This window comes from Mastigoproctus giganteus, chromosome 12 (assembly GCF_048544385.1).
Source record: "Mastigoproctus giganteus isolate SK-2022 chromosome 12, ASM4854438v1, whole genome shotgun sequence".
Taxonomy (NCBI): domain Eukaryota; kingdom Metazoa; phylum Arthropoda; class Arachnida; order Uropygi; family Thelyphonidae; genus Mastigoproctus; species Mastigoproctus giganteus.
Window position 1 is genome coordinate 108240765 of NC_143586.1, and position 443535 is coordinate 108684299.

Below are 443535 nucleotides of genomic sequence, written 5' to 3' on the forward strand. Positions count from 1 at the left end.
TCACAGAAGCTCAAATTTATGAGGAAAATTTACATGTGCATGATGCAAAACCATAATGCTTTCTTTCAAAGCTACAACTGGCGATAAAACATCTTTGTCAATAGGATCCAGTAACAAAATAGGAGCCTATTGAATGGACATACAATGGGTCACCACCATGCAGAAAATTTGGGACTCAGCCCTCTTCTGGGAAGATCATTGCCATTATGTTTTTGATATGTGGAAGGAATTCTTTTGATGGACTACATGTCACATAAAAAAATAATCACCAGAGAGATGCCTGTGTTGTTCTCTTCTCTGTTCCTCTTAAATATTAAGAGGGAACATTGAAGTGTAGAGAAGAGGGAAATTGACATGAGATGTCTTTCTTCTTTATGACTGTGCTCCTGTACACAAGTCCCATAAAACAGTTGGTACTGTGAGAGATTGTGGATTCTGGGAGTTAAGCCACCTGCCCTACAGTCCAGACTTCGACTGTAGGGTAGGTGGTTTAACTCCCAGAATCCATGATATTTTTCTCCAATTTTTTTGTATTGGTTAGCAATACAATATGAATTTTAAGAATAAAAGATCATGAACATCTCTAAGTACACTTTTACTCTGATATTTTAGAAGCACTGTAGCACAGATGGAATTGGATATTTTTTGTTGAAAGGTACAGAGAATATGGAAATTGACATGAGATGTCTTTCTTCTTTATGACAGTGCTCTTATATACAAGTCCCATAAACCTTTTTACTTATAAGCAGCACTATAATTGGAATTTTTGGTGCCTATGGCCAATATCAAAAGCTCACCTTGCTTTTCATTAATTTTTATTAAATTGTTTAGTAATTAAATGAAATTTAATTTATTACTCATTATTAATTTAATAAAAAATTCAATTGTAATAACATTGTGTTGAAAGGCATTGCATGGGACATAAGTAATTTAAACAAAAAAAGAACTTCCAGTTAACTGGATAATTTACTTCAGATAGAAGACATTTTGATTTTACTTTTCAGTTCCCTTTTTGTGTCCTGGAGATTTTGAAAATTGACTTACTTATCAACAAATACTTAACTAAACTGTGTTTTATCTATTTTAGGAAAGATTATCTAGTTAAATTACTTAAGTTTCAATAACTATAATTTTTGCTTATGAATGGTGCTCTGATTAGTGAAGTTGTTAATTATAATATTATTGATAATCCTTTCAGCAGCAATGGTGCTCATGAAAGTTACTTTATGCTAATAGGGGCTGCTGTGGGGTGCATTTGTTAGTGGAATCAAGTCACAAAGAGGGTTAAGCAAGCTAAGTCAGATTATGAGAAGTCTGACAAAGAATGCAAAATGTAGCAAAGACTTATACTTCATGTAGCAAAGACAAAATGTAGCAAAGACTTACTTATGTTAACACTGGAAGGAAAGGAATGAATCACATTGGTGACTGGATATGAATAGTATAACTGTTAATGATCCTGTTCAGGTTGCCAAACTGAATAGATATTTTGTATCCCCATTTACACATGAGGAATTTTTTAGGGATGAGAATACAGAAGTATATCAAAATTCCAACAGGGAGCTAAATGATTTTGTAATAACACAAAGGGAAAGCAGAAGAGAAATTGTTAAAAGTAAAAGTAAATAAGGCACCTGAGGGAAGATGGAATCTACCCACTTCTATTAAGAGAGGCAGAAAATGAGGTAAGCAGACCTTTATCCATAATTATGAGACCATCCTTGAATTCAGGAGAGCTTCCTCTGGATTGGAGATATTTGAATTGGAGAGCTCCCCAGTTCACATAGGAGATCAAAAATGAAGTGAGTAATTACAAACTTGTAAACTTGACTTCAGTTTTATGAAAAATAATGAAGTTAAAGGAGTAACAGGTTTTCAGTGCAGGAATGCAGTTATATAATAATAATAAATTTTCTGTTTATACTCCGGGACGACCAAACGGTCAGAGGAGTTCACAATATAGACAGAATACAAGAAACAGCACCGTATTCAGTAGTCATGGCCTTGAACCCCGGTCACTCAAGGCACGTGTACTTATGCACCCGCGCGCCTAACCACTAGGCTACGGCGGCCATCTATATGGCAGTCATTTCGTGGATTTGTTAAGGGGCACTTTTGTCTGGCCAGTCTGAGTGGATATTGTAATGCAGCAACAAAATAACTGGATGCAAAAAATAATACTTTTGACATCATTTACTGAGATTTCAGAAAAGCTTTTGATACTGTTCTACATAAAAAAAAAAAAAAAAACCTGCTGTGAAAATTGGAGCAGTTGGCATTAGGGGCTATGGATAAAGGGATGGTGGTGTGCGAGAAGACAGAATGGTTATCAGTGGGCAGAGCTTTTGGGCTAATGTTATTTGTGGAGTGCCCCAAATATCAATGCGGAGCCCATTGTTGTTTTATATACAGTAAACCCCCGCTATTCGCGGGGGTTACGTTCCTGAGAAATGCCGCGAATACTGAGTTATGGCTCCCATAGTAATAAAGGGGTTCCGTTCCAAAGTATGAAATATATAAGAAAAACTAGTCTAAAATTTTGTCTATGTATCTATTATATGTACCTTCATAATATGACTATGTACATAGACAGTATATAGTGAAATGCCATATGCATCGAAATTAAAAATAAGAAACAATTTAATATTAAATGTAATATTTATTAGAAATTTCAAACAAATCTTTCAAACCAGCGCCTTTGCTAGCTAAAAAACTTAGTGCTATCACAAGTTTCGCTAAAATGTTGATAAAGGAGAATAGAAGACCGAACTCATAATAAAAATTAAGTGAACTTAACGGAATTTATGAGTTCGGTCTTCTATCCACAGATTTAAAGCTTTTTCCATTTTTTCTGATTTAACATCACGAGTTACAGAGCAAATTTTTGAAGCAATTAGCGTGTTTTCACGGACAGTACGGCGGATTTTCTCTTCCGATTTTTTAATTGATCGTACCGTTGACTCACTGATTTTCTAATGTTTTGCCACTGAGGAGACACTTTCACCATTAGAAATTTTGTCTAATAACTCAGTTTTATTCGCTAATGTCATCACCTTTGATCTTTTCACATTTCCCTTGTTATTCGTAGCCATATTTTTGTACGGGTTAGAAAGAACTTGTCCACAATAAAGTCACTTTCTTCCGTTAACACACTCGAAAAAGTCTGTAAAACGGTAGATTTATCATTTTTGTAAGCATATCAATTTATAAATTGATTCAATTTATAAGCATGACATGTAGACATGTATAGTATCTTATGTAGGACGGCACCTGAACGAAAGTTCATCTCCGTCTTTGTACACTGTGATGGTTACAGAAAGCACTGTAACAGGCCAGAAATGTGTGTAACGTTATGTTCGTGCAGTGTGTGTGTTGTTTAGTTGTTTCTGGCCGTTTTGTCACCAGGCAGGCGATCACCTGGAAAGCCTGCCCAGTGTCCGTCTACACCACGGGGAGGTAGGCCACAACTGCGCAAGAACCATGGCCAACCTCAACAGTCACGTACTGAATGTCCAAAGAGGGTTTGGAGCCATTCAAAAGAACCCCGCGCCAGCAAGCCGGCAACAGCGCACGCGCACACACACACTCCCAGGAGACAGGACAGCAGAAGACGAAGAAATAAGGATGAGAATAGCATAAAGTAAAAAAAATAAATAAATAAAATAAAATAAATAATAATAAAAAAAAAAAAATAGAAAATTAAATCTTTGTCCATTTCTTGCCCACATCTGTATGCAGTGCTGCCCAAAGTGGTCCACAAAGAGAAAAGGTGTATTGTCAAACAGAAGTAATGTCATTCAATCATGATCGGCAGGAACAGGTTCTAGATATAATTCTGAATTCTGTTAAACTGGAGTGGTGTCAGAAGTCTCTGGTAGATGACGGTATCACTGAGCAGAGGTTTAGTTGAAGAGAGTCTTGATAAAGGATGAGTCAGAGAAGTGCAGCATCTGTTAAAATCTTTGCGTGTTCTTGAAAGCCACAACAATTTTGTATATGACGTCATCAGGACGACGAGGCAGCGCACAGTTGTATTATGATTTATGATGCATTTTCAGTTTCATTTCTTGAATTAACATTGAGGTTGAGAGCTTTCCTGCGATTAAAAGCAGCATTGCAGAAGGTTTGAAGGGCCTGGAAATTGTTGACAGAAATGAGTATCTTCTCACCTCCGGGACACAAGTTTGGTACTGTTGCCTTAAGAGCCGATCTTAGATCATCGTAAATGGAGCATTCAAAAAGTACGTGAGAAGAGTCTTCCGGTAGCCCACATCGACAGGAGACTGTATTGGAAAGTCTGAATTGGTAGAGTTTTGCGTTAAGCGAACCATGCCCAGTTAGTATGTAGGAGGTAAACATTTATAAGAATATAAATTAAAAGCTAACAGCGAAACTTTCCATGACAAGCGCATAACACATACTGAACAAGGATTAGCGAGAAACATCCACGCTCGCGATTTTGTCACCCCTCTCCCCCCCACCCACTGAGCGCTGTTTTGATCCGGAAAGATAATTTTAGCCACGCCCACGTTTTTTTATGGCGGAAAATGTTCACGGCGCTTTAAAGTTCACATTTTATTATTATTATTAGCCGTATGGTGCAAGGAAGCCTGAGGCTTATGCTGCACCAGCCAAAAAAAAAAAGGGCGCCTCCGTAGCCAGGTGGGAAGGAGCAGCAGTGCGTAGCATATGCTTCTTGATTAGACCGGGGTTCGAGCCCGTCACCACCAAATACGGAGTATGCGGAAAGGTCAAGGAATGACCACCGCATATCCCGGAGCAATATGGCCTTAGTTGCTAATGCTCCTAAAAACCAAATAACAAACTAACAAACAAGCCAAAAAAAATTTGTGTGTGAGAGGGAGAGAGAGAAGTAGAAGGAAATCACCAAGAAAGAGAAGAATGATGATATCCAGCTGAGGACCCTGGGTGTGCCAAGCAGTGTTGCTCTTAATATTATTTTCCGCTAGCCGCATGATCAAAATCCGCTATTTTTAACACTTAACCCGCCAATTTTTTTAAATTTTCATTTGTTTGTACTTTGTATGGATTAAAAACAAACAAATAATATATATAAATAGTTATTTATTTTCTGTTTTTAGTATAAAATCAATATCTAAAAATCTAAATTAATTTCAAAATTCAATACCTCCTCGTCATATGTTTCTTGTGTACCTATTTTGCGAAGCATTTCTTCAGGTAAAAACTTTTCAACTCTTTTGAGTCCGTAAAGTACTGATAAGATTGCATTAACCATGCCAACACTCATTCTGTTGCATGTTTTTTTTTTTTTTTTACTAGATTCAAGTTGGTGAATATTCTTTCCACATCTGCATTGGATAATGGCAAAATTAAAATACCCAATGTAAATTGGCTAATTTCTTTAAATGGATTTTCACCGCTTGCATCTCGATATTTCGAAACTTCTGACCAAAACTTCATTGTTTTGTTGATGTTTTCCCATTTAACAAAAGTAATGTTTATACACTGTTGCTCAATTTTTCAACTCAATTTCTACTTCAGACAATTTAAATTTTGTAATAAATTTATCAGTGGTTCTTTTTGTTGCTTTAATATATTGTTAACTGAGATTAATGATATTTTTTCTAATTCTTTTATGTTGTCCTGAAGGCGTTGTTTTAATTGATGATACAAATCAATCAAGAAATTACGGCATCTCTCTCTTATTGTCATTTCATCTGTTGTGATAAGTTTATTCATTATTAATTCATTTATTTTTCTTTCAAATTGGTAACCTAAATATGGCTTAGGGTCTAAATAATTATTAATGTCCTCTTCTATCCTTTCAATATGTGTATTTGGTAAAAACATTTTATTGGCAATCATCGACAATAGCGTGTTTAAATCATGTAGTAATAATGTAGGATCAGCAGTATTTGATTCAAAAGATTTGTTTACTCTTTGTACTTCAGATGAGATAGGTTTTAAAAATAAAAGATACGCTAAATTACTTTCATCTTTGAACATTGAATAAAGAAGTTCTGCAGTATAACATTTGTCAGTCAAACGAGTTATTTCAAAATGGGCTTTTAATTCAATATACTGTTCTAAAATTCTTGTTATAGAAACTTCAATGAATAACCACCTTGTTTCACACGAATGAACTATCTTTTTCGGATCTTCACCATCGTTTATGGCACTGTATAAATATTTGAATTGATTTTGTCGGCTAATGGATTTACTAATCCAATTATAAGTTTCAGCGATCTTGAATTCTAGACTTCTAGGGAATGTTTCGCGGGTTGCATGAGATACTGCTAATTGCAAAGAATGACATTTAATTAATTTAATTAATATCAAGTTGGGTACATCGGACTTCAAATGTGTATACACGCTGTTATTAACTCCAATCATAACGCTAGCATTATCTGTCCCAATGCCCACAAGATTATTTAAAAGAAGTTTAAATTTTCCAGTGTTATTTTAATTGAATTCGAAATATTTTCAGCGTTACATTTATCTAATTCTACAAGAGTTAAGAATGTAGAAACTCTTTTATCGAATTGCTCATCATAATACACAATTGCAATACCTAATAGTTTTGTTACACTAATATCGTTTGATTCATCTAGTAACAAACTATAATTTGAAAAACCATTGAGCACTGACTTCAATAAATCTTTCTGAAAGTGGGGGTGTAGGATATATTTTATAATGCCGCCGCATTTTGTTCGATGAATTTTTAAAGTTTTGGCTGTTTGATCTTGGAATGCATTCTTACATAATTCACCAAGGTGGTCTATTGCCAGTATTGACGAGTGAGCACAAACAAACAAACTTAACTTTGCTTCAGCTTCCACTGTTTGTAAATTCTTGGTAGGAAAATTTAATTTAGATTGGTTTCCTGATCTATTAGGTGAAAATGGTTCTTATGACTTAATATGTTTGAAAGTTTTTAAATGACTTTTAACTGTATTTTTATATCCTCGAGTTTGATGTCCAACTCGAGGATTTAAAAATACAGTTATCTGTATTTTTAAATCAGACTTGCAATATTTACATCTTGCTCGAGTTGGATGTCCTGGAATCTCTACTAACCAGCCTTTGAATTGTGGAAAAGCTAACCATTCCTTCCGAAAATTTTGGCTATATTTCGTTTTGTTTTTGTCCGCCATCCCTGGAAAAAAATTTTTATCCATATTTTAATAGTAACCCGGATAAAAATGATTATTATTACTATTTTAAAGTCATATTAGATATACAAAATGCTTTGAAAAATATGATAAAAACAGTAAAGAATTATATATTCTTTATAATATTCTTAAATATTAAAACTCAGCTGTGAATAGTTATTAGAAGCGTTGAACTTAGTTATTAGCACAGAATACTAAGATATTATTACACTGTGGTTATTAGAAATAATGTATTACTTATGCTCTGTGGTTATTCGAAACGTTGAAAGATAAGTTATGTCAGTAATTCGGATCGCATTTCTTAGAAGCCAATCAAAAACGACGAAGAAAAATTATCCAATGCCATTCCTTCGCGGTTTCAAAAAAAGGCGTCTTTAGAATTTTTCCCACATTTTTAGATTTAATTCAACAATTTAAAGCTATGACCCAACGGTCAGGTCGTTTGACCGCGAGAGTAACTACGTAAAATTGTTGGGGTTCTCCTCAGGGAAATTCCAGAATAATATAAAACAGATTCTTCGCTTTGTTAAAAAAAAAAAAAAAAAAAAACTATGAAATATAATATCCCTACTATGTTTACGATGTATATCGATAAAACATTTCAATTATGAAATATTTCTATTGTTAATTAAATAATTAATTGAACAATTAATTTAATATTTGTTAAATAAATATTTTTTAATTTAAATGTTACATTTCCAAAATATATAAAATGCTAAACATTTATACTCTTCCCGCTAAAAAATCCGCTATCCGCTATTTCATATTTTAATCCGCTAAACCTGAAGCAATTCAGCTAAATCTAGCGGGAAAACCACTGAAATGGCAACACTAGTGCCAAGCCCATACTCACCAGATGTGAGCCCCTGGGGTTGTTTTTTTTTTTTATGTTTCATTTTATATTAAATCAGCGACCGCGAATAGCGAGGGTTTACTGTATTTACACTATGCACACTCTGTATTTATTAGTGAAGGCATATCAGGCTTATTGTCATTATGCAGATGTTACAAAGGTTGGCAAGGTGGCTAATGACAGTAATCAGGATATGCTACTGCAGCAAGATAAAAAAAATCAGGCAGATGGTCTGGTAAGTGGCAATTGAAGTTTAATATTGAAAAATGCAAGGTACTGCACATAGGTAACAGTAATCCTAGAATAACATACTAGCTGTGGGGTTACCACACTTGATTGAAAAAGACATGGAAGTAATTGTGCAGTCATATCAAGTTCTCTGAACAGTGCAGACAGGCCACTAGGGCAGCTCCTGGGGTTTTGTCAGTGATATACAGGAATAGAGAGGTGATTATTCCATTGTTATAAGTCAACGGTTAGACCATACCTTTAGTACAGCATACAGATCTGAAAGCCTCATTTTAGGACAGATGTGGATCTGTTGGAATGGGTACAGAGAAAAGCAATGAGACTAGCGAAGGAAACTTTTGTTTCCTTCGCTAGTCTCAAAGAAGGGTACTCCTACCAAGTAAGACTTTAGTTCTGAAAATTGCAGTATCTAGAAACTAGGCAACTTCACGTAGATCTGAATGAAGTGCTTTGAATGGAAATATATAAGCTAAATGGAATGAGTAAGTTGATGGCATCCTTTTGCGAATGGAAGGATAAGATTGTGGAAGAAGATTATTATTAGCTATATGGTGCAAGGAAGCCAGAGACTTATGCAGCACCAGCCAAAAAAAATTCCCGAGTTACCCTGAGAGAGAGAGAGAGACAAAAGTAGAAGGGAATCACCAAGAAAGAGAAGAATGATGATATCCAGCTCAGGACCCTGGGCGTGCCAAGCCCATACCAGATGTGAGCCCCTGGGGTCGAAGATAGTTAGATAGTTTGATATAAGGAAGGATTAAATTATTAGAGAATTATTAGATTAAAAAATTAGAAATTATTAGATTAAATTATTAGGATAGACGGGATGTGTGGCAAGTGGCATTTTTCCCCCCCTGATGATCCATGTGTGATAATTTCTTATTTTGATTTTATTGCCCAACAAGTGAGTGAACTTAGAGTAGAGCATCAGCTATCCAGAATAATTAACGTCAGATTCCTTCCGGATAGACAACATGAAAGAAACAAATTTAATTTTGTTTCTTTGCAGGCAGTTCCCACTTTACGAGTTCGTTTTTTTTTTTTTTTTTTTTTTTTTCCAAGTATCAATTATCAACATAATCTAAAATATGAACATTAATTGCAAAAAATGATTGCTAAACATTAATAAATACTACATTTCAAACCACATGCGTAGCTATACAATGCAGTACCCTGCTTTACGATATTAATCCATTCCAGAGACACCATCGTATCGTGAGAATATCGTAATGTAAACCCTATAACATTTTTTGGTAATTCGTTCCATGATATCGGAAGTTGAAATTTTCGCTATATTACTAAGGTCTCTAAAAGGTCATTTTTTATAGTGTAAATTATATTAGTTACCAATTCAAATCATGAAAATATATGTTCCATTATAAGAATTAATTTTGAACACCTTTGCGATATTTTTCTAAAGCACATTTCTGGAGGTCACGACCATAAAACAGTAAAAACAATTTGCACTTTCTGGTTTATTGGGCTTTTCTGTTAATCACTAAGTGCAATAAACTGGTAGTAAACTCTATGTTATCGCATTTGCAAAAATACCGATAGCTGGAATTGTGTGGGTTTTTACGGTATTATGTTGAAATGTGTTTCCCTTCACTGAAATCTTCAAATCATATAAAAAAACATAAATAAATTTTCAGATTCTTCTCTTCATACCTTTTTTTAAGTTTCGTAAACTTGTTACTCTGCACGAATTGTGTGAGTTGCAATCTCACTTGCACCTATCGTTAAGTTGCAATTTGTCCGTCAATGCTTATGTATGCTATTGTGAAATTTATAAAGAGAAAAGATTATCTTGGAAACAAACACCTCGAAGTATTTGCGAAGAAGACTATTCCTTGGGCAACAAACCAATGAGTGCCAAGCCAACAGTGAGTGACCAACGAGTGTGCATTTAGTCGATGAATAAAAATTCTTTAACATTTGTAAGTCATAAATAATGTATTTATTATTATTATTATTTGCTTGATTTTTACAGGCCGTGTTTTCATTTCTTTGGATAAATGGGAAGGGTTATTGCTTCCGTAAAGGCGACTACGATGGACTGAGACAGTATTTAAATTCTATACAGTGGGACCAACTGATGATGTTACCAACAGCAAATTCAAAATGGGAAGCATTCAAAGAACTTATCTTGGAAGCTACTAGGCTTTACATACCAACTAAGAAATATTGTTCAAGGTTTAGGCCAAAATGGATGTCAGATGAACTAATGAGGCATATGGCAGAAAAGAAAAATGCATGGGATACTTACAAATTAACACATGACACAGAAGCCTATGATAGATATAAGTTGATATGCAACCAAGTTACAAAGGAGGTTAGGCAGGCGAAGGCAGATTACGAGAAATCTTTGGCAAGGGATGCAAAGAAAAACAGCAAAGAGTTCTTTACTTATGTAAACTCTAGAAGGAAGGGGATGAATCAGATTGGTCCACTTCATATCGATGGGTCAACTGTTGATGATCCTGCTCAGGTAGCTAACAAACTAAATGAATATTTTGCATCGACATTCACACATGAGGAGTTATTCAGCAAGGGGAATGCCAGAGGTGTTCAACTCTAGCAGTTAGCTACAGAATCTTGAAATAACTGGGAGTAAAGTGGAGGAGAAATTGTTGAAGATAAACACAAGAAAGGCACCTGGGGTGGATGGGATCTATCCAGTTATATTAAAGGAGGCAGCAAAGGAAGTAAGCAAACCCTTAGCTATAATTATGAGAGCTTCCTTGGACTCAGGGGAGGTACCCATAGACTGGAAATGTGCAAATGTGACCCCAATTCACAAAGGAGGATCAAAGGCTGACACAAGTAATTATAGACCTGTGAGCTTAACTTCTGTTCCAGGAAAATTAATGGAGGCACTGGTTAAAGAAGCACTGCAGGATCATTTAGACAAGACTTCAGTTATAGCTCAGACACAGCATGGTTTTGTTAAGGGGAAGTCTTGCCTGACCAACTTGATTGGATACTATGATGCAGTCACAAAAGAACTGGATGCAGGGAATAACTTTGATATTATATACTTGGATCTTAGAAAGGCTTTTGATACTGTTGCACATGGAAGACTGCTACACAAATTGGAGCAGTGTGACATTGGAGGCAAATTGCTGCTATGGATAAAGGGGTGGTTGAGCGGGAGAAGACAGAGAGTGGTAATCAATGGACACTGCTCATCGTGGACTAATGTTATTAGTGGAGTCCCTCAGGGCTCAGTGTTGGGTCCATTATTGTTTTCTGTATTCATAAATGATATTGATGATGGTATATCAAGCTTAATGTTGAAGTTTGCAGATGATACAAAGGTTGGCAGGGTTGTCAAGGACACTACTGACACTATGCTGCTGCAACAGGATCTGGAAAGGTTGAGCAGATGGGCTGAGAGGTGGCAAATGAAGTTTAACATTGACAAATGTAAAGTGCTACACATGGGAAACAGCAACCCCAGAGCAACGTATCAACTCTGTGGTACTACACTGACAGTGGTGGAGAATGAAAGGGACTTGGGGGTGGTTGTGCAGGCAGATATGAAGTTCTCTGAGCAGTGCAGACGGGCTGCAAGAGTAGCTCATGGAGTATTGTCAATGATATACAGGAATTTTTCCAGCAGGGATAAGGAGGTGATTATTCCATTGTATAAGGCGATGGTCAGGCCACACCTAGAGTACTGTATACAGGTCTGGAGGCCTCATTTCAAGAAGGATGTAGAGCTGCTGGAACGAGTACAGAGAAGGGCAACAAGATTAGTGAATGGAACAAAGGGGTGCTCTTACGAAGAAAGGCTTAAGTTTTGCAAATTACAGTGTCTGGAGACTAGGCACCAGCGAGGTGATCTGATAGAGGTGTATAAAGCCTTGAATGGTTTAAGCATGCTCAATGCTGATGGGATTCTTCCTCTAGCTCAGAAAAATCACCTGAGAGGGCATAAATTCAAATTGAGGAAAGACAGATGTAGGATAGACGTGCGGAAATTTGCCTTTAGCCAGCGGGTAGTTGGTTGGTGGAACAGACTCCCATCCCTTGTGGTGGAGGTTGATAGCCTAAATAAGTTTAAGGCTCAGCTGGACAGGTATTTTGAACGAACAGAGGGGTGAAGTGGAAGTGGGTTTTTTTTTTTTTTTTTTTTTGGCTGATGCTGCATAAGCTTGCTTTCTTGCATCAAATGCCTCTACTAATGCTAATGCTAATGCAATCATTGTTGAGAATGTAACCCTTGTTTTTGACCTTGTCTTTGGGAAATAAATTCCTACTTTACGAGCGTGCGTGCTAAGAATGAGTTAACTCGTAAAGTCGAGAACTACCAGTATATTCGGATAGGTATTTTACTGCAAATTTTATGTGGAAAAAATTTATTAAAGATCTTTTTCTTTTTTTTTTTTTGTTCGAGAATTTTTTTTTTATTATTATTATTTGTTCTGACCTTTTTGTTGCTGCTAAATCTCTCAACATCCAGAGCCGGCAAGTGGCTTTGCTACTTGTTGGCCCTGGATTTTCTTCGATGGGAACTTCCTCTTCTTGACTATAATCCCCAGAAGTTTCTTCTTTCAAATGAGCAGAGACATCTGATAACATTTTGAACCCTTGATCGGAGCATCCGATAAAAGCCTATTTGTCAATGTCTTTTTCGTCACAATTCTTGCATCCAGGAATGACAAAGAATTTTAACAAATTCTTTGTCATTCCTGGATGCAATTGATCAAAATTTTAACAAATTCTTTCCTCGATAATCAGTTCAGTCGAATATTCTCTCTGTGTTGTTCCTGAATCAGCTTCTGGCCATAATTTTTGCCAACCATGGGCAAGTGTTCAGAAACATCGTTCATGAAAACTTATTCCAAATGAAAAGCAATCATGAAAACTTATTCCAAAATGTTAAAATTTTTATAAAACAAAATGATACCATACCTTCTGAAACTTTGTCGGAAAGAAGAAGTATAATAACCTTTTTCTGTAAAATCTTTTAAAAGTCTCGATAATGCGTTGGTCTAAAGGCTGAATGAGAAGTCTTGTTTAGTGTGAAAAATAAACTTCAAGTTTATTTTTCACACTTCATTCGAAGTGTTTTTCACTTCATTCTGAAGTGAAAAACACTTCAAAATTTTGATCAATTCTACGTCATTCTCACATGGATTGGGAAGGTGTATTATCCTAATGCACTAGAATGTATTAGGTTGTACTGGTATAACTGCCGGGTTTTTTTTGTGGTTTTCTGTCTTTTTTTTTTTTAACTTCAGGAATAAAATAAAAATTATAAACCAGTCTCAGAAAACAGAAACATCCATCCAGGCATTTTTCTAATTTTTATACAAAACAAGAAAATTAGAAAGATTTTTTAAATGCTCTCAGTTTTTTCGACTTACCGATAAGGGTGCGGGCAATCTGTGCATTCCAGTAGCATTTGCAGACATAACAATTGTGACTTGCTGTTTTCTCATCTTAAAACCTGGTGCAAACATTTCTCTTTTAGTGGCTAGGGTTTTTTCTCGGTAATGCTTTCCATAATAAGCTCGTCTCATTAGAATTATAAACGTTTTTTTTCTCTCAATTTGCTATAACTGAAGCATACTTTTAAAGAACACTGCCGCCTATTTGTGTACAGAACGTTTCTCGCCTTCAATATCTAATTCACTTATACCATATCTCAGTACAAGGTTTTTCAGCCAACATGGGCTTACCTTAAAATCTTCATTACCTCTTAATTTTCAATTAAAATCGAATGCTTTTTCGCACATTGGTCCAGTCACTGGCTCACCTAAACTTTGCTTTTGAAGAAACCACAAAAAAAAAAAAAAAAGTCCCACATTAAACTTTGGCGAGATTTTCAAAATTTTCACCTTTTCTAACTATTAATAATTTCCATTTTTTGTTGCAGTGTTAAACTATGCATTCTCTTTTCGTTGACATTTTATCAAAACTAGAAAAATTTCATTGACCCTTTTTAAAAACCAGAAAAATAACAAATCGCACAGTTTCGAGCCAGTATTATTCTTACTGAATTTGGAGCTAAACTAAACAAAATATGTCGTAGAAAATCAGGTTCACAGAAGCAAATGACTAAATTCTATCACTCATGGTTTCTGAGAAATCCGATTAGTCCCAATCCAACTTTTCACCAGATATACGACAAAAAAAACAGACAGAAATACTCTCATAACATAATAAACATTTGTCTCAAATACTACCATTAATAATAAGAAAAAGAAAAATAAGCCTTTCAAATTATTCCGGATAACCGACGTACTGTATTGTCAAAAATCAAATCAGAATTTTGTAAAAAAAAAAAAAAAAAAAAAAAAAAGAGGGAAAAAACTTATTTTCTTTCAGTATCAGTAGCTTTTGTATAAAATTACAGGCTATCGGATAATTCATTGAGAGAATCCATCTCTGAGACTCCAGCAACTCATCACACCTTTGGTATCCATGTCTAGGTTCAGTATTTTCACCATGTCTAAAATTTCCTTTGTAACAGTTTCTTGAATTTTTTGAAACTAGTTAGGATTAAAATGTAAGCAAAGTATGCCCCAGCACTCTTCATAGAGGATTGCTTGATACCTTTCCAGCTTTCAGCAGTGTTTCTCACTACCATAAGGAGGCCTGGATGCCGAGCGGTTTGTATGTGTTTCAAGTACAATTTTCTAGTGGGATTACTAGTTCTTTCACATTTTTGTTTAATTTAAATGGCCTTATTTCATAACTGCCCTTTTTTTTTTTTTTTTTTTTTTATAAAAATCCCGAACGCGAGAGGTGAGAGGTATTAGAACCTATAGTATTTAGTACCGTGCAACGTGCTTGGGGTGGAGTTTAAGAAGAAGAAAGAAGATATTTTTTGACATAAGACTTGAAGTTCTATAGACTAATTTTCAAGAAATACGTACGAAGGAAGGTTGTTCCAGAAAACGGCAGTTGAATGATTAAACGAGAAAGATGAAAAGTTGGTTCTGTGAGTTTGAAGTTGGACAGTAAATGGAAGTTGGCTAGTGGCTGCACGTGTTCGGACCGTTTTGAAAGAGAGCAGGAATTATAGAAGCCAATTCAGAAGAATAGTGCCCATGGAAATATCTGTAGAAAAGGCAAGCAGCAGAAACAGTACGTCTATGAGACAGCGAGTGGAGAGACTGTTAGAGAGGAGTCGTTAATTAACCTAACTGCATTCTTCTGAATGGAATCTAGGAACCTGAGAGGGGTTTTGGGGGAACCGCCCCCGATGTGAGAACAATATTCCATGGTAGGGCGGATTTTCGATTTATACAGAGTGGGGATTACCCACTCTGAAGAAAAGTAACACTAAGAGCGAAAGAGAAAATCAAGTTTTTTACATGCAGAGGAAGCAATATTTGTATTGTGCTTGTGCCAAGAGAGAGTAGAAGTCAGGGTAATCACCAAAAGAGATATATCATTTTGCCTAGAAATTGGAGTGTCGCCAAAGATAAGCATAGGAGCAGAAGAATCATTTTTGCGAGATATAAAACAAGACTTGAGTTTTAGATGGATAGAAATCAACTAAGTTGTCTTTGTCCCACTGGAGAATTATTTGGAGATCGGCATTTAAAGAATTGGTAGCGGATATTCGAGATGTTGAAGCTGATTGAGCAGGACAGGGTTTCTCAAAATGGAAAGTGGAATGCAATGATGAACTAATGAGGCATATGGCAGAGAAGAAAAATGCATGGGATACATACCAATTAACACGTGACACAGAAGACTATGATAGATACAAGTTGATCTGTAACCAAGTTACAAAGGAGGTTAGGCAGGCGAAGGCAGATTACGAGAGATCCTTGGCAAGGGATGCGAAGAAAAACAGCACAGAGTTCTTTACTTATGTAAACTCTAGAAGGAAGGGGATGAATCAGATTGGTCCACTTGATGGGTCAACTGTTGATGGCCCTGCTCAGGTAGCTAACAAACTAAAGGAATATTTTGCATCCACATTCACACATGAGGAGTTATTCAGCGAGCGGAATTCCAGACGTGTATTCAACTTAGCAGTAAGCTAGAGAATCTTGTAATAACTGAGAGTAAAGTGGAGGAGAAATTGTTGAAGATAAACACAAGAAAGGCACCTGGGGTGGATGGGATCTATCCAGTTATATTAAAGGAGGCAGCAAAGAAGTAAGCAAACACTTAGCCATAATTATGAGAGCTTCCTTGGACTCAGGGGAGGTACCCACAGACTGGAGATGTGCAAATGTGACCCCAATTCACAAGGGAGGATCAAAGGCTGACACAAGTAATTATAGACCTGTGAGTTTAACTTCTGTTCCCGGAAAATTAATGGAGGCACTGGTTAAAGAAGCACTGCAGGATCATCTAGACAAGACTTCAGTTATAGCTCGGACAGAGCATGGTTTTGTTAAGGGAAAGTCATGCCTGACCAATTTGATTGGATACTATGATGCAGTCACAAAAGAACTGGATGCAGGGAATGAGCAGTGCAGACGGGCTGCAAGAGTAGCTCATGGTGTATTGTCAATGATAGGAATTTTTCTTATACAAGGGAATATTCTATTCCCTTGTATAAGGCAATGGTCAGGCCACACCTAGAGTACTGTATACAGGCCAGGAGGCCTCATTTCAAGAAGGATGTAGAGCTGCTGGAAGGAGTACAGAGAAGGGCAACAAGATTTGTGAATGGAACAAAGGGATTCGCAAAACTTAACCTTTCTTCTTACGAAGAAAGGCTTAAGTTTTGCGAATTACAGTGTCTGGAGATTAGGCACCAGCGAGGTAATCTGATAGAGGTGTACAAAGACTTAGATGGTTTGAGCATGCTCAATGCTGATGGGATTCTTCCTCTTGCTCAGAATAATCACCTGAGAGGGCATAAATTCAAATTGAGGAAAGACAGATGTAGGGTAGATGTGCGGAAATTTGCCTTTAGCCAGTGGGTGGTTGGTAGGTGGAACAGACTTCCATCCCTTGTCGTGGAAGTTGATAGCTTAAATAAGTTTAAGGCTCAGCTGGACAGGTATTTCGAACGAACAGAGGGGTGAAGTGGAAGTGGATATTTTTTATTTATTTATTTTACCTTATTTTTTTTTTTTTTTGGCTGATGCTGCATAAGCTTGCTTTCTTGCATCAAATGCCTCTACTAATGCGAATGTTAATGTGCTATCATCGGCAAAACTATGGATAGGATTTCCAGTCAATGCAAGAAGGTCATTAAAATATAAGAGGGAAAGAACAACCTTGGGGGACACCATCATTAGGGAAAAGTTAGAAGACAGAGAGCCATCTACCATCACCCTCAGTGAGCGATCAGAGAGAAAACTGGATAACCAATTACAAAAAGCAGTTGGCAAACCATAAGATGGAAGCCTCTTTATGAGACCTTTATGCCAAACACGATCGAAAGCCTTTGAGATGTCAAGAGCAACTGTTTATGTTTCACCGAACGTTTCCATTGAATTTGTCCATAAATGGGTAACATAAGGCAGAATATCACCCGTAGATCGACACTGACGGAATCCATACTAGCGATGGTTGATCAGATGGAAGGTTTCTAGGTAGTTTAAGAGTTGGCGGTTAATTGATTTCTCCATTACTTTAGAAAGATTAGAAGTAATTGCAATGGGACGATAAGTGGATGGGAGGGATTTGTCACCTTTTTTAGGAACTGGCTGGATATGAGCAAATTTGCAAGCAGAAGGAAAAACACCTTTCGAATAAGAAAGTGAAAAAAGGCCACAAAGAACAACAGCACAGGTTTAGAGAACAAGTGGAGAAATACCATCAGGATCTGGAGCTTTGTTAGCATTAAGATTCGTCAAAATTCTTTTGACGGAAGACCACAGCAGGCATTGAGTGGAGTGTGTTGGGAATGGTCGGAGGTGTTTTTCCAAGATCATTAATACAGGAGTTGGAAGAAAAAATGGATGCTAGCAGGTCAGCTTTATCCTTGGCCGAAGTAATAACAGAACCATCTGGTTTTGACAGAGGTGGGAGCAGAGATGGGCAAAAGTTGCGTCCAATAGCTTTCTCAAGAGACCACGATGCTCGGCTACCATTAGGGCAAGAAGCAAGTTTGCTATTCTTGGCCTGTTCAAAATCTAGTTTGGACTGATTAATAACTGCTTTACAATTGTTGCGAGCTTTGGTGTAGGGAGAAAATGAAACTGAAGATTTGGAAACAAGCCAATTATGGTATGCAACGTTCTTCTCTTGAACAGCCTCAGCACATTTATTGGAAAACCAAGGTTTAGATAAAGGACGAGTTTTAAAGTGGATGTTCAATAAAGGTTTCCATTCCTACAAGAATAATTACACTGACACGATTTGAGCAAACGTTGACATCAGAAGTTTTGAAACAGTAATCAGACCAAGGAAAAGAAGAAAAGAAATTTTACAGGTCATCCCTTGAGGTTGGGAATAGCTATGAGATAAATGTTCCATTGGAGAAGAGACAATCGCCAAGTGTGATCTGAGGTGCCTAACAGACCACTCACTTCGACCGTGTATTTAGAAGTGTTGTTTGTTAGAAAAAAGATCGAGTGTGTTGGGTGTATGGTTAGAATTGTTCGGTATTCTTGTAGGTAAATGAACAATCTGTGCAAGGTCATTAGTAATTGCAAAAGCCTTACATCTCGAGCAGCTGGGTCGGTGTGACTAGAAAATGGAAGCCAGCTGGAGTTGAGAACATCAAAATCACCAAGGAAAATTACCTCACTGTTAGGACAGTTGGACTGGAGAAAGTCAAGTTGCAAAGAGAGGAAATCAAAGAGCTTCAAGTGATTAGTGGAGTTGGAAGAATGGTGGAGACAATAGATGAATTTAACACAATGAGGTAGAGAGATTTTAAGCCAAGAGATCGAAAAGAGGAGATTCCAAATTACCAAGTCCCTGACAGGGAATATCGGAACGGACATATGCACAAGTATCACCTTTGAGGCGGAAAGAATCATACTGCGAATAATTTGGGCGACTGAGATGAGCAATGGTTGAATAAACCGATAACTAAAGAATAAGAAGTTTTGGAAGAGATCAAGAAAAGAAAGTTACCTATTGCAGACGATACGAAGGTTGGCACGGTTGTCACGGACACTATGCTGCTGCAACAGGATCTGGAAAGGTTGAGCAGATGGGCTGAGAGGTGGCAAATGAAGTTTAACATTGACAAATGTAAAGTACTACATATGGGAAACAGCAACCCCAGAGCAACCTATCAACTCTGTGGTACTACACTGACAGTGGTAGAGAATGAAAGGGACCTGAGGGTGGTTGTGCAGGCAGATATGAAGTTTTCTGAGCAGTGTAGACGGGCTGCAAGAGTAGCTCATGGTGTATTGTTGATGATATATAGGAATTTTTCTAGCAGGGATAAGGAGGTGATTGTTCCCTTGTATAAGGCAATGGTCAGGCCACACCTAGAGTACTGTATACAGGTCTGGAGGCCTCCTTTCAAGAAGGATGTAGAGATGCTGGAACGAGTACAGAGAAGGGCAACAAGATTAGTGAATGGAACAAAGGGGTGCTCTTACGAAGAAAGGCTCAAGTTTTGCAAATTAGTGTCTGGAGACTAGGCACCAGCGAGGTGATCTGATAGAGGTGTATAAAGCCTTGAATGGTTTGAGCAGGCTCAATGCTGATGGGATTCTTCCTCTTGCTCAGAATAATCACCTGAAGGGGGCATAAATTCAAATGGAGGAAGGACAGATGTAGGATAGACGTGAGGAAATTTGCCTTTAGCCAGCAGGTGGTTGGTTGGTGGAACAGACTTCCATCCCTTGTCGTGGACGTTGATAGCCTAAATAAGTTTAAGGCTCGGCTGGACAGGTATTTTGAACGAACAGAGGGGTGGAGTGGAAGTGGTTATTTTTTAATTATATATTCATTTATTTTATGTTTTTTTTTGGCTGATGCTGCATAAGCTTGCTTTCTTGCATCAAATGCCTCTACTAATGTTAATGCTAATGCTATTTTACTTTCATTACTAATCCTATCTAATCTTTGCTTGGTTACACCAGGCACTGCTCTTGCCTCGACATGTTGAGGCTGTGGGAGAGAAGTCACACTCTCAGGGCTGCAAAAAAGAGCATATATAAATAATAAAAGCATTATTACCACAGGATCTCAGGAAAAGGCTCAGATTTTGAGGGTCCAGCTCTAAAACGGTATTTTCAGGCTGGCTGCTAGATTGTCCACCAGATGGAACCTATTAGTAACTCTCCAGGAGGCTTCCTCATCAGCTAGTGTATCATTTTGCCACCTCTACTCTGCCAGGAGCCAGAGTAGAGGTGGCAAAATGATATATATGTTGTATGCAGGGAGCATTGTAGAAGCCACATTGTGTCAAGGAGCTGGGTACATTCCTGCCATGGCACACCATATCCAAAAATTTTGTTACTTCATACAACATGTCTTCCCCACCTATTCTTACTAGCGAATACATCATGAATACTCAAACTAATAGAACAAACTCACCTGCCAAAAGATCTAAACCTCCCAAAACACTTCTTCCTTTATTTTGCAAATATACATGGTCTTAGTTCCAATCTGAATAATGTCTATTTCTACTCAATCTGCCAAACCACACATACTTTTTTCTGAAAGAAGCGAGTTATCCATTGATTCAACTACTGCTCATCGTAGTTGTCTAATTATTCACTGTATGATTCCTTTCACTTCAAAGGTGGTACTTGTGCATGTCTTCTCTGATATTCCCTGTCAGATATAGTACGAATTTGTAATTTGGAAATTCCTCTTTTCGGTCTTCTCTGATTTAAAATCTCTACTACATTCTGTCAAATTCATCTGTTGTTTCTGTCATTCTCTCAACTCCACTACTCTTTGACTTCCTCTTTTTGAAACTTGACTTTCTCCAGTCCAACGTTCCTAACAGAGGTAATTTTTCTTGGCGATTTTAATGTTCACAACTCCGGCTAGCTTTCATTTTCAAGTCTCAGGGCCCTTGCTGGTCAAGATGCCGAGGCTTTTGCAATTACTAATAACCTAGCACATATTGTTCTTTTATCTATCAGAATACCAGACAATCCTAACCACATAGCCAACATGCTTGATCTTTTTCTCACAAACAACCCCTCTAAGTACATGGTCTAGGTGAGTGGTACTCTAGGCACCTCCAGTCACAAGTTAATGATGGTCTCTTCTTTAATGGGGCCTCTCTCTCACGGCCATTCTTGGCCTCATGTTGTTTGACATTACAAGAATTCAAAATGGGATATATATGAGTTCTTTTTTTACCTTGGTTGGATTACTGTTTCAAATCTGATGTTAACATTTTCTCAAATCATATCAGTGGAATTATTCATGTAGGGATGAAACCCTTTATTCCACACTCCACCTGAAAATATCATCCTTTATCTAAACCACGGTTTCCAATAAATGTACTAAGGCCGTTCATTGTTGCATTTGCAATTGGCTTGTATCCAAATCTCCTAGTTCATTTTCTGCCTACAACAAAGCTCACAACAATTGTAAAGCAGTTATTAATCAGTCCAAAGTAAATTTCGAACAGGCTAAGTGTAGAAAACTTGTTTCTTCTCCAAATGGTAATTGAGCATTTTAGTCTCTTGCAAAAGCTGTTGGTTGCAACTTTTGTCCTTCTCTATTCCCACCTCTATCAAAACCAGATAGTTCTATTGCCGCTTCAGCCAAAGATAAAGCTGACCTGCTTGCATCCTACTTTTTTCTAATGTGGGTATAGATTATCTTGGTAAACCACCTCCTACCATTCCCAGTACACTCCTTTCAATGCCTCCTGTGATCACCTGTCTAAAGGATATCAGACGAACTTTGAAAAGTCTTGGTGCCAAATCCTGATGTTATTTCTCCACTTGTTCTCAAAATCTGTGTTCCTGAGCTTTCTTCTGTTCTGGGTCTCCTTTTTTCACTTTCTTATTCCATGTGCTTTCCTTCTGCTTGGAAATTTGCTCACATCCAGCCAGTTCTTAAAAAGGTAACAAATCCCTCCCATCCAGTTATCGTCCCATTGCATTATTTCTACTCTTTCTAAAGGAATGGGGAAATCTATTAACTGCCAACTCTTAAACTATCTAGAAACCCTCCATCCGATCACGATTGCCAGTATGGATTCCGTTAGTATCGTTCCACTGGCGATATTCTAGCTTATGTAACCCATCTATGGACAAATTCAATGGAAAAGTTTCGTGAAACTCAAGCAGTTGCTCTTGATATTTAAAATGCTTTCAGTGGCGATATACTGGCCATAGGCTAGCCATCTATGAACAAATTCAATGGAAAAGTTTGGTAAAATTAAAGCAGTTGCTCTTGATATTTCAAAGGCTTTCAATTATGTTTCGCATAAAGGTTTTCTAAATAAGCTTCAATCTTATGGTTTGCCAACTGTTTTTTGTAATTGGATAACCAGTTCTCTCTCTGACTGCTCACTGCAGTTAGATGCCTGTCTTCTAACTTCTCCATTAATGCCTGTGTTCCCCAAGGTTCAGATCTTTTTCCCACTCTTTTCCTCTTGTATATTAATGACCTCCCATTGACCAGAAATCCAATCCATAGTTATGCTGATGATAGCACATTGCATTCCACTTTCCAGTTTGAGAAACTTTGACGTGCATAAACAGCTTCAACTTCTCAAATATCCAATACCAATTCCTTAAATGCTGATTTCCAAGTAATTCTTCAGTGCGGCAAATATAACTTAGTTGATTTCAATTCTTCTATAACTCATCCTGTCTTTTATCTCGCAAAAAGGATTTATCCGCTCCTGTGCTTATCTTCGGTGATACTCGGATTTCTAGACAAGATCATGTATCTCTATTAGCGATTACCTTTACTTCTCTCTTGTGTATGAGCACATCAAAAATATTGCTTCATCTGCATATAAAAAATGGGTTTTCACTTTCACACCTGCATTATTTTTCTTCCAAACAACTGTTCCCTCTGTACAAAGGGTACTAGGAAAGTTTTGCAATACAGCTTTGTTTATTTAATTTTTTCAAAGTAATTTCCTCTACATTCAATACACCTCTCCATCCTCCAAAACCAATCTTTAAACCAGTTCTGCCAAGTTTCACTAGGGAGTAAAGCACACTCGTTGTCCCAAGCCCGTAGAAGGTCCTCATCACTGGAAAACCGCCTCCCCTTTTAGCTTCATTTTCACATGCGAGAACAGTGCAAAGTCGCAGGGAGCAAGGTCTGATCTGTAGGGAGGGTGCTCGAGAAGTTTCAGTCCTGTCGTGGTCAAATATTCGGTGCAGGCTTTGGCGCGGTGAGCTGCAGCATTATCGTGATGGAGGTACCAGGTGTCCATTCTTGACTTTGGCCGCAGGTTCTTCATAGATCCAATGACTTTAGGCAGGCATTGTTCAGTATACCACTTAGCTGTGACTGTCTTCTGCGTGCCCAAAACGACACGTTCCACAATTCCACTCGATTCGAAAAATACAGCTATCATTTTCTTCTTTACAGATCGGGATTTTCTGACAATTACGGGTGTGTCGTCATCATCAAAGACCCAAACTTTGTTTTGAGCCTTGGTCGGCAGATCGTAATAGTACAGCCAAGTCTCGTCACCTGTCACGATGTTGTTCACATACCGAGATTGTCCCTTATCAAACTTTTTTAACATCTCCCGGCACCAAGTCACACGTCGTGTCATCTGCTCTTCAGTCAGTTGATGCGGCACCCAGAGAGAACGAAGTTTCTTCACGTGCAAATGATCTTGCAGAATCGAACGAATTGCTGGTGCATTTAGGCCCAATGTATCCTCTATCTGTTGGTAGGTCACTCGCCTGTTTTCGTCAAGCATTTTCCTCACAGCAGTAACGTTTTCCTCCGTAACTGACGTTCGTGGCCTTCCCGGCCTCTCAGAATCCTCCAGAGTGAAATTTCCCCTTTGGAATTCTCTATACCACCTGAATATCGTTGTACGATGTGGACAATCATCATCTAGTGCAAGAGTCATTTCTTCTAAGCACTGGTCTATGGTTAAACCACGCACGAAATTATACCGCAAAACTGTCCTTATCTCATTTCGTGACCACAATGCCATCGCAAGCACTTTACACTCTCACTACTAATGAATAACTGAGCCCATCGACTTGGCGCGGCGGCTATTATGCACGTATGAACATGTCTCAACATGCAGCAACAAGCAGCTTCCTGTGATTCATTGTTGCGTCATATTGCAAAACTTTCCTAGTACCCTTTGTATAAATCACAAACCACCCTACCATGGAATATTGTTCCCACATCTGGACGGTGTCCTCAAGCTTCTAGATTCCATTTACAAGAGGCCAGTTAGATTAATTAATGGCTCATTTTTAACAAAGTCTCTCCACCCCCACTGTATCTACTGCATGAGTTTTTTTTATAAATACAGTAAGCACTAGTTATTAGAATCGGCTGCTTTATAGAATCACATCTTCGTTTATAAGTATCGATTTTGAATGCCTCTGTGATATTTTTCTAAAGCACATTTCTGGAAGTCACAACCATAAAAACAATTTGTAGTTTCCGGTTTATTGGGCTTTTCTGTTAGTGAAATCTATTATAAACAGGTAGTAAACTCGATCTTATTACATTTGTAATAATAACGATAGCTGAATTTCTGTGGGTTTTTACATTATTATGGTGAAATGTGTTTCCCCTTCACTGAAACCTCAATCATAAAAACATACAGCACTGTAAATAAATTTTCTGAATCTGCTCCACTTTGTAAACTTTTTGATGTGTAAATATCTTTTGCAGCACCTACAAAATTTTAGTAAATTTTTAGTAAAATCAATTTGTCACGATTTTGGGACAAAAATTAAATGGAAATGACGTCATTTCTGTTTCATAACAAAGAAAAACAGATTCCGATGAGGAGATCGTGCAAAGGATCGTGGGAGGTGATCTTGGATGTGCTCAAAGATGGCATAAACCAGCTGGTTGCTGAAAAAAAGTTTATGATTCGGCACATACCACTTAGGTGGCTTTGGGCTACCCATGGCAGAAACATTTTGGTAACCAGAGAAATGGATATATTGAGGGCAGTGATCTTGGATCTGCTCAGAGCTGATTCATGCCAGCTCTGAGCACATCTAAGGTCATTACATTACATGCTCTGCAGCCTTACCAGTTGAAGCACATATAATGTAGGCATTACAGTACCCGTCTGTATTACCGAAGCAGTTGTATATTTCCATCAAGATGCAAATCATAAATGTTTTTCTGCAAACAGCTGGGCCGGTCAAGAATATTTGAATTGGTTCACGACTGGAAGATAACAGACTCCAAATTACATGTATGAGTAGAATCTGTTGCTTGTCATCAGCCATTCTCATTCTCATCAAGTTTTTGTTTCTTTGCAATTGCGCTAAGTCGGTTGAGTGTGGTGAGCTTTAGATTCTCATTCATCTAACTGTTTGTATGATTGTAAAAGTTTCAAAAGAGGTCTTCTTGCAGTCACGTTACAAGGCTATGCAGGTCATTACCATATGCTTTGCCAGGGTCGTCTTCCTTTTCTTGACACATAGTTTTGCAAATGTCCAAGTCCAATTCATACAATTTACGATCTAGTATGAGCTCTTCATTGTCATCACAGATCTTGACATATTTCACCTCTGACAGTATCTGTTTCCTCATTGAGAAATGGAATGTACAGCGTTACCATCTTGTACTTGTACTCGTTGAGATCCTGAGCCAAGTTTCGATAGTTTTTTGTCATTTCTTGCAGATCGTGTAGTGCTGCATGTGTAATTTGCGACAAAGCAGACAGATAACATGATAGCATGATTGTAATGATACAAATACTTGTATTGTTGCAATCATACTATTTAACAAATGGCTACAATCAAATGGGTAATTAGGCTATTGGCCCAACCTCTTCCAAACATCGATTCGGTAGAGTAAGCAGTGGGCATGTGTATCCTATTTATCACCAACACTGATTCAATAGGGTAAGTAGTGGGCGTGAGCATAAATTACTTTGTTAAATGATTTTGGTTCTAGCTGTTTGAAATTTAGTAAGTGTCGTCAAAGATGTTTACACATAAAACATCTTTTGTGCATACAAGATACACAACGCAATTTTTTACTCTGTATCTCACTTGCATGTGTCATGTCCTATTCCAATTTGTGTGTACCGTGTGCTTTGTTATTGATTGATGCTTATCTTTTATACTGTTTTAAATTTGACTACTCAAAAAAATGTCAATGAACAGAAAGAGCGAATTTGAGTGTAAAAGCTAAGTTACAAATTAAATAGACACACACAATAAATTAAACTTAATGTCTCAAAGGGAAGCAGCAGTAAAATTAAGAGTGCCTCAGTCTTCTTTATTAAAATCACGTCACACATTAAGCACTAATGAGACTAGTGAAACCAGAAAAAGGAAGTTTGAAGGGAATTGCCTAATGGTAGATGAAGCTCTGAAAATAAATGGACCTGTTGTACTGGATTCCATTGCATAAAGAGAAAAATATTGTATAATCCAATGAAAAACTTTGAATAACAAATGGCATGAAGCTTTCAGGGTTAAATGAGCCCCCTTCATCAGCAAATTCTAACGGGATAAAGAATTAGAGACAAAATTTAACAGATACAGAGTTGTGCACACAGTGATGTATGTGTGGTCACGAAATTAATCAACTGCTAGATTGCTGCTCATTGTTGTTGCATGGATGTGTGTGGATTTGCTGCCAGTGTTTATCCAGTTTCAAGATAGTTGCCTCCAAGATAGGGTGTAGCCTTGTGCCCTTGCAGCAATTGCATGATATGTTATGCTCTCTTTGTTTGGTTCAACAGGCCAGCTCATTTAATGCACCAATCAATCAATCATGGCATTTTTCTTCAAAAAGCTGATGACTTTGCTGAAAAACTACAGGAAGAGGCATGATATTGTTTACAAAAAACTTCCCATAGAAAAACAGGATTTCGATTGTTCTGCAGCTGACAACTGCAGAACCATCAGAATCAGAGGTTCAAAACCTCTTGGCAAACTGTGTTAAGCACTTATAATCCTGAAGACATTTTTAATACAGATGAAACAGAGTTGTAGTACAGGGCTACCCCAGACCATTGCACGATTTTTATAAATATGTCTGCAGGAAAGAAGTTCAAAGACAGGATTACAGTTCTTTTAACATGCAAAATGATGGGAACAATCAAGATGAAGCCGTTAGTTGTAGGCCTAGATGTTTTAAAGGAGTAAAACAGCTGCCTGTTGAATATGTAAACAATGCCAATGCTTAGATTACAGCTTCTTTATTTAAAGATTATTTTCGTAAATGGAATTTGCAATTCGATAAGAAAAACAAAAAAATTACATTGGTTTTGGCCAACTGACCAGCTCATCCAAAGTCAACTTTCAAAAACATTGAATTGTTTTTCTACCTTCGAATACCACATCATTGATTCAACCTCTCAACCAGGGAATAATAAAAACCTTTAAGACCTTTTATATATCAGATATTAGATTAACAATCATCCAGTCATTAGATGATGTTTGAGAACATCATCCATATTTCAAAGCAGAGCCCCAGATCTTTTTCATTCTCCACTACCTTGATTGTGGTAGCACACAGTTGGTACCACACTCAGGGTTACTGTTACCCGTATCAAGTACAGGTAGTTCTTGCCTTTACAAGTTAATTTGTTCCTAGCGCGAATAAAGCAGGAATTCATTTCCAATAGACGTAATGTTAAAAACAGGGTTTACATTCTCAACAATGAAATTGGACCAGAATAATGTTAAATAAAGGTCAACAAAACAATAGTTTATGCTTAAACAATGATTTATTTATGCAAAGAAATAAAAACATAGCCTTTAAACTCAAGCAGATTATAATAATAAAATTATGTATGTCATACAGACATTAAAGAATGTTTATTCTTCTTCATCATCAACTGATGAGGATGAAGAATAATGAGATCATGTTTGCTTATGATCTCATATTTTGTTTCCATTGTTATTCCTCTTCCCTGTTTCTTTTTATTAATGTCACTCTCCGTAGTATTACTTAATTTTGGCATACTGTACAGTATTAATAAGTGGAATAAATGTGAAATAAGACAAGACAGCAAAAATGAAGAGCAACACGGCCACTCTTTGTAACGTCAGCATGGTAACTGCATTATGTTATGTGAGTTAGTGAGATGCTCTTCTCATCTGCCTGAACAAAGAAACACACAGTAGTATTAGTATGCATAGCTATACAATACTACCATAGTACTGTATAGCTATGCACATGGCTTGAAATACCATATTTATAAATGTTTAGCATATATTTATTTCAATTAATGTTCATATTTTCGATTTTGTTGATACTTGAAAAAAAAAACTCGTAAGGTGGGAACTGCCTGCACTTTGCATTTGTCAATGTTAAACTTCAATTGCCATTTCTCAGCCCATCTGCTTAATTTATCTAGATCTTGTTGTAGCAGCATATTCTGATTACTCTCATTACCCACCCTGCCAACCTGCATATCATCTGCAAACTTTGACATTAAACCTGATATACCTTGATCAATATCATTAATAAATACAAACAACAATGGGCCCAGCATCAAAGACTGGGGGCTCAACTAATAACATTAGTCCACAAAGAGCAGCATCCATTAATAATCACTTTGTCTTCTTTCACTCAATCCCCCCCTTTACCCAAAGCAGTAACTTGCCTTTAATGCCATACTGTTCCAATTTGTATAGCAGTCTTTTATGTGCAACAGTAGCAAAAGGTTTTCTGAAATCAATGTATATAATGTCAAAATTATTTTTTGCATCCAGTTAGTTCCTTTGCTACTGCATCATTAATCATAGTAGCCAATCAGATTGGTTAGACAAGATCTCCCCTTAACAAATCCATAGCGTGAGGAAGTATAACCACAATCCTGTCTAGTTTGCATTTTACTTATTTAACCAATGACTTCATTATTTTCCATGGAACAGAAATTAAGCTAAGTCTAAAATTACTTTTAAAAGGGGGGGGGGATATTTTAGAATTGTCACCCTATTCTAACAGGCAGATATAAAAGGTCTGGCAGGTGGCTGTTACTGAAATTAGCTACTTGATTTTGTATTCAAAATAAAATATTATTGCACTTATTGTAACTCTTGCTGTTTAGGCAATTAGAGTAAGTTGTATCAATAAGTCATTATTGTTTCTATCAAACTGGTGTTTGTACTTGCCTATATCATTCTCTTTTCCACCTGGAGTGGAGCGGCTGTTTTTCTGGAGGGGGGGGATGATCTGAATTTTTAATATACATGATTAGTTCCCATACAGTTTATTAATAATAATTTATTAATAAACTGTATGGAAGGAGGGGGCAGAATTGCTCTCTCCATTTGCCTGTATCCACCTGGATAAAACTTGATTAAAACATTGCAGTACCCTGACATAGTTACAGTTAAAAACTGGTTCAGCTAGGAAATTTACATTTATTCCTTATGCAGGAAATTGCACATTGATAATATCTTGCAGTTACAAAAATTCTCTGCTTATATTTACTGAATTGCAAGAATGCTTGTGAAATTCAAATTTCCTTCAGTTTTAAGTTATATCAACACAGGAAATAGTTTTCCTTAATACAATATAGATCAATTTATGCAGAGCTACTTTACTGGATTAAAAAACAGAACAAAATTTGCTTTTTATTTTCACAGCATTTAAAATGTCCATTACTGTCTTGCAGTTGTGAGGATGTTTTTATTTATATATTGCAAAAGTTTTTGTACAGCTAACATTTCTTCAGATTGTGAAATTTATAAGGTGATATCAAACTGACTGCCTTCTGCTGCTAACTGCTAAATGATGTAAGTGCTTCTCAAGCTCATTCTAGCAACTTCAGTAATCTTTCATTCTTCCATTTCTTCAGGTTTACATTACAGGTTAATCTCTTTTCTTGCTGTTCTTTCTTTAAAATCATTTCTACTTTCATCCCCTTCAGTTCTAAAGATCTTTGTATTTCCTATTTGCATCTTTGAAAACATGTTGACATTTGGAGTAAATGGAACATTTGAGGATTTCCATGATGTTTGGCAACATCCTGAATAGTTCTTAAGCCACTGACTGTCTCCATGTTTACAAATGTAATTCTTTGAAATCGTAATGAATTGTGTTTTGAACCCATTTGACAATATCAGTGCTGTTTTCCTAGCAGAGGATATTTAGATCCCAGTGAATCTACTTTTTCCAAAACTGATGACTATTAATTATCTATTCTTCTCTATTTAACTGTTTAGTACTTCAATCACCTTAAAAGTGCCACAAGTCATATATTAATCTCACTTCTAGATGTCACTTGTAATATCTGTTCTGTCACTTTCTGAATACAGACGAGGCCTTTACTTTAATTACAAAACTAGAATGCAAACACTTAAGATTTTTCAACAGTGCAAACAGGGACTGGCCCAAACCCAGCCATTCCATAAAAAATGGATAGATACATTTGTAAAAAAAATTGTGATGACCAATCTCAAGAGCTTGCTGAGTTTTAAAATAGTTCATATCATGGAAAAGGTTGGTGGAACCTCTAAAAGATTCTTTGTGATTGCAAAAAGGAATGCCTTCATGTCATGAAGATGTTTACTTGCATGAGCTTTCATTTTCTTTCTTTTAAGAAAACCAATATCTATTTCCTCCAAGAAAAAATAACTGGTAGGAACATGGATGGTATAATATTAAAAAGTTCATTCACTCAATCTCCAACACCATAAAGTGAGTAATGATTCTATTTGTGAGTTGTGAAAATCATCATAAAGTATATTGAATCAAATGACTGTCACTCAAGAGCACAATGAGGAATTTTTGGAACTGTTCTCCAACAGTTTCAATAAAATGCAACTTATGTAAGCACCTGTGTGAATTTTTAGACTTAGAAAATTTTCATTTTCTGTATAATTTCCTACTAATAGTGATGACATAGATAGGCAATTTTATAAGCCATTTCACTTTTCCTCATTTTGTTTGACAAGCAATTTTACTATCTGGAAACATACAGTCAAACTGCTTTCACATTATATCACGTGGTAAGAAAAAATTACCACATTCTACACTTTCACAGTCCATATAATTTTCTGCCTTTGTAACTTCCTCTTCGACACTCATACTCCATTTGGAATCCTACTGGAGTGGGATACAGTAGGAAGATCTAATAGATCCCACTTCAGAAAAACTAGATGCAAAAGGTCTGATATTAAATTTACAATGTCTTTCATGCAGAGCACAACTGTTACACTTCTGTTTTTTTTAGCAGATGAATTCTATAAAATTTGTGCTTTCCTGCTATTTGAAATTCCAAAAATTTTATTGTAAAAAGTATTTCACTGTATAGTCATCATTCTGAATATGCCAGTCAACAAACTCATCCATTATTGTTCAATCTCTTTTTTCTTTTTTTAACTGAAAAGCATGCCTTGTGGCATATTTAGTTTTAAATTTAAAAGCACAATACTAATACACTTCAAATATATAGGAAATACAGGACAGCTACACTGCTCGACAAAATTAACAGAACATGTACAAAACATGGCATAACTTGTGCAGCTTATGATCAAGCGAATTTGGTATGATGATTGTTATTTTATGGTGGTGTATCATAGAATAACAATGAAATGAGGAGACAGAAAGACACTTTGGACAAGGGATGTTTATAGAGATTGTATAAGAATTACCAAAAAGGTCATATTACAGAAATCAATACAAGATGCTCAAAAATATGATCAAATGACATCAGTACAGCATGTTTCCCTCCAAATGCTAAACAGGCCTGACAGCAAACCATTCTCAATAATATGCAGCAAAAGCCTGTGGCTTCCTTGCACATGGCCAATATTATTACTATGTAAGGGTGTCTATAAGATTCTGTGGCAACAAATCCCATTCTTCCACCAGTGCTCACCAAGTGACCAAGGAGTTGGCTGTTAGTGTGAAATGCAGTGCCCAAGAGAGGCCCAACACATGTTCAATCAGATTTAAGTCTGGTGATTGTACTGGCCATAGCAGTCACTGGATAACTTCAGTTTCAGGATATTCCTCCACCACTTGAGCTCTATATGCGATGGCATTGTCGTGTATGAAAAGAAAATTTGGGTAAACCGCACCCCTGAAATGTCACGCATGGGGTTTGGGGATCTGTTCTTGGTACTTCTGTGCAGTAAAAGTGCCCCTAAAAAACATGAAGAGGAGTGCTGACACAAGACCACCCCACACAAGACCACTGCCTCCAATGTAAGTGTCCATTTCTCTGCTGTTGCAGGGATGGTGCGGCATTCCTCACCTCCAGATGAAACAATATCTAGAATATGTTTGTAGGCTAAAACAGGACTCATCAGAACACAGAACTGTACCCCATTTGTCGTCGCCTCTGTAGCCAGGTGAGCAGGAGCAGCAGTGCATAGCACACGCTTCTTGATTAGACCGGGGTTCGATCTCGTGACCACCAAACACGGAGGATGCGGAAAGGTCAGGGAATGACCAGCGCATATCCCCGGAGCAGTATGGCCTTAGTTGCTAATGCTTCTAAAAACCAAATAAATAATAACAACCCCATTTGTCAGGATCCAAGTCACATGTTCATGGCACCAGTTTTGACAAGCTCTGCGGTGATTTGGGGTTGATGGAATACAAACCACTGGCTTCCTTGCATAGAGTCCAATTAAATTGAATCTTAACCCAGTCTGCTGATATTTTCACCCATGGCTGCAGCAACCTTAAGAGACAGTTGATGACAGAACATTGTAGGGTTCCATCTTGCTGTTAGAGCCAGAAAGTGGTCTGATCTGGTTAATAGCACTTGGGTGACCTTGGCCAGCTCTTTTTGTAATGATTCCTGTCTCCTGAAACTGATTCCATAGTGCCGAGATGACACTGCATGACACATTAAGCCATGTCACCTCTGCCTGCAACTGCCCAGCTTCAAGTCATCCAACTGCCTGCCATCTCAAAGAATCATCTAAAGGACTTGCCATCCTGAGTACTGGAGATGTGGCTATCCCACTGAGCAAGCCAGAACACAAAAATGAATTTATGTGGTCGCAACCCATGCTTTTATAGGAAACTCTGGTTGGCATCAATTTCCTCCCTGAAATAATTTTGATAGATTCTCATAGGATATATGTTCGATAACTCAGATACATGCTTAAAAAGTTCTCTTCACCCTTAGTTTTCAAATATCACAGGTTAATGACTGAAAACTAAAACCTGTAGTTGGTTTAATCATCTTTTCCATATATTTTATCTATTTGTTATTTTTTTTCTAGAACATTCAGGAGATTTATAGAGCATTCAGGTGTTTCTAGGGCATTCGGGAGCTTTCTACAACATTCAAGAATGCTCCAGAATATTCGTCAGGTGAGGTTCTGTGCACAAGAAAGGTCAGGATGTCTCTGGAATGTTCCAGAACTTTCAACAGAGTTGTCTAGAAATATTGTGACCTTCTAGAAACTTCTCTACCCCTATATATATAAGTGTATTCTGCACCAAGCAAGCATTTTCATATTTCAAAATGTATGTGTTTCAGAGGGCAAGTGATGAATAAGTATTTTAGTGTTACTCCCTCTTGTTGCCTCTCTAACATGGTGCTGTAGAAAACAATCATCCAATAAATCCCCAAAAGCCTTGCTAGTGTGCAAGTGGCCAATCCACAACTGGGAAGTTAAAATCCCCCATTATAAGACACTGTGATTTACTGGCCCACTATTTCTCTGTATAATTGTTAATTGTACTCATCAGAGTCATTAGGCCTATAACAAACTCCTACCCTCACTTTTGCTTTTCCAGTGCTTGTCACACCAAACTGACTCAACATTACACTGTCCATCTATATCAACTGATTGCACTTCCTTAGATTTTATGTGTTTCTTAACTAACAGCATTACCCCCTCCTCCATTCCTATCCTTTCTGAACACATTGTACTCCCCCAAATTCCAATTCTGCATCTGTGTGATGCCACATCTCTGATATCCCAACAATATCCACCATGGATGTCTTAACCAGCACTTCAGATTCATCAAATTTATTTACTATACTCCTAGTATTGGTGTATGTGCAAGTATACATGTACCTCTCTTTACTCTTAGTTATTCTAACACAGCCCATATATTTACTTGTCATGACTCCCAGCAGTTCCTGAAATCCCCAGCAACTTGCTTTCCAATCGAAGCAGTGCAAGGATCATTTCACCCATGGCTGCAGCAACCTTAAGAGACAGTTGATGACAGAACATTGTAGGGTTCTGTCATCAATTAATCTATTAGTCTGTGAATTCCCCCCCCTCCCAAGCTAGCAGTTTTCCAACCCACCTAACATTGCCTCGATAGCATCAGCAAATATTCTTGCACCCTGTCTATTTAAGTGTATCCCATTTTTTGGAGTATTGTCAATGATATACAGGAATTTTTCCAGCAGGGATAAGGAGGTGATTATTCCATTGTATAAGGCAATGGTTAGGCCACACCTAGAGTACTGTATACAGGTCTGGAGGCCTCATTTCAAGAAGGATGTAGAGCTGCTGGAACGACTACAGAGAAGGGCAACAAGATTAGTGAATGGAACAAAGGGGTGCTCTTACGAAGAAAGGCTTAAGTTTTGCAAATTACAGTGTCTGGAGACTAGGCACCAGCGAGGTGATCTGATAGAGGTGTATAAAGCCTTGAATGGTTTAAGCATGCTCAATGCTGATGGGATTCTTCCTCTAGCTCAGAAAAATCACCTGAGAGGGCATAAATTCAAATTGAGGAAAGACAGATGTAGGATAGACGTGAGGAAATTTGCCTTTAGCCAGCGGGTGGTTGGTTGGTGGAACAGACTTCCATCCCTTGTGGTGGAGGTTGATAGCCTAAATAAGTTTAAGGCTCAGCTGGACAGGTATTTGGAACGAACAGAGGGGTGAAGTGGAAGTGGTTTTTTTTTTTTTTTTTTTTGGCTGATGCTGCATAAGCTTGCTTTCTTGCATCAAATGCCTCTACTAATGCTAATCCCATCCCTGTTAACCTGCACACAACCATGCTGGGAAAAATTCTATCCCATGAGCCCTGCACAATCTCTCCAGGTCCAAATTGATCGACAAGGCTCTCATCATATACTCCCTCCTATTGTGTCTTTCAAATTCAACCCTAATTCGCGGCTTTTTTTCAATAGTGACCTGTACTTGTTTAGTAATTCCACCGGTCTCCTACTCTTAATATCATTAGAGCCAATGTGTACAACAATATCACCTTTTAGCCCTTAAAAGATATCTGCTCTACAATGTCATCAACCTTTGTCCCTGGCAGACATACCCTGGTCCTGTTCCATCTATCCTTTTTACACAATATGTTCCCCATTTCCCTGACAATAGAGTCACTGACAACTACTAGTTCCTGTGGGACCAGCACATTCTGCCTTGGAGGCCGCTGTTTTGCATGATGTTCAAGTGCAAGCTCTGGATCTTTTCTAGATGATCCTGCAATGCTTCTTTAACCAGTGACTCCATTACTTTCCCTGGAACAGAAGTTAAACTAACAGGTTTGTGATTACTCATGTCACCCTTTGTGAATTGGGGGATACATTTCTACATCTCCAATCCATGGGAACCTCGCATGAGTCCAAGGATGCTCTCATAATTTTGGCTAAGGGTTTGCTTACTTCCTTTGCCGCCTCTAATATAATTGGATAGACCCCATCCACCCCAGGTGTCTTTCTTGTTTAACTTCAACAATTTCTCCTCTGATTTGCTCTCAGTTATTACAAAATCATTGAGCTCCTGTGAGAGTTTAATAAGCTTCTGTTTTCCACTTCCCTAAAAAATTTCTCATGAATGTAGATGCAAAAAATTCAGTTTGTCAGCTATCTGAGCAGGATCATCAAGGGTGAAACCATCGACTGTTCTGTTTTGTTTTGTGAATGGTACGGTAGAGTTTTCAAGATGATCAATAGAAGAGTTAGATAAAAAGTAGGATGCTAGTAGGTCAGCTTTATCCTTAGTTCAAGTAGCAACAGAACCATGCTTTAACAGAGGCGGGAGTTGAGATCGGCAAAGGTTGAAACCAAAGCTCTGGAAAGGGACCGGAATGCTCAACTACCATTTGCACAAGTTTTCTACTCTTAGCCTCTTCAAAATCTAGTTTGGTCTGATTAATAACTGCTTTACAATTGTTGGAAGTTCTGGTATAGGCAGAAAATGAATTTAGAGATTTGGATGCAATCCAATTGCAATATGCAACATTTATTGGAAAACCAAGGTTTAAATAAAGGACAAGATTTTAAGTTGTAGTGTGGAATAATGAATTTCATCCCTACAAGAATAATTTCACTGACACAATCTGAGCATGCCCACACTGGCATCAGAAGATTTAAAACAGTAAAAAAAAGAAAGGAAAAGAATAGAAATCTTGCAGATCATCCCATTTTGCATTCTTGTAATGTCAAACAACTAATGGTTGAGCATGGCCATGAGAGAAAGGCCCTATTAGAGAATAGATGATAACAAAGTTTTGTTCTGAGGTGCCTAGAGCAAAGTATACCAGTCAACCATATACTTTTGAAGGGTTGTTTGTGAGAAAAAGATCAAGAGCGTTGTCTGGTCTTCTGGCAGGTAAATAAAATCTGTGTGAAGTCACTGGTAATTGCAAAAAACTCAACACCTTGGTCAGCTGCATCTGTGTGATTAGAAAATGGAAGCCAGCTGGAGTTATGCACATTAAAATCACTAAGTAAAATCCTCATCATTAGGAAATTTAAAGTGGAGAAAGTAGAGTTTCAATGAAAGGAAATCAGAGTTCCAAGTGATTAGTGGAGTTTGAAGAATGATAAGGGCAACAGATAAATTTGACAGAATGGTGTAGACATTCTGTTATTAGACATTTTAAGCAAGAGAAGGTCAAAAAGAGGAGATTCCAAATTACTGTTACTGACAGGGAATATCAGTCTGGCATATGCACAAGTCCCATTTTTGAAGCACAAAGAATTGTACAGGGAATAATTAACACAACTAAGTTAAATTTTTGGATATGGCATACACATGGCCAAAAAATCCAGCTCCTTAACATAATATGGCCTCGACAATGCCCACTACATACACATTACTTGGCCATTGATCATACTGCATGATGGAATAAATGGGAGATTGCTGAAGCTTTGATCTGGAGACTAAATGTGTATTTTGCCACTTCAAGCTTCCAGTAAGCAACAGTTGATGTGAATCACCTGTCACCTAGTACTGCATAATAGAGAAGTATTATGCAGAATAATACTGCATGCTACACAGAAATGCAGCGTTCCTCTATGTGGACACCACACCTTGACTCCTGCTTACTTTGGTTCATGCCTTGGTGGCCACCTCCAGTATACTAAGTGCAGTATTTGCACTTGAACACCAGAGTTACTAACAATCCCAAAATTAAAAGGTACAAACAGAAGATTTAACTGTTGCAGAATGAAGACTTTTCCAAATTTCAGTCCACTTGATTCAAGTATCACCTGAATACGAGTTCCATCAGCATTTTAGACTCTCAATAGCAAGCCCAGCTTGTCAAAGATCACTGGTTTTCATTCAAAAAATATATGACAAGTTTCATTTGTTACAAGTGGTTTTTGAACCTCAACAGAATTTACATGAGGTAACAAACCTAATGTAGCTTTTTTGCTAATGCCAAAAGTTGTACACAGGTGGATAAACTTTTGGAGCGAATGGAAGGGTGAAATGGGAAGATGTTTTTTTGGCTGATGCTCTATAAGCTTGCTTTCTTGCATCATATGCTTCTACTAATGCTAACTCTAGAAGAAAAAGGGATGAATCAGATTGGTCCACTTGACATCTATGGTTCGATTGTCGATGAACCTGCTGAGGTAGCTGACAAACAATGAGTATTTTGCATCTACATTCACATGTGGATGTTTGTAGGGAGAATGTCTGGAGGCCAGAGGTTTATCAAACTCTGGCAGGGAGCTAAATGATTTTGTAATAACTGAGGGCAAAGTGGAGGAGAAACTGCAGAAATTGAACATAAGAAAGGCACCTAGGGTGGATGGGATCTATCCAGTTATATTAAAGGATGTAAACAAATCCTTAGCCATAATTATTAAAGCTTCCTTGGACTCAGTGGAGGTTCCCATGGACTGGAGATGTGCAAATGTGTCCCTAATTCACAAAGGTGGATAAAAGGATGACATGAATAATTACAGACCTGTTAGTTCAACTTCTGATCCAGGGAAAATAATGGAGTCACTGGTTAAAGAAGCAATGCAGGATCATTTAGACAAAATTGCAGTTATCTTCCCCTTAACAAACTCATGCTGTGTCTAAACAAGGTAACAAACCTAATGTAGCTTTTTGTTAATGCCAAAAATTGTACACAGGTGGATGGTAGATGACTTTCATCAACCGGTGAAATACCACCACTTTGCTTATTGGAGGCTTGAAGTGGTGAAACCCATGTTTAGTCTCGAGAACAAAGTTTCCAGCATAGCCCTTCCCCCCATACTTCTCCTTCAACCCATGCACGGCACTAAGTACTATAGGTTTTAATACCTTTTGTGTTTGGGGTTTTCATAAAAAAAAAAAAAAACTTTTGGGGCGAATGGAAGGGTGAAATGGGATGGACCTGCTGAGGTAGCTGGTTTGTTAAGGGGAAGTCTTGTCTGACAATTCTGATTGGATACTTTGTGGTCACAAAGGAACTGGATGCAAAAAATAATTTTGATATCATACACTTGGATATCAGGTAAGCTTTTGATATCATTGCACATGGAAAACTACTGTACAAATTTGAGCAGTATGGCATTAAGGGCAGGTTGCTACAATGGATAAAAGGATGGTTGAGTGGGAGAAGACAGAGTGGTAATCAATAGACACTGCTCATTGTGGACTAATGTTAATAGTGGAGTCCCTCGGGATTCGGTGTTGGGCTCATTGTTGTTCTCTGTATTTATCAATGATATTGATGAAGGTACATCAGGGTTAATTTTTAAGTTTGCAGACAATACAAAGGTTGGAAGGGTTGTTAATGACAGTAATTGATAGTACACTATTGCAACTGGATCTGGAAAAGTTGAGCAAATGGACTGAGAGGTGGCAATTAAAGTTTAACATTGACAAGTATAAAGTACTGCATTATGGGTATCAGTAACCCCAGAGTAATGTAAGAACTTGGTGGTACTACACTCAGGGTAGTGGAGATGAAAAGGAGATGGGGGTAATTATGCAGTCAGATATGAAGTTTCTTGACCAGTGCAGACAGACTGCAAGAGTAGCTCATGGTGGCTTGTCAATGATATGCAGGAATTTTCTAGCAGGAATAAGGAGGTGATTGTTCCCTTGTATAAGGCAGTGGTCAGACATTGAGTACTGCTTAAGGTCTGGGCAACGAGATTAGTGAAGGGAACAAAGGGTTGCAGTTACCGAGAGAGGCCTAAGTTTGGCAAATTGCAGCATCTGGAGACTAGGCACCTGCAAGGTGATCTAATTATGGTGTATAAGGCCTTGAATAGTTTGAGCAAGCTCAATGCTGATGGGATTCTTCCTCTTGCTCAGATTAATCACCTGAGGGGACGACGACGGGGCTAGCCGAGTGGGTAAAGTACCTGCCCGGCAACCCAAAGGTCGCGGGTTCGATTCCCGCCTCGGGCTTGGATAAAAGTACTGCAAAAACCTTGGGAGGTGCAATATGGCCACAGAAGCCGATGCGCCAACAACTACCAAATCAAAAAAAAAAAAAAAAAAAAAACCTGAGGGGACATAAATTCAAATTGAGGAAAGACAATTGTAGTAGGCTGGCCGCTAGTTAGTACACCGGACCGAACGTATTGGTAACTCTCTAGGAGGCTTCCAGATCAGCTAGTGTATAATCTTGCTACCTCTACTCTGCCAGATAGTGACTGGAGGGAGTCCGAGTAGTGTGTATGAGGGGAGCACTGTCGAGGCCACGTTATGTCAAGGATCTGGGTATATTCTTACCACCTGTACGCCATATCCAAAAATTTCATTACTTCATACAGCATGTCCCACCCACTTTTTCTTACTATTGAATACACCATGAATTGTCAAACTAATAGAGCAAGCTTATCTGTGAAAAGATCTGAACCTCCCAAGCACTTCCTAATTCATTTCACAAATATACGTGGTCTCAATTCTAATCTCAACGATGTCCATTTCCGCTTGCAGTCTGCCAAACCCCATGTACTTTTTCTGACAGAATCTCAGTTATCGGTTGATTCAACTACTCATCTCAGATGCCCAAATTATTCGCTGTATGATTCCTTTCGCCTCAAAGGCGGTACTTGTGCATATGTCTGTTCTCATATTCCCTGTCAGAGACATGGCAATTTGGAATCTCCTCTCTTTGATCTTCTCTGGCTTAAAATCTCTCTACCTCATTGTGTCAAATTCATCTGTTGTCTCTACCGTTCTCCCAATTCCACTAATCACTTGGAGCTCTTTGACTTCCTCTCTTTGCAACTTGACTTTCTGCAGTCCAACTTTCCTAACAGTGAAGTAATTTTCCTTGGTGATTTTAATGTTCACAACTCCAGCTGGCTTCCGTTTTCTAGTCACACCGACCCAGCTGGTCGAGATGCTGAGGCTTTTGCAATTACTAATGACCTAGCACAGATTGTTCATTTATTTACAAGAATACCGGACAATCCTAACCATACAGCCAATACGCTTGATCTTTTCTCACAAACAACCCTTCTAAGTACACGGTCGAAGTGAGAGGTCCTTTAGGCACTTCAGATCACAACTTGGTGATTGTCTCTTCTCCAATGAAATCTTTATCTCATGGCTATTCCCAACCTCGTGTTGTTTGGCATTACAAGAATGCAAAATGGGATGACCTGCGAGACTTCTTTTCTTCTTTTCCTTGGTCGGATTACTGTTTCAAAACTTCTGATGCCAACGTTTGCTCAGATCGTGTCAGAGCAAATTATTCTTGCAGGAATGGAATCCTTTATCCCACACTCCACTTCAAAATATCGTCCTTTATCTAAACCTTGATTTTCCAATAAATGTGCTAAGGCTGTTCAAGAGAAGAATGTTGCATATCGTAATTGGCTTGTTTCTAATTCTTCAGTTTCATTTTCTGCCTACACCAAAGCTCGCAACAATTGTAAAGCAGTTATTAATCAGTCCAAACTAGAGTTTGAACAGGCTAAGAGTAGAAAACTTGCTTCTTGCCCTAATGGTAGCCGAGCATTCTGGTCTCTTGCCAAAGCTATTGGCCGCAACTTTTGCCGATCTCTGCTCCCACCTCTGGCCAAACCAGATGGTTCTGTTGTCACTTCAGCCAAGGATAAAGCTGATCTGCTAGCATCCCATTTTTCTTCCAGTTCATGTATTAATGATCTTGGTAAAATACCTCCCACCATTCCCAACACACTCCATTCAATGCCTCCTTTGGTCTTCCGTCAAAAGGATATCAGAAGGATTTTGATGAATCTTGATGCTAAGAAAGCTCCAAGTCCTGATGGTATTTCTCCACTTGTTCTCAAAACCTGTGCTCCTGAACTTACTCCTATTCTTTGCCGCCTTTTTTCACTTTCTTATTCCAAAGGTGTTTTTCCTTCTGCTTGGAAATTTGCTCATATCCAGCCAGTTCCTAAAAAGGGTGACAAATCCCTCCCATCCAATTATTGTCCCATTGCAATTACTTCTAATCTTTCTAAAGTAATGGAGAAATCAATTAACCACCAACTCTTAAACTACCTAGAAACCTTCCATCTGATCAACGATCGCCAGTATGGATTCCGTCAGTGTCGATCCACTGGTGATATTCTGGCTTATGTTACCCATTTATGGACAAATTCAAACTGTTTTTAGTAATTGGTTATCCAGTTTTCTCTCTGATTGCTCACTGAAGGTAATGGTAGATGACCCTCTGTCTTCTAACTTCTCCACTAATGCCGGTGTTCCCCAAGGTTCAGTTCTTTTCCCCACTCTTTTCCTCTTGTATACTAATGACCTTCTTCCATTGACTGGAAATCCTATCCATAGTTTTGCCGATGATAGCACATTGCATTCCACTTTCCATTTTGAGAATCCTTGTCCTGGTCAATCAGCTTCAACTTCTCAAAAATCTGCTACCAATTCCTTAAATGCCGATTTTCAGGTAATTCTCCAGTGGGGCAAAGACAACTTAGTTGATTTCAACCCTTCTAAAACTCAGTCTTGTCTTATATCTCGCAAAAAGGATTCTTCTGCTCCTATGCTTATCTTTAGTGACACTCCGATTTCTAGGCAAAATGATATATCTCTATTGGGGAATCCTCTGACTTCTAATCTCTCTTGGCACAAGCACATTACAAATATCGCTTCCTCTGCATCTAAAAAACTTGGTTTTCTCTTTCGCTCTCGGCGTTACTTTTCTTCCAAACAGCTGCTCACTCTGTATAAATCGCAAATCCGCCCTGCCATGGAATATTGTTCCCACATCTGGGGTGGTGCCCCCAAAACCTCTCTCAGGCTTCTTGATTCCATTCAGAAGAGGGCAGTTAGATTAATTAATGATTCATCTCTAACAGAGTCTCTCCACTCGCTTTCTCATAGACGTACTGTTTCTGCTGCATGGCTGTTCTACAGATACTTCCATGGGCACTGTTCTTCTGAATTGGATTCTATAATTCCCGCTCTCTCTTTCAAAACAGTCTGAACATGTGCCGCCACCAGCCAACATCCATTTACTGTCCAACTTCAAACCCACAGAACCAACCTTTCATCTTCCTCATTTATTCATTCAACTGCCATGTTCTGGAACAACCTTCCTTCATACGTATTTCCTGAAAATTACAATCTACAGAAGTTCAAGTCCAATGTCAACAAATATCTTCTTTCGTCTTCTCAACCTCCAATCCAAGCACAGTACTAAGTACTATAGTACTTAGTACTATAGTACTTAGAACCTATAGTACTATAGTACTATAGGTATTAGAAGGTATTAGAACTAGAGGTATTAGAACCTATAGTACTAAGTACTATAGGTTCTAATACCTCTCGTGTTTGGGGCTCACATAAATAAAAAAAAAAAAAAAAGAATATATGTGCCAAAATTTGTCTTTAGCCAGCAGGTGGTTGATAGTTGGAACAAACTTCCATCTGTTGCAGTGGACGTCAACAACTTAAATAAGTTCAAGGCAGAACTAGATTTGAAGTGAATCAATGGGTGAAATGGAGGTTTTTTTTTTTTTTTAGCTGATGCTATATAAGCTTGCTTTTTTGTATCATATGCCTCTACGAATACTAATGCTAAGTAGAAATCAGAATGAAAAATGAGTTTTCAGGAAATACAAAGGCTCCTATTTGTTATAAATCCACTCACCAAAAATGTGGTACAAACTTAATGACCTTTAAGATGAACTTTGTACAAAAATGTGATTAAAATAAATGCAGTTGTAAAGGCTGAATATTATTTTAGTCCCCAGTTTTATGTGCCTTAATAACATACCAAAAATTTAAACGCAAGTATTATAGTCACATTCGGTAAATATAAAAATCAAAGTATCTTGTCGTTAATTAAATTGTCAAATAGAAATTAACTTAAACATTAAATTTAAGTGGAGAAAGATAAATTTTTAAAAAAAGCTGAAATTATTTTGTTAAAGTTAATACTTTCCTTCTCGTGCAATGTGGATGGTTGAACTGCGAGAAAGATGAGTGGGGTGCTGTGTGATAAGAAAGTAAATTGTAAAATGAAAGGAAGTGTATAGACCCGCACTGATGTACGGTGCTGAGACATGGGCGATTACAGGGGCTCAGGAGAAAAAGATGGAAGTGGCGGAGATGAGGATGCTAAGATGGATATGTGGTGTGACGAGGAAGGACAGGATAAGAAACAACTACATCAGAGGTACGGTTAAGGTGAGGCCTCTGGGTAAAAAAATTCAGGAATTTAGGTTGAGGTGGCTTGGACATGTGGAACGAAGAAGTGAGGTGTATGTGGGGAAGAGGTGTGAAAAGTTGGAGGTGATAGGAAAGAGGAAGACCTAATCTGAGATGGAAGGACAAGGTGACAGAGGATTTAAAAGAGAGAGGCTGGAGGAGAGAGGAAGCCCAGGATAGGGAGGAATGGAGGAAAAGAATTAAGGACGGAAATGCTGACCCCACATAAACGTGGGAAGAAGGTGAAGATAAAGAAGAATACCTTCCTTCTCGTATTTTAAGTGATGGCACTTGGGGGTAGACTGCCCCCTCCTTTGCTGCGCTACTGATCTTCAATGCTGCAGAAACAAGAGATTACATGCACACACGTTAGCACATATCCCTTTACTTAAATTTAATGGGTATACAGGCCCATTCTGATTATAAGTGCTTTTTCCCATAGAAGGACCTTATGACAGATAGGTAAGTGTTGCCCGAAGGACAAGGACATTATATTATAATTAAAGGCAAGTGTGTCTTTGGTAACACTGCAATGTGCGATATATACAAATTATTACAAATATATACAAATAATCATAAAATATAGTCATATTATTATTATTAGTTAATATGAAATTAGTGTATAATTAATTAAAAATTAATAATTATCTATTTCCATTATTGTTTTTATAATTATCTATTTCCATTATTGTTTTTATAATTACCTACTTTTATTATTTTTATAATCAAATTCTTATGTAGTCAGGAAATTGTTTTTTATTCTTTCAGAAAACGTGTTGAAATTTTCCCTGAATACAGATAAGAGAAAAAAAAAAAAAAAACTACTGTGAGTACATAGTACACTGCCAGTATATAGACCGGCAGATACAGTGAGCATTGCACATGCTTCTTGCCAATTCCCAGCACACAGACCGTCAGATACAGCGAACGTTGTGCATGCTCAGTCAAGTCAGTGCTGATAGTAACTTGCGATCTGGCTGTGATGCGTTAAACACATTAAAAGTATATAATTACTGAAAGTTCTTAGATTTCATTATTCTTTCTGAAAATATAGAAAATTATTTTAAATTTGGCTGAACTCCAGTATAGTGTACACCAGCAGGTACTTCAGTGAAAGCGAGGAAGACGGCGGTGATTGACAGGTGAAGGCACCTTCCCTTTCTGATTGTTTTGTGTCGTTGAGGAGGGGGGGGAGGGTGCTTAGCTTAGGTAGGGTGTTTATTCCCCATTCCACTGTTTTAAAATCAGAAAACAGATTCGCAATTTAAAAACACCCTAGGCATATCAACTTAGGAGGACGGTGGGTGGGGAAAATCACTGCTCTGTTCCTGTCCGTTTGTCAAAATTTGAGAGTCACAACTTTTCAATCACTGCTTTCCCACTGTTTTGCTTGCCACCATGTGTAGGATGTACATCGTTCTAGAGTTTACCTTAAATTCTTTCCAAAAACAGATTAAAAGTACAGTAATACCCCGAAGTTACGCGATAGGTGGGTCCGACGAAAATCGCGTAAGTCGAATTCGCGTAAGTCGGGGTACAACTTTGCATATAAATACATATAAATTTTGCTTAATTGGGACCAAGGACTAACAAAAACACTAGTTTAGAAGAAAAATATTACTAAAAATTGCAGTTCTTTATACATATTAATACAAAATATGTATTAAAAAAACAAATGACTTAAGTAAAAAAGTTATTTCGATGTCGATGGCTTCATAAAATCTAACAAATTCGTCTGACGACACAGCGCCTTCTTTTTTTCACGCAGAATTTCGTCGTAGCAAGCTAATAATTTTTTTATTCCTTGCTTTGTAGCTATAAAGCGTTCTTCGTTGGAGTCTGTTTTCTAAAATTTTTAAGCCCTTTACAATTGAGCCCTTTTCAATTTTCAACCTGTCAAGTTTGCAATTGTCATGTGCTTTTCGCCGTTGCTTCATTTAGGCCTGTAGCACGTGCAATATCACATGGTCTTTCATTTCGCTCAAAGTGTTTCACAATTTCGTATTTTTTCTCTATCGACAGAGGTGGACTGGCCATAAGCCTTACCGGGGAAACCCCGGTGGGCCAGTGTGATTTTGGCCATAAACCATAGTATGAGGCCACTATAAATTTTCCCGGGTAAGAATTTTTGATCCAGTCCGCCTCTGTTTATCGATAATTGCTTTTCTTTTTCTCTCTGAATCTGCAATGTCTTCACCAGGACGCTTCCTTTTCACACCTTTTAATTAAGTATTTTACTCATTTTTAGGGAATAAAGCACAATTACAAAACGAGGAGGCACGCTTGATATGCATAAACAAAGCTGCGCGCATGTAGCAACTGAATAAACAACACCATAAAGGCAGAGATACGCTATTAAAACCTCACATTTCTAGGGGTTACTACCATAAAACAATAAAAATCCAGTTGCGTTTCTGCTAGTGAAATCTGTTATAAACTGGTAGTAAACTCGATCTAATTGCAGGAATTGTGTTGGTTTTTACGTTATTATGGTGAAATGTGTTTCCCCTTCACTGATATAAAAAAACATAAAAGCAGCAAAGTTGAATTTTGTTCATCTTTCGCTTTCATTCTCCGCCGTCGCACCGTATATCGATAACATATGAAAAACGACCTTGAAGATAGTGGGCGGCAGCATTGCCAAACGAAAAAATCAAGAACCGCGTAACTCCGAGTTCGCGTAAGTCGGGGTAGCGTAAGTCGGGGTATTACTGTATACAAAAAAAATTACTGAAAGATCTTAATTTTCATTATTTTTAATTCTGTGGAATCGCATTCAGTAAGCACTGCGCATGCTCCATCAGAATCAAGGTTTGTTGACATCAGAACGATTCACAACAGGTCGGAGCTGGCAGTGACTTGCAAGTTGACCGTGATGCGCAACGCTAAGCTGCAGTTATACCTTGGAAGGTACCTTTCTTGTTTTAACCCCTTATTTCTCAGCTCCACTTAGAACCATCTGTTGCACTATTGCTTAATATGCTCCACCACTAAATATGGAAGAGCTGTAAAATTTTGGGGCCTCTAACACTACAAAATTTTGAATTTGTTAATGTGTATTATTAAAAAATGCCACTTAAAAAATGCCAACTACAACTGAAGTAATATTTTAGAGAAGAAAGTATTTTTCTTTACATCATACAGCAGTCCACTTATTTTTTATATTTCTTAAATTATCTCCACGTTAGTTGACAATTCAAACTATCCAATGACAGTGTGTTGTAAGATCAGTAGAGAGCAGGGGTGTATTTAAGGGTGGGCATATGCCCCTCCTTAACCAAAAATTTGAAATTACGAAGAAAAAGAACGCAGGAGGCACTCTGGAAAAAACATCAAAAGCCTGGTGGCCATGCCCCTTACAATGATACCTGGACGCCATGCCTCCCCCTTACGATGACACCTGGATACACCACTGGTAGAAACGGTGTGACTGACATGGTTAGTCAGACAACTAACCATATCAGTCACATCCTCTACTGATCTGACAACACACTGTCATTGTACAGTTTGAATTGTCAACTAATATGGAGATAATTTAATTGACAATTCAAACCTGCCAACTACAGCATGTTGTAAGCTCAGTAGAGAGGATGTGACTGACACGGTAGTGTGTTAGCTGTCTGATGGCACCATTTTTGTTATTTGTTTTTTTCTTTTTTAGGAGCATTAGCAACTAAGGCCATATTGCTCCGAGGATATGCAGTGGTCATTCCCTAACCTTTCCGCATCCTCCATATTTGGTGGTCACAGGCTCGAACCCCGGTCTAATCAAGAAGCGGGTGCTACGCACTGCTGCTCCTGCCCACCTGGCTACGGAGGCACCCTGATGGTCCCATCTCCACATTGTATACTGTTTTTGTGTATCACTACTCTGTGGAGGCCAGAGATTTAAGTCTGTGGGGAGTGGAATATTGTGTAGTTCTGTTGTTCTTCTGACCATTTAGCCGTTGGGACCGAAGTCTAGGAGAAGTCTCCTAGATTTCTGTTGGCACCAGTTGAAATATTCATCTGGAGACCCCCCCCCCTCGCAAAAAATTAAAGGTGGAATTCGTAAAATTGAAAAATAAAGGAAACATGCAAAAATTATTCAAATCATAATTATTTATTTAAACTTTAACGACTAGTACATTATTTATATAAACTTAAGTTTCACATCATTACCTTACGATATTTAATTGATACAAATTTGCCTACAAGTCTGATGTGATGTTTTTATATCATTCAGTAAATCTTGTTCTATTGTCATAATGGTCAATCCATTAATTTTCTCGGCTAGTTGTTGCTCATGAATATGTTTTAATCAACTTAAGTTTTTTTTTCTTGAATAAATGTCAATAATTCTAAGTGACCAAAATTTTTTCCTTTTAAAAATGCTGCTAAGATTGGATTTCTTGACGTAACTCTTTGGCATCAATGTTGCTGCTTCCATCTTCGCCAGTGAAAACACAATTTCTATTGCACTTTCAAATAAATTCATGAAGTTTTCTGATTTTAGAATAAGATGAAAGGCCGAGGATATTTCATTTATCTGTATGCAGTACTCAGAAATAATTAATATTTAATAAATATTAATAACAATTAAAAACTTTGCATTTTCTTGATCTATTCCCATTGCTGTTTCAATTTTGCTATCTCTTTCATTTCATTAAATTCTTCAATAATGCAATCAGTTCCCCAATACTTCTGCTCTCTTTTGAAAACATGGTCACAGCAACTTTTCCATCTTTCTTCAGTTATGCTAGCTATTCCTTGTTTCATGAATTTTGTCAGCTATGTCATATTCAGATCTCCTTGAATATTTTATTTCGAATAAAATTTTTCATTTGAGCCCTTATTAATTCAATAGGGTTTAAATCGCAACGACATGGCAGTAATCTTAAGACAATGTGTCCATGCTTGTGGAGTATTCTATCCACTGTGTATGTTTTTGCAATGTTTAAATGGCTAATAATTTCTAATACATATTTACTCGTACTAGGCTGCAACGATACCTTGTGTTTCACCAACCACGCTATAATACCTTGCTTTTGCAACAAAATTTTCAGAGGCCTGTCTTATTGAATGCTATGATACAGTGCATTGGATTTTCCTGAATGGAAAATCCAATTTCTGCCTTGTGACTGGAAACAATTTTTTTAAAGTGGGTACCTTTTTATTGACACTATACAATTCTTGAAGTGTAACAAATAATGCATATATCAAAATCACCTACCTCAACTATTTCCTACTCACCGATTTTTTCTTCTTACGTGGAGATTTTATTTTATCTTCCGAATGTGACAGCAATACACATTCTTTTCTAAAAGCGTTCTTTTTTTAATCAGCTTGTTATTTTCGATAAACCTATAGCTATAACAGCTCTTCTTGTAGGTTGACTTTTAGGTACAATTAAACTAAAACATCTTCATCTTCAAGGTACATACTAGTACACGACCCTCGTGAGTAGAACAGTTGGTAGAATTGCCATCCTGCCCACACTAGATGGAAAAGACATAAGTTTGAGTCCCGTCGATGACGTGAGGAATTTTTATGGGTTAGTTTCATAACGTGGCTCAGTCAATCTAAGGCAAAAACAGCATGGTTTTTTTCCCAGAAATGGGTTTTTTGTCCAGAAAATAGAAAACCGACCACAGAACACACGCAATATACAGACAGTATGCACAGAGCAATATGGCCTTAGTCACTGATGCTCCTTAAATTCTACTACAACAATACTAGACTCCTTAAATTCTACTACAACAATCATGTGTACACACCTTGGCACACATCATGTGTACTGCTGTCTCTTTACCTTACCCTTCTGCAAAATGGTTTGATCTGGTTGCCAAGGCACCAAAATCTGTTTCACTCGCCAACAGTACTGTGCTCTAGTGCAGGTAGCAACTTGTAACATACTGCGTTAGTGCACATGTATCTTCCACCTCATTCTAGGCGATATGACATCACATCCAGAGCAAAGAGAACAGTTTTAAATGTGAATCTGCATTATGGTGGGTTTTCAAAAATTAATTTATTTTAATATACAATTATAAAATAAATAAATTTACTATAATATAAATAAGCCAGTATTGAATTTTTTTTTTTGTATAATTAAAGTGTTATATTAAGGAACAACCATTTTTTATATTTAAAATATCGGAATTTGTCATCTTCATTACATAACATTATACATTGTTACAGTAATATGAAAATATATTATGGTTATTATTATACATCATAACATAACCTAACTTAATTACATCATGACATATACCATATAACTACTAAAGTAGGGGCATACCAAAATATATTTTCATATTACTGTGCTGATGTATGGTTCGAGCGCCCTGCATTCCCGGCATTCCCGGGTGACAGCCCAATCCGCCCGTACCTAGGTACAGCACTGCCACTGACTGACAAAATGTTATAGTGTACTACTTTAGTAGGCCAAACTCCACTTAGTGGTAGACCCTTCAAAATGGCAACGAGAAGCAGGGGAAAACAGATTGACAGGTTGTGCCTCCACCCACTCACTGCATCCCCCTCTGTTTCCGGCAGATGTCACATGACACGACGTCATTGCAGTGCTAAATTTGTATCACATTTGCTTGTTGGGTTTGGTGGTTATGTTCGCTTGTTACCCGTGTCGTCCTGAGTTAAAGAAAAGTGAAACTTGGAAATATTCATAAATTGTTCATATTTTTCCTTTAGCATCATTTTAATTACCATAACTGTCCAAAAATATTGGGTTAGCTTGCCACTTGGTTCCTTGTGTCCTCCTGAGTTTGTCATGTATCCTGTTCCTTCCTGCAGGTAAACTGTTTCGTTGTTTTTTGCTGCTGCGAGCCTGTATTGCAGGACTGATGAGGCTAGTTTTCTTTTCCCATCTCATTAACCTAGCATTGTGTCAGTTGTTACCCCAGGGGCTCATATCTGGTGAGTATGGGCTTGGCACACCTAGGGTCCTGAGCTGGATATCATCATTTTTCTCTTTCTTGGTGATTCCCTTCTGCTTTCTCTCTCTCTCTTTCTCTTGAGGTAACTCAGAATTTTTTTTTTTTTTTTTTTTGGCTGGTGCAATATAAGCTTCAGACTTCCTTGCACTATATGGTTGATGATAATAATAAAAACAAAAAAAACAAAAAAAAAAAAAATTCTACTGCCATATTGTGCATATACAAAGAGGAATTTTACTGTTAATTGCACATGTTAGTTTAGTGAAAAAAGGTTGTTTTTACACAACTTTGGTTGGGATTCAAGCAAAAACCAGTTGTTGGGGAGAAAAAAAATTTAGAGGGATTGTGTTTAATCGACTTTGATTTGTGTTTAGTGAAAAAAGGTTAGATTTTTATGCGACTTCAGGAGGGATTCAAGAAAAAAACCGGTTGTTGGCTGCATGTGATATTACTTTTAGTTTCTTTTTTTGAAAAAAAAAAAAAAAATTGGTATTTTGTTAATTTTTCTTCGTTTTAACTCTAAGATGTTATGTGACATTTTGTCTTCCCCGAATAAATTGCATTTCTGTTACTTGCCGCTCTGAAAAAAAATTGCCATTTTGCCGTTAATTTTGTTTTTCAGCTCCGACATACTGCTATGTCACGTGACATCCGCCACGTGCAGTCATCCAAAACGCAGTGAGTGCGCGGAGTTAAGAACCGTACGTCACTGCTTTCCCCTCTTCTTCTCGACGCAATTTTGTATGGGATACCGTTCTCTGGAGTATTAAATGTAGCCATTATCAACCCACTGCAGGATGGAAGCCTCCTTAACAATTCATGCTGAGGGAAATAGGCCACAATCTGCCACGCTGGTCCAGTGCGGGTTGGCAGATCGACCGTATTTAACAGTCAGGGGCTTGAACCCCTGTCTACTCAAAGAGCGTGTGCTACTGCACTCCCGCTCCTGACCACTCGGCTACTTAGAAAAAGAATACGAGCACTATATTTAATGCACCATATATTTATTTAGAAAAGAATAAAATGAGCACTATTTATACGCATCGTATATTTATTCCCATGAATTTTACAAAGAAATTTAAGCCATGTATATCTGATATACATGTACTACAAAAAACAAAAGGCACAACCATATATACAAAATTCTACTGAAAGTATCACTGGATATATTGACTGACTTTTAGTAATGGTGCTAATAAAAAAAAAATAATAAAATACTTATCGACAAAAACTTACAAAACTATTTACACAGCCTTTTCTTCTTTTGTTTCTTTATGTACAGGTATTTCCTTAGGTTCGGATGGCGATTTAAGTGCAACAAACGGAGCTTCGACACTCAGAACTCCATTTGTATTGAAAATGGAATGTACTCCGTCTAAGTCTGCCTCTTCGGGAAGGACACAATGATGGCTGTATTCTCTCATCATTCGAGAACCATCAGAACTCTTTTCATCACGTTTAGCATTTATAGTAAGCGTACGATCGTGTATCGTAACCTTTATGTCTTCTGGTTGAAACTCATGAAGATCTATCTCAAAACGAAAGCTTTGGTTATCGCCTGCAGCAGTCCGAACAGGTACATTTCGCCAATTGAACCAAGAAAATGGTGAAAATCTTGATAAACCGAATGGCTTTACACGATCAAAATCATCGAAAATACGTTTAAATTCTCTGTCTGCTTCTCGCATTCTACGTTCTACAAATTCCAATGCAGAAACAACATCATAGAACCGATCCCGTCTACCGCACGAATACAACCGTCTTGTAACAGAAGGTATAATTACAGAATTGTGAATAGGATAATACATTCTGTTTATAAAACGACTAACGGGAAGGAGCCGACATGTACTATATGCCATAACTAAGTACACAGAACTTTAACCTGAAAAACAAAACAAAGTTTTGAGAAATACTGATTCCTAGAGCTTAAAATGACGAGATCTATGCTCTCTTTACAGTCTTAAATACAGTACATGCAACTTTTTATGATGCAATATGACATCACAGATGACCACGAATATACTAGAAGTTTCATCACGAACAACGCAGTAATCACTAGGTTGAAAATTCTGGAAACTTCCAACGAAATTAGGTAAACCGACACTAGGTGGCGGAAGATTGAATTGCTGGAACTACGTTAATACGTAGCAGTATTGCGATTTAGCTCTTTTCGTACAAAAGTAGCGCTTTTTTATAGTTTTTTGTGCGTAAATCGTGTTACGTCGTTGCGTTATTTTACTGCTTTTGACTTTTATTTAGTGTTTTTTTTAATAGATAGCAAATATAAAAATTAATAAGTGGTGGTCTGGTGAGATAAGCCAACTTCGGAGGCAGGCTCATAAAGCGCGGAAAAGGTCCCAAAGGAACCTGTGCAACAATGGTAGGAGCAGGTTAATGTGTTTAAAATAGAGTGTCAAAAGATACGGAGTGCATACGTACGTATGATCCTCCTGGAGAACGTTGGTTAGATCAGTGGGTAATGAGAACCGATGGGAATTGTATATAAGCTGTGTACTGGCAAAACTAAAATATATAATGGGGCTAGCGTATTCAATTGGAAGTGCTGAGGAGGAAAGTACAAGTTGAAGGGAAACCATGTCTGCGATTTTGAATCATCTAATTGGGGACACTGTTTCTGAGTAAGTTGATGAGGAACATGCGTTGATGAAAAGGCTGAATCATGCTTATGCTTGGGTACATGATAAAGATTCCTTTAGTCTGATTGCACTCTATGATGCAGTGTACAGCGCATAAGGAACAATAAATTCCTGGAGATAAACCTCATTGAAGGAAAGCTCATTAAATTGGCTCATCAGCCGATACTGGGACGCCTTCTTGAGGTCTATAGGTGCATACATGATGCATATAGGTGCATCACGCATGCGCCTATATGCATCTCATATAGGTGCATGCGTGATAGGATCTTTCCACCATCAATACCGCATCCATGGAAGAATGTGGTATTGAAGCCGATACTAAGATCTGGAGATACAATAAACACTGTGATTGCGAATGGTGTGGAAACTACTGATTGGCTAACAACAGTGCAGGCAACAACACCTGAGTTTTTCCATATGAGGTAGGCGGGGGAATAGAAACAACAGAGCAAGTGAGTATTAGGCTATCTAATTTATCTTACCTTGGATCTGATGATACTGGATTATTTACTTTGGATGAGTTGCGAAATGTTTCTAAACAAATAAATATTTCTAAAACCCCAGGATCTGACTTAGTTGAAAATGCTGACATTCTCAAATTGATTGAAATTTATCCTCATATCTTAGTTAATTTGCATAATAAGTATTTACTTCAATGTACCTTTCCAGGAATCTGGAAAGTTGGTTTGATCAAATTATTATCTAAGCCGGGTAAACAACTAAATGACCCAAGAGGATATAGTAGTAGTCGTAGCAGTAGCAGTGGCATGTGATGCAAGAAAGCAAGTGTACGAGCTTATGCAGCATCAGCCAAAAAAAAAAAAAAAAAAAAATCACACCATTCCCTCCAAATGCCAGTCCAATTCCTCCTTAAATTTATTAACCTATCAACTTCAACAACGACAGATGGAAGTTTGCTCCAGCAATTAACAACCCGCTGGCAAAAGGCAAATTTCCGCACATCTATTCTACATCTGTCTTTTCTTAATTTGAATTTATACCCCCTTAGGTTCGTAATCTGAACAAGTGGAAGCATCCCATCAGAATTCAGCGTGCTCAACCCATTCAAGGTCTTATACACCTCAATCAGATCACCGCACAGGTGCCTAGTCTCTAGCCACTGCAATTTGCAGAACTTAAGCCTCTCTTGGTAAGAGGATCCCTTCATTCCCCTCACCTTATTCCCTTCTCTGTACTCTCAAGCATATCTACATCCTTCTTAAAATGATGCCTCCGGACCTGTACACAGTACTCTAGGAGTGGCCTGACTATAGCCTTGTATCATGGGATAATCACCTCCCTGTCCCTGCTAGCAAAATTCCTATATATCATTAACAAGACTCCATGATTTGTCCTGTCAGCCAGTCTACACTGCTCAGCGAACTTCATATTTAACTGCACAATTACCCCCCCCCCCCAGATCTTTTTCACTTTCCACTTCCCTGAGTGTAGTACCACACAGTTGGTGCGTTTCTCTGGGGTTACTTCTACCCATATGCAGCACTTTGCTTTTGTCAAGGTTAAACTTCAGTTGCCACTTCTTAGCCCATCTGCCCAAATTATCTAGATCCTATTGCAGTAGCACACTGCCATTACTGTCATTAACAACCCTGCCAACCTTTGTGTCATCTGCAAACTTCGACACTAAGCCTGATATACCTTCATCAATATCATTGATAAATATACAATACAACAGAGGACCCAACACCGAACCCTGTGGGACTCCACTAATAACATTAGTCCACGAAGAGCAGCACTCATTGATTACCACCCTCTGTCTTCTCCCACTGAACCATCCTTTTATCCATTGTAGCAACTTACCCTTAATACCATTCTGCTCCAATTGGTACAATTGTCTTCCATGCGCAACAGTGTCAAAAGCTTTCCTGAAATCCAAATATATGATATCAAAATTATTTTTTGCATCCAGTTCCTTTGTAACCACATCACAATATCCTATCAAATTTGTCAGACAAGACTTTCCCTTAACAAACCAATGCTGTGTCTGAATTATTGCTGCAGTCTTGTCTAGATGATCCTGCAATGCATCTTTCACCAGTGACTTCATTATTTTACACCAACAGAAGTTAAACTAACTGGTCTGTAATTAATCGTGTCACCCTTCGATTCCTCTTTGTGAATTGGGGATACATTTGCACATCTCCAGTCCGTGGGGACCTCCCCTGAGTCCAAGAATGCTCTCATGATTATAGCTAAGGGTTTGCTTAGTTGCTTTGCCGCCTCCTTTAATATAACTGAATAGATCCCATCCACCCCAGGTGCCTTTCTTACATTTAACTTCAACAATTTCTCCCCCCACTTTGCTCTCAGTTATTACAAAATCATTAAGCCCCCTGCTACAATTTGATAACCTTCTGCCATTTTCAAACCTTATTTTTTTTCAAACCTTCTGCCATTTTCAAACTCCATGTGTGAATGTAGATGCAAAATACTCATTCAGTTTGTTTGCTATCTGAGCAGGATCATCAACAGTCGAACCATCGATATCAAGTGGACCAATCAGATTCATTCCCTTCCTTTTAGAGTTTATATAAGTAAAGAAATCCTTGCTGTTTTTCTTAGCATCTTTTGCCAAAGATTTCTTGTAATCTGCCTTCGCCTGCCTAACCTCCTTTGTGACCTGATTACAGACTTGTTTATATCTGCCATAGGCTTCTGAGTCGCTTGATAATTTATATGCATCCCATGCATTTTTCTTCTTTGTCACGAGTCTCATTAGTTAATTTGATAACCATTTAGGCCTAAACCTTGAACAATATTTCTTAATAGGTATGAAACTTTTAGTATCATCCACGATTAATTCTTTGAATGCTTCCCACTTAGAATTTACTATTGGTAACATCGTCAGTTGATCCCACTGTACAGAATTTAAAAACTGTCTGAGACCACTGTACTCACCTTTACGGAAGCAAAAACCCTTTCCTTTACCCCGATGGTAATTATATCTTTAAGTAAATTCCACATCAGTACACTGTAATCACTGCCACCTAGTGGCTCCTTTATCTGCAAATTCTTAATACACGAATGATCACTGCTGATAACCAGATCAAGAGTATTACCCTCTCTGGTTGCCTCTCGAACATGCTGCTGCTGAAAACAATCATCTAATAAATCCACAAAAGTCTTATTATGTAGGCCGATATCGTTGTTGGCCAATCTTGGCAAAATGTTTGAGAGGCTGTTAGTTCTAAGACTTGGTCAGCTCATGGATCGAGTTGGATTGATGTTGTTTCCACATCAATACGGCTTTAAGAGAGGGCATTCTATGGAGGATGCCATTAATGACCTTATGAAATATATTAGTCAGGCAATGGATAAGTATGTGTTAGTTACTTTTATAGACTTTACTGGAGCCTTTGATATGGTATGGAATGACAGTATCTTGTTTGCTTTAAGGGGAATACAGTGTCCAACATTTTTGTACAGAACGATACAAAGTTACCTAACCGGTAGGAAAATTATTCTGAAGTCCAAACCTTTAAAGTTTGAAAGGAAGTGGGCCCAATACAGACCCACAGGGTCTGTATTGGGCCCACTTTTTTGGAATTTAATGCTTAATTTATGGCTAGAATAATTAATGGATAATGTGCATAAAATTGCTAATGCAGATGACTTGGTGTATTGTGTAACAGGCAAATCCAGATCTGTGTTAGAAGCAAAAGTGGCTCAAGTTTTAGATAGTTTAGTTCTATGGGCTGATCTGCATAAATTATTGATTTTCCCAACCAAATCTCTTATGATGTTACTTAAGTGGAAAATAAATTACGGTCGACCACCCAAAGTTTTAATTAAAGGGGTTCAGATTACTTTAGTATCAGAAGTGAAATACTTAGATTACTTTTAAGAATTGATGACAAGTTATCGTTTTTAACTCATTTAAACAATCTACATGAAAAAGTCAAAAAATTCAGTTCAGCTATAATTTGGTTGACCAGATCAGATTGGGGATTAAAAAAGAGGGTTTTAGACTTGTACTACAAAGCAGTCTTTTTACCCATAGTTGCTTATGGGGCATCAATATGGTATTTTATAGTTACAAATGTTAAATTTAAGCATAAATTGTTATCTATACAGCGTTAAATGCTTTACGTTGTAGCTAATTTATGCAGAACAGTCTCGACCAATGCCATGCAGGTATTGGTTGGCCACTTGCCATTACACATATATTGTGTATCGGGCACTGTGCTAATATATTAAAAAAGATGAAGACGTTACCTTCTTGAACATTACTCCAGATCTTACTATTGTATGGCTAAAGCCAAGAAAAACATGCTGACTGAACTGGTTCATACCTGGCAACAGAGATGGGATAACAACTGGAGAGGTGACTCGATTATTTATCCCTAAAGTCACATTTAATTTTGATAATAAGCATAACAAATGGTTTTTCCTATTATGGAAATGTCGTTCATTTTAACTGGCCACGGGTCATTGAATAATAAAGTTTATTTTTTTGGCCTGGTAAGTTCTCCTTTGTGCACTTGTGGTCAACTAGAAACTTGGAATCATATATTATATGAACATAGATATATACTGAACATAGAGCTAGATTAAAATTAAACATTAATAATTTAATTAGTGGTAATGAAAGTGATTATATTGTCAACCAGGTAAAATTTGATGCATTACAAGAATTTTGTGTAACTGTTTGATTTTTTATTTTAATTTTTTAAATTATTATTTTTTTAAATATTTTAATTATTAATTTTTAAATATTTTTATTATTTTTTAAATATATTTTATTTATTTTTATTATTATTTTTTTTTACATTTTTTATTTATTTTTTTTTCGATATTTTATTTATTTAATTTTTTTGTAAACTTTATTTATACAGTATATATATATATTATTTTGTTATTGTTCTTTATTTTTTCTCTTATTTTATTAATTTTTTTATTATTTTTTTATTTATTTATTTTTTTTGCTGCCATCGGAGGGGAATGTCCGGGTACCGGCTGCTCCCTGGTGGTGCAGAGGCCTCTTCCATACAGGCCCGTTTTGCAGACGTTCTGCATAAATTCGGCTTTCCAGGTAGAGACAGACGGAAGTCTAGGTGCCACCATAGACATGATGATGATAATAATAATAATACCTCTGAGTTAAATAATAATACTGTAATACCTCTGAGTTAAATAATAATACTGTATACTTCGCTGTTTCATAGAAGCACATTCCCGAAGTAAATCAGCTGCTTACTGTGCTAATCAGATTTAATATCCAAGTTTGCAGATGATACAAAGGTAACAACAGTAAAGACAGTATGTTACTCCAACTGGATCTAGATAGGCAAATGGCTGAGAAGTGGCAACTGTAATTTAACATTCACAAATGCAAAGTACTGCATATGGGTAGCTAAAACCCAAGAGAAACGCATGAACCGTGTGGTACTACACTCAGGGAAGGGGAAAGTGAAAAAGACCTGGGAAGTAATTGTGCAGTCAAATATGAAGTTCGCTTAGCAGTGCACTCAGGCGGACAGGGAAAATTATGGAGTCTTTCAATGATATATAGGAATTTTGCTAGCAGGGACAGGGAGGTGATTGTCCCATTATACAAGGCTATGGTCAGGCCACACCTAGAGTACTGTGAACAGGTCTCGAGGCCTCATTTTAGGAAGGATGTAGAGTTACTAGAACGAGTAGAAAGAAAGGCAACAAGATTGGTGAGGGGGAACAAAGGGGTGCTCTTACCAAGAAAGGCTAAAGTTCTGCAATTGCAGCGCCTGGTGAGTAGGCACCTGTGAAGTCATCTGATTGAGGTGATTAAGGCCATAAATGGGATGAGTAAGCTGAATGCTGATGGGATTCGTCCTCTTGCTCATATTAAGAACTTTAGGAAAGACAGTTGTAGAACAGATGTGCGGAAATTTGCCTTTAGCCAGCGGGTAGTTGATTGGTGGAACAGACTTCCATCTTTTGTTCTGGAAGTTGATAGCCTAAATAAATTTAAGGCTGAGCTGGACAGGCATTTGGAACGAATGGAGGGGTGAAATGGGAGGGTTTTTTTTTTTTCTTTTTCTTTTGGTTGATGTTGCTTAAGCTTGCTTTCTTGCATCGTATGACTCTACTAATGCTAAAAAATTCGGTTTCCGTATTTTCACCCATTGTTTCTACAACATGAGAACGAGTACGAGGGTATCCTGTGCGGACGTACATTTTTGCCGCTCCTGGAACAGAGAAGTTTTTTCTGATTTATTTTCTGTTTTATTAGCTTAAATTGGCATATTAACTTATTTTCTAGAGTAGTTTTATATTCTTATTTACGATACTTAGATTAAAGTAACTTAGATAGAGATTTTGTAGGTTAGTATCGGAAAGGGTATCAAATCCACGTGTTTAGCGTTCGTAATTGCCGCCATTGTAACGCGATATAAAATATCTCGAAATAGATAGCATAAGCTTAATATAGTATAGTATAGTAAGTAATATTGTCAATTAATCAGATAATTAATCTTGTTGAACTTCATTGTCAATTAAATTGTACTTTTAACTATACATATAACGACTTGGGTTACGTAACATAAATAATTAGTAAAAAATAAATAATTAATACTTAACTTGATACGGAAGTTATATAAAGGGATTTCGTAGATAACACTCGATACTGAAACATAAATTTAGCGTTATAACTGTGTTGAGATATAAGTTTAGGGTTTTAATTTTGTACTGATATTGAAATTTTATTGAAATTAAATCGAAATCATGACTCTGACCAGAGCAGCAAAGCAAAAGGCTCAAGCTAATGGGAGTGCTGTGGCTCAGGGGAGAACTGAGGCGGGCAGTTGCCCTCTGAATCACAGCCTATTAAAATGCACTACTTGCTTGATGTTTGTGGATCAGTCAGGTACGGGACATGATACTGCCATGGGGGATGTCTTTGTGTGTGCGCGATGCAAGGAGTGTAAGGAAATCAGGCGACAACTCAGCATTGTTATGGGCCTATATGAGAGCTTGAAGGACAGGGTGGATGCCCTCGAAGGATTAAAAGTGAGGGGGGCCCATCAAGCTCTCAGCTGCCCACACCAATGCCAGAGCTTGCACTTGGTCATCTCGCAACACAGCGGCAGTCCCCAAGGCAGAATGCGCTGGTCCCGCAGGAACTAGTAGTTGTTGGTGACTCTATTGTCAGGGAAACGGGAAACATGCTTTGTAAAAAGGATAAGTGGAAGAGGACCAGGGTATGTCTGCCAGGGGCAAAGGTTGATGACGTTGTAGAACGGATATCATCTTTTAAGGGCACAAAACGTGATATTATTGTACACGTTGGTACTAATGATATTTAGAGTAGGAGACCGGCGAAATTACTTAACAAGTACAGGTCACTGTTGAAACAAAATCCGTGAATAAGGGTTCAATTTGAAAGTGTCTGCAATTCTGCCCAGACACGATAGGAGGGAGTATATGATGAGAGCCCTGTCGATCAATTCGGCCCTGGAAGGATTGTGCAAGGCTCAAGGGGTAGAATTGTTTTCAGCCTGGTCTGTACTTGTTAACAGGAGAGACTGCTTCTAAAGGGATGGGATACACTTAAATAGAAAGGGTGCAAGAATGTTTGCTGATGCTATCGAGGCAGTGTTAGGTGGGTCGGAAAACTGCTAGATTTGGGGGATACAAGGACTAATAGATTAACAGTAGCCACTGGCAGAGATGAAAGTGATTCTTGCACTGCTTCTATTGGAATGAGCCGCAGCCTGGAAAATAAGATGCAGGATATTTCAGAGACTGCTGGGAATCATTGGAGTAAAAATAAACACATAGGTTGTGTTAGGGTAGCTAAGAAAAAGAACAGGTGCATGTATACTTGCGTGTACACAATGCTAGGAATTTAGTAAATAAATTTGATGAATTTGAGGTATTGCTCAAAACATCAAAGGCAGATATTGTGGGGATTTCAGAGACTTAGTGTCACACAGATATAAGGAATGCAGAACTGGAATTTGGGGAGTACAATGTCTACAGAAAGGATAGACAGGATAGGAAGGGAGGAGGGGTTATACTATTAGTTAAGAAATACATAAAATCCAAGGAAGTGAACTAGTCGACATTGCTGGACAGTGCTGTGTCGTGTCAGTTTGGTGTGGGAAGATCAAAATTGAGAGTAGGAGTGTGCTATAGGCCTAATGACTCTGATGAGTATAATAAGAAACTGTACGGGGTGGGCTAGTAAATCAGAGAGTCTTATAATGGGGGATTTTAATTCCCCAGATATTGACTGGAATTTGGGGGACTCAAATTTGACTGGAACTCACACACTAGCAAGGCTTTTGTGGATTTATTGGATAATTGTTTTCTACATCAGCATGTTCAGGAGTCAAATAGACGGAGTAATACTCTAGATTTGATTATTATAAGTGATTCTTCATGCATTAAGAATCTGCAGGTAAATGAACCACTAGGTGGCAGTGATCACAGTGTGCTGAAGTGGGATTTACTCAAAGAGGTAATTACCATTAGGGGTAAAGGGAAGGGTTATTGCTTTCGTAAAGGCGACTACGATGGACTGAGCCAGTATTTAAATTCTATACAGTGGGACCAACTGACGATGTTACCAACAGCAAATTCAAAATGGCAAGCATTCAAAGAACTTATCTTGGAAGCTACTAGGCTTTACATACCAACTAAGAAATATTGTTCAACGTTTAGGCCTAAGTGGATGTCAGATGAACTAATGAGACATATGGCAGAGAAGAAAAATGCATGGGATACATACAAATTAACACGTGACACAGAAGACTATGATAGATACAAGTTGATCTGTAACCAAGTTACAAAGGAGGTTAGGCAGGCGAAGGAAGATTACGAGAAATCTTTGGTAAGGGATGCAAAGAAAAACAACAAAGAGTTCTTTACTTTTGTAAACTCTAGAAGGAAGGGGATGAATCAGATTGGTCCACTTGATATCGATGGGTCAACTGTTGATGATCCTGCTCAGGTAGCTAACAAACTAAATGAATATTTTACATCCATATTCACACATGAGGAGTTATTTAGCGAGGGGAAAGCCAGACGTGTATTCAACTCTAGCAGCAAGCTAGAGAATCTTGTAATAACTGAGAGTAAAGTGGAGGAGAAATTGTTGAAGATAAACACAAGAAAGGCACACGGGGTGGATGGGATCAATCCAGTTATAATAAAGGATGCAGCAAAGGAAGTAAGCACACCCTTAGCCATAATTATTAGAGCTTCCTTGGATTCAGGGGAGGTACCCACAGACCGGAGTTGTGCAAATGTGACCCCAATTCACAAAGGAGGATCAAAGGCTGACACAAGTAATTATAGACCTGTGAGTTTAACTTCTGTTCCAGGAAAATTAATGGAGGCACTAGTTAAAGAAGCACTGCAGGATCATTTAGACAAGACTTCAGTTATAGCTCGGACACAGCATGGTTTTGTTAAGGGGAAGTCTTGCCTGACCAATTTGATTGGATACTATGATGCAGTCACAAAGCAACTGGATGCAGGGAATAACTTTGATATTATATACTTGGATCTTAGAAAGGCTTTTGATACTGTTGCACATGGAAGACTGCTGCACAAATAGGAGCGGTGTTGCTGCTATGTATAAAGGGGTGGTTGAGGGGGTGAAGACAGAGAGTGGTAATCAATGGACACTGCTCATCGTGGACTAATATTATTAGTGGAGTCCCTCAGGGTTCAGTATTGGGTCCATTATTGTTTTCTGTATTTATAAATGATATTGTTGGCAGGGCATAAATTCAAATTAAGGAAAGACAGATGTAGGATAGACGTGAGGAAATTTGCCTTTACTCAGTGGGTGGTTGGTTGCTGGAATAGACTTCCATCCCTTGTCGTGAAAGTTGATAACCTAAATAAGTTTAAGGCTCAGCTGGACTGGTATTTCGAACGAACAGAGGGGTGAAGTGGAAGTGGTTATTTTTTATTTATTTATTTATTTATTATTTTTTTTTTTGACTGATGCTGAATAAACTTGCTTTCTTGCATCAAATGCGTCTACTAATGCTAATGTTAATGCTAACAATTTTCTTTTCGTTGTTCTACAGAATGAAAAGAAAAGACTTATAGGAAAGCCTGCTATACTGTTAAAATCTAGGGAGGTTTCTATAAATACCAAATAATAAAATTTTATTCTTGATTATAGGGCCTTTTTGCCCTCCAGGTTTTGCTGTGGAGTGCATAAGGGCGGCACTTTGTCCTGATTACATTTTGAAATTTCAATGTTGAATTGGGTGCGTGAGTGCATGTGAACTTTACAGATCTGGCCAATAGGAAGTTTTTCCTATTTTCATTGACTTAAATTGGATTATTAATTATTTATTTTTTAGAGTTGCTTTATATTCCTAATAACAATGATTTAGTTTAAATTGAATTTAGATAGAGGTTTTGTAGTTATTACTTTGTATCTGTAAGGTATTATATCCAAGTGTGGGCAGGTTTTGTAGCTCCCGCGAACGAAATTTTTTAATATACTTAGCCGCTTTATTGACTTAATTGTTAGATTAAATTATTTTCTATAAGTAGCTTATAGACCTAGTCAAGCGCTGTGGTTTATTTTTAATTTAGATAGCGCGATTTGGAAAGTAAATAATACATCCTATCCGTAGATTAACCGTTCGTAACTTCCCGCCATTATTATACGATACAACGTGGACTAGCGTAAAGTTTAACGGAAAACTAGATAGCGTAAGGTTTAACGGAAAACAGAGAGTGGTAATCAATGGACAGAGAGTGGTAATCAATGGACAGAGAGTGGTAATCAATGGACACTGCTCATCGTGGACTAATGTTATTAGTGGAGTTCCTCAGGGCTCAGTGTTGGGTCCATTATTGTTTTCTATATTTATAAATGATATTGATGATGGTATGTCAAGCTTAATGTCCAAGTTTGCAGACGATACGAAGGTTGGCAGGGTTGTCAAGGACACTACTAACACTATGCTGCTGCAACAGGATCTGGAAAGGTTGAGCAGATGGGCTGAGAGGTGGCAAATGAAGTTTAACATTGACAAATGTAAAGTACTACATATGGGAAACAGCAACCCCAGAGCAACGTATCAACTCTGCAGTACTACACTGACAGTGGTAGAGAATGAAAGGGACTTGGGGGTAATTGTGCAGTCAGATATGAAGTTCTCTGAGCAGTGCAGACAGGCTGCAAGAGTAGCTTATGGTGTAATGTCAATGATATATAGGAATTTTTCTACCAGGGATAAGGAGGTGATTATTCCCTTGTATAAGGCAATGGTCAGACCACACATAAAGTACTGTATACAGGTCTGGAGGCCACATTTCAAGAAGGATGTAGAGCTGCTGGAACGAGTACAGAGAAGGGCAACAAGATTAGTGAATGGAACAAAGGGGTGCTCTTACGAAGAAAGGCTTAAGTTTTGCAAATTACAGTGTCTGGAGACTAGGCACCAGCGAGGTGATCTGATAGAGGTGTATAAAGCCTTGAATGGTTTGAGCATGCTCAATGCTGATGTGATTCTTCCTCTTGCTCAGAATAATCACCTGAGAGGGCATAAATTCAAATTGAGGAAAGACAGATGTAGGATAGACGTGCGGAAATTTGCCTTTAGCCAGCGGGTGGTTAGTTGGTGGAACAGACTTCCATCCCTTGTCGTGGAAGTTGATAGCCTAAATAAGTTTAAGGCTCAGCTGGACAGGTATTTCGAACGAACAGGGTGGTGAAGTGGGAGTGTTTTTTTTTTTTTGGCTGATGCTGCATAAGCTTGCTTTCTTGCATCAAATACCTCTACTAATGCTAATGCTAATGCTAAAACTAAATAGCGAGTATAGTAGTATCAATTAATCAGTAAAATTTATTAATCTTATTAAATTTCATTCTCAATTGAATTGAACTTCTTTAACTAAATAAATATAGCGCCATAGTTATTACAAACGTAACATCATAAATTAATACTTATAAGTTGACAGGGGATAACAAATTCATATAACGTAACTTGGAGATAATATTCGGAACCGAAATAAATATATATAGTTTTATAACTGCATTGGGATATAGGTTGAAGGTTATATTTTGTACTGGAATTTATTCGAACTTGAATAGAAATCAGGACTCAGACGAGAGCAGTAAAGCAAAAGTCTCCAACTTGTGGAAGTGCTGTGGCTCAGGGGAGAACTTAGGGTGGCGGTTGCTCTCTGAATCACAGTCTGTTGAAATGCACTGCTTTGTTTGATGTTTGTAGATCAATCAGGAACGGCACATGATATTGCCAAGGGGAATGTCTTTGTGTGTGCGCGATTTAAGGAGTGCGAGGAAATCAGGCGTAAAGTCGGCATTATTATGGGCTTATATGAGAGCTCGAAGGACAGGGTGGATGCCCTCGAAGGATTTAAATTGAGGGGCCCATCAAGCTCTCAGCTGCCCACATCAATGCCAGAGCTTGCACTTGAACATCATGCAACACAGACGCAACCTCCAAGGCAGAATGCGCTGGTCCCAAAGGAACTAGTTTTTGTAGGTGACCCTATTGTCAGGGAAATGGGAAACATATTGTGCGAAAAGGATAGATGGACTAGGGTATGTCAATACCCTGGTCGATCTATTAGGCCAGGGTCAAAGGTTGATAACGTTGTAAGGCAGATAACATCCTTTAAGGACACAAAGGATGATATTGTTGTACACGTTGGCACTAATGATATTAAGAGCAGGAGACCGGCAGGACTACTTAACAAGTACAAGACATTGTTGAAAAAAAGCCGTGAATTAGGGCTGAATTTGAAAGTCTACAATTCTGCTCAGACACAATAGGAGGGAGTATATAGTGAGAGCCTTGTCGGTCAATTCGGCCCTGGAGAGATTGTGCAAGGCTCAAGGAGTAGGATTTTTCTCAGCCTAGTCTGTGCTTGTTAACAGGTGAGAATGCTTCTACCGGGATGGGATACACATAAATAGAAAGGGTGCAAGAATATTTGCTGATGCTATCGAGGCAATGTTAGGTGGGTTGGAAAACTGCTAGCCTGTGGGGATACACGGACTAATAGATTAACAGTAGCCGAGCAGCCTGGAAAGCAAGGCAATGGGAATTTCTAGGACTGCTGGGAGTCATAGTGGAATGACTCCCAGCAGTCCTAGAAATACATGGGTTGTGTTAGGGTAACTAAGAGTAGAAACAGGTGCATGTATACTTGAATGTACACCAATGCTAGGAGTATAATTAATAAATTCGATGTGCTTGAAGTGCTAGTCAAGACATCAAAGGCAGATATTGTTGGGATTTCAGATACATAGTGTCACACAGACATAAGCAGTGCAGAACTGGAATTTGGGGAGTACAATGTGTACAGAAAGGATAGACAGGACAGGAAGGGAGGAGGGGTTATGCTGTTAGTTAAGAAACACATAAAATCTAAGGAAGTGCATCCAATTGATATATGTGGACAATGCAATGTTGAGTCTGTTTAGCGTGACCTAAGCCCTTGGAAAGGAAAAATGAGAGTAGGTGTGTGTGTGTGTTAGAGACCTAACGAATCTGATGAGTATAATGAGAAATTTTGCAGAGAAATAGAGTGGGCCAGTTAATTACAGTGGGGGATTTTAATTTTTCGCCGATATTGACTGGAATTTGTGTGTTGGTCACTTACACACTACCAAGGCTTTTGTGGATTTATTGGGTGATTGTTTTTTTACATCAGAATGTTCGGGAGGTAACTAGAGGGAGTAATACTCTTGATCTGATCATCAGTAATGATTCTTCATGCATTAAGAATCTGCAGATAAAGGAACCACTAGGTGGCAGTGATCACAGTGTGCTGAAATGGGATTTACTCAAAGAGTTGACTACCATCAAGGGTAACGGGAGGGGTTTTTGCTTTCGTAAAGGTGACTACGGTGATCTGAGACAGTATTCAAATTCAATGCGGTGGAACCGACTGATGATGTTACCAACAGCAAATTGAAAATGGGAAGCATTAAAAGAATTAATCTTGGAGGCTATTAGGCTTTTCATACCAACAAAGAAATATTGTTCAAGATTTAGGCCTAAATGGATGTCGGATGAACTAATTAGACATGTGACAGATAAGAAAAATGAATGGGATACAAATAAATTAACACGTGACACAGAAGCTTATGATAGCTATAAGCTAGTATGTAACTAAGTTACAAAGGAGTTTAGGCAGGCAAAGGCAGATTACGAGAAATCTTTGGCAAAGGATGCAAAGAAAAACAGCAAAGAGTTCTTTACCTATGTAAACTGTAGAAGGAAGGGGATGAATCATATTGGTCCACCTGATATCGATGGTTCAACTGTTGATGATCCTGCTCAGGTAGCTAACAAACTAAATGAATATTTTGCACCGACATTCACACATGAGGAGTTATTCAGGGAGGAGCATATTCAACTAGAGGTATATTCAACTCTGACAGTAAACTAGATAATCTTGTAATAACTGAAAGGAAAGTGGAAGAGAAATTGTTGAAGATAAACACGGGAAAGCCATCTGTGGTGGATGGGATCTATCCAGTTATATTAAAGGAGGCAGCAAAGGAAGTAAGCAAACCCTTAGCCATAATTATGAGAGCTTCCCTGGACTCAGGGGATATATACCCATGGACTGGAGGTGTGCGAATGTTACCCCAGTCCACAAAGGAGAATCAAAGGGAGGCAGCTAATTACAGACATGTTAGTTTAACTTCTGTTCCAGGGAAATTAATGGAGGCACTGGTTAAAGAACCATTGCAGGATCATCTAGACAAGACTTCAGTTATAGCTAGTACACAGCATGGGTTTGTTCAGGGGAAGACTTGTCTGACTAATTTGATTGGATACTATGATGTAGTCACAAAGGAACTGGGTGCAAAGAATAACTTTGATATCATATATTTGGATATTAGAAAAGTCTTTGATACTGTTGCACATGGAAGACTGCTGTACAAATTGGAGCAGTGTGGCATTGGAGGAAAATTGCTGCTATGGATAAAGGGATGGTTGAATGGGAGAAGACATAGAGTGGGAATCAATGGACACTGCTCATCGTGGACTAATGTTATTAGCGGCGTCCCTCAGCCTTTAGCCACCTGGTGGTTGATTGGTGGAACAAACTTCCATCTATCGTTGTAGAAGTTGATAGCTTAAATAGATTCAAGGCAGAACTTTAAAAACGTTTGGAGCGAGTGGATGGGCGAATAAGGTTTTTTTTTTTTTTTTTTTTGGGTTGATGCTATATGAGCTTGCTTTCTTGTATCATGTGCCTATGCTAATGCTAATGCTAATAATGTTTTCGTGCCACTGGGTCTGTTATGATAATAAGAAAGTCGTTCAGGAACGAGATTTCGAAACGACCGGGACCATCATTTAAACTATAATTTCATGAGAATTTTCTGTGCATTTGTATTATTTCTAAATATTTCAATTTTTCAGGCAAACCCAAGTTTGTACAGTGGCCTCGTTATTGAAACATCTCATTGTGAAATCCTTCACAATGAGTTGCCTCCTCTTATACCACTAATAAATAATACTCCTCAGTTAGAAAAGACTACTGTTATTTATTTTCACATAGTGTATATACAGTAGACTGTCTAAATAACGGAACACGCGAGCTAACAGTATATTGAGATCGGATGTTTACATACAACGCACAAAATTTTCTAATGCCGGAAAAAGAAAACGGCAAGTCACTTTATTACTGTATTTATTATTATTATTGTGGCTCTTATATTATTTCTCCCTGATTGGGGGATTCCACTCAGTGACGGGTACTGCTACCAAGTACACAGAGTGGTTGTAAATGTCTGGTATTACTGTTGGTCGAGGAAATCTCTGCCTCTCTTACATGTGTGTAGGACTTTCTGGAGTTCCTTGTAGGTGTTTTCTCTGGGAGACCTATTGCTGTTAGACTGCTGTGTAGATTCTTTAGTATCATACCGGTTGTTGACACGATGATTGGGATGGTTGATTCTTCTTCCATATGCCACATCTCATGTCTCAGATTCGTGTACTTCCTAATTTTTTCCTCATGGGTTTCTGGATATTGCTAGTGTTGGGCACCGCTATGTCAATCAGGTAGGTAGCCTTTTCCATCTTGTCCACAAGGGTTATGTCCTGTCTGTTGTGCGGGATGGTCTTATCTGTTATTATGGCGCGGTCCAAGTACAGCTTGTGAGTTCAGGTCTCTAGTACTGCCTGGGGTTCTTACTTGTAGTATCGTACACTTTCTTTGGTCAACTGGCATTTCCTTTCTAGCTTCTGATGTATTATCCTGGCTACCTGGTCGAGTCCATGAGTGTACAGTCTGGGTGATCACCTTGCACCCCGCGGTGATGTGTTGGATCGTTTCTGAGGCCAGGTGGAATCCTCGACATGTTTCATCTGACATTTCGGACTCTTTTGCGATGTATTTTCTATAGTTTCTGGTGTTGATTACCTGGTCTTGGATGTCCAGCATGAATCCTTCAGTCTCGGGGAAGAGCATTTCCATCAAGATCACATCGAGGTCATTGTAGTGTCAGCCATGGAATGTTTTTTTTTTGCCCATCTTTCTATCTTCGTTTCTTGTACCGTTTGGGCGGGAGGAGTTTCCTCGCTTAGGTTGAGTGGGGTATACCACTTATCTATCTTCCTTATGGCCTGGTGGAGTGGTGCTGTGTTATTTTTGAAGTAATCCTTCAGGTTAACTAGCGCTGTTTTCTGTTGTTCTGTGAGGTCTATCAGGCCCCTTCCTCCCTCTTTCCAAGGTATTGTTATTCTCTCCACTGCTGACTTCGGATGGTGTTGGCGACTTTTGGTCATCATTGTCCTTGTCTTTCGGATTATATCTTCTAGCTCGGTGTTAGTCCAATCTATGACCCCAAAGGTGTATGTTATTACTGGAGCTGCAAAGGTGTTTATGGCTTTAACTGTGTTCCCTCCGTTCAATTTTGCTTTCAGCAGGCTTCTCAGTCTCTGATGATAATTTTTAGACAGGCACTTCATGATTTCCTTGTGTTCCAACTGCTCAGCCTGCATCATCCTTGGGTATTTATTGGTCTCTCCTTCTGTCATAGCTTCGATCTCTTTGCCAGTCAGCAGCTGGTAGTTTCGGCCAACTAATTTTCCCTGGTGCAGTGTGTGGGTCTTGCATTTTAGATGAAATTACATCCTGATGTCCTTGCTGAATTCTTCGGTGATCCGGAGTAGTTGATGGAGTTGCTTCTCGGTTGCCGCGTTGATTCCTCTTCTAATGGGGATTGGCCTGGTTGTGATGTTCTCGACCTTAATGGTGATACTCCATTTCGCCATTGTTGCTCCTAGAAAGTTTGTCACTATCTTATTGACCTTGTAGATCTTCAGGGTCTCTATTAGCCAGCTATGAGGTACGGAGTCAAAAGCCTTGCCGTAATCGATGTAGGCCGTGTATAGGTTGCGGTGCTTCTTGAAGGCTTGCTCCATAACTGCGGCATCTATGGTTAATTGCTCCTTCGCTTGCATCCTTTGCGCCTCCGCTTGCATCCTTTCTGCTCTTCGGCCATTATGTTCTGACTCTCTTAAGTGGTCTGATATCTTAGTTATACAGTTGCTCAGGATCTTGTACATCGTTGAGAGGCATGTGATTGGCCTGTATTTCTCCGGGTTTCTTGTATCTTCATCTTTAAGCTTCAGACATGTGACTCCTTCAGTGAGAAACTTCAGGACTGTCTCCGGGTGCCTTATCGTTCGAGTGAACTGCTCTGCTAGCTGGTTGTGTGTGTGCAGGTGAGCTGCTTGTACCAGTAGTTGTGGATGTTATCAATTGCCGGGGTTCGCCAGTTGTGTATGTCATTAATTGCTGGGGTTCACCAGTTGTGGGTGTTCCTAATCGACTGTTTTTACTTCTTCTTCTCGAATCTCCCACTCTCTCATCTCTTGTATGTCCTTCGTTTTAATTATTATTATTATTATTAGCCATATGGTGCAAGGAAGCCTGAGGCTTTTACTGCACCAGCTAAAAATATTTTTCTGAGTTACCTTGAGGGAGAGAGAGTAAGATGTAGAAGGGAATCACCAAGGAATGAGAAGAATGATGTGTCCCTGGGTTTAGATTTTTGTTTACATTCGCCATTTTGAATTGAATTCTGTACTGATACCACAGATTATACCGATGCATTGCATTTATTTTAAATTAAAAACCCCTCACTATGGCGCCTAAAGTCAATAAACCTCATACAGAGAAGAAAAGAAGCTTAGTAAGAAACTTTATATAATCCAAACTATTACATTAGGGTCACCCGGAAAGTTCATATACCCATGTTCTCCGGTCGATTTGCCTGTTTTGCTTGAAGAAAACACCTAGTTTCTAGGCGAGAAACTTTGTCATGTACCCCTGAGACCAACTAACTCAGTCCCTGAATGAAAAAAAAAACCATCAAAGTTCCTTGCCTCATCTACGGGATTCGAATCCGGGATTTTCCATCCGGTGTAGGGAGGACGGTGACGATACCACCGTGCTAACTCTGAAGATTAAACTTGATGTATAAAGAAAATAGAACGGGTGTAATGAGGAGTGTATTAATAGCAGAAAATAACATTGGATCGTCAACATGTTTATGTTTTTTTTTATGAGCAGTTAATAAAATTGCATCTCAATCTCTCTGTTTCTTATTTAGCCTCGTTATTTCTGCATTCAATATATTAAAAACAAAAATTTCTAGATAACGGAAAAATTTAAATAACGGCACCTTGAATCCCCGAAGGTGCCGTTATTCTGAAAATCTACTGTACATTTACTGATTGTATTTTGGTTGGTGGTTTAATCAGGTCATTAGAGTTTGCAACGCTAGTGGAACAAAGTAATAATTACCAATAAATTATTTTCGATTATAACATGTTATTACCGCTGAATTTTTCTATATTTCATGCTGTTAAATTAACGACACAATTATAATCATAATTATGAATTTGTGCGGCTTTATATGTAGGCTTCTCTGTCTCTCGTGCACACAAATGAACTTCCTTGTACAGTATTTGAAACTGACGATTCTTTCCAGAATAACAATTCCTTTGCTGTGCTGGTAGAAATCTTGTCATAGCATGATAAGAAGTGATAAAGGTTAAGTGGAGTTCTAGATTTTATAGTTGTTCAATACACATATCCACGAAGACGTTTAGTTTCTACAATCAGCAGTACCACAAAGCAACAATACGGCATGTAGATAACTCTACAGAGAAAAATTATTCTTTTAGTATTTTGGTGACATCGGTGTTCATAGTTAGCAAGTAAAGAAGCTGGAATACAATTCGCCTTATATTCTATCGGCATTTGAAGGTAAGAAGAAACGTTATTTATATACAGTATTACACCATTCCTATACTAATTACAATAGATAATTATATTTACATTCTCCAATCTTAATGTCATTAATTTTTGAAAAACAAGACTCCTATAGTAATTTGATTTTATTGACCATCAGTTTGGGCATCTATCATATCAACGATAATAGGAAAAAATATCCGATTTTTTTTTTTTTCCCTAAAAACTATACATAACCACGTAATCTAACAAAATCATCAAATACTACACCAACCGTTATAAACTTTGATTGAAATAAAATAAATTAAAATTGTTAAAAATATTTATTGACCATCAGTTAAGAAGAAGAAGAAGAAGATTTAAGAAGATTCCTTAAAGATGTTAAGCTTTACTGTGATAAAGGAGGTGGACGCCTCTGAAAGCTTCGGTGTTTTATCCCATGATCTACATTGTTTTATTTCATTGTATACATATTATTTTTAATTTTATTGTACAGACAGTGTATCTTATTTTATCAGTTTTATCCAGCTTAATTATACTATTCATTTTACTTATTTTATCTCATTATTATTATTAAAGCAGCGTTTCCCAAATTGAAGTCCGCGAACCCCTGGGGGGTATGTATACCAGTTCCAGAGGGGAGGGGGTCCGCCAAACTTTCAGAAGGTATCAAGTAATATGTGTTTATTTTCTTAAAAAATATACTGATAGAATCACAACCAATTTCGTTATAGAACATTACTTATTTTCGATACATATTTCAAATTATTCGTTCTATGTATAGCAAATTGATGATAAATAAAGTTATTGTACATAGTGTATAGTGTGGTCGTGTCAAACGGCACCAGGGGTTTCGCCCATCTCCGCGTTGTTTTCATTGTGAGTGTGACAGTTCACTGTAAAGGCCAGAGATTTAAAAGTGTATGGATTTTGTAAGTGTAGTCTTGTATTTTGTTGTTCTTCTGGCCATTTAGCTGCTAGACCCCTGCTGGGGCCCAACGTTGTCCACACTATGCCTCGTGGAAGCAGACCAGGTACACCAGTATTTACATATTTATTCTGGCAGGTCCTGCAACCTAATTTCTTAAAATTTCAGTGGCTAGGACCTAAAAAAAAATAAAAATAAAAATAATAAAAAAAATAATAAATAAAAATTAAAAATAAATAAATAAAAATAATAAATAAATAAATAAAAATTTAAAAAAAAATAATAAATATAATAAAAAAATTATCGCTCGGTGGGGGGTTAAGAAAATTGAGTAGAAATGCCAAATGAGTTTAGTGTGAATGCATTTAAATTTAGTCATTAAATTTTTCAAGTTATGTGGGATATACGCTAGCATATTAGTTAGATTGGGGGAGAGACAGAAGGCTGGGGGGGAAAAGACAGCAATATGGGGACGATAAAGAAGGCTACTCCAGATAATCAGTGGGGCAGGCCCATGTCCCACCATGCGAAGAGAGGAGTGGCAAGGAGGGGAGGAGATGGAAAAGACCGTCCCCTCCTCTCCCCCTGCCAGGGGAGAGGGGAAAAGATAGGACCATGCAAGGGAGCATAGTTTGAGAGCCAAGAATGCCAGCAGCAAGCTGCAGTTGGTCTTCAGTAGTATTGGTGGTTCCATTTGGGATATCACTCATGGGACCAGGTCCCGTCCAGTTTAGTCAAATCAATGCAGGTCTGTGTTGATAAATGTCAAGTCTAGTGGTTTGTCACTTTTGGTCAAGTCTTGTCCAGGTAGTGGAGGTGTCAATTCCAGGATCCATATCAAGTACAGTGATCAGGTTCTTCAGGATTTCAAAAGTGAGGGAAAAAAAAAACACTCTTTGCCTTATTCTTTGTGCCTTTGTCACAGAAGGTTGCCAGTTGTTATCAGGGTTGCTGATCAATGGCCAGTTTTGGTGGCATTTGCTGGTTCCAGTTACTGTCCAGTCCCTTGCTCAGTTTCGTGCCTTGAGCTGGTATTTCTTCCTGATCAGGTTTGTCTGTTTCCCTTTCATTCGGCGTAAACGTCCACAGGTTCACCATACAGGGGCTGTGTCTGCACATATCATCCTAACAGGTTTTTCTTTTGCATACAATGGTGCAGAGCGCCTGTAGTTGTCAGTACAGGTGTGGTAGCCTGGTTTGTGCCGTCGAGTTCAGAAGGTTTATACAGTTCTTGTCATTTGTTAAATATGTTCAGTTGTTATTCCTGGTTGTCATGCGTAGGGTTCAATTGTGCTCCATTGCAGTGAGCACTCATCTTTTGCGAGAGCTCTTGGGCGTAACAGGAGAAAGCCAGGTACTCTTGTTTTGTATCCAGTATGTTGTGCTCCTGTCCTCTAGGACAGTCTGCGCGGGTAGCACAGTGGTATCGTCACCGTCCTCCCCACACCGGGTGGAAAAGGCCTGGGTTCGAATCCCGTCAATGACGCGAGGAACTTTAATGGGCTTTTTTCACTCCGTGGCTGAGTTAGTCGGTCTCAGGCGTAGATAGCAAGGTTTTTCTCCCCAGAAACTGGGTTTTTTTCGTCCAGCAAAACAGGCAAATCGACCATAGAACATACGCAATTTACACACACAAATACGGGTTAATGTATTTAATTACGGGAAACCCTAAAAAAAAAAATAAAATGTCCTCTAGGACAATATAGGATCTTTGTTATTAGGACGTTGCGGAGGGAAAAGTTTGGCATCGATGGCACTATGTTCGGTGAGATTGTATGCTGCATGGAGTCCTGTTTGTTTTGTATCCAGTATGTTGTGCTCCTGTCCTCTAGGACAATATAGGATCTTTGTTATTAGGATGTTGTGGAGTCGTCATAAAGCTGGCAATCATACATTAGGTGTTGCCAGCTCTCCAGACCGCCGTAAACAGGTATGATCCTCTTCAATTCCCAAAAAGAAAAGTTTGGCATTGATGGCACCATGTTCGGTGAGATTGTATGCTGCATGGAGTCCAGGTGAGAAGCAAGTTGGGAACTTAGGGTAGACCTTGCCGACGTCAGGTATAAATTTCTGGTTATCTCCACTCTGTGGGAGTTCATCCATCTCTCTTGCCACACATGCAGTAGGTAAGCGTAGAGCCTCTTCTTTTCAGAGGTGCAGTTATTTGCTGGGTCAGTTGTATGTCTGAGACAAATCTTTGAGGTCCCTTTGCCAGGTGGTAAAGTAATAGTAATCCTTTGCCTACAATCTCCTGGTCAAGGGGGAGAACTCCAGTCAGGACTTGTAAAGCATGGGTGCTCACCATGCTGCAGGTGCAAGAAGTAAATAGTAGAATCAATCGTTGGGTTCAGTCGATGATACTTCGGTTGACTGCGGTAGAAGCCTTGTGATACCATACGCCAGAGGCATATGTGATGATGGGTATGAATATGACTTTGTAGAAGATATGTAGCGTACGCCGGCTAAGGCCCCCACTCGCTTCGAGCCACGCTAGCAACGAGGGCAACGTATTTCCTAATCTTGGTTCGGATGTATTATAGGTTGTCTTTGAAGGATAGGTTGTGGTCTAGGATGACTCCTAGATACTTGAGTTGTTTGGAGAATTTGATTGTCGTCTGGTTTATCTTAATTTGAGGAGGCCGTCGTAGGTCCAGGTTCCCTTTCAGCAAGGCTGATTTTTTTTTTTTTTTTTTTTTTTTTTGTGATATTCTCAGGTGATTCTGTTTTGCCCAGTTCTGCAGTAGCTCCAAGGTCAGGTTTGCATATTCTTCCAGTTTTGCCCTTCAGTTCGCCGAGACGGAGAGAATGAGGTCGTCGGCAAATGCCTGAGCGTCCACTTCTCTGAGGTCCAAGACGACATTCCACAGGAATGATCCCAGGACCGAACCCTGTGGGTAGCCCCGATGGATGCTTCTAGAGAGGGTCTGATAGGGCGCATTCACTACTATGAATTTGTTAGATAGATAGTTCTGTAAGTTCTGGTAGAAGTTGCTGGGATGATTTGCCCCTCTAAGTCTGGCCAGGACACTCGGCCACCAAAGTGTGTCGAACGCCCCAGAAATCCACAGAGATCACCAAGAAGTATTTTCTGTTGCAGTTCTCCACCTTCCCCAGGAGGTGCTGGTGGGCATCTATGGCAGAATAACCCTGTCAAAAGCCCAACTGGTTGGGCGTTGTTAGTCCTGCAGTATTGTAGTGATGTTGGAGACGAGCATGTAATAGGCGCTCTTTGAAGAGCTTGCTGACCACGGAGAACAAGGCTATAGGCCTGTAAGAGTCTGGGACGATAGGCGACTTAGAAGGATTTTTTAGGATAAGTTTGACATTCGCGACCTTCCATGATGTTGGAAAGGCTCCTGCCTGGAGGCATTTATTGTAAAGATTTAGCATCAGGTCAGGGGCATATTCCACTGTCTTTAACAATTTCTGGTTCTAGCAGGTCTGGCATTTATTTCCTCTGATAATTGATGCTGCGGCAATTAGCTCCTCCGTGGTGAAAAGCAGTTCCATTGGTTGGTTATTGTAGGTCGCATTATCCTGGCACATTTTCTTCTGATTGTCAGTCTGCGGTTCGGCCGGTGGCCGAAAGACCACGTCAAGAATATCGTTTATGGTGCTTTCCCAGTTTGCAATCATGGCACATTGTGGAGTTCTAGAGTAGCGACAACCTCCCCCGAGGAATCTTGTTTGTGGTGATTTTGTAGACCATCCCAGGGGTCGTTATTGCCAGTAGTTGTGACCAATCGCTGCCAAGTCTCCTGTTTGCAGTGACATATCTGCACGGTGTAGGCATTTCTCGCTTCTCTGTACCGCCGCGCTATGGCACCCCGTCATGTTGAAACCAAATGTTGCATCTCACATTTGCTGGAACATCGTCATGTAACCCTGGAAGAACTTGTTCAAGAAAGATCCGATATTTAGCGGAGTTCATGCGAATGGTAACAGGTATGGGCCGATTAAGCAGTCACCGACCATACCTGCCCACACATTTATTGCGAAGCGATGTTGTTCCGCATGGGGGCGCACACCGTGTGGGTTGTCGGTTACCCACACATGAGCATTGTGCTGATTGAATAAGCCTTCCCGAGTGAAATAAGCCTCATCCGTTAACAAAACATAGGCTAGAAAATTCAAGTCTTGAACACTTTCTTGGAGAAACCACTGCACATAAGCCACATGCGCAGGATAATCTTGGGGGAGCAGTAACTGAACCCAATCGCACAAATTTTGATGCACACGCGTAAACAAACGGTGGTCCGGTACATGTCTGTCTGGGGAAGCGTTCTCCATAAATTCGTTGAGTGGCTCGTCCATTGCCCTCTGTTAGTCCATACACTAGATGCATGTATGCCAGCTCACAGTTCGTATATCGATCCATGCTCTTCGTGAGGCGACTATCGCGCCGTCTACCGACTTACGGTAATGTTTCCGTTTATAGGTTCCTATGCGATTCACATTCCTTTAGATGTTACCTATCTCCCCTAAACGTTTGTACCAATATTTTTGAGACACCCTGTATATATATTATTTTATTATTATTATTAATTATTTGTATTTGGTGGAAATGGATCAAGTGGTCATGGCAATACCTGAGAATGAGGGGCTGATCGTTAGGGGCGATCTAAATGGTCATTTAGGAAGAGGCAAGAGAGAGGAAGGAAGAGTGTATGAAAGGTGGAGTATTGGGGAAAGAAACAGAGAAGGAGAGAGGACAGTAGAACACGTAGTGGCATTCGACCTGGCGATAGTAACACCTACTTCGAAAGAAAGAAAGCCAGCTGATAACATACAGGAGTGGGGAAAGGATAAGCCAGATTGACTATATCATGTGCCGTAGGTGGCATCTAAAGGATATGAGGAACAGCAAGCTGATAAACGGAGAAAGTGTGTATGCACAACATAGATTGCTTGTGGCCCATTGGGAGGTTGCAGTGGACAAAAGTAGGAAATATTCAGGCCAGAGGGAAAAAAGGATAAAGTGGTGGAGATTGAAAGAGGTTTTGAGGTTTGAGGAAGGAGTTCAGGGAAAAGGTGCTAAAAGGAATAAAGTTACCGGAAGACATGCAAGAGTGGTGGAAAACAAATAGTTGTTTCTTAAGTAAAGTTGGTGAAGAGTTGTTGGGGAAAACATCAGGAAAGGAGGCTTGGTGGTGAAATGAGGAAGTGCAATCGGTGATAAAACAAAAGGAGATGAAGAAAAGATTGGATGTAACAGGTAGCAAGGAAGATAAAGAAGCATATACAATAGCAAATAAGGAGGCAAAAAGGGCTGTGGCAATAACAAAGGCGAGGGCAGTGGACGAGGCCTATGGGGAACTGGAAAGGAAAGAGGGAGATAGGCAACTGATGAGAATAGCCAGGCGAAAGATAAGGCATCGAAGCACTTCTCATCAATAAAACAGATAAAAGATGAAAGGGGGAGTGGTTATACAGGACCCGGAGAAGGTTAAGGAAAGGTGGAAAGACTATTTTAAGAAGCTATTAAATGAGGAAAACCCAAGAGCACTATGTGAGGATGGAGAGATGAATGTGAGAGTAGTGGAAGGCATAAGCAGGAAAGAAGTGGAAAGCGCACTCAGAAAAATGAAAAGAGGGAAAGCAGTAGGTGCTGATCAGATACCAGTAGAGGTATGGAGTAGTCTGGAAGAAGAAGGGATTGATATCCTATGGGACTTGATGGAAAAACTGTGGCAGCAGGAGAGGATACCCGATGAGTGGAAGGAAAGTATACTTGTGCCAATCTTTAAAGGAAAGGGTGATGTGCAGGAATGTGGGAAGCAGAGGGGAATAAAGTTAATATCTCATTCGATGAAGATTTGGGAAAGAATTGTGGAAGGAAGGTTAAGGCAGGAGACTGAAATAGGAGAGGAACAGTTTGGTTTCATGTCGGGAAGAGAAGCAACAGATGCGGTCTTTGCTTTAAGGCAGGTGATGGAAAGATACTGGGAGATGCAAGTAGAGTTGCACATGGTGTTTATAGACCTGGAAAAAGCATATGATAGAGTACCCAGACAAGAGGTATGAAGATGTATGAGGGAGAAGGGTACATCGGAAAAGTATGTAAGGCTTGTGAAGGATATGTACGAGGGAGCGGTGACTCAGGTTAAGAGCAGTGTAGGTATGACTGGGGGTTCTCTATAGAAGTTGGACTGCACCAGGGATCAGCTCTCAGCCCATTTCTGTTTGACCTGGTAATGGATGTGTTGGTGAGAGAAGTGAAGAGTAGAGCACCATGGAGTATGCTGTTCGCGGATGATATTGTACTGTGCGAATCATCCCAAGGAAAGGCAGAGAAGAAATTGGAGGAAAGCATTGGAAGATAGAGGCATGAGGATAAGTAGAACAAAGACAGAATATATGGTATTGAATGGAGAAGTTGAGAGTTCTATAAAACTGCAGGAGGAAAAGCTACAATCTGTTTCGAAATTTAAGTATCTGGGATCGAACGTTAAGAGGGATGGAGGATTGAGTGCAGAAATACAGCACAGATTGCAATGTGTATGGCTGAACTGGAGAAAGATGAGTGGGGTGCTGTGTGATAAGAAAGTTAATTGTAGAATGAAGGAAAGAGTGTATAAAACTGTAGTTAGACCCGCATTGATGTACGGTGCTGAGACATGGGTGATTACAAGGGCCCAGGAGAAGAAGATGGAAGTGGCGGATTGAGGTGGCTTGGTCATGTGGAACAAAAAAGTGAGGAGTATGTAGGGAAGAAGTGTGAAAAGCTGGAGGTGATAGGGAAGAGGAAGAGGGGAAACCTAAGCTGAGATGGAAGGACAAGGTGGCAGAGGATTTGAAAGAGAGAGGAAGCCCTGGTTAGAAAGGAATGGAGGAAGAGAATTAAGGAAGGGAATGCCGACCCCATGTGAACGTGAGAAGAAAGCGAGGACAAAGAAGAAGGTTAATTATTTGTATTTATTATTTATTTTATTTTATTTATTATTTTCCCTTTTTCTGTTTGTTTAATTATTTATTTTTTATTATTTTCTCCCTTTTTCTGTTTGTTTTATTTAATTTTTGTTATTTATTTTAATTATTATTTTATTTTTTATTATTTATTTTAATTATTATTATTTTATTTTATTATTTTTATTTATTTGATGGTACCCTCAGCTTGGGCAGCTGCGGGTACAGGATTTTGTTGGCACCCACTGGTATAGCACTACCTCCAGTGGGTGCGGGACTTTGCACTTTCTAGGGCAGACAAAGATTGCAATGATCAACCTCCATGGGCCTAGGGACATACATAGTTGTGGCTCACCTCCTCGTGGTGTAGATGGTCACCGGATAGGCTCTCCAGGAGATCCTGGCCTTCCCGGTGGCAAAGTGGCCAGAAACAACTAAACAACTTAACAACACACAGACTACACAAACACAACACTACACACGTTTCTGACCATTCTACAGTCTTGTATCTTCACAGAGCACAACGGCGGAGCTGAACTAATGTCCCGGAGCCGCTGTACAGAAGATATTATACATGTCTACCTCTCTCTCTCTCTCTCTCTCTCTCTCAGGGTAACTCAGAATTTTTTTTTTTTTTTTTTTTTGGCTAGTGTGGCATAAGCCTTAGGCTTCCTTGCACAATATGGCTAATAATAATAATAATAATAATAATAATAATAATAATAATAATAATAATACTGTACACTATACTGAAAGATCTTAACAGATGAAAGCAGTAGAGGGTAGATCTGAACTATGTGATGGACCAGCACCTCACGTCCATAATGCTGACCACTGTTATGCAAGGCATTGTGAGGCGTTGCATTGTCATGAGACATAACTTGTTTCTTGGTCATGTCGGACCACACACACACACACACACACACACACACACAGCTGGAAGTTGATGAATTCTGTTGATTAAGTCCATTTGGCATGCAGAAATTCGATAAGGGCACATACTTAATTTATCAATCTATCAAATAAAGTCAAAAAAGATGTACGGTTCGTTTCACTATTGGCGAAGGTACTTCCTCCCCCCCACCACAAAACGTCTGTTACCTTAATTTTTAAACAACTTTGTAGTACATAAAATCTGACATTGGAACGTTACCCCAATACGCACTACGCGAAGTAGTGAACCTTGCTCACTTAAATGTTGACTAGGGGTGTCACCGCCCGTCAGTTTCTAAACGTCAAAATTTGCATACTTCCAACAGTGCTTATTAAACATGACATGATATGATCTATGTAAAACGTTCAATGCAGTTTCTTAAAGAATGAATCATAAATATTTTTTATGCTTTTGGAAAGCTTTGTTTTTAATCATTATTTTTATTTTATTTTATTTTTTTAACGGCCATTTCAATATCACTTGGACTTTTCAAGAAAATTTCTAAATAAGCTGAAGGATATTTTTCTTCATTTTCTATTTTATCTTTATATATAAAATTGGCTTCTCTTAAAAACATCCATTAAAACTTATTTCTATCATTAATTTCCTGTATTATAAATAAATTTGAGCTCCAAGGGAAGTCACTGGCAAACTCTTCCACTAAGCCCTATTACAAAGCCAGTTATGCTCGCTATTTATACAAGCCAACATATTTTGGCATTTAAGCTACAAGACGCTGTAACAATTCTTTTTTTTTTTTTTTTTTTTTTTGTGAATAGTTTATCATTAATACATTTATTCCTTAACCACAAAGCTCTCGACATAAAGCAAGGTTAAATAATCTAACAGAAGTCTCCTGTAGCTCTGTGTGTTTTTATATACCCAGGAAATACGATGATCAACTCTTCCTCTCTGAGCAAGATACATCGACACCGTCCAATCTGTATGGCAATCACATTGTATACTTAAGAGGTGAAATGTGTGATCTAACACGACTGGTTCAGTTCTGCCTAGCTTGTGGACACGCATGGTTAGCAAAGCGTGCACACTGAAAGTTGGCCACTCAGTACAACTTGCTACTACTTAACCATGGTTATAACATTAGATGTAGACCGAAAACAACACTTCGCAGCTATTTAGGAGTGTAGTGAAATAAATTTATTTATAAATCAAAGAATACTCCAACGAGTAGGTAAGTTAAACGCCACTTTTAATCTTTTCCATTTCGTAGCTAAAGCTTACTTTTTTTTTCTTTTCTTTTTTTACGGTTTTTATTGATATTTGTTTTTTCCTGACCAATTACTATGTTAACCACTACATACAACAAACACTGCAGCGTAGAATTTTGCTGTGTGGAAAACAGATAACAGAAGTCTCCTGTAGCTCTTCTGTGCAGTTGGAACTATCGTAGACTCGATTTACCAAACATAATCAAATAATTGGCTGAAATAGATTCAGTCAACAGTGAAAGCGACTTTCTTTATAAGATTTCATTTTCTTATTATGAATGATGGAGGAGTTTTTCTCAAAAAAATTTAATCAATTGTAGCGCTGGCGTTGCCATAGCAGATTCCAGTAAGAAAGTTTGATTTATAGCCATATTGAAAAATGTGCACTTTCGTCTTAATCTGAAAGGATTAGCAAAAACTGGCTGGGAAATTTTGTTGTAAAGTTTCAGAAAAGTGAAAAGGTGGTTGAAAGTATATTATTATTATACGGAATCTGAAACCTTGGTAGCTCAAATTAACTTAATTTATTTAGTGTTTATGATAAGTTGTTGGATTAGTTATTCTCAGTGGTTTGAATTTGCTGTGGGTTTCATAATTTCAAGATTTTACGTTATTTGATTTTAGTATTGTATTGTAATTTCAATTGTAAATATCTACGTAGAATTACATGCATGGTAATAGGAGTCGTTTGCCCAGTGACGTATGTTATATAATTAAATAAAATATTTAAGGTGGAGTGTAGAACTTTATAAATGACTTTTGTAGAATTATTAACTAACCATTTAGCAACCATTATAATCAAACTGTATATCCTTACTTCATTGCAACGATGCCGCAACCACTACCAGATATCTTCAAGCCACTGTTTATCCGGCTATATTATACGCTGCTGAGATATGGGCATCTGCGTCGCCCTCACTTCAAAAACCGGTGTTCTCGTGTGAATACTGGACCCTGAAATGGGCCACAAATAAGCATCGCCGACCCCCTCAACGGAGAACAACTGACATGGCTGAGCAGCTAAATGTACTCAGGCTTCCGAGGTTAATTGACAACAGGCGTTTAATGACCTCAGTAAAAATGTACACAGGAGTGATAAACGCCCCAAACATCTGGGACTTCTGTCAGTGGCACAATCCTCCGCCATCCTTGAGGTCAGAGCCTACACTAACCCTCAAATACAACCGGCTGAAACTATGTAGTCGGTTCCTACCTGCCCAGGCACTCCCCAAAATTCAGGCACTGCTCCGTCTTGGAGTCGACCTTCAGAAATTGGCTACCGACTACAAATACCGTCACATGCTCCTCGAGTGGATTACATCGGTGGAACTGGGATAATTTCCTCCATATGACGTTCAAGTCCTTATATTTTCATTATTATAATTTCATTTTTACATGTTTAATTTTGTGTAACTAATAATTTCCATGTAACGGTAAATTTTTTTTGCCAATTAATCTCATTTATAATGTAAAACTCCTGGCCATGTCGCCGCGATGAGAATTATTGTCTCTAGTACATGTTCTGTACTTATCAGCAATAATAAAGAATTTATATATATGTCAACTACCCCAACTTTTTTCTTTTTTTTCAGTGGACGGTAATTGTGACACTTGTTCAAACTGTTGGTTGATAATGATGTGTTCTTAGGGTCTGTAGTCTAACGAAGAATCCTTATAATGTCACTTGTTGTGTGTCTGTCACCGCATTGTATCTCTGGAACCACTCAACCTATTGAAATTTTGCATGGGTTTGTACATCATGTTAGTCAACATAACGCCATATTGATTGTTGTTCACAAAAATTTGTCTGAGAAATGGGAGAGTAAAATGTGGGAGGGAGGGACAAAAAATGCTGTAGTTGAGAATCTATAGCTTATTATACGCCGTTGGAAAGAGCTCAACGAGTAGGTTTAAAATATAATTCTAAAATATTTTTTAAATTAAAAATGGCGGCGCCAGGCAGAAAAATGTGAGTAATTTTCTTGCTCCTCCCTCTATTTCCATCACTAATGGAGCTAAAAATTTAAAAATCACATTTACTTTTTGTGTTAAAATTTAAAAAAAAAAACAATTTTTTATTGCATTTCGATAACGCGCTTCTTTGTACTAAGTAACTCTCCTTTTGGTGACAAAATGGTGGCTAAATAGTTAGTTAATAATTCTACAAAAGTTATTTATAAATTTTGTGACGAGAAGTATTTTTTAACAATTTTCAAAGCTGGAGTTGTCTCTGCAAGGGGGTACTCAGAGAGCCAGTGTTGAGACGGCGGTGCTGAGGAGACACCTGCGCGGAGTCTTGCGCGGCTCTCACCTGCCAGTTTCTTCTCCAGGAAGAAGTCGGAGTCGCTTCTCCCACCCTTGTCATTCACAACAACTGGAAAGACTCAAATAGACAACGTTTTCGTTAGTTCCTCAGATGCTACACTAACGACCATTCATGACTACGGACCCTTCATTCTGAGTGCGCACTTAGTAGTTGACCAATTTATTTTCAAATAGCATCAAAGCAGAGTCAGACATGGGTTAGTTGTATTTGGTCCATGTACTTTATTTATTCTAACGCGGATTTGTTTATTTGCAGAAATATAATAAATAAATATAAAACCCAGTAATGAAAGGCAAAAGTTTCCAAGGAAAGTCTAACTCTAAAAAAATCCGAAAATTATATCGTACTGTAATTTCTATAATATGGATTACTGTATATTTTATAGATGGGGTAAATGTATGAAAGAAATGAAAGTCCTTTCATTGACTTTGATATTACACTGTGCTGCCACTTTATTAGGTACACCCACCTAGTAGCGTATTGAGCTTCCTTTAGCCTTTAAAACAACCTGAATTCGTCTAGGCATGGATTGAACAAGATGCTGAAAACGTTGTGCAGGAATGGAGTACCATACAGACATGTGTGTCACGCAGTTCCTTGAGATTCGACGGAGGTGTAGGCCTGCAGCAAACAGCCCTTTCCAGCTCATCCCAAAGATGTTCAATAGGATTGAGATCCAGAGACTGAGCAGGCCACTGCAGCAAATAAAAGTCATAGTCATGTTCCTGGAACCATTCCATAGTGATTCGGGCTTTGTGCATTATCCTGCTGGAAGTAGCCATCTGACTGAGGATAAACTGTCAACATGAATGGATGCACTTGGTCAGCAACGATGTGGCATTCAGACGTGAATCTGTGGGTATCAATGGACCCAATGTGTGCCAAGAAAACATTCCCCACACCATAACACTGCCCCTACCACCTTGCACAGTAGTCGTCAGACATGACGGGTCCATGGATTCATGTTGTTTTTGCCAAATTCTGAGCCTTCCATCAACATGCACCAGGGACTTCGACTCGTCAGACCAAGTAACTGTTTTCCAATCCTCGATAGTCCAGTTCTGTTGCTGTGCCCACAGGAGGCGTGATCTCTAGTTACACGATGTGGCCGTCGGGTGTCGTAGCCCATTCGCGACAAAGTGCTACTAGTGGTCTGTTGCGATATTTTGTTCTGCGCACCAAAATCGTATTCTCACGTGATGTGCGACATTGTGACCCGTCTGTTTGCTTGCACAATTCTAGCCATCCTCCTCTGACCGCTCTCATCAATAAGCGATTTTCTTCCATAGGAGTGCCATTGAGAGTATGTTTTCTGTTCGTTGCACCATTCTCGATACACCCTTGAAACTGTAGTACGCGAAAATTCCCCTGAATACGATTCAGGAGAACTGCCGTTTCAGAGATGCTTTGTCCAGCACATCTTGCACCTACTACCATGCCACGTTCGAAGTCTGTTAGATCTCTCCTTTTCTCTATTCTAGCTAGAGATTGTCGCTTTTCTAATTGGTTGTACGCTTAACTAATACTAGAAAGGTTGTTCTGCTGCATTTATATCCACAATGTGGTCATGTGAATTGCAACGTAGTGGGACAAACCATTTGTGTGTACAGCAGGGGTGTACCTAATAAAGTGGCAGCACAAATGTATGTTGAGAGGGCTATTTCAGGAGTTGCTCAGTGCTACACTATAAATTAACATCACCACAAGACATGATTTGCCTACACTTATTGGCACTTTTATCTTTGAGAGACGAAGCATTCCATCAGTGCAGCAGCTGACAAATTAATGAGAATTTAATTCACAGTTTGGATCTCAAAAGGTATGAAAACTGAATAGATCTGTAAGATCTGTTGTTGAAGGGTTTTGCGCATCAGCTACTTAAACCATGTTGCGTCATATATATTATGTCCGTTAAATTTGCGCGTGTTCTGTGGTCGATTTTCTGCTTGCTGGACGAAAAACTCCGAGTTTCCGGAAGGGGGAAAAAACATGCTACCCTCGTCTTAGACCGACTAATTCAGGCACGTTGTGGAAAAGGACAATAAAAATTCCTCCCGCCATTTACGGAATTCGAAGTCGGGACTTTACCACTCGGTGTGGGGAGGATGGCAATTATACCACAGCGTTACTCACGAGGACGAAAGACTTTCTCATATTTTCCTGATCTATAAAAAAAAAAATAATAATAATAAAACTAATTTTTCAAAATTATACCATAATGGGCATCTTTTGATAAAGAAAGAAAAGCAGTAAATTACTAAAATTGTTAACTGCTTGTTACTTTATTTTTACATTAAGCATGGTTTATGTGATTAAATGTTTTTCTAGGTAGCTTATGTTAAAAATATGGATAGATCGTAGCATGCTGGGTTACAGACCGGCACGTTTGGAATGCAAGTTATATAATATCTGTCTTTTCATTAATCATTACTTTTAATTGTTGAATAACTAAGAGCAATTCACATTGAAGTCTTTATTAATAAATTAAATATAAAGAAATAAAAATTCAGAAAAAAAATGTCCTGCTTCGGTTATTGCTGAGAACCCTTCCATAAATAGAAGATTTTTCATCAATAAACGACTTACGTTGTTAGGCGTTAGTTTGGGAAAGACAATGTAAAGAATAACGGTGTCATATTAACCATGATTCTCTATATGAGTTTCATGGGACTCGCCATTGCACGATGTTATTTTAATGGGAATCTTGAATAATATTTCAAATTATTCACGATTCCCATTAAAATTTTCTCGACTTTTCTTTTCATGTTGAGGAGCAGGTTATATCACTCAAAGCAAATCAGGATGTCTTGTAACATTGCATTCGTCCTGCCATTGCCATAGTCTTCACTTATGGAGCCAATACAAAAAAAAAAAAAAAAAAAAAAATTGAGGACATAAGTCTAAAGCATTTTTCGATTCAAATGAAACAATGAACGTAAAATGAGCAGCAAGCAGTATCAGTGACATATTCCACATTAAAAACTCTAATTAACATTTATTGTCTGCATCTTTTAAAATTTCACTAATTAGCTGAATAAAAATTGTAGGATTTTCATCCAACCATTTATATTTCGATGCATCCCACGTAAACCAAGCACTCAAGAAAGGGAGTACGAATGCATTGTACAGTCGTTAAATGCTGTACAACTGCATTTAGCTCTCTTGTCTAGCACGCTTGAGTGAAAAAGACCTGAGTTCGAATCCCGTCAATGAAGGGAGGAATTTTTATGGGTCTTTATCACAACGTGGCTGAGTTAGTCGGTGTTCCACAGGCTTTTCCGTCATATTATGCTCTTGCCTATCAATATACTCGTGAATCCTCGCTATAGCAAGTCAGCACAATATCATGTGAATTCCAGAAAAGCCTGGGTTTCGAATGATCTATCTAGTGGTTCAAATTAGGACAAAATCCTGCGCCCTCAAGTCTCACTCAACATGTCACAGTGAGCGTACTCGCAGCGACAGAATTGCGTTGTGTTTTTTCATCCCGAAACAACTCTTAGCTAAGGGCTGGTTCGAAATGCCGCCATAAATGATTCTTAAAAATAATTATTGTTCAGTGAATTGTATGTAATTTAGAAAGAATGATCAGAACGCAAAATAATAACAAACAAAATAAGTTTATTTAACATATATGTATACAAATGAGTACAATATAACTGGTAAATAAGTTAGATTAATTGGTATTTAATTGTTAGACAAATTAATTGAATGCAAGCATTATCTTGCTGTTAGCTATATTACAATGTTGTAATATTCTTCATATGGTTTTTCCACTAATTCCTTAGCAAGTGCAAAATAATTAGTGTTTGTCAGAGCATACCACTGTTCAAAATATGAAACAGGTAATTATATTATCTTAATAGTGTAATTAGTAATTGACAATTAAATTAATAAGTCGCATTCTTACTAAGATTGAATACTACGGAAATAATACAATTGTCGGGGTATATTTATATATATGAGGACAGATGTCTTATAAATATAAATGCATTAAAACGTATGCAACTTGTAGGTTCTGCTTTTGTGCAATTTAATACCGTTTGTTATTAAACAATAAGGGTTGTCTTACCCGAAAATATTCTGCAACGCCTCGGGGGGGGGGGAATCTGTATTCAGACATCAATACGATTCTTTTCTCATCTTTTCCTATTAATTATTAATTTACCTCTTCTTCACATAATGACAAAAATCGGCCAAAACTATCACTGATCTTTCTTCAGTCATGTCTTGCACAAAGATCACTGTGTCTGTGTGTCCGTCTCTCTTCCCCTTTTCCAATATATATCTCCGCATCCCCTCAACTGCGCTCCCTAAGAATTGTCTTATTCTCACGAGTCAACTATGTGGGGGGGGGAAGAATTAAATGGATACTGTACCATGCACGGCGTCGTAGTGACAATTAATATCTTTATAAAGGTCTTGTTATGCAAGACCTGCTGTGTCTTGTTCTGTAATTTCTACTCATATACAATTCACCGTTCTTCGGACCTTTGCATTCGATCAACATTCTTGTCCGCTCAGGAGAACGGGTGACGTCACTGTAGTGTAGTATTACGGCGAGCGCACCCCTGGGGTGTTTGAATTCGAAAGTAAAAGCTTAGCTCAAGTGACGCTATCGTTATATAATTTAGTTGTATAGGCCGTGAAAAATATATCAGGCATTATTAGGCCAAATACCTCTTGAACATAAGTGAAAGGGCTGAAAATGAAAAATATTTTTCACACACCTTCCCCCTACGGATAAGAAATTCTGAGCGCCGAGAATTTCACAAGCTCAAAATTTCTCAAATTTTTTTTTTTTTTTTTTTTTTTAAAAAAAAAACGTGTAACATGAATTCTACCGGTGTAAAAAAAAATGAAGTGACAGACATCTTTCCTCTTACAGAATTCGGATTGTTCTCCGCTATGATAAATGGTACCCCAAACAAAAAGAAATAATGTGTCTACATACACTTTTCAAAATCTTCTGAGTCCTCTAATCCTACCTTGGATGAGCCAACAACTTGGTCTGCAGACCTTAAACAAAATCCCATATTAGCAAATAAATTTTCACAAGAGGTGTTTATCATATATGCAATGTCTATATTGTAGCAATGTTTATTTTTGTATTAACACAAATTGTTGTAGTATGTTGCACTGAATGTTCTCTACACAAACGTCTGAACTAGACATTTGAAGCACTGGAATACTGATAGGATTGTTCATTGTTGGTCAGGGAAAAATACTGGAACTTCTTCTCAAAGAATTCTTTGGTCACATTTCCTTTATATCAGCATTGACTCCACACAATAGTATTACATGCAACAAAAAAAAATCAAAGAATCTGTATCTATTCTTTTTAACAAAATTAGTATAATATGACAGTAGATATACTATTCATTATGACAGTTAGCAACTGAGACAACACAAATGTTCAATACATAAGACATCCTTTTATAATGAATGTATTTAAAATATATCAAGCAAACAGCAAAAAAAAAAAAATATTCTTCTAACATGTGAACATTTTTTTACTTATTCTATTTTATTTATTTTTTTTTTAAAGGAAAATATAGCAAACATCAAACACTAAGTGATTATATAATATAAATCCTCATATATAATTAAATTCTTGCAACTAATATACAGAATTTGCAATAAGAACAAAAAATCATAGAATACATTGAATAAATATGGCTGCATGTTCCAACTTATACTTGCAATGTTATAAGACTACAGATTCAATTGTAAAATTTAGGCAGTTATATTAACTGACCAATTGTATAGTTTAACTGTTCAGCACCTTCTGATGGTGCAACCATCATCTGTGGAAAATATCTCACTAACTCTCCAGACATAGAGAGAGTTCTTGGGTTCACAAATCCTTAGAGTTCAAGCCTGAGTACACTTGTTGGCTGTGAGGACAACATAATGTTCCTTGAGTGATTTCATGGAGATAATCCTTCACTATTAACTGGAACACCATGTCATAGCATGAGAAAGACTAAATGTTCACTACAGTTCTGAATGGGAGAACTTTTTGCATGCCTTCAGAGGAAGGACAACCATCATGCACATAAAACTGAGACATCCAAAAAAAAATATCCTCTAAGCAACTGAGCAAGAAGATAGTAAAATGTTAAGTGGATCTCATTTTCTCTTTTTGTCTTTCTTTTTTTTTTCTGGACAATTTGTTCAACTGATAGGTTCACAACCTTTATTCATCTTTTCAGATTTGTTTTGACTTGTATGAGAGGGGGTGAGGTCTCATGCCATTTACCCTTCATCTATACACTTTCCACTCACTTTTCTTGTACTTGATCACATTCCAAAACTGTCACCTCCTTATTTCTTTTCAATAAATGGATTTTTCTCTCTATTTTCAAAACAGAAACACACAAGTCACTCATGCCAGATAAACAAGATTCCCTTAACAGAAATTGGTAACCAATCTCTAAACTTGAAAATGAGCTCTGATCTTCTCAATCAGTGCACTATTTTAATCATCAGCTATCTGGATTATCAAAGGCAAGAGCACAAGATTGATACTTCAACAGTTTGCTTTCTGTTCGCTTTTCATTGTAGTTGATATTGACCAAGTATGAGTACTATTCAAACTCTCTTTACATTAATACAATATCAATAACCTTTCTAATGTCATACATGATAAAGTTCCAAATGGTGGATAAATTTCCTTCCAAAAAAAAAAATATTTGTGGAACTAGAACTCTGATTTTTATTGTTTCAAAACTTTAACTCAGGATGAGGCTGAGTATTCTTTTTCAAAATGGTACAAGGAAAGATTCTCCTATCTTCATCTAGAAACACAGGTGTTACTATTTATTACACTCTACTCTTCTCTTCGGAGGAACGACAAAACAAGCAGTAACTGGGCGGAACCAGCCGTCCTCAGGCCACTTATTTCATCCGATCTTCAAAAGAAAAAGCCTAAATATATATATAGACATATTTATATTTTTTTCCAGAATCTTTTCTCTTGTAGTGAAATTTTAGTCAGGCAATGAGAGAGAAGAAAACAAAAGAAACTAGGGGGTGCACCCAAAAGGCCCTAGTATCCACTGCAACCTTCCTCTCAAAATTGGCCTATACAATTGCAACATGTTTTGTGGGATGAGGGTGATAATATAGGTTCCATAAGAAAATATTTTCTTCAATGGTCAAATTTGAATAAGAGTTCTAGTATTTATCTTCTTTTACCTTCTCTTTTTTTTTTTTTTTTTTTTTTAAAACAACTCCTGAAAATAACTCTTGTTTTTATTTGAATTCCAGATTCTCTTTCCATGTTCTCTACCTGTATCCTTTAATTCTCTGTGCTCACTACATCATCCCTAACATAACTGCTGATAAACACAATGATAGAGTTTGATGAGAACTAACCTTTCTGTTCCCTTTATAAGTAAAAACTTCATGGGTCTGATACTCTAATTAATCAGAAACTTCATTTAATGTATCTCTTAGCTTATAATCAAATCATCTTCAACCGAATGCAATATTCATCTCATGACACTATGCATCAATTTAGCATGATACTGGAATCATTATTCTTATATAACTTTCCCTCTCCAAGAACTGACTTCTTTTCTTTATAGATGGAGGAAACACAATAACAAACTTTTCCTCATACTGTTTTCTCTTTCTCACAAATTTCAATTTTGCTTCTTTATAGTTTTAATCTCTCCACGCATCTCTTATAAGACCTGCCAAATCAAGGCCTCTGTCATCATTTGGTGTATTTAACCTCGCGGTAAGTGGACTTCCCAACATCCACTGAATAGTCCTATCTAATCCACTGGGTTGATCAGCGTGATCAGCACTTCCATGTTCTTCTGTATTTTGATCAGAAGATTCGCCTCTCTGCATCTCTGTTTCATGAGAGGAGCTTCCATGTTCTGTTCCTACTCTACTGTCAGAAGCTGATTCGTGAATTCTCACTTCATTTTGTGACGGTGGATTGAGGGTTACCACATATGGTGTGTGAGTTACACGACTACGACTGCGCAAATTATAGTCATGTGTCTGTGCTGGCTTATGGGTAGATTCAACTGTCTCTTCAGACTGTTTTCTCACTGATGGCCTATTTTGGTTCTCTTTTGGAGACATCATCATAGGTTCTGAAATAGGTGCAGTTCTGGTTGGCTGCAAATACACAGGTTGGGGGTCTATGGGTGGGATTAAATCACATTCTTCTATTATGGGGTCATCAAAGATCCATGTTTCTTTTGGCACTGTCTCTGTACCAGGTTGATCTTGTATTTCACCATTTTCTGATTCTTCTGACTCTTCTACTCTAAGTTCAGGAAACACTTTTCTATTTACCACCTTTGTCAATCTATCAACATGTACAATCTGCTTGTCCTTTGGCTTATTTATATTCTGTATTTCATAGTTAACCAATGAGGGTTGACTGATTACTCTGTAAGGTCCTGTACTCAATCGAGCCAGTTTCTTCGTCGCACCGACTTTTACCTTGGGAGTAAAAAGGTAAACAAGGTTTCCTACTCGAATATTCTTATCCACAGCTACTGCTGCTCTACGCTGTTCTTGTTTCTGCACTGCTTCTTCTAAATGTTCAGAGACCATTTCATAAGCTCTACGGAGTCGTGCACACATTTCTTCTGAATAGTTCTCTAAGGATGCGTAACTTGGCCTTAATTTTGCATGCCATAAATCTGAAGGTAACACTAAATCTCTGCCATAGATTAAAAAGTTGGGTGTTTCTTGAGTAGAACTGTGAGTTGCAGCATGATATACAGCCACAGCCAATGGAATCATTTCGTCCCAGTCAGTCTGAGTCTGATTTATGACATGGGATAATATGTTCGCTAAGGTACGATTTATACGTTCGACTTTTCCGTTTGCTTGTGCATGGAAGCTAGATGTATGTAGTTGATGAATGCTCATCTTCTCACACACTTGTCGCAATAATGAGGACATGAAATTTGTACCTTGATCTGTGAGTATGTATTTAGGAATTCCATGTCTCGCTATCACATTGTTTATAAATGCTGTGGCTACTTCATCTGCCTTCTGAGTTTTGAGTGGAACTGCTTCAACATAACGCGTGAAATTATCCACTGCTAACAATAAATATTTGTGTCCTCTCAAGGACATAGGAAGTGGTCCTAGGATATCTAATGATACTCGCACCCAAGGTGAATTTTCACTGGGAACTCTCATCAGCGCTGCTTTGGCTTTCGGATTGTATCCTTTTCGTTCCAAACACGATGGACATGACTCAATATAATTCTTAATGTCGCTGTAAATCCCAATCCAGAAAAAATTCTTTCTGAGTTTCTCCAACGTCTTCTGTAGCCCAAGATGGCCGCCAGAAAGAGCGTTCTCGTGGGATGCTTTCAATACTTCTGTCTTTAGGCCAACGGGGACCACTAATTGTTCTGTTGGCTCTTCTCTTGTCGCTCCAGGGTCAGATAAAGTGTAATGATATAGTATTCCCTCTTTCGATAAATAGAAGGAATCTGGGATTTTTGCTGATGCCTGGGGTATTCCTTCCAATTGTTCAATTAAGTTTTGCAAAATTGGATCTTCTCTTTGCAGGGTTTTAATTAAATTTCTGGTTTGTTGCTGGGGCATCACCAATGACTCCATGGTTAAATTAGCTGATATGGGAGCTACTAACTCAGTTGTTTTAGCCTTTCTTAGCCTTTTTTTCTTTTCATCCTCTTCTAACACTGGCCTTGAAAGAAAGTCTGCGTTCGAATGTACTTTACCAGGACGGTACTGAATTTGGAAGTCGTATTCTTGTAAAAGCATACTCCATCTCGCTAAGCGGGGAGAAGGATTCTTCAGATTGAGCAAATAACTCAAGGGTTGGTGATCTGTTATCAGGGTGAAATGATTGGACACTAAAAAAGGTCTGAACTTTGTGACTGCGAAAACAATAGCCAAAGCTTCTTTCTCTGTCGTACTATAATTCAATTCTGACTCCTTTAATAGCCTAGAAGCATAGGCAACTGGCTGTCTTGTATCTTCATCCATCTGAAGCTCGAGACAGGCCCCTACACAGTACGCTGAGGCATCAGTAGATAAGAGAAATGGTTTTGTAAAGTCAGGAAAAACCAACAGAGGTTCAGTTGTCAAGGCAGTTTTCAGTTGATCGAAAGCGTGCTGCGTGGAACAGTCCCAAACAAAAGGTTTTTCTTTTTTTGTTAGCGAAGTGAGAGGTCTTGCTATCTCTGCATAATTGGGAATAAATTTCCTATAGAAACCTGCCATTCCAAGAAATGATCGGACTTGTTTTACGGACCGGGGGGGGCGTGCGTCTCGAACGGCGACTAAGTTTTCTCGATCCGGACGGATGCCTTCAGAACTAACTAAATGCCCAACATATTTAAACTGTTCTTTCAGGAACTCACATTTCTTAGGTTTTAGCTTAAGGTCGTATTCTCTCAGACGCTGGAAAACCTTTCGCAACCTCAAGAGATGCTCATTCAGGTTGGGCGATGCAATAATTATATGATCAAGGTAAGCGAAAATCGATTCTTCCCTGAGACCATGAAGCACTAATGATAAGGCTTTCAAGAATGACGAAAATCCATTCTTTAATCCATGTGGCATTCGAGAAAACTCAAATAAGGCTTCTCCAATAGTGAAGGCGGTTTTGTGACGATCAGCTGGGTGCACCTCAATTTGATGGAATCCACTTCGCAAATCAAGTGAAGAGAAGTAGCGCGCTTTCCCTAAAAGTTGGAGAATTTCATTTAAATCTGGGACAGGATATGCATCTGAAACCGTTTTCGCATTCAATCTCCGAAAATCAATACACAGCCTATATGATTGGTCCTTTTTGCGCACCAAAACAATTGGCGCTGAATATGGGGAGTTGCTGGGTTGAATGATGTTTGCCTCCAAAAGTTCATTCACCTGCCTTCGAACTTCATCTTTCAACAAGAAAGGAACTCTATAAGCTGACTGCTTAACCGGTATACTGTCCGTCAATTTAATTCTATGTTTATATACCTTTGAATTTCCTAGCTGAGCTGGACACTTGGCAAAAATGTCTCTATATTCATACAACAAGTCTGATAGTTTACGTTTCTGATCACCAGTCAAATGATCAAGATTAAAATCTTTTAAAGTTACAGGAGATGTCTTATTTTCTTCTACTTCCTTACCTGCAAAAGTAACTGGATTAATTTCAACCCTTTCCAAACTAGCAATACCCATCCCCTTTGGAAGATATAAAGGCTCAGTTGACAAATTTGCCACCAGGACTGATACTAATCCATCGGACTGTACTTTGTCCACTGAACAACGGACAGCTAAGTCCTCATGACCAAGGTTATAATTAGGCTCTGTTAACACCAGTTGTTCTGTGGAAACAGCAAGCTGGTTACAATAGGCTGTCAAAACCCTTTCGGACGATCCTGGTAGTACATGTTTACATGTGAGTTTAGCTACCACGGGTTTAGAACTCATAATTCGTTCCTTAACACCTACTTCTCTTAAACAAATATTCAATGGGATTGAGCGAACTATTTTTTTACCTAAGTCAATTATGAACGAAAAACGTCTCAAAACATTCAATCCTAATATAACATTATATTGTCCGGTGAAATTTCCATTAGCTACCAAAACATTATCTTGAAAACTTGCATTATCCAGTTTAATGTTTACTGTAATTTCAGTATGGATCGGTACTACATATCCAGAAACACCCGTTACCGTCAAGTCTGGAGCTCTTGGATTTAGAGATTTATCTTTTTTAATTTTATTAAATAAATCTGTACTAATTAAAGTTACGCTAGCGCCTGAATCTACCAAAAATTTAGCCTCAACATTTTGAACTGATCCCATGATCAACGGCAATTGAGAATCGTTATCTAAAATATAAACTCCATGTTGTACATTTTTGTGATTGGCATACGATTTAGCTCCTCTATAATAATTTTGACCTGGTAACACATTTCTATGACGCAGATAGTCCCTTCTATTTCCTTCTGACATCCGTTTATGTCAGAAATACCTATCTCTACCTTGTCTGTAACTTACATTATCTACCTGGTTAATTTGCCTACCAAAAATCGCTTTAGGGTGAGTTTCTCCCTGATTAAACTTATTTCTAGGTATTTCTTTTGTTGCCCCCGTGTAAGAGTTCATATCTGTCCTATTTCGATTATTATAATACATTTGGTTTGCATTTTTCACCCCATTTCCATTAAAATTGCAACTTTGTGTATTAACATAAGGCGTCCGATATTTTGGTAACGCAGTGTATTCACGCGCTCCGCGACTCGGGCACGGACGGTTAGAATAAGTTGGCGTCGGTCGGGAGCTGCTCGGACGACGGCAAGCGGCATAGCGTCTTACTGCCTGTCTTGCTTCGTACGTAGGGTTACAGTATACATGCTTCCCAGCATAGCACGGAGCAGGAACGCGTCTCTCACTTCTGGCGAGTTCATTGCTACTGACGCCTGAGGGCATAGCGTCTCTTCGTTCGTCAGACCGCGAACACGTATAACTGGACGCTCTATTATTGTAGGGTGAAAAATATGGATAAGCCGCAGTATCAAAATTTTGACATCGTTCCGTTTCGTAAATTGGCGTTTGTAAATTATTACAAGTCGCGTTACTTACAGCTAAGGCTTTAAACGATTGTTGTAAATCTAGTATTTGATCTTGTAAAGGTTTAATAAATTTTTCGAAATAATTTTCCTGCTGGCTATCGACTTCATTATTAGATTGACAATATATGGCATTAACTGGTTTATGTTTTGTTTCTGTAATAAATTCATTTGCTTCCTCTCGTTTCGAAATAATAATTGCTTGATGGAAAGTGAGGGGGTTTTGTGACAAGACTATCCTTTTAATTTTATTTGAAACACCCCTAAGAAACTGGGCTAACATTGCCTGATCTAAAATCGACTTTGCTTCAGGGGTTTCATTCTGTATCTTAAACGCCTTTCTTGCCAGGTTTTGAATTCGGGCTCCAAAGCTGGTGACATTTTCGTCAGGTTTTTGCACAGTATTAGCGAATTCACTTAAACAAGTGACTATGGGTTCCGTTTTTTCAAAGTGAGCTAAGAAAGCATTTTTGAACACGTTATAATTTTTTTCCTTCCGTAATTCAATGGATTGTGCTAGAAATTCCGCGGCCAAAGAACGAAATTTCGCTCGACAAATCGAGATGAGTTCGGAATCACGCCAATATGCTAGTTCCCCTACGCTTTCTAAAGTTTCAAAAAAATATTGGGCAGATGGACCTTCATCTGTACCAAAAAAAGTAGGCACAAGGCCGAGAAAACCTGAGATATTAGCCACACGCAGTCTGTCAGATCCGGGAGGGGATTGCGTTTGTTGCGTATCAAACAATGGGGCAGAAAGGTCGGTTGAAGTTTGTGGGATTTGTTCTTCCATGTTGGATTTATAAGTGTCTATGTTAAATTAGGTGACTCTATTAATATTTGAGTAAAATTCGGGGTGGGAAGGTCCCTCCAAAACAGTGTACTTACCTTTACGTAGCTGAAACAGAACTAAACAGTTAGTACTGAGCAATGCTAAAAACAAAATGAGTTTCTAACATATAGCAACTAGAATTTTTTTTTTTTTTGTAATTTATTATTATTATTTGTTTTGACAAATCAATTAACTACTACTAAATGCTTCTAGTTGCTAATGTTACTACTATGTATGTACTTGAGGACTATGTTATTTGTATTGCTGAAAAAAAAAACTAAAATTAATTAAAATGCCTCTAACCATTCTCTGTATACACACAAAATCACTAGTGTTAGACGTTTCCCTTTTATTCTATTACCACATTAATCCCTTATTTGTCTTCTATTCACAGTTACTCTTGTTGTGCTTTGCTCTTCAGTTTACAGTAATCCTCATAACTCACAAGCTTTCATATATAAAAAAAGAGGTTTTTCATCCCGCAAAAGCACATTTCATCCTGGTCACGATTAGCAACCAGTGTTCCACAGGCTTTTCCGTCATATTATGCTCTTGCCTATCAATATACTCGTGAATCCTCGCTATAGCAAGTCAGCACAATATCATGTGAATTCCAGAAAAGCCTGGGTTTCGAATGATCTATCTAGTGGTTCAAATTAGGACAAAATCCTGCGCCCTCAAGTCTCACTCAACATGTCACAGTGAGCGTACTCGCAGCGACAGAATTGCGTTGTGTTTTTTCATCCCGAAACAACTCTTAGCTAAGGGCTGGTTCGAAATGCCGCCATAAATGATTCTTAAAAATAATTATTGTTCAGTGAATTGTATGTAATTTAGAAAGAATGATCAGAACGCAAAATAATAACAAACAAAATAAGTTTATTTAACATATATGTATACAAATGAGTACAATATAACTGGTAAATAAGTTAGATTAATTGGTATTTAATTGTTAGACAAATTAATTGAATGCAAGCATTATCTTGCTGTTAGCTATATTACAATGTTGTAATATTCTTCATATGGTTTTTCCACTAATTCCTTAGCAAGTGCAAAATAATTAGTGTTTGTCAGAGCATACCACTGTTCAAAATATGAAACAGGTAATTATATTATCTTAATAGTGTAATTAGTAATTGACAATTAAATTAATAAGTCGCATTCTTACTAAGATTGAATACTACGGAAATAATACAATTGTCGGGGTATATTTATATATATGAGGACAGATGTCTTATAAATATAAATGCATTAAAACGTATGCAACTTGTAGGTTCTGCTTTTGTGCAATTTAATACCGTTTGTTATTAAACAATAAGGGTTGTCTTACCCGAAAATATTCTGCAACGCCTCGGGGGGGGGGGAATCTGTATTCAGACATCAATACGATTCTTTTCTCATCTTTTCCTATTAATTATTAATTTACCTCTTCTTCACATAATGACAAAAATCGGCCAAAACTATCACTGATCTTTCTTCAGTCATGTCTTGCACAAAGATCACTGTGTCTGTGTGTCCGTCTCTCTTCCCCTTTTCCAATATATATCTCCGCATCCCCTCAACTGCGCTCCCTAAGAATTGTCTTATTCTCACGAGTCAACTATGTGGGGGGGGGAAGAATTAAATGGATACTGTACCATGCACGGCGTCGTAGTGACAATTAATATCTTTATAAAGGTCTTGTTATGCAAGACCTGCTGTGTCTTGTTCTGTAATTTCTACTCATATACAATTCACCGTTCTTCGGACCTTTGCATTCGATCAACATTCTTGTCCGCTCAGGAGAACGGGTGACGTCACTGTAGTGTAGTATTACGGCGAGCGCACCCCTGGGGTGTTTGAATTCGAAAGTAAAAGCTTAGCTCAAGTGACGCTATCGTTATATAATTTAGTTGTATAGGCCGTGAAAAATATATCAGGCATTATTAGGCCAAATACCTCTTGAACATAAGTGAAAGGGCTGAAAATGAAAAATATTTTTCACATCGGTCTCAGGCGAAGGTATCATGGTTTTCCTCCCAGAAACTTGGGTTTTTCTTCCAGCAAAACAGAAAATCGACATCAGAGCAGAAACAATTTACAGACAATATACACGAAGAAACATGGCCTTAGTTGCCGATGCTCCTAAAACCAATAACAATAACTGCATTTAACGAGACACTGCTTAACAAAATTAACAATACGTAAAATGTGGTGTAACTCGTGTAGCTTGCGATTAATCGGGGGAAAATTTGGTACGGTGCTGCATCACAGAATAACAATGAAATGAGGAGATAGCCAGGAACTTCGGATAGGTATAAGGGACATTTGTAGGCGTTGTATAAGAATTACCAGAAAGATCACATTACAGAAGTCGCTACAAGGTGCTCGAAAATATGGTCACATGACATCAGTACGGTGTATGATCCCCTCTGATGGCTGAACAGGCCGGACACGGTGAACCATGCTCGATATAAGGGGGTATATAAGATTCTGTGGCAACAAATCCCATTCTTCCACCAGTTCAGCCCTTAGCTTACCAAGTGACCGAGGAGTTGGCTGTCGGTGTGCAATGCGACGCCCAAGGGGGGGAGATTCAACATATGTTCGATCGGATTTAAATCTGTAGAACGTGCTGGCCACGGCAGTTGTTGGATTTCAATTTCAAAATATTCCTCCACCACTTGAGCTCTATGTGCAGTGGTGTCATGCATGAATAGAAAATCTGGGCCAATGCACCCTTAAAAAGTCGCACACAGGGTTCGAGGATCTGTTCTCGGTACCTCTGCGCAGTCACAGTACCCCCTATCAAAAACATGACGAGGGTAACGGCCATTGATGATTATTCTGCCACACACGAGAACGCTGCCTCCACCTAAGTTTCCCCTTCTCTAATGTTGGAGGAATGGTACCGCATTCCTCGTTGTCTGCAGATGAAATAACGTCTAGAATCTGTAGGCTAAAACAGGACTCCAAGTCACATGTTCATGGCATATGTTTTGACGAGCTCCGAAGTTGTTTGGGGTTAATGGGATTTAAGGTATTCTTGTTTTTTGAGGCGATCTCCAGGTTTCCCCTGTCTGTCGCAGTAGCGTCTGAAAAGCAAATATGCCAAAGTCGGCAAGTGTGAATAAGTGTTGGTGTGTAAAGTTTGTGTGTTACGTTGAGCGCTGGTGTCTGGCAACTTCGCAGTGAACACCTGGTCTGCTGCCCCCTGACTCCCATCCCATACCACGGGGAGGCGTGCCAGGGACCACCAACAGGTAAAGACGTTTAGTGGGTTAACAAGTTTTCTTGTTATCCCACTAAACACTATTCCAACAATACATCTGTGAGCCAATGTGGCATACATGGAAGAGAAATCCAACCATGTACAAACCAAGTCTCATATAGAGTAGCCAAGTATCAATAGTGCTATCCAAGTTCAATAAACATAATACTAAATAGCATATCACTTTCAAAAACAATTAAACCAATCATCTGTCTAATTCAATCCTAATATTACTAGGACTACAATTTAACGTTTTGCAATAACGCATAAATATATTTAATACATCGCAAACTCTTTATAAACTCTTTACAAGTTTTATTCCAGAATCATTAATCTGGAGAGATAGTGACCCTTAATTTCAGCCCATAGATTATTTACAACTATGTACAATATTCCATTCATGAAACAACCAGCTCAATGTCCTATCATTGTCTTCTATTAATCGTAGCTTCCACAAACATACTAATTAAGTAATGAACCACAATTGTGTTAGTCACCTCAAGGTATATCTCTATTCATTACAGATTTTCTTCTGTTAAACAGCTTATCTGCATATTGAGATAAAGCCATAAAATTGTCCTTATTCTCTAAGAACTGAGTCCAATTGATGGAATCAAATGTCCCAGTTAGGATTTGTAGCTCACGTCTAGTATCCAAATACCGGTATATGTTACAGTCAAATAACAGACGCTCCAGAGTCTCAGGAGCACCGCAATGACAGAGAGGAGAGTTCACCAAACCAAAAGAGAATAACTTGCTGTTAAGGTTCCCGTGTCCTGTTAACAGAAACATAACATTAAGACTAGGATTAAACCAGCTCATCTGTTTATTATATTCCGAAACACGAGGAATTAATTTATTTGTAATTATACCTAACTCTGATTCACTCTAGTCTTGTTGCCAATCATTGTTCATTGTCTTCTATTAATCTTAGATTCCACAAACATACTAATTAAGTAATGAACCACAATTTTTAAGGTTAAAAATTCACTCCGAAGCCTAGCAATGTCATCTTTTTCGGCTAAATCGAGATTCAGAAAGTAATTCCCCACACCAGCCGGTAGATTTTTCCCATGATGATACTGCAGGTATTGAAAAATTACCTCATATTGTACCGTGTTTTCGGGTCTAACGGTGCCAGTCCTCATATTGTATTCAAATTTTATTCAAATTATTATATTAGGGTTAGAGTCACCAGTACTTCATTACATAAACCCGTATTTGTGTCTGTAAATTGTGTGTGTTCTCTGGTCGATTTGCCTGTTTTGCTGGACGGAAAAAAAAACCCCAGTTTCAGGGGGAAAAACCCTTACTGACCATTCCTGTGATCGACTAACTGAGCCACGGAGTGAAAAAATCCATTAAAATTTCTCGCGTCGTCGATGGGATTCGAACTTGGGCATTTTTCCACCCAGTGTGGGGAAGACGGTGACAAAACCGCTGTGCTACCGCGCAGACCTCATATTATACTAGTATCCTACAACAGAGAACCTGCAGGGCCACGGTCGAAACCGTTCTGCAGTCCCCATATGTAATAAATATTTAGCATGATTAACAAAATTAAAGTGGTCACCCAACATAATTAGCAAATATTTATAAGTACGAGTAGTATATTAATTGCTTCAACATTAAGCTTATTATTGAGGTAAATTTAAATGTAAGTAGCCTTTTAACAACATCTGATTAGTTTTAGGGAAATAAATTTTTAATTTATGTGTTAAACACTAACAGTTTAAGTCATCCAATATATCATTATCTCTGTTTTCTAATTCTGCCCTTGATTCTCCAAAAATTACCATAACAAGATCATTGGGGTAAGCAATTTCTAAGGGCCACGTTCCAACAAACAGGGCCGAGAACGGATCACTGAGGGCAGCCGCCAGTGATAGGTCTGGTCACAGAACAATACCCTGAAGTAACAGAAACAAATCTTTCACTAAAGTAACTAGAAATAAACCAGTAAATGGGAACAGAGGCCCCGGCTTCCCCTGTTCCCATTTAGCGGCTCCTCGCCAGGACAATCTGCTGCCAAATGGTGCGAAGTCCACGAAGAGGCCAAGGACATATTTAGACTGTGAAGAAGAAACCGAATTCATAATCTTTTGATTGCATCTATTGTGGACATTCCTTTTGTAAAACCAAATTGCGTTTTTGCATTTAACTCCTTCGCCAAATAATAAAAAACTTATTACAATTAATTTATCCATAACTTACCGAGAATCGGCAGATGGACGATAGACCTATATGAAGTTGGTACATTTAGTGGCTTGCCAGAATTCTTTAATAGCAGTTCCAGATTTGCCAGTTTCCAAGATTTTGGAAACACCCCCTTGTTAAAAGAGTATATAGGAAATTTATTACGAGTTTAGGACAGACCTTCCAAACCATTTTCAGCACTGCTACTTCAAGTAAGTCAACTTCGGGACATTTTCCTTCTTTCATTGTATTTATTGCATTTTCAATTTCAATTTGTGAGAAAGGATCCTGCCAGGGACAAAGGTTGATGACGTTGTAGGGCGGATATCATCTTTTAAGGGCACAAAAGGTGATATACTTGTACACGTTGGCACTAATGATATTAAGAGTAGGAGACCGGCAGAATAACTTAACAAGTACAGGTCACTGTTGAAAAAAAGCCGTGAATTAGGGTTGAATTTGAAAGTGTCTGCAATTCTGCCCAGACACGATGGGAGGAAGTATAGGATGAGAGCCTTGTCGATCAATTCGGCACTGGAAAGATTGTGCAAGTCTCAAGGGGTAGAATTTTCTTCAGCCTGTTCAGTACTTGTTAACAGAAGGGACTGCTTCTACAGGGATGGGATACACTTAAATAGAAAGAGTGCCAGAATGTTTGCCGCTATCGAGGCAGTGTTAGGTTGGTCGGAAACTGCTAGCTGGGGGATACAAGTACTAATATATTAACAGTAGCCACTGGCAGAGGTGAAAGTGATTGTTGCACTACTTCTATTGGAATCAACAGAAGCCTGGAAAACAAGGTGCGGGATATTTCAGAGACTGCTAGCAGTCATTGCGGTACAAAAAAACACATGGGTTGTGTTAGGGTAGCTAAGAAAAAGAACAAGTGCATGTATACTTGCGTGTACACCAATGATAGGAGTTTGGTAAATAGATCTGATGAATTCGAGGTATTGCTGAAAGCATCAAAGGCGGATATTGTTGGGATATCAGAGACGTGGTGTCACACAGATATAAGGAATGCAGAACTGGAATTTGGGGAGTACAGCGTCTACAGAAAGGATAGACAGGATAGGAAGGGAGGAGGGGTTATGCTATTAGTTAAGAAACACATAAAATCCAAGGAAGTGAAGCCAGTCGACATTGCTGGACAGTGCAGTGTCGAGTCAGTTTGGTGTGACATAAGCATTGGGAGATCAAAATTGAGAGTAGGAGTGTGCTATAGGCCCAATGACTCTGATGAATATAATAAGAAACTGTACGGGGAAATAGAGTGGGCCAGTAAATCAGAGAGTCTTATAATGGGGGATTTTAATTTCCCAGATATTGACTGGAATTTGTGGGTTGGTCACACTAGCAAGGCTTTTATGGATTTATTGGACGATTGTTTTCTACATCAGCATGTTCGGGAAGCAACTAGAGGGAGTAATACTCTTGATTTGACTATCAGTAGTGATTATTCATGATCATAGTGTGCTGAAGTGGGATTTACTCAAAGAGGTAACTACCATTATGGATAAAGGGAATGGTTATTGATTTCGTAAAGGCGACTACGATGGTCTGAGACAGTGTTTAAATTCTATACAGTGGGACAAACTGATGATGTTACCAATAGCAAATTCAAAATGGGAAGCATTCAAAGAATTTATCTTGGAAGCTACGAGGCTTTACATAGCAACTAAGGAATATTGTTCAAGGTTTAGGCCTAAATGGATATCAGATGAACTAATGAGCCATATGGCAGAGAGAGAAAAATGCATGGGATACATAAAAATTGATGGGTGACATTGACGCCTATGATAGATATAAACTGGTCTGAACCAAGTCACGAAGGAGGTTAGGCAGGCAAAGGCAGATTACGAGAAATCTTTGGCAAGAGATGCAAAGAAAAACAGCAAATAGTTCTTTACTTATGTAAACTCTAGAAGGAAGGGGGGATGAATCAGATTGGTCCACTTGATATCGATGGTTCAACTGTTGATGATCCTGCTCAGGTAGCTAACAAACTAAATAAATATTTTGCATCGACATTCACACTTGAGGAGTTATTCACTGAGGGGAATGCCAGAGGTGTATTCAACTCTGGCAGTAAGCTTGATAATCTTGTAATAACTGAGAGTCAAGTGGAGGAGAAACTCTTGAACATAAACAGAAGAAAGGCACCTGGGGTGGATGGGATCTATCCAGTTATAGTAAAGGAGGCAGCAAAGGAAGTAAGCAAACCCATAGCCAAAATTATGAGAGCTTCCTTGGACTCAGGGGAGGTACCCATAGACTGTAGATGTGCAAATGTGACCCCAACTCACAAAGGAGGATCAAAGGCTAACACAAGTAATTTTAGACCTGTGAGTTTAACTTTTGTTCCAGGAAAATTAATGGAGGCACTGGTTAAAGAAGCACTGCAGGATCATCTAGACAAGACTTCAGTTATAGTTCGGACACAGCATGGTTTTGTTAAGGGGAAGTCTTGCCTGACCAATTTGATTGGATACTATGATGCAGTCACAAAAGAACTGGATGCAGGGAATAACTTTGATACTATATATTTGGATCTTAGAAAGGCTTTTTATACTGTTGCACATGGAAGACTGCTGCACAAATTGGAGCAGTGTGGCATTGGAGGCAAATTGCTGCTATGAATAAAGGAGTGGTTGAGGGGGAGAAGATAGAGTGGTAATCAATGGACACTGCTCATCCTGGACTAATGATATTAGTGGAGTCCCTCAGGGTTCAGTGTTGGGTCCATTATTGTTTTCTGTATTTATAAATAATATTGATGATTGTATATCAAGCTTAATATCCAAGTTTGCAGACGATACAAAGGTTGGCAGGTTTGTTAAGGACACTACTGACGCTATGCTGCTGCTGCAACAGGATCTGGAAAGGTTGAGCAGATGGGCTGAGAGGTGGCAAATGAAGTTTAACATTGACAAATGTAAAGTACTACATATGGGAAACAGCAACCCCAGAGCAACGTATTAACTCTGTGGTACTACACTGACAGTGGTAGAGAATGAAAAGGACCTGGGCGTAATTGTGCAGGCAGATATGAAGTTCTCTGAGCAGTGCAGACGGGCTGCAAGAGTAGCCCATGGTGTCTATCAATGATATACAGGAATTTTTCTAGCAGGGATAAGGAGGTGATTATTTCCTTTTATAAGGCAATGGTCAGGCCACACCTTGAGTACTGTTTACAGGCCTGGAGGCCTCATTTCAAGAAAGATGTAGAGCTGCTGGAACGAGTACAGAGAAGGGTAACAAGATTAGTGAATGGAAAAAAGGGTTGCTCTTACGAAGAAAGGCTTAAGTTTTGCAAATTACAGTGTCTGGAGACTAGGCACCGGCGAGGCGATCTGATAGAGGTGTATAAAGCCTTGAATGGTTTGAGCATGCCCAATGCTGATGGGATTCTGCCTCTTGCTCAGAATAATCACCTGAGAGGGCATAAATTCAAATTGAGAAAGACAGATGTGCGGAAATTTGCCTTTAACAAGAGGGTAGTTGGTTGGAGGAACAGACTTCCATCCCTTGTCGTGGAAGTTGATAGCCTAAATAAATTTAAGGCTCAGCTGGACAGGTATTTCGAAAGAACGGAGGGGTGAAGTGGAAGTTTTTTTTTGTTTTTTTTTTTGGCTAATGCTGCATAAGCTTGCTTTCTTGCATCATATGCCTCTAGTAATGCTAATGCTAATGTTGCCAACATAGGTTAAATGTTCAAATCTCATTACAGTCTGTTTATTACTTTCAGGGACTGTAACGTCTTTATGTACAATTCCATCAAGCAGAGCATTGATAGAATCGGACCAAGTAAGTGTTTCGACATTATCCGAAGTTACAATACACGAAAAAGTTTCGCCTGGATGTGTTTTCTCATAGACCGATTTATGGGGTATACTCCAAGGATCATCTTTAAACTATGATTCAACTAACCTATCCCAAGCTGAACGCTTTTTCCTCTAGATTTTATTAAAATATGCTCTCCTTGCCGTTTTATACAGTTCATCGAGACGCTCAATCTTCTCCCGTATTACCTCTTTTAGCACGTTGGTAACTTCTGCATGCTGTCTTGAAACTTTTTCTGAGAGATATTTGTCCCTTGGTTCACCAGGGAACAAAATTTTTCTTACGCTTTTTCTTTTGTAAAGAGGCATCACAAACTTCGCTTATAAGTTTTTGTACTTCCACCTTCTGCGCACTGGCAGTTAACCGCCCTATACTTTCAATGTCATCTGGAGAAGTGTATTCCAGTAATTTAGTATCAAAAGTGTTCCAATCTGCCTACTTAGTTTTATAACGAGGGAAATCAAAAGAATATCTCAAGGAACGCAAGTCACAATTGGTTGCAATGTCAAAAGTTATGGCATTATGGTTAAGCCCACGAAGTGTGGACCATCTAGTTATTAACACATTGCCCAAACGTTGAGTTTGAAATTGTAATGTCGGATTTTGTAGGATTAGCAGTTAAATACAGTTAATAATAGCACATTTTTACAGTTAAAATGAAAACCTTCATCGCTCACTTCCTCTAGCTTATTTATTTTTATATCACCTGCATCCTTTTAGCTGATGCAAAGCAAACCTGATAATGAAGTGGAAAGCCAGCTTTTTTTTTTTTTTTTTTTTTCCTTTTGTAATTTATTTTTAGTAGAGTAGGCAACACCGTAACGCATGATTTCTTAACTCTCGGTTGGTGACCACAATGGTTAAGCATGAGTAATCTTAATCCATTTCACTAGCAGGAATAAACTACATTCATTATAATGAAAGTAGCCGATGTCGACCAGTTTTGGTTATTTTATTCCCGTTTGTTTTATTTTTTTAATTGGGTCGCCTCTGCGTCTACCCTTACACTTTGCTAGATTGAGTTCACTGCATCGATAACATTTATAGTTTCAAAAGAAATGAAAGTACAAATAACATTTTAGGAATGGATCTTCCATATGAAATAATAAAACAAACAGGGCGTACAGAAAAACTCCTTTTTTAGGAACGTTATTACACCACTAGTGTCCGGTGGTGTGATAACTCTCCTTTTTTAAGTGAATGCACAAATTTTTATATGAAATTTTACGTGGTGATGGTTAAAAGGATAAACTATAATATAACATCAAAATATGACTTCAGGCAAAACGGGGTTCTGCAAAAGTGTGGATAAAGCAAAACAAGCGGATATAAAAGTAAATTCCACAACAACACCACTCAGTTTGTAGTGTGCTGTTGCATCTTTTAATTGATAACAATCAATTTGAAATGTAGCACCTACTGTCCAAGAAGTCTGGAATTTATTCCGGTCCCCTCCTTTTTTTTAAGGTTAGCTTGATGAGAGAATTGTATTTGTATCATCCTCTCCTCCCTTTAAGTTAGCTCGATGATAGGTTTCCACAGTGAACCCAGAAATGGCGCCACTTACACATAACTGTTTGGTGATTTTTATGTACTAAACGTAACAGCTTTGTAGCCTCACAAGGTGTAGAAATAAACATAAAAACTTTCATGATTAAACGTGGTACTAAGTGTCTCCTTAAATTCAGTTTAATAGTATTTGATTCACTTTTCGCCTTCGATTTTGCCAAAAAAAAAAAAAGAATTGTTTTTGGCAAAATAGGGCAGTCGCATACCGAGGTTGCAAAAATCGTGATTTCAAACTTGTCAAGAAGGTTCATTTCAAGATTATGGCAATACTATGGGGGGGAGGAAGGTTATATCGAAAATAAGTTTAATGTTGGACAAGAGTTATGTCCTAGCAGTGCCCTTGCCCGGAGCGCCATTCTTTAGCGACAAAAACAGAACAATGAGGCAAAAAAAAAAAAAAAAAAAACCCGTATACAGTATATATCCTTAATAAATGGACGCCGAAAAATCTCTCTACCCGGGGCGCAAACTACCTTGGTCCGGTACTGCGTCCTAGGATCTGGCCCTAAAGGATTTCCTCTCCAATAGCAGAGCTTATCTGACTTGGTACAGACATCATATCTGGAGTCAGGACAAATGTTTTATTTACAAATGAGCTGAGATTCAATCTTGAAAATAATTCTCAAAATACCCTTGTCTGGGGAAAATGTGTAACACACTCCCATCCTTCTAACATCATAGAAAGTGACCACAAACGTGGTGGCCTTCAGTACGGAGAAGCATCATGATTAGCATTAACATTAGCAAAGACACACGATGCAAGAAAGCGAGCTTTATTATTATTATTATTATTATTAGCCATATGGTACAAGGAAGCCTGAGGCTTATGCTGCACCAGCCAAAAAAAAAAAAAAAAAATTCCCGAGTTAGCCCCCCTGTGTGTGTGTGTGTGTGTGTGTGTGTGTGTGTGTGTGTGTGTGTGTGTGTGTGTGTGTGTGTGTGTGTGTGTGTGTGTGTGTGTGAGAGAGAGAGAGAGAGAGAGAGAGAGAGAGAGAGAGAGAGAGTGTGAGAAAAAGGTATCACCAAGAAAGAGAAGAATGATGATATCCAGCTCAGGACCCTGGGTTTGCCAAGCCCATACTCACCAGATGTGAGCCCCCGGGCTTATATAGCATCAGCCAAAAAAAAAAAAAAAAACACCTCATTTCATCCACCCACTCGCTCCAAATGTTTGTCTAGTTCTGCCTTGAATCTATTTAAGCTATCCACTTCTACAACGACAGATGGAACTTTATTCCACCAATCAACCACCCGCTGGCTAAAGGCAAACTTCCGCACATCTACCCTACAATCTTTCCTCAATTTGAATTTATGCCCTCTTAGGCGATTATTCTGATCAAGAGGAAGAATCCCATCAGCATTGAGCATGCTCAAACCATTCAAGGCTTTACACACCTCAATCAGATCACCTTGCAGGTGCCTAGTCTCCAGACAGTGTAATTTGCAAAACCTTTCTTCATAAGTGTAACTCTTTGCTCCATTCACTAATCTTGTTGCGCTTCTCTGTACTCGTTCCAACAGCTCTACATCCTTCTTAAAATGAGGCCTCCAGACCTGTATACAATACTCAAGGTGTGGCCTGACACAAGGGGATAATCGCCTCATACAAGGGGATAATCACCTCCTTGTCCCTGCCAGAAAAAAATTCTGTATATCATTGACAAGATACCATGAGTTACAGACCGTCTGCAGTGCTCAGAAAACTTTATATCTGCCTGCACAATACCCCCAGGTCCTTTTCACTCTCTACCACTGTCAGTGTAGTACCACACAGTCGATACGTTACACTAGGGTTACTGCTTCCCATATGCAGTACTTCAGATAAGACTGACACGCATAGGTGATTTGTTTGTGTGTGTGTGTTCTTATATCGGGGTGGCTCCTAGGCGTTAGCCCATCTCCAACTTTGTACTCTGTTATGGTGCAGAAACTCTGTATAATGGGCCTGAAAAGTGTCAGTGTATGTGTGCAATATTAATGTGTGTAGTTTTGTTTGTGTCAGGCTATTATGCCACCAGGGTGCAGCCAACGCTTGGGCAGCTGCTGCCTGCTGCCCATCCCTAGCACCAGGCCTGGGTCAACAGTCATCCTGTACCTGTGTAATTACCACCGAAAATCTCGCACCTGCCAGCCAGAGGTAGTCAATACTGGCGAGTGCCAGCAATCACGCTTCCAAGTTGTCCTTACCTGAGAGCCAGCAAAAAAAAAAAAAAACTAGTAGCTACATACATTTAAGGTCTGAGTATCTCGATCAAACACTCATGTTCTTAGGAGATATGTAATTTTGGTCCCGAGTCACCAGGACCAACCACTCCAAGGCTAGGAGGATATTTCTAGCAAAACAATTGTAACAATTATATTAACATATATACATGATTTCCTAGTCTTAGTCTTTTTCACCACAGTTCAATTATTCTCAGTACATTTTCTTATTTTAAAATGAAGTCACAACTTGAACTGTCCAGTTTGATTTCATTCAAGAAAGGAGTCAGTTCCAGTAGTCTTCTCCGCTGTGTGCCAGCATAAGTCTTAAAACTCTTCTTCAGGTGGTTCTCTTCTAGTTGCTGAAGACTTCTAATTATTCTCTTTTTCCCGAGAATCCTAACTTGTGTATGATTTGGAATTCCAATGACAGTCCATAGGTAAGAAAGTGGAGTATTTTCACTTACAAAACTTCTCGTTTACACGTTTCATTAAGTACATGTAGTTTTCAAGTGTATGTATGCGGTAGTTCATATCTATATGGTCACAGATCTAGATGTCACTTAAGACCACACAATGTATAACTGCATAAGTTTCAGAAGAAGTTATGCTTGTAAACTATGTTTCCATCTAGTTCCTTAGTTTTTAATTTCAGGTATCTCGCCCCAGAACCAATCAACATTCTTTTGAGAATCCTGTTAACACCTGAAGGTCCATGTATGTCCTCCCATTAGAGTTCTATCGAAGCATCCGATCTGCGACTTCCAACCAGCTGAGAACCTAAACAAATAATCTTAGTATATGTTTCTTTAATAATTCATCTGTACATCCTACATCTAATTTCCTCGAGGGCGAAGGAATATTATTTCTAGTCTTCTTTTAAAAACAGTGACTGAAAATGTCTGTAAAGCATTAAAATTCCTACAGCTTTCGACCAAGGGACTTAAGTTATCTTCTGTCAGATCCGATACACTGCTAAACAACTCTAAACGTGGCTGAAGATACTGTGGGCAGTCGAATAAAACATGAGACCAAGTTACGTAATATTGCATCAGCTGTTACTTTCAGCTATATAAGCACGCTCTGTATGATTTGCAGTCATTCCTTGCTTGTGTCAGGATCGCGAACTACGTGCTGTTGACGCCACGAAGAAAGAGTGCTATTGTTGCTTTACGTAAGGAAGGATGTTCTTTCCGTCATATTTCTTATAGAGTGTCTTGTAATCAGTCGACAGTGAGTAGATTTCTTTCCAAACTCAAGAATACTGGTTCTGCTGATAGGAAAAAAGGAACCGGCCGCAAACGAGTCTCTACGCCAAAACAGGACCGCATTTTGAAGCGCTTATGCCTTAAAAACCGTGAAGCTTCTTCGTCTGAGCTGAAAAGAGAACGGGAAGAACATACAGGAGTGGTAGCAACTGCAGTAACAGTCAAAAGACGCCTTTTCAAAAAATGAACTTGTAGCCCATCGTCTTAAGAAGAAGTCCGTCCTCACACAAAAAAATGAAAAAGGCCCGATTAATTTGGTGTAAGGAGCATGTCAAATGGATCTCCGAGCAGTGGAAGTCAGTTGTTTTTTCGGATGAGATGAAATTAAATCTGCATGGCTCTGATGGGAGACAAACGATTCGTCGTAGACGTGGTGAAGAATACCATCCAGATTGTATGGTGTCTACAGTGAAATTCCTTACCAGCCAAATGATATGGGGGTGCATTTCGTATGCGGAGTAGGTCACCTGAAGTTTATAAAAGGTTCCGTAAATGCTAATGGATACCTCGCTATATTGGATGGTAAATTGATGCCAACCATTAGAGACCATTTCAACCTGCCAAGTAATTGCATCTTTCAGGACAACTCTGCTCCTTGTCATCGGGAAAAAATTGTAAGTAGGCACTTCTGTAGTTACTTTAGCTTCATTTCTGCATTAGAGGTTCGACAGTAATGTCTTTACATTTGTTACAGGTGAAAAAACGATTGGAAGAACGATCCATTACAACCCTTAGCTGGCCAGGAAACAGCGCCGACCTGAATCCTATAGAGAACTGTTGTCATCGTGTGGAATCTGCAGTTGCCAGAAAGAAACCAAAGACCCTTCGTGAACTTCAGGACGCCATAATTCGTGTTTGGAAACACAAACTATCAGTTGATTATATTCAGCAATTGATCTTGTCAATGCCTCGACGGTGTGCTGCTGTCATCAGGGCCGGAGGCGGTTCAACTAAATATTAGTTTCCACTTGGCGAACATTTCATTTTGTTTTTCATTTAAAATGATAAACTGAAGCAAATTTAGGGCTTCTGATAATATTTCAGCCGCCATAATTGTCGTGTTGTATAAAGGTGGCAAATGCTCATTTTGGAATATTTTGAGAGCCCCTGTCAAATATTACTTAGTTTTGCCTTAAGTATTAATAAATATCTTTTGTTTATATTTCTATTTTTGATGTTAGTCATTAATGTAACATACCATCTCGAAAAAGGGTCAGAAATGTGAAATTCCTAGGTGATGCACTTTCTTGGAATACCAATTATTCATCCATACGTTGGTACATAATTTTCCATCAGCCGTAAAGACTATTATTATTATTATTATTAGAAATTTTTATCAACATTTTTGGAAAATATTTACACTGAGAATGAGGTCCCCCTTCGGGTGAGACCCCCGGCCATGGCGGTCTGGCCGTAGCGTTAATGCAGCCCTGTTTGTTGCAACAAATCCCATTCTTCCATCAGTGCAGATCTTAGCTCACCAAGTGACCGTGGATTTATTTATCGGCGTGAAATGCGATGCCCAAGGGGGAATCCAACATATGTTCGATTGGATTTAAATCTAAAGATCGTGCTGGCCATGGCAGTCATTGGATATCTTCAGTTTCAAGGTATTCCTCCACCACTTGAGCTCTCTGTGCAGGTATCGTGGAATGAAAGAAAATCTGGGCCAAATGTTGCTCAAGGTTCTGTTCTCAGTACCTCTGTGCAGTTACGAAGAGGGACATGGCCGTTAATCGTTATTTCGCCACACACGAGACCACCGTCTCCGCCATAAGTGTCCATTTCTCTGATGTTGTAGGAATGGTACCGCATTCCTCGTCATCTTCAGATGAAATAACTCCTAGAATCTGTTTGTAGGCTAAAATGAAACTCATCAGAGAACAGAACTGTATCTCATTTTTCAGGACTCCAAGACACATGTTCATTGGCACTAGTTCCAGCAAATTCTGTGGTAGTTTGGGGTTAATGGATGCAAATGACTGGCGTAGAGTCCATTGAACTGAGCCTTCTGAATACAGTCCATTTGAAAATGGTTTCACCTGTGGCCATAGTAACCTGAAGAGACAGTTAATGAGAGAACATCTTGGGTTCCGTCTTGCTGTTAGTGACAGGTAGTGGTCTGTTCTGGTTGACGTAGCTCTCAGACAACCTTGACCAGCTGTTCGTGATGGTTCGTATTTCCTGAAACTGCTTCCATAGAACCGAGATGACACTGCTTAACACATTAAGCCAATGTCCCACTCAGCCTGCGACTGCCCGGCATCTAGTCTTCCAATGGTCCGCCATCGGGTTGAATTTGAAAGTGTCTGCAATTCTGCCCAGACACGATAGGAGGGAGTATATGATAAGAGCCTTGTCGATCAATTCGGCCCTGGAGGGATTGTGCAAGGCTCAAGGGGTAGAATTTTTTTCAGCCTGGACTGTACTTGTTAACAGGAGAGATTGCTTCTACAGGGATGGGATACACTTAAATAGAAAGGGTGCAAGAATTTTTGCTGATGCTGTCGAGGCAGTGTTAGGGGGGTCGGAAAACTGCTAGTTGGGGGGAATACAAGGACTAATAGATTAACAGTAGCCACTGGCAGAGGTGGAAGTGATTCTTGCACTGCTTCTATTGAAATGAGCAGAAGCCTGAAAAACAAGATGCAGGATATATCAGAGACCGCTGGGAGTCATTGCGGTACAAGTAAACACATGGGTTGTGTTAGGGTAGCTAAGAATAGAAACAGGTGCATGTATACCGGCGTGTACACCAATGCTAGGAGTTTGGTAAATAAATTTGATGAATTTGAGGTATTGCTCAAAACATCAAAGGCAGATATTGTTGGGATATCAGAGACGTGGTGTCACACAGATATAAGTAATGCGGAACTGGAATTTGGGGAATACAATGTGTATAGAAAGGACAGACAGGACAGGAGGGGAGGAGGGGTTATGCTATTAGTTAAGAAACACTTAAGTCCAAGGAAGTGAAGCCAGTCGACATCGATGGACAGGGCAGTGTCGAGTCAGTTTGGTGTGACATAAGCATAGGGAAATCAAAATTGAGAGTAGGAGTGTGCTATAGGCCTAATGACTCTGATGAGTATAATAAGATATTGTACAGGGAAATAGAGTGGGCCAGTAAATCAGAGAGTGTTATAATGGGGGATTTTAATTTCCCAGATATTGACTGGAATTTGTGGGTTGGTCACTCACACACTAGCAAGGTATTTGTGGATTTATTGGATGATTGTTTTCTACATCAGCATGTTCGTGAGGCAACAAGAGGAAGCAATACTCTTGATCTGATTATCAGTAGTGATTCTTCATGCATTAAGAATCTGCAGATAAATGAACCACTAGGTGGCAGTGATCACAGTGTGTTGAAGTGGGATTTACTCAAGGAGGTAACTACCATCAGAGGTAACGGGAAGGGTTTTTGTTTTCGTAAAGGCGACTATGATGGTCTGAGACAGTATTTAAATTCTATACAGTGGGACCAACTGATGATGTTACCAACAGCAAACTCAAAATGGGAAGCATTCAAGGAACTAATCTTGGAGGCTACCAGGCTTTACATACCAACTAAGAAATATTGTTCAAGGTTTAGGCCTAAATGGTTGTCAGATGAACTAATGAGACATGTGGCAGAGAAGAAAAATGCATGGGATACATACAAATTAATGGGTGACCTGGAAGCCTATGATAGATATAAGTTGGTCTGTAACCACGTCACAAAGGAGATTAGGCAGGCAAAGGCAGACTACGAAAAATCCTTGGCAAAGGATGCAAAGAAAAACAGAAAAGAGTTCTTTACATATTTAAACTCAAGAAGGAAAGGGGTGAACCAGATTGGTCCACTGGATATTGATGGTTCAACAGTTGAGTATCCTGCTCAGGTGGCTAACAATCTAAACGAGTATTTTGCATCTACATTCACGCATGAGGAGTTATTCAGGAAGGAGAATGATGTAGGTAAAGTAAACATTGGCAGTGAGCTGGATGATTTTGTAATAACTGAGAGGAAAGTGGAGGAGAGATTGTTGAGGATAAACATAAAAAAGGCACCTGGGGTGGATGGGATCTATCCAGTTATATTAAAGGAGGCAGCAAAGGAAGTAAGCAAACCCCTAGCCATAATTATGAGAGCTTCTTTGGACTCAGGGGAGGTACCCATAGACTGGAGATGTGCAAATGTAACCCCAATTCACAAAGGAGGATCAAAGGCTGACACAAGTAATTATAGACCTGTTAGTTTAACTTCTGTTCCAGGTAAATTAATGGAGGCACTGGTTAAAGAAGCACTGCAGGATCATCTAGACAAGAATTCAGTTATAGCTCAGACGCAGCATGGTTTTGTTAAGGGCAGGTCTTGCCTGACCAATTTGATTGGATACTATGGTGTAGTCACAAAAGAACTGGATGCATGGAATAACTTTGATATTATATATTTGGATCTTAGAAAGGCTTTTGATACTGTTGCACATGGAAGACTGCTGCACAAATTGGAGCAGTGTGGCATTGGAGGCAAATTGCTGCTATGGATAAGGGGATGGTTGAGTGGCAGAAGACAGAGAGTGGTAATCAATGGACACTGCTCAACGTGGACTAATGTTATTAGTGGAGTTCCTCAGGGTTCAGTGTTGGGTCCGTTGTTGTTTTCGGTGTTTATGAATGATATTGATGATGGGATATTAAGTTTAATGTCCAAGGTTGCAGATGATACAAAGGTTGGCAGGGTTGTTAAGGACACTACTGACGCTATGTTGCTGCAACAGGATCTGGAAAGGTTGAACAAGTGGGCTGAGAGGTGGCAAATGAAGTTTAACATTGACAAATGTAAAGTACTACATATGGGAAACAGTAACCCCAGAGCAACGTATCAACTCTGCGGTACTACACTGACAGTGGTGGAGAATGAAAAGGACCTGGAGGTAATTGTGCAGGCAGATATGAAGTTCTCTGAGCAGTGCAGACGAGCTGCAAGAGTAGCTCATGGTGTCTTGTCAATGATATACAGGAATTTTTCTAGCAGGGATAAGGATGTGATTATTCCCTTGTATAAGGCAATGGTTAGGCCACATCTTGAGTACTGTATACAGGTCTGGAGGCCTCATTTCAAGAAGGATGTAGAGCTGCTGGAACGTGTACAGAGAAGGGCAACAAGGTTAGTGAACGGAACGAAGGGTTGCTCTTACGAAGAAAGGCTTAAGTTTTGCAAATTACAGAGTCTGGAGACTAGGCACCGGCGAGGTGATCTGATAGAGGTGTATAAGGCTTTGAATGGTTTGAGCATGCTCAATGCCAGTGGGATTCTTCATCTTGCTCAGAATAATCACCTCAGAGGGCATAAATTCAAATTGAGGAAGGACGGATGTCGGATAGATGTGCGGAAATTTGCCTTTGGCCAGCGGGTGGTTGGTTGGTGGAACCGACTTCCATCACTTGTTGTTGAAGTTGATAGCCTAAACAAATTTAAAGCTCAACTGGACAGGTATTTCGAACGAACGGAGGGGTGAAATGGGAGTGGTGTGTGTTTTTTTTTTTTTTTTTTTTTTTTTTGGCTGATGCTGAATAAGCTTGCTTTCTTGCATCACATGCCTCTACTAATGCTAATCTCAAAAAATCATTGAAACGATGATGACTTGCTATCCTGAGTACTTGGAGATGTGGCTATACCACTGGGCAAGCAAGGAAAACAAACGTGGCAGCAATCTGTGTTTTTATAGGAATAAATAATTTGCGTGATGTGTGGCTCTGTAAGGTGGTAGATTGATTTCTGTTGGAATTTGCATGCCAGGATGCCTATTATATCAAATATTTACCTTCGACAACACTTCACAATAAATTATTCATGAGAAATATTTTGTTCTGTTAATTTTATCCAGCAGTGTAATAGCCTTTGATAAGGTTAAAAATTTAGCAGGTTTATAGTTGTTGACGCTAATTACAAGAAGTTAGCAAAGTGTTACTTCTGCAATGGAAAAATCACATTTGTTACTAATATAAATGCATATTACGTCAGTTCGCCACTGTGGATCTCTGTTTTCTCAACTCTTTAGTAATGGTGTGGAATCTGGCAGACTCCTCCGATCCTGTCTACATTAACCCCGACGTTATATAAACAGCCATAAATTCTTATTTTTCCTAGCTGTAGATAATACTGAGATATGCTTATTCGTTCTCAGTTACTTTGACTTGTTTCATTCAGATTTTAGAAGATAAGCATATTATGCAGCCTGTCAGACCCAGTCTTGCTCCAAACTTGTTTAGCTTGTGCTGAATTACCGATTGGCTATTGCCAGTACTATTAGTGTGTACGTTTTGTATAAATCATACCACGATAATCCAACCATCACATACTTTAAATTTATTAAATATTTGGTTCTATTTCTTTTGTAAAGGAAATTTAATTGACAGCCACATATTTCATGATATTAAGGATGGCATGCATTGCCTATTAGGCATGCAGGTTAAAACCTTGCAGTTAACATCTAGTATTGTTCGCCTGGAATACACAAGTACTGCGTATTTTTGTTTGTCTAATCTATGCACAAAAAAGAAATCTGAATACACGCAAAACTGTGGTTTTTTTTTTACTTGAATAAGGACGCTTTTTTTTTTATTATTATATGTACCGTAATGTGTATCTTTTTTTAATGGTTTTACATTATTGATATACCGTTGCAAACTTTTATAATGCACTACTAAACGTAAACTTAACATGATTGTAAGAAAAAGAGTTCAGTAAATCTTTATTTAATTTCATGAACTGTTATTATTTCACACTGAAAATATTTTGGCTATCTAATAGGATGCACATAAAGTAAAAAGAAACTCTTTGCGAATTTTGAAACCCTTTTCTTCAAAAGGGAATCCAAATAATGGTTTCAGTTGGGCTAGCTGTAATTCTAGAGAAGCTTCCGATGGTTACTAGTAACTGCTGCAAGTTCGAATCCATATGTCGCCACAAAAAAATGCACAGTCCATTTTTAAATGGGAACTGTTATATCGACTGCCATAAAAATAAAGTCGTGAACTTCACTTACCATTGGGTGGATATACCAGAGTATTACATTTAAAACATGCAACTAGAAAACCCTTACAATTCCCTTTTTATTTCTGTATTGACATATCTGTTTCATGTTTATCTCGCTCGAAACTTTTTTTTTTTTTTTTTTTTTTTAATTTCAGGAAGTCCATCATGAAGTGCATGAGGATCTACACACTTATTGCTGCGTCAGGATTTTGTTTTGGAGGTGAAATTGTCGCCAGTCACATTACCCAGTCCCTTGTTTTGCTATGTGACTCATACCACATGCTGTACAATATCATGTCCCTCTTGTTACTGGTAATCAGCTACAGAGTGAGTTAACAAGGTTTTCTATGCTATTGTATCTAGTCACTAAAGTAATGTTGAAACTCTTCTGAATAAAATATGGCCAAACTCAGCGTAGCTTAAAACTTCTCTCTCTTTGTGTTCATTTTGTGAGTTTTAATCTATGACTGTAGGCTCTATTATTATCTATACGGTATATACATCTAATGAAAGTAATTTTATTCATGTTTTACTTTTAGCAGCAAAAATAGTGATCGTTCTCAATGATATATGGGAGGGGGGTTCAAAAAATAATTGTATTCACTCAGAAGCAGTTGTGATAGAAGGTTAAAACAAACACCATCTATTACACTTTTTTAACGTAATTGCCAGTCAAAAGGACACATTTTTTTCCACCTCTTAATACTCTTCCATAGGACAGTTTTGTAGAAGTCCTCTGACTGCCCTTCAGACCATGAATTGGTAGCAGAAATCACCCCATCAGCAAGAAATAGAGTGCTTTCCATGAAGAAAGGACTTCGGGGCAAGGAAGAGGGAGAAATCCGAGAGTGCGAGATTGGGGAAATAAGCAGCATGTGAAAATATTTCAAACCCACATTCGTGGGCACACCTCACTGCATCTTGCATGGAATGTGCAGGGTATTATCGTGTAGCAGGCGCACATCTTTTGACAGCTTTTCCCATCTTTTTTTTTCTTTTACAACAGCATGTAGCTTTATGAGGAGCATTAGCATTAGAGGCATATGATGCAAGAAAGCAAGCTTATGCAGCATCAGCCGAAAAAAAAAACCGCTCCCAATTTCACCCCTCCGTTCGTTCCAAATACCTGCCCAGCTCAGCCTTAAATTTATTTAGGCTATCAACTTCCACAACAAGGGATGGAAGTCTGTTTCACCAACCAACTACCCACTGGTTAAAGGCAAACTTCCGCACATCTATCCTGCATCTGTCTTTCCTCAAAGGTTGGAATAATACAGCTATTTTGAAAGTAATTTGTAAGTATTACACCATGCTGAGCCCCAAAAAAAACATAGCATTACCTTGACAGCGCGTGGTTGCACCTTTCCCTTTTTGTGGGGTTGATGATTCTGCATGCTTCCATTGTTTTTGACATTTTTTTTAGTTTTGGGATCATAGTGATGGACAGGGCCGTTGCGGACCCTATGTGCCACCAGTAAGCGAAATCAAATTTGCCGCCCAAAAATTCAGTATTTGGATTAAAAAATTAAAATAAGGCGTAAATAATAATTATTAATTTATTGAAAAAGAAAAGAATTACGACATATAATATAATGAAATAACAAACAAAAATAAAAAAATCATTCTGAAATTCTGGAAAAAAAACTTTAAATTCTAAATTACCGTAATCGTACCCACAATAATAAAATAAAAGGAAAACTATTATGTTAAAAAAAAAAATATGTTTCCTTGCTTTAAAATCTGCGAACTAATTAATTATTTCATTTGTTTATTTATTTTTCCCAAAAGATCATTTTCTTTTAAAATTATTGCCAAATTAGAGAGTCGCTGTTGAGACATTTATCGATCGTAAATAATTTGATTAATTTTAATTTTGAAAACTCCATTCACTTGAGACAACAAACTGGTAAAGTTAGAAAAATTCTTAAAGCAACTGCTACATTTGGAAAAGTATCTGTAAAAACCGTTTTTAAAACTTCAATTATAAATTTTATAAATTTAAAGTACGGAATTATAAATTTTAAGTACTCATAAGTCATTTATTTTAATATGTAAATTTTTGCAATGATTTAATAAATTCTATATTATATTTAATAAATTCTATATTATATTTAATAAATTCTGGCAGGGCCTCCCAAGCCGGACAGGTCAAAGGGTAGGGGCCAGACGAGCGATACCCCGGCCCTCCAGGTTGGGGGTTGCGTTCAGTGTAAAAAATACACAAATGCTAAACGACCTACAAATGAAAATGAAAACGGACTGCACTTTCGGAAACGACTCAGCAAACGGAAAACTGCAGAGCCGGCCCGAGGGGGGTGCGAACGGTGCGAGCGCACAAGGCCCCGCGCCGCTGACTGATTTTGCAAAATAAAAATGGTTTCATTTTTTTTTTTTGTTTTAATACTGTCGCAAAATCTAGCGACATCGCCATAAAATGGCCATATTTTTAATATACATAAGAAATAAAATGTCAATAATCATGTTATTAACATTATCTAAAAGCCCGCCAAGAATTCTCCAAAGAACACGGAAAAATATATTTTCTTTCAAATATATTTAAAATATCTCTCCTTACAAGTCGCTCAGACATACGATTATATGTTGCCAGCGTTTGCATAGTTTACTCTAAAGGCTATATATATACCACCGACTAGGTTTTCTCGTCCCTTTTTCGCTTTCTACCTTCGAGAGGTCGAGTGAATTCGAAATTATTCAAAAAGTCGACTTAAATTTTCTTCTGAGAAAATTTTAATCCGTGTTACAAACATATAACTCTATTCATACGACTTATCATATTAATTTGCGTTCTCGCTCTCTATCTTTCTCTCTGTACGCGTATAGGAATTCCTTAAATAAAAGTACCTTGTTTTTAACCGTTTTCCATTTTATTACTTCGTATCCGAGTTAATAATACTGGTTTGACCAAAGCACTTATGCTGCAAAAGAATTCCAAAGCACAGTATATGCCCTGCTGAAGTCATAATTTGAATTTAGTTCTTGGAGACATTTCAAAATTACCTTCTCTTGCAAAATCATTTTTTGGGACTTTACAAAGCATATATAATATTTTTGAAGTTCTGTAATACGCTGGGATATATTAAAAGAGCATGTCAAACATCTTACTCCAAAACCACTGTCAGCAACGAGGTGGGAATGTCGCCTCGAAAGTGTGAAATGTGTGAGATACCAAGTACCACAATTTTCTCTAGCTTTGAAATACTTTTATGAACATACCAGTGACATGAAAATGAAATCCAATCAATCGAAAATAAACTTACTTCATTTGAATTTTTATTAAGTTTGGTCATTTGGTATGACATACTGAATGAAGTAAATATTGTGAGCAAGATATTTCAAAATTCAAATATAGATATCGGTACTGCAAATTCACATTTTTTTTTAACAGTATTGTGAATCGGGATTCAAATCTTCTTTAATAACTGCAAAGGAAATAGCTGAAGAATTACAAGTGATATCTGAATTTAAGAATCAAAGAACTGGACGAAAAACAAAGCAATTTTGTTATGAAAGAACCGATCAGCCTATTTCATCAGGCGAAGAATATTTCAGAATTCAATATTTTCTAGTCATAATCGATAGTGCGATTATTTCTTTTAAGAAAAGATTCGAAATTTATCACGAACATGAGACATCATATGGTTTTTTATATAATTCGGATAATATTCAAAAACTGACTGAAAACGATCTTCTTAAATGTTGCAAAGACTTAAATGCTACCTTGCAAGACGATATTGATTGCATTGATTTATTTAATGAAATCAAAATTTGTCGTCGAGTTTTGCCTTCCAGGATCACAATATTACAAATATTACAATATTTACTGAAAAATAATTTATTTGAATTGTATCCAAATTTTGATACTGTTCTGAAAATTATATTAACCTTACCAATTACCATCGCATCTGCAGAAAGATCTTTCTCAAGATTGAAAATAATAAAAAATTACTTGAGATCTAGCATTAGTCAAGAACGATTTACCTCCTTAGCCATTTTATCTATCGAATCCGAAATAACCAAAAAACTAAATTATGATGATATTATCAACGAATTTGCTATAAAACTTGTAAGAAAATGAAACAAAAATCACATATTGTGACTTTATTCGATTAAGTCGCATACCAAATTGTATTTTATAAGTATATGAATTATTTTTCTTATTTGATTTATTAAAGATTTTTTTGTGATTGAAATGTTAAGTTTATTAAAATAATTTAATTATTTATCATTTTCATGTAATCTTTACTAAACCAATTTGTGCAATGTAATAAATATCAAAATGCAATAAATTATTTTGTTGTACGAATTTATATCAAGGCCCCGCAAGTCAACTTTGCACCGGGCCCCGCTTTTGTTCGGGCCGGCCCTGCGGAAAAGGACTATGATTTTGGAATGCTGGAATATTCAAGGCCGGCCTTTCAACTAAAAGAAACTTTCTTCCGGATGAACTGCAAAAATTCAAGTTAGACGTCGTGTTATCAGAGATAAAGAAAAAGGGATGTGGAGAATACTACCATTTTTGGAGTGGAGTGGATAAGAGTGAAAGAGCAAGAGCAGGTGTTTTTATTGCTGTTAAAAAGAAATTGAGACACAACATCAAAAGCTGGCAATTTATTAATGAAAGAATGCATTGGAACTGAAAATGTATGGGAGAGAAATATGTATTTTGGGAATGTATGCCCCGACTAATGACGCCGTCGATACCTTGAAGGATGAATTTTGGGAAGATCTGAGAGAACTAATAGAAAAAATTCCTAAGAACAAAGAGATATTTCTAATGGGAGATTTCAATGCAAGAGTAGGAAATGAACAAAATAGCAAAGTTATTGGAAGATTTGGAGAGAAAGAGAGGAATGACAACGGAGATAGACTATGCAATCTTTGTGAACGGTTCGACTTGAGAATAAACAACACATTTTTCCAACACAAGGATATCCATAAATATACTTGGTCACAGGAGACAAAACAAATTAGATCAGTTATAGATTACATTATTTCAAAACATTCAGGAACATATGTATTCAAATATGTCAGAGTTTATAGAGGAGCCGAATATGGATCTGACCATTTTCTTGTTAAAACAACACTGAGGTGGAACTGGATTAAGAAAATATGTGTGAAAACTTTTTTATTTTTGTTGCTCAGAGCAAAACTGTAAATGTAAAAAAGTTTTCGTAATGAATCCAGAGCACGTAGGCCTTTTTTACTAAAATATGTGTGGACAACCAACAATGTAGAGAAGGAGAAATGCTACAAGTGGATCAATTTAACGTTGACCTACTCCAGGACGACAGCATTAGAAACAACTTCACCCAGAGACTGGATGCTGCAATTAACATTTATGTTGAAAAGAAGAAAATAGCCAATCGGTTGGTAGTAGAAGCGAAAAATGAAGAATGGGAAAGGAAATGCACAACTATTAATAGCAAATTGGGCTTCAAGCAATCAGCGGAATCGTGGAAGGTCCTTAAAGACTTGAGAAAACAGAATAAACACAACGCTGGTTTGCAATTAATACCTTTGAAAGACTGGATGGAGTACTATGAAGGACTTTTAAAAGAAGACTGGGAAGAGTTCAAGATGATGGAGGATTTTGGTGTAGAAGACTCGTGCTTAAAAGTTTCTGTTAGGGAAGTGGAACTCCTGCTAAAGGAAGGAAGGAATGACAAATCACCTGGACAAGTTTTTACATGGAATTTCTGAATGGAGGAAGAGGAGTGACTGTTCTGATACAAAAACTGTTAAATAGTATACTGAGAGGAGAAGAAATACTGAAAGAAACGATAATAGGATATATTACATCAATTTATAAGAAGGGCGATCAGAAAAGCTGTTCAAATTACAGAGGAATATGCGTCCTGAACCCACTGTTAAAGATTCTTAAAATGGATCAAGAACTATTTAGAAGCCCGAATCGAGATATCAGAAGAACAAAGTGGTTTTTCAGCCCGGAGGTCATGTATAGACCATTTCTCAACAGTATGACAGATCCTTGAAAAATGCCAATCAAAAGGAAAAAAAATCTTTATGATTTTCATTGACCTTGAAAAGGCATATGACAGTGTTCCAAGAAAACTCTTATGGGAAGCACTGAAAGAGGCAAATATTGATGGACAACTGATTAACATTATTAAGGCAATTAACATTATTAGGGCTATTACAGGAATACTAGATGCAGAATTAAAGTGGGATCAGCTTTGTCACCTGAATTCCACACTTCAAAAGGCTTATTACAAGGTTGTTGCATGTCACCAACACTTTTCAAAATTTATATCGACATCTGCCTAAGGAGTGACTGTTCTGATCAAAATCTTGACAAAACCTTGATCAAAATTTTGGTCAAAAAAAATGCAATAAAATGGGACTGCCGATTAATAAGAACACCTATATTCACAGTTTACTTTTTGCAGACGATCAGGTGGTGATAGCACAAGACTTAGAAGCTGCAAAGTATGCATGTCATCAATTGTTTGAGGAATATAAACAATGGGGTCTAAAAATCAATTTTAGCAAGACTGAAATTTTGTCTTCAGGACCAGGACACGTTCTAAATATTGCAGGTTTTAAAATCAAACAAGTCGATAAATTCAAATATTTGGGATCAATCTTACAAAGTGATGGCTCATCCCAAGCAGAGATTAATAAGAGAATTGCAGATGGCAGAAGGCTAACGGCATGTTAAACTCTGTTCTGTGGAGCAAAAATATCCTAAATAAAACAAAGAAACTTATATTTCAAATGATTGTACAGTCTTCTATTTTATGGAGTGGAAACCTGGACATTGAATAGGCGAGCAGAAAACAAATTGCTCTCCACAGAAATGGATTTTTGGAGACGCTCAGCAGGAACTTCTAGAACAGACAGAAAACAGAATGAAGACATAAGGGAAAAAATGGAAGTGAAAAAGACTATTATTGACACCATCAAAGAAAAGCGTCTAACATGGTATGGACATGTAAAACAGATGCAAGAAAACAGATATCCAAAGGCTATCCTGGAATGGATACCTCCTGGAAGAAGGAGAAGAAGAAGACCTAGGAGGACATGGATGGATGGAGTACGGGAGAGCATGACAGCCCGAGGCTTAACCGACCAAGACACCCAGAACCGCACTTTATGGCAGGAAAAAATTCCTAACAAGAAATAACTTGTAGGCTGAGGAAACCCATTGTAAATGGAAACACTCCTCTTGAAGAAGAAGATTTAATAAATTGTAATATGACAATTTTTTTAATTCAGAAATATAAAACATTTTAAATATTTCTCCATATGATTTCATTTATGTGAACCTTTCAGTTAAGGAGAAAATTGTTAAATTGTTGTGTCATTTGAAAGAAAAAATAAATTTTGAAATTTTGTTGCGGATCGTGAATAGCTTCATCTCTACTTTCATAATCGAAATGATGTTTTTTCCTTACTTTGCTTACTTCTGGAAGCGATGCTTCAATGCCAATGATAGTAGCCATATTTTTTGGACATTTTTTTTTTTTGGCTTCTTTCTCTGTTCTATTTCTTTAAAAATTCCGTGATATTTTGTAGACATTCAAGAGCTTCATATATTATTATTATTAGCTACACAGTGCAAGGAAGCTTGAGGCGTATGCTACACCAGCCGAAAAAAAAAAAAAAATTCGAGTTAGAGGGAGAGAGAGAGAGTGTGTGTGTGTGTGTCAGAGTCAAAAGTAGAAGGGAATCACCAAGAAAGAGAAGAATGATGATATACAGCTCATGACCCCGAGTGTGCCAAGCCCATACTCAGCAGATGTGAGCCCCAAGGGTTATATATATTAGCATTAGCATTAGCATTAGTAGAGGCATATGATGCAAGAAAGCAAGCTTATGCAGCATCAGCCAGAAAAAAAAAAAAAAAAAAAAAACTTCCACTTCACCCCTCCGTTGGTTCGAAATACCTGTCCAGCTGAGCCTTAAATTTCTTTAGGCTATAAACTTCCACAACAAGGGATAGAAGTCTGTTCCACCAACCAACCAACTACCCGCTGGCTAAAGGCAAATTTCCGCACATCTATCCTACATCTGTCTTTCCTCAATTTGAATTTATGCCCTCTCAGGTGATTATTCTGAGCAATTGGCAGAATCCCATCAGCATTGAGCATGCTCAAACCATTTAAGGCTTTATACACCTCTATCAGATTACCTCGCCGGTGCCTAGTCTCTAGACACTGTAATTTGTAAAACTTAAGCCTTTCTTTGTAAGAGCAACCCTTTGTTCCATTCACTAACCTTGTTGTCCTTCTCTGTACTTGTTCCAGCAGCTCTACATCCTTCTTGAAATGAGGCCACCAGACCTGTTTTGTTGTTTAGTTTTCAGGAGCATTAGCAACTAAGGCCATATTGCTCCGGGGATATGGGGTGGTCATTCCCTGACCTTTCTGCATCCTCCGTATTTTGTCGTCACGGGCTCGAACCCCGGTCTAATCAAGAAGCGTGTACTACGCACTGCTGCTCCTGCCCACCTGGCTACGGAGGCGCCTCCTACTGGATAGATCCCATCCACCCCAGGTGCCTTTCTTCTGTTTATCTTCAACAATTTCTCCTCCACTGTACTCTCAGTTATTACAAGATTATCTAGCTTACTGCCAGAGTTGAATACACCTCTGGCATTCCCCTCACTGAATAACTCCTCATGTGTGAATGCCGATGCAAAATATTCATTTAGTTTGTTAGCTACCTGAGCAGAATCATCAACAGTTGACCCATCGATATCAAGTGGACCAATCTGATTCATCCCCTTCCTTCTAGAGTTTACATAAGTAAAGAACTCTTTGCTGTTTTTCTTTGCATCCCTTGCCAAAGATTTCTCGTAATCTGCCTTCGCCTGCCTAACCTCCTTTGTAACTTGGTTACAGATCAACTTGTATCTATCATAGGCTTCTGTGTCACATGTTAATTTGTATGTATCCCATGCATTTTTCTTCTCTGCCATATGTCTCATTAGTTCATCTGACATCCACTTAGGCCTAAACCTTGAACAATATTTCTTAGTTGGTATGTAAAACCTAGTGGCTTCCGAGATAAGTTCTTTGAATGCTTCCCGTTTTGAATTTGCTGTTGGTAACATCATCAGTTGGTCCCACTGTGTAAAATTTAAATACTGTCTCAGACCATCGTAGTCGCCTTTACGAAAGCAATAACCTTCCCTTTACCCCTGATGGTAGTTACCTCTTTGAGTAAATCTCACTTCAGCACACTGTGTTCACTGCCACCTAGTGGTTCCTCTATCTGCAGATTCTTAATGCATGAAGAATCACTACTGATAATCAGATCAAGAGTATTACTCCCTCTAGTTGCCTCCCGAACATGCTGATGTAGAAAAAAATCATCCAATAAATCCACAAAAGCCTTGCTAGTGTGTGATTGATCAACCCACAAATTCCAGTCAATATCTGGGAAATTAAAATCCCCATTATAAGACACACTGATTTACTGGCCCACTCTATTTCCCTGTACAGTTTCTTATTATACTCATCAGAGTCATTAGGCCTATAGCACACTCCTACTCTCAATTTTGATCTTCCAGTGCTTAGGTCACACCAAACTGACTCAACACTGCACTCCGGTGATGTCGACTGGCTTTACTTCCTTGAATTTTATGTGTTTTTTAACTAATAGCATAACCCCTCCTCCCTTCCTATCCCGTCTTTCCTTTCTGTAGACGTTGTACTCCCCAAATTCCAGTTCTGCATTCCTTATATCTGTGTGACACCACATCTCTGATATCCCAACAATATCAGCCTTTGATGCTTTGAGCAATACCTCAAATTCATCAAATTTATTTACCAAACTGCCAGCATTGGTGTACACGCAAGTATACATGCACCTGTTCTTTTTCTTAGCTACTCTAACACAACCCGTATGTTTACTTGTACCGCAGTGACTCCAAGCAGTCTCTGAAAAATCCTGCATCTTGTTTTCCAGGCTTCTGCTCATTCCAATAGAAGCAGTGGAAGAATCACTTTCACCTCTGCCAGTGGCTACTGTTAATCTATTAGTCCTTGTATCCCCACAAGCTAGCAGTTTTCCTTCATGAATGAAACTCAATCTTCATGAAACTCAATTTTAAAGATGGTGAAGAGCTAAAAGCATCTTGTGGAAGCTTGATGCCCAACCTAAAGAATTTTTTTTTTGAATAATTAAACTCTAAAACACAATAAGTGTAATGAACTTCATGATGAATATGCTGAAAATTAAAATACAGAGAATTTTGTACTTGTTTTCTATGCTCCATTCTCAAAACTGTTTGTCTACAACTTGTTATCTAAAATATTGAGATCTAGTGAATGCATTGGCCAATTCTGCATACCACCGTAGCCTATCCATGGCAATATGCTTAACTGCTGAATGTATTATTGGCAGTGTAGTCATTACCACCACAAAACCCACACAAAGAATGCACACATGCATATTTCCCAAACGAAAATGTAAATAGTTACATTACATTTTTAGTCACTTCTGTTATGACACAGCATGATCTGACTGCAGTGTTTACTAGCTTGCATACTACTGGTGCACTGGCTTACATTAACACATCTATACCTACTACTCTCGTGTGCATTTATGCTACATGAGAGTAGTCGGTATAGATGCTATACTTCAAATATCCATAGCTTCATAACCATTAAGAAAATGACCTAAGGAATCACATCTGAAGTTAAAACAAAGTCAGAGGGCTCTGTGTGTGTGTGTGTGTGTGTCAATACTGATGCACATAAATGCATAACTACACATACACTCACAATTATATAATCAGTACACATAGAAGTATATAAATTCATCAATACACACACACAAAAAGCCAATAAACATATATATATATATATATATATATATATATATATATATATACATATATATATATATATATACATACAAATATACAGATAAATTCATTCTTAGTATATCTATGCATTTATGTGCATCAATACACATAACCCCAGGGGCTCACATCTGGTGAGTATGGGCTTGGCACACCCAGGGTCCTGAGCTGAATATCATTAGTAGTAGTAGTAGTAGTAGTAGTAGTAGTGGCACATGATGCAAGAAAGCAAGTGTAGGAGCTTATGCAGCATCAGCCAAAAAAAAAAAAAAAAAAAAATCACACCATTCCCTCCAAATGCCTGTCCAGTTCCTCCTTAAATTTATTTAACCTATCAACTTCCACAACGACAGATGGAAGTTTGTTCCAGCAATTAACCACCCGCTGGCTAAAGGCAAATTTCCGCACATCTATTCTACATCTGTCCTTTCTTAATTTGAACTTATGTTCCCGTAGGTTCGTAATCTGAACAAGTGGAAGGATCCCATCAGAATTCAGCGTGCTCAACCCATTCAAGGCCTTATAGACCTCAATCAGATCACCGCGCAGGTGCCTAGTCTCCAGCCACTGCAATTTGCAGAACTTAAGCCTCTCTTGGTAAGAGAATCCCTTCATTCCCCTCACCAATCGTGTTGCTCTTCTCTGTACACGCTCAAGCAAATCTACATCCTTCCTAAAATGAGGCCTCCAGACCTGTACGCAGTACTCAAGGTGTGGCCTGACCATTGCCTTATACAGAGGGACAATCACCTCCTTTTCCCTGCTAGCAAAATTCCTATATATCATTGACAAAACCCCATGACCTGCCCTAGCAGCCTGTCTGCATTGCTCAGAAAACTTCATATCTGACTGCACAATTACTCCCAGGTCTTTTTCATTTTCTACCACCTTAAGTGTAGTACCACACAGTTGGTACGTTTCTCTGGGGTTACTTCTACCCATATGCAGTACTTTGCATTTGTCAAGGTTGAACTTCAGTTGCCACTTCTTAGTCCATCTGCCCAAATTATCTAGATCCTGTTGCAGTAGCACACTGCCATTACTGTCATTAACAACCCTGCCAACCTTTGTGTCATCTGCAAACTTCGACATTAAGCCTGATATACCTTCATCAATATCATTGATAAATACACAAAACAACAGTGGACCCAACACCGAACCCTGTGGGACTCCACTAATAACATTAGTCCACGAAGAGCAGCACCCATTGATTACCACCCTCTGTCTTCTCCCACTTAACCATCCTTTTATCCATTGTAGCAACTTACCCTTAATACCATTCTGCTCCAATTTGTACAGTAGTCTTCCATGCGCAACAGTGTCAAAAGCTTTCCTGAAATCCAAGTATATGATATCAAAATTATTTTTTGCATCCAGTTCCTTTGTGACCACATCATAATAACCAATCAAATTTGTCAGACAAGACTTTCCCTTAACAAACCCATGCTGTGTTTGAATTATTGCTGCAGTCTTGTCTAGATGATCCTGCAATGCATCTTTAACCAGTGACTCCATTATTTTACCCGGAACAGAAGTTAAACTAACTGGTCTGTAATTACCCGTGTCACCCTTCGATCCACCTTTGTGAATTGGGTACACATTTGCACATCTCCAGTCCGTGGGAACCTCCCCTGAGTCCAAGGATGCTCTCATAATTATGGCTAAGGGTTTGCTTAGTTGCTTTGCCGCCTCCTTTAAAATAACTGGATAGATCCCATCCACCCCAGGTGCCTTTCTTATGTTTAACTTCAACAATTTCTCCTCCACTTTGCTCTCAGTTATTACAAAATCATTAAGCACACTGGTACAATTTGATAACCTTCTTCCATTTTCAAACTGTAATAATTCCTCACGTGTGAATGTAGATGCAAAATACTCATTCAGTTTGTTTGCTATCTGAGCAGGATCATCAACAGTCGAACCATCGATGTCAAGTGGACCAATCATATTAATCCCCTTCCTTTTAGAGTTTATATAAGTAAAGAAATCCTTGCTGTTTTTCTTAGCATCTTTTGCCAAAGATTTCTCGTAATCCGCCTTCGCCTGCCGAACCTCCTTTGTGACCTGATTACAGACTAGCTTATCTGCCACAGGCTTCTGCGTCACCTGATAATTTATATGCATCCCATGCATTTTTCTTCTCTGTCACGAGTCTCATTAGTTCATTTGATAACCATTTAGGCCTAAACCTTGAACGATATTTCTTAATCGGTATATAAAGTCTAGTAGCTTCCACGATTAATTCCTTGAATGCTTCCCACTTAGAATTTACTGTTTGTAACATCGTCAGTTGATCCCACTGTACAGAATTTAAAAACTGTCTGAGACCACTGTACTCCCCATTACGGAAGCAAAAACCCTTTCCTTTACCCCTGACGGTAGTTACCTCTTTGAGTAAATCCCACTTCAGCACACTGTGATCACTGCCACCTAGTGGTTCCTTTATCTGCAAATTCTTAATACACGAATGATCACTGCTGATAACCAGATCAAGAGTGTTACTTTCTCTGGTTGCCTCTCGAACATGCTGCTGCAGAAAACAATCATCCAATAAATCCACAAAAGTCTGACTAGTGTGTGAGTGACCAACCCACAAGTTCCAGTCAATATCTGGGAAGTTAAAATCCCCCATTATAAGACATTCTGATTTACTGGCCCACTCTATTTCTCTGTACAATTGTTCATTGTACTCATTCAAGTCATTAGGCCTATAACACACTCCTACTCTTATTTTTCCTTTCGCAGTGCTTATCTCACACCAAACTGACTCAACAGAGCACTGTTCGTCTATATTAACTGGGTGCACTTCCTTTGATTTTATGTTTTTCTTAATTAACAGCATAACACCCCCTCCCTTTCTGTCCTGTCTATCCTTTCTGTACACATTGTACTCCCCAAATTCCAGTTCTGCATTCCTTATATCTTTGTGACACCACGTCTCTGCTATCCCAACAATATCCGCCTTTGATGTCTTGACCAACACTTCAAATTCATCAAATTTATTTACTATACTTCTAGCATTGGTATACATGCAAGCATACATGCTCCTATGCCTATTCCTTGTTACCCTAACACATCCCATATACCCAACTATTCCATGATGACTGCCATCCGTCCCTGAAACCCCCAACACCCCTCGCTCCAGGTCGCTTCTTATTCTAATAGAAGTTGTGCAAGAATCACCTTCACCTCTGCCTGCGGTTACTGTTAAACTATTAGTCTTTGTATCCCCCCAAACTAGCAGTTTTCCGACCCACCTAACACTGCCTCGATAGCATCAGCAAATATTCTTGCACCCTTTCTATTTAAGTGTATCCCATCCCTGTAGAAGCAATCTCTCCTGTTAACAAGTACAGTCCAGGCTGAAAAAAATTCTACCCCTTGAGCCTTGCACAATCTTTCCAGGGCCGAATTGATCGACAAGGCTCTCATCATGTACTCCCTCCTATCGTGTCTGGGCAGAATTGCAGACACTTTCAAATTCAACCCTATTTCACGGCTTTTTTTCAACAGTGACCTGTACTTGTTGAGTAATTCCGCCGGTCTCCTACTCTTAATATCATTAGTGCCAACGTGTACAACTATATCACCTTTTGTGCCCTTGAAAGATGATATCCGCTCTACAACGTCATCAACCTTTGCCCCTGGCAGACATACCCTGGTCCTGTTCCACCTATCATTCTTCTCTTTCTTGGTGATCCCATTCTACTTCTCTCTCTCTCTCTCTCTCTTTCTCTGGGGGTGACTCAGAAATTTTTCTTTGGCTGGTGCAGCATAAGCCTCAGGCTTCCATGCAACCATATAGTTAATAATAATAATAATAGGTGAATCAGGATCTAAGTGTGTGTACCATATACACTAAGATATTAATGCACAGTATGTATGTGTATGTTTATATATCTCTGAAGTTTTGTATCTTCTCCTCATAAAGAACTATATAATTTATTGAAAAAAAATTTATTGAAAATAAATTATACCCTCTCAATGGTGTAATTTTTAACTTGCAACATTTGGCAATGGCATTTGTTAAATTAACATTGACAAAGAATGCAGGTGTCACTCCTAATACCCGTGTATCAATATTTCCATTCATCAAAAAAGTTGTAAATATAAGTGTTCTTGTGCATTCTTAATTGTATATATATATATATTTTTTTTTAATTAATTTGTTTTTTGTATATTCTAACAACTTTATATATTTTTATATTTCCACTTCTAGCCAACACTGCAGAGCTATATATAACTTATGAGCAATACACTTGGTTACCAAGGCTTCCTTGTCATCAATTTTTCAGCCAATTGCTGATGGGTAAAAGAGAAGGCATATGATCTCAGTTGTGAATAAATTAAATTAGTGTCTGAAGCAAATCTGATGGAAGAAATGAAAAACAAATTTTGCAGGTATGTTCTTCAAAGGATGTGAAAGAATTACATGGAATATCAAAAATTAGTTCTAAAAATTCCAGCAATGGGAAAATATTTGATGTGAACAATTAAGCTGTTAGTGAACTATGTACCACAAATGAAGAACACTGTTAACACCAGTTGTTGCTTTATTACTTGATCTTTTATTTAACAGCATTATCGATAACAAATGGCATGGCTGTTATCAAGCATGACATTATGGTACAGTACATCCTGTTCTGAGTGATGATACTGAATTCATCAACCAGTACTCAATATATGCCTCTACGTGCTCACCATTGTTGTCTAGCAGATTCTCAAACCAAGTAGCAGAATGATCAACTGCAGAACATAACGTATCAGGTCATGCCATCATTCAGGACTGCTAAGTCAGGAACATTGTCAAGATACACATCCACTTTCAGGTTTCAAGCCAAGTTTCAAGGCACAAGGTCAGGCAACTGAGACAACCATGCTGTGAGAAATGAACACCTGATTATCCCCTTGATGGTAAAATGCTGCTGCAGCAGCAGCTCTTGTACAGTAGTGCTCCACCTTGCATTAAACTGCTGTTTACAGGCATCCTTGATGTTGCAGTTATGGAATGACAACAGTTGCTAACAAGTCTCAGTACCACTGAGAGGCAACTGAATATACAAGATTCTATAGGTCAGATTTCTTCAGAAAAATGATGGGCCAATGAGGAAGGTAGCCATTAAACTACATCATGGCTATACATATGACCTTAGGTCACTTTATATGTCCTTGGTATGTATAAAGTACTAAGGTCACACATACAGTCTACTGTTAGTAGAAGTGGGGAGTTCTATGGCCCAAATCCTGCAGTTCTGAGTTCTAAAAGTTCCACTGAAGTGGAAAATTGGCCACATCTCCCCAAAGGATGTGCCATGGCCAATGGTACTTAAATCCATTCATGACAAGAAATTAAAGCAAATGTCAATAGAGTTTTGGCATCACCCACTTACAACTGTTACTTGTGGTGGAGTTTGCATAAATAGAACCACAAAGTACCACAACTACAGGTAGCAATAACCCCATTTGCATCCTCTTCCTGGCTTCAATGCCAGGCTGCCTGTTTCATTAACCCATAAAATCATATCAGAATCCATTTTTTTTTTTTTTGGAGCATTTTACTTATCGGATTAATTTTATTTAAAATATCATGCCAAATTATAATCGAACAAAGAAATTTATAAGATTTTATTGATTTAGCATGGTTCCTTGAATCCATATCTTTATTTCCGTCACTTATCACTTATACCAAAATCATAGCAAAATATTTAGCTTCTCTAGTATTTTATCTGTAATATTTTGTGAAATTATTTCAATAGTTTCATTTTGTATTTGATCAACGAAATAATGTGCGATATTTTTCGATTCAGATTTCTGAATACAGCAAATATTTTCTGCCATAACTGAATCAAATTTAGCAATTATTTCACTAAGTTCTAAAAAATTACCATTACCATTTTCATATAAATCTTTTGAAGATCCCCTGAATGCTATACATTGCCTTTCTAAAAATAGTATCATATATATCAAAATATATCAAGTTGATATATCATATCAATGATATATTGATATTGATATATCATATATATCAAAAATATATCAATATATATATCAATAATATATATATATTATACAATATATCAATAATTCAAATTTTATAATGTGCGATATTTTTTGATTCAGATTTCTGAATACAGCAAATATTTTCTGCCATAACTGAATCAAATTTAGCAATTGTTTCACTAAGTTCTAAAAAATTACCATTACCATTTTCATATAAATCTTTTGAAGATCCCCTGAATGCTATACATTGCCTTTCTAAAAATAGTATCATATATATCAAAATATATCAAGTTGATATATCATATCAATGATATATTGATATTGATATATCATATATATCAAAAATATATCAATATATATATCAATAATATATATATTATACAATATATATATCAATAATTCAAATTTTGATATATCATATATATCAAAAATAGTATCATATATATTCTGCCCCCAAGGCAGAATGCGTTGGTCCCCTGGTCCTGTTCCACCTATCCGTTTTACAAAGCATGTTCCCCGTTTCCCTGACAATAGAGTCACCAAAGTCATCCTCTAAAATGTCATCCACCTTTGCCCCTCTACCAGGGGCAAAGGTGGATGACGTTGTAGAGCAGATATCATCCTTTAAGGGCACAAAAGGTGATATAGTTGTACACGTTGGCATTAATGATATTAAGAGTAGGAGACCGGCAGAATAACTTAACAAGTACAGTTCACTGTTGAAAAAAAGCCGTGAATTAAGGTTGAATTTGAAAGTGTCTGCAATTCTGCCCAGACACAATAGGAGGGAGTATATGATGAGAGCCTTGTCGATCAATTCGGCCCTGGAAAGATTGTGCAAGAATCAAGGGGTAGAATTTTTTTCAGCCTGGTCTATACTTGTTAACAGGAGAGACTGCTTCTACAGGGATGGGATACACTTAAATAGAAAGGGTGCAAGAATATTTGCTGATGCTATCGAGGCAGTGTTAGGCGGGTCGGAAAACTGCTAGCTTGGGGGGATACAAGGACTAATAGATTAACAGTAGCCACTGGCTGAGGTGAAAGTGATTCTTGCACTGCTTCTATTGGAATGAGCAGAAGCCTGGAAAACAAGATGCAGGATGTTTCAGAGACTGCTGGGAGTTATTGCGGTACAAGTAAATACGGTGCCTCCGTAGCCAGGTGGGAAGGAGCAGCAGTGCGTAGCACACGCTTCTTGATTAGACCGGGGTTCGAGCCCGTCACCACCAAATACGGAGGATGCGGAAAGGTCAAGGGAATGACCACTGCATATTCCTGGAGCAATATGGCCTTAGTTGTTAATGCTCCTAAAAACCAAATAACAAACACACAAACAAACAAGTAAACACACGGGTTGTGTTAGGGTAGCTAAGAATAGGAACAGGTGCATGTATACTTGCGTGTACACCAATGCTAGGAGTTTGGTAAATAAATTTGATGAATTTCAGGTATTGCTCAAAGCGTCAAAGGCAGATATTGTTGGGATATCAGAGACGTGGTGTCACACAGATATAAGGAATGCAGAACTGGAATTTGGGGAGAACAACGTCTACAGAAAGGATAGGAAGGGAGGAGGGGTTATGCTATTAGTTAAGAAACACAAAAAAATCCAAGAAAGTAAAGCCAGTCGACATCGCTGGACAGTGCAGTATCGAGTCAGTTTGTGTGACATAAGCATTGGGAGATCAAAATTGAGAGTAGGAGTGAGAGTAGGACTCTGATGACTCTGATGAGTATAATAAGAAAATGTACAGGGAAATAGAGTGGTCGAGTAAATCAGAGAGTCTTATAATGGGGGATTTTAATTTCCCAGATATTGACTGGAATTTGTGGTTGGTCACTAACACACTAGCAAGGCTTTTGTGGATTTATTGGATGATTGTTTTCTACATCAGTATGTTCGGGAGGCAACTAGAGGGAGTAATATTCTTGATTTGATTATCAGTAGTGATTCTTCATGCATTAAGAAGAATCATTTAGACAAGACTTCAGTTATAGCTCGGACACAGCATGGTTTTGTTAAGGGGAAGTCTTGCCTGACCAATTTGATTGGATACTATGATGCAGTCACAAAGGAACTGGATGCAGGGAATAACTCTGATATTATTTACTTGGATCTTAGAAAGGCTTTTGATACTGTTGCACATGGAAGACTGCTGCACAAATTGGAGCAGTGTGGCATTGGAGGCAAAAGGGGTGGCTGAGGGGGAGAAGACAGAGAGTGATAATCAATGGACACTGCTCGTCCTGGACTAATGTTATTAGTGGAGTCCCTCAGGGCTCAGTGTTGGGTCCATTATTGTTTTCTGTATTTATAAATAATATTGATGATGGTATATCAAGCTTAATGTCGAAGTTTGCAGACGATACAAAGGTAGGCAGGGTTGTCAAGGACACTACTGACACTATGCTGCTGCAACAGGATCTGGAAAGGTTGAGCAGATGGGCTGAGAGGTGGCAAATGAAGTTTAACATTGACAAATGTAAAGTACTACACAGGGGAAACAGCAACCCCAGAGCGACGTTTCAACTCTGTGGTACTACACTGACAGTGGTAGAGAATGAAAGGGACCTGGGGGTGGTTGTGCAGGCAGATATGAAGTTTTCTGAGCAGTGCAGACGGGCTGCAAGAGTAGCTCATGGTTTATTTTGTCAATGATATATAGGAATTTTTCTAGCAGGGATAAGGAGGTGATTATTCCCTTGTATAAGGCAATGGTCAGGCCACACCTAGAGTACTGTATACAGGTCTGGAGGCCTCATTTCAAGAAGGATGTAGAGCTGCTGAAACGAGTACAGAGAAGGGCAACAAGATTAGTGAATGGAATAAAGGGGTGCTCTTACGAAGAAAGGCTTAAGTTTTGCAAATTACAGTGTCTGGAGACTAGGCACCAGCGAGGTGATTTGATAGAGGTGTATAAAGCCTTGAATGGTTTGAGCATGCTCAATGCTGATGGGATTCTTCCTCTTGCTCAGAATAATCACCTGAGAGGGCATAAATTCAAACTGAGGAAAGATAGATGTAGGATAGACGTGGGGAAATTTGCCTTTAGCCAGCAGGTGGTTGGTTGGTGGAACAGACTTCCATCCCTTGTCGTGGAAGTTGATAGCCTAAATAAGTTTAAGGCTCAGCTGGACAGGTATTTTGAACGAACAGAGGGGTGAAGTGGAAGTGTTTTTTTTTTTTTTGGCTGATGCTGCATAAGCTTGCTTTCTTGCATCAAATGCCTCTACTAATGCTAATGCTAATGCTAAGAATCTGCAGATAAAGGAACCACTAGATGGCAGTGATCACAGTGTGCTGAAGTGGGATTAACTCAAAGAAGTAACTATCATCAGGGGTAAAGGGAAGGGTTATTGCTTTCGTAAAGGCGACTACGATGGTCTTAGACAGTATTTAAATTATATACAGCGGGACCAACTGATGATGTTACTAACAGCAAATTCAAAATGGGAAGCATTCAAAGAACTTATATTGGAAGCTACTAGGCAACTAAGAAATATTGTTCAAGGTTTAGGCCTAAATTGATGTCAGATGAACTAATGAGACATATGGCAGAGAAGAAAAATGCATGGCATACATATAAAATAACACGTGACACAGAAGCCTATGATAGATATAAGCTGGTCTATAACCAAGTCACAAAGGAGGTTAGGCAGGCAAAGGCAGATTATGAGAAATCTTTGACAAAGGATACAAAGAACAGCAAAGAGTTCTTTTCTTATGTAAACTCTAGAAGGAAGAGGATGAATCAGATTAGTCCACTTGATATCAGTGTTTCAACTGTTGATGATCCTGCTCAGGTAGCTAACAAACTAAATGAATATTTTGCATCGACATTCACACATGAGGTGTTATTCAGCGAGGGGAATGCCAGAGGTGTATTCAACTCTGGCAGTAAGCCAGATAATCTTGTAATAACTGAGAGTAAAGTGGAGGAGAAATTGTTAAAGATAAACACAAGAAAGGCACCTGGGGTGGATGGGATCTATCCAGTTATATTAAAGGAGGTAGCAAACCGTTAGTCATAATTATGAGAGATTCCTTGGACTCAGGGGAGGTACCCATAGACTGGAGATGTGAAAATGTGACCCCAATTCACAAAGGAGGATCAAAGAATTATACACCCGTGAATTTAACTTCTGTTCCAGGAAAATTAATAGAGGCACTTGTTAAAGAAGCACTGCAGCATCATCTAGACAAGACTTCAGTTATAGCTTGGACACAGCATGGTTTTGTTAAGGATAAGTCTTGCCTGACCAATTTGATTGGATACTATGATGCAGTCACAAAAGAACTGGATGCAGGGAATAACCTTGATATTATATACTTGGATCTTAGAAAGGCTTTTGATACTGTTGCACATGGAAGACTGCTGCACAAATTGGAGCAGTGTGGCATTGGAGGCAAATTGCTGCTATGGATAAAAGGGTGGTTAAGGGGGAAAAGACAGACAGTGGTAATCAATGGACACTGCTCATCGTGGACTAATGTTATTAGTGGAGTCCCTCAGGGTTCAGTGTTGGGTCCATTATTGTTTTCTGTATTTATAAATAATATTGATGATGGTATATCAAGCTTAATGTCCAAGTTTGCAGATGATACAAAGGTTGGCAGGGTTGTTAAGGACACTACTGATGCTATGCTGCTGCAACAGAGGCTGGAAAGGTTGAGCAGATGGGCTGAGAGGTTGCAAATGAAGTTTAATATTGACAAATGTAAAGTACTACATATGGGAAACAGCAACCCGAGAGCAACATATCAACTATGTGGTACTACACTGACAGTGGTAGAGAATGAAAAAGACCTTGGGGTAATTGTGCAGGCAGAAAGGAAGTTCTCTGAGCAGTGCAGACAGGCTGCAAGAGTAGCTCATGGTGTCTTGTCAATGATATACAAGAATTTTTCTAGCAAGGATAAGGAGGTGATTATTCCCTTGTATAAGGCAATGGTCAGGCCACACCTTGAGTACTGTATACAGGTCTGGAGGCCTCATTTCAAGAAGGATGTAGAGCTGCTGGAACGAGTACAGAGAAGGGCAACAAGATTAGTGAATGGAACAAAGGGTTGCTCTTACGAATAAAAGGCTTAAGTTTTGCAAATTACAGTGTCTGGAGACTAGGCACCGGCAAGGTGATCTGATAGAGGTGTATAATGGCGTATAGAGGTGTTTTTTTTTTTTTTTTTTTGCTGATGCTGCATAAGCTAGCTTTCTTGCATCATATGCCTCTACTAATGCTAATGCTAATAAAGCCTTGAACGGTTTGAGCATGCTCAATGCTGATGCAATTCTTCCCCTTGCTCACAATAATCACCTTAGAGGACATAAATTCAATTTGAGGAAAGACAGATGTAGGATAGGTATGCGGAAATTTGCCTTTAGCCAGCGGGTAGTTGGCTGGTAAAACAGACTTCCATCCCTTGTTGTGGAATTTGATAGCCAGAATAAATTTAAGGCTCAGCTGGACAGGTAATTCGAACGAACGGAGGTGTGAAGTGGAAAGTTTTTTTTTTTTTTTTTTTTTGGCTGATGCTGCATAAGCTTGCTTTCTTGCATCATATGCCTCTACTAATGCTAATGCTATATTATTCTGGGCTTTCTGGCTGAACTACAGAACATGGGTATCTCCAGAAAAGTTTTAATAATAAATGACATGAAGCTTTCAGGGTTAAATGGGCCCCCCCCTTCATCAGCAAATTCTAACGGGATAAAGATGTTAGAGACAAAATTTTACAGATACAGGGTTGTGCGTGCAGTGATGAGTGCATGGACACATGATTAAACATTCTGTTAACAAACCGTTAAAAATGTTAAAAGATGTTAAAAATGATCTAAAGAAGGAAAAGGTGAGAATTTGGGAATACTTAATGATGGAATAGGAAACACTTGGAAGTTCATTGCATGTAAAGAATATTGCTTATGTGCGATGTCCATAGTTCACTCTGTGTTTTCAATGTACCTTTCTCTTGACTGGTCGTGGGTCCATCTTCACAAAGTTAAATCACTTAGGGAATATCTGAATGAATTATTTGCTTTTGTGCTTCTAAAGAGATGGGATTACACTCTCATCTCTTCACTCTCATGAATGATATCACTCTCATGAATGATATCAGGTTAGAGCTAATTCCTAGAGTGCTCAGTCTGAATAGTTTGAAAGAGTGGAATCAGCAATTATTAACTGGTTCCAAAGAGGAATTCTGCTCTTGAAGAGTTTGTGATTTGAATGTCACAGTGTTATGAATCTATTGAAAACTAAGGATTAGACTGAACAAATTCCTATATGCTTACAAATTCAGAACAAAATTTTTATGTTAATATCTTAGGAGTAAGCATGGAGGTAAACTGTTCTGAATATTTGGTGGATTAGTTACTCCTAATTCAATACAGTTTTTATTGATATAAAAACTCACTGAAATGACAAAATGAGAATGCTGCCTTTCAGGAGTTTGTGAGAGCAGTTTTTAAAAAGTGGAGAACGTTGTTATGAATCTATTAAAAATTGATTAAGAACCACGTTGTAAGAATTCCTGTAGGGCAGTCATATGTTTAAACATTTCAGAAAGCGATTTCTTGTTAAATATTTTTCCCAGCAACAAGCTGGGAACAGTTTGCGTGTCAGAGATTCCATGTTGTGAATTACTGGACTGGTTTGCTTTGGAGAAATTCTGGAGAGTCTCTCACAGTCATTACGGTACTGTAGCAAACCTTGATCTTGCTATATTATAACATAGCTTTTGTAGTGTGAATATTTCTAGGCTAACTACATTATGACTTGAGCAGCTATACAACTTTGGAAAGTGAAGAATTGGTCTGAACAAGTTATCAGAGTGGGTTCGGTCTCGTCAAAGATAAAAGGATTTTATTCAGTTCTCAAGAAATTTTTATCTGATTTTCTGATGGTGATTCATTGTTCTGCCTTAGTGGCTAATTCTGGATGGTGGTTCATTGTGCTACTGTGGAGGTTTTCCCCAGGCTGGTTGGAATGATGGCAACTCACTGTACTTAGTAGCTAGATGGTGACTCACTATACAATAGAGAGCACGGATACCAAAGATTAGCATTTAAAAACAATGTGTAAAAAAAAAAAAGGTGTGGTATACAATGCAGCTGTTTCAAATATCCGGAGCAGTGGATGCCCAGGAGCAGGGCTGCTGCAAGTGGGTAGGCGAGGTAAGCGTTGTTTACAGGCTGTTTTTAAAAAAATTGCAGTTTCATTTTCGCCATTTCAGCTCCGACATATTGTGATGTCACGTCATATCCCCTGCCCACTCAGTAACATGCAGGCCGAGGAGGAGAGGGGAAAAGCAGTGAGGAGGAGGTGTCTTCACGTCCTATCACTTCCTTCCTCCTCTCTTTATCACCGAAGTACCGGGTTATACCCATGTTCTGGATATAACCCTGCTAAATATAAATACGAAACACGTATTCAGATAATAAGCAAATTAACATAAGTCTGCAATTTCATGTACTGTACTGTATTTATTTAAAATGAATTATTTGGCTGCCATGTTGAATACTGGTAAACGTTAACCAATCAGATAACCAGCACAACTTCTGGGTATGTGGGACAGGTGGTTGGATAGGTTTTATGAGTACCACTACGTTGCAGACTGGTAATCCCTTTGGCTCGTAATTCGTGCTTGGTAGCAGCACTAATTGACTCAATTGCCCGAAGGCCAGAGGTGCGAACAATGCTTTCCAATTAAGTCTCTCATAATCTGTTCTGTTCATCATATGCAAATTTTCTTTGTTCTACGAAAACTATTTTGAATGTAATTACCAAGGGGAATTCAAAAAATATCGCTAAGTAGAAAATTTCGCTATAAAGAAGTTTGTTAAACAGTGGTCCAACTTGCATATGTCAAAAATGTTTTTGGCGCCCTCCCAAACTGCCGCCTGTAAGCAACGCTTACCTCACCTACTCACTTGCGGCAGCCCTGCTCCCGGGCATCCACTGCTCCGGATATTTGAAACAGTTACATTGTATACCACACCTTTTTTTTTTTTACACATTGTTTTTAAATGCTAATCTTTGGTATCCGTGCTCTCTATCGTATAGCGAGTCACCATCTGGCTAGTAAGTACAGTGAGTCGCCATCATTCCAACCAGCTTGGGGAAACCTCCATGGTAGCACAATGAACCATCCAGAATTAGCCACTGAGGAAGAACAATGAATCACCATCAGAAAATCGGATAAAAATTTCTTGAGAACTGCATAAAATCCTTTTATCTTTGACGAGACTGAACCCACAACCGACTCACCTACAGTGAGTTGCCATCTTGTTCAGACCAATTGTTCACTTTCCCAGGTTGTATAGCTGCTCAAGTCATAATGTAGTTAGCCTAGAAATATTCACACTACAAAAGCTATGTTACAATATAGCAAGATCAAGGCTTGCTACAGTACTGTAATGACTGTGAGAGACTCTCCAGAATTTCTCCAAAGCAAACCAGTCCAGTAATTCACAACATGAAATCTCTGACATGCAAATTCTTTCCAGCTTGTTGCTGGGAAAAATATTTAACAAAGAAATCGCTTTCTGAAATTTTTAAACATATGAATCCCCTACAGGATTTCTTACAACGTGGTTCTTAATCAATTTTTAATAGATTCATAACAACGTTCTCCACTTTTTAAAAACTGCTCTCACAAACTCCTGAAAGGCAGCATCCTCATTTTGTCATTTCAGTGAGTTTTTATATCAATAAAAACTGTATTGAATTAGGAGTAACTAATCCACCAAATATTCAGAACAGTTTACCTCCATGCTTACTCCTAAGATATTAACATAAAAATTTTGTTCTGAATTTGTAAGCATATAGGAATTTGTTCAGTCTAATCCTTAGTTTTCAATAGATTCATAACACTGTGACATTCACAGCCTTTTTTTAAACACAGCTATCACAAACTCTTCAAGAGCAGAATTCCTCTTTGGAACCAGTTAATAATTGCTGATTCCTCTCTTTCAATCTATTCAGACTGAGCACTCTAGGAATTAGCTCTAACCTGAGATCATTCATGATAGTGATATAATATGTAATCCCATCTCTTTAGAAGCACAAAAGCAATTAATTCACTCAGACATTCCCTAAGTGATTTAACTTTGTGAAAATGGACTCATGACCAGTCAAGAGAAAGGTACATTGAAAACCCAGAGTTAACTATGGATATTGCACATAAGCAATATTCTTTACATGCAATGAACTTCCAAGTGTTTCCTATTCCATCATTAAGTATTCCCAAATTCTCACCTTTTCCTTCTTTAGATCATTTTTAACATCTTTTAACATTTTTAACAGTTGAATGTTTAATCACGTGTCCATGCACTCATCACTGCATGCACAACCCTGTATCTGTAAAATTTTGTCTCTAACATCTTTATCCCATTAGAATTTGCTGATGAAGGGGGCCCATTTAATCCTGAAAGCTTCATGTCATTTATTATTAAAACTTTTCTGGAGATACCCATGTTCTGTAGTTCAGCCAGAAAGCTCAGAATAATATATATCATACTATTTTTAGCAAGGCAATGTATAGCATTCAAGGGATCTTCAAAAGATTTATATGAAAATGGTAATGGTAACTTTTTAGAACTTCGTGAAACAATTGCTAAATTTGATTCAGTTATGGCAGAAAATATTTGCTGTATTCAGAAATCTGAATCGAAAAATATTGCGCATTATTTCATTGATCAAATACAAAATGAAATTATTGAAATAATTTCACAAAATATTACAGATAAAATACTAGAAATTACTAGAGAAGCCAAATATTTTGCTGTGATTTTGGTATAAATGACAAGTGACAAAAATAAAGATATGGATTCAAGGAACCATGCTAAATCAATAGCTTTAAAAATAAAATCTAAATTTCTTTGTTCGATTATAATTTGGCATGAAATTTTAAATAAAATTAATCCGATAAGTAAAATGCTCCAAAAAAAAAAAAAAAATGGATTCTGATATATTGATGAAGCTCTTGAATGTCTACAAAATATTACGGAATTTTTAAAGAAAATAGAACAGAGGAAGCAGCCCAAAAAAATGTCCAAAAAATATGGCTACTATCATTGGCATTCAAGCATTGTTTCCAGAAGTAAGCACTGTAAGGAAAAGATTGAAAAAACGTCATTTCGATTATGAAAGTAGAGATGAAAGCTATTCACGATCTGCAACAAAATTTCAAAATTAATTATTTCTTTCAAATGACATAACAATTTTCTCCTTAACTGAAAGGTTTACATTAATGAAAGGACAATTAATGGTTTACATTAATGAAAGCTCTCCAATATCATGCTGAGCTGCATAAGTTGCTATTATTATAATATATAAATTATTATTATATTATTGGGATAAAAATACAGTCCTAGAACAGATGAAGGCCAAGAGATGGTTATGCTCCATTCTGTTCTTTTTCTTGATAATTTTCTTATTTTTCCAGACAGATATTCAACTTGTCTGATAAATTGAATTAGATTAGATCAAATCTAGAATAGAAAATAAGTTGTGGTGCTTTGGGAGCAGTTTTATACCCTACCTGAAATGCATGCTTGTATAAAAATTATTATAATGGCACTCAGGATCATACTTACACTTCTCGGGGGTCTGAGGCACTAACTCTTGCAGGGGCCCCCCCTTTAAAGATACCAGAGTCCCAAAAAAACCATGCATATATAAATATAATCAGAAAAAAAACCAATTATTTTTACTAATATTTTTAAATATAAACGTTGTACTACTACTACGAAATACGAACTAAACTCTGTGTCGCAACAGCCTGTGAGGGTATGATGACCAGCCACACAGCTTTGGCAGGTCACCACGCGGTTAGTGAATTGACTTCCATCACGTGTTTTGTGACCAGCGTCCGATGTTCTTTCACAAGTTCCTAATTTCACATCACGATGCTGGGTGAACACCATATATTTGGGCCCCCCACTGAAATCGATCCCAGGCCGCCTGCACTGTCAGAACCGAGCTGTGGTTCTGACGGTGCTCAATTTATCTTGAATTAAACTATTCCTCAAATAGTTTTTTACTTGTTTGAGAACAGAAAAAAATGATTGTTCCCTGCTTGCGTTATTAAAAATATTTTTAATATTGTTAAAAATATCTCTTTATACATTAAAAAAGTTTTCCTGCTAGTGATATTTATTTGAGCCAATGGGAGAAGAGGGAGAGGCAATTATGTCACTAAAAATGCAATTAATTATTGACAACTACCTCCATAACGTTCACCACCTCGTGCACTAATAATTTGATGTTTCTTTGTAACGTTTTTTGTACATTAATGAATATTGTATATTTGTAAAATAGTTTAGTATTTTTTAAATATTTGTATAGTTTGTATATATTTCAGTTAAATGTTTTAGTCCTGCTCTTTCGGATGCAACAATATTCCTCATTCATTATGGAACCCAAATCAATGTGTAAAGACAGCAGTCATAATCACTGTGCTTGAGGGTTCATTCGGTCACATCTATCGGATTCGCCGACAACCATTTTGGTCAACATGGTTCTAAATAATGGAGGAACATCTAGCGGACAGATTCTGTATGTGATCAAATTCCTGTTAGCCAGCATCTAATCTTTATTTTTTAGCCAATATATGCCATGGCATTAACCCACTAACTTTATTTCAAACATTATTGACATTATGGATTATCCCTTTTTTCTTTTTCTTTAGGTAACCTTTTTTTTTTGTTTGTTATGCACCTTAACCAGTGCCTTTTTAAATAATAACAAAAACTTTACCCCATAGATAACCAAGGAAAAAACTTTAAAAAATACCTTTGGCTGGGCTCGAGTGGAAGTCCTAGGAATGCTCATCAACACTTTGTTTCTCTGTGCCTTCTGCTTTGCTGTTGCAGTAGATGCAATCCAGGTTGTCGTACATGCTTCTCATGAGAGCACAGAACCACAATATCCTTTATTAGTTCTGATTATTGGCCTATTAGTGCTAATCATCAATGTTATCTGTTTTCTATTAATTGGAGGTAAGTTCTTTTTTCTCATTTATAATCAGAATTACCTTATACTTGAAGTTTACATTAAGTAACAATGTTTGTTATTAAAGAAGGTTTCCTTCTGGATGCTAATTACATTTGGAACAAAATTAAACAAATTGTTATTATTAATTAATTTGCATATTATTAACACATCTGCTGTTTTTAACTCGGCTTTTTGCACTGATTTCAGAAATGTTATTCGTTTTTTTTTATTTATTTTTATTACATACTGTTTTTTCACAAATCATTTAAGTTGATATCACGAATTGGAATTGATTTATTGAATGTATTAAGTTAGCCGTAAATGCTGGAAATTTGTAAACTAAATCTTCACATGTTGGCAATGCCACCTTCAGTTATTTGAGAGTTCCATGCAACAGTGTTTATCAGTATAAGCTGATAAACAATGCTGCATGGAACTGTAAACACTGCTCAGTTTATTTTTGAAGTTTATATTTGTGGTCCTTGTAGTCCTCAAGAAAAAGATAAGGTATTACAGAATTTGTAAAAAAATGTACATTGTGCTTATTTTGGAATGAAACTTGGTGACCAAGATAAACAATTGACTCCACATAAAGTTTGCTGAACCTGTGTTGAAGCATTCAGATTGTAAAAAAATAGTAAAAAGAAGGCTATGCATTTGCAATTCCCATGAGTTGGCAGAGCCTACAAACCACTGTGATGACTTATTTTTGCATATTTAATGTAAAGGGACAGAAGATGCAAAGAGTAAGAAGGACATTGAGTATCCTAATATTCCATCTGTCATTAGACCAGTCTCATATGCAGACAACCTGCCAATTCTATGTCCTCCAATTATGTTGGGGAATGTAGCAGCTTTAATTTTCATCTCTCTGAAAATTTATTTCAGAGAGCTGAAAGTGAAACTTCTGAAGATGAAACTGAGGTCTACATGCCTGGAGACATTGAGTCCAGCCCTAAAATGTTTTCACAACATGAAATCAATGATTTGGTAAGAGATTTAGATTTACCAAAGGAATCTGCAGAACTCCTTAGTTCCAGACTTAAGTCAAAAAATCTTCTAGCACATGGGATGTTTTTCTCATGGCACAGACACAGAGAGAGAATGAGTAATAGTTGCCTACTTTTCTGAGGACTATTCTATGGTTTTTTGCAGTAGTATAAATAACTTAATGTAGTATAAATAACTATTTAGAGAATTAGTTACAATCTTACACAGTGGAGACTTTTTATTGACCCATCAAAGAGGAATGTCTCAGAGGTGTATTGCTTGACAATGGAAATAAATATGGGTCAATTCCGGTTGAAAGAAACATACAAATACATGAAGTTTTTGACAAATATTAAGCAAGAAGAACAGAGTTGGTTGGTCTCTGCTGCCTTTAGAATGATAGGGATGTTACCTGGATGACCGCAATCTGGCTACACAAAAATACCTTGCTTTTTTGTGCGAGTGGGACAATCGGGCAAGGAGTAAGCATTGGGATGTCAAGGTCTGGCCAAAGAGGAGCAGTTTGTTGATTGGATCAAAGTGGTTTATAAACCACTGGTAACTGTCCCCAAAAACCCAAAACTGTCCTCCTTGCACATCAAAAACTGGGTTTGATGAAACAGTTTGTGAAAACTTTACCTTAGAAAGGTCCCTGCTTCAACTCTTCCTCTTAAATTCCCATCGATTACCCAAGAGAGGCTAAAACAAGGCATTTGTATTGGAGCTTAAATTCGCAAACTGACAAAGGGCTGAGATTTTGAGGGAACTATGAATAAAAGGGAAAAACAGGCATAGATTAGTTTCAGCTCTGTTGTTGATCTTCTTAGGGAACAACAAGGATCCAACTAAATTATGTGTTACGGAATGAGACCTGTGAAAATATAAATCCCAGCCTTTGACAAGAATATAGTTGAAAATATGTTGGAAAACATATTTTCAGTAACCTACTATTTTCATATTTTCGAAAACCTTGTTGATATAGCTGTACGGAGAACTGCCACAATGGCGAAGTCAACAGTTTCTCACATGCCAGTCATAAATTTCTCTTTGTAAACAGAAAGGCACGCTCTTTCAACATCAACAAATGAATTAAGTATCGTGTTTCGTAAGCCCTAGGCTAGTTAGGGTGGGGTTAGAAAAATAACTGAAAAAGGCCTAAAAAATGCAAACTTTATATGTCACATTTTTGTCATTTGTGTGAAATTGAATAGAAATTTCTGAAAATTGAAGCAGGAAAATGCAAGAAAATAGTTCTGGCTTTAAAGAAGCTGGTCTGCAGCACGAGTTTCAAGACATTTTTTACACTCCCACATCAAATACTTTCCAGAAAATCTATGAAGTGTTAGTGAAGAACAGGGTAAGAAGTTTCACCAGGACATTATAGACATGGAGATGAAGTACCAGGGGAGTTGAAATGTTAACATGATGGTTGACTATTGTTGGATGCTCAAGAGAGACCGAAAAGTAGAAGGATCTGCAAGAAAATCAAAGAAACAAAAATTTGACCCATTGCAGATCAGTTTTTGAAATGAGAGGTGAATGTTTAGTGGACTTTTTACCACACTGTCCTTTTTAATAGTGTTTTCTACTGGTATTAAATATAAAAGTCTGGTAAAAGAATTTGTGAAGTGCACAAATTCTGCCATAATTAATAAAAATTTATGGAAAATCAAATTTTCTTTCATGATTTTTGAAGAAACCTGAAGAAGAAGATGGAAGCAAACAAAAACCAATTTTTGAAATCAGCTTTAGAAAATTATTCAAAAACACTCTTTTCTGAGAAAACAGTGAATTTTTTTTTTTCAAAATGCAGTGTAGTATAATTATTTTTAATATAAATTATGCTTAGAACAAGAAGCATCCTAATGGATGTCTTTTGTTTTAAGTGTTATTTGCATTTTTTTAAAAATCCTACTAATGATTAAACAGAATTCAAAGTAGAGTTAGAAAACAACTATCACAAACTGCTCATGTTTCTTTATCAGGTTACACACACCACCAGGGATGTTATCTCTTCATTCAAGGAAACAAAGTCCAACTAAATTATGTGTTACGGAATGAGACCTGTGAAAATATAAATCCCAACCTTCTACGAAATTGGTATCGCCGTGGCAGACAGAATGGATGTGGTAAGTACGATAGATTTGTATAGGCAATGTTTAACATCTTGCTGATGAAACATACTCTGTCCTCCAACATGTATTGAGAATACCTGACCCTGGAAGTAATGGTTAATTCCAAAGGTAATGTGATAAATAGATGGCATTACCATTCAAAAGTATGATATTATTATTATTAGAATATGATGCAAGGAAGCCTTGAGGCTTATGCTGTACCAGCCAAAAAAAAAAAATTTCTGAATTACCTTGAGAGAGAGAGAGAGAGAGAGAGAGAGAACAAGAAACAGAAGTAGAACGGAATCACCAAGAAAGAGAAGAATGATAATATCCAGCTCAGGACCCTGGGTGTTCCAAGCCCATACCAGATGTGAGCCCCTGGGGTTGTATAGAATGCATACACTCTCAGTGACAAGTAGATGGAACAGATGGGAATGAAAAAAAATCAGTTGATTATTTGCTATTTTATGGTGCATTGGCAACTAGCATTAGTAAAGGCATATGATGCAAGAAAGCAAGCTTATACAACATCAGCCAAAAAAAAAAAAAAAAAACCGCTCCCATTTCACCCTTCCATTCGTTCCAAATACCTGTCCAGCTCAGCCTTAAATTTATTTAAGCTATTAACTTCCACAACAAAGGATGGAAGTCTGTTCCACCAACCAACTATCCGCTGGCTGAAGGCAAACTTCCGCACATCTATCCTACATCTGTCTTTCCTCAATTTGAATTTATGCCCTCTTCAGGTGATTATTCTGAGCAAGAGGAAGAATCCCATCAGCATTGAGCATGCTCAAACCATTCAAGGCTTTATACACCTCAATCAGATCACCTTGCAGGTGCCTAGTCTCCAGACACTATAATTTGCAAAATTTAAGCCTTTCTTCATAAGAGCAACCCTTTCTTCCATTCAGTAATCTTGTTGCCCTTCTCTGTACTCGTTCCAACAGCTGTACATACTTCTTAAAATGAGACATCCAGACCTGTATATAGTACTCAAGGTATGGCCTGACCATTGCCTTATACAAGGGGATAATCACCTCCTTATCCCTGTTAGAAAAATTCCTGTATATTGTTGACAAGACACTATGAGCTACTCTTGCAGACCGTCTGCACAGCTCAGAAAACTACATATCTGCCTGCACAATTACCCCCAGGTCCTTTTCGTTCTCTACCACTGTCAGTGTAGTACCATACAGTTCATACGTCACTCTGGGGTTACTGTTTCCTATATGTAATAGTTTACATTTGTCAATGTTAAACTTCATTTGCCAACTCTCAGCCCATCTGCTCAACTTTTCTAGATTCTGTTGCAGTAGCGTAGCATCATTAATGTCCTTAACAACCCTTTGTATCGTCTGCAAACGTGAACATTAAGCTTGATATACCATCATCAGTATCATTTATAAATACAGAAAACAACAATGGACCAAACACTGAACCCTGAGGGACTCCACTAATAACATTAGTCCACGATGAGCAGTGTCCATTGATTACCACTCTCTGTCTGCTCCCACTCAACCATCCCTTTATCCATAGCAGCAATTTGCCTCCAATGCCACACTGCTCCAATTTGTTCAGCAGTCTTCCTTGTGCAACAGTATCAAAAGCCTTTCTAAGATTCAAATATATGATATCACAGTTATTCCCTGCATCCAGTTCCTTTGTGACCACATCATAGTATCCAATCAACTTGGTCAGGCAAGACTTTCCACTTAACAAAACCATGCTGTGTCTGAATTATTCCTGCTGTCTTGTCTAGATGAACTTGCAGTGCTTCTTTAACCAGTGCCTCCATTAACTTTCCTGGAACAGAAGTTAAACTCACAGGTCTATAATTGATCCTCCAGCCTTTGATCCTCCTTTGTGAATTGGGGTTACATTTGCACATCTCCAGTCTGTGGGTACCTCCACTGAGTCCAAGGATGCTCTCATAATTATGGCAAACGGATTGCTTACTTCCTTTTCTGCCTCCTTTAATATACCTGGATAGAGCCCTTCCTCCCCAGGTGCCTTTTTTATGTTTATCTTCAACAATTTTTCCTCCACTTTCCTCTCAGTTATTACAAGATCCAGTGGACCAATCTGATTCATCCCTTCTAGAGTTTACATAGGTAAAGAACTACTTGTTGTTTTTCTTTGCATCCTTTGCCAAGCATTTCTCATAATCTGCCTTTGCCTGTCTAATCTCCTTTGTGACTTGGTTACAGACCAGCTTATATATATCATAACCTTCCATGTCACCCATTAAATTATATGTATCCCATGCATTTTTCTTCTCTGCCATATGTCTCATTAGTTCATCTGACATCCATTTAGGCCTAAACCTTGAACAATATTTCTTAGTTGGTATGTAAAGGCTAGTAGCTTCCAAGATAAATTCTTTGAATGATTCTCATTTTGAATTTGCTGTTGGTAACATCATCAGTTGGTCCCACTGTATAGAATTTAAATACTGTCTCAGACCACCGTAGTCACCTTTACGAAAGCAAAAACCTTTCCCTTTACCCCTGATGGTAGTTACCTATTTCAGTAAATCTCACTTCAGCACACTGTGATCACTGCCACCTAGTGGTTCCTTTATCTGCAGATTCTTAATGCATGAAGAATCACTACTGATAATCAGATCAAGAGTATTACTCCCTCTAGTTGCCTCCCAAACATGCTGATGTAGAAAACAGTCATCCAATATATCTACAGAAGCCGTGCTAGTGTGTGAGTGACCAACCCACAAATTGCAGTCAATATCTGGGAAATTAAAATCCCCCATTATAAGACTCTCTGATTTACTTGCCCACTTATTTCCCTGTACAGTTTCTTATTATACTCATCAGAGTCATTAGGCCTATAGCACACTCCTACTCTCAATTTTGATTTCCCAATGCTTATGTAACACCAAACTGACTCGACACTGCACTGTCCAGCGATGTCGACTGGCTTCACTTCCTTGGATTTTGTGTTTCTTAACTAATAGCATAACCCCTCCTCCCTTCCTCTCCCATAAGTGCTTCCTGTACACTTTGTACTCCCAAAACTCCAGTTCTGCATTCCTTATATCTGTGTGACACTGTGTCTCTTATATATCAACAATATCTGCCTTTTGATATTTTGAGCAATACCTCAAATTCATCAAATTTATTTATCAAACTCCCAGCATTGGTGTACATGCAAGTCTACATGCACCTGTTCCTGTTCTTTGTTACATTAACACAACCCATGTGTTTACTTGTACTGCAATGACTACCAGCAGTCTCTGAAATACCCTGCATCTTGTTTTCCAGGCTGCTTCCCATTCCAACAGAAGCAGTCCAAGAATCACTTTTGCCTCTGCCAGTGGCTACTGTTGATGTATTATTCCTTGTATCCCCCCCCAAGCTAGCAGTTTTCTGACCCACCTAACACTGCCTAGATAGCATCAGCAAATATTCTTGCACCCTTTCTATTTAAGTGTATCCCATCACTGTAGAAGCAGTCTCTCCTGTTAACAAGTACAGACCAGGCTGAAAAAAATTCGACACTTGAGCCTTGCACAATCTTCTCAGGGCCGAATCGATCGACAAGGCTCTCATCGTATACTCCCTCCTATTGTTTCTGGCTAGAATTGCAGACCCTTTCAAATTCAACCCTAATTCACGGCTTTTTTTCAACAGCGACCTGTACTTGTTATGTAATTCTGAATTTCTGCACATCTATCCTACATCTGTCTTTCCTCAATCTGAATTTATGCCGTCTCAGGTGATTATTCTGAGCAAGAGGAAAAATCCCATCAGCATTGAGCATGCTCAAACCATTCAAGGCTTTATACACCTCTATCAGATCACCTCGCCGGTAGGCACCTCCATAGCCAGGTGGGAAGGAGCAGCAGTGCATAGCACACGCTTCTTGATTAGACCGGGGTTCGAGCCCGTCACCACCAAATATGGAGGATGCGGAAAGGTCAGGGAATGACCACCGCATATCCTGGAGCAATATGGCCTTAGTTGCTAATGCTCCTAAAAACCAAATAACAAACAAACAAACAAACAAACAAACCTCGCCGGTGCCTAGTCTCCAGACTCTGTAATTTGCAAAAGTTAAGCCTTTCTTCGTAAGAGCAACCCTTTGTTCAATTCACTAATCTTGTTGCCCTTCTCTGTACTCGTTCCAGCAGCTCTACATCCTTCTTGAAATGAGGCCTGCAGACCTGTATACAGTGCTCAAGGTGTGGCCTGACCATTGCCTTATACAAGGGAATAATCACCTCCTTATCCCTGCTAGAAAAATTCCTGTATATCATTGACAAGACACCATGAGCTACTCTTGTAGCCCGTCTGCAGTGCTCAGAGAACTTCATATCGCCTGCACAATTACCCCCAGGTCCTTTTCATTCTCTCCTACTGCCAGTATAGTACCGCAGAGTTGATATGTTGCTCTGGGGTTGCTGTTTCCCATATGTAGTACTTTACATTTGTCAATGTTAAACTTCATTTTCCACTCTCAGCCCATCTGCTCAACCTTTCCAGATCCTCTTGCAGCAACATAGCGTCAGTAGTGTTTTTAACAACCCTGCCAACCTTTGTATCGTCTGCAAACTTGGACATTAAGCTTGATATACCATCATCAATATCATTTATAAATACAGAAAACAATAATGGACCCAACAGTGAACCCCGAGGACTCCACTAATAACATTAGTCCACGATGAGCAGTGTTCAATGATTACCACTCTCTGTCTTCTCCCCCTCAACTATCCCTTTATCCATAGCAACAATTTGCCTCCAATGCTACACTGCTCCAATTTGTGCAGTAGTCTTCCATGTGCAATAGTATCAAAAGCCTTTCTAAGATCCAAATATATAATATCAAAGTTATTCCCTGCATCCAGTTCTTTTGTGACTGCATCATATATCCAATCAAATTGTTTGGGCTAGATTTTCCCTTAACAAAACCATGCCGTGTCCGAGCTATAACTGAAGTCTTGTCTTGATGATGCTGCAGTGCTTCTTTAACCAGTGCCTCCATTAATTTTCCTGGAACAGAAGTTAAACTCACAGGTCTATAATTACTTGTGTCAGCCTTTGATCCTCCTTTGTGAATTGGGGTCACATTTGCAAATATTCGGTCTCCAGTCTATGGGTACCTCCCCTGAGTCCAAAGAAGCTCTCATAATTATGGCTAAGGGTTTGCTTACTTCCTTTGCTGCCTCCTTTAATATAACTGGATAGATCCCATCCACCCCAGGTGCCTTTTTTATGTTTATCCTCAACAATTTCTCCTCCACTTTCCTCTCAGTTATTACAAAATCATCTAGCTCACTGCCACAGTTTACTTCACCTCTGGAATTCCCCTTCCTGAATAACTCATCATGTGAATGTAGATGCAAAATACTCGTTTAGTTTGTTAGCCACCTGAGCAGGATCCTCAACTGTTGAACCATCAATATCCAGTGGACCAATCTGATTCATCCCTTTCCTTCTAGAGTTTACATAGGTAAAGAAATCTTTTCTGTTTTTCTTTGCATCCTTTGCCAAGGATTTCTTATAATCTGGCTTTGCCTGCCTAATCTCCTTTGTGACTTGGTTACAGACCTGCTTATATCTATCCTAGGCTTCCATGTCACCCATTAATTTATATGTATTCCATGCAGTTTTCTTCTCTGCCATATGTCTCATTAGTTCACCTGACATCCATTTAGGCCTAAACCTTGAATAATATTTCTTAGTTGGTATGTAAAGCCTAGTAGCTTCCAAGTTAAGTTCTTTTAATGCTTCCCATTTTGAATTTGCTGTTGGTAACATCATCAGTTGGTCCCACTGTATAGAATTTAAATACTGTTTCAGACCATCGAAGTCGCCTTTATGAAAGCAAAAATCCCTTCCCTTTACCCCTGATGGTAGTTACCTCTTTGAGTAAATCCCACTTCAGCACACTGTGATTACTGCCACCTAGTGGTTCCTTTATCTGCAGATTCTTTATGCATGAAGATCACTACTGATAATCAAGAGTATTATTCCCTCTAGTTGCCTCCCGAACATGCTGATGTAGAAAACAATCATCCAATAAATCCACAGAAGCCCCGCTAGTATGTGAGTGACCAACCCACAAATTCCAGTCAATATCTGGGAAATTAAAATCCCCCATTATAAGACTCTCTGATTTACTGGCTCACTCTCTTTCCCTGTACAGTTTCTTATTATACTCATCAGAGTCATTAGGCCTATAGCACACTCCTACTCTCAATTTTTTGATCTCCCAATTGTTATGTAACACCAAACTGACTCGACACTGCACTGTCCAGCGATGTCGACTGGCTTCACTTCCTTGGATTTTATGTGTTTTTTAACTAATAGCATAACCCTCCTCTCTTCCTATCCTGTCTATCCTTTCTGTACACATTGTACTCCCCAAATTCCAGTTCTGCATTCTTTGTATCTGTGTGACACCACGTCTCTGATATCCCAACAGTATCTGCCTTTGATGTTTTGAGCAATACCTCAAATTCAGCAATTTTATTTACCAAACTTCTAGCATTGGTATACATTGGTATACGCAAGTATACATGCACCTGTTCCTATTCTTAGCTATCCTAACAGAACCCATGTGTTTACTTGTACCGCAGTGACTCCCAGCAGTCTCTGAATCTTGTTTTCCAGGCTGCTGCTCATTCCAATAGAAGCAGTGCAAGAAACATGTACAATATCATCTTTTGTGCCCTTAAAAGATGATATCTGCTCTACAACATCATCAACCTTTGCCCCTGGCAGACATACCCTGGTCCTGTTCCACCTATCCTTTTTACGTAGCATGTTCCCCGTTTCACCGACAATAGTCACCAACAACTACTAGTTCCTGTGGGACCAGCGCATTCTTCCTTGGGGATTGCCCCTGTGTTACGTGATGATCAAGTGCAAGTTCTAGCGTTGATGTGGGCTGCTGAGAGCTTGATGGGCCCCTCAATTTAGATCCTTCGAGGTCATCCACCCTGTCCTTCAAGCTCTCATATAGGTCCATAACAACGCTGAGTTGTCACCTGATTTTCTTGCACTCCTTACATCGCGCATACACAAAGACATTGCCCTTTGGCAATATCATGTCCCATACCTGATTGCTCCACAAACATCAAGCAAGCAGTGCATTTTAAAAGGCTGTGATTCAGAGGGCATCTGCCTCCCTTAGTTGTCCCCTGGGCCAGAGCACTCCATTTAGCTTGAGTCTTTTGCTTTACTGCTCTGTCTGAGTCATTATTTCGATTCAATTTCAATAAAATTTCAATTTCACTACAAAAATTATAACCCTATACTTGTATCCCAATGCAGTTATAACACTATATATCTATATATATTTTATCAGTATCAAGTATTATCTTCGAGTTTCTTTATATAATTTCTGTATCAGTTATGTTGTAATTAATTATGTTACGCTTGTAAAATCTAAGTCATTATATGTATTTAGTTAAAAAGTACAATTTAATTGACAATGAAGTTCAACAAGATTAATAAATTTTACTGATTAATTGATAATATTATATACTATACTATACTAAGCTAACGCTATCTAGTTCGGGATATAACGTTGTATCGTATAACAATGGCGGCAAGTTACGAACTGTAAATCTACAGACACTTAAGTATAAATTAACTTCCAAATCTCGCTGTCTCAATTCAGAATAAACCAAGGATCTTGACTAGGTCTATAAGCTACTTATAGAAAATAATTTAATATAACAATTATCAATAAAGCAGCTAAATATAGCTAAAAAACTTCCCATTCACCGGCTCTGCAAAATTTGTAAAACATATGGATTGGTACCTTTACCGTTACTAAGTAATAACCTACAGAATCTCTATCGAAGTTAAAATTTAAACTAAGTATCCTAACTAGAAATATAAAGCTACACTAGAAAATAAGTTAATATGCCAATTTAAGCCAATTTAAGTTAATAAAACAGAAAAAACTTCTCTATTTATCTGAGCTGTAAAAACTTTGCCTGAACAAGGCTACTCTCGTTCCCACTCTAAGGGCATAATGTGCCAGATAAAGATAAAAAAGAAACAATATATATATATTACCATAACCTAACAGGTTATCACATCAAAAGTATAAAAGGATAAATTCAAATACAGTCAGTCCTCGTATAACACGTGTTTACACTACACGAATTCGATCATACACGATTTATAAATAGGGGAATGATATCGTATATAACATGAACGAAATTTGCTTATGCACGATTCACCTTTGTGTTTACAAGAAATGGCAGTTGAATGCAGAATCACCTGAATGCAACACGATAGGAATGAAGAGAAGATTCTGAAAATGTATTTATGTTTTTTATATCAGTGAAGGGGAAACTCTTTTTGCCATAATAACGTAAAAACCCACACAATTCCAGCTATCAGTATTATCGCAAATGCAATTAGATCGAGTTTACTACCAGTTTATAACAGATTCCACTAGCAGAAACGCAACTGGAAATTGTTTTTATTGTTTTATGGTAGTAACACCTAGAAATGTGCTTTAGTAAAATGTGAGCTAGTGAGATGTTCATAGTGTGTCTCTGCCTTACGGTGTTGTTTATTCAGTTGCTACACATGCGCAGCTTTGTTTATGTGTATCAAGCATGCCTCCTCGTTTTGTAATTGTGCTTTATTCCCTAAAAATGAGTAAAATACTTAAAAGGTGTGAAAAGGAAGCATCCTGGTGAAGACACTACAGATTCATAGAGAAAAAGAAAAGCAATATCCATAAACAGAGGCGGACTGGATCAAAAATTCTTACCTGGGAAAATTTGTAGCGGCCTCATACTAGCGTTTATGGCCAAAATCACACCAGTCTCCGGCCCACTGGGATTTCCCCGGTAAGGCTTATGGCCAGTCCGCATCTGTCGATAGAGAAAAAATATGAAATTGTGAAACGCTTTGAGCGAAATGAAAGACCATGTGATATTGCACATGCTACTGGCCTAAATGAGGCAACACCAAAAATTAGAAAGAATGCAGAGAAAATAAAAAGAAATTTCATAGCAGGAACAACTCAAAGTGTAATTAAAATCCATTAGATCAAGGCACAAAGAATTGGAAGAGATGGAACGGCTGTCATCTGTTTGGACAGAAAATCAAACAAACAACAAGTTTGCTTACGATAGAAGCAAAAGCATTAGCAATGTTTTAATGTCGTAATAAAATTCGTAAGTATTTTTTTATGATTATTTATTGTGTTTGGTAATGTTTTGGTTACAAATATGTGTTCAATCTTGGGTGGTCGGCACCTAACCCTATTTTTCCCATAAGGCCTGTTATTTATATTACACGATTTTGCATTGCACGAGGGTTTCTAGGAACACAGCTATCGTGCTATACGAGGACTGTGACTGTACAAGTGTATAAATTAACAGATTGTTAAGTTAAAAATGCTAGATATGCTATCTGTGACATCTAAAATCTGGCTGAGTATAAAGAGTTCGGCCAGATTAATAAAATCTGTAAGACATAAAGACGTTTGGACAATAAAGAGTGGGCATTCCATAAAAATATGAATAACAGTTAAAATTGTTTCACAGTTCTCACATATAGATGGGTCATCTGCCGTCAGCAGGAATGAGTGTGTCAGATGACTGTGACTTATGAGGACCCAAGCAAGAATAACTTCCTGTCTTCAGACCCTGCATAGATTGATGTTTGATGCATATTAAGGCGGAAACACACTATTATCACATCATGGGACTCTTGTCATGTCACTGTTTAGTATAAACTGTGAAGTCAGTTGTAGAAAAAGCATCACTGTAACGTAGGAAACACACTATTATCACATCATGGGACTCTTGTCATGTCACTGTTTAGTATAAACTGTGAAGTCAGTTGTAGAAAAAGCATCACTGTAACGTAGGAAACACACTATTATCACATCACGGAACTCTCGTCATGTCATTGTTTAGTGTAAACTGTGAAGTCAGTTGTAGAAGAAGCATCACTGTAACGTAGGGTGACCAGGTTAAAAATTTGATCTCGGTGTACTCATTCCTCATTTTGGGATACTCCCATTATACCTTTAAAAAACGAGCAATTTTAATAACAAATATTTTATTTCTATATTTTGTTGATTTTACAAGTTTGTGGAATGCAAAATTAGTGAAATTTTAATAAAATTAACCGAATTATAGCCTGTTGTTTAATTCGGAAAATTTTATTGCAAGAGTTAAACGCTAAAGGAAACTTTTATAAATATTAACATCAAATGTTTTACACAATTGTTTACAATACATATTTAATAAACCTGATTTATTTTATCAAAAAGAAAATATTTACCTAGCAATACTTTTCATTTGAGCAAATTTACTTTAAAAGTTTTTCATTTTTTGTGCATATGCATAAAATTATTTGCATGACATATTTTGATTGGTTTTCATCAACAGTAATCCTCAACATTCTTTAGGTCTAATTATTTCTATCCTTTTTCCATGCGTTAAACATTAAGTTAAATACTCGCTCACTCATTGCATTTGAGTGAGACAAAGCAAAATCAAAATTAATAATTTTAATTTTGATTCGTATTAATTAATTAATACGAAGTACGTAATCTGCATTACGTACTTCGTATGCATTTACAAATTTTTATCCAAATATCTGTAGTATTTTTGAGGTATTTTGTTGCAGTATTTTTATGGATGATTTCAACAGAACATATTCTTCATACAGCAAATCGATATTGATATTGGGAATTTTAAATTAAAAAAAAGTTTGTTGTCTGAGCCTTAAAACATTACAATGAAATAAAAAAGAAGTAGAATCTAAAAGGTTACAAAGTAGGATAATATAAATATTCTATAACCCTCTTTGTAAATAAGATAGAATGTCGTTTTTTGAGTCTTTAAGGGCAAATTTCAACAACAACTTTATTGTTAGTTAATTCTTTCTTCCTAAATAATCACTAAACAGGGTGTTTTATGATTTCTGCTTTTTTCAAATACCCCATTTCAAATTTTAAAAAATTTGAAATGGGGTATTTGAAAAATATCTTTGAAATTTATTATATTTCCAAAAAAGGGGTATTATACCCCGAAATGGGGTACATCTGGCAACCCTACTGTAATGTTGAAATTATTCCATAAAAATACTGAGACAAAATACCTCAAAAATACCACAGATACGACATAAAATGGAAGAGAACAGAAAAAGCGAATTCCATCATTTACTGCAGGACTTAGAAGAAGATGAAAATCATTTTAAGATGTACATACTTATGGATGAATAAAGAAGAATTTAATTTCCTATACAGGATGTTTCAAAAATGATCATCAATAATTTAAAGACGAAAAGCACAAACTAAAATAAGCAAAAAAAGTCCCAGTGAACATCGGGCTGCAAATGAACCGTTTTCGAGATAATGCACATTTTCTGTTAAGATCCGCCACTGACTATGGGAGCACTAGTTTAACAAAAAGCTGTGAATCCTTTGCCAACGGTGGTTTTATTAAACATAAGATAATACATTTTTAATTTTTGGTTTCAACACCACAGGATTTTACAGATGTTACATGTTACAGGATGTTACAAAAGGTGTTCAAAATGCTGTCCTTGCATCTGTATGCAGTTTATAGCCTTTTCTGCATTGAGTTGTGAATCCTTTCAGGCATTCCTGGGTCATTTATGATTTGCCAAAAAGCCCCTTCAACCCGATGCTGCAATTCTTCGACTGTGTTAATGTCAAAAGTGTACACCAAGCTTTTCATTGGCCCCAGATACAAAAATCCATAGGATTTAAGTCTGGTGATCTGGGATGCCACATATTACAGGCCCACCTCTACCTATCCACCGTTGACCATGCCTTCTAGTTAGATACTGAGTCACAACTCGAGCAAAATAAGCACTGGGAAAGGAAAAATGAGAGTAGGTGTGTGTTATAGGCCTAATGAATCTTATGAGTATAATGAGCAATTGTGCAAAGAAATAGTGGGCCAGTAAAATCAGAGTGTTTTATAATGGGGGATTTTAATTTCCCAGAGATTGACTGGAATTTGTGGGTTGGTCACTCACACACTAGCAAGCCTTTTGTGGATTTATTGGATGATTGTTTTTTACATCAGCATGTTCTGGAGACAACTAGAGGGAGTAATTCTCTTGATCTGGTTATCAGTAGTGATTCTTCATGCATTAAGAATCTGCAGATAAAGGAACCACTAAGTGGCAGTGAACACACTGTGCTGCAGTAGGATTTATTCAAAGAGGTAACTATCATCAGGGGTAAAGGAAAGGGTTTTTGCTTTCGTAAAGGTGACTACGGTGGTCTGAGACAATTCTATATGGTGGAACCAACTAATGATGTTACCAACAGCAAATTCAAAAAGGGAAGCATTCAAAGAAATAATCTTGGAAGCTACTAGGCTTTTCATACCAACTAAGAAATATTGTTCAAGATTTAGGCCTAAATGGATGTCAGATGAACTAATTAGACATGTGGCTGAGAAGAAAAATGCATGGGATACATATGAATTAACAGGTGACACAGAAGCCTATGATAGATATAAGCTGGTCTGTAACCAAGTCAAAAAGGAGGTTAGGCAGACAAAGGCAGATTACGAGAAATATTTGGCAAAGGATGCAAAGAAAAACAGCAAAGAGTTCTTTACTTATGTAAACTCTAGAAGGAAGTGGATTAATCACATTGGTCCACTTGATATCAGTGGTTCAACTGTTGATGATCCTGCTCAGGTAGCTAACAAACTAAATGAATATTTTGCATCTACATTCACACATGAGGAGTTATTCAGGGAGGGGAATGCCAGAGGTGTATTAAACTCTGGCAATAAGCTAGATAATCTTGTGATAACTGAGAATAAAGTCTGCAAGGATGGATATGTAACCTGGCCCATTCAGAGATGTATCTAGATGCACTTTCTCTCCCAACATGTGCCAGTTGAACGTACCCCAGACCATTACTGACCTGCCTGAACAGTTCCTTGTCATGGCAGATGCATAGCTTCGTGCGGTTTCCACCAGATACGCACTCTCCCATCCAGTCGAAATAACTGGAAACAGGACTCATCGGACCAGGAGACTTGTCTGCAATCATCCAAGGGGCCAGTGCCGATGTTCTTTCGCCCAGCTGAGGCATAGAGTCCTGTGTCGTAGTGTTAGCAATGGGACTCTGGTGGGTCGGCGGCTCCCATAACCTGTTGCAGCTAATGATCGCTTGATGGTCTTGGTGGAAACGTTTCTGGCACCTCCCTCATTGAAGTTGTCGTTGGCTAAAACAATGCGAGACAGACGTCGACGGCCACGTTCATCCACCACCTTTCTCTGCCCACGGCGCTGTCCACAATGAGATGTTATTCCGGAAATGGCATAGGATATGCCATTTCTTGATGCTCTCGAACAGGGATAGTGCAATTTCTGTACCACCTACGCAATAGAGTGACCCATGCATCAGGCATCCACTATCATCCCTCTTTCAAAGTCAGTTAACTCATGAAGTTTATCTATACTGACATTGAATTACCGTCTACATGAATGCAGTGTACCTATATACCTGCCAAGCAGCGGGTTCATCCTCTAGCGAGATGGGTGACAGCGACACGTTCAGGAACCAGGTATCCCATGAATTCTGTCCTTTCAGTGTAAGTAGCATGCTGTGGTAGCCAAACGGACATTATCAGTTTTCTTGCCTCCTGATATGCAATATTCAGTTTGGCTTTGTCTTGCTGTATTTGCTTTTCTTGTTTCCACTTCTGGCATGCCCTTGAGTATGTAGGGTGCTCACCTTCATAGTTGACACAAATGTTCTAGTCACAGTGGAAGTGTCGATTGCCCTGTGGGTGCATGAGGACCATGAAGGGATGCAGATGGTCTGCAAGGATGGACACGTAACTTGGCCCGTTCAGAGATGCATCTAGACAAACCAGAGGTTCCAAAGTGTGCCAGATGAACATGTCTCCGTGTTAGAATAGGTTTGGGGGCTGAACATGCATTATTTTTATGGCCTATTGCATTGAACACAGGCAGGTGCTCCACGGCAGGCCATATAATGTCCATATTTCTGACTTTGAAACATCTTAGTGGGTTTGGGATGCATGGCCCTACTTTGCAATTTATGTACCCAGCTGTTATCGAATTAGGAGATGTTGGAGATTAAATGTAAGGATGATGTTTCTGGTAGGTACTAACTTCCCATCCCCATGTGCACAAATTCTTTTAACAGCTATGGTGCTACGGTAATTGGTATTCCTCCGATTGATTTTGCTCGAAGTAGCTGCTTAGAGTGTGTCGTTTTTGGTTTAAATTAAGAGGTCCCCCAGAATGAATCACTCTAAACCGTTCTGTATGAAAAAGGGTAACATTTTCCCAATTGGTTTCTCCGTGTTAGAATACGTGATTAAAAATCTTGGGATAGGCCCTGAAAGTATTTCAGTTTGGGGTCTCTGCTGCTTTGGCATTCTGTTTCACTGTTTTTATTTTCAGATAGGGACTGTGTTGGGGACCCTTTGAAGAAATAACTTTATCAGGATTCATAGTGTTTTTTTTTTTTTTATTTTGGTTTGGCACCTGGGCTCCACACCTACTGTGGAACCCAAATGGGATGCCCACTACCTAGCAAGCAAGCAAGCAATAAATGCACTCAGCAGTGGGTCCTAGGGCTACTCAGTCACCATACCCACACTATTGCCACCAGCCTGAATCTCTCCCTCAGACCACAAGAGTAGGGGCATGGCATCAACCTGGTTGACCCTTGCAGATGAATGCACTAGCTGATTGGGCCATCCAGACCCACCGTCTTGTTTAAGCAGGGGCCATGGTGATGTGTTGGAGCTAGACTCTCAACCACCAGGATCCCTCTCTCTTGTTTCCACATGTCACAGCAAATGGTAAACATGCCGTATTCCTATGACATTAGCCTGGAATCTAGGTTTGGTGCTGGAGCCCAGTGATGCTAATCTGGAGAACCAGCAGTGTTACTGAGTGGTCCCTCACCACGTTCAGGTGCCCACATTGAGGGGAACGAGAAAAGAACTTAGATCCAGAGGCAGATGGGCCATAAGACTTACTGGGGAAACCCTGGTGGGTCGAAGGCTGGTGAGTTTGGCCATAAACATGAGTATGAGGTCACTAGAAGTTTTTATCTGGTAAGAATTTTTCACCCAGTCGGCCTCTGCTTAGATCCCTTCACAAGAGGCATGATTATGTTGTCACATGGCAGGCATGTCCATTTGCTAGATAGCAGAAAGAATGGGACACAAATCAGCTGGCATTAGAAACATATTGATGGAAAACAGGAGCTAGTACAACTATTCATCCAAAACCAGGAAGATCACCATCAGTGACTCCCAGAACACACAGTTTAAACAGATAGAAAAAGTGAATAAAGTTAATGAACCGGTTCAAGCAGTTGAAGCAGCTGGGATAAGTGTAGGACCAACAACCATCAGGAAAAATGGGTTGCTACACTTGTGCAGATGATAGTAAGCTATAGCTGCTTCTTAGAAATGCACATTACTGCTTCTTCTGATGCAGAAAATGGAAGCATTACAGGTTATAATTGTGGGAGAATGTGACATGGGCTGATAAGTCACCTACACAGTCCAGGCATTGGTTTGGTTTTTTTTGTTTTTTTTTTTTTTTTTTTTTAGGAGTATTAGCAATTAAGGCCATATTGCTCTGGGATATGCGGTGGTCATTCCCTGACCTTTCAGTGCACATTACTGCTTCTTCTGATGCAGAAAATGGAAGCATTACAGGTTATAATTGTGGGAGAATGTGACATGGGCTGATAAGTCACCTACACAGTCCAGGCATTGGTTTGGTTTTTTTTGGTTTTTTTTTTTTTTTTTTTAGGAGCATTAGCAACTAAGGCCATATTGTTCCGGGATATGCAGTGGTCATTCCCTGACCTTTCCGCCTCCTCCGTATTTGGTGGCGGCAGGTTCGAACCCTGGTCTAATCAAGAAGCGTGTGCTACGCACCAGGCATTGGATGGATGCATTAGGATGCAGTGTATGCCCAAAGAATTATTTCACCCATTTTGCAGTGCAACGTGGGTGAAATCATTCTTAAAAAGTAGGCCCATACCATCTCACCAGTATAGAGATGGTACGGGCCTACTTTTCTTGGTTTGGTTTTGGTTTGCTGGTTGTGATCAATGACTAAATGAAATCATGACTAAAACTCTATTGTGACAGTCTGAAATATTCTGCCTTACCTGAATTGCGGCAGTTATTTGGCAAGGAGCATTATTTGTATTGTGATGCTAGTACTCATGTTCAGCATAATAGTGATTTGGATTTGCCTTATGAGACGATTGTGGTAAGATTTCTACATATTAAAAACTAGTAAAAAATGCCCTTTGGAGGGTTGATGATAAATAATTTTTCTGACCAGATGTTTTCTCATTTATAATCAGGAAATCAATATGTAGTTTGAGGTCATCTGCTAGCTCCTCTGGTCTCTCTCATCCTGTATGCTTTTCATGCACATAATTCCTGAAATTGTTCATAATTGCTGAAAGTGTTCTTAAACCAACAATTTTTTTTTTGATAAGAGGTGGCATTGTAGCATGAGTGCAAAGCAGAGAGGCTAGTGAATGACCTTGATCCACTTTTTGGTTTTCTCCCAACTAGTGTCCCAAATACATATTGGAGGACAGCGTGTATAGACATACAGTCAGTCCTCATATAACACGTGTTTACACTACACGAATTCGATCATACACGATTTATAAATGGGGGAACGATATCTTATATAACACGAACCGAATTCGCTTATGCACGATTCGCCTTTTAGTTTACAAAAAATGGCAGTCGAATGCAGAATCACCCCAACCAAACGCAACACGATAGGAATGAAGAGAAGATTCTGAAAATGTATTTATGTTTTTATATCAGTGAAGGGGAAACACATTTCACCATAATAACGTAAAAACAAACACAATTCCAGCTATTGGTATAATCACAAATGCAATTAGATCGAGTTTACTACCAGTTTATAACAGATTCCACTAGCAGAAACGCAACTGGAAATTGTTTTTATTGTTTTATGGTAGTAACACCTAGAAATGTGCTTTAGTAAAATGTGAGGTGTTAATAGTGTATCTGCCTTTACGGTGTTGTTTATTCAGTTGCTACACGCACACAGCTTTGTTTATGTGTATCAAGCGTGCCTCCTTGTTTTGTAATTGTGCTTTATTCCCTAAAAATGAGTAAAATACTTAAAAGGTGTGAAAAGGAAGTGTCCTGGTGAAGACACTGCAAATTCAGAGAGAAAAAGAAAAGCAATATCGATAAACAGAGGTGGACTGGGTCAAAAATTCTTACCCGAGAAAATTTGTAGTGGCCTTATACTATGGTTTATGGCCAAAATCACACTGGCCTCCGGCCCACCGGGGTTTCCCCGGTAAGGCTTATGGCCAGTCCACCTCTGTCAATAGAGAAAAAATATGAAATTGTGAAACGCTTTGAGCGAAATGAAAGACCATGTGATATTTCACGTGCTACAGACCTAAATGAGGCAACGCCGAGAATTACAAAGAATGCAGAGAAAATAAAAACAACTTTCATAGCAGGAACAACTCAAAGTGTAATTAAAATCCATTAGATTAAGACACAAAGAATTGGAAGAGATGGAACGGCTGTCATCTGTTTGGATAGAAAACCAAACAAAAAACAAGTTTGCTTACGGTAGAAGCAAAAGAATTTTGTCGTAATAAAAGTAATAAAAGTCGTAATAAAATACATAAGTGTTTTATTATGATTATTTATTGTGTTTGGTAATGTTTTGATTACAAATGTGTCTTCACTCTTGGGTGGTCGGCACCTAACCCTATTTTTCCCATAGGGCCTGTTGTTTATATTGCACGATTTTGCATTGCACGAGGGTTGCTAGGAACACAACTATCGTGCTATACGAGGACTGACTGTACACTGGTGTTCAAAGAAAGTGCATCACCTAGGAATTTCACATTTCTAACCCTTATTCACGATGGTATGTTACATTAATGACTAGCATCACAAATAGAAATATAAAGAAAAGATATTTATTAATACTTAAGACAAAGCTAAATAATATTTGACAGGTGATAAAACATTCCAAAATGAGCATTTTCAACCTTTATACAACAGTTTTCATAAACACGACAATTATGGCTGAAATGTTATCAAAAGCTCTCAGTTTGCTTCAGTTTATCATTTTAAATGGAAAACAAAATGAAAAGTTCACCAGGTGCAAACCAATATTTAGTTGAACCGCCTCTGGCCCTGATGACAGCAGCACACCGTCGAGGCATTGACAAGATCAATTTCTGAAGATAATCAACTGATAGTTTGTGGTTTCAAACACGAATTATGGCTTCCTGACATTCACGAAGGGTCTTTGGTTTCTTTCTGGCAACTGCAGATTCCACACGATGTCAACTTCTCTATAGGATTCAGGTCAGGGCTGTTTCCTGGCCAGCTAAGAGTTGTAATGGACAGTTCTTCCAACCATTTTTTCATCTGTAACAAATGTAAACACATTACCATCGAACCTCTAATGCAGAAATGAAGCTAAAGTAACTACAGAAATGCCTACTTACACTTTTTGCCCGATGACAAGGAGCAGAGTTGTCCTGAAAGATGCAATTACTTTGCAGGTTGAAATGGTCTCTAATGGTTGACATCAATTTGCCTTCCAATATAGCCAGGTATCCATTAGCATTTACGGAACCTTTTATAAACTGCAGGTGACCAACTCTGCATACGAAATGCACCCCCATATCATTTGGCTGGTAGGGAATTTCGCTGTAGACACCATACAGTCTGGATGGTATTCTTCACCATGCTATGGCGAATTGTTTGTCTCCCATCAGAGCCATGCAGGTTTAATTTATTGTCATCCGAGAAAATAACTGACTTCCACTGGTCAGGGGTCCATTTGATATGCTCCTTACACCAAATTAATCGGGCCTTTTTCATTTTTTGTGTGAGGAGGGGTTTCTTCTTAGGACGATGGCTACAAGTCCATTTTTGAAGAGGCGTCTTCTGACTGTTACTGCACTTGCTACCACTCCTGTATGTCCTTCTCATTTTATTTTCAGCTCAGAAAAAAGAAGCTTTTTGGTTTTTAAGGCTTCAAAATGCGGTCCTGTTTGGGTGTAGAGACTTGTTTGCATCCGATTCCTTTTTTCCTATCAGCAGAACCAGTATTTTTGAGTTTGGAAAGAAATCTACTCACTGTTGACTGATTAGAAGACGATCTATAAGCTTCTTTTCTCCTGTAATGCAACAATAGCACTCTTTCTTCATGGCGGCAACTACACGTAACTCGCCATCCTGACACAAGCAAGGAATGACTGCAACTCTTGCAGAACGTGCTTATATAGCTGAAAGTAACAGCTGATGCAATATTGCATCATCACCTAAGCATGTCAATCTTATTATTATTTATTATTATTATTATTATTAATAGCCATATGGTACAAGGAAGCCTGAGGCTTATGCTGCACGAGCCAAAAAAAAAAAAAATTCCCGAGTTACCCTGAGAGAGAAAGAGAGAGTAGAAAGGAATCACCAAGAAAGAGAAGAATGGTGATATCCAGCTCAGGACCCTGGGTTTGCCAAGCCCATACTCACCAGATGTGAGCCCCTGGAGTTATCTGATGCAACCTGTAAGAAATATTGTCATATACTTACGTTATTCAGATGACAATTTTTCAATTTTAAGGGGTGATGCACTTTGTTTGAACACCGGTGTATATGAGTGTTGACAATTTAAAGAAAAATTGAAAAAGCTTTCAATATTTTTCAAAGTAATTATCTTTGATATCTATACACTTTAGGTTGCTTGTAGAGCTGTTGGAAACATTTTTGAAACAGTTGAATGTACTGCCACCCCTAGTCACATTTATTTTAATGTTTTCTATACCTTAAAATCATGTTCCTTTCAGCATGGACTAATTTTGGAGTTTTTCCCAAATGAAACAAAATTAAAACTTTGTTTCATTACTTAACATAATGACAATACCTTGAATAACATAGTTTTAACACGACTGCGTGTGAACAGCTTACAGTATGCACTCTTGAAAGTTACATTGGCTAACTGCCTATGTAACTGCATCAAAGTTTTACGTGCTTTGGCATGCTTGAAATGGATTCAGCCCCAGAACTAAATTGTCAAACCTTGTATACATATATTTATCCATAACTACAGAAATGCAATTTGAGGGATATTCTTACAACCTAAGGTTTCACAGAACAACAATTAAGTATAGTGAAGTCTTGCTTTAACTGACCTCAATTTATAGCACTTCAGAAATAATGGACATCATCCACTGAAACTCATTTCTTTAGTATGACACCCATAATGTAAATTACCTCAGTCTAATGGTATTTACCATCGGTTAAAATACGCTCTGTGATATTGAAATTGCATCACTAAGAAGGAATGAGTAGAACTGGATGCAAATCAGCATACAGATGAGTTGTGCTAAGATATATAAATGATTAAAATATGAAACCAATAAGATGGAAGCTTTGGCTGATATAAAAACAAATATAGAGATTGTGGAGTTCAAAGCAGTGCATATTAGCATTAGCATTAGTAGAGGCATATGATGCAAGAAAGCAAGCTTATGCAGCATCAGCCAAAAAAAAAAAAAAACTTCCACTTCACCCCTCCGTTCGTTTGAAATACCTGTCCAGCGAGCCTTAAATTTATTTAGGCTATCAACTTCCACAAGGGATGGAAGTCTGTTCCACCAACCAACTGCACGCTGGCTAAAGGCAAATTTCTGCACGTCTATCCTACATCTATCTTTCCTCAGTTTGAATTTATGCCCTCTCAGGTGATTATTCTGAGCAAGAGGCAGAATCCCATCAGCATTGAGCATGCTCAACCCATTCAAGGGTTTATACACCTCTATCAGATCACCTCGCCTGTGCTTAGTCTCCAGACACTGTAATTTGCAAAACTTAAGCCTTTCTTCGTAAGAGCAACCCTTTGTTTCATTCACTAACCTTGTTGCCCTTCTCTGTACTCGTTCCATCAGCTCTACATCCTTCTTGAAATGAGGCCTCCAGACCTGTATACAGTACTCAAGGTGTGGCCTGACCATTGCCTTATACAAGGGAATAATCACCTCCTTATCCCTGCTAGAAATATTCCTGTATATCATTGATATGGTGTCTTATCAATGGTGTGTTATCATTGATAAGACACCATAAGCTACTCTTGCAGCCCGTCTGCACTGCTCACAGAACTTCATATCTGCCTGCACAATTACCTCCTGGTCCTTTTCATTCTCTACCTCTGTCAGTGTAGTACAACAGAGTTGATACGTTGCTCTGGGGTTGCTGTTTCCTATATGTAGTACTTTACATTTGTCAATGTTAAACTTCATTTGCCACCTCTCAGCCCATCTGCTCAAACTTTCCAGATCCTGTTGCAGCAGCATAGCGTCAGTAGTGTCCTTAACAACCCTGCCAACTTTTGTATCGTCTGCAAACTTGGACATTAAGCTTGATATACCATCATCAATATTATTTATAAATACAGAAACAAATAATGAACCCAACACTGAACCCCGAGGGACTCCACTAATGACATTAGTCCACGATGAGCAGTGTCCATTGATTAAAACTCTCTGTCTTCTACCCCTCAACCACCCCTTTATTCATAGCAGCAATTTGCCTCCAATGCCACACTGCTCCAATTTGTGCAGCAGTCTTCCATGTGCAACAGTATCAAAAGCCTTTCTAAGATCCAAGTATATAATATCAAGGTTATTCCCTGCATCCAGTTCTTTTGTGACTGCATCATAGTATCCAATCAAATTGGTCAGGCAAGACTTCCCCTTAACAAAACCATGCTGTGTCCAGTTATATTAAAGGAGGCAGCAAAGGAAGTAAGCAAACCCTTAGCCATAATTATGAGAGCTTCCTTGGACTCAGGGGAGGTACCCATAGACTTTAGATGTGCAAACGTGACTCCAATTCACAAAGGAGGATCAATGGCTGACACAGGTCTATAATTACTTCTGTCAGCCTTTGACCCTCCTTTGTGAATTGGAGTCACATTTGCACATCTCCAGTCTATTGGTACCTCCTCTGAGTGCAAGGAAGCTCTCATAATTATGGCTAAGGGTTTGCTTATTTCCTTTGCTGCCTCCTTTAATATAACTGGATAGATCCCATCCACCCCAGGTGCCTTTCTTGTGTTTATCTTCAACAATTTCTCCTCCACTTTACTCTCAGTTATTACAAGATTATCTAGCTTACTACCAGAGTTGAATACACCTCTGGCATTCCCCGTGCTGAATAACTCCTCATGTGTGAATGTCAATACAAAATATTCATTTAGTTTGTTAGCTACCTGAGCAAGATCATCAACAGTTGAACCATCGATATCAAGTGGACCAATCTGATTCATCCCCTTCCTTCTAGAGTTTACATAAGTAAAGAACTCTTTGCTGTTTTTCTTTGCATCCCTTGCCAAAGATTTCTCGTAATCTGCCTTTGCCTGCCTAACCTCCTTTGTAACTTGGTTACAGATCAACTTATATCTATCATAGGCTTCTGTGTCACGTGTTAATTTATATGTATCCCATGCATTTTTCTTCTCTGCCATGTGTCTCATTATTTCATCTGACATCCATTTAGGCCTAAACCTTGAACAATATTTCTTAGTTGGTATGTAAAGCCTAGCATCTTCCAATATAAGTTCTTTGAATGATTGCCATTTTGAATGTGCTGTTGGTAACATCATCGGTTGGTCCCACTGTATAGAATTTAAATGCTGTGTCAAACCATCGTAGTCGCCTTTACGAAAGCAATAACCCTTCCCTTTACCCTTGATGGTAGTTACCTCTTTGAGTAAATCCCACTGCAGCACACTGTGATCACTGCCACCTAGTGGTTCCTCTATCTGCAGATTCTTATTTCATGAAGAATCACTATTTATAATCAAATCAAGAGTATTACTCCCTCTAGTTGCCTCTCTAACATGCTGATATAGAAAACAATCATCCAATAAATCCACAAAAGCCTTGCTAGTATGTGAGTAACCAACCCACAAATTCCAGTCAATATCTGGGAAATTAAAATTCCCCATTATAAGACTCTCTGATTTGCTGGCCCACTCTGTTTCCCTGTACAGTTTCTTATTATACTCATCAGAGTCATTAGGCCTATAGCACACTCGTACTCTTAATTTTGATCTCCCAATGCTTATGTCACACCAAACTGACTCGACACTGCACTGTCCAGTCAGTGCAGTGTCGAGTCGACTGGCGATGTCGACTGGCTTCACTTCCTTGGCTTTTATGTGTTTCTTAACTAATAGCATAACCCCTCCTCCCTTCCTATCCTGTCTATCCTTTCTGTAGACGTTGTACTCCCCAAATTCCAGTTCTGCATTCCTTATATCTGTGTGACACCACGTCTCTGATATCCCAACAATATCTGCCTTTGATGCTTTGAGCAATACCTCAAATTCATCAAATTTATTTACCAAATTCCTAGCATTGGTGTACACAAAAGTATACATGCACCTGTTCTTTTTCTTAGCTACCCTAACACAACCCATGTGTTTACTGTACCGCAATGACTCCCAGCAGTCTCTGAAATATCCTGCATCTTGTTTTCCAGGCTTCTGCTCATTCCAATAGAAGCAGTGCAAGAATCACTTTCACCTCTGCCAGTGGCTACTGTTAATCTATTAGTCCTTGTATTTCCCCCAAGCTAGCAGTTTTCCGACTCACCTAACACTGCCTCGATAGCATCAGCAAATATTCTTGTACCCTTTCTATTTAAGTGTATCCCATCCCTCTAGCAGCAGTCCCTTCTGTTAACAAGTACAGACCAGGCTGAAAAAAATTCTACCCCTTTAGCCTTGCACAGTCTTTCCAGGGCCGAATTGATCGACAAGGCTCTCATCATATACTCCTTCCTATCGTGTCTGGGCAGAATTGCAGACACTTTCAAATTCAACCCTAATTCACGGCTTTTTTTACAGTGACCTGTACTTGTTAAGTAATTCTGCTGGTCTCCTACTCTTAATATCATATGTGATGCAGTTAGCAGGCTTCTGCCTTGTAGAAACTGACTTCAGAATGAAAGGAGATTGTAGAGAATGCGAAAATGTCACATTTGATACTGATATGAGAAACTTCCACTGAAGGCAGATTTTTGGTCATTGTATGGCTGAATGGTTTACTTCATGTTAGGGCTGTGACAATACCACCGTGCACAGATGGTGGCAACAGTGGCTGCAGGATGGTATCACTGCTTGTTGATTTGGTAATGGAACTGACAGAGGGCTGCAGAATGGGAAGATTGTCTTATCTGTTGACTGGTTCACACTGCACCTACAGCCATACTGACTGCCATCCATCGAGAATGAGTTGCAACATCAGCTGGCTGCCATGCCATCACTCATCAAACCATTGCATCGATTACCCTTGGCTGCTGCCCATTATTATTATTATTCTGGTTATGGATACATCATTTTAAATCAAAGGCTATATACACGGTCTTTTGACCTTGAGAATTAATGCATATGTGCCTCGGTCCTAGAGGCATGCATAGGATGAAGCTGTTAATATATGTATGGCTTTTTCCCATTGCTAACAGCATCTGGAATGATACCACACACGGGCCACCTGAGATACAGAATGGTATGAAGTGGTCTTCAGTGATGAATCCCGCTTCTACCTGGGACCCAGTGATTGTTGTGTATGCGTGGCAACAACATGAACACAGTGATTCTAGAACCTTTGTTGAATGCCATACTGCACACTCTGCTGGTTTTGGTGTAGGGAGTAATCAGTTTTGGCAGTCAGTTGTCAGTGTTTGTCAATGGCAATCTGACTGCTTGCCACTATGTCACCAGAGATTCTGGAACTGTTGCTCTCTCCTTTCTTACTAGGGTGCCTGATGCAGCAGGGCAATGCCTGAACACATACCTCAAGGGTTTTCTCTGACTGACTGCAGGAAGCTGTTCAACACCTCTATGACTCAATTCCAAGATGCTGAGCTCGATGTATCTGAAAATGTGGTAAATTTATATTGTATTGATCTGTCCGTTGTAGACATTTTCTGTCATCAAATGTGGTCACATACATTAGCATCTGCAACTCTTATCATGTATTCCTTAACTCCTTGGCTACCATTACTTTAAGTGCTGCAATTTCAATGTCACAGTGTATACCGATGAGCCAAAACATTATGACCACCTACCTAATATGATATTGGTCCTCAATGTGCAGCCAAAACAGCTCGTACCCAACGAGGCATGGATGCTACAAGATTTCAAAATGTGTCTTGTGGTATCTGGTACCAACACATAACCAGCAGATCCTTTAACTCCTATAAGGTCCGTGGTTGAGATGCCGCAGATCGGAGTTGCTGTTCTAACACAAACAACAGATGCTCGATGGGATTGATGTCTGGGGAATTTGGAGGCCAGGGCAATACCTGGAAGTCTTCCTCATGTTCCGCGAACCAGTCTTGAACAATCCGGGCAGTGTGGCATGGCGCATTATCCTGCTGAAAGACGGCAGCCAGAGGGGAAAAGCATTGCCATGAAAGGGTGTACCTGGTCAACAATGATGTTTAGGTAGGTGGTAGATGTCAGAGTGCCTGGCACATGGATGACTGGACCCACGGTATCACAACAGAACATCGCCCAAAGCATGACACCACCCCCACCAGCTTGTTTTTGTCCCATGGTGCATCCAGGTGCCATCACTTTCCCAGGCAAACAATGCACACGTACCCAGCCGTCCACATGGTGCAACAGGAAATGTGATTCATTGGGCCAGATGACCTTCTTCCAATCACTGAAGGTCCAGTTTTGATGCTCGTGTGCCCATTGTAGGCACTCTCGCCAGTGAACCATGGTTAGCATGGGCACTCGGAGTGGCCTGTGGCTATTCGTCCCCATTTTCAGCAGGGTTTGAAGTATTGTGTGTTGTGACACATTACTCCCATCACCAGCATTCCAATTCCCGGCAAGTTGTGTCACACTCGCCCTTCTATTGCCATGTACCATCTGGGAAAGCCTTCGCTCACTTCGAGCATCGATGAGCCATGGTCGCCCAACACTTCGCCGGCGGTTAGTGGGTTTCCCCTCCTCGGACCACTTTCGGTAGGTACTAATATGGATGACTGTGAGCACCCCACTAGCCGTGCCATTTCGGATATGCTCTGACCCAGTCGTCTGGCCATTACAATTTGGCCTTTGTCAAACTCGCTTAAGTCCACTGCCTTTTCCATCTGAAGAACAAGAGTAACACTGATTAACAGAGCTCAGTATCGGGTGTTTTTTATACCACGTCCCAACCCGTGCATGTGCTGTAGTTCACCTGAAGTTGCTTCGATTTGCATAACCACTCGCTGGTCATAATGTTTTGGCTCATCGGTGTATGTTCACAATAAAGCAGGTTGCCAGGATTTTCATTACTATCACCTTTCACTAGTCTATTGAACAGGTCAGATATCAGTAGGAAACCTCTTAAATAATTCCAGAGTTATCCAGATTCTGGACAACTCGAGTTATTTAAGAGGTTTTAGCTAAGTTTCCACTGCCACTTATGAAACAGAAAAATTCAAGCTTTTCTATAAAGTATAAAATATATTGCTCACCTCTGGAGAAACGGAATTAAGAAAAAAGAAAACTGCAGATACAAACAAGGTAGTACTCTTTAATAAAACACAGGTACAAATTGAGTTAGACTAAATTAAATAAAAATAAAGCAAAACATTTGAGTCTAAGGAACTCTTCATCAGCTGAATACAAATATTATAGTGAAACAAAGAATGCCTAGGCGTGGTCATGTAAAGCAAACAAAGCGTGACACAAGTGCAAGCAACAGTAGAAATAATCTCTGGTTAAAACTAGATGCTTGCAACTGCGAATGTAGGGCGTGCATGCCAACATTTATCATATTGTAGTATAACTGCTTCCATGATTAGATGTATACATATACCTTTATTGTGGTTAAAATTACCATGGTAACTGGAAACCATTGTGCACTGGCCAATTCACCAACTACAAATCAGCACATGCCCACAACCAGCTTCTCAGTACTGCACTTGCCCTATTCACTCGTGCCTGGACCCATTCCAGCTCCACAGACGAGATGCGCGATGAAGTTTTGAGAGGAAAAATAGATCTATCCAACTGAGGCTACCCTGCCTGTTCCCTAAACAAATGCGATCTCAGGCCTATGAGCGTGCCACACATCCCAGGGCCTCCCACAATGATGATACAATGTTGACTGCCTTTATCCCCTATTACCCTGGCATCTCACAATGCCTCTCTAAAATTCTACACGCTCACCAGATAAAATGCTTAGTTTCCCATAAAAAACTGCAATCTCTTCTCTCGAGGGTAAAAACGCCCATCCCTCCTTGTTACGTTGGGATATCAGAGATGTGGTGTCACAGATATTAGGAATGCAGAATTGGAATATGGGGAGTACAATGTGTACAGAAAGGATAGGAAGGGAGGTGGTGTTATGCTGTTAATTAAGATAAACATAAAATCAAAAAAAGTACATCCAGTTGGTATAGATGAACAGTGCACTGTTGATTCAGTTTGGTGTGACATAAGCACTGCGAAAGCAAAAATAAGAGTAGGAGTGTGTTATAGGCCTAATGACTCAAATGAGTACAATGAACAATTGAAGTAGTGAGGAGTGAATTGAAGTACAGAGAAGTAGTGGGCTAATAAATCAGAATGTCTTATAATGGGGGATTTTAACTTCCCAGATATTGACTGCAACTTGTGGTTTGGTCACTCACACATTAGTAAGACTTTTGTGGATTTATTGTATGATTGCTTTCTGCAGCAGCCTGTTCGAGAGGCAACCAGAGAGGGTAATACTCTTGATCTCGTTATCAGCAGTGATCATTCGTGTATTAAGAATTTGCAGATAAAGGAACCACTAAGTGGCAGTGATCACAGTGTACTGATGTGGGATTTACTTAAAGATATAATTACCATCAGAGGTATAGGAAAGGATTTTTGCTTCTGTAAAGGTGACTACAGTGGTCTCAGACAGTTTTTAAATTCTGTACAGTGGGATCAACTGATGATGTTACCAACAGCAAATTCTAAGTGGGAAGTGTTCAAGGAATTAATAGTGGAAGCTACTAAAAGTTTTATACCTATTAAGAAATATTGTTCAAGGTTTACGCCTAAATGGTTGTCAATGAACTAATGAGATTTGTGGCAGAGGAAAAAAATGCATGGGATGCATATAAATTATCAGACGACACAGAAGCCTATGGCAGATATAAACTAGTCTGTAATCAAGTCACAAAGGAGGTTAGGCAAGTGAAAGCAGAATACGAGAAATCTTTGGCAAAGGATGTTAAGAAACACAGCAAGAATTTCTTTACTTATATAAACTCTAAAAGGAAGGGGATGAATCTAATTGGTCCATTTCATCTCGATGGTTCAACCACTGATGATCCTGCTCAGATAGCAAACAAACTGAATGAGTATTTTGCATCTACATTCACACATGAGGAGTTATTAAGGTTTGAAAATGCCAGAAGGTTATCATCAAATTGTAGCAGGGTGCTTAATGATTTTGTAATAACTGAGAGCAAAAGTGGAGGAGAAATTGTGAAAATTAAACATAAGAAAGGCACCTGGGGGTGGATGGGATCTATCCAGTTATTTTAAAGGAGGCGTCAAAGGAAGTAGGCCTCCGTAGCCGAGTGGTCAGGAGCACGAGTGCAGTAGCACGTGCTCTTTGAGTAGACCGGGGTTCAAGCTCCTGACTGCTGAATACGGTGGATCTGCCAACCCACACTGGACCAGCATGGCAGATTATGGTCTATTTCCTTCAGCATGAATTGTTGAAGAGGCTTCCATCCTGCATTGGGTTGATAATGGCTGCACTTTACTTTACTTACAAAGGAAGTAAGAAAACCCTTAGCCATAATTATGAGAGCATCCTTGGATTCAGGGGAGGTCCTTGTGGACTGGAGATGTGCAAATGTATCCCCAATTCACAAAGGGGGATCGAAGGGTGACATAAGTAATTACAGACCAGTTAGTTTAACTTCTCTTCCGGGTAAAATAATGAAGTTACTGGTTAAAGATGCATTGCAGGATCATCTAGACAAGACTGCAGCAATAATTCAGACACAGCATGGGTTTGTTAAGGGAAAGTCTTGTCTGGCAAATTTGACTGGATATTATGATGTGGTTACAAAGGAACTGGATGCAAAAAATAATTTTGATATCATATACTTGGATTTCAGATAAGCTTTTGACACTGTTGTGCATGGAAGACTACTGTACAAATTGGAGCAGAATGGTATTAAGGGTAATTTACTACAATGGATTAGAGGATGGTTGAGTGGGAGAAGACAGAGGGTGTTAATGATGGGTGCTGCTCTTTGTGGACTAATGTTATTAGTGGAGTCCCACAGGGTTTGGTGTTGGGTCTACTGTTGTTTTGTATATTTATCAATGATATTGATGAAGGTATATCAGGCCTAGTGTCAAAGTTTGCAGATGATACAAAGGTTGGCAGGGTTGTTAATGACAGTAATGGCAGTGTGCTACTGCAACAGGATCTAGATAATTTGGGCAGATGGGCTGAGAAGTGGCAACTGAAGTTTAACATTGACAAATGCAAAGTACTGCATATGGGTAGAAGTAACCCCAGAGAAACGTACCAACTGTGTGGTACTACACTTAAGGTGGTAGAAAAGGAAAAAGACCTGGGAGTAATTGTGCAGTCAGGTATGAAGTTTTCTGAGCAATGCAGACAGACTGCCAGGGCAGGTCATGGGGTTTTGTCGATGATATACAAGAATTTTGCTAGCAGGGAAAAGGAGGTGATTGTCCCTGTGTATAAGGCAATGGTCAGGCCAGGCCAGGCCTCCAGACCTGTGTACAGGTCTGGAGGCCTCATTTTAGGAAGGATGTAGATATGATTGAGCGTGAACAGAGAAGGGCAACAAGATTGGTGAGGGGAATGAAGGGATCATCTTACCAAGAGAGGCTTAAGTTCTGCAAATTGCAGTGGCTGGAGACTAGGCACCTGTGAGATGATCTGATTGAGGTGTGTAAGGCCTTGAATGGGTTGAACACGCTGAATTCTGATGGGATTCTTCCACTTGTTCAGATTTCGAACCTAAGTGGACATAAATTCAAACTGAGGAGAGACAGATGTAGCATAGATGTTCGGAAATTTGCCTTTAGCCAGCGGGTGGTTAATTGCTGGAACAAACTTCCATCTGTTGTTGTAGAAGTTGATAGGTTAAATAAATTTAAGGAGGAACTGGACAAACATTTAGAGCGAATGGTTGTGTAAATTTTTTTTTTTTTTTTTTGGCTGATGCTGCATAAGCCTCCTTTCTTGCATCACATGCCACTACTACTACGTAGCAGCTCAGTATATCGCATTGTCTGCCATGACTGTGGTGGTTGCTACATTGGGGAATCTGGCAGAAGGCTCCAGGACACGAGAGGGCAATCTGTCTGCTGAGCACTCCATGATTGCTGAACACTATTGGTCCTCTCAACATGATCTTGATCCACTCCGGGATATCAAAATCATTGACTGCTTATAAAGTTACCATCAGTGAGTATGGCTCGAATCATTCCACACCTCCGTTTGTCATGGTAATTTTAACTGCAATAACTGTATACATATACATCCAATCACGGAGGTGGTTATTCTACAATGTGATAAATGTTGGCATGCACCTCATGTGCATGCCCTGCATTTCACATCTGGTGAGTATGGGCTTGGCACACCCAGGGTCCTGAGCTGGATATCATCATTTTTCTCAGTGATTCCCTTCTACCTCTCTCTCTCTCTCTCTCTCTCTCTCTCTCTCTCTCTCTCTCTCTCTCTCTCTCACACACACACACACACACACACACACACACACACACACACACACACACACACACACACACACACACACACACACACACACACACACACACACACACACAGGGTAACTCTTTTTTTTTTTGGCCGGTGCAGCATAAGCCTCAGGCTTCTTTGCACCATATGGCTAATAATAATAAAAATAATAATAATAATTTGCAGCTTCAGGCATCTAATTCTAACCAGCGCTTATCCCTACTATTGCTTGCACTTGTGTCATGTTTTGTTTGCCTTACATGACCATGCCCGGGCATTCTTTGTTTCATAATAACATTTGTTATTATGATGAAGAGTCTCCTAGACTCAAAAGCTACTGTTTTGCTTTATTTTTATTTTATTTAATTTAGTCTAACTCAATTTGTACCTGTGTTTTATTAAAGAGTACTACCTTGTTTGTACCTGCAATTTTCTTTTTTCTTAATTCTGCTCCTCTGGAGGTGAGCAATATATTTTATACTTTATATATGGATCTCGGAGTCAGAGGCCTCTTTAATCTCAAGCTTTTCTATATGATTGGTAAGTGCATTTCTCCATACACTTGGTAAATGCAGTAAAATACGGTATTATGTTTAATCTTTTTATTTTGTAGCATAGCACTTTTTCTTAACATTATGGCAGCCTTCAGTGACTATACATTGTTTCTTTCGAGATCGGACAATCGGACATAATGAACATATTTTACCTCCATGTGGTCTGTTAAAGGGAGGTTTCACTGTATATCAAAACTGGAGGTACATCCAAATCTCCAGATAAATTTTTCTTTCTGCTGAAGCTTGCAATAATTTACACAAGTGGCTATCTAGAGAATAAACAGAAATTTATATTTTTTTATATTTTAGTAAATACAAGCAGTTCTCACTTTATGAGTTTTCGCTCTGAGTTCTTCGGTTTATGAGTTCTTTTTTCAAGTATCAACAAAATCGAAAATAGAAACGTTGATCGCAATGAATAAATGCTAAACATTCATAAATACAGCATTTCAAGCTATGCACATAGCTATACAATATTACAGTACTACTTTAGCTATGTGGACTACTGTCCATTCGTTTGTTTGTTCAGGCAGATGAGAGCTCTGACTGACTTTACATAACATTAAGCAGCCACGCTGATGTTACAAAGAGTAGTTGTTTTGCTCTTCATTTTCGCTGTCTTCTCTTATTTCAAATTTATCCCGCTTATTAATACTGTACAGTATGCCAAAATGGAGTAATACTATAGAGAGTGATATTAATAAAAAGAAATAGCAAAGAGGAATAACATTGGAAACAAAATATCAGATAATATTAGCAAATGGGATCTCATTATTCTTTAACGTTTGTATGACATAAATAATTTCTTTATTATTATAATTTGCTTGATTTTAAAGACTGTTTTCATTTCTTGGGAAAAATTAATCATTGTTTAATAACATTACTATGGTCAAATTTCATTGTTGAGAACGTAACTCCTGTTGCGTTTTCCCATTTCAAATTTCCCATTACGTCTATGGGAAATAAATTCCTGCTTTACGTGCACATTCTAGCAACGAATTAACTTGTAAAGTCGAGCACTACCTATATTTAAGTTTTTTTTTTAGTTTCAGAATTCGTGATGTATTTGAGTTCCTTTCCTTATTTCATTAGTTTTCATTGAACTTTTCTGTAACCATTCTGCACGAAATGTAACTTTCTATAAAACAAACAAGTAGTTAATAAAAATCCTATATTTATGTTTTTATACTTCAGGATCATTTTTGTTTTCGGAAAGAAACCACCAGCTTAGAGACATGTTGCGTGACATCTCCACATGTGTACTTGTGATTACTGTGGCCATCATTATCTACTTTGTAAAGGGATCAGTTGCACAGTACATAGATCCCATCCTCTCCTGCATCTCTGTAACTGTTTTACTGGCAACTACCTTCCCCTTCAGTAAGTATTACACTGTGAACAAATTTTCAAAAAGGTTTCTGTTTATTTGCATTTCTTAATGAATTGGGTATGCTGATCAGAATATGACCTTAGAATGTTTGCATATGGAGTAATACTATATCAGATTTGTTAACAAATGTTTATTTGCTGTACTGAACAGGTACACAAGTTATACAAGTTGTGAACAAGTTAAAAAAAAAAAATCACAAAATCAAAAGTAGGGTTAATTTAAAAAAAATTCCTTAAAAATGTACATTGAACAACTTTGTCTTTTTGGTCAGCCTGATTATCCCAAACCAAGAAACTGATAGTTTCTTGGTTGAGAGTAATCAGATCTTTATCCTACCTTCCTTGGTACTTCTTTGCCACCGACTGTATGCCCTGTTAGAATATTTCCCCGTGCTTTTCATTAACATATCCTATTTTCTTAAAACATTCAAATGAGAATACAAGTAATGAAGATTGCTTGACATTCTGCATCCCATTTTTTTTATAAATTTCAATAAACTTGTCAACTAGTTTTTTGTAATTTTCACTCCTAATGTTACCAAGAAAGCCATTTACTACAAGCTTAAACAATTTCCAGGCATTTCACTTACCACTGTCTTCCAGCTCTTGTGAAGTCAATAGCTCCTTTACTTGTGGACCAATAAATGTGCCAACTTGCACTTTTGCATTAAAAAAAATTTGGAAATATAGGTTGCATGTATACTTGAAAGTGTCATCCTGAGGATCCAATGCTTTGGCAAATTATTTGACCTGTCCCAGCTTCATATGGAGTAGCAGAGGCAAGACTTTCTTAGAATGAAGGGATTGTTTACTTCGTTCTATGCAGCAGGTTGCAACTCAATTCTGGTAGTTCATTCTTTTCCTCTATAGTGCTGATCTACTGCCCAGCAGTCCCAGGGGTAGAGAAAGCAAGGGAACTTAGTGAAACCACCCTATTTGAAGTTCCATAAACATCCCCTGGTCATACTTGTAATTGATCTTCACTAATATGTGCTTACATTTCCATAGTCTTCTTTAATATGAACAGACCACACAATAGGAATCAATGAGTGTATTGTCTAATCACAAAGCAAGTTTTTGAACTTTTACTGCAATTATGTGAAAATACGCCACTGTTCTGGATTGTGAGTGACCAATACCATTTTCTCCATAAAGACCAAAAAAAAATCAAAACAACAGATCGGAAAGAAACATGCATATGTCTAAAAACATTCATATGTGACTTGTCTCTTTGTGTACATGGAAGTACTGCAGCTGGGATCCAAGTTCCAATCTTTTAAGCAAACTGTCAGAAGATTTGTATTGATATGATTCGACCAAAATCTCTCACTAAGTCATCCAAGTCTTGCTGATTAGGGATGCAGCGTTTTAACTAAAACAGGCTTCTGAGATGAAATCACAGTTAACCTCTTCCAGATTCATCATCCAATTCTGAAGACTCTTCTCTGCAAAATGGATTGGAAATTGGCAGGTCTTCATTGTTTGGCATAAGAGCAGTAGAAAATGGTAATGTTGGGATACACTTCAGCAGGAATCTGATAAGCCGAATTTGGCATATCCATCATACAAAAGTAGTAGTTGACATGATGGTTTGTGGGCACTTTCCGTATTTGAGGTACATCAAAAGGCATACATAACTACTACAAAACCATCTTTCTTATGACATTTTGCCACTAATGAAGTTATGCTTCATCTGCTTCAGAGCTATATGGTATGCACACTAGTTAGTTAATGTATGTAGGGCAGAGATGCGCTATAGTTGTTGTTGTTATTTGGTTTTTAGGAGCATTAGCAACTAAGGCCATATTGCTCCGGAGATATGCAGTGGTCATTCCCTGACCTTTCCGCATCCTCCGTATTTGGTGGTCACGGGCTCGAACCCTGGTCTAATCAAGAAGCGTGTGCTACGAGGCTGCCGCTCCTGCCCATCTGGCTGCGCTATAGTGGGCTCGTGAGAGCACATTGTTATTTATTTTGAAAATTTGCGAGTCCATTATTGAAATGATCATTTATTTTATCCCGAATTCAGTTATTAGCATTAGCATTAGTAGAGACATATGATGCAAGAAAGAAAGCTTATGCAGCATCAGTCGAAAAAAAAAAAAAAACCCACTCCCATTTCACTCCTCCGTTTGTTCGAAATACCTGTACAGCTGAGCCTTAAATTTATTTAGGCTATCAACTTCCACAACAAGAGATGGAAGTCCCACCAACCAACTACCCGCTGGCTAAAGGCAAATTTCCACACATCTATCCTACATCTGTCTTTCCTCAATTTGAATTTATGCCCTCTCAGGTGATTATTTTGAGCAAGAGGAAGAATCCCATCAGGATTGAGCATGCTCAAACCATTCAAGGCTATATACACCTCTATCAGATCACCTCGCCGGTGCTTAGTCCCCAGACACTGTAATTTGCAAAACTTAAGCCTTTCTTCATAACAGCAACCCTTTGTTCCATTCACTAATCTTGTTCCCTCTCTGTACTCATTCTAGCAGCTCTACATCCTTCTTGAAATGAGGACTCCAGACCTGTATACAGTACTGAAGGTGTGGCCTGACCATTGCCTTATACAAGGGAATAATCACCTCCTTATCCCTGCTAGAAAAATTCCTGTATATCATTGACAAGACACTAGGAGCTACCCTTATAGATCGTCTGCACTGCTCAGAAAACTTGATATCTGCTTGCACAATTACCCTCAGGTTCTTTTCGTTTTCTACCACTGTCAGTGTAGTACCACAGAGTTGATACGTTACTCTGGGGTTACTGTTTCCCATATGTAGTACTTTACATTTGTCAATGTTAAACTTCATTTGCCACCTCTCAGCCCATCTGCTCAACCTTTCCAGATCTTGTTGCAGCACCATACTGTCAGTAGTGTCCTTAACAACCCTGCCAACCTTTGTATCGTCTGCAAACTTGGACATTAAGCTTGATATACCATCATCAGCATCATTTATAAATACAGAAAACAACAATGGACCCAACACTGAACCCTGAGGGACTCCACTAGCATTAGCATTAGCATTAGTAGAGGCATTTGATGCAAGAAAGCAAGCTTATGCAGCATCAGCCAAAAAAAAAAAAAAAAAAAAAAACACTTCCACTTCACCCCTCTGTTCGTTCAAAATACCTGTCCAGCTGAGCCTTAAACTTATTTAAGCTATCAACTTCCACGACAAGGGATGGAAGTCAGTTCCACCAACCAACCACCCGTTGGCTAAAAGCAAATTTCCGCACATCTATCCTACATCTCTCTTTCCTCAATTTGAATTTATGTCCTCGCAGGTGATTATTCTGAGCGAGAGGAAGAATCCCATCAGCATTGAGCATGCTCAAACCACTCAAGGCTTTATACACCTCTATCAGATCACCTCGCTGGTGCCTAGTCTCCAGACACTGTAATTTGCAAAACTTCAGCCTTTCTTCGTAAGAGCACCCCTTTGTTCCATTCACTAATCTTGTTGCCCTTCTCTGTACTCGTTCCAGCAGCTCTACATCCTTCTTGAAATGAGGCCTCCAGATCTGTATACAGTACTCTAGGTGTCGCCTGACCATTGCCTTATACAAGGGAATAATCACCTCCTTCTCCCTGCTAGAAAAATTCCTATATATCATTGACAATACACCATGAGCTACTCTTGCAGCCCGTCTGCACTGCTCAGAGAACTTCATATCTGCCTGCACAACCACCCCCAGGTCCCTTTCATTCTCTACCACTGTCAGTGTAGTACCACAGAGTTGATAAGTTGCTCTGGGGTTGCTGTTTCCCAAGTGTAGTACTTTACATTTGTCAATGTTAAACTTCATTTGCCACCTCTCGGCCCATCTGCTCAACCTTTCCAGATCCTGTTGCAGCAGCATAGTGTCAGTAGTGTCCTTGACAACCCTGCCTACCTTTGTATCGTCAGCAAACTTCGACATTAAGCTTAATATACCATCATCAATATCATTTATAAATACAGAAAACAATAATGGACCCAACACTGAGCCCTGAGGGACTCCACTAATAACATTAGTCCACGACGAGCAGTGTCCATTGATTACCACTCTCTGTCTTCTCCCCCTCAGCCACCCCTTTAGCCACAGCAGCAATTTGCCTCCAATGCCACACTGCTCCAATTTGTGCAGCAGTCTTCCATGTGCAACAGTATCAAAAGCCTTTCTAAGATCCAAGTATATAATATCAAAGTTATTCCCTGCATCCAGTTCCTTTGTGACTGCATCATAGTATACAATCAAATTGGTCAGGCAAGAATTCCCCTTAACAAAACCATGCTGTGTCCGAGCTATAACTGAAGTCTTGTCTAAATAATCCTGCAGTGCTTCTTTAACTAGTGCCTCCATTAATTTTCCTGGAACAGAAGTTAAACTCACAGGTCTATAATTACTTGTCAGCCTTTGATCCTCCTTTGTGAATTGGGGTCACATTTGCACATCTCCAGTCTGTGGGTACCACCCCTGAGTCCAAGGAAGCTCTCATAATTATGGCTAAGGGTTTGCTTACTTCCTTTGCTGCCTCCTTTAATATAACTGGATAGATCCCATCCACCCCGGGTGCCTTTCTTGTGTTTATCTTCAACAATTTCTCCTCCACTTTACTCTCAGTTATTACAAGATTCTCTAGCTTACTGCTAGAGTTGAATACACCTCTGGCTTTCCCCTCGCTAAATAACTCCTCATGTGTGAATGTGGATGCAAAATATTCATTTAGTTTGTTAGCTACCTGAGCAGGATCATCAACAGTTGACCCATCGATATCAAGTGGACCAATCTGATTCATCCCCTTCCTTCTAGAGTTTACATAAGTAAAGAACTCTTTGCTGTTTTTCTTTGCATCCCTTGCCAAAGATTTCTCGTAATCTGCCTTCGCCTGCCTAACCTCCTTTGTAACTTGGTTACAGATCAACTTGTATCTATCATAGGCTTCTGTGTCATGTGTTAATTTGTAGGTATCCCATGCATGTTTCTTCTCTGCCATATGCCTCATCAGTTCATCTGACATCCATTTAGGCCTAAACCTTGAACAATATTTCTTAGTTGGTATGTAAAGCCTAGTAGCTTCCAAGATAAGTTCTTTGAATGCTTCCCATTTTGCATTTGCTGTTGGTAACATCATCAGTTGGTCCCACTGTATAGAATTTAAATACTGTCTCAGTCCATCGTAGTCGCCTTTACAAAAGCAATAACCCTTCCCTTTACCCCTAATGGTAGTTACCTCTTTGAGTAAATCCCACTTCAGCACACTGTGATCACTGCCACCTAGTGGTTCCTGTATCTGCAGATTCTTAATGCACGAAGAATCACTATTGATAATCAAATCAAGAGTATTGCTCCCTCTAGTTGCCTCCCGAACATGCTGATTTAGAAAACAATCATCCAATAAATCCACAAAAGCCTTGTTAGTGTGTGAGTGACCAACCCACAAATTCCAGTCAATATCTGGGAAATTAAAATCTCCCATTATAAGACTCTCTGATTTACTGGCCCACTATTTCCCTGTACAGTTTCTTATTATACTCATCAGATTCATTAGGCCTATAGCACACTCCTACTCTCAATTTTGATCTCCCAATGCTTATGTCACACCAAAATAACAACACTAATAACATTACTCCATGATGAGCAGTGTCCATTGATTACCACTCTCTGTCTTCTCCCCCTTAACCACCCTTTTATCCACAGCAGCAATTTGCCTTCAATGCCACACTGCTCGAATTTGTACAGCAGTGTTCCATGTGCAACAGTATCAAAAGCTTTTCTAATATCCAAATATATAATATAAAAGTTATTCCCTGCATCTAGTTCTTTTGTGACTGCATCATAATATCCAATCAAATTGGTCAGGCAAGACTTGCCCTTAACAAAACCATGCTGTGTCCGAGCTATAACTGAAGTCGTATCTAGATGATCCTGCAGGGCTTCTTTAACCAGTGCCTCCATTAATTTTCCTGGAACAGAAGTTAAACTCACAGGTCTATAATTACTTGTGTCAGCCTTTGATCCTCCTTTGTGAATTGGGGTCACATTTGCAAATATTTGGTCTCCAGTCTATTGGTACCTCCCCTGAGTCCAAAGATGCTCTCATAATTATGGCTAAGGGTTTGCTTACTTCCTTTGCTGCCTCCTTTAATATAACTGGATAGATCCCATCCAACCCGGGTGCCTTTTTTATGTTTATCCTCAACAATTTCTCCTCAACTTTCCTCTCAGTTATTACAAAATCATTTAGCTCACTGCCAGAGTTTAACTCACCTCTGTCATTCCCCTCCCTGAATAACTGCTCATGGGTGAATGTAGATGCAAAATACTCATTTAGTTTGTTAGCCACCTGAGCAGGATCATCAACAGTTGAACCATCAATATCCAGTGGACCAATTTGATTCATCCCTTTCCTTCTAGAGTTTACGTAGGTAAAGAACTCTTTTCTGTTTTTCTTTGCATCCTCTGCCAAGGATTTCTCATAATCTGCCTTTGCCTGCCTAATCTGCTTTGTGACTTGGTTCAGACCAGCTTATATCTATCATAGGCTTCAATGTCACCCATTAATTTATATGTATCCCATGCATTTTTCTTCTCTGCCATATGTCTCATTAGTTCATCTGACATCCATTTAGGCCTAAACCTTGAACAATATTTCTTAGTTGGTATGTAAAGCCTAGTAGCTTCCAAGATAAATTCTTTGAATGCTTCCCATTTTGAATTTGCTGTTGGTAACATCATCAGTTGGTCCCACTGTATAGAATTTAAATACTGTCTCAGACCATCATAGTCGCCTTTACGAAAGCAAAAACCCTTCCCTTTCCCCCTGATGATAGTTACCTCTTTGAGTAAATCCCACTTCATCGCACTGTGATCACTGCCACCTAGTGGTTCCTTTATCTGCAGATTCTTAATGCATGAAGAATCACTACTGATAATCAGATCAAGAGTATTACTCCCTCTAGTTGCCTCCCGAACAGGCTGATGTAGAAAACAATCATCCAATAAATCCACAAAAGCCTTGGTAGTGTGTGAGTGACCAAATCACAAATTTCAGTCAATATCTGGGAAATTAAAATCCTCCATTATAATACTTTCTGATTTACTGGCCCACTCTATTTCCCTGTACAGTTTCTTATTATACTCATCAGAGTCATTAGGCCTATAGCACACTCCTACTCTCAATTTTGATCTCCCAATGCTTATGTCACACCAAACTGACTCGACACTGCACTGTCCAGTGATGTCGACTCTCTTCATTTCCTTGGATTTTGTGTGTTTCTTAACTAATAGCATAACCCCTCCTCCCTTCCTGTCTTGTCTATCCTTTCTGTACACATTGTACTCCCGAAATTCCAGTTCTGCATTCCTTATATCTGTGACACCACGTCTCTGATATCCCATCAATATCTGCCTTTGATGCTTTGAGCAATACCTCAAATTCATCAAATTTATTTACCAAACTCCTAGCATTGGTGTACACGCAAGTAAACATGCACCTGTTCCTATTCTTAGCTACCCTAACACAACCCATGTTTACTTGTACCGCAGTAACTCCCAGCAGTCTCTGAAGTACTCTGCAGCTTGTTTTCCAGATTGCTGCTCATTCCAATAGAAGCAGTGCAAGAATCACTTTCACCTCTGCTAGTGACTACCGTTAATTTATTAGTCCTTGTATCCCCCCCCCCCCAAGCTAGCAGTTTTCCGACCCACCTAACACTGCCTCGATAGCATCAGCAATTCTTGCACCCTTTCTATTTAAGTGTATCCCATCCCTGTAGAAGCAGTCTCTCCTGTTAACAAGTACAGATCAGGCTGAAAAAAATTCTACCCCTTGAGCCTTGCACAGTCTTTCCCGAGCCACATTGTTCGACAAAGCTCTCATCATATACTCCCTCCTATCGTGTCTGGGCAGAATTGCAGACACTTTCAAATTCAACCCTAATTCACGGCTTTTTATCAACAGTGACCTGTACTTGTGAAGTAATTCCGCCAGTCTCCTACTCTTAATATCATTAGTGCCAATGTGTACAACAATATCACCTTTTGTGCCCTTAAAAGGTGATATCCGCTCTACATGTCATCAACCTTTGTCCCTGGCAGACATACCCTTGTCCTCTTCCACCTATCCTTTCTATATACCGTGTTCCCTGTTTCCCTGACAATAGTCACCAACAACTACTAGTTCCTGTGGGACCAGCGCATTCTGCCTTGGGGGTTGCCGCTGTGTTGTGTGATGATCTAATGCAAGCTCTGGTGTTGATGTGGGCAGCTGAGAACTTGATGGGCCCCTCAATTTAGATCCTTTGAGGGCATGTACCCTGTCCTTCAATCTCTCATATAGGCCCATAACAACGCTGAGTTGTCGCCTGATTTCCTTACAATTCTTACATCGCGCGCACACGCACACAGAAAGACATCCTCCATAGCAATATGTCCTGTACCCTATTGCTCCACAAACATCAAGCATGCAGTGCATTTTGAAAGGCTGTGATTCAGAGGGCAACTGCCCCCCCTCAATTCTCCCCTGAGCCACAACACCCCCATTAGCTTGAGCCTTTTGCTTTGCTGCTCTGGCGTGAGTCATGATTTCAATTTAATTTCAGTAAAATTTCAATTTCAGTACAAAACAGTGCAGTACAGTTATTGAGTATCCAGAGCCAGAACTATGGTGGGGCGAGCGGGGCCCCATCCCCAGCATTTTAATGGTGCAGTTGACCAGTTATGTGTTTTATAATTACTTCATTTTTGATTTAATTACGGTCAGACCTTTGTTTAATAAACTTCTTTATAGTGAATTTTTTTGAATTTCCCTTGGTAATTACATATAAAATGGTTTCCGTAGAATGAAGAAAATTTCCATATAACGAACGGATTACGAGAGACTTCACTTTGTATGCATTGTTCCCATCTCTGGTCTTGAGGCAGTTAGAAAGCGCGAATTAAGTGTTAAAGTGATTACAGTTCCATAATGTTAGTGGTTCCCATAAAACCTATCATGCAGCCACCTATTACACCTATCGAGAAGTCGCGCTAATCAATATGCTTTCCATAGCCAGTCAGAAGATTAAATAATAGTAGCAGTAGTAGTGGCACTTGATACAAGAAAGCAAGTATATGAGCTTATGCAGCATTAGCCAAAAAAATCACACCATTCCCTCCAAATGCCTGTCCAATTCCTCCTTAAATTTATTTAACCTATCAACTTCCACGACAGATGGAAGTTTGTTCCAGCAATTAACCACCCGCTGGCTAAAGGCAAATTTCCGCATATCTATTCTACATCTATTCTGCAATTCTGCCCAGACACGATATGAGGGAGTATATGATGAGAGCCCTGTCAATCAATTCGGCCCTGGAAAGATTGTGCAAGGCTCAAGGGGTAAAATTTTTTTCAGCCTGGTCTGTACTTGTTAACAAGGGAGACTGCTTCTACAGGGATGGGATACACTTAAATAGAAAGGGTGCAAGAATGTTTGCTGATGCTATCGAGGTAGTGTTAGGTGGGTCGTAAAACTGCTAGATTGATGGGATAAAAGGACTAATAGATTAACAGTAGCCACTGGCAGAGGTGAAAGTGATTCTTGCACTGCTTCTATTGGAATCAGCAGCAGCTTGGAAAATAAGATGCAGGATATTTCAGAGACTGCTTGGAGTCATTGGGGTACAAGTAAACACATGGGTTGTGTTAAGGTAGCTAAGAAAAAGAAGAGGTGCATGTATACTTGCGTGTACACCTATGTTAGGAGTTTGGTAAATAAATTTGATGAATTTTAGGTATTGCTCAAAACATCAAAGACAGATATTGTTGGGATATCAGAGACGTGGTGTCACACAGATATAAGGAATGCAAAACTGGAATTTGGGGAGTACAACTTCTACAGAAAGGATAGACAGGATAGGAAGTAAGGAGGGGTTATGCTATTAGTTAAGAAACACATAAAATCCAAGGAAGTGAAGCCAGATGACATTGCTGGACAGTGCAGTGTCGAGTCAGTTTGGTGTGACATAAGCATTGGGAGATCAAAACTGAGAGTAGGAGTGTGCTGTAGGCCTAATGACTCTGATGAGTATAATAAGAAACTGTACAGGGAAATAGAGTGGGCCAGTAAATTAGAGAGTCTTATAATGGGGGATTTTAATTTCCCAGATATTGACTGGAATTTGTGGGTTGGTCACTCACACACTAGCAAGGCTTTTGTGGATTTATTGGATGATTGTTTTCTAAATCAGCATGTTCGGGAGGCAACTAGAGGGAGCAATACTCTTGATTTGATTATCAATAGTGATTCTTCGTGCATTAAGAATCTGCAGATACAGGAACCACTAGGTGGCAGTGATCACAGTGTGCTGAAGTGGGATTTACTCAAGGAGGTAACTACCATCAGGGGTAAAGGGAAGGGTTATTGCTTTCGTAAAGGCGACTGCGATGGTCTGAGACAGTATTTAAATTCTATACAGTGGGACCAACTGATGATGTTACCAACAGCAAATTTAAAATGGGAAGCATTCAAAGAATTTATCTTGGAAGCTACTAGGCTTTACATACCAACTAAGAAATATTGTTCAAGGATCAGGCCTAAATGGATGTCAGATGAACTAATGAGACATATGGCAGAGAAGAAAAATGCATGGGATACATATAAATTAACATGTGACACACAAGCCTATGATAGATATAAGTTGATCTGTAACCAAGTTACAAAGGAGGTTAGGCAGGAGAACGCAGATTACGAGAAATCTTTGGCGAGGGATGCAAAGAAAAACAGCAAGGAGTTCTTTACTTATGTAAACTCTAGAAGGAAGGGGATGAATCAGATTGGTCCACTTGATATCGATGGTTCAACTGTTCATGATCCTGCTCAGGTGGCTAACAAACTAAATCAATATTTTGCATCTACATTTAGACATGAGGAGTTATTCAGGAAGGGGAATGGCAGAGGTGAGTTAAACTCTGGCAGTGAGCTAGATGAGCTTGTAATAATTGAGAGTAAAGGGGAGGAGAAATTGTTTAAGATAAACACAAGAAAGGCACCTGGGGTGGATGGGATCTATCCAGTTATATTAAAACAGGCAGCAAAGGAAGTAAGCAATCCGTTAGCCATAATTATGAGAGCTTCCTTGGACTCAGGGGAGGTACCCACAGATTGAATATGTGCAAATGTAACCCCAATTCACAAAGGAGGATCAAAGGCTGATACAAGTAATTATAGACCTGTGAGTTTAACTTCTGTTCCAGGAAAATTAATGGAGCCACTGGTTAAAGAAGCACTGCAGGATCATCTTGACAAGAATTCGGTTATAACTCAGACACAGCATGGTTTTGTTAAGGGAAGGTCTTACCTGACCAATTTGATTGGATACTATGATGTAGTCACAAAAGAATTGGATGCAGGGAATAACTTTGATATTATATATTTGGATCTTAGAAAGGCTTTTGATACTGTTGCACATGGAAGACTGCTGCACAAATTGGAGCAGTGTGGTATTGGTGGCAAATGTTGCTATGGATAAAGGGATGGTTGAGTGGCAGAAGATAGAGAGTGGTAATTAATGGACACTGCTCATTGTGGACTAATGTTATTAGTGGAGTCCCTCAGGGTTCAGTGTTGGGTCCATTGTTGTTTTCTGTATTTATAAATAATATTGATGATGGTATATCAAGCTTAATGTCCAAGTTTGCAGACGATACAAAGGTTGGCAGGGTTGTTAAGGACGCTACTGACGCTATGCTGCTGCAACAGGATCTAGAAAGGTTGAGCAGATGGGCTGAGAGGTGACAAATGAAGTTTAACATTGACAAATGTAAAGTACTACATATGGGAAACAGCAAACCCAGAGCAATGTATCAACTCTGTGGTACTACACTGACAGTGGTAGACAATGAGAAGGACCTGGGGGTAATTGTGCAGGCAGATATGAAATTCTCTGAGCAGTGCAGATGGGCTGCAAGAGTAGCTCATGGTGTCTTATCAATGATATACAAGAATTTTTCTAGCAGGGATAGGGAGGTGATTATTCCCTTGTATAAGGCAATGGTCAGGCCACACCTTGAGTACTGTATACAGGTCTGGAGGCCTCATTTCAAGAATGATGTAGAGCTGCTGGAACGAGTACAGAGAAGGGTAACAAGGTTAGTGAACGGAACGAAGGGTTGCTCTTATGAACAAAGGCTTAAGTTTTACAAATTATAGTGTCTGGTGACTAGGCACCGGCGAGGTGATCTGATAGAGGTGTACAAAGCCTTGAATGGTTTGAGCATGCTCAATGCTGATGGGATACTGCCTCTTGCTCAGAATAATCACCTGAGAGGGCATAAATTCAAATTGAGGAAAGACAGATGTAGGATAGATGTGCGGAAATTTGCCTTTAACCAGCGGGTAGTTGGTTGGTGGAAGAGACTTCCATCCCTTGTTGTGGAAGTTGATAGCCTAAACAAATTTAAGGCTCAGCTGGACAGGTATTTCAAACGAATGGAGGGGTGAAGTGGAAGGGTTTTTTTTTTTTTTTTTTGGCTGATGCTGCATAAGCTTGCTTTTTTGCATCATATGCCTTTACTAATGCTAATCTGTCTTTTCTTAATTTGAATTTATGCCCCCTTAGGTTCATAATCTGAACAAGTGGAAGGATCCCATCAGAATTCAGCGTGCTCAACCCATTCAAGGCCTTATACACCTCAATCAGATCACCGCGCAGGTGCCTAGTCTCCAGCCACTGCAATTTGCAGAACTTAAGCCTCTCTTGGTAAGAGGATCCCTTCATTCCCCTCACCAATCTTGTTGCCCTTCTCTGTTCACGCTCAATCATATCTACATCCTTCCTAAAATGAGGCCTCCAGACCTGTACACAGTACTCAAGGCCTGGCCTGGCCTGACCATTGCCTTATACATAGGGACAATCACCTCCTTTTCCCTGCTAGCAAAATTCCTGTATATCTTTGACAAAACCTCATGACCTGCCCTGGCAGTGTGTCTGCATTGCTCAGAAAACTTCATACCTGACTGCACAATTACTCCCAGGTCTTTTTCATTTTCTACCACCTTAAGTGTAGTACTACACAGTTGGTACGTTTCTCTGGGGTTACTTCTACCCATATGCAGTACTTTGCATTTGTCAAGGTTAAACTTCAGTTGCCACTTCTTAGCTCATCTGCCCAAATTTTCTATATCCTGTTGCAGTAGCACACTGCCATTACTGTCATTAACAACCCTGCCAACCTTTGTATCATCTGCAAACTTCGACACTAAGCCTGATATAACTTCATCAATATCATTGATAAATATACAAAACAACAGTGAACGCAACACCGAACCCTGTGGGACTCCACTAATAACATTAGTCCACGAAGAGCAGCACCCATTGATTACCACCCTCTGTCTTCTCCCACCGAACCATCCTTTTATCCATTGTAGCAACTTACCCTTAATACCATTCTGCTCCAATTTGTACAATAGTCTTCCATGCGCAGTAGTGTCAAAACCTTTCCTGAAATCCAAATATATGATATCAAAATTATTTTTTGCCTCCAGTTCCATCATAATATCCTATCAGATTTGTCAGCCAATACTTTCCCTTAACAAACCCATGCTGTGTTGGAATTATTACTGCAGTCTTGTCTAGATGATCCTGCAATGCATGTTTAACCAGTGACTCCATTATTTTACCCGGAACAGAAGTTAAACTAACTGGTCTGTAATTACTCGTGTCACCCTTCGATCCCCCCCCTTTGTAAATTGGGGATACATTTGCACATCTCTGGTCCGTGGGGACCTCCCTTGAGTCCAACAATGCTCTCATAATTATGTCTAAGGGTTTGCTTAGTTGCTTTGCTGTCTCCTTTAATATAACTGGATAGATCCCATCCAACCCCAGGTACCTTTCTTATGTTTAAATTCAACAATTTCTCCTCCACTTTTCTCTTAGTTATTACAAAATCATTAAGCACCTGCTACAATTTGGTAACCTTCTGCCATTTTCAAACCTTAATAACTCCTCATGTGTGAATGTAGATGCAAAATACTCATTCAGTTTGTTTGCTATCTGAGCAGGATCATCAACAGTCGAACCATCGGTATCAAGTGGATAAATCAGATTCATCCCCTTCTTTTTAGTGTTTATATAAGTAAATAAATCCTTGCTGTTTTTCTTAGCATCCTTTAAGGGCGCCTTCGTAGCCAGGTGGGAAGGAGCAGCAGTGCGTAGCACACACTTCTTGATTAGACCGGGGTTCAAGCCCCTCACCACCAAATACGGAGGATGCAGAAAGGTCAGGGAATGACCACTGCATATTCCCGGAGCAATATGGCCTTAATTGCTAATGCTCCTAAAAACCAAATAATAAAGATTTCATGTAATCTGCCTTTGCCTGCCTAACCTTCTTTGTGACCTGATTACAGACTAGCTTATGTCTGCCATAGCCTTCTGAGTTGCTTGATAATTTATATGCATCCCATGCATTTTTCTTCTCTGTCACAAGTCTTATTAGTTCATATGATAACCATTTAGGCCTAAACCTTGAACACTATTTCTTACTAGGTATGAAACTTTTAGTAGCTTCCACGATTAATTCTTTGAATGCTTCCCACTTAGAATTTAATGTTGGGAACATCATCAGTTGATCCCACTGTACAGAATTTAAAAACTGTCTGAGACCACTGTACTTTACGGAATCAAAAGCCGTTTCCTTTTCCCCTGATGGTAATTATATCTTTAAGTAAATCCTACATCAGTACACTGTGATCACTGCCACCTAGTGGTTCCTTTATCTGCACCAGGGGCTCATATCTGGTGAGTATGGGCTTGGCACACCCAGGGTCCTAAGCTGGATATCATCATTCTTCTCTTTCTTGGTGATTCCCTTCTACTCTCTCTCTCTCTCTCTCTCTCTCTCTCTCTCTCTCTCTCTCTCTCTCTCTCTCTCTCTCTCTCTCTCTCGGAGTAATTCAGAATTTTTTTTTTTTTTTTTTTTGGCTGGTGCTGGTGCAGCATAAGCCTCAGGCTTCCTTGCACCTTATGGCTAATAATAATAATAATAAAAAATTCTTAATACATGAATGATCACTGCTGATAACCAGATCAATTATCAGCAGAGTAATATCAAGAAGAGTATTACCCTCTCTGGTTGCCTCTCGAACATGCTGCTGCAGAAAACAATCATCCAATAAATCCACAAAAGTCTTACTAGTGTGTGAGTGACCAACCCACAAGTTCCAGTCAATATCTGGGAAGTTAAAATCCCCCATTATAAGACATTCTGATTTACTAGCCTGCTCTATTTCTCTGTACAATTGTTTATTGTACTCATTCGAGTCTTTAGGCCTATAACACACTCCTACTCTTATTTTTGCTTTCGCAGTGCTTATGTCACACCAAACTGACTCAACAGTGCACTGTTCATCTATATCAACTGGATGCACTTCTTTTGATTTTATGTTTTTCTTAATTAACAGCATGAAATAGGCATATACCTGACACAGATAATTGCCTCTGGTCAACCTGTGTTGTGATTCGCCTTTACTCCGAAAAGCAGTCACCTGTTTTTCAGAGAAGTGAGTGATCCACGCCTTTCAGTAAATTTTTCTTGTCTAAGTTTACATGGTCACAGTAGCTGAATATCTAAGTGATTCCAACTGTTTGGACAGTATTCAAAGAATTAGTGACAGTAGCAACGTCGAATGGGGGGGGGGATTAGGGCAACTAAGATATTAAATAAACTTTGCCAAGAAGAATTGTTGGCATATTTTGAAACTGCATTGAGGCCTTCATTGTGAAGAAAATATTCCAAAATATAATCGCATACAAGTAATAATAATAATTTTAAAAAAACCTGTATGCATTATATCTCCAATCTTCAAAAAACCGATGCCACAGTGCCATTTAAAGGTTGATTGCTGAAGAACCTGATGTCGAAATTGTAAAGATCGGTCATGTGTTCAGGCCCCGATGGGCAGCTTATAGCTTGCAGATGGCAATTGCAGTTTGGAGGAATTATCCCTCTTTGTGCAAACAATTTGAATCAGAAGTTAAATATTACAGATTATTAAGCAGACTTTTAAATCTGGAATTTCTTAACAATTTAGCACTAATGATTGCTATCTTGCAGAAACTCTTTTACTTTTCGGAAGTTTTACAAAGTCGCAGCATCCCTATAGTAAAAGCAGATAAATTATTCAAACTATCAATGCTACTGCTAATTTGAAAAATTCTGAAGGAAATTATGAAGCTAAAACTGAGAGCATGTTGAAATTGAAAGAATTTGAAAGTAAGAACACATTTAAAAAATTACCTCATGACAAGTTATTAAAGTGCACTGTTTTATTCCTCAAAGTATTGGTTATTTATGCAGCAGAGTAATTTTAAATTAAATAAAGAAAATCATGATATAATTGACAATGAGGATTTGAAAGAAATTTTAAACATATGCTACTGGAATCGTGGAATATGGAAGAACCGTAGTCTCTGTGACAAGAGCCGTGGCATGAAAAACAAATAAGAAATTTAAGTTTTTTAATAAAATATGAAATAATAATTAATGAGTTTAGAGATTTTGTTGAAGACAGTTTATCTTTAAAATTGAGTCAAATTCCCTTTTCAATTAAAAAAGCCAGAAATATCTTCGAAACCATTGCGATTAGCAGTGCTGAAGCTGAACGAGATATCAAATGAGTAATATTGTAACAATAAAAAGAACATCTTTGACAATTAAACACATTACAGATGTGATGACCATACATTTAAATGGAAAATCATTGCTTCAATTTGATCCAATTCGTACGTCAAATCTTTCCTCAGTAATCATCGCTCAGCTATTGAGCAAAGCAGAAGATTGACAACAAATATTAATAAAGTAGTAAATTCTATATGGCAATTTTTAGAATAAATTTTTCTTGAATATTTGTGTAATAATTTTTTTCATGTAATCTGTGATTTTTGTGTACCTTTTCTAGAATAGTTTGTTTTTATATTGTAGAATGTTTTGTAATAGTTTTTATGTTATTTGTGATAAGGGAAATATTTCATGTTATTTTTTATTGGCAATATTAAAATTTGATCATGAAAAAAATGTATCCATTATATTTCCCCTATATTAAAAAATAATAATAATGAAGAAGTGCCATGTGTGCCAAGAACATGTATTTTATGTGAACGCGGTTTTATGTAAAACATCTTTTGCATTTCTTTTAGGTATTTTGATTTGTATATATTGATTGTGAAATAAAAGAGCTTTTGTATTGTAAATATTTTATTGATCATTCACAAATTTCCATAATTTCTTGAAGACAAGATACAACAGATTTATGATAACTGAAGTAAGAAATGTAACTGCAACTGCAATGTATCTAAATGTGTCTGGAAAACAGCATCGATTGAGGTACCCGATCTTGTAGTTGAAATGACATAAGCAGCTGTTGGGGGAACCTAACAATGGAATGTAACAAAAATGCGATACGAAAAAAGAAATTCTTGATGAATATTTCTATTGTTGCAATCGTACTAGTCAAAAATTCTGAAAAGTTAGAACTCGAGATATCATATTGGTCACGTAAAATGTGTCATGCACTCTAATCACACTACTAGTGAGTGCTTGGCACAGACTAGTGGTGTGAGTGTGGGCAGCGCCTCTGGTGGACGCTGCGAATGACATCACTTCTGTGACCGATCAGATTTACTCAGTAGGTACCCCCAAGGATGTTTCACATCAAAAATTCAGCAAAACTGCAAGTCCGTTGTTAAAATATTCACAGCTCACCACTGATGCAGGGCATTACATTTCAGACACGCAAGCAAATAGTAGTAGCTGATTTATAAAACATGATTTAAGAAGCAAAAAGCAACAACTTTTATGCACAAACCAGGGCATTTCCAAAATATACGATATATGAATAATCAATGTGATACTTATGAAAAGAAGTGGATTTCTAGTGGCCTGATTTTAATGAAGTTTGGGATGGCTCAGAAAATTTTTCTGAAAGAGTGATACAGCCAAGGGTCACACCCTTTGTAACCTGGCATTGTTGCTGTGATGGGCACTTTACCTGTAAGATAAAGGTTCAGACCCGCTAAGGGGACGAATGTGAACGGTTGTATGTACCTGTGCTCCGTATTATTTTTAGTTTTGTTTATTAAGGAAGCAGTATTTAGTTACCTTTCAGTGCTACTACTTCAAGAAGGACTCGTGCAAATGCCAGATGCAACCATTTTGTTTTAAGAATGGACAAAAAATAAGTACTGTTTAAATTTCTGCATGCTCTTTGCCGTAATTGCTTTACCAGCTTGTTTGGCCATTGTCCATTTGTTGTGACAGTTCTCCCCACGCATGCCCCAGAACAAGCTGTGTGACTTTGACTGGATGTCCATAGTCTGCTAAAGCATCCCATTTATCCCCCCCATACATCGTATGGGGGGATAAATGGGATGGCAAGTGAACCTTCAGTTAGCCTTTTGTATGACGTACGTGCTACGAAAATAAACAAATGAGGTTGACAGATTTCCTTGTCTAATCTCGTACTATGTGATCAATACACCAAACTGCCACCTTTACTGTACCGTTACATAGTTTCTTTTCTCAGGACAGCATATCCGAGTTTAAAATTGAATTTGTGTTGGATAACATGGAATAGGGAATCAGTATGGATGGAAATAATAGTGGTGTCAGAAAACTTACAGATATGTCTGAGGGAGGAAACAACAGCATCCCCTTATTTCTTCCCAAAATGCCACAATCGTCTCCTGAGAAAGATATTGCTGGTTGTTTATCTACTGATCAAAAAGCTGGGACAACCGCAAATTCTGAAGGTAACAAAACGACTGAAGAATTAGATATTACTCAGGACGCATCTTCGGTCTATGAGGTTATTTCAAAAATGTGTAAAGATATGAGGAGCTTTGTTTTGGGAGAGACCAATAAAGTAACTAAAAAGGCAGGTGATGCTATTATGGACAAATGGTCCAAACTTGAGAAAGTAACAACAGCCCTCCTGATGGAAAATGAAATACTGAAGGCCACTAATCATGAAATAAATATGCAAGCTAATCTTCTAGACAAAATAATACAAACCTTTTCCACAATGACTCCAAATAAAACAGATTATGTACAAGAGCCAGAAGTTCAGGCCCCTGTTGATAGGAAAGTGCAAAATGAGGACCTCCTGTTACAGGGATCCCCATTCTGTTAGATGTTATGCTGATGTAGCCCGAAATAGACCCATACTGAAGGAAAAAATAGCTAAACCTAGTGAGAATGTAATGGTACTTAGAGCGTTAGAGAACAGCAATTTTAAAACCAGCGCTGATGTAAAAACCTTGGTAACCAATACTTTGAAGACAGAATTTAAAACAGTCAAAATAAAATCAATCAAATTAGCACGCAACAAAAGCATAATTTTGGAAATGACCTCTAAGTCGGACTTAAATAGTATCTCAACATCTGATTCCTTGTCCTCTGCAGGAATCTCTATGGGAGTTCCTAAAAAAAGTAACCCTTCCATAATTATCTACGACATGCCCAAGGATCTAAGTAAGGAGGACATAATAGAAGAACTGTATAATAAAAATCTAGCTGACTATGACTTTACAATGGAGGAGATTAAGAAAGGAACCTCATTCAGATTCAAACTAAATCAAGGTCCTTGTCATTGGTACACTGGATAATCAGTTTCTCCCCAAAAATTTACAGGTGTATTTCATCAATAGACAGAATATTTCTTGCTTGTAGCTTGCATAGGCCATTTACAATAGTTACTAAGTGCTTTTTGTGCTCGGGATATGGGCACACAACACAATACTGTTCCCATAACTCCCCATCCTGTGGACATTGCGCCTGTAGTGGTCATGTGCATGCAGAATGCCCTCATAAGGATGAGCCTGCCTGCTGCATAAATTGCAAGAGGCGTAAAAGAGACTTTCGGCACTCCATCTGCGATCCTAACTGCCATGAATATAAAAGAGCTCTAGAGATTGCACGATTAAGGACCGCTGATGAATGAGGCAATTCGTGACTCCAAATGTTGTTGTTGTTATTTGGTTTTTAGGAGCATTAGCAACTAAGGCCATATTGCTCCGGGATATGCGGTGGTCATTCCCTGACCTTTCCGCATCCTCCGTATTTGGTGGTGACGGGCTTGAACCCCAGTCTAATCAAGAGGCGAGGCGTGTGCTACGCACTGCTGCTCCTTCCCACCTGGCTACGGAGGGGCCTGTGACTCCAAATGCCCAGAACTTTTGCGTATCATAGATCTTGTAAGACAACTGACCAATTATGGACACATTGTCTTTTACCAATTCTTCATCTGCAGATGAATCAGTCTCTGAACTTAGCCTGCTTCAACTGAATGCTCAGCGGTCACGATTGGTGGCCGATGAAGTCTGAAAGGTAACCGACGAAATTAAATACGATATTATAGCCTTACAAGAACCATACCATTTCCTCGGTAAAATAACCGGATACCCTATTTCTTTTAGGGTTATTCAGCCGGAACATGCTGAACCATGTACGGCCTTCGTCATAGTTAATTCTAAATTGGACGTAGTCAACATAATTAGTCTTACTAATCAACACACTGTCTGCATAAGTGTGTCTACTCCTCATGGCTCTTACTTTCTAGTTTCACTATACTGCCCACCAACTTTCGACATTACACTTCATCTTGCCTACCTCGATCAAGTTATTTCTTTGGTAGGTACTGCTAAACTTATTATAATGTCAGACGTTAATGCCAAATCCAGCCTATGGCACTCCTACCATACTGATAACAAGGGTTCACTCATAGAAGGCTTTCTCCTTTCACATGTGCTGACGGTTCTAAATAAACCCGGCTCACCTTATACCTTCAGCTCTCTAAATGGCGAATCAAATATAGACATCACTGCTACTTCTTATACCGTTTCTTCCAAGATGGTTTTGTATATTTATCAGTGATATTGATGAAGGTATATCAGGCTTAATGTCGAAGTTTGCAGATGATAAAGGTTGGCAATGTTGTTAATGACAGTAATGGCAGTGTGCTACTGCAACAGGATCTAGATAATTTGGGCAGATGGGCTAAGAAGTGGCAACTGAAGTTTAACCTTGACAAATGCAAAGTACTGTATATGGGTAGAAGTAACTCCAGAGAAACGTACCAACTGTGTGGTACTACACTTAAGGTGGTAGAAAATGAAAAAGACCTGGGAGTAATTGTGCAGTCAGATATGAAGTTTTCTGAGCAATGCAGACAGGCTGCCAGGGCAGGTCATGGGGTTTTGTCAATGATATATAGGAATTTTGCTAGCAGGGAAAAGGAGGTGATTATCCCTCTGTATAAGGCAATGGTCAGGCCACGCCTTGAGTACTGCGTACAGGTCTGGAGGCCTCATTTTAGGAAGGATGTAGATTTACTTGAGCGTGTACAGAGAAGGGCAACAAGATTGGTGAGGGGAATGAAGGGATCCTCTTACCAAGATAGGCTTAAGTTCTGCAAATTGCAGTGGCTGGAGACTAGGCACCTGCGCGGTGATCTGATTGAGGTATATAAGGCCTTGATTGGGTTGAGCACGCTGAATTCTGATGGGATCCTTCCACTTGTTTAGATTACAAACCTAAGGGGGCATAAATTCAAATTAAGAAAAGACAGATGTAGAATAGATGTGCAGAAATTTGCCTTTAGCCAGCGGGTGGTTAATTGCTGGAACAAACTTCCATCTGTCGTTGTGGAAATTGATAGGTTGAATAAATTTAAGGAGGAACTGGACAGGCATTTGGAGGGAATGGTGTGATTTTTTTTTTTTTTGGCTGATGCTGCATAAGCTCATACACTTGCTTTCTTGCATCACATGCCACTGCTACTACTACTACATTAATGACTGGACAGTAAATACTAACATTTGCTCAAGTGACCATCGTGCGATCACCTTCTCTGTGGCTTGCTCTGCACAATCTTATAATCTTCCACTACAGTACCTTAGAAGATTTTCTTTGTGACGCATCATGTGGAACCGGTTTAATGACTCAATCAACACTGATTTCCTAATTGAAACCATAAACTTCATCCATCACTTTACAGCTTCTGAATTAGCTTCCTGTGTTAATGATGCTCTCAGCCACGTCTGTTATAAAGCAGCCAAAAAGAAAATTCAGTCTTCCCATCCCACTCCATGGTGGAACCGAGAACTTACACTGCTTCGTCAGCAAGTGCATTGGGCTAGGCGTACTTACCAACGACATCGCAGGAGCTGGCCACCTCCCGACGTCGAAAGTCTTAAAACAGAATATCAGGTTCTCAAAAGACAATACGTCAAAACCATCACTACCTGTAAAATAAAATCTTGGCAGAACTTGGTTACTTCTACTGGCAATTGGGACCCATGGGGCCTTGTTTATCGCCTTACGAGGAAAAAATCCTGTTCCCCTACTGTTTATTGGTTGGTACCCGCAAACAGCACCGAAACTCTCACCTGGAAGGACACCATCAACACTTGGACAATCTGCTTCCTTCTGATCGCCTAGAGGATGACTTGACTACTCATCAACAAATAAGACAGCTCAATAACTCCTACACTACTACTTCTGAATCTCAGCCATTTATGCAGCTAGAGGTGGACACAGCTGTCCTAAAAATTAACAACTCTGGTTGTCCAGGCCTCGACCTTCATGAGGGCATCTTTATCAAACAATTCCACAAGCTACGTCCAACGGTTCTTCCGACTCTATTCAACAAATGTCTGAATGAAAGCACATTCCCTGTTATCTGGAAGACAGCTCTCCTTAAACTAATTCCTAAACCTTCAAACACTCAAAGTGGCAAGTCCTTCCGTCTTATTGCTCTGTTATCGCATTTGGCCAAAACACTTGAAAGGTTATTTGGTTTTTAGGAGCATTAGCAACTAAGGCCGTATTGCTCTGGGGATATGCGGTGGTCATTCCCTGACCTTTCCGCATCCTACGTATTTGGTGGTCACGGGCTAGAACCCCGGTCTAATTAAGAAGCGTGTGCTACGCACTGCTGCTTCTGCCCACCCAGCTATGGAGGCGCCTAACTTGAAAGGCTGATTGCTATAAGACTCACTTCACTGTTCACGAACACCTCTCTTGTATCAGATCATCAATATGGTTTCCGAACTGGACAAGGAACTGAAGAAGCTGTCGTTGAATTCCTTTCTCGAGTTAACTCTGCAAATTCTAAATAATTTCTTGCTATTTTTGTTGATTTTTCTGCGGCGTTTGATCTGTTATGGTGGTCTAGTTTGTTTGCTCGCTTACGTGCTGCCAATTGTCTTCTTCCTCTCTATAACCTTTTAAGAAGTTATTTTGAAAACTGTACAGTCTCTGTTATTTCTGGATCTAACTCTGTCTCCCGCTCTGTCACTAGGGGCTTCCCTCAAGGCTTTATTCTTGGACCACTCATCTGGAACATCGTTCTTGATGGATGGCTCCTTAAAACTATTCCTTGTACTTCCAAATTGGCTTATGCAGACGATCTCACCCTGCTGATCCAGGGCAATTCCCGTGCCTCCTTTGAAAGTACTGCCAACTGTCATGTCAGATCTCTCTCAATGGTCCACCATAAATAAATTATCCATATCCTCCACGAAAACTAAAATGATGCTGGTTAAGGGTTTGCTTAATATTTCATGGCCACCTGTTGTAAAACTTCAAAACAAATCACTTTCCATAGTTTCTTCTCTAAAATTTCTTGGTCTGATCATTGATAGTAAACTTACATTTACTAAACACTTGGAAGATCTCTCAGAGAAAGTCAAAAAACTTATCTTCCTACTTCTGCGTCCCTCTAAACAATCTTGGGGTCTTAATTCTCGTTCTCTACGGTTATATTACAAAGCTGTGTTTCTACCAATTTGTTCCTATGGCGCGGCCGCCTGGTTCTGGCATGTTAAGAAGGTTTCAGTACAGACTAAACTTCACAGCATTCAACATAAAATGCTTTTAGCAATGTGCAGGGCCTGTAGGACTGTGTTTACTCCTGCTTTGCAGGTCCTTAACGGCTGTCTGCCCCTCAACCTCTTTCTTATGTACCGAGGCCTGTGCTTCTACATTAGGCACGATGTCCCTGTCACCTTTCTTGGCATTACCATCAATGTCACTGTGGATCCCAAGGCAGAGAAAAGACTCTGTTGGAATATTTTGATGCAGAGCTGGCAAGACAGGTGGTCTGCTACCTCTAAGGGTCTTGTTACTTTAAAGTTCATCCCTAACATAACCTTTGCCAAGTTAGAGTCCACTCAGAAATGGTTTCTTCCTGGTCTGTACACTCTCTACTTACTCTCTGGTCATGGTCCCTCTCTCCACCAGAATCACTGTCTCCGGAAATGAGCCGGACTTCTTGAGCACCAGAGAAAATTTCCAGTCCCTGCAAGAATTTGCTCGTCATGCATTTGATTGCCGGAGACTCCTTTTCACTCAACTACGGAGTACCTCCTAGCCTTTCTAGTGGAGATCCTTGCTGGCACTGGCCTTTGGCCAGTGTGGGATCAGATATATATATTTTTTTCCCTCTTTTTATTTTTTTAATTTTATATTTTATTTATTTTTTTTCTAATTTTTTATTTATTTTTTTTATTTTATCATTTTTTTATTTCATTTTATTTTTTATTTTATTTTATTTAATCTAATTTTATTATTATTTTTTTCATTCTTTTTTTTTTTTCCTTCACTTTTTATTTGTATTTATTTACTTATTTATTTTTGCTGGTTCCCTGGGTTTGGGCTGCCCGATGGACAGGATTTTATTATCTAGTTTTTATTATTTTCTTACACATATATATATATATATATATATATATATATATATATTTTTTTTTTTTTTATTTATTTAATTATTTATTATTTATTTTTTTAATTTTTTTTTGTTTTGCTCTGATATTAGGGCAGTAAGAGCTGGTAAACCAGAGCGTTCGGAGGGCGGTTGCGATACATGCGTAGTTGTGGCCTACCTCCCCGTGGTGTAGATGGACACTGGGCAGGCTTTCCAGGTGATCGCCTGCCTGGTGACAAAACGGCCAGAAACTACTAAACAACACAACAACAACACACACTGCACGAACATAATATTACACACATTTCTGGTCTTTTACAGTGCTTTCTGTAATCATCACAGTGTACAAAGGCGGAGATGAATTGACGTTCAGGTGCCATCCTACATAAGATACTATACATGTCTACATGTCTGTATGATAAAGGTTGTTTGTTTATTTATTTATAAAATTTTATGAAAATTTTATAAATGACATATTAGGAGTCGAGTATTATATGTGAGCAGGCAGACAATTGGATGGATGGATATGGTAAAAACAATGGGTGCTGTACACGTATGAGGGGAGTTCATGGCCTGGGTATGAAAGAGTAGTGGTAGTGTTAAAAAAATTTTGTGCTTAATGTATTACACTTCAAATAGTAACCCACCAAGTTTCATTCAGTTCCAATAACGTCTTTTTTTTTTTTAATTACAGTCCTGAAGTCAACAAAATAGTGTAAATGTCAACCAAAATAGTGTAAAAGTCCAATGTCAACAAATATCTTCTTTCGTCTTCTCAACCTCCAACACAACCCAAGCACGGTACTAAGTACTATAGGTTCTAATACCTCTTGTGTTTGGAATTTACATAAAAAAAAAAAAAAAAAAAAAAAAAATGAGGAAAGAGACAAAATCAGTCACTGTGCAGCCATCCAATATTTGAGGAAAAAGGGATTAATGCCAAAGGCAATTCATGAGGATGTGGTTACAATAATGGAGGAGGATGCCCCTTCCTATTCCATGGTTAAGAAGTGGGTGGCAGAATTTAAATGAGAGGGGGACAGCCTGGAAATATCCCATGCTGTAGAAGACCTCCAACATCCATCACTCCAGAAGTTGTTGACAGTGTGCATGATCCGATGATCAATTGACAACTGATAGTTTGGTACACTGCCAGCATCTTGGGAATCTCATTTAAATGTGTGTGCCATGTAATAACAGGTTCTTGCTATGAAAAAAGGTGTCAGCATGATGGGTCCCAAAGTTGTTGACAGCAGATTAAAAACGTACAAGAGTTATCAAGTCAAGTGAATATTTGCATTATTTTCAAGCAGATCTAGCAAATTTTCCGGCAAGGTTTGTGACCATGGATGAGATGTGGGTCCATCACTTTCAGCCAGAGACAAAGGAGCAGTCCAAACAATGGAAACTCAGCTATTCTCCCCCTTCAAAGAAAGCCAAGTTGATTCCGTCTGCTGGCAAGGGATGGCATTGGTTTTTTGGGATGCCGATGGAGTATTGATAGTAGATCTTTAGAAAGGCCAGACGTTCCACTAGGAAAATGTGCCTGCTCACAAGTATGTCATTGCCATGGCTACACTGCATATGTGCATTTTTGAAATCTCTTGGACAATCTCCCATATTCATTAGATCTAGCACCATCACCTGACTTTCACCTGTTTCCTAATTTGAAAAAATACCCAGCTGGCATCTGTTTTCCCACTGACAGTGATGCCATTGCTGCAGTGGATGCATTCCTGGAAGCCTAAGTGAAAACTTTCTTTGCAGCTGGAATCAATGATTGCAGCATTAGTGGCAAAAGTGTATCACTAGAGTCCTCAAATAAATTTCATACTCATGCCACAAGTTTTTGAAACTTCTCTCATATTGTTTTTGAAACATCTCTCATAATGCACTTAAAAATAGCAGAACTAGTCTGGAGATAAAGTTCACCCTAGCCATACCAAACTTCAAAAACGAATATTAAGAATACTACACTTACATTGTAGTACATATAAATTGCAAAAACATAACTCTAATTGCCACAAAAATGTTGACGGTATATAAAATTCAATGACACTGTTGATTTGAGCATACATAATACAAGAAATTAAATATATACATTATGTAACAAAAAATTATTATTCAATTATAGATCTTTGTTATGATTAGAGAAAATCGAGAGGATTTTCTAGAAAGGTATATTTAAAAGTAAAGGCAATTTACTAAGTTTATACAAGTTTACCAGTTACTTGCACTCAGTCTGCTTTATACCATCGTATTGGTGTAATTATATCAGCTCCACTTTCCAGTTACATTACTGAACAACATGCTGCGATCAGAAGGGATCAAACTTCCCAGATTCTTAAAAGAATGGTAGCACAATATGGAGCAAAATGTTTGTCCAAAACATGTGTATGGGCATACAATGAGTTACTTGTTTTGTTTTGTTCTTTCATGCATAATAAAATCCATCGATTGATTTGAGACTGCTTGTTTATTTTTTGTCTTTTGAATAGAGAGAGAGAGAGAGAGAGAGAGAGAGAGAAGTTATGTGAAGTCTGTTTAAAAAGTATAGTAACAAATTTTTTGTAAAAACGACATTACAATGGACGTATTCCTGGCAGTTCATGAGAAAACTTTCTTTGCAGCTAAAAACAATCAGTACACTTTTGCCACCAATTATACAATGCACTGATTCCATCTGCAAAGAAAGTTTTCTCTTGGACCTCCAGGAATGCATCCACTGTAATGATTTTACAAAAAATTTGTTACTTTACTAAAACAGGCTTATTTTTGGGCAAGGATTGGATTATATAAAAATTTGCAGTTGCTGAAAAATTTCTGTAAGCTTTAGTTCCTTTGCTATGCAGAAATTGGATAAATGGCAAAATTATGCAGTGCAGAAAGCATTGGCCAAAACAAAAAGATCCGTTTTGCTCATTTCATTTACTCATTCATATTATTAATTTGTTGTATCCATCTTTAAATTTAGTTAAATTATCCATTTCCAGCAATCAATTACTCTCTGACTGAATGCAATCTATATACAATACAGCATCGAAAATCTGAACGTCAATAATTCGAACGAGCCAGCATTTATTTATTTAATTATTTTTTTAATGCCATAAAATAGTTACAGTAAGCGCTGGATATTGTGATCGCATTTGCAAATTGAATTTTGATTCCATTAAATAGCAATTCTAATAAGCGAAAATTAGAGGAATATATCTACAGGCCATAAAAATAAGGATACAAAGAACAAACTTACACTTTTTGTTACCTTAACAATTAACAAAATTAAATGACATGTGAAAATTGGTTTCGTTTGGTTTTGGTTTTTATGGCGCATGGCCAAGTCCACTGTGAAAATTGGAAGAATATTATCCACAGGTTAGCAAAATAAAATAAATTTATGCTTATGTACACAGCTTAATTAATATTGTTTGTTTGTTTTCATCCGTTCAGTCGCAGCCGACTTTTAGCATTAGCATTAGCATTAGTAGAGGCATTTGATGCAAGAAAGCAAGCTTATGCAGCATCAGCCAAAAAAAAAAAAAAAAAAAACCACTTCCACTTCACCCCTCTGTTCTTTCAAAATACTTGTCCAGCTGAGCCTTAAATTTATTTAGGCTATCAACCTCCACTACACGGGATGGAAGTCTGTTCCACCAACCAACCACCCGCTGGCTAAAGGCAAATTTCCGCACGTCTATCCTACATCTGTCTTTCCTCAATTTGAATTTATGCCCTCTCAGGTGATTTTTCTGAGCTAGAGGAAGAATCCCATCAGCATTGAGCATGCTTAAACCATTCAAGGCTTTATACACCTCTATCAGATCACCTCGCTGGTGCCTAGTCTCCAGACACTGTAATTTGCAAAACTTAAGCCTTTCTTCGTAAGAGCACCCCTTTGTTCCATTCACTAATCTTGTTGCCCTTCTCTGTACTCATTCCAGCAGCTCTACATCCTTCTTGAAATGAGGCCTCCAGACCTGTATACAGTACTCTAGGTGTGGCCTGACCATTGCCTTATACAATGGAATAATCACCTCCTTATCCCTGCTGGAAAAATTCCTGTATATCATTGACAATACTCCATGAGCTACTCTTGCAGCCCGTCTGCACTGCTCAGAGAACTTCATATCTGCCTGCACAACCACCCCCAAGTCCCTTTCATTCTCTACCACTGTCAGTGTAGTACCACAGAGTTGATACGTTGCTCTGGGGTTGCTGTTTCCCATGTGTAGTACTTTACATTTGTCAATGTTAAACTTCATTTGCCACCTCTCAGCCCATCTGCTCAACCTTTCCAGATCCTGTTGCAGCAGCATAGTGTCAGTAGTGTCCTTGACAACCCTGCCAACCTTTGTATCGTCTGCAAACTTGGACATTAAGCTTGATATACCATCATCAATATCATTTATAAATACAGAAAACAATAATGGACCCAACACTGAACCATGAGGGACTCCACTAATGACATTAGTCCACGATGAGCAGTGTCCATTGATTACCACTCTCTGTCTTCTCCCCCTCAACCACCCCTTTATCCATAGCAGCAATTTGCCTCCAATGTCACACTGCTCCAATTTGTGTAGCAGTCTTCCATTTGCAACAGTATCAAAAGCCTTTCTAAGATCCAAGTATATAATATCAAAGTTATTCCCTGCATCCAGTTCTTTTGTGACTGCATCATAGTATCCAATCAAATTGGTCAGGCAAGACTTCCCCTTAACAAAACCATGCTGTGTCTGAGCTATAACTGAAGTCTTGTCTAAATGATCCTGCAGTGCTTCTTTAACCAGTGCCTCCATTAATTTTCTTGGAACAGAAGTTAAGCTCACAGGTCTATAATTACTTGTGTCAGCCTTTGATCCTCCTTTGTGAATTGGGGTCACATTTGCACTTTTCCAGTCTATGGGTACCTCCCCTGAGTCCAAGGAAGCTCTCATAATTATGGCTAATGGTTTGCTTACTTCCTTTGCTGCCTCCTTTAATGTAACTGGATAGATCCCATCCACCCCGGGTGCCTTTCTTGTGTTTATCTTCAGCAGTTTCTCCTCCACTTTACTCCCAGTTATTTCAAGATTCTGTAGCTTACTGCTAGAATTGAATACACCTCTGGCATTCCCCTCGCTGAATAACTCCTCATGTGTGAATGTGGATGCAAAATATTCATTTAGTTTGTTAGCTACCTGAGCAGGATCATCAACAGTTGACCCATCAATATCAAGTGGACCAATCTGATTCATCCCCTTCCTTCTAGAGTTTACATAAGTAAAGAACTCTTTGCTTATCCAACAGGGAGCTAAATGATTTTGATAACCAAGAGGAAAGTGGAAGAAAATTTATTGAAGCTATTATAATTTTCAATAAAATCCCCATAAAAAAGCCACCTGGGGTAGATGTGATCTATCCAATTATATTAAGGGAGACAGTAAAAGAGGTAAGCAAACTCTAAGCCATAATTATGAGAGCATCCATGGATTCAGGAGAAGTCCCCGTGGACTGGAGATGTGAAAATGTATCCCCAATTCGTAAAGGGAATCAAAAAGTGACACGAGTAATTATAGACCTATTAAATTCTGTTCTAGGGAAAATAATGGAGTCGCTGGTTACAGAAATAATGCAGGACCATATAGATAGGAGTGCAGTTATACTTCAGTCACAGTATGGGTTTGTTAAAGGAAATCTTACCTGACCAATTTGATTGGATACTATGATGCAGTCACAAAAGAATTGGATGCAAAAAATAATTTGATATCATATACTTGGAGTTCAGGAAAGCTTTCAGTACTGTTGCACATAAAAGACTGCTGTATAAATTGGAGCAGTGTGACATTAAGGGCAAGTTAATGCTATGGATAAAGGGATGTAAGTATATCAGGCTTAATGTCTAAGTTTGCAGATGATACAAAGGATGCTTAAGGTGGTTACTCACAGTAACCAAGGTAAGCTACTGCAACAAGATCAAGAAAACTAGGCAGATGTGCTGAGAAATGGAAGTTGAAGTTAAGTTTAACATTGATAAATAAGATACTGCATATATGTAGCATAATCTCAGATTAACAAATGAACTGTGTGGTACTACACTGAGGGTAGTGGAAAATGAAAAAAAACTGATGGTAATTGTGCAGTAATATATAAAGTTCTCTGATCAATGCAGACCTTCTACCAGGTTAGCTCATGGAGTTTTGTCACAGGAACTTTGATAAGAAGGATAGGAGATGATTATTCCATTGTACATGGCAGTGGCTAGGCTGCATATTGAGTACTGCATACAGGTCTGGAGGCCTCATTTTACGAACAATATAGTACTGCTGGAATGGGTCCTGAGGAAGGCAACAGGGTTGGTGAGGGGAACAAAAGGGTGTTATCACCAAGAGAGGCTTTAGTTCTGTAAACTGCAGTGTCTGAGACTAGGCACCTGCAAGGTAATCTGTTTAGGTGTTTAAGGCTTTGAATGGATTGAACAAGATCAATGTGATGGCATCCTTTCTCTTGCTCAGACTTTGCATCATTCAAATTGAGGAAGGATGGCTGTGTGCGGAAGTTTGCTTTCCGCCACCAGGTGGTTGATTGTTGGAACAAATTTCCATCTGTTGTGGAAGTGAGTTGTTTGAATAAATTGAAAGAACTAGATAAATTATTGATGTGGTAAATTTTATTTTTTTTTGAATGATGCTTTATAAGCTTGTTTTCTTTCATCATTTTGCCACTACTAATACCTATTTGTAGGGCAGTCATTTTGATTTAGTTACCTAATGTTCATAGATGTGCAGCATCTCTTAACAAGAAGTAAAGAAAGGTTACCAGGAGCCTTTATTCGAGTGACATTTGATTATATCAAAGACATTGTTTCTCTCTCCTCAAAACATCTCTTTACTCTTATAATTTTCAAACAGTCCTGGTTTAAAGATAGGTGTAATGAGAATTTATCAGTGGCAATATTTTATGGATTAAATGAATTAGCCACCAAATGTTATGTACTGCTTCCAGTTTAATAACTTGTTTTTAGATCATAAGCAATACTGACCATAGAATTATTGCTCTAATTCTAAGAACACATCTACTACTGCAGTAATATAAATTATTATGTGTGATTGTTTGCATATTATTTTAATTTAAACATTCTTCTGTTTGAACACTCTTGTTCTCATTAACTTGAAATATTAGGTGGTGTATATTTCATTTCAGTGAAGGAGTCTGGTTTAATCTTGATGCAAGGCATCCCTACCAACTTTGACATAAGTGGCTTGAAGCAGAGACTTCTATCAAAAGTAAGTAATTTGAATATTATTATTAGTTTTTAATCTCATTATTAATTACAAACTATCCAGAAGAAAAAAAAAGGAGGAAAAGAAAAAAATAAACTGTCAATTAGGGCCACTACAGTCCAAGCCCACGTGTATTATGTTCATATATTGTGTGTCCTATGGTCAATTTGCATGCTTTTCTGGACAAAAAAACCCCCAACTTTCCAAGGGAAAAATATTGCTATTCATGCCTGAGACTGCAGCATCTGTAATGGCATAGCAGCATGCCTGGCCTGGTTGGGGATCATACTCATTTGATTCATATCCTAAAGTATGTACTGCTGTTCCACACAAATAGTATTCTCCATACACCTCCTTCCTATGCCTGTAAACATCAGATGGTTTTGTTCATTTTGAAACTGAATCCAATTTTGAATCCACATGCCCATCGCATTCCTGCTGATATTTAAAAGCTGATATTGGTGTTGATATGATCCATCTGTATATACCCATTTCTCTGTGTGAGGGCACAGTGAGAGCTTAGTCAGTTACCTACATAGTGGAGTTTCCCAGTTTTCATACAAACATAAAAATAGATGATTTTTTTTAAAATGACTAATAAAAGAAAATCCTTGGTGCTGCTGTTTTATTCATATCAGTTAATGCCCCATTTTAAAATCCTTTAATTCATCCATTTTAGCATCATTGAAAAATTAATCATTGTTATCATATTTATGTCACTTGATCAGTTTAACTGATTAAACTTACCAAGCAACAAATTTTTGTCAATGCTATTATATATAGGATTGGAGGGGGAGGGAGAAAATTAGGCAGAAATTAAATAAGTAAATACAAGATGATAGATGATAGTAGTTGTTGGTGACTCTATTGTCAGGGAAACGGGGAACATGCTTTGTAAAAAGGATAGGTGGAACAGGACCAGAGTATGTCTGCCAGGGACAAAGGTTGATGACGTTGTAGAGCAGATATCATCTTTTAAGGGCACAAAAGGTGATATAGTTGTACACGTTGGCACTAATGACATCAAGAGTAGGAGACCAGCAGAATTGCTTAACAAGTACAGGTCACTGTTGAAAAAAAGCCGTGAAATAGGGTTGAAATTGAAAGTGTCTGCAATTCTGCCCAGACACGATAGGAGGGAGTATATGATGAGAGCCTTGTCGATCAATTCGGCCCTGGAAAGATTGTGCAAGGCTCAAGGGGTAGAATTTTTTTCAGCCTGGACTGTACTTGTTAACAAGAGAGATTGCTTCTACAGGGATGGGATACACTTAAATAGAAAGGGTGCAAGAATATTTGCTGATGCTATTGAGGCAGTGTTAGGTGGGTCGGAAAACTGCTAGCTTGGGGGGAGAAAAAGACGAATAGATTAACAGTAGCCACTGGCAGAGGTGAAAGAGATTCTTGCACTGCTTCTATTGGAATGAGCAGAAGCCTGAAAAACAAGATGCAGGATATTTCAGAGACTTCCGGTAGTCATTGCGGTACAAGTAAACACGGGTTGTGTTAGGTAGCTAAGAATAGGAACAGGTGCATGTATACTTGCGTGTACACCAATGCTAGGAGTTTAGTAAATAAATTTGATGAATTTGAGGTATTGCTCAAAACATCAAAGGCAGATATTGTTGGGATATCAGAGACGTGGTGTCACACAGATATAAGGAATGCAGAACCGGAATTTGGGGAGTACAACGTCTACAGAAAGGATAGACTGGATATGAAGGGAGGAGGGGTTATGCTATTAGTCAAGAAATACATAAAATCCAAGGAAGTGAAGCCAGTGGACATCGCGGGACAGTGCAGTGTAGAGTCAGTTTGGTGTGACATAAGCATTGGGAGATCAAAATTGAGAGTAGGAGTGTGCTATAGGCCTAATGACTCTGATGAGTATAATAAGATACTGTACAGGGAAATAGAGTGGGCCAGTAAATCAGAGAGTCTTATAATGGGAGATTTTAATTTCCCAGATATTGACTGGAATTTGGGGGCTGGTCACTCACACACTAGCAAGGCTTTTGTGGATTTATTGGATGATTATTTTCTACATCAGCATGTTCAGGAGGCAGCTAGAGGGTTAGTTTGTTATTGTTTGTTATTTGGTTTTTAGGAGCATTAGCAACTAAGGCCATATTGCTCCGGGATATGCGGTGGTCATTCCCTGACCTTTCCGCATCCTCCGTATTTGGTGGTGACGGGCTCGAACCCCGGTCTAATCAAGAAGCGTGTGCTACGCACTGCTGCTCCTTCCCACCTGGCTACGGAGGCGCCACACAGCAGCTAGAGGGAGGAATACTCTTGATTTGATTATCAGCAGTGATTCTTCATGCATTAAGAATCTGCAGATAAATGAACCACTAGGTGGCAGTGATCACAGTGTGCTGAAGTGGGATTTACTCAAAGAGGTAACTACCATTAGGGGTAAAGGGAAGGGTTATTGCTTTCGTAAAGGCGACTACGATGGACTGAGACAGTATTTAAATTCTATACAGTGGGACCAACTGATGATGTTACCAACAGCAAATGCAAAATGGGAAGCATTCAAAGAACTTATCTTGGAAGCTACTAGGCTTTACATACCAACTAAGAAATATTGTTCAAGGTTTAGGCCTAAATGGATGTCAGATGAACTGATGAGGCATATGGCAGAGAAGAACCATGCATGGGATACATACAAATTAACACATGACACAGAAGCCTATGATAGATACAAGTTGATCTGTAACCAAGTTACAAAGGAGGTTAGGCAGGCGAAGGCAGATTACGAGAAATCTTTGGCAAGGGATGCAAAGAAAAACAGCAAAGAGTTCTTTACTTATGTAAACTCTAGAAGGAAGGGGATGAATCAGATTGGTCTACTTGATATCGATGGGTCAACTGTTGATGATCCTGCTCAGGTAGCTAACAAACTAAATGAATATTTTGCATCCACATTCACACATGAGGAGTTATTTAGCGAGGGGAAAGCCAGAGGTGTATTCAACTCTAGCAGTAAGCTAGAGAATCTTGTAATAACTGAGAGTAAAGTGGAGGAGAAATTGTTGAAGATAAACACAAGAAAGGCACCCGGGGTGGATGGGATCTATCCAGTTATATTAAAGGAGGCAGCAAAGGAAGTAAGCAAACCCTTAGCCATAATTATGAGAGCTTCCTTGGACTCAGGGGAGGTACCCACAGACTGGAGATGTGCAAATGTCACCCCAGTTCACAAAGGAGGATCAAAGGCTGACACAAGTAATTATAGACCTGTGAGTTTAACTTTTGTTCCAGGAAAATTAATGGAGGCACTGGTTAAAGAAGCACTGCAGGATCATTTAGACAAGACTTCAGTTATAGCTCGGACACAGCATGGTTTTGTTAAGGGGAAGTCTTGCCTGACCAATTTGATTGGATACTATGATGCAGTCACAAAGGAACTGGATGCAGGGAATAACTTTGATATTATATACTTGGATCTTAGAAAGGCTTTTGATACTGTTGCACATGGAAGACTGCTGCACAAATTGGAGCAGTGTGGCATTGGAGGCAAATTGCTGCTGTGGCTAAAGGGGTGGCTGAGGGGGAGAAGACAGAGTGGTAATCAATGGACACTGCTCGTCGTGGACTAATGTTATTAGTGGAGTTCCTCAGGGCTCAGTGTTGGGTCCATTATTGTTTTTTGTATTCATAAATGATATTGATGAGGGTATATCAAGCTTAATGTCGAAGTTTGCAGACGATACAAAGGTAGGCAGGGTTGTCAAGGACACTACTGACACTATGCTGCTGCAACAGGATCTGGAAAGGTTGAGCAGATGGGCTGAGAGGTGGCAAATGAAGTTTAACATTGACAAATGTAAAGTACTACACATGGGAAACAGCAACCCCAGAGCAACGTATCAACTCTGTGGTACTACACTGACAGTGGTAGAGAATGAAAGGGACCTGGGGGTGGTTGTGCAGGCAGATATGAAGTTCTCTGAGCAGTGCAGACTGGCTGCAAGAGTAGCTCATGGTGTATTGTCAATGATATATAGGAATTTTTCTAGCAGGGATAAGGAGGTGATTATTCCCTTGTATAAGGCAATGGTCAGGCCACACCTAGAGTACTGTATACAGGTCTGGAGGCCTCATTTCAAGAAGGATGTAGAGCTGCTGGAACGAGTACAGAGAAGGGCAACAAGATTAGTGAATGGAACAAAGGGGTGCTCTTACGAAGAAAGGCTTAAGTTTTGCAAATTACAGTGTCTGGAGACCAGGCACCAGCGAGGTGATCTGATAGAGGTGTATAAAGCCTTGAATGGTTTGAGCATGCTCAATGCTGATGGGATTCTTCCTCTCGCTCAGAATAATCACCTGAGAGGGCATAAATTCAAATTGAGGAAAGAGAGATGTAGGATAGACGTGCGGAAATTTGCTTTTAGCCAACGGGTGGTTGGTTGGTGGAACTGACTTCCATCCCTTGTCGTGGAAGTTGATAGCTTAAATAAGTTTAAGGCTCAGCTGGACAGGTATTTTGAACGAACAGAGGGGTGAAGTGGAAGTGTTTTTTTTTTTTTTTTTTTTTTTTTTTCTTGGCTGATGCTGTATAAGTTTGCTTTCTTGCATCAAATGCCTCTACGAATGCTAATGCTGATAGGCACATTACTGCATAGTCCAGTCATAGTGAATGTTCTGTTCCCACTAAAGAACAATTAAGTTTGACAAAATTGAGGAGTTATTCAAGGAGGAGAAGGCCAGATGTTTATCAAACTCTAACAGGGAGTTAAATGATTTTGTAATAACTGAGAGCAAAGTGGAGGGAAAATTGTTGAAGTTAAACATAAGAAAGGCACCTAGGGTGGATAGGATCTATCCAGTTATATTAAAGGAGGCAGCAAAGGATGTAAGCAAACTCTTAGACATAATAATAGAGAGCATCCTTGGACTCGGAGGAAGTCCCAACGGACTGAAGATATGCAAATGTTTCTTCAATTCACAAAGGAGGGTCAAAGGGTGACACGAGTAATTACAGACCTGTTAGTTTGATTTTTGTTCCAGGTAAAATAATGGAGTTACTGTTTAAAGAAGCATTGCAGGATCATCTAGGCAAGACTGCAGTAATGATTCAGACACAGCATGGGTTTGTTAAGGGGAGGTCTTGTCTGGCCAATTTGATTGGTTACTATGACATGGTCACAAAGGAACTGGATGCCAAAAATAATTTTGATATCATATACTTGGATTTCAGGAAAGCTTTTGATAATGTTGCACATGGAAGACTACTATACAAATTAGAGTGGTATGGCATTAAGGGCAAGTTGTCACAATGGATAAAAGTGGGAGAAGACAGAGAGTGGTAATCAGTGGACAGTCCTCCTCCTGGACTAATGTTATTAGTGGAGTTCCCCATTGTTCAGTATTGGGTCCACTGTTGTTTTCTTTATTTATTAACGATATTGTTGATGGTATATCAGGTTTAACGTGTAGGTTTGCAGACGATAAAAAGGTTGGCAGGATTGTTAAGGACACTAATGACAGTACACTGCTGCAACGTGATCTAGAAAAGATGGGTTGAGTGGTGGCAACTGAAGTTTAACATTGACAAATGTAAAGTACTGCATATGGGAAGCAGTAACCCCAGAGTAATGCATCAACTGTGTGGTACTACACTGAGAGTGGTAGAGAATGAAAAGGGCCTGGGGGTAATTGTTCAGTCAGATATGAAGTTTTCTGAGTAGTGCAGACAGTCTGCCAGAGTAGGTCATGGGGTCTTGTCAATGATATACAGGAATTTTTCTAGCAGGGAAAAGGAGGTGATTATCCCCTTGTATAAGGCAATGGTCAGGCCACACCTTGAGTACTGTATGCAGGTCTGGAGGCCTCATTTTAAGAAGGATGTAGAGCTGTTGGAACAAGTACAGAGAAGGGCAACAAGATTAGTAAATGGAACAAAGGGTTGCTCTTACGAAGAAAGGCTTAAGTTCTGAAAATTGCAGCATCTGGAGACTAGGTACCTGCAAATTGATCTGATTGAAGTGTATAAGGCCTTGAATGGATTGAGCAGGCTCAATGCTGATGGATTCTTCTTCTTCTTCTTACTCAGATTACAAACCCGAGGGGCATAAACTGAAATTGAGGAAAGATAGTTATTGGATAGATGTGCGGAAGTTTGCCTTTAGCCAATGGTTGATTGCTGGAACAAACTTCCACCTGTTGTTGTGGAAGTTGATAGCTTAAATAAATTCAAGTAAGAAGTGGATAAACGTTTGGAGCAAATGGATGAGTGAGATGGGAAGTTTTTTTTTTTTTTTGGCTGAAGCTGTATAAGCTTGCTTTCTTGCATAATATTCCTCTGCTAATGCTAAAATCAAAGATGACAAGAATATTTAACTTGTAGTTGCAGGTTAAAACTCCATTTCCTGAGAGATGCCAGGAACATTCTTCTGGTTTGGTCTTCAGTTTATGGGGTCAAAATAAAAAAACTGTCATATTACAGCTAGCCAAGAATTATCTCATCTACCCATTTCTATTATGTCTGTAAAGTGCATGTCTTCTCTGCGTGTTTTGCTAGAAGAAAATCCAGAGTTTCCGGACAGTTAAGAACACCTTTCTATCTATGCCTGAGATGGACTAACTCAGCCACATAAAAAGCCCATAACACTTCCTTGTATCACCGACTAGATTCGAACCTGGGCCTTTTCCAATCTGTGCATGGAGGATGGTGATTATAACCACTTTACTGCTGGCAAGATCCAACCATATAAGTTGTTTCCAAGGGTAGCACTGCTTATGGAGGAAAAGGCCTGGGTTTGAATTCTGTCAATGATGCCAGGGACATTTATTTTTATGGTGTTTCTTTTTTTTTTTTTTTTTTTTTACTCGTTGATTGAATTAGAGAGTCTCGGGCAAAGATAACAATATTTTTTTTGTTTTTTTTTTCTGTAAACCAAGAATTTTTGTCCAGCAAAACAGGAAAATCACCCAAAAGCACACAATTTATGATTATAATTCAAATGGGTGGATGAAGTTGTTCTTGGGTAATCCTAACATGACTCTCCCCCTCCATATGCACAGGCTGCCCCTGATGATGGGTATACCAGAGGGTGGATCACAAAGAGATTTTAAGTGGCATTCTTTTGTTTTAGAATTGTAATTTCTGTCAAGGTATAAGACAGGGGCTTAATTTGAAAAATTCATTGGAAATTCTAGTTGAAGGAAACAGTAATAATGGTGGAGTTGAGTTGCCTACTAAAAACCATTCCAACAACTTTCTGTTAGGTCCAGTGATGAGCTATAGTGGGCTCGCAAGAGTGCATTGTTATTTTTTTTTTTTTTTTGAATATTTGTGAGCCCATTGTTGAAACGATCATTTATTTTACAAATGAAATCCTGAATTCAATTATTGAGTATCCAGAGCCAAAACTATGGTGGGGCGAGCGGGCCCCAGCATTTTAATGGCACAATCAACCAGTTATGTATTTTAAAATTGCTTAATTTTTCAATTAATTAAAGTTGGACCTCTGTTTAACGAACTTCTTTATAGCAAAATTTTTTTTTGAATTCCCCTTGGTAATTACACTTAAAATAGTTTCCGTAGAACAATTCTCACCTCTGAACATTGTTCAGAGGTGAGAACAATGCATACAACTTTGTATGCATTGTTCTCACCTCTGGCCTTTAGGTAATTAGAAAACACAAATTAAGGGTGAAAGGGATTACTGTTCCACAACATTAGTGGCGTCCGTAAAATCTATGGAGCCACATTCCGAGAAGTTACGCTAGTTAATATGCTTTCCATATCCAGTCAGAGGATTAAGAAGATTCCCTACATGGATAATAGCCTCTGGTCAACCCGTTGTGGTTCCCCTTTACTCCAACAAGAAGTCATATGTTTTTCGGAGAAGTGAGTGATGCATACGTTTCAGTAAATTTCTCCCGTCTATGTTTACATGGTCACAGTACTTAATATCCAATATTTTGCACAGTATTCAAAGAACTAGTGACAGTATCAACGTCGAGCGGAAGGAAGGCAACTAAGATATTACGTAAACTTTCTGAAGATGAAATGTTAGCAGATTTGGAAACCGCATCAAGGCTTTCACTGTGAATAAAATGTTCCAAAATATAATGGCATACAGACAGGGGTAGATTTACATATAAGCTAAACAAGCTACAGCTTAGAGCCTTGCTCGATTTTAAATAATCCTTTTTTTAATATTGTTACAAGTGAACTTTAAGAGAAAAGGGCCTCATACATGTTATAGCTTAGGGCTGCATGATGTTTAAATCCGGCCCTGCATACAGGCAATAATTAAAAAAAAAACAGTATATCATTACATCACCATTCTCCAAAAAACCAGCACGAATTCAGGATTATTGCTAAAGAACTTGATGTGGAAACTATAAAGATCGGTCATGTGTTTGGGCCATGATGGGCAGCTTGTAGCTTGTGGGTGGCAATTGAGGGTTGGAGGAATTATCCCGCTTTGTACAAACATTTTGAATCAGAAAGTTAAATATTCTGGATTGTTAAACTGACTTTTCAATCTGGAATTTCTTAATGATTTAGCACTAATGATCGATATCCTACACGGGCTCTCTTACCTTTCAGAAGATTTACAAAGTTGCAGCATCACTATAGTAAAAGCAGATAAATTAATTATTCTAACTATCAGTGCCATCGCTAATTTTAAAAATTATGAAGGAAATTATGAAGCTAAAATTGAGAGCATGTTGAAGTTGAAAGAATTTGAAGGAATCAAAATTGAAAGAACACATTTAAAAAATTACCTCGTGACAAGTTATTAAGGATAAGTTATTAATGCAACAAAGTAATTTTAAATTAAATAAAGAAAATAATGATGCTATTGATGATTTGAACGAAATTTTAAACATATGCTACCTGGAATCATGGAATAAGAAAGAACTTTCTTCTCTGTGGCATATGAAATAAAAATTAATGATTTTAGAGATTTTTTCGAAGACAGTTTATCTTTAAAATTGAGTGAAATTCCCTTTTCAATTAAGAAAGGCAGAAATATCTTTAAAACCATTCCGATTAGCAGTGCTGAAGCTGAGCAAGCTTTCAGCGTAATGAATAATATATGACAATTAAGCACGTTACAGATTATGATGACCATACATCTAAATGGAAAACCATTCCTTCAATTTGATCCAGATTGTTACATCAAATCATTCCTCTGTAATCATTGCTCAGCTGTTGAGCACAGCAGAAGGTCGGCAACAAATATTAATAAAGAAGTAAATTCTATATGGCAATATAGAATTTTTAGAATAAATTTTTCTTGAATATCTGTATAATAATTTTTTTCATGTAATCTGTGATTTTTGTGTACCTTTTCTAGAAGTTTGTTTTTTATGCAATATTTGTTTTTATATTGTAGAATGTTTTGTGATATAGGATGTATTCCATGTTATTTTTTATTTGCAATATTAAAATTTTATCATGGAAAAAAAATGTATCCATTATATTTCCCTAGTTGTCAGAAAAAAAAAAGAGACGAATAAAAAAGTGGCGTGTGTGCCGAGCACCACGCGCTGTAGATGGTTTTATGCAAATCCTTAGTATTTCTTTTAAGTATTTTGATTTGTATATTAATTATGAAATAAAAGAGCTTTTGTGTCGAAAATATTTTATTGAACGTTCACAAATTTTCATAATTTCTGGAAGACACGATACAATGGATTTATGATAACTAAAGTAACAGATGTATACTTGCGATTGCAACGTATCTAAATGTCTCTAGAAAACAGTGTCGATTGAAGCGCTGATCTTGCAGTTGAAACGACATACGCATCTGTTAGGCGCACCTAACAATGGAATGTTATGAAAATGCGAGATGAAAAAATAAATTGTTGACAAATATTTGTATTGTTGCCATCATACTTACTTCAGGAAGTATGATTGTGACGTCATACAAATCAAAAATTCTAAAAAGTTAGAACTGAAGACACTATCGTATCCAGGTATCATCGTAAAGGGGGGGAGCATGATGACCAGGCTGACTTGAGATATCATAATGATCATGAAAAATTCGTCATGAGCTGGCTGTAATTGCGCTACTAGTGAGTGCTCAGCGCAGACTAATAGTGTGAACGTGGGAAGCGCCTCTGGTGGAAGCCGCGGATGATGTCACTTCCGTGACTGATCAGATTTATTCGGCAGGAATCCCCAAGGATGTTTCACATTAAAAAGTCGGCAAAACAGCAAGCCCATTGTTAAAATATTCATAGCTCACCACTGTATATACCTACTTACTTATTTCTTTTTATGAGATATTAACATAGTATATTAATATATAATCTAAAAAATTAAACATAATAATAACTGAATTAATGTGATATACACAGTGTGCCAATTAAATAACAAGACTGATGCTACTACAAAAAAAAAAGAATAACACTAATGGCAATGTAAGGTTATATATTTTCTAAGTAATCACCTCCAGTGTGTACACACTGTTTATATTTTTTAATACAAGTTTTGAAAGCACTTCTGGAATGCCTCTTCTGGTACGACTTTCAGCTGGTCAGTCACTGCATCCTGGATGTCCTCTATCATCCTGTATCACGTTCCTTTCATGGCTGTTTTCATTTTGGGGAACAAAATGTAATATGTGCGAGCCAAATCCAGCGAATACGAGGGGTGTTCGATGACTGGAATCAATTTTTTTGCCAAAAACACTCAATGCAACACTCGACTCTCTTTTCTCATTGCTCGAAACACAACAAATGCAGTACAAAACGGGAACAAATTTTTCTCTTACCCAGATCTTTTAGAATTTCTTGTACAGATTCCTTATTACTACCAATCATTTCATCAAGCAACCTCGTTGAAATTGATCTGTCTTCAGTCACAATTTTTCTAACCTTCGTAACAATCTCCAGTGTTCGAACAGAGATCGGTCAGCCAGGTCGGGGATCATCCTCTAATGACTCATTTCCTTTACGAAAACGAGAAAACCGTTCAAAAACTTGGTCGAGACAAACATTTGTTCAAAGAAAACCATTCAAACATTCTTGGTCGAGACAAACATTCATCAACATAAACTTTTTTTTAAATTGTCAAAAGTTTCCGTAGCACTCTTTCTCAATTTACAATAAAATTTGATACTGATGAATGTTTGTCTCAACCAAGAGTGTTTGAATGGTTTTCTCGTTTTCGATTTCAATTTTCTGATGACATGCACAAAACTACTTTTACTCTTTCTGTCATAAATCACAAACTACTGACCGGACAAGTTTCAAATTGCACTTGTTGGAAAGAGCATACTATAGCAGATCTAATCATGTACTATTTTGGCCTCTTACATTAATACTAAACACAGAGCTCACACGCAGTCTTGTTATTTAATTGCTGCACTTTGTATAATCTATGCAGGGTGATTCAAAAGAAGTAGACACTTTCATAAATGCACAAAATCCTTACCATGCCTACAAAAATTCTCAAATAACAAATGATAGATAAAATCAGATTTAAAAAAAAAAATTCATGCTGGAAATGTATTTTCAGTCAGTCTGCCAGGAAAAACCTGTTGCTAAAATGGTTTCTCCACAGAAAAAAGCATTTTATTTCATTTAGTTATGTTGCAGAGACAAACTCAGTGACTAGGGTACAACATGATTTTTGGGGAACGATGTCGTATATAACACGAACCAAATTCACTTGTGCACGATTCGCCTTTGGGTTTACAAGAAATGGCAGTCAAACTTGGGAATCACCCGAACTGAAAGAAGGGAAGTTTCTGAAAATGTATTTATGTTTTTCATACGATTGAAGATTTCAGTGAAGGGGAAATTTCGCATTTCACCATAATAACATAAAAACCCACAATTGCAGCTATCAGTATTATCAAAAATGCAATTAGATCAAGTTTACTACCCGTTTATAACAGATTCCACTAGCAGGAATGCAACTGGAAATTGTTTTTATTGTTTTATGGTAGTGACCTCCAGAAATGTGTTTTAGTAAAATGGGAGCTAGCGTGAGGTGATAATAGTGTGTCTGTCTTTACTGCTTTGTTTATTCAGTTACTACACGCTAGCTCCCATTTTACTAAAACACATTTCTGGAGGTCACTACCATAAAACAATAAAAACAATTTCCAGTTGCGTTCCCGCTAGTGGAATCTGTTATCAAGCGGGCATCCTCATTTTTGTCCTTTTTATACTGTAATTGTGTTTCATTCCCTAAAAATGAGTAAAATACTTGAGAAAAGTGTGAAAAGGAAGTGTGCTGGTGAAGATACTACAGATTCAGAGAGAAAAAGAAAAGCAATATCGATAGACTGTCAAAAATTCTTAATGGGGAAAACTTGTAGTGGCCTCATACAAGTGTTTATGGCCAAAATCACACCGGCTTCCAGCCCACTGGGGTTTCCCCAGTAAGGCAAGTTCGTCTCTGTTGATAGAGTTAAAAAATGAAATTATGAAATGGTTTGAGCGAAATTAAAAAACCTGATATTGCACATATCGCTTAAATAGAAAATTTTGCTATAAGGAAGTTAATAAATTAAACAGAGGTCCTGTTTGTATATGTCAAAAGTTTTTTTTTTTTTTTTTTTTTTTTTGGCGCCCTCTTGAACTGTCAACCGTAAGTGACCCTTACCTTGCCTACCCACTTGCGGCGGCCCTGATTAAGAGGCAAGTTACATCAACCAGCCTTTCAGATTTATGCATTTGTGGGACCAAAGAGAACTGGAAGCATATTCTTTATAAATGTTCACATTATGATGATCTTAGAGATACAGATTGAATATCCAAAATATTTCTCCTGTAATGAGGAACAATTAATTCATGACCAGAACCCCTTTCTTTCCTTTCAGGAATTTGCGGTTTCTGGCTTTAACAGAAGAAAATCCCTTTAGCACAATTTACTACATAATACAAATAATGTTTAATGTAATTATGAAAATAATCTAATAATGTGAATAATTATGTATGTATCCTTTTGTAATCCCATCCCCTTTTTTTTCTTCCCCCTACTGACTTGTCAATCTTTGTTGATGGACAGGATTTTTGCTGGTGTTATTGGCTCTGGCTCCTGATGACATGGGATTTTGTATCCAGTGGCTTAGCACTACCTCCACTGAATGCAAAACTGTTCCAATCAGTATGTAATAGTTGCGGTTGGTCAGGTACATCTGTTGTTGTTGTGGCTCTCTTCTTCGTGGTGTAAAATGTACACTGGGCAGGAGGCTTTCCGGGTGGCCAGAAACAAATAACACAAACATAATGTCACACACACATCTGGCCATTTTTAAAGAGTACTGTTTCATCAATCAGTGTTCTGAGATGGAGTTGAATTAATATTCTGGAGCCACCCTAGATATCATCATTAACAGCCATTTTCAATCCACTGCAGGATGAAGGCCTCTCCAGCAACTTTCCAGTTCCTTCTGTTTTGTGCAATGGCCATCCATTTACTACCCACAAACTCATGAATTTCATATATCCATCTCCGCCGTTGTCTTCCAGGTTTTCTTCTAGCTCCTCTTGGGTACCATTCTGTTATTTTCTTAGTCCATCTGTCATCATGTCTTCGAGCTATGTGTCTTGCCCAAGACCATTTTAGTTTTTTAGTTTTGATAAGAATGTTCTTTACTTCAGTTTGCAGCCTAATCCATGTGTTTCTCTTCTTATCTAACAGTCTGATTCCCAATATAATTCATTCCATTCTTTGCTGTGTAGTTCTCAGCTTCTCTTCCATTCTTTTGGTTAGTGCCCAAGTTTCATTTCCATAAGTCATGGTGGGGAGTATACATTGGTTCATTATTTTATGTTTCAGACAAACTGGGATATTGCTCTTCAGTATGTGACTATATTTTCTGAATGCTATCCATCCAAAATTTATTCTTCTCTTGACTTCCAGCCATTTATCATTATTACGGTTAATAACTTGTCCCAGATAAGTATATTACTGCTCCTTCAATCATTATGTCCCTTTCTGTGGCATACTTGTTCATCATTACTTTTGTTTTAGCCATATTCATCTTTATTCCAAAATCCTTACTAACTGTGCATAACTGTTTAATATTTTCCTCTAATTCTTTGGGATCGTGGCTCATGAACACAATGTCAACTGCAAATCGTAAATGGTTTAGGTACTGTCCATTCACATTGACTCCTTTCTGCGACCAGTCTAATCTTCTGAAAGCTTCCTCAAGGGCAGCAGTAAACAGCTTCGGAGATATTGTCTCCTTGTCGAACTCCTTTCTCAATTTTAAATTTCCTACTGTCTTTGTCTAGTCTAATAAAGGAGGTAGCATTCTCATATATTTTCTTCAAAATCATAATATATGGAGTATCTATGCCTTGTCTTTCCAGTGCTCGAAACATTGCCTTATGCTATATGGAGTCAAATGCCTTTTCATAATCCACAAATGCCAGGCATAATGATGCTTTATATTCATTTTCTTTCTCGATTAGCTGTGATATTACGTGAAGGTGATCCATTGTTGAGAATCCTGTCCTAAAGCCAGCTTGCTCTTTCGGTTGATTTTCATCAAGTATTCTTTCTAATCTGTTAGTAATGATCCTTGTGAACAAATTGTAGATGTGGATAACAAGCTAATTGGTCTATAATTTCCAATTTCTGATTTATCTCCTTTCTTATGCAGCAAAACTATGATTGCATTATTCCACTGCTTAGGTGTCACACCTTTTCTAATGCACTTTATGAAGAGCCTTGCCAGTTTTTGTGTTATGTCTCTTCCTCTCAATTTTAACAACTCTACAGTAACTTCATCTTCCCCCGGGGCTTTCTGATTCTTCATTTTCTTCAATGCATGTTCTACCTCATCAGGAAGAATATTGGGTATGTTGTATGTGTTGCTAATTTGTGATCCATCTTCCCCACTGCTGGCATCATTCCCTTGCTGCTTCTATAATTCTCTATAGTAGTCTTCTGCTATTTGAATTATGCCTTCTCTGCTATTTATAAGTACACCATCGCTATTCTTCAGTTTCAGTATCATTTGTCTTTCTGTATTTCTGCTCGTGGCTGCTGATTTAAGTCCTTTGTTTTCCCTTAATACTTGTTCTACTTTCCTTGTGTTAAATCTTCTTATGTCCTCTCTGAGTCTCTTTCTAATGGCTTTGCATAACTCAGTATACTCAATTTTCTCCTTGTCAGTGTTTATCTTGCTCTTCATTTGTCGCCTTCAGTTCATCATAACAAATGTTTCTTGACTAATTTTTTCTTCTTTGGATTTCTTTTTCCCTATAGATTTCTTGGACTTTATCACTTTCAGAAAGTTGTAATATTCCTCGTCAACATCCTGGTCCTGAGCAGTTTGCAGAAGCTCAAACTTGTTCTTAAGTTCCAGTACATACTGCTTTTTCTCCTCTTCTGTTATCTCAAAGACCTTTGTATTATTTACTCGAGTCAGTTTTTTCCTTTCCTACATCTATATCAAGTGTACATCTTACCACTCTGTGATCACTTCCAACATTTACCTTATTCAGGACGGTAACATCAATCACAATATATTTTCTGTTAGTGAGGATGAAGTTCATTTCATTAGTTGTTAATCCATTTGGACTCTTCCATGTCCACTTTCTGTTCACCCTTTTCTAGAAAAAAGTGTTCATTACTGACAATCCTTGAGATTCTGCAAATTCCACAAGTCTTTCACCTCTTTCATTTCTTTCACCAATTCCAAAATTTCCTATAGTTTCCCTTTCTGCACTGTTTTGTCTTTTTCTAACCTTAGCATTGAAGTCCCTCATAATAATAGTGTAGTGGGTTTTCTGATCATATAGAAGACTCTCAATTTCGGTGTACATTTATTCAACCTCTTCATCATCATGGCTCGATGTTGGTGCATAAATCAATATAACCTTTAGTTTGTACCTCTTAGAAATCTTGAGTATTAGTCTTGACACCCTTGGTGATCTACTTTTGAATTCCAAAATGTTGTTTTTTAAATCTTTATGGACCAGAAACCCAACTCTACCTTTACTCCTTTCACTGTTTCCATTGGTGTACAGCAGATTTCCACTTGATAAACTTATAAGTGATTCATTTCTTCTTCTTCTTGTTTTAGCCAAATCGATGATATTCCAATTCACATTTTCTAATTCCTTTTCCAGCTCTAATATCCTGTCTTTACTGATGAGCGATCTTACATTGTAACAGGCCAAGTTCAGTTTCCGTGCATGGCAGCCTGGTCGCACCCAGAGATTCTTAGCACCCTCTGCTTCCACTCTGATCCTCTCGCTGCCGTAAGAGGGGGAGTGAAAGCTGCTGGGGACTGAGGGCCATTTTTTCATCGTGCTGTCATATGCTGGAGGGTTTAGGCTTTTCCTCTTCATGCTGACCTGGCGCCTTGAAGAGAACCACTCTACACGTTCGTTGCCACCTAAGTGATGTAACAGGGCTTACCATCGAGAAGGTGTGCATGAGTGGATTTTAGGGAGGCAGTCCAACTGGACTTCTCCTAAATCTTCTGTAATAGAAAGATATTGGATCCATCAGTGTTTTAGACTGAGTTTAGACTCTAGATATACAAGGTTATTAAAATTAAAGTATCCCTCCATGTAGAGGGCTCTGGAGCGAGTTCTAAGGCTCGTACTGAAGAGAAATTTGGACAACAGGTACAATAAAGAATGCGCTCACCATTTATTGGAAAAAAAAAATTTGGTACAAAATTTGTCACTATATGGTGCTCTGGCAATTCAAATCACTTGAACAGCGCTACAATTAACCCCAGGGGTTCGCAGCTGGTGAGTATGGGCTTGGCACACCCAGGGTCTTCAGCTGGATATCATCATACTTCTCTTTCTCGGTGATTTCCTTCTACTTCTCTCTCTCTCTTTCTTTCTCGGGGTAATTCAGAAATTTTTTTTTTTTTTTTTGGCTGGTGCAGTATAAGCCTCAGGCTTCCTTGCACCATATGGCTAATAATAATAAATAATAATTGTTCAATGTGTCCTCCATTTTGGTCAACAACATTTTCCATTCAAAGAACAGCATTTTCTACAGCAGAATGTAACATGTCAACTGAAATAGCTAGCACATGACGTCTAATGCTGTCCTTCAGTTCTGCCAGTTTGATATCCTTCCCAATACACTTGGTTCTTCAAAAAACCCCACAACCAGAAGTCGCATGGGGTGAAGTGTGGTGATTGGGGTGGCTAAGATGTCTGGAAACAACAGCTGAAGACCCATTCATCTGTAAAGTGTTGCTTTAGCAATCTTTGGACACAATGGTAGATGTGGTGTGGTGCACCATCTTGCATGAATATGGTATCCTGAAGGCACCCACGTTGTTGCAGCTCTGGTATTGCAAAATTTGCCAACATTTCATAATAACACCGACTGAACCCTGCACCTGTTCCAGTGACGGAACAGGTGCAGGGTCCAGTCGGTGTTACTTGTTTAAAAAAATATGGTCCAATCATGAATGTGGACATAAATCCCCACCACACTGTCACTTTTGGAGAATGCAATGGGACTTCTTTGATAACTCAAGGGTTTTCTGTTGCCCAAATATGACAGTTGCACGTATTCACTTGTTTATTTAAGCAGAAGTGGGCTTCATCACTCCAAAGGATGTTCCATGTGATATCCATGCCAAGTGATATCCACTGTCATTTGTACCAAAAACTGAAGTGCATATGTGAAAGAAATATCTGCATCACCATGCTTTAGCTGCTGTAGCATGTACATTTTGTAAGGATAGTACCACAACACCTGACTCATTACTAGCCTTACAGTGGAATATGGCATGTCCACTTCACGAGAAACAGTTGGCACACTTGCGCTACCACATGGAGATTGAACTGATAAATCCATGTCAGCCATAGCCACATCTTCAACACAAGAGGAGTCCACTCATTTTCGACCTCTACCTGGTTGAACATCAAGATGTCCTGTCGCTTCAAATTTCACAATCATTTTGTGGACAGTACAAACAGACATAGGTCCACACCTTATGTGCTTCTGACACCAGAATTTTCTGATAGTCGTAGTTGCATTGTTGCTGTTCTGACACTAATAGCGCCTTTTCCTGCAATGTTGTTGGCATTGCTGCTGTAGTGCAGGCAAACATCTATTGTATGATTTTGAAGAGACTGCTTTGCTTTTAAACAATACAGTAGAGCTGAGTAGTGGCGCTGTGGCAATAACTTACGATTATGCAAATAACATAAGTTATTTGCATAATCGTAACTAAGATAGTTATGTGCCATACAGTGACAAATTTTGTAACTAATTTTTTTTCCCCAATAAATGGCGAGCACATTCTTTATTGTACTCGCTGTGCAAATTTCTCTTCAGTATGAACCTTAGAACTCACTCCAGAGCCCTCTACATAGGGATACTTTAATTTTAACAACCCTGTACATGACTACATATTGTGTCTCTTCACTTTCATGTTGATTTGGAAGAATATCTCAGTAGCACACTACTTCAATGAATGATGGGACAAGTGGTGCTTTTGTTTACCCCCCCCCCCCCCCCCGCCGGAAAACAAGAATACCACTTGTTTCCCAGAGAGGAAAACAAGCAATGCTCCTCTAAATGACCTGACAACATGTGACTGATTTTTCTGGGGTTATGTAAAGGATGCAGTGCTGATTGTCACCATTTCCAACATTGAATGAAATGCAGGATCACTGAGGTAGTGAAATCGCTTACATAAGATTTACTACAAAGGGCAAAAACTATGGAATTTATGTCTGCTGTGTGAGTCGTGTGTCTCATATGGAGGGCCTGTAGGGTATATACGACTTTATTTGATAAGTTTGAATCTTGACTATAAATATGGTTGATATATAAAAAAACTAATTTTATCATACTTTCATGAATGTCTGTATGTTATTTGCATAGGTCCAGCTCAATACAGTGAAGTATGGAAGAACAGAAGAAGAAATTTAAAAGTAGCCAATTCAAAGAAAGCATAGATGTCATGAAACTGGAACATTATGCCATCATCAAATTTTTGACAAAGGGAATGGACCAAAAGTTATTCATGAACATGAAATCTGGATACAGTGATGCTCTCCCTTCTGCATACCAGATAAAAGTTTGGTCTAAGTAGTTTAAATGGGGTTGAGAATCTGTAGATGACCCCTCGCACAGAGCAACCAATGGAGGTGACAATTCCAGAAATCTGCCAAAAATTGAAGACCTGGTTATGTAGGATCTTCTTCTTCTTCTTGGTCCTTAGCTGGCAGCTGGGGGAGGCGGTTGGCCACGCAACCAGTATGCTGCTGTAGGTGCCGCAGAGTTTCGGACTTGCTCTGTGATGTTCTTCCATACTTTACGATCCATGGCGTCAGTCCTGGCCTGGTTAAGGTCGAGACGTCGGCTCTTCAAGTCATTTTCCACTTGCTTGGCCCACGTTTTCCTAGGCGCGGTCCGTTGGATGCTCCATTGGGTGGGTCGTTGTCTCCAAAGGAGTGTGGATGGTATTCTGTTCGTGCCCATTCTACATATGTGGCCAAACCATCTAAGCCTTCGCTTCTGGATTTGGTCGGCAATGGTTGGTTGCTGTTGGCATCTGGTGCGGATGGTATCATTAGTGATGCGGTCACGAAGTGAGATTCCCAAAATCTGCCGCAGGCATTGCATTTGGAATACCTCAAGTTTGTTTAAATCTAGCTTGAGACAAATCCATGTTTCTGATCCGTAAAGGAGAATGGGCAGGATCAAAGTCCGGAAGAGTCGGATTTTAGTCTTTGAGGAAATGTTGGTCCTTTTCCACAGACACCATTTGAGCGAGGCGAACGCAGTGGCCGCCTGTCCAATTCTGCTGTGGATTTCCATGGTGGATGCAACTTTCTTCTCCTGGACCAGCGACCCAAGGTATTTAAAGTCCTGCACTTGCTCGATCTGGACGCCTTCGAGATAGATGGTGGCTTGCGACCCATCTGTTGTCAGGGCCTTTGTCTTATCAGCATTGATCTTCAAACCGTATGGCCGGGCAATGTCGTAGAGGATGTCCGTGGCTTCAGAGTCGTTACCAGCAAAGATAGCACTATCATCGGCAAACATCAGGTCAGTCACATAGTGATCCTTGTCATATTGTATGCCCCGTCTGTTTCTGAATGCTTGCCTCATAATGGCGTCGACCACGATGTTGAAAAGCAACGGGGAGGCTACATCCCCTTGGCGGACTCCAGTTTGGATGGTAAATTCCTCAGATAAATCGTTCTGGATGCGCACCTGGCTGGTTAAACCGTTGTATGCAGTTTGGAGGAGTGTGATGACTTTTCGAGGTACATGTTCAACCTCTAGTAGTTTCCATAAGGCAGGCCGATGGACACAGTCGAAAGCAGACTTAAAGTCAATGAAAACAATGACGGTTCGCTGTCCACACCGGATCCTCTCCTCCATCAGCTGACGGATGGCAAAGATTTGATCACAGCATCCTCGCCCGGGTCTAAATCCCGCCTGTTCTTCTCGACTGGTTTGCTCGCGATGTTTTTGCAGCCTTGACTGGATGATCTTCATAAAGACCTTTCCGATGATGGAAAGGAGGCTGATGCCACAGTAGTTCTTGCAATCCCGGTTATCACCTTTCTTGTGGATCGGTACGATAATGGCTTTCCTCCATGTTAGCGGAATTTGTTCAGTGCACCAGATGGTTTTGAGGAGTGAGTGTAGTCGGCGAAGCAGTACGTCTCCCCCAGCTTTGATCGCTTCTGTGGTGACTTGGTCCACTCCTGGTGCCCTGCCATTCTTTAGGGATTGTATGGCTGCTTTCACTTCTTCTACTGTAGGCTCAACATCGACCATGGAGACTTCAGGGGGATCGATCGATAGTGCGGCTTCTGGTGGTCCCTGAGGTGGGTCGTGATTATACAATGCTTTGAAGAATTCACTCCACCATTGCAGGCGTTCGGACGGTGATCGCACGAAGGTCCCATCAGCATTCTTGATGTCACTAGTCAATTTGGTCTTTCCACTCAGACATCTGAGGGTGCGGTACTCATTCTTGGATGCCACCACTTCAAGATCGTCTGCCACTTGGTTCCAGTATGCTTCTCTTTCCGCTGTCATCCTCTGTCGGACTTCTCGGTTTAGCTGCCGGTACCGTTCAAAGTCGACCAACTTTGCCTGTTTCCGTTTGTCCACGAGGTCGAGGCACTCGTCTGATATCCATGGTTGCGTTCGACGTCGGGCGGGTGGACATAGGGGCTTGGCACATTCCAGGATGGCATCAGAGATCTGCTTTTCTTCTTCATTTATATCCTCGGGCACGGCTAGCGTCTCGAAGCGGTTGGATAGGGCGATCTGATATGCCCCTTTGTTGGCAGCATTCATTAGCTGCCTCCAGTCCAGCTTGGCTGACCGAGATGACCTTTTTGCATGCCGTAATTTGAGCTTATGTAGGATAGATATATTAAAGTGTCTATGACTGTCAGAATAAAATATTTCCAATTGGGCATGAAATTGGCCATGTCAAAGGTCAATTCTTGCTAGATGCAAAGAATATTCACAACTATTCAGAAACAATGCAGAGTTCAAGTTGGTGAGGAAAATTTACATGCATGATGCAGAACCATAAAGGCTTTTTTTATGAGTTACAACTGGTGATGAAACATGGATTCATCATTGGGATCTGGAAAAAAAACAAGGGGCCATGCAAGGGAAACACCATGGATCACCATTGCCCAAAATATTCAGGTCACAACTCTCTTCCAGGAAGATCATGGCCACAATTGCGGATATGGAAGGAATTATTTTGATATGACCACATGCCACATTAAAAAACCACTGCAGAGGCTTATACTGCTGTTTTCAAAAATTTAAGGTTAGGGCCATAACAGAACACAGAAAAAGAAAATGGACACAAGGTGTCTTGCTTCTTCATGACAATGCTCTTGTACACAAATCCTATAAAGAAATTGCTGCTCTGAGAGATTGTGGATCCAAGAGTTAAACTACTTTCTCTATGTTCCAGATCTGCACCCCCCCCCCACAAGTGATTATTTCCTTTTCAGAAATCTGAAGTGAAAAACACCTGTGTGATTCATTGATTTATATGATGCAAGGAAATTGTAAATGGCTTTTTCAGAGACAGAACAAAGACTTCTTTTTTTAAGGTATTTTCACTTTGCCTCAAAATGGAGATGTATTGAACTCAGAGGAATTATATATATCAAGAGAAAAAGAAGTTAGCCTATGTTGTTGTTTTTTTAAAAAAAGAAGAGGTAGATAACTCTTCCGAGTGCTCCTCTTAATAAATTCAGGTATTCTTTGTCCTGAATTTTAATTTATATGGTTTATTTCTTTTCAATTTTCTTGTAATTAATATTGGTATGCAACCATTGTATACCAATGTATACCATTGTCAAAGATCTCTCACACTTCTGAAACAGGTGGCACCACATTGCAACTATAATATATTAATTAATTAATTTATTTATTTATTTGCGGTGTTCAATGGGTAGTGATGTGCATTCCATAACCTCTCCTACCCAAATTCCAACCTCACCTTCTCATGGCGAACTAACCTGTTTCTACAAACAAGGCTCTGGCGACCGAGTCACAGCGGTATAACTTTCCCATCACAGACAGAGGAAATGCTGTACCTGAAGCCTGTATGGAGGCTATAAGGTGACAGACCCACAACTAGACTTACCCCTCAAAAGGCTGATAACCTATCTGGAGGACATTCCAAATATTCAAAATAAACTCAGAGGTAAAAACTGGACATCTCAAGGATTACGACCTAGGCAATGGATATAGGACTATGATTAAGGGCATTAAAGTAACAACCTGGAGTGTTAAGGGAATAAATCATGAATTGGATGAATTAATCATGGAATTAAAAAATAGAAATATTGATATTGCAGTCATTACTGAAACAAAAAAAGAAGAATAAAGGATGGATCTAAAGAAATAGGTAATTTCATAATGATATACTCAGGCATACCAAATGAGATGTGGGTATCATCAGGAGTTGCAATTATAATAAAAAAAAAAGGAAAAACAAAATATTAGATTACCCTTGGATATCACCCAGAATGTTGAAAATGTTGAAATTAAGACTGAAAATCCTATCATATACAACAACAACAACAATCATTGGCATCTATGCACCAATAGAAGGCAACATTGAAGGCAACCAATAGAAGGCAACATTGATGAAACTGTAGAATTTTATGATGAATTACAAGAGATCATAGACCAAACTAACAAAAATGGATACCTCATAATAGCAGGAGATTTTAATGCAAGAGTTGGTCAGTCAATAGACAAATGTATAGGATCAGAAGGCGAACCCGTGATCAACAATAACTGCATTTTTAATAAACTTAAAATCACAAATACATTTTTCAGACTCAAGAATAACCATAAATTCACATGAGAAGCAAGAAACACGGCCAAGTCCATAATAAACTATATTATCATTAATGAAAATTTAAATTACAAAATTAGAGATACTAGAGTATTTTGAGGCAGTGAAATTGACAGTGATAACTACCTACTAGAAAGTACTTTCAAAATAAAAAAGAAATTATTTTAATAAAAAGAAAATACCAACAAAACCTACTAAGAAATTAAAAATACATTTATTGGAAGATGAAAGCACTAAATTACTCTATGAAAGCTGAATGAAAAGATAAACTCAAATCATATGAGAGTGATAATGTTGAGGAAATCTGGTCAAACATAAAAAAATCAATTCTGGTAGTTGCTGAAGAAAGTCTTGGATATAAACCTATGAAAAATAAAAACCAATTAAGAATTTGGAATGAAGAATTGAAAAACAATTAATGAGAAAAAAGGGCCTATAAACTGTTCCTACAAACTAAAGACCCACATTTACACATAAAATATAAAACGCTTAGAGCAGAAGTCAGAACACTAACCAAAAGAATCCGACGAGATGACTGCTATAAATTTGTTAAATCCTTAGAATGTGATATCATGGGCCCTCAGAGAAGAGGTTTCAAAATTTTTAAGAAATTACAACTAGATACAAATGATCAAATAAAAATCAACTCCATTTCTCAAGCAGAATGGAAGAAACTCTATTCCAAACTATGGTATAGCCCTGGAACTAGGGAATGGGAAGGTGAATCTATGGTAACTGAAGATGAAGAAAACATAAGATTGAAAGAACTAGATTTAATATTACAAAAATCAAAAAACTAAAAAAGCCCAGGCATAGACAATTTGAATGCAGAACTATTTAAATGTGATGACACCTTACTGAAAAAACACACTACTAAAATTATTTAATATCATATAGCAGTGCAGATGATGATGTTGCAGATGGATTTTACAATGAACTCCAGGCTCTGTGTGAAAGAATTCAAAAACATGATGCTATTATAACTCTCGGTGACTTCAACACTAAGCTAGGCAGGGAAGGAGTTTTTGTGGATCTATTTGGGAGACACAGCCTCCATGAAGAAACAAACAATAATGGTCTTAGAATAGCACAATTTGCTGCTGCCAACAACTTTAAGGTCATGAGTACCTGGTTTCCAAGAAGGAATATTCATAAAGGTACAGTAAACCCTCAATTTAATGGACTAATAGGGTTTTTTTTTTTTTTTTTTAGGAGCATTAGCAACTAAGGCCATATTGCTCCGGGATATGCGGTGGTCATTCCTTGACCTTTCCGCATCCTCCGTATTTGGTGCTGACGGGCGCGAACCCCGGTCTAATCAAGAAGCATGTGCTACGCACTGCTGCTCCTTCCCACCTGGCTACGGAGGCGCCACTAATAGGGTAGAAGGGGTGTCCGTTAATGCCAAAAGTCCGTTAAATTGATTGTAACCTGTGGGGCATTTTTTATTGTTCTTAATATAAAATAAAGCTTTATAAAAAAAAAAAAAAAAAAAAAGCTTTAATACAATATAGAGTACTGTACAATATAAAATTATTAAATTATAATAAAGAATATGTAATATAATAATAAGTTTTTATCTTGCACAACTTTCATGTGTTTTCTACTCCCCTCTGTAGAACCACATTTAGAGCTATCAACGTATTTTAAAGAAACACGTTGCAATTTGGCCTTTGATTTATGGATATCAGAAACAGTTTTTTTTTTTTTTTTTTTTTATGCCGTAAATTTCACAAACACTTGCTACTGAGATGCCTTGTTCTAATTTCTCAATTAGCTCTAATTCCTGTGCCATATTTAAGTTCACACACTTTCTTTTAACTCCTCTGTCACTTGATGCTATTTTAAATTGTAAGGATTGCAAAATTATTTAATAAATAAAGTCACAGTTCAGAAATCACAGAAACACTCTCTATACAACCTGACCGCACGAAAGCTTGAGGCAGACTGAGACCGAAACAAAGCGAGTCGGTAGACCTGCAATTTAGTGTCCCAAGTCATGTTCAGTTTGCAAGTCACCGCCTGCTCTTATCTGTAATCTGGGAAAACAGCTATTTGAATACATTTTCAGAAAGAATAAAAAAACAATTTCCTGAATTTGATTATAAAAATAAAAGTAGGTAATTATCAAAACAATAATGGAAATAGGTAATTATTATTAATATTTAATTAATAACACTGAAGTTTTGTATAACCTAAAAAAAAATAATATGGTCGAGATTAATATGTACATCACTGTATTATTATTTGTCCGGTCCGTTATATTGGCGTCCCTTAAATCGAGGGTTTACTGCACATGGAAAATCCCTGGTACAAATCAGGCTAATCAGATTGATCATGTACTGGTCTCTAAGAGGAGGGCTATTGCAATTGAAAATGTCCGTTCTTTTTGGGGTGCCAGCTCTGATTCTGATCATTTTCTAGTGGGAGCCAGACTGGAGTATAAAATAGCTCTAATAGCAAGAGGAAGGGCCGAGAAAACTAAGCGGTGGAATGTAGAGAAATTGAAAGCTAGACTTCTTGAAATGAAGTACCAGGCAGAGTTGGCCCGAAGACTGCAGGAACAGGAAAACAGTGACAAGATTGAAGATGAATGGGCTTGCATAAAGGCTGCAATTCTGGGTGCAGCACACGTAACCTTGGGTGAGACCTCAAGGCCAAGAAATGAGGAATGGTATGATGAGGAGTGTTGAATAGCAGTAGAATTGAAGAGACAAGCCAGGGTGAAATGTTTGCAGGGCGAATAGTACATTACAAGGAAAAACGGACTGCCGCAGCTAGGATATGTAGAAAGAAAAAGAGAGAAGTTTTGAGAAGGATGCTTGACAAAATGGTGAAACCTTACAAGAAGAAGAAAAGTAGAAGGTTTCATAAGAAAATTAAAGAAAGTACACAGGAATTCCGATCAAAAGTTACTGCATGTAAGGCTAGTGAAGGGACCTTGTTGACTGAGAGGAAGGAGGTTCTGAAACGGTGGAAAGAGTATCTTGAGAGCATTTTGAGGTAAGACTGAAACAAAACAGCTATTGTACTATACAGTAGAACCATGCATTGTAGACCCTAGTTTTGAAGAAATTCGAAAAGTTAAGCGCTTAAAGAACTTTAAAGCACCAGGAGCTGATGGAATAACTGCAGAGTTGCTCAAGAACGGTGGAGTGACACTATGGAGAAGAATACATAATCTGATACTATTAATATGGTCTGAGGAAAAAATCCTGGATGAGTGGACACTTGGAATCATATAGCTGATTCACAAGAAGGGTGATAAACTGCTTTACTCTAACTATAGAGGTATTACATTGCTGAGTGTAACACTCAGCAATGTAATACCTCTATAGTTAGAGCAAAGCAGTTTATCATCCTTCTTACAAGGTTTTGTTGGGAGTTATTTATAACAGATTGGCAGCATATTCAGAGATAATCATTGGAGAATATCAGTGTGGTTTCAGAACCAATCGCTCAACAACTGACCAGATTTTCATCTTGAAGCAGATACAAGAAAAAGCATTTGAGTATAATATACACTTATTTACCCTATATGTAGATTTCAAGCAAGCTTTTGATTCACTCAACAGAGAGGAAATGATAAATGATCTCCTCCTTCTGGGCATACCTGCAAAGATTGTTAGGTTCATAAAAGCAACCCTGGCTGGCTCTAAAGCAGTGGTGAGAATTAACAACCCCCTTTGACATTAATGCTGTTAATGCTGGTGTTAGACAGAGCGATGTACTCTCTACTTTGTTATTTAACTTGGTTTTAGAGGCGGCTGTCAGAAAATTAGAAGTGACTGGACACATAGGCATAATGACAGTGCAGGTCTGTGCATATGCTGATGATGTCGCTATTATCAGTAGGACTAAAGGAGCATGGAGAAACAGTGGCCAGGCTGGATAGTGAAGCACAAAGAAGAGGACTTAGGATAAATGAAGCAAAGACAAAATATATGGAAGTCCAGAGAACAGCAGATAATACGGAAAATTTAAGAACCAGCAACCTTGTTTGATATTGGAACTGTTTGAAGCATTAGCAACTAAGGCCATATTGCTCCGGGATATGCGGTGGTTATTCCCTGACCTTTCCGCATCCTCCGTATTTGGTGGTGACGGGCTCGAACTCCGGTCTAATCAAGAAGCGTGTGCTACGCACTGCTGCTCCTTCCCACCTGGCTACGGAGGCGCCAACCTTGTTTGAGCATGTTCAAAATTTCGCTTATCTAGGTTTGCAGATAAACCAGTCCAACTCTATTACTAATGAAATTAAGTCCCATAATTTGAGTGGAAACAGATGCTTCTATGCACATGAAAAAGAACCAGAGCCTTGCCTGGTTGGGACATGTTATGAGAATGGATGACAGCAGAACAACTAAGAGGATAATGAAATGGAATCCTACCAGTAGGAGGGCAAGAGGAAGACTGCGGAAAAGATGGACTGATGATGTAGACGGGGACCTAAAGATCATGAGAATAAGAAGTTGGAGAAGTTTGATTTCTGGGAAGACTTACTGGTGGAATATCGTTGAGAAGGCTAAGACCCACCCTGGGTTGTAATGCCAGAAGAAGAAGAATATCATATAGCATAAGCAACAGATACCCAAAGATTGGGAAACAGGAATAGTAATCAATTTACACAAAAAAAGGCTCCAGAAATAAACCCCTGCTATCAACTACATCAAAACTATACTCTAATATACTAAAGAATAAACTTAAATTAGTGAACAATTTTTTAGAAGAACAATGTGCATTCAGAAAAAGAAGAGGTACAACAGATGCAATTTTCTCATTACAACAAATTTAGGAGAAAAGAAGAGAATTTAACCTACCAACATTTCTGCTGTTATTTATTATGAAAAAGCATATGACAATGTAAACCACAAAAAACTCTGACAGATTTTACATGAAGAAAATATCCCAACCCAACTGTGGAAAGTGAAACAAAGCCTATATAAAAACTCAAAAGTTTGCATAAAATATTCTAATGACCAACTATCAGACCCAATTAACACCAATAAAGGAGTCAAACAAGGATGTGGATTATTGTGGACCAAATTTAATATTTAAATCAATAAAATTATTAAAGAATGGAAACAAACAGTTAACAACAGAATACATTGAACAATAGAAATAAAATGCAAACTATATTATATGCTGATGATCAAGTTATAATTTCAAAATTGGAAGATGAACTACATCATCATCATCAGCCATTTTCAATCCACTGCAGGATGAAGGCCTCTCTGGCAACTTTCCAGTTCCTTCTGTTTTGAGCACTGGCCATCCATTTACTACCCACAAACTCATGAATTTCATCTATCCATCTCCGCCTTTGTCTTCCAGGTTTTCTTCTAGCTCCTCTTGGGTACCATTCTGTTATTTTCTTAGTCCATCTGTCATCATGTCTCCGAGCTATGTGTCCTGCCCAAGACCACTTTAGTTTTGATAAGAATGTCCTTTACTTGATTTTGCTGCCTAATCCATGTGTTTCTCTTCTTATCTAACAGTCTGATTCCCAATATAATTCGTTCCATTCTTCACTGTGTATTTCTCAGCTTCTCTTCCATTCTTTTGGTGAGTGCCCAAGTTTCACTTCCATAAGTCATGGTGGGGGAGTATACATTGGTTCATTATTTTACGTTTCAGACAAACTGGGATATTGCTCTTCAGTATGTGACTATATTTCCTGAATGCTATCCATCCAAAATTTATTCTTCTCTTGACTTCCAGCCATTTATCATTATTACAGCTAATAACTTGTCCCAGATAAGTATATGACTCCACCTTTTCAATTAATGCTCCTTCAATCATTATTTCCCTTTCTGTGGCATACTTGTTCATCATTACTTTTGTTTTAGTCATATTCATCTTTAGTCCAAAATCCTTACAAACTGTGCATAACTGATTAAGATTTTCCTATAATTCTTTGGGATCATGGCTTATGACCACAATGTCATCTGCAAATCGTAAATGGTTTAGGTACTCTCCGTTCACATTGACTCCTTTCTGTGACCAGTCTAATCTTCTGAAAGCTTCCTCAAGGTCAGCAGCAAACAGCTTCGGAGATATTGTGTCTCCTTGTTGAACTCCTTTCTCAATTTTAAATTTCCTACTGTCTTTGTCTAGTCTAATAAAGGCGGTAGCACTCTCATATATTTTCTTCAAAATCACAATATATGGGGTATCTATGCCTTGTCTTTCCAGTGCCCGAAACATTGCCTTATGCTGTATGGAGTCAAATGCCTTTTCATAATCCACAAATGCCAGGCATAATGGTGTTTTATATTCATTTGCTTTTTCCATTAGCTGTGATATTACGTGAAGGTGATCCATAGTTGAGAATCCTGTCCTAAAACCAGCTTGCTCTTTCGGTTGATTCTCATGAAGTATTCTTTCTAATCTGTTAGTAATGACCCTTGTGAACAACTTGTAGATGTGGGATAACAAGCTAATTGGTCTATAATTTCCAATTTCTGATTTATCTCCTTTCTTATGCAGCAAAATTATGATTGCATTATTCCACTGCTTAGGCGTCACACCTTTTCTAATGCACTTTGTGATGAGCCTTGCCAGTTTTTGTGTTATGTCTCTTCCTCCCAATTTTAACTACTCTACAGTAACTTCATCTTCCCCCAGGGCTTTCTGATTCTTCATTTTCTTCAATGCATGTTCTACTTCATCAGGAAGAATATCGGGTATGTCGTATGTGTTGCTACTTTTCAATCCATCTTCCCCACTGCTGGCATCATTACCCTGCTCCTTGTATAATTCTCTGTAGTAGTGTTCTGCTATTTGAATTATGCCTTCTCTGCTGTTTATAAGTACGCCATCGCTATTCTTCAGTTTCAGTATCATTTGTCTTTCTGTATTACTGCTCATGGCTGCTGATTTAAATCCTTTGTTTTCCCTTAATGCTTGTTCTACTTTTCTTGTGTTAAATCTTCTTATGTCCTCTCTGAGTCTCTTTCTAATGGCTTTGCTCAGTATACTCAATTTTTTCCCTGTCAGTGTTTTTCTTACTTTTCATTTGTCGTCTTCGGTTCATCATGACAAGTGTTTCTTGACTAATTTTTTCTTCTTTGGATTTCTTTTTTCCCTATCAGTTTCTTGGGCTTTATGACTTTCAGAAAGTTGTAATATTCCTCATCGATATCTTGGTCCTGAGCAGTCTGCAGAAGCTCAAACTTGTTCTTAAGTTCCAGTACATACTGCTTTTTCTCCTCTTCTGTTATCTCAAAGACCTTTGTATTATTTACTCAAGTCAGTTTTTTTTCCTTTCCTTTCCTACCTCTATATCAAGTGTACATCTTACCATTCTGTGATCACTTCCAACCTTATTCAGGACTGTAACATCATTCACAATATATCTTCTGTTAGTGAGGATGAAGTCGATTTCATTAGTTGTTAATCCATTTGGACTCTTCCATGTCCACTTTATGTTCACCCTTTTCTTGAAAAAAGTGTTCATTACTGACAGTCCTTGAGATTCTGCAAATTCCACAAGTCTTTCACCTCTTTCATTTCTTTAACCAATTCCAAAATTTCCTATAGTTCCCCTTTATGCGCTGTTTTGTCTTTATCCAACCTTAGCATTGAAGTCCCCCATAATAATAGTGTAGTGGGTTTTCTGCTCATCTAGAAGACTCTCAATTTCAGTGTACATTTCTTCAACCTCTTCATCATCATGGCTCTATGTTGGTGCATAAATCATTATAAACTTTAGCTTGTACCTCTTAGAAATCTTGAGTATTAGTCTTGACATCCTTGGTGATGTACTTTTGAATTCCAAAATGTTGTTTTTAAAATGATGAACTACACATAGTAGTTAATGAACTGAACGAAATAGGCAAAAATTTTGAGATGAAGATCTCTACTTCCAAAACAAAATCAGTGCGAGTATGTGGAAAAAACATACAAAGAGTCAAAATTGTTATTGATGACAAAATAATAAAACAAATACATCTATTTGGGAAATTTAATATCAAATGAAGGGAAAGACATCTGCACTACACTACAAAAATATAATAAAATGAACAGAACAATTAAATGCTACTTCAGAAAACAAATGACAACTGCAACAAAATTACAATTGCATAACATCACTTCAAAATCAGCCCCCTTCTGCAGTTGTGAGACTTGGGTAATAAATAAGAAAGCAGCAAAAATGAGATTTTTAAGACCATTATCAAAGAAATTCATATATTCGTGAGAAATTAAAAGTAGATTATGTAGTAAATGACATAAAATGGATCAGCCACATAGAAAGAATGAACCCAAACTGGATCACAAAATTAGCATTTAACTACAAACCGACAGCCAAGAGAGATGTGGGCCGACCAAGATCAAGCCCACCTCCAAGAGCTACAACAGAACAGATCTTAAAAGATTTAAGCCAGACAAGTTCATGATGATGACGATTTATTTCTTTTATTTACTGGTTTAGTCGCCTAGATTGCACTCGTCACATGCAAGCAATTGTCACACAGTATCACAAGTGCAGTCATACGTTTATCATAAAATTCAGAGTCTTTCAAATTCAACCAGGTTTTAAAGCACTGTTTAACTTCGTTTTCATTACTGAATGGGCCCCATGCCAGATGCTTCCCCCCCCCCAAATTTCCAAACAGATGAAAGTCAAAAGGGGCAAGGTCAGGACTGTACTAGATGAGTAAACACTGCCCATTCATAGTGCTGTAACTACTGTCATAAACAGACAATAGTGTCAGCTGTTGCATTATCATGCAACAAAAATCACCTGTCTACTTGTTTCTTGGATGAGACCATTCGGCCATATACAGCTAGCAGTTTCTAATGAATTTCTGTGAACTTTAGTTCATTCAGAAATCAGATATTCATTTGCCTAATAGCATTAGCATTAGCATTAGTAGAGGCATTTGATGCAAGAAAGCAAGCTTATGCAGCATCAGCCAAAAAAAAAAAAAAAAAAAAAAAAAAAAGTAACATAAATAAATAAAAATAACCACTTCCACTTCACCCCTCTGTTCGTTCGAAATACCTGTCCAGCTGAGCCTTAAACTTATTTAGGCTATCAACTTCCACGACAAGGGATGGAAGTCTGTTCCACCCACCAACCACCCGCTGGCTAAAGGCAAATTTCCGCACATCTATCCTACATCTGTCTTTCCTCAATTTGAATTTATGCCCTCTCAGGTGATTTTTCTGAGCTAGAGGAAGAATCCCATCAGCATTGAGCATGCTCAAACCATTCAAGGCTTTGTACACCTCTATCAGATCACCCCGCTGGTACCTAGTTTCCAGACACTGTAATTTGCAAAACTTAAGCCTTTCTTCGTAAGAGAACCCCTTTGTCCCATTCACCAATCTAGTTGCCCTTCTCTGTACTCGTTCCAGCAGCTCTACATCCTTCCTGAAATGAGGCCTCCAGGCCTGTATACAGTACTCTAGGTGTGGCCTGACCATTGCCTTATACAAGGGAATAATCACCTCCTTATCCCTGCTAGAAAAATTCCTATATATCATTGACAATACACCATGAGCTACTCTTGCAGCTCGTCTGCACTGCTCAGAGAACTTCATATCTGCCTGCACCACCACCCCCAGGTCCCTTTCATTCTCTACCACTGTCAGTGTAGTACCACAGAGTTGATACGTTGCTCTGGGGTTGCTGTTTCCCATATGTAGTACTTTACATTTGTCAATGTTAAACTTCATTTGCCACCTCGAAGCCCATCTGCTCAACCTTTCCAAATCCTGTTGCAGCAGCATAGTGTCAGTAGTGTCCTTGACAACCCTGCCAACCTTCGTATCGTCTGCAAACTTGGACATTAAGCCTGATATACCATCATCAATATCATTTATAAATACAGAAAACAATAAAGGCCCCAATACTGAACCCTGAGGGACTCCACTAATAACATTAGTCCACGATGAGCAGTGTCCATTGATTACCACTCTCTGTCTTCTCCCCCTCAACCACTCCTTTATCCATAGCAGCAACTTGCCTCCAATGCCACACTGCTCCAATTTGTGCAGCAGTCTTCCATGTGCAACAGTATCAAAAGCCTTTCTAAGATCCAAGTATATAATATCAAAGTTATTCCCTGCATCCAGTTCTTTTGTGACTGCATCATAGTATCCAATCAAATTGGTCAGGCAAGACTTCCCCTTAACAAAACCATGCTGTGTCCTAGCTATAACTGAAGTCTTGTCTAGATGATCCTGCAGTGCTTCTTTCACCAGTGCCTCCATTAATTTTCCGGGAACAGAAGTTAAACTCACAGGTCTATAATTACTTGTGTCAGCCTTTGATCCCCCTTTGTGAATTGGGGTCACATTTGCACATCTCCAGTCAATGGGTACCTCCCCTGAGTCCAAGGAAGCTCTCATAATTATGGCTAAGGGTTTGCTTACCTCCTTTGCTGCCTCCTTAATATAACTGGATAGATCCCATCCACCCCAGGTGCCTTTCTTGTGTTTATCTTCAACAATTTCTCCTCCACTTTGCTCTCAGTTATTACAAGATTCTCTAGCTTACTGCTAGAGTTGAATACACCTCTGGCATTCCCCTCGCTGAATAACTCCTCATGTGTGAATGTCGATGCAAAATATTCATTTAGTTTGTTAGCTACCCGAGCAGGGTCATCAACAGTTGACCCATCGATCTCAAGTGGACCAATCTGATTCATCCCCTTCCTTCTAGAGTTTACATAAGTAAAGAACTCTTTGCTGTTTTTCTTCGCATCCCTTGCCAAGGATCTCTCGTAATCTGCCTTCGCCTGCCTAACCTCCTTTGTAACTTGGTTACAGATCAACTTGTATCTATCATAGGCGTCCGTGTCACGTGTTAATTTGTATGTATCCCATGCATTTTTCTTCTCTGCCATATGCCTTATTAGTTCATCTGACAACCATTTAGGCCTAAACCTTGAACAATATTTCTTAGTTGGTATGTAAAGCCTAGTAGCTTCCACAATAAGTTCTTTGAATGCTTCCCATTTTGAATTTGCTGTTGGCAATATCATCAGTTGATCTCACTGTATAGAATTTAAATACTGTCTCAGTCCATTGTAGTCGCCTTTACGAAAGCAATACCCCTTCCCTTTACCCCTAATGGTAGTTACCTCTTTGAGTAACTCCCACTTCAGCACACTGTGATCACTGCCACCAAGTGGTTCATTTATCTGCAGATTCTTAATGCATGAAGAATCACTACTGATAATCAAATCAAGAGTATTACTCCCTCTAGTTGCCTCCCGAACATGCTGATGTAGAAAACAATCATCCAATAAATCCACAAAAGCCTTGCTACTGTGTGAGTGACCAGCCCCCAAATTCCAGTCAATATCTGGGAAATTAAAATCCCCCATTATAAGACTCTCTGATTTACTGGCCCACTCTATTTCTCCGAACAGTTTCTTATTATACTCATCAGAGTCATTAGGCCTATAGCACACTCCTACTCTCAATTTTGATCTCCCAATGCTTATGTCACACCAAACTGACTCGACACTGCACTGTCCAGCTATGTCGACTGGCTTCACTTCCTTGGATTTTATGTGTTTTTTAACTAATAGCATAACCCCTCCTCCCTTCCTATCCTGTCTATCCTTTCTGTAGACATTGTACTCCCCAAATTCCAGTTCTGCATTTCTTATATCTGTGTGACACCACGTCTCTGAAATCCCCACAATATCTGCCTTTGATGTTTTGAGCAATACCTCAAATTCATCAAATTTATTTACTAAACTCCTAGCATTGGTGTACACACAAGTATACATGCACCTGTTCTTTTTCTTAGCTACCCTAACACAACCCATGTGTTTACTTGTACCCCAATGATTCCCAGCAGTCTCTGAAATATCCTGCATCTTATTTTCCAGGCTGCGGCTCATTCCAATAGAAGCAGTGCAAGAATCACTTTCACCTCTGCCAGTGGCTACTGTTAATCTATTAGTCCTTGTATCCCCCCAATCTAGCAGTTTTCCGACCCACCTAACATTGCCTCGATAGCATCAGCAAACATTCTTGCACCCTTTCTATTTAAGTGTATCCCATCCCTGTAGAAGCAGTCTCTCCTGTTAACAAGTACAGACCAGGCTGAAAAAAATTCTACCCCTTGAGCCCTGCACAATCTTTCCAGGGCCGAATTGATTGACAGGGCTCTCATCATATACTCCCTCCTATCGTGTCTGGGCAGAATTGCAGACACTTTCAATTTCAACCCTAATTCACGGCTTTTTTTCATCAGTGACCTGTACTTGTCAAGTAATTCCGCCGGTCTCCTACTCTTAATGTCATTAGTGCCAACGTGTACAACTATATCACCTTTTGTGCCCTTAAAAGATGATATCCGCTCTACAACGTCATCAACTTTTGCCCCTGGCAGACATACCCTGGTCCTATTCCACCTATCCTTTTTACAAAGCATGTTTCCCGTTTCCCTGACAATAGAGTCACCAACAACTACTAGTTCCTTTGGGACCAGCGCATTCTGCCTTGGGGGTTGCCGCTGTGTTCCGCGATGACCAAGTGCAAGCTCTGGCATTGGTGTGGGCAGCTGAGAGCTTGATGGGCCCCTCACTTGTAATCCTTCGAGGGCATCCACCCTATCCTTCAAGCTCTCATATAGGCCCATAACAACGCTGAGTTGTCGCCTTATCTCCTTACACTCCTTGCATCGCACACACACAAAGACATCCCCCATGGCAGTATCATGTCCCATACTTGACTGCTCCGCAAACATCAAGCAAATAGTGCATCTTACAAGGCTGTGATTCAGAGGACAACTGCCCCCCTCAGTTCTCCCCTGGTCCACAGCATTCCCATTAGCTTGAGCCCTTTGCTTTGCTGCTCTGGTTTGAGTCATGATTTAGATTTACTTTAATATTAATTTAATATTAATAGTATTTAATATTAATAGTATTTGCCATATAGTGCAAGGAAGTCACAGGCTTTTGCTGAACTGGCAAAAAAAACCAAGTAGATAAGAAAACACAAATTATATGCTTCCCTCCTCACACAGGTAAGTTTGAATAAATTCAAAGATCCCATTGATCTTTGAATTTATTCAAACTTTCAGCCTCAACTACTTGCAAGGACAACTTGTACCAACTATCAATGGCTTGCTGGCTAGAAGAAAACTTTCTACAATCCAATCTAAATCTCAAGCCTTGTAATTTGAATTTATGGCCCCTAGTTCTGGAATTCTTTAGAACACTGAGAATTCAACATTCATTCATTTTACTAATTCTTCTGAGAGTCTTATAAAACTCAATCAGGTCACCTCTGAGGTACCTGGTTGCCAAGTTCTGTAGCCCACATAATCGGAATCTTTCCTCTTACAGTCGTTCTTTTGCTCATCTCACCATTCAAGTTGCCCATCTTTTTTATCCTTTCAAGAAACTCACAATGTCTTTTTTTCAGATGAGGTTTCATACTTGACAGTATTCCAAATGTGGTCTTACAATTGCCTTATGCAGTGGGATTATGACCTCCCTATCTCTACAGGATAGCGCTCAATAAATCATCGATAGGACACCATGGGCTTTCCTGGCTGCCTGTTTACACTGTTCAGAAAACTTCATATCTGCCCATATTGTAACTCCCAGATCCCTTTGCTCCTCCACTGTTTTTAATTCAGCGCCGCCAAGTGTATAATTTATTTGTGGGTTGCTATTTCCCCAAGTGCAAAAACCTTGCATTTAGTAGCAGAATTAAAACATAGCTGCCACTTCTCTGACCATCTTTGAAATATGTTCAAGTAATACTTAAGGAGCACTGCTTGGCACTGATCATTAACGACTATGCCAATCTTTACGTCATTTGCAAATCTTGACATCACGCCTTTTATCCCTTTGTCGATGTCATTTATGAAGAGAAACAACAGGTTGTGATTAACATACATTAATCACAGCCTTCTGCCACTCAGTAATCCATCTTAGAATCTTACCAGTAATCCCAACCGTTTCAAACTTATACAGTAACCTCTCATGAGGGATCGAGTCAAATGCTTTGCTAAAATCCAAATAAACTACGTTGAAGTTATTCCCTAAATCCAGCTAGTGAGTGACTGTGTCAAAATGGCCTATTAAGTTAGTTATGCATGATTTTACCCTTAACAAATCCATATTTTAAAGGGGGGGGGCAGTTATTTTAGTTAAGTTACAGAATGTCAACAAAGGTGTACAGTGTTCTGTAAGGAGAAGAAAAGCAGTGTTACTTATCTGCCCTCATTCGTGCGATGCTTCACTATAGAGAAGGCAGTGTCTTTCTAAAAACATCTGCTGCCTTACTTTTCAATAGTCGTCCTTTAACATCAATTGTAGTTTTTTTTTTTTTTTTTAACATAGTTTAACATTACAGTAGACTTTCAGAATAATGGCACCTTCGGGGATTCGAGGTGCCGTTATTTCGATTTTTTTGTTATCTAGAAAGTTTTATTTTTAATATATTTAATGCAGAAATAATGCAATTTTATTAACTACACATAAAAAACATAAACATGTTGACAATCCAATGTTATTCTTCTACTTACTCCTCGTTCTATTTTCTTTATTATATCAATTTTAGTGTGCTTGGGTAGCACAGTGGTATCGTCACCATCCTCCCACACTGGGTAGAAAAGGCCTGGGTTTGAATCCCATCAATGATGCAAGGAACTTTTATGGGCTTTTTTCACTCTGTGGCTAAGTTAGTCAATCTCTGGTCAATCTCAAAAACCCCCAGAAAAGGGTTTTTTGTCAAGCAAAACAGGCGAATCACCCAGAGAATACACACAATTTACAGACATAATACACATGGGTATATGAATTTACTTTTCAAGTTACCCTAATGTAACAGTTTGGATTATATCAAGTTTGCCATTAAGCTTTATAATGTTCTTCTTTTCTTCTTTATGAGGTTTATTAACTTTAGGAGCCATAGTGAGGAGTTTTTAATTTAAAATAAATGTAAAACAGCAGTATAATCCATGATATCAGTACAGAATTCACTTTCAAAATGGCGAATGTAAACAAATACAGTAATCGTGTGACGCTGTTTTGTTTTTTGGCACTGCAAGACATCTGTGCTGTATGTAAACATCTGATCGCAATGTGCCATTAGCTCGGATGTTCTATTATTTCAACAGTCTTCTGTACTTTTAAGAAATTAATGTTTTTTTTTTTCTGTTGGAATAGTGTTCAAAAATTAAATTGTTTTCTGTAATGATGAATGTTCCAACAGGAAATTCAGAAGTGTGTATTTGTCTTTGGACTAGCAGCTATCAACATTATCCATCTTCAAAAAAATGGACAAGGAAGACATTAACTGTATATCTTTGATTTTCTATGAAAAAATAAAATTTCATGATGAAAAGTATTGTTACTTTTGTTGGATTGGTTTTGTTTGTAATTTGTGTTGAAATGTTACGGAATACGGAAGCTGTTTTCTTTCGACAGTCAGTGTGAACGATAGGCTAAACCGATTGGGCTGGAAGTGGTCTCAAATTGGAGATTTTTTTTTCTTAGGTGTGCACAAAGTTGTTAAAATTTAAAAATTCTGAATAGTTTTACGGAACAGGCCAGTTCTGTACTACAAACATTTCATAGATGGAGCCACAGAAAGATGTTAATTGTTAAACAAACAATTGATAAAGCATTTTTTTTCTGATTAACAATTTGCACTTTAACTGATTAAGATTTGCACATTTGCACAATCGTGTCCTTTTTTCCGGAAAAAATAAAAAAATAAATAAAATGAAATAATAATAATAATAAAACTCTGCTACCAAATGCAAAATTTTCGCAATGTACAGTTTTTAACGTGTAATTTTAATTAATTGTTCCTAAGTATTTCCCCCCCCCAATACCCAAGAAATTAAGTTCATGCTTTGTTTAGTTCTACCTCAGTTCTGGTACTGCCTTTATTCAATTTATTTCAGAGAAGGTGACTGAAATAAGGTTAATTTATTTTCAGTTCCCAGCACTTCTCAACATTCACGATCTACATGTGTGGCATCTAGCAACGACAGACATTATTGCAACTGCACACATTGTTCTTAAGTCATCTTACTTGTATACAACCATTGTTGAAGACCTCTCACTCTTCCTGAAAGCAGAAGGCATCACCCTGGCAACTATACAACCAGAATTTCACAGTGTAAGTAGTATGTATGCGTTATAAATTTTTGATACTAGGGCTGGTGCAAGTGTGTATGAACAGTCAGACATGCCTCCTCTTAAATTGTCTTTCAAAAATTAATAATATGCATTTATAAATAATATGTAAATTTTCTTTTCTATTCAATATAACCATCAAGTGGCCAGAATAATTTACAACTTCATTCTGTTTTTATTATTTAATTTATTCATTTTAGTTTTTTTTTTGGCAATTTACTGATTATATTCTGCAATATCAGCATATGACATTATCCCTGACCACAGCCTACAGGAATAGATTTATGCACACGCTGGATGGGATTAAGAGGGTCGTGGACTTCACACACACAGCTCATTTAGGGCCCTCCATCCAAATTGTAATTGTCAAAGTAACTGTTAGGAAATTAAGAATTTAACTGATTGCATTCTACTTTCAAAATTAAATTACAACTCATAAAACAATATATTAAAGAATTAAAAAAAAGCATTTTCTTGTTTTATTAAAAAAATCCTTTGCTTAGTTTACTCATGAATCTGTGGGTTTCAAGGCACTCTAACTCTTGTTGTATAACAATTGTTTATTAATTTTGGTTTTGAAAATAACCTCTCTCATTCTGCATTACAGAAGATGGATAAACATAAATATATTTTTAATGCAATCTGAATACATATTTGGAAATAATCATGTTTCTCTGATAATAGTCAACAGTGCAGTGAAGTCTAATTTATCGACTGCAAACAAACATATCCCTGTATGGATTGAACTGCTCTAAGTCTTCTTTCAAACAGTTTTCATCATTTTTTCCATAAATTTGAACAAACTCAGCTGCTGAAGCTTATTTATCCCAGAGCAATGCGAATACATTAATTAATATTTTATAATTTTGACTTTATTCTTTGAACTATGTGCTCAAGATTATCCAACATTTCATAGTGTTTACGTGGAAAGCAGGATACATTTCCTGACAAATCAACACAATTTTATACACATTTAGGTCCATCAAAGAATTTCATTCTTGACTGTTTTCTATTTTCTTCTCCTCTAAATTTTGGTTCAAAATCTCTTCCATACAGTAGTTCCTTTTTGATTTTTATGCAACTCATGAAAATCTCTTTAATGTGTTTACTCAATTGATATTTGTTAAGGCTCAATAGTAAAGCATAATGTTATTCAGGTAAATTTTTGCATTTTGTTCAGAAGTGCTGAACTGCATCCTTTTCAGGAAGTCCTTAAATTAGAGAGAACTGCAGTGTCTAAATACATTAGTTCTTTCTTTATGTTTTTAGCTTCTATTTTGACGTTTTGATTCAAGGAGTTGTCTTCTATAAGGCTATCTGAGTAACAGACTACATCCTTGTGACAAGAGTATAATACATCTACAGCTTACTTAGAAACAAGCAGAAAATCATGTAGTACATAAACATTTTAATACTTTACATTCATGAAGCTTTTTCCATCTCCAGACTGAACGAATTATACAAACTGGGGGAAAAAAAACAAAAAAAAAACCTATCACGAACACTTCTAAGTTGCTTTTATACCTTTTTTCACCCTTGATAAAGACTGTGCATGGCACATGGTCTATATACACTGAAAGGACAGAATTCATCGGGTTCCCGGGCAATGCAATGCTGTCACCTCTCTCGCTAGTGGACAAACCCACTGCTTGGCAGGTATATAGGTACACCGCATCGCTGCTTTCACGTGGATGGCAATTCAATGTCAATATGGATAAACGTGACTTAACAGACTTTGAAAGAGGGATGATAGTGGATGCCTGACTCACAGGTCACTCTATCCTGGAGGTAGTACAGAAATTTCCGTTCAACAGTATCAGGAATGTATTGGGAATATACCATTTCTGGAATAACATCTCATTGTGGGCAGCACTCTGGGCGGAGAAAGGTGGTGGATGAACGTGGCTATTGATGTCTGTCTCGCATTATTTCAGCCAACCAGAGAGTGACAGTGGCACAAATCACCGCCAACTTCAATGAGGGAGGTGCCAGAAATGTCTCCACCAAGACCATCAGGCGATCATTAGGTTATGTGGGCCACTGCAATAGATTATGTGAGCCATCGACCCACCAGAATCCCATTGCTAACACCGCAACACAGGAATCTATGCCTCAACTAGGCAAAAGAACATCAGCACTGGACCTTGAATGATTGGAGATGGGTCTCCTGATCCAATGAGTCCTTTTTCCAAATAGGCACCTGTCATGTCAACAAGGAACTGTTCAGGCAGGTGGACAGTCAATAATGGTCTGGGGCGTGTTCAACTGGCACACATTAGGACCTCTGGTACATCTAGACACATCTCTGAACAGTCCAAGTTGTGGCCATCCTTGCAGACCATCTGCATCCCTTCATGGTCATCGTGCACCCATAGGGCAATGGACTCTTCCAGTAGGCAATGCACCTCCCCACAGAGCTGTGGTGACTACAACATGATTTGTATTATTGTGGTGACTACAACAATAGGTTATGGGAGCCACCGACCAATGTTCCCGCTAATTTTTCTTATAGCTGCGCGATGCAGAAATGAGTAAAACCTGAGTAAAAAATTTTCAGACATGATTTAATATGTGCAATATTTTTACAAATTGTTTTAATTATAAGTAGGGACATACATAATAATAAAAAAATGTTAACAATAAATTTACACTTTACAGTTAGTTATTTATTTTTCTTGGAATTTTTCTCTTCTATTCTTTGTAGAAGTCCATACTTTGTAGACATCATCTACACTTATTGTTGCGCCATTAGCTAAATGCAATTTGATTCTCATAAGGTCACTTAAATGATCTTCATGTATTCTATTTCGATTTTTTGTTTTAATTGAATTCATAGTGCTAAATCCTCGCTCGCAGTCTGCACTTGATGCTTGAAATGTTCCCATAATATCATAGAGAATGGATATGTTACAAAACTCTAAATTTGTAAGTACGAAATTTAAAGTGTCACTGACAGTTTTAAAAGTTCCAGTTTTAGTTTTTTCGACAATTATAAATTTTAATTCTGAATATTCTGATATTTTAGAGATAACATCACTTTCGTTATTTGTAATAAATTGTGAATATTTTTTTGCAAGGCGTATCACATCAAGTTTCCAAAGTCAAAATTATTGCTTTCATTTGTGATAGCATTAATATCAAATACTTTCCAGTCGTTTAATTCATCATCATCAGGAAATCTGTTATCTAAGTGATCACGTACACGTTTGATAAACCGAATTATAGCTGCAGTGTCAAGATCACTTTGAATTTTTGATAATACATCTTTCACATTTTCACTCCAGAAAATATTTTTTCCAAGATATTAGCTTCTTAATTTTTTTATTTTAGTTTTAACATATTGATGTGCATCAATAATGTTTAAACATCTTTTTTGTAGATATTTGAAAAGCGATGCAAGCTTTCCTAATACATCATTGAGTGCAATTAATGCCACATGATATTTTGAATTTTTCAAAATTTGTAAACAGTATTTACTAATAGGATCATTACATTCATTAACCTGCTCATTGAAATATTTGAAAATACCTCCAAATACAGTTTTGTAATATGTTTCATTTTTCACTCGAAATTTAAAATACAAAACTAATATTTTTTGTACCGAAATATCAGTACTTTCCTCTACAATTAACTTGTGGAAAGTGATTCTCTTATTTCCTTCAGGATATTTTTTATGAGAACAGAATTTATACATTCAACAAATTCAAATGAATAATTTTTGCTTCTCCAATTTTTAGATATATCTATAAATTTTTCCATGTGTTCATGAATGTCTTGTACAGAGCATTGATGCATTAAATTTTATGGCTAATACCACATCATTAATTAAAACCTTAACCAAATCAAATTTCAGTCGATCACTTCTTTCCTTTTTTATGTTACGTACTTCTACAGTTTCCGTCAAAATACTTAAAATTCCACCTTTTTTCAGATTATGTAACTTGGTAACTGCGTCTATATGTATCTTCTGACTTAGATGCCGTTATAAATAAATATAGTTTCCATTCTTCCCATACTAAATTCTCCTGCGACTTTTGCTTCTGCACAAAAAGTATACAGGACGACACCATTTTCTTCGTTGTATTGAAAAATATCTCCTAGTTTTAGGCTTTGCTTTTTGTTTGATGATGGGATTTCAGCATCAATTTGTTTTAAAAGCCAATCCTTTTTAAATGTTTTGCAAGTTTTTTTTTTTTTTATTTACAGTATTTACATCTTCAGTTTTTCTTTTGGACATTTTTTATCTGAAAAATTTTAAAATTAAAGAATTTTATTAATTCTCTGTATTTTATAAATGAAGTTATTATAAAATATTAGGAAAAATCACAAATTTTTAACACATTATTAAAATTGTTTATAAAAATTTTTAAAAAATGTTTAATTTTTCGTATTTTACCTTTAATAAAATATTAAGTAATACTAAACATTGGTTATACATAAAACAAAATTCGGATCAGTAGATCTGCCGACATTCCGCCCACATATTTTTACATAGTAATTAGTAAAAATTAATACGTAAAAAACTCGACTTCAAAAATTTTCACGATCGCAATACATTCCTTATACACTCTACCCCCACACATACTGTGTATGTGTGTGGTTGAGTGGACAGAATGTAAAAATGCTGACCTTCCCTATTATATGGTATTTATATTATTTTTATAACAATAAACTCACCTTAAAAACATACAATATAAACTACAACTGCTACAGTCCTTTATATATTCATAACGTAATAATTTTTTTTCATATAAATAAAAATCAACTCATATAACTTTGCACTATGTATTTGTAAATAAGGTGTGGGAACGTCATGCAATAGCGAATCTTATGGCATGAGCTATCCCCCTTCCTATATCCATTTTTCCATCTTCCACTAATATTCCTGTCGCTATCTAGTATGTCGGCTGTGTGTGCAGGAAGTGAAAGCACCTGTGCAACTTCATATAAATCGGTGTGCAGCCGCGCACACATGCAGCTTAGAGGGAGCCGTGCCACCGATCCACCAGAGTCCCATTGCTAATACCACGACACAGGACTCTACGCCTCAACTGGGCAAAAGAACATCAGCATTGGACCTTGGATGATTGGAGATGGGTCTCCTGGTCCAATGAGTTCCATTTCCAGATATGCACCTGTCATTGTCATGTCAACAAGGAACTGTTCATGCAGGTGGACGGTCGGTAATGGTCTGGGGCATGTTCAGCTGGCACACATTGGGACCTCTGGTACGTCTAGACGTATCTCCATCCTTGCAGACCATCTACATCCCTTCATGGTCATTGTGCACCCCAAGGCAATGGACTCTTCCAGCAGGCAATGTGCCTCCCCACAGAGCAGTGGTGACTACAACATGATTTGAAGAGCATTCCACAGATTTTATCACCATGGAATGGCTTCCCAATAATTGGACATGAACCCTGTGGAGCACCTTTGGGATGCTGTGGAAAAGTCCATTCGAGCTTTGACCCCTCCACCCAATAATGCGATGGAATTATGGACAGTGGTGCAGCAAGCATGGATGGAAATACCTGTGGAATACTTTTGTGAACTAGTGGACTAGCTCAAAAGCATTTCACAACTAGTGTTTTGTGAACTTTTTGTGTTATGTGTGCGAAAGGTGGGTATCCCATGATTTCTGTATATATATATATATATATATATTTAAGTTAAAATGAATTATTTTAAAACCTAAAATAATTCATTTTAACTTTAGGTTAAAATAAAACCTAAATTATGTATGAATTATACATAATTATAATTAAAGGCTGAATTTATTACTTCTAAATTGGCTTTATAATTCTGCCTTTAATTAGGTATTTATTATAATTCAATAATCATTTAGGTTTTTTCATATTATTTCCTATCATCCATCTTTAATACTTCTCTTTCTATCTTTCCTTTTCCTATTAGTTTTGGTACCTTGTGTTCTTTACACTTCTATCTGTTTATTCTTTCTCTCGCTAATTTGTAACTTTAAATATATACTTCTGTATCCTTTGCTGCTGCTGCTGCTGCTTAGCACACATAAGTGCATTTGCCATATTATAACTTTTATAGGCACCTCCGTAGCCAGGTGGGAAGGAGCAGCAGTGCGTAGCACACGCTTCTTGATTAGACCGGGTTCGAGCCCGTCACCACCAAATACGGAGGATGCGGAAAGGTCAGGGAATGACCACCGCATATCCCGGAGCAATATGGCTAATGCTCCTAAAAACCAAACAACAGTAACAATAACTTTTATAACACAATTAGCCTCTATGTCAATATTTTATACATTACTTTAACTCATTTTATCCAAACTTTATATATATATATACAAAGGGTACTAGGAAAGTTTTGCAATATGACGCAACAATGAATCATAGGAAGCTGCTTGTTGCTGCATGTTGAGACATGTTCATACGCCGCGCCAAGTCGATGGGCTCAGTTATTCATTAGTAGTGAGAGTGTAAAGTGCTTGCGATGGCATCGTGGTCACGAAATGAGATAAAGACAGTTTTGCGGTATAATTTCGTGCGTGGTTTAACCATAGACCAGTGCTTAGAAGAAATGACTCTTGCACTAGATGATGATTGTCCACATCGTACAACGATATTCAGGTGGTATAGAGAATTCCAAAGGGGAAATTTCACTCTGGAGGATTCTGAGAGGCCGGGAAGGCCACGAACGTCAGTTACGGAGGAAAACGTTACTGCTGTGAGGAAAATGCTTGATGAAAACAGGTGAGTGACCTACCAACAGATAGAGGATACTTTGGGCCTAAATGCACCAGCAACTCGTTCGATTCTGCAAGATCATTTGCACGTGAAGAAACTTTGTTCTCTCTGGGTGCCGCATCAACTGACTGAAGAGCAGATGACACGACGTGTGACTTGGTGCCGGGAGATGTTAAAAAAGTTTGATAAGGGACAATCTCGGTATGTGAACAACATCGTGACAGGTGACGAGACTTGGCTGTACTATTACGATCTGCCGACCAAGGCTCAAAACAAAGTTTGGGTCTTTGATGATGACGACACACCCGTAATTGTCAGAAAATCCCGATCTGTAAAGAAGAAAATGATAGCTGTATTTTTCAAATCGAGTGGAATTGTGGAACGTGTCGTTTTGGACACGCAGAAGACAGTCACAGCTAAGTGGTATACTGAACAATGCCTGCCTAAAGTCATTGGATCTATGAAGAACCTGCGGCCAAAGTCAAGAATGGACACCTGGTACCTCCATCCCGATAATGCTCCAGCTCACCGTGCCAAAGCCTGCACCGAATATTTGACCACGACAGGACTGAAACTTCTCGAGCACCCTCCCTACAGTCCAGACCTTGCCCCCTGTGACTTTGCACTGTTCCCGCATGTGAAAATGAAGCTAAAAGGGAGGCGGTTTTCCAGTGATGAGGACCTTCTACGGGCTTGGGACAACGAGTGTGCTTTACTCCCTAGTGAAACTTGGCAGAACTGGTTTAAAGATTGGTTTCGGAGGATGGAGAGGTGTATTGAATGTAGAGGAAATTACTTTGAAAAAATTAAATAAACAAAGCTGTATTGCAAAACTTTCCTAGTACCCTTTGTATACTGTATTACAATAATGAAATAGTTGAAAAAGGTAGTAAAAGAAGAGTTGAAAACGTTAGTTTAAAAAAAAAAAAAAAAAAATTGGAACTGGTACCTTATGAGGGGGGGCCCTTTAAATTTTTATGTAATTGGCACTAAAATTAAATGGATTTTTATGGTTCTTAATTGGATTTTCTAAATTATTTGGAGAGTTTCTGCTACAATTTTAGTCTTGTTACCTTTTCTTCTCCCTCCCTGTTGATTTAATTATTATATTTAATTTATTATTTTCACTCAACAGTTTTGCCATGCTGCTGGCATTAGTTTTGATTTTATGTTTAATATTAGTTATATATGTATATATATATTTTATATAATATTGAAGATAATAATATAGAAGATAATTCAAGCAGACAATACCAAGCTGGATTTAAAGAAACTGAAGGGATATATAAAAAAAAATATATATATAAAACTTTTAGTCTTGTTACCTTTTCTTCTCCCTCCCTGTTGATTTAATTATTATATTTAATTTATTATTTTCACTCAACAGTTTTGCCATGCTGCTGGCATTAGTTTTGATTTTATGTTTAATATTAGTTATATATGTATATATATATTTTATATAATATTGAAGATAATAATATAGAAGATAATTCAAGCAGACAATACCAAGCTGGATTTAAAGAAACTGAAGGGATATATAAAAAAAAATATATATATAAAACTTAACATTAGTAAATTAATAAGAGGAGTTTACCTCAATATAGTACGTGGAACACTTCCGTATGATACCCTCCAGAAATTAAGACGGAAAAAACGAAAAAATCGACAACTTACCGGTACATTCAAGTAAAATATAAATAATTAAATAATCAATTTAACACAATTCAAAATCAATTCAAAACAATTAAAATTCAAATTAACGCAATTAAAAGAATCTAACGAAAATATTCAAAACGATTTCCCTTCCTGAAGCTGACAATGCTTTTCGACCGACTGTCGTGATCACAGGAATGAAAATTACCGAATCAGGCTAAACCTGCAACTTAAATAGTGATTATGTGTCTTTGCGCATGCGCGTAAAGGTCCACGCATCGGAGATCAAATATGGCCGCCGAACATTAACAGAATTCTCGTGTAATTTAATTTCAACGGTTTCTGCAATTAATAGTCGCGTATAATTACGTTGAACGGTAAGTATTTTGGCCTCGTTAAATAAAAAAGTATGTTTTTCGTTAATGGCATGAAAGGCTAATTCTGACGCTGCTGAACGAGAAGCACGAACTGAGGCTTCGTGTTGATTTACACGGATATTAAGAGAAAACCGTGTCGAACCCTGATAAGACGAGTCGCAATCACCACAAGAAATGTTGTATACTAGATCATTAATTTGTGTTGCGAACGCGGAAAGAACCGAGCGATTGTTCAGTATAGTGTGTAACTTCCGTATAGGCCTAGCTATAATTTTAAATTCGGTATCTTTAAAGAATCTGTTAAGCTGTTTGTGCCACTGTTCAACATATGGGACAGAAATAAAGTATTTTTTGATATTACTATTGTTGTTTGGTGCAGTATACTGTAATAGTTACTGTAGTATATTAGTAGTATATTGGTGCAGTTACTGTAGTATATTAGTAGTATATTGGTGCAGTTACTGTAGTATATTAGTAATTTACTAATATTATTATCAACGTAGAACATATTGAGTATTACAGCTCTGATTCATACTATCTAATAAAACTTAACATTGTCTACCCACAATCTAGATGACTTCAACTGGGGCCAACCATCCAGACTGAAGGCAAAAAATGACAAGGAGTTCTGTGTTTCTGTAATGATCAATATCTGCTAATATATATAAAAATTCAGAGATTAAGTAATATGAATCTAAACCAATTAATGGTAGTTAAAAATTTTTAGAATCAAAAGAAAGATAGTATAAATGTAAGCATATATTGAACATTGTTGACCCGACAGAGAACATAGTTTAATAATTAAAATAAGAATAAATGTAAAGTATAAGGCATATCTACCATATCCAGGACATACCATATTTCCCCATGTATAAGACGCACCTTAATTTTGGGTCCCGAAATTTGAAAAAAAATGTATTACATAAAGTTATTGAACTCAAGTTTTATTCATCATAAAATTCATACAACTCATCACTGTCAAAACTCCCATCCATTAGCTTGTCCTCATCTGTGTCTGATGACGAATCACTGTCTTCATATATTGCCTCGTCCTCAGTTCCATCTATGGCATTTGAAATGCCACACTTCTTAAATGACTTGACAACGATCTCAATCTTGATATTATCCCAGGATCTTTACACCCAGGACAAACTTCTCCTATAGTTGGTTTCTTCACTCTTCCTGCTGGTGTCAAATTGTCCCTAGAAGACTTCATCCATTGGTTCCATTCGTCTCTCATGGCAGCTTTGAAGGGTTTGTTAATGCTGACATCAAGTGGTTGGAGCTGGGATGTCAAGCCTCCAGGTATGACGACAAGTTTTGTTTTTTTCTCTGCAGCAATCTTCTTTGCATTTTTTGTTATGTGTGCCCTGAACTGATCAAGCACCAATAGGGCAGGTTTGCGTAAGAGCCCACCTGGTCTCCTGCTCCAGACTTTCTCAAACCAGATCTTCATCCCATCCTGATCCATCCAACCCTTGTCATAAACGTGGACAATCACTCCTCGAGGAATGTCTTCTTTTGGCATTGTTTTGCGTTTGGAAATCAGCATAGGAGAGGCAGCTTGGTTCTGTCGGCACAAGCTAGAACAACTGTATAATGGCTCTTTTCATGTCCACTTGTCTTCACAGTTACAGTTTTCACCCCCTTCTTATCAACAGTTCTGTTACTTGGGACATCAAATTGAAGGGGGACTTCGTCCATATTTGCAATCTGTCCCAACTCAAACTTATGTGTCTTCCGACATTGAATGACAAAACGATGAAATTCAAGGACCTTCTGCTCATAGCTTTCAGGCATCTTTTGGGCAAGTCTGGTGCGTGTACGCATGCTTAATCCATTCCGTTTCATGAACCTGAAGCACCAATTGTGTCCTCCTTTGAAATCAGTAACTTCTTTTTCATCAGCAGTTCTTCTTGCCTCATGCTGAACCATCTTTGTGGACAGGAATTCCAATTGCCCTTTGCTCCTCAATCCATATCTTCAATTCCCTCTCTAAATCAGGCCATTTTGCTGGCATGCCTCTAATGGCCTTCTTCTGCCGTGGTGTTTTCAGTAGGGTTTCTTCTTCCCGTAGCCAGTCTCGGATTGTTTTCTTAGTTGGAGGAGGAGGACCAAACTTACGTTTAGCAGCACGATTTCCATTCACTTTTGCAAACTGGATCACTTTTAACTTGAATTCAACACTGTACAAAAATCTTTTCTGAGCCATTTCTGGGCAGAACGTGGCAAAACGTAACCTAATATACCGGTAACAGGTGCAAAACAATGTGCGCAAAGACAACAAACGCGAAAAATGCAAGTAAAAAAAAAATCTACAACCACTGTAAAAGACGCACCCAGTTTTTAGACCCCAAATTTTTCGAAAAAAGGTGCGTCTTATATATGGGGAAATACGGTAATGTAACAACTAGTCATCATGAAATAATAATCCCTCTAGTGAGTATATATGTGGTGACCCCTATGTGATGTATATGGTAAAAATAATTAATTAATTAAAATTAAGTTAATGCAAAGAGAAACATGCAGATAGTAAGAAGAATAAAACCTAATACAGCTAGGCTTCGCATAACGTGAGTTCGATTAACGCAGTATTAATGCTATTTGAAAAATGATACCACTTTTCACTTTACACGATGCAAATTTCCAGTTAACGCAATCTTTTTTTTTTTATGCGATAGTTGAAAAAGATTTGAATTGCACGTTAAGCTTACCACGAGTCGTACAGTCAATAAACAAACGTTTGCCTGCTGCCGCCTCGGTGTGTTCCATCAACCATCGGAAGAAGACGTGTTTGTCTCCTGCTAATAAAGTCAATGCAGACTTGCATTTAAAAATTCAAATTTTTAAATGAGCCAGATGAAAATGTTACCGCGAAGGAGATAACGGTAAAAGAATTAGATGAAATCTTTCGTATCGCATAGAACCTCAAACAAAAGGTTTGATGTTCTCTGCGATATTTATTTCGCCAGGGCCCAGAGAAGATTGTTGTCAGCTATCGTAAATTGATTGATGAAAAGAGAAAGTCAACACTGTTCAAATATTTCCGCAACAGTAATTTCTTCATTGTGTATTTTATGTCAGAGGTTCCCAAAGTTTCTCGGTTCATGGTGCGTTTAATGTCTCAGTAATTTTTTCAAGGCGCACCCAGACCAAAAGAAATACCTAACAGTTTTGTTTAGTAGTTAGGTCCAAACAACTTAATAAGAAATGCTGAAACTGTGAACTACCTCGAGCTAGTAGTTCGCGCGGTGTCCGACAGATGTCGAGTATCGCTGTGTTTCCCTCGAAAATTTAAAATATTCCGCGGCGCACAGTTTAAGAACTGCTGTTTTATGCAATAAACATTTAATTCCATAATTATTTTCATTATCTTTTACATTATATACAGTTAAAAAGTTATTTAAAAGGTATTTTTAAAATTCTTTATGGACATTCCAGAAGGTCAAGGACCAATTATAATTTTTCCTATTGGTTATGTTATTCGATTAATGCGTTTCCGCTTTGCACGATGCGCTCGTGGGACGAATTAATCACGTTAATCGAGGCCTGCCTGTAAAGTAGGAATAAAGGAACCTGAACTCCATAAAGGCGAAAATATAGTAGTACAAATAAGAAATAGTTTCTCCTACATCCTCGGATTACTCTAATAATTTCGGAGAAATAAGAACAAAGAGTGTAGGACAGCTTAAAGACAGTACAAGATATAAGTTGTAGCTCGGGTATGCCCAGGACCTCAAACCTGTTCCTATAGTAGTACCCTGAGCTGAATTTGCATGTCACCTTAGCGTGAACTTAAGTATATACTGTGTGATTATAAAATAAAATAAAATAAAATAAATGATACACTATAATTTGCAGGCCTATGGGTACAAATTTTCTAAGCCGTAAGACACCAAGAAAGCAAAGTGTATCCTTTGTACATAATATACATGGCTCTAAATCCGTAATTATGGTAATTATATTGAAGCAATCGGTTCAGAAAATAAATTTTTGAAATTAATTATATTTATCACCTTCCTGATATTTCAGGTAAGCGTAAATTATTATTTATCAAATTATTGTACAATGCTCTTATGTTTGCTGCACAGGTTGTGTTTTTATTGCAAATAGAAGCAATTCTCAGGCATTGGGATAAAATGATATTAGCATGCACTGATTTCGATATATTACATCTCCAGTTTGTAAGGCCAACTACATTGAAATTAAATGCATCTCTTTTATTATATACATTAACATCTATATTATTATGGAATATTTTTATACGAAGATCCAGGTAATTTGCTATAGTATCAGAACTATTAGTTTTTTCCAATATAAGTTCTTCTGGATATAATCTGCTGTAATCCTCAATGAAATGTGGACAATTAAACACACATAGATCATCTATGTATCTGAATATAAGTAGGTTATCTTGGAATGTTCTTTCTGTAGAATATAGATAAGAGGGTTGCAATTATGCAGGATGCTGGACTTCCCATAGGGGTGCCATTCACTTGTAAGTATAACGAAACTCCGTCATATATGTAATTATTAAAAATACATAAATTTATTAGAGTATCCCAGTAGTTTAATCAAACTTTATGGCATTTTTATGTTCCAAATATAGTTTTTGGAGAACATCTTTTAAATTGTCGAGATTGATACTAGTGAATAAACGGTTAAAGTCAAATGTTTGTATTTGCTGAATATTGTTATTTTTTATTGCATTTATAATCGGTAAGTTGTTATTTATTATAATAGTTTTATTTACATTATTTAATATAATTTTAAGTAACTTTTCTAACGTTTTACATGGAATTTTAGCATAACTATCTCTACATGATGTTATGAATCTAAATGCAATAGGTGATTTATGAAATTTAGGTATACCATATATAAATGGATATTTAGGTTATTGTACTTTAACTTTAATTTTTTATGCAATGGTATTAGTTTTTTGATTATTACATTAGGGGAAGATGCTATGTATTTGTATGTGCTACTGAACTGCAGTACATTTTTAATAATTTCTATGTAATATGACTTACATATAATTGCATAATTGCAAGCAGCTTTGTCAAGCGGAGTAATTACAAAATGATTGTGTATTTCTTTGAGCTGCTTATTTCTTAATTTTGTATTATTTAGATTATCTGGTCTGAATTCCAATTGATTATATTTGTTAAATATGAATTTAGCATTGTGAACAGCCACATATGGTATGCCTCAACCGGTATGTTATATTTGTATGCAGATTTTATGCAGTATTTTAATAAATCTAGATATAACAGTTTTTTAAAAGTTGATTTATTAATAGGTAGATTAGGTCGAAACTTAAAACCGAGTGATAAAATATCTCTATATGGGATTATATCTAAATCGCCAGTTATAATGTGATCATGATTAGAATCTGGGTATCTAAGAAATGAAGGCTTGTGGCAAACACATATATCCTGTCCAGTGTTAATATTGTGAAGGTTTGTAGCTATCAGGTAACAAGTCGTTATGTAAGTTAATAGTTCTATGTATATCCAAATTATCCATCATTTTATTTTGAAAATATAAGACAAGGACAGAGTTTTCTGGTTGCTTGTTAATATTCAAAATATTAATTCTGAATTTAAAAATGTCTAGTATAATGTGCATAGAGGGGAACAGGTATTCTGTGTGTTATCAGACACTCAGCCTCAAACACTGATGGATCCAATATCTCTCTATTACAGAAGATTTAGGAGAAGTCCGGTTGGCCTGCCCCCCTAAAATCCACTCATGCACACCTTCTCAATGGTAAGCCCTGTTACGTCACTTAGGTGGCAACGAACATGTAGAGTGGTTCTCTTCAAGACACCTGGTCAGTGTGAAGAGGAAAAGACCAAACCCTCCAGCATATGACAGCATGACAAAGCAAATGGCCCTCAGTCCCCAGCAGCTTTCACTCTCCCTCTTACAGCAGCGAGAGGATCAGAGTGGAAGCAGAGGGTGCTAAGAATCTCTGGGTACGACCAGGCTGCCATGCACGGAAACTGAACTTGGCCTGTTATAACGTAAGATCACTCATCGGTGAAGACAGGATATTAGAGCTGGAAAAGGAATTAGAAAATGTGAATTGGAATATCATCGGTTTGGCTGAAACAAGAAGAAAAAATGAATCACTTATAAGTTTATCAAGTGGAAATCTGCTGTACACAAATGGAAACAGTGAAAAGAGTGAAGGTGGAGTTGGGTTTCTGGTCCATAAAGATTTTAAAAACAACATTTTGGAATTCAAAAGTACATCACCAAGGGTGTCAAGACTAATACTCAAGATTTCTAAGAGGTACAAGCTAAAGATTATAATGATTTATGCACCAACATCAAGCCATGATGATGAAGAGGTTGAAGAAATGTACACCGAAATTGAGAGTCTTCTAGATGACCAGAAAACCCACTACACTATTATTATGGGGGGACTTCAATGCTAAGGTTGGAAAAAGGCAAAACAGCGCATAAAGGAGAACTATAGGAAATTTTGGAATTGGTGAAAGAAATAAAACAGGTGAAAGACTTGTGGAATTTGCAGAATCTCAAGGACTGTCAGTAATGAACACTTTTTTCAAGAAAAGGGTGAACAGAAAATGGACATGGAAGAGTCCAAATGGATTAACAACTAATGAAATGAACTTCATTCTCACTAACAGAAGATATATTGTGAATGATGTAACCGTCCTGAATAAGGTAAATGTTTTAAGTGATCACAGAATGGTAAGATGTACACTTGATATAGATGTAGGAAAGGAAAAAACTGACTCGAGTAAATAATACAAAGGTCTTTGAGATAACATAGGAGGAGAAAAAGCAGTATGTACTGGAACTTAAGAACAAGTTTGAGCTTCTGCAGACTGCTCAGGACCAAGATATCGACGAGGAATATTACAACTTTCTGAAAGTGATAATGCCCAAGAAACTGATAGGGAAAAAGAAATCCAAAGAAGAAAAAATTAGTCAAGAAACACTTGTCATGATGAACCGAAGACGACAAATGAAGAGCAAGAAAAACGCTGACAGGGACAAAATTGAGTATACTGAGTTATGCAAAGCCATTAGAAAGAGACTCAGAGAGGACATAAGAAGGTTTAACACAAGAAAAGTAGAACAAGCATTAAGGGAAAACAAAGGATTTAAATCAGCAGTCATGAGCAGTGATACAGAAAGACAAATGATACTGAAACTGAAGAATAGCGATGGTGTACTTATAAACAGCAGAGAAGGCATAATTCAAATAGCAGAAGACTACTATAGAGAATTATACAAGGAGCGAGGGAATGATGCCAGCAGTGGGGAAGATGGATTGCAAAGTAGCAACACATATGACATACCCGATATTCTTCCTGATGAGGTAGAACATGCATTGAAGAATCAGAAAGCCCCAGGGGAAGATGAAGTTACTGTAGAGTTGTTAAAATTGGGAGGAAGAGACAACACAAAAACTGGCAAGGCTCTTCACAAAGTACATTAGAAAAGGTGTGACGCCTAAGCAGTGGAATAATGCAATCATAGTTTTGCTGCATAAGAAAGGAGATAAATCAGAAATTGGAAATTATAGACCAATTAGCTTGTTATCCCACATCTACAAGTTGTTCACAAGGGTCATTTCTAACAGATTAGAAAGAATACTTCATGAGAATCAACCGAAAGAGCAAGCTGGCTTTAGGACAGGATTCTCAACAATGGATCATCTTCACGTAATATCACAGCTAATGGAGAAAGCAAATGAATATAAAACACCATTATGCCTGGCATTTGTGGATTATGAAAAGGCATTTGACTCCATACAGCATAAGGCAATGTTTCGGGCACTGGAAAGACAAGGCATAGATACCCCATATATTATGATTTTTAAATAAATATATGAGAGTGCTACCTCCTTTATCAGATTAGACAAAGACAGTAGGAAATTTAAAATCGAGAAAGGAGTTCAACAAGGAGTCAATGTGAACGGGGAGTACCTAAACCATTTACGATTTTCAGATGACATTGTGGTCATAAGCCACGATCCCAAAGAATTAGAGGAAAATCTTAATCAGTTATGCACAGTTAGTAACGATTTTGGACTAAAGATGAATATGGTTAAAACAAAAGTAATGATGAACAAGTATGCCACAGAAAGGGAAATAATGATTGAAAGAGCATTAATTGAAAAGGTGGAGTCATATACTTATCTGGGACAAGTTATTAGCTGTAATAATGATAAATGGCTGGAAGTCAAGAGAAGAATAAATTTTGGATGGATAGCATTCAGGAAATATAGTCACATACTGAAGAGCAATATCCCAGTTTGTCTGAAACGTAAAATAATGAACCAATGTATACTCCCCACCATGACTTATGGAAGTGAAACTTGGGCACTCACCAAAAGAATGGAAGAGAAGCTGAGAACTACACAGCGAAGAATGGAACGAATTATATTGGGAATCAGACTGTTAGATAAGAAGAGAAACACATGTATTAGGCAGAAAACTCAAGGAAAGGACATTCTTATCAAAACTAAAGAACTAAAATGGTCTTGGGCAGGACACATAGCTTGAAGACATGATGATAGATGGACCAAGAAAATAACAGAATGGTACCCAAGAGGAGCTAGAATAAAACCTGGAAGACAAAGGCGGAGATGGATAGATGAAATTCATGAGTTTTTTGGTAGTAACTGGATGGCCAGTGCTCAAAACAGAAGGAACTGGAAAGATGCTGGAGAGGCCTTCATCCTGCAGTGGATTGAAAATGGCTGATGATGATGATGAATGTGCATAAGGTGACAAGATCCAAAGACATTATTATTAGCTTTCCTGCTTAGGGCCTTGAGTGCACTAAGTTTAATGCTGAAAAGTGTATTTGTATTTTACCAATGTTTATAGGATCAGTGTCCCAAATTTTAAATAAATCTATGAAATCCTCTAGCTGTTCTCGGTCGCTCTTAAATGTTTTAGATTTAATATATTTTCTTTTGCATTTAGATTTATGTAGTTTAGCAATTTGAAACATATTATAAACACAAATATCTTTCAAATTATTAGTCATGTATTTTTGATTAAATCTGTTATTCAGTCCATATCGATATAGTGTTTTATATTGCAACATGCTAATTTGTTCTTGCAGTAATCTTTCATTTGTGTTAATAATTACATTAAGTATTCAGATGAAAATATTACCAAAAGTATGTTTTTGGAAATGAATAAATTCATTCTGATATATGTAAGTTCATTCTGATATGTAAATTGTTACTGGTTTGATCAATATATTTAACATTGCAAGTACGACAAGTGATCCATGTACATAATATACATGGCTCTAAATCCGTAATTATGGTAATTATATTGAAGCAATGGGTTCAGAAAATAAATTTTTGAAATTAATTATATTTATCACCTTCCTGATATTTCAGGTAAGCGTAAATTATTATTTATCATCTTTCTTTCTTTCTTTGTTAGTTGTTGGCGCATCGGCTTCTATGGCCATAATGCACCTCCCAAAGTTTTTGCAGTTCTCTGATCCAAGCCCGAGGCGGGATTCGAACCCGCGACCTTTGGGTTTCCCGGCAGGCACTTTACCCACCCGGCTAGCCCGGTCGGCCATTATTATTTATCAACTTATTGTACAATGCTATTATGTTTGCTGCACAGGTTGTGTTTTTATTGCAAATAGAAGCAATTCTCAGGCATTGGGATAAAATGATATTAGCATGCACTGATTTCGATATATTACATCTCCAGTTTGTAAGGCCGACTACATTGAAATTATTCATTTTGCAAAATATTTGCGCATTTATATTAATTGTAGCATGATTTGGATGCATATAAGGACAAGTAAGACATAATTTGTTATTACAATGTTGAAATTTAAGAAATGGATCTCGGATATTAGAGCCAGAAGCATTATATGCTAGATTGCTCTGTTTGTTTGTTTGTTATTTGGTTTTTAGGAGCATTAGCAACTAAGGCCATATTGCTCAGGGGATATGCGGTGGTCATTCTCTGACCTTTCTGCATCCTCCATATTTGGTGGACACGGGCTCGAACCCCAGTCTAATTAAGAAGCGTGTGCTATGCACTGCTGTTCCTGCCCACCTGGCTATGGAGGTGCCAGATTGCTCTGTGAAGTGTGTGTTATTTGTGTATGTGTCAGTGTATTAACATAGGAGCACTATCCAGAGCAGAAATAGTCTCCTTGGTGAAAATTAGTCTACTCTGCCGATGTAGCATGTTTTTATAAGAGTTTCTAAGTTGCATATTTAATAAGAACAAAGTTAATGTCAATTGTTAATATATAAACAACCCAAATGCATATTTATAAAATCCATGAAGGTATGAAATAAGAAATAAGAAATTAAGAAATCATTTTATCCATATCTCATATTGTGCTCCTCCTTCACAACAAGTTGCCTTGTTATTGTTTGGTTTTTTTTATGAGCATTAGCAACTAAGGCCATATTGCTCCGGGGATATGCGGTGGTCATTCTCTGACCTTTCTGCATCCTCCGTATTTAGTGGTCACGGGCTCGAACCCCAGTCTAATCAAGAAGTGTGTGCTACGCACTGCTGCTCCTGCCCACCTGGCTACAGAGGTGCCAACAAGTTGCCATGTATTGCACTACCTCGAATAAGTAACGCTCTCATATTGTGTGATTATCTTCACAACTGGATTGTCATGTCTGCAAAAAAAAAAAAAAAAATTGTGAAGGGGGAGCAAAATATGAGGTACGAATAAAATTGTGCCATTTTACACTACAAACGTAGTTTTTTGCCTTTAAGAGTGATCTATGGTGTGTTCACACCAATATTATATAGATTATTTGTACTCTTAACCTATGATGTCTTGTTGCATTGAGTTTAACTTATACATTATCATGTACACCTTTTAGCATCTCTCATGTTGTGTGATTATCTTCACAACTGGATTGTCATGTCTGCAATACTAGGGTACCTGATGAAAGGCCAACAAGCCTTGAAATGGTGCCGTCTGGGTGGTGGTGCCCACTGAGAATAAGTAACAATAGTCTTCTTTTTTAGCGAAGTGTTACTTATTCGTTACTTATTCGAAGTAGTGCAATACATGGTAACATGTTGCGAAGGAGGAGCACAAAATGAGATAAGAGTGATCTATGGTATTTAAGAGTGATCTATGGTGTGTTCACACCAATATTATATATATATGGCTTGCATAATCTGTAATGAATTTTTGAGCTCCATTATATACAAGCCAGGTAAATTACCATATTATTACAAGTCTGTCCCACACAGCCTGATAGTTTAATATCTCTTTTTAGTTTTTTTTTTAGTTTTTTACTTATTCGAAGTAGTGCAATACATGGCAACATGTTGCGAAGGAGGAGCACAAAATGAGATACGGATAAAATGATGCACTTATACAAACATAGTTTTTTGCCTTTAAGAGTGATCTATGGTGTGTTCACACCAATATTATATATATATGGCTTGCATAATCTGTAATGAATTTTTGAGCTCCATTATATACAAGCCAGGTAAATTACCATATTATTACAAGTCTGTCCCACACAGCCTGATAGTTTAATATCTCTTTTTAGTTTTTTAAAATAGTTTCTGCCAAACATTTTCCAATGTGCCTTTTTTTCTAAAGCAATAAATCCTGAATATCAAAATGATGTTGGTTCATTCTCCCTCTTCAGTTTGGTATTTGATTATCAAGCAGAGTGATCTTCATTTGAACATTTGTTGAGTCGACAATAAATATTTATGTTATACAGTGGATTCCGGTTATTTGGGCCACCAGTTAATTGAGAAAATAGTCAGGGCTTACTTCACTTAATTGGGACAACATGCCATTTAATCGGGGCAGGAGATGACAGCGCTCTGAGATTACCCTACGATTGTCTCCAACCATACCACATGGTTCGGTCAGATTTCTGAAGGTCACAACAGTAAAAACAATTAGCAGTCCTCTGTTTATTGAGCTTTTCTGTTAGTGCAATCTATTATAAATGGATAATAAACTCCATCTTATTGAATTTGCGATAATACCGACAGCTGGAATTCTGTGGGTTATTATGGTGAAATGTGCTCACACTTCCATGAAATCTTCAATCATATAAAAAAATAAAATTTCAGAATCTTCTCTTCATTCCTATTTTTTAAGCTTCGTAACTTGTTACTCCGTTCTCACTTGCGCGTATCGTGTTACTTGCGATTTGTATGTGCCGTGTTCTTTGTTATTGATTGCTTATCTTTTTTACTGTTTTAAATTTTAACCCCCTTTCAGTCCAGGGCTGTGCTGAGCCATTTTAGTACCTGAGGCAAGAATGGAAAATTGTGCCCTACTGTTAATGATGACAATGTTGGCAATTATTTAATCCTTCTTTTGGCTCCCCTTTCAGCTTTTAACTTGAGACAAGAGCCTCGTTTGCCTCACCCTCAGGGCAGCTCTGCCACCCACCAATGTTAGCGAACAGAAATATAAACTTATTAGTATGTACATATTACAGTACGTATTAATTAAGCTATGCACATAAGTGTAAATTTATTTTTATTTTGCTAACCTGTGAAAAATATTCTTCCGATTTTCACGTATCATTTAATTTTTTAATTGGTAAGGTAATAAAGTGTAAATTTGTGCTTAATATATCTTTACTTTTATAGCCTGTGGATAATATTCTTCCTATTTTTGCTAATTAGAATCACTGTTTAATAGAATTAAAATTCAATTCACAAACGTGATCACAATGACCAGCGCTTACTGCATATCATATAGTGAACGGTACTTTACTATGGTAAGTCCATCCTAATGTGATTTGATCATACAGAAAATCAGTCGTAAAGCTATATTTTTAACTATTTACATTAAACTTCGCATAATTGGGGCAGGTGCTTAATCGGGCCAAAATGCACTATCCCGATGTGTCCCAAATAACCAGAATCGACTGTATATGATTACAAAATATACCTGATATTTTGTTAAAATTTATTTTTGTCATCAAAAAATAAAAGTCGTATCACTGGACAGTTCAGTGTCGAGTCAGTTTGGTGTGACATAAGCATTGGGAGATCAAAATTGAGAGTAGGAGTGTGCTAGAGGCCTAATGACTCTGATGAGTATAATAAGAAATTGTACAGGGAAATAGAGTGGGCCAGTAAATCAGAGAGTCTTATAATGGGGGATTTTAATTTCCTAGATATTGACTGGAATTTCTGGGTTGGTCATTCACACAGTAGCAAGGCTTTTGTGGATTTATTGGATGAATGATTTCTACATCAGCATGTTCGGGAGGCAACTAGAGGGAGTAATACTCTTGATCTGATTATCAGTAGTGATTCTTCATGCATTAAGAATCTGCAGATAAAGGAACCACTAGATGGCAGTGATCACAGTGTGCTGAAGTGGGATTTACTCAGAGGTAACTACCATTAGGGGTAAAGGGAAGGGTTATTGCTTCCGTAAAGGCGACTACGATGGACTGAGACAGTATTTAAATTCTATACAGTGGGACCAACTGATGATGTTACCAACAGCAAATTCAAAATGGGAAGCATTCAAAGAACTTATCTTGGAAGCTACTAGGCTTTACATACCAACTAAGAAATATTGTTCAAGGTTTAGGCCAAAATGGATGTCAGATGAACTAATGAGGCATATGGCAGAGAAGAAAAATGCATGGGATACATACAAATTAACACATGACAGAGAAGCCTATGATAGATACAAGTTGATATGCAACCAAGTTACAAAGGAGGTTAGGCAGGCGAAGGCAGATTACGAGAAATCCTTGGCAAAGGATGCAAAGAAAAACAGCAAAGAGTTCTTTACCTATGTAAACTCTAGAAGGAAAGGGATGAATCAGATTGGTCCACTGGATATTGATGGTTCAACAGTTGAGGATCCTGCCCAGGTGGCTAACAAACTAAATGAGTATTTTGCTTCTACATTCACACATGAGGAGTTATTCAGGAAGGGGAATGCCACAGGTGAAGTAAACTCTGACAGTGAGCTAGATGATTTTGTAATAACTGAGAGGAAAGTGGAGGAGAAATTGTTGAAGATAAACACAAGAAAAGCACCTGGGGTGGATGGGATCTATCCAGTTATATTAAAGGAGGCGGCAAAGGAAGTAAGCAAACCCTTAGCCATAATTATGAGATCTTCTTTGGACTCAGGGGAGGTACCCATAGACTGGAGATGTGCAAATATGATCCCAATCCACAAAGGAGGATTAAAGGGAGACACAGGTAATTACAGACCTGTTAGTTTAACTTCTGTTCCAGGAAAATTAATGGAGGCACTGGTTAAAGAAGCATTGCAGGATCATCTAGACAAGACTTCAGTTATAGCTCGGACACAGCATGGGTTTGTTAAGGGGAAGTCTTGTCTGACTAATTTGATTGGATACTATGATGTAGTCAAAAAGGAACTGGATGCAAAGAATAACTCTGATATCATATATTTGGATCTTAGAAAAGCCTTTGATACTGTTGCACATGGAAGACTGCTGCACAAATTGGAACAGTGTGGCATTGGAGGCAAATTGCTGCTATGGTTAAAGGGATGGTTGAGTGGGAGAAGACAGATAGTGGTAATCAATGAACACTGCTCTTCGTGGACTAATGTTATTAGTGGAGTCCGTCAGGGTTGAATGTTGGATCCATTGTTGTTTTCCGTATTTATAAATGATATTGATGATGGTATATGTCCAAGTTTGCAGACGATACAAAGGTTGGCAGGGTTGTTAATGACACTAATGACAATACAATGCTGCAACAGGATCTAGAAAAGTTGAGCAGATGGGCTGAGAGGTGGCAAATGAAGTTTAACATTGACAAATGTAAAGTACTACATATGGGAAGCAGTAATCTCAGAGTAACGTATCAACTCTGGTACCACACTGACAGTGGTAGAGAATGAAAAGGACCTGGGGTAATTGTGCAGGCAGATATGAAGGTTTCTGAGCAGTACAGACGGTCTCCAAGAGTAGCTCGTGTCTTGTCAATGATATACAGGAATTTTTCTAGCAGGGATAAGGAGGTGATTATCCCCTTGTATAAGGCAATGGTCAGGCCACACCTTGAGTATTGTATACAGGTCTGGAAGCCTCATTTTAAGAAGGATGTAGAACTGTTGGAACAAGTACAGAGAATTGCAACAAGATTAGTGAATGGAATAAAGGGTTGCTATTACGAAGAAAGGCTTAAGTTTTATAAATTAGTGTCTGGAGACTAGGCACCTGCGAGGTGATCTGATTGAGGTGTATAAAGCCTTGAATGGTTTGAGCATGCTCAATGTGGATGGGATTCCTCCTCTTGCTCAGAATAATCGCCTGAGAGGGCATAAATTCAAATTGAGGAAAAGACGGTTGTAGGATAGATGTGCAGAAGTTTGCTTTTAGCCAGCAGGTGGTTGATTGGTGGAACAAACTTCCATCTGTCATTGTAGAAGTTCATAGCTTAAATAGATTCAAGGCAGAACTTGACAAATGTTTGGAGTGATTGGATGGGTGAAAAAAAAGGTGGTTTTTTTTTGGCTGATGCTATATAAGCTTGCTTTCTTGCATCATGTGCCTATGCTAATGCTAAGTAACTAGGTGGAAATGATCACAGTGTACTGATGTGGATTTCCTTAAAGATGTAACTACCATCAAGGGTAAAGAGAAGGTTTTTGCTTTTGTAATGGTAACTACAGGGGTTTCTGAAAATTTTTAAATTCTATACAGTGGGACCAACTGATGATGTTACCATCAACAAATTTTTAATGGGGAGCATTCAAGCAATTAATCATAGAATCTAGGCTTTTCATACCAACTAAGAAATAGGCCTAAGTGGATGTCAGATGAAATAATGGGACTCATAGCAGGAAAGAAAAATGCATGGGATGCATATGAATTATCAGGCAACACATTAGCCTATGGTAGATATAAACTAGTCTATATTCAAGTCACAAAAGAGGTTAAGGAAGCTAAGGCAGATTAAGAGAAATCTTTGGCAAAGGATACAAAAATAAAGAGCAAAGGCTTCTTCACTTATGTAAACACTAGAAAGAAGATGACGAATCACATTGGTCCTCTTGATATCAATGGCTTGACTGTTGCCAGTCCTGCTCAGGTTGCTGACAAATTGAATGAGTATTTTATATCTACATTCACACATGAGGAATTCTTTACGGAAGTGGATGCCGGACGTTTACCAAACTCTAACAGGGAGCCGAGTGATTTTGTAATAACTGAGAGGAAAGTGGAAGGTAATTGTTGAAGTTAAACATAAGAAAGACACCTTGGGTGGATGGGATCTATCCAATTATATTAAGGGAGGCAGCAATGAAAGTAGGCAAACCCTTAGCCATAATTATGAGAGCATCTTTGGATTCAGGGGAGGTCCCTATGGACCAGAGATGTGCAAATTTATCTCATATTTACAGAGGGAGATCAAGAGTGACTCCTTTATTTTCCAGGGAAAATAATGGAGTTACTGGCTAAAGAAGTAATGTAGGACCATCTAGACAAGGCTGCAGTTATACTTCAGGTATATATGTTCATTGGAAATCTTGTCTGACCCAGTTTGATTGGATACTATGATGCAATCACAAAGGAACTGGATGCAAAAAATAATTTTGATATCAAATACTGGGATTTCAGGAAAGCTTGTGATACTGTTGTGCATAAAAGACTACTGTACAAATTGGAGCAGTGTGGAATTAAAAAAACAAGATAGAGATTTGTTATCAATGGGCATTGCTGTTTGTGGACTAATATTTATTAGTGGAGTCACCCAGGATTCAGCATTGGGTCCATAATTGTGTTCTATATTTATTAATGATATTGATAAAGGCATATCAGGCATAATATCCAAGTGTGTAGAGATACAAATGTCAGCAGGGTGGTTAGTGACAGTATGCTACTGTAATAGGATCAAAATAGGCAGTGGGCTTAGAAATGGCAATTGAAGTTGAACATTGACAAATGCATGGTACAGCATATGGGTAGAGTAATCCCCGATTAACATATATACTGTGTGGTACCACATTCAGTTAGTGGAGAATGATAGATCGGGAGATAATTGTGCAGTCTGATATGAAGTGCTCTGTGCAATGCAGATGGGCTGCTGAGATAGGTCATGGGGTTTTGTGATGATATAAAGGAATTTTGCCAGCAGTGGTGATTATTCCATTGTATAAGGCAATGGTTAGGCCATATCTTGAATACTGCATATAGGTCTTGAAAGCCTCATTTTAGGAAGGACATGGATCTGTTGGACAGGTGGAGAGAAGAGCAACAAGAGTTGAGGGGAGCAAAAGGGTGCCCAGGAAAGACGTTTTGCAAATTGCAGTTATCTGGAGATCTGGACACTTGCAAGATCTCATTGAGGAGTTTAAGGCTTTGAATGAATTGAGTAAGCTCAATGCCAATAAAATCCATCCTCTTGCAGACTACACACGAGGGGGTATAAATTGAAATTGAGGAAGGATGGTTGTAGGCAATGCTGTAGTCGAAAAATTAGCAGAAGGTATACTCTATGAATATTATGAAAAGCAGAGAGTGTACTGTATCAGGCTTATTAATCGAATTCCAGAGGGTATACCAAGTACACCCGTATATATATATATATATATATATTTTTTTTTTTTTTGATTGCTTAAATGAATTAAATTTGATTGTTTTATTGATTGTTCTAATATTTTATCCCTTGCTACGTTAATGCCATTGCCTTTGGCAATTCGACAATTATACGTGCTTGATATATTTTATTTTAATTGCTTAGATGAATTAAACTTTAGTGTCTATTTTCCATTGGGTATTAGGGTGTATCCTGAACAGGAGATTTTGTTAGCATTTCAAGTCTAACATATTCCTAGGGGTCTGTGGTGGCGTTCAAATTATATAATAAACAATAATAAAAAGTTAGTTCTAATACTATTTTTTTTTTTTTTTTTTAATTTTAATTAATGTTATTAATCAATACTAAACAATACTAAATTAGGAGTTAACAGAAACGGGTAATTATGAGACATTCCTTTAAAACTGGCTATCGATCCGCTCAAAGCCCCTGAAGAAGTAGCGGATAGATGACCAGATAAGGGAATGTTATTTAGTATTGTTTAGTATTGATTAATAACATTAATTAAAATTAAAAAAAAAAAAAAAAAAATAGTATTAGAACTAACTTTTTATTATTGTTTATTATATAATTTGAACGCCACCACAGACCCCTAGGAATATGTTAGACTTGAAATGCTAACAAAATCTCCTGTTCAGGATACACCCTAATACCCAATGGAAAATAGACACTAAAGTTTAATTCATCTAAGCAATTAAAATAAAATATAATATAATATATATATATATATATATATATATATATTTTTTTTTTTTTATATATATATATATATATATATATATATACACACACACACACACACACACACACACAGTGGGACCTCTCTTTAACGAACTTCCACATAGCCAATTTTTTGATTTCCTCTTGGACATTACATTGAAAATAGTTTTTGTATAACAAAGAAAATTTCCATATAACAAACTAATTTCGAAAAACCTGGGTATGCATTTGTTCACACCTCTGGCCTTTAGGCAATAGAGATGATGCTGTAGAGAGCACGAGTTAATAGCTAAAAGGATTAAGATTTAATCCCTTTAGCTTTTAAGAGCTAATTCCACATTCCACAATTTACTGTTGCCCGTAAAACCTCTACTGTACCGAGAAGTCACGCTGGTCAACTGCTATCTATGTATCCACAGCCATTGGTAAAGATTAAAGCAAATTTGCATAGATTGGGGCATAAAAAAAAAGTTTTTAAATTTGATATATCTGCCAGTAGTGTAACAACCATTCTGAAAAAACTGTTTCAATTCTCAAATTGTTTGAGGAAATGGGTCCTAGTCGGAAGCATGCAAAATTATGTTCATATTATGTGAACGTACAAAAAACCATCACTGATAAAATAGAGGAGAAAAGATTGGACTGGTTTGGCCATGTGAAGAGAATGGAAGACGACAGATTGCCCAGAAGAGCCATGGCCATGGAGAAGGAAAGAGAGAGGAAGACCAAGTGGGACGTGGATAGAGGGTGTGAGAGCAGCTATGACTAGAAGAGGACTGGTGGATGGAGATTGGGAAGATAGGAAAGCTGTTGTAATAACAGAATAAATCCTAAGAAGAGAGAGATGATTGTTACATTTAGGTGGGTGAAGTTGATTCGAGACCAAAACATACATCAGGGCCACTAATAAAAGAAAAGGCTATGGAGTATAAATCTTTTCTGGGGCATAAAACATTCCAAGCCAGTTCTGGTTGGTTGGACACATTTAGAAAGCCTCATGGCTTACTCGATATAAGTTATTCTGGTGAAATTGGAGTTGTAATCGAAGAAGATTGTACCCACTGGAGATAAACAATGAAAAAAAATTATGGAGGAATATGAGCAGAAGCAGACTGGGTGAAAAATTCTTACCAGGGATAATTTGTAGCAGCCTCATACTATTGTTTATGGCCAAAATCACACTGGCCTCCATCCCACTGGGGTTTCCCTGGTAAATCTTATGGCCAATCCACCTCTGACTACGAGCCCAAACACACGTTAAACGTTGATGAAACGGGTGTATTATTTAAATGTTTGCTGAACATGACAGACTTTTAAAAGCTATAAATGTTTAGGTGGTAAAATAGTAAGGAGAGGATTACAGTCTTGGTCGGTGTAAATATGGCTATTAATGAAAAACTGAAGCTTTTGGTATTAGGTAAAAGTAAACAACCGATGTGTCAAAGAGTAGAGTTGTTAGAATTGGACTACAACTACAACAAAAAAGCCTTAGATGACAAGTGAAATTTTTGAAGTGGATTTTAAATTGCGATACAAAGATGAAACAAAACGGAAAAATTGCGTTGATTGTCGACAACTGCCCTGTCCACCTTCACTCGGTAATTTTGAAACTTACAGGTGTGAAGCTTGTTTTCTTCCCTTTGAATACCTTGTCTAAACTGCAACCAATGGACCAAGGCATTATCAAGAAGATGCATACTGAAACAATTATACTGAGGATAGAAACCAACAAACCTATAGACTTATAGATTTGCGGTTGTGCATATAAAGGTTAGCGAAAGTATGGTGTGATGGAAACTATGATTAAGAATTGTTTCACAAAAGCAGGTTTTGCTAAAATGCCAATTAACAGTGATGAATTACAGGTCGACTGTCACTAATCTGGCAGCATTGGGACCTGTGGAGTGCCAGATTAGTGAGTTTGCCAGATCACCAGTGGTTATTTTAGCTAATACAGTTTACCCAACAGCTAACTCATCCTACCTTTAACATGTTAACTACAAAGCTAGTTTAAGAAAAAAAATCCCCAGGGACCAAAAAATATTTAGCAAATAATTTGATTAGTAATTCAAAAATAAATATTGTAATGTCAGTGTTGTCGTCTTTTCGCTTAAAATATCAAAAAAAAAGTATTTTTTTATGTCGCATATACAGGCAGTTCTCGCTTTACAAGTTCCCATGTTTATGAGTTTTTTTTTTTTTTCAAGTATCAACAAAATTGAAAATATGAACATTAATTGCAAAAAATGAATGTTAAACATTCATAAATACCGCATTTCAAACCACGTGCGTAGCTATACATTACAGTGTACCCCACTTTACAATATTAATTTGTTACCATCGTATCGCAAAAATATCGTAAGGTGAACCCAATAACACATTGTTTTTTGGTAATTCATTCCACGACCTCGGAAGTTCAAATTTTTGCTATATAACCCCCCCTAAAAGGTCGTTTTTATAGTGTAAATTGTATTAGTTACCAATTCAAATCATTAAACGCACCACACTTTCATCGTTATCATATGTTATAAGAACAAATTTTGAACAGCTTTGTGATATTTTTCTAAAGCACATTTCTGGAAGTCACGACCATAAAACAATTTGCACTTTCCAGTTTATTGGACTTTTCTGTTACTGCCAGCAATTATAAACAGGTAGTAAACTTGATGTTATTGCATTTGTGAAAATACCAATAGCTGGAATTGTGTGGGTTTTTGTGTTATTATGGTGAAATGTGTTTGCCCTTTACTGAAATCTTCAATCATATAAAAAACATAAATGCATTTTCAGAATCTTCTCTTCATTCCTTTTTTTTTAAAGCTTCATAAACTTGTTACTCCGCGCCAATCGTGTTAGTTGCAATTTGTGCGTTCCGTTAAAAAATTCTTATGCATGCTATTGAAATTTATAAAGAAAAGAGAAGGTTATCTTGGAAACAAATGCCTCTTACATCATTTCTGAAGAAGACGACTCCTTGTGCAACAAACAAGCAAGTGCCAAGCCAATAATGAGTGATCAACGAGTGTGCATTTAGTTGATGATGATGATGATGATGAAGAATAAACATTCTTTAACATTTGTAAGTCATAAATAATTTCTCTATTATTATAATTTGCTTGATTTTACAGGCTATGATTTCATTTCTTTTGATAAATCAATCATTGTTTAAACATAAACTAATTAGCTAATTAATTTCATTGTTGATAACGTAACCCCTATTTTTAACATTGTCTGTGGGAAATAAATTCCCACTTTACAAGCGCGCGATAGGAACGAATTAACTCATAAAGTCGAGAATTATTTGCATGTGGCTGATGTGGCCCAGTAGGTTATTTTATTTCTTGAGAAGCCGCGTCGGCCACATATGTGTGACGCTATTACGGCATACATATGAAGGTCGTTTGTGATTAGTTTATTGCATGCGCGGAGAGCACTGCAATAAAATAAACTCTTAAACGTCACAATACTGTTATACTGGGGTGTTTATATACTTCTTACTTATTATTATTTTCGTTCGGACTTCTCTGGACAACACATCTGTATGGCAGGACGTTTTTCTTCCTTAATCATTTGTTCTCTCATAACCCCAGTATACTCATGTGACTGTCTAGTGGTTTTTTATATTAGGACAATGGTCTCGGCCCTCGGTAACCCTACCCAGTGGAAGGGAATAGGAACTGCAGCTTCGACCTGGGCGCTGTGTTAATACTCAAACCCTTTCCAGTTTTAGTCAGGAATTTTGAGCACCGCAATAAAAAGTTCTTCTATATATAATTCTTTACTCACTCATTCATGTGAATGGAGAATAGGCGTGAGGCATGTGTTTAAAACAAAACATAGTTTAATATACTCCACTATAGAATTGATACATGTATAAAACTACCGCCCTAGTGGCAGTGACAAGCAAATACTAAATCATTTGGTTACAAAAATACAAGCTGATTTTATGGGAGTATTTAAGAATTCTTAGCATTATTGATACTTTGGAAATTAATGGGCTCTTCACATAGGTGTTCTTCGTGTGGATACTTCATCTCAGGCAAGAACTGGCATGTGACATAATAGTTATACAAACGTGATGGGTGTCAATACTAAAAATACCGCACTATTTAGGATAGCATGCTTAAGTTACATCATTTACCTATTGTTAATTTGTGAAACTGACAATCTAAGTGATGCGCTATTTAAGATAGCAGTATTAGGACATTTTACAATTTTTCAATGCTAACATAATTAATTATATTATTGAGGAGTAAGGTTTATGCATAGCTGTGGGATAACTTACCTAAGTAAGGATGACTCATTCTACGGGGGGCGGAACTCGGCGAGGGGATTCCGTGCTTTCGCAGTCTTCCTTCGGGTTCTGCTATCTTCGCTCGCTCATTCTGTATCTTCTTGCGCTGTTCTTCAAGCTTCTCTCTGTACAGTCATTCTGTAACGTAATTCCCGTTTCCAAAAACTTACTGTATTTTCTCACTCTCTCTCATACCAACTAACTAACCGACTGCTTCTACCAAAAACCACCACAACCACTGTCGTCTCTCCCTCTTCGCTCTGTTGTCCACCGGGTATATCCTCCTTATCGCGTGAACTTTCACCTCCTCCTAGCTTGGTCAAGGGGTGGGACACTTTACTCACGCGGTTGACATCGGACAGCTGAACAGTGTTTGTCAGAGAGCGAAAGTTCGTATTTTCCTGGACTTGTGAACTTACTTCTGCGTGTAGCGACTGTTATCTCGAGTTAAGAAGAATAATGGCAAGGGGAACCTTGCCATTATCCAATTTGCAACCGTGGAAGCAACTGGGTCGGATAAGAGTCTCACTAGCGAATTTAACCATCCTATATTTGTCATGAAACTGATAGCGGTTAGTCATGCTAGACCAGTATTTATATTTTCTGCTGAAACAGCCAAAATAACTCTTTAGCAAGAAGGGGCACAGCAAAGGGGGAAATTCATGGGAAATATCTGTAAATTAATAAGAAAAATGTGGGCATTTTACAATACGTTTGTCAGTATTGTTAGAGATTTTATGAAAACAAGTTCGTCAGCACGCTGTATTATCCATCATATTGTGTTGTTTGTACAAGTGTGTTGTAAAAAAAAAATCTAAAAAGGAATGGCTAAAAGAAAATTACTAAAATAAGAGGAACTGAGAGAAATTGCTGGAATTTACAATTAAGCAGAGTTAAACTTCTCACAGACACACTGCTGTTCAGCTTTTTTCAGAAGTTAAACTTTATCTGTTATGGATAATGTACGGTGTTGCGCTTTACACCATGAGAGTCACTTCCTTTATGCATTGGAACCATGGCGCTTATAACCTGCTCACATAAATGTGAGCAGGTTATAAGCGCCAGGTGCCTCCGTAGCCAGGTGGGAAGGAGCAGCAGTGCGTAGCACACGCTTCTTGATTAGACCGGGTTCGAGCCCGTCACCACCAAATACGGAGGATGCGGAAAGGTCAGGGAATGACCACCACATATCCCTGGAGCAATATGGCCTTAGTTGCTGTGGTTAGAAAAACATCAGTGATAGCAAACTTCTTCATTTATTTCATTAGACCACTTACTGTATTTTTATCTCCTCAGGTCCACTGGACCTGAGGAGATTCAAAGGTCAACTAATAAATTCTATAATTTTTACTCTATGGACACAGCTGAAATTCGCTATAGGTGAAGCCAGAACTGTTTTCTTCGATTTTCCCACTTCAATTTTCAAAAATTTCTATTGAATTTCACGCAAATGACAAAAATGTGACATCAAGTGTGTATTTTTTTAGGCCTTTTTCTGTTATTTTTCTAAACCCACCCTAATTAACCTATGGCTTATGAAACACGATACTTGATTCGTTTGTTTTGGGGTGGGAGTTTCTGTTTACAGAGCGAAATTGTTTTTGTGTTTTCAAGTTGTGAGAAAAACCGTTCGAGTTACATGAGAAACTTCCTAGATACAGTTACATCGAGAGATTGCTAACGGTGGTTACGTCACATCGAGAAGGGAAATAAACATAACGTAGTCAGGAGCTAAACTGTTAGTTGACATAAGAAGCAATAAGCGGAACAGTAGCAACAACTGTTTTTTTTAAAGGCGAAAAGATCGTATTTCCTTTCTTCAATGTGTAGTTCGCCGACTAACAGAAAATCAGGGAAATTCATCTTTTAGAAACGAGAAAAACTGGTCTAAAACCGATAACATTGCAATGCGCATTTGATAATAAAAAAAAAGTTTGCTTTATTGTAATTGTTTTAGGGAACAGCAGTTTCCTGGATATATATTTGATCTTATAACGGAATTTCAAGAAAATATTTCTATTTATAGCTGAGTTTAAACTGATGAAATCGCCACTTCGAAAACGGCAAAGGAAAAAAATATATATCTGCTAAGAATAATGGGTTGTTTCTTGAAATGTGTATTGTTCACAAAACTGCAATATTTCTAACAATACAAAGCTAACAGATTACGAATCACGGGATGCTCAAAAAGTATTGTTAGAAGATATTTGCTTGTTACGCTTTGATGTCATTGCAAAGGGAGAAATTCTGTTTTAGTTCAGAAGACGAATAAATCCATGGTCATCTGCTGTTCTGAGCTGTAATAAAAAGAAAAACCCCCGCTGAAAAATAGATTTTCTCCCCATCACTTCTCTTGTTTTGCTGTGGTTTATGGCGAGCAATTTCACACAGTCAAGTCCCTGACTGCTAAATGCGGTGCAGTTTCTTGTATTCTCTCTCTCTATTTTGGGATCTCCTCTGACCGGGGTCGTCCCAGAGTATAAACAAAAAATTTGTTACTCGGAATGCTGCCCGCCGATGGCACTAATTATCAACTCTTTTACTGTCCTTCTAATTTTCAATGTGTGCAGATAATCAACTTCGGCAAAATTCGCAAGTGCTACTTCAATTAGGAGCAAAAACGAATTATTACGAATTACTTTATAGATATAAGAAAGGACGACTACTGATGATTTTACTGACTGGAAGGAAGTGTCCACAATAAAACATCTGTACAAGGCGGTCACTCAAAGGAAAGTAACCATAGTCATTTGTATTCAAGGACAAGCTATACAGGGATGTTTGAAATGTATAATGCAGTTCACTGGCTATTTCCAGAGGAATTATTGCAAAATATTGTTCCGTAAAACAATTACAGTAAAGCAAAGAGGGTTTTTTATCGAATGCACACTGGACAAAAATAGGACTAATCCGAACTTAGGCATCCTACGATGATGCTGACTTTAGCATCTGTTGTGAAACTGAATGCAATAAAGAAATAGACTTAGAACTTTTGAATCTGCAATGAAACTGACTTGCTAGAACTTCAGCATCTCTGATGTGAAAGTTACATTTGTGGATCTTTGACAATCTCCTAGCCTTCCCCCCCCCCCATCAAAAGAGTATTTTTATTTCGTTCTCTCTGTCTCTTTCCATTACGATCGGACTAGAAAGGCGAACTCTCTCTCCCCTAAGGAGTTTTTTCCCCCAGGTGAATGAAAGGAACTGGAAATTTCAGGAAAATGAACCCTGTTTTCCTTCATTCGGCAAACAGCTACTCTGCGCAAGAGAAGTGAAATTACATTTGCAGCTCAGAATGAAATTCAAGAAAACAATCATGACACTTGATGGTGAATTTTTCGGGCGTGTGTGTGATAATGAAAATTCAATTTTTCCCTCAAAAAAATTTTTGATGGTATCAAATGCATATCAAGGAAATATCGAAGTAACAGATTGTGTAAACAGAAGGCGAAGTTCCTTCGACATAAGTTTTCAAAGTTTATAACGCAGCTATCAATAGAAATATTTTGTTGAAAGTTCGTAAGAAGATCAAATATACATCCATGAAACTGCTGTTCCGATTTAGTCCTCTAAAAACAATTACAATAAAGCGAACTTTTTTTTATGAAATGCGCATTGTGGTGATCAGTTTTACGACAGTTTTTTTTTTTTCCTTCCGTTTCCAGTATAGCTTCCAATAGATGAATTTCCTTGATTTTTTTGTTAGTAGATACAATACATACTGAAGAAAAGAAAGAAGATATTTTAGTTTTTCCAAACCAATTCGTTGCAATTCTTTCGTACAACAATTACGAAAAGCAGTAAAGCAACTGTTGTGAGAGAGCCATACAAATTAGTGTTCGCAAGTAATGATGCTCAACTGTTTGTTTTCCATGAAAGTTGTTTACAGTTTTATTTTCTCCTTGGATCACCTTGGTAACGCTAATGACGTAAGCTTGACCAGTCAATTATCTCTCCGCATCTGTTGATTCGTTTTAGCCAGAGGCGCCGAGCTGACGTGCGAATTTTTGAACTAATGCTGTAACGCGTTATATTTTCAAAGCTTGGATCTTGTTTTGCCGACATCAAAATTTAATAAATTGAAATGTGATCGTACATTTTTGCTGTTTTAGAGTGAATTAATAGTTTTTGCTGAGCGCTAAAGTTAGAAAACCAAAGAATATACTTCTGTTTATGTATATTGAGAGTTTCAATTTTGTAAATTGAGTAGAAATTATGGAAATTATTAGTTTCTCTCGGCGGGGGGCAATTTTCAAGTGAGATTGAAAATTAGGGTTATGGGGGGACGGGATAAAGGTAGGGTGTACTGAAAAAAATGCTATCATCAGTTCCAGCAAACTAAATTAAATGACGTTTTCAGAACAGATGTGTAAAATGTAAGTCGATAACAACATGGTGTATTAGTAGAATGCAAAGGAAATTATTAACCTTTAATACTTTGTCCTTTTGTCTGCCTAACATAAAATTTTAGTAAATAAATGTTATTTACCATATGTACTTAAGTTAAAAAAAACTGGGAAAAATATGGTAAAATATTTTCACGTGTAATGCACTTTGCTTATAATAACCCCGGGGGGCTCACATCTGGTGAGTATGGGCTTGGCAAACCCAGGGTCCTGAGCTGGATATCATCATTCTTCTCTTTCTTGGTGATGCCTTTCTACTTCTCTCTCTCACACACACACAGGGGGGTAACTCGGGAATTTTTTTTTTTTTTTTGGCTGGTGCAGCATAAGCCTCAGGCTTCCTTGTACCATATGGCTAATAATAATAGATTAAAGTTGTTGCTTGACAGCCGCAATGTATTTACATTTCATGATCCAAATGAAGTATATAGTACATGCGAGATAGTGATTTTTTGACTATGCTGATGAGAATTTTTATTTTGCTCTTGAAAGAAGTTTTAATTAAGCCTTATTTCTACTTAAAATTTCATGTTTCTTTGGGAGGTGTGACTGAGATATACTGACAGGCCACTTTATTAGTCCATGAGATAATAACACGTAGGACCACTATTGGCCTAAATAACTGCCCCTGCACAACATGGCACAGAGTCAACAAGGTGTTAAAAAGGAACAATGAGCAATACTAAACCATTCACGTAACAAACTTTTGCTCAATTCCTGGAGTCACAGGAACAGGTTTGTGGTAGTGAACTTACCTTTCCAGTTAAGTCCACAGATGCTTAATGGCATTGAGATCTGAAGATTGGGCAGGACCAGCCAAGGTAAATGCCTGAAGCCTTCCTCGTTTTCCTCAAACCACCCTTTCATAAATTTATCATGGTGGACAGTTGCATTGTGATGTCGAAAGCACCCCTGTCCATGGGGTAAACATGCAACATTCCTGAGTATAACCCGATTTGCAGTTATGTTTTCATATGCTCTCTGGCATTCACAGTACTTTTTTTCTTTTTTTTTTTTTAATGAAATACCAAGCACGAGAGGTATTAGAACTTATAGTACTTAGTAACACCTGCATGGGTTGAAGGTTGGGAAGATGAAAAAACATACCTGTTGATATTAGACTTGAACTGTTGCAGATTGTAATTTTTCAGGAAATACATATCTTAGGGAGGTTGTTCCAGAAAATGGAAGTTGAAGGAATACGTGAGGAAGAAACGTTGCTGTGAGTTTGAAGTTGGACAGTAAAAGGATGATGATTGGTTTGGAAAAGAGAGCGGGAATTACAAAAAACCAATTCAGAACAGTGCCTATAGAAAATGCATGTAGCAGAAACAATATCTATGAGACAGAGTGGAGAGAGAGATTGTTAGAGATGGGTCATTAATCAACCTAACTGTCCTCTTTAAAATGGAATCTTGAGAGGATTTGGGAACACTGCCACAGATGTGGAAATATTCTATGGTAGGGCAAATTTGCAATTTGTACAGAGTGTACAGCTGCTTGGAAGAAATAACGCAGAGAGTGAAAGAGAAAACCCAGTTTATAGATGCAGAGAGAGATTGGAAGGTAACCCCTAACATGGATATGTGATCTTGTCTAAAAATCTGAGGAGTGTCATCAAAGATAGGAGAATTCTTTTTGAAAGATATAAGACAGGACTAGTTTTAGGAGGACTGAAATCAACTAACCCCACTGGAAAATTACCTGGAGATCAGCAATTAAGGAATTGGTAGTGGATATTCGAGAAGTTGAAGTTGTTTGTGCAGGGCAAGGTTTCTCAAACTGGAAGGTGGAATGCAGTGTGCTATCATCAGCCAAACTATGGAAGGTCATTAATATACAAGAAGAAAAAGAGAGAGAGAAAGAACTGACCCTTGGGGAACACCTGTTAGTGGAGAAGTTAGAAGACAGAAAACTGCCTACCATCACCCACATGAGAAAACTGGATACCCAATTACATAACAGTTGGCAAACGAAGCTAATGATGGAAACTTATTAAAAGACCAAACACAAATCAAAAGCCTTTAAAATGTGAAGAGAAACTGCTTGAGTTTCTCCAAACTTTTCCATTGAATTTGTCAATAGATGGGTAACATAAGCCAATATATCACCAGTGGATTGACACTGACGGAATCCATATACTGGTGATCATTGATCAGATGGGAGGTTTCTGGATAGTTTTAGAGTTGGTGATTAATAGATTTCTCCATTACTTTAGCTAGAGTAGAAGTGCAATGGGATGATAATTGGGTTGGAGAGTTTCCTACCCTATTTAGGAACTGGCTGGATATGAGCATATTTTCAAGCAGAAGGGAATTTCAAGTGCTGGTAACACTGAACACGAGTGAGCACGTTTTAAGAATAAGTGAAATCAGGTGTGAGAACCTATCAGGTGCCCTGCCACTGTGTCTGCATGAAGAATGGCATGGCGCCAGACAGGAGTGCCATTGCCATATTTGTTTAAAATCAAACAAACAAACATGGCAAGGGTTAGTTGTTTTCAATGTTCATATTTTTGATTTTGTTGATACTTGGGGAAAAAAAACTTGTAAACCCTGGAACTTGTAAAGGCGAGAACTGCCTGTACTGCGAAAGGTGCAAAATTTGTAATAAATTTTTAACCTCGAAAGCAGAAGTAACCAATAATATCAAACACGTGTTTTTTAAATTTTTTTAATAATGGACATGGAAACATCTGATATGAAAGTAGTTTTTGTAATGGCTGTATGAAGTATTTATGAACCATGCTGTGATTTTTTTTTTTTTTTTTGCAGGTAATATTGTGAAAGAAAGACGAGAAAATCTGTTTATTCAGAGGTGATATAAAAAAGGTACATGTAAAAAAATGACATTTGAATTTCAAAGAAGTCAAATGTTTGGTTTACATTTAGCAGCGGGATGTTGGTGACTAAAACTGCTGATTTATTTAATATATCTGGAACAGCTGAATTGTCTGTATCCATCCAATTATGGAAAAACAATCTGATAGGACAAATTGTGATAGAAAATCAAAGCTGATTGAAAGACTGCCGAACACTGAAAAGGATTGTAGCCCCAAAACACAAAATTACTGCCTCAAAAATAACTGCAGAACTTAATGTCAGGCTCTGAAATCCAGCTCCTAGCAAAACAGTTCAGCGAGTATTTCATATCTTGGTATTCTTTAGGTCCTATCATCACCCTAAATGGGTGAATTACTGCTACTCATTACCTTGATATTCTGAGTAACCAGTTTCATCCCATGGTACGAATGTTGTTTCCCTACAAACAATGCCAAGTTTCAAGACATATCTGGCTGTGCATGTTCCAATATGCTCAAGAGGTGTCCAATCTTTGTTTGAGGAGTATGAAACTGAGGCTAAGCATCTTTTATGGCTTGCGCAATCACAAGACGTAACTGTGTTTGAGCCCCAGATCAGTCCCAGGATTTTCTAAAGGGGAGAGCTGAAGCAGTGCTTCAACAAAATACAGTACACCCTTGCTTCTTGATATTAATCTGATCCAGAGACAAAATCGTATCGTGAAAATATCGTAATGTAAACCCAATAACACATTGTTTTTTGTAATTTGTTCCAAGACCTCGGAAGTTGAAATTTTTGCTATATAACTAGCTATTTATCTCTCTAAAAGGTGATTTTTATAATGGAAATTGTACATATTGATTAAAAAAAAAAAATTAAAACTAATGTATTGATTAAAGCACAACACAAAAAAATCATGTCATCTAAAGGATGCAAAAACAAAACATGCGGCCAACATGTTTACAAAGGCTGCTATTGGTTGAGAGGAAGGACCACGTGGTCCGGTCGGAGAAATCGTAAGCCAAGCCCATTGTAAAGTGAAATAAGTAGGTACATTTTACACGGTCACTAGTTAGTAAAATCAAATTTCAGAATACCAATTAAAATCATTAAAATGCACAATTTCTATTTTCGGTTATAAGAATAATTTTGATCGCCTTTGTGATATTTCTGGAGGTCACAACCAACAATAAAAACAATTTGCAGTTTCCAGTTTATTGGACTTTTCTGTTAGTGCAATCTATTATAAACGGATTAGTAAACTCAATCTTACTGAATTTTCGATAATACCAACAGCTGGAATTCTGTGGGTTTTACATTATGGTGAAATGTGTTTCCCCTTCCATGAAATCTTCAATCATATAAAAACCAAATAAATTTTCAGAATCTTCTCTTCATTCCTATTTTTTAATTTTCTTAAACTTGTTACTTCATATCTCACTTGCGTGTATTGCATTAGTTGTAATTTTATGTGTGCCATGTTCTTCGTTATTGATTGCTTATCTTTTTTACTGTTTTAAATTTTACAACAAAAAAAATGTCAGTGAACAGAAATATCAGTTAACACAAGCATAAATTTATTTTTATTTTACTAACATGTTGAAAATATTCTTCCAATTTTCACATATCATTTATTTTTGTTAATTGGCAAGGCATAAATTTGTGCTTTATATCTTTATTTTTATAGCCTGTGGATGATATTCCTCCTAATTTCACTTATCGGAATTGCTGTTTAATAGAATTAAAATTCAATTTACAAACGGGATCACAATAACTGGTGCTTGCTACATATCGTATAGTGAAAGGAGAGTCCATCATAAAGTAAACCAATTGTAAAGTGGAGGTTCACTGTATAAACATCACTCTCTTCCATTTTCCAATTTAAAAGACCATTAAATGCATGAATATTTCCTCCACTTTCACCACTCAAGGAACCTGAAATGTTCCTCTCAAGACAGTTTAATATAACCAATGTTTTCATTATTTTGCCCACCCTCTTTACACAACAAGCAGAAATATATGCACAGGTGCAGTTTGAAATATCATGCATTTAATGGTATTTTAAATTGGAAAATTGAAGAGATAAGGACTGATGTTTATATTTTATTTCTGTTTTTTGTAATTAAGTAAATTTTTTTTTTGAAAATAAGTATAAAACACAGCTTGTTTTAAAAATTTGAATAAGCACTGCAAGCATTAAGAAGAGAAGTATTGGACTGTTCAAGCAGAATAATAATAAAAAACCCTGTAGCACTGCGTCAGCCCTCCTCTTTAGAAAATCCTGGGACTGATCCTGCACGTTACCTTTGACACTTTTTTTTGTATTTCTATAAGAATTTATTCATTTCATTTTCCAAAAATGTCACATATCAGTACTTTGTTATGAACTTCATTTTTGTTAAATAACTATGCAAAAGTAATCATTATTAAGTGTTTATTTTTTTATTTTAATTGCACAGAGAGATTTATAGTAATAAAGTGTTACCTTTATAGGGTAAAGATGACTTGAAAGACACAGACTGTATACTGAAATGTTCCAGCAACAATAACTGTATTCCCTTAACCTGTTGTGGATCTCTTCAGCTTCCTTTGCAGACTGAACACAAATCAGAAATAAAAACTCATAACTGTGAACGCCAGTTATCTTCGAACTCTGCTGACAGTGGAAAAATTCATTCCATTTTTCTTTATGACACAAACCATCAATTTGATCACGATTTACCTCAGTTTTCCCAATATCAATTCCAACGGATTTTGACTTGTAATGAAACTAAAGTTTAGTCAGAAAATCATAAAACTAGTCTCTTTGCATTTTTTGTTTATTTTGAAAATAACAGGTACACAAGGTGTGATCAAAAAGTTTGAGGACTGAACTAATATTTGAAAAATTAATTTTTGGCTGTTCAAATGCATGTTTTGAAATAGGCTTCTTGATAAGGTATACACTGATTCCAGTGCTTCTGAAACTTTTGGAAAAGTTCCTGAGAGGCTGCTTTTTGAATTGCTAATAGAGTTTCTGCGTAATGTTCTGAATAATTTCCTCAGTCACTGCAAATCTGTGATTTATCAAGGAGAGCTTTAATCTGTGGAGAGGTGGGGGGAATCCATGGGAAGCTAAATCTTGTATGGCAGATGGAGGACCAGTGATGGAATACTTTTCAAGAAATTATCAAACAGAATCAAGTGTGTGGGGGCATTATTATGATGCAATCACCACTTATTATTATTATTAGCCATACAGTACAAGGAAGCCTGAGGCTTATGCTGCACCAGCCAAAAAAAAAAAAAAAAAATTCCTCCCCCGGTGTGTGTGTGTGAGAGAGAGAAGTAGAAAGGCATCACCAAGAAAGAGAAGAATGATGATATCCAGCTCAGGACCCTGGGTTTGCCAAGCCCATACTCACCACATGTGAGCCCCCGGGGTTAAACTTCCTCAAGGTACTTTTTTTCTAGCTGTTTTCTACAAACAGCCATGTACAACTGCTGCGGTTAAACAAATTCATAATGAATGAGAGCTAAATGTGAAACCCCAAGTTAAAAAAATATAAGCATGATTTTCACATTTGAGTGAGGTGAAGATGAAGTTTTCCATTCAGAGGATTGGGTTTTTGATTGTAGATTATACGTTTACGATTTGTCACCAGTAATGGTGGAAGAAATAAAGTGAAAGCTTCTGATGTACTAGTATTCTCTTCTCTTTGCAATCATCAGTGAGGGCAAGAAGTGCAAACTTGGCTGAAATGCACATTTCCAAATTGTGTTAAAATTGATTGATATGTCCCATGTGAAATAACAATTTCCCTAGTACAGAGCAACTTCTCTGAAATCAGTTTTTAACATTTCATGAGTCTCTGTTGCACTTTTCTCTAATTTGAAACAAAATTTGATGCAAATTCACTGTTCAGTAAAATCCCTCATTGTAAAATGTGCTTAAACACCTTTATTCAATGTAAGCTAATTCAGACTGATTGCAGATAAATAGGCAATTCATGTGTTACTACATCACAACAAATTGTAAACTCACTATGCCAGTTATAAGATAGCCAGTCTAGGAACTTTTTGATTACACCTCATTTGTGTGTATTTTTAAACCTAGACTAAATGTTTTGATTTCTATTCACTGTCTTGAAACAAGATGGCTGATATTGAATAGTAAACACCTACTATTGAATTGCTCAGGAATGGGATCAAACTACCTACGTTCATTGTAAGAGTTAGACTTAATGGTATAAATTCATGATACATGTAGCTGGGGAGATGCACTTCTGAATAGCTAATAGCTGCTTCTGTTGGAAACACCTTGTGCCGACTATATGAAGGTTCGCACACACACACACACACACATATATATATATAGGCAACCCCCATATAACATGGTACTTCTACAAGGTTTTGCTCTAACACAGTTTGAAATTGCTGGAAATCTCGCATAACACGGTAGGTATTTTTGTACTGGGAAAACCCTGCTATTATGTTCGATGTATCTTCAACGTTTCCATTCCTTTTTGTGAATCCCTGCTAGTTGTTATCGCCTTCATGGTATTTTTCTAAAACACATTTCTGGAGTCACTATCATAAAACAATAAAAACAATTTGCAGTTTCCAGTTCAGTGGTCTTTTCTGTTAGTGTAATCTGTCACAAACGGGTACTAAACTCAATCTTCTTGCATTTGCTATAGTACCGATAGTTGGAATTCTATGGGTTTTCACGTTATAGTGAAATGTGTTTCCCCTTCCATGAAATACTCAATCATATAAAAAACAAATTTTTGGAAAAAATTTATTAAGTTACTCTGTATCTCATAGGTTATCTCACTCATTACTCTGTATCTCACTTGTGCGTGCCATGTTCTTTGTAATTAATTGCTTATCATTTTTCTGTTTTAAATTTTATAACAAAAAAAAAACCCCCAGTGAATAGAAATATTAATTAGTATATAGGTATTACAGTACGTACTAATTAAGCTATGTATGTAAGCATAAATTTATTTTTATTGCTAACTGGAAAATATTCTGATTTTCACATCATTTAAAGCTGGGGTCCACTGTATTTTTGTTGGGAGATCCCTGGGTCAGATTCTGTGTGCTATTGAACTTGTTTGTTTGAGACCATAAAAAATTGACTTTGAAGAGTGCAGTTCATGACTTTTAAAGAGAGAAGGTACACAAAATCTAGATGCTGCAAAGAGATTGTGCTTAACAGCAATGAAAAGGAAGAAAATTAAATGAATGTACATTATCTCACATACAAGTATCACAGTTTGTAAGGTAAGACGTTTGTTCAGTTATTACTATTTAAGTCACTACTATTATAAAAATATTAAGTTATTACTACTATAAAAATTAAGTTTCCGATAGTTATTAAAAATATTTTAAACCTACTCGTTGAGCTCTTTCCAATGGTGTATAATCAGCTATAGGTTGTCGACAACATTTTGTCCCCCCCCCCATTTCTCAGACAAATTTTTGGCCCACATGATGTACAAACCCATGCAAAATTTCAAGCCAATAGGTTGAGTGGTTCCAGAGATGTGATAGACAACCGAGTGATATTATAAGGGTCCTTTGTTAGACTACGGTCCCAAAAAATAAGCAAAAATACATAACATAAGTAAAAATAATTTCATAATAAAGTTTTTGTAGAATATTCCAAAATTTTTATTACGTTCTCATCCGAAACCCTATGCAGACTTCTTTTCTTCCTCTTTGTGTCTCTTGCTCAATGACATTTCCGAGACAGCCACAAATCGACATATTTTGCTGGATCGAAGAGGGTCAGCAATGGGTCTACAATTTTAAGAAACAGTAGTGAAGAAACGTTTTTGTCATCAACGAAGCTAATGAGTAACGAGTTACAAAGCTTTAAAAATAGGAATGAAGAGAAGATCTTAAAATTAATTTTTTTATATGATTGAAGATTTCATGGAAGTGTAAACACATTTTACCATAATAACCCACAGAATTCCAGCTGTCGGTATTAGCGCAAATTCAATAAGATCGAGTTTACTATCAGTTTATGATAGATTTCACTAACACAAAAGCCCAATAAACAGGTGACTGCTAATTGTTTTATGGTTCTGACCTCCAGAAATCCGACCGAACTACGTGTACGGTCGGAGACAATTGTAGGGTAATCTTCAGTGCTGCAGTCTCCTGCCCCAATTAAATGGCATTTATGGTTCTGACCTCCAGAAATCCGACCGAACTACGTGTACGGTCGGAGACAATCGTAGGGTAATCTTCAGTGCTGCAGTCTCCTGCCCCAATTAAATGGCATTTTGTCCCAATTAAGCGAAGTAAACCCTGGCTATTTTCTCGATTGGGTTCTGTTTTTTAAGATTTGCCCCAAATAAATGGCTGCCCCGATTAACCGGTGGCCCAAATAACCAGAATCCACTGTATCAACAAAATCAAAAATATTAAAATTAATTCCAAAAAATGAATGTTAAACATTCATAAATACCGCATTTAAAACCACGCATGTAGCTATACAATAGCGTACCTCGCTTTACAATATTAATCTGTTACCATTGTATCGCGAAAATATAGTAATGTGAACCCAATAACACAGTTTTTGGTAATTCATTCCACAACCTCGGAAGTTCAAATTTTCGCTATATAACTCCCTAAAAGGTCGTTTCTATAGTGTAAATTGTATCAGTTACCAATTCAAATCATTAATACGCACTACGCTTTCATCGTTATCATAATTATGTTCCATTATAAGAACCAATTTTGAACAGCTTTGATATTTTATCAAAAACGTTTCTGGAGGTCACTATCATAAAACAATTTTCACTTTCCAGTTTATTGGGTTTTTCTGTTACTGCAAGCAATTATGAGGTAGTAAACTCTATGTTATTGCATTTGCAGAAAGCAAATATACCGATAGCTGGAACTGTGTGGTTTTTTACGTTATAATGGTGAAATGTGCGTTTCCCCTTTATTGAAATCGTCAATCGTATAAAAAACAAAATTTCAAATCTTCTCTTCATACCTTTTTTTTAAAGCTTCGTAAACTTGTTACTCCCCGCAAATCGTGTTAGCTGCAATTTGTGCACTTCGTTTAAAAATACTTATGTATCCTATTGTGAAATTTATAAAGAAAAGAGATTATCTTGCAAATAAATGCCTCTTGAAGCATTTCTGAAGACGACTCCTTGTGCAACAAACCAACAAGTACAGAGCCAATGAGTGATCAACGAGTGTACATTTAGTCGATGATGATGAACAATAAACATTCTTTAACATAAGTCATAAATAATTTCTCTATTATTATTATTTGCTTGATTTTGCAGGGCACGTTTTCATTTCTTTGGATTAATCAATCATTGTTTAAACAAACTAATTAATTTCATTGTTGAGAATGCAACCCCTATTTTTAACATTATGTCTATGGGAAATAAATTCCTTCTTTACGAGCAAGCACTAGGAACGAATTAACTCGTAAAATCAAGAACTACCTGTATATACACAACAAAATTCAGTATAACAGTAAAAAGAAATTGTCGATATTATATAAGTGTATACTATATAATATCGGTGTAAATACACCATAGTTAACCCATATATTTGAGCTACGATTGTAGCGTAGAAGGCATCGTTTTAATTGTATCTCATAATGTGGTTGCCTTCACAACAAGATAGCTGTTATTTATTTTCAGCGGTACCACCACCCAGACGATCGTTTCGAAGCTGTTTGGCTTCGTCATCAGTGGGCGGGCAGGTACCCAGGTAATACAACAAGCCATCTCAGTTGCAAAGTTATATCCACATTATGAGAGATGCCAAATGGTGTGGTGGTAATGTATTTGGAAAATTAAATGCACTAGGCATAATCCTTATGGGTTAACTATGGTGTATTTACACCGATATTATATAGTTAATTATCAAAACCCATAAGGATTATGCCTAGTGCATTTAATTTTCCAAATACATTACCACCATACCCTTTTGGCATCTCTCATAATGTGGATATAACTTCGCAACTGAGATGGCTTGTTGTATTACCTGGGTACCTGCCCGCCCACTGATGATAGACCAAGAGTCTTGAAACGGTCGCCAGGGGAGCCGGATAATCACGGAGTTTCCGAGAATAGGTAACAACAGTCTTCTCTACTGGAGAAGCGTTGCCTATTGGAGGAATTTATGAGTTTTTGAGTGGTGTGAGTTGAAGGAGTTACTGTCCCTTTCATTCTTCTGCATCGTTTCGCTTCCTCTTCTGCTCCTACTATAACTTTCCCTTTACTTTTTGCTTTTCTAAGTCTAATAGGGACAAGTGGATAATCGAGTAGATATTCACATACATACATACAAACAGCTTCGAAACGATCGTCTGGGTGGTGGTACCGCTGAAAATAAATAACAGTAGCCTTCTCTACTAGAGAAGCGTTATTTATTTGAAGTAATTCAATAGTAGCTATCTTGTTGTGAAGGCAACCACATTGAGATACAATTAAAACAATGCCTTCTACGATACAATCGTAGCTCAAATATATGGGTTATGGTGTATTTACACCGATATTATATAGTTAATTATCAAAACCCATAAGGATTATGCCTAGTGCATTTAATTTTCCAAATACATTACCACCACACCCTTTTGGCATCTCTCATAATGTGGATATAACTTCGCAACTGAGATGGCTTGTTGTATTACCTGAGTACCTGCTCGCCCACTGATGATGAAGCCAAACAGCTTCGAAACGATCGTCTGGGTGGTGGTGGTACCGCTGAAAATAAATAACAGTAGCCTTCTCTACTAGAGAAGCGTTATTTATTTGAAGTAATTCAATAGTAGCTATCTTGTTGTGAAGGTAACCACATTATGAGATACAATTAAAACGATGCCTTCTACGCTACAATCGTAGCTCAAATATATGGGTTAACTATGGTGTATTTACACCAATATTATATAGTTAATTATCAAAACCCATAAGGATTATGCCTAGTGCAAAACACTGAAACATGGCCACTGTCTGTTAAAATACAACTGAGTGTATAAGGCTCTGTCTGATGGCTAAAAGCTGTAAGTTGGGAATTTATAAAATTGGTACACTTGGATAAATATGTCTAACAGATAAAACAGTATCGCATTTCTTGCACATGGGAAGGTCATCAACCATCAGCAGAAAGGAGTTTGTCAGATAGTTGTGTCCTATGCAGAGCCCAGCAAGAAAAACTTCCTCTTTAGGATCCCTGCACAAGACCAGACTGCCATAATTTGAATAAAAGCTTGACCTGATGAAGTTAGTTTGTAACTTGCCGATGCCACAAATCTTGCCACTGAGAATGCAGCTTACTATGGATTACTTGCCTCTAGTCATTATCAGCCAAATCAGTGAATCGCAAATAATAGACCGTTGGTGTTTCGATTTATGTTATACAGAGCTAATTCTATAGCATGCAGTTCTGCCAAAACTGGAAGTGTATTATGTCTTGCACTCATGAGCAGACCTGCATGTTGCGCAGGCTCAAACTTAGATAACTCGTGAGAAGAAACTGTAACCCCTCTTAGATTGATAACTACAGCCCCGAATGAAGAATGCTTTAAAAATTTCTGTCGATGGGGATCAACCCTCTTTTCAAACAAGTAACAGTGATCTATCATGCAGAATATGCTGCCAGAGTTAATGGGGAAAGGAATAAAAAAATAATAAACAACCTTAGCCCCCAAACATACTCATAATTGTATGTGTCTGAACCAGTCCGAATGCTGTGTGGGCCGAAAAACTCAGAATAATTCATGTTGGGTGTGGGGGGAACCCCCACTCCATATACCTTAGATTGCTAACTAGTTTCAACTGTAGAGGACTAGAAATTATTCCATTCATTTACCCAGACCTGAAACGAGTGGCACCCTGCAATGTACATGCTAGGCTACCATGGAGAGTGCAAAGGACATGGGGAGAATTTCTTATTCCCTTGTACCAAATTAAGTGAAATATCTACCATATTCATATAAATTTGTACAATTGTGCCTGTTGAATTAAATGATTATAATGGATGTGGGTTAACTCAAATAATCAGCAGCAAGGGATGTGGGTTAACTCAAGGTGGTAGATGAACCGGTGAAATACCACCACTTTGCTTATTGAAGGCTTGAAGTGGTGAAACCCATGTTTAGTCTCTAGAGCAGAGTTTCCGGCACCCCCCCCCCCCTACTTCTCCTTCAACCCATGCACAGTACAAAGTGCTATAGGTTTTGATACCTTTTGTGTTTGGGGTTTTCATTAAAAAAAAAAAAAAAAAAAAAAAAAAAATCAGCAGCAAGGGGGGAAGAGGGGTGCAAGTTAAAACATCCTGGGGTCAGTGAGCCAGCATGGGCCTCAGCAGGCTTCCCTGAACCAGTAGCCTTAGGAAAACCTGCTGAGGCCACTGGTTCCTGAGAAAGCTTAGCTCAAGTGTCATGCCCTTTCGTTATAGGCTTTTTGTATGATCAGCTACACCCTTGGATGCGTGTGAGTACCTGTATCGTGGTGGCTCCAAAGCAAAAGCCCATCTCCACCTTTGTTCTCTCTCTGTAATGGTGCAGAAACTCTAGGCCACTTTGCCACCAGGGAGCAGCCAACACCTGCTGCCTGTCCCCAAGCACGATGAAACCAGCCTGGGTCTACTATCCTATATGTGCTTACATGCACAAAATTCAGGTATAGTTGACCATACAAATAATAACACCCAAGTGTGTATAAAAAAAAACACCCTTTCAAGACAGTCCACAGTGAGTGGTATCATTGTCAGCCATTTCCAATTTGACTGAAGTCCACTGGCTTGAAGTGAATGGAAGTTGTTCATGTGAGAGCTGTCATCTTAATGTGAACCACAGCTGTTGCTGACATTTTAACCATCATGATTCTAAGGCAACTTTTTAGGCAATGAGAAATCACAAAATGACAGTGAAATTGTGGATGGGCTAATTTTAGCGCAGATGCAACATGTCGTTAAAGATTCATTTCTTACATTCCCATTTAGACCTTTTTCCTGAAAACTTAGGAGTGCCTCCAATGAACATGGTGAAAAGTTCCACCAAGGTTTCTCAAATGGAAAAAAGATACCAGGGAAAATCAAGTCCAAATATGTCGGCAGCCTACCTTTGGAATGTTGTACCAATGGATGATTATAAAAGGCAAAAAACAAAATAAATGTTGACCCACTGTTCAATATTTAGTACTGCACATAAGATTTTCTTAAAATATATGAAATCTTTACTAGAAACTTAATTTTTGACTGTAATCCCTTTTACCTTAAAATTGGTTTGAATTCTTTTTTTTTTTTTTGCCTACCTGTGTAGTCGGCCTCAGGAGAAGATAGCATAGTTTCCCTCCTGGAAACTGGTTTTTCATACAGCAAACAATTTATTGATATTATATATGATGTGCCTAAACCCTACAACCAACCAACTATACAACCAGAACACAATGGTGTAGTTTCTCCCGGGAACAGCACAATTAGTGCAGATAGTAAAGTTTTCTAGTGTTAAATCTCAGCTACTATTTCTCAGGCCATCCAAAATTATTTGGATGGGGTGAAAAAGGCTCGTCTTGAAGGAGCACACCATGATTACTGTCATTAACCTTTGTACCAACTGCAGACCTACAGATTATGCTTGATATGCCCTTGTCAATGTCATTAATACACATTGAAAACAATAGAGTTCTACCACGAACCCACAGAAAATACACTCTCTCTCTAAGCTTTAGGGAAATATGAGTCAAAATTATTTTTTTTGCATCCATCTCCTTTGTTACTGCATCATAGTATCCGATCAGATTGGTGAGACGTTCAACCCTTAACAAAGTTCTGCTGTGGTTGCTCTACAACTGCAGTCCCTCTCAAGACGATAATTGGTTACTCCTCCAATCAATAATTCAGGCAAGTAAGTCAAGCTTGCAAGCCTGTAATTACTCACTTTGCCCCTTGACCCCTTGTGCATTTGTATAAACTCATTTTCATGATATGGAAATACTCATTATACTTACTAGGGAGAATGTATCATGATCACTTTATAATAATAAGATTCTGTCCTCACAAAGGAAAAATTAAATGCCACTAAAAACATTAGGGATGTTACTGTTATATAACCTGCCTGAACATCCTTAAATGAAATTTTATCAAAATTTCACTTCCTCATATCTCATGCAACCAATGGATGCAGAGTCAATGGGCCGTAATCATTTGTATCACAGTAAACAACTGAAAGTCCCCCCCCCCCCACTCTCACAATTTTAACAGAAAGAAAGACAATATTAAAAATTATCGGTGCTATTTACAATTTGGTTGTACATGAATGAAGATTACAGTACTATAGTAAGAGCATAGAAAAGCTCTGGAATTAAATTATGACAATGTCCTTATTTTTATTTGTTAATTTAATTAAGTGCCTATCATATGCAGTTAACAATTCCCATCAAGAAATTTAAGTCATAGCTATAATTTCTAATAATGCAATATTATCACAGAGGGGCAAAAGTTGAACAAAAGAAGTCAAGAGTCAAGTGCTGCCTGCAGTTGGGAGGCCTCTACTGTTGAGGTTACATAAGTGTTGGTATCTCAGGAATTGTTAATGGATCTATATTTCCATTCGTTAATATCTTTGTGGTAGTGTGCAGGCTTAATCATTACAACATATTTTATATACTCTGATTCTGTCCCAATGAAGCCACCTTAATTTTCAAAAACATGATTGTAAATCTGTCATACACAACATTGAATAGCAATGTCACTATTTCTCAAAGCTCTAACTTTTTTGTTGATTAGTGTGTTCTCTAATCATAAATACAACATCATCCTAAGAGATGTTAATGAGCCTTTAGGTATAAAATTTTTGGGAAAAATAATATGAATATTTACTGTTTGGCACTGCGAATGGGTTAAAAAACAAGAAACACTATATAAAGAATTACAGGTACTCCAGTTCTTTTATTTAAACAAAAAACTGATTACAACTCTCAACGGTATGATTTTTGATACCGTGCTCTAGCACCGGGCCCACCAAATTTCTTTGGTTCACAACGACGGGGATCTGCAACTAGGAGAGATCTGTCATACTGAATTAAGATGTCCTTGATTTCCTTTTTTGATGCCTCATCAACATCTGAAAAAAAAAATAAGAATAAATTGAAGAAATTAACAGGATGGGAAGAAGCTAATTTCTCTCTCTCAACACCACCCCACTCCTAAAGATTTGATAGCAAAAAGAATAAGTTAAACGTAATCAATGGTAACTGATGTCAAAATTTATGTACCAATAATCAATTTCTTTTCTTTGGTGTATTTTGTATTTGCATATTGCTCACCATGGTAAACTTTCTAAAGAAGTAATCACAGAGGACAGATTTATTGTTTAATTATTATTGAAAGTGAGTGCCAGTCACAAGGTAAGGGGGGGGGAAACAACGAAGCAAGCACGAAACTGATCTGAGCATATCTATTTTTCAACATAATCACTATAAACATCTGGTCTTTGAGGTTATCGCAGACATTCTCTCAGATACGCCAGGCAAGCTGTACTTGTTGCCTGGGAGTCAAAAACACTGATGGAACTGATATTCGGGTGACACTCAAGTCAAGTGATGCATTACTGATTACAACAGTAACCATCTTTTTTATGCAGCAGGTTTCCAGAATTTTATAAAATGAGCTGAAAAGTGTTTTTTTTAAGAAAACCCCAACCCCGAGAGGCATTAGAACCTATAGTACATAGTACCGTGCTTGGATTGGAGGTTGGGAAGACGGAAAAAAAGATATTTGACATTAGACTTGAACTTCTGTAAACTGTAATTTTCAGCAAATACGTTATGAAGGAAGGTTGTTCCAGAAAATCGCAGTTGAATGAATAAACATGGAAGATGAAAAATTGGTTCTGTGAGTTTGAAGTCGGACAGTAAATGGATGTTGGCAGCATGTGTTCGTACTGTTTTGAAAGAGATAGCAGGAATTATAGAAGCGAATTCAGAACGCCGCCCACGAAAGTATTTGTAGAAAAGGCATGCAGCAGAAACAGTACATCTATGAGACAGCAAGTGGAGAGACTGTTGAAGATGAGTCAATAATTAACCTAACTGCCCTCTTCTGAATGGAATCTAATCTAGAAGCCCGAGAGAGGGTTTGGGGGCACCACCGCAGATTTGGAAACAATATTACATGGTAGGGCGGATTTGCAATTTATACAGAGTGAACAGCTGTTTGGAATAAAAGTAACGCCAAGAGCTAAACTGGCTGGAATTACCTGGAGATAGGCATTTAAGAAATTGGTAGTGGATATTCGGGAAGTTGAAGCTGATTGAGCAGGGCAAAGTTTCTCAAACTGGAATGCAATATGCTATCATCGGCAAAACTATGGATTAAACATTAATATACAAGACATTAATATATAAGAAAAAAAGAGCAGGGGAAAGAACTGAACCTTGGAAGACACCAGCATTAGTAGAGAAGTTAGAAGACAGACAGCCATCTACCATCGCCCTCAGTGAGTGATCAGAGAGAAAACTGGATAACCAATCACAAAAAATAGTTGGCAAACCATAAGATGGAAGCTTGTTTAGAAGACCTTTATGCCAAACACGATCAAAAAAACCTTTGAGATGTCAAGAGCAACTGCTTGTGTTTCACCAAACGTTTTCATTGAATTTGTCCATAAATGAGTAACATAAGCCAGAATATCACCAGTGGATTGACACTGACGGAATCCATACTGGCGATCGTTGATCAGACAGGAGGTTTCTAGGTAGTTTAAGAGTTGGCGGTTAATTGATTTCTCCATTACTTTAGAAAGAGTAGAAGTAATTGCAATAGGATGATAATTGGATGGGAAGGATTTGTCACCCTTTTTAGGAACTGGCTGGATATGAGCAAATTTCCAAGGAGAAGTAAAAACACCTTTACAATAACAAAGTGAAAAAAGGCGGCAAAGAACACGAAGAAAGTTCAGGAGCACAGGTTTTGAGTACAAGTGGAGAAATACCATCAAGACCTGAAGTTTTCTGAGCATCAAGTTTCGTCAAAATCCTTCTGACATCATTTTGACGGAAGACCACAGGAGGCATTGAATGGAGTGTGTTGGGAATGGTGGGAGGCGTTTTACCAATATCATTAATACACAAGTTGGAAGAAATATGGGATGCTAGCAGAACAGCTTTATCATTGGCTGAAGTGACAACAGAACCATCTGGTTTTGACAGAGATGGGCAAAAGTTGCGGCCAATAGCTTTGGCAAGAGACCAGAATGCTTGGCTACCATTAGGGCAAGAAGCAAGTTATCTACTCTTAGTCTGTTGAAAATCTAGTTTGGACTGATAAATAACTGCTTTACAATTGTTGCAAGCTTTGGTGTACGCAGAAAATGTAATTGAAGAATTGCAAACAAGCCACTTACTATATGCAGCATTTTTCTCTTGAACAGTCTTACCACATTTATTGGAAAACCAAGGTTTAGATAAAGGTTGAGATTTTAAAGTGGAGTGTGGGATAAAAAATTCCATTCCTACAAGAATAATTTCACTAACACGATCTGAGCAAACGTTGACATCAGAAATTTTGAAACAGTAATCCGACCAAAGAAATCTCGCAGGTCATCCCATTTTACATTCTTTTAATGCCAAACAACAACAGGTTGGGAACAGCCATGAGATAAAATCACCAAGTTGTGATCTGAGGTGCCTAAAGGACCACTCACTTTGGCTGTGTACTTAGAAGGGTTGTTTGTAAGAAAAAGATCAAGCGTTATGGTTAGGATTGTCTGGTATTCTTGTAGATAAATGAACAATCTGTGCAAGGTCATTAGTAATTGCGAAAGCCTCAGCATCTCGACCAGCTGGATCAGTGTGACTAGAAAACGGAAGCTAGCTGGAATTGTGAACATTAAAATCACCAAGGAAAATTACCTCACTGTTAGGAAAGTTGGACTGGAAAAAGTTAAGTTGCAAAGAGAGGAAGTCAAAGAGCTCTCCAAGTGATTAGTGGAGTTGGGAGAACGGCAGATACAAAAGATGAATGACAGAATGAGGTAGAGAGGTTTTGAGCCAGAGAAGATCAAAAACAGGAGATTCCAAAGCACCAAGTCTCTGACAGGGAATATTGGAATGGACATATGCACAAATACCACCTTTGAGGCAAAATGAATTAACCAATAACTGAGATTCAGTCAGAAAAAGTACATGGGGTCTGGCAGGCTGGACGTCGTTGAGATTAGAACTGAGACCAAGTATATTTGTGAAATGAACTAGGAATTGTTTTGATTTAGATCTTTTTGCAGATAAGCTTACTCTATTAGTTTGACAATTCATGGTGTATTCAATAGTAAGAAAAAGTGGGGTGACATTCTGTATGAAGTAATGAAATTTTTGGACATAGCGTACACAAGATAAGAATATACCCAGATCCTTGACATAACTGGCCTCGACGATGCCTCCTGCATCCACACTAGTCGGACTCCCTCCAGTCACTATCTGGCAGAGTAGAGGTAGCAAGATTATACACCAGCTGATCTGGAAGCCTCCTAAAGAGTTACCAATAGGTTCGGTCCAGTGTACTAACTAGCAGCTGGTCTGCAAACACCGTGTTAGAGCTGTACTCTCGAAATGTAAGGAAGATTGGATCTCGCCATGATGTTCATCATAATCTCAAAAGTCATCAGTCATACTGCATGATGGAAGAGATGGGGAAGGGTTGACTGGAACTTAGCTCTGGAGACTAAACATGGGTTCCACCACTTCAAACCTCCAGTAAGCAAAGTGATGGCATTACACTGGTTGATGAGTCATCTACCGCCTAGAATTGCCTGGTAACACAGAGCAGCAGCAGCATTCCTCCATGTGGTGTGGGTGCCACACCTCGACCCCTGCTTACGTTGGTTCACACCTGGGTGGTCACCCACAGTGTGCTTGTGCATTGGGGTTATATCCACAATTACTAACAGTCTACCATCACGAAGGTGCAAGCAGAGGATTTGGCTGTCACACTGTCTGGACTTTGCCGAAATTGTGATTATTTTCAACTTTCATTTCACATGATCTGAAAAACGTTCACCATCAAGCTGTTGTAAGTGCACCAAACACATAGAAATTGTTAAGCACGAGGTCAGGGCTCCAAGGAGGAGGAGGATGATCAAAAAGTTCCTACTCTGAATCATTTATGGTCTCTTGGATTGCACACAACTGTACACAGCCTTGTACTGTCATACAGCAATAGTTACACAACAACACAGGTCATATCTCCAGGCTTTTGAAAAAGCCTATGCATAAGAAGAACACCATGATTCTCCCCTGCTGGTGGCACATTTCCATGTTATGGTGAAGCAGATGCTTACACCAGAAAGATGCAATCAAAATTGTTTTTACTGCTAGGCCCACGATTCATCACAGATGACAATCCTGTTACCTCTATCCTACTTACCAATGGAGGTGTTTCAATGCAAGAATTGTTTGTTCATTTGGACTGAGACAGTATTTAAATTCTATACAGTGGGACCAACTGATGATGTTACCAACAGCAAATGCAAAATGGGAAGCATTCAAAGAACTTATCTTGGAAGCTACTAGGCTTAACATACCAACTAAGAAATATTGTTCAAGGTTTAGGCCTAAGTGGATGTCAGATGAACTAATGAGACATATGGCAGAGAAGAAAAATGCATGGGACACATACAAATTAACACGTGACACAAAAGCCTATGATAGATACAAGTTGATCTGTAACCAAGTTGCAAAGGAGGTTAGGCAGGCAAAGGCAGATTACGAGAAATCTTTGGCAAGGAATGCAAAGAAAAACAGCAAAGAGTTCTTTACTTATGTAAACTCTAGCAGGAAGGGGATGAATCAGATTGGTCCACATGATATCGATGGGTCAACTGTTGATGATCCTGCTCAGGTAGCTAACAAACTAAATGAATATTTTGCATCAAAATTCACACATGAGGAGTTATTCAGCGAGGGGAATGCCAGAGGTGTATTCAACTCTGGCAGTAAGCTAGAGAATCTTGTAATAACTGAGAGTAAAGTGGAGGAGAAATTGTTGAAGATAAATACAAGAAATGCACCTGGGGCAGATGGGATCTATCCAGTTATATTAAAGGAGGCAGCAAAGGAAGTAAGCAAACCCTTAGCCATAATTATGAGAGCTTCCTTGGACTCAGGGGAAGTACCCATGGACTGGAGATGTGCAAATGTGACCCCAATTCACAAAGGAGGATCAAAGGGCATCACAAGTAATTATAGACCTGTTAGTTTAACTTCTGTTCCCGGAAAATTAATGGAGGCACTGGTTAAAGAAGCACTGCAGGATCACCTAGACAAGAATACAGTTATAGCTCAGACACAGCATGGTTTTGTTAAGGAGAAGTCTTGCCTGACCAATTTGATTGGATATTATGATGCAGTCACAAAAGAACTGGATGCAGGGAATAACTTTGATATTATATACTTGGATCTTAGAAAGGCTTTTGATACTGTTGCACATGGAAGACTGCTGCACAAATTGGAGCAGTGTGGCATTGGAGGCAAATTGCTGCTATGGATAAAGGGGGTGGGGTTGAGGGGGAGAAGACAGGGAGTGGTAATCAATGGACACTGCTCATCGTGGACTAATGTTATTAATGGAGTCCCTCAGGGTTCAGTATTGGGTCCATTGTTTTCTGTGTTTATAAATGATATTGATGATGGTATATCAAGCTTAATGTCCAAGTTTGCAGACAATACGAAGGTTGGCAGGGTTGTCAAGGACACTACTGACACTATGCTACTGCAACAGGATCTGGAAAGGTTGAGCAGATGGGCTGAGAGGTGACAAATGAAGTTTAACATTGACAAATGTAAAGTAATACATATGGGAAACAGCAACCCCAGAGCAACCTATCAACTCTGTGGTACTACACTGACAGTGGTAGAGAATGAAAGGGACCTGGGGGTGGTTGTGCAGGCAGATATAAAGTTTTCTGAGCAGTGCAGACGGGCTGCAAGAGTAGCTCATGGTGTATTGTTGATGATATATAGGAATTTTTCTAGCAGGGATAAGGAGGTGATTATCCCCTTGTATAAGGCAATGGTCAGGCCACACCTAGAGTACTGTATACAGAGCTGGAGGCCTCATTTCAAGAAGGATGTAGAGATGCTGGAACGAGTACAGAGAAGGGCAACAAGATTAGTGAATGGAACAAAGGGGTGCTCTTACGAAGAAAGGCTTAAGTTTTGCAAATTACAGTGTCTGGAGACTAGGCACCAGCGAGGTGATCTGATAGAGGTGTACAAAGCCTTGAATGGTTTGAGCATGCTCGATGCTGATGGGATTCTTCCTCTTGCTCAGAATAATCGCCTGAGAGGGCATAAATTCAAATTGAGGAAAGACAGATGTAGGATAGACATGAGGAAATTTGCCTTTAGCCAGCGGGTGGTTGGTTGGTTGGTGGAACAGACTTCCATCCCTTTTCGTGGAAGTTGACAGCCTAAATAAGTTTAAGGTTCAGCTGGACGGGTATTTCGAACAAACAGAGGGGTGAAGTGGAAGTGGTTACTTTTTATTTATTTATTTTTATTTTTTATTTTTTTTTTGGCTGATGCTGCATAAGCTTGCTTTCTTGCATCAAATGCCTCTACTAATGCTAATGCTAATTTGCTGTGTGATACCCCCCATACACACTTTTTTGAAATTTGAAGTAACCATACAGTATGCTACTGGCTCATTGGACTTCCTGCAATATCTGCAATACTGTTACACCTATCAGCTGGAATTAATGATTCTATTAGGACTGCAAATGTTTCAATTGGGTGTTCTGACCTAGCATTGTCCTGAAGTAACAAGTGTCCTTGTGAAAATTTTACAATATAGCTGAAAACAACCTCTATGCACTTCTTATTATACACTGGAAGCATTTCCTTGTGAATACCCTTGGCTCCAATAAAACCACAAAACAGTATATTGTGCTTCAATTAACTTTATGGCAAGCAATGTTTTGCCATTCCTCACTAAAAATCATTTCATCTGGTATTTATGGAACTGCATTTGTCTGTGACTTACTGACTATCCTTACAAGTACTGGCCATATGGTACATGAAAAATCAAGGTTTGAATGAAGATGAAATTCCATAGGTGCTGAGTCAGTTGGATAATGAATTAGCATTAGTAGATGCATAAATCAATCAAAAAAAAAAAAAAAAAAAAAAAAACACCTTTCCCACTTCACCCATCCGTTTGCTCCAAAACTGTCTAGCTCTTCCTTTAATTTATTTAAGCTATTAGCTTCCATTTGCCCGAGGGGCTCACATCTGGTGAGTATGGGCTTGGCACACCCAGGGTCCTGAGCTGGATATGATCATTCTTCTCTTCTTGGTGATTTCCTTCTACTTTTGTCTTTCTCTCTCTAAGGGCAACTTGGGAATTTTTTTTGGCTGGTGCAGAGTAAGCCTCAGGCTTCCTTGCACCATATAGCTAATAATAATAATAATAATGACAGATGGAATTTTGTCGTTCCAGCAATTAACCACCCACTGGCTATAGGCAAATTTCTGCACATCTATTCTACAACTGCCTTTCCTTAATTTGAAGTTATGCCCCTTCAGGTTTGTAATCTGGTTATGAAAAAGAATCCCACCAGCATTGCGCCTGCTCAAGCCCTTACACACCTCAATTTGCAAAATTTAAGCCTTTCTTGGTAAGACAACCCCTTCATTGCTGTAACCAATCTTGTTGCCCTTCTCTGTACTCTTTTTAGCAAACCTACATCCTTCCTAAAATGAGGTCTCCAGACCTGTACACAGTACTCAAGGCATAGCCTGACCATTGCCTTATACAAAGGGATAATCATCTCCTTTTCATTACTAGCAAAATTCCTGCATATGACTGACAAGGCCCCATGACCTGCTCTGGCAGCCTGCCTGCACTGCTCAGAAAATTCCATACCTGACTGTGCAATCACCCCCAGGTCTTTTTCATTCTCTACCACCCTGAGTAGCACAGCACAGTTAGTACTTTTCTCTGGGGCTACTTCTACCCATATGCGGTACTTTGCATTTGTCAATTTTAAACTCCAGTTGTCACTTCTGAGCCCATCTGCCGAACTTTTATGGATCCTGTTGCAGTGGCATACTGTCATTACTATCATTAATAACCCTGCCAACCTTTGTATCATCTGTAAAATTTGAAAATTAAGCCTGACATACCTTCATCAATATCATTCATAAATATACAAAATTTCTTCAATCCACAAGCTTAGTTTCCCCATATAATTGTCATAGCGGCAATGTTTCCCATTGAAACAATGATGTACCATGAGCTGTCAGTATTATATTTTGAGAGTCTTAACAACCCAGCAAGGATTGAGTCTCAACACTGCTGAATTTGTGGAGTTCTACTATTTACAAGACTGATATGATTCACATAAATTTAAAGGCAAGCATTCAGATTTAAAAGACAAATTGTTTTAATGGTTTTGCCAAATGCATTATTCCACTTTACAACCTTGTGATATGGAATAATGCAATGTAGTAAAAACACTAACACTATTCCTGAATCTGGACCAAATTTGGTTTATGAACTAAATTAAATTTCATTTTAATGCTTAACTGTGCAAAAAACCCATATTTTTTTTTTTTTTGTTTTTTGGAAGGGAGTAAGAAAGTTTAAAACGAGAAACTAAAAATTTATTCTTAATTCTGATATTATATTGTATAATAAAGATCAGAAAACATAATTATAAAGTCTTGTTATCAAGAATAATTTTAAATAATTATTTTATTAATTATAAAATAATTTTATTTTCCAACAAAATCTCAGTGGAAAGTTACCATAGCAACAGGTTTTTTTTTTAATGCACATGGTGGCATAATTTTTTTAAGACAAAACCTTTTCCAATTAAAAATGATGGAAATTGAAAGTGAATATCATACTGAAGGAATACTAAAATTCATAAATTTTTTTGCTGTTTTTGGTATATAAAAACATCAAGCACTAGCTACAGGGTGAATTAAATAAAAAAACTTTAGTTAAGGTTTACAACTCATTGTTAATATTTCCTGCTAACTTTGTTTTTGTTAGTCAACAATACTTCTTGTACAAGAGGACATCCTCTTATTATACCATTACATCTATGAGAAAACTGCTCCCTATTCAATTGACAAATTGCTCTAAAATTAATACAAGCTAAAAGTGTTGTTTAATTTCCAATAATACAAAAATTTTCTGATTGTGTTTTCCATTTCAGTTTACAACCAATGATTAAAACTAAATACATAATAAAAATTTTATAAAAAATAATAAGAAATCTGATTGGCTAGCTCTTTTACCAACAGCTGACTCATGGATTTTAATTTAATGCCTGAATTTCATGGTCTCAAGGCTTTATTTTAGGGAGTTGCTTCTTGTTTCCTCATTTCCTAAAATGAGTCTGACTATGTCTAATATTTACAGAAGTATCTTCTGTATGAAGATTATTGTCAATAGCCATATAATCTTAGCACTCTCCAAACCAAAATTGTTTAGTCCTTGCAACCTGGGCCTAATACAAACTGTATTAGGGCCAGGCCCCCCTCACCCACCAGGATCCATCCAAGGTATGGGCACTGGATTCCAGCGATACTAATCTGGAAGGCCAGCAGCATCACTGTGAGGTCCCATCACCACATAGAGGTGCTCATGTTTGAGGGGAAAGGGTCACTGGTGACAATCAGATGAAGAGTATTGCTTGCTCCCACTGCCTGACATGCTGGTATAGAAAATCAATAAATCCACAAGTTTTGCAACTTTGCTACTGGAAATTGTAAGTTGAATGGACATACAAATTCCAGTCAACATCTAAAAAAAGTTAAAATCCCTCATTATAAGACATTCTTATTTACTAGCCCACTATTTGTTTAGTTTTTCACTGTACTTATCTCAGTCAATGGTCCCACTCTCATTATCGTTTTCCAAACAGTTTCCCAGTTTTTAAGTACTTGACTACTTGAGTTATTTTACCAAGTATCAAGTAGCATATTCTATCATTAGGCACAGAATGTTTAATTATTCTTATTAAGTTATCTAAAATTATACAGAGAATTGAACATGATTTATTTTAAATAATGCCAAATAATTTTTTAATTAAATTTCAAATTCATTTGTGCATGCAATTAAGTGGCTTCTAGTTATATTATAAAATGTTTTTTTTTTTTTTTTGTTGCTTTCAAAATTCAAAACATTCATTTTAATAGTTTTTAAGGATTAATAATTTTTGTTTTGTTTGGTTTTTATATTCAGCACATGCAACCCTGATTTGTATAAAGGGTAAATGTTTCTTCTAATATTATTGGAAGACACCCCAAAATGTCTTACAATAAGTCACTAGTATGGGAACATTTTATGAAGGGAAAAACAGAAGCAATACATGTTATCAAACTACTATCCAACATCCAATAGTACTAGGATTATCAACCACTTAAAAATACAAGGAGATATCCTTGCTGAAGAAGGGGAAAAAAAAAAAAAAAAAAAAAAAAGCAAAACAAATAGTATTTAGTATTAGTAACGGCTGCATGGTGCAAGAAAGCCTATGGCTTATGCTGCACCAGCCAAAAAAAAATCCGAACAAAACAATGATAAAAAAAAATAAATAAATAATATAAAATAAATAACTAAAGAATAATAATTAATAAATAAAAAAATAATAAATAAATAATATAAAATAATAACTAAAGAATAATAATTAATAAATAAAAAAATAATAAATAAATAATATAAAATAATAACTAAAGAATAATAATAAATAAAAAAATAATAAATAAATAATATAAAATAAATAACTAAAGAATAATAATTAATAAATAAAAAAAAAAAAAAAGGAAATTAAACCTACCATCCTATGCGCTTCCCTTACCCGAAAGTACTATCCAGATGACCTTTGAATTTCCCCAAACTGTCGGCCTCTACCACCCATGAAGGCAACTTATTCCAGTAATTTATAACTCGCTGGCTAAAATAAAACTTCCTGCAGTCCAATCTAAACATTTCCCCCCCGTAACTTGAATTTATATCCCCTAGTTCTAGCATCATTTATAATCTTGAAAATTTTGTCCTCATTCATTTTACTGATGTCTCTCAGAGCCTTAAACACCTCAATCAAATCTCCTCTAAGGTGTCTAGTTTCCAAACTCTGCAACCCACATATTCGAAGTCTTTCTTCATAAGGACGCCCTTTTGCCGATCTCACCAGGCTGAAACAAGAGTAAATGATGATACTACTGTATCATCTAAAAAACCAAAACCAGCAGGAATATTGAATTTCATCAGGAGAGAAACACCGAATGAAATATTACCGAAAGGTACTGCAAAAGATGGATTTTGCATTAATCATAGAAATCCCAAGCTAAAATCTGTGTCAATTTCTGGAATGGGGGGGGGGGGGGGTGTCACACTTTTTGCTTGCACATGTTTTTGAAAAATGTTTTTTAAATTTTCATTAAAAATAAGATTAAAACAAGTTGCAAACAAAATTATCTTTATCGTTGATTATTCGCTACATTAAAATGCAGGCATTATAATTAAAAAAAAAAACAACAATTACTTCAGGAAACAACTTATAGAATTTCATTGTTTAGTTGAAACATTTTTTTCCACAATTTGAACATTGAATCTTGGTTTCATTAGTCTGTCCTCACGTTTGGAACTAATGTCTTCAAGGCAAATGTAGCATCTCATCTCATCTCCTCATAGCAAGATTTTCACACCCAGAGTCCGCTGAAAACTTATTTTTTAACTTCACTCCTAGAATATTTTCCATTGCCACTGGCGTCTCCATAGCCAGGTGGGGCAGGAGCAGCAGTGCATGCACACGCTTCTTGATTAGACCGGGGTTTGAGCCCATAACCACCAAATACGGAGGATGCGAAAAGGTCAGGGATTGACCACCGTATATCCCCGGAGCAATATGGCCTTAGTTGCTAATGCTCCTAAAAACCAAATAACAACAACAACCACCATTGCCACTGTTACCGACATGAGAAGACCACTTGTATTTTGTGCTCTTACTTCCACTAGTTGTTTAATTAGTTTTTGACCTAATTCTAAGCAGAAAGAGTCTTTGTCCGTTGTGTTTTTTTCTCATTCCATTTTGGATTATTTAGGATAAAACTTGTGTAGACATTCAGCACAGCTATGCCAACTAAGGAGAAAAATAGCGATAGTGGCCATCGCCTTGTTCCTCTTTTTACTGAAAACAATCGCACCATTTGATCAATCGTATCTACCCCGTCGTTAGTTTCATTGTAATAGAGATTGATCACACTTTTCTTCTTTTCAGTGTCAACTATTTTATCATCTGCATGTTGAGTTGATAGCATAATGAAATTTTTTGTAGGACTTTTTCTGGCTATTTATGAAACAAGAGTAACATTTATTTTTCTAGAAATTGGCAGAGTAAACGCAAACCTTGAAGAATACAGTTCACGGTCTTGTGTTTTTTTTCTATTTTGTTGCATTGTTCCAACAATGATTAGTCCATAATTTTGTATAACTCTTCTGCTAAATCAACAGATGTGTAATAATATTCTAATGTTACATTTTGGCTACTTCCCTTGATACACTCTACAAGGTGTTTCATAAATTCTTTTGGACCACACTGTTCGCTGCTTCGCTCATCTTTTCCTGCATATATTTCCAATTTCAAAACAAGATTTTGTATCTGTAAAGCATGCTATATTTTCCAGGTTTTTTTTTAGAAAAACTTTGAAGGGACATCTTCCTCCATCTCCATATAGTGACGGCATTTCATCAATTGTGTGGAAACCAGTTCATAATATTTTGTAAATAAGCTATTCATATGTACAAAAACGTCACAGAGTGGAGCAAACTTATCGTGCTTTTGTCTTACGCTTCTAGTATCTTGTCATCAAATCTGATAATTTTCAATATTTCAATGAATCTATTTCTGCTCATTGCACCAATATAGATATTTCGTCCAAAAACACTTGACCATAATTCATGAATTGATAATTTTGTATCATGATCGGTTCCCGTTAGTATCAGAATGCCTAGAAATGCACACATCTCACTAACACTAGTTTTATCAACACCTTTCTCTCTGCAAGAACTTTTTCAAGGCGAATAACACCTTCTTTTGTCAAACCTTCTCTAAATTGAACTACAGTAAACCTTTGCTAATCCGGAGTAAATATGGGGGGGGGGGGGGGAGATCTCCAGATTCAGATTAAGCGACAATCCAGATTAGTAAAGCAAAAGATATCACTAAAAATAAATAAATAAATTTAAAAAACACACTATAGAGCCTTTATTTAAAAACTATAAAAAGATAATACATTTATCCATCGACAGAAGAATAAACATTTTGTCTTTTTATACATTTATGAGGTGGCACTGCACACCAACGCCATTTCATTGCTGCTGTGAATACCACTGAAATTCAGCATCTTCCAGCAAAACTTCTTTTGTGTTTTTTTAAATGTCTGTCTATTTGATAAACTGCTTTTATCACTCCCCACATCGAATTTTTTAAAAAAATGTCTTTGTAGATTCTTTTTGTTTTTTGATATCTGGCACAGCTTGTTGGCCAATAACAAATTCTTCAGCATTTTTTTTTTTTTATTTCCAGGAACACCATTTTCCAGTTCTATCATTTTGAGCTTGTTAATGACAGTTAAAGTAAAATGTTTTTTTTTATATTTAACATTTAATTCTTTAGAACCCATAATTATATAAAACATGTTAACTTATGTATATACGTATAAACAAGTATGCAAATGAAGCAATATAAGCAACAGCATCCACCCGACTCAGAGTCAACAACGATACTGAACAACACGCAAGTCATCTCTACGTTCCATCTCTCTCTCTCTCTCTCTCTCTCTGTGCAGTCAATCAGCAAGCAGTGAGAGTTACTCATCTGCCTCCCTAAATTCCGTGTATCTTTCAAATGCGAACAGAAATTTTCATATTTTGATCCGGATTAGCAAGGATTTACTGTATATTTTGTGGAGTTCTACAATTTGCTCTTGGTACAACTGTGCTCTACTGACATCTGCCTTTTGCAGTCAAAACACTTTCATGCCTATTTCATAAACAATCTTCGTCATCAGATGATTCAGTCTCACTTTCTACATTTATTTCATTTTCACTTCCAGAAACATCTTCGTCCAGATCACTATCATAAAAGTCACTTTGTTGAAGAATCTCTTCAAGCTCTCATTCATTCAAAGGTGTCCAATCATGTTCTATCTCTTACACTTATTTTTCACTAGCGATCTGAAGGGCACATTAATAAATTGCTCAACTGAAAGATAAATGTGTAGGTACATTTCAAAACACAATTTCTGTAAATTGCGTTTTCTTGTATAAAAAGGTTTTTCTTATGCTTATGTGCAATCAGGTTTAAAAAAATTAGACAAAAAATAAAACAAGGTCTATTCTCCACTAAGGTCCAAGGCCGACTGTATGAGTGAATCAGTTTAGCAAAACGTAAATTTATTTGTGTGTAAGTAGCAGTACCTATGTCAAATAAAAATCGGTAATGTCTAATCCTAAGGAGGGGAGGCAAAAATTGCCTGCAGTAAAATATGTACCTGCTTTCCTGAAAAAAAAAAAAAAAAAAGTTTTTTTTAAATGGTGTTATAGTACAATGAAATACATACCTTAAATGACAATTATACTTGTTTTAGAGATTTTTCAAAAAAAAAAAAAAAAAAAACCTAGGAGATACAGGAAGAATTAAAAGCCATTAAATTTTGCCCCCTCCCCAGAGTTCTAGGGTTAAAGAAATAATGTTATTGAAGCCATTATAGGCTTTGTAATAAGTTACAACTACATGGTGATGAAATTCTAAGAAGAAAAACGGAAAGTAGCTTTATCACAACAAAACCACCTGGAAAGAGGTTCAGGTTTTATTGCAAAAAAAAAAAAAAAAATCTAAGGAATGTAGTGATAAATTTCAGAAGACACCTGAATGTTACAGTCAACTTAGCTGAGCCAGCAGCAATGTCAACACTCGCTTTTGGATTGGTTCCTATTGAAGGTTCTTGTGATTATAATGCCAACATAGCTCTAGTCAAAGGAAGACTTAATGAGTTTAGAATCTATATAGATTCTGATAATGCCAAATCAACCCAAGACTGATCTGCATCAATGGTAAAATATGTACAGAATATTCTGGCATTGACTCAGTTGTAACAACTATGAAATTCATCTAGGTGTTCTTGACATATTTTATAAAACAGCACAGCCTCTCACTGATAATGAAGATGAGGCTATCAGTAATACTGTAATTGATATGTTTGTTATTTACACATCACTTTGATTTTTGAAATGTAGAGTCTCGATGCAATTCCACAAGTTCATAGAGACAATTGTGTAGTTCTTGCAGAGACATACACAAATTAATCATTTTTTAATTTTTAAACTAGTGAGAGGGTGTTTTCAGTAGCTTCAGTAATATTACTAAGATCTAAAGCAATTTAAAAAGTATACTTTACATAGGCTTATATTTCTAAATTACTCCATGAATAAAAAATAAATGTTCTTTTAAAATTATATACAGTTCATTCCAATTATTTGTGCCATCAATTAATCAGGGCAGCTATTTATTTAGGACAAATCTTAAAGAACAGAACCTAATTGAGAAAATAACCAGAGTTTGCTATGCTTAATTGGGACAACATTCAGTTTAACCGGGACAGGAGACCGCAGCACTCGAGATTACCCTACGATTGTCTCCGACCACACCACGTGGTCCAGTCGGATTTCTGGAGGTCACAACCATAAAACAAAAACAATTTGCAGTTTCCGGGTTATTGGGCTTTTCTGTTAGTGCGATCTATTATAAACAGATAGTAAACTTATTGAATTTGTGATAATACTGACAGCTGGCGCATTTTTTTAAGGAGCATTAGCAACTAAGGCCATATTGCTCCGGGGATATGCGGAGGTCATTCCCTGACCTTTCCGCATCCTCAGTATTTGGTGGTCACGGGTTTGAACCCCGGTCTAATCAAGAAGCGTGTGCTATGCACTGCTGCTCCTGCCCACCTGGCTACGGAGGCGCCCTGACAGCTGGAATTCTGTGGGTTATGATGAAGTGCTTCCCCTTCTATGAAATCTTCAATCATAAAAAACATAAATAAATTTTCAGAATCTTCTCTTCATTCCTATTTTTTAAGCATTGTAACTTGTTATTCCATTCTCACTTGCACGTGCATGTTAGTTGCTATTTGTGTAGGCAGTGTTCTTTGTTGATTGCTTTATCTTTTTTACTGTTTTAAATTTTAACCCCTCCGCATATGTGTGTGAACAGAAATATTAACTAGTTAGTATGTACATTACACTACATATTAATTAAGCTATACACATAAGCGCAAATTTATTTTTATTTTGCTAACCTGGGAAAATATCCTTTTGATTTTCACGTTATCATTTAATTGGTAAGATAATAAATAGGGTGTAAATTTGTGCTTAATACATCTTTACTTTTATAGCCTGTGGATAATATTCTTCCTATTTTCACTTGTTATAATCGCTGTTTAATAGAATTAAAATTCAATTCACAAACATGATCACAATGACTGGTGCTTACTACATCGTATAGTGAATGGTACTTTATTATGACGAGTCCACCGTAATTTGATTTGGTTGTACAGAGCAGCCTTTCCCAAACTTTTTTAGTCACGGAACACTTTTCATCTCACAATATATTTATGGAACACTTACGAAACACAATTTTAGTGGAAGCCAAAAAACTATTTACTAATATTTTTTTTTATATACGACGCATAGAGCATCTTCATTTGCAACACATGTTGTTGATATGGAGGTTTGATGGCGCATAGGCTACTTTGGCCATAATGCGCCTGCAACACATGTAAAGCCGAAATTCAAATAACTGTCATCATACTTTTGTTTTGGTCTTTTATTAGTGGTTCCTGTTTTTTCACTGTTTTTAGGGAACAAAAGGATGCGATTGTTCATCCTCACTTTGAAGCGTGACAATATTGTGTTCGTTTTCATTGAGCACAGTTGCAATACTAGAAGTACTTGCTTCTCGTTTTAAACTTCCTTTTTTCAACCATAAATCCATGATCATTTATTTTAATAATAATATTTTGAAATACTAATAATTATCAAAAAAAATTTATATAAGGAAGTGAGTTTGGTTATGACACCAGTTCGCTTCCCTCTCCTTCAACCTGTGTCCAGGCTAAATTGCATATTAGACCACTACATTGCTACTTTTTCGTAGATGCATTTTGTAGAGTTTTGCATACTTCTCTATGCAAAGCCCGCCAAAATAAAGTGTTCCGCAGTATATTTGATTTATTAGTCTATGCCAGTATATTAATAACCGGAAAAAAAAAAAAAAAGTTAAAAATTATAATGATACAAAAGTGGTGTACGCTACAAATATGCAAAATTTATTTATTTAATTATTAATTACGAATTTTCGCGGAACACAGTTTGGGAAACGCTGGCACAGAGAATTGATCATAAAGTGGGGGTTCATTGTATTTTTCAATATTTACGTAAGGTAATAAAGTGTAAATTTGTGCTTAATACATCTTTACTTTTATAGCCTGTGGATAATATTCCTCCTATTTTCGCTTGTTAGAATCACTGTTTAATAGAATTAAAATTCAATTCACAAACATGATCACAATGATCGGCAATTACTACATATTGCACAAAACTTCACATAATTGGGGCAGCCGCTTAATCGGGCCAAAATGCACTAGTCCAGATGTGTCCCAAATAACCGAAATCAACTGTATTTTTAAATTACTGTTTTAAATTTTAACCCCTCCCCCAAATGTCAGTGAACAGAAATATCAACTAGTTAGTATGCACATATTACAGTATGTATTAATTAAGCTATGCACATAAGTGTAAATTTATTTTTATTTTGCTAACCTGCAGAAAATACTCCTTCGATTTTCACGTATCATTTAATTTTTTAATTAGCAAGGTAATAAAGTGTAAATTTGTGCTTAATATATCTTTACTTTTATAGCCTGTGGATAATATCCTATTTTCGGTTGTTAGAATCACTGTGTAACAGAATTAAAATTCAATTCACAAACATGATCACAGTGACAGGCACTTACTACATATCTTACACTAAATGGTACTTTATTATGGCAAGTCCATCGTAACGTGATTTGATTGTACAGAAAATCAATCGTAAAGCAGGGGTCCACTATTTTAAACTATTTATGTGAAACTTTGCATAATTTGGGGCAGCCACTTAATCAGGCCAAAATGCTCGATATGTTCAAAAATTTTTAAATTACTGCATTTTTAAATTACGCCGGGCACCTGGATATTTCTAAAAGAACTACTTGACCACTTTTGCATACTAATCTATGATTTGCAGGATTAGTATTTCTAAGTAGTTTCACTGGATCTCACAGGAGAATTACACTATAGGCATATCACCTCTTTACTGATTTGTTTGCTTATCCACAACTTTCAGTATGGAAAGCAAACTGAAAGTTGTGGAAATGTCACTGAATGGGATGTAGCATGCACTCTGCCAGTTCATTAATAAATGTCCATTATATGGAAGTGTCTAATAAGAGAAGTTTTACTGTATATTATTTATATGCTCTCTTTATCTCTCTATCAGCACCATGTAAATTTCAGATTTAATCCCTTAAAAATATGCAAATTACCATAAGTTCAAATACTTACATTTTTGGTAATAAGCTACCAAGGCTTTAGAAATTGCTTGTCTGATAGCTATGGAATAGAAAGTAAAAATTATTAGTAAAGTACAAATCCAAACAGAAACATAAGTAATAACATTCTTTTTTGGACATAGAAATAAAAGAGAACAGAGTTAAATAGTGCATTGTGATTTTTTCTAGTCTTCACTAATTTCTTAAACAGCCATAGCAGTTATGATTACTATGAAATAAATATAGACCTGTGACTCTCTCCACACTGGTTCACAACAAGCACGGCAGAAATGGTGGAAAATTTGAGATCCTTCACTATGTTGTAAACAAAATGCATACATTCACACTATCAGGCAATGAGAATTTGCCATCAATTTTTGAAGAATGAGTGCAACAATGAATAATCAGTTTGTTTGGCAATGTAGTGAAAAAATTCATTATTTTCACTGTTGCTTTAATTCCATGTGAAAATAATAAGTGGACCCATTTGTTTTAAAATGATTGTAGCAATTTCCACAGGGTATTAATTTTTTTTTTTTAATTACAGATTCTTAATGCATCCGAAATTTGTATCAACAAATTTTAGTAATCTATATCTTTCAGTTTGGCTCATATCTGCTAATTCACACAATCTTATTTTTAGATATTAAGCACCTATCAATTTTATCTGCTAAAAAGTTGTTTTCTATGGGGGGGGGGGGGAGTTAGTAGTGGATGCACCAAAAAATATTAATAAATAAATAAAAACAGGACAAGTCTCTTCCTTTAATTCTTTTTCTTCATCAATCTGGTTCTTGGTCACAGAATAAACAACAATTGGAACAAGTTACCATCTGCTTTGTAGTCATTGTTTGTAGATTTAAAGAAAGATTACATAAATATTTGAAAGTAAATAAAATATAAAACTATAGAAGTATTTTACTTATTTAAGATTGCTTTTTGTTAAAGGCAGATGCTTTGCTTCCTTCTATTTTTTCTACCATTTTAATGCTAATACTAAACCCATTTCACATTTAGGATCTTGTCCATCTACTTAAAAACAAGACTAAAAAATTATCACCTTTCTCACAAATTGGTTATTAGTTTCTACTAACAGTAATATGCAAATCGAAGCAACTGCAGGTGAATTACGGCACGTGCACAGGTCGGGACACTGTAAAAAAAAAAAAAAAAAAAACCAGCAGATACTGAGCTCCATTAATCAGTTTGTTGTTTGTTATTAGGAGCATTAGCAACTAAGGCCATATTGCTCCGGGAATATGCGGTGGTCATTCCCTGACCTTTCCGCACCCTCCGTGTTTGGTGGTGACGGGCTCGAACCCCGGTCTAATCAAGAAGCGTGTGCGCCGCCATTAATCAGTGTTACTCTTGTTCTTCAGATGGGGAAAAGCAGCAGACTTAAGCTAGTTTGACAAAGGCCAAACCGTAATGGCCAGACAACTGGGTCAGAGCATACCGAAACGGCACAGCTGGTGGGGTGCTCACACTCAGCCGTTGTTAGTACCTACCAAAAGTGGTCCGAGGAGGGAAACCCCATGAACCACCGGCAAGGTATTGGACAACCACGGCTCATCGATGCTAGAGGTGAGTGAGAGCAAAGGCTCTCCTGGATGGTATGTGGCAACAGAAGGGCGACTGTGGCACAACTTACCGGTAATCAGAATGATGGTGACGAAAGTAATGTGTCACAACACACAGTACATTGAACCCTGCTGAAAATGGGGCTGCATAGCCACAGGCCGCTCCAATTGCCCATTCTAACCACGGTTCACTGGTGACAGTGCCTACAATGGACATGCAAGCACCGAAACTGGACCTTGAGTGATTGGAAGAAGGTCATCTGGTCCGATAAATCACACTTCCTGTTGCACCATGTGTGCGCAGATGCACCGTGGGATGAACCCAAGCCAGTGGTGTCATGCTTTGGGCAATGTTCTGCTGGGATACCCTGGGTCCAATCATCCATGTGCAGGGCACTCTGACATCTACCACCTACGTAAACATCACTGCTGACCAGGTACACCCTTTCATGATAACGGTCTTCCCCTTTGGCAGTGCAGTCTTTCAGCAGAATAATGCACCATTCCACACTGCCCGGATTGTTTGAGAATGATTTGTGTAACATGAGGAAGACTTCCTGGTATTGCCCTAGCCTCCAAATTCCCCAGACATCAATCCCATCGAGCATCTGTGGTTTGTGTTGGAACAGCAACTCTGATCTTCAGCATCTCAACCACGGACCTTACAGGAGTTAAAGGATCTGCTAGTTATGTATTGGTACCAGTTGATACCACAAGACACATTTAGAAATCTTGTTGCATCCATGCCTCGCCAGGTATGAGCTGTTTTGGCTGCACATGGAGGACCAACATTATATTAGGTAGGTGGTCATAAGGTTCTAGCTCATCGGTGTATTTTAAATGGCTTATCAAATGTACTTCTCATTTGAAAGAGTTTTTAGAAGGCAATAGCACTTTCTGTAAGAATGAAAAAAAAATATGCTTAACAAGGAATGCTCTTTCTTCTTAGGTAAACTGCATGGTGCTCAGTTATGAAATTAAAGCAGTAATAAGAATCAACAAAAGAAAGCAGAAGTGACTCACATATAGCTGTATAAAATTTGAAAATTTGCATTTTAAAAAACTCCTATATATAGAATTTCATTTTTAATAGATAACTCTGGACATGTGGTAATAATGACATTTGCATTTGAACTGGGCCTTAGCTGAAAAGTATAGGGCTTGCTAAAAAAAAAAAAAAGTCAATTATAACAAGTATAAACAATTAAGACTTAGAACACTTAAGTGTTAATCGTTTATGCAGTAATGTCAAGAAGTATTGTCAATAAAATGAGTGAATTTAAACTGCTGGGCAAGACAAGTATCGCTGACAATAGGGCTTACAGAAATGTGGTGCCAATTGGAAACAGGGGATGATTAGTTTCAGTATGGTATGTAACGCATTTAGGAAGGATAGAGCAGACAGAAGGGCCGATGGGGGTCATGCTTCTTATCAAATGCAGTCTGAGTGCGATGAAAGATTTTCCCACATTCAGATGTTTCGCATGCTAGCATAGAATCTGTATGGTGTGAGATAGTTGGAAGCAAAGGTATAATGTGAGGGGGAGTAATCTACAGGGCAGATGATTGTGAAGATTATGATGAGATCCTCTACATGCAAATGGAATGAGCAAGTAAGTGCGATTGTCTTAGTATGTGTGATTTTAATTTATTGGAGCAAATGGGAAGGAAACTCAACACGGGGAAACAATTTTTAAACCAACTAGATGACTGTTATTTGTATCAACATGTCAGAGAAAGTACTAGGGAAAAGAATATTCTGGACCTGATCATCGCCAATGAACCTGATGACATAATAGGGCTGACAGTACAGTAACCAGTAGCAGGAAGTGACCATGGAGTTCAATATTTTTCTGTAAATACAGACATTTAAAATTACAGGTAGATAGCTAACCCTTTCTGGAAAAACAAACTCCTCTATCCTACCCACAAAAGAACTGATTGATATTTTTTGTGACAGGTTATTCCTAGAAAAAAACAAAATCAAAAGAGAAACAGACTTGATGCTTCAGCAGAAATTCTCTGTCAATTATCAACTTTGACACCTAATTTAAGTAAATTTGCTGAAAATCTGTCGCAGCAGGTATTTCATTAGGCTCATTGTCTATTTTTTAATTTGGAGTCTTAATAATACATTTTTTAAGTTTAAAATCTTAAAAATAGTGAATTGTTTTTTGGTTCCACAATAATACAGTACATACGTGCAAAAAACTGAAAAACACCCTTTTCTTAGTGTTCTATGCTTACGATTATCTTAGGGGGGTACCTTGGCCAAAAAGATTGAGAACCACTAGATTAACAAATTAATTTGCTATATATATATATATATATATAGAGAGAGAGAGAGAGAGAAATGTGTATATATATATATATACAGAGAAACAAAGGATACATAAAAGGTATCCATAGGAAGGGGAGGAACAGCATGTCATCAGAGTTAATGGTTCATGGTCTGTGTAAACATTTACAGATACTTTCCAGAACAGTAAGTTTGTGGTGTCAGTGATGACCACAAACAGTATGAGGTTTGAACATGGTGGAGACAAATTATGATGAATCATCACTGTGAGAAATCCACAGCCCAGATTGATATCAAGATGACAGAGGGTGGATAAGACAAGTTGAAGGGAGTAAGTCTTGATTTTTTTTTTTTTTTTTTTTGATTTGGTAGTTGTTGGCGCATCGGCTTCTGTGGCCATATTGCACCTCCCAAGGTTTTTGCAGTACTTTGATCCAAGCCCGAGGCGGGAATCGAACCCGCGACCTTTGGGTTGCCGGGCAGGTACTTTACCCACTCGGCTAGCCCGGTCGGCAGTAAGTCTTGATTAGAAATGACTGTCATAATGTGGTGGATGCAGAGAGTGTAGAGTGCTGTTTTCAATGCATAACCAAGAGATTTGGGAGGTCTGCAAACCAGAGGATTTGTTTCCTGTAAGGACAGCTGGTAGTAAATTTGCTACTGTCAGCATCAATTTTCTGTACTTGTTTAAGCATCTGATGAGGGATGAAGTAATCCAAAAAATGCTGGCAGGATTGTAGAAAGTAAATTGCAAGGGGTTGCTCTAAGTTGGGGAAGCAGAACTCTCCAGCCACAGAGATCCATTTCCTTAGTCCAGGTATCAACTTTATTGTAATAAGGTGTCTTCTTTTGTATATAAGTGAGGGGAGACCTAGGAATATCTAATGTCTGGGACATCACTAGTACAGACCCAGAGTGTGATCCATGTTTATAGATTTCCCACTCAATGAGCCAGAATTCTTCTGCAAAAATCTGTTTGACAATGGTTGGTAAGGTAAAAAAAAAACCACCTTCACATATTCCGCTATTGTAGCCTTATCTGAAGGTAATGCAGGTGTTGTTTTTACTTTCCACTTGAGGTGAGTAGCATGATTGAGGAGTTTGTCAATGTGATGGTTAAATTTTAGTTTTGTATCAAAGATGGCCTCTAAATCAGAGTGAGTGAATAATGATGGAACCAAGGGTTCTCCCAGCATGGGCAAGATGGCAGCTGGGTTGTTCTTCAAGTACAGCAGGCATTCTGACTTTTCTGGGTTGACATAGAGGCCAAACTGTTTGTGATGGTTGACAAAGTGAAAGAAGTAAACTGCTCATATTGTCTGTGATTTGAACAGAATCTGTGTTAGTTTTGATAGGTATAAGAATTTTAATCATCTGCAAATATTAGCATATATGAATATTAGCTACAAAAGGAGATATTATAGTAGAAAAGAGGAGCCCTCTTGTGGAATGCCTGTTTAAAAAATATATTTTATCATGAGCATTTCACGATAAACGATCAAGGAGGAGCAATGAAAGGAAGTGCAAGGTGCCTACGTAGAATTGATCCTCGAGCAGTTGAAGGACAAGTTATTTTCACTCGAATGTGGAGAGGATGCTATGGGTGGTGACCAGAATAGTTATCTGTTAATCTATTTGGAAACAAATAATTAATTTTAGGCAGAGCATCCAGAGGAATCTGTGTGGAAAAAACAGGCAGAAGAATTCCCGAGTAATTTCATAAGGCATGACGAGTTGGAAATAGGTAAAAAATGGTTTCCCATCATTGGTGTTTGAACCTACAGAATTGGCCTCGCTACATAGATATTCCATTCAGGAGGGAAAGTGCATTTTGAGCACATAGAATTGAAGATGTCTAGCAGTGGCTGAATGATGTATTGTCTAAGGCATCATAACATGAATATATAAGTATCCAACTTTGGGGATTGGGGTGAGCTGAGAAACTAGGAAATAGTTCTGAATAGGGTGTCTTTTTAAGTATAAGTATGCAACCGAAATAACTCGACTGCTGAGGATTTCTATTGGTTAGAAATGGCACAGGCCCTTGAATAGGAAATTCCTTTGTTGATGTTTCCAGTTCTTATGGGGTTTCTGCATTAGTTGCAAATGCTTGTTAAGATGGGGGAGGTCCACCAAGCGCTGAACTGGGTGGTGATTGTGACAGTTTTTGAAGGTGCATATTGCGTTACTGTGATGATCCATTTTGTTAATAGTGTGGCTGCTCTGGACCCATCTATAAGTTTGGGGCTAGAAATCATTCTTCACATTACATGTTTTTGAAGTTGTGTAAATAGGCAGTCATAATTTTGAAAAATTCAATGTGTAATTAACTGTGAATATTATATGTCTAAAAAAAAATTTAGGTTCCAAAACTTTTTTTTAAATCTACCTTGCATAGCAGCTCAATTGTCATACAAGATAAAACTGCTGATTAATTTCTCAATATTATTAACCCAATCAGAGCTTTGCTATTCAACCAGCAAAAGAGCTAAGGTAAAAACTTTCTTTTCTTTAATAAGTTGTTGTTGTTTGTTTGTTAGGAGCATTAGCAACTAAGGCCATATTGCCCCGGGATATGCGGTGGTCATTCACTGACCTTTCCGCAACCTCCGTATTTGGTGGTGACGGGCTCGAACCCCGGTCTAATCAAGAAGCGTATGCTACGCACTGCTGCTCCTTCCCACCTGACTACGGAGGCGCCTTTCTTTAATAAGTAATCACCCTTTTCTCATTCTTGACACCAGAGATTGGCATGACTTTATAAGGGTGATACTACCACAAGTGACATACGCCCAGCCCACAAAATAACTACCAAAATTTCTCCACCAGCCAATTCCTTTACTCTTGAAACACATTAATCAATGAGCTACCTTCAATACTGTGCAGCAGGCCCCGATTCTGTTCCCAGTTATATTACCAAGTTTGTAAAAGTGTTTATAACTTTGAGTCACTATCTCCATTTTTCAATAGGTTCTTTCCCAGTCCTGGTTACAATACAAGGCATTTCCTGTTCTCAGCATTTGAAATCCATACACTCAAACAACTACTGCCCCATCCTTACCTCCCCTTCACTTTTTTTTTTAAGACTATTGCTCTTGATCAAAAGGGGCAACTGGATATTATCTACCTTGACATTGTTATTCCTCTAAGTCTATCAATATTCCCACACTTATCTCCCTTAACTCTATGGGATACACGTGACTTCCACTTTATTGGTTTTACTTACTGACAAGTCACTGTTCCTTTCTGTTTGGCAGGACTTATTAGCATTACCATTAGTAGAGGCGTATGATGCAAGAAAGCAATCTTATATAGCATCAACAAAAAAACAAAAAAAAAAAAAAAACTCCCATTTCACCCATCCATTCACTCCAAATGTACGTCTAGTTCTGCCTTGACAGAAAGTGTCTAGTGTAGCCTTGACCTCCACTACAGCAGACTGAAGTTTGTTCCAACTATCAAACCATCTGCTGGCTAAAGGCAAATTTCCAAATATCTATTCTACCATTGTCCCCCCAGGCAAGTAATCTGAGCAGCATGTAGAATCCTGTTAGCATTGAGCTGGCTCAAACCATTCAAGGCATTATACAGCTCAATTAGACTACCTAACAGGTGCCTAGTCTCCAGAAGCTGAAATTTGCAGAACTAAAGCCTTTCCTGATAACATCAACCCTTTGTTCCAGCAGCTCGACATCTTTCCTAAAATGAGGCCTCCAGACCTGTACACAGTACTCACAGTGTGGCCCAACAATTGCCTTATACAAGGGTACACCCACCCCCTTATCCCTGCTAGCAAAATTCTTGTACAGGTAATCCTCATATAACACAGTAGTTAGGTTCCTATAAAATGTCATGTTGTGCAAAACCACGTTATACAGGACTCAGAAAAAGTACGGGGGGGGGGGGATTCCAAAAGTAACAAAAATATACTATTCTAGATTTCATATAACTTCTGCTCTCTTTAAAAAATCAGTAATCTGGGTTTGTTTGCTCTGTTTATTTTGAACTTTATACAACCCAATATGGTAAATAATGATAAAAGCCCAAAATATTAACACATTTCACTTTATTTCAAATTTTTAACATTCTGATACAGTAAATCCTATTTCAGCCACTCCCCGGCTTCCGTAATACTCGACTTACGGAAATTCAACTTTACTAAGATTTTGCCAGCTGGTGAAAACTTAAAAAAAAATCGTGCAAACGTATTTTGCATCCTGTAGGAATAAACAGAGGTATCATGAAAATATCGTAATGTGAACCCAGTAACACATTTTTTTTTTTTTTTTTTTTGGTAATTTGTTCCAAGACCTCGGAGGTTGAAATTTTCGCTATATAACTAAGCTACTTATCTCTCTAAAAGGTCATTTTTATAATGGAAATTGCACTACACTTTCATCGTTTCATATGTTCCATTATAAGAATCAATTTTGAACGCCTTGGTGTTATTTTTCTAAAGCACATTTCTGGAGGTCACGACCATAAAACAATAAAAACAATTTGCACTTCCTGGTTTATTGGGCTTTTCTGTTAGCGCAATCTATTATAAACAGGTAGTAAACTCAATCTTATTGCATTTTCAATAATACCGATAGCTGGAATTATGTGGGTTTTTACGTTATGGTATTATGGTGAAATGAGTTCCCCTTCAGTGAAATCTTCAATCATATAAAAAAACAAATGAATTTTCAGAATCTTCTCTTCATTTCTATTTACTTATTACAATGATGAAGGGAAAGGGGACAAACGGAAAGTGCAGGTGCTAGGAAACAAAACAAAATTGATTTGGAAATGAAGATGATTAATTAAGAATTATGAAGTAGGACAAAGTTTGTAATCTATTTCACAGAATTAGGTCTTGCAGCTTCAACAGTGAATACTATTTTAACCCCTTCATGGATTATCCCGAGATATCTTGTTTTTAGTTTTAAATGTTATTTGGAACTAAAAACGGAATATCTTGGGATGCAATAATAGCTGAAGCAAACAATAATACCTCCAAATTTAGGACTGAACCGTATTTTCCCTGGTATTTATCTGGCTAAGTTTGCATTAGGCAGGTAAATCCCGAGTTTTCTCAGGATTTTCTCAAGCCTGGCAGCAAACGACTGGCTTTCGTTTTACTTATATTGTACAGCAATGTCAGAACAGTAGCACGCATTCCTGTGCCACCAGTAAGCAAAATATAAGTTGCCGTCCTAAATGCAGAATACTGAACCCACGAAAATAATTCACAAAAACAATATCGAAAAATATTTCAGCACCCTCTTGAACTGCCACCCGTAAGCAACACTTACCTCGGCTGTCCACTTGTGGCGGCCGTGTGTCAGAATGTAGTTAATTCGCGATTACTGCTTGTGCGTTCCACTTGATTTTTTAAATTTATTTATATAATGAGTAATGAAGACCTTTTCTGTGCCTTTCTTTTAGCTCAAGCGCTAATTTATTTTAAAAAATCTGTATAATTTGCACACTTTTTGGCATACCCAAGATAACCCAAATGGGTTAATTACTCCCATGTAATTTCTACAAAAAAATTAATAAATAACACAAAAAACTATACAATGAGTATTCGAATGATGCATACTTTTAATCTGTAAAATAAAAAAAAGTTGATCTGTTACAGCACATTTTCCGGAAAAAAATGTTCCGGGAAGGGGTTAAGGGACAGTGCACATATAAAAGAATATGTCAAAGGACAAACGCATTTAAGATCAACAGTGATCACAAAACAGCATTCAGGTGCTATATCAAAGCTGGAAAAGGTATTAATATTATGGATGCAAAATCAGATTCAGAAGCAAGTGCCCCTGAGTCCAATGGCCATTCAAGCAAAAGTAAGAAGTATTTATGAAGAAATTAGGGATAAGTACAGTGAACCACAAGCCAAGTTCATGACAAGCAACATGTAGTTTAATAGGTTCAAGCATCGCATTGGTTTCCAAAACATTGAAGTATGCGGTGAAGTTGTCAGTGCCGATTCTGCAGCCGCAGAGAAATTGTGATGTGTTGATAAAAACCTCTTCTAAATCTCCACAGCCCTCAACTTCCCCAGCTGGAGACGTTGATTCTGGCAACAATGCTCGAAAAGTAAAACTTGCAGACGTTATGTCTGTCTCCTCTCTCCATTTGTAATTTTATAATTTTGAAATTTTTCGGGCGCATGAGATAAAAAAATTGAATAAATAATTTTATTTACACATTTGTCGAACATTTCTTTTTTTTTGCTTCGATCAAATTTGCGAGTTCTGCATAAGCATTTAGGGAAATTCCAACGGTCGGAATTATGTAAGTCAGGGAGTGGCTGTATTTAACACTTCATGTTAGTAAAAACACGATTGATAATTGCATTTGTGAATTCTTTTTCATTATCAGACAAATATGATTTTTAAACAAGGGCATAGAGAACATGGATAAAATACCCATGCATCTTTATGGGAATAGCATAAATTTTCTCTATGCCCTTGTTTAAAAATCATAAAGCAAATGAGTAAAGAAATATTTCTTTCCTTCACATTCTGTCCAGTTATCAAGCAAGGACAGAAGGAGAGCATATTCCCTAACTCTAAAAGCCCATTGTTGAAAGTGCAAAAGTGAAACAATTTCACTGCTTTATTCATTTTTACTATTTTTAAACAAGGGCACAGAGTGGTATACATGCTGTCACTGCAAGGCAGCCTGTGTGTTATATATTCACTATATAGTGAATTTAGACTAAGGCGCATTTAGGGCTAGAGTCTCAAGCTGAGAACAAATTTGGACTATGTATATATAAAGTGCATTAGCATCATAATACACAGCAATTTCTGAATAAACAGAAAATTTTTTAGGCGGCATCATTTTAGGTTATATCTCATATTGTGAATACCTTCACAACGAGTTGCCATGATATTGCACTACTTCGAATAGGTAACGCTTCACCTAAGGAGAAGACTAATGTTACTTATTCTCAGATAGGTACCACCACCCAGACGGCACCGTTTCAGGGCTATTTGGCCCTTCTTCGGTGTCTCTCATATTGTGGGGTTATACTTCATAACTGTTTTTGCCATCATTGCATCACTTGGGTACCTACCCACTCACCGAAGAAGCGCCAAATAGCCCTGAAACGGTGCCGTCTGGGTGGTGGTGGTGGTACCTACCTGAGAATAAGTAACATTAGTCTTCTCCTTAGGTGAAGCGTTACTTATTCGAAGTAGTGCAATATCATGGCAACTCGTTGTGAAGGTATTCACAATATGAGATATAACCTAAAATAATGCCGCCTTAAAAATTTTCTGTTTATTCAGAAATGGCTGTGTATTATGATGCTAAAGCACTTTATATATACATAGTCCAAATTTGTTCGCAGCTTGAGGCTCTAGCCCTAAATGCGCCTTAGTCTAAATACATCATACACCATCAGGCATCTCTCATATTGTGGAGTTATACTTCATAACTGTTTTTGCCATCATTGCATCACTTGGGTACCTACCCACTCACCGAAGAAGGGCCAAATAGCCCTGAAACGGCACCAGGGGGAGCCTGATGATGTCCGGAGTTTCCAAGAATAGGTAACAACAGCCTTCTCCACTGGGGAAGCGTTGCCTATTTGAGGAGTTTATGAGTGGTGTGAGTTGAAGGAGTTACTGTCCCTTTAATTCTTCTACACCGTTTCTTTTCCTCTTCCACTCCTACTATTACTTTCCCTCTACCTTTTTGCTTTTCTAAGTCTAATAGGGACAAGTGGATAGTTGAGTTATTATCCCACACATATACAAAATAGCCTTGAAACGGTGCCGTCTGGGTGGTGGTACCTATCTGAGAATAAGTAACATTAGTCTTCTACTTAGGTGAAGCGTTACTTATTCGAAGTAGTGCAATATCATGGCAACTCGTTGTGAAGGTATTCACAATGAGATATAACCTAAAATGATGCCGCCTTAAAAATTTTCTGTTTATTCAGCTGTGTATTATGATGCTAAAGCACTTTATATATACATATATAGTGAATATATTTGGGAATATTTGTAAACAAGAGCACAGGGTACTGTCCCTACAGGGACAGGAAATGTACCCCTGTGCCCGTGTTTACAAATAGGAAAGTGCACTAACCATTGATGTGGAGCATGCTTTGATATTTTATTTGATATTTTATCAACATAATATGGTAAACCGTAGGATTTACCATATCAGAGCATCAACTCAGAATTTTGGGCTTTGACTGAAATGAACCGGTAAATCCTAAGATATACCACATTTTAGGCTTTTACCTGTAATACATATTTTCATATTATTATTTAATATACTCTATTTGTTCAATGTATATTACCACACCTCCATAAATTCCTCTGCCCTTTGTTATTCAGGGTATATATGTTTGGATCTTGGAAAATACCCACATACTAATTAATAAATGAAGATTTATTTATTTATTAAATTAAAAAAAGAAGTGTCAAAAACAAATGTCAATTAAAGTTCCCCCAGAGTAATCTAATTTTAAACATAATTTTTATATTAGATTCCATTTGAAATTTTTTATAAAGCAGAACTTCAAAGTTTAAACTGTACATTGCTTTTGTTACTTGTAAAAACAACCCACCAGAGAAATGGAGCAATTGTAGATCAAAATATTTTAGAATTATTTAATCTGACTTTCAGGAAAGCCAATGAATAAATGTACCATTTTAAAAGGTAAAAATTAAAAAATATAAGCAATGATCTTACCATAAATCTGTGCTACATGACCACCACCTTTAACTCTAACCCTGATATCAACTCCTGAAAATCTTTCCTTGCCCAACAGAAGAACTGGTTCTAGAAGCTACAATTTAAAATACCACAATCTAATGAAGGTATCAAAGCATGTGATACAAAATCTTTCTATTTGTATTACAAATATACAAAATGTTTCTGAGTAAAAATGGCTCGAACAAAATCAGTTTGTTTTTCCTTTAAAGATATAAACCTATCTTGAGTGCAAATATTTTATCAGCAGAGATAACTATATTAGTTAAGCTTTTTTTTTTTTTTTTTTTTACAAATAAATTTTGTTACAATAAAGAAGTGAGGCTACCTACAAAGCAGAATGCTTTTGAGAACTGCTGTGGACTTTAATTAAACATATTGTTTTTTTTTTAATCTTTTTGTTTTAAATTGGTAGTGTTAAGTTATTATTGGTGTTTATCTGATAAGGCAGGTGAAATTGTTTCTCACTTGGCCTTTGAAATTGCTCAAAAAAAAAAAAAAAAAAAAGTGGAAAAGAATTCTACATCTGAGTGTATTGATAAGAATGATAAATTATAAGTAATTTCACAGGAGTATAAAATTTGCTAGTAATAATCTAAGAATGAATTTTTATGAAGTCAGTAAAAAATAAATTTATAAAAATATAAAGATGATTACATAACTTTATAACATCGCATATAACGTAAATTAAATTAGTACAGTATGTCCTGCTATTGTATAATCTGGAAATATGTCAACATTATTATACTCATAATTAAGGCCGTCGACGTCTATCTTGCATTGTTTCAGCCATCTGGAGAGTGACAGCGGCACAAATCACTGCCGGCTTCAACGAAGGAGGCGCCAGAAATGTCTCCACTAAGACCATCATCATTAACTGCAATAGGTTATGGGAGCCACTGACCCACCAGAGGCCCATTGCTAATACCACGACACAAGTGTATTAGCATATTTAAATTAAATTTAGACTAAAACCATGTCTCAGACTACAGCAGCAAAGCAAAGCCTCATTGTGTGGTGGGAATGCTTTGGCTCAGAGAACTGATGTTAGTTCTCTCTTACGAATCAGGACTTTCTAATGTGCACTACTTGCTGGCTGTTTGCAAATCTTTGCAAACAGGCAATAGACACGATACAGCAAAAGTGGATACTCCTGTGCATTCGCTGCAAGGATGTGAGGAGATTAAGTACCCAGGAAATTATGCTTCACAACAAACCACGAGAGGAATTTGCTGTTCACATTCTGGAAAATGTTGTTTCCAGTGATGAAGCAACATTACACCTGTCTGGTAATGTTAAATAGTCACATGATGATCTCAGAATCCCCACTCAGTCTGTGAACATGAGCTGTTTGTTTGTTATTTGGTTTTTAGGAGCATTAGCAACTAAGGCCATATTGCTCCGTGGATATGCGGTGGTCATTCCCTGACCTTCCGCATCCTCCGTATTTAGTGGTCACGAGCTCGAGCACCAGTCTAATCAAGAAGTGTGTGCTACGCACTGCTGCTCCTGCCCACCTGGCTACGGAGGCGCCTGATCATGAGCACAATAGTTCCAAGGTAAATATCCTTCAACCAAGTGACTACACCATTTTTCTTCTGTAAAAAACCACGAACTCTGCAAACTACCTAGATATGCCTGAATTGTATGCTGCGCCTCAGAAGATATGTAGCCACATGTTCTATCAGCAAGATGGGGCACCACTACACCCATGATTGCACATGCACAATTTCCTCAATAAAAAATTCCCAACTGATCGATCGGCTGGGAAATTTTCCGTAGACTTCATGGCCACCTCGTTCCTCGGATATCAACACCTATGGATTTCTTTATATAGGGCTATGTAAAGGACAAGATGTATGCAAAAAAAAAAAAAAAAAAAAGAAAAAAAAAAGAGAAAACGGTTAACTTCCCAAAGTTAAGACTGGATCGAACAGCAGTGACTTCCATTTCTCAAGAGATGCTTCAAAACACTCAGAGTGAAATCAGCTAACGTTTTGATCTACATGCCACCAAAGTTGCACATATGGAGGTTTACTATAGTGCAGCAGACTGTTTTTTAATACCTATTACAATAAAAATTTTATCAAGCTGCACCTCAGATCAGGCAAATAATTTATAGACCCTTTATCTGTGTATTTAGGAAGGTGGTGACCGGCACACTGGCCTTTGTCCATGTTGCCACAGGTATTTTAGCTCCTGGTTTTGTGGATTTTAGTATTGATCATTTGCTTGTAACCTACTTCTGTGTTTCATTCGTTATAACATGGATTTCATTTTCATCCTAGATTGAAACCTCACCTGTGTCCAAATTATCTGATCTGGACAAATACAGTGTCATTCAACTCATTATTTGATTTCTAACATTGCATAACCATACTTCTGGCTCCTGCACTTACCTTACAAGAACTCTCCTGACACCTCCCACTGTATGTTATTATGGCTGACAAAGATAAGCTGAATCCAAGAGTACCTCTGAATGCCGATGGGAAGGCATTCAGAGTGGAGACTCTTCTTCCTCCCCACTAGGAAAAGGACAAGGAACACCTTTAAGCCGGCATGAATGAAAACACTTGCTGGTAAACACTATGAACTCTAGCTGATAACTCTTCTGGTGCTGGTAATGTGGGAAGATATATAATCAAATCAATTGTTCAACAATGTTAACACACCTTGAGACTATAGCTTCTCTGCATCATTGTGCCAAGAGCTGTATTAACAGAAAATAATTGCACGACCAGAGCTGCCTCCTTGAGAATTACTCACTGCTGGGGTACCATGACCTTATACATGATCTTTTGCTACAGACAGAAGATCTGAAAGCTTAAATTTAGACTAAAACCATGTCTCAGACTACAGCAGCAAAGCAAAGCCTCATCGTGTTGTGGGAATGCTTTGGCTCAGAAAACTGATGTTAGTTCTCTCTTACGAATCAGGATTTTCTAATGTGCACTACTTGCTGGCTGTAATTGGAAAACTGTATAACTGGAAAAGACAAAGAGCTCCCTTCTCATAATGCACAGTAAATCCTTCACTGCCTTTCGAAAGCTCCACCCAACTATCTTATGCTGCTGCATTAATAGAAGATGTCTCCTGCAACCCACCCAACCAGATATGCCATTTTACAGAAAGTGCTTGATGATTTTAAGAGAGCATTAAATGATGCGAGGCATTAAACAACGGTGCTCACAAATCTGACACCCCCCCAAGACCAAAGGACTGAGCACATCTTGATTTTTCATGTTTACATCATAGTGACCTGGGAGGCTTCGTCTTGAAAATCTCACAGAACATAATACAGAGAAACTAAAGATTCAGTTCTCTCCTAAATCCAATGATAGAAACAAAGGCAATGTGGGTGAATCTCTCCCCAAGGTTAAAAGTCTTCTAAACAACAAGACAGGGTCTATATTGGCTGGATTACCCATAAGTTCAAGGACTTTCTGCCCATTAAAGTGTTTTAACTGCCGTAGATACAGTTTGGTTTGGATTTTATTGCCGCATTAGCAACCAAGGCTATAATGTGCAAAACTACGTAAAATCATGAAAAAGATGAGTTAAAAAATTTCAGTGACGGGCGGAATTACTTAGCAAGTACAGGTCACTGTTGAAAAAAAGCCGTGAATTAGGGTTGAACTTGAAAGTGTCTGCAATTCTGCCCAGACACGATAGGAGGGAGTATATGATGAGAGCCTTGTCGATCGATTCGGCCCTGGAGGGATTGTGCAAGGCTCAAGGGGTAGAATTTTTTTCAGCCTGGACTGTACTTGTTAACAGGAGAGATTGCTTCTACAGGGATGGGATACACTTAAATAGAAAGGGTGCAAGAATTTTTGCTGATGCTGTCGAGGCAGTGTTAGGTGGGTCAGAAAACTGCTAGTTGGGGGGGATACAAGGACTAATAGATTAACAGTAGCCACTGGCAGAGGTGGAAGTGATTCTTGCACTGCTTCTATTCAAATGAGCAGAAGTCTGAAAAACAAGATGCAGGATATTTCAGAGACTGCTGGTAGTCATTGCGTTACAAGTAAACACATGGGTTGTGTTAGGGTAGCTAAGAATAGAAACAGGTGCATGTATACCTGCGTGTACACCAATGCTAGGAGTTTGGTAAATAAATTTGATGAATTTGAGGTATTGCTCAAAACATCAAAGGCAGATATTGTTGGGATATCAGAGACGTGGTGTCACACAGATATAAGTAATGCGGAACTGGAATTTGGGGAATACAATGTATATAGAAAGGAGGGGAGGAGGGGTTATGCTATTAATTAAGAAACACATAAAGTCAAAGGAAGTGAAGCCAGTTGACATCGATGGACAGGGCAGTGTCGAGTCAGTTTGGTGTGACATAAGCATAGGGAAATCAAAATTGAGAGTAGGAGTGTGCTATAGGCCTAATGACTCTGATGAGTATAATAATATATTGTACAGGGAAATAGAGTGGGCCAGTAAATCAGAGTCTTATAATGGGGGATTTTAATTTCCCAGATATTGACTGGAATTTGTGGATTGGTCACTCGCACACTAGCAAGGCTTTTGTGGATTTATTGGATGATTGTTTTCTACATCAGCATGTTCGTGAGGCAACAAGAGGGAGCAATACTCTTGATCTGATTATCAGTAGTGATTCTTCATGCATTAAGAACCTGCAGATAAATGAACCACTAGGTGGCAGTGATCACAGTGTGTTGAAGTGGGATTTACTCAAGGAGGTAACTACCATCAGAGGTAAAGGGAAGGGTTTTTGTTTTCGTAAAGGCGACTATGATGGTCTGAGACAGTATTTAAATTCTATACAGTGGGACCAACTGATGATGTTACCAACAGCAAACTCAAAATGGGAAGCATTCAAGGAACTAATCTTGGTGGCTACCAGGCTTTACATACCAACTAAGAAATATTGTTCAAGGTTTAGGCCTAAATGGTTGTCAGATGGACTAATGAGACATGTGGCAGAGAAGAAAAATGCATGGGATACATACAAATTAATGGGTGACATGGAAGCCTATGATAGATATAAGTTGGTCTGTAACCAAGTCACAAAGGAGATTAGGCAGGCAAAGGCAGACTACGAAAAATCCTTGGCAAAGGATGCAAAGAAAAACAGAAAGGAGTTCTTTACATACTTGAACTCGAGAAGGAAAGGGATGAATCAGATTGGTCCACTGGATATTGATGGTTCAACAGTTGAGGATCCTGCTCAGGTGGCTAACAATCTAAACGAGTATTTTGCATCTACATTCACACATGAGGAGTTATTCAGGAAGGAGAATGATGTAGGTAAAGTAAACATTGGCAGTGAGCTGGATGATTTTGTAATAACTGAGAGGAAAGTGGAGGAGAGATTGTTGAGGATAAACATAAAAAAGGCACCTGGGGTGGATGGGATCTATCCAGTTATATTAAAGGAGGCAGCAAAGGAAGTATGCAAACCCCTAGCCATAATTATGAGAGCTTCTTTGGACTCAGGGGAGGTACCCATAGACTGGAGATGTGCAAATGTAACCCCAAGTAATTATAGACCTGACACAAGTAATTATAGACCTGTTAGTTTAACTTCTGTTCCAGGTAAATTAATGGAGGCACTGGTTAAAGAGGCACTGCAGGATCATCTAGACAAGAATTCAGTTATAGCTCAGACGCAGCATGGTTTTGTTAAGGGCAGGTCTTGCCTGACCAATTTGATTGGATACTATGATGTAGTCACAAAAGAACTGGATGCAGGGAATAACTTTGATATTATATATTTGGATCTTAGAAAGGCTTTTGATACTGTTGCACATGGAAGACTGCTGCACAAATTGGAGCAGTGTGGCATTGGAGGCAAGTTGCTGCTATGGATAAGGGGATGGTTGAGTGGCAGAAGACAGAGAGTGGTAATCAATGGACACTGCTCAACGTGGACTAATGTTATTAGTGGAGTTCCTCAAGGTTCAGTGTTGGGTCCATTGTTGTTTTCGGTGTTTATGAATGATATTGATGATGGGATATCAAGTTTAATGTCTAAGTTTGCAGATGATACAAAGGTTGGCAGGGTCGTTAAGGACACTACTGACGCTATGCTGCTGCAACAGGATCTGGAAAGGTTGAACAGATGGGCTGAGAGGTGGCAAATGAAGTTTAACATTGACAAATGTAAAGTACTACATATGGGTAACAGTAACCCCAGAGCAATGTATCAACTCTGCGGTACTACACTGACAGTGGTGGAGAATGAAAAGGACCTGGGGGTAATTGTGCAGGCAGATATGAAGTTCTCTGAGCAGTGCAGACGAGCTGCAAGAGTAGCTCATGGTGTCTTGTCAATGATATACAGGAATTTTTCTAGCAGGGATAAGGAGGTGATTATTCCCTTGTATAAGGCAATGGTTAGGCCACATCTTGAGTACTGTATACAGGTCTGGAGGCCTCATTTCAAGAAGGATGTAGAGCTGCTGGAACGGGTACAGAGAAGGGCAACAAGATTAGTAAATGGAACAAAGGGTTGCTCTTACGAAGAAAGGCTTAAGTTTTGCAAATTACAGAGTCTGGAGACTAGGCACCGGCGAGGTGATCTGATAGAGGTGTATAAGGCTTTGAATGGTTTGAGCATGCTCAATGCCAATGGGATTCTTCATCTTTCTCAGAATAATCACCTCAGAGGGCATAAATTCAAATTGAGGAAGGACGGATGTCGGATAGATGTGCGGAAATTTGCCTTTGGCCAGCGGGTGGTTGGTTGGTGGAACCGACTTCCATCACTTGTTGTTGAAGTTGATAGCCTAAACAAATTTAAAGCTCAACTGGACAGGTATTTCGAACGAACGGAGGGGTGAAATGGGAGAGGGTTTTTTTTTTTTTGGCTGATGCTGAATAAGCTTGCTTTCTTGCATCATATGCCTCTACTAATGCTAATGCTAATGCTATATAATTAAAAACAGCTGACGTGGTTGTTGTTGATTAAAATCTGAGTGTATAAGGCTCATTCAGATAATACAAATACAGTAAAATTCAAAACAAGGATACATAGTAAGTATATGGATATTTGGTTAAAATGTCAAGCCGTTAAAAACTCACAATTCACACAAGTAGTAGAGTCACTAACCCTCAGCAGGAATGAATGAATGCATAAGATGACATGTTTTGTGCATATGCAAGCAAGAACAATTTCCTCTACAGTTCCTGCACAGACTAGACTGCCAACGTTTGATTACAGGCTTTATCTGATACAGCTTGTTCATAAATCCCATGCCAAGATTTTTTCCAGTGGGAGAATAATTTAGTGCATTGACAGACTGTAGGCTTTCTAGGGGACTAAACAGGCTATGATTGATCTAAGGTTGATCACTATTTGTGGTGATCTGGCTGCAGCACCTTGCAGCCATTGATTTCTAACATTGCATAACCATACTTCATTGATCCCAATGAAGCCTGGAATTTAGCAGAAACAGATGTTGAAAGAACATGCAAAAAGACATCTTTGGTAATTGTTGGTTTTAATGTGGTCCAAGGGTAATTCTATGGAATACACCTCAGCTGCATTCTTGTTGTTTGTTTGTTATTTGGTTTTTAGGAGCATTAGCAACTAAGGCCATATTGCTCCGGGATATGCGGTGATCATTCCCTGACCTTTCCGCATCCTCCGTATTTGGTGGTGACGGGCTCGAACCCCGGTCTAATCACGAAAGCGTGTGCTATGCACTGCTGCTCCTTCCCACCTGGCTACGGAGGCTCCAGCTGCATTCTTGGGGAATCTTTTTAGATACAGTATTATCTGGGGAGATGGCAGCATATCTGACAGATAACTCTGACTTCGAGCCATCGGTAAGACAGGCAAGAAGTCTGAGTATTCGGTTCCGTGGACAGAACAGTTTTTTGAAGGGAGATGGAGTGGTGGCCTTAGCTCAATTTTTAATAGAGGTTGCACAATGGTATTCAAGCATGCCAGGGTGGAAGAAGCTGTTTATATACTTGGACAACCACAGTCAGGAGTTACAAGGTAGAGAGAATAAAAGAAACAGCACCATATTTAGCAGTCATGGGCTCGAACCCACCATCACTCAAGGCACATGTCTGTGCCTGGCCACTTGGCTACGATGGCCTTCTATGGACAAGTGCCTACATCAGAGCGATAGAAGTGGCTTAGTTCCTACAACGTATAATCTCTGGACAGGGGATGTTCTAAATGCTCCAGTAGTAATGCAAATAACTTAATGGTGAATCAAGTCTATCCATTAAGTATGCTATTTCTAGCAGATGTGTACACTAAGGACTCACAATCTAATTTAGATCAGACAAGTGCATAATAGAGGTGGAGTGGTCTGCTGCCCAATTAGATGAGATGGCACATTGGAGGTAGAGTCCCTATGTGCACTTTATCTTCAGTTGACAGATTGGAAGGAATGTAAACTTATTTTTGAAAACAATCCCCAAGAATTTTGTCTCATGTGCTACTTGAATGATGTCTTGGCTCAGGGTGAAGATTTCGTTTTCAACAAACGTACATGAAGAGGGTCTTCTATGACGAAAAACGGAAACCAAGAGCCACTGCCCAAAGGGTGAGATAGTTAATGGCTTGTTTGCAATTGACTTTGATGAGCCTTGAATTACATAAACACATATATGGCTGACAGAAAATACTGAAATCACCAACAAATAGGGTACTTTTCATCACATTGGAGCTAGTTGTCCAGTAATAGAATTAACTTCAATACAAAAAGCATAACTAGCCCTTGGGGAAACCCTCCTCCCTACAGAGAGAGAATGAACCCCACATGATCCTGGAATGAGCGGTTTGACAAAAACGTTTTAATAAAAAATTCCAGATGATTTCTAAGACCAAGATTATACAAGGAGCAGTACGAAAGTAATACAGTAAACCCCCGCTATTCGCGGTATCTGCATTCATGGTTTCGCGATCGCTGATTTAATATAAAATGAAACTTTAAAAAATGTGAATTTTAAAGCGCCGTGAACATTTTCTGCCATAAAAAAACATGGACGTGGCTAAAATTATCTTTCCCGGTCAAAACAGTGCTCAGTGGGTGGGGGTGGGGTGACAAAATCGCGAGCGTGGATGTTTCTCGCTAATCCTTGTTCAGTATGTGTTATGCGCTTGTCATGGAAGGTTTCGTCGTTTGCTTTTAATTTATATGCTTATAAATTGAATAAATTTATCAATTTATAAATTGATATGTTTAAAAAAAGTGATAAATCTACCGTTTTGCAGTGTAAAATAGACTTTTTCGAGTGTGTTAATGGAAGAAAGTGACTTTATTGTGGACAAGTTCTTTCTAACCCGTACAAAAATATGGTTACGAATAACAAAGGAAATGTGAAAAGATCAAAGAATGTGATGACATTAGCGAATAAAATTGAGTTATTAGACAAAATTTCTAATGGCAAAACTCGTCAGTGGCAAAACAGTATAAAATCAATGAGTCAATGGTACGATCAATCAAAAAATCGGAAGAAAAAATCTGCCGTAGTGTCCGTAAAAACGGGCTAATTGCTTCAAAAATTTGCTCTGTAACTCGTGATGTTAAATTAGAAAAAATGAGAAAGGCTTTAAATCTGTGGATAGAAGACCGAAATAAAATTCTGTTAAGTTCACTCATCATTCGCGAAAAGACAAAACTCCTTTATCAACACTTTAGCGAAACTGGTGATAGCCCTGGCAGGATAAGTTTTTTAGCTAGCAAAGGCACTGGATTGAAAGATTTGTTTGAAATTTCTAATAAATATTACATTTAATATTAAATTGTTTCTTATTTTTCATTTTGATGCCATATGCTTGCATTTCACTATGTACTGTCTATGTACATAGTCATATTAAGAAGGTACATATAATACATACATAGACAAAATTTTAAACTAGTTTTTCTTATATATTTCATACTTTAGAATGGAACCCCTTTATTACTATGGGAACCATAACTCAGTATTCGTGTTTTCTGTATTCGCGGCATTGCTCAGGAACGTAACCCCCACAAATAGCGGGGGTTTACTGTACTTCCTAATTTTTTTGCTTTCAAATGTAGCACCATAGATCATTTTGCTTGTCACTAGAGGTCTCTAGTTTCACCATACCGAGTCGCACTGCAATCGGTCTTGTGAATGTAGCGCATGTTCAAAACGGTGGATGTTACTGATATACATATAAAGCAAAGAGTGGTGATTGAATTTCTTACCAAGGAAGAAGCGATGCCTATCGAAATCCATACATGTCTCAAAAATGTTTATGGTGACAATACTATACATTGACAGTACAGTTAGATGTCGGGTAAGATACTTTAAGAGTGGGAAAATGACATTGTTGACAAGCCCCAAAGCAGCCAGCCAGAACAGCAGTGACAACAGACAACAAGGGCCGGATCGACGCAGTGATCAAAGAGGACAGCTGCATCACAACATGCGAATTGTGTGATGCAGCAGGTATAGGTAAACCTGCTGGGATAATCATCAAAAGGAACTAGGCTACAACAAGGCTACTGCAAGTGGAAATGGACATCGTTGAGATTAGAACTGAGACCACGTATATTTGTGAAATGAATTAGGAAGTGGTTGGGAGATTCTGATGGGTCCCGAAAATGCTGATATGTGAGCATATAGAAGCTTGAAAAGTCATCTGTATGAAACTTCTTCAGCGCTACGAGTGAAGGAGAAGTTTTTCTTTCATGCATAGTCACAAGTGACGAAACCTAGGTCCACCTAGGTTTCGTCACTAGTTATGGTCCTTGAGGTTGTCGCAGACATTCTCTCAGATATGCCAGACAAGCTGTACTTGCTACTTGGGAGTCTAAAACACTGATATTCAGGTGACACTCGAGTCAAGTGGACATAATTTCGGCAAAGTCCGAACGGTCTGTGACAGCCAAATCCTCTGCTTGCACCTTCACGATGGTGGGACTGTTAGTAATCCTGGGTATAACCTCCATGCACAAGTACATGGTGAGTGACCACCCAGGTGTGAACCAACGTAAGCAGGAGTCGAGGTGTGGCGCCCAAACCACATGAAGGAATGCCGCCCCTCTATGTTACCAGGCAGTACTACATGGTAGATGACTCATCAACCGACGCAATACCACCACTTTGCTTATTGGAGGCTCGAAGTGGTGGAACCCATGTTTAGTCTATAGAGCTAAGTTCCGGTCAACCCTTCCTTATCTTTTCCATCATGCAGTATGATTGATGACTTTTGAGGTTATGATAAACATCGTGGTAAGATCCAATATTCCTTACATTTCGAGGGTACAGCTCTAAAACGGTGTTCGCAAGCCGGCCGCTAGTTAGTACATGAGACCGAACCTATTGGTAACTCTCTAGGAGACTTCCGGATCAGCTAGTGTATAACCTTGCTACCTCTACTCTGCCAGATAGTGACTGGAGGGAGTCCGAGTAGCGTGTATGCGGGGAGCATTGTCGAGGCCACGTTATGTCAAGGATCTGGGTATATTCTTATCATGTGTACACCATATCCAAAAATTTCATTACTTCATACATATGTCCTACCAAATTTTTCTTACTATTGAATACACCATGAATTGTCAAACTAATATAGTAAGCTTATCTGCAAAAGGATCTAAATCTCCTAAACACTTCCTAGTTCATTTCACAAATATACGTGGCCTCAATTCAAATATTAATGATGTCCATTTCCACTTGCAGTCTGCCAAACTCCATGCACTTTTTCTGACAGAATCTCAGTTATCGGTTGATTCAACTACTGCTCATCTCAGATGCCCAAATTATTCGCTGTATGATTCCTTTCACCTCAAAGGTGATACTTGTGCATATGTCTGTTCTGATATTCCCTGCCAGAGACTTGGCAATTTGGAATCTCCTCTCTTTGATCTTCTCTGGCTTAAAATCTCACTACCTCATTGTGTCAAATTCATCTGTTGTCTCTACCATTCTCCCAACTCCACCAATCACTTGGAGCTCTTTGACTTCCTCTCTTTGCAACTTGACTTCCTCCAGTCCACCTTTCCTAACAGTGAAGTAATTTTCCTTGGTGATTTTAATGGTCACAACTCCAGCTGGCTTCCGTTTTCTAGTCATACTAACCCAGCTGGTCGAGATGCTGAGGCTTTTGCAATCACTAATGACTTTGCACAGATTGTTCATTTATCTACAAGAATACCGGACAATCCTAACCATAATGCTTGATGTTTTTCTTACAAACAACCCTTCTAAGTACACAGCCAAAGTGAGAGGTCCTTTAGGCACTTCAGATCATAACTTGGTGATTGTCCCTTCTCCAATGGAACCTTTATCTCACGGCTATTCCCAACCTCGTGTTGTTTAGCATTACAAGAATGCAAAATGGGATGACCTGCGAGACGTTTTGGTCGGATTACTGTTTCAAAACTTCTGATGTCAACGTTTGCTCAGATCGTGTCAATGAAATTATTCTTGCAGGAATTGAATCCCACACTCCACTTTAAAATCTCATCCTTCTTCTAAACCTTGGTTTTCCAATAAATGTGCTAAGGCTGTTCAAGAGAAGAATGTTGCATATCTTAATTGGCTTGTTTCTAATTCTTCAGTTTCATTTTCTGCCTACACCAAAGCTCGCAACAATTGTGAAGCAGTAATTAATCAGTCCAAACTAGAGTTTGAACAGGCTAAGAGTAGAAAACTTGCTTCTTGCCCTAATGGTAGCTGAGCATTCTGCTCCCACCTCTGTTCTGTCCAAACCAGATGGTTCTGTTGTCACTTCAGCCAAGGATAAAGCTGACCTGCTAGCATCCCATTTTTCTTCCAGCTCATGTATTAATGATCTTGGTGAAATACCTCCCATCATTCCCAACACACTCCATTCAATGCCTCCTGTGGTCTTCCGTCAAAAGGATGTCAGGATTTTGATGAATCTTGATGCTAGAAAGCTCCAGGTCCTGATGGTATTTCTCCACTTGTTCTCAAAACCTGTGCTCCTGAACTTACTCCTATTCTTTGCCGCCTTTTTTCACTTTCTTATTCCAAAGGTGTTTTTCCTTCTGCTTGGAAATTTGCTCATATCCAGCCAGTTCCTAAAAAGGGTGACAAATCCCTCCCATCCAATTATCGTCCCATTGCAATTACTTCTACTCTTTCTAAAGTAATGGAGAAATCGATTAACCGCCAACTCTTAAACTACCTAGAAACCATCCATCTGATCAACGATTGCCAGTATGGATTCCGTCAGTGTCGATTCACCGGTGATATTCTGGCTTATGTTACCCATTTTATGGACTAATTCAATGGAAAGTTTTGGTGAAACACGAGTGGTTGCTCTTGACATCTCAAAGGCTTTCAATCGTGTTTGGCATAAAAGTCTTCTAAACAAGCTTCCATCTTATGGTTTGCCAACTATTTTTTGTGATTGGTTATCCAGTTTTCTCTCTGATCGCTCTCTGAGGGTGATGGTAGATGGCTCTCTGTCTTCTAACTTCTCCACTAATGATGGTGTCCCCCAAGGTTCAGTTCTTTCCCCCACTCTTTTCCTCTTGTATATTAATGACCTTCTTCCATTGACTGGAAATCCTATCCATAGTTTTGCCGATGATAGCACATTGCATTCCACTTTCCATTTTGAGAAACCTTGTCTTGCTCAATCAGCTTCAACTTCTCGAAAATCTGCTACCAATTCCTTAAATGCCGATCTTCAGGTAATTCTCCAGTGGGGCAAAGACAACTTTGTTGATTTCAACCCTTCTAAAACTCAGTCTTGTCTTATATCTTGCAAAAATCAATTCTTCTGCTTCTATGCTTATCTTTAGTGGCACTCCGAATCCTAGGCAAAATGATATATCTCTTTTGGGGATTACCCTGACTTCTAATCTCTCTTGGCACAAGCACATTACAAATATTGCTTCCTCTGCATCTAAAAAACTTAGTTTTCTCTTTCGCTCTCGGCGTTACTTTTCTTCCAGACAGCTGCTCACTCTGTATAAATCACAAATCTGCCCTGCCATGGAATATTGTTCCCACATCTGGGGTGGTGCCCCCAATACCTCTCTCAGGCTTCTTGATTCCATTCAGAAGAGGGCAGTTACGTTAATTTATGATTCATCTCTTAACAGTCTCTCCACTCGCTGTCTCATAAACGCACTGTTTCTGCTGCATGCCTCTTCTACAGATACTTCCATGGGCACTGTTCTTCTGAATTGGCTTCTATAATTCCTGCTCTCTCTTTCAAAACAGTCCGAACACGTGCGCCGCCAGCCAACATCCATTTACTGTCCAACTTCAAACTCACAGAACCAACTTTTCATCTTCCTCATTTATTCATTCAACTGCCGTTTTCTGGAACAACCTTCCTTCATACGTATTTCCTGAAAATTACAGTCTAGAGAAGTTCAAGTCCAATGTCAACAAATATCTTCTTTTGTCTTCTCAACTTCCAACCCAAGCACGGTACTAAGTACTATAGGTTCTAATACCTCTCGTGTTTGAGGTTTCCATTTAAAAAAAAAAAAAAAAAAACCACTATGACCCCAAAACAAAGAGATAGTTGATGGAGTGACATCATAAAAATTCACTGCACAAAAAGTTTGAAAGACAGCCTTCTGTCAGTAAAGTCATGGCGACAGTGATTTGGGACAAAGATGGAGTCTTGCCTGTGAACTTTTTGGAACACTGCAAATTACTTGGATAGACATGTGGAAATGTTGAAAGCCTGCATCCATAGAATTTGATCAGACAAAAACCTTAACCCATTTATGCCTAATGTCCTTTATATAGTCTGCCTAAAAAATATTCATAGAAAATGGAAAACTACTATGCTCACATGTTCCAGGAGTCTGGAAGAAATATACTCAGTGTTTGTGACTTTTAAGTTATAGGTTTTTTGTTGCTGCTTTTCAAATAAGCAAAATTTTTGAGTGTCAATTTTCACACATGTGTTTCAGCATTTTTCAGCTCTCAAATCATCATTTTTTTTTAATGATGAAATCATTAAATTTTAACCAGTATAAGTTTTAAGTTTACCAACTGAAATGTGCTTGGTTATATGCATTAACATAGAAAAAGGTCTCAAGGCACAGATATTATTTCAGTTCACACATGGAGTTTTATCCTGGATTCGGGGTCCTTCTGTATTGGAAGCCTGGGGTGACCTATGTCAACATACTCTGGACATTAAGGTTAGTGTGCAGAGTATGGAAGTATAGGCCGCCCCAGGCTTCCAACTACACAAGAACCCCAGATCCAGGATTAAAACTTGGTACCAGCAGCATGGTCTGATGATAGGTATCAGTAAACCTGCCTGGACACCAACCCTGATGCCCAGAATATGGAAGCAAAGGTCACCCCAGGCTTCCACACTACACAAGAACCTTCGATCCAGGATAAAAACTTGGCACTATTCTATTGGCCAATAGAGTTAATCCCTCTCCTATAAATTAACTGCTGGCAGCAGCTCTTGTCTGTATAAATACTCAGGTTTCTGGGAGCATTAGCAAGAAATTGTCAAATCTCATCAGTCTATCAGCAGGTAAGAATTTAATCTCTGTGTATTTATGTAACATTTCCTGTTTGCTATTGTAATAAAACTTAATAATTTTATATACGGTAATAACCTTTATGGAAAACAACCAGGTAGCATCCTTCCCTAACTATAATTGCCTCTAATTGATTGGAGCAAATGGAAAGGTAACTCGACACGGGGGACAAAATTTTTAAATCAACTAGATGATTGCTATTTATATCAACATGTCAGGGAAAATAATACTCTAGACCTCATCATCACCCATGAACCAGATGACATAATAGTGCTGACAGGACAGGGACTAATAGCAGGAAGTGATCACAGAGTTCTAAGGTGAATGACAAAGAGAGAGGTGGCAGTAAGGCAAAGGAATGGGTTATAATTTCAGGAAAGGAAATTACGATGCCTTAACTGAATTATGGTATACCTTTAAAACATTAATCACAGAAGCCTTAAATGCTTATATACCATTAAAAAAAAAAAAAAAAAATACACGAGAAGGATTCCAAGTTGGATGAATAATGAAATTTCCAAATTACTTGAGCAGAAAAAGACTGCACGGAAAAGTTACAGAGCAAAAGTACTGAAGCCTACAACAGCTACAAATTGATCTGTAATAATGCTACCAAAACGGTTAGGCTCGCAAAGACAGATTATGAGAAATCACTGGCAAAGAGAGCAAAGGGGAAGGGGAATGAAGAATTCTTCACATATATAAATGCAAAGAAGAGAAGGACAAACCAGATCATATCTTTATGTAATGGATATGGGATAGTATTAGATACTGCAGCTGAAGTTGCAGATGAACTCAACAGTAACTTTGAATCGATATTTACAAAAGAAAAACCCTTCACGTCAATGAATTCTGGGAGTGAAGTTAAAAAAAAAAGTAATTAATGATGTTGAAATTTCACACATTTATTTAATGAAAAAACTTTCAAGCCTACAGGCTAGTAAAGCTCCTGGGGTTGATAGCATTTACCCTATAATCTTAAGGGAGGCAGCAAGTGAGTTCATTGAACCATTGAGGCTAATTATGAGAGCAACACTGAACTCAGGAGTGATTCCGTTGGATTGGAAAATTGCCAATGTATCTCCAATATATAAGGGCAGTTTTAAGAGTGAAGTTCTAGGTCTGAAGAAGTTCTGCCTGGCGGTAATCATTACCTACTCTACCAATCTTTACATCATCTGCAAATTTAGATAACGCACATCTATCCCTAGACTAACGGGCCGGTAATTTCCCGGAAATTACCGGCCGGTTAGTCTAACTTCGGTAGTAAGGAAAATCAGGGAGACTATGATCAAGGGTGGAATTCAAGTTCACTTAGATAGAAATGGAATTCTGAAGGATACTCAGCATGGTTTTGTAAAGGATTTTAAAATTATGTTTAACTAATCTGGTTAGCTATTTTGACAAGGTCACTAAAGAGGTAGACTTGGGAATAATTTCAACGTTGTTTATTTCGATTTCAGCAAAGCATTTGACTCAAGTCCCACATGAGCGGTTACTTTGTATGCTGGAACAGGTTGGAATCACAGGGAAAATCCTTAGATGGACAGCAGGGTGGCTTCAGGGCAGGAAGCAGAGGGGCTTTACAGAAAAGTAGCCCCTCACATCTCACCCTTTACAAAGGTTACAAAAATGTAAATACAGTCAATTCTCGAATGACTGTTTTCAACTAAATCTTCAGTTTGAAGATATAGTTGAAGCTGATGACTTCCCCATTGAAGCTATGATGATTGCAAACTATTTTGAAGATACATATATTGGAAGACAGTGGAGAGGCCGGCAATTACCCATTTTTGCCATCGAATTGTGGAATGTTTACACACACGAACACTGAATGATCAGCAACGTACCAACAACGGCGTGGAGGGGTGGCACAGGGGATTTCAGGTAACTTGTGCTATTTTATTCCCAAATATTTACCGATTCATTGATTCTTTAAAGAAACAACAAGGGCTACACAATTTTGAAATTACACAACTAATTGCCAGTAATTCAATTCAGGCAATCAAAGAAACAAGAAGTATGCTGCAATTTCTGCTAGAATCAAAAGAATAGTAATTTTGAAAACCAAGATTTTCAAAATCGTAATGTGATTGATTACCTTAGAGGCATTGCATACAACTTTGAGTTTTAAACAATAATAATGTGCATTTATTCTATTAAAACAAAATAAATTAGAATTATTAAAAAATTAGGTGTATCATTTACATTTCTGTAGCCTACTCAATATCTACAGGAGGCAAAATGCGAGGGGCCACTTTTCTGGATCCCAGCAGAGGGTTGTGAACCCCACTTACCCCAACCCATTCCTCAGATTGGATTGAGGTAAGTGGGGTTCCACAAGGATCAGTATTAGGACCACTGCTATTTTCATAAATGACACTGATGAAGGGATAGATGCATGTTGTCTAAATTTTCAGATGATGTAAAGATTGGTAGAGTAGGTAATGATCACCGCCAAGCAGAACGTCTTTAGAATGACCTAGATAGACTTCAGAGATGGTCAGAAAAATGTCAGCTATGCTTTAACTCAGGAAAGTGTAAGGTATTGCACCCAGGGAACAGTAACCCCAAAATAACTTGGCGGAGTTGAACTAAAGCCAGTAGTATAGGAAAGGGACTTGGGTATTAGGATACGGTCAGATATGAAGTTCTCCGAGCGTTGTAGACTGGTTGCAAGGAGGGCCCATGGTGTCCTATCGAACAATCACTAGTAGAGATAAGGACGTCACAATCCCATTATAAGGCTATTGTTATACCACACTTGAAATAATGTGTTAAAGTGTGGAAGATTTCCTGTTTGCTTTGAACATTGTTCTTCTTGAAAGGGTTCAAAGACGGTTAAATCACCTGGTGAGATCAGCAAAAGGGCACCCATATGAGGAAAGACTTCCAATATGTGGGCTGCACAGCTTGGAAACTAGGCACCTTAAAGGGAACTTGATTCAAGTGTTTAAGACTCTGAGAGGCATAAACAAAAATAAGAACAAAATTTTCACGGTTATAAATGATTCTAGAACTAGGAGCCACAATTTCAAGTTACAGGGGGAGTTGTTTAGACTGGATTGCAGAAGTTATTTTAGCCAGCGAGTTATAAATTACTGGAATAAGTTACCTAAATGGGTGGCACAGGCGGACAGTCTGGGGAAATTCAAAAGTCAACTGGATAATTACCTAAGGGAGGAGGGAAATGCATACGTTGTCAGTTTCCTTTTCTCTTATTAATTTTTATCATTTTTTTAAAAAATTTCTTCTTATTATTATTAATTTGTTTTTATTCTTATTATTTTATGTATTTCTGTTATTTTTAATTTATTATCATTATTATTATTTTTTTTTTTTTGGCTGGTGCAGCATAAGCCATAGGCTTCCTTGCACTATGTGGTCATTACTAATACTATAATACATTTTTATTATTTTTTTTTTTAGTAGTAAAAAAGTAAAGTGCAGCCATTATCAACCCACTGCAGGATGGAAGCCTCCTCAACAATTCATGCTGAGGGAATGGACCCTAAACAATTCTACAGCAAATCCAAAATTCCCTCAAAACTAAATGACATATTGGATTCAAATGAAGATGGCTCTCTACCCATGAAGGATAAAGAAAAAAAAATTTTTATTACTATATTAATACCCAAAAATGCAACTGGGAATATTAATGATGAAGATGGTCCAGAAATGATAAATGACTTGCCTGGAAGCATGCTTAATGCTCAAGCTGCTTTAAATGATTCTTCAATTGAAGATGAGTCTAAATCCCCTCCAAAGAAAAAAAAAAAAAAAAAAAGGGAAGAGTACATCGAATGACCAAAATATATCAAAAATACAGAACTGGTATTCGAGCCTTATTACATATTTGATTGATGTAGCTGTGAATAATGCTAGGCAGCTAGATAGAATATGCAAAGGCCAAGATGCAATGGGCCTATTAGGTTTTCGTAGAACTATAGTCAGATTTTATTTAGAGCGATATTGCAATACATGGCGCCTCCGTAGCCAGGAGCAGCAGTGCGTAGCACACGCTTCTTGATTAGACCGGGATTCGAGCCCGTCACCACCAAATACGGAGGATGCGGAAAGGTCAGGGAATGACCACCGCATATCCCCGGAGAATATGGCCTTAGTTGCTAATGCTCCTAAAAACCAAATAACAACAACAACATTGCAACACGCCACAAGGCCAGTGAGGAAGACCAAAGCAAAACTTGAATGAAAGTCGATCTTAACACGCATGGACATAAGGTTGTTCCTAAAAAAAAAAAATCAAATACGATGTGCACACTGTCACATGAAAACAATAAGATATAAGAAATGTAATGAAGCGTTACATGTAAAATGCCTCAAGGCTTATCATATTCAGTAACACGAAAATAAAATTTGTTTTTGTAAGGAATTTTCCTAGCATCCTACATACAGGACATCTTGTGTATTTTTGTTGTAAATCATATTTTGATGAATAAAACTGCATTTCTCAGGTCATTAGGTTCTAATTTCTCACATAAATTTAAAATTCATAAAAAATCCTGACTTTAGGAATAAATCGATTAAATAAGGTTCTTCTCCATGACAATGCACAACCCCACACCAATCTGCACATGGAGGCCACTGCAAAACCAGGGTGAACTGTTCTTCCTTACCCTTCTGATAGCCTGGATCTTGTACCTTCTGACTATCACCTCTTCAGCCCACTGAAGGATGCACACTCTGCGGAACCCATTTTGCAGACAATGATCAGCTCAAGCAGTGTTCGCGAAGCCCTCCAGAGTAAGAGTAAGGACTGTTATAGGATTGGAATACAGTCTGACTCAGAGATGGCAAAAATGCATAGAAAAATGATTATTTTATTATTATTAGCCATATGATGCAAGGAAGCCTGAGGCTTAAGCTGCATCAGCCAAAAAAATTTCCCGAGTTAGCCTGAGAGAGAAAAATCACCAAGAAAGAGGATGATGATGATGATATCCAGCTCTGGATATCATCATCATCCTCAAACAGACCCTGGGTTTGCCAAGCCCATACTCACCAGATATAAAAGGCAACTTTGTGGAAAAATAACAGTCTGTTTATTACTGATTGAGGATTAACTGATGTAAAAGGCATAGTTGTAGGAATTAAATTTTCTGAGGAAAAAAAATGGGAGGTGTTACTTTCGTACTGCTCCATGAAGATATCTTTTAAAATTTCAAATCTTCAAGCCGCATTGCACACTTTTTCAATATCAAAGAATACAGACACCAGGTGCTTGCGCTTGAGGAAAGCACCTTGATTATGATTATTAAATGGTTGAGTGGTGACCTGTTCCTTCAAAAGCCACATTGTATGAGGTGCTACCCAAATGTTACTGAAATTTGAATGTTGTGTGGGAACTGTATCTACTACTGACTTGCGGTGCTAGATAATACTGCATGCATCCTTTGTGAATCAGTGTGCCATAGGGCTGGATAGAGTCACTGAATAGTTATGCGCAGTTCTTCGGCAGTGCGTATCGTGTGGTTTGCAATTGTTGCTATGGCTGATGTGCAAGAGCAACATGCTTCCATCAAGTTTTGTTTCCCTCTTAACGATACAGCAGCAGAAACCCATAAGAAGTTAAAACAAGCTTTTGGTGACAATGCCATATGCAGACCCACTACTGGTTTAACTGTTTTAAAAACGGCCGAACGTTGGCTGATGACAACAATTGCTCCCGATGTCAATCATTAAGCACCACCCTGCAAAATGTCACAAAATTTCGGGCGGCATTCCATGAAGACCGCCCACAACATTTGTGGCATTGTAGGACTATCATACGGCACGTGTCAGCAAATTTTGTTGGCTGAGTTGAACACTAGAAGAATTGCAGCCAAGTTCATGCCATGGTTACTGAGTGAAGACCAAAAGCAGCATTGCATGGAAGTTAACAGAGATCTTAAAGAATGGGCCAGTGGGGATCAAAACTTCCTTTCTACAGTTGTCACTAATGACGAGAGTTGGGTATATGGATATGACCCAGAAACTAAGCAACGATAATCCCAGTGGAAGAGCCCACTTCACCCCTACCGAAGAAAGCCCTAAAGTGAGGAGCAATGTGAAGTCCATGCTGATCTGCTTTTTGGACTTGGTGGGATTATCCATAAGGAATTCATCCCTCCTAGTCAGACTGTCAAGGCAAAGTTTTACTGCAATGTCCTGAGAAGTGGCATATGAAGAACTGGGTCTATCATCATGATAATGTGCCGGCCCACACATCTCTCACTGTGGCACAGTTTTTAGCATCCAACAACATGACAATCATCCCCCCCCCCCTTATTCACTAGACTCCAATCCCCCACAACTTTTCCCCAGCTCAAGAATGAAAATTAAGGGTCAAATATTTGCCAGTGTAAGGGATATCCAAACTGAATCACATCCGGTGCTGAAGGTGATTTGTCACCTTCGAAGTAGTCCCCTTCAAATCATGGGAGAAGTGCTGGGATCGGTGTGTACTCTCTTAAGGGGACTACTTCGAAGGTGACAATGGCAAATAAGATGCAGGGCGAGTCTAGTTTATTTTATAAATACATTTCGGGAACTTTTGGGTAGCACCTCATTCTGGAAAAGAGGTCACTTTCTTCTAAATACCAAATGCTGCTTGTTGAAGCAACTGGGTGTTAGTTGCTTGGAAATTTTGGATCCTTTCCTGGCTTGCGAAAGGAAAGTAAAACTGCTTTATGCCAACAGCCCAGAAACTGCTGATCAAGACGATTCTGTTATACAGACAGAGAGCAGCCGATCCATAAATTCAGATTAAAGATGTTTGATTATTTAATAATGGATGTCATCTTTCCCAACAGCACTCTTCTGGGATAAAAAAAGTGCCACTTTCATTTTCCATTCTGTTAAATAATTGAGGCATAAAATGAAGTGTAACTTCATTTTATGCCTCAGTTATTTCAAGACAATTTCAAATGCTGATTTTCAGCTTTTTGTTTGAGGACCAGAAACTCAGGGGGTAAGATGTTTTTGCAGACAATTACGCAACATCTCTCAACTAGGGTGTTCACAATTGCACATCCATTATGTTCCATGATTGATGCAGAGTGGGTTGTGCTTCCTTCATTTTCAAGACAGTCCCAGATTAGTATTAGTAATGGCCACATGGTGCAAGTAAGCCTACGGCTTATGCTGCACCAGCCAAAAAAAAAAAAAAAAAACCAGAATAAAACAATGATTAAAAATATATATATAATAATAATAATTAATAAAAGAAAAGGAAATTAAACCTATCATCCTAGCATTTCCCTCACCCGAAGGTACTATCCAGATGACCTTTGAATTTCCCCAAACTGTCAGCCTCTACCACACGTGTAGGCAACTTATTCCAGCAATTTATAACTCGCTGGCTAAAATAAAACTTCCTACAGTCCAATCTAAACATGTCTTCCCCCCCCCCCAACTTGGATTTATGTCCCTAGTTCTACTGTTGTTGTTTGGTGTTTAGGAGCATTAGCAACTAAGGCCATATTGCTCCGGGATATGCGGTGGTCATTCCCTGACCTTTCCGCATCCTCCATATTTGGTGATGACGGGCTCGAACCCCGGTCTAATCAAGAAGCGTGTGCTACGCACTGCTGCTCCTTCCTACCTGGCTACAGAGGCGCCTCCCCCCTAGTTCTAGCATCATTTATAATCTTGAAAATTTCGTCCTCATTCATTTTACTGACGCCTCTCAGAGGCTTACGCACCCAAATCAAATCCCCTCTAAGGTGTCTAGTTTCCAAACTCTGCAACCCACATATTCGAAGTCTTTCTTCATAAGGACACCCTTTTGCCAATCTCACCAGGCGAGTTACCGTCTTTGCACCCTTTCAAGAAGCTCAATATCTTTCTTTAGGTGAGGTCTCCATACTTGAACACAGTATTCCAAGTGTGGTCTAACATAAGCCTTATACAATGGGATTATCACGCCCCTATCTCTTCTTGCAAAAGTTCGATAGATCATCGATAGGACACCATGGGCCTTCCTTGCAACCTGTTTACAATGCTCAGAGAATTTCATGTCTGACTGTATCGTAACACCCAAGTCCCTTTCCTCCAGTACTGGGTTTAGTTGAACTCCACAAAGTGAATAAGTTATTTTGGGATTACTGTTTCCCCGGTGGAATACCTTACACTTTATTGGGTTAAAGCACAGCTGCCATTTTTCTGACCATTCCTGAAGTCTATCTAGGTCTCTCTGAAGAAGCTCAGCTTGACAGTGATCATTAAGTTCTACCAATTTTAACATTATCTGCAAATTTAGACATCACGCCCTCTATCCCTTAATCAATGTTGTTTATGAAAATTAAAAACAACAGTGGTCCTAATACTGATCCTTGAGGAACCCCACTTCTTAGATCAACCCAATCTGAGAAATAGCCATTTATCACAACCCTCTGCCTCCTGCCCTGAAGCCATTCTGATATCCATCTTGATTTTCCCAGTGATTCCAACCTGTTCCAGCTTATAAAGCAACCACTCATGTGGGACTAAGTCAAAAGCTTTGCTGAAATCTAAATAAACAATGTCGAAATTATTCCCTAAATCCAGCTCATGAGTGACCCTTTCAAAATAGCGAACCAGATTTGTTAAACGTGATTTTCACTTTACAAAACCATGCTGAGTATCCTTGATAATTTCAATTCTATCCAAACGAATTCCACCCTTGATCATTGCCTCCATGATTTTCCCTACCACTGAAGTCAGACTGACAGGTTGATAATTATCCACTTCACTCTTAGAACCACCCTTATATATGGGAGATACATTGGCAAGTTTGGTATTTTGTATCTCCCATTATGTATGGGAGATACAAGATGAGTTAGGTGTCATGGTCTCTTTAAGATGAAAGATCAAAGGTCATTTCTGACCCTGACATAATGTGCTTTGGCACATACACATTTGAAGGTTATTAGATTATCTGAGGTGGGATAATGATGAAATATCCCTCATACCTGTTTTGAGCCTTGCTGCCGTGCATTCTGGTTTTGGAAATGGTGAAAACAGAGTCGATGTCCTCAGAATTCCAATTGCCACTACTTGAACAATAGTTTGTGATGTACTTAACTGTGTCGTTAATTGGCGATTGTGGTTGTATTAAATGTCACGTGATTTTTGAAAGCATTCTAGACTGTGTGATCGATCTTCCACAGTGGTACCTCGATGGTTAGCACTGTCTCCCATTGCAAAAAGTGGATATCACAGGGAATAGAGAACAGGAGCATAATCATCGTAAATGATGATAGGCATGTGGAATGTCTTAGAACCTATTTAGTAGGGGGCACTGAGAAGGCCCAGGTCATTGTTTTCAAGCATATGCTCGATAGTTTGACCAACTCCTCTGATGGGAGTATTACTACCACACAGAGTATTATATCCATTGAAAACCCCTTAATAATAGAAAATGGGAAGGCAGTTTGCTTACTGATATCATAAAGGTCTGCCTCGGGAATTCTGTTCCAATGGTTCATAGTTTGAGATTGACAGGAGATGAGGTCATTGGCAAATGTACGATTTTACCATATTTGGTACATCCTGTATCATGCTTGTAATTCTTATTACAAATAATGTCACACTGAGAATGGAACCCTGCAATACCCCCTCCTCTTGTTCAAATAATCTGGATGAATTGTTCATGTATCTAACCTGAAATGTTGTGGCGTAGGAAGTTTTGTATAAATTGGGGTAACTGACCTCACGAGCCAAAAAGAATGTTTGTTATTTGGTTTTTAGGAGCATTAGCAACTAAGGCCATATTGCTCCGGGGATAATGCGGTTGTCATTCCCCGACCTTTCCGCATCCTCCGTATTTGGTGGTCACGGGCTCGAATCCCGGTCTAATCAAGAAGCGTGTGCTACGCACTGCTGCTCCGGCCCACCTTGCTACGGAGGCGTCCCAAAAAGAATGAAGATATTAAAGTAAACCAGGTCGCCAGGTGGTATCAAAATTAATCGTAACCAGATGTTGTATCCTTAGGAAGGCATTAAGGATGTTTTCTTCCTTTTAGCATCACATCTAACATGGACCAATTCTTTCAAACACATAATGGTTACTGTTAAACAAGTTGTTAGTTTCCAGGAACCATACTCCCAGAACTTTGCTTAAAAAGCTATTTGGAGAAATCAGCCTGTAGTTATGTGGAAAAGTTCCTTTCCTTTCCCTGGGTTTGGGAAAGCTAGGACAATTGAGTGACACCAGGAGTTTGGGTGTGTATTTTCTAAAAATATTAAATTGTAATATTTTAATTGTTCTATTTTTGTTTAGTTTTTTTAACATTACATAGTAGATCCCATTTGGACCAACAGTAGTAATAGTGGGATGTGATGCAAGAAAGCAAGCTTATGCAGCATCAGTAAAAAAAAAAAAAAAAAAAATTTACACAACCACTCGCTCTAAATGTTTGTCCAGTTCCTCCTTAAATTTATTTAACCTATCAACTTCCACAACAACAGATGGAAGTTTGTTCCAGCAATTAACCACCCGCTAGCTAAAGGCAAATTTCCGCACATCTATTCTACAACCGTCTTTCCTCAATTTGAATTTATGCCCCCTTAGGTTCATAATCTGAGTGAGCAAGTGGAAGAATCCCATCAGAATTCAGCATGCTCAACCCATTCAAGGGCTTATATACCTCAATCAGATCACTTCGCAGGGGCCTAGTCTCCAGTCTCTGCAATTTGCAGAACTAAAGCCTCTCTTGGTAAGAGGATCCCTTCATTTACCTCACCAATCTTGTTGCCCTTCTCTGTACACGATCAAGCAAATCTACATCCTTTCTAAAATGAGGCCTCCAGACCTGTACGCAGTACTCAAGGCGTGGCCTGACCATTGCCTTATACAGAGGGACAATCACCTCCTTTTCCCTGCTAGCAAAATTCCTATATATCATTGACAAAACCCAGCAACCTGCCCTGGCAGCCTGTCTGCATTGCTCAGAAAACTTCATATCTGACTGCACAATTACTCCCAGGTCTTTTTCATTTTCTACCACCTTAAGTGTAGTACCACACAGTTGGTACATTTCTCTGGGGTTACTTCTACCCATATACAGTACTTTGCATTTGTAAAGGTTAAACTTCAGTTGCCACTTCTTAGCCCATTGCCCAAATTTTCTAGATCCTGTTGCAGTAGCACACTGACATTACTGTCATTAACAACCCTGCCAACCTTTGTATCATCTGCAAACTTCGACACTAACCCTATTATACCTTCATCAATATCACTGATAAACAAAAGCAGTGGGCCCAACACTGAACCCTGCGGAACTCCACTAATAATATTAGTCCACGAAGAGCAGTGCCCACTGATTACCACCCTCTGTCTTCTCCCACTTGACCACCCTTTTATCCATTGTAGCAACTTACCCTTAATACCATTCTGCTCCAATTTGTACAGTAGTCTTCAATGCGCAACAGTGTCAAAAGCTCTTCTGATACCCAAGTATATGATTATTTTTTGCATCCAGTTCCTTTGTAACCACATCATAATATCCAATCAAATTTTTCAGACAAGACTTTCCCTTAACAAACCCATGCTGTGTCCAAATTATTGCTGCAGTCTTGTCTAGATAATCCTGCAATGCATCTTTAACCAGTGACTCCATTGTTTTACCCGGAACAGAAGTTAAACTAACTGGTCTGTAATTACTTGTGTCATCAAACAACCATTCCAAGCACACATTTTACAAACAAACAACCATTCCAAATACACATTTTTCAAAAACAACCAACCATTCCAAGTACACAGTCGAGGTAATGGTCCTCTAGGTATCTCAGATCACAAATTAGCGATGGTCTCTTCTCCACTGGAGCCATTCTCAACTTAGTGTTGTGTGGCATCACAAGAATACAAAACAGGGTGATCTGCGAGATTTCTATTCTTCTTTTCCTTGTTTTAAATCTTCTGATGTCAATGTTTGCTCAGACCTTGTCAAGCAAATTATTTTTTAGGGATAAAATCCTTTGTTATTCCACCTTAAAATAGTCCATCTAAACCTTAATTTTGCAATATATATGCTAACACAATTCAAGTTAAGAATGTTCCATTTATCACAACTGGCTTGCACCAAAATCTCCAGGTTCATTTTCTGCCTACACCAGAGGTTAATCATGATCATGCACCCAACATGCTTCACCCTTTTCTCACAAACCCTTCTAAGTACATTGTTGAGGTGAGCAGTCCACTAGGAATCTCAGATCACAATATGGTGATTCTCTTCTCCAATGGAGCCTTTCTCTCATGGTCTTTCCCAACCTAGTGTTGTTTGGTATTAAGAAGAATGCAAAATGGGAGGACCTGTGAAATTTCTTTTCTTCTTTTCCTTGGTTGGATTACTGTTCTAAATCTTCTGATGTCAATGTTTGCTCAGAATATGCCAGTAAAATTATTCTTGTAGGGATGAAATCCTTTATTCCGCACTCCACCTTAAAATCTTGTCCTTTATCTAAACCCTGTTTTCCAATAAATGTTGTAAGGCTGTTCAAGATAAGAATGTTGCATATCGCAATTGGATTGCATCCAATCTCCAGATTCATTTTGCCTATACTAAAGCTCAACAATTTTAAAGAAATTATTAAAAAGTCCAAACTAGATTTCTAACAGGATAAGAGCAGAAAACTTGCTTCCTGTCCAAACAGTAGCCTAGCATTCTGGTTTTTTACAAAACCTCTCTGCTGCAACTTTTGCCCATCTCTGTCAAAACTAATGGTTCAAACTCCACTTCAGCCAAAGTAACTCCCAGTAACTAAGTGACTAGATGAACAACAATAACATGCTAACCACACCCATCTTATCTCTGCAGTCTTGTATCACCACACACACAGTATTGCAGTTTTATGGCAACCAGTGCCATGTACACAAATACAAATAAAGTGGATTCCTGTTATTTGGGCCACTGGTTAATCGGGGCAGCCATTTATTTGGGGCAAATCTTAAAAAACAGAAACCAATCGAGAAAATAGCCAGGGTTTACTTCGCTTAATTGGGAACAGCATGCCGTTTAATTGGGGCAGGAGACAGCAGCACTGGAGATTACCCTACGATTGTCTCTGACGGTACCATGTGGTTCGGTCGAAATTCTGGAGGTCACAACCATAAAACAATTAGCAGTCACCAGTTTATTGGGCTTTTCTGTTAGTGAAATCGATCATAAACGGACAGTAAACTCAATCTTACTGAATTTGCGATAATACCAACAGCTGGAATTCTATGGGTTATTATGGTGAAATGTGTTTACACTTCCATGATATCTTCAATCATATAAAAAAATTAATTTTCAGATCTTCTCTTCATTCCTATTTTTAAAGCTTTGTAACTCGTTACTCCGTTCTCACTTGCACATATTGTGTTACTTGCAATTTGTGTGTGTGACGTGTTCTTTGTTATTGATTGCTTATCTTTTTACTGTTTTAAATTTTAACCACCACCACCACCACCCACAAATGTCAACTAGTTCATATGTACATATCACAGTACGTATTAATTATTCCAATTATCACATATATTCTTCCGATTTTCACATATCATTTAATTGGTAAGGTAATAAAGGGTAGTGATAAAGCCCAAGAAACCTATAGGGAAAAGGAAATCCAAAGAAGAAAAAATTAGTCAAGAAACACTTATGATGAACCGAAGGCAAAAAATGAAGAGCAAGATAAACACTGACAAGGAAAAAATTGAGTATACTGAGTAATGCAAAGCCATTAGAAAGTGACTCAAAGAGGACATAAGATTTAACACAAGAAAAGTAGAACAAGCAATAAGGGAAAACAAAGGATTTAAATCAGCAGCCAAGAGCAGTAATACAGAAAGACAAATGATACTGAAACTGAAGAATAGCGATGTTGTACTTATAAACAGCAGAGAAGGCATAATTCAAATAGCAGAAGACTATTATAGAGAATTACACAAGGAGCGATGGAATGATAAAAGCAGTGGAGAAGATGTATTGCAAATTAGCAACACATACAACATACCCGATATTCTCCCTGATGAGGTAGAACATGCATTGAAGAAAATGAAGAATCAGAAAGCCCCTTCAACTCTACAGTAATGAAGTTACTGTAGAGTTGTTAAAATTGGGAGGAAGAGATAACACAAAAACTGGCAAGGCTCTTCACAAATTGCATTAAAAAAGGTGTGACGCGTAAGCAGTGGAATAATGCAATCATAGTTTTGCTGCATAAGAAAGGAGATAAATCAGAAATTGGAAATTATAGACCAATTAGCTTGTTATCCCACATCTACAAGTTGTTCACAAGGGTCATTACTAACAGATTAGAAAGAATACTTGATGAGAATCAACCGAAGGAGCAAGCTGGCTTTAGGACAGGATTCTCAACTATGGATCACCTTCACATAATATCACAGCTAATGGAGAAAGCAAATGAATATAAAACACCATTATGCCTGGCATTTGTGGATTATGAAAAGGCATTTGACTCCATACAGCATAAGGCAATGTTTCGGGCACTGGAAAGACAAGGCATTGATACCCCACATATTATGATTTTGAAGAAAATATATGAGAATGCTACCTCCTTTATTAGACTAGACGACTAGACAAAGACAGTAGTAAATTTAAAATCAAGAAAGGAGTTCAACAAGGAGACGCAATATCTCCGAAGCTGTTTACTACTGCCCTTGAGGAAGCTTTCAGAAGATTAGACTGGTCGCAGAAAGGAGTCAATGTGAATGGAGAGTACCTAAACCATTTACGATTTGCAGATGACATTGTGGTCATAAGCCACGATCCCAAAGAATTAGAGGAAAGTCTTAATCAGTTATGCACAGTTAGTAAGGATTTTGGACTAAAGATGAATATGGCTAAAACAAAAGTAATGAACAAGTATGCACAAAAAAGGGAAATAATGATTGAAGGAGCAGTAATTGAAAAGGTGGAGTCATACTTATCTGGGACAAGTTATTAGCTGTAATAATGATAAATGGCTGGAAGTCAAGAGAAGAATAAATTTTGGATGGATAGCATTCAGGAAATATAGTCACATACTGAAGAGCAATATCCCAGTTTGTCTGAAACGTAAAATAATGAACCAATGTATACTCCCCATCATGACTTATGGAAGTGAAACTTGGGCACTCGCCAAAAGAATGGAAGAGAAGCTGAGAACTACACAGCGAAGATTGGAACGAATTATATTGGGAATCAGACTGTTAGATAAGAAGAGAAACACATGTATTAGGCAGCAAACTCAAGGAAAGGACATTCTTATCAAAACTAAAGAACTAAAATGGTCTTGGGCAGGACACATAGCTTGAAGACATGATGATAGATGGACCAAGAAAATAACAGAATGGTACCCAAGAGGAGCTAGAATAAAACCTGGAAGACAAAGGCGGAGATGGATAGATGAAATTCATGAGTTTTTTGGTAGTAACTGGATGGCCATTGCTCAAAACAGAAGGAACTGGAAAGATGCTGGAGAGGCCTTCATCCTGCAGTGGACTGAAAATGGCTGATGATGAATAAAGGATAAATTTGTGATTAATATATCTTTGCTTTTATAGCATGTGGATAATATTCCTCCTATTTTCGCTAATTAGAATCGCTGTTTAATAGAATTAAAATTCAATTCACAAACGTGATCACAATGACCGGCGCTTACTGCAGATCGTATAGTGAAGGGTACTTTACTATGTTGAGTTTGTCGTAACATGATTTGATTGTACAGCGAACCAGTTGTAAGGGGGGGGGAGTACATTGTATTTTTAACTATTTACGTGAAACTTCAGATAATCGGGTCAGCCGCTTAATCGGGCCAAAATGCATTAGTCCCGATGTGTCCCAAATAACTGAATGGACTGTATTTAGAAAGACAAAAGTTTCAGAATTTGAATTAATGTTATTTTTGAGGGACACCTGTAATGTGCCCAGTCCACCACTGCTGGGTTAAACTGACAAAGGATGGCTGCATGACAGTTTGTTTGTTATTTGGATTTTAGGAGCATTAGCAACTAAGACCATATTGCTCCAGGGATATGCGGTGGTCATTCCATGACCTTTCCGCATCCTCCGTATTTGGTGGTCACGGGCTCGAACCCCGGTCTAATCAAGAAGCGTGTGTGCTATGCACTGCTGCTCCTGCCCACCTGGCTACGGTGGTGCCGCTGCATGACAGATGTGGAAATGGAGTCTGAATAACTTTAAGCTTATCATCAGTGTTTAACAAACAAATGTGAATTATATTGTATATTAAACAATGCAGAACAATTTCCAAATTTATTAGCAATATGTATTGTTCAGAAGTGGTTTGTAAATCAGAAACCATTTTCTCATACATGATATAGTGGAACGATATATGCCAAAGAGTTGGGGGAAAAAAAAGAAAGCACAATTTACAGTATCACCTATAACTAGGGCTTACAATACAGAGATTCTGGTCATTTTTTTCGGTTGGATTCAAATCCTGGTATTGATACAAAAATACTGGTTTTTTGGTACTATTTTAAAAAAATTATCCATGATTTATTCACATAAACGTTATAAAATCAACAACAATAAATCATCATTAATACTGCTGAAATTGCAAATGAAGGATTGTTATGTTATACACAGTACAAATGCAACAGAAACCTGAAAACGCCATGAAACTAAGAAAATCTTACAAATATATTTCTCTTAGTAAGTAGTGTGTGTGTGTGTGTGTGTGGAAGTAAAGCACTTAAGAAATAACTAAAACATCATTACGGAAATATTTCCATTAGTAGCAGTAGGCCTGGTAGTGCAATTAATGAATATGGTGAACAGTGGTATGGCAGGTGCAGAAAGGTTAAAATTAAAAGCTTCTGAACATTAACCCCTCTGTTACACCTCTACTTGAGGACGCAACAAACAACATTAGTGCATTTTGGGAAAGGATGTCGGTATGGGGCAGTTCAAAGGTATTGTGAACAGGTGATCTAGAAGTAAAAGATGAAAGTGTTTTGTTGTGTGGGAAAAATATTCTGTTTTTCCCACCAAAGAAACAAGATTGAGTTTAAAGAATAATGCCGTGATTGGGTCAGGTTTAAATTAGATAGGGGAAGATATGTAAAATGTGTGCAAACACCTCTGTGTTTTGTGCATAAGCTTGCATATAAAAAAGTAGTACAAGGGGCGATTGTGACTTGTAATCAATTCAATAAATAAATGAGAAGGAAATAAATAAGGTGCTCGCACCAAAAGAGGAGTTTGTGGTTGTTCGGAGGGGTTGCAGACTTCCAGTGATAGTTCTGGGTTCAGGTCGGGTGCAGTTCTAGTAGTGTCCAGCTATATAGTGAAGGGTTCCACCAGGCATATTCCTGTGCTAGAAGTTAATCCGAAAGTTGAATAACAAGACCAGGTAGATAGTGCCCTGGCTTCTATTACTGCTGTGGTAATTTCCTTCAGTATTAACAGAGAACTGTTCTCGAAATAAGACAGCACTGGAAGAGCTATACAGCAGAGATGCCGAGTTCAACTAAGAAGAGAGAGACATCACCGCACTCCGTGGAAGGAATCTGCACAAAGGAACCCCACTGTGAAAGAGAAGGAAGGTAAGTCCTCTGAACTGTGTTGTTTTGGAAATGGCAGTTAGATAAAATGGGAGATTATTTTAGAGTAAGGTTGAAGTTGAAGAAACACGAGAAATAAGGAAATGTTTAGTATTGAGTTGGTTTATTGGTTGAAGTTGTAAAGAAACTTGATATTGCTAAATTCAGAGAGATTACATGGAATTGTTAGCATTAAGTTAGCGATTTATGTATTGCAGTTTTGAAAAGAATTGATATTGGTGATTAAGAGAAATATGAGGAAGTGATTAAGTTGTTATTTGGTTTTTAGGATTTTTGGTTTTTTTTTTTAGGAGCATTAGCAACTAAGGCCATATTGCTCCAGGGATATGTGGTGGTCATTGCCTGACCTTTCCGCATCCTCCGTATTTGGTGGTCACGGGCTTGAACCCCGATCTAATCAAGAAGCGTGTGCTACGCATTGCTGCTCCTGCCCACGAAGTGATTAAGATTGAATTAGTTTAGTATTTGAAGCTGTAGACAGTTGAGATTGTTAATTGAGAGAATTTTATAGAAATGATAGCATGTATTAACAGATTAAATGAGAAAAATGAATCGATTAGATGTAAATGAACACCAGTTATGTATTCTAAGTAGATTTGTATGATAAACGACTTTTGTTTTATATTTGTCATTTATCTTTGGAAACTGACGGCTCACATATAATATATATACGATATATAATATATATATATACTCGTGGGGGGGGGGAGAAATATCCCTCAGCTCCTGGAAATTCTCATTTTTTAACGCAATGAGGTAGCTTGTGGGGCTTAGTGCATAAGGGGAGCTACTGTATGAAAATCATAATGGCCACTGCGGCAATACTAAGGTACAGGGAAATAAAAATTAATAACCCCCCACACAATTTAGATTTGGTTTCCTCACCAAGTTTAAACGTCAGTCCCTTTCTTTCGTTAATACAGTTATATTACAATAAAAAGTCAAAAAGGAAATATTTTTTGAAGTTGAGGGAATAAGGGGGGGGGGGGTTAAACTGCAACTCGTCTATGACTATCTTAGTACAAAGCACCAACCACCACAAAATCCAAAAGAACGTTTTCTGCCGCTAATTAAATATGTACCAAAATTAGATCCAGTTTAAACGATAACACTATTGAGTTTCTTAACAGCTCACTTTATTTGGACAGGCAGTGCAGATGCTTATTTTTGTTTTTAGAATAACTGTATGTTTAATAATTTTTGCTAGAATATTTATTATTGTAATAAAAGTATGATTTAAAACATGAATTCAAGTAATTACTTGTTTTTTCCTTACTTTGTTGCACCTAATTGTCATCAAAATTTGCTGCGAAAAATGTTGTTCGGAATACCAGTATCCTGGTTTCATAAATTAAAAATACCGAAATATCGGTATTAAGATTTTGACCAGTATTGTGAGCCCTACTTATAATGGTGACAACTAAGTTTTCATGCAAAATATGGCAATTGGCTGGTCCTAATATTACTGGATTTGAATTTATATTGTATTTATTTATAGAATATTTATTTACCAATCGATGAAAAGGAAGGAAACCAAATTAAGGAGGACACCAAGTTTTAACAAGCAATAAATTTTCAATATGGGTACACCACTGGTTATTTGAAGAATATCCCAGAAAAATCCAAAAATGTTTTCTCCAAACATTCTGTTGTATGGAGGGAGGGGGAAACCACTAGCATAATGATATTAGCCTTCATTTTATCAACATTGCTTGGTAATGGTAGCTGACAGATTATATCCTACACAAAACTTCCATAACCAATCCAACCTAGGAAGTGGTCATGTAGATATTTCTTGTTTTCTGCCAATAACAGGAAGGTAAATTGTCCTATTAGATCAATTAGGATCATCACTACTGATTTGTGGTACAAAAAATTCACGAGATTGATGGATTTTTTATTTAAAGAAAACCCCATAAAATTTCTTTGAAATCAGTGCACACAACAGACATGGTACTAGCAGAATGCATCCAACAGCTGCTAACTTTTTCATTTAAAAAGAAGGGATGCTGTTATGTTGTTATTTGGTTTTTAGGAGCATTAGCAACTAAGGCCATATTACTCCGGGGATAAGCCGTGGTCATTCCCTGACCTTTCCGCATCCTGCGTATTTGGTGACTCACGGGCTCGAACCCCAGTCTAATCAAGAAGCGTGTGCTATGCACTGCTACTCCTGCCCACCTGGCTACAGAGGTGCCTAAAAAGAAGGGTATCAGTCATCTGTAAGCAGGAGCAAACGTTTTTCTTTTTTGCAAAAATTAATGCTACTATAATATAAAAAAAAAAAAAAAAAAAAAAAGGAAAATGCAACTTTATGGAAAAACCAGGTTTTTTCTCAAATACAACCACAGAACTGTTTACCCAGTACATGTGTTCAAACATTAGCTTACTTAACGTTTTCCTGTCTGTGGATTTCTGTAAGGATATTCATAATGGCCCTGCTACCAAGATTTGGTTTATCAGTAGCATTCATTTCCAAAGCTTCACCAGAAAGATCTGAACTGTTTGTTTTTCTAACCTGCCTGAATATTTTCTTGCACTCATCAATGTAAGGAATACTCAAAATTCCAAGCACGATTTGGGATAGTTATGCTTCAAGCTTCCTTGTGCACTTGTCACTTTCCCAACGAAGGCCACTTCAATTCTTTCTTTATCATAATACATGCATTGCTCAATTGAGGTTGTTTCTATTCTTGATTTTAGAAGATAACTGAATCTTGGTCTCTTTCTTTAGTTTCTCCGTGTTAACATGTGCTGAAGATTTCCGAGACAAGGCCTTCCAGGTCACTATGCTGTCAACATGAAAAATCAAGATGCTCAGTCCTTTGGTTTTGACAGATGTCAGCTTTGTGGCCACTGTTGATTAATGCCACACAGCATTTAATACTTTCTGTATTTTCTTTGGTAACAGTTTTGACTACTATGGGTGTGACTGATTTTTTTTTTTTTATGTAAACCCCAAACGAGAAGTATTAGAACCTATAGATTTAGTACCGTGCTTGGGTTGGAGGTTGAGAAGAAGAAAGAAGATATTTGGTGACATTGGACTTGAACTTCAGTAGACTGTAATTTTCAGGAAATACATATGAAGGAAGGTTGTTCCAGAAAACTGGCAGGTCAATGAATAAATGAGGAAGATGAAAAGTTGGTTCTGTGAGTTTCAAGTTGGACAGTAAATGGATGTTGGCTGGTGGCGGCACGTGTTCGGACTGCTTTGAAAGAGAGAGTGGGAATTATAGAAGCCAATTCAGAAGAACAGTGCCCATGGAAATATCTAAAGAAGCATTCAGCCATGGGTGTCCACAGAAAATTTTCCAGGAAAAGGGGAGGGGGGGCAAAGCTTGGAGACAAATAATTACATCAATAAATTTTTATTTAATTTTTTAAATAATGATTTAATTTTTTAAATAATTATTTAATTAAACAGTATATTATTGAATACAGTATTGCATCAATACAAAAACGCATACATAATGTATATAAATTTACAATATAAAGGAAAAGAATTAATATATATAACAGTTTTTTTAGTTAATTATAATACCAACTGGATAAATTGGAGTATTTCGCATAAGTCTGTCATTTCGTGGCAAACAGAAACAGACAGCTTCAGCTAATTATTGATAGGGTATATTGAGTGGTGCTAGCCCTAGTTAACATTCCATTCAATGTATCCATATATATATATATATATATATATATATATATATATATTTTAATTAATATGATAAATAAAAGTAAAGATGGCAGTTCGAAACTCCGGAAAGCTTAAAAAATTACATGAAAACGTTAAAAGAAAGTTACGATAGCCTACATCAGATAAAGGCGGGAAAAATTTACTAAACACAGAACTCCGAAACGGGGAATAAAATATGAAATATTAATAAATAATGAAATCTGATGTCAGCAAAATAAATATTGATGCTAAATCAGGTATTTCATCGGGGGACTACACCTGACATAGCATCAACGGACTGCGTTTCCATACTTGCCCATAGTTATGCAAGAGAAAATTTATAAATGTAAATAAACAAATATAAAAATGTAAAAAAAAAAAAAAAAAAAAAAAAAAACGAAAAGGTATCTCTTACAAAGTATGGACAAGGTAGTCCCTACGCAGTATTATAATGAAAATATAATTAAGAGAAAAGGGTGAATATTATAAAAAGTAGAAGATTAAAAATATTATACCTGAAAATGGCGACGCGAAACTACATGAGGTCAATACGATAGCTGCAAACAAAACAAATAAAACAGCTACTGATGAAAAAATAGATGACTAGTGACCTCTGTAATCAGTTTTTAAGACAGTATTTTAAATATACAGAATAAGGAGAAATTTAGGTAGATAAGAAGAAATGTGGCGAGAAGTGTACCAGAGAGGACCATATATATATAAAAAAAAATAATAATAAATAAATAAATAAAACGGGAGAGGCTGTGGTTTTAAGCTTAGCATCGCGCAAAGCAGCAGATGGCTAAAACTTAAATTAATATAAATAGTGCATTAAAACCAATAGAGATAACAGAATGATAAAAATTGTTTGGACAAACAAATGCTATAATTAGCTATATTATCATTTTAATTTTACTATTTTATATTATGTGTTTATTTATAGGGTACAACAAAGAAGTCCAACTCAGGTTACCTAAACTTGGCCGTTTGAACTAATGAGTATAGTTTGCACCCCTAATACTTTTATGCTAAATTCTCCAACTTATCTAGTTGGTATTATAATTAACTCAAAAATTCTTATATACAGACAGATGTAATGTACAATCATAAATTTGATGGCATTAATCTGTTCTGTCACTCTTTCTCTATTTCTTATATTCTTTTACATAACTTCATATATATATATATATAGATAATAATAATTTCAATAATCACGTATTGTATAAGAATTGAAATCTCCGTCTATCGCTTGCAAACCTATTGATGACATTTTCAATAAATTCTTCTTTACCGTTTCCTCTTCTAGTTTCTTCCTGTGCACACTAATCATACGTAAACCTGATAAGCGAGTTTCTGAAATAGTGGACACCTTAACCATGTTTTCACACGGCTCAAGGTGCTAAAACTTCTTTCAATGGTACAGGTCGTAACAGGTAATGTCATACCAACAGTTATTGCCAGACACCCATGCATGCAGCAGAAACAGTACATCTATGAGACAGCGAGTGGAGAAACTCTGTTAGAGATGAATCATCAACCAACCTAACTGCCCTCTTCTGAATGGAATCATGAAGCCTGAGAGAGAGGTTTTGGGGGCACCACCCCAGATATGCGAACAATATTCCATGGTATGGCAGATTTGCTATTTGTACAGAGTGAACAGCTGTTTGAAAGAAAAGTAACGCCAGGAGCAAAAGAGAAAACCAAGTTTTTTAGATGCAGAGGAAGCAATATTTGTAATGTTCTTGTGCCAAGAGAGATTCGAAGTCAGGGTAATCCCCAAAAGAGATATATCATTTTGCATAGAAATCGGAGTGTCACCAAAGATAAGCATAGGAGCAGAAGAATCCTTTTTGCGGATAAAAGACAAGACTGAGTTTTAGAAGGATTGAAATAAACAAAGTTGTCTTTACCCCACTGGAGAATTACCTGGTGATCGGCATTTAAGGAATTGGTAGCAGATTTTCGAAAAGTTTATGCTGATTGAGCAAGGCAAGGTTTCTCAAAATGGAAACTGGAATGCAACGTGCTATCATAGGAAAAACTATGGATAGGATTTCCGGGCAATGGAAGAAGGTCATTAATATACAAGACGAAAAGAGTGGGGGAAAGAACTGAACCTTGTGGGCCACCAGCATTAGTGGAAAAGTTAAGGCAGAGAGCCATCTACCATCACCCTCAGTGAGCGATCAGAAAGAAAACTGGATAACCAATTACAAAAAACAGTTGGCAAACCATAAGACGGAAGCTTGTTAAGAAGACCTTTATGCCAAACACAATCAAAAGCCTTTGAGATGTCAAGAGCAACTGCTTGTGTTTCAACGAGCTTTTCCATTGAATTAGTCCATAAATGGGTAACATAAGCCAGAATATCAACAGTGGATCGACACTGACGGAATCCATACTGGCAATCGTTCATCAGACAGAAAGTTTCTAGGTAGTTTAAGAGTTGGCGGTTAATTGATTTCTCCATTACTTTAGAAAGAGTAGAAGTAATTACAATGGGACGATAATTGGACGGGAGGGACTTGTCACCCTTTTTAGGAACTGGCTGGATATGAGCAAAATTCCAAGCAGAAAGAAAAACACCTTTGGAATAAGAAAGCGAAAAAAGGTGACAAAGAACAGGAGTAAGTTCAGGAGCACAGGTTTTAAGAACAAGTGGAGAAATACCATCAGGACCTGGAGCTTTCCTAGCATCAAGATTTGTCAAAATCCTGACATCCTTTTGACAGAAGACTACAGGAGGCATTGAATGGAGTGTGTTGGGAATGGTGGGAGGTGTTTTACCAAGACCATTATTATATGAGTTGAAAGAAAAATGGGATGCTAGCAGGTCAGCTTTATCCTTGGCTGAAGTGACGACAGAACCATCTGGTTTGGACAGAGGTGGAAACATAGGTGGGCAAATGTTGTGGCCAATAGCTTTGGCAAGAGACCAGAATGCTTGGCTACCATTAAGGCAAGAAGCAAGTTTTCTACTCTTAGCCTGTTCGAAGTCTAGTTTGGACTGATTAATAACTGCTTTACAATTGTTGTGAGCTTTGGTGTAGGCAGAAAATGAAAATGAAGAATTAGAAACGAGCCAATTACAATATGCAACCTTCTTCTCTTGAACAGCCTTAGCACATTTATTGGAAAACCAAGGTTTAGATGAAGGACGAGATTTTAAAGTGGAGTTTGGGATAAAGGATTCCATTCCTGTAAGAATAATTTCACTGACACGATCTGAGCAGATGGTGACATCAGAAGTTTTGAAACAGTAATACAACTAAGGAAAAGAAAAGAAACCTTGCAGGTCATCACATTTTGCATTCTTGTAATGCCAAATAATACGAGGTTGGGAATAGCCATGAGATAAGGGCTCCATTGGAGAAGAGACATTCACCATGTTGTGATCTGAGGTGCCTAAAGGACCTCTCACTTTGACCATGTACTTAGAAGGGTTGTTTGTGAGAAAAAGATCAAGGTTATGGTTAGGATTGTCTGGTATTCTTGTAGGTAAATGAACAATCTATACAAGGTCATTAGTGATTGCATTAGTGACTGGGTCGGTGTGAGTAGAAAACAGAAGAAAGCTGGAGTTGTGAACATTCAAATCACAAAGGAAAATTAACTCACTGTTAAGAAAGTTGGACTGGATAAAGTCAAGTTGCAAAGAGAGGAAGTCAAAGAGCTCTCCAAGTGATTAGTGGAGTTGGGAGAATGGTAGATACAGATGAATTTGACTCAATGAGGTAGAGAGATTTTAAGCCAGAGAAGATTCCAAATTACCAAGTTTCTGACAGAGAATATCGGAACAGACATATGCACAAGTACCACCTTTGGGGCGAAAGGAATCATACAGCAAATAATTTGGGCAACTAAGATGAGCAGTAGTTGAATCAACCGATAACAGATTCTGTCAGAAAAAGTACGTGGAGTTTGGCAGACTGCAAGTGCAAAATGGACATTGTTGAGATTAGAATTTAGACCACATATATATTTGTGAATGAATTAGGAAGTGTTTGGGAGGTTTAGATCTTTTCGCAGATAAGCATACTCTATTAGTTTGACAATTCATAGTGTATTCAATAGTAAGAAAAAGTGGGTGGGACATGCTGTATGAAGTAATGAAATTTTTGGATACGACATACACATGGTAAGAATATACCCAGATCCTCGACATTATGTGACATTGACAATGCCCCCCCCCCACTGCATACACACTACTCGCACTCCTTCCAGTCACTATCTGGCAAAGTAGAGGTAGCAAGATTATACACTAGCTGATTCGGAAGCCTGCTAGAGAGTTACCAACAGGTTCGGTCCGGTGTACTAACTAGCAGCCAGCCTGCGAACACCGTTTTAGAGCTGTGCCCACAAATTTTTTCAGTTTTTTTTTACTTTCTTTTCAGTTTTTTTTTACTTTCTTTTCCTACATCTATATCAAGTGTACATCTTACCATTCTGTGATCACTTCCAACATTTACCTTATTCAGGATGGTAACATCATTCACAATATATCTTCTGTTAGTGAAGATGAAGTAGATTTCATTAGTTGTTAATCCATTTGGACTCTTCCACTTCCACTTTCTGTTCACCCTTTTCTTGAAAAAAAGTGTTCATTACTGACATTCCTTGAGATTCTGCAAATTCCACAAGTCTTTCACCTCTTTCATTTCTTTCACCAATTCCAAAATTTCCAATAGTTCCCCATTCTGTGCTGTTTTGTCTTTTTTCAACCTTAGTATTGAAGTCTCCCATAATGATAGTGTAGCAGGTTTTCTGTTCATGTAGAAGACACTCAATTTCGGTGTACATTTCTTCAACCTTTTCATCATTATGGCTTGATGTTGTGCATAAATCATTATAACCTTTAGCTTGTACCTCTTAGAGATCCCAAGTATTAGTCTTGACACCCTTGGTGATGTACTTTTGAATTCCAAAATGTTTTTTATATCTTTATGGACCAGAAAGCCAACTCCACCTTCGCTCCTTTCACTGTTTCCATTGGTGTACAGCAGATTTCCACTCGATAAACTTATAAGTGATTCATTTCTTCATCTTGTTTCAGCCAAACCGATGATATTCCAATTCACATTTTCTAGTTCCTTTTCCAGCTCCAATATCCTGTCTTCACCGATGAGCAATCTTATGTTGTAACAGGCCAAGATCAGTTTCCGTGCGTGGCAGCCTGGACGCACCCAGAGATTCTTAGCACCCTCTGCTTCCACTCTGATCTCCTCTCTGCCGAAATAGGGGAAGTGAAAGCTGCTAGGGACTGGGTTTCGTCGTGCTGGAGGATTTGGTCTTTTCCTCTTCACGCTGACCAGGTGTCTTGAAGAGAACTACTCTACACGTTCATTGCCACCTAAGTGACGTAACAGGGATTACCATCGAGAAGGTGTGCATAAGTGGATTTTGGGGAGGCAGGCCAACCGGACTTCTCCTAAATCTTCTGTAATAGAAAGATATTGGATCCATCAGTGTTTTAGCTGAGTGTCTGATAACACAGAGAATACCTGTTCCCCTCTAAGCCCCCTTTGGACTCAGTCCTCCATAATTTTTTTCAAATCGTTTCTTTCCAATGGGTAAAGTCTTCTTCCATTACAACTCCACTTTCATCAGAAAGTAACTTTTTCGAGCCAACCAGAAATGGCTCAGAATGTTTTATGCCCTGGAAACGGTGCGTACTCCATAGCCTGTTTTTATTACTGTTTTGGTATTGAATCAACGTCACACACTTAATAATGGCTTCATCTACATAAAATAATCATGCAGGCATTTTTGCATGCTTTCGACTGAATTCAGTTTCCTCAAACAGTTTTTCAGAATGGTTGACACGCTACTGGCAGAGATACCAAATTTTACAGCGATTTTTTTTAAACGTCCCAATCTACACGAATACGCCTTAATCTTTGCCGATGGCTGTGGATACATAAATAGCAGTTGACCACGTGACTTCCCAGTAGAGTAGAGATTTCAGTTGTATAGGTTTTCCTGGCAGCTCGTAAAAACCCGACTCATCAGTTGTATAGGTTTTAAGGGAAACAGTAAATTATGGAAATTTCAGCTCTTAAGAATTAATCCCTTTAGCTCTTAGCGGGTGCAAACAATGTATACCCAGGTCTCTTGAAATTAATTTGTTATATGGAAACTATTTTCAATGTAATAATCAAGGGTTTCCCTTTCATCATTACATTGAAAATGCTGCTAAAAGAAAAATTCGCTATATGAAAGTTTGTTAAAGAGAGGTCCAACCAATCTGACTGGATATTATGATGGAATAACAAAGGAACAAGATGCAAAAAAATAATTTGATATCATATACTTGGATTCCAGGAAAGCTTCTGATACTGTTGCAGTAGAAATTGGAGCAATGTGGCAGTAACTGCTATGAATAAAGGGACAGTTGAGTGGGAGAGGATAGTGGCTAATAATGGACACTAGTCTACACGGAAAAATGTTACTTGTAGAGTCCCCAGGGTTCTTTTCTGCACCCATTGTTGTTTTATATATTTATCTATGATACTGATGAAAGTATATTAATATCTAAGTTTGCTCAAGATATAAACATTGGCAGGGTTGTTAACAATATTTTGTTGCAGTACCATACCTTGATAGTAACTACTGCAACAAAATCTGAAAAAATTCCAGGCTGATGGGTCGAAGAATGGCAGTTGGAATTTAACATTGAGAAATGTAATGTACTGCATATGGGTAGAAGTAATCCTAGATTAATATAGATCAACTGTGCAGTATTACACTTAGAGTAGTGGAAAGTGGCAGCTGTGCTTTAATCCAACAAAGTGTAAGGTATTACACCTGGGAAACAGTAATCCCAAAAAAACTTATTCACTTGGTGGAGTTCAACTAAACCCAGTACTGCAGGAAAGGGACTTGGGTGTTACGATACGGTCAGACATGAAATTCTCTGAGCATTGTAAACAGGTTGCAAGGAAGGCCCATGGTGTCCTATCGATGATCTATCGAACTTTTGCAAGTAGAGATAGGGACGTGATAATCCCATTATATAAGGCTTATGTTAGACCACACTTGGAATACTGTGTTCAAGTATGGAGACCGCACCTAAAGAAAGACATCGAGCTTCTTGAAAGGGTGCAAAGAAGGGTAACTCGCCTGGTGAGATCGGCAAAAGGGCGTCCTTATGAAGAAAGACTTCGAATATGTGGGTTGCAGAGTTTGGAAACTAGACACCTTAGAGGAGATTTGATTGAGGTGTTTAAGGCTCTGAGAGGCATCAGTAAAATGAATGAGGACAAAATTTTCAAGATTATAAATGATGCTAGAACTAGGGGACATAAATTCAAGTTACGGGGGGAAATTGGACTGCAGGAAGTTTTATTTTAGCCAGCGAGTTATAAATTACTGGAAGAAGTTGCCTTCATGGGTGGTAGAGGCCGACAGTTTGGGGAAATTCAAAGGTCATCTGGATAGTACTTTCGGGTAAGGGAAGCGCATAGGATGATAGGTTTAATTTCCTTTTTTTTTTTATTAATTATTATTATTTAGTTATTTATTTTTTTATTTATTTATTTTTTTTGTTGTTTTTATCATTGTTTTGTTCGGATTTTTTTTTTTTTTTTTTTTTTTTTTTGGCTGGTGCAGCATAAGCCATAGGCTTTCTTGCACCATGCGGCCGTTACTAATACTAATAAAATGAAAAAAACCTGGGGGTAATTGTGCAGCTAGATATGACGTTCCCTGAGTAGTGCAGACAGGTTGCCAGGGCAGCTCATGGAGTTTTATCAATGATACACAGGAATAAGGTAATTAACCTTTTCTACAAGGCAATGGTTAGGCCACATATTGAATATTGTATATAGGTCTGGAGGCATCATTTTAGGATTTTAGGAAATGATGTAGATCTGTTGGAATTGGGTGCGGAGAAGGGCAACGAGATTGGCGAAAGGGAAGAAACAGGTATTCTTACCAAGAAATACTTCAGTTTTCAAATTTCAGTGTCTGGAGACTAGTACCTGCAAGGAGATCTGTTTAAGACCTTGAATGGATTCAGTAAGCTCAATGTTGATGACATTCTTCCTCTTTCTGAGACCACACACACAACGCATAAATTCAAATTGAGGAAGGATGGTTACAGGAGAGATGTGCAGCAGTTTGCTCTCAGCCAGTGGCTATTGATTGTTGGAACAAACTTCCATCTGTTGTGGAGGTGGGTAATTTGAATAAATTAAAGGAAAAAATGAAGGAAGGACTAAACAGATTCTTGGAAGGGATAGATGGGTTATGTATTCTGAAGACTAAATGCACAAGGCATAATGTGTTGAAATTAACTACAGTCGATTCCAGTTATTTGGGACACATCGGGACTAGTGAATTTTGGCCCAATTATCCAAAGTTTCATGTAAAAAAAAGTTAAAAATACAATGGACCCCTGCTTTACAATTGGTTCACTGTACAATCAAATCATGTTATGATGGCATCACCATAGTAAAGTACCTTTCACTATAAGACGTGTAGTAAGCCGTGTAATGACGCCGGTCATTGATCACATTTATGAATTGAATTTTAATTCTATTAAACAACGATTCTAATTAGCAAAAATAGGAGGAATATTATCCAGAGGCTATAAAAGTAAAGATATATTAAGCACAAATTTCCCTTTATTACCTTACCAATTAAAAAATTAAATGATATGTGAAAATCGGAAGAATATACGTGATAATCGGAATAATAAATACGTAGTGTAATACGTACATACTAATTAGTTGACGTTTCTGTTCACTGACATTTGTGGGTGGGGGATTAAAATTTAAAACAGTAAAAAGATAAGCAATCAATACCAAGAACACGGCATACACAAATTGCAAGTAACACAAGAATGGAGTAACAAGTTAAGAAGCTTTAAAAATAGGAATGAAGAGAAGATTCTGAAAATTAATTTTCTTATATGATTGAAGAATCCATGGAAGTGTAAACGCATTTCACCATAACCCACAGAAATCCAGCTGCTGGTATTATCGCAAATTCAATAAGATCGAGTTTACTATCCGTTTATGATAGATTGAACTAACAGAAAAGCTCAATAAACAGGACTGCTACTAATTGTTTTTATTGGTTTATGGTTGTAACTTCCAGAAATTCAACCAAACCACGTGGTACGATCTCCTGCCCCGATTAAACGGCATGTCACAATTAAGTGAAGTAAACCCTGGCTATTTTCTCAATTCGGTTCTGTTTTTTAATATTTGCTCCAAATAAACGGCTGCCCCGATTAACCAGTGGCCCAAATAACCAGAATACACTGTATATATTATCCGTGTAAATACTCCATAGTTTACCCATAAAGTTAACTACCTGAGTAGCGTAAAGGCATCATTTGATATTATCTCATATTGTGGCACCTTCACAATGAGATACCAGGTATTGCACTACTTTGAATAAATAATACTTCTCTAGTAGAGGAGACTACTGTTATTTATTCTCAGTGGGCACCACCACCGAAACAGCACCGTTTCAGAGATTGTTCAGTGAGTGGCAGGTACTCTGACAATGCAAACATGCCACTGCGGTTGTAAAGTTAATCTCACAATATTATCATTATCTTTGCCATCTCTCATATTGTGGAATTAACTTCACAACCGCAATGGCGTGTTTGCATTATCAGTGTTACTTCCGCCCCCCCACCCCACACACACACACACACACACACCGATGATGAGCCAAAATTACAGTATACTCAGGTAGTTAAATTTATGGGTAAACTATGGGGTATTTACACCCATATTATATGGGTGATGTATGTAGGTAGGTAGGTTTATTTTTATTTTTTGGCTGATACTCTATAAGCTTGCTTTCTTGCATCATTTGCCACTACTAATACTAACACCTGCCAAATAGCAGTCTATTTTATTCCCAACCTGTTGACACGCAAGGATCCATATGGTAACCTCAAATTTCCTGCTACCAATTAGGGTTGACTGAAGCAGAAAGATACAGAAAAAAGTTTGCCCCCCCCACCATCCTATCTTCATCTGGTGCATCATTAAAATTATTGCTACCATAGCCAACAGATCCAAACATAACTTAGTTAAATTTGTATCTACCTCAACAAGGCCTATCCAAGTTAACCCTAAGAAGAATGGAGCAAAGCAGCTCAAGTGCTAGTCAACTCCCCCTCTCCCAAGGTATTCTGTAACATCTTCCTTTCTCCATTAAGGTTGTTCTCATGAATTTCTAAACACGGTTGAGTGTATTTTCTTTTAAGACATATATAGGTAGTTTTCCAATTCTTACAAAACTTTCAAATTCCTTGAAAATAATTCTTTATACTCTGAAGAAATGACACTAGCAATTTTAACCATCTCCATACAATGTAAAAGCTGCAAGCGTCATATTCTGTATGTTATTGTCTCTTTTCATTTGTAAAAAAGAGAATGACATTGATCCCATAGATTTTGCTATATGGAGTTATTTAAAGACAAAACTTGAAAATGTCTCACAAATTATAATAAGCTATTTGAGAGAAACATGTCATATCATTTACAAAAATGAGAACTGGCAAGTGGCCATTTTGAAAGAATACTGTAATCTTGTTTTACCGTGTTAACTGCATCATGATGCACACGTACATCATGGAATTTTTAATCCATTTGGAGGGAAAACTACCTGACTTTAGAAGCATTTTCTTCTGATTTAATGTTAGAAAAATCAGTATTTTTTTTTTTATTATTATTATAGAAAGAGCAGAAGTAATGGCATATAATGCAACAAAGCAAGCTTATAAAGCATCATCCAAAACAATAATAAAAAATAAAAAAAATTCCCACATCACTTCTAATAATCTGGCTAGTTCTTCACTGAATTTATTCAAAACTTCCACAAAAGATGGAAGTTTATTGCAACAATCAACCACCAACTGGCTGCAAGCAAACCTCTGCACATACATCCTGCAATCACTATTCCTTAATTTGAATTAATGTACCCTCATATGTGTGTAGTCTAAGCTATAGAAAGAATGCCATCAGCACTGACCCTTCTTAATCCATTCAAAGACCTGAACATCACAATCGGATACCCTTGCAGGTGCCCAGTCTCTAAACACTGCAATTTGCAGAACTGAAGCCTTTCTTGGTAACACTACCCATTCATTCTCTTGAATCTCATAGCCTTTCCCTGCACCCATCCAGTAGATCCACATCCTTCCTAAAATGATGCTTCCAGGCCTGCATGCACGACTCAAAGAGAAGTCTAACCATTGCCTTGTACAATGGGATAATCACCACCTTATTCCTGCTAGCAAAGCTCCTGTATATCAGTGACAAAACACCAAGGGCTCTCCTGGCAGCCTACTTGAGCGTAGTAACACGAACTTGGTATGTTAATCTGGGATTACTGCTACCCATATGCAGTATCTTGCATTTGTCAATGTTGAACTTAAACTGCCATTTCTTGCCTATCTTCCCAATTTTTTTTAGATCTTGAAGCAATTACCATCATTAACAACACTGCCAACTTTGTATCATCTCAGCTGTGTTAGAGTAACTAGGAGTAAGAACAAGTGCACGTATACTTGCATATACACCAATGCTAAGAGTTTAGTAAATAAATTTGATGAATTTGAAGTGCCGGTCAAGACATCAAAGGTAGAGACATCAAAGGTCAAGACATCAAAGATTGTTGGGATATCAGAGACATGATGTCACACAGATATAAGGAATGCAGAATTGGAATTTATGGAGTACAATGTGTACAGAAAGGATAGGAAGAGTGGAGGGGTTATGTTGTTAGTTAAGAAACAAAATCTAAGGCAGTGCATCCAGTTGACATGGGTGGCCAGTGCAATGTTGAGTCAGTTTGGTGTGACATAAGCACTGGGAAAGCAAAAATAAGAATAGGAGAGTGCTAGAGGCCAAATGACTGATGAATAAATGAACTGTACAGAGAATAAGAGTGGAACAGTAAAAAAAGAATGTCTTATAATGGGAGATTTTAACTTTTCAGATATTGACTACATCTTGTGGTAGTCTAGCAAGACTTATGGATTTATCAGATGACTTTTCTACAGCAGCATGTTCAAGAGGCAACCAGGAGTAACATGCTTGATCTGATTATTGGCAGCGATTACTCATGCATTAAGAATCTGCAGATAAAGGAAATCCCACATCAGTATACTGTGATCACTGCCACTTAGTGGCAGTGATCACAGTATACTGATGTGGGATTTATTTGGAAAATCCAACATGAAAGTGGAAGGGCTTTTGCTTTATAAATGTCACTACAGTGGTCTCAGACAGTTTTTAATCACTTTACCAACAACAAATTCTAAATGGGCAGAATTCAAGGAATTAATCTTGGAAGCTACTAGGCTCTTCACACCAACTAAGAAAAACTATTCAAGGTTTAGGACTAAATGGATGTCACAAACTAATGAGACTCGTGTCAGAGAAGAAAAATGCACGCGATGCATAAAAATTATTAGGGGAGACAGAAGTCTGGTAGATATAAGCTAGTCTGTAATCAAGGGACAAAGGTTAGGAAAGCGAAGGCATATTACAAGAAATCTTTGTCAAGATGCAAAAAAAAAAAAAAAAAAAAAGCAGATAGAAGGAAGGAGATGAATCAGATTGGGCCACTTGATATCGATGATTCAACTGTTGACAATCCTGCTCGGGTAGCTGGCAAACTGAATGAGTATTTTGCAAATGAGGAATTCTGTAGGGAAGTGGAGATCAGAAGTTTATCAAATTCTAAGAGGTAGCTAAATGAGTTTTTAATAACTGAAAGCAAAGTAGTAGACGGGATCTATCCAGTTATATTAAGGTAACGCAGCAAAGGAAGTAAGCAAACCCTTAGCCATAATTAGGAGCACATCCTTGGATTCAGTGGAGGTATCTACAGACTGGAAATGTGCAAATGTATCCCAAATTCACAATGGTAGATCAAAACATGACATGAGTAATTATACACCTGTTAGTTTAACTTCTGTTCCAGGGAAATTAATGGAAGCACTGGAAGATCATCTAGACAAGACTTCAGTTTTAGCTCGAACACAGCATGGTTTTGTTATGGGGAAGTCTTGTCTGACAAATTTGATTGGATACTATGATGTGGTCACAAAGGAACTGGATGCAGGGAATAACTTTGATATCACACGCTAAGATTTCAGGAAAGCTTTTGATACTGTTGCACACAGAAGACTGCTGTATTGGAGCAGTATGGCATTAAAGGCAAGTTGCTGCTATGGATTAAGGGATGGTTAAGTGGGAGAAGACAGAGAGTGGTAATCAATGTACACTACTCTTCGTGGGCTAATGTTATTAGTGGAGTCTCCTGGGATTCGGTGTTGAGACCATTGTTGTTATCTCTATTTATGAATGATACTGTTGAAGATATATCAGGCTTAAGGTCCAAGTGTGCAGATGATACATAGGTAAGCAGGGTTGTTAACAAGTTGACAGTATGCAACTGAACTTTTATCATTGACAAATGCAAAGTACTGGGTAGTAGTAACCCCAGAAAAACTTACCAACTGTGTAATACTACACTCAAGGTGGTAGAGAATGAAAAAGACCTGGAGATAATTGTGCAGTCAGATATGAAGTTTTCTGAGCAGTGCAGAAAGGCTGCAAGAGCAGTTCATAGAATTTTGTCAATGATATAGAGGAATTTTGCTAGTAGGGATAAGAGGTGATTATCCCTTTGGTAATGGTCAGGCCACACCTAGAGCATACAGGTTTGGAGGCTTCATTTTAGAAAGGATGTAGAGCTGCTGGCCCGAGTACAGAGAAGGGCAACAAGAGTGGTAAGTGGAACAAAGGGGAGCTCTTGCTAAGAAAAGCTCAAGTTCTGCAAATTGCAGCATCTGGAGACTAGGCACATGCACCGTGATTTGACTGAGATGTTTAAGGCTTCAAATGGTTTGAGCAAGATCGATGCTGATGGGATTCTTCCTCTTGCTCAGATCAAGCACTTGAGGGGGCATAAATTCAGATTGAGGTAGAAAGACAGCTGCAGAACAGATGTTCAGAAATTTGCCTTTAGCCATTGAGTGGTTGATTGTTGGAACTTCCATCTGATAAATTCAAGGAAGAACAGGACAAACGTTTGGAGTAAATGGGTAGGTGAAATCTGAAGTGTTTCTTTTTCTTTGTTTCTTTCTTCCTTTTTTAATGTTGATATGCAAATCCAAACATTAAGCCTGCTATACTTTCAATAGCATTAATAAATATAGAAAACAACAATGGGAGACATCACTAATAACATTAGTCCATGAAAAGCAGTGTCCATTAATAACCACACTCTTCTACCACTCAACCATCCCTTTAACCGGTGCAGTAACTTGCCTTTAATGCCATACTGCTCCAATTTGTACTAGTCTTTTATGTTCAACAGTATCAATTGCTTTTCTGAAATTTAAGTATATTATATCAAAATTATTTTTTGCATCTAGTTACTTTGTTACTGCATCATAGTATCCAATCAGATTGGTCAGACAAGATTGCCCCTTAACAAAGCCATGCTGTGACTGCAGTATAATTGTATTCCTGTCTAGATGGTCCTACATTACTTCTTTATCCAGAGACTCCATTATTTTCCCTGGAACAGAAGTTAAGCTAACAGGTCTGTAATTACTCATGTCATCTTTCAATCCCCCTTGCCAAAGAGAGATACATTTGCACATCTCCAGTGTATATAGGGAACCACCAAATCCAAAGATTCGGTGGTCATAACAATGGCTACGGGTTTGCTTACCTCCCTTAATATAATCAGATAGATACCATTCACCCCAGGCATGTTTTATGTTTAACTTTGACAATTTCAGTTCCACTTTCCTCTTAGTTATTACAAAATCATTTAATTCCCTATCAGAGTTTGATAAACTTTTGGCATCAACCTTCCTAGAGAATTCCATGATATATGGATGTAGATGCAAAATAACTATTCAGTTTCCTTTAACTATTCCTATTATATAACTATTAACTATTCCTTTGCCAGCAGCTCACTAATTCAGCCATAGCTGGAAGAAAGCAAAAAATTATCTCTGCCCTTCACAATCCAATAGTTTCAATTCTAGGTCAAAAAGGCTGTTGGAAAGATAGCAGTGAAAGTGTTAAAATAATAATAATAATAATAATAAATGTTTACGGTGACTCCAGCCTTTAAATCGCTATAAACATACTGTTAATTCTCACTCTCACATCTTGTGCTGCTCCTCACTGCAATATTAAACTGTTTCCTCTTAGATAAATACTTTGTATACTATTTGTGGCATTTTGCATGAACTGATCAAATTATCACTCAGCCAAGTTTAATATTTCTGTGCTCATCCCACAACTTCAGTAAGAATAGTAACTTTTCTTGTGCAGATTTCTGGTAAAGAATAAATTTTAATTAAATAATAGGTTATGACATAGTCCACCATGTATTCCACAAAGTTAAATAACAAATGGTCATTACAGCCACTCCCTGATTTACCTAAGGGTCGCACATTCCGCAGAACTCTAGGCAAGTCAAATTTTACTCAAGGCGGAATTTCCCTAAATGCTCAGGCAGCACTCGCAACCATGCATGCTGAATTTGATCGAAGCAAAAAAGAAATGTTTGACAAACATGTAAATAGAATTATTTATTTAATTTTACAAAAGTGTACAAAATTACAAAGAGAGAGAGGAGACAGGCATAATTGTCAGCAAGTTTTACCTTTCGAGCATCGTTGCGAGAATTAATCCTGCAGCTGATAAGCACACTGCTGCAGAAGTTGAGGGCTGTGGAGATTTAGAAGGAATTTTTTCCAACACATCACAAAATTTCTCTGCAGCTGCAGAATCGGCACTGGCAACTTCACTGCATACTTTAATGTTTTGGAAACCAGCACGATGCTTGAACCTATTAAATCACCCATTACTTGCAACGAACTTGGCTTGAGGGTGACCATACTTATCCTCAATGTCTTCATAAATTCTTTTTGTTTTTGCTTGAATGCCCATTGGACTCAGGGACACTTGCTTCTGAATCTGATTTTGCATCCATATTATTAATAGCTTTTTCCATCTTTGATATAGCACCTGAATGCTGTTTTGTCATCACTGTTGATCTTAAATGCATTGATCCTTTAACATGTTCTTTTATACTTGCACTGTCCCTTAAAATAGTATTCACTGTTGAAGCAGCGAGACCTAATTCCGTGCAATAGATAAAAAAAACTTTGTCCTGCTTCATACTTCTTAATTAATTATCTTCCTTTCTAAATCAATTTTGTTTCATTTCCTAGCACTGCCAGCACTTGCACTTTCCATTGGTCCCTTTCCCTTCACCATTGTACTTAGTAAATATGAAAAGAAGATTCTGAAAACTTATTTATGTTTTGATTCTTATAATGAAACATATGATAACGATGAAAGTGTAGTGCAATTTCCATTATAAAAATGTCCTTTTAGATAGATAAATAGCTTAGCTATATAGCAAAAATTTAAACTTCTGAGGTCTGGGAACAAATTACAAAAAAAAAAAAAAAAAAAGGGTTAGTGGGTTCACATTACGATATTTTCACAATACCTCCATTTGTTCCTACAGGATACAAAATATGTTTCCACAATTTTTTTAAGTTTCGAGGTCTGGGAACAAATTACCAAAAAAAAAAAAAAAAAAAAAGAAAGAAAGAAAGAAAGAGAGAGAGAAGGAAAGAAAAAGAAAAAAACGTGTTAGTGAGTTCACGTTACGATATTTTCACAATACTTCCATTTATTCCTACGGGATACAAAATAAGTTTCCACGATTTTTTTAAGTTTGCAACGGCCAACAAAAACTTACGTAAAGTCGAATTTCTGTAAGTCAAATATTGTGTAAGCCGGGGAGTGGCTGTATATGTTTTCAATGCCTACCATTCTGCAATCTTGACATGAATATACAAAAAATGAAAGTCTTTTCCCAACAGCAGAGAGAAGTCAAGCGACTCAATAGATCAAGAATTTTATATACCATATTTCCCCATGTATAAGACACCTTAATTTTGGGGTCTGAAATTTAAAAAAAATGTATTATATAAAGTTATTGAACTCAAGTTTTATTCATCATAAAATTCATACAACTTCTCATCACTGTCAAAACTCCCATCCATTAGCTTGTCCTCATCTGTGTCTGATGACAAATCACTGTCTTCATATATTGCCTCATCCTCAGTTCCATCTATGGCATTTGAAATGCCACACTTCTTAAATGACTTGACAACGATCTCAATCTTGATATTATCCCAGGATCTTTTCACCCAGGTACAAACTTCTCCTATAGTTGGTTTCTTCACTCTTCCTGCTGGTGTCAAATTGTCCCCAGAAGACTTCATCCGTTGGTTCTATTTGTCTCTCATGGCAGATTTGAAGGGTTTGTTTGGAGGAGGACCAAACTTACGTTCAGCAGCACGATTTCCATTCATTTTTGCAAACTGGATCACTTTTAACTTGAATTCAGCACTGTATGAAAATATTTTCTGAGCCATTTCTGGGCAGAACATGGCAAAACGTAACCTAATATACTGGTAACAAATGCAAAACAATGAGCGCAAAGATAACAAGTGCGAAAAATGCAAGTAAAAAAAAAATCTACAACTACTGTATAAGATGCACCCAGTTTTTAGACCCCAAATTTTTCGAAAAAGGGTGCGTCTTATACATGGGGAAATACGGTAGTACTAAGTTTTATTATAGATTTAAATAATAATACTAACTTAAATTCTAAATTTAGCAAAACAATCTGAGAAAAATAGGGAATTTTTTCTAACTTACTTTATATTTCAAAACCTGGGGTTCCAACATTTCCAGTGGCCGTCCATTTACTTTAATTAAACCATTTCCTCTTTTACAGTATGCAACAGCTGTAGCTGTTTTCTTAAAAAAAAAAAAAAAAAAACATAACATTATGGCAAACTATCAACCAATTTTAAATTTCATATTTTTTCTTGATTATTAGTAACTTCCTGGATTATCTGTTCTGCATAAATTTCATTAATCCAAATAATTTATGATATAGCCCAGAACTGTAGTGAAACAAAGAAAAAATGCTAAAAAATGTACACATTTAACTCACCAGTAGTATTGCCTCATTTTGCTGCACCACATAGGGTGATATTACACAGATAGAGGCTGTGGATTTTAATAATGGAAGTGGGGGAGGGGAGAAGGTTTTTGAATTGTGCTTGTAGCACATTAGTGCTTGACCTTTCACCACTAGACTGCAATGCTTATTAATATTATTTCATTTCTTTAATAACTGAAAATTTTGAAAAAATTTTTTTGATCTTTAAAAATACTTATTAGTTTTAAAGAAAAACAAAACAATGAAAGTTTATTAATTATATTTTAAATTTCAGAAAAATGTTAACATTTTCCAAGCAGAAACACAAAATAATCACTGGAAAATCTAAATTTGTGGAAGCATTAACTGCACAAAACTTCAGCACTACTCTAACACAATAAATTAAACCTGGTTTGTTCCCCCCCCCACCCACCATCCCCATTTAACTACCATGCAACTGGTCCATATGGGTCTAAATGACCCAGAAAGATTCAAAAGGAAACTAGATAGTACACTGGCATTTATGAAAATTTCTCATTCCCTCCCTCACTCAAATAATATTATCTAGCTCACAAATCCTAAATGTGTTATTAATGCAGTAGTTATTTATTATTTTATAAATCGCACTTGATTTCATTCCTTTCATGTGTCAATTTAATGCTTATTTTTGGAAGTATGTAATGGAGCTCCCACTGTTTCAAACTTTTAACTTTCAAAAGCTGAGCAGATTTTCAGGCCAAAACAGGTAAAGCATCTTTTGGAATAGGAGGGTTTTTTTTTTTTCTTTTAAGTCCATACTTCGCAAGAAACCAAAATTTCATCTGCCCAATACACATTCCCCGGGGGCTCACATCTGGTGAGTATGGGCTTGGCAAACCCAGGGTCCTGAGCTGGATATCATCATTCTTCTCTTTCTTGGTGATGCCTTTCTACTTCTCTCTCTCTCTCTCTCTCTCTCTCTCTCTCTCTCTCTCTCTCTCTCTCTCTCTCTCACACACACAGGGGGGTAACTCGGGAATTTTTTTTTTTTTTTTTGGCTGGTGCAGCATAAGCCTCAGGCTTCCTTGTTACCATATGGCTAATAATAATAATAATAATAATAATAATAATAATTTTATATTAAAATACAGCTACTGGATTGTATGTTTAACTAACATTTTTCTGTCTGTGGATTTCCCTTCTGAATATTCTATTAAATGTCGTTTTGACTGTGTCAAGAAATGCTGAGTCAAAGTTCTGTTTGTGACAATGACCCTGCTCTCTGGACTTGGCTGCCAGGAACAATTCCAAAGATTAACCACAAAGAAAAGATGTGAACTCTGTTTTTGTTTTTCTAACATGGCCAAATGTTATCTCAGCCTCAGCAGTGCTATGAGAAATTGTTAAAATGCCAAGCATGGTTTGGGATAATTTGCTATATTTCAAGTTTCCTTGGGCATGTCAATGCACCAATCAAGGACCACTGTAAATCAGTTCTTTATTTTTTCATAAATGTCTAATAGGCACTATTATGAAAGAAGTTTAGCATGCTGAAACTGACAGAACTGATGGTTCAAAACATCTACTACTTCACTCTTAACGAAAGCAAGAAGTACTAGAAATTTAACCACAAATTTCTAGTAGAAACAAATTTCAGTGGGAACTTGTGCACCATGTAGTCACATGCAGCCATAATGTACTTCCTCACTAGGTAAAAGAACAGACCCTGCTCTTATTTTAGACTCTCCATAACCTTAACAATAGAAATGCCTATAACTAAGTCAGATTCATCCTTCTGGTTTAGTCTGCTATGGTAATCAATTTCCAAAATGGAAGATCTGAAAACTGTAGGTATAATAAATTTACACAATGATCTAATGAATTAGATCAGCATTTCCAAAGTGGGGTTCGCAGACCAGTTTCAGGGGGTCTGCAAAACGGTGGTCGACCATATATACATATATATTAAATGTAATTTAAGGTCAAAGTTACAGCTGATGGAAAAATAAAAAACAAAAAATAAATAAGCAAGGTATGACAAATGCACCAAAATGTGCAAAGCAGTAGTAAAGGATGAAAAAGTATATAATATGTAACAATATATAAGTCTGATAAAGTTTGTATCAAATGGAGGTGAAAATTACAGTGCCAAGGACTAGAAGGTAAGGATAGTAGAAAAGAGAAGTAATGTAGATTTAAAGAAGGCGAAAGAATGTTAATATCCTAAAAGTTATGATGAATTAAAAAAAATTATGGGCTGAATTGCAAAGCCAATTAATTAGGAGGTGAAGGAACTGTACAGTAAAATTATTAATACCAAAGATTAAACAAAATAAAGTAAAATAAAATAAAGGTGGTAAAGCTGTCATCAGAAATGCATGGGCAAATTTAGTTATAGGTCAAATACAGGGAAGGCAAAAATGCAAAGTCCCTGATGTCAACGGAAGTAAAAACTGATACGTGGTTAGGTATTTCATCAGGAGTCTACACCTAACCGTGTATCAGGAACTGCTTTTCTATACTTGTCCATAACAGTATAAGAAAAGTTAAATAAAGCCAAAAAGCAAAATGAAACAAATTAGCACTTTCTTTTACAGTATGGACAAGGTAGTCCCAACTATCTTGTCCATACTGTCCATACAGGACTACCTTGTTTCAGTTTTTCAATTCTTTTTGCTTGTTTCTGTAAGGTCATCCATGATCTCCTACTAATAATTATAATTATTGGCACAATTTATTAGGTCTTATTCTTCCCACAAAATTTCAAATTTCGTTCTTAACACATCTATAATACACATATGTACCATAGTATACAGAGCATGTCGGAAACAGAAGCAAGAACATTGCCATCTTTCTCACAATTTCGGTGGGTGACCTATGGCAAAGACACTGAAATCATGAAAAACACTGCAATGTAGTCTTATTTTGCCAACTATTTGTCTCTTTTTCATATCGCACTTGGTCAACTTCATCCAATCATATATTGCTACATTTCTTATCCATTTTTTCGAGTTCACTTCTCGTGTATACTGTAGATTCAATAGTATTAAACACAAAAGCTTCTTCATACCAGTATATATACATATGCATAAGTTATATATTGGGGTCCACAAACTTTTGATTTTTGAAAGGGTCCGTAGATCTCAGTAGTTTGGGAACCACTGAATTAGATTATTACGTCAAAAATGTATAATGTTAAAAATTAAAAATAAATAAACAAATAAATAAATAAAGAATAGGTATAAAAGATACATTTTAAACAGGAGTAAAAAAGAGGTTGAAAAATTTTAAGTAACTAAAAACTGCCAAAATGTGGTCATTGTTAGATAAAATCTATGTATAAGGCTAAGTCAGATAATTAAAAGCAGCAAAAATAAAATGTGAATGTCTATAAACATGGATAAAACTCAGATAAAACATGTTGAATAGTTAAAAAGGTGTCACATTTCTCACACATAACGGAGTCATCAAACCTCAGTAGGAATGAATAATAAGATGACTGAGCGAGAAAACTTCCACTCAAGTGATTCCATGTCAAGTGGCCTAATTTTGAAAATAGTCCCTGCTCGACCATCTTCAATTTTGTTGAAACTTGGTGTAGATGTTTAAACAGGTTTTCAAAGAAGCTGTGCAAAAATTCAGCTCAAAATATAGTATGCTTGAAGCACCAGCACCGTTTTTGTGGAGGTCACTTTTGTTATGCAGAGCAAATCACAAAAAATTTTCAAAAGTTTTAAGCGTTACTGTTACACAACAGTGAGAGGTAGTGAGCCTGGTATACCTAGTTAACTTTTCGCAGAGAATGCAAAAACATTCTCAAAATTCCCAGGCTCAAAAACCTTCACATTTTTTTACAATGAGCTCTAAAACTGGCACCAAACATTTGTCGTGACAAATTTAAGCAAGACTTTTGAAAGTCATAACTTTGAAATAAAAACCTTTGGTACCTTCTTCTTTGGGCATTCCATTTAACATCTGCATGAATTCAGCCTACCAAAATATGAGCTATTATACTTGTTTGCTGGCTGAGATATTTTCCTTCAAAGATACTCAAATTTTGACCTATCTTTAGAGGCAAATATCTTAATGTGGGACACCTTCAATTCTCTCACTTTTGCCACCATTGGAAAGAGCAGGTTTTAAGCAAAAAAGAATCATGGTTTTTTCAGTTTTGTGTCTTGCTACTACTTAAGGCCTAAAAAACGGCCTTAAATATTTTATATTTTCTACATATTTGCATACTTATTTGATGGTGAAATTTAACATCTCAATAAGGACAGAACTATTGCATTTACAAGAGTGAAGTTTTCTCCAATTACTCTGCCCTTTGGTTTAAGGAGAAAGGATATATTGCCAATGCACAAAAAGATCTGTATTTTTTTACAATAGGGGTGCAAATGGCAAGAAAAGAAATTGCATGGGTTTCTTTAGTGCAAGTTCCCAAGTCTGAAAAGTGGTCTTTATTCAGGATTCCAAGCATAAAGATGATGTTCTATTGGTTTCTAAGCTTGAAAGAAGTTATAACTGCAACAAAATTTATTTAAAATATAATACAATTTAAAATTGTATTATGTTTGTATTGTAAGTGAGTGTGAAAATATTGAATCACTGCTTTATAATGGACTGGAATATTTCATTGAGGGTTGATATTACTACTTCAGGCAAGCTATATTGTCGTCCCATTGTTGTTGTTTTTGGAGCTGGAAGATTGGCAATAATTTGTTGTTCAGGAATCCAGCAGACACCTTGTCTGGCAGGCCAGTGAAATGAGCAAGCTGCTCCATGATGCATGAAATTTACTAATACATGTTCTTCAAATGAAATTTCACAAATATTTCCAATCCACCAATTATTGTCATAAATACAAGCAATGAATACATTGCCTTTGGCCAGGTTGTAAATTAACAATTGGCACATTGAATATTGGTTTCACTAGTCTGATCTACAAATGATGATGGATTGTTTGTTTGTTTATTTGGAGCATTAGCAACTAAGGCCATATTGCTCTGGGGATAGGCGGTGGTCATTCCCTCACCTTTCCGCATCCTCCGTATTTGGTAGTCACAGGCTCAAACCCCGGTCTAATCAAGAAGCATGTGTTACACACTGCTGCTCCTGCCCACCTGGCTACGGAGGCACCAATGATGATGGTGTCATTTGATACTCTGCAAACACAAATCTGTCTTGCGTCAATAGTGATGATTTTCTCTTGTTCCAGCAACAGTATGACAGTCTATGAATCTCTTCTCTTGAAATGGCCTTACTTGCTCAATTTCCTCTTTAGAAACAAAACAGAATTTTATTCCAGTCACATGCTTGTCACGAAATTCAAACATGTTTCTTGATTGAAAACCAAACAGGATTTGGTTTTCAATTGGGCATTGGAGACTAGCACATGCTGCCAATCATTTTATTGTTCCACCAACTTGCCATGGCTAGTACCAAAGAAATTCCCTTCAGCACTGATATCAAAATCCTTCTGATGATGACACAGGTTAATAAAATTCTTGCATTGAGCTGCAGAACCATCACTGAAAGTAAATGTGCCTGATTTCTGTCATGAAACTCTTCAAATATTCAATTAAGTTGGTTAGAAAAACATGCACTGTACTGCAATTGTGTCATGTCAAAGGCAGTCACTGATTATGCAGAAACTTATATTCTGAAGTTCAACATCCTTGAAATAAATGACAAATGGATGCAATGTAGCCTGGCTATTCTCCCAGTCAAACCCTTGAACAGCATCTTGCACAACAAACGAATAAATTTCTGCAAAATCCATCAAGATGACCAATTCTCCTGTCATTAGGCTTTCCTTTGTTGACTTCAACAAAGGAAAGTCTAATTTCTGGTAGCTTTGATGTTTAGCAATGTAGTGATGACAGGAAAGGTTAAATATTTTTGTACTCAACTCTTCAATAAAATCTGTTGTTAATTGCTTTGTGTCCAGTGTATCTGCCAGTGTGTATCCACTGCTTGAATTCAATATCTTCTGGTTCATTGTTTTTGAAAATATTCTCTAGAAACTTTCCGGCTAGCATTAACTTGACATTTTGATGGATTGTGCATACACATACAGAATAATGTTCCTGGTGCACCAACTGTGACACACCACTTGGTGTCAAAGTTCAAAAAATTTAGAAAATCCAATGTCAGATCCATTTATATCTCGATAAGTTATAAACATTTCCTTCCAGTTGCTGAGTAGTAGTCTCTTTTGCACTTTTATTCCATCCGCATTTCTAATAGAAATGAAGTCTTTCTTTACAGGGCATATCAGACTAAATTGATCATCTTCAAAAAATTCCATCACCTTTTGCTTTACTTGCTCAAAGCTTTTTTCCAGGTGTGGCCATGATTCCTTCTTCTGCTTTAAGTTTTCTAGCTTTCTTGACCATTCTTTCTGAGACACTAAAAACTCTTCCATTGTTTTCTTTATGGACCAACTAACTGAGCTAGTATTAATATTTGAAGTATTTCTGAATGACGATACCATCAACTTTTCTTTCAGTAGCTCATTGTAATCTAAGCAATTTCCACACTGATGACTTGCACTTGGCTCCAAGCCACCAATAGATACAATTTTACTGGCAATTACATCTTGTACTTGACTTGCCTTCCTTTTGGCATAGCCTTGAGTCTCTCTTAGCCATTTGCTGAAATTTCAGCAAATGGCTAAGAGAAGAAATTTCAGAGGAGAAATACCAATAGCCATCAAACTTGTGTTCAAGCTTTCAGTCACTTGCATTTTGTCATCATGGTCTGATCCAGATGAAGTTGATGTTCCTGTTGCTGCTTTTCGGCATGATGGGCACAGCTTATGGCCTGGTTTCACGTCTACCTTTGTTAGGTCTTTCAGGTAGTCTGCCATTGACAATTGGTTGTAAACTTTTTTTCACCATATGATTTTTCTTCTGTAAAGGATTGCAACATGAATGCTGCAAAAATTCAAATTTCGTTAAACTCAAAGCTTCATGATGTAGACAAATCTTCATCCAGTTTTAATCCACGTCGACCTATCAGCTGTTGTTCTTCAAATTCTTTAAATAATTTTAACCCAGTTTTGCATATATTCGATAGCACATGACATTTAGAATTATCCACATGACTGATGGTGCACGGTCCAGCTTATCTCCAGCAAAATCTTCTGATTCCATGGCTTTCATGCTGACTAATAAGTGGATGTTTCTGCAAGCAATGAAAACTTAGTTAACTTTATTACAGTCAAACAATAAAAAATAGAGGAACAAAATAAAAAAACTGACCATCATGAAGATAAAACAATCATCTGTTCATCAGTTTTTTTGGAATTCAAGAATATTCTAGGATGGTCTGGCATTCTAGAATTCTAGAATATACTCTTTCTATATTATTCTAAACTATTATATTCTATTCTAAAATTATTCTAAAGGCAGGATTAAGGAAATATTCTGCAACAAAAAAGATCTCACAAAATAACAATGCAGGACATAAAACTACTTGATGTTTAGGCTTAAATTTTAAGGCCTTAAGTGCAGAGACACAAAACAGATAAACCATGATTCTTGTAGCTGAAACTGCTCTTTCCAGTGGTGGCAAAAACGAGACAATTGAAGGTATCCACATTAAGATATTTGCCCCTTAGATAGGCCAAATTTGACTTTCAAATTCTTGATATTTAGTTAGGCTGAATTCATGCAGTTGCTAAGTGGAATGTCCAAAGAAGAAGGTACCAAAGGTTTTTATTTCAAAGTTATGACTTTCAAAAGTCTTCCTTAAATTTGTTGTGACAAATTTTTGGTGCCAGTAAAAAATGTGAAAGTTTTTGGGTCTGGACACCAAAGGTTTTGCATTCTCTGCAAAAAGTTAACTAGGTATACCAAGTTTCAGAGCACCTCTCACCATAGTGCAACATAACACTTTTAAAACTTTTGAAAATTTTTTGATTTATTCCACATAACACAAGTGACCTCCACAAAAAAGGTGCTGGTACCTCAAGCATACTATAATTTGAACTGAAATTTTGCACAGCTTCATTTGAAACCTGTTTAAACATCCACACCAAGTTTCAACAAAATTGAAGATAGTCGAGCAGGGACCCCTAGGCCACTTGACATGGAATGACCCTCTCTACAGTTGTGGAAACTAGACCGCCAACATTGGATTACAGGCTTCATTTAATATACCTTGTTCGTGGTCTGTCCATGACATGATGTTGCCACTGGAAAAATATCAATTGTGTATTAAGATATTACTCTGCCTGTAGTCTGTACAGGTGACTTAAAAGGCTACGACTGTTGTGGCTGTGATGATTTGGCAATAGAATTCACCTATGGTAATCAATTTCCAAAATGGAAGTGGAAGATCTGAAAACTGTTGGTAAAATAAATTTGCACATAACTTCCTTCAACACCCCTAGGACTGGTCTGGTTTGAGTGCATTGCAACTGATCACAACTGATCAATGCAATCTGATCCCATGTAGCTTGGGATCCTGCAGAAACAGATGTCGAATGAATGTTCAGAAAGAAAATATAATAGCTGTCGGACCTGGGTCAGAAATAAATGAGGATTATATCTCATCCCTGATAAAGTCAGTAGTATACTTAAAGAGTTTGCATCCACCATAAACCTTTGTCAATTGTGGGTTTTAATGTGGTACAAGACATTTTATAACATACAACTCTGCTGTGTATATGCTCCATTTGTCAGGAATATCTCAGATAAAGTGCCATCTGGGAAGATGATAGCAGACCAGATAGATAACTCTGATTTCAGACCATCAGTAAGACAGGCAAGAAGTCAGGGTATTCAGCATGAGAAGTTGCATGACAGTACTTGATCATTCCAAATGGTTGCCATGATGACTTGGCAACACTGTCGACTGTGATATTCAATTCTCTTAGCAGATCTTGGCCACAAATATGAAAGGGATGGTTGGCAGCCTTATGACTATTATAGAGATTGTTCCAAATTGACTCAAAAACAGATGTCCATGTGGGGTGGTCTGGCAGGGATTTTATCTTAAAGGTGTGCTTTAACGAAAAGTGCTTTTGTTGAAGAAACAAAGAACATTCATTTGCCTCAATACACAGATTTCTGACAGGAGATGTTTTGAATGTAGTAGCAATAAAATGGCTTGATGGTGGACTGGGTCAAGCCAACTGCAATATGCTATTTCTAGCTGAAGGCATTTCAGACAGCATGACTGATCTTCCCCCATGGAATCCTCAATAAATGGCATAGCTATCCCATTGCAAAGGGTGGATATCACAGGGAAGTTATCACTACTGTAAAGGTTTTCTTCAACCCCCCATGTACACACAGGAAGGATAGATGGGGAGCATAAAGAGAGATCAACAGCAGTAAATGTGGAAGGTGTTATACCTCACATTTAGAAAGGCCAAGTCACTGTTTGAGCATATAATCAATAGTCCAACCCTTTCCATTGAATCAGCACTACACCATGGAGTACTATGTCTATTGGAGTCCTCTAATAATAGAAGAGGATGGTAGTTGCTTAATTAGATCACCAAGGTCTGCCTGGGGTATATTGTTATCAAGTGAAAATAGATGGAACAAATAGTTAAGAGGAACCCTACTGTAGAGCAAATTCCTACCACCTGTATGTTGGTGGCAAGTGGTGTAGCTTGAAAAGAGTATGGTTACCAATGAAGATGGCAACTCCTCAATGAGCAGGGCCATCCCCCATTTGTTGCCATTTCTGTTCCTTATTCCTGTTTGCAAAAGCAAGTTGGCCCATGATTACAGGAGAGCCATGACATTGTGACTACAGTAATACCCCGACTTACGTGAACTCGGAGTTACGTGGTTCTTCATTTTTTCGTTTGGCAACACTGCCGCCCACTATCTTCAAGGTCGTTTTTCGTATGCTATCGATATACGGTGCGACAGCAGAGAGTGAGAGCAAAAGATGAACAAAATTCAACTTTGTTGCCGCATGAGCTGCACACATAGAAGAATTTGCATTCCAACTGTCATATTTATATGTGTGCGTTCGAATTCGTGCTCAACTTTTGTCGGAAATTACATCGTTTTCACGAAGAAAAAAAAAAAAAAAAAACTTTCCAGGCTTTAAGGTTTCCAAAGACCGATTGACAGTGATGGTTGGCGGGAATGCAGCTGGTGACTGCAAGTTAAAACCTCTCTTAATTTAATGCTCCGAAAACACAAGCGTTTTAAAAAATATATCTAAAATTAGCTTACCAGTGATTTGGAAGTCAAATCATAAAGCTTGGGTGACAGCTTCCGTTTTTGAGGACTCGTTTGGTCACCACTTCATACCCGAAATCGAACATTATTGCAAGTCTAAACAGATTCCATTTAAAGTGATGCTTCTTATTGACAATGCAGACGGTCACAGTCCTGCCACACTAATTAATTTCGAACCACGTATGAAAGTTGTGTTTTTGCCTCCAAACACAACCAGCTTGCTTCAACCGATGGACCAGGGAGTCATCAAAACATTCAAGGCCTACTACACGAGGTGTTCGTTTGCACATCTGAATGAAGCTATGAGACAATAGTGAGATATCTGTTAAAGACTTTTGGAAACAATTCAATGTTTTAGATGCCGTAAGAATCATTGAAGAATCTTGGGATGAAATTCACAAAAAAAACATTGAGTGGTGTCTGGAAGAAACTTTATCCACTTTTTTTTTCAAAAACGAGACAAAAACAACGCCAGAAACTGATCATGTCACTCATGTGATAAAGTTGTTAATCTTGCCAGGCAATTAGATTTGGAAGTCAATGGTGATGATGTCAACGAGCTGTTGGATTCACATAGTCAGAAGCTGACAATGAATGAGCTCATAGAGATGCGTGAGCAAAACGTCACTGAAGTATCCAACACTTCAGACCCAGTCCACCAGAAAAGCACATGACAATTTGCAAGCTTGACAGAAGGTCTCAGCTCAATTGAAAAAGGGCTTTAAAATTTTAGGAAACAGACTCCAACGAAGAACGTGTTATAGCTACAAAGCAAGGAATAAAAAAATTATTAGCTTGATACGAAGAAATTCTACGTGAAAAAAAGAAGGCGCTGTGTCGTCAGACGAATTTTTTAGATTTTATGAAGCCATCGACATCGAAATAACTTTTTTTACATAACTCATTTATTTTTTTAATACATATTTTGTATTAATATGTATAAAGAATTGCAATTTTATTAAATATTTTTCTTCTAAACTAGTGTTTTTGTTAGTCCTTGGTCCCAATTAAATAAAATTTATATGTATTTATATGCAACGTTGTACCCCGACTTACGCGAATCGACTTAAGCGATTTTTGTCGGACCCACCTATCGCATATTACTGTATTTAAACGGAATTTCACTGTAAGATTTTGAACATGGCCATTATTTAGGTTTTTTGGCTCTGTCCGTGGATTTCTTAACAGGTGACATTTATTTTCTTTGTTTTCTCAGACTTAGATTTATCCATTTTGGAAAAGTATGGACAATTACCAGTATCCATTTCTTCCACAGAAAAAAATTTCCAAGGCTGAGTCTTCTGTCACCTCCTTCACCTGTACATCCATTGGTGTTTGTACTTGGGACAGGGCAGTTCTGACTGCTTTTCATTACAACTCCCCTTATTATAGTGGAGGTGCCAACCACCTGCCTAGTGATCCCAATCAGGTGGCTGGGACCTCACATCCTGTCAAAGAATGGGCCAAAATAGTGTATTGGGGGCAGGTTCCTCACCCACCAAATCTCCACAAGTTGCAGTGCACAGTATATTTCAACAATGTAAACCTGGAAACAAGGTATGGACATTGGTTCCTAGTGATGATAATATCTGGAAAACTAGCAGCATTATTGGGAGATCCCCTCACCACATACAAGTGACCAGGTTGAGAGGATTACACATAGAAAAAGAGGTAAACAGCACACCAGAAGAAACATCAGTGAACAGTGACATCACTATCCAACAACCCCACCTTTTAACTGGGAATCAGTAGCATTATCCATTTGCCCATCAAGTGAGCCCCCAATACCTGAACATTACCAAGACTGTCCAAACAGAGTTGAGGAAACAAAAGATACAGTAAAACTTGGTTATAGCATCACAGAGTGAACTGCAAGTAGTGTTATGTCACATATTATACCACTAATCCCCAATGTTCTATGTTTATATGAATGATGTTTTTTGTTTTTTTTTTTATGTGAACCCCAAACACGAAAGGTATTAGAACCTATAGTACTTAGTACCGTGCTTGGGTTGGAGGTTGAAAAGACGAAAGAAGATATTTATTGACATTGAACTTGAACTTCTGAACTTCTGTAGATTGTAATTTTCAGGAAATACGTATGAAGGAAGGTTGTTCCAGAAAACGGCAGTTGAATGAATAAACGAGGAAGATGAAAAGTTGGTTCTGTGAGTTTGAAGTTGGACAGTAAATGGATGTTGGCTGGTGGCAGCATGTGTTCAGACTGTTTTGAAAGAGAGGGTGGGAATTAAAGAAGCCAATTCAGAAGAACAGTGCCCATGGAAGTATCTGTAGAAAAGACATGCAGCAGAAACAGTACATGTATGAGACTTACGAGTGGAAAGACTCTGTTACAGATGAGTCATTAATTAACCTAACTGCCCTCTTCAGAATGGAATCTAGAAGGCTGATAGAGGCTGTGGGAGCACTGTCCCAGATGTGGGAACAATATTCCATGGTAGGGTAGATTTGCGATTTATACAGAGTGAGCAGCTGTTTGGAAGAAAAGTAACGCCGAGAGCGAAAGAGAAAACCAAGTTTTTTAGATGCAGAGGAAGCAATATTTGTAATGTGCTTGTGCCAAGAGAGATTAGAAGTCAGGGTAATCCCCAAAAGAGATATATCATTTTGCCTAGAAATCAGAGTGTCACTAAAGATAAGCATAGGAGCAGAAGAATCCTTTTTGCGAGATATAAGACAAGACTGAGTTTTAGAAGGGTTGAAATCAACTAAGTTGTCTTTGCCCCACTGGAGAATTACCTGAAGATCGGCATTTAAGGAATTTAAGTTGAAGCTGATTGAGCAGGACAAGGTTTCTCAAAATGAAAAGTGGAATGCAATGTGCTATCATCGGCAATACTATGGATAGGATTTCCAGTCAATGGAAGAAGGTCATTAATATACAAGAGGAAAAGAGTGGGGGAAAGAACTGAACCTTGGGGGACACCGGCATTAGTGGAGAAGTTAGAAGACAGAGAGCCATCTACCATCACCCTCAGTGAGAAAACTGGATAACCAATTACTAAAAACAGTTGGCAAACCATAAGATGGAAGCTTGTTTAGAAGACCTTTATGCCAAACACGATCAAAAGCCTTTGAGATGTCAAGAGCAACTACTTGTGTTTCACCGAACCTTTCCATTGAATTAGTCCATAAATGGGTAAGATAAGCCAGAATATCACCAGTGGATCGACACTGACGGAATCCATACTGGCGATCGTTGATCAGACGGAAGGTTTCTAGGTACTTTAAGAGTTGGCGGTTAATTGATTTCTCCATTACTTTAGAAAGAGTAGAAGTAATTGCAATGGGATGAATTTGTCACCCTTTTTAGGAACTGGCTGGATATGAGCAAATTTCCAAGCAGAAGGAAAAACACTTTTGGAATAAGAATGTGAAAAAAGGTGGCAAAGAATAGGAGTAAGTTCAGGAGCACACGTTTTGAGAACAAGTGGAGAAATACCATCAGGACCTGGAGCTTTCTTAGCATCAAGATTCATCAAAATCCTTCTGATATCCTTTTGACGGAAGACCACAGGAGGCATTGAATGGAGTGGAGTGTGTTGGGAATGGTAGGAGGTGTTTTACCAAGATCATTAATACATGAGTTGGAAGAAAAATGGGATGCTAGCAGGTCAGATTTATCCTTGGTTGAAGTGACAACAGAACCATCTAGTTTGGACACAGGTGGGAGCAGAGATGGGCAAAAGTTGCGGCCAATAGCTTTGGCAAGAGACCAGAATGCCCGGCTACCATTAGGGAAAGAAGCAAGTTTTCGACTCTTAGCCTGTTCAAACTCTAGTTTGGACTGATTAATAACTGCTTTACAATTGTTGCGAGCTTTGGTGTAGGCAGAAAATGACACTGAAGAATTAGAAACAAGCCAATTACTATATTCAACATTCTTCTCTTGAAAAGCCTTAGCACATTTATTGGAAAACCAAGGTTTAGATAAAGGACGAGATTTTAAAGTGGGGTGTGGGATAAAGGATTCCATTCCTGCAAGAATAATTTCACTGACACGATCTGAGCAAACGTTGACATCAGAAGTTTTGAAACAGTAATCTGACCAAGGAAAAGAAGTCTCGCAGGTCATCCCATTTTGCATTCTTGTAATGCCAAACAACACGAGGTTGGGAATAGCCATGAGATAAAGGTTCCACTGGAGAAGAGACAATCACCAAGTTGTGATCTGAAGTGCCTAAAGGTGCTCTCACTTCGACTATGTACTTAGAAGGGTTGTTTGTGAGAAAAAGATCAAGCGTATTGGCTGTATGATTAGGATTGTCCGGTATTCTTGTAGGTAAATGGACAATCTGTGCTAGGTCTAATTGCAAAAGCCTCAGCATCTCGACCTGCTGGGTCGGTGTGACTAGAAAATGGAAGCCAGCTGGAGTTGTGAACATTAAAATCACCAAGGAAAATTACCTCACTGTTAGGAAAGTTGGGCTGGAGAAAGTCAAGTTTCAAAGAGAGGAAGTCAAACAGCTCCAAGTGATTAGTGGAGTTGGGAGAACGGTAGAGACAACAGATGAATTTGACACAATGAGGTAGAGATTTTAAGCCAGAGAAGATCAAAGAGAGGAGATTCCAAATTGCCAAGTCTCTGACAGGGAATATCAGAACGGACATATGCACAAGTACCACCTTTGAGGCAAAAGGAATCATACAGCGAATAATTTGGGCATCTGAGATGAGCAGTAGTTGAATCAACCGATAACAGATTCTGTCAGAAGAAGTACATGTGGTTTGGCAGACTGCAAGTGGAAATGGACATCATTGAGATTAGAATTGAGACCACGTATATTTGTGAAATGAATTAGGAAGTGCTTGGGAGGTTTAGATCTTTTCGCAGATAAGCTTGCTCTATTAGTTTGACAATTCATGATGTATTCAATGGTAAGAAAAAGTGGGTGGGACATGCTGTATGAAGTAATGAAAATTTTGGATATGGCATACATGTGGTAAGAATATACCCAGATCCTTGACATAACGTGGCTTCGACAATGCTCCCCGCATACACACTACTCGGACTTCCGCCAGTCACTATCTGGCAGAGTAAAGGTAGCAAGATTATACACTAGCTGATCCAGAAGCCTCCTAGAGAGTTACCAATAGGTTCGGTCCGATGTACTAACTCGCGGCCGGCCTGCAAACACCGTTTTAGAGCTGTACCCTCGAAATGTAAGGAATACTGGATCTCGCCACAACGTTCATCATAACCTCAAAAGTCATCAATCATACTGCGTGATGGAAGAGATAGGGAAGGGTTGACCGGAACTTAGCTCTAGAGACTAAACATGGGTTCCACCACTTCAAGCCTCCAATAAGTAAAGTGGTGGTATTTCACCGGTTCATGAGAGTCATCTACCACCTAGTACTGCCTGGTAACATAAAGGGTCGGCATTCCTCCATGTGGTGTGGGCGCCACACCTCGACCCCTGCTTACGTTGGTTCACACCTGGGTGGTCACCCACCATGTACTTGTGCATGGAGGTTATACCCAGGGTTACTAACAGTCCTACCATCGTGAAGGTGCAAGTAGAGGATTTGGCTGTCACAGACCATCCGGACTTCGCCGAAATTGGGTCCACTTGACTTGAGTGTCACCCGAATATCAGTTCCATCAGCGTTTTAGACTCCCAGGTAGCAAGTACAGCTTGTCTGCCATATCTGAGAGAATGTCTGTGACAACCTCAAGGACTAAGTTTTGAATAGAAACTAGTGGAATGGCAGTCTATTCTTAATGATAAGAAAAATGTGCTGGGAAAGCAGTTATATAACTGAAGAAAAGTGCAATGAATGATATGACAAATTGGTGGAACATTACCCTGAGAAATGAGTTCATGAAATCAGAATTGAGCCAAATATAGCAGCGTCTCAAGAGCACCACTGAAGACATTACCAAAATGAATTGGCATTACAAGGTACAAAATGATGAGTTTACAACGAGGATACAAAATCAGTGACGTATTAAAAAGTCCATTTCTATAGTTGCCATTTGACTCACTTTTCGAACATCTGTCCTGTTGTGTATTCTAAATTACAAGAATTCTGCTTTCAAATTAACTGGACCTGCCCTAATGGTTGCCAGTCATTTCAGCAGGTCCAAGGTTGATTTCCATTAATGAGTGGAGGATTTCTGAAGTTCTCTTCAATCAAAGCTGTAGTTAGCAAGTCTTAAATGGCGAGAAGAAGCCCCCCCCCATTCAAATTTTTCAGCCTGCATAGCAATGCAAATCAGCCCACAAAAGCACTTCTGCTGCGATACGCATGATACAAATGTGAGAGGAACTCTAGTGCAATGAAAAAAAAAGGGGGGGGGGTAAAATGAAGTTAAGCTGATGGTCTGACGATTAAACATGAAACTAGCACGACTTAGTTAGTTTCGTTGGGGAAGGTGCTAAGCTTTCATCTGCAGATCGTTATTTAAATTACTGTACATATAATTTTATGTGCTTCCTGTTCGCTTTTGCACACTTTGTCATGTGACTTTTATTAGTTCTCTTTTTACAGCATTATTTGTCTCACTTCCTTTCTTGTGGTTTTTATGTGACTATTGTGTTTATCCATTTTTCTTAATATTGGAATTTTTTTTAATTATTTTTTTTTTAGTATTTTTTTTAATTTCGTGTTTTCGTTTCTTTTTAATTTATTTTTTATATGGGTGTTGTGGAGAATCAGATTTTTTGTAAGGTTTAGAAAGTGTAAGGCAAAAAGTGTGAGGACTTAGAATGAGTGGTGTATGAGTGTTGGTCTGATTGCTCATGAGTATGAATGTCCTAGTGAAAAAAGGTTACGTTTTTATGCCACTGGAATCCAGGATGAATTCCAGTGGCGTAAAAGGTGGGCTACTGCAATTGAAAATTTCCGTTCTTTTCGGGGTGCCTGCTCCAATTCTAATCATTTTCTAGTGGGAGTCAGACTGAAGTATAAAATAGCTAAAATAGCTCTAGTAGCAAGAGGAAAGGATGAGAAAACTAAGCGGTGGAATGTACAGAAATTGAAAGATAAGACTTGTTGAAACGTACCAGGCAGAGTTGGCCCAAAGGTTGCAGGAACAGGAAAGTGACAAGACTGAAGATGAATGGACTTGCATAATGGCTGCAATTTTGGGTGCAGCACATGTAACCTTAGGTGAGACCTCAAGGCCGAGAAATGACGAATGGTATGATGACGAGAGTCGAATAGCAGTATAATTGACGAGACAAGCCAGTGGGAAATGTTTACAGAGAATAGCAAAGCAAATAGTGAACACTACAAGGAAAAACGGATTGCCGCAGCTAGGTTGGGTAGAAAGAAAAAGGGAGAAGCTTTGAGAAGGACGGCCAATGAAATGGTGGAACATTACATTACAACGAGAAGGAAAGTAGAAAGTTTCATAAGAAGGTTAAAGAAAGTACAAAGGAATTCCGATCAAAATTATTGCAGTGCAGATGGTCTGCAAGAGTAGCTCATGGTGTCTTGTCAATGATATACAGGAATTTTTCTAGAAGGGATAAGAAGGTGATTATCCCCTTGTATAAGGCAATGGTCAGGCCACACCTTGAGTACTGTATACAGGTCTGGAGGCCTGCCTCATTTTAAGAAGTATGTAGAGCTGTTGGAACGAGTAGAGAAGGGCAACAAGATTAGTGAATAGAACAAAGGGTTACTCTTACAAAGAAAGGCTTAATTTTGCAAATTACAGTGTCTGGAGACTAGGCACCGGCGAGATGATCTGATTGAGGTGTATAAAGCCTTGAATGGTTTGAACATGCTCAATGCTGATGGGATTCTTCCTCTTGCTCAGAATAATCACCTGAGAGGGCATAAATTCAAATTGAGGAAAGATGGTTGTAGGATAGATGTGCGGAAGTTTGCCTTTAGCCAGCGGGTGGTTGATTGCTGGAACAAACTTCCATCTGTCGTAGAAGTTGATAGCTTAAATAGATTCAAGGCAGAACTTAAACATTCAGAGTGAGTAGATGGGTGAAATAAGGGTTTTTTTTTTTTTTTTTGGCTGATGCTATATAAGCTTGCTTTCTTGCATCATGTGCCTATGCTAATGCTAAACAACCCTGGTGGCTCTAAAGCAGTGGTGAGAATTGACAATGAGTTGACGACTCCCTTTGACATTAATGCTGGTGTTAGACAGGGCGATGCACTTTCTACTGTTATTTAACTTGGTTTTAGAGGCGGCTGTCAGAAAATTAGAAGTGACTGGACACATAGGTACAAAGACAGTGCAGGTCTGCACATATGCTGATGTTGCTATCATCAATAGAACTAACAAAGCTCTGGAGAAAACAGTGGACAGGTTACAGGTAGATAGTGAAGCACAAAGAAGAGGACTTGGAATAAATGAAGCGAAGAAAAAATATATGGAAGTCCGGATTACGGAAAATAACATGGAAAATTTAAGAACCAACAGCATCTCGTTTGAGCATGTTCAAACCAAGAAGATTTTTGACCATGATAAAGAGATTAATATAATTTCTAGAATAAAGGTAATTATCACAGATCAACAATATAACAAACTTTATCATCTCCTAACAGAAATAACCAGCAAAGATAGATTCATTTAAAGTAATGACTGGGCACTGCATAATAGACATTATAATGAAATGTCCTGCTTTGAATGCCACAAATTCTGGTCACCATACGAATGCTATACTATTAATCACTTGCAGTTAATGATGTGAGGTATATTGATGTCATGTGGCACCAGGGGTTTCCCCCATCTCCGCAGTTAATGATGTATTGCCTATATAGAAAGTACAAAGGAATTCCGATCAAAATTATTGCAGTGCAGATGGTCTGCAAGAGTAGCTCATGGTGTCTTGTCAATGATATACAGGAATTTTTCTAGAAGGGATAAGAAGGTGATTATCCCCTTGTATAAGGCAATGGTCAGGCCACACCTTGAGTACTGTATACAGGTCTGGAGGCCTGCCTCATTTTAAGAAGTATGTAGAGCTGTTGGAACGAGTAGAGAAGGGCAACAAGATTAGTGAATAGAACAAAGGGTTACTCTTACAAAGAAAGGCTTAATTTTGCAAATTACAGTGTCTGGAGACTAGGCACCTGCGAGATGATCTGATTGAGGTGTATAAAGCCTTGAATGGTTTGAACATGCTCAATGCTGATGGGATTCTTCCTCTTGCTCAGAATAATCACCTGAGAGGGCATAAATTCAAATTGAGGAAAGATGGTTGTAGGATAGATGTGCGGAAGTTTGCCTTTAGCCAGCGGGTGGTTGATTGCTGGAACAAACTTCCATCTGTCGTAGAAGTTGATAGCTTAAATAGATTCAAGGCAGAACTTAAACATTCAGAGTGAGTAGATGGGTGAAATAAGGGTTGTTTTTTTTTTTTTTGGCTGATGCTATATAAGCTTGCTTTCTTGCATCATGTGCCTATGCTAATGCTAAACAACCCTGGTGGCTCTAAAGCAGTGGTGAGAATTGACAATGAGTTGACGACTCCCTTTGACATTAATGCTGGTGTTAGACAGGGCGATGCACTTTCTACTGTTATTTAACTTGGTTTTAGAGGCGGCTGTCAGAAAATTAGAAGTGACTGGACACATAGGTACAAAGACAGTGCAGGTCTGCACATATGCTGATGTTGCTATCATCAATAGAACTAACAAAGCTCTGGAGAAAACAGTGGACAGGTTACAGGTAGATAGTGAAGCACAAAGAAGAGGACTTGGAATAAATGAAGCGAAGAAAAAATATATGGAAGTCCGGATTACGGAAAATAACATGGAAAATTTAAGAACCAACAGCATCTCGTTTGAGCATGTTCAAACCAAGAAGATTTTTGACCATGATAAAGAGATTAATATAATTTCTAGAATAAAGGTAATTATCACAGATCAACAATATAACAAACTTTATCATCTCCTAACAGAAATAACCAGCAAAGATAGATTCATTTAAAGTAATGACTGGGCACTGCATAATAGACATTATAATGAAATGTCCTGCTTTGAATGCCACAAATTCTGGTCACCATACGAATGCTATACTATTAATCACTTGCAGTTAATGATGTGAGGTATATTGATGTCATGTGGCACCAGGGGTTTCCCCCATCTCCGCAGTTAATGATGTATTGCCTATATAGAAAGTACAAAGGAATTCCGATCAAAATTATTGCAGTGCAGATGGTCTGCAAGAGTAGCTCATGGTGTCTTGTCAATGATATACAGGAATTTTTCTAGAAGGGATAAGAAGGTGATTATCCCCTTGTATAAGGCAATGGTCAGGCCACACCTTGAGTACTGTATACAGGTCTGGAGGCCTGCCTCATTTTAAGAAGTATGTAGAGCTGTTGGAACGAGTAGAGAAGGGCAACAAGATTAGTGAATAGAACAAAGGGTTACTCTTACAAAGAAAGGCTTAATTTTGCAAATTACAGTGTCTGGAGACTAGGCACCTGCGAGATGATCTGATTGAGGTGTATAAAGCCTTGAATGGTTTGAACATGCTCAATGCTGATGGGATTCTTCCTCTTGCTCAGAATAATCACCTGAGAGGGCATAAATTCAAATTGAGGAAAGATGGTTGTAGGATAGATGTGCGGAAGTTTGCCTTTAGCCAGCGGGTGGTTGATTGCTGGAACAAACTTCCATCTGTCGTAGAAGTTGATAGCTTAAATAGATTCAAGGCAGAACTTAAACATTCAGAGTGAGTAGATGGGTGAAATAAGGGTTGTTTTTTTTTTTTTTGGCTGATGCTATAAGCTTGCTTTCTTGCATCATGTGCCTATGCTAATGCTAAACAACCCTGGTGGCTCTAAAGCAGTGGTGAGAATTGACAATGAGTTGACGACTCCCTTTGACATTAATGCTGGTGTTAGACAGGGCGATGCACTTTCTACTGTTATTTAACTTGGTTTTAGAGGCGGCTGTCAGAAAATTAGAAGTGACTGGACACATAGGTACAAAGACAGTGCAGGTCTGCACATATGCTGATGTTGCTATCATCAATAGAACTAACAAAGCTCTGGAGAAAACAGTGGACAGGTTACAGGTAGATAGTGAAGCACAAAGAAGAGGACTTGGAATAAATGAAGCGAAGAAAAAATATATGGAAGTCCGGATTACGGAAAATAACATGGAAAATTTAAGAACCAACAGCATCTCGTTTGAGCATGTTCAAACCAAGAAGATTTTTGACCATGATAAAGAGATTAATATAATTTCTAGAATAAAGGTAATTATCACAGATCAACAATATAACAAACTTTATCATCTCCTAACAGAAATAACCAGCAAAGATAGATTCATTTAAAGTAATGACTGGGCACTGCATAATAGACATTATAATGAAATGTCCTGCTTTGAATGCCACAAATTCTGGTCACCATACGAATGCTATACTATTAATCACTTGCAGTTAATGATGTGAGGTATATTGATGTCATGTGGCACCAGGGGTTTCCCCCATCTCCGCAGTTAATGATGTATTGCCTATATAGAAAGTACAAAGGAATTCCGATCAAAATTATTGCAGTGCAGATGGTCTGCAAGAGTAGCTCATGGTGTCTTGTCAATGATATACAGGAATTTTTCTAGAAGGGATAAGAAGGTGATTATCCCCTTGTATAAGGCAATGGTCAGGCCACACCTTGAGTACTGTATACAGGTCTGGAGGCCTGCCTCATTTTAAGAAGTATGTAGAGCTGTTGGAACGAGTAGAGAAGGGCAACAAGATTAGTGAATAGAACAAAGGGTTACTCTTACAAAGAAAGGCTTAATTTTGCAAATTACAGTGTCTGGAGACTAGGCACCTGCGAGATGATCTGATTGAGGTGTATAAAGCCTTGAATGGTTTGAACATGCTCAATGCTGATGGGATTCTTCCTCTTGCTCAGAATAATCACCTGAGAGGGCATAAATTCAAATTGAGGAAAGATGGTTGTAGGATAGATGTGCGGAAGTTTGCCTTTAGCCAGCGGGTGGTTGATTGCTGGAACAAACTTCCATCTGTCGTAGAAGTTGATAGCTTAAATAGATTCAAGGCAGAACTTAAACATTCAGAGTGAGTAGATGGGTGAAATAAGGGTTGTTTTTTTTTTTTTTGGCTGATGCTATATAAGCTTGCTTTCTTGCATCATGTGCCTATGCTAATGCTAAACAACCCTGGTGGCTCTAAAGCAGTGGTGAGAATTGACAATGAGTTGACGACTCCCTTTGACATTAATGCTGGTGTTAGACAGGGCGATGCACTTTCTACTGTTATTTAACTTGGTTTTAGAGGCGGCTGTCAGAAAATTAGAAGTGACTGGACACATAGGTACAAAGACAGTGCAGGTCTGCACATATGCTGATGTTGCTATCATCAATAGAACTAACAAAGCTCTGGAGAAAACAGTGGACAGGTTACAGGTAGATAGTGAAGCACAAAGAAGAGGACTTGGAATAAATGAAGCGAAGAAAAAATATATAGAAGTCCGGATTACGGAAAATAACATGGAAAATTTAAGAACCAACAGCATCTCGTTTGAGCATGTTCAAACCAAGAAGATTTTTGACCATGATAAAGAGATTAATATAATTTCTAGAATAAAGGTAATTATCACAGATCAACAATATAACAAACTTTATCATCTCCTAACAGAAATAACCAGCAAAGATAGATTCATTTAAAGTAATGACTGGGCACTGCATAATAGACATTATAATGAAATATCCTGCTTTGAATGCCACAAATTCTGGTCACCATACGAATGCTATACTATTAATCACTTGCAGTTAATGATGTGAGGTATATTGATGTCATGTGGCACCAGGGGTTTCCCCCATCTCCGCAGTTAATGATGTATTGCCTAAGTCATTATGAGCAACAATACTTTTTCCTGTGACTTTCTTTGTAGAGAATACTAAAACTTTTCATGTTTGGGATCGCCGTTTAAAAAAAAAAAAAAAAAAAAAAAACCTATAAAATAAATTACTATTCAAGATGAATATTTTACACCTTTCAAAATATATGCTGTTGGTTATTCATGACCAACAACATCATAAGCTCAAATATTTCATTTTAGTATTTATGACTAAATTTTCCGAGGAATAATATTTCCTTTGTTTAAATTCTTTGTATTTAAGTAGTTTTAATTCATTTTGATGCATTTAATTTTTTTTTTATTAAATCAGAATTCAGTTTACTGTGTTAGCTTATTCAAATTTTAATGCGGTTTTGGAAAAACGGGCAGGCAGGAAGGCCCGTTCCCAAGTGTGATTTAGAGATTATTTTTGAATGAGACACGCAGCAAACATGGCGCTGCCAGGATATTAGGGTTAATCACCACGTGATAAGCAATCCCATTTTTTTTTTTTTTTTTTTTTTTTTTTTGCATAAAACGCTGCATTCAACGAGAAAAATATATTAAAAACGGAATTTCGTAATAAATATAACTTATTGCTCATACTCCTTATTAACTAATACAAATTATTTTTTGTTGGCACGTAAGAAGAATCCTTAATTTCCTTTGTTTAAATTCTTTGTACTTAAGCAGTTTTAGTTCATTTAGATTTTGAATTATACAGTTTTTTTTTTCTTTTAATCAGAATTCAGTTTACTATTTTAGCTTGTTCAAATTTTAATAAATTAACACAGTAGTAAATTAAATTATTTATTGTGAATATAATTTATTCGGTCAATTTTTTTCTTACCATCACAAGTTGACAGCAAAAACCTGACATACGTATAAAAAAATTAAAGAAATGGTAAGAAAAAAAAAAACAGAGATAAAACAGAAGTAATTACCTTTCTCCCGAACACCTGAACAGACGAAATAACTTCTTTCGGAATTCTACAGGTAAGAAACACATATTACTCATCTGCACAAGGTTTTTAACAAAAATAATAAATGCAAGACTCATATTATATACAAGATGTAAATTTTAACCATACAGGTTAAAAATCACATATTGTTTCAACTTACGTAGTCATTATCACCATAAAATCATTCACAACGCTCTAACAGCGAACTAAAAGAAATTCCAAATGCATGAGAATGCACCAGAAACAACGAAACACCAGGTAGAGCCACAATTCAGTACATGAGTTAAAACTGAACAAAATGCACTTCTTAATCTGTGAAAAATGAGCCCATCATAAAAAAAAAAAAAACAGAAATCCCAGGAAGTGCCTAAATATGTAATTGGGCTTTAAAAAGAAAAATACAGGATTATCAGTAGAAATAGGGAATATATACATCATGAAATTTATGAATATTAAAAAATTTCTTACAAAATACCAAAAATTATCGAATAAGTAACAAACAGCTTCACCAATGTACAGTATTAGTATTAGTGACCGAGTAGTAGTAGTAACAAATGATGCAAGAAAGTACAATAGAAAGCATTAGCGAAAAAAATAAAAACTTTCAAACATCATCACCTCCAATAATTTGACTAGTTCCTCTTTTAATTGTTCCAAGTACCTACATCCACTGAGTGAACTAGGAATTATGGTAAAAGGAAATAAATGGCAGTTTTGGTGAAAGAAAGAGTGACCTAGCATGAGGGAAAGAGAGAGTGAATGGGAATGAGTGGAAGAGCAAATGTAATTGGCCGAAAAAATACAAAGTTAAAAATAACTTACATTACTTCGATGGACTACGCGACTACGATGGACTGAGACAGTATTTAAATTCTATACAGTGGGACCAACTGATGATGTTACAAACAGCAAATTCAAAATGGGAAGCATTCAAAGAACTTATCTTGGAAACTACTAGGCTTTACATACCAACTAAGAAATATTGTTCAAGGTTTAGGCAAAAATGGATGTCAGATGAACTAATGAGGCATATGGCAGAGAAGAAAAATGCATGGGATACTTACAAATTAACACATGACACAGAAGCCTATGATAGATACAAGTTTATTTGCAACCAAGTTACAAAGGAGGTTAGGCAGGCGAAGGCAGATTACGAGAAATCCTTGGCAAGGGATGCAAAGAAAAACAGCAAAGAGTTCTTTACTTATGTAAACTCTAGAAGGAAGGGGATGAATCAGATTGGTCCACTTGATATTGATGGGTCAACTGTTGATGATCCTGCTCAGGTAGCTAACAAACTAAATGAATATTTTGCATCGACATTCACACATGAGGAGTTATTCAGCAAGGGGAATGCCAGAGGTGTATTCAACTCTAGCAGTAAGCTACAGAATCTTGAAATAACTGGGAGTAAAGTGGAGGAGAAACTGTTGAAGATAAACACAAGAAAGGCACCCGGGGTGGATGGGATCTATCCAGTTATATTAAAGGAGGCAGCAAAGGAAGTAAGCAAACCCTTAGCCATAATTATGAGAGCTTCCTTGGATTCAGGGGAGGTACCCATAGACTGGAAATGTGCAAATGTGACCCCAATTCACAAAGGAGGATCAAAGGCTGACACAAGTAATTATAGACCTGTGAGCTTAACTTCTGTTCCAGGAATATTAATGGAGGCACTGGTTAAAGAAGCACTGCAGGATCATTTAGACAAGACTTCAGTTATAGCTCAGACACAGCATGGTTTTGTTAAGGGGAAGTCTTGCCTGACCAACTTGATTGGATACTATGATGCAGTCACAAAAGAACTGGATGCAGGGAATAACTTTGATATTATATACTTGGATCTTAGAAAGGCTTTTGATACTGTTGCACATGGAAGACTGCTACACAAATTGGAGCAGTGTGACATTGCAGGCAAATTGCTGCTGTGGATAAAGGGGTGGCTGAGGGGGAGAAGACATAGAGTGGTAATCAATGGACACTGCTCATCGTGGACTAATGTTATTATTGGAGTCCTTCAGGGCTCAGTGTTGGGTCCATTATTGTTTTCTGTATTTATAAATGATATTGATGATGGTATATTAAGCTTAATGTCCAAGTTTGCAGATGATACAAAGGTTGGCAGGGTTGTCAAGGACACTGCTGACACTATGCTGCTGCAACAGGATCTGGAAAGGTTGAGCAGATGGGCTGAGAGGTGGCAAATGAAGTTTAACTTTGACAAATGTAAAGTACTACACATGGGAAACAGCAACCCCAGAGCAACGTATCAACTCTGTGGTACTACACTGACAGTGGTAGAGAATGAAAGGGACTTGGGGGTGATTGTGCAGGCAGATATGAAGTTCTCTGAGCAGTGCAGACGGGCTGCAAGAGTAGCTCATGGAGTATTGTCAATGATATACAGGAATTTTTCCAGCAGGGATAAGGAGGTGATTATTCCATTGTATAAGGCAATGGTCAGGCCACACCTAGAGTACTGTATACAGGTCTGGAGGCCTCATTTCAAGAAGGATGTAGAGCTGCTGGAACGAGTACAGAGAAGGGCAACAAGATTAGTGAATGGAACAAAGGGGTGCTCTTACGAAGAAAGGCTTAAGTTTTGCAAATTACAGTGTCTGGAGACTAGGCACCAGCGAGGTGATCTGATAGAGGTGTATAAAGCCTTGAATGGTTTAAGCATGCTCAATGCTGATGGGATTCTTCCTCTAGCTCAGAAAAATCACCTGAGAGGGCATAAATTCAAATTGAGGAAAGACATATGTAGGATAGATATGCGGAGGTTTGCCTTTAGCCAGCAGGTAGTTGGTTGGTGCAACAGACTTCCATTCTTTGTTGTGGAAGTTGATAGCCTAAATAAATTTAACGCTCAGCTGGACACGTATTTTGAACGAACAGAGGGGTGAAGTGGAAGTGGGTTTTTTTTTTTTTTTTTTGGCTGATGCTGCATAAGCTTGCTTTCTTGCATCAAATGCCTCTACTAATGCTAATGCTAATACTTTATATATACTGTACCAACAAACATTTACTAACCACATAAACACTATCACTGCATTCTTCCCTAGCCTGCAAAAAAAAATAAAAAAAAACTTTGCGGCTAGGCCTGCGCCAAAACTGAAGAATAACAGTAAGTTGCGGTACCCAGAGAGTGCAGTGCAGAAAGTAAGAGTCGAATAAATGAGATGAGAGCTAGAAGAATGAATAAAAGTGTAAGCGTGTGAGAAAAAGAACACAAACCATAAATGTTACAGTTAAGTACACACTAACCCTAGTTTTAATTAGTATTTAAATTTACACTCATTGCATCCCCTACTGGTGTGTGAGAAAAAGATGAACGAGTTGAGTGAAAAATAAAATATATATATCTATATATATATATATGAACCTAGTATGAACGAGTAGGTGGTAACTAAGGGATGTGATATCAATCCTAGCTGACTTTGGTCCATGGTATAACCTAGTAGGGAAACATATAATTGTTATAGGCAAAATAAAACAAATAAATAAGGATAATTACTAAATTCCCATGTCAAGCCAATTGCAGTATAGATTGGTGGATACACATTACAAAGGACTTTATCGAGGGCTAACCCTTGCAATGTGTTTACCTACAATTAGCTAGCTATCAGTTTCTGTTGTCCTCTGCTTGTTATACCTGATGCATCATAAGGTATCATAAGGATATATAATTCGTTAAGATATACTAGATTATAGTATGAGATATTTAGATAAGGTGGGGGGGGAAACAATTTTAAGGTGGTTAACAAGCTAGATGACTTTAGCCCTCTAGCTTGTTAACCACCTTAAAATTGTTTCCCCCCCCCACCTTATCTAAATATCTCATACTATAATCTAGTATATCTTAACGAATTATATATCCTTATGATACCTTATGATGCATCAGGTATAACAAGCAGAGGACAACAGAAACTGATAGCTAGCTAATTGTAGGTAAACACATTGCAAGGGTTAGCCCTCGATAAAGTCCTTTGTAATGTGTATCCACCAATCTATACTGCAATTGGCTTGACATGGGAATTTAGTAATTATCCTTATTTATTTGTTTTATTTTGCCTATAACAATTATATGTTTCCCTACTAGGTTATACCATGGACCAAAGTCAGCTAGGATTGATATCACATCCCTTAGTTACCACCTACTCGTTCATACTAGGTTCATAGTTATTAAGACTGATGTAATGTTTTATCTAGACATTGATGGCATTAATCAGCTCTTCTCACCTTTATTAGGTCCTTGATTTTGGTTTTTGCTATAGATTCCACTGTTTGCATCACCTTCACAATTGAATATTTTACCTTTCAACTGTTAACTATTTGCCATATCTACTATATATATATATATATATATATATATATATATATACAGCTAGGCCTCGCATAACGCGAGTTCGATTAACGCGATATTCAGTTGAGGCTATTTGAAAAATGATACCAATTTTTAACTTTACACGATGCAAAATTCCAGTTAACGCGATCCTTTTTTTTATGCGATAGTTGAAAAAGATTTGAATCGCGCGTTAAGCTTACCGCGAGTCGTACGGTCAATAAACAAACGTTTGCCTGCTGCCGCCTCGGTGTGTTCCATCAACCATCGGAAGAAGACGTGTTTGATGCAGACTTGCATCGAACACGTCTCGCATCAAAAGTCAATGCAGACTTGCATTTAAAAATTCAAATTTTTAAATGAGCCAGATGAAAATGTTACCGCGAAGGAGATAACGGTAAAAGAATTAGATGAAATATTTCGTATCGCATAGAACCTCAAACAAAAGGTTTGATGTTCTCTGCGATATATATTTCGCCAGAGCCCAGAGAAGATTGTTGTCGGCTATCGGAAATTGATTGATGAAAAGAGAAAGTCAAAACTGTTCAAATATTTCCGCAACAGTAATTTCTTCATTGTGTATTTTATGTCAGAGGTTCCGGCACCTTTAATGTCTCGGTAATTTTTTCAAGGTGCACCCAGACCAAAAGAAATACCTAACAGTTTCGTTTAGTAGTTAGGTCCAAACAACTTAATAAGAAATGCTGAAACTGTGAACTACCTCGAGCTAGTAGTTCGCACGGTGTCCGACAGATGTCGAGTATCGCTTTGTTTCCCTCGAAAATTTAAAATATTCCGCGGCGCACAGTTTAAGAACCGCTGTTTTATGCAATAAACATTTAATTTCATAATTATTTTCATTATCTTTTACATTATATACAGTTAAAAAGTTATTTAAAAGGTATTTTTAAAATTCTTTATGGACATTCCAGAAGGTCAAGGACCAATTATAATTTTTCCTATTGGTTATGTTATTCGATTAACTCGTTTCCGTTTTGCGCGATGAGCTCGCGGGACGAGTTAATCGAGGCCCGCCTGTAAATATATATATATGAAACTTGGAAAAAAAATTATAAAATAAGAAAAAAGTATTAAAAATAAATAAAAAACTTGCCAGAGCAATTTGTTGTGATACTGGATACACCCGGCTGGCCTTCACGTGGCAGGGTATGGGCAATGTTGGCCACCAGGTCAACATTGCCCATCATGGATACACCCGGCTGGCCTTCACGTGGCAGGGTATGGGCAATGTTGGTCACGTGGCAGGGTATGGGCAATGTTGGTCACGTGGCAGGGTATGGGCTTATTGGCCACCAGGCCCCTAGTAGGGGCCCACCGGGCCCCTACTAGGGGCCTGGTGGCCAATAAGCCGGATAAACAATGGGCACAACGAATCACACTGCACAGACACGGCCCACACACTTTCAAGTCTCTGGCTTGACAGTGTGCTGTCTCGATACAGCGAAACACACGCAGAGATGGGAGAAATCCCAGGTGCCGTCTGACACGAACATACCTTATACTTTATACCTTATATCCACAACAGATGGAAGTTTGTTTCAACAATCAATTATCTGCTGGTAGAAGGCAAATTTCCACACAACTGTTCTGCAACCATCCTTCATCAATTTCAATTTATTCCCCCTCACTGTGTAGTCTGAGCAAGAGGAAGAATGCCATTAGTATTGAGCTTGCCCAACTCATTCAAAGCCTTAGACACTTTCAATAATATAACCTTGCAGGTGCCTAATCTCCAGACGCTACAATTTTCAGAACTCAAGCTTTGCTTGGTAAGATCATCCATTTGTATCCTTCGCTAATCTGGTTAGTATCTTAATGTTATCGAAAATCACTGCATTGATGAACGAATCCTCTGGAAGTCTTATTATGGTGGTTGTGGGAGAGGTGCCAAGAGGTTCCTTCTCCGCTTGAACACCTTGGTATCGAAATTAGAAAAGACAAAAACGGCTGTCTTTGTTGTAATTAGGGAGTGGATAGGTTGCAGGTTTTCTAGTTCACACTCCAGAAGAAGTTGGTGTCTGAGGCAACAGAGTTGAACATGATGTGACTCCAACCTTCCACGTCACCACAGACGCAAAGGTTATCATTGGAGAAGGCCAATCCCCTGTGAAAAATAGTCACTTGAGTTGAGGCCTTAGACAGAGTGGTCGGTTCTAAAATTCGGAGAGTCTCCGAGCACAACACTGGAACAAGTGGCGCTGTCTCCAGTGGCTACCACAACTGAAGGGCAAGACCATGAATCCCAACCAACTAAAAGTAGTTCCTGCACAACTGCACTATTGACCACAGAGGAACGAAAAAGAAGCTAATGCATGAAGTGCAGCACCGACAATGAATATATTCATCGTGCAAGCACAGTACGAAATCAGAAAGTTAGGGACAGACGCAACAATGAACAGGACGAAATTACACATCAAGCGGCTGGAACAGGTCCTGACAAGAAGAAACTGATAGCTCCTGCAATCTTGAAAAAATCAAGCAGGATGTGAGCGACCAATTACCCGAACTGGAGGATGAACAGCAAGTACAGGAAGTAGAACCCGGAACAGCCAAAGTGAAATAAAAACAAGTTCGTGATATCCAGAAGAGTTCAAGAAAGCTCTAGTAGAAGTCAAGACAATGGACACCTGAAAGAGACCTAACGAAATCCTGTGGCGAGTCACAGGCAACCTCAATAGGCAAATAAGACCAGCAACACTGTACACCATACACAGCCATATATACTAGGCGGCGGAAGCAGTCACCAGGATGAATGGAAGGGAAATCAGAGAGAACAACACAAAGCAAAGACAAGGAACCACCACCTTCTATCTTCTGCTACAGAAGATATAAGAGATTAGAGTGAAGATCGGCCAACTGACCCAGTACCAACGAGGTAACAGAAGTAAAAAGCTGATAAGAAAAGTGAAGATCATCCACAAAAACCCAAATTATTATTTTTAGCCCACCCGAATAATTAAATTCATCTGCCGTGCTGGGTATTATGTCTGTTAATTCCGTGTCTTCTACGGTCAATTTGTCTGTTTTACTTGCCGAAAAAGCTGTTTCCGAGGAGAAAACTTTGCTATCTACATCTGAGACCGATTAATTCAGCTAAGGAGTGAAAAAAGCCTATTAAAGTTCCTCGCTTCATCGACGGGATTCGAAATCGGGCCGTTTTCACCTTCTGTGGGGAGGACTGTGATGATGCCACTGTGCTACCACGCAGAGTAAGTCAACATGCACAGCAACAAACACAAGACCGTTAACCAGGTGATCGAAGAATATCTTTACACCCTCGAGCAGCAGCTCCAGGAGCTCACCAAGAAACTTCACCATTACATGAAGAGAGCCGAGAGGAAAACAGACAACAGCAGAGCCGGAACTAGCAGGGTGGAGCTAGCAGGGCGCCAGCCCCAGCCCCGACATAAAGGTGTGGGGAAACACCACAATTGTAAGAATCTTTGCTTGTCAAGTTGTAGTAATTCTAGTAGCAAAAATCTTCTTATTGCACCATGCATCATTCGAAGGGTGCATTTTGACACCTCCTCTGCAGAGCCTTCTTCTTTGCTTTTCTTGATTTTCCAAGCCTGATATTTACCTTCATTTAAGAGGTATGTCAGGATGCGCATCGCGCTGGAAAACGGGGCCTGGGAACTGTAAGAATAGTACTTGTTCCCTGGTCAAGCGTGGTATTCCCATTGTTTTGGTACACTAAGCCAGATGCGCTGAATAACCGGACAAGAGAAGAATGCATGTTCCATTGTTTCACATGCCTTACAGTAAAAACACTCAACATTCATATGCCCTCGAAATTTGGCTTTGGTCTTCTTCACTGGCAGGTGTCCGTGTATTATTCTCCAAGCCAGATCTTTAACTGGGTCTAACACGCAATTCCAGTCTCCTCCTAGTATAATCAATCGGGTCCCCACCATAAAAAGATGTAAACTACTAAATATCCGCCTCCGCTCTGGAGCGGTGTTTGGTGCATATATATTCATCAGTCTTATTGTGTGCGACCCTATTCTCGAGTCAATGCAGACAATTCTCCCTTCTGTGTCCCTTTGAAGATTGCAGAATTTTCCTATAACTGGTGGTAAGCCTATGATGCCTACCCCCTTGGTATTCCTTGAGCCAAAACTCCAGAAGCTTAGACATTTGTATCTGTTCTGGAATTTTCGCACTTGGACACTGTTAAAAAAGTCACTTTCTTGGAGGAAAAAAGCCCTTACCCCTACTAACAACATGCTTCTCCATACATGATGCTGAGCATGCCCTTGAGCAAAGCCCCTTATGTTCCAAGTACCAACGATTACCATAGAGATATAATTGGTGTTCCCTTAGAAATCGGATCTATTGTGTCAGAGATATGCTTAGAGCATACAGGGTCCTGCCTAACTCTTGCTCATGTCCTAATAACCATGAAATTCGGGAATTCTTTAGCTGCTGTACTATTCCCAGTAACGTCTGTCCTACTAAGTTTCCAAAGAATATGTCTCTCTACATGAATTGGATGTTGTTTACTTTGCTTCCTTGAGCATGCTCTAACACTATTCTCGCCTTCCCTAGCCGCTGCTCCATTCTTCTAATTTAACAGTTAATGTTTCCGATCCTACTGGCACGTATTTTTTAAAATGCTCCACACCTAGCTGCCCTCGCCTAATGTCCCTTCTGTTTCGGAGTCATCTGAACTTAACTCATTTAGATTTTGTATTGTGTCCTTTCCTTTTTCTACAATTTGCCTCTTTCTTTTTCCTTCTCCATCTAGACTTTCTTCGTCTTTGTTGTCTCCTCTCTTCAAACCTCTTGCTATTTCCATCGTTTCCATTAAAGTGGGGGTGTCTTAACTTATGTCTATAACCCCTTTTTCTTCCCCTGTTTCTGTAATTAGATTCACTGGTTCAGCTGACAGTATCTTCTTTGACTACCTGTGGCCTTAAAATGACCATGTTACCCTTTTCCGAATTTTCTTCGCCTACGTTTCCTTCCCCTCCTCTGACAGCATCTGCATATGACCTAACTGAGCAGCTTCCCACTTTGTGGCTTGTCTCCCCACATTTATTACATGCTTTGTGGCAGTCACTACTGACATGCCCACTTCTTTCCAATTAAAACAACGCCCTTTTGTGCAATTCGAGCTTAAATGATCCAAGCTGCCACATTTTAAGCACTTCTTCTCTCTCTACCCCTCTGTAATTCAGAAGGAGTCGATTCCCCATTACATAGATGATGTTTTTATTAGTAAAATAATAAGAGGAGTTTACCGCAATATAGTGCGTAGAACACTTCCGTATGATACCCTCCAGAAATTAAAACGAAAAAATCGACAACTTACCGGTACATTCGAGTAAAATGTAAATAATTAAATAATCAATTTAACACAATTTAAAACAATTAAAAATCAAATTAACGCAATTAAAAGAATCTAACGAAAAAATTCAAAACGATTTTCCTTCCTGAAGCTGCAACGCTTTTCGACCGTATGTCGTGATCACAGGAATGAAAATATTTTCGTTAGATTCTTTTAATTGCGTTAATTTGATTTTTAATTGTTTTAAATTGTGTTAAATTGATTATTTAATTATTTATATTTTACTCGAATATACCGGTACGTTGTCAATTTTTTCGTTTTTCCGTTTTAATTTCTGGAGGGTATCATACGGAAGTGTTCTACGAACTATATTGAGGTAAACTCCTCTTATTATTTTACTAATATTATTTTCAACGTAGAACATATTGAGTAGTTCAGCTCTGATTCATACTATCTAATAGATGATGTTTGGAACTGGCTTTCTCATTTCCATTTGCACTGTTACTTTTCCCGTATACAGCTCTGGAAAAGCCCTCCCACGTGTGCATTTCTATTCTCGAGACTTTTCCATGTGCTTCTAATGAAGGTTTTAGATATGTTTTCGGGATTTCAATTGGGTAACACTCTATGGTGATATATTTCCTGATACTACCCACGAAATGGGGGTGTATCACTTGGTTTTCAAAAGGGAAGCCCCTCAGCAACGTGTCTCTTGTCACGCAGTCTTTACAAACTACCTGGTATTTCCTCAAGGGCAGGAGAGTGAACCTCTGTAATCGGGATAAATTTACGCTTTTCGCTAAACCCTCAATTACTTGTAAAAAAATGTAACAACGGTCGTGCCCGCAGGCACTAATCCCATCCTGGAAACTTTCGCAGGGTCAGCAAACAAAACTTAATGTTACAACTTATGATATGTAGAAGGAGCACAACCATGAAGCAGCACAACCTCATTAGGCGATTATCCGAAAGAAGAACGTTTATCCGGCCATTCTTCGGTGGGTGAGTAGGTACCCGAGTGATGCAATGACGGCAAAACCGCTATGAAGTATCACTCCACAATATGAGAGATGCCTGATAGTGTATGATGTATTTAGACTATAAAAGGTTTAGGGCCTAAGCCGCAAGCTATGGAAAAGTCAATGTATAAGCATAGTGCGAAAGCATCAATAATACATAGCCAAATCTGAATGAACAGAATATTAGCAAAGCGGCATCGTTTTAAGTTATATCTCATATTGTGAATATAGTGAAAAAAATTATAAATTCCGGATTTTTAATCACTTACGAAATCAACTTATAACAGTGTTGTACAAATTTCGAAAATAACAGAGAAAATCCAATTACAAACTTCTATAAAGGATGGTCCGTTTTGTGACGTTATGCCTCTGCGCTTTTTGGTTTCTCCTCCAGTGCTAACGACTGGAGGACAAATAAAATTTTTCAAATATCTGTTGATTACTCCAGGGGCTCACATCTGCTGAGTATGGGCTTGGCATTCCCAGGATCCTGAGCTGGATATCATCATTTTTCTCTTTCTTGGTGATTCCCTTCTCTCTCTCTCTCAGGGTAACTCTCTCTCAGGGTAATATTTTTTTTCGGCTGGTGCAGTATAAGCCTCAGGTTTCCTTGCAACATATGGATAAAAATAATAATAATTATTATTATTCACGGAGTGGAATCGCCCAATCAGGGAGAAATAATATAAGAGCAACAATAATAATAATAATAATCAATAGAACAACCCCGCACAACAGACTGGACATAACCGTTGTGGGCAACAATGAAATTTCTACCTATCTGATTGACATAGCGGTACTCAACACTGGCAACCTGCAGAAAACCCATGGGGAAACAATCAGGAAGTACACGAACCTAATACACGAGATCAAAGAGATGTGGCATATGCAACAAGGAGCGACCATCCCGATTATCCTGTCAACCACAGGCATGGTGCCAAAGACCCTACATAACAGCCTAGCAGCAATAGGTCTCCCAGTGAACACCTACAAGGAACTCCAGAAAGTCGCAAACATGAACACCTGTAGGATTGTTAGAGTTCCTCGACCAACATTAACATTAGACATAACAACAATCACCCTGTGTACTTGGTAGCAATACCCGTCACAAGCTGAAACCCCCAATCAGGGAGAAATAATATAAATATTATTATTATTATTCCTTATGGCACTCCACCAGGCCATAAGGAAGACAGACAAGCGGTATACAACACTCAACCTAACCAAGAAGTCCCCCCCCCAATCAGGAGGTACAAACGAAGATAGAAAAATGGGCAGAGAAGACACTACAATGATTTAGATCAAGATCACATAGATAAAATTGCTTCCAATTCATGGCTCACGAGCGGGACTCTTCCCCAAGACTGAAGGATTCATGCTCGTCATCCAAGACCAGGTAATCAACACCAGAAATTATAGAAAAATACATCGCCAAGGAGCCCGGAGTGTCCGATGATACATGTCGACGATGCCACATGGCCCCAGAAACGATCCAACACATCACGCGGGGTGCAAGGTGATCACCCAGCCTGAGTACACTCATAGACACGACCAGATAGCAAGGATAATACATCAGAAGCTAACGAGGAAATACCAGTTGACCAAAGAAAGTGTACGATAATACAAGTACGAACCACAGACAGTACTAGAGACCCCAATCAACAAGCTGTACTGGGAACGAGCCATAATAACGGATAGGACAATCCCGAACAACAACACCGGACATAACCCTTGTGGATGTCAATCAGATAGGTAGCCCTTTCCAAGAAAAAAAGGACTACCTACCTGATTGACATAACGGTACCCAACACTGGCAACCTGCAGAACACCCATGGAGAAAAATCAGGAAGTACACGAACCTAAGACAGGAGATCAAAGAGATTTAGCATATGGAACAAGTAATGACCATCCCGATCGTCGTGTAAACAACAGGTATGGTGCCAAAAACCCTACTTAAGAGGCTAGCAGAAATAGGTCTCCCAGCGAAGGTCTCCTACAAGAACTCCAGAAAGTGGCAATCCTGAACACCTGTAGGATAGTTAGAGAATTCCTCGACCAAAAGTAACACCAGACATAACAACAACAACCCTGTGTACTTGGTGGCAATACTCGTCACAAGGTGGAACCCCAATCAAGGAGAAATAACATAAGAGCAATAATAATAATAAGATAGGTCAGTTGACCCAGTACCAACAGGGTAATAGAAGTAAAAAATTGATTGGAAAGGTGAACAGCATCCACTGCAAACATGAGACCAGAAATCAGAGAACAGGAGAACACTTGGACACACTGAAGCAGAACCTCCTCGCACTCAGCAAGAGACTAGACCGATACAAAAAGAGCTCCCAGAGGAAAATAAACAACCTAATCTTCAATGAGGACCAAAGAGCCTTCTACAAGAAACCGGGTGAACAGGTGAAAGCAGGAAACGGACCACCCGAGAAGAAGACGATTGAAGAGTTCTGGGGAAATATCTGGAGCAGTGAAGTAAGACATAACAGCAGATCACCTTGGATAGAAGTAGAACGGAAGCAAAAGAAGGTCATACAAGAGATGAGAGAGTGGGAGATTCGAGAATAAGTAAAACAGTCGATCAGGAACATCCACAACTACTGATACAAGAAGCGCTGCTGCACACGCACACAAGCACCTAGCAGAGCAGTTCACTCTAATGATAAGCAACACAGAGACTATCCCGAAGTTTCTCACTGAAGGAGTCACATATCTGAAGCCTAAAGATGAAGATTCAAGAAACCCGGAGAAATACAGCCCAATTACATGCCTCCCCTAGACTGAAGGGTTCATGCTGGCCATCCAAGACCAGGTAATCAACACCAGAAACTATAGAAAATACATCACAAGGGAGCCCGGAATGTCAGATGACACATGTCGACGAAGCCACCTGGCCTCAGAAACGAACCAACACATCACCGCGGAGTGCAAGGTGATCACCCAGACTGAGTACACTCATAGACACGACCAGGTAGCCAGGATAATAAAACAGAAGCTAGCGAGGAAATACCAGTTGACCAAAGAAATTGTACAAGTACGAACCCCAGGCAGTGCTAGAGACCCGAACCACAATCTGTACTGGGACTGCGCATAATAACGGATAAGACCATTCCCCACAACAGAATGGACATAGCCCTTGTGGACAAGATGAAAAAGGCTACCTACCTGATTGACATAGCGGTGCCGAACACTAGCAATGTTCAGAAAACCCATGAAGAAAAAATTAGGAAGTACACAAACCTGAGACATGAGATCAAGATGTGGCATATGCAAGAGGTATTAACCATCCCAATCATTATGTCAACAACCAGACTGGAACCAAAGACTCTACATAGCAGCCTAGCAGCAATGTCTCCCAGAGAACACCTAGAAGGGACTCCAGAAAGCAGCAATCCTGAACACCTGTAGGATAGTCAGAGAATTCCTCAATCGACAGCAACACAAAACATTTCAACCACCCTGTGTACTTGGTAGCAGTACCCGTCACGGAGTGAATTCCGCGATCAGGGAGAAATAATATAAAGCAACAACAATAATAATAATAATAATACCAGTTAATTGAAGAAAGTGTACCGTACTACAAGTACGAACCCCAGGCAGTACTAGAGACCCAAACCCACAAGCTGTATTGGGACCACGCCATATTAGATAGATCACAGAGTACCATATTAGCAGTGTCTTCTAACATCTTTATAGAGTTGCCATTGACCAAGGTGGTAAGATCATCGGCATAAGCAATCATGTCAATGTTTGTAAAGTTCCTACCAAGCCAAGTGTCAAATACAATGTTCCAACAAATGGTTCCTAAGATAGACCCTTGCGGTGCATCTCTTGCTAACATATCTTGAGATTTCATGTACACCACATCTAACCATGATGGAATGGTCAGAGAAATAACCTTTCAGAATTTTATATAGAGGAACAGATACCTGGTCCTCAGAACTTTGCCAGGGCACTTTGCCACCAAAGGGTGTCAAAAGCCCCTTTGAAGTCCACGAAGAGACCCAGAAGGTATCCAAAAGAACTCTAGTTAGAGTAACTAAGCAGTTGGTGGACACCATCTTTTGTTCCACGGCCTTTAACGAATCCAAACTGAAAAGAAGATGGTAGTCCACTGGCAGAATACTCTCTAAGCAACCTAGTAGCAATCAATTTTTCAAAGGCCTTTCCCATAACAGGCATCAACAACAGGCCTGTATGAAAGAGGATCATTAGTGGGTTTGTTATGACTTTTTATCAGGATTTTCAGTAGAGCATGCTTCCAAGTTTCCGCCGCGCAGAAATACTAAAAATAACAATGATAATAATAAAATAAATACACCATGGACATTCATAATTTGTAACAAAATGCAAAGAATAGTAAATAAATAAATAACTCTACAGCAATGAGTAATATATATATATATACTATATAGTAATATATAGTATATATAGTAATATATGGAAGCACTTGGTGGGAACTACTGGAAACAATAACCCTTGGGGAGTTGTCTACAGAATAGTGACCAACAAGCTGCCAAGAGGAGATGTCTTAGAAACTACTGTCAAACCAGATGGAACCCCAACCCTGTGTTGGGTGGATTCTGTAAATAACATCCTAGACAGTATCATTCAGACTGAAACTGGAAATCATTCCCCCACCCAGCTAAACATTATAAAAGAAAACACTGATTATGACAATGCCAATATTGAACCTCTGTTCACCATACAAGACTTAGAAATCGCACTATCTAAAACCAAAAACAATAAATGCCCAGGTTTTGACCTCTTAGAGATTGAGATTATCAAAAAATTAGCAGAAATAGCACCAGATAAATTAATAGCACTATATAATAACTGTATGACAGAAGGTATATTCCCAAAAATATGGAAACAAGCTGTGTTAAGGTTAATCCTGAAAAACTCCCTACTGATCCCAAATCATATAGACCAATAGCCCTACTCCCTGTACAAGGGAAAATATACGAAAGATTAATATACAGCAGATTAGCTCAATATTACACAGAAGCAGGCTTGCATTCCAACAATCAGTATGGTTTTAAGCAGGGCAATTCTACGGAGAATGCCATGCACCACCTACTGACAGCAGTTAAAAACACAGAGGAGAAATATATGCTGGCAATCTCCATTGACTTAGCTGGGGCATTTGACTCACTGTGGTGGCCTAATGTCCATAGGAGACTTTGCCAGGCAAATGCCCCACAAAACCTCTATAAGGTAATAAACAGCTACCTTACAGACAGAAGTGTCTCAGTACGCACAAGGTTCCAGCAATTGACACGCCCTGTGAATAAAGGCTGCCCGCAGGGATCAATCCTTGGCCCTTTCTTTTGGAACATTGTTCTGGATGAATTTCTGGCCTTGGATCTGGGCCCCGTGGAAAGCCTGGCCTTTGCAGATGACATGATTTTCCTTGTAAAAGGCAACTAACGAGTGGTTGTAGAGCAAAGATCAAATGCTGCTCTCTTGCAGCTGCAGGAGTGGGCACAAATGCACATGCTCAAAATATCGCCTGAAAAAACCAAACAAATACTTCTAAAAGGTAATTTGGACATAACAAGACGTCCACAATTAAAAATTAACACAATCACTATAAAAATGGTAACAGAACTAAAATATCTTGGAGTGGTCTTTGATTCAAAATTAACTTTTTACCCCCATTTGATCTACTTGGCGAAGAAAGTGCGAAATTATGCAGGTATGATTGCCAGGATCAGTCGAGCAGACTGGGGACTCAAAAGAAAGACCTTGGCAATCATATACCGTGCAATGTTCCTACCTGTTATCACCTATGGAGCCGGTGTGTGGTTCATCCGCTCGGCCATAGTAAGAAATAGGAATAAATTAGAATCGATACAAAGGACAATACTACTCACTATTACCAGAGCATGTCGCACAGTAAGCACACCTGCACTACAGTTGCTGCCGGAACTCTCCCACTTTACCTGGAAGTAGCCAAAAGAGGCTTATATTATAGATTTAAAAAGGGCATACCCACAGAATTTCTGGGGATAGCCCTTGATACAACCAATACCTTCAATGATGAAAGAAAAAGAATAGCCACAAAGCTCCACGAGCTATGGCAAACAAAGTGGGAGCAGGAAACCAGAGATCTGGTCACCAAACGGTTTCTGCCACTGGTGTCAATGGTCAGCCCAAAGCCACCTAAGTGGTATGCCCCTGGACTTTTTACAACATTTATATTGACAGGGCACGGCTCCCTAAAGGCGAAACTAACCTACTTAGGCCTGACCGATGACCCAAACTGCACCTGTGGCGAAAGTGAAGACTGGGCACACATTCTCTATGAATGTATAATATATGACATCCCCAGAACAGAGCTAATAGGACAGATTGGTCCCCTTCCCAGGGGAGAAGAACATCTCGTCATCATAGAAGAGCAAAATTATAAACCTTTTACATCTTTCACACAGAAAGTTTTCGAAATGCGCAGAGCAATGCAAAGAATGGCAATTCAGCCCCCCAGCAATTAAACAATAATCAATAGTAAAATTGCCCAAGTTTCCCACCACGCCCAGATGATGACTTAAAAACTGTTAGGGTAGCAGTATTCTGCACCCTGACATAACAAAACTCCCCATGACTACCATGCCATGTGTAGGAACCTGGGGCCCCAAACCAGTGTAGGGGAGGGGGATGGGAATGCATGCAGAGAAAGTGAATGAGCAGAAGAGCAAATGTAATTGGCCGAAAGAATACAAAGTTAAAAATAACTTACATTACTTTATATATACTGTACCAACAAACATTTACAAACCACATAAACACTATCACTGCATTCTCCCCTGGCCTGCAAAAAAAAAAAAAAAAAAACCTTGCAGCTAGGCCTGCACCACAACTGTAGAATAACATGAAGTTGCGGTGCCCAGAGAGTGCAGTGCAGAAAGAAAGAGTCGAATAAATGAGATGAGAGCTAGAAGAATGAATAAAAGTGCAAGCGTGAGAGAAAAGAACACAAACCACAAATGCTACGTTAAGTACACACTAACCCTGGTTTTAATTAGTATTTAAATTTACGCTACCCATCATTGCATCCCCTCCTGGTGTGTGAGAAAAAGATGAATGAGTTGAGTGAAATAAAAAAAAAATAAATAATAATAATAATAATAATAATAATAAATAAAAAAAAAAATATATATATATATATATATATAAAAAAAATAAAAATAAAAAAATTGTAAAATAAGAAAAAAAGTATAAAAAAAAAAAATAAATAAAAAAAAAAAAAGAATGCAAGTAGAGTGAGAATGCACATTACGAATGAAGTAAATGTGTGTCTCCCCCCCCTTCACCTGGTAGGTTCCCCACTGCCAGCTAACATATCCCACCCCCAGAGCGGGATGGGCAGCTGGACCTTCATACCGGATTCGACACTCCTTGGACATGACACCGACGAAGACATTCTGCGGCTTTGCTGCCAACACGCCATTGGTGATCCGAACTGGGTACTCTAACCTGGTTCCCTTTAAAACCCCATCCCCAGGCAGGGAATGGAGGAGACGGATCTCTGTCTTCTCTCCTCCCTGCCTACCCCCCATATTTCGCCTGGTGGGGCTCGTCTCCACTGACCTCTTTGGGGATGCCTACTCTATCCGTCCCTATTCTTCTATCTGTTTCCTCCCCAGTCTTCAATCTCCCCCCCCTCTCTCTCTCTCACTAAATCGACCTAGTACACCCCTTAACAATGCCGTCAAATTATAACCAACATCTAAATTCTACCGGTTTTGTGCAAATCTCTAAGATATCTAACACTATCAGCTTTTATCTAGCGTTCCATGTCTAAATTTAATAACATCAAAATTTTGCCCGACCTATTTGGCCTTTAACACATCTCTTTAGTGTTCAACCCTAACCAGCGATTTCCTAACAGCAATCCCATTAAGCATTAATGTCAAATGCATAAACTTTTTTTTTTTTTTTTTAAATAGGCCCTAGCCACTGAAATCCCAGGAAACTAGGTGGCAGGACCTGCCAGAGCAAATTGTTGTGATACTGGATACACCCGGCTAGCCTCCACGTGGCAGGGTATGGGCAACGTCGGGCCCCACTAGGGGCCTGGCGGCCAATTAGCCGGATAAACAATGGGCACAACATATCACACTGCACAGACACGACCCACACACTTTCAAGTCTCTGGCTTGACAGTGTACTGTCCTCGATACAGTGAAACACACGCGGAGATGGGAGAAATCCCAGGTGCCATCTGACACGAACATACCTTATACCATACCTTGCACTACCTCTGAGGACAAAGAATGTGAAATTAGACGAGTCTCAGCAGACATTAGAAAATGCGGATACCCCCAGAGGATCATAGACAGGTTTATTAGAGGAATAGAGTCCAACCGTCAGGAACCGTTTGTTGCTGTGGCTACCGCATACATTCCTTAATATCCGGGCCTTACTGAGCATCTTGCTAGAGTTTTGTGGGGTTATAAAACACGCTGTGTGCAGCTTCCCGGGCGGAGGTTGTACACAGTATTGTCTCACATAAAAGACCCAATAGCAAAGGACCTGAGTAGTGGAGTAGTATACAGGATAGAATGCCGGGAATGTTATGTGGGTGAGACAAAACGACGGCTCAAGGATCGTCTGGGGGAGCATGCATATGCTATAAAAACCGCTGATTACAATACGTCTGCTGTGGCCGAACATTTTAGGGAGAAGCAGCATCAAATCTGCCCAGATGATGCGGTTATTGTGGATCGGGCGCATGGGTTCTGGAACCGTAAATGGCTCGAGAGCCTACGCATCTGTTCATCCGACCACAATAGAGGTATGCGTATGCATCCTGTTTGAAACTATTATCCTAAGTACGGATGAACGGTTTTGCTTGACACGTTCCCGAGCTGTTTCCGCTTCCAGTTCAGACCATGCGCCGACTGCACCACGTGTATAAGTACCGTGAGCCTGTTATATATGGACGTGCTGCAGGAAGTTTTGTTACTGCTGAGGAAGGAAGTCGATGCTTCCGAAAGCTCCAGATTTTTATCGTTTTTTAATCCGGTTTATTTTAGTGTATTTTATCCCAAGGATCTCATCACAGTTTTAATGTTTTTCACATGTACATAATTTATTTTAATATAATAGCAGTTTTTGTAAATATTTATTTTATTTCATTTTTAATTTGTAAATATTTTAGTTACAGTTAAATACTTATTCTTATGGTTGGTGTATGAGCTGATTTATTGCTAAAATATTTATATTTGACACTGTTTTTTTCTGAATATTTCATGACACTTTTATTTACTATTTCTATAAGCGTGGCATTAGTCTAAACAATACCTGGGCAGCCAGTCACCAGGTTGATAAGAACGTTACATTTAATTTAAAAAAATTGCTCGTTTATTAATGAAATTCAAATTGTCTTGGGAAAGCATGTCTTCTAAATTTCACGGGCCCCTTTCAAGCTCGGCAACAATGCAGCTGCATTGGCTTAGTTATGGATTGGTGTCTCATTCCAGCTCCCATTAAACAAAATGAATAAAATACCGCATTTGTTGGCTTATATGACGCTGAGGCATGGAAAATGAACCGTAATTTTGAACGGCAAAATTAAGAAGACAAACTTTTGAAATAATTTTTTTTTCCAAAGTTTATGTAATTTTAAATGGAAATTTTAAATTCAATAAAAATAAAATCCAAAAGCAAATAAAGAAAGGTATAAGATTATTACTCTTATTATTTTAGTATTATTCAACTTCAGATTCATTACTGACTTAATAATGATCCTCATTCCTCTTCATAGTAGCACTGTCACTCTCATACAATAAATGATCTTCAGTGCCAACCATTGCATCACTTATACCACAAGGACTTGATCACAATTTCAGTCTTAATATCATGCCATGATGTTATGCTTTGGAGCTTAACATCATTAACGTTTTAAATAATGTACAGTAGTTAATAGTTAACTCTCGGTTTTTCGCAAAACTGTATTGCCACTTTCGCCTTTTAAGACGCAGCTCGATTTTTTTAAGGATAAGCATCCTATAAGCCAACAAACACGGTAAATTTTACTTACCTACATAAAGAGTACAATTATTTAAATAAAAACACACCAATAGTACTAAATAACTTTATAGCAATGTGCATTGCGTTCAGCGGGGTTGCTCGGCCATACAACGGGGTGCCGGTCAAAAGTAATTAATCTTCATACATGTATACTCTACCTTATATATGGCTCATACATAAGGTGGGGTATACATGTATGAAAATTAATTACTTTTGATATTTCAAAGGATGTGTAAAATCTGGCCTTGAGATAATTAGCCCTAGACAATGGCCAACATTTCCAAACCTTTATAAATTTTAGACTACACTTTTCATGTTATGAATTGAAAAAAAAAAAAAAAAAAAAAATGATAATAATAATAATAAATAATAAATAAAAATAAATAAAATAAAATAAAAACACTTATTTTTCTCTGAGTCCTTCGTACTGATTGATAAAAGGCTAATCATATTTTCTAAACATATCTAAAAAAAGTCATTGTTTCAGGTTTCACAGTATCCCCATGCGATTTAAATACTTTTTAAAATCAATTTTTTAACTAAACTAAAAAAAAAAAAACCTTTTTCCTTCATTTATCTATACTTTTTCATTTTTTTGTCAAATTTTTTTCTGCCGCGCACGGGGCCCAATCAGCCTAAGGCTGGCCCTGCATCTATAGATAAATTCAATGCAAAAGTTTAGTGAAACAAGCATTTCATCCCAGGCAGGAGCGGTTTAAGGTCGGTTGAGGCCCCTGGCGCAGAAGAAAATATTGGGCCCCTTAAAAAAAAGAGAGAGACGGGGAAAATAAAATACATGTTAACCATTTTTTAAATAAATAAAAAATATTATGTACTATTAATGTTTTATTTCCAATAAAATTTGAATATAATATAATTTGAATATAAAATAAAATTTGAATATATGTATAATATAATTAATAATAGCATAATAATAATCACAAAGTTTTGAAAACTAATAGTTGAACATATTAGTTCAACTATTAGTTGAACTAATATGTTCAACTAATTTGTTAAGTTGAACTAATATGTTCAACAGTGAAGGGAATTCACTGCGGTTCCCATTAATAGCCACTGTTTTTTTCTGGTTTCTCCTTCTTAATCATCCCTTTATCCAGAGCAGTAACTTATTAATGCCATACTGCTCCAATTTGTACAGCAATCTTTTATATGCAAAAGTATCAAAAGCTTTTCTGAAATCTAAGTATATGGTGCTAAATTTATTTTTTGCATCCCCATCCTTTGTTACTATGTCATAATATCCAATCATATTGGTCTGGCAAGATCGTTCCTTAAAAATCTATGCATTCCTGTCTAGATGAACCTGTATTACTTACTCCTTTAACCAATCACTCAATTATTTTTTATGGAACAGAAGTCAAGCTAAGAGGTCTGTAGTTACTCATGTCACTGTCTGATATATACCCCTTTGTGAATTGGGGATACATTTGCAAATCTCCGGGCCATGCTGAATCCAAAGATGCTGTTATAATTATGGCTAAAGGTGTGCTGCTTATCTTAATATAATTTGGTAGACCCCCATCTAACCCAGCTGCCTTTTTTTTTTTTACATTTACCTTCAACAGTTTTTCTTCTACTTTCTTGTCATTTATCGCAAAAGCATTTAGTTCTCCGTTTGAATTTTGTAAACGTCTGACATCCCTATCCAGAGGATAGGGATGTCAGACAAAGAAATTCCTTATATGTGAATACAGATGCGAAATACTTGTTCTGCTTGTTAACAACCTGAGTAGGATAATCAACAGTTAAACCATTGACATCTAGTGGACCATTGTGATTCATACCCTTCCTTTTAGTGTTTCCATTAGTACAGAATTCTTTGCTGCTTTTATTTGCATTATTTTCCAAAGACTTCTCATAAAGGGTTGCTCTTATGAAGAAAGGCTTAAGTTTTGCAGATTACAGTGTCTGGAGACTAGGCACCTGTGAGGTGATCTGATTGAGGTGTATAAAGGCTTGAATGGTTTGAGCATGCTCAATGCTGATGGGATTCTTCCTCTTTGCTCAGTATAATCACCTGAGAGGTCATAAATTCAAATTGAGGAAAGACAGTTGTAGGATAGATGTGCGGAAGTATACCTTTAGCCAGCGGGTAGTTGATTGGTGGAACAGACTTCCATCTTCCGTTGTGGAAGTTGATAGCCTCAATAAATTTAAGGCTGAGCTGGACAGGTATTTGGAATGAACGGAGGTGTGAAATGGGAGCATTTTTTTTTTTGGCTGATGCTGTATAAGCTTGCTTTCTTGCATCGTATGCCTCTGCTAATGCTAATTACCTGATAATTTATATCTGCATTCCATGCATTTTTTTGTCTCTGCCATCAGTTCATGTGATGGTCTCTGAATGCTTCCCATTTAGAGTTTACTGTTAGTAACATCAAGACTTTGTCCCACAGCATAGCATTTATAAACTTTCTGAGACCACTTTGGTTATCTTTACAAAATTAGGCTGCTGTATATTCCAATAGAATATCCAGTAGCCTAGAAAGGAAAGTTTGGGGGATTTCAGGTCCTGCTGGAGGTTTTCATGGAACAAGCAAATAACTGGGCTGTTATAGGCTAAGAGTAAGAACAGGTGCATGTATACTTACATGTACACAAATGCAAGGAGCATAGTAAATGAATTTGTTCAATTTGAAGTAATGGTTAAGTCATCAAATGACTTAACCATTGTAGTAGGGAACCCAGAGATCTGGTGTCACCTAGACACAATGAATTTGAATATGGGAAGTATATGACAAGTGCTAGTAATAGTGGCAAGTAGAATTACAAATGCAAGATGCCGCAGTCAACAGTGTCAAGACTTCCTGAGTGGAATGATAATAAGGTGCCACATAATCGATCTGTACGTAACATTCGGTCTGCACTGAAGATCTGTGCGTGTCATTCCATTTGCACTGTACATTCGAACTGTATTTAAGATCTTTAGGTTGACATTTAGTGATTTTAACTGCAAATTCAAGATTACCAGTAAAATCATATTGAAACGATCTAGAAAACCTCTGAAACTGAGGGAACGTGACAGTGGTTGTGGCAAATGATGCTTGAAAGCAAGGTTATATAGCATCAGCTAAAAACACACATGCCCTTCAACCTCCAAGAATTTGTCTACTTCTTCCGCGAATTTTCTCAAACCATCATCTTCGACAACAACATATGGAAGCCTATTCCAAAAATTAACCAATTGGTGGTAGAAGACAAACTTCCACACATGTATCCTACAACCATGCTTCCTTAACAAATTTATATATGTCGTCTCAGCAAGCGGAGGAATACCATTCACATTCAGCTTACTCAACCCATTTGAAACCTTAAGCACCTCAATCCAATCAACTCGTGGATACCCCTCCTCAAGATGCAATTTGCAGAACTGAAGTCTTTGTAGGTAAAGACTCCCTTTTGTTCCCTTTGCCAGTCTGGTTGCACATCTGTGTCCCGTTCCAGCAGTTCTATGTACTAACTAAATGGAGGCCTCCAGACCTGTATACAATAGGCTAAATGTGGCCTGACCGTGGTCTTGTACAAAGGGATATTCACCTTCTTATCCCGACCAGAAAAGTTTCAGTATATTATTGACAAAACAACATCAGCTGTCCTGCCCGACCTGTCTTCACTGATTAGAAAACTTCATATCTGGCAGCACAATTAACCCCAGTCTTTTTCATTTTCCACTACTCTTAAGAGGAATACTCAGTTGGTATGTATTAATCTGGAATTACTGCTACTATGTGATCTCATGAGGGTAATAAGGTGACAAAGGCAGATTCAAACTTTATATTTGACAAATGGGTAGACATAGAAGTCATTACAATAGCATTGCTTATAGACAGTGAGAGGCTAAAAGCTAAGCTAGAAGAAATTCAAACAAGGGCAAACTTGTTTGATGAGATTATGAAGGGCCATTCCTTCCCTTTGTATGGAAATGAAACTTATGAGGACAAAGTCTGAGTACAACAGCCAGTTTATTATGAACAATGTATTTATAGTGATAGGTATCAAGGCTGTGAGGATGCTGAAGTTAATGTTGACAGGAAATCTAAGTGGGGGGAGATGAAACTCTTAGGAATAAAAAGCAACATAAGATTATACTGAGGCCAGGAGATGGATCTGAAGTAAAATCAAGTCAGGAAATAAAAGACACTGTAGCCAATACACTTAAACAGGAGCTCAGTGATATTAAAATCAGGAACTTAAGAAGTATGATTTTAGTTGAGACACAAAGAGGTTTAGATTTAGAGAAAATTAAACATTCAGAAACTCTAGTTGCTAAGGGAATTAAATGTGATATGCCAAGACTGAACAATCCAGCTATACTCATTTATATTCCAAAAGAAGCTACCCAAGAGGAGTTTATTATGGACTTATATCATAAAAACCTTAAAGATTTTGGTTTCAAAGAGGAAGAAATAAAGGGCATTGTGAAGATTAGGTTTATTACTGGAAATAAAGTGAAATATGGAGGATGCGGAAAGGTCAGGGAATGTCCACCACATATCCCCGGAGCAATATGGCCTTAGTTGCTAATGCTCCTAAAAACCAAATAACAATAACAACATCAGTTTACCCCCTAAAATATTAACAAGCTTAATGAGCTGTGACAGGATATTTCTGGGTTACAGTTCATATAAGTTTAGGTGGTTTACTATTGTAATTAAGTGTTTTAAATGCCTAGGGTTTGGCCACTCTGCACAGTACTGTTCATACAAGGTAACGTCTGTCTTGTGAACACTGTGCAGATGGTGGGGCATGTGTACACAGATTGTAGAAACAGGGATAAGTCTCCACTTTGTGTGAATTGTAAGAGGAAGGGGCGGTCTTTTGAGCATTCTATTAGGGATACTGCATGTCCAGAGTTTCAGAGAGCATTGGAACTAGCTAGGGCGAGTGAAAATTATGGATAATCAATCCCAATTTAATTTGATTAATTGTGAATTCAAGCTTATGTTGGGCTGCAATTTTTGCAGCAGAATGCTCAGAGATCCCATAGTGTTTTTGTTCAATTACAGTTGTATTATTTGATAAAAATATAGATGTGCTTTGTGTACAGGAGCCGTACTCAATGTTGGTAAATGGTTGACATAAAGTACCTGGGTTCCCTGTGGAAGTCAAGTTGTACATGTCACTGGAATTAAAGCTAAAACTGCAGTTGTACTGAAAAAAGATATTAATGTTGTTAAAATAGTTGATCTTTGCAATGAAATAGCTATGTGTGT

The 443535-nt window shown here is 38.0% G+C and overlaps 3 protein-coding genes across 3 annotated transcripts; 1 reads left to right on the top strand and 2 right to left on the bottom strand.

Moving 5' to 3' along the window:
* Window positions 1-52221: 52221 nt before the first annotated feature.
* On the bottom strand, window positions 52222-52836 carry LOC150077328 (stress-induced protein 1-like). The gene has a single exon (XM_090385857.1). It carries the CDS (start codon window positions 52834-52836, stop codon window positions 52222-52224), a length of 615 nt encoding a protein of 204 aa, XP_090241983.1.
* Window positions 52837-82652: 29816 nt separating this feature from the next.
* Window positions 82653-297438, top strand: LOC150077329 (proton-coupled zinc antiporter SLC30A1-like). The gene is made up of 8 exons (XM_090385858.1): window positions 82653-82824; window positions 120111-120282; window positions 148575-148809; window positions 151780-151923; window positions 184494-184679; window positions 216602-216684; window positions 255900-256082; window positions 297151-297438. Exons 2-8 carry the CDS (start codon window positions 120121-120123, stop codon window positions 297436-297438), a joined length of 1281 nt encoding a protein of 426 aa, XP_090241984.1. The 5' UTR covers window positions 82653-82824; window positions 120111-120120.
* Window positions 297439-307548: 10110 nt separating this feature from the next.
* RpS16 (ribosomal protein S16) lies at window positions 307549-417841 on the bottom strand. Its single transcript, XM_090386708.1, has 6 exons — window positions 417740-417841; window positions 417562-417607; window positions 393327-393428; window positions 338874-338970; window positions 326302-326349; window positions 307549-307750 (listed from the first exon to the last, which is right to left on the bottom strand). Exons 1-6 carry the CDS (start codon window positions 417754-417756, stop codon window positions 307605-307607), a joined length of 456 nt encoding a protein of 151 aa, XP_090242834.1. The 5' UTR covers window positions 417757-417841; the 3' UTR covers window positions 307549-307604.
* Window positions 417842-443535: the final 25694 nt, after the last annotated feature.

What these genes read in the sequence shown, in the direction of transcription:
- RpS16 (XM_090386708.1), bottom strand. An exon ending in TTCAGGTGTTCGGGAGAAAG is followed by an intron (nt 393,429 to 417,561) that starts GTAATTACTTCT and finishes TTTTTTTTTAAG; the next exon opens with AAAACAGCTACAGCTGTTGC. An exon ending in CCCAGGTTTTGAAATATAAA is followed by an intron (nt 338,971 to 393,326) that starts GTAAGTTAGAAA and finishes TTTAAATTGTAG; the next exon opens with CTTCTAGAACCAGTTCTTCT.
- LOC150077328 (XM_090385857.1), bottom strand. Translation starts at nt 52,836, where the DNA reads ATGGCATATAGTACATGTCGGCTCCTTCCCGTTAGTCGTTTTATAAAC.
- LOC150077329 (XM_090385858.1), top strand. Translation starts at nt 120,121, where the DNA reads ATGAAGTGCATGAGGATCTACACACTTATTGCTGCGTCAGGATTTTGT. An exon ending in TACTGGTAATCAGCTACAGA is followed by an intron (nt 120,283 to 148,574) that starts GTGAGTTAACAA and finishes TTTACCCCATAG; the next exon opens with ATAACCAAGGAAAAAACTTT. An exon ending in TGGCAGACAGAATGGATGTG is followed by an intron (nt 151,924 to 184,493) that starts GTAAGTACGATA and finishes TTTATACTTCAG; the next exon opens with GATCATTTTTGTTTTCGGAA.